This window comes from Oncorhynchus mykiss, chromosome 1 (assembly GCF_057628025.1).
Source record: "Oncorhynchus mykiss isolate SJ-2025 chromosome 1, ASM5762802v1, whole genome shotgun sequence".
NCBI classification, from domain to species: domain Eukaryota; kingdom Metazoa; phylum Chordata; class Actinopteri; order Salmoniformes; family Salmonidae; genus Oncorhynchus; species Oncorhynchus mykiss.
The window spans coordinates 57103192-57673765 of record NC_143022.1 but is presented as its reverse complement, the minus strand read 5'-3'; the positions used below and the strand labels follow the sequence as shown (position 1 = coordinate 57673765).

General features: G+C 43.6%; 4 protein-coding genes and 1 long non-coding RNA gene across 9 annotated transcripts; 1 reads left to right on the top strand and 4 right to left on the bottom strand.

Annotated features, from left to right (window-relative positions):
• Positions 1–5721: 5721 nt before the first annotated feature.
• On the bottom strand, positions 5722–69072 carry LOC110525494 (zinc finger protein aebp2). Of its 2 annotated transcripts, none has more exons than XM_021605644.3 (9): positions 68180–69072; positions 51372–51594; positions 50955–51062; positions 50556–50748; positions 44897–45039; positions 18566–18633; positions 8906–9019; positions 7058–7087; positions 5722–6956 (listed from the first exon to the last, which is right to left on the bottom strand). In XM_021605644.3, exons 1-9 carry the CDS (start codon positions 68815–68817, stop codon positions 6950–6952), a joined length of 1524 nt encoding a protein of 507 aa, XP_021461319.1. In that variant the 5' UTR covers positions 68818–69072; the 3' UTR covers positions 5722–6949. The 2 variants fall into 2 exon arrangements, with proteins under 2 accessions (XP_021461319.1, XP_021461338.1); XM_021605663.3 differs by having other exon boundaries at positions 44897–45021; positions 68180–68910.
• Positions 69073–71168: 2096 nt separating this feature from the next.
• On the bottom strand, positions 71169–180896 carry LOC110532459 (pleckstrin homology domain-containing family A member 5). The gene is given in 23 exon segments (XM_090184439.1): positions 71169–71838; positions 72055–72190; positions 72511–72575; positions 72577–72636; positions 73254–73387; positions 73681–73839; positions 79040–79156; positions 85148–85218; positions 85447–85564; positions 87833–88037; positions 94273–94283; positions 96859–96942; positions 97181–97454; positions 97655–97927; positions 102381–102601; positions 106488–106571; positions 106573–106861; positions 117325–117440; positions 118924–119024; positions 123993–124065; positions 138203–138307; positions 138446–138566; positions 180383–180896. Coding segments are annotated over 22 exon segments (2922 nt in total). The 5' UTR covers positions 180508–180896; the 3' UTR covers positions 71169–71838; positions 72055–72074.
• Positions 180897–210724: 29828 nt separating this feature from the next.
• LOC149985581 (uncharacterized) lies at positions 210725–213034 on the top strand. Its single transcript, XR_016483039.1, has 3 exons — positions 210725–211000; positions 211650–211682; positions 212645–213034. It is a non-coding gene; the product is annotated as an uncharacterized LOC149985581 (long non-coding RNA).
• Positions 213035–219971: 6937 nt separating this feature from the next.
• LOC110532453 (reelin) lies at positions 219972–517839 on the bottom strand. Of its 4 annotated transcripts, none has more exons than XM_090234988.1 (67): positions 516892–517839; positions 459744–459851; positions 409583–409721; positions 379917–379987; positions 347877–347909; positions 347650–347728; positions 347301–347397; positions 341841–341892; positions 333686–333791; positions 332805–333045; positions 332368–332519; positions 330292–330443; positions 329892–330007; positions 329457–329665; positions 329116–329244; positions 328827–328936; positions 328596–328662; positions 323830–323934; positions 323395–323523; positions 322112–322273; positions 321216–321452; positions 320558–320750; positions 311041–311153; positions 309981–310118; positions 296084–296270; positions 295660–295865; positions 295143–295314; positions 294622–294828; positions 293953–294188; positions 283992–284149; positions 283439–283646; positions 283099–283175; positions 282749–282907; positions 282344–282538; positions 281287–281415; positions 280789–280933; positions 280384–280524; positions 279171–279348; positions 275454–275538; positions 275114–275296; positions 274673–274841; positions 273828–273933; positions 272962–273188; positions 269352–269575; positions 262171–262321; positions 259969–260103; positions 259451–259574; positions 258827–259076; positions 244722–244890; positions 244454–244594; positions 244091–244268; positions 240127–240320; positions 239582–239886; positions 239122–239276; positions 238522–238736; positions 236803–236980; positions 236354–236529; positions 236016–236122; positions 235639–235881; positions 235192–235367; positions 234976–235049; positions 231504–231665; positions 231036–231193; positions 230483–230702; positions 228505–228702; positions 226300–226398; positions 219972–221443 (listed from the first exon to the last, which is right to left on the bottom strand). In XM_090234988.1, exons 1-67 carry the CDS (start codon positions 517592–517594, stop codon positions 221344–221346), a joined length of 10941 nt encoding a protein of 3646 aa, XP_090091114.1. In that variant the 5' UTR covers positions 517595–517839; the 3' UTR covers positions 219972–221343. The 4 variants fall into 4 exon arrangements, with proteins under 4 accessions (XP_090091114.1, XP_090091117.1, XP_090091119.1 ...); XM_090234991.1 differs by having other exon boundaries at positions 239630–239886; XM_090234993.1 differs by lacking the exon at positions 219972–221443 and adding an exon at positions 223014–223216.
• On the bottom strand, positions 410888–411829 carry LOC149985580 (uncharacterized). The gene is made up of 2 exons (XM_090182401.1): positions 411552–411829; positions 410888–411335 (listed from the first exon to the last, which is right to left on the bottom strand). The coding sequence occupies exons 1-2, from the start codon at positions 411827–411829 to the stop codon at positions 410888–410890; spliced, it is 726 nt and encodes a 241-aa protein (XP_090038527.1).
• Positions 517840–570574: the final 52735 nt, after the last annotated feature.

Genomic DNA, 570574 nt, shown 5'->3' with positions numbered 1-570574 from the left:
CTCTAGGGGGCAGTATTTGGAATTTTGGATGAAAAGCATGCCCAAATTAAACTGCCTTCTGCTCAGGCCTGGAGGATAGGAAATGCATATATCTGGTAGATTTAGATAGAAAACACTCTAAAGTTTCCAAAACTGTTAAAAATAATGTCTGTGAGTATATCAGAACTGATTTGGCAGGTGAAAACCTGAGAAAAATCCATTCAGGAAATTTGTTTTGTTGTTGTAGTTTTCTATTCAATGCCATTACAGTTTCGATTGACTTAGGACTCAAATTGCAGTTCCTATGCCTTCGACTAGATGTCAACAGTCTTTAGAAATTGTTTCAGGCTTGTATTCTGAAAAATGAGAGCGTAAGAGCAGTCTGAATGAGTGGACCCTGCCGTGTCACAGAGCGTTTTCATGCGGCGACCGAGAGAGTGCCTTTCTTGTTTACCTTTTATATTTACAACGTTATTGTCTGGTTGAAATATTATCAAATATTTAGGCTAAAAACAACCTGAGGATTGAATATAAACATTGTTTTACATGTTTCTATTTGGACTCAATTTTTATTTTTTTTGTCTGCCTGCGTTTGAGCCTGTGGATTACTGATGAAAACGCGTGAACAAAGGTTTTCAGATATAAAGAGAGACTTTATCGAACAAAAGTAACATTTATTGAATAAATGAATGTCTTCTGAGTGCAAACATATGAAGATTATCATAGGTAAGTGATACATTTTCATCTCTATTTCTGACTGTAACTCTTCTACTTGGCTGGTTACTGTTTGTAATGATTTGTCTGCTGAGCTATGTTCTCAAATATTTGTACGGTATGCTTTCGCCGTAAAGCATTTTTAAAATCTGACAACGTGGTTGTATTCACAAGAAGTTAATCTTTAAACCTATGTAAAATAATTTTTATAATGAGTATTTCTGTATTTGAATTTAACGCTCTGCAATCTCACTGGATGTTGGCCAGAGAGGTTAACTTCTTTGGGGTAGGGGGCAGTATTGGGAATTTTTATGATTTTGGATAGAAAACACTGAAGATTCTAAAACTGTTTGAATGATGTCTGAGTATAATGGAACTCATATGGCAGACAAAAACCTGAGAAAAAATCCAACCAGGAAGTGGGAAATCTGAGGTTTGTAGTTTTTGAACTCAGCCCCTATCGAATACACAGTGGGATATTGGTCATTTTGCACTTCCTGAGGCTTCCACTAGATGTGGATGTCAACAGTCTTTGGAAACTTGTTTGATGCTTCTACTATAAAGGAGGGGGGAATGAGAGGGGAATGAGTCAGAGGTCTGCCAGCAGCCACAAGCTCAGTCTTGCGCGCTCACGTAAAAGGTAGCTGCGTTCCGCTTCCTTTCTGAAGACAAAGGAATTCTATTTTATGTTAAAAACATCCTAAAGATTGTTTCTATACATCGTTTGACATGTTTCTACGTACTGTAACGGAACTGTTTTTTACTTTTTGTCTGAAACTAGTGAACGCGCTTCATGAATGTGGATTATTGGACTGAACGCGCTATCAAAAGGAGCTATTTTGACATAAATGATGGGCATTGTCGAACAAAACAAACATTTGTTTGACTGGGATTCCTGGGAGTGCATTCTGATGAAGATCATCAAAGGTAAGTGAATATTTATAATGCTATTCTGACTGTTGACTCCACAACATGGCGGATATATGTATGGGCTCTAAGCACTGTACTCAGATTATAGCATGGTGTGCTTTTTCGGTAAAGTTTTTTTGAAATCTGATGAAGATCAAAGGTTAGTGATTAATTTGATCTATATTTCTGCTTTTTGTGACTCCCCTCTTTGGTTGGAAAATGGCTGAATGCTTTCTGTGACTAGTTGCTGACCTAACATGATATGTTGTGCTTTCGCCGAAAAGCGTTTTTGAAATCAGACACTGTGGTTGGATTAACAATAAGTTTCTTTAAAATGGTGTAAAATACTTAAATGTTTGAGGAATTTTAATAATGGGATTTGTTGTTTTGAATTTGGCGCCCTGCAGTTTCACTGGCTGTTGAGAGGTGGGACGCTCACGTCCCGAACGAGGCATGAATTTTGGTGCACTTTGAGATGAACATTGAGAGATTAGATATTTTTCAGCTAATTTGCACCTTCCCACCTGCCACAGCAGACACTGCCAGTACTCAATTAAAGTAACTACCGTGGGTCTCTCTACTCTAGAACACTCTCTACTCTGGTACACATACATCTAGAGTGTATTGTCAAAAACCTCTCAAACATAGACTCTGACCTGGCCAATGAGCCAAACTGATTAAAGAATCACACAGTACACACACAGTACACACACAGTACACACACACACACACACACAGTACACACACACACACACACACACACACACACACACACACACACACACACCCCTTTTTACTCGGGACATTGAAGCACCTTTGGCAACGATTACAGCCTCGAGTCTTCTTGGGTATGACGCTACAAGCTTGGGTATGGATGGAGTCAAGGCTCCTTGTCCCTTCTCCCAGCTCCTGATAGTGATCCTGATTGCCTTGGCAGCAGCAGGGATACATTCAACTCCTTTTACTACATTTTTTAACACCCATAAACGTTTCATCAGGAGAAATGGGCCCTGGTTATTATTACATTCCTTAGAGGGGAGAGGAGTCAAGGGAGGTGGTTGCTAAGGAGATGGAAAGATTGTCATACACACAGACCCACACATACAAAGGCACACGCTCACAGTCATGCGTACACACACACACAGTATGGATCATGTGCACTGTGGAATTGTGTAATAATGACATGCCCCCCATGATTATTCCCTCAGTGTGCGTCCCAAATGGCACCTTATTACCTACACAGTGCACAGCTTTTGACCAGATCAAAAGTAGTGCACTATATAGATCTATATAGCCAGGTCGCAAATGTAAATGAGAACTTGTTTTCAACTTGCCTACCTGGTTAAATAAAGGTGAAATAAATAAATATAGGCAATATGGTGCCATGTAGGATGCAACCTTACTGTTGCATCCTACATGGCACCCTATTGCCTATAAAGTGCATCACTTTTGATCTGTTCAAAAGCTGTGCAACCTTACTGTTGCATTACTCGATGTGTCGGCATCGAGTAATTGTCTCTGGCCCCCTCCCAGTTAGGGGGAGTGATGAGCTCTACAGCAGAGTCTCACAACTCAATCACTGGTTTAAAACTGTTTTCTGCCCCTCCCAAAAGACAGAATTTGTAGATAATTGTCCCTCTTTCTGGGACTCACAAACAAACAGTTCCAAGCCTGGCCTGTTGAGGAGTGCCGGACTCCATCCTAGCTGGAAGGGTGCTCTCATCTTATCTATGAACATAGACAGGGCTCTAACTCCCCTAGCTCCACAATGAAATAGGGTGCAGGCCAGGCAGCAGGCTGTTAGCCAGCCTGTCAGCTTAGTGGAGTCTGCCACTAGCACAGCCAGTATAGTCAGCTCAGCTTGAGACCATGTCTGTGCCTCGACCTAGGTTGGGCAAAACTAAACATTGTGGTGTTCACCTTAGCAATCTCATTAGAATAAAGACCTCCTCCATTCCTGCCATTATTGAAAGAGATCATGTTACCTCACATCTCAAAATAGGGCTACTTAATGTTAGATCCCTCACTTCAAAGGCAGTTATAGTCAACGAGCTAATCACTGATCATAATCTTGATGTGATTGGCCTGACTGAAATTTTGTTGCTGAGAGATTCCTGTGTCGCAGGAAATGCAGATGAGCTTTGTGATTTACAGAAATTCACTGAAAAACACAATTATGATATTAACAGTATTCCAATTTTAATGTAGTCTCATTTCGACCAGCTAATAACCTGACCACCGATCAAGCAACTTTGTGGACTAAACTTTCAAATCCTGTTGCTGCAGGATTATTTTTCTGCGACAATACCTGTATTGCATCTGTACACACGACCCTTTGACAGGCAGCAGCCCAGCCCAGTAGCACTTGACAACAGGAAAGCCATGATGAGAAAATGTTTTGTTTCTTCAGGTGAATGAAGCTAATAACTGCAGGTGTAGAGAACAAATCAAATTTATTTATATAGCCCTTCTTATATCAGGTGATTTCTCAAAGTGCTGTACAGAAACCCAGCCTAAAACCCCAAACAGCAAGCAATGCAGATGTAGAAGCACGGTGGCTAGGAAAACCTCCCTAGAAAGGCCAAAGCCTAGGAAGAAACCTAGAGAGGAACCAGGCTATGAGGGGTGGCCAGTCCTCTTCTGGCTGTGCCAGGTGGAGATTATAACAGAACATGGCTAAGATGTTCAAATGTTCATAAATGACCAGCATGGTCAAACACTAATAATCACATGCTAAATAGTCCCTTACCTTTGATCTTCATCAGAAAGTCTCCCAGGAATCCCAGGTCCACAATAAATGCTTGATTTGTTCGATAATGTCCATTATTTTATGTCCAATTAGCTACTTTTGTTAGCGCGTTTGGTACACCTCTCCAAACGCTGGAGCTGGACGACAGTTTCTTTGGACAAAAACTTAAAAAAGTTAAATTACAGGTCGAAGAAACATTTCAAACTAACTACAGAATCAATCATTAGGATGTTAACATATAGCTTCAATAAAGTTCCAACCGGAGAAATGCTTTGTGTCTAGAGGATGAACGGAACGCAGGAAGATATCATGTGCTTTGCGCGTGACCTGGAACTGGCACTCTGCCAGTAGTCTGATGCATTCTGTTCTTATTCAGCTCCACTTTACAGCAGAAGCTTCATTCAAATGTCAACAGACAGTTGAAATCTAGTGGAAGCCCTAGGAAGTGAATCTTCATTCATATCTAATAGGGATTTCAAAAGGAATGGTTTGAAAATATACCAGCCTCAGATTTCTCACTTCCTGTTTGGATTCCTTCTCAGGTTTTTGCCTGCCATATGAGTTCTGTTATACTCACAGACATCATTCAAACAGTTTCAGAAACTTCAGAGTGTTTTCTATCCAATACTAAAAATAATATGCAAATATTAGCAAATGAGACTGAGGAGCAGGCTGTTTCCTCTGGGCACCTTTCATCCAAGCTGCTCAATAGTGCCCCTGCAGCCATAAAAGTTAAACTCGATGATAGGAACACTGTGGACTATTTTCAGCAAGTTGCATCCAATAATACAGAAAAAAACACTTTTCAATAAACAAGGTTTAAATCATGTTTGATTATAATTTTTTTTGCAGAACTGTTTAAACTCGATGATAGGAACACTGTGGACAATTTTCAGCAAGTTGCAACCAAGAAATACAGAAATATACACTTTTCCAAAAACAAGGTCTAAATCATGTTTGATGCACTCTGTAAGTGATTTTTTTTTTTTGCACTACTGTTTATTTGAGATGATATTAACACCGGACAATTTTCAGCAAGTTGCAACATTGAAATACAGATATAAACACGTTTCCATAAACAAGGTCTAAATCATGTTTGATTTACCCCGGATGTAAAATTGTTTGCAGTACTGTGTGTTTGTTTGTGTGTGTCTACCCAACAAGGCTTTTCCTAGAAAGGAACAGCCAGCCATGAGAGTGGTGTCCTTAAAATATCAAACCATGATGTTCCCAAGAAGAAGACACAGAAATTATTTTAAATCTAACTCATAAGACTAACTCATAAATTCTGAACTATATTTCACTATGTCACTATCACACACACACACACACACACACACAGCAATAGTTAGTGCTGTTCAACAAGATCCTTTTATCTTTGTCTTTGTTTTATTGGTGATATATTCCATTTTCAACATACAGAGTGAAATTTAAGTTCACAAGTCCTCATATTGAATGTTGAACTGTATACATACACATGGTAAATAGTCTATAATGATTACACAAATGTTTACCATACTCATGAATTAACCATGCCTTGGGGTTCAGGAGTTCTAGTTAACACTAATGTAGTTAGTGGTCACAGGTGCTAAAAGGTTAGAGGTCATGCTTCAATGTACACGTTTGTATCGATCGGTTTCAACTAGTTATCACAGCCACAAAGTCAAAATAGGCTATATTGTAAAACTTAATGAAAACAAAAATAGGGTTTTTGGTCTTAATTTAAGGTTAGGGTTGGGTATAAGGGTAGCAGTGTGGTTATGGTTAAGGTTAGGTTTAAAATCAAATTGTAAGGAGATAAATTGTAGACATGGCCAGGGTTTATGACTTTGTGGCTGTGATAACTAGTGAAGATAGACACTATCACATTGTTGACAACAGCAAGAGAGCCCAAGAATAAGCACTGTCATGCAATAATGGGTTGCCTATACAAGTCATCATTACCATTATCCCCATTTTATCTTAATCTTTATCTTAATATTATCTTAATTTTAATCATCGGAGACAACATGAACATTATATGGATTGATGATTTAATTTGACATAATTTCAACAATAATAGGTTACAAAAAGAGCTTTCACATTGAAACAATAATTACACATTATGCTTAAAAATAATAAATTCACAATAAACTACAGTATTTCATGGTATAAAAATAACAAATCTGCAAAAAATATTTACAAGATGAACAATGTCTACAAAAATTGCTGTATGTTACTTTCTACACAATTAAACTATATCTTTACGCAGTTGTGTATAACAACCAAACCATAGTTTTAGTAGTACACTTAAAATCATTTATACAAGTTTTTCTTTTCAAGTTTAGTACTTAATATAAAACATTAATTACCTTTTAAAGAACAGAACCATTTTAAATGCTGCAGACTGATGCAGTGGTGGGTGGTGGGTTTAAAAATACAGAGGAATTAGGAAACATTCTCTACTCTACCCAGAAAAAAAGATGTAACATCTCTCCTCTGTCCAGGGTCCCTTCTGCTAGTCTCCTCCTTTCAAGGAACAACAGACGTCCCATATAGACCCACATCCTAAGAACAGGAGTTCTTCCCTTCTGTAGTCCTCTGTCCACAGAAGACTCCTTACAGACTGCAAATAAGGAAAAAGATGTGAGATTGTAGATATGACCTCGCCAGTAGTTCAGACTGTAGGGACAATGAAAGGATTAGCTCTTGACATGTAATGCTTACCTTCGCTTCAGCTGCTTCTGTGGTAACGCTCTGAGGAGACATAACAGAGCGTATGTGAAGACATTTACATTTTAGTCATTTAGCAGACGCTCATATCCAGAGCGACTTACAGTAGAGTGCATAATATGAATGTGCCTGATATAAAGACAGTCAGACGACGACGGGTGGGGTAAACTGGATTATAAAGTCCTTTACATCCATTGGCCGGAAGTCTTTTTTTTCTGTCGCACCATCATGCAAAGTTAAAATCATCAGTACCTGCCCCCACTCTCCCTAAAATTTCTGGGACAGGACTGGAGCCGTGCCTCTAGTGCGTGCCATATATCTGCAGCCAATAGCATTGGAGAAGGCTGGGACAGCAATTATGAGCATAGGACACCTGCCTCTTCACATACACAGAGAACACACATCTCACATGGGAAATGGCAGTTTCATAACCACTTCTCTTTTTTTGGGCATGACATCATTTTGTTCTTGGTGAGTGGTGTGAATGTGAAGAGGCTCAAGTGTTTCTTCGCGGCCTGGTTTTCTAGAGGGGAAGTCAAGGGTTGGCGCCACCTGGTGGGTAGCAGTAACGTGCAGAAAGATGGCACAAATCACGGACAGGGGCCTCTCTATGGCCACTTAGAGCTTATGGTATTAAGGCACTACATGGCCAAAAGTAGTACGCTCGTTGAACATCTCATTCCAAAATCCTGTGCATTAATATGGAGTTGATCCCCCCCCCATTGCTGCTATAACAGCCATTTTTTTGGTAAGGCTTTCCACTAGATGATGGAATATTGCTGCAGGGACTTGCTTCCATTCAGCCACACGAGTATTAGTGGGGTCAGGCACAGATGTTGGGCGATTAGGCCTGGCTGGCAGTCGGTGTTCCAATTCATCCCAAATGTGTTCTATGGGGTTGAGGTCAGGGCTCTGGGCAGGCCAGTCAAGTTCTTCCACAACGATCTCGAGAAAAAAAAATTCTGTATAGACCTTGCTTTGTGCACGGGGGCATTGTCATGCTGAAACCAGTGGAGGCTGCTGAGCGGAGGACGGCTCATAATAATGACCTGAATGGAGTAAATGGAATGGTATCAAACAAATCAAAGACGTGGTTTCTATGTGGTTGATACCACTCCATTCCAGCCATTATGAGCCACCCTCCCCTCAGCAGCCTCCACAGGCTCAAACAGGAAAAGGCCTTCCCCAGATAGTGAAGCGTAGTTCATGGCTCCAGAGAATGCGTTTCCACTGCTCCAGAGTCCAATGGCGCCGAGATTTACACCACTCCAGCTGACGCTTGGCATTGCGCATGGTGATCTTAGGGTTGTGTACGGCTGCTCGGCTATGGAAACCAATTTCATGATGCTCCCGACGAACAGTTCTTGTGTTGACGTTGCTTCCAGAGGACAGACGATTTTTACGCGCTGTTCACTTCAGCACTCGCGGTCCTGTTCTGTGAGCTTGTGTGTCCTACCACTTTGCGGCTGAGCCGTTGTTGCTCTTAGATGTTTCCACTTCACAATAACAGCCCTTACAGTTGACCGGAAAAGCTCTAGCAGGGCAGAGATTTGACAAACTGACTTGTTGGAAAGTTGGCATCCGATGACGGTGCCCCGTTGAAAGTCACTGAGCTCTTACGTACGGGCCATTCTACTGCCAATGTTTGTCTATGGAGATTGAATGGCTGTGTTTTCGATTTTATACACCTGTCAGCAACGGGTGTGGCTGAAATAGCCAAATCCACTCAATTGGAGGGGAGTCCACATGCTTTTGGCCATGTAGTGTACTTTATTTTGGGGGCATCCAGATTTTATTGTGATCACAACTTATTGATCAACGCACGCACGCACGCACACTGACCTGTAGATGTTGGGGTCTAGTAGCATAGCGGTGTCTTGTGGTAGCTGGGATAAGTGAACCACTTTTGTCTTCAGCTGAGAACGCTCCGTCTCGTTCACCCACACATCAGGCAGGCTGCAGGACGACACACAAACACAGAGGGAGAGAGACACAGAACATGTGGTTAGAGCATGGGCTTTGTTAGAACATGTGGTCGGAGAAAAAGAGAGAGAGGGGTGATAGATGGCAAGCAGGTAAGAGGAGAATGAGAAAGATGGCGGAGCAGAGGGGAAGGGAGAGTTGGCAAGAGACTATGGGGGATCTCCACTAACCGAAGATAAATGTATGGATTTTCTTTCTATAAATAATGTATACAGAAAGACTTGTGTGAAGGCCAAATTACAGAGGAGGAACTTCTTGATGCAATTAAAGCCTTTAAGTCTGGGAAAAGTCCAGGACTGAATGGCATACCAGTGGAGGTATACCAAACCTTATGATTCATTATTACTGAAACAGGATACACGTGGGAAATATAAAGATCCAGTCCTTTTAAAAAATTGGAGGCCTCTTACATTTCAGTGTTGTGATTAAAAAAGTCTAGCAAAATGCATAGCGTATAGAATTTAAAAGGTATTATCGGATATTACTCATCCTAATGAGACAGTTTTTTTTTACATGGACGATACATTGGAGATAATATAAGACAAGTACTGGAAACATTAGAACACTATGAAACATCTGGGAAATCACGCCTGGTATTCATAGCTGACTTTGAAAAGGCTTTTGAAAAAGTATGACTGGATATATTTATATATTTTCATTAATTGTTTTATTTTACCTTCATTTAACCTGTTGCATCTCTAGGGGCGCTATTTCATTTTTGGATAAAAAACATTCCCGTTTTAAGCGCGATATTTTGTCACGAAAATATGCTCGACTATGCATATTCTTTGATGATCTTCATCAGATGACACTATGTTATGTTTGATAAAGTTCATATTTATATCAACAAATCTGAGTTTACTATTGGCGCGTTACGTTCAGTAGTTCTAAAACATGCAGTGATATTGCAGAGAGCCACATCAATTTACAGAAATAGCATTTTAAATATTCACTTACCTTTGATGATCTTCATCGGAATGCACTCCCAGGAATCCCAGTTCCACCATAAATGTTTGATCTGTTCGATAATGTCCATCATTTATTTCCAAATTTATTATTTTGTTAGGGCGTTTGGTAAACAAATCCAAAAGCGCGTTCAGGTCGCGCCTGAACATCGGACAAACAGTTCAAAAAGTTCCTTGCCAACCTAAGTATGGAATCAATCTTTAGGATGTTTTTAACATAAAACTTCATTAATGTTCCAACCGGACAAATCCATTGTCTGTACAAATGAAGTGGAACGTAGTTACCTTTCACGTGAACGCGCCAGACCGAGGATGTGGCACTCTGCCAGACCACTCACTGGCAGAGTGCCAAAGAGGCCTTATGAGTCCTTTACAGTAGAATCCTCAAAACAGGTTCTAAATACTATTGACATCTAGTGGAAGCATTGGGAAGTGAAACATAACTAATATCACCCTGTATCTTCAATGGGGGCTGAGTTGAAAAACTACAAACCTCAGATGTCCCACTTCCTGGTTGGATTTTTTCTCAGATTTTTGCCTGCCATATGAGTTCTGTTATACTCACAGACATCATACTCACAGACATCATTCAAACAGTTTTAGAAACTTCAGAGTGTTTTCTATCCAATACTAATAATAATAATATGCATATATTAGCATCTGGGACAGAGTAGGAGGCAGTTCATTCTGGGCACGCTATTAATCCAAAAGTGAAAATGCTGCCCCCTATCCCAAAAAGGTTAAAGAATAACCAGGCATCCTCTACTGACGGGATGAGGTCAAAGTCCTTCCAGGAGGTGTAAAATAGTTCCTAGGTGTAAAATAGTAAATAATGGCTAATTCTCAGAAAGTTTTAAACTGTCAAGAGGAGAGTAAAACAAGGTTATCCACTATCAGCATATCTATTTATTATTGCTATTGGAAATGTTAGCTGTTCAATTCATATCCAAAAATAACATCATGGGGTTAGAAATCCAGGGCTTTAAAACAAAGATGTCATTGTATGCTGATGATTGATGATGTTTTCTTTTAAACCCACAATTTGGATCCCTCCACAGCCTCATAGAAGGACTATACATTTTCTAACCTCTCTGAATTACAACCAAATTATGATAAGTGTACAATATTACATATTGGATCACTAACAAATACAACTTTAACATTACCGTGTAGTTTACCAATAAAATGGTCTGACGGTTATGTGGACATACTCTGTAAACATATCCAGAAAGAAAGAAATTCTCAATAAAATACATTAGTATAAAAAGTTTGCAAAAATGAAAAGATTTTGCTACCATGGAAAGGAAAATACCAGTCTATTTGTGTAAAAATAACCCTGATTTACGCTTTATTCATATCCCGGTTTACCTATTTGCTTATGGTCTTGCCTACACCTAGCAACCGGTTTTTAAATTATATGAGCAAAAATGTTTCCATTTTATTTGGAATGGCAAGCCAGACAAAATTAAAAGGGCCTATTTATATAAGGATTATGATTACTTACAAGCCCTTAACTATCAATGCAGTTCAAGAAATAGAGTTAATAAAATATTTACTTAACATAACAATAACGAGGCTATATACAGGGGTTAACGGCACTGAGTCAATGTGCGGGGGTACAGGTTAGTTGAGGTCATTTGTACATGTAGGTAGGGGTAAAGTGACTATACATAGATAATAAACAGTGAGCAGCAGCAGTGTAAAAACAAAGGTGGGGAATGTCCTCCAGAGCTGTGCTGTTGCCAGTTGGACAGTTCCCGAAGACAAATAATACACAACTAGCTTTATACTAAGTGAATCGTACATAGCTCGACATGAAATCTTGGAGACAGAGGACCCATTTCTGTGACATGCTAGCATCGCTGACATGCTGCCCCCAGCTCGGCTGGGTGATGCACATTCAGGATTTTAAAGGATAAGTTATTTTTTTACAACCAAATCTCTATTTTTGATGTGAATGGAATGTCATAGAAAGGTCCACACACCTTTGTTATTTCACTTGTTTTCAAGAAACATACCCAAAGCAAATCAATTATTCATCCTTATTGTGTAATATGGGGCCCTGAAAAAACATGAACAAAGGCTTCAAAAACACCCAAATACGTCCTTTCAATAACGGCAAAGGTCTTTAGATGTTGCACACATAAAATTGTATCATTGCTACCTATCATCATATTTCATTTTGTTGCGACCTAAGCGATACCTCTCAATCCATTTAACAGGTAACTCCTAAAATAAAGGAAACACTTCAGTAAATGAGGGATAAATGAGGCTAAATGAGGGTATTCAGACCCCTTGACTTTTTCAACATTTTGTTGCTTATTCTAAAATTGATTCAATAGATTTCCTCATCAATCTACACACAATACCCCATAATAATGAAGCGAAACAGGTTTTTAGACATTTTTACAAATGAATTAGAAATAAATAAATAATAAATAAAAAACACCAATACCAAAATTAAGTTTCCATCCTTGATGGAACTTGATTGGAGTCCACCTGTGGTAAAATGTAAGATGGCGCCGGAAGAAATGGCAGCAGTTTTACGGGCGCCCAACCTGTCACACCCTGGCCTTAGTATTCTGTGTTTTCTTTATTATTTTGGTTAGGCCAGGGTGTGACATGGGTGATTTATTTGTGTTTCGTCTTGTCTAGGGGTTTATTAGATTTATGGGGTTGTGTTCAGTGTAGTTGTCTAGGTGAGTCTATGGTTGCCTAGAGTGGTTCTCAGAGGCAGGTGTTTATCGTTGTCTCTGATTGGGAACCATATTTAGGCAGCCATATTCTTTGGGTATTTTGTGGGTGGTTGTTTCCTGTCTCTGTGTTTTGCACCAGTTAGGACTGTTTTGGTTTTTCCACGGTTTCTTATTTTGTACAGTGTTCACGTTTTCATCTTTATTAAAGATGTTCAACCATAACCACTCTGCAGTTTGGTCCTCCTCTCCTTCCCAGGAAGAAAACGGTGTTTCATGTGTTTTTTTTTCTCATTATTTGTAACTTATTTTGTACATAATGTTTCTGCAACCTTATCTTACAAGAGCTTCTGGATATCAGGACAGCAATCATTCACCACGGATTAGACAAATATTTTTTCTTCAAACAGCAGGACGCACAGGACATTCTCCGAACACCCGACAAGGCCAACATCCCAGTTATTTGCAAGAGGAAGAGACGCAGGTACAGAGGACACAGAGTGGGATGCCTCGTAAGGATCCACAGAAGGCGAGTGGGAAAGCTGCCGTTACCGTCAATATTTCCCGCCAATGTGCAATCATTGGACAATATATTAGACGAGGCATCTTATGTTTCACGGAATCGTGGCTGAATGATGACATGGATATTCAGCTAGCGGGATATACGCTGCACCGGCAAGATAGAACAGCATACTCCGGTAAGATGGGGGGGGGGGTCTGTGCATATTTGCAAACAACAGCTGGTGCACGAAATCTAAGGAAGTCTCTAGATTTTGCTCGCCTGAAGTAGAGGATCTTGTGATAAATTGCAGGCCACACTACTTGCCTAGAGAGTTCTCAGCTATACTTTTTGTGGCTGTTTATTTACCACCACAGACGGATGATGGCACTAAGACCGCATTTAGTCAGCTGTATATGGAAATTAGCAAAGAGGAAACCACTCACCCAGACGCGGCGCTCCTAGTGGACGGAAATTTTAATGCAGGGAAACTTAAATCAGTTCTACCTCATTTCTATCAACATGTTAAATGTGCAACCAGAGGAAAAAAAAATACAGATCACCTGTACTCCACACACAGAGATGCGTACAAAGCTCACCCTCGCCCTCCATTTGGTAAATCCGACCACAATTCTATCCTCCTGATTCCTGCTTACAAGCAAAAATTAAAGCAGGAAGCACCACTGACTCGGTCTATATATGGGGCGGCAAATCTGTCGTTCTGCCCCTGAACAGGCAGTTAACCCACTGTTCCTAGGCCGTCATTGAAAATAAGAATTTGTTCTTAACCGACTTGCCTAGTTAAATAACGGTAAAATAAACTGTTTTGCTATCAAAGACTGGAACATGTTCCAGGATTTTCCGATGGCATTGATGAGTACAACACATCAGTCACAGGCTTTATCAATAAGTGCATCGAGGACGTCGTCCCCACAGTGACTGTATGTACCGATGAATCGGAATGGACGATTAATTAGGGCCGATTTCAAGTTTACATATTTAATCTTTATTTAACTAGGCAAGTCAGTTAAGAACACATTCTTATTTTTAATGACAGCCTAGGAACGGTGGGTTAACTGCATTGTTCAGGGGCAGAATGACAGATTTTACCTTGTCAGCTCGGGGATTCAATCTTGCAACCTTACGGTTAACTAGTCCAACGCTCGAACTACCTGCCTCACGAGGAGCCTGTTACGCGAATGCAGTAAGAAGCCAAGGTAAGTTGCTAGCTAGCATTAAACTTAATCAATCATAATCACTATTTACTACACATGGTTGATGATATTACTAGTTTATCTAGCGTGTCCTGCGTTGCATATAATCGATGCAGTGAGCATTCGCGAAAAAAGGACCGTCGTTGATCCAACGTGTACCTAACCATAAACATCAATGCCTTTCTTAAAATCAATACACTGAAGTATATATTTTTAAACCTGCATATTTAGCTAAAATAAATACAGGTTAGCAGGCAATATTAACCAGGTGAAATTGTGTCACTTCTCTTGCCTTTATTGCACGCAGAGTCAGGGTATATGCAACCGTTTGGGCCACCTGGCTCATTGCAAACTAGAACTTTACATAATTATGACATTACATTGAAGGAAGGTTGTGCAATGTAACAGGAATATTTAGACTGATGGATGCCACCCATTAGATAAAATACGGAACGGTTCCGTATTTCACTGAAAGAATAAATGTTTCGTTTTCGAGATGATAGTTTCCAGATTCGACCATATTAATGACTTAAGGCTCGTATTTCTGTGTGTTATTATGTTATAATTAATTCTATGATTTGATAGAGCAGTCTGACTGAGCGATGGTGGACACCAGCAGGCCCATAAGCATTCATTCAAACAGGACTTTCGTGCGTTTTTCCAGCAGCTCTGCTGTTTATGAATTCAAGCCTATCAACTCCCGAGATTAGGCTGGAGTAACGATGTGATGTGAAATGGCTAGGTAGTTAGCGGGGTGCGCGCTAATAGCGTTTCAAACGTCACTCGCTCTGAGACTAGGAGTAGTTGTTTCCCTTGCTCTGTTCCCCTTGCTCGAGTGTGGCTGTTGTCGATGTGTTCCTGGTTCGAGCCCAGGTAGGAGCGAGGAGAGGGACGGAAGCTATACTGTTACACTGGCAATACTAAAGTGCCTATAAGAACATCCAATAGTCAAAGGTATATGAAATACAAATGGTATAGAGAGAAATAGTACTATAATTCCTATAATAACTACAACCTAAAACTTCTTACCTGGGAATATTGAAGACTCATGTTAAAAGGAACCACCAGCTTTCATATGTTCTCATGTTCTGAGCAAGGAACTTAAACATTAGCTTTCTTACATGGCACATATTGCACTTTTACTTTCTTCTCCAACACTTTGCTTTTGCATTATTTAAACCAAATTTAACATGTTTCATTATTTATTTGAGGCTAAATTGATTTTATTGATGTATTATATTAAGTTAAAATAAGTGTTCATTCAGTATTGTTGTAATTGTCATTATTACAAATACATTTTAAAAATCGCCCGATTAATCGGTATCGGCCTTTTTGTCCTCCAATAATCGGTATCGGCGTTGAAAAATCATAATCGGTCGACCTCTAGTACATACCCCAACCAGAAGCCATGGATTACAGGCAATATTCGCACTGAGCTAAAGGGTAGCGCTACCGCTTTCAAGGTGCGGGACTCTAACCCGGAAGCTTAAAAGAAATCCTGCTATGCCCTCCGACGAACCATCAAACAGGCAAAGCGTCAATACAGGGCTAAGATTGAATCGTACGACACCGGCTCCGATGCTCGTCTTATGTGGCAGGGCTTGCAAACTATTACAGACTATAAAGGGAAGCACAGCCGCGAGCTGCCCAGTGACACAAGCCTACCAGAAAATCTAAATCACTTCTATGCTCGCTTCGAGGCAAGCAACACTGAGGCATGTAATGAGAGCATCAGCTGTTCCGGATGACTGTGTGATCACGCTCTCCATAGCCGACGTGCTCCGGGCATGTGCTGACCAACTGGCAAGTGTCTTCACTGACATTTTCAACATGTTCCTGATTGAGTCTGTAATACCAACATGTTTCAAGCAGACCACCATAGTCCCTGTGCCCATGAACACGAAGGCAACCTGCCTAAATGACTACAGACGTCCGTAGCCATGAGGTGCTTTGAAAGGCTTGTAATGGCTCACATCAACACCATTATCCCAGAAACCCTAGACCCACTCCAATCTGCATACCACCCAAACAGATCCACAGATGATGCAATCTCTATTGCACTCCACACTGCCCTTTCCCACATGGACAAAAGGAACACCTATGTGAGAATGCTATTCATTGACTAGAGCTCAGCATTCTACACCATAGTACACTCAAAGCTCATCATTAAGCTAAGGATCCTGGGACTAAACACCTCCATCTGCAACTGGATCCTGGACTTCCTGACGGGCCGCCCCCAGGTGTTGAGGGTAGGTAGCAACACATATGTTCACCCATGACTGCATGGCAAGGCACGACTCCAACACAATCATTAAGTTTGCAGACGACACAACAGTGGTAGGCCTGATCACCGACAATGACGAGACAGTCTTCAGGGAGGAGGTCAGAGACCTGGCCGGGTGGTGCCAGAACAAAAAAAAAATCCCTCAACGTAACCAAGACTAAGGAGATGATTGTGGATTACAGGAAAAGGAGGACCGAGCACGCCCCCATTCTCATTGACGGGCTGTAATGGAGCAGATTGAGAGCTTCAAGTTCCTTTGTGTCCACATCACCAACAAACTAGAATGGTCCAAACACACCAAGACAGTCGTGAAGAAGGCAAAACAAAACCTATTCCTCCTCAGGAGACTGAAAAGATTTGTCATGGGTCCTCAGATATTCAAAAGGTTCTACAGCTGCACCATCGAGAGCACTGGTTGCATCTGCCTGGTATGGCAACTGCTCAGCCTTCAACTGCAAGTCACTACAGAGGGTAGTGCGAACGGTCCAGTACATCACTGGGGCCAAGCTTCCTGCCATCCAGGACGTCTATACCAGGCGGTGTCAGAGGAAGGCCCTAAAAATTGTCAAATAATCGAGCCACCCTAGTCACTGTTCTCTCTGCTGTTCTGTTCTCTCCGGTACCGGAGCACCAAGTCTAGGTTCAAGAGGCTTCTAAATAGCTTCTACCCCCAAGCCATAAGACTCCTGATCAAATGGCTACCCAGACTATTTGCTTTGCCCCCACCCCACAGACACACAACCTCTCCCGCTCTTTTACGCCGCTGCTACTCTCTGTTGTTATCATCTATGCATAGTCACTTTAATAACTCTACCTTCATGTACATATTACCTCAACTAACCAGTGCCCCCGCACATTGACTCTGTACCGGTACCCCCCTGTATATAGTCTCACTATTGTTATTTTACTGCTGCTCTTTAATTACTTGTTACTTTTATTTCTTATTCACATCTGTTTTTTTTCTTCTGCATTGTTGGTTAGAGGCTCGTAAGTAAGCATTTCACTGTTGTATTCGGGCGCAAGTGTCTAATAAAATTAGATTTGAAACAAACATGAAGTCAAACTTTTCCCTGAAAGCGACACGAACACGCAAACACATTAACACCGTCCCCTACAGATCCAGTGAGGGTACATTACTCCAGTTGAGTAATAGATCCACTCACACTCCCAGAATGGACTGAAGATTATGCCGATCTAATATGCCCACCCTCTCTCACTTCTACCCCATCAGTAAAAGTCTCAGTAAGTGATATCTCCTCCCTCTCAACTCTCCTCTATAGATAGACCGATAGACAGCCGCACCAATGTGTCGGAGGAAACACCGTACACCTGGCGACCTGGTTAGCGTGCACTGCGCCCGGCACAGGAGTCGCTAGTGCGCGATGAGACAAGGATATCCCTGCCTAGTACGGAGGAGGATCGAAAAGACATGCATAAAAACATTTTTTTGTTCTGGCACCACCCGGCCAGGTCTCTGACCTCCTCCCTGAAGACTGTCTCGTCGTTGTCGGTGATCAGGCCTACCACTGTTGTGTCGTCTGCAAACTTAATGATTGTGTTGGAGTCGTGCCTGGCCATGCAGTCATGGGTGAACATATGTGTTGCTACCTACCCTCAACACCTGGGGGCGGCCCGTCAGGAAGTCCACACAAACAAACACCATCGCCTGCCCATCAACCAATTTCTTATGTTGCTTTATTGTGAATTTTTCTGATTTATTCAATGTGATGTTTTTATGGATCCCTCGAAAACAACCAAGGTTGTTGCTAAGTGACCTATCCTGGTTACACAAAGACAAATTGAATAGACCGTAATACTCCCTTCAGAGTCAATTAGGGTGCCCAAGATAGTCCATACTACTTACATGTCCTCTGGAGTCCAGTGGAGCAGCACCTTTACCTTCCCAGAGCCCTCTTTCCTCCTGGCTATCACCTGGTGAATGGAGAAGATGAGTCAGGAATGCTGTAATATTCATTAGATGATTAAAGTAATACCAAAACACAACACTGGTGGAGCAAAATGTTGACTGAGATAAATTACATTCAGCAGAGCTGGGGCACAGTGGAGAAGATGAGCAAAGAGACGGAAGTCGAAAGTCTTTAATAGTTTGATAGGGATGAATGAGTGAAGTGAAGACATAAGAGTTATATTTTGGAATGGAATCTCTTCTACATTCCCCTTTCTGTGATGTACAGTACAGTAAGAAGCACATGGTATTCCACAATCCAGACAGACAGAAGCCAGAGATCTTGGAATATCTCAGGTTCCATTCCAGGGCTGATGCTAAAGGAATTCTTATCACATAGCTCCCATTCCACAGTGATAGAAACAGACGCAGGAATCTAGAGAGACAGTGAGCAGTTAGCCTTATAAAAAACTCTGTTTGTGGAGAATCTCAGTCCTGTAGAGTAGATACTTCAAATGGGTTTGTGGGTTCAAATCCCACACGGATCACACACACACACATACTGTCCTGGGGTTGGGACATTTGAATTTGGAAAATATAAATTGACTCATTCATCATGTTTCAGCCTACTGAAGCCAGAAATCTATAGCTTGGAACGAGGTCTCTTTGAATTGTCTTGCCATCTCTGTTTGGTTAAGCATGACAATGACCAAAAAAAGTTGGCAAGATGCCACAAACAGATCTAAGACCAGGCTAAGAAATCCACCGTCCCCCCAAAAATACAGTCAATCATACGAATTGTTTGAATATTTGGCACACTTTTTTTTGTAAAAACACTAGATCAAAAGGACTCAAGTTTCCAGTAACAGTTCTGAAATCTGTAATTCACTCACCCAAACATTGTCAGTGGGGAGTAGGCCGGAGAGGGAGAGTAGAAGAACTAGAATGCTCAAAAATAGTTGCAGATAAACTCTTGCGTCAAAGTTTTTTATTTTTATTATTCGGTTAAGTCTTTTTATAGTGTTGCTCATACAGTATGTGAAGAACTTGTCCTAGTCACGAGAATATTTTAAATGATTCTCCCCACTCCAGGCTGAGGCATTCATGCGAACTGGTTGAAGGACAGGAGGAGGGAGAAACCCCCACCTGGCTCTAACTTTCCCTCTCTTTCACAACGTCCTGTACACTTGTCTCCATCCCTCTCTCCAGCCTTGAGTGCCCAGACCAGACTCAGCGCGCGTGCGTCCGTCCGTCCGTCCGTCTGTCTGTCTGTGTGATTCTGCATAAACTGAAGCCATAGCTCTCAGGAGGCAACAAGCCAACCTGAAGTCCTACTGTTTGCCTGTACAAAACCAAAAGTGGCTATCTTTTTCATGGTCCTTTGAACTGGATAGGGACATTGCCTCCTCATTTACTTCTGTCAGGCTGCAGACTATCAAGCTCCTTCTAGAACGAACTGGAACTCTCCATTCATTAGGCTAAGCCTTCTATATCTGGGTTGGAGTTTGGGACAGGGATAACCAGTTTGAGGAATGCCCGGTTTGCTCAAGGACTGCTGCGGTGAGGGATAGAGGCACACTGAGAGAGACACTAGACACCATAGCCTGGCAGAGCACCATGCCAGGAAGTTCTGGAATTGGTTTGGGACGGTAATGAATGAGGATCACCCTGTTGGCTGGAAGATTGCTGGGAGACTGCTGCAGTGGGAACATGGTGGCAGGAACTAAAGTGGCACACTGACACCAACTAGGGTTGTGCAGTATCCAGATTTTCATAACATCATACCATCCTTCTCTCATCCCGGGATTTACGGTATTACCATTTTAGTACACAAGGCACAAAAAAAGCCTATTGGGCGTCTATTACCAGAATGCTAAGAAAATTTGTGTAACAGTATAACTTTAGACCGTCCCCTCGCCCATACCCAGGCGCGAACCAGGGACCCTCTGCACACATCAACAACAGTCACCCACGAAGCATCGTTACCCATCGCTCCACAAAAGCCGCGGCCCTTGCAGAGCAAGGGGAACCACTACTTCAAGGTCTCAGAGCAAGTGACGTCACCGATTGAAACACTATTTAGCGCGCACCACCGCTAACTAAGCTAGCGTTTCACATCCGTTACATTAGCACAAGTAATAACAATTTCCATGGAGGCTGCTAGCTAAATATGCTAACGACTGCAAAAATAATAATTGCAAAAACAGGCAGTCCAGTTCATAAAGTTATATGGCTTTCATTGCAAGTTAAAGCGTACTGTTAGCTAGCTAGTGAACGTTAGCTTGCTGGCTCGCTAGCTAATTAGCTTGCTGGCTCGCTAGCTCACATGTATAATATGGTAAGTAATATTATTTGAATCAGAAATCCATTTGCATTGCTAGTTAAAGCCTAATGTTATCTATCTAGCTAACATTGAACCTAGTTGGTTAGCTTTAGCTACCTGCAGATTCATACTACAGCTATGACAATCAGTTTGCGTTGGTGGTAGTAGAATGAGTTGGGACTATGCCAGTTTATTGTTTAGCTAGCTAGCTACATGTCTAAACAAAAGACTCCACTTCTTCAGATGATTACATGACCCATCAAGTTAGCCAGGTTTGGCTGGGGGTGAGTACGGCCATCTATTGTATTTTACACGTGTAAATGTCTAGACAATAGTGACCCATTCACTTAGCTAGATGTGGCACGGGGTGGTTACAGCATTTATTTCACATGACCAATCAATTTAGACAAGTGTGTCTGGGAAAGCGTCATAAAATAATTATAACATTTTTATCTGGACACTTTCTGTTTTTGATATTGCTACTATGCAAATATGCAAGTAACCATTTTAAAGTACCATTCACACCTCCGTACCCTGTGCATGTGACAAATAAACAGAGTTTATTGATATAGTGTGTGTTTACCAGAGACTAATGTGAAGAACAACATGACCTTCACCAAAGTCAGATTAGGATATATGCCAAGGACTTGATAAAGTGTATTTTTACCTGGAGTTTTCCCTTATTGTAGGCTATTACTTTCACCACTTTTAGTCTTGAAATCTTTGGTTGTTTACTACACTACTCACTCTGTTTAGCACAGGGCCTCACAAATGAATCCTTAAAGAGATGGGTGGGGCTAAGGATTAAGAGGGTGTGAACAAAGGCCAGTGATCTAAACATTTGAAATTCATGCTGTAACACTACAACATTTTGAAAAAGTCAAGGGGTGTGAATACTTTCTGAAGACACTTTAGATGGACAAGATGGTGCCAATAGACATAGTCGCCTGTTTCCTTGCTCCTAACCAACTTTGCAGCATTTTTTATTTTGCTACATAAGACCCGAATCCAGGTGGTGGGACACATATTGCACAGCTGAATTTACTTAAAAAGTAGCAACAGATATTATAATGTATATAAAAACTTCAAAGAAATAGTTTTAATGGTATACAAAAAACATATATACTACCCAAGCATAATACCAACCAGACACCACAACTTGGCACAGGCCCATGCCATGGAAGACAGGTATTTGACGAGGGCCCACGAGGAGGACATTTAAAATTTCACATTCAAACAGGAACCAGGGTCACCCTTCCTACCATTGGGTTACAAGAACTGGAATTTGCTTCATTGTATGAAGGGGCCATAAAGGCCACCAAAGACCATCACTCATCTGTCCCCCCCCCCTTCCTTCATGACCTTGCTCCCTGGAAAGGGCACAAGAAAAAATGCAGAGTCAAAAGGATCTCTTGTGAACAAAGAGAGAAAAGGGACCATTAGTGGCAGAAAATATTAAACACGTTTCTTATCAATGTATTAAACTGAAAAACTCACATGTTTTGGAATGAACCCAATATGCATTTTGATCAGTGGCGGTCGGTACCATTAAAGATGGATGATGATAATTTTTTTATGAACATGGCCTTATTTCTATTACAGCATATTCTATGACCGTCAATCATGTTCCATTCACCCCGTTTAATGTAACTTTGATAGGTTTAGGCTACTACAGTTGAGGTCGGAAGTTGAAAACTCGTTTTTCAACCACTCCACAAATTTATTGTTAACAAACTATAGTTTTGGCAAGTCGGTTAGAACATCTACTTTCCTCATGACAAGTAATTTTTCCAACAATTGTTTACAGACAGAATATTTCACTTATAATTCACTGTATCACAATTCCAGTGGGTCAGAAGTTCACATACACTAAGTTGACTGTGCCTTTAAACAGATTTTAAAATTCCAGAAAATTATGCCATGGCTTTAGAAGCTTCTGATAGGCTAATTGACATCATTTGAGTCAATTGAAGGTGTACCTGTGGATGTATTTCAAGGCCTACCTTCAAACTGTGCCTCTTTGCTTGACATCATGGGGAAATCAAAAGAAAATCAGCCAAGACCTCATTAAAAAATGTAGACCTCCACAAGTCTGGTTCATCCTTGGGAGCAATTTCCAAAACGCCTGAATGTACCACGTTCATATGTACAAACAATAGTGCGCAAGTATAAACACCATGGGACCACGCATCCGTCATACTGCTCAGGAAGGAGACATGTTCTGTCTCGTTGAGATGAACGTACTTTGGTGGGAAAAGTGTAATTCAATTCCAGAACAGCAGCAAAGGACCTTGTGAAGATGCTGGAGGAAACAGGTACAAACGAGTCCTAAATCGATCGATATAACCCGAAAGGCCCTCAGCAAGGAAGAAGCCACTGCTCCAAAACAACCATAAAAAAAGCCAGACTACGGTTTGCAACTGCACATGGGGACAAAGATCGTACTTTTTGGAGAAACATCCTCTGGTCTGATGAAACAAAAATAGAACTGTTTGGCCACAATGACCATCGTTATATTTGTAGGAAAAAGGGGGAGGCTTGCAAGCCGAAGAACACCATCCCAACCGTGAAGCACGGGGATGGCGGCAGCATCATGTTGTGGGGGTGCTTTGCTGCAGGAGGGATTGGTGCACTTCACAAAATAGATGGCATCATGAGGTAGGAAAATTATGTGGATATATTGAAGCAACATCTCAAGTGGACAATAACCCCAAGCATACTTCCAAAGTTGTGGCAAAATAGCTAAAGGACAACAAAGTCAAGGTATTGGAGTGGCTATGTCGTGGAAATTTCCTCTATTTACCAAATCATGAGGCAAACCACACAAGTCAGAGTTAGTTATCACAAAGTCCATCTTTAATTTTATGAGCTCTATCACAACCCTGTGACTCTCAGATCAATTCAGTGTCTATCAATGAATTCTCTGAGAGTCCCTTCCACATTTCAACTGAGATCCTTTATAGCAAAGACACACACAGGATAACACAGCATCGGCATAATTCAACGTTCAGCTTTGTCTCCAAAAACATGTTATTTTCTCAAACTCAGACCAAAAAACCAATCCTCCATATCAACAGGCATATAACAAATCCATCCTATCTTGACAAGATCACAGAGACACACTGACTGGCACACAGACACAAGAGATACACGCTTGACCTCTCCCCTCTCTCCGGCCCAAGCAACTTAGTCTTGACATAAAACAGATACTGCAACCCCGCCACAGTAGTATACAAAAATAACATTCTGATGAGAAGTAACTTACAAACATATGATGAATATAAAACATCTTACCTATGTTACCAACCAATTCTGATTATTCCCCAACAGCTATCACAAAGCCCTGACCAAAATCCTATAGAACATTTGTGGGCAGAACTGAAAAAGCGTGTGGGAGCAAGGAGGTCTACAAACCTGACTCAGTTACACCAGCTGTCAGGATGAATGGGATAAAATTCACCCAACTTATTGTGGGAAGGTTGCGGAAGGCTACCCGAAATGTTTGACCCAAGTTAAAAAATGTAAAGGCAATGCTACCAAATACTAATTGAGTGTATGTAAAGTTCTGACCCACTGGGAATGTAATGAAAGAAATAAAAGCTGAAATAAATAATTCTCTCTACAATTATTCTGACATTTCACATTCTTAAAATAAAGTGGTGATCCTAACTGACCTAAGACAGGGAATTTGAGTTTAAATGTATTTGGCTCAGGTGTATGTAAACTTCTGACTTCAACTGTATATGATACTCCTTGTACCCATCATGAGGTTGCTACAACCTAGCCTATGAATGAAAGTTTAGAACGTAGCACGTGCACAGGTCAAAATCATGCAGTCATGCAGTACAATGTAGTCAGCAGCAATCAGTTTAGCGGTTACACCCACGAGCCCCGGGGTCAATAAATTAATAACATCAAAAGCTTACCTTGACATTGAAGAGTTCCAGTATTGGCTAGCAATAGCTAGCAAGCTAACATCCCTCTGTTTGAGTAGGCTGAACTAACTGGCTGCATTTGACTAGTTAAGTAGGTGAAAGTGAAAAAAATACACTATGAAATGTAGCTCTCTCTTCCTTAATTTTGGAAGATATTAATTTATTCAAAACTGTCTATCTCTGAGTCAACTACTCAACGCATTTTATGCACTGCAGTGCTAGCCAGCTTATACTTTCAGTATTACACTGCTCAAAAAAATAAAGGGAACATTAAAATAACACATCCTAGATCTGAATGAATGAAATATTCTTATTACATTTTTTCTTTATATAGTTGAATGTGCTGACAACAAAATCACACAAAAATTATCAATGGAAATCAAATTGATCAACCCATGGAGGTCTGGATTTGGAGTCACACACAAAATTAAAGTGGAAAACCACACTACAGGCTGTTCCAACGTTGATGTAATGTCCTTAAAACAAGTCAAAATGAGGCTCAGTAGTGTGTGTGGCCTCCACGTGCCTGTATGACCTCCCTACAACACCTGGGCATGCTCCTGATGAGGTGGCGGATGGTCTCCTGAGGGATCTCCTCCCAGACCTGGACTAAAGCATCCGCCAACTCCTGGACAGTCTGTGGTGCAACGTGGCGTTGGTGGATGGAGCGAGACATGATGTCCCAGATGTGCTCAATTTGATTCAGGTCTGGGGAACGGGCGGGGCAGTCAATAGTATCAATGCCTTCCTCTTGCAGGAACTGCTAACACACTCCAGCCACATGAGGTCTAGCATTGTCTTGCATTAGGAGGAACCCAGGGCCAACTGCACCAGCATATGGTCTCACAAGGGGTCTGAGGATCTCATCTCGGTACCTAATGGCAGTCAGGCTACCTCTGGCGAGCACATGGAGGGCTGCGCACAGGGCTGTGGTTTCTGCCCACCAAAGAAATGCCACCCCACACCATGACTGACCCACCGTCAAACCGGTCATGCTGGAGGATGTTGCAGGCAGCAGAACGTTCTCCACGGCGTCTCCAGACTCTGTCACGTCTGTCACGTGCTCAGTGTGAACCTGCTTTCATCTGTGAAGAGCACAGGGCACCAGTGGCGAATTTGCCAATCTTGGTGTTCTCTGGCAAATGCCAAACGTCCTGCACGGTGTTGGGCTGTAAGCACAACCCCCACCTGTGGATGTCGGGCTCTCATACCACCCTCATGGAGTCTGTTTCTGACCGTTTGAGCAGACACATGCACATGTGTGGCCTGCTGGAGGTCATTTTGCAGGGCTCTGGCAGTGCTCCTCCTGTTCCTCCTTGCACAAAGGCGGAGGTAGCGGTCCTGCTGCTGGGTTGTTGTCCTCCTACGGCCTCCTCCACGTCTCCTGATGTACTGGCCTGTCTCCTGGTAGCGCCTCCATGCTCTGGACACTACGCTTACAGACACATCGCATTGATGTGCCATCCTGGATGAGCTGCACTACCTGAGCCACTTGTGTGGGTTGTAGACTCCGTTTCATGCTACCACTAGAGTGAAAACACCGCCAGCATTCAAAAGTCACCAAAACATCAGCCAAGAAGCATAGGAACTGAGAAGTGGTCTGTGGTCACTCCCTGCAGAACCACTCCTTTATTCCGTGGTGTCTTGCTAATTGCCTATAAGTTCCACCTGTTGTCTATTCCATTTGCACAACAGCATGTTACATTTATTGTCAATCAGTGTTGATTCCTAAGTGGACAGTTTGATTTCACAGAAGTGTGATTGACTTGGAGTTTCCTTGTGTTGATAAAGTGTTCCCTTTATTTTTTTGAGCAGTGTATATTAATTATCTGATCCTTTGCTTGGGTGGACAACATGTCAGTTCATGCTGCAAGAGCTCTGACAGGTAGCAGGACGCCTTCCGGAAGTTGTCATTATTACTGTGTAAGTCTATGGAAGGGGGTGAGAACCTTGAGCCTCCAAGGTTTTGTATGAAGTCAATGTACCCAGAGGCAGACAGATGCTAGCTGTCCTCCGCCTACACCATGATGCTACCCTACAGAGTGCTGTTGAAGCTACTGTAGACCTTCATTGCAAAACAGTGTGTTATAATCAATTATTTGATGACGTGAATATACAGTAGTTCCTCCTTTAAAAGTTGCGAGCTTACACCGCGGACTTAGAGGTACCCAGCGTCACAGCTTCATTGCTCCAGACCACCACAAGGGGGAGTTATAGCAGTCATTATGCAATTGGATCACAAGGTTTTTATATGACCAATCAGATCGAGTGGTTCCAATGACGAATTTAACGCGGGCCACCCGTCCTTCAGCAAAGATGGCTGACAAAACATTTCAGGGAAGCAAATGTATGTAGTTATAACGTCATAACGAGTCAAGCAAAACATTTACAATTGAGAGGAATATGTTAGTTAATGTAGAGACAAACGATTGTGCATATTTTTTTGTCATGAAGTTAATTTAAGAAAATATCTATTTAGCAAGTTTTTTTTTCAGCCATATTCAAAATCAAATCAAATTTATTTGTCACATACACATGGTTAGCAGATGTTGTTGTCCGGCACCGACTGAGATGGTTCGTGTTCTCAGGAAACTATGCAGTATTTTGTTTTTCTATGTATTATTTCTTACATTGTTACCGCAGGAAATCTTAAGTTTTATTACATACAGCCGGGAGGAACTATTGGATATATGAGCAACGTCAACTTCCCAACATTACGACACGGAATACGACTTTCCCGAAGCGGATCCTCAGTTTGGTCCACCACCCAGGACAATGGATCGGATCCCAGCTGGCGACCCAAAACAATGGTACCGCAGGAGGGGCAGAAGAAGCGGTCTTCTGGTCAGGCTCCGTAGAAGGGCACATCACGCAAAGCTCCTGAGTTTACTACTCGCCAACGTCCAGTCTCTTGAAAACAAGGTAGACGAAATCCGAGCAAGGGTTGCCTTCCAGAGGGATAGAAATTGTAACGTTCTTTGTTTCACGGGAACGTGGCTCACTCGAGACACGCTATCGGAGTCGGTACAGTCACCTGGTTTCTTCACGCATCGCGCCGACAGAAACAAACATCTCTCTGGTAAGAAGGAGGGCGGGGGGGGGGTATGCCTTATGATTAACGAGACAGGGTGTAATCATAACAACATACAGGAACTCAAGTCCTTTTGTTCACCTGACCTAGAATTCCTTACAATCAAATGTCGACCGCATTATCTACCAAGAGAATTCTCTTCGATTAAAATCACAGCCGTATATATCCCACCCAAGCAGACACATCGATGGCCCTGAATGAACTTCGTTGGACTCTATGTAAACTGGAAACCACATATCCTGAGGCTGCATTCATTGTAGCTGGGGATTTTAACAAGGCTAATCTGAAAACAAGACTCCCTAAATTTTATCAGCATATCGAATGTGCTCCCCGGGCATAAAAAATCCTGGACCATTGTTACTCTAACTTCCACGACACATACAAAGTCCTGCCCCGCCCTCCTTTCGGAAAATCTGACCACGACTCCATTTTGTTGCTCCCAGCCTATAGACAGAAACTAATACAGGAAACGCCCGTGCACAGGTCTGTTCAATGTTGGTCCGACCAATCTGATTCCACGCTTCAAGATTGCTTCGATCACGTGGACTGGGATATGTTCCACATACGCTGATTCGGTGATCGAGTTTATTAGCAACTGCATCGGCGATGTTGTACCCACAGCAACTATTAAAACCTTCTCCAACCAGAAACCGTGGATTGATGGCCGTATTCGTGCAAAGATGAAAGCACAAACCACTGCTTTTAAATCAGGGCAAGGAGACCGGAAACATGACCGAATACAAACAGTGTAGCTATTCCCTCTGAAAGGCAATCAAACAAGCTATGCGTCAGTATAGAGACAAAGTAGAGTCACAATTCAACGGCTCAGACACGAGAGGTATGTGGCAGGGTCTACAGTCAATCATGGACTACAAAAAAATAAATAATGGACTCGCTTTCAGGACAATACAGTGCCAACGACACGGTCCGCTAACAAAACCTGCAGACTCTTCTTCACTGCAGCCAACGTGAGTAAAGCATTTGAATGTGTTAACCCTCGCAAGGCTGCCAGCCCAGACGGCATCCCTAGCCGCGTCCTCCGAGCATGTGCAGACCAGCTGGCTGGTGTGTTTACGTACATATTCAATCAATCCTTATCCCAGTCTGCTGTTCCCACATGCTTCTAGAGGGACACCATTGTTCCAGTTCCCAAGAAAGCTAAGGTAACTGAGCTAAATGACTATCGCCTCATAGCACTCAGACTGTTAAACAGCCTTCACTAACATTGAGTGGCTGCTGCCAACATATTGACTCAATCTCTAGCCACTTTAATAATTAAACATTTATGTAATAAATGTATCACTAGTCACTTTAAACTATGTCACTTTATATAATGCCCCAGGTGACTGAGCCCCAGCCGAGGGAAGAAGTGCAACTGCCAACACCAGAGTCTGAAGGGATACATTCTAATAACAAGTATATCACATAAGCATATTATGCAGATAAGACATCTTAATTATCTATGTTACACAACTAATTCTGATTCTTCCGCCACAGGAGTAAGGACAGTGGATTTACCATTATGTTTGGTTTGTAAATAATACTTTGGGATTGCTGATTAAGATGTAGCATAGTGAATGCTAACGAAATGTACACTTTCTTTTCCAGTAGAGGAGGGGGTTTCATTCTCTCTCTTTGAAATGTTTCCTGAGGCTATGGTCTTGGAAGAGGGTTTAGTCAAACAAATGTTAGGCATGAAAGTATCCGGATTCAGTGGTAAAAAGGAGTTACCAAATTAAATAAGGCCTGACCATTTTTGTTTGTTTTTGTTATATGGCTTACCACACACACACACACACACACACACACACACACCAGTTATGAATATGCGTTACTGGTGTTAATACTGTGGGATTTATTTCAGATGGGGTCTTTTCAATTGAGTTTTAAATTTGGTATGCAGAAGGATGGAAATGTTTTGAAAGGTATTTAAATGTTTTCAGAAGGTCAGGGAAAGAAAAGGGAGAGGAAATATTTTAATAGGTGTCGAATGCCCTCTATCCTGACTTTCTGAGGCCTGATCATTCTCACTAGAAATGATCGAATACAGGTGGAATTTAATTATTAAATGAATGAGTAACACCAGTCTCTATTCAAAATTGTACCATTAATTTATTTGACCTAGGGAGGCTACAGAAACCTTATTTCTAAGTGTCCTCCGACAGGGAGGTTGTTTGTTAGAGAACTGGATGACAGCTTGGGTCAACCATGAAGTTTTTTGTTTTCTTTGGTTTTACGATGCCATCAGCATTTTAATGTTAAATCGCATCGATACATAGACATGGCTGGTTGATACTGTACAATTAATTGCATACAAGGCTCAAAGTCTGTGTTTTGCGATAACACCCAAGGATGAAGACGAAGGAGAAGGCATAGAACATATCCTTGGGTGTTATCGCAAAACACAGACTTTGAGCCTTGTATGCAATTAATTGTACAGTATCAACCAGCCATGTCTATGTATCGATGCGATTTAACATTAAAATGCTGATGGCCATTTTTCCCCCCTAGTTTTAGTCGCATCACTAAGTGGTGTGAAATTATTAAACATTTGTTTATTTAAAAAAAAAAAATCTCTTTCCTTTTCAAGTCAATATCTTTTTAGGTTTCGTGGAACATAAGAGTGATTATTGTTCCAGAGGAGGGACTGGTGTATATTGACTAATTGACTTGAGAATGTTTTAGTATGTTTAGAACTGAAGAAGTGCATTAGGAGTAGTGACTAGTGTGTTATGGGTTTGATATATGTGCAAATGTATCTGTAGCAGGAGGTGTTTGAGACAGAATGTTTACATAGGGCTGTTAAGTGGGATTGACTGCAGTAAAGACCTGTGGGGGCTCATAAATTAAGGTTGTGGTGATATAGAAGTGTCATTCCCAGAGACCGCATATTGTTACAGGAGATAGCTCATAGGAGAGGGAGGACAGCCAACTGTGCACAATATAGGGAGTTAATGAAGTTAAATTGAAAATTACACATACCCAGAGCATGGTGAGAGTAAAATAGATAGTGGTGGCATTTCAGACACTATGGTAAACTTTCAAGAAACCTGTGGCTCACACTTTTGTTAAGTTGAATATTCTTGACACACTTGACAGATTACATGCAGGTGTTATTCTTACGGCAGCTGCTGTAGGGGCCGTAATTGAGGCATAGGCATGGGCCATGTTAGTAGTAGCAGGGGTTATTTTAGTAGCATTGTTGGGATATCAGTTTATGAAGACCTCTGCCACATGGCTTGGTAACTGGGACACCGATGGGAGTACAGGGGGGGCTGTTATTTAAATATCACAAATTAGTGATCTTGCCATTGGAGGAGAGTCTATGTTGTCAGGAAATGACCCATGTGTTGCAGTGTGTATGTCCTCAGGTGAAAGCAGCGCATAAGGAGCCAGAGATAACCAAGGGCATGGGCTTGAGTGTACATCAAGATACACCAGGGACATCGTTGTTCTGGTCCACACACAGTACTCCTTACAGCACCTGCAGCGGTGAAGATCGTCATGTCTTTCCTCGGTGGGTGCATAGTTCTTACGAGAAGAAAGGTCCAGCTGCATAATGGGTGATCTTGAAGACATGACAGAGGAAGCGGAGCCAAAGAGAGAGACTAGATTCCACTGTAGACATGCAGATGGGTTGGGTCTAGGAGCTACTTTAACATCATAGTTGGGTTAGCTGCTTTATTGGTTAATGCATCATATGAAAGAGGATAGATGTAGAGGTAATTGCATTCTAAATAATATTTTGAAGGCATTTATGTGAAAGCATATGCAGTGCTGAGTTACCTCAAGAGAATGTAGCGTTGATTAGGGATACACACTTTCCTATCAGGTGACGTGCCTATCAAGTGGCAATGAAGGAGATGGGGAACAAAGTGAAGTGACATAGCTTGGGTACACCTCTCGGAAGCTGAGGCCGGAAAGGGGAAGACTGGTCGAAAGCATGAGGAGGCTTTTTAGGGCCTTCATTTTTGTGGTGTCCAGAAGAAAAGTATCCTGGCGGTATAGAGTCCGGTGAAGAGAGAGTGGGAATTGTCATGGTCTCAGTCTTTGGTCATTATGCATAACTTACATTGCTAATACTGTTATGTTTTGTGTTTTTCGTTGCTTTCCAATACTTATTATTATGCTACCAATCTCTTAGGAACCAGAAGGAGAAAGTGGAGAGACAGCTCAGCTGAAGTGAAGGAATCCACCAGCTTCAGCTGGAATGTCATTTTGTTGTGTGATGAGAGATGGAAATAAGATTATGTATGGTGTAACCATAGAACAAGTCTCTGAGTTTGAAAACCTCACGGAAAAAAAGGTGAAAATCTGAACCAGGACCAGAGGTTCCCTGTCCGGTGATCCCAGGGGACCAGGTCTACATCAGAGTATTCCGGAGGAGGTGGAACGAGCCAAGGTGAGAGGGTCCCTACGAAGTGGTCCTAGCAACACCAACAGCCATCCAGGTGACAGGAAGCACTACATGGTACCATTTAAACCACTGTACCAGAGATCCGGAAGGGATCGGCGAGCGACCATCGAGCCATGAGGAAGAAGAGGATGCTGATACACCAGGCAGGAGCCTGGAGGAAACAGAAGGAGAAGAGGACCAAGGTGCATCTCCCAATAGCCAACAGACACTCTCTCCTGAATATCCAGAGTCCAGGGATAAAGAGGATGACATGCCTGTTACTCCTGATGACATACCTACTCTGGCAGATATCCCTGACGGAGGCACTGTCCAAGGGGACGGAGAAATAACGTCAGGAGAATGGGAAGGAGACTCCCTACCATCGACTTCTCTGCCCTCACATGGTCCTCCTAACAGACAGTGGAAACCAGGACAGATGAAGAACGGTAGAATGGCCTTGACAGCAAAAGCGGCAAAGCTAGAAGAAATGGTAAAAACAACTCCCACTAGCACTAGTACACCAACTAAGACAATGGCAAAACCACAAGAAAGTGGGTTGCTACAGAAAATCTGGACATCTGTTACAAACTGGGGTAGCCACAATGAAGAAAATACCCCAGAATCAAACATTGACCCAAAATTGAGAAAAGCAACAACAAATGGCTGGTATAAGTGGGCCAGCCCAAAAACATAGAATGGACAATTGTATACTGTGTAGCAAATCCCCCGTGACAGGTATATTAACAGTACCTGAACCTGCAATGTCTGAGGTTTGTGAAAATGGTGCAAACTAGATGATGTGAAACTTGGACATTTTCATCATGCTGACCAAATTTTCTGTGTCATGTGCCAGAAGGGGGACTGCCCCATGTTGGGATAAGGAATGTGTTTAAAGTGTGCACATAGTACAACAGAATATAACCATGTACTCAATGTAAAAGTTGCTGAATGATAAATGATGTTAGACCTTCGGAATATCTGTTCGCCTAGACATGCATGTGACATAGGGTTTTCCAGTTACAAGAGTCCATAGACCATACCCTTAATTCTTTAACAGGTTTTTTCACTTATGACCAAATAGTTGTTAGAGAGGTGTCTGTGAGGGAGGGCCATATGTTGTGTCATATTGAGAACGTTACAGGTTTATGAGGTTTAGTTTATTATTTTTTATGTTTTTGTTATTCTTATATTTTACATAACCGAGAACCTTGGGCAGTGCTAAAAAATGCATACACTGTATGTTAAAGAACACTTGGCTTGAGGAGGGATCTTTTACTTCCTTCTAGCTATATGTGAAAGGAGATGTTTGGTCCCGACTCCCCAGTATGAATGAGAAAGTGAAGCAAAGGTTGATAAGGTGAAAGGGAGGCAGATTGTCTCCTTAGCAACATAGAAGGTGCTTTCCTTCTCACTTGTACTGGAACAAACTTCAAGGTTTGGGACTTAGTAAGCCCCAGGGGAGGAATATATTGGGAATTTTCCAGTACATGCTTGCACATTATACAGCTTAGACATGCACACAATAAGTGCACTCTCTGTGTGTGTCTAGGTCATTAGGCACCATTAGAAATGCACCTGTCTTAGGAGTGGGCATGTCTGTTTATTTTTTAACCATTGCTATGGCCTAATGTTGACTGTTGCTATGGTAACACCACCAATATAATTTATGCTCTAATGTGAAACCAAGGTAAAATTAGTGCAAGGCAAAAAGATAATGGCGGCTAAATGCCAGAGGGGATTAATCATTAACATAAAGAGGACGTACTGTGTGTGTGTGACTTAAGGATGAAACCTGTATAAAAAGTGTGTGCCAAGACTGGAAAGTCAGTTGCTTCATGAACCAGCTCAGCTTATATTACTTTGTAATAAAGTCGATTTGAACTCACCGGCTCCAGTATTTGAGAAATATTATTGACTGAACATTTCCATGACAGTAGTGTAGCTAACTGACATGTAACGTTAGCTAATGTTTCATCCCCTCTCAACTGAAGTTTTGTCTGAAGTGAATGAACTAGCTAAAGTAGCTAGTTAGTAGCTACCACAGCCAGTTTAGCTCTAGGCTCTAACTATCTCAGTGTCTGTCAGGTAGCAGTATCTAATAGCTGTTGTGTGTATGGAAAGGTTTTGTGGTCTTTGTTTTGTCCCGTTTTAAAAGAAGTATATTAACTTGGCTGTACCTAGTTAGCTCAAACTTCAGCTGTTATTTTTGCATCAATCACACTAGACCTGAATCAAACAATGAAACTAGCAGCCAAACAATTGAAGACCGATATTATGAAGTTTTCCGACAGCACAAGGTGAGTTTTTTATTAGAGGCAGTATAGCAATGTAACATTATTGAGCTGTCAGTCTCCCTAGCCAATTCCCTATGTTTCACACTGACACGGCATAAACAGCTCTACAAACTTCACTGTCATGGTGCACAGTCAGTACACACTACACAATACTATGCTCATCATGTCTTAGTAGGATCAGATGGTGACAGGTGTCCCTGCAAGGTCAGACAGCCAGGGAAAACCAGTCTACGGAGGTCAGGTGAATTTTGCAGTATATTATACCAACCAGTGAATGATAAAAGTTCCATTTTGAGTTGATGGGTAGGCCTACATGACATTAGTTTAAAGCTACAGTCTGGGATCTGGGAATAATGGTAATTTCAGATTTAAAATATTTTAAGGGAGTCTGACAAACCTCTAAAAGTTGATTTCCAAACTGTATCAGGGGTTGGAGTCTTTTCCCGATGACACAAAACATGTTAAACAAAAATGTGATCAAATCAAATCAAATTTTATTTGTCACATACACATGGTTAGCAGATGTTAATGCGAGTGTAGCGAAATGCTTGTGCTTCTAGTTCCGACAATGCAGTAATAACCAACAAGTAATCTAACTAACTGATGAAGACCAGGGAGACACTATTAATGATGATTAATAGATAAATAAATGTTTGAATGCCCAGTCATGTTCATATAATCTCAGAAATACATATTTGCCTTCGGAAAGTATTCAGATCCATTAACATTTTGTTACGTTACAGCCTCATTCTAAAACAGATGAAATAAAACAAGATCCTCAGCAATCTACACAAAATTCCCCATAATTACAAAGTGAAAACAGGTTTTAAGAAATACCTTATTTAAGATTTCAGAACCTTTGCTATGAGACTCGAAATTGAGCTCAGGTGTATTCTGTTTCCATTGATCATGCTTGAGATGTTTCTGCAACTTGATTGGAGTCCACATGTGGTAAATTCAATTGATTGGACATGATTTGGAAAGGTACATGCCTGTCTATATAAGGTCCCACAGCTGACAGTGCATGTCAGAGTAAAAACCAAGCCAGTAGAGCTCCAAGACAGGATGGTGTCAAGGTAAAGATCTGGGAAAGGGTACCGAAAAATTTCCTTAAAAACAGTGGCCTCCATCATTCTTAAATGAAATAAGTTTGGAACCACCAATACTTTTCCTAGAGCTGGCCGCCTGGCCAAACTGAGCAATCAGGTCAGAAGTGCTTTGGTCAGGGAGCTGACCAAGAACCCAATGATCACCCTGACAGAGCTCTAGAGTTCCTTTGTGGAGATGAGGGAACCTTCCAGAAGGACAACCATCTCTGCAGCACTCTACCAATCAGACCTAAATGGTAGACTGGCCAGACGGAAGCCACTCCTCTGTAAAAGGCACATGACAGTCCGCTTGAGTTTGCCAAAAGGCACCTAAAGACGTTCAGACCATGAGAAACAAGATTCTGATGAAACCAAGATTGAACACTTTGGCCTGAATGCCAAACGACACAACTGGAGGAAACCTAGCACTAAGCCTACAATGAAGCATTGTGGTGGTAGCATCATGCTGTGGGGATGTTTTCAGAGGCAGTGACTGGGGTACTAGTCAGGATCAAGGGAAAGATGAATGGAGCAAAGTACAGATTCTTGAAAACCTGCGCCAGAGAGCTCAGGACCTCAGAATGGGGCGAAGGTTCACCTTCCAACAGGACAATGACCCTAAGCACACAGCCAAACCAACGCAGTGGCTTCAGGACAAGTCTCTGAATGTCCTTGAGTGACCCAGCCAGAACCCGGACATGAACGCTACCGAACATCAATGGAGAGACCTGAAAATAGCTGTGCAGCGATGCTCCCCATCCAACCTGACAGAGCTTGAGAGGATCTGCAGAGAAGAATATCAGATGCACTTGCTAATAAACTCGCTCACCGAGTCAGCGTATACATCAATGTTATTGTCTGAAGCTATCCGGAACATACAGTGCCTTGCGAAAGTATTCGGCCCCCTTGAACTTTGCGACCTTTTGCCACATTTCAGGCATCAAACATAAAGATATAAAAGTGTATTTTTTTGTGAAGAATCAACAACAAGTGGGACACAATCATGAAGTGGAACGACATTTATTGGATATTTCAAACTTTTTTAACAAATCAAAAACTGAAAAATTGGGCGTGCAAAATTATTCAGCCCCCTTAAGTTAATACTTTGTAGCGCCACCTTTTGCTGCGATTACAGCTGTAAGTCGCTTGGGGTATTTCTTACATTGTTAGCCCAGAAAATCTCAAGTGTTATTACATACAGCTGGGAAGAACTATTGGAAATAAAAGCGATGTCAATTTACGACCAGGAATACGTCTTTCCCGAAGCAGACCTCCACCCTGGACATGCAATCTTATCCCAGAGGCCTTCCCAAAACAGCGCAGTCACCACAGGAGAGGCAGACAGAGCGGCCTACTGGTCAGACTCAAGGCGAGCACACCATCCACCACTTCCGAGCATTTTACTCGCCAATGTCCAATCTCTAGATAACAAGGTGGACGAAATTAGGGCACGAGTTGCCTTCTAGAGGGAAATCAAAGATTGTAACGTTCTCTGTTTCATGGAAACATGGCTCACTCGGGATATGTTGTCAGAGTCGGTACAGCCACCTGGTTTCTTCACGCATCGCGCCGACAGAAACAAACATCTATTTGGTAAGAAGAAGGGCAGGCGTGTATGCCTTATGATAAACGACTCATGATATAATCATAACAACATACAGGAACTCAAGTCCTTTTGTTCACCCAATCTAGAATTCCTTACAATCAAATGCCGACCGCATTATCTTCCAAGAGAATTCTCTTCGATTATAGTCACAGCCGTGTATAACCCCCCAAGCAGATCCCTTGTCGGCCCTGAAAGAACTTCACTGGACTCTATGTAAACTGGAAACCATAAATGCTGAGGCTGCATTTATTGTGGCTGGGGATTTTAACAAAGCTAACCTAAGAATGATACTTCCTAAATTCTATCAGCATATTGAATGCGTGACAGGGGCTGGTAGCTTTCTGGATCATTGCTACTCTAACTTCTGCGACGCACACAAAGCCCTCCCCCGCCCTGCCTTCGGCAAATCTGACCATGACTCCATTTTGTTGTTCCCAGCCTATAGACATGATCTAAAATGGGAAACGCCTGCGTTCAGGTCAATACAACACTGGTCTGACCAATCGGATTCCACGCTCCAAGATTGCTTCGATCATGTTGACTGGGATACAGTGCCTTGCGAAAGTATTCGGCCCCCTTGAACTTTGCGACCTTTTGCCACAATGTAAGAAATAATGTAAACAATGCTGTGTTTTATTTACAGTAGTGATGGACAGCTGGTGGGTTTTTAAAAACAGGTTTTCAAACACTTGTATCCCGATTAGCAGGACAATAGACTCTTTATGGCTACTGTAGGTGTGAACATCCCCCTACCGGCAATGTATTCGATGCTTAAGTACTCTGAAGTGTTACATTTCTAACTCAAAACAGCAGTAAAGTATTTCTTCATCAACATCTTTATGCTTTTGTTAATAAAATAATGATAAAAATACTCTTTCAAAATGCTGATGTTTATTTAGCTATGGATTCATAATGAATCACTATGAGAATAAATATCACTGAATTACAGAAATATTGGAACAAAGTTTTTTTCCCTTTTTTTTCTTAGGGGTGGATCAGCTTCATATTGCGGAAAGAATGCTGCTTCCGTCAATGTAATTGTCTGCATATAATATTGGAACAAAACTAATTGTTGCTTACTGGAAAATATTATTTCAAACACAAGGTCACGTTGTATAGCGCCATTATGGCTATTAGCAGGGCTATATTTTGGCCTTTATGGGCGGCGCACAATTGGCCCAGCGTTTCTCTCCCTCTAAAAACAGAAATAAATGTTTTGGCCTTTACAAATTTTATTTGGACCTTTATTCAGATTACAATCGCTCTCTATTGTTTTTTTGAAAACAAAATAATATATAACAATATTTTGGAGGTTATCAGGTTGATGACACAAAGCTAAGTGACTCACTCATTCATGGCTTTGGATCAAAATAAATAAGTACCAACAATCTTTCTGATAGTTTTAATAAATAAATGTTTTGTTTACCCTGACCTGGACACCATGAACATTATTATAATAGCCATTTGAAGAATCCAAGATGGCGTAGCAGTCAGACGTCTTTGTCCTGTATATATCGTTTTACATCTTTTTTTTTGTTTTTTTTGTTGCTAAACCTCAACATCTAAATACTCCCCTGCAACCCGCCTCACCCAATGTAGCGTGGATCTTCTTTTTTTTATAAAGTATTTATATTTACTTCAGATCTGGAATCCCTCAACTGAAGCTAGCCAGCTAACTACCAGCTATCAGTCAGCAAACCATTGCCAGCGGTCATCAGCTAACCTTCAGCTCGGAAAGCTCTCGCCAGTTCGAACAACGTGACTCTAACCAGAGCATAACGGACCTATTATTTTTATCCCCGGATTCCTACCGCAAACTGAACATTTTCATCTGGATCTTCACAACTATCTAACGGCAATCCCGGTTGACTACTCCTGGCTAGCGTTTCCATCCCAGAGCAAGCACCAATTAGCTTGAAGCTAGCCCAGCCAGGGCTCCTGTGCTACCACCGAAGCATACTCCTGGGCTACAATATCCGAACCCCTTCTACAGCCGGTACGGGGCATGGAACCCCGCAGATCCCCTACCACTGGAATAGCGACATAATCTGCCCGAGGACTCCAACAGGCCCCTCAAGCGCGACGCCCGCTGAAGGCCCATTATGCTAACCAGCTAGGCCTGCTAGCTACCTAGAGCTACTTGGAACCCTACTAATTCCCCGACTGGTCTATCGACGTCACCGCACAAAGAGGCAAAAACAGAACTACCCCCATCGCGACGTCCCCCAAAGGTTAACTTTCTAGTCCCTGCTATCTGCTTGCTTGCTAACCCGGGCTGCTAACTGCTAGCTCGCCGGGCCTGGTCTGCTAACTGCTAGCCCCTGCTAATTGCTTGCTTGCTAACCCGGTCTGCTAACTGCTTGCTTGCTAACCCGGCCTGCTAACTGCTAGCTTACCCCGGTCTACTAACTGCTGCCTTGCCGGCCCCGGCCTGCTAACTGCTAGCTTGCCTGCCCGGTCTGTAACTGCTAGCCCTTGCTAACTGCTTGCTTGCTAACCCGGCCTACTAACAGTTAGCATGTTAGCATCGGCCTGCTAAGAGTCTGAATCGCCGTGTCCCCAGCCAGCCCAACCACTCATATGTTCACTTGTTTACGCATGCCTCTCTCTAATATCAATATGCCTCATCCATTACTGTCCTGGTTAGTGATTACTGTCTTATTTCACTGTAGAGCCTCTTGCCCTGCTCAATATGCCTTAACCAACCATGTTGTTCCACCTCCAACATGTGCGATGACATCACCTGGTTTAAACGTCTCTAGAGACTATATCTCTCTCATCATTACTCAATGCCTAGGTTTACCTCCAATGTACTCACATCCTACCTTACCTTTGTCTGTACACTATGCCTTGAATCTATGCTATCGTGCCCAGAAACCTGCTCCTTTTACTCTCTGTTCCGAACGTGCTAGACGGCCAGTTTGTGTAGCCTTTAGCCGTACCCTTATCCTACTTCTCCTCTGTTCCTCTGGTGATGTGGAGGTTAATCCAGGTCCTGCAGTGCCTACTCCCACCCCCCAAGTGCTCTCATATGTTGACTTCTGTAAACGTAAAAGCCTTGGTTTCATGCATGTTAACATTAGAAGCCTACTCCCTAAGTTTGTTTTACTCACTGCTTTAGCACACTCTGCCAACCCAGATGTCTTAGCCGTGTCTGAATCCTGGTTTAGGAAAACCACCAAAAACCCTGAAATCTCCATTGCTAACTAGAACTTTTTCCGCAAAGATAGAACTGTCAAAGGGGGTGGTGTTGCAATCTACTGCAAAGATAGATAGTAACTCTGCAGGCTAAGTCTGTACCCAAACAATTTGAGCTTCTACTTCTAAAAATTCACCTTTCCAGAAACAAGTCTCTCACTGTTGCCGCTTGCTATAGACCTCCCTCTGCCCCCAGCGGTGCCCTCGATACCATATGTGAATTGATTGCCCCCCATCTATCTTCTGAGTTCGTGCTACTAGGTGACCTAAACTGGGACATGCTTAACACCCCACCCATCCTACAATCTAAGCTTGATGCCCTCAATCTCACACAAATTATCAATGAACCTACCAGGTACAACCCCAAATCAGTAAACACGGGCACCCTCATAGATGTGATCCTAACTAACTCGCCCTCCAAATACACCTCTGCTGTTTTCAATCAAGATCTCAGCGATCACTGCCTCATTGCCTGCGACCACCCCTCATCACTGTCACACTCCCTGAAACACTTCTGGGAGCAGGCCTTTCTAATCGACCTGGCCGGGGTATCCTGGAATGACATTGACCTCATCCCGTCAGTAGATGATGCCTGGCTATTCTTTAAAAAGTGCCTTCCTCACCATCTTAAATAAGCATGCACCTCTCAAAAAATGTAGAACCAGGAATAGATCTAGTCCTTGGTTCACTCCAGACCTGTCTGCCCTTGACCTGCATTAGCATCGAATAGCCCCCGTGATATGCAACTTTTCAGGCAATTATACACAGGCAGTTAGAAAAGCTAAGGAAAGCTTTTTCAAACAGAAATTTGCATCCTGTAGTACTAACTCAAACAAGTTCTGGGACACTAAAGTCCATGGAGAATAAGAGCACCTCCTCCCAGCTGCCCACTGCTCTGAGGCTAGGAAACACTGTCACCACCGATAAATCCACTATAATTGAGAATTTCAATAAGCATTTTTCTACGGCTGGCCATGCTTTCCACATGGCTACGGCTACCCCTACCCGGGTCAACTGCCCGGCACCCTCCACAGCACCCCGCCAAAAGCCCACCATTTCTCCTTTACCCAAATCCAGATACCTGATGTTCTGAAAGAGCTGCAAAATCTGGACCCCTACAAATCAGCCGGGCTAGACAATCTGGACGCCCTCTTTCTAAAATTATCTGCCGAAATTGTTGCAACCCCTATTACTAGCCTATTCAACCTCTCTTTCGTATCGTCTGAGATTCCCAAAGATTGGAAAGCTGCTGCGGTCATCCCCCTCTTCAAAGGGGGTGACACTCTAGACCCAAACTGCTACAGACCTATATATATCCTGCCCTGCCTTTCTAAGGTTTTTGAAAGCCAAGTTAACAAACAAATTACTGACCATTTTGAATCCCACCATACCTTCTCCGCTATGCAATCTGGTTTCAGAGCTGGTCATGGGTGCACCTCAGCCATGCTCAAGGTTCTAAACATCATAACCGCCATCAATAAGAGACATTACTGTGCAGCCGTATTCATCGACCTGGCCAAGGCTTTCGACTCTGTCAATCACAACATTCTTATTGGCAGACTCGACAGCCTTGGTTTCTCAAACAATTGCCTCGCCTGGTTTACCAACTACTTCTCTGATAGAGTTCAGTGTGTCAAATCGGAGGGCCTGTTGTCCGGACCTCTGACAGTCTCTATGGGTGCCACAGGGTTAAATTTTCGGGCCGACTCTCTTTTCAGTATACATCAATGATGTTGTTCTTGCTGCTGGTGATTCTCTGATCCACCTCTACGCAGACGACACCATTCTGTATACCTCTGGCCCCTCCTTGGACACTGTGTTAACTAACCTCCAGACGAGCTTCAATGCCATTCAACTCTCCTTCCGTGGCCTTCAACTGCTCTTAAACACAAGTAAAACTAAATGCATGCTATTCAATCGATCACTGCCCGCACCTGCTCGCCCGTCCAGCATCACTACTCTGGACGGCTCTGAATACGTGGACAACTACAAATACCTGGGTGTCTGGTTAGACTGTAAACTCTCCTTCCAGACTCACATTAAGCACCAAAATTAAATCTAGAATTGGCTTCCTATATCGCAACATACTTGTTCTCGCTTCATACTTGTCGCCAAACCCACTGGCTACAGGTTATCTACAAGTATCTGCTAGGTAAAGCCCCGCCTTATCTCAGCTCACTGGTCACCATAGCAGCACCCACTCATAGCACGCGCTTCAGCAGGTATATCTCACTGGTCACCCCCAAAGCCAATTCTTCCTTTGGTCGTCTTTCCTTCCAGTTCTCTGCTGCCCATGACTGGAACGAATAGCAAAAATCTCTGAAGCTGGAGACTCATATCTCCCTCAGTAGCTTTAAGCACCAGCTGTCAGAGCAGCTTACAGATCACTGCACCTGTACATAGCCCACCTGTAAACAGCCCATCTATCTACCTACCTCATCCCCATACTGGTATTTATTTTTTTATTTTGCTCCTTTGCACCCCAGTATCTCTACCTGCACATTCATCTTCTGCCGATCTACCATTCCAGTGTTTAATTGCTATATTGTAACTACTTTGCCACCATAGCCTATTTATTTCCTTAACTTACCTCATTTGCACTCACTGTATATCGACTTTTTATTTTATTTTCTTCTACTGTATTATTGACTGTATGTTCTGTTTATTTTTCCTGTGTTAACTCTGTGTTGTTGTATGTGTCGAATTGCTACGCTTTATCTTGGCCAGGTCGCAGTTGCAAATGAGAACTTGTTCTCAACTAGCCTACCTGGTTAAATAAAGGTGAAATAAAACAATTTAAATAAAATTTGCCTTCAAATAATATACATTAGTGCAACACATTCAGCAGAAAATAGCTTAATTTTCATCAGATGACAACAGAAGTGCTATGATATTTATTTTGAAAATGCAGAATTCTGCGTAAATGTGACCCCTGGGTACGAGTACTCCTACTATTTTCTATTTGTAAAATTAGTAAGCATTTCACAGTAAAGTCTACACCTGCACATTTGAGTACTGTAATGAGAGCATTACAAGAATTTCGCTACACCCGCAATAACATCTGCTAAACTTGTGTATGTGACAAATACAATTTGATTTGAGTGTGAGTGTGTGCAGGCAAACTCACTGATGCATGGGTGCCCTGTGATACTGCCCAGTGACAAGTGCCATTCCTCTGCAAACTAGGAATCAGTCAGCTACTGGTGAGCGATAAAATAGCACAGTTGAATGTGATACCCTTTACTTTCCTCTGCTTTTAAGGAAGAGACCAACCAACCTACAACCATTTTAATGAAGGGGACAAACTGCCCTGTGGTGATGCTCTACGATATTACAGACAGTCATTCACAAAACTCAGTCCACCATTCATATTCACACTGACAATCACTATTCAATATGCATCTATTAATACATGGCTGAAAAGTCAACCAATCGCCACACAAGAGGAGAAAGCCTTAGTCAGCAAAACAGAAACAGCCTTATCTGGTAATTTAAAAAAATAAGGAAATCAAAGAAGTGCCTAGGTGAGGTCGGTCCACTCCTTAACTGCATCCCAAATGGCACCCTTTACCCTATATAGTACACTATTTTTAACATAGCCCTATGGGCCCTGGTCAAAAGTAGTGCACTATGTAGGGAATAGGGTGCCATTTGGAATGTAACCCTTGTCCCCCGGAGGCAGTAAAGTGCTAATGCAGTTATAACTCATTCATAATATATCACTTACCAACAAGCATCAAATAACAAAACAGACCCATTGTCTCTCTGTGTACCCAGCTAGGAATTCAAAAAGTATTGAATCAATCCTAGGGGCATTCACAAGGTTCACTGCAAGTGCATTGAGAACATCTTCCGTGAGAACAGAGACAATTTTGTAAAATGTTGGTCTCTGAAATCCTCTAGGGCTAAAGTGAAAAAGACTGATCCAAAAACAGCACAGACGGAATTAAGAACACTTTCAGGATGAGAGAATCTCTAACTCTGAATCCCAAATCAACCATTACACCCTAACGCCCAGACACTTGTGTAGATTTCCGAGGATTGGATATGTCTAAGTAATATGGTGGTAGCTCCATCTTGCCCTTGATAGTGCACGTGGAATTGTTGCCAATTTACAGATTCCTATCCAATCCTCTCAGATCTACACCAGTGCCTAGGGGGTAAGGACTAGGAGGTTCATTTGGGGTTATGTACCATGCCTTGTGGCCAGGCCTTGTGCCTTGTGGCCAGGCCTGGTGTATCAGGATGCCAAGGGTTAATAGACTAAACGTGCTGTTGAAGACCACATTGTGTCCATTGCCGGTGTTCTCTGTGTGTGTGTGTGTGTGTGTGTGTGTGTATGCCCTTTACGGACTAACCGTGCTGTGGAACACCACACTGTGTCCATTGCCTGTGCTCTCCATGTGTGTGGCCAGGTTAAGGCAGATAGCCCGGTGTCTGATGGCGTCCATGGTTTGGGCATCGAAGAAGTCATGGGGCCTCGCTGGTGGGAGAGGAGACACTGGGATGAGAGCAGAGAGAGTCTGGGATGAGAGGTGAGGAGACACCATGTAGACAAGTGAGACAGCAGTGAGACCAGGCCAGCACCAACACTACCGTCTCCTCACGAAGATGATTACTATGAAACAGTGTGAAATAGGACAACTTGCTGAATGGTTCCTTGCTGCTTTTTTACTGTATTACTACTATGAGCTGAACATTTTATTCTAGAGAGCAGGGATATCGTTGAGAGAGAATGTGTTGGCTGACAGGCTGAAAATTAAATCAAGGGCATTTTCATGTCAAAAGATATTTAGAAAAGTGTTGTTTGTCCTACTCTCACATTTCTCTCTCTCCTGACAAAGAGCCAGACACCATCCAAACTTCCTCCCAAGTGCTGTCCCGAGTGAGAAGTAATATTTTGACCCATCTTGACTTTATACGGCCCTTTATCAATCTTTCTTAGAAGTCTAGACGAGCTCAAAAAGCCTGTTTGCCCGAGAATGGCCCATTCAAGCTGAAGGAGGTGCCTGAAGTAACAATCCATTCCAACCCCTGTCTGTCTGGAAACCTACCTGTCTGTCTGTCTGTCTGGAAACCTACCTGTCTGTCTGTCTGTCTGTCTGGAAACCTACCTGTCTGTCTGTCTGTCTGTCTGGAAACCTACCTGTCTGTCTGTCTGGAAACCTACCTGTCTGTCTGTCTGGAAACCTACCTGTCTGTCTGTCTGGAAACCTACCTGTCTGTCTGTCTGGAAACCTACCTACCTGTCTGTCTGGAAACCTACCTACCTGTCTGTCTGTCTGTCTGTCTGTCTGGAAACCTACCTGTCTGTCTGTCTGTCTGTCTGTCTGGAAACCTACCTGTCTGTCTGTCTGTCTGTCTGTCTGGAAACCTACCTGTCTGTCTGTCTGTCTGGAAACCTACCTGTCTGTCTGTCTGTCTGGAAACCTACCTGTCTGTCTGTCTGGAAACCTACCTGTCTGTCTGTCTGTCTGTCTGTCTGGAAACCTACCTGTCTGTCTGTCTGTCTGTCTGTCTGTCTGTCTGGAAACCTACCTGTCTGTCTGTCTGTCTGGAAACCTACCTGTCTGTCTGTCTGTCTGGAAACCTGTCTGTCTGTCTGTCTGGAAACCTGTCTGTCTGTCTGTCTGGAAACCTGTCTGTCTGGAAACCTGTCTGTCTGGAAACCTGTCTGTCTGGAAACCTGTCTGTCTGGAAACCTGTCTGTCTGTCTGTCTGTCTGGAACCTGTCTGTCTGGAAACCTGTCTGTCTGGAAACCTGTCTGTCTGCCTGTACAGTGCCTTCAGAAAGTATTCACACCCCTTGACTTACTCCACATTTAATTTAGTTGTTTCAGCCTGAATTCAAAATGGATTAAAAATAATGATAAATCTCACCCATCTACATACAATACCCTATAATGACAACATGACAAATAATGTTTTTAGAAAGATTTGCAAATTTAGACAGAAATATTTAATTTACATAATTATTCCCACCCCTGAATCAATATTTTTGTAGAAGCACCATTGGCGGCGATTACAGATTTGAGTCGTCTTTGGTATGTATGTCTGTTTCAGATTTTCTTTAATTTTTCCTTGCAGATTTTCTCAAACTCTGATAAGTTTGATGGGGAGTGATGGAGAACAGCAATCTTCAAGTATTTCACAGATTCCCAATGGGACTTAAGTCTGGGCATTGGCTGGGCCACTCAAGGACTTTCAAATTATTTTTCTGAAGCCATTCCAGCATTGCTTTGGCTGTATGCTTGGGGTCATTGTCCTGTTGGAACGTAAATCTTCACCCCAGTCTAAGGTTGATTGCACTGTGAAGCAGGTCCCATCCAGGATTTACCTGTATTTGGCTCCATTCATTGTTCCCTCTATCCTTACCAGTCTCCCAGTCCCTGCCACTGAAAAGCATCTCCACAGCATGATGCTGCCACCCCCATGCTTCACGGTAGAGATGGTGTTAAACGGGTGATGAGCTTTGCCTGGTTTTCTCTAGACGTAGCGCATAGCACTCAGGTCAAATACTTACATTTTTGCCTCATCAGACCACAGAATATTTTGCCATTTTGAGTCTTTCACGTGCCTATTGCAAATATGCATTTTTCTTAGGTGTGGCTTCTCTCTGGCCACAGTCCCATAAAGCCCAGATTGGTGAAGTGCTGTCGAGACTGATTTCCTTCTGGCAGGTTCTCCCATCTTAGTCAAGGAACTCTATAGTTCTGTCAGAGTGGTCATTGGGACATTGGGTTCTTGGTCACCTCCCTGACCAAGGTCCTTCTTGCCCGGTTGCTCAGTTCTGTCAGACGGCAACCTCTACACAGAGTCTGGGTAGTTTCATATTTGTTCCATATCCCGATGGAGACCACTGTGCTTTTGGAAACTTTCAACACTCTAGAAATTGTTTTTAGACCCTTCCCCAGATACAGTGGGGCAAAAAAGTATTTAGTCAGCCACCAATTGTGCAAGTTCTCCCACTTAAAAATATGAGAGAGGCCTGTAATTTTCATCATAGGTACACTTCAACTATGACAGACAAACTGAGAAAAAAAATCCAGAAAATCACATTGTAGGATTTTTAATGAATTTATTTGCAAATTATGGTGGAAAATAGGTATTTGGTCACTTACAAACAAGCAAGATTTCTGGCTCTCACAGACCTGTAACTTCTTCTTTAAGAGGCTCCTCTGTCCTCCACTCATTGCCTGTATTAATGGCACCTGTTTGAACTTGTTATCAGTATAAAAGACACCTGTCCACAACCTCAAACAGTCACACTCCAAACTGCACTATGGCCAAGACCAAAGAGCTGTCAAAGGACACCAGAAACAAAATTGTAGACCTGCACCAGGCTGTGAAGACTGAATCTGCAATAGCTAAGCAGCTTGGTTTGAAGAAATCAACTGTGGGAGCAATTATTAGGAAATGGAAGACATACAAGACCACTGATAATCTCCCTCGATCTGGAGCTCCACGCAAGATCCATGGGGTCACCCCGTGGGGTCAAAATGATCACAAGAACGGTGAGCAAAAATCCCAGAACCACACGGGGTGACCTAGTGAATGACCTGCAGAGAGCTGGGACCAAAGTAACAAAGCCTACCATCACTAACACATTACGCCGCCAGGGACTCAAATCCTGCAGTGCCAGACGTGTCCCCCTGTTTAAGCCAGTACATGTCCAGGCCCGTCTGAAGTTTGCTAGAGAGAGAGCATTTGGATGATCCAGAAGAAGATTGGGAAAATGTCATATGGTCAGATGAAACCAAAATATAACTTTTTGGTAAAAACTCAACTCGTCATGTTTGGAGGACAAAGAATGCTGAGTTGCATCCAAAGAACACCATACCTACTGTGAAGCATGGGGGTGGAAACATCATGCTTTGGGGCTGTTTTCCTGCAAAGGGACCAGGACGACTGATCCATGTAAAGGAAAGAATGAATGGGGCCATGTATCGTGAGATTTTGAGTGAAAACCTCCTTCCATCAGCAAGGGCATTGAAGATGAAACGTGGCTGGGTCTTTCAGCATGACAATGATCCCAAACACACCGCCCGGGCAACGAGGGAGTGGCTTCGTAAGAAGCATTTCAAGGTCCTGGAGTGGCCTAGCCAGTCTCCAGATCTCAACCCCATAGAAAATCTTTGGAGGGAGTTGAAAGTCCGTGTTGCCCAGCAACAGCCCCAAAACATCACTGCTCTAGAGGAGATCTGCGCAGAGGAATGGGCCAAAATACCAGCAACAGTGTGTGAAAACCTTGTGAAGACTTACAGAAAACGTTTGACCTCTGTCATTGTCAACAAAGGGTATATAACAAAGTATTGAGATAAACTTTTGTTATTGACCAAATACTTATTTTCCACCATAATTTGCAAATAAATTCATTAAATATCCTACAATGTGATTTTCTGGATTTTTTTTTCATTTTGTCTGTCATAGTTGAAGTGTACCTATGATGAAAATTACAGGCCTCTCTCATCTTTTTAAGTGGGAGAACTTGCACAATTGGTGGCTGACTAAATACTTTTTTGCCCCACTGTATATGACTCATCACAATTATATATCAGGTCTAAGAACAGTTCCTTGGACTGTATGGTATAGTTTCTGTCAACTGTGGGACTGTCACACCCTGATCGGTTTCACCTGTCTTTGTGATTGTCCCCACCCCCCTCCAGGTGTAGCCCATCTTCCCCATTATCCCCTGTGTATTTATACCTGTGTTCTGTATTTGTCTGTTGCTAGTTCGTCTTGTTTGTTCAAATCAACCAGCGTTTTGTGCCTCTCTTTCCAGTCTCTCTTTTCTCGCCCTCCTGGTTTTGACCCTTGCCTGTCCTGAATCTGAGCTCACCAGCCTGACCACTCTGCCTAACCCTGACCCTGCTTGCTGTCTGGTACTCTTGCCCCACCTCTGGTTTACTTACCACTGCCTGCCTTGACCTGTCAATCGCCTGCCCCTGTTGAAACATGCGACGTGGTCTGCATCTGGGTCTTACATTCATATCTAATAGGGACCTTATATAGACAGGTGTGTTTCTTTATAAATCATGTCTAAACAATTAATTGGCCACAGGTGGACTCTAATCAAGTTGGAGTGACATTTCAAGGATGACAAAGGAAGTTGGATGCACCTTTGCTCAATTTGGAGGGTCGGAGCAAAGGGGTGTGAATACAAATTTCTGTATTTAATTTTCAATACATTTGCAAAAAATTCTAAAAACATGTTTTCACTTTGTCATTAAGGAGTATTGTGTGTAGATGGGTGAGAAAAACATACATTTCTTTGGCTAACCTGTACCCACACAAATTGACTCTGTACCGGTACCCCATGTTTATAGCCTCATTACTAACCTGTACCCCCACACATTGACCCGGTAGCGGTATTCCATGTATATAGCCACATTAGTAACCTGTAGCTCCACACATTGACTCTGTACCGGTACCTCATGTATATAGCCTCATTACTAACCTGCACCCCCACACATCGACTCGGTACCGGTACTCCATGTATATAGCCTCGTTATTGTTATTTTATTATTTATTATTTTTCTTAAAACCTGCTTTGTTGGTTAAGGGCATGTCAGTAAACATTTCACAGTAAGTTCTAGACCTGTTGTATTCAGCGCATTTGACAAATAAAATTTGATTTGATTTAATCCATTTTGAATTCAGGCTGTAACAACAACATGCGGAATAAATTAAGGGGTATGAATGCCTTCTGAAGGCACTTTATGTGTGTATGTGCAGTCCAATTCTAACCTCTCTTCCCAGAGGACTAAAAGCAGGCTAAAACATCTCTTTTAGAGTGACACACACACAGAAACCACTTGCACACAAAGCAACTACTCACACACACTAATAAATAAATAAGTCCACTGCTATTCCTTAATAAAGTTTACCATGTATTCTCCTTCAATAAAATAGATCAAATATAAAGTAGGCTATAACTAGTTATAGAAAATGTACATGAAGGCATATTGTAGTAAAACATTTTCCAGAACACAAACACACACTGTAGTGGGTACATACGTAGGGAGCGCCTGCGTTTGTTCATCAGGATTCGTTTCTTTCTCTTATTAAGCCCAGCCTTAGAGGGTGACTCCTCCTTTAGTCTGCCCTGACTGGACAGCTTAGAGGAGCTCTGCTGGCTGAAGTGGGTGGGAACATGGCGCGCTAGCCCCCCCTGGGACGCGAAACTGGCATTGCAGCCCCCGACCACACACTATAGTGGGAGAGAGAGGAAGAGAGAAAGAGAGCGAGAGCAAGGGTCAGTGACAAGCAGGTCACCATTCAGTAAACAACCTGACCACCATCTGGTAACAATGCTACAATTTCTGCAGGGATCGCATGCATATACAAAAAAAAAAATATGCACTCACTGTACTCTGGATAAAAGTGTCTGCCTAGTGGAATATATTATTAAATTACCTTGAAAGGTTTGTCTCCGCTGTGTGTCAGCATGTGTCTCTGGAGCCAGCTCTGACTGGTGGAAGGGGTGTTGTACACCTTACAGCCCTTCCACAGACACACAAACACCTGGAGGAAGAGTGTGAGAAAGTGAGAAAGAGAGAGCGAGATGGCATGATCAAGAGAGTTGAGAGAGAGGAGACAGAGCAGAGAGACAGAGATAGAAAAGAGAGGGAGAAAGAGTTGGATATGGTGGCGAGATAAAGATCAGACAAGCAAAAACTATTTTAGAAGAAGTCGCTTCTCCAGACAGCCGTTTGCGGGCTAACAAGTGGGTCTAAAGAGGAATACAGAGAGGGAGAGTGATCCCACAGAGACACACAAACCTTAAATACTTGTAGCCTACAGAACAGCCTGTATTACCCTGGTTCTACCCACCCCTCCTCTTTGTCCATCGACATGCATGCCCCTGATGTGTTCAGCCAGGTCAGGGCTGCAGGTGAAGCAGAGGCCACACTGGTCCCAACAACAGGTATAGCCAACCGCCTGGCCCTTGGTAGTTGAGTGGCACTGGGCGGCACTGCCCTGTCCATTCATCATGGCTGGGGTGGAACGCCCGCTGGATACCGTGCTCTCCATGTCCATTAGGGTACTGCTGACACTGAGCGAGAGCAAGAGAATGAGAAAAATAGTGATTGAGAGGTTGAAAAGATGTTACAATTAATCACTGTAGCAAACTGACCAGAGCAAAACAGTCCAGCAGTTCTGGTAGTCTCCATCTATTATCTCTGTCTTTAGACTGTGATCCACTACTAAGAATTAAGAGTGCAAAAGAAGTAGACATCTGTATTCTATACATGACAGTAAAGAACAGGTGTGTAAAGATTGACAGTAGGGTGGAGCATTGTTTCTAATGGAACTGATTGCCTGTGTGTGTGTGTGGGTGTGTACTCAAAGCGGTACATGCACCTGCTGCAGCGGCTGATTTGACACACATGCCATTTCTGGGGGTCTTAGACATGCATTATGGTCAGGGCATAACATGAACACCCGCCACCCACCAAATGCGGCTACATTTAGGTATTGTCTGTTAAGAACCTTTATTTCACAAACTGGGCTGGTGGTCAATTTTTAGGGCTCTACAGTGCGAGCATTACAATCATAAAAATAAAATAGAGTAAAAAGTAAAGTATGAGTTATGATCAAGTATGAGCACATGTGCAATATGTGATTTACAGCAGAAAAATATAAAAGTACTGCATATCTGCTGTTTTGTTTCATACCTGCTAATCACACAAAGAAATATGAATCATGCCTGGCTGGGGAGCAGTGCGCACTGAGTTAAGTGCTGATGCTGATAGATACATTTTTAGAGGTGCAATGCACAGGCCTAAAAGTTAGTCTAAATGACTTGAAATTCTTCAAAGTGAGACTTTGTCTTCATGTTTCTTGGTTATTTACAATGTTTTGTTCACAAGCTCGGTAGTTTCTCAATGTTAGTTTGAGTCTGATGCTTCAACTGATAACAAATTACAGCTACTACTCGTTAGAGCCAAAATCTCACTCACTCACACACACACAATAGGACTGCCCCGTAACCACGGTAATCTCCCGCCCTTAAAGGGGAAGCTGAACATTTGTGACTCGTTTCAGGACGCAAGGCATATGTCGCCTGCCACTACTCCACAGGAGAGCCATTTGAATGTAAAAAAATAAAATTGTTGGCAAAAGCGTGTTTTTTTTTACTTTCATGTGCCTTAATAACAAACTTGTATGCTATCTGTAAATACAAATATTTTTTAATTTATTACGAACCTGGTTGGTTTAGCCACAGAAAAAGTCAGCATCCTTCCGCTAGCCATGATTGGCTGAGAAAATGAGTGGGCTGGACATGCCGAGAGATGAGTTCGGACTGGTCTGCCATGGAGCATGCTTCTGTCTATTTGAACTGATCAGTATGTGTAGGGTAATCTTTTCTAACACGGCATGTTTTGAAATATATTGTAACGTAGACTCTGGGAGTCGAGAAGCAGGTGCAGGTGGTAAGTTTAATATAACAAAGAACATGGAATAATACAACATAGGAGTAGCATCTTGACATGAAACAATACTGCCTGGGGAAAGAACCTAAGGGAGTGCCAGATAAAGGGGAGGCAATTAGTAATGTAATGGAATCCAGGTTGTGCCTCATGATGAAGCGCAGGTGCGCATAATGATTGATGCCAGGTGAGCGTAATGATGGTTTCCAGGACAGGTGGTTAGTAAACCTGCGACGTCGAACACCGGAGGGGAGGAGCAGGAGTAGATGTGACAGATATCGCATAGTAGATCTGCATAAGTGCTGCTCTCCACTTTCAGGAGGACCCCGTTTTGAAATCAGTGGAGTTAGAGTATGATAGCTAAGGAGATGGATTACATCTTCAAACTAAGGGCAACCGTGACAGAGAGGTAGAAGCGTCCATCCATGTATACGGGGGTATAATAGTGTAGCTAGCTACATTTTCAGATATTACACATTTCTAATTGTGTCAGAAATTTGTTTTCATTTCAAGTTAAAGCATACTGTTAGCTAGCTAGTTAATGTTAGCTGGCTGACTCAATAGTTAACGTTATGTGTATGATCTGTGTAGTAATATTATTTGTATCTCAGAGCCATTTGCTTTGCTAGTTATAGCCTAATGTTAGCTAGCAAACATTGAACCTGGTTGGTTAGCTACCTGCAGATTCATGGTGGGTAATAACGTCATGAGTTGGGTTTATGGTTCATTGTTTAGCTAGCTAGCGACATATCTTAACAAAAGACTCCACTATGCAAGTAACTATTTCAATAAAATGTTCATGTCACTGCAACAACTGTTGATAGACGTAGCTGGTACATTTGCTCTGGCTATCTACTCCGATTTCAGAGCACTCACGTCTGAGTGACACATTTACGAACGCTCAACACCCGTTGAATATGGCCGGTGTCAGTAAACGTTGGGAAAAATGTTACTGTATAAATGTTCAATAATACATTTTTTGCCAGCAGCACAGTTGCAGTTACCAACGCTCTGGATAACATAAAAACAGACTAACCAGATCTGCTAGGGCGACTAAAATGTTCTGAGTGAGCTGTTCTCTCATTTGCATCTGGAAGTAGCTAGCAAACTAGCCAACGTCAGCCAGTTAGCTTGGGTGCTTGACTGCTGTTGTTAGGTCAGCTAGCTAACGTATGATCTGTGAAGTAATATTACTAATATCTCAGATCCATTTGTTTTGCTAGTTAGCTAGCTAGCTAACATTGAACCTGGTTGGTTATCTACCTGCATATTCATGCAGGGTAGTAACGTCATGAGTTGGGATTATGGTTAATTGTTTAGCTAGCTAGCTACATGTCTTATTAACAAAAAACTCAACTATGCAAGTAACCATTTCAATAGAATATTAATGGATGTCACTGCGACAACTGCTGATAGACGTAGCTGGTATATTCGAGAGAGGATTAACTGACAAATTTACGAACGGTCAACACCCGTTGAATATGGCCGGTGTCAGTAAACGTTAGCAAAAAAAAGCGTAATAAAATTGTTTCCAGAAGCACAGTTGCAGTCACCAACTCTCTGGATAACATAAAAACAGCCTAACCAGCTCTGCTAGGGCAAGTAAATTGGTTAGTTTTTTTTTGTCTCATCTGATATTTTGGTTAAAAGATTCAGGTCACAAAAAATGTAATGAAATCAAATCAAATCAAATTTTATTTGTCACATACACATGGTTAGCAGATGATAATGCGATTGTAGCGAAATGCTTGTGCTTCTAGTTCCGACAATGCAGTAATAATCAACAAGTAATCTAGCTAACAATTCCAAAACTACTACCTTATAGACACAAGTGTAAGGGGATAAAGAATATGTACATAAAGATATATGAATGAGTGATGGTACAGAGCGGCATAGGCAAGATACAGTAGATGGTATTGAGTGCAGTATAAACATATGAGATGAGTATGTAAACAAAGTAGCATAGGTAAAGTGGCTAGTGATACATGTATTACATAAAGATGCAGTAGATTATATAAAGCACAGTATATACATTTACATATGAGATGAATAATGTAGGGTATGTAAACATTATATTAGGTAGCATTGTTTAAAGTGGCTAGTGATATATTTTACATCATTTCCCATCAATTCCCATTATTAAAGTGGCTGGAGTTGAGCAGCAGCCACTCAATGTTAGTGAGCAAGACATCCTGGTCCGTGACGGGCCGGTTTTCTTTTTGTAATCCATGATTGACTGTAGACCCTGCCACATACCTCGTGTCTGAGCCGTTGAATTGAGATTCTACTTTGTCTCTATACTGACGCTTAGCTTGTTTGATTGCCTTGCGGAGGGAATAGTTACACTGTTTGTATTCGGTCATGTTTCCGGTCACCTTGCCCTGATTAAAAGCAGTGGTTCTGGCTTTCAGTTTCACGCGAATGCTGCCATCAATCCACGGTTTCTGGTTTGGGAATGTTTTAATCTTTGCTATGGGAACGACATCTTCAACACACGTTCTAATGAACTCGCTCACCGAATCAGCGTATTCGTCAATGTTGTTGTCTGACGCAATACGAAACATATCCCAGTCCACGTGATGGAAGCAGTCTTGGAGTGTGGAGTCAGATTGGTCGGACCAGCGTTGAACAGACCTCAGCGCGGGAGCTTCTTGTTTTAGTTTCTGTCTGTAGGCAGGGATCAACAAAATTGAGTCGTGGTCAGCTTTTCCGAAAGGAGGGCGGTGCAGGGCCTTATATGCGTCGCGGAAGTTAGAATAGCAGTGATCCAAGGTTTTTCCAGCCCTGGTTGCGCAATCGATATGCTGATAAAATTTAGGGAGTCTTGTTTTCAGATTAGCCTTGTTAAAATCCCCAGCTACAATGAATGCAGCATCTGGATAAATGGATTCCAGTTTGCACAGAGTTCAGAGCCATCGATGTGTCTGCTTGGGGGGGAATATATACGGCTGTGATTATAATCGAAGAGAATTCCCTTGGTAGATAATGCGGTCGACATTTGATTGTGAGGAATTCTAATTCAGGTGAACAGAAGGACTTGAGTACCTGTATGTTGTTATGATCACACCACGTCACGTTAACCATGAAGCATACGCCCCCGCCCCTCTTCTTACCAGAAAGATGTTTGTTTCTGTCTGCGCGATGCATCTCTCCAGTGAGCCATGTTTCCGTGAAGCAAAGAACGTTACAGTCTCTGATGTCCCTCTGGAATGCTACCCTTGCTCGGATTTCATCAACCTTGTTGTCAAGAGACTGGACATTGGCGAGAAGAATGCTAGGGAGTGGTGCACGATGTGCCCGTCTCCGGAGTCTGACCAGAAGACCGCTCCGTTTCCCCCTTTTACGAAGTCGTTTTTTTGGGTCGCCGGCTGGGATCCATTCCGTTGTCCTGGGTGAAAGGCAGAACACAGGATCCGCTTCGCGAAAGTCATATTCTTGGTCGTACTGATGGTGAGTTGACGCTGCTCTTATGTTCAGTAGTTCTTCTCGACTGTATGTAATGAAACCCAAGATGACCTGGGGTACCAATGTAAGAAATAACACGTAAAAAAACAAAAAACTGCATAGTTTCCTAGGAACGCGAAGCGAGGCGGCCATCTCTGTCGGCGTCAGAAGTACTCTGTAGGCCCACTATTAGCCTACTTGAACAATATAGCCTACCACATTACTTCTTCCTAATATATTTCTTGTTTCAGAAACATTACAAAGCATGGTCATCGCAGTGGTGTAGTGGTGCCTGGAGAAGTGAGTATACCCTAATTTTGCCAATTAGAGTACACCCAGGGAAGAAAAGGCACCCTGTGTGAAACATTCTATGAGCAACAGTGACACACAAGCTGAATGATAAATCCCATATTGGTTTTTCACAGTCAGGCCAACTCAAGCTGTACTGTGCAAGTAGGTTAATAGTGGGCCTACTATTGAAACAGAAATGAGACAGTCATAAATTCACAGGTTTGAAATATATTTTTACCCCAGGGTTTTTGCTCTCAATGTCATGCTTTCTTAATAGAACAACAAAAACATTTGATTTCTAAGTCCATAACAATGCTTAAACCACACCAGGAGACCTCTTGAGGTCTATGAATAATCATGTTTAGGTTTTTGTGTGCAGTTACCCTTTAATTCAAGTGCACAGGCACCTAGCACTGTTTGGTTATCATGTTTCTGTAGAGATTGCAAAACAAATGGCCACTGGATTGATGCAGACAATTATGATATTAATCTGCCAGGTAGGCAAAGGCTACTTTGTAGCTAGGTAACATTTAAATAAGAAGGTTTTTGGGAAAGCCTTTCCATCTACTAGAAGACAGCTAGGTCTATCATTAGCATACCTATATTTTTCCTGTTCCTTAAATCGTTTGAAACCAATACATTTTACTTCATATTATGAGTCATGTCTTACCTTGCTTCAAAGTAGCCTATAGCCAAAATCACCACCATAGAAACAATTATTTTAAAAGACTTCCTCATATTTATTTTTATTTAACCATTATTTAAGACTTCCTCATATGCATTATCCCCGTCTATTGATTTTTCTCTCCAACTTTCTTTCATTGTCTAGCAGCCAAAGGCATTATCCCAGTCATATTAGCACCCCATGATAGTTGTTGCATTTTTTAGATCTCCCCTCTTTCAACATTGCTAATGGATATTTCCGAACATATCAAGACGTTTCGATGACAGCTTTTTTCCATCTACGTAACATTGCAAAAATCAGAAACTTTCTGTCCAAAATTGATGCAGAAAAATGTATCCATGGTTTTGTTACTTCTAGGTTAGACTACTGCAATGCTCTACTTTCCGGCTACTGTTTAAAGCACTAAATGAACTTCAGTTAGTGCTAAATATGTCTGCTAGAATCCTGACTAGAACCCCAAAATTTGATCATATTACTCCAGTGCTTGCCTCCCTACACTGGCTTCCTGTTAAGGCAAGGGCTGATTTCAAGGTTTTACTGCTAACCTATAAAGCATTTACATGGGCTTGTTCCTCCCTATCTTTCTGATTTGGTCCTGCCGTACATACCTACACGTACGCTACGGTCACAAGACGCAGGCCTCCTAATTGTCCCTAAAATTTCTAAGCAAACAGCTTTCTCCTATAGAGCTCCATTTTTATGGAATGGTCTGCCTACCCATGTGAGAGACGCAGACTCGGGTCTCAACCTTTAAGTCTTTACTGAAGACTCATCTCTTCAGTGGGTCCTATGATTGAGTGTAGTCTGGCCCAGGAGTGTGAAGGTGAACGGAAAGGCTCTGGAGCAACGAACCGCCCTTGCTGTCTCTGCCTGGCCGGTTCCCCTCTCTCCACTGGGATTCTCTACCTCTAACCATTTTAGAGGGGCTGAGTCACTGGCTTACTGGTGCTCTTTCATGCCATCCCTATGAGGGGTGCGTCACATGAGTGGGTTGAGTCACTGACGTGGTCTATCTGTCTGGGTTGGTGCCCCCCCCTTGGGTTGTGCAGTGGCGGAGATCTTTGTGGGCTATACTCGGCCTCGTCTCAGGATGGTAAGTTGGTGGTTGAAGATATCCCTCTAGTGGTGTGGGTGCTGTGCTTTGGCAAAGTGGGTGGGGTTATATCCTGCCTATTTGGCCCTGTCCGGGGGTATCACCGGATGGGGCCACAGTGTCTCCAGACCCCTCCCATCTCAGCCTCCAGTATTTATGCTGCAGTAGTTTGTGTCGGGGGCTAGGGTCAATCTGCTATAGCTGGAGTATTTCTCCTGTCTTATCCGGTGTCCTGTGTGAATGTAAGTATGCTCTCTCTAATTATCTCTTTCTTTCTATCTCTCGGAGGACCTGAGCCCTAGGACAATGCCTCAGGACTAACTGGCATGACGACTCCTTGCTGTCCCCAGTCCACCTGGCCGTGCTGTTGTTCCAGTTGCAACTGTTCTGCCTGCGGCTATGGAACTCTGACCTGTTCACTGGACGTGCTACCTGTCCCACAACTGCTGTTTTTAACTCTCTAGAGACAGCAGGAGCGGTAGAGATACTCTCAATGATATGCTATGAAAAGCCAACTGACCTTTACTCCTGAGGTGCTAACCTGTTGCAACTTCTGTGATAATTATTATTTGACCATGCTGGTCATTTATGAACATTTGAACATCTTGGCCATGTTCTGTTATAATTCCTCTCTAGGTTTCTTCCTAGGTTTTGGACTATCTAGGGAGTTTTTCCTAGCCACCGTGCTTCTACACCTGCATTGCTTGCCATTTGGGGTTTTAGGCTGGGTTTCTGTACAGCACTTTGAGATATTAGCTGATATAAGAAGGGCTATATTTTTGCGGGTCCTGTCTGGTCCAGCGACGGTGGGTTTGTGCCCATAGGTGACGTTGTTGCTGGTGATGTCTGGTGAGGACCTGCCTTACAACAGACCTACAAGCCCTCAGTCCAGCCTCTCTCAGCCTATTGCGGACAGTCTGAGCACTGATGGAGGGATTGTGCATTCCTGGTGTAACTCGGGCAGTTGCTGTTGCCATCCTGTACCTGTCCCATAGGTGTGATGTTCGGATGTACCGATCCTGTGCAGGTGTTGTTACACGTGGTCTGCCACTGCGAGGATGATCAGCTCTCCAGCCTGTCTCCCTGTAACGCTGTCTTAGGCGTCTCACAGTACAGATATTGCAATTTATTGCCCTGGCCACATCTGCAGTCCTCATGCCTCCTTGCAGCATGCCCAAGGCACGTTCACGCAGATGAGCAGGGATGCTGGGCATCTTTCTTTTGGTATTTTTCAGTCAGTAGAAAGGACTCTTTAGTGTCCTAAATGTTCATAACTGTGACCTTAATTGCCTACCGTCTGTAAGCTGTTCGTGTCTTAACGACCATTCCACAGGTGCATGTTCATTAATTGTTTATGGTTCATTGAACAAGCATGGGAAACAGTGTTTAACCTTTTGCATGTAGGGGGCAGTACCCATTTGAGACTGCCTATTTCTCAGCCTCAGAAACTAGAATATGCATATAATTGTCAGATTAGGATAGAAAACACTCTAAAGTTTCCAAAACTATAAAAAATATTGTCTGTGAGTATAACAGAACTGATATTGCAGGCGAAAGCCTGAGGAAAATCCAATCAGGAAGTGCCTCTTATTTTGAAACCTCTCTGTTTCTATGCATGCCTATCCTCCATTTAAAGGGATATCAACCAGATTCCTTTTTCTATGGCTTCCCTACGGTGTCAACAGTCTTTTGACATAGTTTCAGGCTTTTATTTTGAAAAGTGAGCGTGAAGGATCACATTGCGTAAGTGGATAGGTGGGGGCTCTCAGAGTGAGTTTTGCACAACTGAGTAAAGCAGCCATTATTTCTACCGCAGTTATTGAAAAAGCTACACACTCGGTTGATATATTATCAAATATACACTGCTCAAAAAAATAAAGGGAACACTTAAACAACACAATGTAACTCCAAGTCAATCACACTTCTGTGAAATGAAACTGTCCACTTAGGAAGCAACACTGATTGACAATACATTTCACATGCTGTTGTGCAAATGGAATAGACAACAGGTGGAAATTATAGGTAATTAGCAAGACACCCCCAATAAAGGAGTGGTTCTGCAGGGACTGACCACAGACCACTTCTCAGTTCCTATGCTTCCTGGCGGATGTTTTGGTCACTTTTGAATGCTGGCGGTGCTTTCACTCTAGTGGTAGCATGAGACGGAGTCTACAACCCACACAAGTGGCTCAGGTAGCGCAGATGATCCAGGATGGCACATCAATGCGAGCTGTGGCAAGAAGGTTTGCTGTGTCTGTCAGTGTAGTGTCCAGAGCATGGAGGCGCTACCAGGAGACAGGCCAGTACATCAGGAGACGTGGAGGAGGCTGTAGGAGGGCAACAACCCAGCAGCAGGACCGCTACCTCCGCCTTTGTGCAAGGAGGAGCAGGAGGAGCACTGCTAGAGCCCTGCAAAATGACCTCCAGCAGGCCACAAATGTGCATGTGTCTGCTCAAACGGTCAGAAACAGACTCCATGAGGGTGGTATGAGGGCCTGACGTCCACAGGTGGGGGTTGTGCTTACAGCCCAACACCGTGCAGGACGTTTGGCATTTGCTAGAGAACACCAAGATTGGCAAATTCGCCACTAGCGCCCTGTGCTCTTCACAGATGAAAGCAGGTTCACACTGAGCACATGTGACAGACGTGACAGTCTGGAGACGCCGTGGAGAACGTTCTGCTGCCTGCAACATCCTCCAGCATGACCGGTTTGGCGGTGGGTCAGTCATGGTGTGGGGTGGCATTTCTTTGGGGGGCCGCACAGCCCTCCATGTGCTCGCCAAAGGTACTGCCACTAGGTCCCGAGATGAGATCCTCAGACCCCTTGTGAGACCATATGCTGGTGCGGTTGGCCCTGGGTTCCTCCTAATGCAAGACAATGCTAGACCTCATGTGGCTGGAGTGTGTCAGCAGTTCCTGCAAGAGGAAGGCATTGATGCTATGGACTGGCCCGCCCGTTCCCCAGACCTGAATCCAATTGAGCACATCTGGGACATCATGTCTCGCTCCATCCACCAACAGACTGTCCAGGAGTTGGCGGATGCTTTAGTCCAGGTCTGGGAGGAGATCCCTCAGGAGACCATCCGCCACCTCATCAGGAGCATGCCCAGGCGTTGTAGGGTGGTCATACAGGCACGTGGAGGCCACACACACTACTGAGCCTCATTTTGACTTGTTTTAAGAACATTACATCAAAGTTGGATCAGCCTGTAGTGTGGTTTTCCACTTTAATTTTGAGTGTGACTCCAAATCCAGACCTCCATGGGATGATACATTTGATTTCCATTGATCATTTTTGTGTGATTTTGTTGTCAGCACATTCAACTATGTAAAGAAAAAAGTATTTAATAAGAATATTTCATTCATTCAGATCTAGGATGTGTGTAATTTAGGGGAAATCGAATTCTAAGCATCACAGTCAGAAGAGGCTCTGCAAAGGTTTGTTTCAATTCATTTGCTAAGGCATCACGCTAGTGTTCCAGCTCAGCCAAAATTCTTTGGCCATTTTTCAGCCTTGGGTGAATTTTGACTTGTTCTATTGTCCAGCCTGAAGCATGACTACTTTAACTTGGTGGAGAAGCAGTATGGGGTGCAGCCTAAAGCTCTGATGTGCAGGGCTAATGATTTGAAGGAGATCAGGGATTGTGTCAAGCAGCAGACTGGCAGCAATGGGGATCGCATCCTGACGAAGCCCCTGGGAAGGAGTGCTGTCTTGGTTGCTCTGGGTGTTGTCTACTAGAGGGCTGGGGTTCAAGTCCTTAAGCTTCGATCACACCGACAGCGTCATTGCATTTTGGTACAACAGAATTACATTAATTTCCAATGAAATGCTGCTTTTGCCTTGTGACATTGTGTTGCAGTGCATTCGGTGGGGTGCCTACGTTGGATTTACTGAACGAATGCGTCAAACTATGTGTAGACGGCTTAACAGAAATGGTAGCAGAAGGTGAATGTTTAACTTTTGTTGCATACATATCCAGATTATGCTGCATACTATTTTGAGCAATGATGCTGTTGATGTCTTCAAAGCGTTATTTCATCTCCTGAAGTTGTTTTCACCTTTAGGCTCTTATTTACGTGTGTGTGTGTGTGTGTGTGTGTGTGTATGTATAGCCGGATGGATAACTCGATTCAGTCAAAGTAGAAAGATTGAAGGACTCCCAGCTAGATGGAGATGCGCTCACCCACATCTGGTAAGTGAAGTTTTGGGGCTTTAAAAAAAAGAATTGCTCCCCCTTGTGTGAACTACCGCTAATACCGTATTTCCCGGCAAGATGACACAGGCACTGTATGATGAAGATCACCATTCAGGCAGAAAACCTCAGCAGCCTTAAATCACAAGACACACACCAAGCAGCACTTAAGAGGATCCTAAGAAAAAAGTTACTTCCGGCGCCGACAGAGATGGCCGCCTCGCTTCGCGTTCCTAGGAAACTATGCAGTTTTTTGTTTTTTTTACGTGTAGCATTCCAGAGGGACATCAGGGACTGTAACGGTCTTTGCTTCACGGAAACATGGCTCACTCGAGAGACGCTATCGGAGTCGGTGCAGCCAGCTGGTTTCTCCACGCATCGCGCCAAAAGAAAGAAACATTTTTCTGGTAAGAAGAGGGGCAGGGGCGTATGCTTTATGGTTAACGAGACGAATGTTGTTGTGACCACACCACAGGAACTGAAGTCCTTCTGTTCACCTGATTTAGAATTCCTCACAATCAAATGTCGACCGCATTATCTACCAAGGGAATTCTCTTCGATTATAATCACAGCCGTATATATCCCCCCCCCCCCCCCCCCCAAGCAGACACATCGATGGCTCTGAACAAACTTTATTTGACTCTTTGCAAACTGGAATCCATATATCCTGAGGCTGCATTCATTGTAGCTGGGGATTTTAACAAGGCTAATCTGAAAACAAGACTCCCTAAATTGTAACAGCATATCGATTGCACAACCAGGGCTGGTAAAACCTTGGATCATTGCTATTCTAACTTCCGCAATGCATATAAGGCCCTCCCCCGCACTCCTTCGGAAAAGCTGACCACGACTCCATTTTGTTACTCCCTGCCTACAGACAGAAGCTAAAACAAGAAGCTCCCACGCTGAGGTCTGTTCAACGCTGGTCCGACCAATCTGATTCCACGCTCCAAGACTGCTTCCATCACGTGGACTGGGATATGTTTCGTATTGCGTCAGACAACAACATTGACGAATACGCTGATTCGGTGAGCGAGTTCATTAGAACGTGCGTTGAAGATGTCGTTCCCATAGCAACGATTAAAACATTCCCAAACCAGAAACCATGGATTGATGGCAGCATTCGCGTGAAACTGAAAGCGCGAACCACTGCTTTTAATCAGGGCAAGGTGACCGGAAAGATGACCGAATACAAACAGTGTAGCTATTCCCTCCGCAAGGCAATCAAACAAGCTAAGCGTCAGTATAGAGACAAAGTAGAATCGCAATTCAACGGCTCAGACACAAGAGGTATGTGGCAGGGTCTACAGTCAATCACGGATTACAAAAAGAAAACCAGCCCAGTCACGGGCCAGGATGCCTTGCTCCCAGGCAGACTAAATCACTTTTTTGCCCGCTTTGAGGACAATACAGTGCCACTGACACGGCCCGCAACCAAAACATGCAGACTCTCCTTCACTGCAGCCGAGGTGAGTAAAACATTTAAACGTGTTAACCCTCGCAAGGCTGGAGGCCCAGACGGCATCCCCAGCCGCGCCCTCAGAGCATGCGCAGACCAGCTGGCTGGTGTGTTTACGGACATATTCAATCGATCCCTATCCCAGTCTGCTGTTCCCACATGCTTCAAGAGGGCCACCATTGTTCCTGTTCCCAAGAAAGCTAAGGTAACTGAGCTAAACGACTACCTTAGCACTCACTTCCGTCATCATGAAGTGCTTTGAGAGACTAGTCAAGGACCATATCACCTCCACCCTACCTGACACCCTAGACCCAGTCCAATTTGCTTACCGCCCAAATAGGTCCACAGACGATGCAATCTCAACCACACTGCCCTAAGCCATCTGGACAAGAGGAATACCTACAGTGCCTTGCGAAAGTATTCGGCCCCCTTGAACTTTGCGACCTTTTGCCACATTTCAGGCTTCAAACATAAAGATATAAAACTGTATTTTTTGTGAAGAATCAACAACAAGTGGGACACAATCATGAAGTGGAATGACATTTATTGGATATTTCAACCTTTTTTAACAAATCAAAAACTGAAAAATTGGGCGTACAAAATTATTCAGCCCCCTTAAGTTAATACTTTGTAGCGCCACCTTTTGCTGCGATTACAGCTGTAAGTCGCTTGGGGTCTGTCTCTATCAGTTTTGCACATCGAGAGACTGAAATGTTTTCCCATTCCTCCTTGCAAAACAGCTCGAGCTCAGTGAGGTTGGATGGAGAGCATTTGTGAACAGCAGTTTTCAGTTCTTTCCACAGATTCTCGATTGGATTCAGGTCTGGACTTTGACTTGGCCATTCTAACACCTGGATATGTTTATTTTTGAACCATTACATTGTAGATTTTGCTTTATGTTTTAGATCATATTCTTGTTGGAAGACAAATCTCCGTCCCAGTCTCAGGTCTTTTGCAGACTGCATTAGGTTTTCTTCCAGAATGGTCCTGTATTTGGCTCCATCCATCTTCCCATCAATTTTAACCATCTTCCCTGTCCCTGCTGAAGAAAAGCAGGCCCAAACCATGATGCTGCCACCACCATGTTTGACAGTGGGGATGGTGTGTTCAGCTGTGTTGCTTTTACGCCAAACATAACATTTTGCATTGTTGCCAAAAAGTTACATTTTGGTTTCATCTGACCAGAGCATCTTCTTCCACATGTTTGGTGTGTCTCCCAGGTGGCTTGTGGCAAACTTTAAATTACACTTTTTATGGATATCTTTAAGAAATGGCTTTCTTCTTGCCACTCTTCCATAAAAGCCAGATTTGTGCAATATACGACTGATTATTGTCCTATGGACAGAGTCTCCCACCTCAGCTGTAGATCTCTGCAGTTCATCCAGAGTGATCATGGGCCTCTTGGCTGCATCTCTGATCAGTCTTCTCCTTGTATGAGCTGAAAGTTTAGAGGGACGGCCAGGTCTTGGTAGATTTGCAGTGGTCTGATACTCCTTCCATTTCAATATTATCGCTTGCACAGTGCTCCTTGGGATATTTAAAGCTTGGGAAATCTTTTTGTATCCAAATCCGGCTTTAAACTTCTTCACAACAGTATCTCGGACATGCCTGGTGTGTTCCTTGTTCTTCATGATGCTCTCTGCGCTTTTAACGGACCTCTGAGACTATCACAGTGCAGGTGCATTTATACGGAGACTTGATTACACACAGGTGGATTGTATTTATCATCATTAGTCATTTAGGTCAACATTGGATCATTCAGAGATCCTCACTGAACTTCTGGAGAGAGTTTGCTGCACTGAAAGTAAAGGGGCTGAATAATTTTGCACGCCAAATTTTTCAGTTTTTGATTTGTTAAAAAAGTTTGAAATATCCAATAAATGTCATTCCACTTCATGATTGTGTCCCACTTGTTGTTGGTTCTTCAAAAAAATACAGTTTTATATCTTTATGTTTGAAGCCTTAAATGTGGCAAAAGGTCGCAAAGTTCAAGGGGGCCGAATACTTTCGCAAGGCACTGTATGTGAGAATGCTGTTCACCGACTACAGCTCAGCATATAACACCATAGTACCCTCCAAACTCGTCATCAAGCTCGAGACCCTGGGTCTCGACCCCACCCTGTGCAACTGGGTACTGGACTTCCTGATGGGCCGCCCCCAGGTGGTGAGGGTAGGTAACAACATCTCCACCCCGCTGATCCTCAACACTGAGGCCCCACAAGGGTGCGTTCTGAGCCCTCTCCTGTACTTCCTGTTCACCCACGACTGCGTGGCCACGCACGCCTCCAACTCAATCATCAAGTTTGTGGACGACACAACAGTGGTAGGCTTGATTACCAACAACAACGAGACGGCCTACAGGGAGGAGGTGAGGGCCCTCGGAGTGTGGTGTCAGGAAAATAACCTCACACTCAACAAAACTAAGGAGATGATTGTGGACTTCAGGAAACAGCAGAGGGAACACCCCCCTATCCACATCGATGAAACAGTAGTGGAGAGGGTAGTAAGTTAAGTTCCTCGGCGTACACATCACAGACAAACTGAATTGGTCCACCCACACAGACAGCATCGTGAAGAAGGCGTAGCAGCGCCTCTTCAACCTCAGGAGGCTGAAGAAATTTGGCTTGTCACCAAAAGCACTCACAAACTTCTACAGATGCACAATCGAGAGCATCCTGTCGGGCTGTATCACCGCCTGGTACGGCAACTGCTCCACCCACAACCGTAAGGCTCTCCAGAGGGTAGTGAGGTCTGCACAACGCATCACCGGGGGCAAACTACCTGCCCTCCAGGACACCTACACCACCCGATGTCACAGGAAGGCCATAAAGATCATCAAGGACAACAACCACCCGAAGCCACTGCCTGTTCACCCCGCTATCATCCAGAAGGCGAGGTCAGTACAGGTGCATCAAAGCTGGGACCGAGAGACTGAAAAACAGCTTCTATCTCAAGGCAATCAGACTGTTAAACAGCCACCACTAACATTGAGTGGCTGCTGCCACTGACTCAACTCCAGCCACTTTAATAATGGGAATTGATGGGAATTGATGTAAAATATATCACTAGCCACTTTAAACAATGCTACTTAATATAATGTTTACATACACTACATTATTCATCTCATATGTATACGTACGTATATACTGTACTCTATATCATCTACTGCATCTTTATGTAATACATGTATCACTAGCCACTTTAAACTATGCCACTTTGTTTACATACTCATCTCATATGTATATACTGTACTCAATACCATCTACTGCATCTTGCCTATGCCGCTCTGTACCATCACTCATTCATATATCTTTATGTACATATTCTTTATCCCTTTACACTTGTATGTATAAGGTAGTAGTTTTGGAATTGTTAGCTAGATTACTCTTTGGTTATTACTTCATTGTCAGAACTAGAAGCACAAGCATTTCGCTACACTCGCATTAACATCTGCTAACCATGTGTATGTGACAAATAAAATTTCATTTGATTTGATTTAAGAGGGGCCCAGCCAATAAATATAATGTATTAATAATCATATCAAATAAATCCAATGAATTTAAAAGAGTAATATTCTTTCTCCCCTTATCTATTTTCCTGCCTCCTTGTCTTCTATGTGGTGATGTAAAAAACACTACTAGTGATGGGAATTTCAAGTATTTTCAGTCTGCATTTGCAATATCCTTCAAGCCAGCGCCAAACAGCTCTGGGCTGAGACTGACATTAAAAGGTAATACATTTTGATAGTTATAAACTGGTCTGTCTCTGCCTTGGGCCTCAAAATCCGCACCTGAATGAAGCCTACATAACCTATTTTGCTTCACAAATAATTTCTAAGTACATTTCTTTAGCACAAGATGTGACATGGGAGAGAGGGCACTGGATACAATGTACTGGATCATGAATGCGCCAGCATATTCGCAGAAAAACTTTTCTTATAGTATTCGTGGTCGCACATTCACTCAATATGATTAGGGTTCTAGCTGAGTGTGAAATCAAAACATATGCCGATGTTTGTCTAAACATCTTAGAAGAACCAACCTGTCCTCTGAATCCATCCGGCTGAGTGGCTCTCCGTCCGAGGATGACATTTCTACACTGGCTCTCCTCTTGTCCCCAACCGCAAGCTCCCCGCCTCCTGTGTTTGTTTTCTCTTCCGCAGACTCCGGGGCATCCTCACTGGTGGCTTTGCCTTTCACGCAACTCACTATAACAGGCAACTGGCGCTCTTCTCTCGGCTCTTCCGGTTTAATTTCTATTTCATTTACCGTATCGTCAAAAACATTATCACTGGTATCAACATCGTCCTCCGGACCCAAGCTATCTTCCTCTGATTTGGCAAGTTGGCATCCCACCACCACGTCATCATTCGCGTCCCTTGTTGCTGCTGCGACTGTTGTTGCCACTGTCACCACCACTACCGCTTCCGCAGCCGCTACCGCTCCGACAGCCACGGCCTCCTCCTCTGCAGCAGGTTTCGCATCCCCTACTTCTCCGTCTTGCACGCACTCCGCAACCGCTTCCGCAATTTTCAGCGGTGCATCTACCCAGCTATCACCCGCCTCATCTTTCACTGCTTCTGGATCTTGCTGCTTTTCCTTTTCGGTCTTTTCTGTAAGCATTTCACTGTTTTCCTCGCTCAATACGGGAGTCTCCAACTCAGAAGCATCGGTAGCCATGTTTGCAGAACACCAATGGCTACGTTCACGATCTCCACAGCTATTGCTGTACTGCCCATCGTCATTTGTCGCACGACTGGCCTGGTGTACACATTGGACAGAAGCGTAGCGGGGCGGGGATAAATAGTGACGTCATATTTTCGCTCCTTGACAAATCACGTGTGTGAGAAATCACAACGGGTTGCCTGCAGATATTTGAGATTGAACGGATAGGTCAATCGCCGATACATTGCACCATTGTATCTCAGTTGCAAATGTTTATAATCACGGGTCTAAAAATGGGTAGCAGTACGCCAATCCAGAGCTGTTTTATCTGTGACCACACGGGGGAGCCATTGCTCTAATTTTAAACCTTCCGTTCTAGGGGTTTCCTTTGAACTTCACCTTACTATACCAGTGACATTCCATTGTTATATGCCTAGTGCAAAAACGACCAACATCTCATTTAAAATCTTATGGAAGCACATGCAGATTGTGATCACTTTTAAGACCTTCATAATGGTCTCCTGTAGCAGTTTTACCTCTTAGGCCACAACTTCAGCGTTGGTTTGAGATCCACTCAGTTGTTTATGGATCATCCAAGATCACCTGTGCCTGAGTTTCTTATTGTTCTCCAAGCAACTGGAAAGTAAAAAAAAATTAAAAAAAACCACTATCTGTGTGTAAAGGACATCACGCTGCTTGTTTAGCGAGGACCACTTCCTCCCGTTTCACCCTTACCTGGCGTGAACTTGGGACCTCTGCACAACCACATTACTGCTGTCCACAAGCTTCTTAGCTACCACGCCACCTCAAAAGCTAGCCAACGAGGCGATGCAAGAGGGACACTTAAGGCTGAGTAGGAAGTTTCCAACATCCCCATGTGCTACATGTGCATATTTTGTTCAATACAATAGTGTATTGTCTAACAGCCCTCAGTTAGGATGGTTAGGTGTAAATACTAATAATTTTCAATACATCTCTATATGACAGAATAGTAACCACCACCAAACGACCACTGTGTAATATCAGAAACATTTATAGAACATTATATAGAACAGATCATATGCAAATGTTCATATCCCAACTCTAATAATAGCATTGTAGCTTGTTATGGATGTGCATTCGGAAAGAATTCAGACCCATTCCCTTTTTCCACATTTTGTTATGTCACACCCTTTTTCTAAAATGAAAACATGAATTTAAACAATCTACATACAATACCCTATAATGACCATGTCATGTCTACAACTTGATTGGAGTCCACCTGTGGTAAATTCAATTGATTGGGCATGCTTTTGAAAGGCACACACCTGTCTATATAAGTTCCCACAGTTGACAGTGCATGTCAGAGCAAAAACATAGCCATGGAATAGGCTGTAGAGCTACGAGACAGGTTTGTGTCGAGGCACAGATCTGGGAAAGGGTACCAAAACATTTCTGCAACACTGAAGGTCCCCAAGAACAGTGGCCTTCATAATTCTTAAATGTAAGAAGTTTGGAACCTCCAAGACCCTTCCTAGAGTTGGCCGCATGGCCAAACTGAGCAATTGGGGGAGAAGGGCCTTGGTCATGGAGGTGACCAAGAACCAATCGTCACTCTGACAGAGATCCAGATTTCCTCTTCGGAGATGGGAGAATGTTCGAGAAGGACAACCATCTCTGCAGCGCTCCACCAATCAAGCCTTTATGGTAGAGTGGCCAGACGGAAGCCACTCCTCAGTAAAAGGCACACAACAGCCCGCTTGGAGTTTGCCAAAAGGCACCTAAAGGACTCTTAGTCTGATGGTGAAACCAAGATTGAACTCTTTGGCCTGAATGCAAAGCATCCCGTCTGGAGGAAACCTGACACCATCCCAACAGTGAAGCATGGTGGTGGCAGCATCATGCTGTGGGGATGTTTTTCAGTGGCAGGGACTGGGAGACTAGTCATGCTCGAAGGAAAGATGAACGGAGCAAAGCACAGCGAGATCCTTGATGAAAACCTGCTCCAGAGCACTCAGGACCAGGTTCACTTTCCACCAGGACAACGGCCCGTAGCACACAGCCAAGACAACGCAGGAGTGGCTTCGGGACAAGTCTCTGAATGTCCTTGAGTGGCCCAGCCAGAGGTCGGACTTGAACCTGATCGAACATCTCTGGAAAGGCCTGAAAATAGCTGTGCAGCGACGCTCCCCATCCAACATGACAGAGCTTGAGAGGATCTGCAGAGAAGAATGGGAGACACTCCCTAAATACAGGTGTGCCAAGCTTGTAGCGTCATACCCAAGAGGACTCGAGACTGTAATTGCTGCCAAAGGTGCTTCAACAAAGTACTGAGTAAAGGGTCTGAATACTTATGTAAATTTCCTTTTTTTTTTTTTTTTTTTTACATTCGCAAACATTTCTGAAAACCTATTTTTGTTTTGTCATTATAGGGTATTGTGTGTAGATTGAGGGTAATTCTGGGATTAAACTAAAATGTAAACTCAATACGAACTCAAAAATGAACTGAAATGCAATAAGAGTTATGAAACAATGCTGAACAGTGGAACTCTTAAACTATGAAAGAATCAATGGCATAACAGTGTGCCATCCTCATCACAGAAGGGTTCAGTCCATATATTCTTGACACACACATCAGTCATATTCAAACAAACTCCAAACAATATAAATTACGACAATGAAACAAACTACTCCAACAGCAAACAACAGTATCGATGTCTTATTATTGTGTTTTTTGTTGCAAAGTTGTGATCCCATGGGGCAAGGGAGGGAGAGTGGAGATTGTGGTGGTGATGACGTCAAATTGTGATGACATCACAGGAAGTGACGCCATGGCACAGGAGGATGTGATGTCACAGTGAGGCATAGATTGAGCAGACAGCATATAAGGCCCAGCTCATGGCGTGGTCCAACTATCTGTCTGTCGAGTACAGTTCTCTTGGTCTACACTTTGTGCTGGGTGTATCATGTCCTTGTGTAGAGGTCTTCTTTACAGCAAACAGGAGCCTCCTCATCACATCTCTCACCTGTAGGTCTTCACTGAAGCCAGGGCCTGGGCTAAAACGAGAGGGAGAGAATAAAAATAGCGAAATAAAAATTGTGTGAGAGAGAGACAGGTCAGACAGAGAGAGAGAAAAGTTGGAAAGATTTATGTCAAAAATGTTGACAGCAATTGAAAGCCTGAGAGGCGGCAAGTGTAAAGAGAGTCTGAACAGAGAGGAGAGACCGTGTAGAGAGGGAGAGAGAGGGGAGATTACGGGCAATCCTACACACAATTACTGATGCCACTCCTATTACACACACATGAAGTGGGACCCATCAGTGAGCTGGGGTGGTGGTTGTGTGTTAGGAGGTGGAGATGAGGAAGGTTGGGGCTCAGGAAGCGGTGAGGAGGAGGACAAGCTGTGCACTGCAAACCACACAGGACCACACAGGACGCACGTGGACCATACACACATGATCACACACACAATGGCAAAAACAAAACAAGTTGCGGGAAGTTAATGAATGATAAAACAAGTAAAGGAAATACATTTGATCTAAATCAAATGAATACTGTTATTAGCAGGATGATCATGGATCACTTATTATGAAAAGAACTGGACAGATTAAAGAGGATTGCAATCATTTGTGATTCAAAGGTCTAATCTCCACAATCTTTGTCACTTAGTTTGGTTGGTCCTGCTCTACCTCCTCCCATACTCCATACTGTCATGTGCTGTACTGTACCTGCGACCAGCTTGCTGCGTTTGGAAGCCTCAGCAGCCAGTTCATAGGAGATGTTGATCATCTTGAGCTGTAGCCTCCTCCTCTGGGCTCAGCACACCACTGGGAGGTGAGAGCACATTCTGCATACTGGGCAGACATATGGCATTTAGCAGACTGTTTTATCCAAAGGGACAAAGTATAGTGAGTACATGTGAGTTTGATCTCACCAGGGATTGAACCCACAGCCACAACCTTCCCCATTTTACCAAGAACTGAGACACACAGGACCTTGTTTGTTACGCACACACACTTCAAATTGGTTAATTTCTTGTGTCTGATCTTTAGAATGTAGAATGTAGCTAATGGAAATAGCATGATTTTTCTATGTACTGATCGGCACTGACCAGGAAGGAAGCATGTGTGGTGGGGACTCATTTGAGCCTGCCTGTCCTGATATCCAGCTATTCCGGAGAGAGCACTAGTTACACCGAACTCTCTTTCTACACTGTATATAGTATTTGCTGTGTACTGTGCACTGGTAAACATCAACCCTGACCAGCTGTAATAAATGACCTTACACAGGGTGATTCAGATACCTGGGAAAGATAAGTAGATGTGGTTGAGTCATAGGTCACGTTTCTTTACCACAGTAATACCCTTTTGAAACAACTGAGCCAAGCTGAGCCAAACTGTACTGTGTTGGTCTGAATGCACATCCACCATAGTACCTGCAACAAAACTGTCAAGGACAAAGCGAAAAGTACCTGTTTTTGGCGATGAGGGCTTTAATACGGTCCACCTTCTTCTGTTTGCCAGCCTCCTGCTCTGGGCTGAGAGCCTCCTCTGGATCTGACTCTACATAACGCTCTGGAATCAACACCTTCTCAGGGACTGACAACTAGAGAGAGGGAGAGAGAGAGAAAATGGGATGGTGTTAGAGATCTGATACAGCAGATGATAATGACAGACACTACGCCCTGTTCAAATTTCCTCTCTGCCCCTTCCCCTTGGCCGTAACCCTTCAATAGAGTTAGATCTGTAAGGTTGAAGCGATATGGTGTAAGCTCCACCACTACACTGCTTATACCAATCCAAACCATTCAGATCTACAGATCTTAGAGCCAAGAGGAAGGGAATGATTTGGGACCAGGTGACAGACATTAATGCCCCCCCCCCCCCCCCCTTTCCTACCTCTCTGTCCATGTTGTAGTGGTCAGTGTGCGAGGCCTCATAGAGTCGTGCTATTTCCTCGGCAGGTGTCTCCTGCTCTCTGAACACTACCTGTTCTCTGAGTGACGCCTCCAACTCCAAGATGTCACTGCTCATCACCTCGTCACGCTGACGACGGTTCTGGAACACAACATATGACTCTTAATTGTAAATTCTACCTATTACAGGAAATTAAATGAGCCCTGGGTTCTTTTCATTAAACCTCTACAGGATCGGTGCCCCCCCCGCGCGGGACGTTTGAGCTAACGTAGGCTAATGTGATTAGCATGAGCCAGAGAGCATCAGCGAGTCGAAGGAGGAACTAGATGAAAGATTCAGGAGAGAGGTGGTGGCGATGAGAGTCCTGCAGTGTGGGTGTGCTGAGGAGCGTGACACCAGTTCGGTGTCATCTGCACCGGTTTCACGCATCTGGCCTCCAGTTCGCCTCCCCAGTCCGGTACATCCTGTGTTTCCTCCATGTACTCGCCCTGAAGTATGTGTCACCGTTCCGGTACAATTTGAGCCAGCCCTATGCACCAGTTCTCCAGTGTGCCTCCACAGCCCAGTACGTCCTGCGCCAGCTCCCCGCACTCGCCGTGCGAAGTGTGTCATCGTTCCGATACAATTTGTGCCGGTTCTACGCACCAGGTCTCCAGTGCGCCTCCACAGCCCAGTACGTTTAGTGCTAGCTCCCCGCACTCACAGTGCAGAGTGTGTCATCGTTCCGGCACCATCTGTGCCAGCTCTACACACCAGGTCTCCAGTGCGTCTCCACAGCCCAGTACGTTTAGTGCTAGCTCCCCGCACTCACCGTGCAGAGTGTGTCATTGTTCCGGCACCATCTGTGCCAGCTCTACACACCAGGTCTCCAGTGCGCCTCCACAGCCCAGTACGTCCTGTGCCTCCTCCTCGCACTCTCCCTGAAGTGCGTGTCCCCAGTCCGGTACGTCCTGTGCCTCCTCCTCGCACTCTCCCTCAAGTGCGCCTTCCCAGTCAGGTACGTCCTGTGCCTGCTCCCCGCACTCGCCCCGAAGTGCATGTCACCAGTCTGGTGCCACCTGTGCCGGCCCCACGCATCAGACCTACAGTGCGCCTCCCCAGTCCAGAGCTTCAGGCGACAGTCCCCAGTCCAGAGCTTCAAGCGCCGGTCCCCAGTCCACGTTTCACGGTCCGGAACCTCCTGAGACGGTCCACGGTCTGGAACCTCCTGAGACGGTCCACGGTCCGGAACCTACTGCAACGGTCCACGGTCCAGAACCTCCAGCTCCATGGCAGGAGCCCTTCTCTGTGTCGATGCCCAGTCCAGGCACCGTGTCCAGTCCTGCTCCATGGCAGGAGCCTTCCTCGGCGCCGATGCCCAGTCCGAGCACAGCGTCCAGTCCAGCTCCATGGCAAGAGCCCTTCTCTGCGCCGATGCCCAGTCCAGGCACGGCATCGAGTCTCGCTCCATGGCAGGAGCCTTCCTCTGCGTTGATGTCCAGTCCAGGCATGGTGTCCAATCCCGCTCCAAGGCCGGAGCCTTCCTCTGCGCCGGTGCCCAGTCCAGGCACGCGTCCGGTTCCGCTCCATGGCAGGAGCCTTCCTCTGCACCGATGTCCAGTCCAGGCATGGCGTCCGGTCCTGCTCCATGGGAGGAGCCTTCTTCGGCGCCGGGGCCCAGTCTGGGTGCGGCGTACAACCCAGCTCCATGACCAGGGCCCTCCTCTGTGCCGATGCCCAGTCCGGGCATGGCTTCTACCCGGAACCATGGCTGGACCCGTGGTCTGGGCGGGGGCAAAGTCCCGCACCAGAGCCTCCACCGATGCTGGCGAAACCACGAGCGGAGTGGGTACTTCGCCCCGCACCGGAACCGCCACCGACGCTAGACGCCCACCCGGACCCTCCCCTATAGAGTCAGGTTTTGCGTCCGGAGTCTGTACCTTTGGGGCGGGGGGGGGGGGGGGGGGGTTAGGTCGAGGTGTGACTAGGGTGGATTATTTAGTGCATTTATTTCTATGTTGGCCTGGTATGGTTCCCAATCAGAGGCAGCTGTTTATCGCTGTCTCTGATTGGGGATCATATTTAGGCAGCAATTTCCCCACAGTGTTTTGTGAGCACGGCTTGAGCTTCACGTATCGTTTATTCTTCTTTGTTGTTTTTGTGAGTTTCATTTGACTAAACATGTGGAACTCTACGTACGCTGCGCCTTGGTCCGTTCATTCGTTAGACGATCGTGACAATTATGGCCTTTCTCTTGCATTTCAAAATTGATGGTAAAAACAAATAACCCCCAAAAAATGTTTTATGTATTATCTTTTACCAGATCTAATGTGTTATATTCTCCTACATTAATTTCACATTGGGCACAAACTTCAAACTGTTTCCTTTCATATGGTATCAATAATATGCATATCCTTGCTTCAGGTCCTGAGATACAGGCAGTTAGATTTGGGTATGTCATTTTAGGCAAAAATTTAAAAAAAGGGTACGATCCTCAAGGTACACGTAGCAAACTGTTTTAAAACGGAAGATGAAAATGTCTTATTGGATAAGTTCAGATATGTCTCTGTTTCTGAAAGTTTTCATCCGGAAACTTGGTGTGTGAACCAACCTTGACTCAGGTCAGATACAGTGGGGCAAAAAAGTATTTAGTCAGCCACCAATTGTGCAAGTTCTCCCACGTAAAAAGATGAGAGAGGCCTGTAATTTTCATCATAGGTACACTTCAACTATGACAGACAAAATTAGAAAAAAAATCCCAAAAATCACATTGTAGGATTTTTTATGAATTTATTTGCAAATTATGGTGGAAAATAAGTATTTGGTCACCTACAAACAAGCAAGATTTCTGGCTCTCACAGACCTGTAACTTATTCTTTAAGAGGCTCCTCTGTCCTCCACTCGTTAGCTGTATTAATGGCACCTGTTTGAACTTGTTATCAGTATAAAAGACACCTGTCCACAACCTCAAACAGTCACACTCCAAACTCCACTATGGCCAAGACCAAAGAGCTGTCAAAGGACACCAGAAACAAAATTGTAGACCTGCACCAGGTTTTTACTTAGGTTTATTTGGTCAATTTTTCTCTTTCTCAATATTTCTTTCTCAATATAACTCTTTCTTGAACTGCATTGTTGGTTAAGGGCATTTAAGTAAGCATTTCACGTTAAGGTCAACCTGTTGTATTCGGCGCATGTGACAAATAAAGTTTGATTTGATTAAGAATGGTCCACCACCAAAAGGACATCCAGCCAACTTGACACAACTGTGGGAAGCATTGGACTCAACATGGGCCAGCATCCCTGTGGAACGCATTCAATACCCTGTAGAGTCCTTGCCCTGACGGATTGAAGCTGTTCTGAGGGCAAAAGGGGGTGTAACTCAATATTAGGAAGGTGTTCCTAATGTTTAGTACATTATACAGTACCAGACACACCTACTCATTCAAGGCGTCAAAACTATGAAATAACACATTTGGAATCATGTAGTAACCAAAAAAGTGCTAAACAAATGATTTGTTTAACACTTTTTTTTAGTTACTACATGATTCCATATGTGTTATTTCATAGTTTGATGTCTTCACCATTATTCTACAATGTAGAAATTAGTAAAAAATAATGAACAACCCTGGAATGAGTGGGTGCGTCCAAACTTTTGACTGGTACTGTTTATTATAAGTCTAGCCCGACTGGGCAAAATGTGTGATTTTGATTTACCCGTTTCCAGTGTGCCCGCCGAGTAGAGATTCTCTCTCCAAAAATTGCACCGTTTTGTGGACAAAGTAACAAGGCTGATGCGCATCGCAAGCTGCTCCAAGGAAGTGGACAGTTTTGACTTCCCAACAGCAGCGGCTCACTTTGAGCAGGCCACGGTCTGCCCCAAACAAGTAATCTAGAGGTGAATTATTGAGTTTGTAGACAGCCATGTTTAGTTATTTATGAATTAAAATGTTCTTGCCAAGGCTAAATTAAATTAGAAAGGCATAGACTGTATTTGAAAACAGCTGTGTTTTATTAATTAATTAAAATGTTCATACAAATAGCCTAAAACAGATTGTACAACTACAAGCACAAACCACACCCCCCTTGCCAATAACAAAAAAACGAACTCATACACATCATACAGGAATGCACATGCATACAGCGCAACCGATATGGGATTATTTTAACCGATACGTTTCTGATTTTACAGTGGAAATATTCAGACAACCAATATTTTATTATTATAGCTGGAATGAAAACAATAATCTGTATGGATTGTGCTTAAAACAGAAAGATGATTTCTGAAATTAGAGGAAATAACATTAATATAAACAATTGCATAAAATTTAGGAGCACCTGAAATATGCTCTAGTGAAAGGATGATGAATTGCACTGATTCCAGCCCAAAATTTGCCTAGGCTCTGAAGACTGAGCTGCCTCATTCTCTGCAGCTGGAAAACAACGACATAGGACATTTTCTATGTATTGGTATTTAGCAATTTTTTTGTTGATTGTAGCCAGGGAATTTCTGGTAGTTGTCACTTGAAAATACATTTTTCCACTGGACCATCGCTGCCTCTAGCCCCAAGCATTGTGTCAGTGAACTGTCCCTGCTATTTCGGGATACTTGGGTGTCCCTACCCCATTGAAGTTGAAATTTGGTTACGGTAAGAGTTAGGATTCAGGTTAGTTACAGGTTATGGTTAGGGTTAGGGTTTAGTGTAGGGACGTCTCAAGGATTCTAGGGAGCACTAAACCTCAGTGAACGTCGTCAAGTACTCTGACACAGCAAGTTAGTTGGCTAGCCAGCACGCATCATAGAAATGGGGGTGGCGAAACGTGAATTTGGACCATTCTCTGACAAATGACAACCCATACATCAAAAACGTAGCAGCGTTACTTTGTAACATGCTTGTTTTTTGTGTCTCTGAAATTTTTGAATAACAGAGCTTGACGAATAACATTATTCGTTATTTGCATATAACACACCAGATTTGTATGGGTTTACCTTCAGACGAGTCCCATGTGACACTTGTGGGGGTCATAAAGCAAAACAGAGAACAGCATCCAGTTCATATTATACTAAACAAAATTATAAACGCAAAATGCAACAATTTCAAAGATTTTGCTGAGTTACAGTTCATATAAGGAAATCAGTCAATTGAAATTAATTAATTAGGCCCTAAACTATAGATTTCACATGACTGGGCAGGGGCGCAGCCATGTGTGGGCCTGGGATGGCATAGGCCCACCTACTTGGGAGCCAGCCATTCCCACTGAGGAGCCAGGCCCAGCCAATCAGAACACGTTTTTCACTACAAAAGGGCTTTATTACAGACAGAAATACTTCTGAGCATTTCTGCTTCACCCTCCCTCCCACCTGATGATCCCGCAGGTGAAGAAGCCAGATGTGGAGGTCTTGGGCAGGCGCTGTTATATGTGGTCTGAAGTTGTGAGGCCAGCAAATTCTGTAGAACGACGTTGGTAGAGAAATTAACATTCAATTCTTTGGCAACAGCTCTGGTGGACATTCCTGAAATAAAATAAAATTGCACACTCCCTCAAAACTTGAGACGTCCGTGGCATTGTGTTGTTTGACAAAACTGCATATTTTAGAGTGGCCTTTTATTGTGCCCACAAGGTGCACCTGTATAATAATCAGCTTCTTGATATGCCACATCTGTCAGGTGGATGGATAAACTTGACAAAGGATAAAATGCTCACTAACCGGGATGTAAACAAATGTGTACACAAAATTTGAGGGCAATAAGCTATTTGTGCATATGGAATGGCCGATTAATTAAGGCCGATTTCAAGTTTTCATAATCGGAAATCGGTATTTTTGGGCGCTGATTTGCCGAATTATTATTATTATTATTATTATTATTATATTTGTATTTATTTTTATACCTTTATTTAACTAGACAAGTCAGTTAAGAACACATTCTTATTTTCAATGATGGCCTAGGAACGGTGGGTTAACAGCCTCGCTCAGGGGCAGAATGACAGATTTTCACCTTGTCAGCTCGGGGATACAATCTTGCAATTGTTAACCTTACAGTTAACTAGTCCAATGCAATAACGACCTGCCTCTCGCTCGTTGCACTCCACAAGGAGCCTGCCTGTTACGCGAATGCAGTAAGCCAAGGTAAGTTGCTAGCTAGCATTGAACTTATCTTATAAAAAACAATCAATCATAATCACTAGTTAACTACAAATATTATCTAGCTTGTCCTGCGTTGCATATAATCAGCAGCCAGCAGCTCTTCGTTGTGCGTCAAGCATTGCGCTGTTTATGACTTCAAGCCTATCAACTCCCGAGATGAGGCTGGTGTAACCGAAGTGAAATGGTTAGCTAGTTAGCGTGCGCTAATAGCGTTTCAAACGTCACTCGCTCTGAGCCTTCTAGTAGTTGTTCCCCTTGCTCTGCATGGGTAACGCTGCTTCGAGGGTGGCTGTTGTGTTGCTGGTTCGAGCCCAAGGAGGAGCGAGGAGAGGGACAGAAGCTATACTGTTACACTGGCAATACTAAAGTGCCTATAAGAACATCTAATAGTCAAAGGTTAATGAAATACAAATGGTATATAATTCCTATAATAACTACAACCTAAAACATCTTACCTGGGAATATTGAAGACTCATGTTAAAAGGAACCACCAGCTTTCATATGTTCTGAGCAAGGAACTGAAACGTTAGCACATATTGAACTTTTACTTTCTTCTCCAACACTTTGTTTTTGCATTATTTAAACCAAATTGAACATGTTTCATTATTTACTTGAGGCTAAATTGATTTTATTGATGTATTATATTAAGTTAAAATAAGTGTTCATTCAGTATTGTTGTAATTGTCATTACTACAAATACATTTTAAAAAATTGCCCGATTTAATCGGTGTTGAAAAATCATAAATGGTCGACCTCTAGTTTCTATTATAAAATACTTTTATTTTGAAATAAAATTATACCTGAGTACAGTACCAGTCAAACGTTTAGACATACCTACTCATTTCAGGGTTTATCTAAAAATAAATACTATTTCTACATTGTGGAATTATAGTGAAGACATCAAAACTATGGAATCATGTAGTAACCAAAACAGTGATAAACATATCAAAATATATTTTAGATTTTAGATTCTTTAAAGTAGACACCCTTTGCCTTGATGACAGCTTTGCACACTCTTGGCATTCTCTCAACCAGCTTCACCTGGCTGCTTTTCCGTCACTCTGCGGTAGGACTCATCCCAAACCATTTCAATTGGGTTGAGGTTGGGTGACTGTGGAGGCCAGGTCATCCTGTTGAAAAACAAATGATAGTCCCACTAAGCGCAAACCACATAGGATGCTGTGGCAGCCATGCTGCTTAAGTGTGCTTACATTCTAAATAAATCACAGACATTGTCGTCAGCGAAGCACCGCCACACCATCACACCTCCTCCTCCATGCTTCACGGTGGGAACCACACATGCAGAGATCATCCGTTCACCTACTCTGCGTCTCACAAAGACATGGCGGTTGGAACCAAAAATCTCCAATTTGGACTCATCAGACCAAAGGACAGATTTCCACCGGTCTAATGTCCATTGCTCGTGTTTCTTGGCCCAAGCAAGTCTCTTCTTCTTATTGGCGTCCTTTTGTAGTGGTTTCATTGCAGAAATTCGACCATGAAGGCCTGATACACGCGGCCTCCTCTGAACAGTTGATGTTGAGATGTGTCTGTTACTTTGGGCTGCAATATCTGAGGCTGGTAACTAACTTATCCTCTGCAGCAGAGGAAATTCTGGGTCTTCCTTCCTGTGGCTGTCTTCATGAGAGCCAGTTTCATCATAGCGCTTGATGGTTTTTGCGACAGCACTTAAAGACATTTTCCGGAGTGACTGACCTTCATGTCTTAAAGTAATAATGGACTGTCGTTTCTCTTTGCTTATTTGTGTTAGGGCTTTCTTCCGGTGAAGGAGAGGCAGACCAAAATGCAGCGTGGTTATTTCGATACATGTTTAATAAAAGATAAACACGAACTATACAAAACAATAAACGTAACATGAAAACCTAAACAGCCTTATCTTGTGCAAACAAACACAGAGACAGGAACAATCACCCACGAAACACTCAAAGAATATGGCTGCGGTTCCCAATCAGAGACAATGATAAACACCTGCCTCTGATTGAGAACCACTCCAGGCAACCATAGACTTTTCTAGACAACCCCACTAACCACAATCCCATAACCTATAAAAAACCCCTAGACAAAACACACCACATAAATAACCCATGTCACACCCTGGCCTGACCAAAATAATAAAGAAAACACAAAATACTAAGACCAGGGCGTGACAATTTGAGCTGTTTTTGCCATAATATGGACTTGGTATTTTACCAAATTCTGTATACCAATCCTAACTTGTCACAACACAACTAATTGGCTCAAATGCATTAAGAACAAAATAATTTCCACAAATTAACTTTGACAATGCACACCTGTCAATTTGAAATGCATTCCAGCTGACTATCTTATGAAGCTGGTTGAGAGAATGCCAAGAGTGTGCAAAGCTGTCATCATGGCAAAGGGTGGCTACTTTGAAGACCCTAAAATCTAAAATATATTTTGATATAACTATTTTTTGGTTACTACATGATTCCATGTGTTCACTATTCTACAATGTAGAAAATAGTACAAATAAAGAAACCCTTGAATGAGTAGGTGTGTCCAAACTTTAAAGTGGTACTGTATGTGTGTGTAATTTTGTCACATGCCTATGGGTTCCTGTGAGTGCATGCGTGTGTTTGTAATACATGTTGAGTGTGTACGTGTGGGCATATAACAGTATGTATTTTCTTGCAGCACTTTTATGAAATTATTAATGAATGTTCCAGTACCATTCATCATATCCTTCATACCACATTAAACATCAATCATATGTAATCTTCAAAACAAAAGCCCTGATTTTATTACAGTATTAGAAGTTCATTTATAGTAGAAATACCTGGTTGGATTGAGTTGGAACGTTGCTGGTGTTACTAACTGGGTTAGTTCTGTACAGCAAAATACTTTGATTGCCTCTGCTGGGCTTATGCCAAGGTATAAGCTTGCGGAGCTAATGCAAGTCTTCAGATTTCAGGCAAGTTTACACAACATGTTAATTTGACACCAATTTCCTTGTTGCCATCCAGATTTGAAATTATTCAAAAACTTTGAGCGTTTGGCTTGAACTTTCCAGGAGTGCCAGATTGATTATTTTTGCATTTTCTGGGACTACTACTACTATGTCCATCAAAAGAAAATTACATGAAGACATTGATTTTGGTGTGTTATTGCATGATCGGTTGAAGTTATTATGTTATTCATCACGAAAGTTGCTACTGAACTGATAATGTAATAACCAACGGATAACATTATAATAAGCTATGTGTGTGTGTGTGTGTGTGTGTGTGTGACTGTGCATGTATGTACATTTCAATGTTAGCTTGTGAGTGTCTCTATGTATGAGTATTCCTGTAGTATGTGCATGAGTTTGTTTGTGTTGTAATTGGCAGTGGGCGTTGGTATGTGCATCGAATTGAGCAGTACATAAAAACATGTTTTTAGATGATTGGTTGAAGTTATTACATCATTTATTTAAAAAAGTTGTTACTGACCGGTTAATGTAATAACCACCGGTAAATGTAATAATAATAACTTTTTCTGCTAAATGTAATAAGTTGTGTAACGTTCAACATTTTATTATGTTTACCGGCAAGTTATTATATTCACTAGGTTTATTACATTAGCAATAGAAAAGTTACTTATTTTACCAGTGTTATTACGTTTACTATTGTTACAACCTGCTTTCTATGCAGAACCATAATGACTAGCCACCTTTTAAATTAACATGCCCCTGCGGGGCTTGATATTCAGGTAAATGTTCCAGTGGCACACCGGGAAAGCGAATGATGCATGCATCATTTAAATGTTATCTTTCATTTGTGGGTTAAGCAAGATATTGAATGGTTCTGGATTGTGGATTGTTAAACCTACAGTGGGGCAAAAAAGTATTTAGTCAGCCACCAATTGTGCAAGTTCTCCCACGTAAAAAGATGAGAGAGGCCTGTAATTTTCATCATAGCTACACTTCAACTATTACAAACAAAATGAGGAAAAAAAATCCAAAAATCACATAGTAGGATTTTTTATGAATTTATTTGCAAATTATGGTGGAAAATAAGTATTTGGTCAATAACAAAAGTTTCTCAATACTTTGTTATATACCCTTTGTTGGCAATGACAGAGGTCAAACATTTTCTGTAAGTCTTCACAAGGTTTTCACACACTGTTGCTGGTATTTTGGCCCATTCCTCCATGCAGATCTCCTCTAGAGCAATGATGTTTTGGGGCTGTTGCTGGGCAACACGGACTTTCAACTCCATCCAAAGATTTTCTATGGGGTTGAGATCTGGAGACTGGCTAGGCCACTCCAGGACCTTGAAATGCTTCTTACGAAGCCACTCCTTCGTTGCCCGGGCGGTGTGTTTGGGATCATTGTCATGTTGAAAGACCCAGCCACGTTTCATCTTCAATGCCCTTGCTGATGATAGGCTTTGTTACTTTGGTCCCAGCTCTCTGCAGGTCATTCACTAGGTCCCCCCGTGTGGTTCTGGGATTTTTGCTCACCGTTCTTGTGATAATTTTGACCCCACGGGGTGAGATCTTGCATGGAGCCCCAGATCGAGGAAGATTATCAGTGGTCTTGTATGTCTTCCATTTCCTAATAATCGCTCCCACAGTTGATTTCTTCAAACCAAGCTGCTCACCTATTGCAGATTCAGTCTTTCCAGCCTGGTGCAGGTCTACAATTTTGTTTCTGGTGTCCTTTGACAACTCTTTGGTCTTGGACATAGTGCAGTTTGGAGTGTGACTGTTTAAGGTTGTGGACAGGTGTCTTTTATACTGATAACAAGTTCAAACAGGTGCCATTAATACAGGTAATGAGTGGAGGACAGAGGAGCCTCTTAAAGAAGAAGTTACAGGTCTGTGAAAGCCAGAAATCTTGCTTGTTTGTAGGTGACCAAATACTTATTTTCCACCATAATTTACAAATTAATTAATTAATTAAAAATCCTACAATGTGATTTTCTGGATTTTTTTTTCTCATTTTGTCTGCCATAGTTGAAGTGTACCTATGATGAAAATTACAAGCCTCTCTCATCTTTTTAAGTGGAAGAACTTGCATTGGTGGCTGACTAAATATTTTTTTGCCCCACTGTATGCCTAACCTCAACGCTTAGCCTAATATCACCCACTTAACCGATTTCACTTCAATTCTACTTAGATATGATCTAATATCCAACTCCTTAACTATATTGATTATGTCCATACATCTCAGACACACTCGCCATGCGTGGGTCTGGCCTCCTGACCTTCCTTTGGGTAACTACACTGATCATGCCACACACACACACACACACACACTGGCACTCACCTTGTGTGGGTCTGGCCTACTGCCCTTCCTCAGGGTGACACAGGTGAAAGTATTATGGGAGATTTGGTTCTGGGGGGAATGATGCCAACGGGGTATGACAATCCTGGAGGGAGAACATAAATATTAAAGTTATGTAACACATCTGCGCTCATACAGCTTCTGAAAGGTGAAGCTAGTTATGCTAATAGTTTAGTAATGCAGCTAACAGAGTAGCACCTCTATCCAGGGTCGTGTTCATTAGGGCACCCGGTATATTTTTTTAATCTAATTGGACAAGGTAAAATAGTCCCTCCCGTTTCCATTCCATTTGGGAGTGTTTTCTACTGTGTACCTTTGGTGTCAGAGGGGTCTCTGTCAGACTGTTCAGATCTGTCCTCTCCGTTGGTCTCATCCACCTCAGCTACAGTGGTGAGCTCTGGTTCACTCTTATACAGCCTGTAGTCTGGACCCTACAGGGGGACATGAGAGAGAGATCAGTTACTACACAGAGATACATGACAGGTGAAAGATCAGTACACGCACTGACATCAGAAGAGATGGGTGAATAAATGATTTATTCACAATAAAGACATGCTGACAAGCTCAAATAGAAATTATATATTTCCATGATCTGCTAAAGCAATGGACAATAAAGTGTTCATAAATCACAAAGCTCAAAATGAGAAATGAGAGGACAACAAAACAACCAACCAAACAATATAAACAAAATCAGTGTAGTTAACTGAAATAACCTCCAAAACGACAAACTAATTAACAAAATAAAACAAATAAATGTGAATGATTCACAAAGAAAGCTGATGAAGCTTCTTATGAAGAAAATAAAAATAACAGAAAATACATCCACATTTATGACAAGTAAGTTTTGAGGGAAAACTCAAAAGAATCCCAAAATAATACATCCACCAAAATAATATTTTAATAATGAAATGGAAAGAGGGGACATCTGGATGATTCACAAAGCAAGCGGATGAAGGAACATCATAAACATATTGGTCTTTATGATGAGGAACAATTTTAAATGATCAAAAAATAAGCACCAAAATGATACTGGAAAAAAAAACAAGAGCGGGATCAATGTGATCATGCGTGATAACAGCACCGCAGGGGTAATGACATAGGTCAGCGATCAACAGCTCACGCCAGTGGTTCTTAACCTGGGTTCGATCGAACCTGGGTTCGATCGGTGAGTCAGTCTCAGGGGTTCGGCGGAGGTCAAGACACACATCCGATTCATATGATTCGTGATGACACGCTCCGCTTGGCCATCATTGGCTGCAGGTGATCACGCTACATCGCTTGGCCTATCTGTGCTGCAGGGAATTTGGTGCACTCAGTAGTCGACTTGTGACTGTCGTGATGGTACGTCTTGTGATTTCTTTCTTAATATTTGAATCCCTTCATACTTACTATGTCGAGCAAAAAAAGAAAGTGGTCGGACGAATATGTACAATATGGATTCACATGTATAACGGAACGTGATGGGAGTCAGTGTCCTAACTGCATGATTTGCAATGCCAAGTTGAGCAATTCTAGTAAGCTAGCATGCATTAAGCTGCATGGAGATGGAAAATACAAGAACACAACGCTCGCTGAATTCAAGGTGAAGAGAGCCAGATTCGATGAAAAGGCTACTCTGCCTGTTCTCGGCTTTGTACCCATCAACAAACCGATCCTCACAGCATCGTACGAAGTTGCTTACCTGATCGCAAAGCAGGGCAAACCACACACCATTGGTGAAACACTCATAAAACCAGCTGTGTTGAAGATATCATGCTGGGAAAAGAGGCCGAAGTTAAGTTATCCCAAATTCCTCTTTCAAATGACACCATCAGCGACAGAATAGAGAACATGAGCAAAGACATCTTGGCTCAAGTAGTTGCAGATCTGATTTCAAGCCCGGCAAAATTCAGCCTTCAACTCGACGAGACCACAGATGTTTCCAATCTAAGCCAGCTTGCTGTATTCGTGCGCTATGTGAAAGTCGACGTGATAAAGGAAGAATTTTTATTTTGTAAGCCTCTTACAACAACAACTAAGGCAGCCGATGTGAAGAAACTTGTGGAAGACTTCTTCAAAGACAACAATCTTTCGTGGGATATGGTTTCTGCAGTTTGTTCGGACGATAGACATATAGATGGACGATGGACGATAGACAATAGATGTCAATGATGAATACCTCGATGAAATCATTGAAATTCAGCAGAGCCAGGTTCAACAGCAACTCTTCAGAACAACAACGCTTTCAACGTTTTGGTGTCAACAAATGGTATTTGTTATTGCTAAGAAAGCTCTGGAGATTTTCATACCGTTTGTTACAACAAATCTTTGCGAGCAATCCTTTTCGAGGATGCTGGACATAAAAACGAAGAAAAGGAACAGACTTTGTTGCGAAAATGACATGAGAGTGGCACTTGCCAAGTTGAAGCCGCGCATTTCTGAACTGGTCTCTGAAAGGCAACAGCAGAAGTTACACTGATTTGCAGTAAATATTCATTATTATGTTTTTGTGTGAAAATGATCATCTGTGTGAAAATGTTTTTATTATTTTGTTCTTTGAACACAGTGATGTTGATGCACGGTTCATTTTGTGCACCAGTCAAATATATACCTATGTTTTGAATTTGATTTTATTTTTCATTTAAGAAGGGTTCGGTGAATGCGCATATGAAACTGGTGGGGTTCAGTACCTCCAACAAGGTTAAGAACCACTGGCTTACGCTGTGTGTTCTGTTCCTCTGGCCGGCTTTCCGGTCCCTATCCTCGGGACCCCGATGTGGTGGCTGTGGCGGTCGCCAGATGGTGGTAACCGGAGAGGACAGGGAGGTTGGGCTGGTCCGGCTCGTAGGCCTGGGGTAAGGGTGGCCACGGGGGAGCTGAGAGGTTCTCCACTTCCAACTCCTCCTCCTGGATATGTTATTTAACCTTTATTTATACAGGATGTACTCATTTTTGTGTGATCAATTTTGTTATTGTTATGACAGGTACACATCATACACATGAACAAAAACCTGTGACAGGACTAACTTTTTCACTCCCACGGGACTTCCACAACACATCGGTGTCAGAAGGTGACAGGCTGGACTCAAACCGGTTTGAGATATCTTGTTCACAAGAGAGAGCTGTTCAACATGGCAGCGCTCAGTAACATCACTTAAAATGATATAAATACACAAACAGTGTATTCAGACCCCTTCCCCTTTTCCAGATTTTGTTACGTTACAGCCTTATTCTAAAATATACAGTGCCTTGCGAAAGTAATCTGCCCCCTTGAACTTTGCGACCTTATGCCACATTTCAGGCTTCAAACATAAAGATATAAAACTGTATTTTTTTGTGAAGAATCAACAACAAGTGGGACACAATCATGAAGTGGAACGACATTTATTAGATATTTCAAACTTTTTTAACAAATCAAAAACTGAAAAATTGGGCGTGCACAATTATTCAGCCCCCTTAAGTTAATACTTTGTAGCGCCACCTTTTGCTGCGATTACAGCTGTAAGTCGCTTCGGGTATGTCTCTATCAGTTTTGCACATCGAGAGACTGACATTTTTTCCCATTCCTCCTTGCAAAACAGCTCGAGCTCAGTGAGGTTGGATGGAGATCATTTGTGAACAGCAGTTTTCAGTTCTTTCCACAGATTCTCGATTAGTTTCAGGTCTGGACTTTGACTTGGCCATTCTAACACCTGGATATGTTTATTTTTGAACCATTCCATTGTAGATTTTGCTTTATGTTTTGGATCATTGTCTTGTTGGAAGACAAATCTCCGTCCCAGTCTCAGGTCTTTTGCAGACTCCATCAGGTTTTCTTCCAGAATGGTCCTGTATTTGGCTCCATCCATCTTCCCATCATTTTTAACCATCTTCCCTGTCCCTGCTGAAGAAAAGCAGGCCCAAACCATGATGCTGCCACTACCATGTTTGACAGTGGGGATGGTGTGTTCAGGGTGATGAGCTGTGTTGCTTTTACGCCAAACATAACGTTTTGCATTGTTGCCAAAAAGTTCAATTTTGGTTTCATCTGACCAGAGCACCTTCTTCCACATGTTTGGTGTGTCTCCCAGGTGGCTTGTGGCAAACTTTAAACAACACTTTTTATGGATATCTTTAAGAAATGACTTTCTTCTTGCCATTCTTCCATAAATCTCTGATCAGTCTTCTCCTTGTATGAGCTGAAAGTTTAGAGGGACGGCCAGGTCTTGGTAGATTTGCAGTGGTCTGATACTCCTTCCATTTCAATTTCACTTCCATTTCAATATTATCGCTTGCACAGTGCTCCTTGGGATGTTTAAAGCTTGGGAAATCTTTGTGTATCCAAATCCGGCTTTAAACTTCTTCACAACAGTATCTCGGACCTGCCTGGTGTGTTCCTTGTTCTTCATGATGCTCTCTGCGCTTTTAACGGACCTCTGAGACTATCACAGTGCAGGTGCATTTATACGGAGACTTGATTACACACAGGTGGATTGTATTTATCATCATTAGTCATTTAGGTCAACATTGGATCATTCATCGATCCTCACTGAACTTCTGGAGAGAGTTTGCTGCACTGAAAGTAAAGGGGCTGAATAATTTTGCACGCCCAATTTTTCAGTTTTTGATTTGTTAAAAAAGTTTGAAATATCCAGTAAATGTCGTTCCACTTCATGATTGTGTCCCACTTGTTGTTGATTCTTCACAAAAAAATAAAGTTTTATATCTTTATGTTTGAAGCCTGAAATGTGGCAAAAGGTCGCAAAGTTCAAGGGGGCCAAATACTTTCGCAAGGCACTGTATATTTGTTATGTCCTCATCAATATACACCTCTTCATGACAAAGTAAAAATGTTTTTTGAAATACCTTATTTACATAGGTTTTCAGACCCTTTGCTATGAAACTCGAAATTGAGCTCAGGTGCATCCTGTTTCCATTGATCATTCTTAAGATGTTTCTACAACTTGTTTGGAGTCCACCTGTGGTAAATTCAATTGATTGGACATGAGTTGGAAAGGCACACAACTGTCTAAATAAGGTCCCACAGTTGACAGAGCATGTCAGAGCAAAAACCAAGACATGAGGCGAAAGGAATTGTTCGCAGAGCTCCGAGACAGGATTGTGTCAAGGCACAGATCCCGAGAAGGGTACCAAAAAATGTCTGCAGCATTGATGGTCCCCAAGAAAACAGTGGAAGAAGAAGTTTGGAACCACGAAGACCCTTCCTAGAGCTGGCCGCCGGAAAAACTGAGCAATATGGGGAGAAGGACCATGGCCGGGAGATGGCCAAGAACCCAATGGTCACTCTGACAGATTTCTAGAGTTCCTCTGTGGAGATGGGAGAACATCCAGAAGAACAACCATATCTGCAACACTGCCAATCAGGCCTTTATGGTAGAGTTGCTGGTTTGGACAGGACTTCGGATCTCGTTATAAAGAGTCACAGTACATCACCCGGGGATAAGGTCACTGAGTTACACATCTAACACTGCACATGACAGCCCACTCAGATGAATTCCAACCATCTATGGCATCAAGAGAGAAAGGATAGAGCCTCCTGAGTAAAGCCTCTCACAAACTAGATACTGTACATACAGGCAGTCTAGTGGACAAAACATTCAGAACACCTTCCTATTATTGAATTTCACCCCTTTTGCTCTCAGAACAGCCTCGATTCGTCGGGGCATGGATTCCACAACAGGGTTCCCCAACTGGCGGCCCACAAGCAGAATTTTGCCCACCGGATGGTTTTATTTTGTTGGTTCAATTTTCATTGTTGGACATAAACTGTAAAAACACCAGGAAATCAGCTCCAAGTGATTTTAATTTGGGAAATCTGTTCCCAAGTATTTCCATGTATAATAGAGAGACATGTGATCATATACAAATGTAAGCAAGGTTAGAAAATATTATGTTTTAGTCAAATATTATATCTGTTTGGGCTTCTTGTGGTCATTTTGCAGTCTACAAATTATTTGTAATTATGTTCCGGCCCTCCGACCAGCAGCTCAACAAAATAATTGTCTCGTGGCTGAATCTAGTTGATGATCTCTGCTCTACAAAGTGTCGAAAGCATTCCACAGAGATGTTGACTTCATTGCGTCCCACAGTTGTGTCAGGTTGGCTGGATGTCATTTGGGTGGTGGACCATTCTTTATACACACGGGAGACTGTTGAGCGCGAAAAACCCAGCAGCGTTGCAGTTCTTGACACACTCGGTGTGCCTGGCACCTACTACCATACCCCGTTCAAAGGCTCCAAATAATTGTCTTGCCTATTCACCCTCGGAATGGCACAAATACACATCCCATGCCTCATCCAATTTGTTGGAATCGGCTAAACTTTGAACATTGAGATATTCAATGAATGATAGGAAATGAAAGAGTTATGCTATGTTAGAAGTTAATGCTTCTCTGAAGAAAGACATAAGGCTTTGGAATGTGTTTGATGGAGGAGAGGAGAGCGAGGGGTTGATATAGGTAGACAGATAGACATTGTGTATTAGACGAAAGAGGGTTAAGGTCAGAAGGTGAGGACATATTCTCTTAAGAGAGTAATAAATGTTTGGAATCCTGTTACCCTCTTTATTGGCTTCCTGTAGAGCCATAAAATCTAAGGATTGGAGAGAAAGAGGAGTGTCTTAAGTGGGATGTATAGAAATTGTGATGTCTGAAATGTTTTGCTGTCTGGTCACAGCTGTACAGAACCTTTGGGGATGATTAAACTTGGTTCAAGCTTCTCTAGTGTCCGTGAGTCATTTACTTTGAAAAATTTGGACCTAACACAATAATCTACACTGACTTTAAGTGTATTTAATAAATCTTCTTCAGGCTAGGGTCTATTTTTTTCCACAACCTGTCTGACTGACAAGCCCAAAGTAAACTGCCTGTTACTCAGGCCCAGAAACCAGGATATGTATATAATTGATACCATTGGATAGAAAACACTTAAGTTCATAGAAATGTTAAAATAATGTATGAGACTATAACACAATAGATATGGTGTGAGAAAATCCAAAGGATTTTTTTGGAGAGCCCATGCTCTTACATTGAAAAGCAATTCCAGCTCCCAGATTGCAATTCCTATGGCTTCTACTAGATGTCAACAGTCTTTTTTTCAAGGTTTCATGCTTTTTGCTGCTTTTGCTGTAAAGCCTATTGTAAATCGGACAATTAGATTGTAGTTAGATTAACAATAATTTATGCTTTTATCTTCTCTAGGGTAGGGGGCAGCATTTGGAATTTTGGATGAAAAGTGTGCCCAAATTAAACTGCCTTCTACTCAGGCCCAGAAGATAGGATATGCATATAATTTGTAGATTTGGATAGAAAACACTCTAAAGTTTCCCAAACTGTTAAAATAATGTCTGTGAGTATAACAGGACTGATTTGGCAGGCGAAAACCTAGGAAAAACCATTCAGGAAGTAGGATTATTAGATTTTTTGTTTTTTACTCAATGCCATTAGAGTATCCATTGATTTAGGACTCAAATTGTTTCAGGCTTGTATTCTGAAAAATGAGGGAATAAGAGCAGTTTGAATGAGTGGACCCTGCCGTGTCACAGAGCTTTTTCATGCGTGCGACCGAGAGTGCCTTTCTTGTTTACCTTTTATATTGACCACGTTATTGTCCGGTTGAAATATTATCGATTATTTAGGCTAAAAACATTGTTTGTCATGTTTCTATGAACTTTATGGATACAATTTGGATGTTTTGTCTGCCTGTTGAGACTGCGTTTGAGCCTGTGGATTACTGAAGGAAACGCGCGTACAAAACGGAGGTTTTCGGATATAAAGAGAGACTTTATCGAACAAAAGGAACATTTATTGAATAAATGTATGTCTTCTGAGTGCAACCATATGAAGATCAAAGGTATGTGATTCATTTGATCTCTATTTCTGACTTGTGTAACTCTTCTACTTGGCTGGTTACTGTTTGTAATGATTTGTCTGCTGGGCTATGTTCTCAAATAATTGTTTAAAGCATTTTTGAAATCTGACACCGTGGTTGGATTCACAAGAAGTTAATCTTTAAACCTATGTAAAATAGTTGTATCTTTTCTGATTTTTATAATGAATATTTCTGTATTTGAATTTGGCGCTCTGCAATCTCACTGGATGTTGGCCAGGTGGGACGCTAGTGTCCCACATACCCTAGAGAGGTTAACTGATATAAGACGGATGTACAGAAAGATAGAGAATGACAGAAAAAGACAGACAGCCAGACAGGGCAAACAAGTCAGATCTAAGAGATACATAGAAGGACAAACTGTTGGACATGAGAAGATGAATTTGAGTAAAGGGAGGATAGAAAACCCCACTATTTTTCTTACTGTGTTGTATTGCATAATAGGTCATAGGCATGTCATGTGTCACACAACACCACTGACTGCGTGAATGCCATGACGACTAGGTGAAGAAAATCAATGTCACGCCATTGACAAAAGTGTCACCATTATTCATGCAGTGGTGCGACTATTAACCCCTTGATCACAAACAACCGTTTCCCATCGCAAGTTTGGGTGCCCTACATGACTTAAATCCCTGTCTGACGACTTAAAAGACACTTAAAAAACAAAGTCCTGAATTCATTACTGTACCCAACCCCACTAAGCCTACTTAGTCAGTCCACTTTTCAAGATCACTATGTTGGAGTTTCTAATTTCCGGGCAACATCTGCTGAGATTCTTTTTAGGGAGTAAGCTGTGTGTGTCTCTTCAGCGTACGCTACCTCAATTAATGAGAAAATCTGGGAAACCAGGCTTTTGATAAAGTACGACTGGAGTTTATATATAAATGCCTGGAACATTTACATTTTAGAGAATTTATTATAAAATGGGTTAAAGTCATGTATAATAACCCTAGTTGTAAAATAGTAAATAGTGGCTACTTCTCAGAAAGTTTTAAACTGTCAAGAGGAGTAAAACAAGGCTGTACACTATCGGCATATCTATTTATTATGGCCATCGAAATGTTAGCTATTAAAATCAGATCCAACAATAATATCAAGGGGTTAGAAATCCAGGGCTTAAAAACAAAAGGTGTCCTTGTAAATCCACAATTAGAATCACTCAACAGCCTCATAGAGGATCTAGATACTTTTTCTAACCTCTCTGGATTACAAGAAATTATTAGGTATTGGATAGTAAAAAATACAACTTTTACATTACTGTGTAGTTTACCACTTGTCCACCTGACGATGATGTGGACATACTCAGTATACAAATCCCAGAACAAATAAATGATCTGTTTCCAATACATTTTTATATAAAGTTAGCAAAAATAGGTAAAATCTAGCTACCATGAAAAGGAAAATACCTGTCTATTTGTGGAAAAATCATCCAGATTAACTATTTAGTCATATCCCAGTTTACCTACTGTATTTGATTATGGTATTCTCTACACCTAGCGAACAGTTATTTAAAATATACTGTATGAGAAAAAAATATTAAATCTTATTTGGAACCTGCAAGCCGTAAGGAATATGAATTTGGAAGATAGAAATGATTAAATATTAAAGCATTAGATCTCTCACTTAAGGCTTCAGTCAAAAAAAGGTATTCAGATTTCAACCTCTCACTTTCAGTTATTTGAAAAGGAAATAATCTCACAAATATCGCTATTTTTAAAACAAGCCATAGAAAGTTGGTTGCAAATCCAATTTAATCCACCTGAGAAAAAAAAAACAGAACAAATAACACAACAAATGTTATTGTTAAATTCAAATACTAATAGATATAAAAAAATAAAAAAATAAATGGAAAAAAAGGTATAATCTTTCTAATTATATCATAATAGGCTGGTGGAGTTATGTCACACATGCAGGAAACAAAAATATATGGAAATGTCTGCTCTACCCAAAACTACAAGCAACTAATTGCAGGATTACTGCAAAAATGGAAGGGGAAAGTGGAAAGGGGGAAACTTGTCTGTCGGCCCTGCGTTAAAGACCATAATTGGTTAAAGAAAATTGTGATAAATAAAAAAGTACACCAGTTTAATTTAAGGACCAAAACAATTACAGCGCTGCCATATAGATTGCAAAATAGTTGGGAAGAGCTTTTCGACGTACCGATTCCATGGCACATGGTTTATGAACTGATACTCCAAACGACACTGGATTCAAAACTTCACAATTTTTTATTTAAATTATTATACAAAATTCTTGCAACCAATAGAATAATATATATTTGAAGTCGGAAGTTTACATACACTTAGGTTGGAGTCATTAAAACTCATTTTTCAACCACTCCACAGTTTCTTGTTAACAAACTGTAGTTTTGGCAAGTCGGTCAGGACATCTACTTTGTGCATGACACAAGTAATTTTCCAAGAATTGTTTACAGACATATTATTTCACTTATAATTCACTGTTCCACAATTCCAATGGGTCAGAAGTTTACATACACTAAGTTGACTGTGCCTTTAAACAGCTTGGAAAATTCCAGAAAATGATGTCATGGATTTAGAAGCTTTTGATAGGCTAATGGACATAATTTCAGTCAATTGGAGGTGTACCTGTGGATGTATTTCAAGGCCTACCTTCAAACTCAGTGCCTCTTTGCTTGACGTCATCGGAAAAGCAAAAGAAATCAGCCAAGGCCTCAGAAAACAAATTGTAGACCTCCACAAGTATAGTTCATCCTTTGGAAGCAATTTCCAAATGCCTGAAGGCACCACGTTCATCTGTACAAACAATAGTACGCAAGTATAAACACCATGGGACCACGTAGGCAACATACCGCTCAGGAAGGAGACGCATTCTGTCTCCTAGAGATGAACGTACTTTGGTGCGAAAAGTGCAAATCAATTCCAGAACAACAGCAAAGGACCTTGTGAAGATGCTGCAGGAAACGGGTACAAAAGTATCTATAGCCACAGTAAAATGAGTCCTATATCGACATAACCTGAAAGGCCGCTCAGCAAGGAAGAAGCCACTGCTCCAAAACAGACTACGGTTTGCAACTGCACATGGGGACACGAGAGATCATACTTTTTGGAGAAATGTCCTATGGTCTGATGAAACACAAATATAACTGATTGGCCATAATGACCATCGTTATGTTTGGAGGAAAAAGGGGGAGACTTGCAAGCCGAAGAACACCATCCCAACCGTATAGCATGGGGGTAGCAGCATCATGTTATGGGGGTAGCAGCATCATGTTGTGGGGGTGCATTGCTGCAGGAGGGATTGGTGCACTTCACAAAATAGATGGCATCATGTGGCAGGAAAATTATGTGGATATATTGAAGCAACATCTCAACTTCAGTCAGGAAGTTAAAGCTTGGTTGCAAATGGGTCTTCCAAATGGACAATGACCCCAAGCATACTTCCAAAGTCGTGGCGAAATGGCTTAAGGACAACAAAGTCAAGGTATTGGAGTGGCCATCACAAAGCCCTGACCTCAATCTTATATAAACATTTCTGGGCAGAACTGAAAAAGTGCGTGAGCAAGGATATGCTATTTGCCTTCATCAAAACAATGTTTTGGTTGCATATTTCATCCTGGAACCTGCCTAGGCACACTGTAGCTGCACAGTTTGCAAAAAGCCTAAAATAGATGAGACACATCTATTATTCCAAAACTGCAGTTAGTGCTTGGAAAACATACTGTATTTCCTTACTTTAATCAACCAGTTATAAGTAGACAATATATCACAGAAGTGAGCCTGACTGTGTATGAAGGCCAAGGGCAGGGTACAGTAGGCCAGACCAGAAAAGAGGGAGGGAAAGAAGGAGAGAGAGAGAGAGAGGGAAGTGAACTGACTGTTTTGCCTTGCAGAGATTGGGCAGTGATGGTCTGGACAGGGATCCCAGCTGGCATTGGCCTCCTGTCAGGCGGGTAGGCATACTGGAGAAGAGAGAGAGAGGCAGGGTTGTAATCAATCAGGGGAATTTTCAGCAAGCATACATCCCCATTGCGGGCCAGGGTTGTCTTCATTAGGCACTAAACGGATGAAAACAGACTGGACCATGGAGGAACTTCCTGCAATTGTTCAATAAGAATTGTTGATACTCATGTCACGTTGCAAAAATAATAATAATACAGCCAGGTGTTAGAAGACCCATGTCCATACTAGTCCTCTCACCTTATTGAGGTGTGATGTCCTGCTGTGTCTCCTGTCTATAGTGATATCCCCCTGGTATACAGCCAAGCCCACTTCTGAACCAGTGGAGCTGTGGTTGTAGGAGGAGCGGAGGGGCGAGTAGCCTCCGTACATGGACAAGGAGCCGTGGGAAGGCGAGGGGGGGATAGATTGGATAGATTGGTGACTGTCACCCTGGTGCTCAGACAAGTTGATCATGGTCTTGGGGCTGGGCAGGGTCCCATACGGCCCGGGCGTGGACGACGTCGGCCTGGGGCTAGGTGTGACATTATACTGCTTAGGGTACATTTAATTTCAATTCCGTCAATTCAGGAAGTCAATGGAAATGCCAATAGGAGACCGCTGCAATTTGACTGGTGCACTCATGGGTACACTCAATATGGCTGACGGTCCAGCATTACATAACATTAACTTGAATGGGAATATCCAATTATATTTCTAAAGTCTCATGCCTACCTGGGAGTGTAGCCCATTCTCTGCTGCCACTCGTACAGCTGCCACATGGTGTCGTCCCTCATGGAGCGCCTCTTGTCTGCAGGCGAGATCCCCAGACCCAGCCCCATGCCTAGGGCCTGGTCGTATATGGTAGGGGACATGCTGCAGATACTGTCCGGCCGCACCATGCTGTTCCTGGGTAAGGTACGGTAGCCAGGGTCCCCACAGTGGGGCATGACTGGAGGTGCCCGGTGGCTGGGCATGTTCCTAGGCAGGGTCTGGTACGACATGACACTGAGAAGAGAGAAGAGAAAGAGGAGGATCAGAGATGTGATCAAGACAAATCTGACCACAATTCCATTTTGTTGCTCCCAGCCTATAGACAGAAACTAAAAAGGAAATGCCCATGCTCGGTTCTGTTTTTTTAAATATTTTTTTTACCTTTATTTAACAAGACAAGTCAGTTAAGAACAAATTCTTATTTTCAATGACTGCCTAGGAACAGTGGGTTAACTGCCTTGTTCAGGGGCAGAACAACAGATTTTTACCTTGTCAGCTCAGGGATTCAATCTTGCAACCTTTCAGTTACTAGTCCAACGCTCTAACCACTAGGCTACCTGCCGCCCCAACGCTGGTCCGACCAATCGAAATCTACGCTTCAAGATTGCTTCGATCACGTGGACTGGGATATGTTCCAGATAGCCTCAGACAACAACATTGATGAATACGCTGACTCGTTCAGCGAGTTTATTAGCAAGTGCATCAGTGATGTTGTGACTATTAAAACCTTCCCTAACCAGAAACAGTAGATTGATGGCAGCATTTGCGCAAAACTGAAAGCCCAAACCACTGCTTTTAATCATGGCAAAGTGTCCGGAAACATGACCGAATACAAACAGTGTAGCTATTCCCTCAGCAAGGCAATCAAACAAGCTAAGCATCAGTATAGAGACAAAGTAGAGTCACAATTCAACGGCTCAGACACGAGACGTATGTTGCAGGGTCTACAATCAATCACGGATTACAAAAAGAAAACAAGCCCAGTCGCGGACACCAATGTATTGCTGCCAGACAAATTAAAGAACTTCTTTGCTTGCTTTGAGGACAATACAATGCCACTGACACGGCCCACACCAAAACCTGTGGGCTCTCCTTCACAGTGGCCAACGTGAGTAAAAAATGTAAATGTGTTAACCCTGCAAGCCTGCCGGCCCAGACGGCATCCCTAGCCGCGTCCTCAGAGCATGTGCAGACCAGCTGGCTGGTGTGTTTACAGACATATTCAATCAGAATATCCCAGATTTCTGTACCCATATGCTTCAAGAGAGTAATAAAGGTTTGGTATCCTGTTACCCTTTGATTTGACAACATATAACACCAGTATATAGAGAATATTGATTTGGGCTGTAGGTCAATTTCAGTGATATACAGTGCATTCAGAGTATTTAAACAGTTTGCTATGTTACAGCCTTATTCTAAAATTGATTAAAAAATATATACATCCTCATCAATCTACACAAAATAGCCCCTAATGACAAAGAGAAAAAAGGTTTCTAGATATTTTTGCAAATGCATATAAAATTAAAATTCGGACTCTTTGCGATGAGACTCGAAATTGAGCTTGGGTGCATCCTGTTTCCACTGATCAACATTGAAATGTTTCTACAACTTGATTGGAGTCCATCTGTGGTAAATTCAATTGATTGGACATGATTAGGAAAGGCACACACCTGTTTACATAAGATTCCACAGTTTACAATGCATGTCAGAGCAAAAACCAATTCATGAGGTCAAAGGAATTGGCCGAGACAGGATTGTGTCGAAGCACTGACCTGGGGAAGTGTACCAAAACATTTCTGCAGCTTTGAAGGTCCCCAAGAACACAGTGTTCTACATCATTCTTAAATGGAAGAAGTTAGGAACCACCAAGACTCTTCGTAGAGCTGCCCGCCCGTCCAAACTGATCAATCGGGGGAGAAGAGCCTTGGTCAGGGAGGTGACCAAGAACCCAATGGTCTCTCTGATAGAGCTCCAGAGGTCCTCTGTGGAGAACCTTCCAAAAGGACAACCATCTCTGCAGCACTCCACCAATCAGGCCTTTATGGTAGAGTGGCCAGATGGAAGCAGCTCCTCAGTAAAAGGCAAATGACAGCCCACTTGGATTTTGGCAAAAGGCACCTAAAGAACTCAGACCATGAGAAACAAGATCCTCTGGTCTGATGAAACCAAGATTGAACTCCTTGGACTGAGCCAAGACAACGCAGGAGTGGCTTCGGGACTAGTCTCTGAACGTCCTTGAGTGGCCCAGCCAGAGCCCAGACTTGAACCCGATCGAACATCTCTGGAGAGACCTGAAAATAGCTGTGCATCAGCGCTCCCCATCCAACCTGACAGAGCTTGAGAGGATCTGCAGAGAATAATTGGAGAAACTCGCCAAATATAGATGTGCCAAGCTTGTAGCGTCATACCCAAGAAGACTCAAGGCTCTAATCGCTGCCAAAGGTGCTTCAAGAAAGTATTGAATAAAGGGTCTGAATGTTCATGTGATTTCAGTTTTTAATTTTTAATACATTTGCAAACATTTCTAAAAATCTGTTTTTGCTTTGTCATTATGTGGTATTGTACATAGATTAAATGAGGGAAAATACATTTTAGAAGAAGGCTGTAAAGTAACAAAATGTGGAAAAAGTCAATGGGTCTGAATACTTTCCGAATGCACTGTATGCAGAGGATGAAGAAAACACATCCCTGGAGGACAAATACACTCAATGAAGAGTTAAAGACTTCCTCTCCTTAGCAAACTCTGTATCTATGAGACTTTATATACATGCTAACAGCAAGCAGCTTTAATTGTAAAACTTCTCACCACTATCCTGCGAGTGCATACACACACTGTTAACGACACATTTTTCTAGCTGAAATCCAGATTACATTTTTTGTCCAACCTTGTGGTGAGTTCATCTGTGCTATGAACCCTTAGCCACTGTTATTTTCAATAATTTGTCAGCTGCCATAACCCATGTGTGTGTGTGTAACAGATATGATAAACACACCATGGTGTTTGAGGAGTGTGAAGTGTGTGAGCAAACGTATGCACACACAGACATGCTTCAAAGGAAAGAGAAGAAACACCCTTAAGCCAAATATGATTATTCTACCAACCAAAAATATTTGCACAGATTAGAGACAGTGCAGATAGAGACTGAGAGATAGCCAGAAACAGAAAGAAAAGATAGCCAGAGCAGCCTATTACCCTCACTTACAGATGCTGGATAACGCAACTAGAGACTGGAGACTGCTACTGAACTCAGGGGAAATGAAGCATCATGCGTAACTGCTGCGGTGGAGCAGGTTGGGGTGAGGCATGGAGACCATTTATGCCCAGTAATGGTAAACAGAGCACGCACGCACACACAAACTGCTGGAGAAGTAGGAGTTCAGATGGAGCAAACATTTAAGTGGCTGCTGTCTGGATGGAGATATCAGGCCATAGCCCAAATTAAGATGAGGAGATGCTCTGAAGGATCTGGCTGGATGGGTCAAGCTGAGCATTCCTCCCCCAATTAAGCGGGCAAGCCCGGGGTTGTGTTCAGTAAAGCACAGTAGCAAAACATGTTGACTCTTAAAATGAAAAAAAAGTTGTTCTTATTAGACCAGAGTCCAGATAATTCCTCCCTGCTTCAGTCCATTTTATTCCGTTTGGTGCCTAATGAACACCAACTTGCCCAGATGAGCAGTCGGTTAGTCAGTCCATCTCTCGTCCTCTGCATCTCTGTGGTTTACTGCATTACCATGAATGATTTATGAGTTCCTATCTGTTCTGTTTGGCTCGAGATACAGATTTAACACAATACTGAAATCCAAACACCCAGCAATGATCTCATATTGCAGAATGACTATTCTCACTTTAATACGCACTTTAAACTGTAGCGTTTGCAAATGCTGCTGCCTGCTTGGTTTCGGTGAGATAGTCATAGTCATAGTACATGCCAAATGTGTGGCTTAAAATAATGGAAGTAATAATTGTCATTCATGTTTAAAAAAAAGAGGTGCTTTAGACTGCAGTGTTTTGTAAACACACACACACACACGCACGCGCGTGCGCGGTCTGTCACTAGATGCTGGTGCTGGGCTGCTGCATGATTCAGAATTTCTAACAGGACTAAGACTAGTTCACTTTCACCCCTCTCTTTCATCTGCTGTCAGATGATACAGGCTATAAGAAGAAGAATACTGTATTGATCCATTTTTCTTACAGTCCAGAAAGAACAATACACAATTAACTGTCCTACAATAACTTCTACTGCACTGAAGACAGGAGCAGACTCTCATACATTTGGCATCAAGTGTAGGCCTACAGTATGTCTTCTGGTCTGGTCAGTGTGACTGGAATCAAAAAGTAGGAAACTACAGAGGGCTTTACGTTTCTAAAAGGGTTTGGATCAGAGAGAGGACGCACACTATTTTGTGGGTCTGAAAAAGTATCAGAGAGGTCAGTGAACAATGTGTAAAAAATAAAGAAAAACAAGTCATGCACACTACTTGTAGTGATCACAAATATGTAATAAAAATAATAAAAACTGCACCAGAAGTGAAGGAACTGAGGCAGTTCATGCAGTCATTTACTGTATTGGCTTCTGAATTGAATTTCTATTCCGGAATTATTTGTTCAGTCCAGGAATACATACACATTTCAAGTTCTCTGAGATAACATTTTGAGACACCAAGAAAATACCCACCCACCCACCTTCTAGTGTCGTCGTCCTGGTTGCGTACTCTCTGTGTGCGGACCCACTGTTCCAACTGCTGCATGGAGCTGGTCCTGGTCAGGGCCCTGGGCTCAGGCTCTTGCTGGGGGTACTGGGGGGTAGGAGTGGTAGTGGTCATGCTGCCCAGAATGGAGGGGGTCTGGTGGGGCTCGTGGTGGGCCATCATCTCCCCTGGGCTCCGGTCCCTGGACCCATTCACCTAGAGTTTGAAGTTCAAACTTATTCTCACATTGTAGAAATATCACAAGCTCTCCTTGAAATGGATGACATTTACAATGAAATACTACAGCTGCAATTTACAATGAACAATGTTTCAACTAATAAAAATTACATAAAATAGAGTATACCAATAAAGGAAACAACAGCAATACAAGTTATATCATTAAGGTGGCCTTCACACCAAATTGTTTTGGAGCGGTTTTACCAAAATCTGGTGCATTTACCCCCTTAGTTCGGTTAGTTTGGACTGGTGTGAACACACTATCCACACTCAGAAGAGCACCAAAAGTCGCACTGTGGTTCACTCAAAAAGAGTGGTCTCGGTCATTCTCCATTTGTACCATGGTAAGGTTTGTTGCAGGTGTGAACACAGTCCGGACCAAACACAGGAAAAGAACGAGAGGCGAAGACCAAAGAGAATGTGAAACCAACTGGACCAAATGAAAAAAATACAATGTAACAAATAATCTAACTCTGATTCGATCTATAGTGCAGAACTACACCACCAAAACCAAAAGAATGTGTACACCTGCTCGTCGAACATCTCGTTCCAAAATCATGGGCATTAATATGGTGTTGGTTCCCCCTTTGCTGCTATAACATCCTCCACTCTTCTGTGAAGGCTTTCCACTAGATGTTGGAACATTGCTGAGGGGACAGGCTTCCATTCAGCCACAAGAGCATTAGTGAGGTCAGGCATTGATGTTGGACGATTAGGCCTGGCTCGCAGTCGGCTTTCCAATTCATGGTTGAGATAAGGGCTCGGTGCAGGCCAGTCAAGTTTTTCCACACGATCTCGACAAACCATTTCGGTATGGACCTCACTTTGTGCACGGGGGCATAGTCATGCTGAAACAGGAGAGGGCCTTTCCCAAACTGCTGCCACAAAGTTGGAAGCACAGAATCGTTTAGAATGTCATTATATGCTGTAGCGTTAAGATTTCCATTCACTGGAACTAAGGGGCCTAGCCTGAACCATGAAAAACAGCCCCAGATCATTATTCCTCCTCCACCAAACTTTACAGTTGGCACTAAGAATTGGGGCAGGTATCGTTCTCCTGGCATCCGCCAAACCCAGATTCGTCAGTTAGACTGCCAGATGGTGAAGTGTGACTCATCACTCCAGAGAACGCATTTCACCTGCTCCAGAGTCCAATGGTGGCGAGCTTTACACCACTCCAGCCGATGCATGGCATTGCGCATGGTGAACTTAGGCGTGTGCTGCTGCTCGGCCATGGAAACCCATTTAATAACAAACAAATTATGCAGATTTGGGCAGTCTTGATAGACATTTTTTTGCAGCAATGCAATGGTTCATTGCATCAGTCCAAAACGTTGCACATACACCGCTGCCACCTAGTGGCCAAAATCTACATTGCACCTGGGCTGGAATAATACATTAAGGTCTTTTTCTTGCATTTCGAAGATGGTGCATTTTTTTTTTTTTTTTAATAACGGTTGTTTGTATTATCTTTTACCAGAACTGTTGTGTTATATTATCCAACATTTCTTTCACATTTCCACAAACTTCAAAGTGTTTCCTTTCAACTGGTACCAATAATATGCATATCCTTGCTTCAAGGACAAAAGGGGCGGATCCTTCACAGTATAAAGCTCCTGATGAACAGTTATTGTGCTAACGTTGCTTCCAGAGGCAGTTTGGAACTTGGTAATGATTGTTGCAACCGAGGACAGACGATGTTATGTTCTTCAGCACTTGGCGGTCCCGTTCTTCGCGGCTGAGTCGTTGAGCTTCTAGACGTTTCCACTTCACATTACCAGCACTTACAGTTGACCGGGGCAACTCTAGCACGGCAGAAATTTGACGAACTGACTTGTTGGAAAGGTGGCATCCTATGACGGTGCCAAATTGAAAGTCTCTGAGCTCTTCAGTAAGGACATTCTACTGCCAACGTTTGTCTATAGAGATTGCCTGGCTGTTTGCTCGATTTTATACACCTGTCAGCAACGGGTCTGGCTGAAATAGCCAAATCAACTAATTTGAAGGGGGGGTCCACATACTTTTGTATATACAGTACCAATCAAAAGTTTGGACACACCTACTCATTCAAGGGTTTTCTATAGTTTTACTATTTTCTACATTGTAGAATAATAGTGAAGACATCAAAACTATGAAATAACACATATGGAATCATGTAGAAACCAAAACAGTCTTGAAAGAGTTCCCACATATGCTGAGCACTTGTTGGCTGCTTTTCCTTCACTCTGCCATCCAACTTAACCCAAACCATCTCAACTGGGTTGAGGTCGGGGGATTGTGGAGGCCAGGTCATCTGACGCAGCACTCAATCACTTTCCTTCTTGGCCAAATGACCCTTACAAAGCCTGGAGGTGTGTTTTGGGCAATTTTCCTGTAGAAACAAATGATAGCCCCACTAAGGGCAAACCAGATGTGATGGCATATCGCTGCAGAATGCTGTGGTAGCCATGCTGGTTAAGTGTGCCTTGAATTCTAAATAAATCACAGACAGTGTCATCAGCAAAGTATCCCGACACCATCACACCTCCTCCTCCATGCTTCACGGTGGGAATCACACAGGCAGAGATCATCCATTCACGTACTCTGCGTCTCACAAAGACATGGCGATTGGAACCAAAAATCTCATATTTGGACTCATCAGACCAAAGGACAGATTTCCACCAGTCTAATGTCCATTGCTTGGCCCAAGCAAGTCTCTTCTTATTATTGGTGTCCTTTAGTAGTGGTTTCTTTGCAGCAATTCGACCATGAAGGCCTGATTTACTCAGTCTCCTCTGAACAGTTGATGTTGAGACGTGTCGGTTACTTGAATTCTGTGAAGTGCAATCTGAGGTGCAGTTAATTGACGATTATTGAGGCTGGTAACTCTAATGAACTTATACTCTGCAGCAGATGTATCTCTGGGTCTTCTGTTCCTGTGGCGGTCATCATAGCGCTTGATGGTTTTTGCGACTGCTCTTGAAGAAACATTCAAAGTTCTTGAAATGTTTCGGATTGACTGGTTACTACATGATTCCATATGTGTTATTCATAGTTTTGCTGTCTTCACTGTTATTCTACAATGTAGAAAATAGTACAATTAAAGAAAACCCTGGAATGAGTAGGTGTGTCCAAACTTTTTACTGGTACTGTAGTGTATGTGTTGAAGATGCCATCAGGGACAGTCTTGATCATCAGGGACAGTCTTGATCAGTATCATAGAATAAATATCAGGGTCAGTCACAGCTTAAGTGTTCATTTAACAGTGTCGTTAGGTAGGCATGGCTGACTTCAAGCTAGTGCTCTGTTCTTATCAGTGGTGTAAAGTACTTAAGTAAAAAATACTTTAAAGTAATATTTAAGTTGTTTTTTGGGGTATCTGTACTTTACTATTTATATTTTTGACAACTTTTACTTTCACTACAGTCATAAAGAAAATAATGTACTTTTAACTCGTAACTCGTAACTTAGTACTCGTTACATTTTGAATGCTTAGTAGGACAGAAAATGGTCCAATTCATACCCTTATCAACAGAACCTCCCTGGTCATCCTTACTGCCTCTGATCTGGCGGACTCACTAAACACAAATGCATCGTTTCTAAATTATGTTTGACTGTTGGAGTGTGCCCTTGGCTATCCGTAAAATAAATAAAATAAAAATTGTGCAGTCTGGTTTGCTTAATATAAGGAATTTTAAATTATTCACACTTTTACTTTTAATACTTAAGTATATTTTAAACCAAATATTTTAGACATTTACTCAAGTACTAATTTACTGTGTGAGTCACTTTTACTTGAGTAATTTTCTATTAAGGTATCTTTACTTTTACTCAAGTACTTTTTCCACCACTGGTTCTTATGTCCATTTGTATATCTTGTGTTCACCTGTGGGGATCTGTAGAGCCCTTCTGGTGTGTCTGCCTGTCGTGGGGATCCATCTCTGATGTTAGCAGCAACAGCTGCTTCCTTTGTCCGGCTGAGGTTTGATGCTGTTGATCTTAGTAAGCGGACGGTCTCTCTCTGCTCCTTCTTTCTGGAAACCGTAGCGCTCCGCGTCACACTGCTTCCTGTTCCCCTTCTCCTCGGTGGAGGTTACCTTGGTTATGGCAGCAACGGTGTAAAGTTCCTGTTCCTGCTCAGCCTCAGCTTGGTTCCGCTTGTTGTTCTGGATCACTGGTCGGGTTAGGACTGTTCGGTGGTTCTGGGTAATGTGGTTACTGAAGTCCTGAGGACGGCACTGTTCTACTTGTATTAACCTGCTGGAGAGATGGAAAGAGGGAGAGAGGATGGATCGGAGGATGATGGGAGGATGAGGAAAGGGGAGGAGGAAGAGGAAGAGGAGGGGAGGAGGAGGAAGATGAGGAGAGAGGGGTATGGAGAGAGGGAGGAATGAGAGAGAATTAAAGGAGAGCAAAGTCAACGATCCAAGATACAAGATATAATCAAGATACCGTTGCACAGGAGAGAGTGAGAGAGAGAAGGGAGCAACACCCCACATAGAGACCAATAACTAAATCAGCCAAGCAAAGCCTTATATAAGGCACCAATGACAGTGTTTCCACAGATGCAATGATTGAGTCCTTTATCCAGTCAGAATATATCATAATAGAACCTTCCTCTCTGACACTCATAACAACCTTCCTCTCTGACACTCAGCCAAACCTTATAATACGTGGGCAGCAGCTCTGAGACAGACTTGGGTTCAAATAATATTTTGAATGTTTTCAAATACTGGTAATTTATCTGGAATTGATTGAGCTTGCCTGGCACAATGGAACCAACAGAATAGTCACAGAAGTGCAAATTCCACCCAACTGGCATTACAGACAGACTAAAGCAAAAACTAAAAGGATTTGAAATATTTCAAATAGTATTTGAACCCGGATCCATCTCTGACACTCAGCCATGCTTTATGCTGATATTGCTGCTGCTCTGAGACAAAGGGAAAGTGATTCTATGAGGGGCTAAGCTACAATAGATCCTGCAGCTGCCAGCCCAGTGCTGAGAGAGGAAACCAGAGAAGACCAATAAACTATTGGCTCTGACTCCAGTCCAGACTGACAGGCCCGGAAGATGCTGCCGCTCATCAGACCTGCTGGCAACCCCTCCCTGACCTCTCTGGGGTCAAGCACTCATGCAGTTCCATATGAGTTCCACACACACACATGCAGGCACGCACACATATCTGTTAAACAGGTTGGTGCCTTGGCTCTCTCAAGGTAATGGATACCATTGGTCCTTTGACTTGTATGAGCTGAAGGTCACGTCAACAAAGGCAATCCACCGGAAGACACAGTGTGGGAATCTCAGTGTTAAGAGAGAGTGAAAAGTGAGAAGAGAGTGAAAAGTGAGAAGAGGGTGAGCGAGATAGAGAGTGGAATAGAGGCACAGAGAAAAAGAGATAGAAAGAAAAGTAAGAGAGACCAATTTGTTAAACTCAGACTGTTGGTGTTTAATGGCAGTAGCCAGCAACATAATGTGTTTCCCTGCCCTCTGCTTGTCTGTGTCTCTTTCAGGACTATGGAAGTCACATAGGGCCCTATGAAAACCTTGTCTGTATGACCTCATCAGGCATGTTTCTGCTGCATTGCACACCACTGACTGGCTGATCAGGAGTATATTTAGCTGGAAGAAAGGCTGCGAGGTAGTTTTATTTTTGTATTTAAGGTTGTTTACTTCTGGGTGTTTTTATGAATGCATGAAAGGTTTTATGCTCAAACAACTAGAGTAGAGGTACGATGGGTACAAATACAGTAAAGGTTATTATGAGTTCCAAGATAAAGCAACATGTTTTGGTTGAATTACAAGAGGTAGACTTTAAGACTGTACCACCAGGTTTTAAGAGTAAGAGAAGGTAAGGAAAAGGGCAAAAGCAGTAGAGGAGATGGGATGAGATTAATAAATAGACTAAAGTGCCATTTGCGCCAGTCCCTACAGGGAGAAGGTTAGGGCCCTGGCAGGGTGGTGCCCGGAAAATAGCCTCTCCCTCAACGTCAACAAGACGAAGGAGCTGATCGTGGACTTCAGGAGACAGCAGAGGAAGCACGTCCCTATCCACATCGACAGGGCCACAGTGAAGAGGGTGAAAAGCTTCAAGTTCCTAGGTATGCACATCACTGACAACCTAAAATAGTCCATCCACACAGACAGTGTGGTGAAGAAAGCAAAACAGAGCCTCTTCAAACCTCAGGAGGCTGAAGAAATTTGCTTTGGCCCGTAAGACCCTCACAAACTTCTACAGATGAACCATTAAGAGCATCCTTTTGGGCTGTATCACCGCTTAGTACGGCAACTGCAACATCCACAATCGCAGTGCTCTCCAGAGCCCAACGTTTTAACTGGGGCACACTGCCTACCCTCCAGGACATGGACAGCACCTGGTGTCACAGGAAGGACCTCAGCCACCCGAGCCATGGCCTGTTCACCCCAGTACCTAGAAGGTGGAGACAGTACAGCTGCATCAAAGCTGGTTCCGAGAGACTGAAAAACAGCTTCTATATCCAGACCATCAGAATGTAAAATAGTCACCACTAGCTAGCCTCCGCCCAGTATCCTGCCCTGAACTGTACTCACTGTTACTAGCCGGCATCCACCTAGTACTCAAGCCTGCACTTTATAGTCTGCTGCCCTGTGTAAACTGAAGAAAAATATAAACGCAACATGCAACAATGTTGAAGTATTGTTGGCGCAGGAGAGGAAGGCAGACGTTGTGTTTTTTTGTTTGTTTATCTGCGTTGTAAAAACATTTTTTTTAAACTTATTTTGTACATAATGTTGCCCCTACTGTCTCTTATGATCAAAAATAACTTATAGACATCATGACTGCGATTACTCACCATGGACTAGCAGAATCCTTTTTTTCCTTACACGAATCTGACGAGCCCGACACAAAGGTTATACAGCTTCCTCGGGAACAGGCCCCGATCCCTGTGATCTCCATGAAGAGGCGGCGGAGATAGAGGGGCCGAAGAGTGGGCTGCCTTCTATGAATTCGTAGGGCGATAGAATAAACCCCACACTTCCCTCCATTCTGATAGCAAACGTGCAATCTTTGGAGAATAAAATCGACGAGTTACACGGAAGATTAAACTACCAACGGGACATTAAAACTGTAAAATCCTATGCGTCACAGAGTCGTGGCTGAACAACGACATTATCAACATACAGCTGGCTAGTTATACAATGTACTGGCAGGAGGATAGAACAGCGGCGTCTGGTAAGACTAGGGGCAGTGGTCTATGTATTTTTGTAAATAACAGCTGGTGCACGATATCTAAGGAAGTCTCGAGCTATTGCTCGCCTGAGGTAGAATATCTCATGATAAGCTGTAGACCACACTACCTACCGAGAGACTTTTCATCTGTATTCTTCATAGCTGTTTACATACCACCACAGTCAGAGGCTGGCACTAAGAAAACATTGAATGAGTTGTATTCCGCCATAAGCAATCAGGAAAACGCTCACCCAGAGACGGCGCTCCTAGTAGCCGGGGACGTTAATGCAGGGAAACTTAAATCTGTTTTACCAAATATCTATCAGCATGCCAACCAGAGGAAAAAGAACTCTGGACCACCTATACTCCACACACAGAGACGCATACAAAGCTCTCCCTCGCCCTCCATTTGGCAAATCTGACCATAATTCTATCCTGCTGATTCCTGCTTACGAGCAAAAATTAAAGCAGGAAGCACAAGTGACTAGATCAATGCAAAAGTGGTCAGATGAAGCAGATGCTAAGCTACAGGACTGTTTTGCTAGCACAGACTGGAATATGTTCTGGGATTCCTCCGATGGCATTTAGGAGTACACCACATCAGTCATTGGCTTTGTCAATAAGTGCATCGATGACATTTACAGGCAGCATCTACACTGAGATAAAGACTAGATCTGCCGCTTTGGGACTCTGTAGCCATGAAGTTCTTTGAAAGGCTGGCCATGGCTCACATCAACACCATTATCCCAGAAACCCTAGACCCACTCCAATTTGCATACCGCCCCAAAAGATCCACAGATGATGCAATCTCTATTGCACTCCACACTGCCCTTTCCCACTTGGACAAAAGGAACACCTATGTGAGAATGCTATTCACTGACTATAACTCATGCTTTCAACACCATATTGCCCCCATAGCTCATCAATAAGCTAAGGACCCTGGGACTAAAAACCTCCCTCTGCAACTGGATCCTGGACTTCCTGACGGGCCACCCCCAGGTAGTAAGGGTAGGTAACAAAACATACACCACACTGATTCTCAACATAGGGGCCCCTCAGGGGTGTGTACTCAGTCCCCTCCTGTACTCCCTGTTCACTCATGACTGCACGGTCAGGCACGACTCCAACACCATCATTAAATTTGCTGATGACAAATTTGCTGATCAGGTAGGCCTGATCACAGACAACGATTAGACAGCCTATAGGGAGAAGGTCAGAGACCTGGCCGTGTGCTGCCAGGACAACAACCTCTCCCTCAACGTGATCAAGACAAACAAGATTGTGGATTACAGGAAAAAGAGGACCGAGCACGCCCCCATTCTCATCGACGGTGCTGCGGTGGAGCAGGTTGAGAGCTTCAAGTTCCTTGGTGTTCACATCACCAACAAACAAACATGGTCCAAGCACACCGAGACAGTTGTGAAGAGGGCACGACAAAACCTATTCCCCCTCAGGAGACTGAAAAGATTTAGCATGGGTCCTCAGATCCTCAAAAGGTTTGACAGCTGCACCATCTAGAGTATCCTTACTGGTTGCATCACTGCCTGGTATGGCAACTGCTCGGCCTCTGACCGCAAGGCAATACCGAGGGTAGTGCGAACAGCCCAGTACATTACTGGGGCCAAGCTTCTTGCCATCCTGGACCTCTATACCAGGCGGTGTCAGAGGAAGGCCCCTAAAAATGGACTTCAAAGACTTCAGCCATCCTTGTCATAGACTGTTCTCTCTGTTACTGCAGAGGTCCAAGAGGCTTCTAAATAGCTTCTACCCACAAGCCATGAGACTCCTGAACATCTAGTCAAATGGATACCCAGACTATTGCATTGGTCCCCCCCCCCCCCTCTTTACACCACTGCTACTCTCAGTTGTCATCTATGCATAGTCACTTTAATAACTGTACCTAAATGTACGTACTACCTCAACTAACCGGTGCCCCCGCACATTGACTCTGTATCGGTACCCTCCTGAAAATGGCCTCAAAATTGTTATTCTGCTCTTTAATTACTTGTTACTTTTATCTTTTATTCGATTCCATATATTTTATGAAACTGCATTGTCGGTTAGGGGCTCGTAAGTAAGCATTTCACTGTACGGTTGTATTTGGCATGTTACTAATTGTCACGCCCTGACCTTAGAGATACTTTAAGTTCTCTATTTGGTAGGTCAGGGTGTGACTAGGGTGGGAAATCTATGTTTATATTTCTTTGTTGGCCGAGTATGGTTCCCAATCAGAGGGAGCTGTCTATCGTTGTCTCTGACTTGGGATCATACTTAGGCAGCCCTTTTCCCTCCTTCAGTTGTGGGATCTTGTCTTTGTGTTGCATGTGTTGCACTCCTAGCTTTACGTTCGCTGAGTTGTTTATTGTTTTTGGTGGAACATTTAAAATTAAAATGCATGCCTACCACGCTGCACATTGGTCTTCATTTAACGACGGACGTAACACAATTTGATATAAGGAAATCAGTCAATTAAAAAAATTCATTAGGCTCTAATCTACGGATTTCACATGCGCGGGTATACTGATATGTATCTGATGGTCTGAGAAAATACCAAAACACCATCAGAAAACACCATTTGCCTCATGCAGCGCGACACATCTCCTTTGCATAGACTTCTTCAGGCTGTTGATTGTCACCTGTGGAACATTGTCCCTCTTCAATGGCTGTGCGTAACAGGCTGTCGTATACATCAATCCAGAGCATCCCAAACATACGCAATGGGTGACATGTCTGGTGAGTATTCAGGCCATGGAAGAACAGGGACCTTTTCAGCTTTCAGGAATTGTGTACATATCCTTGCGATGTCTGTGCATTATCATGCTGAAACATGAGGTGATGGAAGCGGATGAACGGCACTACAATGGGCCTCAGGATATCGGCACGGTATCTGTTCATTCAAATTGCCATCGATAAATTCTAATTGTGTTCATTGTCCGTAGCTTATGCCTGCCCATACCATAACCCAACTGCCACCATGGGGCATTCTGTTCACAACGTTGACATCAGCAAACTGCTTGCCACACGATGCCAGACACGCTATCTGCCCTCTGCCCGGTAGAGTTGAAACCAGGATTCATCTGTAAAGAGCACACTTCTCCAGCGCACCAGTGGCCATCGAAGGTGAGCCTTTGCCCAATGAAGTCGGCTGCAACGCCGAACTGCAGTCAGGTCAAGACCATGGTGAGAACGACGAGCAATGCTTTACTGAGACGTTTTCTGAGTATTTGTGTAGAAATTCTACAATTGTGCAAACCCACAGTTTGATCCGTTGTCTGAGTGGCAGGTCTCAGATGATCCCACAAGTGAAGAAGTCGGATGTGGAGGTCCTGGGCTGGCTTGGTTACACGTGGTCTGCGGTTGTGAGTGTCAGAAGGTGAGTGTAGCTGGTGCATGAAGTCAGGCACAGGAGAGCAAAAACTGAGTGAGCAATGTACTTTACTCATAAATCAAGGCACAAGGTAACAAATACACTTGACCAAATACATACTGTAAATATTACGCACGGGTGAAAACAGCACCCGTCAAAAAACCAGCCATCATGAACCGACATGAACATAAAAACAATCACACACAAAAAAACAGGGGGGAAACAGAGGGTTAAATACATGAACATGTAATTGGGGGAATGAAAACCAGGTGTGTAGAAAATGATTAAATGTGGATCAGCGATGACAGGTGACGTCGACCACCGAACGCCGCCCGAACAAGGAGAGGGACCGACTTCGGCGGCGGAAGTCGTGACAGTGAGGCCGTTTGGAAGTACTGACAAATTCTCTAAAACGATATTGGAGGCAGCTTATGGTAGAGAAATTAACATTCAATTTACTGGCAACAGCTCTGATGGACATTCCTGCAGTCAGTATGCCAATTTCACGCTTTCTCAAAACTTGAGGCATCTGCGGCAATGTGTTGTGTGACAAAACGGCTGTACACAAATTTTTCATGAATATACTGTCCTTAATATCTATACCCACCATCATACAGTATACATACAGTACCAGTCAAAAGGTAAGAAGACAAAGTGACTTGCTTGGACCAAGGTCTGATTAGTCCAAATATGACATTTTTGGTTCCAATCGCCATGTCTTTGTGAGACACAAAGTAGGTGAACGGATTATCTCTGCATGTGTGATTCTCACCATGAAGCATGAAAGAGGAGGTGTGATGGTGTGGGGGTGCTTTCCTGGTGACACTATCAGTGATTTATTTAGAATTCAAGGCACACTTAACCAGCATGGCTACCACAGCAGTCTGCAGCGATACGCCATCCCATACAGTTTGTGCTTAGTGGGACTATCATTTGTTTTTCAACAGGCCAATGACCCAAAACACCTTCAGGCTGTGGCCTCCACAATCACCCGACCTCAACCCAATTGAGATGGTTTGGGATGAGTTCTACAGCAGAGTGAAGGAAAAGCAGCCAACAAGTGCTCAGCATATGTGGAAACTCCTTCAAGACTGTTGGAAAAGCATTCCTCATGAAGCTGGATGAGAGAATGTCAAGAGTGTGCAAAGCCGTTATTAAGGCAAAGGGAGTCTACTTTGAAGAATCTAACATGTAAAATATATTTTTTGATTTGTTTAACACTTTTTTGGGTACTAAATGATTCCATATGTGTTATTACATAGTTTTGATGTCTTCACTATTATTCTACAATGTAGAAAATAGTAAAAATATAGAAAAATAATTGAATGACTAGGTGTTTCCAAACTTTTTACTGGTACCGTATATATTTAGTGCATTTGGAAATTATTCTGACCCATTTAAAAAAAATAATCTCATCAATCTACACACAATACCCAATAATGACAATGCAAAATCAGGTTTAACATTTTTAAATATAACTTTTACATAAGTATTCAGACCTTTTATTCAGTACTTTGTTGAGGCAACATTGGCAGAGATTACAGCCTTGAGTCTTCTGGGGTATGACGCTGAAAGCTTGGCACATCTGTACTTGGGGAGTTTCTCCCATTTTTTCTGCAGATCCTTTCAAGCTCTGTCAGGTTGGATGGGAAGTGTCACTGCACAGCAATTTTCAAGTCTCTCCAGAGATGTACGATTGTGTTCAAGTCCGGGCTCTGGCTGGGCCACTCAAGGACATTCAGAGACTTGTCTCGAAGCCACTCCTGCTTTGCCTTGGCTGTGTGCTTAAGGTCGTTGTTCTGCTGGAAGGTGAACCTTTGACCCAGTCTGAGGTCCTAAGCGCTCTGGAGCAGGTTTTCATCAAGGATCTCTCTGTACTTTGCTTCATTCATCTTTCCCTCGATCCTGACTAGTCTCCCTGTCCTTGCCACTGAAAAACATCCTCTAAGTATGATGCTGCCAAAGCCATAACTCACCGTAGTGATGGCTCCAGGTTTCCTCCAGACGTGACCCTTGTCATTTAGGCCAAATAGTTTGGTTTCATCAGGCCACAGAATTTTGTTTCTCATGGTCTGAGAGTCTTTAGGTGCCTTTTGGAAAACTCCAAGCAGGCTGTCATGTGCCTTTTAGTGAGGAGTGGCATCCGTCTGGCAACTCTACCATAAAGGCCTGATTGGTGGAGTGCTGCAGAGATGGTTGTCCTTCTGGAAGGTTCTCCCATCTCAACAGAATGACTTTGGAGCTCTGTCAGAGTGGCTCTTGGTCACCTCCTTGACCAAGGCCCTTCTCCCCCTGATTTCTCAGTTTGGCCCGGAAGGCCAGCTCAAGGAAGAGTCTTGGTGTTTCCAAACTTCTTCCTTTTAAGAAAGATGGAGGCCACTGTGTTCTTGGGGACCTTCAACGCTGTAGACGTTTTTGGGTACCCCAAATCAAATCAAATGCTATTTGTCACATGCGCCAAATACAACAGGTTTCACCTTACAGTGAAATTATTACTTAAGCCGTTAACCAACAACCAAGTTAAGAAAAATAAGTATTTTGTTAAAAAAAAAAGATAAGTACAAATTTAAAATAAATGTAAAAAATAATTAAACAGCAGTAGTAAAATAACAATAGTGAGGCTATATACAGGGGGAACCGGTACAGAGTCAATGTGCGGGGGCACCAGTTAGTTGAGGTAATTGAGGTAATATGTACATGTAGGTAGAGTTAATAAAGTGACTATGACTGTGACTATGTCTTGGGGGTAGAAGCTGTTAAGAAGCCTCTTGGATCTAGACTTGGTGCTCCAGTACCGATTTCCGTGTGGCAGCAGAGAGAACAGTCTATGACTAGGGTGGCTGGAGTCTTTGGCAATTTTTAGGGCCTTCCTCTGACACCTCCTGGTATAGAGGTTCTGGATAGCGGGAAGCTTGGCCCCAGTGATGTACTGGGCCGTACGCACTACCCTCTGCAGTGCCTTGCGGTCGAAGGCCGAGTGGTTGCCATACTAGGCAGTGATGCAACCATGCTCTCGATGTGCAGCTGTATAACCTGATGGCTTGGTTTTTGCTCTGACATGCACTGTCAGCTGTGTGAGCTTATATAGACAGGTTTGTACCTTTCCAAATCATGTCCAATCAATTGAATTTACCACAGCTGGACTTGTAGAAACATCTAAAGGATGTGGAAACAGGACGCACCTGAGCTCAATTTTGAGTCTCAAAGCAAAAGTTCTGAATACTTATGTAAATAAGGTATTTCTGTTTTTTATTAGTAATACATTTGCTAAAATTGTGTGTAGATTAATGAGAAAAAACGAATTAATACATTTTAGAATAAGGCTGTAACGTAACAAGATGTGGAAAAAGTTATGAGGTCTGAATACTTTCCGAATGCATTGTATATTCCGGACTCTGACATTGATCGTTCTAATATTTCTATATTCCTTCATTCCTTCTTTATATTTTTGGGATTTGAGTGTATTGTTAAGAATTGCTGCACTGTTGGAGGTAGGAACATAAGCATTTCGCTACACCCGCGATAACATCTGCAAAATATGTGTATGCGACCAAAACTATTTTATTTAGTTTTATTTTGATTTGGCAGCAGAGTTGTTCTGGTGTCACCTGCTCAATTAGCTATCGTATCTCCCGGAGGACTGCAGCCAGAGACACCATCACATCACTTCATTTAATTAAAAATCACTTCACCGTTTAGGCCTCCTCTTCATACTGCCAGGTAGATGACACACACACACACACTGTTCTGCCGTGTAGAGAGGAGGAAGCGTTGTTGAGGAAGGTTCGCAAGTGACTGTTTTTTCACTCGAAATCTCCATAATCCCTTCACATGACGCCTTTATCACTCTCTCGCATGCACGCACGCACGCACGCACGCACACACCACACACACACCACACACACCTCCTTAATATTTCTATTTAGGAGGTTACCACCGTTCAAACACTGTCTGAGATCCAATTCAACTATTCCTCCAAGTTCAGTAGCTAAATTGACTAAGACAATTGTCCAGTATAGACTGAGCCTCACAGCTCGACTGAATGGGAAATAGGGTCTCTGTTGTGTTACTACTCGGTACTGACTAGTCAACTCAACTGAATAGGAAACGAAGTGTCACTTATTGATTGATTGAGTACAAACCTCTTGATAGGCTCTGAGTGCACCAGCGCAGCGTCTGTCATCACCTTCATCCATGACTCCATGTCTTTGGCTGCGTCTGTGCAAAAGTAGTACGTTCGCATGTTGGGATGTGTCGCCTGCCAGATCAGAGTCGAAGAAAAGAGACCTGGAAGAGAAGAGAGAAAGGGCAAGAAGCGGGTTAGTTGAGTCAACTGGGATGTGGTCTCTTTTACTCTGGTTTTATTTAAGTTCTAAAGCCAACACTGTATGTGTGAACAGTCAGTCAAAATAGTTTGCTACAGCAGCATCTTCTCTTATCAATGATGGACATAACCAATCTCAGTTAATTTGTTATGACAGAATCATTGACTAGTTAAATTCTTCCTACTGGTGTGAATGGGTTTTTAGGACACATAGAAAGTATATTTTAGGACATAATATCATCCTGACATAATTATATCCTGACATAATAAAATCCACACCACCAGGACAAACCCATCTAAACCCATGACTCATCAGATTTGAAAACTACTACATTACGGAATCAGGACTCAGGACTTACCATGCAACACTTGGACTGGTAAACAGGCTGCTGATTCTCCTCACTCAAGACCCGCTCGCAGTAGACAAACAAAGGCATTGTTAGTGTGTACATGGAAGAAGGAGACAGCAAATGAGAGAAAGACAGACAAGAACACATTGAGTAATACCAATATTCTGTTTACCAGGGATTGAAGACTAAAGCAGCCATTCCTGTGTCATCCAAAAAGGTATTTGTAACAACAGTCAGTGAGGAATGAACAGTCAGTGAGGCTTATGAAACTGCCATGTTTGCCACAAGAGACAGGAATATGGAGAGTTTAAAATGATTGGCATAATGTTGAGTTAACGTCAATCCATTTCCTTTGAGTTATGTAAAATATTGCTATTATTATTATTCCTAAGATCTACAGGGGTCATGCACAGCTCTGTTTTATTCCTCCTCCCCCTTCATTTCCCTTCCTCCATGATCTGTCTCCCTCCCTCCCTCCTCTCTCTGAGGATATGGAAACTGAGTATGTGTGGTTGGTTAGAGAGACCTTGGGAAGACTCGTGGGCGTCTGTGTGGCTGTGCTGTTTGGCAGGGCTGAGCCGAACCCTCGTCTCTCTCTGTGGCTTTGGAAAGGAACCCGACCAGAGAGAAAGCCACAGCACCGAGAGAGATGCCATAAAATTAAATAGGACTGGCTGCCACTGGTCTCGCAGGCTCTAGAGCTGAATGCGGTTCCTGCTGCTTACTACCAATACTCTATAGCAGTAGCAGCAGATAAAACAGCCTTATTTTTCCTCTCTTTGACCAAGACTAAACTCTTAGCTTACTAACAATGCTTAAAGTAGTGGTAGCACACACCAGAAAAAAAACTGCATTTTCTCTTCCCTCTTAATCCTTGACTAAACTCACTCTTTTCTTCTTGTTCTTACATTTATTTTTTTTATATATCAAACAAACTTGAATTTTTCACCTCCTAATGAATCTCTCACTCGTTTCCCCTTAACTCGGGAATCTCAGACACCAAATAAAAAGAATCAACCACTGTAGCCAAACGACAAAATGACAAAATAATGAAAACAAGTACTGACCTTGAAGACATATTTCCTGTTGATGTGGTCGTCGACAGACAGCATAGATATATGAAAGCTAGGCAGGAGGATGCTGCCGAGGATACCCTCCTCTTTCTCATCTGAAGGAAACAAAAACAAACAGGAAACAAAGATGAGTTGTATTTAATCTGTAGAGTAGATCCTTATTTTATCTTCTTCAGAAGTTTGTCTATGCAGTAATTGCTGCTGTGAAACAAATCACTCTTCCTCACCGGGATAATTATATAAAATCATATTAAGGAGGTTACCTAGTGATTTAAATGACAGGCAGAGAAAGAGATTAGCATATATCCATTGATTAAACTCCAGCAGAGAGATAACCTTTCGCTAAGCCGTATTACATCCAGCTGAGAGACCATACTGGGTGGAAGAGTGTGTGTGTGTTTGTGCTCGCGTGCATGTGTGGGCGTACAAGTGCGTGTTCCTGTGTGTGTGTGCGCGTGCGTGTACTGCGAACCGTGTGTGTGTGCTCTCTGTAGTAGGAAGTGGATGGAAACCGTTTGTCCTGGGGCTCTGACTGGGAGGCCTGGCTCCAGGATCGATCGGTGTCCTCCAGCCTGTTTTGTTCTCCATCCTTCTCTCCCTCCCAGCCTCTCTCTCACTCTCCCTCCCTCCATAAGGCAGTAAAGTGCAGTAAATGAGATTTCACACTAACTGGGGGAAGAGTATGAGACCAATCCGGCCCCGGAGAACTGGAGATGCCCATCCCTGACCTAGACTATGGCTGCATCCCAAATTTCACAATATAAGGTGCCATTTCAGATGCAGCCATACTATATGTAAGCTATACCTGCTGTTCAAAGGGCTCTGTGTGTTTGATGTAACACTTACCATTTTCCTGTGGAATCACTGGTTTGTAATAAAACTGTTTCCGTTTCTCTCTTACTCTACCACTCACTGCTGCCCCCAAGCTAGCAATGGCACCCTTAAGACTAAAACAATTGACCTCTCTGGCTCAGATCCATATATGGCAATGGTCTATTTGCATATAGGCCTACTGCAACTGAATGGTTATGCCAGCACCGGTCTGTGTAGAGTACCGGTCTGTGTAGAGTCGTGTGTGTCAATTCAATAGAATCCTCCTCCAATGCGTTCTGCCTACAACACAATTTCTTGCATATCTAGTTTTACATACTAAGTGTTGCATAGTCAATTTTGTTTCGACATGTTGCATTGACTACGTTACTAACTACAATTTGGGACAGGTAACTAGTAACTTTAACGGATTACATTTAGAAAGTATTCTACCCAACCTCTTGCATGAGTGTGTGCGTGCGTTATATACAGTAGATCTGGTATAAGCCACTCAGCAGAGTGGAGGTCATACCCTAGGTGGCCATAGGCCTTGTTGTCTACCAGGTTATTTATATTTTTTATTTATTCATCCGTTATTTTACCAGGTAAGTTGACTGAGAACACGTTCTCATTTGCAGCAACGACCTGGGGACGACCTGGGGTTATTAAACAGAGGTGCCTAGTTAATTTTCAGTTGTTAATATCAGGTAACGTGCAACCTAACCCTGGCCCTGATGTCTCTAAACCCCCTCAGATTTTAAATCTAGATCTCACAAGACGCAGGCCTCCTAATTGTCCCTAGATTTTTTTAAGCCAACATCTGGAGGCAGGGCTTTCTCCTATAGAGCTCAATTTTTATGGAATGGTCTGCCTACCCATGTGAGAGACGCAGACTTGGCCTCAACCTTTAAGTCTTTATTGAAGACTTATCTCTTCAGTAGGTCCTATGATTGAGTGTAGTCTGGCCCATGAGTGTGAAGGTGAACGGAAAGGCACTGGAGCAACGAACTGCCCTTGCTGTCTCTGCCTGGCCGGTTCCCCTCTCTCCACTGGGATTCTCTGCCTCTAACCCTATTACAGGGGCTGAGTCACTGGCTTACTGGTGCTCTTCCATGCTGTCCCTAGGAGGGGTGCGTCACTTGAGTGGGTTGAGTCACTGACGTGATCTTCCTGTCTGGGTTGGCACCCCCCTTGGGTTGTGCCGTGGCAGAGATATTTCTGGACTATACTCGGCCTTGTCTCAGGATGGTAAGTTGGTGGTTGAAGATATCCCTCTGGTGGTGTGGGGGCTGTGCTTTGGCAAAGTGGGTGGGGTTATATCCTGCCTGTTTGGCCCTGTCCGGGGGTATAATCGGATGGGGCCACAGTATCACCTGACCCCTCCTGTCTCCGCCTCCAGTATTTATGCTTCAGTAGTTTATGTGTCGAGGGGCTAGGGTCAGCCTGTTATATCTGGAGTATTTCTCCTGTCTTACCCGGTGTCCTGTGTGAATTTAAGTATGCTCTCTCTAATTCTCTTTCTCTCTTTCTTTTCTTCTTTCTCTCTCTCAAGAGGAACCTGAGCCCTAGGACCATGCCTCAGGACTACCTGGCCCGATGACTCCTTGCTGTCCCCAGTCCACCTGGCCGTGCTGCTGCTCCAATTTAAACTGTTCTGCCGGCGGCTATGAACCCTGACCTGTTCACCGGCGTGCTACCTGTCCCAGAGCTGCTGTTTTCAACTCTCTAGAGACAGCAGGAGCGGTAGAGATACTCCCAATGATCGGCTATGAAAAACCAACTGACATTTACTCCTGAGGTGCTGACCTGTTGCACCCTCGACAGCTACTGTGATTATTATTATTTGACCATGCTGGTCATTTATGAACATATCAACATCGTGGCAATTTTCTGTTCTAATCTCCACCCGGCACAGCCAGAAGAGGACTGACCACCCCTCAGAACCTGGTTCCTCTCTAGGTTCTGACCTTTCCTAGCCACCATGATTCTTCACCTGCATTGCTTGCTGTTTAGGGGTTTAGGCTGGGTTTCTGTACAGCACTTTGAGAGATCAGCTGATGTAAGAAGGGCTTTATAATTTATTTTGATTTGATTTGATAGTTGAACCACTTACTGTACATATCTGTTCAATTTAACTCGAATTTAATGCAATTCCAAAGATCTGGAAATCAGCATTTGTCCTACCAATTTTAAAAGGGGGAGATCCAAATCGTTTAAATAATTATAGGCCAATCTCAAAGCTGTCACCCCTGGTGAAAATACCTGAAACCCTTGTTGTGAACAGCTAAAATAGTTTTATATACTAACTCGATTTTATCAATGTACCAATCGGGCTTCAGGAAGAAGCATAGCACAATTACAGCAGCCATGAAGGTTTTAAATAATATCACTGAAGCCCTTGACAAAAATCAGCACTGTGTCTCACTTTTTATTGACCACTCTAAGGCTTTTGATGCACTTGATCATGCTAAACTGAGGCAGAGATTGTCGAGCGAAATGTAGGTCTTTCGGAGCATGCAGCTGCTTGGTTTGCTACAATCTGTCTGATAGAACTCAGTGCACTCAATTTGATGGGCTCTGTCTGTTAAATTGTCTGTCTGTAATGGTGTGCCCCAGGGCTCTGTACTTGGTTCCCTCTTATTCACTATTTATATAAATAAGTTAGACAAAAAATGTGCAAAATGCACAATTTCACTTCTATGCTGATGATACTGTTATGTATTGTTGTGGCTCTCACAAAAGCTTTCCAGAACTTGCAAACTGCTTTTTATACTGTTCAACATACCTTGTGTCAATTGAAGCTTATCCTCAATCTGACAACTAAGCTAATGGTGTTTTCTAAAGCAAGAAATAGACCTCTGAACCTTTCACCTATTACTACCTGTCAGGGCAATGAGATTTCGACAGTAACCTCATATAATTATCTTGGAATTTTAATTGATGATGGTTAAATTGCATATTCAACAACTTACAAAAAAATTGAAGCTGAAATTGGGATTTTATTTTAGGAATAAGGCCTGTTTTTCTTTTGAAGACAGAAGGACGCTAGTATCAGCTACATTCATGCCTTTACAAGACTGGGGATATTTTATATATGAATGCTTCGTTCAGTGTTTGAGATCAATTGACACCCTTTACCATGGAGCATTGAGATTTATTTTAAACTGCAAAACCCTTACTGCACTTACCCTTACTGCACTTTATATACAAGGGTTGGCTGGCCTTCACTAGTCAATCGTAGGCTCAGTCACTGGTATACTTTTATTTACAAAGCCATTTTTGTCACGTTCGTTATAAGAATCGGACCAAGGCGCAGCGTTGTATGCGTACATTCTTATTTATTTAAAGAATGAACACAGAACAAACTAACAAAGTGAAGCTATACAAACAAGTGCTGACAGGTAACTAACTACACATAGACAAGATCCCACAAACACCAAAGGGAAATGGCTACCTAAATATGATCCCCAATCAGAGACAACGATAAACAGCTGCGTCTGATTGGGTCCCGTATCAGGACACCATAGACATACAAATCACCTAGACATACAAAAAACCCTAAACAATACAAAAACTAGCGTACCCACCCTAGTCACGCCACCCTAGTCAAACAGAGATATCTAAGGTCAGGGCGTGACAATTTTGGGTTTACTAACATTTAATTTGGCCATTTTTATTGTTCAGAAATGTGGTGGGTACTTCGTTCCTAGGACTTTATCCTGCTAACTGTTCCAAATGTCCGAACTGAATTTGGTAAAAGGGCTTTTATGTACTCTGCGCCATCGGCTTGGAGCGCCTTATAAAGTACTTTTAAACTGGAAGAACTTGTCCCGTTTTTAAATCATTGATGAAGGATTTTGAGGCTGATTCCCTGACTTGTCAATGTTTTTAAATAGCTGTTTTATGATTTTGCTATACTCTTGTGAATTCTATGGTTTTTTACTAGATTACCTGTAGTTTTTCATGTTGTCTGTCTGTAATTGTGCAGTGACTTGGTGCTGCCTATCTTGGCCAGGACACTCTTGAAAAATAGATTTCAAATCTCAATGAGTCCTTTCTGGTTAAACCAATAAATGTTTACTTCTGACAAGTTACAGCAAGAGATTCAAGACACCGTGAACATCAAAATTGCATTTCTGTACCAGACATTTGCAGATATAGGCAATATAATCCAGGATGAGGCTAGTATCTGTTGTGATATATTTATGCTTACTGTTTAGAAAAAATATAGGTGTTCTTCATAGTGGACTCACCTCTGTAGTAGTACAGGCACATATCTGACAGCACAAACCACCTCTTCTTCCATAGCTTCATCCCCGTGCTGTCCTGAAACATAACAGAGGGACACAGAAACAGTCAGACCAAATTATGTCTCCTCAGCTCACCTACAACTAGTCAAAGACTTGATAATGTAGCAGTTGAATACATGTAATGGCTTTGGAACCCCAAGGAGAGGTTTGAGAAACTATCCTACCTTCTGTAGACAATACTACTGATTCTGGTTATTTAACCCAACGAGTACAAAAAGAGAATAACTTAATTGTTACGATGTATTTCCTCTGAGTCACTCGTTCTAAGAGCTAGAAATAAAGATCATCAGACAGTCATCTGGTGTTCTGTTCAGACGTAGAATGTGGTTACTGGTACTAAATAAAGAAGATTAAAGAAAGTCAGTTGTATACTCCAGATGTGATAGAAACGTAAACAACCTTCCCCTAAGACAGGGTCATTGTTCTGTATTAAAATAAAAGGTACACACAGTCACACACACATAGTTCTGAGTTCTTTGTTAGATTTAGGTCCACCTCTATGCAGACACCATTCTGTATATTTCTGGCCCTTCTTTGGACACTGTGTTAACTAACCTCCAAACGAGCTTCAATACCATACAACACTCCTTCCGTGGCCTCCAACTGCTCTCAAACACTAGCAAAACCAAATGCATGATTTTCAACCGTTCGCTGCCTGCACCCGCCCGCCTGACTAGCATCACTACTCTGGACGGTTCTGACCTAGAATAAGTGGACAACTACAAATACCTAGGTGTCTGGCTAGACTGTAAAATCTCCTTCCAGACTCATATCAAACATCTCCAATCCAAAATCAAATCTAGAATTGGCTTTCTATTTCGCAACAAAGCCTCCTTCACTCACGCCGCCAAACTTACCCTAGTAAAACGGACTATCCTACCAATCCTCGACTTCGGCGATGTCATCTACAAAATAGCTTGCAATACTCTACTCAGCAAATTGGATTTAGTCTATCACAGTGCCATCCATTTTGTTACCATAGTGCCTTATACCACCCACCACTGCGACCTGTATGCTCTAGTCAGCTGGCCCTCGCTGCAAATTCGTCGCCAGACCGTCTGTCTCCAGGTCATCTACAAGTCTATGGTAGGTAAAGCTCTGCCTTATCTCAGCTCACTGGTCACGATAACAACACCCACCTGTAGCACGCGCTCCAGCAGGTATATCTCACTGGTCATCCCCAAAGCCAACACCTCCTTTAGCCGCCTCTCCATACAGTTCTCTGCTGCCAGTGACTGGAACGAATTGCAAAAATCGCTGAAGCTGGAGACTTACATTTCCCTCACTAACTTTAAACAACAGCTATCTGAGCAGCTAACCGATCGCTGCAGCTGTACATCTGTAAATAGCCCACCCAATCTACCTACCTCATCCCCATATTGTTTTTATTTACTTTGCTGCTCTTTTCCACACCAGTATCACTACTACCCGTACAAATCAGCTGGGCTTGACAATCTGGACCCTCTATTTCTGAAACTATCCGCCACCATTGTCGCAACCCCTATTACCAGCCTGTTCAACCTCTCTTTCATATCGTCTGAGATCCCCAAGGATTGGAAAGCTGCCGCAGTCATCCCCCTCTTCAAAGGGGGAGACACCCTGGACCCAAACTGTTACAGACCTATATCCATCCTGCCCTGCCTATCTAAGGTCTTCGAAAGCCAAGTCAACAAACAGGTCTCTGACCATCTCGAATCCCACTGTACCTTCTCCGCTGTGCAATCTGGTTTCCGAGCCGGTCACGGGTGCACCTCAGCCACACTCAAGGTACTAAACGATATCATAACCGCCATCGATAAAAGACAGTACTGTGCAGCCGTCTTCATCGACCTTGCCAAGGCTTTCGACTCTGTCAATCACCATATTCTTATCGGCAGACTCAGTAGCCTCGGTTTTTCGGATGACTGCCTTGCCTGGTTCACCAATTACTTTGCAGACAGAGTTCAGTGTGTCAAATCGGAGGGCATGCTGTCCGGTCCTCTGGCAGTCTCTATGGGGGTGCCACAGGGTTCAATTCTCGGGCCGACTCTTTTCTCTGTATACATCAATGATGTTGCTCTTGCTGCGGGCGATTCCCTGATCCACCTCTACGCAGACGACACCATTCTATATACTTTCGGCCCGTCATTGGACACTGTGCTATTTAACCTCCAAACAAGCTTCAATGCGGCAGCGTAGCCTAGTGGTTAGAGCGTTGGACTAGTAACCGGAAGGTTGCGAGTTCAAACCCCCGAGCTGACAAGGTACAAATCTGTCGTTCTGCCCCTGAACAGGCAGTTAACCCACTGTTCCCAGGCCGTCATTGAAAATAAGAATTTGTTCTTAACTGACTTGCCTGGTTAAATAAAGGTAAAATAAAAAAAAAAAAAAAAAAAAAATGCCATACAACACTCCTTCCGTGGCCTCCGACTGCTCTTAAACGCTAGTAAAACCAAATGCATGCTTTTCAACCGATCGCTGCCTGCACCCGCATGCCCGCCTAGCATCACCACCCTGGATGGTTCCGACCTAGAATATGTGGACATCTATAAGTACCTAGGTGTCTGGCTAGACTGCAAACTCTCCTTCCAGACTCATATCAAACATCTCCAATCGAAAATCAAATCAAGAGTCGGCTTTCTATTCCGCAACAAAGCATCCTTCACTCACGCCGCCAAGCTTACCCTAGTAAAACTGACTATCCTACCGATCCTCGACTTCGGCGATGTCATCTACAAAATGGCTTCCAACACTCTACTCAGCAAACTGGATGCAGTCTATCACAGTGCCATCCGTTTTGTCACTAAAGCACCTTATACCACCCACCACTGCGACTTGTATGCTCTAGTCGGCTGGCCCTCGCTACATATTCGTCGCCAGACCCACTGGCTCCAGGTCATCTACAAGTCCATGCTAGGTAAAGCTCCGCCTTATCTCAGCTCACTGGTCACGATGGCAACACCCATCCGTAGCACGCGCTCCAGCAGGTGTATCTCACTGATCATCCCTAAAGCCAACACCTCATTTGGCCGCCTTTCGTTCCAGTACTCTGCTGCCTGTGACTGGAACGAATTGCAAAAATCGCTGAAGTTGGAGACTTTTCCCTCACCAACTTCAAACATCAGCTATCTGAGCAGCTAACCGATCGCTGCAGCTGTACATAGTCTATTGGTAAATAGCCCACCCATTTTCACCTACCTCATCCCCATACTGTTTTCATTTATTTACTTTTCTGCTCTTTTGCACACCAATATCTCTACCTGTACATGACCATCTGATCATTTATCACTCCAGTGTTAATCTGCAAAATTGTAATTATTCGCCTACCTCCTCATGCCTTTTGCACACATTGTATATAGACTCCCCCTTTGTTTTCTACTGTGTTATTGACTTGTTAATTGTTTACTCCATGTGTAACTCTGTGTTGTCTGCTCATACTGCTATGCTTTATCTTGGCCAGGTCGCAGTTGCAAATGAGAACTTGTTCTCAACTAGCCTACCTGGTTAAATAAAGGTGAAATAAAAAAATAAAAATAAAAACTTACACACCATTATCTCCTCATCATCATCTGCTCATCTATTACTCCAGTGTTAATCTGCTAAATTGTAATTACTTTGCTACTATGGCCTATTTCTTGCCTTACCTCCTCATGCCATTTGCACACACTGTATATAGACTATTTTTTTTCTATTGTGTTATTGACTGTACGCTTGTTTATTCCATGTAACTCTGTGTTGTTGTTTCTGTCGCTGTCACGTATTAACAAGGTGGGTGGAATCAGGCGCAGAGAGCAGGTGCAGAGAGTCAAATGTTTATTCTCCGGAACCAAACACGGTCAACCCAAAATACAGGGTGAAATAATCCAACACAGGATTAAATGTATCGGAGCAAATAACACGATACGTATTCACGAAAACACATGAAACCAAAACAATCCCGCACGAAACAAGGGCGGGACAACCTACTACATATAAGGACGTCAATAAACTAAAATACACACAGGTGAAACTAATAAGACAAAACCAACAGACAAACGAAAAAGGGATCGATGGTGGCTAGTAGGACGGTGACGACGACCGCCGAGCACCGCCCGAACAGGCAGGAGAGCCAACTTCGGCGGAAGTCGTGACAGTACCCCCCCCCTGACGCGCGGCCCCCGCAGCGCGCCGCCACCGTCCTCGAGGACGACCCGGAGGACGAGGTGCTGGGCGATCCGGGTGGAGGCGGTGGAAATCTCTCAGGAGAGAAGGGTCCAAAATGTCCCTCACCGGAACCCAGCATCTCTCCTCCGAACCGTACCCCTCCCAGTCCACGAGGTACTGTAGGCCCCCCACCCGGCGTCTCGAATCCAGAATGCCCCGAACTGTGTACGCCGGGGACCCCTCGATGTCCAGGGGGGGCGGAGGGACCTCAGGCACCTCACCTTCTTGCAGGGGACCAGCCACCACCGGCCTGAGGAGAGACACATGAAACGAGGGGTTAATACGGTAATACCTAGGAAGTTGTAACCTGTAACACACCTCGTTTATTCTCCTCAGGACTTTGAACGGCCCCACACACTGCGGCCCCAGCTTCCGACAGGGCAGGCGGAGGGGCAGGTTCCGGGTCGAGAGCCAGACCCTGTCCCCCGGTGCAAATACGGGGGCCTCACTGCGGTGCTGGTCAGCGCTCCTCTTCTGCCGTTCGCCCGCTAACCGTAGTGAGTCCTGAACGGCTTTCCATGTGTCCTTGGAGCGCTGTACCCATTCCTCCACCGCAGGAGCCTCGGTCTGACTCTGATGCCATGGGGCCAGGACCGGCTGGTAACCTAACACACACTCAAAAGGAGACAAGTTAGTTGAGGAGTGGCGTAGGGAGTTCTGAGCTAGTTCAGCCCAGGGAACATACCTTGCCCACTCACCATGCCGGTCCCGGCAATAGGACCGCAGAAACCTGCCCACCTCTTGGTTTACGCGCTCCACCTGCCCATTACTCTCGGGGTGAAAACCTGAGGTTAAGCTGACCGAGACCCCCAGTCTCTCCATAAACGCCCTCCATACTCTGGACGTGAATTGGGGACCCCGATCAGAAACGATGTCCTCAGGCACCCCATAGTGCCGGAAGACATGGGTAAACAAGGCCTCAGCAGTCTGCAGGGCCGTAGGGAGACCGGGCAACGGGATGAGACGACAGGACTTAGAAAACCGATCCACAACGACCAGGATCGTAGTACTTCCCTGGGACGGGGGAAGGTCGGTCAGAAAGTCCACCGATAAGTGTGTCCACGGCCGTTGTGGAACGGGGAGGGGTTGTAATTTCCCTCTAGGCAGGTGCCGAGGAGCCTTGCTCTGAGCACACACGGAGCAGGAGGAGACATAAAATCTCACGTCTTTAGCTAGCGTGGGCCACCAGTATCTCACTCTCAGACTCCGCACTGTCCTCTCGATGCCAGGATGACCCGAGGAGGGGAGAGTATGAGCCCACCAAATCAGCTTGTCCCGGACCCCCCTCGGTACGTACTGGGTTCCTACTGGACAGTTGGGGGGGGCCGGCTCTGACCGTGAGGCCTCCTCTATCTCCGCGTCCACCTCCCATACCACCGGTGCCACGAGACATGACGGTGAAATGATGGGAGTTGGCTCAACGGGCCGCTCCTCGGTATCATAGAGGCGGGACAGCGCGTCGGCCTTGGTGTTTTGGGAGCCGGGCCGGTATGAGAGGGTAAACCGGAACCTGGTAAAAAACATGGCCCATCTAGCCTGACGTGGATTCAGTCTCTTCGCTGCCCGGATATACTCGAGATTACGATGGTCAGTCCAGATGAGAAAGGGGTGTTTAGCCCCCTCAAGCCAATGTCTCCACACCTTCAGAGCCTCGACTACAGCTAACAACTCCCGGTCCCCCACATCATAGTTTCGCTCCGCTGGGCTGAGCTTGCTCGAAAAGAAAGCACAAGGGCGAAGTTTGGGTGGCACGCCCGAGCGTTGGGACAGCACGGCTCCGACCCCAGCCTCGGACGTATCCACCTCCACTATGAACGCTAAAGAGGGGTCCGGATGCGCCAACACGGGCGCATTGGTGAACAGCTCCTTCAAACGAGTGAATGCTCTGCCCGCCTCTGCTGACCAGCGCAAGCGCACCGGTCCTCCCTTCAGCAGCGAGGTGATGGGAGCAGCTACCTGACCAAAACCCTGGATAAACCTCCGGTAGTAATTGGCAAACCCTAAAAACCGCTGCACCTCTTTCACCGTGGTCGGAGTCGGCCAATTACGCACGGCAGTAACGCGGTCATCCTCCATCACCACCCCAGAGGTGGAAATACGATATCCCAGGAAGGAAACGGACTGTTTGAAAAACTCACATTTCTCCGCCTTGCAATACAGGTCATGCTCCAGCAGTCGCCCAAGTACCGTACGCACCAGAGACACATGCGCCGCGCGTGTGGCAGAATAGATCAAGATGTCATCGATGTACACTACCACTCCCTGCCCGAGCAGGTCTCGGAGAATCTCGTCTACGAAGGATTGGAAGACGGCTGGAGCATTCTTCAACCCGTATGGCATGACGCGGTACTCATAATGACCAGATGTAGTACTAAATGCAGTTTTCCACTCATCTCCTCCCCGGATACGCACCAGATTATACGCGCTCCTCAGGTCCAGTTTTGTGAAGAAGCGCGCCCCGTGAAATGATTCCACCGCCGTAGCGATGAGAGGTAGTGGGTAACTAAACCCCACTGTGATGGAATTTAGACCTCTATAATCAATGCACGGACGCAGACCTCCATCCTTCTTCTTCACAAAAAAGAAGCTTGAGGAGACGGGTGATGCGGAGGGCCGAATGTACCCCTGTCTCAGCGATTCAGCAACGTATGTTTCCATCGCTACCGTCTCCTCCTGGGACAATGGATACACGTGACTCCTAGGAAGTGCAGCGTTCTCCAGAAGGTTTATCACGCAGTCCTCTCGACGATGAGGTGGTAATTGGGTCGCCTTCCTTTTACTGAAGGCGATAGCCAAATCGGCATATTCAGAGGGAATACACACGGTGGAAACTTGGTCTGGACTCTCCACCGTAGTCGCACCAACGGCAACTCCTCTACACCTACCTGAACACTCCTCTGACCACCCCTTAAGAGCCCCCTGTCGCCAGGAAATCACCGGGTTGTGTTGAGCTAACCAGGGAACCCCCAACACCACCGGAAACGCAGGTGAATCTATAAGGAACAGACTAATCTGCTCCCTATGATCCCCCTGCGTTACCATGTCCAGTGGCACCGTAGCCTCCCTAATCACTCCTGACCCTAATGGTCGGCTATCTAAGGAGTGCACGGGGAAAGGTTGGTCTACCGACACCAGGGGAATCCCTAGCCTTAACGCAAGCCCACGATCCATGAAATTCCCAGCTGCGCCTGAATCGACTAGCGCCTTATGCTGTAGAGAGGGAAAAAACCCAGGGAAAGAAGTCAAAACATACACATGACCGACAGGAGGCTCTGGGTGAGTCTGGTGCTTACTCACCTGGGGTGATCGAGCAGTGCTCCGCCTGCCCTCCCGACTCCCAGACGAGTTCCTCCAGCACCGGTCTGACGTGTGCCCTCGTCGACCACAACTGGTGCAGGAGGACACTCCTCCTCCGGTCTCCCTCGAAGCTGCCCCTCCTAATTCCATAGGGATAGGGGCAGGAGGGCTGGGAAGTGGAAACGACAGGGCCTGATCCGAACGCCCGCGGGCAGCCAGCAGATTGTCGAGACGGATAGCCAAGTCAATGAGCTCATCCAGTGTGCAGGTGGTGTCCCGACATGCCAGCTCCCTGCGGACGTCCTCCCTGAGACTGCATCTGAAATGGTCGACCAAGGCCCTGTCGTTCCATCCTGCTCCTGCGGCCAAGGTCCTGAACTCCAGAGCAAAGTCCTGTGCGCTCCTCGTCTCCTGCCGCAGGTGGAACAGCCGTTCACCCGCCGCCCGACCCTCTGGTGGATGGTCAAAAACAGCTCGGAATCGGCGGGTGAACTCTGGGTAATTATCCCTTGCCGAGTCCGGACCATTCCATACTGCGTTGGCCCACTCGAGGGCTCGCCCAGTCAAGCAGGAGACGAGGGCGCTCACGCTCTCCTCTCCAGAGGGAGCAGGACGCACGGTAGCCAGGTATAGCTCCAGTTGAAGGAGGAAACCCTGGCACCCAGCCGCCGTTCCGTCATACTCCCGTGGGAGTGTCAACCGCAGAGCCCCGGAGCCAGATGTGGTCGCAGGAACAGGAGGTGCTGGAGAAGGGGGTGCTAGCGATGATGTGGGAAGACCACTCCTCTCCCATCGATCCATCCTCTCCATCATTTGGTCCATGGCAGAACCAATCCGATGGAGCACGCTGGTGTGGTGGAGGACTCTCTCTTCCATCGATGGGAGAGGAGACGCGGCTGCTCCTGCTGATTCCATTGGTGGTGCGGGATTCTGTCACGTATTAACAAGGTGGGTGGAATCAGGCGCAGAGAGCAGGTGCAGAGAGTCGAATGTTTATTCTCCGGAACCAAACACGGTCAACCCAAAATACAGGGTGAAATAATCCAACACAGGATTAAATGTATCGGAGCAAATAACACGATACGTATTCACGAAAACACATGAAACCAAAACAATCCCGCACGAAACAAGGGCGGGACAACCTACTACATATAAGGACGTCAATAAACTAAAATACACACAGGTGAAACTAATAAAGACAAAACCAACAGACAAACGAAAAAGGGATCGATGGTGGCTAGTAGGACGGTGACGACGACCGCCGAGCACCGCCCGAACAGGCAGGAGAGCCAACTTCGGCGGAAGTCGTGACAGTCGCACTGCTTTGCTTTATCTTGGCCAGGTCGCAGTTGTAAATGAGAACTTGTTCTCAACTAGCTTACCTGGTTAAATAAAGGTGAAATAAAATAAATAATAAACTTGAATAATAAAGCCACTCCACTGCAGTAATTCTCCGGTATCACTGGATGCTGTGTTCAAAGGGCACTTCAGGCTACTGTTTGTAACAGGAGGGGGTGAGGTAAGGGGTTGAAAGAGAGGGCAACAACTGCCTCGGTTCGGAACTCTTTATTGGAAAACTAAGTGATGTTCTCCTTCTTGTTTAAACTCTAAACTCCTTAAATTAATCTAGGATTCCAGAACTACAATCTAAGACTCGATTCTGTAACCAGCACAGACCCCGAGTGATTTTAACTCACTCTCATTACCATTTAGTGGAAAATCCTCAGGCCACCAATGTTTATCCATCTGTAAACTTGCCTGGTGTGTGGTTGGCTGGTTCTGGTGGCATTACACTACAATACATAGACATATGCTCCTAGTACATTTGCAGATCAGACAAATACAAACATTCCCGGGTGGTATATGCATTTGAACATGTGGTATTTTTTTTCTATGGCAGGATTGAGATATATTGAAATGCCTTTGTTCCAATAACAGAATCCACCACCAACCCAGCTCTCTTATGATTCTATTCCTGAATGTCATGTCTGTGCTTTGCGTTCATGAATGAGGTACCATTCCATTCTCAAACCGTCATGTTTGTCAGATAGATCACACACACGGCTAATAATAGAGGTTGGGCTGGGCGGGAAGAGAAAATTGAGGGTTGCGTCTCAAATGGCTCCCTATTCCCTACATAGTGCACTACTTTAGACCAGAGCCCTATAGGCCCGGGCTCTGGCCAAAAGTATTACACTATGTAGGGAATAGGGTACCATTTGGGACACATATTAGGCCTTCACAATGAATCAGTGTGACATCATGTGGTGCTCAGCCTGAATCAATTGAAGTAATACTGCAGCCCTTTCCAGCGGAGAACAGAACTTCAATAGATTGCATGTTTGAATAAATGGAACCAGAAGAGAAGTGTAAATCCACCTCTCTCCCTCTGAACTTGAACTACTACAATCACCCCGAATGAAGTCCCCTTGAAGAAAAAACATTAACAAACTTGCAGTTATGCTTTTTGAATGATAATGAACACAATGAAATGGGCAGGGTGAACCTCATTCTAGATCAGCACTCCTACTCTGAGACGCTTTATGAGTACAGGCCTTGGTGTATGTAACCATGGAACTGTGATTAAGGAAACTGCTATTTAAATACTGCTTTGCATTGCTTGTTTGACTGACACACACACACACACACACACACACACACACACACACACACACACTTTGACTGGCAGAGCAGAGCAGAAAGGCTAGAGGCTGTACAAGATCCTGTGCTGCCCGTCTTAAGACTGTTGATCAAACTCTGACAGCACAGTGAGGGAACGTAAGCCCCTCTATATTATTCATAGAAGAGAATGGCACAATAGGAGAGAACTTGAAAATAGTGTATATTTTGTGCTGTAGAGTGAAGATTTGAGGTACACTACATGACCAAAAGTATGTGGACACCTGCTCAACGAACATCTCATTCCAAAATCACGGGAATTAATATGGAGTTGGTCTCCCATTTGCTGCAATAACAGCCTCCACCCTTCTGGGAAGGCTTTCCACTAGATGTTGGAACATTGCTGCGGGGACTTGTTTCCATTCAACCACAAGAGCATTAGTGAGATCGGCCACTGATGTTGTGCGATTAGGCCTGGCTCGCAGTCAGCGTATTAATTCATACCAAAGATGTTCGATGGGGTGGAGGTCAGGGTTCTGTGCAGGCCAGTCAAGTTATTCCATAACGATCTCGACAAACCATTTCTGTATGGACCTCACTTTGTGCATGGGGGCATTGTCATGCTGAAACCGTAAAGGGCCTTCCCCAAACTGTTGCCACAAAGTTGGAAGTACAGAATAGTCTAGAATGTCATTGTATGCTGTAGTATTAAGATTTCCCTTCATAGGTCCTCCCGAGTGGAGCAGCGGTCTAAGGCAATGCACTGCTTGAGGCGTCACTACAGATCCGGGTTCGATGCTGGGTTGTGTTGCCCCATCGCGCTCTAGCGACTCATGTGGCAGGCCGGGAGCATGCACGCTGACACGGTCGCCAGTTGTATGGTGTTTCCTCCAACACGTTGGTGTGGCTGGCTTCCGGGTTAAGCGAGCAGTGTGTAAAGAAGCAGTGCGGCTTGGCAGGGTCGTGTTTTGGGGACGCATGGGTCTTGACCTTCGCCTCTCACGAGTGCGTACGGGAGTTTCAGCGATGGGACAAGACTAACTACCAATTGGATATCACGAAACTAGGGAGAAAATTGGGTAAAAAAAAACTAAATCCCTGCACAGACCATTATTCCTCCTCCACCAAACTTTACAGTTGGCACTATACTTTGGGGCAGGTAGCGTTCACCTGGAATCAGCTAAACCCAGTTTCGTCCGTTGGACTGTGGACGATCACTCCAGAAAACGTGTTTCCACTGCTCCAGAGTCTTATGGCAGCGAGCTTTACACCACTCCAGCCGACACTTGGAATTGGGCATGGTGATCTTAGGCTTGTGTGCTGTTGCTGGGCCATAGAAACCCATTGCTTCCAGAGGCAGTTTGGAACACGGACGGTAGTGAGTGTTGTAACCGAGGACAGATGATTTTTAACGCCCTACGCACTTCAGCACTTGGCGGTCCCGTTCTGTGAGCTTCTGTGGCCTGTCACTTCATGGCTAAGCCATTGTTGCTCCTAGAAGTTTCCACTTCACAATAACAACACTTACAGTTGACCGGGGCAGCTCTAGCAGGGCAGAAATTTTACGAACTGACTTGTTGGAAAGGTGGCATCCTATGATGGTGCAACGTTGAAAGTCACTGAGCTCTTCAGTTAGGCCATTCTACTGCCAATGTTTCTTTGTGGAGATTGCATGGTTGCGTGCTCGATTTAATACACCTGCCAGGAATAGGTATGGCTGAAATAGCCAAATCCACTCATTTGAAGAGGTGTCCACATACTTTTGTATATACAGTGAGGGAAAAAAGTATTTGATCCCCTGCTGATTTTATACGTTTGCCCACTGACAAATAAATGATCAGTCTATAATTTTAATGGTAGGTTTATTTTGAACCATGAGGGACAGAAAAACAACAAAAACATCCAGAAAAACACATAAAAAAACGTTATAAATTGATTTGCATTTTAATGAGGGAAATAAGTATTTGACTCCTCTGCAAAACATGACTTAGTACTTGGTGGCAAAACCCTTGTTGGCAATCCCAGAGGTCAGATGTTTCTTGTAGTTGGCCACCAGGTTTGCACACATCTGAGGGATTTTGTCCCACTCCTCTTTTCAGATCTTCTCCAAGTGATTAAGGTTTCGAGGCTGATGTTTGGTAACTCGAACCTTCAGTTCCCTCCACAGATTTTCTATGTGATTAAGGTCTGGAGACTGGCTAGGACCTTAATGTGCTTCTTCTTGAGCCACTCCTTTGTTGCCTTGGCCGTGTGTTTTGGGTCATTGTCATGCTGGAATACCCATCCACGACCCATGTTCAATGCCCTGGCTGAGGGAAGGAGGTTCTCACCCAAGATTTGACGGTACATGGCCCCGTCCATCATCCCTTTGATGCGGTGAAGTTGTCTGGTCCCCTTAGCAGAAAAACACCACCAAAGCATGTTTCCACCTCCATGTTTGATGGTGGGGATGGTGTTTTTGGGTTCATAGGCAGCATTTCTCCTCCTCCAAACACGGCGAGTTGAGTTGATGCCAAAGAGCTCCATTTTGGTCTCATCTGACCACAACACTTTCACCCAGTTGTCCTCTGAATCATTCAGATGTTCATTGGCAAACTTCAGACGGGCATGTATATGTGCTTTCTTGAGCAGGGGGACCTTGCGGGCGCTGCAGGATTTCAGGCCTTCACAGCGTAGTGTAACACACCAATTGTTTTCTTGGGGACTATGGTCCCAGCTGCCTTGAGATCATTGACAAAATCCTCCCGTGTAGTTCTGGGCTGATTCCTCACTCATGTTCATTGCAACTCCACGAGGTGAGATCTTGCATGGAGCCCCAGGCCGAGGGAGTTTGACAGCTATTTTGTGTTTCTTCCATTTGCGAATAATCGCACCAACTGTTGTCACCTTCTCACCAAGCTGCTTGGCGATGGTCTTGTAGCCCATTCCAGCCTTGTGTAGGTCTACAATCTTGTCCCTGACATCCTTGGAAAGCTCTTTGGTCTTGGCCATGGTGGAGAGTTTGGAATCTGATTGATTGATTGCTTCTGTGGACAGGTGTCGTTTATACAGGTAACAAGCTGAGATTAGGAGCACTCCATTTAAGAGTGTGCTCCTAATCTCAGCTCGTTACCTGTATAAAAGACACCTGGGAGCCAGACATTTTTTGTTTGTTTTTCTGTCCCTCACTGTGCAAATAAACCTACCATTAAAATTATAGACTGATAATTTCTTTGTCAGTGGGCAAACGTACAAAATCAGCAGGGGATCAAATACTTTTTTCCCTCACTGTATAGTGTAGGTTGAGGTCAGTTGTACCAGCTTTCCCAATAATCAAAAACAATTACATAATTTCTAAAATTACATGTCAAGACTCTGGGTGTATGCATACTACCGTGCTCCACACTCTCGACGTACTCTTGAGCATGTTCTTGTGAGGACGAGAGTGTGAAGAATGCATAAAACATTACATTAGAGAAGCACTTGCACTACTGTATTACCTTACGCTTCACCTCCCTATTCACGTATCCTTCTTCCAGCCAGGACAATGGCAACAATAGACTAAACAAGATATACACAAAGCAAAAGTTTTACTTCATAATTATCAGCTACATATCTGAATCGTAATAATCTAGCTAGCCAGCTAGTTAAACAGGCAAAGATGGCCAGATTATGCATTATAGATTCTTCGTGGCTATCTGGCTAGCTAACAGTAGCAGCTAGCCAGTTAGCCCTATTGACTTATTATGGGCTTGTGATCTAAGGTAAGCATGCTAAAATTAGCACAGCATGTATTTATTAACATATCAATATAAACTATTGTAGTCAGGCAACATTTCATTCCAAAGTCGGAATGTATTTTATTTCGCTTCAGCTCAAATAATGGCCGCCATTGATTTCAATCATTTTTTTTGCCGTTTCGCATACTTTGATTTGGACTCATACTCAGACCCTCCAGTTCTCCAATTTGCGTGATCGGAGCATGGTAGTATGCATTTTGAGAAACACCCTTTGTCTCCCTGACTCATAAATTGATTCACTGTATACTGCTATACAAAGCCATCAACAACACTCACCAGTTTGTAAAGCCAGTTACTCTTGATTTCCGCTGCATTGGGGTTCCTTCTTATCAAGTTAAATCTCTTCCCAAAGTTGTGATTTTTTTTAGAGGATCTTGAGGGCTGAAAATGAGTAAATTATACACTCACATTGATGTTAAGTTACTCTAGAATCTAGATCATTATAGTTTGTCCCTTCATGTGTGTGTTTGTGTGAGTGTGTGTGAGCATGCGTGTGTGTGAGTAATCATGATAACTCACTCTTGCTGCGGGGCTACTGGGGTGAGTAGCGTAGTCTGAGCCGCCTGTGTAGTTGGAGGCCTCACTACTCATGGTGCTCATTGGGCACTCCTTCTCATTCGCTGGGGCTTTGGGGCTGGACCTACACAACAGGAAATATAAGTGGTAGGACATTTTCACAGATGAGCTCACATAATTCCGTATTCTACATATTAGAGGCATGTTTGATCTACATAAGATACTTCTCAGCAAAACTTTCTCGAAGCCTCTCAGAGTCACTCATTCTTGGCCTACATCACTGCTGCATAAACTGATGGAGCTCAATTTGTCAGCAAGACTTCTACAGCCTATTTAAAGTTGTTAGAGAGACAAGACAGGGAAATGTATGTGCAGTGACATGGACAGAGTACAGTGCCTTGCGAAAGTATTCGGCCCCCTTGAACTTTGCGACCTTTTGCCACATTTCAGGCTTCAAACATAAAGATATAAAACTGTATTTTTTTGTGAAGAATCAACAACAAGTGGGACACAATCATGAAGTGGAACGACATTTATTGGATATTTCAAACTTTTTTAACAAATCAAAAACTGAAGAATTGGGCGTGCAAAATTATTCAGCCCCCTTAAGTTAATACTTTGTAGCGCCACCTTTTGCTGCGATTACAGCTGTAAGTCGCTTGGGGTATGTCTCTATCAGTTTTGCACATCGAGAGACTGACATTTTTTCCCATTCCTCCTTGCAAAACAGCTCGAGCTCAGTGAGGTTGGATGGAGAGCATTTGTGAACAGCAGTTTTCAGTTCTTTCCACAGATTCTCGTTTGGATTCTTTGACTTGGCCATTCTAACACCTAGATATGTTTATTTTTTAACCATTCCATTGTAGATTTTGCTTTATGTTTAGGATCATTGTCTTGTTGGAGGACTAATCTCCGTCCCAGTCTCAGGTCTTTTGCAGACTCCATTCTTCCAGAATGGTATTTGGCTCCATCCATCTTCCCATCAATTTTAACCATCTTCCCTGTCCCTGCTGAAGAAAAGCAGGCCCAAACCATGATGCTGCCACCACCATGTTTGACAGTGGGGATGGTGTGTTCAGTTGTGTTGCTTTTACGCCAAGCATAACGTTTTGCATTGTTGCCAAAAAGTTCAATTTTGGTTTCATCTGACCAGAGCACCTTCTTCCACATGTTTGGTGTGTCTCCCAGGTGGCTTGTGGCAAACTTTAAACAACACTTTTTATGGATATCTTTAAGAAATGGCTTTCTTCTTGCCACTCTTCCATAAAGGCCAGATTTGTGCAATATACGACTGATTGTTGTCCTATGGACAGAGTCTCCCACCTCAGCTGTAGATCTCTGCAGTTCATCCAGAGTGATCATGGGCCTCTTGGCTGCATCTCTGATCAGTCTTCTCCTTGTATGAGCTGAAAGTTTAGAGGGACGGCCAGGTCTTGGTAGATTTGCAGTGGTCTGATACTCCTTCCATTTCAATATTATCGCTTGCACAGTGCTCCTTGGGATGTTTAAAGCTTGGTAAATCTTTTTGTATCCAAATCCGGCTTTAAACTTCTTCACAACAGTATCTCGGACCTGCCTGGTGTGTTCCTTGTTCTTCATGATGCTCTCTGCGCTTTTAACGGACCTCTGAGACTATCACAGTGCAGGTGCATTTATACGGAGACTTGATTACACACAGGTGGATTGTATTTATCATCATTAGTCATTTAGGTCAACATTGGATCATTCAGAGATCCTCACTGAACTTCTGGAGAGAGTTTGCTGCACTGAAAGTAAAGGGGCTGAATAATTTTGCACGCCCAATTTTTCAGTTTTTGATTTGTTAAAAAAGTTTGAAATATCCAATAAATGTCGTTCCACTTCATGATTGTGTCCCACTTGTTGTTGATTCTTCACAAAAAAATACAGTTTTATATCTTTATGTTTGAAGCCTGAAATGTGGCAAAAGGTCGCAAAGTTCAAGGGGGCCGAATACTTTCGCAAGGCACTGTAATTGGCTTGATTCAGAGGGGCCATGTTGAGATTATAGCTGAGGGCTGATGCTTTCAACTGCTGAAGACTGACTCCCTGAGCACAGTGTAGATGTGTTAAGTGAGGTCAATTTTACTGATTAAAAAAAGGGGGTCTTGCTGAAAGGCTGGAAAGTTTTAAAAGTAAAAATAAGGTTAAACGTCCATTTAATATATACCCTTAGGGTTGATGGGACTCCTTGCAGTGAAATAACAGAAAGTTCTGTCTTAGCCTACAATCTGTAGCTATGGTACAATGTTGTGGTCTACAAGGAATGACACTATAAAAAGAGAATTAAACAAAAATACTGCAGTAAAAAAACAATAATGAATCTTTTGGATATATTGGGTTTCAGGTCAGTGAACAAGGACAGTCAGAAACCCTGGTTCCAGCTGCACCTTTGGAGCAGTCTACAACACCTCCTCATTCTAACTCAATTCAGCCATACAATAGCCTAATCCATACTCGGACATATACTACCACTCGATACATCCACTCCTCCCTCCATCAACTCATCCACCCTTTGTTCCCTCCCTCAATCAACCAATACAACCCTCAGTTTATCCATGAATGACACTTCAAAAACCCTTTAATATCAAACTCAGATTTGAGTAGTAAGACTGCATGCTTTTGCTCAACAGGTAGGTAAACACAGAGTAGAGGGTTGAGCACCAGGAGGTTTACACCAGCATACAATACTGGGAGGGTCATACTGCAGTAGCCTAGCCCCAGATCTACTTGTGCTGAATACTGCCCTCCCAAGAAAACAGGCAGTAACTGCTCATAGCGTGGAACTGAGAAAAATGGCTTCAAAGTTTTTTAATTGTCCAGCCAAATTAATTCTAGGGAGATCATTGGAGATGTAGTGTTCTGTTGCCTTACTATGAGTAAATGTTTTATTCATGTTGACCCTGACATCTGACATGACCTTTGACCCTTAAAACGGCAGTTACTGCCTTCTTCCTTGCCATGATACAGTATGTTATACATTGCAGTGTAATACGAAAGCAAAGAGCAGTATCTGCCATTTTAATTTGTTAGTTTACTATACTTCTCATTTATGCTATTTATCAAATAGCAGTGTAATTACTGACAGTGTAACAAAGTTGAAACTGCATCATTTGTGTGTCTTCCACTAAGAAACCAGTTGCAGTTGAAGTCAGAAGTACACCTTAGTGAAATACATTAAAACTCTGTTTTTCACAATTCCTGACATTTAATCCTAGTAAAAATTCCCTGTCTTAGGTCAGTTAGGCAATGCTACCAAATACTAATTGAGTGTATGTTAACTTCTGACCCAAGGGATATGTGATGAAAGAAATAAAAGCTGAAATATAAAATTCTCTCTACTATTATTCTGACATTTCACATTCATAAAACAAAAAGTTTACCGCTTTATTTTATTAATGTGAAATGTCAGAATAATAGTAGAGAGAACGATATATTTCAGCTTTTACTTCTTTCATCACATTCCCAGTAGGTCAGAAGTTTATATACACTCAAGTAGTATTTGGTAGCATTGCCTTTACATTTCTTAACTTGGGTCAAACGTTTTGGGTAGCCTTCCACAAGCTTCCCACAATAAGTTGGGTGAATTTTGGCCCATTCCTCCTGACAGAGCTGGTGTAACTGAGTCAGGTTGTAGGCCTCCTTGCTTGCACATGCTTTTTCAGTTCTGCCCACAAATTTGATATAGTATTAAGGTCAGGGCTTTGTGATGGCCACTCCAATACCTTGACTTTGTTGTCCTTAAGCCATTTTTCCACAACTTTGGAAGTATGCTTGGTGTCATTGTCCATTTGGAAGACCCATTTGCGACCAAGCTTTAACTTAACTGATGTCTTGAGATGTTGCTTCAATATATGCACATAATTTTCCTGCCTCATGATGCCATCTATTTTGTGAAGTGCACCAGTCCCTCCTGCAGCAAAGCACCCCAACAACATGATGCTGCCACCCCCGTGCTTCACGGTTGGGATGGTGTTCTTCGGCTTACAAGCCTCCCCCTTTTTCCTCCAAACATAAAGATGGTTATTATGGCCAAACAGTTCTATTTTTGTTTCATCAGACCAGAGGACATTTCTCCAAAAAGTACGATCTTTCTCCCCATGTGCAGTTGCAAACCGTAGTCTGGCTTTTTTATGGTTTTGGAGCAGTGGCTTCTTCCTTGCTGAGTGGCCTTTCAGGTTAGGTCGATATAGGACTCATTTTACTGTGGATATAGATACTTTTGTACCTGTTTCCTCCAACATCTTCACAAGGTCCTTTGCTGTTGTTCTGTGATTGATTTGCGCTTTTCACACCAAAGTACGTTCATCTCTAGAAGACAGAACGCATCTCCTTCCTGAGCGGCTGCATGGTCCCATGGTGTTTATACTTGAGTACTATTGTTTGTAGAGATGAACGTGGTACCTTCAGGTGTTTGGAAATTGCTCACAGGGAGGAACCAGACTTGTGGAGGTATACAATTTGTTTTTCTGAGGTCTTGGCTGATTTATTTTGAATTTCCTATGATGTCAAGCAAAGAGGGACTGAGTTTGAAGGTAAGCTTTGAAATGACGTCAATTAGCCTATCAGAAGCTTCTAAAGCCATGACATCATTTTCTGGAATTTTCCAAGCTGTTTAAAGGCACAATCAACTTAGTGTATGTAAACGTCTGACCCACTGGAATTGTGATACAGTGAGTTAGTTATAAGTGAAATAATCTGTCTGTAAACAATTGTTAGAAAAATTACTTGTGTCATACACAAAGTATATGTCCTAACCGACTTGCCAAAACTATAGTTTGGTAGAAAAACTAGTTTTAATGACTCCAACCTAAGTGTATGTAAACTTCCGACTTCAACTGTATATCTTAAATGTTTTGTGAGTACCCGCGCATTTTAAGTGCATCCGATGCAGAGTTGCGTACTGTCTCCCCTATTCACTGCACACCACAGTGGTTAAGTGAACGTATTATGAAGACTGGGACACACAAGTGATGCTCCATGATGATCATAGATTGATTTAATATGAGCATTATTCTGCCCTACAAAGGAAAAGTGCAGTAACTACGAATTTGGTAAAAAATCTTTGATCTGTGAGTATACAAAACATTACCAGCACCTGCTTTTTCCATGACATAGACTGACCAGGTCAATCCAGGTGAAATCTATTGATGTCACTTGTGAAAACCATTGGGTTTTTCACGCTCAACAGTTTCCCGTGTGTAATCAAGAATGGTCCACCACCCAAAAGACATATAGCCATTGGTGTCAATGTGGGTCAGTATCCCTTTGGAACACTTTCAACACCTTGCAGAGTCCATATACCGGCACATTGAGGCTGTTCTGAGTGCAAAAAGGGGGTGCAACTCAATATTAGGAAGGTGTTCCTAATGTTTTTCAATCTAAGTGTATGTGGTGATGGCATAATTTCAAGTCACATTGCAGAGTGGAAAACAGTTCGCTAAAGGTAAAATAGAAACTATTACAGCTTCAATCTTTAAAAAATGAATTTGTGCTCACAAAGGGGGACCATGATGATTTCTATAGAGATGGCTGTTTGTCAGGCTGGTGGTGTACAGAGCTGGCTGTTGATAATGTGGTGGGACCATGTTAGTTAGGGGGTAAGCAGTGCTTGGGCTGTGTTAATGATTAAGCATGGGTAAAGAGGATTAGCCTAGCCGAGGCTGACTGTGCTTTTTGAGGACAGGACAGAGGTTCTTCATGGTGAGTGATTTTTCATTATCATGATGATGAAAAATACAGCAACTCTTGGTTGGACATGGGGAATTGTCTTAAAAAATGACTATTTATTGTTGAAATCAACACGTTTTGGGCTTTCGGCCTTCATACGGCTTCTGGGTAAATTTGAGTGGCGCTTTATGCCCGTGCTGCAATGCCCACACACAGGGGAGACCACCAATTCCTTCCATCACTCCTCCGTCACGAAGCTCTGCTGTGGTTGTCAACAAGGAACCCCACATGGTTAACTTCACAATTCTTCCAAGTCTTATTTTGGTCTTCTCCAATATTGCTTTCTCCGCTGCTCTGCTGTGGTTGTCAGCAAGTACACCGCACATGACTTCACATGGTTTCCCTAGCTCTGTTTGTGGCCTCTTTCCGTCAACACTTCACTGTGTGGGTTGGTGTATCACTCCTCTGTCACAACACTGTTCTACTCTGTCTGGCATAGTTAGATTATTATTCAGGATGTCAACAAGTACACCCCACATAGCTAACTTTACAATTCCCTTGTTCTGGTTTAGTATGTCTGTCTTCTCCAATTTACTTTCTTGTGTGGCTTGGTGCATAGCTCCCCTGTCACAACATTCTTCCTGAATGGCTTACTCAGAATGTCAACAAGTACACCCCACATGGTTAATTTCACAATTCGTCCATTCTTCCACTTCTTGTTTTTGTCTCGGGTCTCCTTGAGTCTTCTCCAATAATTCTTTATTTTGTGAGTTGGCACAACTCATCACAGCATTAGTCTTAAAATAAATTTGGTAGAAAATAAGACGACAACCCACACTCCTCTAGTTGTGGCAGTCTGCTACACAAGAAATTAGCGTAATTCCCTGCTGTACTGTAAATCACAATGATTTACTTTGTCACAGCGACTGTGTCTCAGAGACTCAAATAGACAGAGGAGCATAGAGGAGCATAGCTGCAGGACACCTGACATTTTCACTTTTAATCACAAACGCTGTCACTCCAGTAGTTTAAGAGCCATGCTACATGGCCATGTGTACTAGTTTTAATGTCAGGGCTGTACTCAGTTACACTGGACCAAGTGTTACCCTGCGCTGCCCTCATGTAGAGGGAGGATTATGTGTATGCTCACACAAAATACTCCAGGCAGCGCCAACAAAGCCCTTTTATTAATTTGTGCACAAAAAGACAATCTCAGATGTGCAGATAGCCCCCCATGCTTGGCCCCTTGGTGCCGTGTGTGTGCGCATGTGAGTGCTCTTGTGGGTATTAAGGGATTACCCAGCCAGAAAAGCACATTGGGGAGACACTAAACTGACTGTCTGAGAATGCAGTTTAAATGACCGTGACAGCATTTCTAATGAAAAGGGGGAGACTGAGGGCTGCTTTCGTTTAGGAGACATGCTTTGTGGTGAACCTGACCCTTCTTCAAGCTCATCATTTCATGACAAAATGGCAACTAGACAAGGGCCTGTATTCATAAAGTTAGATCACAATGAATATGATTATTTGGACACAGGGGACCTGATCCTACATACAGGCCCATGACAGGTTAGTAAGACACATCTGCGTGCACACACACATACACACATTACAACAGAAAGTGCAAGAGTGTACTTGTTGGAGGCCTTCCGAGTGGCGCATCGCAGCGCAAGCTGTGCCACTAGCGATCCTGGTTCGAGTCCAGGCTCTGTCACAGCATGCCGACGACCGGGAGACCCATGGGGCGGCGCACATTTGGCGACTCTTGTGGCGGGCTGAGCGCAATGCACACTGACACGGTCACCAGGTGTACGGTGTTTCCTCCGACACATTGGTGCGGCTGCCTTCCGGGTTAAGCGGACATTGTGTCAAGAAGCCGTGCGGCTTGCACCGATGGGACAAGACTGTAACTAACAAGTGGACACCACGAAATTGGGGAGAAAAAGGGGTAAAAAAATAAAAAATAATAAAAGAGTGTACTTGTTGTCCACTTACTCACAAGGCGGATGACAGAACCAGGACTAAGTCATTATTATGCAGATGTTCCTTCAGTTAGTTTTTTAGTTTGATGATTTGGTTGAACATGGTTCAGACAAGAACAAACACCATACAGAACTAGCAGGACTTTGTAATGTAAATACAGAACACGACATCAGGCAAAACACCAAGGGTTTGCTTTTAGTGTAGAACAACATCACAGAACAACATAAACAGATGGATGTAGGTGCAAATACTTTACACAGAATAGACACTGTAACCTAGCAGTATATTACTGTAGATGCAGGCCTGGGCAACTCCAGTCCTTGGGGCTTGATTGGTGTCACACTTTTGCCCCAGCCCCAGCTAACACACCTGACTCCAATAATCAACTAATCATGACCTTCAGTTTGGAATGCAATTAGTTTAAAATCAGCTGTGATGGGGGAAAAGTATGACACCAATCAGGCTCCCGAGGACTGGAATTGCCCAGGCCTGTAAGATGTTGGGAAAATCATATTTCCATAATTAAAGCTAGAAGACTTATATCAAACATCTCTAATCCAAAATCAAATCTAGAGTCGGCTTTCTATTTCGCAACAAAGCATCCTTCACTCACGCCGCCAAACTTACCCTAGTAAAACTGACTATCCTACCGATCCTCGACTTTGGCGATGACATCTACAAAATAGCTTCCAATACTCTACTCAGCAAACTGGATGCGGTTTATCACAGTGCAATCTGTTTTGTTACTAAAGGACCTTATACCACCCACCACTGCGACCTGTATGCTCTAGTCGGCTGGCCCTCGCTACATATTCGTCGCCAGACCCACTGGCTCCAGGTCATCTACAAGTCCATGCTAGGTAAAGCTCTGCCTTATCTCAGTTCACTGGTCACGTTGGCAACACCCACCCGTAGCACGCGCTCCAGCAGGTGTATCTCACTGGTCATCCCTAAAGCCAACACCTCATTTGGCCGCCTTTCCTTCCAGTTCTCTGCCGCCTGTGACTGGAACGAATTGCAAAAATCGCTGAAGTTGGAGACTTTTATTCCGATCACCAACTTTAAACATCTGCTATCTGAGCAGTTTACCGATCGCTGCAGCTGTACATAGTCCATCTGTAAATAGCCCACCCAATTTACCTACCTCACCCCCATACTGTTTTTATTTATTTACTTTTCTGCTCTTTTGCACACCAGTATTTCTACTTGCACATGATCATCTGATCATTTATCACTCCCGTGTTAATCTGCTAAATTGTAATTATTCGCTCCTATGGCCTATTTATTGCCTACCTCCGCATGCCATTTGCACACAATGTATATAGACTTATTTTTTTTCTACTGTGTTTTTGACTTGTTTATTGTTTACTCCATGTGTAACTCTGTGTTGTCTGTTCACACTGCTATGCTTTATCTTGGCCAGGTCACAGTTGTAAATGAGAACTTGTTCTCAACTAGGCTACCTGGTTAAATAAAGGTGAAATAAAAGCTTGGTGTCAACAAAGGTTAGTTTGACAAGTAACTCACTCAGACTAGAGCTGTATAAGAGGATTTTTTACATAGTTTACAAACAGCGCATTTGGGAGTATTCCACTTGACTTTTTTACAGCCTTATTCTAAAATTGAATTATTATTATTTTTCCCCTCATTACACAACACCCCATAATGTTGAAGCAAAAACAGGTAAAAAATAAAATAAGTACTCAGACCCTTTACTCAGTACTTTGTTGGAGTACCTTTGGCGGTGATTACAGCCTCAAGTCTGAAGCTACAAGCTTGGCACCCCTGTATTTTGGGTGTTTCTCCCATTATTCTCTAAACATCCACTGAAACTCTGTCAGGTAGGAAGGGGTGTAATGGTTTTCTTCCGTTGAAGGAGAGGACCAAAGCGCAGCGTGGTTAGGGTTCATCTTATTTAATAATAAATCCAAACTGAACACTTTAATTTACAAAAACAACAAATGTGAAAACAGTACCGTGTGGTGAAAAACACAGACACGGAAACAATCACCCACAAACAAACAGTGAAACCCAGGCTACCTAAGTATGATTCTCAATCAGAGACAACTAACGACACCTGCCTCTGATTGAGAACCATACTAGGCCGAACACAGAAAAACAACCTAGACACACAAAACATAGAATGCCCACCCAACTCACGTCCTGACCAACTAAAACAAACAATTAACACAATAACTAGGGTCAGAACGTGACAAGGGGACTGTCGCTGCACAGCTATTTTCAAGTCTCTCCAGATATATTAGATCGGATTCAAGTCAGGGCTCTGGTGGGGCCAGTCAAGGACATTCAGAGACTTGTCCCAAAGCCACTCCTGCGTTGTCTTGGCTGTATGCTTAGGGTCTTAATCTTGTTGGAAGGTGATCCACAGCCCCAATCTGAGGTCCAGAGCACTCAGATGCAGGTTTTCATCAAGAATCTCTCTGTTCATCTTTCCCTCGATCCTGACCAGTCTCCCAGTCCCTGCCGCTGAAAAACATCCCCACTGCATGATGCTGCCACCCCCATGCTTCACCGTAGGGATGGTGACAGGTTTCCTCCAGACGCCAAAGAGTTCAACCTTGGCTTCATCAGACCAGCGAACCTTGTTTATCATGGTTTGAGAGTCCTTTGGGTGCCTTTTTCATGTGCCTTGTAGTGAGGAGTGGCTTCCGTCTGGCCATGCTACCATAAAGGCCTGATTGGTGGAGTGCTGCAGAGATGGTTGTCTGTCTTGAAGGTTCTCCCATCTCCACAGAGGAACTCTGGAGCTCTGTCAGAGTGGCCATCAAGTCCTTGGTCACCTCCCTGACCAAGACCCTTCTCCCCCGATTGTTCAGTTTGGCCGGATGGCCAGCTCTAGGAAGAGTCTTGGTGGTTCCAAACTTCTTCCATTTAAGAATGATGGAAGCCACTGTGTTCTTGGGGACTTTCAATGCTGCAGAAATGTCTTGGTACCCTTCCCCAGATCTGTGCCTCGACACAATCCTGTCTCGGAGCTCAACCAACAATACCTTCGACCTCATAGCTTTCTTTTTGCTCTAACATGCACTGTCAACTGTGGGACCTTAAATTTACCACAGGTGGACTCCAATCAAGTTGTAGAAACATCTCAAGGATGATCAATGGATACAGGATGCACCTGAGCTCAATTCCGAGTCTCATATCAAAGGGTCTGAAAACGTATGTAAATGAGGTATCTGTTTTTTTATTTTAATATAGTTTCAAAAAATTATATTGAATAACTGTTTTCACTTTGCCATTATGGGCTATTGTGTGTAGATTGATGAGGAAAAAACATGTATTTAATCAATTTTAGAAAAAAGGTTGTAAAATAATGTTTTTTTAAGTCAATAGGTCTGAATACTTCCCAAATGCATTGTATAAGTCTGATCAAACAGCCACAGGAATCAATTTGAATAAACAAAGCCCATACAGAGCCTTGGAATTGTAAGAGTATTAGGCAGTACTTCCAACTGGCCTCACTGCCGGAGACTATGTTTAACCACGCCATCCCAGGACCTCCACATCCAGCTTCTTTACCTGCGGGATCGTGGGGAAAACTCATTCTGATTGGTTAGGCCTGGCTCCACATCTATACTGAAAAAAATATACAGGCAAAGATTTCCACAATTTTACTGAGTTACAGTTCATATAAGGAAATCAGTCAATTTAAATAAATTCATTAGGCCCTAATCTATGAATTTCACAAGACTGGGCAGGGGCACAACCATGCGGTTTATAAAATATTTAGAGCATGTCTTTAAATTATTGTACTGTAAACCAATGTATAATACAATCCAAATATTACTGTATATAATATATTAATATATTTGTGCATTTATGTCTTGTCTAAAGAAACTTTTTCCAAAACCAATACTTTAAGTGAGTTTAATTTAAAATGAAGTGTGAGGAGATCCTACAGTCTTATAAAAATAGAATCGGGGTGTAATCCCAACTTCATTGTCTGGGTTTCCCAAGCCTCCATCTTACAATCTGACTTTTCCAAGATCCAAACTAAGATGAGGTAATCTTTTTCTGCCCATTTTCCTCCTGAGCGCCGGATTAAACAGTAATTTTCAGAAAGGTCCTTCCTCAGCCTTTTCTCTACTGATCCCGAGTGAAAGATTTACTCCTATTATTATTTTTTCTCCAATAATAGCCAGCCGGTGAGATTTTGGCTTGATTATGCACAAACCAGCCTTATGCAACACATCTCCGTTGTTTAATACATTTTAGTCCTTGACTAGACATCATCTGTGTCAAAGAAACCATCTCATAAAGATTGGTTGCATTATTCACTCCGTGAGGAGTAGAATGTGGGTGCAGGGTACAGTGGGACAATCCTGGCAGAACAGACAAGTTGTCACACTAGGCATTTTTTATTTTACTGGACTTTATGTATTATCAGATTTTACCATTTCATTGTTGTTTTTTGTATATTTTGACGTTTTTTATTGTGTTTTTATTATGAGAGCTCGGGTAATTAAGACTTTGCAATGTATAGTATTAATTACACAAATAAACTTGAAAATGTTAGCTTATTCCAGCTCTTTGCTGGGAGCTAAACTGGATGAACTCAAATAAGGCCATAGAGAGGGGAAAACACAAGTGACAGTAGGACTTACAATTTCAATTTGCTCTGGATATCACTCACCACCATTACCTTGGATTCCCCTTAGGACCTGTTCCCCAGTTCTACTCAGCCAACTCCAACCTCACTCTACACTCCTGGTTTTTGCAACTCATCTGAGCTACCCCGGTTCTGCACTCCCCATTTCTCTGTGATCAATAAACTTTTTGTGCATTCATTCCAGCTACCTCTTTAGAGTCCGCTCTTGGGTTCTCCCCCTTCGCTCATCGTAACAAATGGGAGTACCTCTAATTGTTGTTTTTCACTTATGGTGTATGATTGAGACATTGTAGTTATATCACACTGAAAATTAGGCTATGGCCCTAGCAGTTCCATACTTACAGAGTGATTTTTATTGTTTTCAAGGAAGAAGTAGGAGAGGGGGAGATACTATTTGTTATGGCATTGATTGAACTTGAACTCAAGACAAACAACTAGTTTGAACAGTTGCAACAAAAAATAAGCCCAGAATTCTGAAGGAAGTGAAAGAGACTTGAGTAAGACACCGTCTGCCAGATCAGGTTTTAAGATAGCACGGATGTGTGAGTCTCTGGAAGTAAACAGTACAGTACGTATCATCCTCCTCTGCTACTCGTGGCAGTTGTGAAAGTGAACATGCTCTAGGAGGGCTATCTATCAAGGGGCCAGGCTTGGCAGAGAAGGTGGGAAGACCATACAAATAGAATGACCAGAACAGACATTCCCATTCATGAAATGCACCATGATGGGTCCTTCCGTTCTAACTAATTCTAATGAACATGGTGAACATGTTCCAGGAGGGCCATGTAACAGGGGGGCGGGAATAGCTGGGGTTGGCAGGTAAAGTGAGCTCTGAAGGGAGCCAGTGCTCTGAAAAACAATTCAATGGGTTTCAGCAATATAGTACATTACAACCTCTCGTTGGATTATAGTCAGGGGCATCAGTTCTACCTCAAGACCAAAAATGTAATGTAAACTAAAATCATTCCAATCCCGATTCAATTGCAAAAGCGGTTTAGCGTATTGATTGGCTGGCTTTAGGGCCATGCAGAGCATCGCTTGGAGAGCAGCTGCCAGCCCGCACGCCTTTTCTCTCACTTTTAGAAAGCCAGTTTGCTTTGCCAGTCAGCCGTTTAGGCAGTGAGCCGATTGCTTTGAATTTGATATGGTCATTTTAACTCTGCCTTTTAAGCCTTGTTATAATCTGATTGCCAGAGGTTAATTGAATTGAGAATTCGGAGGCGGGGGACACCTTCTGTTCAGACACTATTCAAAAACAAAAGCTATTTCATTTCTATAAAAATATAAGTTGTGATAGCTGCAATTGATATTTTCATTCATTGGTCCAGTGGGCTAGTGCAATTTTAGTTTCATTTTAGTTTCTATGAAAACAAACACAATTGAACAACTTGCCACTTTTAGAGCATTTCCCCAAAATACATGTATTTTGGATTGAAAGACAATAAAAATTGTAGGCTATAGGCTAACAGGTGTATTGTCATGCAGTGATAGAATGATAATTGAGATAATGCAAATCATTAATGAATACTTTAAACTTCTTGCTGTAGGCCTACTTCTTCATCATTCCCTGCCTACATGGCTAATCCCTATCTATATCATCTTGCTTATCCATTTTCCTGAATTAAAATGTGATATTGTAACAGGTACGTCTTGATGGCAATATGGCATTAAATAATGCTAAGTTATTTAGGCTAGCTATAGTGTGGATGTTGGGCTGTTTTGTTGAACTATAATGAGTACACAGATAGTGCAACTGCAGGGTAGGCCACACAATATCAGACAAGCTGGCCCGGGGAACAATTTGCGAAAGTCGCCCCCTCCCATTGGCTACTATGTTGGAATATCAATATTCTAGTTATTTGTTACAATGCTTCAAATAATGCAGACAAGCAAATGCAAAAATAATACCATCTATACACTACCATTCAAAGGTTAGTGGTCACTTAGAAATGTATACCGGATAGAATAGAAATTGGAAACACTTATCTCCCTCACTAGCTTTAAGCACCAGCTGTCAGAGCAGCTCACAGATTACTGCACCTGTACATAGCCCACCTACAATTTAGCCCCCTACTGTATTTTATTTTATTTATTTATTTTGCTCCTTTGCACCCCATTATTTTTATTTCTACTTTGCACATTCTTCCACTGCAAATCTACCATTCCAGTGTTTTACTTGCTATATTATATTTACTTTGCCACCATGGCCTTTTTTTGCCTTTACCTCCCTTATCTCACCTCATTTGCTCACATAGTATATAGACTTGTTTCTACTGTATTATATGTTTGTTTTACTCCATGTGTGTGTGTCGTTGTATGTGTCGAAGTGCTTTGCTTTATCTTGGCCAGGTCGCAATTGAAAATGAGAACTTGTTCTCAACTTGCCTACCTGGTTAAATAATGGTGAAATAAAAATAAAAATAAAAAATGTTCTTGTTTTTGAAAGAACATTTAAAAAAATGCCCATTAAAATAACATCAAATTGATCAGAAATACAGTGTAGACATTGTTATTGATTTTTTTATGGAATATCTAAATAGGCGTACATTATCAGCAACCATCACTCCTGTGTTCCAATCCAAGTTTATAATTTTATCATCAAGTTTATCATTTTAAAAGGCTAATTGATAACTAGAAAACCCCTTTGCAATTATATTAGCGCAGCTTAAAACTGCTGTACTGATTAAAGAAGCAATAAAACTTTCTTCTGGCAATAAAACCTTCTGGACTAGTTGAGTATCTGGAGCATGAGACTTTGTGGGTACGATTACAGGCTCAAAATGGCCAGAAACAAAGCACTTTCTTCTGAAACTCGTCAGTCTATTCTTGTTCTGAGAAATTAAGGCTATTCATGCGAGAAATTGCCAAAAAACTGAAGATCTCGTACAACGCTGTGTACTACTCCCTTCACAGAACAGCACAAACTGGCTCTAACCTGAATAGAAAGAGGAGTGGGAGGCGCCGGTGCACAACTGAGCAAGAGGACAAGTACATTAGAGTGTCTAGATTATGGAACAGACCTCAACTGACAGCTTCATTAAATAGTACCCGCAAAACACCAGTCTCAATGTGAAGAAGTAACTCCGGGATGCTAGCCTTCTAGGCAGAGTTGCAGAGAAAAAGCCATCTCAGACTAGCCAATAAAAATAAAAGTTTAAGATGGCCAAAAGAACACAGACACTGGACAGAGGAAGATTGGAAAAAAGTGATATTGGCAGACGAATATATGTTTGAGGTGTTTGGATCACAAAGAAGAACATTCGTGAGACACAGAACAAATGAAAAGATGCAGGAGGAGTGAATCCCCGAGCTGGCAAGGTAAAAATCTGTCATTCTGCCCCTGAACAAGACAGTTAACCAACTCTTCCTAGGCCTTCATTGAAAATAAGAATTTGTTCTTAACTGACATGACTAGTTAAATATATGATGTGATGGTCTGGAGGTACTTTTGTGGTGGTGAAGTTGGACATTTGAACAGGCTAAAAGGGATCTTGAAGAAGGAAGGCAACTCCATGTTGCAACGCCATGCCATTATCTTGTGGACAGCGCTTAATGTGAGCCAATTTCCTCCTACAACAGGACAATGACCCAAAGCACAGCTCCAAACTATGGAATAACTATTTAGGGAAGAAGCAGTATTCTGTCTATAATGGAGTGGCCAGCACAGTCACCGGATCTCAACCCTATTGAGCTGTTGTGGGAACAGCTTCAAGCCAAGCCTACTTGTGGGAGTTGCTTCAGGAAGCGTGGGGCGAAATCTCTTCAGATTACCTCAACAAATTGACAACTAGAATGCCAAAGGTCTCTGCAAGGCTGCAATTGCTGCAAATTGAGGATTCTTTGACAAAAGCAAAGTTTGAAGGACAATTATTATTTCAATTAAAAATGCTTATTTACTTTGTCAACGTCTTGACTTATATTTCCTATTCATTTTGCAACAAATTTCATGTATGTTTTCATGGAAAACAATTACATTTCTAGGTGACCCCAAACTTTTGAACAGTAGTGTGTAAGAATTATTAATAATACAGCGCATTCGAAAAGTATTCAGACCCCTTGCATTTATCCACGTTTTGTTACGTTACAGCTTTATTCTAAAATTGATTAAATCGTTTTTTTCCCCTCGTCAATCTGCACACAATACCCAATAATGACAAAGCAAAAACAGATTTTTAGAAATGTTTGCAAATGTATTAAATATAAAAAACAGAAATATTACATTTACATACAGTACCCGTCAAACGTTTGGACACACCTACTCATTCAAGGGATATTCTTTATTTATTCAAGGGATATTCTTTATTTGTACTATCTTCTACATTGTAGAATAATAGTGAATACATAAAAACTATGAAATAACACACATGGAATCACGTAGTAACCAAAACAGTTTTAAACAAATCAAAAAATGTTAGATTCTTCCAAGTAGCCAGCCTTTGCCTTGATGACTGCTTTGCACACTCTTGGCATTCTCTCAACCAGCTTCACCTGGAATGCTTTTCCAACCGTCTTGAAGGAGTTCCCACGTATGCTGAGCACTTCCAGGCTGCTTTTCACTCTGCAGTCCAACTCATCACAAAATATCTAAATTGGGTCTTGGTCAGGTGATTGTGGAGGCCAGGGCATCTAATGCAGAACTCAATCACTCTCCTTCTTGGTCAAATAGCCATTACACAGCCTGGAGTGTGTTGGGTCATTGTCCTGTTGAAAAAAAATGTATGTCCCACTAAGCGCAAACCAGACGGGATGGCGTATCACTGCAGAATGATTCTGTGTGTGTTTTCTCATAGTTTTAATGAACATTGTAAAAATAATGAAAAACCCTGGAATGAGTAGGTGTCTAAACGTTTGACTGGTACTGTAAGTATTCAGACCCTTTACTCCCTTTGCTCTTACTTTGGCAGCAATTACAGCCTTGAGTCTTCTTGGGTATGACACTGCAAGCTTGGGACACCTGTATTTGGGGAGTTTCTCCCATCATTCTCTGCAGATCCTCTCAAGCTCTGTCAGGTTGGATGGGGAGCATCGCTGCACAGATATTCTCAGGTATCTCCAGAGATAATTGATTGGGTTCAAGTCCGGACTCTGGCTGGGCCACTCAAGGACATTCAGAGACTTGTCCCGAAGCCAGTCCTGTGTTGTTTTGGCTGTGTGCTTAGGGTCCATGTCCTGTTGGAAGGTGAACCTTCGCCCCAAGTCCGAGTTACCGAGCTCTCTGGAGAATGTTTTCATCAAGGATATCTCTGTTCATCTTTCCCTCGATCCTTACCAGTCTCAGAGTCCCTGCCGCTGAAAAACATCCCCACAGCATGATAATGCCACCAACATCATTCATCGTAGGGATAGTGTCAAGTCTCTTACAGACTTGGCAGTTGGCATTCTGGCCAAAGAGTTCAATCTTGGTTTCATCAGGCCAGAAAATCTTGTATCTCATGGTCTGAGTCCTTTAGGTGCCTTTTTGCAAACTCCAAGCAGGCTGTCATGTGCCATTTACTGAGGAGTGGTTTCCATCTGGCCGCTCTACCAAAAATAACTGATTGGTGGAGTGCTGCAGAGATGGTTGTCCTTCTGGAAGTTCTCCCATCTCCACAGAGTAACTCTGGAGCTCTGTCAGAGTGAGCATCGGGTTATTGGTACCCTTCAAAAGATCTGTCCCTCGACACAGCGCTCAGAGCTCTACGGATAATTCCTTCGACCTCATGGCTTGGTTTATGCACTGACATGCACTGTCAACTGTTGGACCTTATGTATACAGGTGTGTGCCTTTTCAAATCATGTCCATTTACCACAATGATCAATGGAAACAGGATGCACCTGAGGATCTGAATACTTATGTAAATAAAATTGCAAAAAAAGTCTAAAAAACCTGTTTTCGCTTTGTCATTATGGGGTAATGTGTGTAGACTGATTAAAGAAAACATCAATTTTACAATAAGGCTGTAACATAACAAAATGTGGAAAATGACAAGGGGTCTGAATACTTTTTCAATGCACTGTATGTATGAATTCCTTTGTTTGAATATTATTGTTTATTTGTTTGAATATACTGTAGGCCTATCGACAACCTAATTCCAAAATTGTTTCTAGTTGTCCCCCACAATGAAATCAGGGAGGGGAACTTGGATCTGTCTCCGTCCATACGTTTGTTTGTACACAAGTTGCACACGATATCTCCGACAGCACTAGGCCGATTATGATTAAACTTCGGTGAATAAAGTGTCTTGCCATAGGGATCCGGATTATTCAAAATGAATTAACTGAAATTTCAAAGTCACACACGATATCTCAATTGGCCCAAGGGGGGCGCATCTTTCACATTTCATATTTTCATATTTCATATTTCCGTATTAAATATTATAGTTTAATTACATTTTAGGGTATCTGAGGATTAAATAGAAACATATTTTGACTTGTTGAAACAAAGTTTAATGAGTGGATTACTCAAATCGATGGAGCCAACTAATCTGACTTTTTGGGGGAAAAAAAGACGGATTTTATCTAACAAAATGACACTACATGTTATAGCTGGATGACAAATCAGAGGAAGATTTTCAAAAAGTAAGTGAATATTTCATCGCTATCTGTGAATTTATGAAACCTGTACCCTTGGAAAAATATGTTAAACAAACAATCACATGGCATGCTTTTGCTGTAAAGCCTACTGTAAATCGGACAATGAAGTTAGATTTACAATAATTTAAGTATTTAACCAATATAAGACACTTGTATGTACCTAAATGTTTAATATCCATAATTTGTATGATAATTTATTTGAATTGCGCGCCTTCCAGTTTCACAGGAAGTAGTCAAGCTAGAGGGATGCCTAGCCTTAAGAAGTTTTAACATGTGTAAATATAAGATTCAACAACTGAGACATAAACTGAACAAGTTCCACAGACATGTGACTAACAGAAATTGAATAATGTGTCCCTGAACAAAGGGGGGATCAAAATCAAAAGTAACATACAGTATCTGGTATGGCCACCAGCTGCATTAAGTACTGCAGTGCATCTCCTCCTCATGGACTGCACCAGTTCTTGCTGTGAGATGTTACCCCACTCTTCCACCAAGGCACCTGCAAGTTCCCGGACAATTATGGGGGGAAAGGCACTAGCCCTCACCCTCCGATCCAACAGGTCCCAGACGTGCTCAATGGGATTGAGATCTGGGCTCTTCGCTGGCCATGGCAGAACACTGACATTCCTGTCTTGCAGGAAATCATGCACAAAACTAGCAGTATGGCTGTTGGCATTGTCATGCTGGAGGGTCATGTCAGGATGAGCCTGCAGGAAGGGTACCACACGAGGGAGGAAGTTGCCTTCCCTGTAACGCACAGCATTGAGATTGCCTGCTTGACAAGCTTAGTCCGACGATGCTGTGACACACTGCCCCAGACCATGACGGACCCTCCACCTCCAAATCGATCCCGCTCCAGAGTACAGGCCTTGGTGTAACACTCATTCCTTCGACGATAAACTCTAATCCGACCATCACCCCTGGTGAGACAAAACCGCGACTGGTCAGTGAAGAGCACTTTTTGCCAGTCCTGTCTGGTCCAGCGATGGAGGGTTTGTGCCCATAGGCGACGTTGTTGCCGGTGATGTCTGCCTTACAACAGGCCTACAAGCCCTCAGGTGTTGTTACATGTGGTGTGCCACTGTGCGAGGACGATCAGCTGTCCGTCCTGTCTCCCTGTAGCGCTGTCTTCGGTGTCTCACAGTATGGACATCGCAATTTATTGCGCTGGCCACATCTGCAGTCCTCATGCCTACTTGCAGCAAGCCTAAGGCACGTTCACGCAGATGAGGCATCTTTCTTTTGGTGCTTTCAGAGTCAGTAGAAAGGCCCCTTTAGTGTCCTAAATTTTCATTACTGTGACCTTAGATGCCTTAAAGCTGTTAGTGTCTTAACGACCATTCCACAGGTGCATGTTCATTAATTGTTTATGGTTCATTGAAAACAGTGTTTAAACCTTTTATAATGAAGATCTGTGAAGTTATTTGGATTTCTACGAATTATCTTTGAAAGTCAGGGTCCTGAAAAAGGGATGTTTATATGGTATATATATTATATAGTTTATATGGTGGGTCAATGAAGGTTGAATAGGAGCCAGGAGTCTTTGGGAGGTGCTGAGTAGAGGAGAGGCAATCACATGATTGCAGTCACTGATTATGGTTGAGAGCTGGTCAGGTCACATTAAGGAAGAAGGAACAGTTTGTTTCCCGCATTACTTAAATTCCTGCCTAGTAACAAAGATGTAATGTTTAGAGAGAAGGAGGAGACCACCCAAATTAAGGTATATATACTACCACTGGTGGACATATGTATTTGTCTTATGCAGCTGTATGACCCAATGGGTGAATGAACTTGGTTTAAGCTTTACTAATCGTCAATAGGTTCATTTAGAACCTAACACATCTTAAGATAGCTAGGGGTGAGGGGGTGAGGTTCAGCAGGCAGGTTTTTAGGGGGCCAGACCTCATTAGTCACAGGATGTCATCTGGAGAGAGAGGGGAGAAAAAGGTCAAGGCGTAGGGTAGTTCTGTGTGAATGAGACCAGTGGACTGGTTATATACACTCAGAAAAGAGAAACCACTCCCCCTCCAATACAGCCACTGATTATCAAAACATGTCATAAATTGGCCTGCCCCTTGATCCTGGTTGATGTGTCAACAACTATCTGCATAATTATGAGCAGTCAGCAGTTCACACAACAAGTAGGTCACTGGGAAGACAGGAAAAAGGACAGTACTAGACCACAACAGATAAAGAAAAATTATACTTATTACTCCTGGAGATATCAGGGGTCCTCTAGCTATATAATGTTTTGTACAGTGCCTTGCGAAAGTATTCGGCCCCCTTGAACTTTGCGACCTTTTGCCACATTTCAGGCTTCAAACATAAAGATATAAAACTGTATTTTTTTGTGAAGAATCAACAACAAGTGGGACACAATCATGAAGTGGAACGACATTTATTGGATATTTCAAACTTTTTTAACAAATCAAAAACTGAAAAATTGGGCGTGCAAAATTATTCAGCCCCTTTACTTTCAGTGCAGCAAACTCTCTCCAGAAGTTCAGTGAGGATCTCTGAATGATCCAATGTTGACCTAAATGACTAATGATGATAAATACAATCCACCTGTGTGTAATCAAGTCTCCGTATAAATGCACCTGCACTGTGATAGTCTCAGAGGTCCGTCAAAAGCGCAGAGAGCATCATGAAGAACAAGGAACACACCAGGCAGGTCCGAGATACTGCTGTGAAGAAGTTTAAAGCCGGATTTGGATACAAAAAGATTTCCCAAGCTTTAAACATCCCAAGGAGCACTGTGCAAGCGATAATATTGAAATGGAAGGAGTATCAGACCACTGCAAATCTACCAAAGACCTGGCCGTCCCTCTAAACTTTCAGCTCATACAAGGAGAAGACTGATCAGAGATGCAGCCAAGAGGCCCATGATCACTCTGGATGAACTGCAGAGATCTACAGCTGAGGTGGGAGACTCTGTCCATAGGACAACAATCAGTCGTATATTGCAAAAATCTGGCCTTTATGGAAGAGTGGCAAGAAGAAAGCCATTTCTTAAAGATATCCATAAAAAGTGTCGGTTAAAGTTTGCCACAAGCCACCTGGGAGACATACCAAACATGCGGAAGAAGGTGCTCTGGTCAGATGAAACCAAAATTGAACTTTTTGGCAACAATGCAAAACGTAATGTTTGGCGTAAAAGCAACACAGCTCATCACCCTGAACACACCATCCCCACTGTCAAACATGGTGGTGGCAGCATCATGGTTTGGGCTTGCTTTTATTCAGCAGGGACAGGGAAGATGGTTAAAATTGTTGGGAAGATGGATGGAGCCAAATACAGGACCATTCTGGAAGAAAACCTGATGGAGTCTGCAAAAGACCTGAGACTGGGACGGAGATTAGTCTTCCAACAAGACAATGATCCTAAACATAAAGCAAAATCTACAATGGAATGGTTAAAAAATAAACATATCAAGGTGTTAGAATGGCCAAGTCAAAGAATCCAAACGAGAATCTGTGGAAAGAACTGAAAACTGCTGTTCACAAATGCTCTCCATCCAACCTCACTGAGCTCGAGCTGTTTTGCAAGGAGGAATGGGAAAAAATGTCAGTCTCTCGATGTGCAAAACTGATAGAGACATACCCCAAGCGACTTACAGCTGTAATCGCAACAAAAGGTGGCGCTACAAAGTATTAACTTAAGGGGGCTGAATAATTTTGCACGCCCAATTTTTCAGTTTTTGATTTGTTAAAAGAGTTTGAAATATCCAATAAATGTCGTTCCACTTCATGATTGTGTCCCACTTGTTGTTGATTCTTCACAAAAAAATACAGTTTTATATCTTTATGTTTGAAGCCTGAAATGTGGCAAAAGGTCGCAAAGTTCAAGGGGGCCGAATACTTTCGCAAGGCACTGTATATTATAGTAAGAATATAATGGAATATAACAGAATAAAATACAAATAATATTTCTCCCACACAGGAACGGGAACCACACAGGAACCGCCAAAAAAGTGATATTTTGAAACAGAACCCAAGCCCATGCTTTTTTTTATCCACGTTTAATCTCTTCCCTGCCCCACTCTACTTTCTTAGGGAGCAGTTGTCTTATCTTCACCAAAATCTATATTTTCAAAAGCATGTGCTTTTTGAGTTGCCTATACGTGATCGTGCAAAATAATCTTGATTTAAGATACATTATTGCATGCTAAATGTTTCAGATCAGTGATAGATGAGCAAACAAATATTTATTACATTTTTTTATTTAACCTTTATTTAACTAGGCAGGTCAGTTAAGAACAAATTCTTATTTAACAATGACGGCCTACTGTGGAAAAGTGGGTTAACTGCCTTGTTCAGGGGCAGAAAGACTGATTTTTACCTTGTCAGCTCAGGGATTCAATCCAGCAACCTTTTGGTTACTGGCCCAACACTCTAACCACTGGCTACTTGCCGCCCCAAAATATATAATATATAAGCTATACCACCTCCACTTATTTGCCCAGCCAGAAACAGATTAACCAAATAGCCTATAAGGATGGAGATTCAGAAGAGCAAAATAATCCACTTATTGAACTACATAACATGGCCAAGTGTTCTAATCAACGAGCCAACTAGAGAAGATGATCATGAGTAGCACTCACCTCAACTTAGCTAACATTTCCCCTGCCTATTTGCAGCCTAACCAATATCCAAACGGAGATACAGTGAAAAAGAAAATATAACATTGATTGATTTATCTAGACGAGTCCCCACACTTGTCTCAAATCAGTGCGATGGCGCTGTCCCAATCAAAATGGTGCTGAAATTATAATCTAATTGACCACATGCGGGTAGGCTATTGCTTCAAATTTATTACAAGGATTGGATGACTTTGGGAGTTTCAGTAAGCAACCATTTCATACATGCCTTCAATTGCATTAGTCTGCTTTATTCCAATATTTTTGTCATTCAGTGAGATTTATTCCCATAGTAATTATTTATGGATCCATCCAGTTGAGGTTAGTAAGTAAGAAAACAGTGCATGCTTAGTGGTGGGTTAAGCGAAGAGATTGGTGAAATGACATGCCCTGCAAAGTCTAGAAATGCCAGGACGATGTTAATAGGGCACTGCCTTACAACCATCAAGTTTAAAAGTGTAGTGGACTCCAATCAAGGATGATCAATGGAAACAGGATGCACCTGAGCTCAATTTCGAGTCCCATAGCAAAGGGGCTGAATAGTTATGTAAATAAGGTATCTGTTTTTTATTTGTAATACATTTGAAAACATTTCTAAAAACCTGATTTTACTTTGTCATTATGGGGTATTGTGTGTAGATTGATGAGGATATTTTTATTTAATCCATTTTAGAATAACTTAACAAAATGTGTAAAAAGTAAAGGGGTCTGAATACTTTACGAATGCACTGTATATCTGTTTAAAATGATATTTAGTTTCCCCGACACAGGAACAAGCCAATCTATCAGAATATATCAAGAAGTACCAGAAATTGCTTTTTGTCTAGACAGAAAAAGTCAGATATTGCAGGATTTGTTTTTACATAGTTACTGTACTTTGCCTTTGTAGGGCAGTATTGTCCAAAAAAATGAATGACTTGCATTAACATGTGATTTTGTATATGCATTTTAGTTTGTTTGGCATTTGGCAATGTGAAACCAGCCGGACCAAAATCCTTTTAAATCTATGTCACAAATAATCTAACTCTTATTCGAAATATAGCAAACAAACTTGTTTGTAGAGCCTTTATCTTAAAATATTATTTCTGAATTGTAAAACAATGGTACTGCTGGGGGCTCTTTTCAAAGATGTTTGCCACAGCCCCAAATCTGTGGTGGCTCGATATCTAAATCATTTCAGGGTAGATAAATCTACCTCTGTGCCAAATTTGGTGTGTTTTTCTCTAAAAAGGCCTTCAGAACTTTAACATTGTATTACCAACAGTGGCCATTGTGTAAGATGCTATGGCCCCCAGGTGCTATATCTGTGGAGGCTCCTAATTTAAGTCTTTTCAGGGTCCAACATTCTCTCTGTGCCAAATTTGGAGCCTTAATCTTAAAAACAGTCCTTCTGAATTGACAAAAAAATGCTGCCACACCCCCAGGGGCCAAGTCTGGAGTGGCTCCAAATCAACATATTTTCAGGGTACATAAATCAAAATGTGGTGCTTTTATCACAGAATGAATGATTGTTTTCCTCAGCTGCCCCACTATAAAACATGCCCTCTTGGCATCCGTTTTTGCCATTTTACTGTACCCATCCTTGAGGTCAGGATTTAAAATGGGAGAGTTTGTGATTTAGGATGCTGCAGACAGCCTTTATGGGGTGATCAGATCACACTGTACTGTGCTAGTCAGGGAATGTATCAGTGAGGTGAAAGCTCCACATCCACATTACCCTGGGTCACTCAGTCGCCCACAAACACCAGCACACACATGCACACACACGCACCAGACGCACAAGCACAGAAGCACACACACCAGGGGAGTTGGGGAATATAACATAACAGTAAAGCCTTTGTTATTAAACCCTGACCTGTCTGGACTTATAAAACAGAAAACTAAAATGAACAGAAAACAGACAAGAGAAAAGCTCTTGTAAACATAGATTTGTAGATTTATTATTTGTAAAGTTGAACACAATAGAAACATCCAGAGGGGTGAACAGGAGCAAACCACACACTCAAATACAGAATAGCATTCCTTTCTTTAGCAGGCTAATCCATTCTCTTCAGAGTACCATTTGCCTCTCAAAAAACCTAAGAAATCGAGGACAATGAAGGCAGTAAGAAGTAGCCTAGCCTAAAGATGCAGTGCATAAATACAAGAGGTTGCAATGGATCACTGTGCAGGAGAAATTCTAGCACCACTAGACCCTCTGGAAGATTCCCTTTTAGCCCAAAGCAGTGCAGAGGACACATGTATGCAGTAAAGTGCATTACACACCTGGAGCAGTGTGTTGTAGTGAACTTCAACATCCGGATCCTCTTCCTTCTTCACCGGGCCATGCATGAAAACACACCAGTTCACATGCAGTAAGTATACTGACACTAGTGACTATCCTTTCCAGCTATCTTGCCGTAAGTATCCTCTATCTTTCCGTAAGCTTCTGCCTCGCAATCCAATGTATCTGTGGAGCCTATAGCCTAGGCTACTCTCTCGGGCTCTAACTTCTGAGTGTGAACCTGTGAGAGGAACTCCCTCTGACCCTAGTCTCCAGCAGACTTTCCCTCTCTCCTGCCCTGCCAGCTCCAGTCATCCAGTCATGGCCTGACCCCACGGACATGCTGGCTCCCAACCACCCACCCACCCTGCTGCTGCTGATGGACCAATTAGAGTCCTCTCCACTACACAGAGTAGTCCCCATAGAAATATAATTAGGCTACTTAATTCCATTGACTTGAATGGGGATGTCCTGTAATTATATTTCTATGGAAGTCCTTCCTGTCTCTTCCTTTCCTTCCACACAAACATGATTTTTTTTTTTTTTTTTATAATATGTTTATTATTTTACAATAAAAAATAAAATAAAAAAGACAGCAATACTAACAATGACATTCATTGTACTGTTGAATGGGATGGCCAATTTAGAGGACAAAACAAAACTTAACTCACACATACACAAAATAAAACAAAATCCTATTAGGAAGGGAAAGCTGTCTCTCCAAAAGGCTCATATTGCAATTTTGGAAACTGGAGACTGTACCTACCTTTGAAATGTGGTTACGGGATTTAGGAAATGTAATACATATGGAAAATACTCGATACAATACCTCCAATAGAAGTCCAATGTTTTACAAAATATGGCAGCCGATACTGGATAAATGGTCTAATCCCGCTTCATAACTGGGTTGACGATCTGCTGCTACTCTGTGCTGTACTCCACTCAATATTTATTTTTGGGTTAACTACACTGCTTGTAATGACTATATGCTGTCTTCCTATACTATAGGAACCCAGTTATGAAGCGGGATTAGACCATTTATCCAGTATCGGCTGCCATATTTTGTAAAACATTGGACTTCTATTGGAGGTATTGTATCGAATCTTTTCCATATGTATTACATTTCCTAAATCCCGTAACCACATTTCAAAGGTAGGTACAGTCTCCAGTTTCCAAAATTGCAATATGAGCCTTTTGGAGAGACAGCTTTCCCTTCGTGATTATTCCCATCAACTGTGCCAAACAGAGCGGTCAATGGGTCTGGGGCTAGAACTCTATCAAAGGCTCTAGATAAATAATCAAAAATGAGAGACCAGTAAACATGTAACTTAGGACATGTCCAGAATAAGTGGGTCAACGTCCCTTCATCCTGCTTGCACCTCTCACACAGTGGTGAGGTGTCCGGGAATATTTTATGCAGTTTTACTTTTGAGTAATGTAACCTGTGTATCACCTTAAACTGTACAAGGTTGTGTCTGGCATTCACTGAACTGTGGTTTATATTCCTGAGAGCTTCTACCCAGTCCTCATCTGAGATTTCTGAGCCAAGTTCTTGTTCCCAAACCCTTTTAATGGTGTCTGTGGATACCTCTATGTGGGCTTGTAGCACATCATACAGTCTAGAGACCGACCCTTTTGAATGGGGTTTGACAAGGATCAAGCTAATGTAGGACTATTTGGCTTCATGCCATACTGTGGGATATGTGTCCTTACGAAATTCCTGATTTGGAGGTATCTGAAAAAATGTGTTGTTGGCATGTTGAACTTTCCCTGTAATTGTTGAAATGAAGCTAACTGACCATCTCACACAAACATGATTGGCGCACCACCGGTACATTGTAGGGAGAGAGCACCACTCAGTGCAGGCAGAGGAGAGCAGAGACAAGAGTCATCTTCAATTATCAGCAATTACAGAGAGACAGTCCAGTCTGATTCAGAGGGCCTGCGGGCTGGGTTGTTGTCCAGGGGAATCACTCAGTATTACTAGTTCAGATGCTCCTCATTGTCAGCTGCTGCCTGTCACAAATCCAGACCGAATTTAAATGACCGTAATTTGTATTGATAGCAGCCTGTGAAAGTGAGTACAGTGAGTTAGCTCCTGGTTGAGAACCTGCTAAGAACCTGCTAAGTAACACCCTATCTGATAATGGCATTATTAAGACATTAGATTAAATAAATACATTAGGGCTAACCCACGCTCATTTGATCTGAGATACATCAGAGACAGGTTCCATCAGTACCTAACTCTCTAGGGGGATGGCTTTGAGGCCATAGGCCTGACATTCTAGTGGCAATGTGTTTAGGAACGCAAGTACGTGCTACTGAGAATAAAATTAAATATAACTTTATTGTCCAAGTGTGGCACCCTGTGTGGTGTGGCCAGGGAGTGCCTGCATTCTCCACCATCTGTGGCACGATCACAGAAGATGGAGACAGAACATACTGTCTGTCTGAAAGGGTCAGAAGACGGGTCAAAATCTGCAAAACCACTTGAGCTGCTTTTAAATACAGGCCTAGTAGTCAGACAAAAACAGAAAACAGGCTAGCTCCAGTCCACAGTGATGCATGCAGCCCAAATATAATACTGGCTTTAAACATAGGCTGACTTTAAACTACATGTACTGAAGTAGAGACAATGGTAAATCGTGAAATAGGGGGTTTCATTTTCAGTTTAGCCTGGAGCGAAGCCTTTGCCCTAGCTGCTAGTCTGTAATTATTGCAAGCATTGTTGGCAGGAGGAGCGTTGTGTGAGGCCTCAGGACAGATTAACGGCACCATTCGCCTCTGTCCCAAATGGGCCCAGTTCAAAAGTAGTTCCCTAGAAAGGGAATAGGGTGGCATTTGAAATGCATAGCCTACTTTATCTTTTGGTATCCTTTCACACATGCCTGGCTAGCTGTACACTGCTCCACACCTAGTGCTGCGGTTGCAGTCAAAGGAAAAATCCACTCAAAAACTATCTTTTTTTTTTTTTTTAAATGGGTATTTTTCCATATACAGTATAGAGACATCCTATGTGTTTTAATCAAATCAACTATATGCACTGAGCTTGTCTGATGCTTTAAGTGCAGTGTTTGTTGAAATTATTAAGACACAAATGAATAGAGGGAGTCCGACTGCAATTGATTTGATTGACAGACTTGCTGCGCTGTGTTAAAAAAGAAATGTGACTAGCACCTGGTGTCTCTCTCCTCCCTTCTACAGAACATTAGTGTTTATAGTGCTCTCCGCATTGCTGAAGCTGCAACATAATTACTGCCATTTCAGACTGAAAAGTTATGTTACCGAAATCCCTCATCTGTTTAGGAAAAACATTCCTTATTTCCTCAACCCTTGCTCTTTTTACATGACACATGTATGCATCACACGTACGTGACCGATAGAGAATGACCTACAGTATAATATATCATAATCACATCATTAAATTGGTTATAACAAACTCTGAACACTAACAGATGACAGCAAGGACAAATAAACTTGAAATGGGGGAATGTTTAGTGGTTGCCCAGGAGGGAAAGGGGAAGTCAGATGTGTGGAATAAATTTGCCAATATGTGGAAAATACTGGAGATCAAATAAAGATCCTCTGTGGAGATGGGAGTAACTTCCAGAAGGACAACCATCTCTGCAGCACTCCGCCAATCAGGCCTTTATAGTAGTGTGGATAGACGGAAGCCTATACTCAGTAAAAGAAACATGACAGCCCGCTTGGAGTTTGCCAAAGTCACTGAAAGGACTTTCAGACCATGAGAAAAAAGATTATCTGGTCTGATGAAACCAAGATTGAACTCTTTGGCCTAAATGCCAAGTGACATGTTTGGAGGAAATCTGGCACCATCCCTACGGTGAAGCATGGTGGTGGCAGCATCATGCTGTGGGGATGTTTTCAGCGGCAGGTACTGGGAGACTAGTCAGGCACCCTCATAGATATCATCCTGACCAACCTGCCCTCTAATACACCTCTGCTGTCTTCAACCAGGATCTCAGCGATCACTGCCTCATTGCCTGCATCCGTAATGGGTCTGCGGTCAAACAATCACTCCTCATCACTGTCAAACACTTCCTAAAACACTTCAGCGAGCAGGCCTTTCTAATAGACCTGGCACGGGAATCCTAAAGGATATTGACCTCATTCCTTCAGTAGAGGATGCTTGGTTATTCTTTAAAATTAATTTCCTCACCATCTTAAATAAGCATGCCCCATTCAAAAAATGTAGAACCAGGAACAGATATAGCCATTGGTTCACTTCAGACCTGACTGCCCTTGACCAGCACAAAAGCATCCTGTGGCGTACTGCATTAGCATTGAATAGCCCCCACGATATGACACTTTTTAGGAACCAATATACACAGGCAGTTAGGAAAGCAAAGGCTAGCTTTTTCAAACAGAAATGTGTATCCTGTAGCACAAACTCCCCAAAATTCTGGGACACTGTAAAGTCCATGGAGAGTAAGAGCACCTCCTCCCAGCTGCCCACTGTACTGAGGCTAGGAAACACTGTCACCACCAATAAATCCACAATAATTGAGAATTTCAATAAGCATTTTTCTACAGCTGGGCTTGCTTTCCACCTGGCTACCCCTAACCCGGGCAACAGCCCTGCACCCCCCACAGCAACTTGCCCAAAACTCCCCCATTTCTCCTTCACCCAAATCCAGATAGAGGATGTTCTGAAAGAGTTGCAAAATCTGGACCCCTACAAATCAGCTGGGCTAGACAATCTGGACCCTCTCTTTCTAAAATGATCCGCCGCAATTGTTGCAACCCCTATTACTAGCCTGTTCAACCTCTCTTTAGTATCGTCTGAGATCGCCAAAGATTGGAAAGCTGCCACGGTCATCCCCCTCTTCAAAGGGGGAGACACTCTAGACCCAAACTGTTACAGACCTATATCTATTCTACCCTGCCTTTCTAAGCTTTTCAAAAGCCAAGTTAACAAACAGATCACCGACCATTTCGTATCCCATCGTACCTTCTCCGCTATGCAATCTGGTTTCCGAGCTGGTCAACGATATCATAACCGCTATTGATAAAATAAAATACTGTGCAGTAGTATTCATCGACCTGGTCAAGGGTTTCGACTCTGTCAATCAACACATTCTTATTGGCAGACTCAACAGCCTTGGTTTCTAAAATGACTGCCTCGCCTGGTTCACCAACTTCTTCTCAGACAGAGTTCAGGGTGTCAAATCAAATGCATATTTTGACTATATTTACACATAAAATGACACTTAAAATCAAAATGATACAAGATATTTAAAAAAAGCCTGTGAATGAATTGGCACACTGGGAACATGTCATTTTTATAAAACGGCCAATAAAATAAGCTAATGTAATTCAAATGTACTTCCCCTAAATATGACCATTTATGTCACATTAATTAAGTTAGTATTCATGTATCACTTCTAAACTGACAAATAAACATAAAATATACCTTTTACAAATACATTAGCATGTTTAATACATTTGTTTCAATTAATAGAGCATATGCTTTGAAAACTGGTCTGTTGGGCAAATATGCAGCTTTGGGAAAATTCTCATATCACTTTTCTCAATTTGTCACATACAATGATTTTGTATGGCTGTTGAAATGTGCAGAACATTAATCAGCTATGCCTGCCCCATATGTAAGGCCCTCTTTGACTTTCTTGACTGTGTCATGGGACCTGCGCTTACACTTGGCACACTCCATTGAAGCAGCATCAGTTCTCACAACTCCTCTCTGATTGCTTTCAGTGTCACCAAAGTGCTGTCAAGCCACAATTTGTTCTTCGCATTTGATATAGCAGCTCCATTAAACGTGGCGTCTGCCATACAGGGCTCTCTGTCAATGCGGCTTTTGCCAACCAAGACAGTTTTGGGGCATCGCGAACATATTACAGAGTTCAGACATTCATATGAATTCTGGGTTCCTCCGTGCTACATTATTTTGAGGAGGTTATCATTTGATATCCTATAATATACATATACCATTTTCTGTGCAACCTCTCTATTAAAAAATGTATGGCCTCCAAGGTTTTATTGACAGGGTGGATCTTCACCATTTTCTATGGCTCGCTTGCACCAGCACCAATGCACACATCTATCCTGTAGTTGGAAGTGAATCCTCTCTTGTGCCAAGTGGCATCGAAGGATACATTAATGTCTATGATGGCATCCTCATCCTCCTTCAGCAACACTGCTATGTCTGGTTCTATATCTGCGTATGCTCTTCTAATTATCTTTGTAGCACTCCCCAGGCTGTAGCCCTCTCTGAATCTCTGCAACTAAAGTGTGGGGGAAAAGTACTTATTATGTCTGTCGACATTAGTCATAACAGCAGGACTAAATATCAGCATGTTACCCTATGTAAATATTAGCATAACAGCATTACTTTATGTAAAGATCATTTCTCAGTAATCACAGTAGTCTACAGCCCTATGACAGTGTAGGCCTATGTGACAGTCTCATTGTATGTATGTATGTATGTTTTCCTATCACTCTGTTTAATTAACTTTGAATACTTTTGCTGGAGCAAGGAAATAAATATTTTTTTATACACATCAAGCCACCTGACAATAATGGGCCACTCTCTCCTTTTATTTGCCTAACATTTATATCAAATGCCACATCTCCCCTGGAGCACTCCTGGAGAAAGTGTAAATACTCCTCCTAAATTCATCACGATCACCTTCAGTCTGCACATTCTATCACGACAGAACTACAGAATCACTGGTTGGTGGGGTGTACGGTGATTTTCAGTCCAGTGTTTAGACACTTAGGGCAAATCAAATCATGTACAAGTTGGTTTATTTGTGACGCGGAATAAAAGCCACTGTTGGCTGTCTGCTGTCTAGTTGATCTCTGCTAGTTGTCATCTTGCTGTTTGAATGAATGCTTACGAGCCTGCTGGTGCCTACCATCGCTCAGTCAGACTGCTCTATCAAATTATAGAATGAATTATAACATAATAACACACAGAAATACGAGACTTAGGTCATTAATATGGTCGAATCCGGAAACTATCATTTCGAAAACAAAACGTTTATTCTTTCAGTGAAATACGGAACCGTTCCGTATTTTATCTAACGGATGGCATCACTAAGTCTAAATATTGCTGTTACATTGCACAACCTTCAATGTTATGTCATAATTATGTACAATTCTGGCAAATTAGTTTGCAATGAGCCAGGTGGCCCAAACTGTTGCATATACCCTGACTCTGCGTGCAATGAGAAAGAGAAGTGACACAATTTCACCTGGTTAATATTGCCTGCTAACCTGGATTTATTTTAGCTAAATATGCAGGTTTAAAAATATATACTTCTGTGTATTGATTTTAAGAAAGGCATTGATGTTAGGGTTAGGTACACGTTGGAGCAACGACAGTCCTTTTTCGCGAACGCGCACCGCATAGATTATATGCAACACAGGACATACTAGATAAACTAGTAAGATCATCAACCATGTGTAGTTATAACCAGTGATTATGATTGATTGATTGATTGTTTTTTATAAGATAAGTTTAATGCATTCGCGTAACAGGCTGGCTCCTCGTGAGGCAGGTGGTTAGAGCGTTGGACAAATTAACCGTAAGGTTGTAAGATTGAATCCCTGAGCTGACAAGGTACAAATCTGTCTTTCTGAAACTGAACAAGGCAGTTAACCCACCGTTCCTAGGCCGTCATTGAACATAAGAATGTGTTATTTACTGACTTGCCTAGTTAAATAAAGTTGTACACTTTTTTTTTTTAAATAAATAAAAAGAAATTGGCGTCCAAATACACAGATTTCCGATTGTTATGAAAACTTGAAATCGGCCCTAATTAATAGGCCATTCGGATTAATTGGTCGACTTCTAATTGCCATGCTGGAGGGTCAGGTCAGGATGAGCCTGCAGGAAGGGTACCACATGAGGGAGGAGGATGTCTTCCCTGTAACGCACAGCATTGAGATTGCCTGCAATGACAACAAGCTCAGTCCAATGATACTATGACACAACGCCCAGACCATGTTTGATCCTCCACCTCCCGCTCCAGAGTACAGGCCTCGGTGTAACGCTCATTCTGTCGATGATAAACGCGAATCCGACCATCACCCCTGGTGAGACAAGTGAAGATTTTTGCCAGTCCTGTCTGATCCAGCGACGGTGGGTTTGTGTCCATAGGTGACGTTGTTGCGGTGATGTCTGGTGAGGACCTGCCTTTACAACAGACCTACAAGCCCTCAGTTCAGCCTCTCTCAGCTTATTGCAGACAGTCTGAGCACTGATGGAGGGATTGTGCGTTCCTGGTGTAACTCGGGTAGTTGTTGTTGCCATCCTGTACCTGTCCTGCAGGTGTGATGTTTGTATGTACCAATCCTGTGCAGGTGCTGTTACATGTGGCTGCCACTGCGAGGACGATCAGCTGTCCATCCTGCTTCCCTGTAGCGCTGTCTTAGGCGTCTCACATTGCAATTTATTGCCCTGGCCACATCTGCACTCCTCATGCCTCCTTGCAGCATGCCTAAGGCACGTTCACGCAGATGAGCAGTGACCCTGGGCATCTTTCTTTTGGTGTTTTTCAGAGGCATAAGAAATGCCTCTCCAGTGTCCTAAGTTTTCAAAAATGTGACCTTAATTGCCTTGACGTCTTAACAGCCATTCCACAGGTGCATGTTCATTAATTGTTTATGGTTCATTGAACAAGCATGGGAAACAATGTTGAAACCTTTTACAATGAGGATCTGTGAAGTTATTTGAATTTTTACGAAGTATCTTTGAAAGACAGGGTCCTGAAAAAGAGTTTACATTATTGCCAATATACTTGTACATTTTATGAAAGTATGGAAGTTGTATGCAAAATATCCCAAAATATGAATATTGACAGATGGATGCAATATCTAAAAATGTTCCTGTGATGCCTGGGCTTAAGCTCTGAAGACTGAGCTGCCTCATGCTAGCCATGTGAAAAACAACAACATAGGACATGTTCTTAATGTTTTGGTATTTAGCCATGTTTTATCGATTCCAGGGCTGTAGCTAGTGAATTTCTGGTAGTCGTCACTTGAAAGGAAAAACATCCATCACAAATTCACCCTTGCCATAGCGCTGCCTCTCGCCCCAAGCGCTTCCTCAGTGAACGGTCCTTGCTATTCAGGATCCTTGGGACATCCCTACACCATTGACATTTAAAATGGTTAAGGTAAGTGTTAAGGTTAGGGTTTAGAGTAGGGACATCCCAAGGTTTGACAGAGCTAGTTGGTTGGTTTTGTAGTTTTCTATTCAATGCCATTACAGTAGCCATTGACTTAGGACTCCATTTGCAGTTCCTATGCCTTCCACTAGATGTCAACAGTCTTTAGAAATTGTTTCAGGCTTGTATTCTTATATATGAGGGAGTAAGACCAGTCTGAACGAGTGGACCTTTTATATTGACGACGTTATCGTCCTATTGAAATATTATAGATCATTTAGGATAAAAAACAACCTGAGGATTGAATATAAACATCGTTTGACATGTTTCTATGAACTTTACGGATACAATTAGGATTTTTGTCTGATTGTTTTGACTGAGTTTGAGCCTGTGGATTACTGAAGAAAACGCGCTAACAAAACAGAGGTTTTTGGATACAAAGAGACTTCATCGAACAAAAGGAACATTTATTGAGTAAATTAATGTCTTCTGATTGCCACCATATGAAGATCAAAGGTAAGGGATTAAATTGATCTCTATTTCTGAGTTTTTTAAAGCTTCTGCTTGGCTGGTTACTGTTTGTAATAATTTGTCAACTGGGCTATGTTCTGGGCTAGGTATGTTCTGGGCTAGGTATGCTTTCGCCAAAAAGCATTTTATAAATATGACACTGTGGTTGGTTTAACAAGAAGTTAGGTTTAAAGATGATGTAAAATATGTTTTGTTTTCTGAATTTTTATAATGAGCATTTCTGTAATTAAATTTGGCGCTCTGCAACCTCACTGGATGTTGGCCAGATGGGACACTAGCGTCCCACATACTCTAGAGAGGTTAATGGCTGTAACGTTAACGTTACCACAGAGTTTAACATTCTTAGCACAGGACTTGCTTTACATTTGGGCATAGCATCCACTGTGTCACGACACCCAACCATGAATATTCACATAAACATATATGTGACTCGTTTCAGGAAACGATGCATATGTTGCACATCACTACTTCACAGGAGAGCCATTTGAACGTAAACCTTGGCAGAAATGCCTTCTGGAACATGTGAACATTCATGTGCCTTAATAACAAACTGGTATGCCATATGCAAATATGAGCAAAATTGTTAAATTACGAGCCTAGTTGGTTTTGCCACAGAAAAAGCCAGCAACCTTCCCACTAGCCATTATTTGCTAAGATAATGAGTGGGCTGGACATGCTGAGAGATGAGTTCAGATTGGTCTGCCATGTAGCACGCTTCTGTCTATAACATGATAACATGATTTTTTGAAAGATTTCACGTAGTATAACTGTTGCTCTCCACTTTCTGGAGGACCGAGTTTTGAAATCAGTGGATTTAGAGTGTGAAAGCTAAGGAGATGGAAAAAAATCTGCCGTTTGATTGCAAATATGCAGATGGAGTCGAAAAGAAAACACACAGATATAAAAAACCTGTCTCCGGATTACATCTTCAAATTAAGGGAAAACATGGCATCCGTGACAGAGAGAGAGAAGCGTCCATCCATGTGTATGGGTAAAATAGTCTAGCTAGCTACATTTTCAGATATTACACATTTCTCATTTAGTCAGAAAGTATTTTCATTTCAAATTAAAATGTACTGCTAGCTAGCAAGCTAACATTAGCTGGCTGGCTCGCTACCTAATGTTATGTGTATGATCTGTAAAGTTATATTATTTGTATCTCAGAGCCATTTGCATTGCTAGTTATAGCCTAATGTTAGCTATCTACCATTGAACCTGCTTGGTTAGCAACCTGCAGATTCATGCATGGTAGTAACGTTATTAGTTGGGATTATGGTTAATTGTTTAGCTAGCTAACTACATGTCGAAACAAAAGACTCTGCTATGCAAGTAACCATTTTAATAAAATGTTCATGATGTCACTGCAGCAACTGTCAATAGACGTAGCTGGTAAATTCTCTCTGGCTATCTACTCCGATTTCAGAGCACTCTCGTCTGAGTGTGCCAGAGTGCAGAATAATTGACACATATATGAACGCTCAACACCCTTTGAATATGGCCGGTGTCAGTAAACGTGGCAATTTTTTTTAAATTAAATCGTTGCCAGCAGCACAGTTGCAGTCACCAATGCTCTGGATAACATAGAAAACACTCAGTTAGTTCACAGTGGTTCACTCTCCTCTCCGACTGGTGTAGTTCTGTTGGGTGATAGTGTTTAGTCTTGCTGTAGCGTGCCAAGGCAATGTAGATTATAGCCATGTAACGTGAGCCTTATTCAAGATAAATAATTAAATATAGAAAAAACGTAATATTCTATGAAGAACGTATTATTTTCAGAGCGTTTTCTCTGCATCTTATATCACTCCTTTTTGGTGGATTAAATGCGATATAAATAGCCTACATCAGTAAAAGGCTAATATCAGCCAATAATATCCGTCAACCGCTAAATCAGTCAGACTCTGGGGCGGCAGGGTAGCCTGGTGGTTCGAGCGTTGGACTAGTAACCGTGGAGGTTGCAAGTTCAAACCCCTGAGCTGACAAGTTACAAATATGTCGTTCTGCCCCTGAACAGGCAGTTAACCCACTGTTCCCAGGCCGTCAATGAAAATAAGAATTGAAAATAAGAATTTGTTCTTAACTGACTTGCCTAGTTAAATACATTTTTTTTTTAAACGATAAATCAGTCGGGCTCTAATAGCAATTTATGATTCAAATAGTCATCGGGTTTCCAACTCTATATTTACAAAAACAAGTCATGGCCAAAAAGAAGGACAAGGTCATGTAGTACACTCCTTCATATTAAAGCTATTTTTAACTATTTTAAGGAAAACTTATGATGACACATCTGGCTAAATACACACACACACACACACACACATGACCATGAGGAACTAGTTTCGCGACTATTGCCTCAAATGAAAACAGAGATTTGATGATCAACCAATCACATGTTGCTGACTGGCTGGGCAGGGAGATGGGGGGAGAGAGAGAGAGAGAGAGAGAGAGAGAGACAGCACTAGAACAGTCTGTAGCAGTCGGCCTCACTCTACTAGAATCTGAAGTCAAATGTCTACTGTTTGCTGATGATCTGGTGCTTCTGTCACCAACCAAGGAGGGTCTACTGCAGCACCTAGATCTTCTGCACAGATTCTGCCAGACCTGGGCCCCGACACTAAATCTCAGTAAGACCGAAATAATGGTGTTCCAAAAAAGGTCCAGTCGCCAGGACCACAAATACAAATTCCATCTAGAAACCGTTGCCATGGCTCACACAAAACACTATACATACCTTGGCCTAAACATCAGCGCCACAGGTAACTTCCACAAAGGTGTGAACTATCTGAGAGACAAGGCAAGAAGAGCCTTCTATGCCATCAAAAGGAACACAAAATTCGACATACCACATAGGATCTGGCAAAAAAAATACTTGAATCAGTTATATAACCCTTTATAGTTGTGAGGTCTGGGGTCCGTTCACCAACCAAGAATTCACAAAATGGGACAAACACCAAATTGAGACACTGCATGCAGAATCCTGAAAAAATATCCTCTGTTTACAATGTAAAACACCAAATAATGCATGCAGAGCAGAATTAGGCCGATACCCGCTAATTATCCAAATTCAGAAAAGAGCTGTTAAGTTCTACAACCACCGAAAAGGAAGCAACTCCCAAACCTTCCATAATAAAGATCTTAAGAGAGATGAACCTGGAGAAGAGTCCCCGAAGCAAGCTGGTCCTGGTGCTCTGTTCACAAACAGACCACACAGAACCCCAGGACAACAACAAAATTAGACCCAACCAAATCATGAGAAAACAAAAAGATAATTAATTGACACATTGGAAAGAATTCACAAAAAACAGAGCAAATAATGCTATTTGGCCCTAAACAGAGAGTACTCAGTGGTAGAATACCTGACCACTGTGAATGACCCAAACGTAAGGAAATCTTTGACTATGTACAGATTCAGTGAGCATAGCCTTGTTATTGAGAAATGCTGCCGTATGTGCACACTGCCCACAAAATGAGGTGAAAATTGAGCTGCACTTCTGAATCTCCTGCCAAATGTATGATCATATTAGAGACACATATTTCCCTCAGATTACACAGATCCACAATGAGTTTTATTTTTTTAGGTTTGATAAACTCCCATATCTACTGGGGGAAATACCACAGTGTGCCATCACAGAAGCAAGATTTGTGACGTGCTGCCACAAGAAAAGGACAACCAGTGAAGAACAAACACCATTGTAAATACAACCCATATTTATGTTTATTTATGTTCTATTTTGTACTTTAACCATTTTCACATTACTACAACCCTGTACAGTCGTAGCCAAAAGTTTTGAGAATAACACAAATATTAATTTTCACAAAATCTGCTGCCTTAGTTTGTATGATGGCAATTTGCATATACTCCAGAATGTTATGAAGAGTGATCAGATGAATTGTAATTAATTGCAAAGTCCTTGAAATCATTGTTCTTCCTCTGTCAATCATGGTTAACTTACAAGAAACACATGCCTTCATCATTGCTTTGCACAAAAAGGGCTTCACAGCTCACCTAAATCAACCATTTATCGGATCATCAAGAACTTCAAGGAGAGCGGTTCAATCATTGTGAAGAAAGCTTCAGGGCGCCCAAGAAAGTCCAGCAAGCGCCAGGACCGTCACCTAAAGTTGATTCAGCTGTGGGATCGGGGCACCACCAGTACAGAGCTTGCTCAGGAATGGCAGCAGGCAGGTGTGAGTGCATCTGCACGCACAGAGTTTTGGAGGATGGCATGGTGTCAAGAAGGGCAGCAAAGAATCCACTTCTCTCCAGGGAAAACTTCAGGAACAGACTGATTTCTGCAAAAGGTACAGGGATTGGACTGCTGAGGACTGGGGTATTTTCTCTGATGAATCCCCTTTCCGATTGTTCGGGGCATCCGTATAAAGGCTTGTCCGGAGAAGACAAGGTGAGCGCTACCATCAGTCCTGTGTCGTGCCAACAGTAAAGCATCCTGAGACTATTCATGTGTGGGGTTGCTTCTCAGCCAAGGGAGTTGGCTCACTCACAATTTTGCCTAAGAATACAGCCATGAATAAAGAATGATACCAACACATCCTCCGAGAGCAACTTCTCCCAACCATCCAGGAACAGTTTGGTGACAAACAATGCATTTTCCAGCATGATGGAGAACCTTGACATAAGGCAAAGGTGATAACTAAGTTGCTCGGGGAACAAAACATCGATATTTTGGGTCCATGGCCAGAAAACTCCCCAGACCTTAATCCCATTGAGAATAATGTGGTAAATTTTTAAAGAGGACAAACAAAAACCCACAAATTTGGACAAACTCCAAGCATTGATTATGCAAGAATGGGCTGCCATCAGTCAGGATGTGGCCCAGTAGTTAATTGACAGCATGCCAGGGCGGATTGCAGAGGTCTTGAAAAAGAAGGGTCAACACTGCAAATATTGACTCTTTGCATCAACTTCATGTAATTTTCAATAAATGCCTTTGACACTTATGAAACGCTTGTAATTATACTTCAGTATCTGACAAAATTATCTAAAGACACTGAAGCAGCAAACTTTGTGAAAATGTATATTTGTATCATTCTCAAAACTTTTTGCCACAACTGACATTTGAAATGTCTTTTTTATTTTTGAACTTCTGTGAGTGTCATGTTTACTGTTGATTTTTATTGTTTATTTCACTTTTGTTTATTATCTATTTCACTTGCTTTGGCAATGGTAACATATGTTTCCCATGCCAATAAAGCCCCTTGAATTGAATTGACAGAGGGTGCAGCCATACTATTAGAGAAGTCCTTTTCAGGTCATTGATCTGAGGCATAGATAGAGAGTGGGTGGGAAACTAATGCTGCAATTATGGCCAAATTGACAGTAAATAACAGACAACTTCCTGCTTTTCACAGAGAAAAACAAAATAAATCATGATTAGGTCATAAAGCTTTGGAATGCAGTCTGGAAAAACTCACTTTTCCCTGTATTCCAAGAGCTCTTGAAAACATATGCTCTATCCATCAATACACTGTAGGTCGAACATTTTGAAAATGGCACAGCAATAACAGCTTTGCTAATTTGCATTTGAGACACAATAATGACATCCCCATGTAATAAAATACAAACAAAATGTAGAAGCAACAGTCACAGCCATTCATTCACCAATGAACTAAACACATTTTGCAACTGACATCAAGAGTTGAACAACATTCAACAAACACATCGACAAAACATAATGCATACTCTACGCAAACAAAGATAACAGGTTTTCAAACCTGCAGAGGTCTGGAGTGTTTTCTTATATTCGCCTTTAGACAGAGAGAAAACATCGTTTTTTTTTTTGTTTTTTTTTTGGGGGGGGGGGGGTACTTTACTTTACTATTTGTATTTTTAACAACTTCTACTTCACCACATTCCTAGAAAAAATAATGTACTTTTTACTCCATACATTTTCCATGATACCCACAAGTAATCGTTACAGTTTGAATACAGGACAGAAAATGATCCAATTCACACACTTATCAAGAGAACATCCCTGGTCATCCCTTCCCCCTCTGATCCGGCGGACTAACTAAACACAAATGCTTAATTTGTAAATTATGTCTGTGTTGGAGTGTGCCCCTGGCGATCCGTAAATAAAAAATAATAATATAAATGCCTTAATATAAGGCATCTGAAATGACTAATACTTTAACTTTTACGTTCGATACTCACGTTTATCTATAACCAAATACTTTTAAACTTTCACTCAAATAGTATTTTACTGGGTGACCTTCACTTTTACGTGAGTCATTTTCTATTAAGGTATCTTTACTTTAATCAAGTATGACAATTTGATACTTTTTTCCACCACTGCCAATGCGTGAAAATGACAACTTCAAAATCGCTATTACATAATGAACTAGCATCTTACGTCTATCACACACACAATTACGCTAATGTGCTATTCCTATCGAATGCAAACACAAACAGCGCCATAAATAGCCAAATCAGCATTGCAAAATTACACATCTACTTACAATGAAAAGCTTCCACAAAAAATCCAGACAGGTGGTGCAATAATATCTTCGGTCAGTGGGTAATCTATTAGCGAAGAGGAATCTTCTAAACCCTTATCCAGATGCGGAGCAGAACAACGGAACATCAGTTGTTGGTCGACAGGAGAGAAACAGCAGTGTAGAAGAGTTCAAGGAAAAAATATAACAAGTGGAAAGATAGTTCGTTGCTATGAAGCGTCTCCTGTGAAGAGCACTACGATGGCACAAAGCTCGCGAGGAAGTAAAGCGACACAGCTGTCAAGATGCCTGGAGCCTTGCTTCCTGCCCACGTACCATGTGGTGTGGTTGCAGCCTGGAGTAAAAATGCTGCTGAAACCTGAGAGGTGTGACGTCATGCTCCAGCTCCAGTCTGAGCTCTATTCAAACCAAAGTGGCCAGCGCTCTCTCAGCACAAATCCAAACAAAGGGAAAACAGAGAGGAGTCAAAGAAAACAGTTACAACAGCATTTACTATCTCTGTGTGTCAGGAGCCAGTGAGGGGATGCACAACCTGCATTGAGATAATCACCCTCCTATTCTCTTTAGAATTAAAGCGCACTCTTCTGTATGTCAGTTGCTCCCAGTGGCTCGTGGTCAAACCAGGGTGAGTTAAACATTTTTTTTACTTTATTTAACTAGGCAAGTCAGTTAAGAGCACGTTCTTATTTACAATGAAAGCCTAGGAATAGTGGGTTAACTGCCTTCTTCGGGGGCAGAACGACAGATTTTTACCTTGTCAACTCTTTAATCTAGCAACCTTTTGGTTACTGACCCAACACTCTAACCACTAGGCTACCTAGCGCCCTGATTGAGAGGAAGGTGTTACTAGAATGTTAATAGAACAGAAAGATAGATGTGTTAAAAGAACTAGAATTTAAATCAGGAAAAGGGAGTTCTGATGAAAAAATATGCTCACAGCAATATTAGCAGGAAGGAGCCTCAATAATGACAAACTCCATAGCTGTGCTATCACCCCAACAAGTGAGTATAGAGGTTCAACTATCTAACATAATAGTGTGACTCTTTTTGCATTGACATGAAATAGGTATAAACTATACTGAAAAAAATTTAAACGGAACATGTAAAGTGTTGGTCCCATGTTTCATGGGCTTAAATAAAAGATCCCAGAAATGTTCCATATGCACAAAAAGCATATTTCATTCACATTTTGTGCAGAAATGTGTTTACAACCCTTTTAGTGAGCATTTCTCCTTTGCCAATATAATCCATCCACCTGAAGCTGATTAAACAGCACAACACAATGCCACACAACACAATGCCACAGAAATTGTGAAATTGGCATGCTGACTGAAGGAATGTCAATCAGAGCTGTTGCCAGTAAATTGAATGCTCATTTCTCTACCATAAGCCACCTCTAAATCGAGGGTGCTGTTGTAGAGTCACATCACTGCAGCACTAGACATTTTTGCAAATGTATTAAAAAACAGAAATACCTTATTTACATAAGTTTTCAGAACCTTTGCTATGAGACTCAAAATTGAGCTCAGGTGCATCCTGTTTCCAATTATCATCCTTGAGATGTTTCTATAACTGTGGTAAATTCATGATTGGACATGATTTGGAAAGCTGCACACTGTTGACAGTGCATGTCAGAGCAAAAACCAAGGCATGAGGTCAAAGGAATTGTCAGTATAGCTCCGAGACAGGATTGTGTTGAGGCACAGATCTGGGGAAGGGCAACAGAATTTCTGCAACATTGAAGTTCCCCAAGAACACATAAGAAGTTTGGAACTACCAAGACTTTTCCTAGAGCTGGCCGACCAGCTAAACTGAGCAATCGGGGGAGAAGGGTCTTGGTCAGGGAGGTGACCAAGAACCTGATGGTCACTCGGACATACAGTGCCTTGCGAAAGTATTCGGCCCCCTTGAACTTTGCGACCTTTTGCCACATTTCAGGCTTCAAACATAAAGATATAAAACTGTATTTTTTTGTGAAGAATCAACAACAAGTGGGACACAATCATGAAGTGGAATTACATTTATTGGATATTTCAAACTTTTTTAACAAATCAAAAACGGAAAAATTGGGCGTGCAAAATTATTCAGCCCCCTTAAGTTAATACTTTGTAGCGCCACCTTTTGCTGCGATTACAGCTGTAAGTCGCTTGGGGTATGTCTCTATCAGTTTTGCACATCGAGAGACTGAAATTTTTTCCCATTCCTCCTTGCAAAACAGCTCGAGCTCAGTGAGGTTGGATGGAGAGCATTTGTGAACAGCAGTTTTCAGTTCTTTCCACAGATTCTCGATTGGATTCAGGTCTGGACTTTGACTTGGCCATTCTAACACCTGGATATGTTTATTTTTCAACCATTCCATTGTAGATTTTGCTTTATGTTTTGGATCATTGTCTTGTTGGAAGACAAATCTCCGTCCCAGTCTCAGGTCTTTTGCAGACTCCATCAGGTTTTCTTCCAGAATGGTCCTGTATTTGGCTCCATCCATCTTCCCATCAATTTTAACCATCTTCCCTGTCCCTGCTGAAGAAAAGCAGGCCCAAACCATGATGCTGCCACCACCATGTTTGACAGTGGGGATGGTGTGTTCAGGGTGATGAGCTGTGTTGCTTTTACGCCAAACATAACGTTTTGCATTGTTGCCAAAAAGTTCAATTTTGGTTTCATCTGACCAGAGCACCTTCTTCCACATGTTTGGTGTGTCTCCCAGGTGGCTTATGGCAAACTTTAAACGACACTTTTAATGGATATCTTTAAGAAATGGCTTTCTTCTTGCCACTCTTCCATAAAGGCCAGATTTGTGCAATATACGACTGATTGTTGTCCTATGGACAGAGTCTCCCACCTCAGCTGTAGATCTCTGCAGTTCATCCAGAGTGATCATGGGCCTCTTGGCTGCATCTCTGATCAGTCTTCTCCTTGATATGAGCTGAAAGTATGAGCTGAAAGTTTAGAGGGAGGGCCAGGTCTTGGTAGATTTGCAGTGGTCTGATACTCCTTCCATTTCAATATTATCGCTTGCACAGTGCTCCTTGGGATGTTTAAAGCTTGGGAAATCGTTTTGTATCCAAATCCGGCTTTAAACTTCTTCACAACAGTATCTCGGACCTGCCTGGTGTGTTCCTTGTTCTTCATGATGCTCTCTGCGCTTTTAACGGACCTCTGAGACTATCACAGTGCAGGTGCATTTATACGGAGACTTGATTACACACAGGTGGATTGTATTTATCATCATTAGTCATTTAGGTCAACATTGGATCATTCAGAGATCCTCACTGAACTTCTGGAGAGAGTTTGCTGCACTGAAAGTAAAGGGGCTGAATAATTTTGCACGCCCAATTTTTCAGTTTTTGATTTGTTAAAAAAGTTTGAAATATCCAATAAATGTTGTTCCACTTCATGATTGTGTCCCACTTGTTGTTGATTCTTCACAAAAAAATACAGTTTTATATCTTTATGTTTGAAGCATGAAATGTGGCAAAAGGTCGCAATGTTCAAGGGGGCCGAATACTTTCGCAAGGCACTGTATATTCTTAGAGATTGTCTCATTTTCTCTCTCTTTATGTGGATTCTTCGCAGGAGATATTTTCAAAACAGAAAGTGCTGTCAGGCATTTTAACCAATCAGGTTGCCGGAAGGGCCTTTAAATGCCAGTAACCAATCGGATATAAGAAAATTACTCATATTTCAGCACGAAGTACTGTCTACAAGGGATATAGCCATGTATGGACTAACTATCAATATGTTCCGGAAAACAAGCTTTTGAATGATATATGATTCAACATGGAGCATTTTAAAAATAGAGGTTGAAGTTCTATCAAGAACGACATTTATGGTAGGTGTAGTTGACGGAGTTGGGATAAAATTATACAAATAAAGTATTTATATGAACTCAGCAAAAATAGGAAACGTCCTCTCACTGTCAACTGCGTTTATTTTCAGCAAACTTAACATAAATATTTGTATGAACATAATAAGATTCAACAACTGAGACCCCTATTTCCAGCCTGTTCAACCTCTCTTTCATATCATCTGAGATCCCCAAGGATTGGAAAGCTGCCGCAGTCATCCCCCTCTTCAAAGGGGGAGACACCCTGGACCCAAACTGTTACAGACCTATATCCATCCTGCCCTGCCTATCTAAGGTCTTCGAAGGCCAAATCAACAAACAGGTCACTGACCATCTCGAATCCCACCGTACCTTCTCCGCTGTGCAATGTGGTTTCCGAGCCGGTCACGGGTGCACCTCAGCCACGCTCAAGGTGTTAAACAATATCATAACCGCCATCGATAAAAGACAGTACTGTGCAGCCGTCTTAATCGATCTGGCCAAGGCTTTCGACTCTGTCAATCACCATATTCTTATCAGCAGACTCAGTAGCCTCGGTTTTTCTAATGACTGCCTTGCCTGGTTCACCAACTACTTTGCAGACAGAGTTCAGTGTGTCAAATCGGAGGGCATGCTGTCCGGTCCTCTGGCAGTCTCTATGGGGTGCCACAGGGTTCAATTCTTGGGCCGACTCTTTTCTCTGTATATATCAATGATGTTGCTCTTGCTGCGGACGATTCCCTGATCCACCTCTACGCAGACGACACCATTCTGTATACTTCCGGCCCGTCCTTGGACACTATGCTATCTAACCTCCAAACGAGCTTCAATGCCATACAACACTCCTTTCGTGGCCTCCGACTGCTCTTAAACGCTAGTAAAACCAAATGCATGCTTTTCAACCGTTCGCTGCCTGCACCCGCACGCCTGACTAGCATCACCACCCTTGATGGTTCCGACCTAGAATATGTGGACATCTATAAGTACCTAGGTGTCTGGCTAGACTGTAAACTCTCCATCCAGACTCATATCAAACATCTCCAATCTAAAATCAAATCTAGAGTCGGCTTTCTATTCCGCAACAAAGCCTCCTTCACTCACGCCGCCAAACTTACCCAAGTAAAACTGACTATCCTACTGATCCTCGACTTCGGCGATGTCATCTACAAAATAGCTTCCAATACTCTACTCAGCAAACTGGATGCAGTTTATCACAGTGCCATCCATTTTGTTACTAAAGCACCTTATACCACCCACCACTGCGACCTGTATGCTCTAGTCGGCTGGCCCTCGCTACATATTCGTCGCCAGACCCACTGGCTCCAGGTCATCTACAAGTCCATGCTAGGTAAAGCTCCGCCTTATCTCAGTTCACTGGTCACGATGGCAACACCCACCCGTAGCACGCGCTCCATCTCACTGATCATCCCTAAAGCCAACACCTCATTTGGCTGCCTTTTGTTCCAGTTCTCTGCTGCCTGTGACTGGAACGAATTGCAAAAATCGCTGAAGTTGGAGACTTTTATCTCCCTCACCAACTTCAAACATCTGCTATCTGAGCAGCTAACCGATCGCTGCAGCTGTACATAGTCTATCGGTAAATAGCCCACCCATTTTCACCTACCTCATCCCCATACTGTTTTTATTTATTTACTTTTCTGCTCTTTTGCACACCAATATCTCTACCTGTACATGACCATCTGATCATTTATCACTCCAGTGTTAATCTGCAAAATTGTAATTATTCGCCTACCTCCTCATGCCTTTTGCACACAATATATATAGACTCTTTTTTTCTACTGTGTTATTGACTTTTTAATTGTTTACTCCATGTGTAACTCTGTTCACACTGCTTTATCTTGGCCAGGTCGCAGTTGCAAATGAGAACTTGTTCTCAACTAGCCTACCTGGTTAAATAAAGGTGAAATAAAAATGTAATTAAATAAACATAAAGTGAACAAGTTCCGCAGACATGTGACTAACAGAAATGGAATAATGTGTCCCTGAACAAAATCAAAAGTAACAGTCAGTATCTGGTGTGGCCACCAGCTGCATTAAGTATTGCAGTGCATCTCCTCCTCATGGACTGCACCAGATTTGCCAGTTCTTGCTGTGAGATGTTACCCCACTTGTCCACCAAGGTACCTGCAAGTTCCCAGACATTTTCATGTAGTAAATAACTGTCCTACTGCTACAGTAGTAGTACACATGACATATAATCCCAAACCAGACTTCACTATGAATGGTCTTGATGCACATTTGTTTTGTTGTATGTAAGTGGATGTAACTAAAGTGTGGGAGAATAATATCTCTCCCAAACACAGGCACATACCACAAACTGAGTGCCACCATAAAACTGCCCTGCTTTTACCTGTATATCTGAGTATCCCTTCTCTAACTATTTGACAGCTAAAATTCAAAGGTTTTAAGAAACTAGGCTACTTAGTGCAACAACATGCCATGCTTGTTCTTGGCAAAGAAGACTCTCGTGCGTTAAATGATTGGGTGGAGTGTAGCCAGCTGTACTAATGGATTTCCATAGTGTTGTTTCCTATTTCCTAATATGATTTCAATAATTGTGAGGACTGAGGAGAAGGGTGGGCAAGCCACTTGTTGAACTATTGTGGCATTGGAGACAATTACCTAAGTTGTGCATGACTAATTTAGTCTTGTGTTTACTAACGCTCTATGACCATGCTACTACCGTGGCAAGGAATTTCAAACTCTTAAGGACCGGACCCTTTTTTTCAATTTACCCAAATAACTGCTTGTAGCTCAGGACCTGAAGCAAGGATATGCATATTCTTGATACTATTTGAAAGGAAACACTTTGAAGTTTGAGGAAATGTGAAATTAATGTAGGAGAATATAACACATTAGATCTGGTAAAATATAATACGAAGAAATCATCTTTGAAATGCAAGAGAAAGGCCTAAATGTACTATTCCAGGTTATGCTCAGTTTAGATTTTGGCCACCAGATGGAAGCAGTGTATGTGCAAAGTTTTAGACTGATTCAATGAACCATTGCATTTCTGTTCAAAATGGTGTATCAAGACTGCCCAAATGTGCCTAATTGGTTTATTAATACATTTTCAAGTTCATAACTGTGCACACTCCTCAAACAATAGCTTGGTATTATTTCACTGTAATAGCTACTGGAAATTGGACTGTGTAGTTAGATTAACCAGAATTTAAGCTTTCTGACCATATTAGATATGTCTATGTCCTGCGAAATGCCTTCTTACTTACAACCTCTGTGGGGGGGACACCGGTCCCGTTGAGGTTTTAATACCACTGTGCTGACATTCTCTGGGATACATTTACAGGTTAATGAAGAACACACATTTAGCTATCAACAGTTCTCTAACCTCAATTGAGTCAGCCAGCTGGTTAATCATCAATAAATAGTTTGTTTTTCCTATTTATTTACTTGAGGACCAGTAACACAGTTTGCCATTGCAGGCTCCAACCATTCCTTAGCTGGCAGAAACAGAGGAAAAGCAGCTGGTCCCATTAACTTCCCACTCAGTCAACAGGATAGACAGGAATTGATACACACAGAGAGAGAGAGAGAGGACCCAGCATTAAGTATTCACATGTTTATCTACTCTCAGAGGATTCTCTTACGCCCACTCACACTTGGCTGCTGCCTTTTCTATTTCCCCCTCTCTCTTCCTCCATTTATCTCCCACTCTCTCTCCCTCCTCCACTCCCCCTATGTGCCCCTCTCCATCACCCTTACCCTCCCTCCCCCCTCCCCCACTCCTAGTTATTACCTGTTAGTGAGTGAGTGTACGGTACTTGTCTTTTCCCAGCAATAACAACAGTGGTCTTCTCTACTCTGGGCAGTAGCAGGTTCAGTAGGAGTGATGTGATCACAGTAACAGCAGAGAGAGAGAGAGTGTGTTGCGGGTCCAGTTCTGACATTATGTGTATGCCTAGCTGAGGTGACCCCGAATCCCAAGTTTCGGCTCGATAGGTCATTTGGAGCCCAAACAGCGACCTGAATTGATGCTGAAAATTCAAATTTTGCTACGGGTTCCTTGAATGAGCTATCGGACAGAAACATTAGGGTCTGTCTCTATGGGCCGAGGTGGTTTCAATGCACCTAGTCCTGCAACCCTGGGACTTTTCTAAATGTTGTAATTTTCGTGATGGTCAAAATGAATTGAAGTTATTGAAAATGTACGAAGCTGTTTCTCGGTCTGAGAACCTTCTAGAGCCACATAACTCACCATCGACTTGAGCTCTAGAACAGGTTTCTAAAGTTGCAGAGCTCTAGGTCTGACGGTTCTTTGATAGTTCGAACAAAGGTAACTGTTGCAGGCTCTATGTGTCTGTAAGCCCCACACTGTCACTCCGTCTTTGCTGTGTTTGTGTGAGCTTTTCTTGGAAATCTGATGGGAGAAATGACTGATTTACAGTTCATAAGTGTTATTACCTAGTCACACATATGAAGTTTTGGAAAGATGTAACTTTTTTAACCTTTCGAAACAGACACTGTGACCCCAATTAAAGGCACTTCCGGTTGGCACAGGAAGCTTAAAGTAAATATCAAATAGTCTTTTACAGAATCCTGAGTTTTAAGTCTTTACGTTAAGAACTGACTGATTTACACTGGGTTGAATGCACTATTTCTCACAAACTGCAGGTTGGGTATGGCAAAACACTTTTAGGGGGATTTTAACCACTTCCGGTTGCCCCAGGAAGCTTAGAATCGACAAAGGTAGACCTCATCGTGGCCTGATGTATTGTCATCGAAGACAGGTCATTCATAACCCACATAGGCTTCAGATTGAATTTAGGGGAGCAGGCAATGTATTCCATTGGGGAGAGATGTCATTGTAATCTGTGAGATGAAAAAACCCTGTTTTCACTGTTAAGGGTTAATGCCACATGGTCAAGCATAGGCTTGCACAAATCGGGAGGACATCTGGAACGTTCCTGAGGTCGAATTGTGCTTCTAACCCTAATGGTTCCAAAAGCACTTGAAATTTAGTTCCAGGCTTCATTATGGGCCTACATTTTTTCATGGTCGGCTCTCTCTGGGGTAGGCTCTTACACAATTTTGAGTTTTATGTCTTTACGTTAAGAACTGACATATTTACAGAGGGTTGAATGATTGAGTGTTATTTCAGAAAAGCACAGAAAATCACAGAAATCACGTAGAGTTCCGAAACCCACCTTAACGGATTCGTCTGAACATGCCGCAACTGGATCTGTAACCTTTTTGAATATTTTTTTTTTCTTTGAGTATCACCAATTGTACATTGTACGATTTCTCTTAAATTACGATAGATAAATGTCTGTTTTTTTTCCTGACACCGTAGGTTCATGTACTTTGACGTGAAGCAGTCAAATTAGTGCTCTATTTTCGTTTTTGACGTGAAGCGGTCAAATTAGTGCTCTATTTATCCCAGAAAAATGGCCTTAACTCAAAAAGCGCTGAGGCCTCGATGCCATTTTGTTCGGGGCTAACTGCCCATTATGCCAAACCTATGCTCACCAAGTTTCGTCTTCGAAGTCTTTTCCGTTTAGAGGAAAGGGCCATGTCGTGATTGGTGATGTTTTGTGCATTTGCAATAAGATTCCATTTCGCCATCTGCTGGAATTTACCGGGACAGCGAAAAAATTACCAAAATTTGAAAGATTTATAAAACGGAAACCGAATGTCCGAGAGACTTCGTTCGATGACTTCCAGGAAGAACTCGCCCCGGTGCACGGCCCGCTGCCATTGGCGAATTTTACAAACATTCGCAGACATCTAGTAAGGGACCGTACATTTGCAATATGGAGTTTCTCATCAGTCATACAGCAAATGCCGAAAAGTGCCCTTCAGGTATGAAAGAGCCTTCCCCAAACTGTTGACTCAAAGTTGTAAGCACAGAATCGTCTAGAATGTCATTGTATGCTGTTGCGTTGATTTCCCTTCATTGGAACTAAGCGGCTTAGCCTGAACAAAGAAAAACTGCCCCAGATCATTATTCACCCTCCACCAAACTTTACAGTTGGCACTATGCATTGGGGCAGGTAGCTTTCTCCTGGCATCCACCAATCCCAGATTTGACCATTGTGATTTCCAGATTGTGAAGCATGATTCATCACTCCAGAAAACGCATTTCCACCGCTCCAGAATCCAATGGCGGCGAGCCATTCCAGCCAACACCTGGCATTGTGCATGGTGATCTTAGGGTTGTTTGCAGCTGCTCTACCATGGAAACCCATTTTATGAAGCTCTCGACAAACAATTATTGTGCTGTCATTGCTTCCAGAGGTAGTTTGGTTGTAACACTCGGTAGTGAGTGTTACAACTGAGACAGACGATTTTTACGCGCTATGCATTTCAGCATTCGGTAGTCTCATTCTGTGAGCTTGTGTGGCCTACCACTTCATAGCTGAGCCATTGTTGACCCTAGACATTTCCGTTTCACAATCAGCATTTACAGTTGACAAGGGGTAGCTCTAGCAGGGCAGAAATTGTACGAACTGACTTCCTGGAAAGGTGGCATCCTATGATGGTGCCATGTCGAAAGTCACTGAGTTCTTCAGTACTGGCCATTCTAACGCCAATGTTTGTCTATGGAGAAAAACCTGGCTGTGTGCTCAATTGTATACACCTGTACGCAATGGGTGTGGCTGAAATATGCAAAGGAGCTGAGTGGAAGACAGCCTTTAATACAGCAAATGGACATTATGAGTACCAGGTCATGCCGTTTGGACTCACCAACACCCCTGCTGTTTTTCAGGCTCTGGTAAACGATGTACTCCGGGACATGTTAAACCGTTTTGTGTTCGTTTACCTTGACGACATTCTTTTTTTTCCGGGTCTGCCCAAGAACACGTTCTTCATGTCAGACAAGTCCTTCAGCGTCTCCTGGAGAACCAATTATTTGTGAAGCCCGAGAAATGTGAGTTTCACCGCTCAACAATCTCTTTTCTGGGATACGTCATCGCTGATGGAACGTCCAAATGGATCAGGAAAAAGTGAAAGCGGTGGTGGAGTGTTCTCAGCCTACATCCAGGGTGCAGTTGCAATGTTTTCTGGGGTTCACTAATTTCTACCGCCGTTTCATTTGGGGTTACAGCACTCTGGCGGCCCACCTCTCGGCACTCATCTCTCCCAAAGTACCGTTCACATTGTCTCCAGCGGTTGACAAAGCCTTTGTGCACCTGAAACTTTGGTTCTCCACATCACCCATCCTCGTCCATCCGGATCCATCTTGTCAATTTGTGGTAAAGGTTGATGCTTCTGATGTTGGAGGGGGGACATCCTGTCCCAGTGATCTGCACAGGACCAGAAGCTCCATCCTTGTGCCTTCCTGTCTCATCGTCTCAGTAGTTTGGTTGTAACAGAGAGGACCTATGACGTTGGCAACATAATTCCTGGCTGTCAAGTTGGCGCTGGAGGAGTGGAGACATTGGCTGGAAGGAGCAGAAAAAAATGTATATATGAATATCTCCGTTCAGTCAAGCGCCTTAACTCCAGGCAGGCCCGGTGGGCTTTATTGTTCACCAGATTCAACTTCACCATTTCCTACCACGCAGGGTCCAAAAATGTGAAGCCGGATGCCCTCTCCCACATATACAGTTCCTCTGCCACACCCTCGGTCTCCAAAACCATTCTCCCTACCTCATGCCTCATTCCTTGCTGCTTCAGTGGATTCGGGTATTCGCAAGGCCCAACGTTCCCAGCCTGAACCTGAAAGGGGCCTGGTTAACAGGTTATTTGTTCCTAACCCAGTCCGGTCCTGGAATGGGCTCATTCCTCAAGGCTGACCTGTCATCCAGGTTCCTGTCATACCCTAGCCTTCACCTGACAACCTTTCTGGTGACCCACAATGGTTCCTGACGTCTCTGCCTTCGTAACCGTGTGCACAGTGTGTGCTCAGAACATGACTCCACGGCAAGTTCTTTCTGGTCTTCTTCAGCCACTACCTGTCCCTGGTCCCCTATCTCTCTGGATTTTGTCACTGGGCTGCCTCCATCTGATGGCAACACTTTCATTCTGACGGTAGTCAACCGGTTCTCCAAGGCTGCCCATTTCACCCCTCTCCCCAAACTACCCTCTGCCAAGGAGATGGCCCAGCTTATGGGGACTGCACGTCTTCCGGATCCATGGACTCCCGGTGGACATGGTCTCTGCACCCTTATTGGATCATCGGCCAGCCTGTCCTACAGATTTCATCCCCAATCCAACGACCAGTTGGAGCGAGCCATCCAAGACCTAGAAACCACCCTGAGATACCTGGTCTCAACCAGCCCCACTACCTGGAGCCGACAACTGGTCTGGGTGGAGTATGCCCGGAACACCTTTCCCTGTTCGGCCAAAGGACTCTCTCCTTTTGAGTGCTTTGGGGTATCAACCTCCACTCTTCCCGGAACAAGAGCAGGAGGTCAGTGTACTCTAGGCCTAGATGTTTTTCCGCCGCTGACGACATACCTGGAGAAGAGCTCGGGTGGCAATTCTCAAGACCAACTCCAGGTATCGTCAACAAGCGGACCGTCGTCGGACCTCAGCTTCCTGCTACCACAGTGGGCAGAGGGTATGGCTTTCCACTCGGGACCTGACCCTTCAGGTGGAGTCCCGCAAACTGTCCCCCCGCTTCATTGGTCCTTTTCCCATATCTGGAGTCCTTAGTTCCACTGCTGTCCGTTTTGTGTTACCCCGTACCCTCCGCATTCACCTGCTAAAAGGTCCCTGCTAAAGACATCCTGGACCCTGGATCGCCAATTTTCCCTGCCAATTTCCTTTTGTCTGTCCACGACAATTATCTTGTCAACCCTTTTTGGATAAATATAAATCTAAGACTCCAACCATCTGCCTCCTGTGTCTTCATCTGGGTCTCACCTTGTGCCCTGATAATCGCAGCCCATGTATCTAGATACTTATCGTCTTGAAATGGAAATATACACATCCCTACCCAGCACACAATCTAATGGAAAGGTTGTGGGGTTCAGGGACACAGCCAGTGTTTTTTAAAATCATGAAAACAGAGGGCTCTGAGAGATGCTCGGCTGAGAGATGCTCGGCTGCTCTGGCTGCCTGGTGAACTTTGGAAGAGTTTAACAGGCCACATTCCATTATATTTACATAATACAATTGTTGAATTAAACATTAAATAAACAATTCCCAATATCTAAGATAGGCTGCAAAAATAAATGTATTTAGTAGGCTATACTCAAACTTTTACCAGCCGCACCGGTTTAAACTTGATATAGCCGGCGTATGGTCTAAAAGAACAAAAGCCTGAATTAACATCATAATTAAAGTATTCTGGGTCGGGGGCAGTATTCGGAAGTTTGGATGACTGAGGTGCCCAAAGTAAACTGCCTGTTACTCAGGCCCAGACGCTGGGCTATGCATATAATTGATAGTATTGGATAGAAAACATTCTAATGTTTCTAAAACTGTTAAAATAATGTCTGTGAGTATAACAGAACTGAAACCTGAGGAGAATCCATCCGGAATTTAGTTTTTTGATATCACCACTCATTATAACGCTGTCTATGGGAATATAAAAGGAATACTTCCCAGATTGCAGTTCATATGGCTCCAGGAGATGTCAATAGTCTTTAGAAAGAGTTTCAGGCTTGTTTTTTGAAAAATTAGCTAGAATTTGTAGTTTTTCTAGGTGGCTCCCTTTTTGGCTGTAGTATTGTGGCACACTTCATTATTTATCTCCGGTAATGAACATGCTATTCTCCGTCTTAAATTGTATTGTTCATTTACATATTAGGGTACCTAAAGTAGAATTGTTTGGACGAAGTTTATTGTTAACTTTCGGGATTCATTTGTCTGCATTTTGAACGACGGAAACCGGTGGATTACTGAGTCAAGCGCGCCAACTAAACATACTTTTTTGGGATATAAAGAAGGACTTTATCGAACAAAAGGACCATTTGTGATGTAGCTGGAACCCTTTGGATTGCAAACAGAGGAAGATCTTCAAAAGTAAGTGATTTATTTTATAGCTATTTCTGACTTTTGTGACGCCTCTGCTTGGTTGGAAAAGGTATGTAATGCTTTTGTACGCGGGGCACTGTCCTCAGATAATCGCATGGTGTGCTTTTGCCGTAAAGCCTTCTGAAATCTGACAAAGCGGCTGGATTAACAAGAAGTTAAGCTTTTAAATGATGTAGGACACTTGTATGTTCATGAATGTTTAATATTACGAATATTGTATTTTGAATTTCGCGCTCTGCAATTTCACCGGATGTTGGCGAGGTGGGACGCTAGCGCCTGGGCCTGAGTAACAGGCATTTTACTTTGTGCACGCCAGCTCCGAAGAGGCTAGCCAGGGAAAGTAGCCTACACTTATCAACATATTCTCACATGGGGGGATGTAACAAGTTTCAGCACCACACAAATAAGGGACTGTGTGCATGGCTGGTAGCCTATACGGTGCCTTCAGAAAGTATTCATACCCCTTGACTTTTTGTTATAGCCACATTTTGTTATAGCCTGAATTCAAACTGGATTAAATACAATAAAAATCTCAACCATTTACACACAATACCTCATATTGACAAAGTGAAGTCATGTCTTTTTACATTTTTGCAAATGTATTGAAAATTAAATACACATGTGTTGGTCCCATGTTTCATGAGCTGAAATAGAAGATCCCAGAAATGTTCCATATGCACAAAAACCTTATTTTTCTCAAATGTTGTGCAACAATTTGTTTACATCCCTGTTAGTGAGCATATCTCCTTTGCCAAGATAATTCATCCACCTGGAATGTGTGGCTCATCAAGAAGTTGATTGAACAGCATGATCATTACACAGGTGCACCTTGTGCTGAGGAGTATTTCTGTCTGTAATAAAGCCATTTTGTGATAAAACAAATTCTGATTGGCTGGGCGTGGCTCCCCAATGGGTGGGCCTATGACCTTCCAGGCCCACCTATGGCTGGGCCCCTTCCCAGTCTAATCCATAAATGAGGGCCTAATGAATTTATTGACTGATTTCCTTCTATGAACTGTACCTCAGTAAAATATTTGAAATTTTTGCATGTTGCATAATACAGTGCCTTGCGAAAGTATTCGGCCCCCTTGAACTTTGCGACCTTTTGCCACATTTCAGGATTCAAACATAAAGATATAAAACTGTATTTTTTTGTGGAGAATCAACAACAAGTGGGACACAATCATGAAGTGGAACGACATTTATTGGATATTTCAAACTTTTTTAACAAATCAAAAACTGAAAAATTGGGCGTGCAAAATTATTCAGCCCCTTTACTTTCAGTGCAGCAAACTCTCTCCAGAAGTTCAGTGAGGATCTCTGAATGATCCAATGTTGACCTAAATGACTAATGATGATAAATACAATCCACCTGTGTGTAATCAAGTCTCCGTATAAATGCACCTGCACTGTGATAGTCTCAGAGGTCCGTCAAAAGCGCAGAGAGCATCATGAAGAACAAGGAACACACCAGGCAGGTCCGAGATACTGTTGTGAAGAAGTTTAAAGCCGGATTTGGATACAAAAAGATTTCCCAAGCTTTAAACATCCCAAGGAGCACTGTGCAAGCGATAATATTGAAATGGAAGGAGTATCAGACCACTGCAAATCTACCAAGACCTGGCCGTCCCTCTAAACTTTCAGCTCATACAAGGAGAAGACTGATCAGAGATGCAGCCAAGAGGCCCATGATCACTCTGGATGAACTGCAGAGATCTACAGCTGAGGTGGGAGACTCTGTCCATAGGACAACAATCAGTCGTATATTGCACAAATCTGGCCTTTATGGAAGAGTGGCAAGAAGAAAGCCATTTCTTAAAGATATCCATTAAAAGTGTCGTATAAAGTTTGCCACAAGCCACCTGGGAGACACACCAAACATGTGGAAGAAGGTGCTCTGGTCAGATGAAACCAAAATTGAACTTTTTGGCAACAATGCAAAACGTTATGTTTGGCGTAAAAGCAACACAGCTGAACACACCATCCCTACTGTCAAACATGGTGGTGGCAGCATCATGGTTTGGGCCTGCTTTTCTTCAGCAGGGACAGGGAAGATGGTTAAAATTGATGGGAAGATGGATGGAGCCAAATACAGGACCATTCTGGAAGAAAACCTGATGGAGTCTGCAAAAGACCTGAGACTGGGATGGAGATTTGTCTTCCAACAAGACAATGATCCAAAACATAAAGCAAAATCTACAATGGAATGGTTCAAAAATAAACATATCCAGGTGTTAGAATGGCCAAGTCAAAGTCCAGACCTGAATCCAATCGAGAATCTGTGGAAAGAACTGAAAACTGCTGTTCACAAATGCTCTCCATCCAACCTCACTGAGCTCGAGCTGTTTTGCAAGGAGGAATGGGAAAAAAATTCAGTCTCTCGATGTGCAAAACTGATAGAGGCATACCCCAAGCGACTTACAGCTGTAATCACAGCAAAAGGTGGCGCTACAAAGTATTAACTTAAGGGGGCTGAATAATTTTGCACGCCCAATTTTTCAGTTTTTGATTTGTTAAAAAAGTTTGAAATATCCAATAAATGTCGTTCCACTTCATGATTGTGTCCCACTTGTTGTTGATTCTTCACAAAAAAATACAGTTTTATATCTTTATGTTTGAAGCCTGAAATGTGGCAAAAGGTCGCAAAGTTCAAGGGGGCCGAATACTTTCGCAAGGCACTGTATTTTTGTTCAGTGTAGAAATGTCTCAATTACATAAGCATTCACACTCCTGAGTCAATACGTTGTAAAAGCACCTTTGGTGGCAATTACAGCTGTGAGTCTTTTTGGGTAAGTCTAAGAGCTTTGGACTGTGCAATATTTGCACATCATTTTATTTATTCATTAATTAACCTCTTGCCATAGATTTTCAAGCCAAAATGTAACTAGGCCACTCAGGAACATTCAATGTCATCTTGGTAAGCAACTCCAGTGTAGATTTGGCATTCTGTTTTCGTTTTTTGTCCTGCTGAAAGGTAAACTCATCTCCCAGTGTCTATTGGAAAGCAAACGTTTTCCTCTAAAATACTCCCTAGTCCTTGCCGATGACAAGCATACCCATAACATGATGCAGCCACCACCATGCTTGAAAATATGAAGAATGGTACTCAGTGACGTGTTTTGTTGGATTTGCCCCAAACATAAAGCTTTGTATTCAGGACAAAAAGTACATTTCTTTGCCACATTTTTTGCAGTATTACTTAAGTTCCTTGTTGCAAATAGGATGCATGTTATTGAATATTTTATTCTGCACAGGCTTCCTTCCTTTCACTCTGTCATTTAGGTTAGTATTGTGGAGTAATTACTATACTGTTAATCAATTTTTTTTAAATATTACAACCATTCAATTCTGTAACTGTTTTAAAATCACCATTGGTCTCATGGGGAAATCTTCCTCTCCGGCAACTGAGTTAGGAAGTACGCCTTTGTAGTTACTGGGTGTATTCATACGCCATCCAAAGTGTAACTAATAACTTCAACATGCTCAAAGGGATATTCAGTGGCAGTTTTATGTTAACACATCTACCAATCAGTGTCCTTCTTTGCAAGGCATTGAAAAACCTCCCTGGTCTTTGTAGTTGAATCTGTGCATGAAATTCACGACTCGATTGAAGGACCTGTGTGTGTGGGGTACAGAGATGGGGTAGTCATTTAAAACCTCTTTGGGATAGGTGGGATGCTAGTCCACCTCGTTTAAAAGCTTAACTCTTTGTTAATCCAGCCGCATTGTCAGATTTCAAAAAGGCTTTACGGCAAAAGCATACCATACAATTATCTTACGACAGCTTCCCTCTTACAAAAACATTAAAACATTTTCCAAACCAACAGAGGCGTCACAAAAGTCAGAAATAGCGATAAAATAAATCAGTTACCTTTGAAGATCTTCCTCTGTTTGTAATCCCAAGGGTCCCAGCTACACAACAAATGGTCTTTTTGCTCGATAAAGTCCTTTTTCATATCCAAAAAAAGTCAGTTTAGTTGGCGCGTTTGATTCAGTAATCCTCCCGTTCCACTCGTTCAACATGCAGACAAAGCCATCCCAAAAGTTACCAATAAACTTCGTCCAAACAAGTCAAACAACGTTTCTAATCAATCCTCACGTACCCTAATATGTAAATACACAATACAATTTAAAACGGAACGTAGTATGTACAATACCGGAGATAAATAACGAAGTGCGCGCCCTCAAGACTACAGTCCAAATGAGAGTCACCTGGAAAAATCAAATTTTTCAAAAAACAAGCCTGAAACCCTTTCTAAAGACTGTTGACATCTTGTGGAAGCCATAGGAACTGCAATCTGAGAGGATTTCCTTTGAATTTCCCATAGACAACCATTTGAATGGGTGGTCACCTCAACAACAAAAAACATTCTGGATGGATTCTCCTCTGGTTTTCGCCTGTTATACACACAGACTTTATTTTAACAGTTTTAGAAACTTCAGAGTGTTTTCTATCAAAATCTAAAAAATGTATGCATATCCTAGCGTCTGGGCCTGAGTAACAGGCAGTTTTACTTTGGGCACGTAGGTCAGCCGAACTTCCGAATACTGCCCCCTATCCCAAAGAAGTTAAAAATGATGTTAACCACTATTATTGAACATGGAATGAGTCCATTCAACTTATTATGCAACTTGTTAAGCACATTTTTACTCCTGAGCTTATTTAGGCTTGCCATAACAAGGGGGTTGAAAATGTATTGATTCAAGACATTTTAGGTTTACAATTTTTGTCTGCCTCAACATCTTGATTTTTAAAAATTCCGACCCGCAATATAATTGTTCTGAACCGTGAGCCGACCTCTCAGGTTGAAAGAATGTTTTCATTCCACCCACCAGCTGATTTTTTATGTGGATCACTGCGGGGAACCGCGGAAATCCGACCCGATGCAGGACTGTCGTCCACGGACATTGCAACAGGCTAACAGCACCGATTCATCTGATGATGAATGGTTCTGTTCATGGGTAGAGCTGTAAGTCAGCTGGTGTTCTGGGAGAAAATGTAGAAGTTATTTGGGGCGACAGGTAGCCTAGTGGTTAGAGCAGTGGGCCAGTAACCGAAAGGTTGCTAGATTGAATCCCTGAGCTGACAAGGTAAAAATCTGTCATTCTGTCCCTGAACAAGGCAGTTAACCCACTGTTCCTCGGCCGTCATTGTAAATAATAATTTGCTCTTAACTGACTTGCCTTTAAAAAAAATACTAAAATAATTGATATGAGACATTAATACAGTGGCTTGCGAAAGTATTCGTCCCCCTTGAACTTTGCGACCTTTTGCCACATTTCAGGCTTCAAACATAAAGATATAAAACTGTATTTTTTTGTGAAGAATCAACAACAAGTGGGACACAATCATGAAGTGGAACGACATTTATTGGATATTTCAAACTTTTTTAACAAATCAAAAACTGAAAAATTGGGCGTGCAAAATTATTCAGCCCCCTTAAGTTAATACTTTGTAGCGCCACCTTTTGCTGCGATTACAGCTGTAAGTCGCTTGGGGTATGTCTCTATCAGTTTTGCACATCGAGAGACTGACATTTTTTCCCATTCCTCCTTGCAAAACAGCTCGAGCTCAGTGAGGTTGGATGGAGAGCATTTGTGAACAGCAGTTTTCAGTTCTTTCCACAGATTCTCGATTGGATTCAGGTCTGGACTTTGACTTGGCCATTCTAACACCTGGATATGTTTAATTGATCATAGGCCATTGGACATAAACATTACACAACAAATAAACATCACACCAACGTGAATCCAAAAATGTCTTATGCGGCTTCATAAATTATGTAGGATGCCAGAGAGACATGTATTGTTTAGTGTTGTGTTGTGTAGTGGCTTTGCTGGCGTGCATCCCCCATCTTTTGCCCCACCAAGACTTACATGCTAAAATCGCCACTCAAGGACATTCAGAGACTTGTCCCGAAGCCACTCCTGCATTGTCTTGGCTGTGTGCTTAGGGTCATTGTCCTGTTGCAATGTGAAACTTTTCCCCAGTCTGAGGTCCTGAGCACTCTGGAACAGGTTTTCATCAAGCATCTCTCTGTACTTTGCTCCGTTCATCTTTCCCTCGATCCTGACTGGTCTCCATGTCTCTGCCGCTGAAAAACATCCCCACCTCATGATTCTGCCACCACCATGCTTCACCATAGGGAGGGTGCCAGGTTTTCTCCAGATGTGATGCTTGGCATTCAGGCCAAAGAGTTCAATCTTGGTTTCATCAGACCAGAAAATCTTGTTTCTCATGGTCTGCGAGTCCTTTAGGTGCCTTTTGATAAAGTTCAAGAGTGCTGTCACCTCCCTGACCAAGGTCCTTCTCCCCAGATTGCTAATTTTCGCAGGGCAGACAGCTCTAGGAAGAGTCTTGGTGGTTCTTCCATTTAGGAATGATGGAGGCCTCTGTGTTCTTGGGGACCTTCAATGCTGCAGAATTATTTCGGTACCCTTCCCCAGATTTGTGCCTCGACACAATCCTATTCTTCGTTGTCATGGCTTAGTTTTAGCTCTGACATGCATTGTCAACTGTGGGACCTTATATAGACAGGTGTGTGCCTTTCCAAATCATGTCCAATCAATTGAATTTACCACAAGTGGACTCCAATCAAGTTGTAGAAACATCTCAAGGATGATCAATGGAAACAGGACACACCTGAGCTCACACCTTTGCTTTGTCATTATGGGCTATTGACAAATGAGTAAAACATTTTTTAGACATTTTAGAATAAGTCTGTAATTTAATTTAACAAAATGTGGAAAAAGTCAAGGGGTCTTAATTGTTTCCGAATACACCGTATCTTGATTTAATAATAATGTTTTCTCTAACTAAGCTTTGTTGTACATTTAAAGGCCCTTTTTGTTATAAATTCAACCAGAACCATGCATGCATAGTGCACATTCACTAATAATGATTAACTTATTATAGCAGGTCTCAAACAAATCTCTCAAGCACAAGCTCACATGCTAGGAATAGCCAGCTTATATTTAAATTTGAGCCAACTTGGATCTATTTGCTAGCTAACTGGATCTATTTGCAAGCTAACTGGATCTATTTTCTAGCTTCTGTCCGTCTCCAACTGTTTGAACAGCATGCTCATCTGTCCACTTAGTTCAGATGTTGAAATCACTTGACCTACCTTATTTCTCAGAATGAGAACGAGATGCCAGTTCAGTTTATTGTAACAGCAATGCGACAAACTGAGCATTCATTTTCCAGAATCAAATATTCAGAAGTCCTATTTGAGTAGTGGCTGCTCTGCACCCAATTTGAGAAGTTGTGACATAAGGGTATGTTTAGAAAGGTTTACTGCTCCTATTACAGTACAATAATGTCTCAATGTCTTTCCATGTCCATATGATTGATTCTGTTGGACCAAACCTCAAATGCAAATAGTGGGTTAGAGATCTCTCATCTTTTTTGTTGTGATTGGCAGGGGGAGGGGCTTGGTGTGTGTGAGTAAATGGGAAGGAGCACACTGCACAGAATGGAATGGAGATGAGACCAAAATGACAACATGAGAACAAGTGGAAATAAACTCCTAAATAAAAATACGTTAAAAAAAAAGTGATACTTTGTCACTTGTACTCCCTCTCCGGCCTCTAGTTCACCAGGCTGCTCGTGATGGCGCACACCTGTCACCATTGTTACGCGCACCTGCACGTCATCACTCAACTGGACTCCATCACCTCCCTGATTACTCTTCCCTATTTATGTCACTCCCTTTGGTTCCTTCCCCAGGCGTTGTTTCTGTTTCAGTTCCATGTCTGTGCATTGTTATTGTTTCTTTTTTTGTATTATGTTATGTTTATTTATTAAAACTCTCACTCCTTGAACTTGCTTCTCGACTCTCAGCGCAAATCGTTACACACTTGCAATACAGGCATTTGGAATTTTACGCTAAAACATATACTCAAATGAATCCAATGAATTCGATATATCGGCCAGCCCTACTTCAGATTTACTCATAGGCGGAAATCCCAGGGGGGGGCACGACCTCCCCATCCTGGGAAAATTTTGATTTGTCCCCCCCAATATATGTAAACATAACTATGTAATTTCAATAATATTAATAATACACACTTGTCCTGATTATAGATTAGAGGCAACACGGATTACATTTATGATTATTTATGTTAAAAACATCCTAAAGATTAAGAGTCTATAATCAGTATAGAATCAATAGCGCGTTTTTAAATTTCAAAAGATTGCGACCCCCCGCCCTTTGACTCACAATGGTTTGATCCACTGCCAGTTCCTTAGCTGGCAAGGTAACAGAGGGTTCGTATCTACTGTCTGAAAGACACTCAATGCACGTAACTGACGTGAGGTTAATCCAGTCAATCACGCCATAGCAATGTTTTTTTTTATGTTGGCAGTGTTCACACACACTAGCTGAATTTGCAGAGCTAGCGCACAAACTAAAGCAAACATTAACAATCAAGCTAGCTAGTACCTATTCCATTTATGTGTCGTCGTCAAAGATGGAATCTTTTCTATCGTCAGTTTATTCCAAGATCAGCATGCAGCTGTAGTGCTTCAAAGTCCCTGTGATCTTCTACCATTGTCTTAAATATATTTAATGGTCTCGTTGCAAAAGCTAAAGTGTTGCTAGGGAACTTTTTTTATTTTATTTTATTTCACCTTTATTTAACCAGGTAGCAAAGATTGTAGCAAACACCACAGAAACGGAATTGGTGCTTGCTAGCTTTGCAAATTCAGCTATTGTTGGAAGCCAGCCAATATGAAACAAACTATATTACAATTACAAAAGGTTGCAACATATGTTGTGTGAATGGTGAACTCATACAGCTGTCAACTCTTTTCACTGCAATCCGTTTGCTACCTACCTTTTTAGATCGAAACCCATATAGATTGATAGAAGATAAGATGATAGAAGCCCATCTCCTTACTGTAAATAACCTACACACTTGTGTGTGTGTGTGTGTGTGTGCAGCCAGCCAGCTAGCCAGCCAACCAGCCAGCCAGGTAGAAAAATGGCAGAAAAAGAAAAAAAGACAGACATCCATGTATTTTTCAGTACACCAAAACACAAAGTAAGAATAGTAGCAGAATATCTCAAAGACTAGTTGATAAAATGTTCATAAGAAAGAAGAGAAATGCTAATGTAAATGTTTCACAATGATGTCATTAGGCAGAGCAGGCAACAGATGGCACACAGACAGCAGAACAGATATGCAGGGAAAGACTGGCAGAGACAGGGAGTCTCAGGTAAGTTTGTTGAGTCTTTGTTTGGCAAAATTATGAAAGGTTCTCAATTTTGTTGACTTGTAAAATAGGGACATAATTGGAAAATGCCATGGATACCCCCACTCTCAACTTAAACTGGTGACTGAACTAAGATTTGTTTAAGGCAATGGTATTGCTGTTGTGATTAATTGTGTAGTTTTGGGTACCGGTAGTTAGGAGTACGGCAAATTTATATTCTAGGAGACAGACTGTGAGTCAGTGAGGGTGGTGAAAGGGAAAGAGCCAGGGAGAGAGACTTCAGAGGACAGTGTCACAGCCACGGCAGGACCAGGTGTCAACCTTGTTGCCAGCAGCACCAGTATAGGAGACAGTGGCACAGCATTGTCCAGTTACCTCAGTGATGGCACAAAACCATATCAGCCACACCCACAATTTATAGAAGCCAAACTCTTGCCAACAGAGTGTTGATGGTTTTGCGATTTCCCCTGGCTACAATATAATCCATCAATAAAAGGGTGTTGTGTTTTCACTGTAGCCAAGGGTTTTCAAGCCAGCCATCTTTTGGCCAAAGAGCAGATGCTGCCTTCATTAGTGCAGGATTTAGGAACTGGAGAAAAGCCATTGAACAATTCCCAGCACATCAAAACAGCCAAACCCACCGCCACATTGTAACTGTAACAGCACACCAGCTAAATCCAATCAGTGCCCAGATATCCAGCGCGTGGGGTAAACAGCAGGAGGACACAAGGAATTGCTTGATGAAAATTGTTAGTGCGGTGCGGCAGGGACAAGCCTTTAGAGGCCACACGGATGTCAGTTGGAATTTATACCAGCTTTTGAAACTTAGGGCAGAAGAGGATGATCCCATTTTACTGAAATGGTTAACAGAGCATACCACAATGTAAACAGGCCCCAAAGCACAAAATAAAATTCAGCATTGCAGCTGAGATTCGGTCTCTTCCGATTGTACAATTTTCAGTAATTGTTGATGGTACTCAAGATGTCTCTGGTGCTGAACAGGAGAGTGCTGTCTGCGTTATGTTGACCATGACCTTGTACCACACGAGGAGTTTATTGGGTTATACAGGGTGTCAGAGACAACAAGCGAGGGCATTGCGAAAGTGGAAACTAATGTGTTGTTGAGGCTCAATTTGCCCATGTCTGACTTACGTGGGCAGAGTTACCATCGTTACCAGTGCCTCAAACATGGCAGGAAAATACTCAGGTGCACAGGCAATTGTGAGGAGGCAGCAGCCATTAAATCTGATTACACAGGCTGGCTGCTCAGCCTCCCATTGATCCGGGATTTCCTTTCTTGGGTGCATCAGTTAGGTGTCCTCTATGACCAGTCAGGAAAGTTTAAGAGCATGTTTGAATCAATTGCCACGTCCAAAGATACAAATCTGCCCACCCTGAAACTCCTATGTCCAACAAGGTGGACTGTGCGGAATACTGCTATTAGAGCTGTGCTAGGGCAGTATGAGCGGGTACTAAGCAGCCAGCCAGCCTAGAGGAGATGGCAAAACTGCATCCAAGACAGCTTCAACTGCCAGTGGCTTATTCGAGCACTTCAGCAAACGCAAGACTGTGTTGGACCTCACACTTGTCTCAGCTCTTCTTGGCGAGCTTGAATGTTTAACCTGTTTGGGATAGGGGGCAGCATTTTCACGTTTGGATGAAAAGCGTGCCCAGAGTAAACTGACTGCTACTCAGTCCCAGTTGCTAATATATGCATATTATTCGTATATTTGGATAGAAAACACTCTGAAGTTTCTAAAACTGTTTGAATGATGTCTGTGTGTTTTGTAGTTTTTCAACTCTTGGCCTATCAAATACACATATGGGGTCATATTGCACTTCCTAATGCTTCCACTAAATGTCAACAGTCTTTAGAACCTTTTTTGATGCTTCTACTATGAAGAGAGGATTGAGTAAGGTCTCTCCCAGAGTGCCATGTGCTGACCATGCTAGTTCACGTGAGCGTTAGCTTAAGTTCCATTGCATTTCTGAAGACAAAGGAACTCTCCGGTACGAACATTATTGAAGATTTAAAGTTAAAAACATCCTAATGATTGATTCTATACTTCGGTTAACATGTTTCTACGGACTGTAACGGAACTTTTTGACTTTTCATCTGCTCCTAGTGATTGCGCGTCATGAATTTGGAATACTGGGCTAAACACTCTAACAAAAAGGAGGTATTTGGACATAAAGATGAACTTTATCGAACAAATCAAACATTTATTGTGGAAATGGGATTCCTGGGAGTGCATTCTGGTGAAGATCATCACAGGTAAGTGAATATTTATAATGCTATTTCTGACTTCTGTTGACTCCAACATTGCGGATATGTGCTTGGCTTGATTTGTTGTCTGAGCGCCGTACTCAGATTATTGCATGGGTTGCCTTTTCCGTAAAGTTTTTTTTAAATCTGACACAGTGGTTGCATTAAGGAGAAGTATATCTTTAATTCTGTGAACAACACTTGTATCTTTTATCAACGTTTATTATGAGTATTTCTGTAAAGTGATGTGGCTCTGTGCAAATTCACGGGATGTTTTGGAGACAAAGCCAAATGTTAACTGAGGTTTTTGGATGTAAATATGAACTTGATCGAACAAAACATACGTGTATTGTGTAACATGTTGTCCCGGGAGTGTCATCTGATGAAGAATATCAAAGGTTAGTGATTAATTTGATCTTTATTTCTGCTTTTTGTGACTCCTCTCTTTGGTTGGAAAATCGCTGTATGCTTTCTGTGACTAGTTGCTGACTTAACATAATGATATGTTCTGCTTTTGCCAAAAAGCCTTTTTGAAATCAGACACTGTGGTTTTGATTAACGAGAATTTTATCTTTAAAATGGTGTCTAATACTTATATGTTTGAGAAATTTGAATTATGCGATTTCTGTTGATTGAATTTGGCGCCCTGCAATTTCATTGGATGTTGGCTAGCGGAACCCCGTTCCCAGACAGGCTAAACATTTCACTGCAGAAGAAAACTCAGACTGTCTCTGGTATGCAGGCTGCAGTCGAGTTTGTGCGGTCATCTCTTAGTGGCAAGAGAAAGCTACCTTGCACTGTATGAGAAAGCAACAACATTGATTGACTCTAGTGAATCTATTGAATCCATTGAGACGCACTCAAGACGATTTGCTGGCACAGCAGTGGATCACTACAGGGCAGTGTTGGATGGTGTGGAGGTTCAGTTTGGCGACCGTTTTGACCAGGACAGTCTAAACGTCCTGCAAAAGTTGGAAAGAGCGCTTCTCACGGGGGAGTTGGATGAGTTTCTAGATCAGTACCCAGAGCTGAACATAGATTCTCTTTCAGTGCAGATCCCTCTCTTTCACAACAAATACCCCTGTAGCAGCAGTGGAGAGGCAGCAGAGGTCCTCAGGAGGCTTCCAGTGGTGCGTGAGTTGTTTGACCAAGTTGAGGTACTGATCAGAATTTTGTTTGTGGTGCCAGTGTCTTCATGTGAGGCTGAGAGGAGTTTCAGTGCACTCCGCAGGTTAAAGACTTGGCTACGGGCTAGCATCCCCTCCAAAGTTGATATCAGATTTTCACCCCTGGATTTACTCAAGAGGTATACAACACAGCGTAAGCATAGCATATATGCCTAGTGTTTACATTTTGTATTTATATTTTTTACGTACTCATTTGGGTTCTCAGTGCGAACCGAAGAGGACCCGTACTGAACAGTTGAAACATCACCAATTCCCAATATAGCATTCATTGTACATCGGCCCAACCTTGCACACCAGTGAGTACCAGAGCCAGATTTAGATGTAGAAGATCTTACTCTGACACTATCATGAGAAGAAGCAGAGCAGAGCAGGGCCTCTGAGTAGGCTGGGCTGCTGCAGGATAGGCTGCTCTACTTCCTCCAGGCCCCTAGGGCAGAGTAGAGAGATAGAGGGACAGAGGAACTGCCTATCATGGTCACGCTCAGACAGAGTGCTGACTGATCGAAAGTAATGATGGGCAGGGCAGTAACTGGGTCATCAAGAGTGTATGGATGCGTGTGACAGAGGGAGAGAGAGAGCGCAGTAATGCGCCCTTCGTATGTGAATCTACAGGTGTACTATTGTTCTCCTTCTCATTATATGATAAATTGCATCTGACACGCTCAATTAGGCTCTTCATTTGTTTCGTTTCATTGTTTGCAAACCAGGATCTTTTCAGCACTACATGAGCAAAATGTGCTGATCATGAATAATGTAGTGTGTTGTGGATCCTCAGGCGATGGCTCTGTATGGTCCTTCTCAGTAGCAGCATAGCAGCATTGAAGAAGCAGACTGCAGCTAAGGGGTGTGCATGCTCAGACATCAGCCTAGATCTGGCTAGATTGTCCTCAGCACATGCACAAACTTCCTTCATTCCAGAACATACCAAACAGCATTTCAGAATGCCCTGAGTTTATTTTCCCAAGATACTCTGCAGTAACAGTTATTTAGCATCAGCCTCATTTAATGAAGGAAGATATGATTAGTATAATATCACTACATAGACTATTACTATACTAACTAGAAGTCCATCACAGTGTCTTGGTGGTTCTTCCATTTAGGAATGATGGAGGCCTCTGTGTTCTTGGGGACCTTCAATGCTGCAAAATTATTTCGGTACCCTTCCCCAGATTTGTGCCTCGACACAATCCTGTTCTTCGTTGTCATGACTTAGTTTTAGCTCTGACATGCATTGTCTAGAGTAGGACTAGAAGTCCATCACAGTGTCCCACATCCACATCAATGTTGATAGTATTAATATCCTGTGAATCGACATGTAAATGATGCCAATCAATGTATGTAGCCTAACTCTACAACAAGAGAGAGGGGAGGGAGAGAGAGACATAGAGCGAGACAGACAGACAGAGATCAAGGTAGTAAGGGAGAAAGATAGAGACAGAGAGAACTGGGAAAACAAGGCCAGCTTGCTTTCTAGAGCAGAACAGACATCTAAGCCTGAAAGGTGGACTGTCTGGCTAGATTGAGTTTGATGTAAAGTCATTGTTCATGTGAGTTTACTCCTGTCAGGTCTCATATTTCACTCTCAACATCATCCTATTTTGCAGGGTCCTAGCATCCTACTTTTTGCTGTATTCCTGTGGCACATAGGACACACACAGACGTGCACGTGCACACACTGCTGGTTTTGCATTTGGAAGCCTATTGAGGCATCTGTCACAATGACATGTTGAAACAGTTGACTTATGTTGTTTTCTCCATCTAATCACAATGAAAAACAGAGGAGCAAGAAAGACCGTCTCCCCTGTCATAGCCACTACTGGGGGTGCTGTGCTGTGCTACAAGCTTTCTCTGCTCTGTCCAGTATAAAGCAAATACACAATTGTTGATTGGTTTGTATAAATAACAGCTCTTTTTTTAGTAATGCCTTAAACTGCTATAGTGTGTAGAGCATTCTACTTTTGCTAGTTTCTTCTGTCGGGCAATACTGATTTAGCATCCTAGAGAGTACTATGACAACCATAGTTTTACAGTTGACAGACTCTTCAAAACACAGTACATCAGAATAAGCCCCCCTCTTACAGCTGTTTCTGTCAGCTTCAGCCTCCAGTAGTATAACAGTATAAACAGCAGACAGAAATAGAGGTTTCAATAGCAATAACAGAGTAGGGCAGCACTATTAACACAGTTGGAGGGGGATGACAGCTGATAATTAGGACCGTCATTCGCCCAGCACAAGTGATCGATAGAGATAACAGAGGCTCCCAGTCCCAACCATTAGAAGGGTAAGCTTAGCTGTCAATCCAAAATAAAAATGACCATGTACATTTACATCATTGGCCCATTTCCTGGACACAAAATCAGCATGTTTTTTTTTTCCAGGACCAAGCTTCAAAAGCTTCGGAAACCGGCCCCAGATGTGTTGGATAGTACATCCACTCAAGCTGGAAAAATGTATTGTAACTTACCTGAATGGTCAGAGAAGGGCAGCACAACAAGCCAGGGTAAAGTGAAAGGTAGATGGAGAGAATTAGTGATTGCAATACATTTATCCAACACTGCCACCACCTGGTTGATTAACACAGGTACATTCCTACCACACTGCCTGAGTCTCAAAATACTAGTCTGTAGGACTTTAAACATGAGCTGCAGCAAACATCTGTAGCTAATAGTACTTAATTCACAAAGATAATGCTGCTTTGAATCCCTCTACTGGGTACAACTGACCATTACATTCAGTGTGTGTGCTGCAGACCCCAATGTACAGTAGTAGCATGTTAGCATGACATGGCTACACAGCACAACCTGATCTGGGAACAGGTTAAATGTACAACAGTCAGCTGTCAAGATCTATTCAAGTGGTCATTGTCATTTCACCACTTCTCAGTGCTCACATTCAGCTGAGTTACCTCTTCAAAATCAACAAATTACACTTAATTCAAGGAAAACTGTTTTTTATTTGAATACCCATTGGTTGATGCCTTAGCAAGTGTAAACGACAACAAACCACTGGCCACACCATATAGCATGGGAGCGTAATATTTAGTCCAAATATGATCCTAAATAAATCAGTCATAAAGAGAGACAGAGAGTCATCTGAGGGCAGCAGCTGGAGCTTGGAAACAGCCCTGCTTATGGGACAGCAGCCAGGCGCACACACAAAGAACACACACACACACACACACACAGACACAGTGACACACACACAGTCACACACTCACACACACAGTGACACAACACACTTTCTCAAATGAGATAACTGCCTCCACCTTTCTGCTCTCAGCTCAGTGCTCAGGAGCACTGTACTGTAATGCATTATGAAGAGATTATGAAGAGATGTGATTGTCACACTAATTACTGACAGAGCTCAGTGGAACTGAGTGGTGAACTTCATGCACGCAGGAGCACAAATGGGCACACGCACATACACAGGACAGTGACTCTCTCTCTCTCACACTCACTCACTCACTCACTCACTCACTCACTCACTCACTCACTCACTCACTCACTCACTCACTCACCAGGGTTTGCATTAGCCGGTAATTGCCAGCTTTTGGCCCGAAAAAATAGATTGAAAGCCGATATGTAAATAAAATTGTATCAGGATAAACTGTCCCGATTTCGCTCTTCATCACCATTCTCTCACATGCTCCTGCTACTGAGAAGGAAGAGAGAGTGAGAGAGGAGCCTTGGGCTACTGTTTGTGAAGATGGAAGCCTTTTCATTAAAGTAAAACAAAAGATAGATAGTATGCCTATAGTGAAAAGCCGACAAGGGGAATGTCAAGTTGTTATATTGTAGTGCACAAAAATTAGAAGAATTGCAGGCAAGACCAAATGCAGGCTACTGTGCTATCCCTATAGTCTACCACAGAGTTCTAATACCCATAAAACCTAGCGGTCAAACACGGAAATGGTTCCAATCGTTTTTCCACCATTCATTTTATCCATTGTGGATTTTCGGAACACTTCAAATAAGTGCTGTGTTTCATGTAGGCTTACCCTGGCGTGTGTAAATCTCTCTCAGACAAGGTATTCTCCTGTATTTACCTGCCAAAAATGAAACACTAACTAGCTGTTAATGTGGCTATCATACAGAATTCCAAATGCCTGTCTCACTAGGGACATGATGTTCTGGATGAGACTGACGAATCAAGGCAAAGGTAAGAATAACTGGATTAACTATCTGTTAGCTACATTTTCTAATTAATAAACGGACTAAAGTTGTTTAAATAAAAAATTATGTGAACTGATTTGGGCAAGTTATACATTGAAAATGGCTTATCTAGCTAGCCAACTAGCTAGACATCTAGCTAGCCTGTCAAGATGGCTACATTAGCCGTCTAAATCAATAAAATACGAGTTTAGGTTTCTTTGGTTTTTAGTTACCATCTAACTAGCTAGCTAACTTAGATGGTGAAGCTAGGGCTAGGCGTTATTTATGATGTATGTTTGTGTCTGTTGGTGAAGGTTGGGTAGCCTACTTCAAGTACTATTTGACTTGTAGCGTCTCTAGCTAGCTGCATACTTTTAGTCTTGCTTTTTGAGAGGTTTCAGAGATTGACTGATTAGCATCCTCTCTTGGGTCAACAGTGTGCTTGCTTTAATGCAGGAAAACATTGAAATGTTTGCTGTTACCCTCTGGACAGCAGATCATTAGTGTAGCTAGTAGGCAAGGTTATGTAGCCTTATCTAGGCTGCTATGGTGGATTTTAAATTAATTGGTATTCACACATTTTGTTTTTGGGGTAGATTTACTGTCATATTGTTGATGCCAAATTGCAAACCTTATTTGCACCTCCTCAATTCCAGGACCAATGGGTGCGCCTGAGTCTTCATAACTAGGTAAGTAGTTTCAACCTGGAACACTATTCTCCTGTTATGGTCTGTTTCAGCCATTGCAGGAAGTGATGAAGAGGAGGAGTGTGTGTAGGGTTTTGTCCCGGCCCAGCTCTAACACCTGACCTAAATAATCAAAGTACCAAATCCCTGCGATAGGCTATGATATGTAATCAGGTATGTGCTGGAACAAAAGCTTATGCACACTCCTGCCATTCAGATCTGGATCTGGGGTTGGGGTATTGATATATAACGCATGCTGCAGTCAAGTTGAACTTAAACTTGTTGACTGATGCCATGACGGCGGCTGCTAAGAAGAAAGGTGCAACTGCGAACCAGAAGGGTAGTATTGATTGGTACTGTATATGCGTTTGGGTTCCTTTTCCATGTGTATTTTCTACATTGTATAAAAATAATGAAGACATCAAAAGTTAGAAATAACACATAAGGAATGTCGTAGTAACCTAAAAAGTTCTAAACAAATACCTGAAATGCATTTCAATTAAAAGTTGTGCCTTGTTAAAAGTTAATTTGTGGAATTTCTTTCATTCTTAATGTGGATACAGAATATAGCCCTGCCATATCAGGCCTTCGTGGTCGAATTGCTGAAAAAAAACTACTAAAGGACACCAGTAAGAAGAGACTTGCTTGGGCCAAGAAACACGAGCAATGGACATTAGACCAGTAGGAATCTGTCCTTTGGTCTGATGTTTCCAAATTTGAGGTTTTTGGTTCCAACCGCTGTGTCTTTGTGAGACGCAGAGTAGGTGAACAGATGATCTCCGCATGTGTGGTTCCCACCTTAAAGCATGGAGGAGGAGGTGTGATGGTGTGGGAGTGCTTTGCTGGTGACACTGTGATTTATTTAGAATTCAAGGCACACTTAACATGGCTCCCTCAGCATTCTGAATTCATATGCCATCCCATTTGGTTTGTGCTTAGTGGGACTATCATTTGTTTTTCAACAGGACAGTTACCCAACACACCTCCTGCATCAGATGACCTGGCCTCCACAATCACCCGACCTCAACCCAATTGAGATTGTTTGGGATGAGTTGGACTGCAGAGTGAAGGAAAAGCAGCCAACAAGTGCACTGCAGATGTGGGAACTCCTTCAAAACTGTTGGAAAAGCATTCCAGGTGAAGCTGGTTGAGAGAATGCCATGAGTGTGCAATGCTGTCATCAAGGCAATGGGTGGCTACTTGGAAGAGTCTGAAATGTAAAATATATTTGATTTGTTTAACACTTTTTTGGGTTATTACATGATTCCGTAGGTGTTATTTCATAGTGTTGATGTCTTCACTATTATTCTACAATGTAGAAAATTGTTACAAATAAAGAAAAATCCTGGAATGAGTAGGTGTGTCCAAAGTTTTGACTGGTACTGTATGTGCATGTTTGTACTGTATGGATGAGGCTTGTCACTCACGTGTCTGCCAGGCTGTCCGTTAGGGGGTAGACGGCCTTTTTCCAACTCTGGGCAGGGAAGAAGATACTGGGCTGGGAGATCTGTCCTCCACAGCAGGGGTCAGCAGGGAGACACTGGAGCACTCTGGCAGTCTGACGGACAAATCTGGGTTTGGCAGATGCCATGAGAACGCTACCTGCCCGAATGCATAGTATCAACTGTAAAGTTTGGTGTAGGAGAAATAATGGTATGTTGCTGTTTTTCATGGTTCAGGCTAGGCCCCTAATTCCAGTGATGGGAAATCTTAACGCTACAGCACAGAATGACATTTTAGACGATTCTGTTCTTCCAACTTTGTGGCAACAGTTTGGAGAAGGCCCTTTCCTGTTTCAGCATGACAATGCCCCCATACACAAAGCGAGGTCCATACATAAATGTCTTGTCTAGATCAGTGTGGAAGAACTTTACTGTCCTGCACAGAGCCCTGACCTCAACCCTCAGAAACTTTTACAGATGCACAATTGAGAGCATCCTGTCAGGCTGTATAACCAACCGCCTGGTACGGCAACCGCACCGCCCGCAATCGCAGGGCTCTCCAGAGGGTGGTAATGATCTGCCCAATGCATCACCGGGGCCAAACTACCTGCCGTCCAGGACACCTTCAGCACCTGATTTCACAGGAAGGACGAAAAGGTCAAGGACATCAACCACCCTAGCAACAGCCTGTTCACCCCACTATCATCCAGAAGGCGAGGACAGTACAGGTGCATCAAAGATGGGACCGAGAGACTGAAAAACAGCTTCTCTCTCAAGGCCATCAGACTGTTAAATAGCCATCACTAGCCGGCTACCACCCGGCTACTCAACCCTGCACCTTACAGGCTGCTGCCCTAAATAGTACATAGACATGGAATCACTGGCCCCTTTAATAATGGAACATTAGTCACTTTAATAATGTTTACAAACTGCTTTTCCCATCTCATATGTATATACTATATTCTGTTGTACTGTATTCAGTCAATGCCACTCCGACATTGCTCGTCCTTATATTTATATATTTCTTAATTCCATTATTTTACATTTAGATTTGTGTATTGTTGTGAATTGTTAGATACTAATGCGCTGTAGGAGCTTAAAAACACAACAATTTCGCGACACCCACAATGACATCTTCTAAATATGTGTACAGGTACAGTATGTGACCAATACATTTGATTTGATTTTGATTTGATCGAACACCTTTGGGATGAATTGGAATGCCGCCTGCAAGCCAGGCCTAATCACCCAACATCAGTGCCGACCTCACTAATGCTCGTGGCTGAAAGGAAGAAAGTCCCCGCAGCAATGTTCCAACATCAAGTTGAAAGCAGCAAAGTGGGGACCAACTCCATATTAATGCCCATAATTTTGGAAAGAGATGTTCAATGAGCAGGTGTCCACATACTTTTTCTCAAGTACAATTAGGTACTTTTTTCACCACTGCTGGTTAGTCAGTTCTATTATTTATAGGGAGACTCACAGAAAGCTGCGTATAGCGCCCGGGCCATGCCATTGGGACTGCCCAGTTGAATGTCATTTTTGTAATTATTTAACCTTTATTTAACCAGGCAAGTCAGTTAAGAACAAATTCTTATTTACAATGACGGCCTACTCCGGCCAAACCCAGACAACGCTGGGCCAATTGTGCGCCGCCCTATGGGACTCCCAATCATGGCCGGATGTGATACAGACTGGACTCAAACCAGGGACTGTAGTAACGCCTCTTGATCGCTGCACCTCTCAGGATCCCAAATGTAAGGAACAGTAAGGGAAGAGCAGGGTATTTCTCTGTTAGAACACAGCAGTGTTATGCAGTGTTATGTGGGTCATCAGGGGGCTTGCTGACTATCTTGACATTCAGCAGACCATTCTGAGTCATAACAGGATGCTGAGCAGAGTGGTCGGTTTGTCTCGTGAAAGGTTTGAAAGGGCCGATGTCAATTACAGAATCTGTAAATCTTGGCATGGAATGACATGAGTTATCCACTCGTGGGCTCAATGACACAACCACAACCACCAGAAACATGTGTTTCTCTTGAGTGTTTCCATTGAGGAATTAAGACAAATTACATGCAACTGTGCATTGCAGTGAGAACCTAACCTGGTCCTGGTTTCCCGATAGCGATGGAATTTAGGCTAATGCATCTTTCCTGCAACGGCCGAAGATGTAACATACATTTCCCAAAACACCACGCAGAGTGGAATGTTCGCTGTGTATTGTCGAGGCCTGTGTTCTTACTGATATAATTGAAAGAAAGCCAGCTCTGCACTCGGATCAGTGTTCCATTCAAATCTTACCTTAACATTAGAATTATTCCATGATAGTGATGACGGATCAGCTCCTAGAGAGAAATGATCACCTATGGCTGCTTACCCTATAATAATGCACTTAACCAAAATTTGGCACATCATTGCACACATTGGGCTACACATCAGGAAATGTATTGACAGTAGTTAAATAGCTAAATAAATCTATTAAATGTAAATGAAATTGATTCCAATATCTTTCAAATATATAGGCCTATGTAGCAAAGACATTGGCAACTTTGTATTTGTAGTCAACTCGTTGTGAAGTTAACGGTGGTCACAGTGAGACAGATAACCGTATTGATTATACGTTTAACGGAGATCGTCTGTGTATAAAGTGACTCGGTAGGGGAAAAATGCATCTAACGACACACTTAGCTGATCTGTGACTGGTCTGAGGCAGTCAATAAATAATGAGTGTTTTCAAGTTCAACTTTAGTAATGAGGGTTTTGGGAAACCACTCAGAGATGTAATAATGCTCTTACAAAGGTTCTAATGATGAACTTAGCCTTAAGATGCTTTTAAGAAAATGGGCCCTGTATGGCTCAGTTGGTAAAGCATGGCGCTTGCAACATCTGGATAGTGGGTTTGATTCCTTGGGTCACCCATCAGATTTTGTTGCATGCATGACTAAGTCACTTTGGATTAAAGCATCTGCTAAATGCATATACAGTGGGGCAAAAAACATATTTAGTCAGCCACCAACTGTGTAAGTTCTCCCACTTAAAAAGATGAGGCCTTCTCATCATAGGTACACTTCAACTATGACAGACAAAATTAGAAGAAAAAAATCCAGAAAATCACATTTGTAGGCTTTTTAATGAATTTATTTGCAAATTATGGTGGAAAATAAGTATTTGGTCACCTACAAACAAGCAAGATGTCTGGCTCTCACAGACCTGTAACTTCTTCTTTAAGAGGCTCCTCTGTCCTCCACTCGTTAGCTGTATTAATGGCACCTGTTTGAACTTGTTATCAGTATAAAAGACACCTGTCCACAACCTCAAACAGTCACACTCCAAACTTCACTATGGCCAAGACCAACGAGCTGACAAAGGACAGCAGAAACAAAATTGTAGACCTGCACCAGGCTGGGAAGACTGAATCTGCAATAGGTAGGCAGCTTGGTTTGAAGAAATCACGTGTGGGAGCTATTATTAGGCAATGGAAACCGTACACGAGCACTGATAATCTCCCTCGATCTGGGGCTCCACGCAAGATCTCACCCCGTGGGGTCAAAATGATCACAAGAACGGTGAGCAAAAATCCCAGAACCACACGGGTGAAGAACCTGCAGAGAGCTGGGACCAAGATAACAAAGCCTACCATCTGCAAGGGCATTGAAGATGAAACGTGGCTGGGTCTTTCAGCATGACAATGATCCCAAACACACCGCCCGAGCAACAAAGGAGTGGCCTCGTAAGAAGCATTTCAAGGTCCTGGAGTGGCCTAGCCAGTCTCCAGATCTCAACCCCATAGAAAATCTTTGAAGGGAGTTGAAAGTCCGTGTTGCCCAGCAACAGCCCCAAAACATCACTGCTCTAGAGGAGATCTGCATGGAGGAATGGGCCAAAATACCAGCAACAGTGTGTGAAAACCTTGTGAAGACTTACAGAAAACGTTTGACCTCTGTCATTGCCAACAAAGGGTATATAACAAAGTATGGAGATAAACTTTTGTTATTGACCAAATACTTATTTTCCTCCATAATTTCACTAGAAATTCATAAGAAATCCTACAATGTGATTTTCTGGATTTTTTTCTTCTCATTTTGTCTGTCATAGTTGAAGTGTACCTATGATGAAAATTACAGGCCTCTCTCATCTTTTTAAGTGGGAGAACTTGCACAATTGGTGGCTGACTAAATACTTTTTTGCCCCACTGTATATCTCTCTGGTCACCCCCAGAACTAATTCTTCCTTTGGCCGCCTCTCCTTCCAGTTGACTGGAACGAACTACAAAAATTCTGAAACTGGAAACACTTATCTCCCTCACTAGATTTAAGCACCAGCTGTCAGAGCAGCTCAAAGATTACTGCACCTGTACATAGCCCATCTATAATTTAGCCCAAACAACTACCTTCCCCTACTGTATTTATTTATTTACCTCCTTTGCACCCCATTATTTCTATCTCTACTTTGCACATTCTTCCACTGCAAATCTACCATTCCAGTGTTTTACTTGCTATATTGCAGTGGCGTGCCGTGGGCCTGGGGCCTGGGCCTTCTGTGAGGTCCTACACAGTCCCACCCGAATTAATCCACCTCTTATTACCATCATTATGATGCCATGGCTCTAGACACTATACATTTAGACAGAAACCCAGTATAACCAGGCGTTGCGTCACCTTGAAATTGACATTTTTATTCAGAGAATTGCAGGGGAAGAGTACAATACATTTTCATTGTGCAGCTCCCGTTGCCCTGCGCGCTTGTTCGTTGAGCTGTAGATCCACTCGGGTGTCCCCAAAAGTTTTCAAAAGCACCATTGCTTGTAAGTGCCCAGCCATACTTTGGTATCTCGTTGCTGCCTTGGTTAGACAACTCAAGTTTGCAAAGCCAGTGTGGCTCCAAACACCAAATCGATTGCAAATAATAGGGATTCCCAGCAGTAGTTTGCAGTGCTTCTCGGAGCCTGTGAGCCATTGATAGCGCTCGTAGTTGGAACTTTGAAAGTGGCGAACGGACCCCTTTCCCGCCTGTGACAGGCTTTGTAGCGTCGGCGTCGAGCGACCTCTCCTGACAATGTCTAACTTTTCTTGAAAAGTTTGTCTTGAGAATGGCGTTATAATTATATCCTCGACCAAATCGATATCTTCTCCTCCTTCCGCCATTGTGGGTTGAAAAAACAGCTTAGTAGTACGCAAATTAATTTGTTTATCAAATTCAGTTTCCTAGTTCTGAGGTTCTGCATAGACCTGCCCATATAGGACCTGCCTCTCAATATTGGTAATCCAATCAAAAGACGTGCACGCACTACGCCTGCTAGCTGGCTCCTGTGCAACACTGGAGCCAGCCAGCAGGCGTACAATAGCCAACTCTAAAGCTGATTGGTTGACACTAAATTTTCATTTCCATTCACTTTAAGCTACATGCGCCCGCACTGTTGATTCTGAAGGCCTGAGGGCAGATTTTAGACCCCTGGCAACACATGATGGCTGAATATGATTGGATAAAAGATCTAACATAAAGACCAGCCCTCCAAATCTCAACCTGGGGCTGGAAGCAGTGCAACCAAGAGGAAAGCTATGAAATGAAGGGTATAACTCTAACTCTGGGGAATAATTTAATACATATTTGTGGGAAAATATATATATTTTTTAATTATATTCTGATGACGTTTAGGCCAGCAGAGAAGGCCTTGCTGGCCCTGAAGGCCCACAACTGCTATATTGTATTTACTTCGCCACCATGGCCTTTTTTGCCTTTACCTCCCTTAATCTCACCTCATCTGCTCACATTGTATTTAGACTTATTTTTCTACTGTATTATTGACTGTATGTTTGTTTTACTCCATGTGTAACTCTGTGTTGTTGTATGTGTCGAACTGCTTTGCTTTATCTTGGCCAGGTCGCAATTGTAAATGAGAACTTGTTCTCAACTTGGTTAAATAAAGGTGAAATAAATAAATAAAAAGAGTGAATTGCATACTTACGAGCCCCTAACCAACAATGCAGTACAAATAAGAATAAGAACATAAAAGTAACATGACATTAAAGAGCAGCAGTAAAATAACAATAGCGAGACTATATACAGGGGGGTACCGGTACAAAGTCAATGTGCAGAGGCACCGGTTAGTTGAGGTGATATGTACATGTAGGTAGAGTTATTAAAGTGACTATGCATAGATGATAACAACAGAGAATAGCAGCGGTGTAAAAGAGGGAGGGGGCAATGCAAATAGTCTGGGTAGCCATTTGATTTGATGTTCAGGAGTCTTATGGCTTGGGGGTAGAAGCTGTTTAGATATCTCTTGGACCTAGACTTGGCGCTCCGATACTGCTTGCCGTGCGTTAGCAGAGAGAAGCCCTATGACTAGGGTGGCTGGGGTCTTTGACAATTTTTAGGGCCTTCCTCTGATGCCGCCTGGTATAGAGGTCCTGGATGGCAGGAAGCTTTGCCCTCGTGATGTACTGGGCCGTACGCACTACCCTCTGTCGTGCCGTGTGGGCAGAGGCCGAGCAGTTGCTATACCAGGCAGTGATGCAAACAGTCAGGATGCTCTCGATGGTGCAGCTGTTGAACCTTTTGAGGATCTGAGAACCCATGTCTTATGTCCAACAATAAACATTTGGGAACCCTGATCTACACCATGAGCTACACCTGCTGTGATTATAGTTGCTGTTGACTTTTTATGATATAGCCAATTTGTATAGCCAACTTTGTGGGTGTGGTAACTAATGGAAACCATAATTACTTTAGAGCCTGACACACTGTTGCAGTTATTTCGGTACCCGTAGTGGTGTCTCCTTTTGACGTTATGTGGGTAAAAAGTTGTTTTATAAATCTATTAACACACTCACAAACTGTACCAAGCAGCTGAGGTTTGGACAGTTCTTTATTTCCCTTTTATAAGGCTGCTGGGTCTCCCCATAGTGGATATACATATACTGTATGTACAGGAGACTGCTATACTGGAGTTACACTGAGAAATAGGGCTGGGAGAGGGTCCACATTACACATTAGACTTCAAGAAACAACACTGATGGAGCCTCATCTCCAGGGAGCAGAATTTAGCAGAGAGAATGAGAGGGATGCGGGTAACAGCACAAGAGAATGGGTGGGGGGGTTGCAGCCCGATGGCCTTGAGAGAGGCTGGATGACTGCCTAATAACTTAACACTAGAAAATAACATACAGAGTTCACGCACAGTGCATCTTTAAATAGGTTACGTGGAGAACCGCCTACTATAAATATCTGTATTTTCGGGAACCAACATATATAAAAATAATAAAATAAAATAAATCATTGTTCAGTCTTAAATTTGTTTTCTTTTTTATATTCTATTTTCTGTCTTTTATTCCCCCCTTTTGCGATTTGTTCCTTCCTTCCGTCTGCCTCTGAGGAGACGGAAACGAGAAAAAACTAATCCAATCAAAAATAGCACAATACGAATTAGTAAAAAACGAATGAATGGAACACAACAGTCAAACCATCACGAAAAGAACACAGACACACTGAACAGAACAGCAAGAACACAGTACTTTTTTTAGCATCCTTATCACTGTTATGATCCTCATCTCCATCATCATCATCCTCCTCCTCAGGTACTGGCGCGAAGCAGAGGAATTTTCCTCCCTGCGGCTCAGTTGATCGTGGAAGCATCCAGCTAGCCCAGCTCCATGGCATAGAGTTGGAAAGGGGGCTCACTCCCTATATTTGCCATTATCACTTCTGTGACAGTGTGCCCTCTCCAACTCTATGCTCCCTGGTCATTACTGATTTCTCGGAATAACTTCACAGTGTGGTAGTAGTAGGACTAGGAGGTGGGTAGGATGGGGTGACAGGGAAAGCCAGGGGGTATCATCGTATCGCAACTGGAACAGGGAATCATCATATCATAATAACCATGTACAGCAACGATTAGAAAACAACTAGAAACCCGAAAGTTCATGAAAAGTCAACAAAATGGTTGCCTTTGTTGCTCCGTCACGTCTCCTTCCTTCCCATCATATGGGGGTGGGGAAGGCTTCTGACTGGCTACAGCATACACTGATGGGATGGGCCCATGTCTGGCAGAGTGGGGATTGGAAGGTTGGAGAGGGAGGGAGTGTAGTCCAAGGCTGACTGGAATCCATTTGCTGGTGGGTGGGACTCAACAGGGTGATATGTCATCAGGAGAAAGGAATGTGGTTGGTTGGTAGGTCAACTGTGTGATTGGCAGGTTATAGGATGAATCCTCTTCTCAGAGGTTAGGCACGATGTTGTAGCAGTGCCCGCCTCTTCCGGCTGTAGTAGTGGCGTAGGCCGGTCTGTCTGGCAAAGTTCATCATATAGTTTTGTTTACGAGTGCTGTAGGGAGACAAAGACAGTGAGAGAGAGAGTGGGAAGAAGAGAGGAAGAGAGGAGGGAGACCATTAGTGACCAGGAAGTGATATTAACAGTATCCACACACTCACTCATGCAGACACCCTCTTTCATGTACACACATACACTCTCATATGCAAGCTCACACACTTCTAGATCCATGCTGGCATTTTCAATTGGGTTTCACACATAACCTCTAACACTCATAAACGATATTCAATTTAGCGGAAGGTGGACTGTTTTTTTAAGATGTGCATTACTTACTGAATATTGAAATGTGTATGTGACCATCATCTTATAGATGAACAATATTGTATGTATTGACATGTTCTCAATGGCAGTATCATAAGCAGACAGGTCAACAGGACAAGACATTGAACAACATAAAACTAGAGGACACAAGACTAGCTAGAGAGCTACAGACACGGTCACAGACATTAGCTACAGATGTGGTCAGGGTTCTGGGGTTTTCTAACTCTGACCACGGTTCTAAGGATCTAAGGAAGGAGAGTGTTTGAGGTCAGAGTTCGTAGAGTAACAGCCATCATATCACTTGGAAAAACAAATCAAAGTAATAAAGGTGCAGGGGATTGAGGGAGGGAGGAGATACATTGAAAGAGAAGGTAATTAGACACAAAAAGAAGCTGTGATTGAAGATCGCGCTTCTTGCTTAGCCTGTCATTGCATCTTCTGTCCAGCGGGAGGTGCCAGTAAGCCTGGAGTGCATCCAGTGGCCTCTGGGGGGTCGGGAGGTGTGTGGTGGAGGGGTGTGGTTGAAGGTCGGAGGGTGGCAGAAACGGGGATGGGGTGAGGGTGTGTTGGGGTGCTTTGCTAACTAAAATGGGATGTCTGTCTGGCCGCTTCTGTTTTTTCTCTTTTTTTTCTCATTAACAAAAGCGAGGGACAGTATGGCAGGAGCTACAAACTCAGAGAAGGTTGTGGTTCATGGACCGGCAGCCATGGAGGTGGGGGGGAGCTTTGCAACGGTGGATTTAAAAAGCCATGCAAGGACTTCGATGGAAGAGGTTACTCTGATGATGATGATGGGGGCTGATGAGTTTTAGGTCTTTAGTCTTTAGTTATGCCATTATGCTCTATATTCTAGTGTGTGTTGGGTTTAATTAATATAATGATGTTAGATGTTCAGGTTAGAATGAAGAGGTAAGTGTGTTACCCATATTACAGTGCCTGAACTGTGTAACTTGTGTGTGGCAGTGTCATCCTCACAGTGTGCTACGTGTCTAGGATCTGCACACATGTAACCACATTAAACAAAACCCATACTTAAAACACAACGGCTGCAAGAGCGCAACCAACATTGATATAGTGATGCATTATATCACAAACACGAAGCAGACCAATTGAGGTCTTCAGAAAAGCTATATATTTTACATTTTGAGAGACCTGCTTCCTCAAATTATTTATCGGTATTGTCTGAACTGTAGCTCTGTCTGTGTGTCATGGATGGGACTCGAAAGAGCCCGAACCTGGGTTATGATAGTGAGTGTGCCTCTATGGAGGTGGGGTGGGGGATTAAGGTGAAGGAGATGCTGACAGAAAAGAGGGTCAGGAGTGTAGCTGAAAGGTGAGGGGGTATCACAGGAGGGGAGAGGCAGAAGACTTACCTGACTCTACAGCAATGCCACAGGGAGCAGAATACAGAAGAGAGCAGAGGTTAGAGCGCAAGAGGGGAGGAGGGGGTGGAGGGGGGTGCTGCAGGCTCGCAGAAAGGTCTGGGGGGGCAGGAACCCCGGCCGCCTGGGGAGGCGAAGGGGGCCAGGGAGGAGGGAGAGAGAGGGTGGGTAGAGAAAGAAAGAGGGAGCAGGAAGTATGCAGAGAGAGGTAGAGCAAGAGAGAAAATAAGGAATAGGGGAGTGAGAGAGAAGCAAAAGAGACCAAGGATGTAGAGAGAAAGAGAGAGCGATAGATAGACAATAACAGATGGAAATGGAGGAGTGAAAGAGAGGACCAATCCATCCATTATGCACCACAGAGAACGAGAGAGGGAGTAATAGGAAAAAAAGGGATATTGGAAGGAAGAGGAAGGAGGAGATGGAGCCATGATAAGACATGAGGTAGCAGAAAAGCATAAGCGCAGGCAGAGGAAGAAGCGTTGGAAGGGGAGGAGGTAGAGGAGGAGGAAAAGGAGGAGTATGGTCACACGTTCGTGATTGTGAGGCCAGGTAGGAGAGGCACGGGATGACGAAAGAAACAATTGAAAAGGAGGAGAGGAGTGTGAGGGGTGGTGGTGGGAGACAGAGAGACAGAAATAAAAGAGAGAAGTGTGAGGATCGCGTACAGTTATTCTGTTCAGCAGACACTGTTGTTGAATGTTGAAAACCAGCCATGGGAGTGGGAGAGTAGGAGTGGAGGAGTGCAGGTCAAGGCCAAACGAAACCAGAGACAGCTCATGTAAGGACTGTGTGTATTGTGTACTGTATGTGTGTGCTTTGCCGTGACGTAAGACAGATATCATATAAACCTAAACAGTGAATATTTGTACTATATTGGGTACTTGTTGTTTGCCAACTCACGACACCAGCACTGACAGGACCAACTTAGTGAACAACATTGTGGACATCAAGCCTATACATACACATTCTGTCACTTATGTGAAACATTTGCAATGTATTGGCCACTTAATGACATTCAATATCATCTTATGCAGCCTGGTCTCATAGACTAGACGTAACATAGCAAAAGCAAATACGACACTCAATGTGTTACGATTGTTATGGTTTCGTGAGACAGAAGGTTACTTATGGCAAAAACTGACGCAGGGTGGTTGGTCAGGGTGGATGGGTAGCATGTTCAAATCTCATCACGGACAATTTTAGCTAATTACCAACTACTTACTACATTTGAGCTACTTTGCAACTACTTAGCATATTAGCTAACCATTCCGCTAACCCTAACCTTCACATTTGAACCTAACTCCCAACCTTAACACTGACCTTAACGCCTAGACTTAGCGTTAGCCACCTAACCACCTAGCTAACGTTAGCCACAAAACATGTGAATTCATAACATATCATACATTTAGCAAATTCGTAACATACCAATTGTACCAATTGTAATGTACAGTGGGGCAAAACAGTATTTAGTCAGCCACCAATTGTGCAAGTTCTCCCACTTAAAAATATGAGAGAGGCCTGTAATTCTCATCATAGGTACACTTCAACTATGACAGACAAAATGAGAAAAAAATTCCAGAAAATCACATTGTAGGATTTTTAATGAATTTATTTGCAAATTATGGTGGAAAATAAGTATTTGGTCACCTACAAACAAGCAAGATTTCTGGCTCTCACAGACCTGTAACTTCTTTATGAGGCTCCTCTGTCCTCCACTCGTTACCTGTATTAATGGCACCTGTTTGAACTTGTTATCAGTATAAAAGGCACCTGTCCACAACCTCAAACAGTCACACTCCACTATGGCCAAGACCAAAGAGCTGTCAAAGGACACCAGAAACAAAATTGTAGACTTGCACCAGGCTGGGAAGACTGAAACTGCAATAGCTAAGCAGCTTGGTTTGGAGAAATCAACTGTGGGAGCAATTATTAGGAAATGGAAGACATAAAAGACCACTGATAATCTCCCTCGATCTGGGGCTCCATGCAAGATCTCACCCCGTGGGGTCAAAATGATCACAAGAACGGTGAGCAAAAATCCCAGAACCACACGGGGGGACCTAGTGAATGACCTGCAGAGAGCTGGGACCAAAGTAACAAAGCCTACCATCAGTAACACACTACGCTGCCAGGGACTCCTATCCTGCAGTGCCAGACGTGTCCCCCTGCTTAAGCCAGTACATGTCCAGGCCTGTCTGAAGTTTGTTAGAGAGCATTTGGATGATCCAGAAGAAGATTGGGAGAATGTCATATGGTCAGATGAAACCAAAATAGAACTCAACTCGCCGTGTTTGGAGGACAAAGAATGCTGAGTTGCATCCAAAGAACACCATACCTACTGTGAAGCATGGGGGTGGAAACATCATGCTTTGGGGCTGTTTTTCTGCAAAGGGACCAGGACGACTGATCCGTGTAAAGGGAAGAATGAATGGGGTCATGTATCGTGAGATTTTGAGTGAAAACCTCCTTCCATCAGCAAGGGCATTGAAGATGAAACATGGCTGGGTCTTTCAGCATGACAATGATCCCAAATACACCGCCCGGGCAACAAAGGAGTGGCTTCGTAAGAAGCATTTCAAGGTTCCGGAGTGACCTAGCCAGTCTCCAGATCTCAACCCCATAGAAAATCTTTGGAGGGAGTTGAAAGTCCGTGTTGCCCAGCAACAGCCCCAAAACATCACTGCTCTAGAGGAGATCTGCATGGAGGAATGGGCCAAAATACCAGCAACAGTGTGTGAAAACCTTGTGAAGACTTACAGAAAACGTTTGACCTCTGTCATTGCCAACAAAGGGTATATAACAAAGTATGGAGATAAACTTTTGTTATTGACCAAATTTTGTTATTTTTGTTATTGCAAATAAATTCATAAAAAATCCTACAATGTGATTTTCTGGATTTCTTTCTTCTCATTTTGTCTGTCATAGTTGAAGTGTACCTATGATGAAAATTACAGGCCTCTCTCATCTTTTTAAGTGGGAGAACTTGCGCAATTGATGTCTGACTAAATACTTTTTTGCCCCACTGTATAATGCTTGCTTGAATTGCAATTCCTAGCATTTCATATGAATTACACTGAGTGTACAAAAAATTAGGAACACGACAGACTGGCAGATTGAGCCTAAAAACGGGGCGGTTTTGAGAACAGCCTGGGGGATTGTTAGGGGAATAAGGAACCAGGGGTTACTAGGATGGTTGGAGATACTCACAGAACTACTTCCACATGGTCCAGCGCCCACTGGTCATGTCCCACACCGTCGTGACGGGGCTGCCACCACCGCAGCTCCACCCCTTTAGCTCTCGCTTCTCTGTGAAAGTTAGAGGTCAGAGATTAAGAATGGGTGTGGGTCTTTCTCAATTATTATTTCCTTGATCACTCATGTCCTCTCTACCTAGCTTAAAACAAATGTTCCCAAATGTTCCCACAACTGAACGTTTGATTAAGCGTTATTGGGTAATATCTAATGTTTTCGAAAGGAATGTTCCAGTGAAGTGCAATAACTGTTTCCAAGAGAACATTCCCTTAATGTCAAACAGAGCTTACCCAGAACGTGGTTACCATGTTCTCAGAATATTCAATAGTAATGTTCTAGACACGTTTTATGGGAACTTTGCAAGAACTTTCCTGTGTCCAGTTTTATTTTTTCATCATTATACAGCGCATTAGGAAAGCATTCAGACTCCTTCCCTTTTTCCACATTTTGTTACGTTACAGCCTTATTCTAAAATGGATTCAATTAAATGTTTTCCTCATCAATCTTCAGTGACTGGAAGACTAGTCAGGATCGAGAGACCTGCAGAGAAGGATCTGCAGAGAATGGGAGAAATGTTGTGTAAGCTAATCCAAGTTTATCAGTCTCAATGTCAACAGCGAAGAGGCGACTATGGGGTGCTGGCCTTCTAGGCAGAGTTGCAAAGAAAAAGCCATATCTCAGACTGGCCAATAATAAGAAAATATTAAGATGGGCAAAAGAACACAGACACTGGACAGAGGAAATCTGCCTAGAAGGTCAGCATCCCGGAGTTGCCTCTTCACTGTTGACGTTGAGACGGGTGTTTTGCAGGTGCTATTTAATGAAGCTGCCAGTTGAAGATTTGTGAGGCGTCTGTTTCTCAAACTAGACACTCTAATGTACTTGTCTTCTTGCTTAGTTGTGCACCAGGGTCTCCCACTCCTTTTTCCATTCTGGTTAGAGACAGTTTGCACTGTTCTGTGACGGAAGTAGTACACAGCATTGTACGAGATCTTCAGTTTCTTGGCAATTTCTCGGATGGATTAGCCTTCATTTCTCAGAACAAGAATAGACTGACGAGTTTCAGAATAAAGTTGGTTGTTTTTTAGCCTATAACCTAACCCACAAATGCTGATGCTCCAGATACTCCACTATTCTAATGACGGACAGTTGTATTGCTTCTTTAATCAGAACAACAGTTTTCAGCTGTGCTAACATAATTGCAAAAGGGTCTTCTAATGATCAATTAGCCTTTTAAAATGATAAACTTGGATTAGCTAACACAACGTGCCATTGGAACACAGGAGTGATGGTTGCTGCTAATGGGTCTATGGGTCTATAATATGCTGATAATGGGTCAATGGGTCTATAATACGTCTATGTAGATATTCCATAAATAATCGTCTGTTTCCAGCTACAAAAGTAATTTACAACATTAACAATGTCTACACTGTATTTCTGATCAATGTGATGTTATTTTAATGGACAAAAAATGTGCTTTGTACACAGAAGAAAAACTATTTTATGGATCATAGAGATTCAGGAGTAACATTAGAACAGGGTGAAATGCCTCAGACAACATTAGAGCACTATACAGAAAGTCCTTGCTGAAATGAGTAAATCAAATCAATGATGAGAGAGTAGTCAGATTAACTGATAACTGACAGACATGGTGGCATAGTAGAAATATTGGAATGCAGTGAACCAAGAGGTTGTGAGTTCAAATCACAAGTGAGGACATGATGAATAATAATTACTGTATAATTACTGTGTTCCTAACTTTGCCAACAGAGAAAGAGCTGTGAATGGATCAGTGGTTCATTAATCAGAGCCAACAGTAACAAGGCATGACGTGCAATGAGAACATTTCTTTGGGACCATCAGGTGACTTCCTGACAACTGAAACGTGTCTAGAACATTAATAAATTGTACGTTTGATAGGACGTGGATAGCATTTTGTCCTAACCCTCAGAAAACTAGACACAGTAATGTTCGTGAAACGTTCCAATGAAACGTGTCTAGAACATTAATATTGGATATATTGGGGCAAGGACGTAAGGAATCACAGAAACTGAGTAAGAGCTGTGTGTCAGTATTAATGTGTGTTTAGACAATGTACATCTAAATGAAATAAACTTTTATTGAAAGGAAAAACATCTCTGTATGTATAGGTTCACTCACAGTGGGATGTTGTAGGACACTCTCTGGGCCTTGATGAAGTCTTTGGGCTGGTGCTGGGCGATCACGTGCCAGCTAACTCCATTATTGACAGTGTACTGTAGCAGCACAGCTCTGTCCACTGTGTCAGGCTGGTCCAGGGCTGTGTTACAACTGTCTGTCTGGGACACACTACCTATCTGCAGGACGAACATGATCTTACTGTGGGTGGAGGAGGGGAGAGTGAGAGAGAAAAAATTGTAAGATTGCCTTGGTATTTTTGTCCTACCAAATGTAGGCTCCAAGTTTTCCATCTTAGTCCTGCTGTATATTGACCTCTCATTGGCCTTGGCTAGGATTAGTTAGGCTAGGCTGGGCTAGGCTAGGCTAGGATGAGCTAGAATAGGCTTCATGCCATAGGGGGCACGTGCCACCACAGATTTGTGCTGTACGTTTAAAAAAATTCTGTAATACTACTAGCCACAGCAATTTTATTAAGTTGGCTTTAGCTAGTCCAGATAAGTTCCCAATCTCCCAACCTCATAGCCATCTACCAAGAAGACATGTCATGCTATCAACCAAGAGTAGCTAGCTTGTCTAACCCTCTTAGCCTCACTAGGGTAGGGGGCACTATTTTCACCTCCGGATGAAAAACGTGCCCAAAGTAAACTGCCTGCCACTCAGGCCCAGAAGCTAGGATATGCATATAATTGGCAGCTTTGGATAGAAAACACTCTAAAGTTTCCAATATTGTACAAATAATGTCTGAGTATAACATAACTGATATGGCAGGAGGAAACCTGTGAAAAATCCATCCAGGAAGTGGGATTTTTTTATGTTTGTAGTTTTCTATTGAATGCCATTACAGTATCCATTGACTTAGGACTCAAATTTCACTTCCTATGGCTTCCACTAGATGTCAACAGTCTTTAGAAAATGTTTCAGGCTTGTATTTTGAAAAATGAAGGAGTAGGACCACTGAATGAGTGGACACTGCAGTGTCTTTCTTGTTTTCCTTTTATATTGACGGAGCTATTGTCCGGTTGAAATGTTATTGATTATTATGACTAAAAACAACCTGAGGATTGATTATAAACAACGTATGACATGTTTCTACACACTTTACTGATATTTTTCGGATTTTTCGTCTGTCTGTAGTGACTGCCTTTGAGCCTGTGGATTACTGAACAAAACTGAGGTTTTTGGATATAAAGAGGGACTTTATTGAACAAAACAAACATTTATTGAGTAAATGGGAAAGTAAGTGATTACTTTTATCACTATTTCTGACTTATGTATCTCCTCTACTTGGCTGGTAACTGTTTGTAATGATTTGTCTGCTTGGCGCTGTTCTCAGATAATCGCATGGTATGCTTTCGCCGTAAAGCCTTTTTGAAATCTGACACTGTGGTTGGATTAACAAGAAGTTAATCTTTAAACCGATGTATAACAGTGTATGTTTTATGAATTTTTATAATGAGTATTACTGTTTTTGAATTTGGCGCTCTGCAATTTCACTGCATGTTGGCCAGGTGGGACGTTGCGTCCCACACCCCCTAGAGAGGTTAAATGGCGTGCCTGCTGGCAAGGTTGGTAGACTTTAGAAAAGCAAGCAATAACTAAAAATAGAAAAAACAGTCAGCTGGATACAGCCAGTTCAAGAGGTGTGCTTAGACAAGCAGAAAAATAGACATATTTTTGACATAGAATTAAGCATAATGATTTTGGCTCTAGATTGCAGGAAAAAGCTGATTCAGGTGTTTGAAAAATACTAAATTCTCCACCGCCCAGCCATCCTCACATACTTTGTGCCCTCTTTTTGGGGTGTATGACGCCCCTGTTCAGTACTTGTCTCATGTGAGGTCCAGAGGCTTGGTCTGCTCATTTTACAGCTACTGTACAGTATAATCTTCTACTGTATAATGAGCATCTCTCACTGTCCCTTTAGTATTTGGCAAGACTAGGCTAGTACAGCACAGTACAATCCATTGTCCAACCCTACCTGGCTCGTGTCAGGTCGAGTGGCTTGGTGACAGCCTGCCTCATCTTACAGCCGTTGAAGTAGAGCGAGTCACCGTGGGCGTGGGGAGAAAGCTGACCACACCCACTTCCCACCCCGCCACCCTGGATGAGTTGCCAGCTCTCCTCTGACATGCTACCTGACTCAAAGTTATCCTTTATGGAGCTGGGTAGGTCACTGACGGACAGGGAGCAGTCATCACCTGGGAGATGGAGGAGAGAAAGAAAGGGTGGTTTGTTTAGATTGTGGTGCTGCAGAGTTGGGGTCCATTAAATAATATACATATATATTTGATTGAAAAGCAATGAGGATTTGGAATTTGGAATTTCAGTTTACTTCCATAATTGACTGAATTGAAATGGAATTGACCCCAACCGTGGCGCACTACATTTTAGATGAGAGACACTAGGAACACTCCTAACATTTGAATGCATAAAGAATCAAGTTGAACCAATATGAATGCTAGCTGTCAGTCAAAGGGAACATTGTACTGGCCCCTACGGTTAGTGTTTGTGTGGTACTCAGTCAGACCCACCATGGTGTCCCTCGTCACAGATACAGACCACTCCGCTAGTACAGTAACCATGACCACTACACAGCCCTGGGCACGCCTCCCCAATGTACATGTGGTCCACCCCCCAGCCGTGACGCTCGCCAACACCCTCCTTCTGGATCCAACGGAACTGTGTGGCACTGCAGGAGAAGGGTGAGAGTGTGAGAGAGAAAAATAGTTATAGAGCTGTGACAAGAAAGAGCGGAACTGAGAGAGATACTCTTTACAGACAAAAATGTTCCTTATAGAAGCTCGTTGATAACAGCCTTGATCACCCTTCAGACAAAGAAATAAAATGCTGGTTCAGAAGCTTCTCTTCTCTTACAGAGAACTGTTCTGCTCCTGCATGGAATACTCACATTTAGTTACCCACAACAAACATCATTAGCCAATTTGTTACGTTGCTAGCTTAGTGAGTGGCAAAAGGCTAATTTGCAAAAGCGGTCCTACCCTGAGGAGACGTGGTCAGGCAGCTGGACAGTGACTCTTGTCCAGGTAGAGCTGTTGACAGGACTGTAGATGGTAGATTCATGGAACATGAAGGGAGAGCAGCCCACATTGTTCACAGAGGAGGGAAGACACTCTGACTGGACCAGCTGCCATGAGTCAGACCTGGAGAGAAGAGAGGGTGGAGAGGGAAGGAAGAAAGAGGATTGTATTGTAAACTGCTCTAATCCTTAAATGTTGGAGGGGTGCCCTCCACCAAGGGCTGTCTCCAGCTCTCGCCATAGGTTATGGATGTGAATCATATCTGGCCACTCCAAAAGAGTCCAGCGTCTCTTTATGAACCATTCCTGGGTGCTTTAAGATGTGGGTTTGGGTCGTTGTCCTGCTGGAAGATCCACAATGTTCAATGGAGACCCTGTTTCTGGACACTGAGTTGAACATCGACTCAAAAACACCTGATAATCTGCTGATTTTATGATGCCTTGCACGTGTTCAAGGACTACAGTACCAGAAGCAGCAAAGCAACCCCGCAGCATTACAAAACCTCCCCCATCTTCGATTGTATGGAGGCTATTATTTTCATTGAATGCTTAATTTGGTCGTCAGTAAACACAGCATTGATCTGTATTGCCAAATAACTCTAATTTTGTTAAATTGGTCCACATAAAAGTTTTCCCAGGATTTAGGCTTTTTATTTTTTTATTTTTTTTTATTTTACCTTTATTTAACCAAGTAGGCAAGTTGAGAACAAGTTCTCATTTACAATTGCGACCTGGCCAAGATAAAGCAAAGCAGTTCGACAGATACAACGACACAGAGTTTGTTACACATGGAGTAAAACAAACATACAGTCAATAATACAGTATAAACAAGTCTACATACAATGTGAGCAAATGAGGTGAGAAGAGAGGTAAAGGCAAAAAAGGCCATGGTGGCAAGGTAAATACAATATAGCAAGTAAAACACTGGAATGGTAGTTTTGCAATGGAAGAATGTGCAAAGTAGAAATAAAAATAATGGGGTGCAAAGGAGCAAAATAAATAAATAAATTAAATACAGTTGGGAAAGAGGTAGTTGTTTGGGCTAAATTATAGGTGGGCTATGTACAGGTGCAGTAATCTGTGAGTTTCTCTGACAGTTGGTGCTTAAAGCTAGTGAGGGAGATAAGTGTTTCCAGTTTCAGAGATTTTTGTAGTTCGTTCCAGTCATTGGCAGCAGAGAACTGGAAAGAGAGGCGGCCAAAGAAAGAATTGGTTTTGGGGGTGACTAGAGAGATATACCTGCTGGAGCGTGTGCTACAGGTGGGAGATGCTATGGTGACCAGCGAGCTGAGATAAGGGGGGACTTTACCCAGCAGGGTCTTGTAGATGACATGGAGCCAGTGGGTTTGGCGACGAGTATGAAGCGAGGGCCAGCCAACGAGAGCGTACAGGTCGCAATGGTGGGTAGTATATGGGGCTTTGGTGACAAAACGGATTGCACTGTGATAGACTGCATCCAATTTGTTGAGTAGGGTATTGGAGGCTATTTTGTAAATGACATCGCCAAAGTCGAGGATTGGTAGGATGGTCAGTTTTACAAGGGTATGTTTGGCAGCATGAGTGAAGGATGCTTTGTTGCGAAATAGGAAGCCAATTCTAGATTTAACTTTGGATTGGAGATGTTTGATATGGGTCTGGAAGGAGAGTTTACAGTCTAACCAGACACCTAAGTATTTGTAGTTGTCCACGTATTCTAAGTCAGAGCCGTCCAGAGTAGTGATGTTGGACAGGCGGGTAGGTGCAGGTAGCGATCGGTTGAAGAGCATGCATTTAGTTTTACTTGTATTTAAGAGCAATTGGAGGCCACGGAAGGAGAGTTGTATGGCATTGAAGCTTGCCTGGAGGGTTGTTAACACAGTGTCCAAAGAAGGGCCGGAAGTATACAGAATGGTGTCGTCTGCGTAGAGGTGGATCAGAGACTCACCAGCAGCAAGAGCGACCTCATTGATGTATACAGAGAAGAGAGTCGGTCCAAGAATTGAACCCTGTGGCACCCCCATAGAGACTGCCAGAGGTCCGGACAACAGACCCTCCGATTTGACACACTGAACTCTATCAGAGAAGTAGTTGGTGAACCAGGCGAGGCAATCATTTGAGAAACCAAGGCTGTTGAGTCTGCCGATGAGGATGTGGTGATTGACAGAGTCGAAAGCCTTGGCCAGATCAATGAATACGGCTGCACAGTAATGTTTCTTATCGATGGCGGTTAAGATATCGTTTAGGACCTTGAGCGTGGCTGAGGTGCACCCATGACCAGCTCTGAAACCAGATTGCATAGCAGAGAAGGTATGGTGAGATTCGAAATGGTCGGTAATCTGTTTGTTGACTTGGCTTTCGAAGACCTTAGAAAGGCATGGTAGGATAGATATAGGTCTGTAGCAGTTTGGGTCAAGAGTGTCCCCCCCCTTTGAAGAGGGGGATGACCGCAGCTGCTTTCCAATCTTTGGCTTGTTCAGTTGAGTTTGAGAAGTTCACACTCACACACTTTTTCACTCATCATTTGCTGCTGCTACTCTGTTCTTTATTTGACTCTTATTATTATTTATCCTGATGTCTAGTCACTTTACCCTGCCTTCATGTACATAGTGATTACGGAAAATATTCAGATCCCTTGACTCTTTCCACATTCTGTTACCTTACAGCATTATTCTAAAATGGATGACATTTATTTTTTCCCCGTCAATCAACACAATTCCCAATAATCTCAAAGCAAAAACACCTTTTTAGATTTTTTTTGCAAATGTATTAAAAACAACAACTGAAATAGTACATAAGTATTCAGACCCTTTATTCAGTACTTTGTTGAAGCACCTTTGGCAGTGATTACAGCACATTGATCTGGTGCTGGTACTCCCTGTGTATGTACATTATTGTACATTTTATTTTACTCATTTTGTGTTTCTATTTTATTTTTAACTATGTATTGTTGGGAAAGGCTCGTAAACATACATTTCACCGTAAAGTCTACACCAGTTGTATTCGGTGCTTATTACAAATACAATTTTACTATTTTTTTTTTATTTGATTTGAAAAACTGTAGCTCTGTTGAAGGTTCTGGGTCTGCATTCAGGACAACAACCCCAAACACTCATCAAATGCACCCTGGAATGGTTCAAGAAACTGGAGATGCCAGTGAAGAGTCCAGATCTGAATCCCATCCATAACCTATGGCTAGAGCTGAAAACAGCAGTTGGTGAAGGGCACCCCTCCAACCTGGAAGGATTAGAGCAGATTCTGCACACAAAAAAGTGCTAGCTCCGGGGCCAAGAATTATGTCCAAGCCATGTCTTCATTTTCTAAATTAAAATTGTAAACTTAAATTTACAAAAATAAAATCCAATAACATGGTGTGGTGACAAATTAAGAAAATGGAAGGGTGCCACTATATTTGTCCCAGCACTGTAAATTAGCACATAGGAAGAAATCTCTCCTACCTGGCATCCTTTCTGTACTGCAGCAGGACAGAATGGTGGTCTTCACAGCTGTCTGCCTCACAGCCCACCACAATCTACATACAGTGTGACAGAGAGAGCCACAAGTAAGTTGTGGGGTTCCACAGGGATCGATTCTTGGACCTCTATGTTTGTAGATTATGATAATGATTTTAAACTGTCAAATGTAGCCATGTTGTAAATGCTAAGATGTAGCACCTTGAACTGTAGGATGTATCCAGGCTGTACTATAAGCTCTCGGGTGGCTAGGATGTTGTGTGTTTTGTCCTGGTTCTTGTTGGGCCAGTAGAGGTGGAAGGATGGGTTGCCACAAAATCCAGCCGTACGCACCGCGTTGGGATAGAAGTTCCAGCTCTCCTCGTGGGACACACCCTCTGGGAGAGAGAGCGAGAGAGAGAGGATCCAGAAGATTTCAGAATGTTATTCAAGAGAGATAAGGAGAGTAGAATGGCAAGCTTAAGACACCTTCACAATCAACCACAGGACAAAACAGAGCCCAGATTCATCTTTACACTTTCACCTCCCATTCCATGTCAGAGGTGTTTCAGCGCAAACTATCTACGATCATCGAAGATGTCCAGCTGGGTGGAGGGATTGATGTTATGTTTTGTTATCCTATATTACGTTATGCTATGCTGTGTTTACCGTCATCAAAGGTGTCGAGCAGGGTGGAGGGGTTGATGTCAGACCCTCCTACCAGGATGTTGTCTACAGCCCACTGAGCACGCTCCAGCCCAGGTGATGCCAGACCGGAGGAGACAGAGAAGGGCTGCCACCACCGCAGCCGTGTGGTGTTAGACAGCGCCCCCTCTGGTAAAACAATGTAATCACGCCTCACAGACACGTACTTCAGATAGTCCATCTCATGAAGCAGGGTCCAGGACACACCTGGGGGATGCATGAATTAAATATCAAGGGGGACAAAATCCTCTATTATTCATCAGTGTACTAAAGATTACATCTACTACAAACTAAACTTTCCATCAGTTTACTACTGCTTAGTATAGTTTATGACAGTTTACCTCCGTCTTTGGAGTAGTCCAGCAGCACTCCCTCTTTGCGACAGGTTGGGCGATGGCACATGGTCATGTTGTCTTCACTTCCTATCCTGGCCCAGTACTCTACAAACCTGATCATCACAGTTCATACAGCCATTAACAGTGGAATACTTATGCCGGGACTCAAACACAGATAAACGACCTGTGCACATCTGAAGCATTTCCAGCGATAGTGATCTCAGCGAACATATGGAAAAAACGATATATCTCATGAAAAGTTTGAGTGGTAGTAGGAACTGAAAGGGAATGTTATAACAAAATCCTGTGTAGTTGACACACTTTTGATCAGTAGAGGTACTAACTTGGCTCCTCGGAGGTCGAGGTCAGAGGTGACGGCCTGCCTGGCGTCTGCTCCTCCAAAGTACAAAGCGGTCCCCTCCACCAGAACCCCACAGTCAGTACAGGGACGACCCCCCTCCAACACCTGCCACTGAGTGCCCGGCGCCCCCTCCCAGTCAAAACGCTCCTTCAGAGATGTCTGGGGAAATATAATAGAATAGATACTTTATTGTAGTATGGACATTTGTCTTCTGCCCTTTTCCCAACACCCCCTGACACACACAAACGTTCCGAGCCACATAATCTGCCATGGTGCAGAATCCCTAGGGGGAGGGCAATGTAATTGCATTTTGAATTGCATTGTTTTTGCTATGTGTACAAAATAAATGGTCCTTCAAGCCGGATAGGGACACTTTATATGTCATTGTATGAAATGTACTACATAAATAAAGATTGATTAACTGATTGATACCTTGAGTGCAGTGCTGGCGTAGCAGCTGGGTCCAGTGAAGCCTGGTTCACAGATACATCGCTGGTCCAGACAATCTCCATGTCCCCCACAATGGCTGTCACACGCTGGCCCAATGTAGAAGTTCTCCACAGCCCACTGGGTATCACTGTGCTGCTGGTAGAACCGGAAACGCACCGCCCTGCAGAACATTACACATAATGTAGGTTAAGAACTGATGTAGAAGTTCTCCACAGCCCACTGGGTATCAGAGTGCTGAACCAAAAAAATGCACCGCCATACACACAATATACACAGGATGGTCATAAAGATTAAGTTAGGCAAGACTTTTTTAAATTATCTTCCCTAGGCTGTTTTTAAGGAACCCTCCTTTCAACTGTAACTTGAGACAGTCCGAATGTCTTGAACCAAAATAAACTATTGGAGGAAGCAAGGAGAGAGTGTGCCAGCCAGGTTGAGTATATGTGTGTTTGTGTGTGCATGCTTGCTTACGTACACTACTAGTCAAAAGTTTGGACACATCTACTCATTCAAGGGTTTTTCTTTATTTTTACTATTTTCTACATTGTAAAATAATAGTGAAGACATCAAAATACATATATAATACATAGTTTATATTTGATATTCTTCAAAGTAGCCACTCTTTGCCTTGATGACAGCTTTGCACATTCTTGGCATTCTCTCAACAAGCTTCTTAAGGTAGTCACCTAGAATGCATTTCAATTAACTGGTGTACCTTCCACAAAGTTAATTTGTGGAATTTCTTTCCTTCTTAATGAATTTGAGCCAATCAGTTGTGTTGTGACAAGGTAGGGGTCGTATACAGAAAATAGCCCTATTTGGCACAAGTCCATGTTATGGCAAGAACAGCTCAAATAAGCAAAGAGAAATGACAGTCCATCATTACTTTAAAACATGAAGGTCCGTCAATCCGTAAAATGTCAAGATCTTTAAAAGTTTCTTCAAGTGCAGTTGCAAAAACCATCAAGATCTATAATGAAACTGGCTCTCATGAGGCCCGCCACAGGAAAGGAAGACCCAGAGTTACCTTTGCTGCAGAGGATAAGTTGATTCGAGTTACCAGCCTCAGAAATTGCAGCCCAAATTAAATGCTTCACAGAGTTCAAGTAACAGACACATCTCAACACTGTTCAGAGGTGACACGCCATCCCATCTGGTTTGCGCTTAGTGTGACTATCATTTGTTTTTCAACAGGACAGTTACCCAACACACCTCCAGGCTGTGTAAGGGATATTTGACAAAGAAGGAGAGTGATGGAGTGCTGTATCAGATGTCCTGGCCTCCACAGTCCCCCGACCTCAGCCCAGTTGAGATGGTTTGGGATGAGTTGGACCGCAGAGTGAAGGAAAAGCAGCCAAAAAGTGCTCAGCAGATGTGGGAACTCCTTCAAGACTGTTGAAAAAGCATTCCAGGTGAAGCTGGTTGAGAGAATGCCAAGAGTGTGCAAAGCTGTCATCAAGGCAAAGGGTGGCTACTTTGAAGAATCTAAAATCGAAAAAATATTTAGATTTGTTTAACACTTTTTTGCTTACTACATGATTGCATATGTGTTATTTCATAGTTTTGATATCTTCACTTTTATTCTACAATGTAGAAAACTGTACAAATAAAGAAAAATCCTGGAATGAGTAGGTGTGTCCAAAGTTTGGACTGGTACTGTATGTGCATGTTTGTACTGTATGGATCAGGCTTGTCACTCACGTGTCTGCCAGGCTGTCCGTTAGGGGGTAGACGGCCCTTTTCCAACCCTGGGCAGGGAAAAAGACACTGGGCTGGGAGATCTGTCCTCCACAGCAGGGGTCAGCAGGTAGACACTGGGGCACCAGGTACCTCCAGGAGACACCGAAGTCCACAGAATACTGGACATGGACCTGATGCTCGGCATGGCGCTCCGGCAAACTGCAGCCCACCACAATCTGTAGAGACACATGGACTTGCAAAAACATAACTTGTACATACACACATATCCTGTACTTTTGATCACAACATACACATACACAAATACACCCAACCCCCCCACAGAAAAACACACACTCCTAGCGGTTAATCTCAGAAGTGTCTAGGGAAGCAGGGGTGTTCAATGTCAGTCCTGGAGGGCCAAAACAGCTTTCATCCTCTCCTAATCAGCAACTGATTCAGACCTGGGATACCAGGTGAGAGCAATTAACTAATAGGTAGAAACAAAAAACAGAAGTGTTTCGGAATTGAACATCCCTGGTCTAGGGGGTAGGAACAGGGATTGTTTTTCGACAGGGCCACACACTCAACCATTTCCACTGTTTTGTACAAAATTGTTGTTACCTTGAACTGCATGACCCAGCCTTTGTCCGGGACGATGTCATGTGTGACTGCATACACCTCTCTGCCGTCATCATTACCACACACCATGACTCCGTCTGGAGAGCTACAGAACCTCTGAACCGCACAGTCCTCACTGAACAGCCAGTGATCACTCACTGAGAGAGAGGGAAGCAGTGGAGAGGGTTCAGAGAAAGGAAGAGGGAGAGAGAAAGTAAGCATCCATCTCATCAAACAAAATACCTTATTCGTTTTTTTCATATACCTAGATTCAATAAATGTTCCTTCTGAAAGCAGTTGTATTTGATGCGGTCATTGCTTATTAGGATGAAACCTAATGTGAGAGGCACAAAATCAACTCAACAATCAGACAAGTCACAATTAGGGCCTGTATGACTGAAAGATCCTCCCCCAATTGTGTATGTACATGTAGTTGTGTATGTACCTGTAGATGTGTATGTACCTGTGGTGGTGTATGTTGTGGTCTCGTCCAGATCCCCTGTGTATATACCTGAGGTGCTCTCCTCCTCTCCCTCATTCAACAGGCCTATCCTGCCCGTGGGGGTACCATCAGCGGGCGCTCTCTCGTGGTTAGGCAGCGCCACCCCTCCGAAGGTGTCAGAGATCTGTGCCCGCGGGTCGGAACCAGCGATTAGGACGTTATCCAGTGCCCAGTCACTGTGGTCGGACCCCTCGTGGGTCGGTTGCCACCAGCGCACACGCACACCCTCCTGACGGGCCGCATGGGGCAGCAGTACATTGACGAATCTACACATGACACACAGGTTAGGATTGGGAACAGCTGATGTGAAAGGGGTGGACAGGTTAAAGCCAATTTCCAGTTACTGTATATCCTATTTTACTGTACTTCATTACTTGTAAGTCTATAAATACTCCTACTTTTTTCATGTGTGTTAAGCCTGACCTTTGGGTAGAACATAAACCGTGGGAGCACTGGGAGCAATCAACAAAGTGTGCGTATATCTATTTTTCATAAAAAAGGCCCACCCAGGCTTTCTGTACAGGTCGTAAAAGATCTCTGTCAACAGGATCCAGTTGATTCCACCATTCAGACTGAACTCCAGTAGTACACACTGGTTACGGTTGCTCGGCGGGGTCATGCAGCCATACATAAAGTAGAACTGGATGAACTCTGCGTTGGTCAGGTTCAGATCCACCGTCACCAGCTGACGACTACAACTCTGTTGGAGAGAGACAGATACAAGAGAAAACATGGAGGTTAAAGAGAAAGACATATTAGGTGGTGTCACGAACCTCGTCCTCTTCTGAGAGTAGCGAGAAGGATCGGAGGACCAACACTGTACACTGAACAAAAACAATAAACAACAAACTAACAGTCCCGTAAGGTGAATGACAAAACACTAAACAGGAAATAGACACCCACGAAACCCAGGTGGAAAAAGGCTACCTAAGTAGACAACTAACGACAACTGCCTCTGATTGAAAACCATACTAGGCCGAACACAAAAACCAACATAGAAAAACAAACAGACTGCCCACCCCAAGTCACACCCTGACAATACTAAAACAAAGACAAAACAAAGGAACTAAGGTCAGAACGTGACAGTACCCCCCCCCCCCCCCCCCCCTCAAAGGTGCAGACTCTGGCCACAAAACCTGAACCTATAGGGGAGGGTCTGGGTGGGCGTCTGTCTGCAGGTGGCTCTGGCGTGGGACATGGACCCCACTTCACCATAGTTTTTGTCCGCCTCCTCAACCGCCCCCGTGGCCTCTTATGAGCGGCGACCCTCGCTGCCGACCTCGGACTGGGGACCCTCGCCACGGGTCCCGAATGGACGGGAGACTTCTGCAGCGCCGGACAGGCGGGAGACTCCGGCAGCGCCGGGCAGGAGGGAGACTCCGGCAGCGCCGGGCAGGAGGGAGAATCCGGCAGCGCCGGGCAGGAGGGAGAATCCGGCAGCGCTACAGTGAAGGGCGATTCTGGCATTGCCGGCGTGACAGGCAGCTCTGGCAGCTCCTGGCTGACTGATGGCTCTGGCAGCTCCTGGCTGACTGACGGCTCTGGCAGCTCCTGGCTGACTGACGGCTCTGGCAGCTCCTGGCAGCTCCTGGCTGACTGACGGCTCTGGCAGCTCCTGGCAGACTGACGGCTCTGGCAGCTCCTGGCTGACTGACGGCTCTGGCAGCTCCTGGCAGCTCCTGGCTGACTGACGGCTCTGGCAGCTCCTGGCAGACTGACGGCTCTGGCAGCTCCTGGCTGACGGCTCTGGCAGCTCCTGGCTGACGGCTTTGGCAGCTCCTGGCTGACTGACGGCTCAGGACAGACTGGCGGCTCTGGCGGCTCAGGACAGACGGGAGACCCTGTAGGGAGAAGACAGAGAGACAGCCTGGTGCGGGGGGCTGCCACCGGAGGGCTGGTACGTGGAGGTAGCACCGGACAGACTGGACCGTGAAATCGCACTGGAGCTCTTGAGCACCGAGCCTGCCCAACCTGACCTGGTTGAATGCTCCCCGTAGCCAGGCCAGTGCAGCGAGGTGGAATAGCCCGCACTGGGCTGTGCTGGCGAACCGGGGACACCATGCGTAAGGCTGGTGCCATGTACACCGGCCCGAGGAGACGCACTGGAGACCAGATGCGCTGAGCCGGCTTCGTGGCACCTGGCTCAATGCCCACTCTAGCCCGGCCGATACGAGGCGCTGGGATGTACCGCACCGGGCTATGCACATGCACCGGGGACACTGTGCGCCTCACAGCATAACACGGTGCCTGCCCGGTCCCTCTCTCTCTCCAGGAAGCACGGAAAGTTGGCGCAGGTCTACTACCTGACTACTCCACACTCCCCATGTGCCTCCTCCCAATACATTTTTGGGGATGCCTCTTGGGCGTCCACCCACGCCGCCGTGCTGCCTCCTCATACCACTGCCTCTCGGCTTTCGCTGCCTCCAGCTCAGCCTTGGGGCAGCGATATTCTCCAGCCTGTGCCCATGGTCTCTTGCCGTCCAGAATGTCCTCCCATGTCCATGATTCCTGCGATCGCTGCTGCTGCCCGTTACCACGCTGCTTGGTCCTTTTGTGGTGGTTGTTTCTGTCACGAACCTCGTCCTCCTCTTCTGAGGAGGAGTAGCGAGAAGGATCGGAGGACCAACACGCAGCGTTGTAAGTGCGCATAATTTAATGAAGCAAAATGAACACTGAACAAAAACAATAAACAACAAATGAACAGTCCCGTAAGGTGAATGACAAAACACTAAACAGAAAATAAACACCCACGAAACCCAGGTGGAAAAAGGCTACCTAAGTATGATTCTCAATCAGAGACAACTAACGACACCTGCCTCTGATTGAGAACCATACTAGGCCGAACACAAAAACCAACATAGAAAAACAAACAGACTGCCCACCTCAACTCACACCCTGACCATACTAAAACAAAGACAAAACAAAGGAACTAAGGTCAGAACTTGACAGATGGAGAGACACACCAGGTTTGGGCTCAATTTAATTTCTGTATTAAACATTTTTTAAATTAAATTGAGGTGATAAAAGAGAAAATCAAAGTCAAGTAAAAATAGCTGTTTATTTTCAATAAGGAATTTTCTGTTATTAAATTGTAGTGTCAACTGTAATAAATTCTAACCCTGATAACAACAGAGAGGGGGGGGGGGGGGGCAATGCAAATACATTTTAAGGATCTGAGGACCCATGCAAAATCTTTTCAGTCTCCTGAGGGGGAATAGGTTTTGTCGTGCCCTCTTCACGACTGTCTTGGTGTGATTGGACCATGTTAGTTTGTTGTTGATGTAGACACCAAGGAACTTGAAGCTCTCAACCTGCTCCAGTGCTGCCCTGTCGATGAGAATGGGGTCGTGCTCGGTCCTCTTTTTCCTGTAGTCCACAATCATCTCCTTTGTCTCCTTTGGCTGTAGTCAATGAATAGCATTCTCACATAGGTGTTCTTTTTGTCCAGCTGGGAAAGGGCAGTGCAATAGAGATTGCATCATCTGTGGATCTGTTGGGGCGGTATGCAACTTGGAATGGGTCTAGGGTTTCTGGGATAATGGTGTTGATGGGAGCCATGACCAGCCTTTCAAAGCACTTCATGGCTACAGTCGTGAGTGCTACGGGTCGGCTGTGCTTCCCTTTGTAGTCTGTAATGGTTTGCAAGCCCTGCCACATCCGACGAGCGTCAGAGCCGGTGTAGTACGATTCGATCTTAGTCCTGTATTGATGCTTTGCCTGTTTGATTGTTCGTCGGAGAGCATAGCGGGATTTCTTATAAGCTTCCTGGTTAGAGTCAGAGTCCCTCTCCTTGAAAGTGGCAGCTCTAGCCTTTAGGTCAGTGCGGATGTTGCCTGTAATCCATGGCTTCTGGTTTGGGTATGTACGTACGATCACTGTTGGGATGACATCATCTATGCAGTTAGTGATGAAGCCAATGACTAATGTGGTGTACTCCTCAATGCCATCGTAGGATTCCCTGAATTTATTCCAATCTGTGCTAGCAAAACAGTCCTGTAGCTTAGCATCTGCTTCATCTGACCACTTTTGTATTGATCTAGTCACTGGTGCTTCCTGCTTTAATTTTTTGCAGGAGGAATCAGGAGGACAGAATTAGGAATCAGGAGGACAGAATTATGGTCAGATTTGCCAAAAAGAGGGCGAGGGAGAGCTTTGTATGCATCTCCGTGTGTGGAGTCAAGGTGGTCGAGAGTTTTTTTTTCCCTCTGGTTGCACATGTAACATGCTGATAGAAATTTAGTAAAACGGATTTAAGTTTCCCTGCATTAAAGTTCCCGGCAACTAGGAGCTCCGCTTATGGGTGAGCGTTTTCTTGTTTGCTTCTGCCGGAATACAGCTCATTCAATGCTGTCTTACTGTAGTGTCAGCCTCTATCTGTGGTGGTATGTAAACAGGTATGCAGATGAAAACTATCTCTGTAGGTAGTGTGGTCTACAGGCACAATGGATTGATAGATTGATAGGCACTGACCCCGCTGAAGTGCAGTGCAGCCCCAGATGCCACGGCCCCACAAACAGTGCTGAGCTTTCCCCCGGTTACCAGGTGCCAGTGGCTAAGAGAGGGGGCCCGGCTGAAACTGTCCTTCAGCTGGGAGGGCAGGGGGGCCACAGGCTCATCACAGTACTCGCCTTCCCACTCTGGGTCACACCTACATGGGGGACGAGAGGTGAGAGAAAGGGGTAAGGAGGTTATTGAATGGCCTCTCAGGTTGCTGTGTGTGACATTGTTGTTACAGATGTCGGGACTTCTACTTCAACATGGCAATGGAACACCACATTCGTGTCTGTAATTATTCTTTCAGGCTGGTGAGTTACTGAAATATCAGTCACTCACACACAGGAGCTCTGCTGGCAGCGTCCATGTCCGGAGCACATGTCGGAGCAGCCGTCTCCGATGTAGAGATTGTCCAGAGCCCAGGTCTGCTGCTTGTCAAACGGAGCCTGCTGGAACCAACGGAACCGCGTAGCTGGAGACCTGCAGATACATTTTAATGACATAATACAACTCGTACCAACATTTAAAGCTGTTCAAATGTTTGGACAGTGATTTTGAAGAATAGCAACCTCGGTTTGGTTTGGCAGTCAAACAATGTGTAACTGACCTGGCGTAGATGGGAATGGGCAGAGTGACTCGGCCCCACTTGTTGTATGTGTCTGCCACCAGCAGTCTCTGTAGGGTGTAGGAGGAGCAGTCTTGACTGGTGGGGAGACAGTCACGCACCAGAGGCTGCCAGTGCAGACCCAGGTCCAGAGAATACTCAAGCTCAATGGCTGTAATGGACAAGGGTACAGAAAGACGCATAAATCAAATTATAAATCAAATCTAATGTTATTAGTCGCATACACACGTGTAACCTTTATTTAACTAGGCAAGTCAGTTAAGAACAAATTATTCTTTTCATTGACAGTCTACACCGGCCAAACCTGGACGACACTGGAAAAATTGTGTTCCGCCGTATGGGACTCCAAATCACGGCCGGTTGTGATAGAGCCTGGATTTGAACCAGGGTGTCTGTAGTGACACCTCAAGCACTGAGATGCAGTGCCTTAGACCGCTGCACCAAACGGGAGCAGTGGAAAATAGTCAGGCCGCTTCCCTTCTTCCACATTTTGTTATTTTGCAGCCTTATTCTAAAATAGATTAAAAACATTTTTTTCCCTCATCAATCTACACAATACCCCATAATGACAGTGAAAACAGGTTTTTAGAATTGTTTTAATATGTATAAAAAAACAGATATCTTGTTTGCATAAGTATTCAGACCCTTCACTATGAGACTCAAAATTGAGCTCAGGTGCATCCTGTTTCCATTGATCATCCCTGAGGAGTTTCTACAACTTGATTGGAGTCCGCCTGTGGTAAATTCAATTGATTGGACATGATTTGGAAAGGCACACACCTGTCTATATAAAGTCCCACAGTTGACAATGCATGTCATGAGGTGGAAGGAATTTTCGGTTAAGCTCCGAGACAGGATTGTGTCGAGGCACAGATCTGGGGAAGGGTACCAAAAAATGTCTGCAGCATTGAAGGTCCACCAGAACACAGTGGTCTCCATCACTCTTAAATGGAAGGAGTTTGGAACCACCAAAACTCTTCCTAGAGCTGACTGCCCGGCCAAACTGAGCAATCGGGGGAGAGGGGCCTTGGTCAGGGATGTGACCAAGAACGCGATGGTGACCCTGATAGTGCTCCAGAGTTCATTACACTGCACTCCTCTGTGGAGATGGGAGAACCTTCCTGGAGGACAACTACCTTTGCAGCACTTCATAAATCAGGCCTTTATGGTAGTGGCCAGACAGAAACCACTCCTCAGTAAAAGGCATATGCCCGCTTGGAGTTTGCTAATAGGCACCTAAAGAACTCTGACCATTTGAAACCAGATTCTCTGATAAAAACAACATTGTAGTCTTTGGCCTGAATGCCAAGCGTCACATCTGGAGGAAACCTGGCACCCATCCCTACGGCGAAGAATGGTGGTGGCAGCATCATGCTGTAGGGATGTTTTTCAGGGACTGGGAGACTAGTCAGGATCGAGGGAAAGATGAACCGAGCAAAGTATATAGAGATCCTTGATGAAAATCTTCTTCAGAGCACTCAGGACCTCAGAATGGAAGGTTTACCTTCCAACGGGACAGCGAACCTAAGCACACAGCTAAGACAATGCAGGAGTTGCTTCGGGACAAGTCTCTCAATGTTCTTGAGTTGCCGAGCCAGAGCCCAGCCTTGAACCATATCAATCATTTCTGGAGAGACCTGAAAATAGCTATGTAGCAAAGATCCCCATCAAACCTTACAGAGCTTGAGAGGATCTGCAGAGAAGAATGGAAATAAACTCCACAAATACAGGTGTGTATCGTCACACCCAAGAAGACTTGAGTCTGTAATCGATGCCAAAGGTGCTTTAACAAAGTACTGAGTAAAGGGTCTGAATAGTTTTGTAAATGTGATTTTTTAAATTTATTTTTAAAATTATTATTTTACAATTCCCCAAACATTTTAAAACCTGTTTTTACTTTGTCTTTATGGGGTATTATGTGTAGATTGATGGGGGGGGGGGGGGGGGGGGACAATTGAATCCATTTCAGAATAAGGTTGTAATATAACAAAACATGGAAAAAGTCAAGGGGTCTGAATACTTTTGTATATGCAATCGTGGGCATAGGTAACAGCTAATGTTCCTAGCTCCAACAGTTTGGTAAAACATAAGAAGTCTGGTAAAGGGATACTATATATATATACATATATATATATATATATATATGCATGCATACATACATACATACATACATACACTACTGTTCAAAAGTTTGGGGTCACTTGGAAATGTCCTTGTTTTTGAAAGAAGAGCTCATTTCTTGTCCTTTAAAATAACATCAAATTGATCAGAAATACAGTGTAGACATTGATAATGTTGCAGATGACTATTGTAGCTGGAAATGGATGAAGGCCAGCATCCCGGAATCACCTCTTCACTGTTGACATTGAGACCGGTGTTTTGTGGGTACTATTTAATGAAACTGCCAGTTGAGGACTTGTGAGGTGTCTGTTTCTCAAACTAGACAAACTGCTGGCCTTCACCCATTCCAGCTACAATAGTCATACACACATTTCTAAGTGACCCCAAACTTTTGAACAGTAGTGTACACATAGATATATGGATGAGCAATGTCAAGCAGCATAGGCAAGATGCAATAGATGCTAAAAAATACAGTATATAGATATGAGAAGATTAATTCAAGATATGTAAACATTAGTAAAGTGGCATTATTTAAGTGACTACTGATCCATTTATTAAAGTGGCCAGCGATTTCAAGTCTCTATGTAGGCAGCAGCCTCTCTGTGTTAGTGATGGGTGTTTAACAGTCTGATGGCCTTGAGATAGAATCTGTTTCTCAGTCTCTCGGTGCCAACAGAGATTTACCTGTACTGACCTGGCCTTCTGGATGGTAGCAAGGTGAACAGGCAGTGGCTTGGGTGGTTGTTGTTCTTGATTATGTTTTTGGCCTTCCTGTGACATCGGGTGCTGAAGGTGTCCTAGAGAGCAGGTAGTTTGCCCCTGGTGACCGCACCACGTTCTGGAAAGCTTTGCGGTTGTGGGCGGTGCAGTTGCCGTACCAGGCGGTGACACAGCCTGACAGGATGCTCTCAATTGTGCATCTGTAAAAGTTTGTGGGGGTTGACAGGCCAAATTTCTTCAGCCTCCTGAGGTTGAAGAGGTGCTGTTGCGCCTTCTTCACCATACTGTCTGTTTGGGTGGACCATTTCAGTTTGTCCATGGTGTCCACCTTCTCCACTGCTGTCCCGATGATGTGGATAGGGGGGTGCTCCCTGTTTCCCGAAGTCCACGATCATCTCCCTTGTTTTGTTGACGTTGAGTGATAGGTTGTTTTCCTGACACCCTCACTTCCTCCCTTATAGGCTGTCTCATGATTGTTGGTGATCAAGTCTACTATTGTTGTGTCGTCTGCAAACTAGATGAGTACGCACCCTTGTGGGAGTACAGGAGGGGGATGAGCATGCACCCTTGTGGGGCCCCAGTGTTGAGGATCAGCGGGGTGGAGATGTTGTTTCCTACCTTCACCACCTGGGGGTGGCCCATCAGGAATTCCAGGACCCAATCACACAGGGCGGGGTTGAAACCCAGGTCCTCAAGCTTAATGATGAATTTGGAGGGTAGTGTTATGTTGAATGCTGAGCTATAGTCAATGAACAGCATTCTTACATCCTCTTGTCCAGGTGGGATAGGACAGTGTGCAGTGTAATGGCGAATGAATCGTCTATGGACCTATTGGGGTGGTAAGCAAATTTAAGTGGGTCTAGGATGACAGGTAAGGTGGAGGTCATATGATCCTTGACTAGCCTCTCAAAGTACTTCATGTTGACAGAAGTGAGTGTTACGGGGCGATAGTCATTCAGTTCAGTTACCTTTGCCTTCTTGGGTACAGGAACAATGGTGGCCTTCTTGAAGCATGTGGATAGGGAGAGATTGAATTGTCCGTAAACACACCAGCCAGCTGGTCTGTGCATGCTCTGAGAACGTGGCTAGGGATGCCGTCTGGACCGGCAGCCTTGCGAGGGTTAACATGTTTAAATGTGTTACTCACGTCGGCCACGGATAAGGAGAGGCCACAGTCCTTCGTAGCAGGCTGCTTCGGTGACACTGCATTATCCTCAAAGCGGGCAAAGAAGGTGTTTAGTTAATCTGAAAGCAAGACCGTGACTCCACTTTGTATCTATACTGACATTTTGTTTGTTTGATTGCCTTGCATAATGACACTGTTTGAATTCGGCCATATTTGCAGTCACCTTTCCGTGGTTAAATGCGGTGGTTCGCGCTTTCAGTTTTGGGCAAATGCCGCCATCTATCCACGGTTTCTGGTTAGGGTAAGTTTTAACAGTCACAGTAGGTACAACTCCTATACACTTCCTTATAAACTCACTCACCGAATCAGCGTATACATCAATATTATTCTCCGAGGCTACCGAGAACATATCAAAACAATCTTGAAGAGCAGAATCCGTTGAATAGTCCTGAGCATGGGTACATCCTGTTTGAGTTTCTGCCTATAGGCAGGGAGGAACAAAAGGTAGTCGTGGTCAGATTTGCCAAAAGGAGGGCGGGAGAGGGCCTTATATGCATCGCGTAAGTTAGAGTAGCAGTGATCCAGTGTTTTACCAGCACGAGCACTACAGTCAATATGCTGATAGAATTTAGGTAGCCTTGTTATCAAATTTGCTTTGTTATAATCCCCAGCTACATTAAACACAGCTTCAGGATATCCGGTTTCCAGTTTGCATAAAGTCCAGTGAAGTTTCTTGAGGGCGTCGTGGTATTGGCTTGAGGGGGGATATACACGGCTGTGACAATACCCGATGAGAATTCCCCTTGGGAGATAGTACGGTCGGCATTTGATTGTGAGGAATTCTAGGTCAGGTGAACAAAGGGGCATGAGTTCCTGTATGTTGTTACAATTACACCATGAGTTGTTAATCATGAAACATACACCCCCGCCCTTCCTCTTCCCGGAGAGATGTTTATTCCTGTCGGCGCGACAAACATGGAATCCAGGTGGCTGTACCAACTCCGACAGAATTTCCCGAGACAGCCATGTACTTTGAAACAGAGTAGTTACAATCCCTGATGTCTCTCTAGAAAGCAACCCTTGCCCTAATTTTGTCTACCTTGTTATCCTGAGACTGGACATTAGCAAGTAATATACTTGGAATCTGTGGGTGGTGTACGTGCCTCCAAAGTCTGGTCAGAAGACCGCTCCGTCTACCTCTTCTCCGGCTGTTTTGTTTAGGATCAACCTCTGGAATCAGTTCAAATGCCCTGTGTGGTTCGAACAAAGGTACCGCTTCGGGAAAGTTGTATTCCTGGTCGTAGTGCTGGTAAGTTGATGTCTCTCTGATTTCCTATAGTTCTTGCCGGCTGTATGTAATAACACTTAAGTTTTTCTGGGCTAACAATGTAAGAAATAATAGATAAAAAAACGAAATACTGCAAAGTTTCCTAAGGACTAGAAGCAAAGCAGCCCCCTCTGTCAGCCCCATCTTGCTATCAAAGCCTACTGGATGATAACTTATTTTTAACTAGGACATACGAATTTATAACTGACTTTTTCTGACATAACATAGGTACAGCAGATCCCCCTTATTGTATGGGACACTTTTAAAATGTGCCTTTAGATGCCATGCAATTCAGAACTCATCTACAAAACAAAACAAAACAAATTTAGGTCAAAATAGTCCATATTAACAAAGGAAATGGAAAGACTAACAATACAGATAGATAGCAATAAAAAACTTTACCATACATGCTCATATTAGAGGAAAAATAAAAATAAATGGAGGAACTTATTCAAGAAAGATCCCATGTAATATATTATAAAAATAAAATCTACTGGATGGAATATGAGGAAAAATGCACCATATATTTTTTTTTATATTCGACAAAGAAATGCTAACTAAAATAATTTGCTGAAACTTGTTACAAATTATGCAGTTACCAAACTATATTTTGAAAGAGGAAGTAAAGTACTTCAAGCATATGTTTTCGTCTCCTCCATCTCCGCTAACCAAAGCCAATTGTATGGATTTTTTCCAATTAATAATGTTAAATTATCATCTGTACAGAAAGACTCATGTGAAGGCCAATTTACAGAGGAGGAACTTCTTGATGCAATTAAAGCCATTAAGGCTGGGAAAACTCCTGGGCTGGACGGCATACCAGTGGAAGTATACCAAACTTTTTTTGACATACTCAGAAGACCGTTATTAGCATGATTTACCCACTCCTATATAAATGGTAGATTATCGGACACTCAACAAGAAGGTCTGATTTCATTATTACTGAAACAGGATCCAAATGGTACATAAAAAGATCCTGTCCATTTAAAAAATTGGAGGCCTCTTACACTTCAGTGTTGTGATGCAAAAATTCTAGCTAATTGCTTAGAATAGAATTAAAAAAGGTATTGTCGGATATTATTCATCCTAATCAGACAGGGTTTTTACATGGACGATACATTGGAGTTAATATGAGACAAGTACTGGAAACAATAGAGCTCTCTCTGAAGTTGTCATGTTGTCTTGTCTCTGTCCTTTCCCTTCACCCTGTCTCCCTCTGCTGGTCGTGTTAGGTTACCTTTTCTCCCCCGCTTTCCCCCAGCTGTCCCTTGTCTCCTCTAACTACCCATTCACCCCGTTCCCCACCTGTTCCCTTTTTTCCCTCTGATTAGGTCCCTATATCTCTCTCTGTTTCTGCTCCTGTCCTTGTCGGATTCTTGTTTGTTTGTGTTTCATGCCTGAGCCAGACTATCGTCATGTTTGCTGTAACCTTGTCCTGTCCTGTCGGAATCTGCCGGTCTATCTGAGCCTACCTATGTTTGGTTATTAAAGAAGCTCTGTTTAAGTTAGTTCGCTTTTGGGTCCTCATTCACTCACCATAACAGAAGAATCCGACCAAGAATGGACCCAGCGACTTCGGATCCTCTCCACTCAGCCGTCGAGATCCAGGGAGCGATGCTAGGCAGACACAAGCAGGAATTGTCTGCTGCTCGACATGCCGTTGAGACCCTGGCCACCCAAGTCTCCAACCTCACAGAACAGGTTCACCATCTCCGCCTCGATCCACCGGCCACTTCCAGGGCTTTCGAATCTCCGGAGCCCAGAATCAATAACCCGCCGTGTTACTCTGGGGAGCCCACTGAATGCCGCTCGTTCCTCACCCAGTGTGATATTGTGTTTTCTCTCCAGCCCAACACTTACTCCAGGAGCACTGCTCGTGTCGCCTACGTCATATCTCTCCTTATTGGACGGGCTCGTGAGTGGGGCACGGCAATCTGGGAGGCAAGGGCTGAGTGTACTAACCAGTATCAAGACTTTAAGGAGGAGATGATACGGGTTTTTGATCGATCTGTTTTTGGGGAGGAGGCTTCCAGGGCCCTGTCTTCCCTATGTCAAGGCAATCGATCCATAACAGACTACTCTATTGAGTTTCGCACTCTTGCTGTCTCCAGTGGCTGGAATGAGCCGGCCTTGCTCGCTCGTCTTCTGGAGGGTTTCCGCGCAGAGGTAAAGGATGAGATTCTCTCCCGGGAGGTTCCTTCCAGCGTGGATTCCTTGATTGAACTCGCTATTCGCATTGAGCGACGGGTTGATCTTCGTCACCGAGCTCGTGGAAAGGAGCTCGCGCTCTCCGTCGCCTCCCTCTCCGCATCACTACCATCTTCCTCTGCCGGCTCGGGTGCTGAGCCCATGCAGCTGGGAGGTATCCGCATCTCGACTGAGGAGAGGGAACGGAGAATCACCAACCGCCTCTGTCTCTATTGCGGTTCCGCTGGTCATTTTGTCACTTCATGTCCAGTAAAAGGCCAGAGCTCGTCAGTAAGCGGAGGGCTACTGGTGAGCGCTACTACTCCTGTCTCTCCTTCAAGATCCTGCACTACCTTGTCGGTCCATCTACGCTGGACCGGTTCGTCAGCTTCCTGCAGTGCCTTAATAGACTCTGGGGCGGAGGGCTGTTTTATGGACGAGACCTGGGCTCGGGAACATGACATTCCTCTCAGACAGTTAAAGGAGCCCACGGCCTTGTTCGCCCTGGATGGTAGTCCTCTCCCCAGGATTCAGCGTGAGACGCTACCTTTAACCCTCACTGTTTCTGGTAATCATAGTGAAACCATTTCTTTTTTAATTTTTCGTTCACCTTTTACACCTGTTGTTTTGGGCCATCCCTGGCTAGTTTGTCATAATCCTTCCATTAATTGGTCTAGTAATTCTATCCTCTCCTGGAACGTCTCTTGTCATGTGAAATGTTTAATGTCTGCTATCCCTCCTGTTTCCTCTGTCTCTTCTTCACAGGAGGAGCCTGGTGATTTGACAGGGGTGCCGGAGGAATATCACGATCTGCGCACGGTGTTCAGTCGGTCCAGGGCCACCTCTCTTCCTCCACACCGGTCGTATGATTGTAGTATTGATCTCCTTCCGGGAACCACCCCCCCCCGGGGTAGACTATACTCTCTGTCGGCTCCCGAACGTAAGGCTCTCGAAGATTATTTGTCTGTAGCTCTTGACGCCGGTACCATAGTCCCCTCCTCCTCTCCCGCCGGAGCGGGGTTTTTTTTTGTCAAGAAGAAGGACGGGTCTCTGCGCCCCTGCATAGATTATCGAGGGCTGAATGACATAACAGTGAAGAATCGTTATCCGCTTCCTCTTATGTCTTCAGCCTTCGAGATCCTGCAGGGAGCCAGGTTTTTCACTAAGTTGGACCTTCGTAACGCTTACCATCTCGTGCGCATCAGGGAGGGGGACGAGTGGAAGACGGCGTTTAACACTCCGTTAGGGCACTTTGAATACCGGGTTCTTCCTTTCGGCCTCGCTAACGCTCCAGCTGTCTTTCAGGCATTAGTCAATGATGTCCTGAGAGACATGCTGAACATCTTTGTTTTCGTTTACCTTGACGATATCCTGATTTTTTCACCGTCACTCCAGATTCATGTTCAGCACGTTCGACGTGTCCTCCAGCGCCTTTTAGAGAATTGTCTTTTTGTGAAGGCTGAGAAGTGCACTTTTCATGCCTCCTCCGTCACATTTCTCGGTTCTGTTATTTCCGCTGAAGGCATTAAGATGGATCCCGCTAAGGTCCAAGCTGTCATTGATTGGCCCGTCCCTAAGTCACGCGTCGAGCTGCAGCGCTTTCTCGGCTTCGCGAACTTCTATCGTCGTTTCATCCGTAATTTCGGTCAGGTGGCAGCTCCTCTCACAGCCCTTACTTCTGTCAAGACGTGCTTTAAGTGGTCCGTTTCCGCCCAGGGAGCTTTTGATCTCCTCAAGAATCGTTTTACATCCGCTCCTATCCTTGTTACACCTGACGTCTCTAGACAGTTCGTTGTCGAGGTTGACGCGTCAGAGGTGGGAGTGGGAGCCATCCTTTCTCAGCGCTCCCTCTCTGACGACAAGGTCCACCCATGCGCGTATTTTTCTCATCGCCTGTCGCCGTCGGAACGTAACTATGATGTGGGTAACCGCGAACTGCTCGCCATCCGGTTAGCCCTAGGCGAATGGCGACAGTGGTTGGAGGGGGCGACCGTTCCTTTTGTCGTTTGGACTGACCATAGGAACCTTGAGTACATCCGTTCTGCCAAACGACTTAATGCGCGTCAGGCGCGTTGGGCGCTGTTTTTCGCTCGTTTCGAGTTCGTGATTTCTTATCGTCCGGGCTCTAAGAACACCAAGCCTGATGCTTTGTCTCGTCTCTTCAGTTCTTCAGTAGCCTCCACTGACCCCGAGGGGATTCTCCCTGAGGGGCGTGTTGTCGGGTTGACTGTCTGGGGAATTGAGAGGCAGGTAAAGCAAGCACTCACTCAAACTCCGTCGCCGCGCGCTTGTCCTAGGAACCTTCTTTTCGTTCCCGTTCCTACTCGTCTGGCCGTTCTTCAGTGGGCTCACTCTGCCAAGTTAGCCGGCCACCCTGGCGTTCGGGGTATGCTTGCTTCCATTCGCCAGCGTTTCTGGTGGCCCACCCGGGAGCATGACACGCGTCGTTTCGTGGCTGCTTGTTCGGTCTGCGCGCAGACTAAGTCCGGTAACTCTCCTCCTGCCGGCCGTCTCAGGCCGCTTCCTATTCCCTCTCGACCGTGGTCTCACATCGCCTTAGATTTTGTCACCGGACTGCCTTCGTCAGCGGGGAAGACTGTTATTCTTACGGTTGTCGATAGGTTCTCTAAGGCGGCTCATTTCATTCCCCTTGCTAAGCTTCCTTCTGCTAAAGAGACGGCACAAATCATCATCGAGAATGTTTTCAGAATTCATGGCCTTCCGTCAGACGTCGTTTCGGACAGAGGTCCGCAATTCACGTCTCAATTTTGGAGGGAGTTTTGCCGTTTGATTGGGGCTTCCGTCAGTCTCTCTTCCGGCTTTCACCCCCAGTCTAACGGTCAAGCAGAACGGGCCAATCAGACTATTGGTCGCATCTTACGCAGTCTTTCTTTTCGCAACCCTGCGTCTTGGTCAGAACAGCTCCCCTGGGCAGAATACGCCCACAACTCGCTTCCTTCGTCTGCGACCGGGCTATCTCCTTTTCAGAGTAGCCTCGGGTACCAGCCTCCGTTGTTCTCATCTCAGTTCGCCGAGTCCAGCGTCCCCTCCGCTCAGGCTTTTGTCCAACGTTGCGAGCGCACCTGGAAGAGGGTCAGGTCTGCACTTTGCCGTTATAGGGCGCAGACTGTGAGAGCTGCTAATAAGCGTAGAACTAAGAGCCCTAGGTATTGTCGCGGTCAGAGAGTTTGGCTCTCCACTCAGAACCTTCCCCTTAAGACGGCTTCTCGCAAGTTGACCCCGCGGTTCATTGGTCCATTCCGTATCTCTCAGGTCATTAATCCTGTCGCAGTGCGACTTCTTCTTCCGCGATATCTTCGTCGCGTCCACCCGGTCTTCCATGTCTCCTGTGTTAAGCCCGTTCTTCGCGCCCCCGCTCGTCTTCCCCCCCCCCCCCCCATCCTTGTCGAGGGCGCACCTATCTACAGGGTCCGTAAGATCTTGGACATGCGTCCTCGGGGCCGTGGTCATCAGTACCTAGTTGACTGGGAGGGGTACGGTCCTGAGGAGAGGAGTTGGGTTCCCTCTCGGGACGTGCTGGACCGTGCGCTGATTGATGATTTCCTCCGTTGCCGCCAGGTTTCCTCCTCGAGTGCGCCAGGAGGCGCTCGGTGAGTGGGGGGGTACTGTCATGTTGTCTTGTCTCTGTCCTTTCCCTTCACCCTGTCTCCCTCTGCTGGTCGTGTTAGGTTACCTTTTCTCCCCCGCTTTCCCCCAGCTGTCCCTTGTCTCCTCTAACTACCCATTCACCCCGTTCCCCACCTGTTCCCTTTTTTCCCTCTGATTAGGTCCCTATATCTCTCTCTGTTTCTGCTCCTGTCCTTGTCGGATTCTTGTTTGTTTGTGTTTCATGCCTGAGCCAGACTATCGTCATGTTTGCTGTAACCTTGTCCTGTCCTGTCGGAATCTGCCGGTCTATCTGAGCCTACCTATGTTTGGTTATTAAAGAAGCTCTGTTTAAGTTAGTTCGCTTTTGGGTCCTCATTCACTCACCATAACAGAAGTATCGGGGAAAACAGGACTGGTATTCATAGCTGACTTTGAAAAGGCCCTTGATAAAGTACGACTGAAGTTTACATATACTGTATATACAGTGCCTTGCGAAAGTATTCGGCCCCCTTGAACTTTGCGACCTTTTGCCACATTTCAGGCTTCAAACATAAAGATATAAAACTGTATTTTTTTGTGAAGAATCAACAACAAGTGGGACACAATCATGAAGTGGAACGACATTTATTGGATATTTCAAACTTTTTTAACAAATCAAAAACTGAAAAATTGGGCGTGCAAAGTTATTCAGCCCCCTTAAGTTAATACTTTGTATCGCCACCTTTTGCTGCGATTACAGCTGTAAGTCGCTTGGGGTATGTCTCTATCAGTTTTGCACATCGAGAGACTGAATTTTTTTCCCATTCCTCCTTGCAAAACAGCTCGAGCTCAGTGAGGTTGGATGGAGAGCATTTGTGAACAGCAGTTTTCAGTTCTTTCCACAGATTCTCGATTGGATTCAGGTCTGGACTTTGACTTGGCCATTCTAACACCTGGATATGTTTATTTTTGAACCATTCCATTGTAGATTTTGCTTTATGTTTTGGATCATTGTCTTGTTGGAAGACAAATCTCCGTCCCAGTCTCAGGTTTTTTGCAGACTCCATCAGGTTTTCTTCCAGAATGGTCCTGTATTTGGCTCCATCCATTTTAACCATCTTCCCTGTCCCTGCTGAAGAAAAGCAGGCCCAAACCATGATGCTGCCACCACCATGTTTGACAGTGGGGATGGTGTGTTCTGGGTGATGAGCTGTGTTGCTTTTACGCCAAACATAACGTCTTGCATTGTTGCCAAAAAGTTCAATTTTGGTTTCATCTGACCAGAGCACCTTCTTCCACATGTTTGGTGTGTCTCCCAGGTGGCTTATGGCAAACTTTAAACAACACTTTTTATGGATATCTTTAAGAAATGTCTTTCTTCTTGCCACTCTTCCATAAAGGCCAGATTTGTGCAATATACGACTGATTGTTGTCCTATGGACAGAGTCTCCCACCTCAGCTGTAGATCTCTGCAGTTCATCCAGAGTGATCATGGGCCTCTTGGTTGCATCTCTGATCAGTCTTCTCCTTGTATGAGCTGAAAGTTTAGAGGGACGGCCAGGTCTTGGTAGATTTGCAGTGGTCTGATACTCCTTCCATTTCAATATTATCGCTTGCACAGTGCTCCTTGGGATGTTTAAAGCTTGGGAAATCGTTTTGTATCCAAATCCGGCTTTAAACTTCTTCACAACAGTATCTCGGACCTGCCTGGTGTGTTCCTTGTTCTTCATGATGCTCTCTGCGCTTTTAACGGACCTCTGAGACTATCACAGTGCAGGTGCATTTATACGGAGACTTGATTACACAGAAGGTGGATTGTATTTATCATCATTAGTCATTTAGGTCAACATTGGATCATTCAGAGATCCTCACTGAACTTCTGGAGAGAGTTTGCTGCACTGAAAGTAAAGGGGCTGAATAATTTTGCACGCCCAATTTTTCAGTTTTTGATTTGTTAAAAAGGTTTGAAATATCCAATAAATGTTGTTCCACTTCATGATTGTGTCCCACTTGTTGTTGATTCTTCACAAAAAATACAGTTTTATATCTTTATGTTTGAAGCATGAAATGTGGCAAAAGGTCGCAAAGTTCAAGGGGGCCGAATACTTTCGCAAGGCACTGTAAATGCCTGGAATATTTCATTTTTGGAGAATCTCTTAAAAATTGGTTAAAGTTATGTATAGTACGCCTAGGTGTAAAATAGTAAATAATGGCTACACATCAGAAAGTTTTAGACTGTCAAGAGGAGTAAAACAAGGTTGTCCACTATCGGCATATCTATGTATTATTGCCATCGAAATGTTAGCTGTTAAAATTAGAAATCCAGGGCTTCAAGCAAAGGAGTCATTCTATGCTAATGATTCTTGTTTTCTTTAAAATCCACAATTAGAATCCCTAAATAGCCTCATTTTCTAACATCTCTTGTTAATAATTTGCCGGATGCCAGGAGAACACTACCTGCCCCAATGCATAGTGTCAACTGTAAAGTTTGGTGGAGGAGGAATAATTGTATGGGGATGTTTTTCATGGTTCGGGATATGCCACTTAGTTCCAGTAAAGGGACATTATTACGTTACAGCATACAATGACATTCTAGACGATTATGTGCTTCCGACTTTGTGTCAACAGTTTGGGGAAGGTCCTTTCCTGTTCCAGCATGACAATGTCCCCGTTTACAAAACTAGGTTCAGAAATGGTTTGTCGAGATGGGTATGTAAAAACTTGTCTGGCCTAGACAGAGCTCTGACCTCAACCCCATTGAACACCTTTGGGATGAATTGGAAAGATAACTGCGAGCCAGGCCTAATCACCCAACATCAGTGCCCGACCTCACTAACCTAGACAGCATAGCCAGGCAACGTTAATAAAAGCAAAAACAGCAATCAACACCAATCCTGAAAGCTCACATTTTTACCTACGTTTCTTATAAAACTATTCTCTGACTACCTTGACAAAATAAATGTAACATATTATTACTTACATTGACAACCTGTCAAATATATATATTTTGTGGCTCACCGTAGCAGGAGTTTGTGACAGAGCATGAAGCTGAGAAATCAAACTGTATGAAAGCATCCTGTCCCAGGCTGATGTCTGTGGTGACAGCGTAGCGCGTGTTGGACTTTTCTATGAAAGCGAAGGCCGCCCCGTCAGAACCACACACGGGCATGCGGATACCCCCGGGGTAGAGCAGCCAAGAACGCCCATCCATAGAGGAGAAGTCGTCTTCTAAAGGACCCCAGCCACTGGCACTGCCCCCCACCACCACCTGGCAGAGTAGAGAGACATAGGTTCATGTCATATGCGTGATACTGTTATATTGATAAAGATGGACAGATTGAAGGATGGATGAATAATTGGATGAACATATATTTTTATTTATTTATATATATTTTTTCACCTTAATTTAACCAGGTACGCTAGTTGAGAACAAGTTCTCATTTATAACTGCGACCTGGCCAAGATAAAGCAAAGCAGTGCGACGAAAACAACAAAGACACAATAGAAAAAAAAGACAGTCTATATACAGTGTGTGCAACTGGCATGAGGAGGTAAGGCAATAAATAGGCCATAGTAGCGAAGTAATTACAATTTAGCAAATTAGCACTGGAGTGATAGATAGATGTGGGTAAGGTGTTTCACCTGGTCAATAACCCATGGACTATAGAAGTGTCCATTCTCAGAGGGCTGCCACCAGCGTAGGCGCGTGGCGGAGGTACGGGCACGCAGAGGGATCTCCAGGGCCACGAGGCGAGCTTGGTTACTGCTGTTGAAGAAGAGGAAGTTGATTATGATTATGATGAAGGTAATGATTTATTTTATCCATTAGTAAATAATTTTTGCGTCAAAAAGCATGTCAGTATAACACAAAACAATATTTACAGTACAGTGATGTGTCACACCCTTATCTTTTACACCTGTCTTTGTGATTGTCTCCACCCCCCTCCAGGTATCGCCCATCTTCCCCATTATCCCCATTGTCCCCTGTGTAGTTATACCTGTGTTTTCTGTTTGTCTGTTGTCGGATTGTCTTGTTTGTCAAGCTTAACAGCGTTTGTCCTGTCAGCTCCTCTCTTTTCTCAGCCTCTCTTTTTCTCGACACGGTCTGCATCTGGGTCTTACCTTATCCTGATATGAGGTACAGTGAGAGTTATGCTAACCTGTTGGAGAAGAAGAAGTCCTGCAGCAGGCCCCAGGTCAGAGCCCCATCTACAGAGAACTGGAGCAGGACAGGCTGGGAGCGGGGGTCTGGGGAGGCCTTACCACAGCCCAGACGCAGGAAGAACTGAATAAACCTACAAAATATATACAGTTGAAGTCAGAAGTTTACATACACTTAGGTTGGAGTCATTAAAACTTGTTTTCAACCACTCCACAAATTCCTTGTTAACGAACTATAGATTTGGCAAGTCTGTAAGGACATCTACTTTGTGCATGACACAAGTAGTTTTTCCAACAATTGTTACAGACAGATTATTTCACTTATATTTCACAGCATCACAATTCCAGTGGGTCAGAAGTTTACATACACTAAGTTGACTGTGCCTTTAAACAGCTTGGAAAATTCCAGAAAATTATGTCATGGCTTTAGAAGCTTCTGATTGACATCATTTGAGTCAATTGGAGGTGTACCTGTGGATGTATTTCAAGGCTTATCTTCAAACTCACTGCCTCTTTGCTTGATATCATGGGAAAATCAAAAGAAATCAGCCAAGACCTCAGAAAAACAATTGTAGACCTCCACAAGTCTAGTTCATCCATGGGAGCAATTTCCAAACACCTGAAGGTACCACGTTCATCTATGCAAACGATAGTACGCAAGTATAAACACCATGGGACCACGCATGTCCTCTGGTCTGATGAAACAAAAATAGAACTGTTTGGCCAGTATGACCATAATTATGTTTGGAGGAATAAGGGTGAAGCTTGCAAGTTGAAGGACACCATCCCAACCGTGAAGCACGGGGGTGGCAGCATCATGTTGTGGGGGTGCTTTGCTGCAGGAGGGACTGGTGCACTTCACAAAATAGATGGCATCATGAGGAAGGAAAATGATGTGGATATATTGAAGCAACATCCCAAGACATCAGTCAGGAAGTTAAAGCTTGTTCCAAATGGACAATGACCCCAAGCATACTCTCAAAGTTGTGGCAAAATGGTTTAAGGACAACAAAGTCAAGGTATTGGAGTGGCCATCACAAAGCCCTGACCTCAATCCCAATTACACCAGCTCTGTCAGGAAGAATGGGCCAAAATTCACCCAACTTATTGTGGGATGCTTATGGAAGGCTACCGAAACATTTGACCCAAGTTAAACAATTTAAAGGCAATGCTACCAAATACTAATTGAGGGTATGTAAACTTCTGACCCACTGGGAATGTGATGAAAGAAATAAAAGCTGAAATAAATAATTCTCTCTGCTATTATTCTGACATTTCACATTCTTTCAATAAAGTGGTGATCCTAACTGACCTAAGACAGGGCATTTTATACTAGGGTTAATTGTCAGGAATTGTGAAAAACTGAGTTTAAATGTACTTGGCTAAGGTGTATGTAAACTTCCGACTTCAGCTGTATACTGTATATAATTATAATGCAGATTGATAAATATATGTACAAATATATTTGTTAATTTTTTTAAAATGTTGATTTATTTTACCTCCCTTTCTCACCAATTTCGTGGTATCCAATTGTTAGTAGTTACTATGTTGTCTCATCGCTACAACTCCCATACGGGCTCGGGAGAGACGAAGGTCGAAAGCCATGCGTCCTCCGAAACACAACCCAACCAAGCCGCACTGCTTCTTAACACAGCGTGCATCCAACCCGGAAGCCAGCCGCACCAATACCGTGCACCTAGCGACCTGGTTAGCGTGCACTGCGCCCGGGCCGCCACAGGAGTCGCTAGTCCGCGATGAGACAAGGATATCCCTACCGGCCAAACCCTCCCTAACCCGGACGACACTAAGCCAATTGTGCATCGCCCCATGGACCTCCCGGTTGCGGCCAGCTGCGACAGAGCCTGGGCTCGAACCCAGAGTCTCTGTTGGCACAGCTAGCACTGCGAGATGCAGTGCCCTATATATGTACATTTATCAATGTGTGTGTGTGTAAGTGTGTCTTGAGAAAATATACTTCTTTATCTTTTCGTCTGAATTCAAATGGTTAAACGTAGCTCACACACACATTTTACTATCAATGTGAGGAACATTCCACTTGAGAAGTGAGGAGCAGGTTTTCTAATAGGGTTAAATACATTATGTCACCTCAACTCACCACTTGAGGGCCTCAAAAGCACAGCTATCAGTTAAAAACCTTAAAAACACACACACACACACACACACACACACAGACACGGTACCTTGCGTTGGAAAGGTCCATGTCGTTGGTGACCAGCATGCGAAGGCCGTCCTCGCTGAAGAACAGGTGGTTCCCACTGGACATGATGCCACATTTCCTGCTAGGTTTCCCTCCACTCAGCAGCCTAAACCTGTCAGCATCCACCGCCCCTCCTGTACACACACACACAAGGGCAAGCAGGCATGCACACAAGCACGACAAACGCACACACAGGCATACAAATTAACATTTTTCATTGGTAGCACCAGTGCTCTCAACTTTAAAAAGTTAGGAGCATCACATGAAATTTAGGAGCACCAGAAAGGAATTATTTTTTAATTGATTGAGATAATAGCCTATACTGGGCTTTATGAATTCTAGCTACTTTTACAGCACCTGTTGTGCCCTAGAAACTAATATATAACACTGTTAACACATTAGTTCATTGAAAACTTGTGGCTTTCTAGTGGCTTTTTCTTTTGCAAAATAGCTATGAATTATCAGACTTATTTTAAAGTAAATGTCAACATATAGCAAAACATTATGGTGTGAAACATTCACTGTTTTACAAGGAACAATAGCAGGTCTATTTCACTCCAGTAGCTCGAATATTCTGTAAATCATTCACCTGTGGGAACATGACAGCTCTCAATACCCAATAGAAAGATTTTGCCAATACTATCTGATTGATTGTTTGTGAGGAAATTACCTTTGCCCTCGACTTGCAATTAAAACCGATACATTAATCTCTTGCACTGCTCACTTCTGAAGTGGATTCCTCCTCAACTAAAGTGTAAAAGTTAGAGACAGTGGACATTGTGACAGAGGGCTGACTCCAAAAAGCACGAACTAAGCTAGAAGGGGAAATAAATCTCCTAAAAAAGAAAACAGAATCACTCCCTGTGGGTCCTGCTTTTGGTTTCACATCCATGGGCTTATTAAAACTAAAGATAACAATTACATAATAGTACATTATTTTATTTAAAATGATGGCAATGCTAGCTATCCTCTCTTGGAATTTGAAAGCATAAACTCTCCTATTAAATGTTCCAGCTGTCTTGATATCCTATCAAGAAACCATACCGATATACTGTAGCAATGTTCCAAGAAACTCAAAAAGGATACACAAATAGGTTGCTTTTTCATCAACCCCAAATAAAACTAAAGGTGTAATCATAATGATACATAAGAAACTCAAAATTACCATCTTGGGTAAAAGTGAAGACCAAAAAGGCAGAATCACTATCGTTCAATGTTTCCATATTGGAAAGAAAATTGCCTTTTTTTTATGTGTATGCTTCAAATTCATATGAACCCAGGTTTTTCAATTCTCTTGTTAGAAATAACTGAATTCCATCTGGTTATTGGGATACCATTTTGGGCATGGAGGAAAATATTGAATTAGACCAACGCAACCAAGGCAACCATATGCAACCAAGGCTTTCCAGGATATACTCTCTGAGGCCTGGCAAGCACACACTCCTAAAGCAAAAGAGTACACCTCCGATTTCATACATATTTTTTTCATACATTATTTACACCTCTGTCTTCTTTAATCAAGAAAGTAGAAAATCAACAAAATAAGCTTGTCTGACCACCACGCTTACTACTGCCAACTTAAAATGTGTGTGTAAAAGTGTCAAAAGATGGCATTTCAACTGTTCATTATTACAAAATCCTACATTCTGTGATCGATTTGAAAATCAAATAAATAAATTCATGATGATCAATACAAAGTCAGTCGATGTTAACTGTGTTAGTGTTCCCATCAAACACATTTTTCAGACCAGGTAGCTATTACTCTTTCCAAAGTCAAGACAGAACTTCATTTATTAATTAGACAGAAAGCAGAATTTACCATCCATTGAGTAAGACTCAATCATTTCTTCCATGGTAATTGTCCCAGTCGTTTACTGGCCAACATTCTACGCAGTAATTATCAATTAGCTCTCGAGTGGTGCAGCGGTCTAAGGCTCTGCATCTCAGTGCAAGAGGCGTCACTACAGTCCCTGGTTCAAATCCAGGCTGTATCACATCCGGCTGTGATTGGGAGTCCCATAGGGTGGCGCACAATAGGCCCAGCGTCGTCCGGGTTTGGCTGGGGTAGGCCATCATTGTAAATAAGAATTTGTTTTTAACTGACTTGCCTAGTTAATTTCAAAAATTCAAAAAGTTTAGCAACTATTGAAGCTGAAACAGGCAAATTATTATCAGAACCCAAATTAATCAAGCAATGATTCTCCCGCTTATCCAGTATAAAGAACTGTACACCGAAAGGTTGCAAGTTCATATCCCCGAGCTGACAAGGTACAAATCTGTCGTTCTGCCCCTGAACAGGCAGTTAACCCACTGTTCCTAGGCCGCCATTGAAAATAAGAATTTGTTCTTAACTGACTTGCCTAGTTAAATAAAGGTAAAATAAAAATAAATAAAAATTGTAAATCCACATCAAGCCACACCAAAAAATTAAGAACTCCTCCTCTCAACAGAGGAGACAATCTCTCTCAACGAACTCAAAAAGGCATTGGATAGCACAAATAAAGACAAATTACCTCAATGGGACAGTATTCCTCCTGAGGTTTATTTAAAATGTTTGAATCAATTAGTTCCACTGTTGCTCTGATTATTAATACAGCTGTTCACAAAGGTTAATTTGGGAGAAAGGCACTAATTTAGCTTTTAATTTTCTTTAAGTAAGGATGCCACCCAATGTTTTCACTATCGCCCCCTACACAGATATTAAACTGTTTTCCAAAATGTTGTCTTGCCGTCTCGAGACTTACCCAAATAGATCTACACGGACCAAAGCAGGTTTGTTAAAAAGCTTTTTTCTTCGGATGACCTCCGTCGACCATTACATATCTTATATAGATGCGTCATTAGAAACAACAGCTCCTTGGGCTGAATTATCTCTCGATGAAGAAAAAGCTTTTAATAGATTCAAATGGTGATATCACTGATCTGTCTTGGAACATGTGGGAATTGTCTCCAATTTCGTTAATATGACTAAAATATTATATTCCAACCCCTCAACCATAGTTATAACAGGCTATATCTGCTCTGCTCCATTAAGAATCACTGGAAGCAGCAGACAAGGTGATCCAATGTTGCCTCTGCTATTCTCATTGTCCATGGAACTCCTAGCCCAGGGAATTCTTCAATTTAAGGAAATAACACAAATTTCTCTCAAATCTACTGATCACTTAATCTCATTATACGCAGACAATATTTTACTACATCTAGATAATGTATCTCAAACACATTGAAGATCAAATATACATTCAGCTTAATCTCAAGTTATAAAATGAATCTAACCAAATCAGCCCAACTACCTCTCAAGAACCTGTTGGAGGATTCTATCTCTATTTATTGTATCCCAATCGTTACCCGTTTTAAATATTTGTGAGTAGATATATTTCCTTCTTTAGATAAAACCACTTCCAGAAACTTCAACAGAACGCTCAAATCAATTCAATCCGACCTCAGAACTTTGCCAGCTGCTTTAACCGGCAAAATATCTGTTATTAAAAGAAATATATCTCCACGGCTGAATTTCTGTAGTTCAATGCTTCCAATGGCTCCCCTTTCTGGCTACTGGGATACAATTCACAGTGCGGTTAAAACATGTATATTGCAAGGTAAACAATCCCGGATAAAATTAACAGATTTTCAAAAAGGGAAATATATAGGAAGACTATCCGTACCAAACTTTGCCCCATCCTAAATTGGCTAAGACAGGATTATTCTGCCCCCTGGTTGATTAAAGAATGAAATATGGTGTCTCCTATTGCTCTGAAAGAGGTTGTCTTCACTGATATATTCCTTAAACAATGTAAACTGTGCTTTGGTCCTATTATTGCAACAACAACAAAAAAATCCTATTACTGGGAATAAAAATGGCATGCCCGTGCTCTAATATTTCACAATAATGCCTAGCGATCAGGATGGCAACCTTTTGCATCCCCCCCAATGGTCCTGTGGAGTCCGTACCCGCACCGATATCATGGATAGTAATGGTTTGAGAACATTCCAATATTTGAAAGATACATGCATTTTACGAGGCAACTCCGTCTTTCTATATTTACAATTTAGGTCAGCTATGCCGGCCTATGGAGTCTCTTGGGAAACCAAACTATCAAAACATCAAATGATGAGATTTACAGTGCCTTCATAAAGACCTTTTCCAAGTTTTGTTGTGTTACAAAGTGGGATTAAATATATATATTTAATTGTCCGTTTTTGTCAATGATCTACAGAAAATACTCTGTAACGTAAAAGTGAAATAAAAATATGTATTGGTTAGGTAAGTATTCAACCCCTGAGTCAATACATGTTAGAATCACCTTTAGCAGCAGTTACAATCTGGGTAAGTCTCTAAGAGTTTTCCACACCTGGATTGTACATCATTTTCCCAGTATACTTTTCAAAATTCTTCAAGCTCTGTCAAATTGGTTGTTGATCATTGCGATACAACCATTTTAAGGTTTTCCATAGATTTTCAAGCCGATTTAAGTCAAAACTGTTACTTGGCCACTCAGGAACATTCACTGTCTTCTTGGTAAGCAACTCCAGTGTAGATTTGGCGTTGTGTTTTAGGTTATTGTCCTGCTAAAAGGTGAAGTCATCTCCCAGTGTCTGGTGGAAGGCACACTGAACCAGGTTTTCCTCTAGGATTTTCCCTGTGCTTAGCGCAATTCTGTTTCTTTTTTCTTCTGAAAAACTCCCCAGTCTTCAATGATTACAAGCATACCCACAACATGATGCAGCCACCACTATGCTTGGAAATATGGAGAGTGGTACTCAGTAATGTGTTAATTTGGATTTACCTCAAAGACAACACTTTGTATTCAGGACAACATTTTAACTGTTTTGCCACATTTTTTTCAAACAGGATGCATGTTTTGGAATAGATTTTTATTTTATACAGGCTTCCTTATTTTCACTCTGTAAGGTTATTATTGTGGAGTAACTACAATGTTGTTGAGCCATCTGTTTTCTCTTATCACAGCTATCCTGCTAGCCATGATTGGCTAAAATAATGAGTGGGCTGGACATACCGAGAGATGAGTTTGGATTGGTCTACCATAAAGCATGCATCTGTCAATTGGAGCTGGCCAGTATGTTTAGGGTATATAGGGTAGTAAAACTGCATAAACCCAATGTCAAGTTAAAGTGTATTATTAGCTAGCTAACATTAGCTGGCTGGCTCGGTAGCTAACGTTATGTGCATGCTCTCTGTTTTCTGGAGGAGCGAGTTTTGAAATCAGTGGAATTGGAGTATGATAGCTAAAGAGAAGGAGAAAACACCATTGTCAAACTAAGGCAACCAAGCATGGCATCAGACAGGAGACAGAAAGTGGTTTAAATTCAAATGTACTGTTAGCTAGCTAATATTAGCTGGCTGGGTTGCTAGCTAACGTTATGTGTATGATCTTATTCTTTGTATCTCAGACACATTTGTTTGACTAGTTATAGCCATAGAACCTGGTGGTTAGCTACCTACAGAATTATGCAGGGTAGCAACGTCATGAGTTGTGATTATGGTCCATTGTTTAGCTAGCTAGCTGCATGTCTTAACGAGTTCTGCTAGGGAGAGTAAAATGGTCAGAGTGGGGTATTCTCTCATTATGTTTCTGGAAGTAGCTAGCCAATATTAGCCAGTTAGTTGGGTGCTTGACTGTAGTTGAGGTCAGAGCTTTCGGAACAATCCTACTTATTGGCCAGAGCGTCCATTGTGCGCTCTGAACGTGAAACCACAGAGCGATAGGGCAAGTAATGTTCAGTGAGCTGTTCTCTCTCTCTTAGATATCTGGAAGTAGCTGGCATGTTAGTACAGAACGGTTGGATCAACCCTTAAAGAGATGGATGGGGCTAAGGCTTAAGAGGGTGTGAACAATGCTGAACGGGTGTAGACAAAGAAGGGCTCTCCAATAGTAGTACCAAAACATTGAAAGACGTTTTTCTCAAAAGTGAGTTTACAAGCTCATCAACTTTCAAAGCAGATTTACTTTCCCATTGTAGCCACATGTGCAAGAACAGGTACGCTTGTGGTCTCAATTAAATAGAGTAGGCTATAGCCTGCATGGGCAGGGGAAGCACAGGGCGGTTATCATTCCAAGGAAATGTACATCCTAAATATGATCAGGCTGTAGTTTACTACATTTCCTATAAATAAATATTGATCACCCATATTTGTCTCCATCTGAAAATCGTCCCACTCCTAAAAAGAAGGCTATAAAATGTAGGTCAGGTGAAAGTGCAAGCCTCTCCAACTCTTCTCGCTACAAACTACGTCTACCTTAGTTGTTGATATATCCCAGTAATACGATAGATTAATATATTGGTCTACATGAGAACCTCTGGTAATTTAAACTAGTTCTTAGGGTATTTTTGAGCACTTTGATATTGCCTACAGGGCCCAAAATTGCTGGGACCTGGCTGGCAAGTGAGCTGCGTCACATGCTAAAATGCAGGACGGCGCGGGTTTGGAACCAGTTCATGCAAGTGGGAATCCAGTGAGGAAAGAAAAGCTGCATGTGTGGGTGGGAGTGGGATGAAAAAGTCCCACACGATGAGGTAACATGACTGAACTGTGCAAGCAGTTTATTAATATAAAATGTGGTCCGAGATATAAATGTTGAGCAGGTAATATGGGTCAGATCCTTTGACCTGGTGGGGTTAAAAACAAGCCGTTTTCGCTGCAGTAATGGTGTAACCATGACGCTAATGAATCTGTGCCTGATTGTTTCTCTAGGGCACTCAGAAACAATGGTACAGCGAACCCTTAACATTATAACAATTATTATGTGCTGCCAAAATAAAACTCCTGGTCGCACAACAATGTATTTCATCACACTTAGGAGCCCTTTCTACCACAAGTGTATTAATCACATCCATCCAGTTCTCAAAAGATCATCTGATCAATATCAGTATTGATGGCTAAACACAATATCTGAACACTGTGTTTGAACAACACAGATACAGTGACTGTCTACTAGTCTCACTCTCTCTCACACACACGCACACGCACACACACACACACCCTCTGCTTTTATGCGGAAATCTGTGTTTTCTTGCACATTCAAGGAAATGTATATTCCACCAGCAAGGTTAGGTTAATTGTTAGTGTTAAGATCAGGCAGGGTTAATGTAGCCATTATCCGAACCCATACACTTTCTTCCAGTTCTATACCCACTGCCTACCTTCGAAGTCTTCCTTGAGGAAGTCAGGGTTGGATGTGTCGGGTTGGGAGCAGTCTGGTCCTGAGTATCCCGAGTCACACACACAGTGGGTACCCCTCACACATGACCCGTGTCCGTTACACATGTCCTGGCACTGGGGGCCAATGTACACACTGTCCAAAGCCCAGGTAGGGGGGGATGAACCGCTGGAGTAGAAGCCCTGGTACCAACGGAACCGGATGGATCTGAGAGGAGAGAGAAGAAGAAGAAGAGAGAGATGGAGAGAAAGAGATCTATACACTGAGTATACAAAACATTAGGAACACCTGCTCTTTCCAGACGAACCAGGTGAAAGGTATAATCCCTTATTGATGTCACTAATTAAATCCACTTCAATCAGTGTAGATGAAGGGGAGGAGACAGGTTTAAAAAAAAGTTTAAGTCTAGAGCAAATTGAGACATGGATTGTGTATCTCTGCCAATCAGAGACTGAATGGGAAAGACCAAATATTTAAGTGCCCTTGAACAGGGTATGGTAGTAGGTGCCAGGTTCACCGGTTTGAGAGTGTCAGGAACTGCAACGCTGCTGGGTTTTTCCCGCTCAACAGTTTCCTGTGTGTATCAAGAATGGTCCACCACCCAAAGGACATACAGCCAACTTGACACAAATGTGGGAAGCATTGGAGTCAACATGGGCCAGCATCCCTGTGGAATGCTTTTGACAAATAATGGCTGTTCAACTTAATATTAGGAATGTGTTTCTCACAGTCGTGGCCAAAAGTTTTGAGAATGACACAAATATACATTTTCACAAAGTCTGCTGCCTCAGTTTGTATGATGACAATTTGCATATACTCCAGAATGTTATGAAGAGTGATCAGATGAATTGCAATTAATTGCAAAGTCCCTCTTTGCCATGCAAATGAACTGAATCCCCCAAAAACATTTCTCCTACATTTCAGCCTGTCAGAAAAGGACCAGCTGACATCATGTCAGTGATTCTCTCGTTAACACAGGTGTGAGTGTTGACCAGGACAAGGCTGGAGATCACTCTGTCATGCTGATTGAGTTCGAATAACATACTGGAAGCTTCAAAACAGGGTGGTGTTTGGAATCATTGTTCTTCCTCTGTCAGCCATGGTTACCTACAAGGAAACACGTGCCATCATCATTGCTTTGCACAAAAAGGGCTTCACAGGCAAGGATATTACTGCCAGTAAGATTGTACCTAAATCAACCAATTATCGGATCATCAAGAACTTCAAGGAGAGCAGTTCAATTGTTGTGAAGAACACTTCAGGGTGCCCAACAAAAGTCCAGCAAGCGCCAGGACCATCTTCTATAGTTGATTCAGCTGCGGGATCAGTACAGAGCTTGCTCAGGAATGGCAGCAGGCAGGTGTGCATGCATCTGCATGCACAGTGAGGCAAAGACTTTTGGAGGATGGGTTGATGTCAAGATGGGCAGAAAAGAAGCCACTTCTCTCCAGGAAAAACATCAGGGACAGACTGATATTCTGCAAAAGGTACAGGGACTGGACTGCTGAAGACTGGGGTAAAGTCATTTTCTCTGATGAATCCCCTTTCCGATTGTTTGGGGCATCCGGAAAAAAGCTTGTCCGGAGAAGACAAGGTGAGCGCTACCATCAGTCCTGTGTCATGCCAACAGTAAAGCATCCTGAGACCATACATGTGTCGGGTTGCCTGTCAGCCAAGGGAGTGGGCTCACTCACAATTTTGCCTAAGAACACAGCCATGAATAAAGAATGGTACCAACACATCCTCCGAGAGCAACTTCTCCCAACCATCCCGGAACAGTTTGGTGACAAACATTGCCTTTTCCAGCATGATGGAGCACCTTGCCATAAGGCAAAAGTGATAACTAAGTGGCTCGGGGAACAAAACATCGATATTTTGGGTCCATGGCACTCCCCAGACCTTAATCCCATTGAGAACTTGTGGTCAATCCTCAAGAGGCTGGTGGACAAACAAAAACCCACAAATTCTGACAAACTCCAAGCATTGATTATGCAAGAATGGGCTGCCATCAGGATGTGTCCCTGAAGTTAATTGACAGCATGGCAGGGCAGATTGCAGAGGTCTTGAAAAAGAAGGGTCAACACTGCAAATATGACTCTGTGCATCAACTTCATGTAATTGTCAATAAAAGCCTTTGACACTTATGAAATGCTTGTAATTATACTTCAGTATTCCATAGTAACAACTGACAAAAATAACTTAAGACACTGAATCTGAGACTGAACACCTCCCTCTGCAACTGGATCCTGGACTTCCTGACGGGCCGCCCCCAGGTGGTGAGGGTAGGTAGCCACACATCTGCCACACTGATCCACAACTCTGGAGCTCCCAAGGGGGGGTGCGTGCTCAGTCCCCTCCTGTACTCCCTGTCCACCCACGGCTGTATGGCCAGGCACGACTCCAACACCATCAGTATATTTGCTGACGACACAACAGTGGCAGGCCTGATCACCGACAACAACGAGACAGCCTATGGGGAGGAGGTCAGAGACCTGGCCGGGTGGTGCCAGAATAACAACCTATCCCTCAAAGTAACCAAGACTAAGGAGATGATTGTGGACTACAGGAAAAGAAGGACCGAGCACGCTCCCATTCTCATCGACTGGGCTGTAGTGGAGCAGGTTGAGAGCTTCAAGTTCCTTGGTGTCCACATCAACAAACTAGAATGGTCCAAACACACCAAGACAGTCGTGAAGAGGGCACGACAAAGCCTATTCCCCCTCAGGAAACTAAAAAGATTTGGCATGGGTCCTGAGATCCTCAAAATGTTCTACAGCTGCAACATCGAGAGCATCCTGACCGGTTGCATCACTGCCTGGTATATGCTCAGCCTCTGACCGCAAGGCACTTCAGAGGGTAGTGCGTACGGCCCAGTACATCACTGGGGCAAAGCTGCCTGCTAACCAGGACCTCTACACCAGGCAGTGTCAGAGGAAGGCCCTAAAAATTGTCAAAGACCCCAGCCACCCCAGTCATAGACTGTTCTTTCTACTACCCCATGGCAAGCGGTACCGGAGTGCCAAGACTAGGACAAAAAGGCTTCTCAACAGTTTTAACCCTCAAGCCATAAGACTCCTGAACAGGTAACCAAATGGTTACCCCAACCCCTCTTTTACGCTGCTGCTACTCTCCAGCAAAGCACCCCCAGAACGTGATGCTGCCACCCCCATGCTTCACGGTTGGGATGGTGTTCTACAGCTTGCAAGCCTCCCCCTTTTTTCTCCAAACATAACGATGGTCATACTGGCCAAACAGTTCTATTTTTGTTTCATCAGACCAGAGGACATTTCTCCAAATAGTACGATCTTTGTCCCCATCTGCAGTTGCAAACCGTATTCTGGCTTTTTTATGGAGGTTTTGGAGCAGTGGCTTCTTCCTTGCTGAGCGGCCTTTAGTATTCAATTAGTATTTGGTAGCATTGCCTTTAAATTGTTTAACTTAGACCAAAGGTTTCGGGTAGCTTTCCGCAAGCTTCTCACAATAAGTTGGGAGAATTTTGGCCCATTGCTATATGTTAACTGGCCATTTGAGAAGTTTCAATTGGATGGTTTTCATATTAGTTAGGCTCTCTTCTATGTCCTGTAGTCTCTCACCCGCAGAGTCTGAGCTTTCCAAAGTGGATTATCTCCCTCCTCCAGCCCTGTGTTGTCCCGGGGTAGTAGACGCTGGCGGGGTGCAGCTCTGTGGAGCATAGGGATGAGGGCTGGGGGCCCCCCGAACACAGGGGCACCAGGAGATGCCATGTAGCCCCAAAGTCCCTGGAGAACTCCAGTCTCACTGGGTTAGAGGAGGAAGAATCTGTCGTACAGCCTACGTTGATCTGAGAACAAATTAATAAATTATTATTACTATGTTATTGTCATTATCATTATAAGGATCACATCTGAAACATAACACAGGAAATATAAACAGGAAAAATGTTTAAAATATAAACATAATATCAATCAAATTCTTAGTTGTTATATTATAAAGTATTACTAGTATAATTATGAACATTATGCAGTAATATATTAATTAATGTTCTTGCTTCAGCAAGATTACTAGTAGTTATTTGATATACTACTCACTTATTAGTATTAGTGTGTTTGCATCAACAAGACCACTCTAGATATTCAATATACTTCTGTTTATGTTTTCTATTTCATATAATTATATTGTGATGAATTATTATAAAATAATTATGATCCTTAAACAGCCCGCATTCATATGTATCACAGAGAATAGTAATTATAATAACTTGTTATGAATATGAATCATTCATATAAATCAGTCATTGTCTTTATGAAAACCCTTTGGCACCTCCACTTTTAAATTAGGAGGTATTTCTCTGTCCAACTCAATTTCTCTGTCTCTGTTCCGCTTTCCTCTTTCCCCATTCCTCTCCTCTTATACTTCACTGATTTTCTTTCCCACACTGTTTTCCCAACCAATCAGTCTGTTCTCTCTCTTCTCTTCATACCTCAAACTGTATGATGGTGTTTTCATTGACATCAATGTCTCTGGTGGTTATGGAATGTTCTCCCAACTCACTGGAGACAAACACCATGGCAGACTCATCATCCTCCCTGTACACACACATACATTAGACAAAGTCTGTTATCTTACAGTCCTTTACAGTAGGATTGGGATCAAGTCCAACTCAATTTAATCAATTCAGGAATTAAACAGAAATGTTACGTTAAAGGAGACAATGCAGCCGTTTCAAAAACAAAATCTCAATATCAAAAACATATTGGGTAACAATTAAGTAACTTACCGTGATTGATTTAAATTAAAATTGACAAAAATTAACAAAAATAGCTTCTTAGCAAAGACACATTTCTGAAGTAAGAATTTTGCTAGTACTGTCTGGGAGTCATCCGAGTGGGGAGGAAAAAACTGAAAATTAGCTGTTATTGGCAGAGAGGTTTGGAAGTGTCTTTCTGATTTACTGCCTGGTGATGTCACCAGTCAGGCCAAAACTCCATCCCACCAAAACAGGCTCAAATTTCAGTCTGTCTTTTCAGGCAGATCTTATACTAAATGGCCATTATTATAATTTTCACAATTTCAAAGTATTATTCCAACCTCATAGTGTGGAATTACATATAAAACACAGGTAAATCACATTTTTTGACTGCACTGGGCCTTTATGAATATGTAAACTAAATTGGTAGTTAACTTCCTGAATTTACTGTATTGTGGCATAGAAGCACATATGTTGAATTGACATCTTAGAGGCACACAGAGATGAAGGATTGTAGGTACAAGGTTCAATGTGTTCACAGTGCACTAAAGGCTTGTACAACCAGTAGGTCCACTCACAGGCCACTCTTCTGGTAGGGGCAGTAGAGTCCAGTGTTGCCTCCTGGGTAGAAGAGCCAGTTGTAATCCTGGGGTCCGCCCTCGAAGCTGTCAGAGACTACAGGAGGGTTGTTGAGCGCGCTGCCATCGATGATCAGGTCATCAACCACCCACACCTCCTCCTTTTTACCTGTAGGACAGTACAGTATGTCATTATTTTGAGATGTGTGTATACTGTAAGTATGAGTGTATTTGAACTTTGTCTTTGGTTGTGATTCGATTCGCTACTCTTCACCCAAAAATGTACACTCTCATTGCATTAAAAGCATTGGATTGGATGAAGTTTCCACCATTTCCTTACACCAGTCCATTTCTTTAAAATCCATGAAGTGGAGTGTACAAGCACACACTTCTTGTGTAGATAAACGGACCATAGACTCAACGAGTGTGTTCACTACTCACCGCTGTTGTAGGGCTGCCAGAGCCTGAAGCGGGTAGCGTTGGTCTGGGCACTGGTGGGCAGAGGAAGGTGGATGAACAGCGTGTCGGTGGAAGTAGGGAAGTAAAACTCATCTAACAACAGCCAACTGATCCCCCCGTTCACAGAGTACTGTAGTAGCACCGAGTGGGAGCGCTCTGGGACACCTGGGAACAGAACACAGAGTTAACGCAACCCACACACAGTTAACAGTATAACATATCTACAAAACACTGACACAAAGTAAAGATTAAAAGTAGTTTTACAGACATAAATGGTAAGCAGATATAGCCAGAATGTACTGTATGTGAAAATGAGACCTACCCTTAGTGATGAACTTGAAGGAGAACTGGATGTAGAGAGTGCTGGTGCAGTCCATGTCCCTAGACATCAACATACGCAGACCTTCCTACAAATCAAGCAAAACGGAAAGAGAAATCAAGATCATAAACTCAGCAAAAAAAGAAACCCTGTCTTTCAAACCTAAGACAGCGCTACAGGGAGACAGGACGGACAGCTGATCGTCCTCACAGTGGCAAACCACGTGTAACAACACCTGCACAGGATCGGTACATCCGAACATCACACATGCGGGACAGGTATAGGATGGCAACATCAACTGCCCGAGGTACACCAGGAACGCACAATCCATCAGTGCTCAGGCTGTCCGCAATAGGCTGAGAGAAGATGGACTGAGGGCTTGTAGGTCTGTTGTAAGGCAGGTCCTCAAAAGTCATCACCAGCAACAAGGTCGCCTGTGAGCACAAACCCGCCGTCGCTGGATCAGACAGGACTGGCCAAAACTGCTCTTCACTGACGAGTCGCGGTTTTGTCCAGGGGTGATGTTCGGATTCACGTTAATCGTTGAAGGAATGAGCGTTACACTGAGGCCTGTACTCTGAGCAGGATTGATTTGGAGGTGGACGGTCCGTCATGGTCTGAGGCAGTGTATCACAGCATCACAGCATCAGGATGCCTGGTCATTCTTTAAAAGTAACTTCCTCACCATCTTAGATAAGCATGCTCCGTTCAAAAAATGCAGAACTAAGAACAAATATAGCCCCTGGTTCACTCCAGACCTGACTGCCCTCGACCAGCACAAACATCCATTGGCGGACTGCAATAGCATCGAATAGTCCCCGCGATAGGCAACTGTTCAGGGAAGTCAGGAACCAATACACGCAGTCAGTCAAGAAAGCAAAGCCCAGCTTTTTCAAGCAGACATTGGCATCCTATAGCATTAACTCCAAAAAGTTCTGGGACACTGTAAAGTCCATGGAGAACAAGAGCACCTCCTCCCAGCTTCCCACTGCACTGAGGCTAGGTAACACGGTCACCACCGATACATCCATGATAATCGAAAACTTCAACAAGCATTTCTCAACGGCTGGCCATGCCTTCCTCCTGGCTACTCCAACCTTGGCCAACAGCTCCACCACCCCCCCCCCCCCCCGTAGCTTCTCGCCCAAGCCTCCCCAGCTTCTCTTTTACCCAAATCCAGATAGCAGATGTTCTGAAAGAGCTGCAAAACCTGGACCTTTACAAATCAACTGGGCTTGACAATCTGGACCCTTTATTTCTGAAACTATCTGCCGCCATTGTCGCAACCCTTATTACCAGCCTGTTCAATCTCTCTTTCATATCGTCTGAGATCCCCAAGGACTGGAAAGCTGCTGGCTGCAGTCATCCCACTCTTCAAAGGGGGAGACACCCTGGACCCAAACTGTTACAGACCTATATTCATCCTGCCCTGCCTATCTAAGGTCTTCGAAAGCCAAGTCAACAAACAGATCACTGACCATCTCGAATCCCACCGTACCTTCTCCGCTGTGCAATCTGGTTTCCGAGCCGGTCACGGGTGCACCTCAGCCACGCTCAAGGTGCTAAACGATATCATAACCGCCATCGATAAAAGACTGTGCTCTGTCACTCTGTCAATCACCATATTCTTATCGGCAGACTCAGTAGCCTCGGTTTTTCTAATGACTGCCTTGCCTGGTTCACCAACTACTTAGCAGACAGAGTTCAGTGTGTCAAATCGGAGGGCATATTGTCCAGTCCTCTGGCAGTCTCTATGGGGGTGCCACAGGGTTCAATTCTCGGGCCGACTCTTTTCTCTGTATATCAATGATGTTGCGCTTGCTGCGGGCAATTCCCTGATCCACCTCTATGCAGACACCACCATTCTGTATACATCTGGCCCTTCCTTGGACACTGTGCTATTTAACCTCCAAACGAGCTTCAATGCCATACAACACTCCTTCCGTGGCCTCCAACTGCTCTTAAACGCAAGTAAAACTAAATGCATGCTATTCAACCGTTTGCTGCCTGCACCCGCACGCCCGACTAGAATCACCACCCTGGATGGTTCCGACCTAGAATATGTGGACATCTATAAGTACCTAGGTGTCTGGCTAGACTGTAAACTCTCCTTCCAGACTCATATCAAACATCTCCAATCCAAAATCAAATCTAGAATCGGCTTTCTATTTCGCAACAAAGCCTCCTTCACTCAGGCCTCCAAACTTACCCTAGTAAAACTGACTATCCTACCGATCCTCGACTTTGGCGATGTCATCTACAAAATAGCTTCCAATACTCTAATCAGCAAACTGGATGCAGTTTATCACAGTGCCATCCGTTTTGTTACTAAAGCACCTTATACCACCCACCACTGTGACCTGTATGCTCTCGTCGGCTGGCCCTCGCTACATATTCGTCGCCAGACCCACTGGCTCCAGGTCATCTACAAGTCCATGCTAGGTAAAGCTCCGCCTTATCTCAGTTCACTGGTCACGATGGCAACACCCACCCGTAGCACGCGCTCCAGCAGGTGTATCTCACTGATCATCCCTAAAGCCAACACCTCATTAGGCCGAGACTTTTATCTCCCTCACCAACTTTAAACATCTGCAATCTGAGCAGCTAACCGATCGCTGCAGCTGTACATAGTCCATCGGTAAATCATCCCCATACTGTTTTTATTTATTTACTTTTCTGCTCTTTTGCACACCAGTATCTCTACCTGCACATGACCATCTGATCATTTATCACTCCAGTGTTAATCTGCTAAATTGTAATTATTCGCCTACCTCCTCATGCCTTTTGCACACAATGTATATAGACTCTTTTTTTATTTTTCCTTTTTTTTCTACTGTGTTATTGACTTGTTTATTGTTGACTCCATGTGTAACTCTGTGTTGTTGTCTGTTCACACTGCTATGCTTTATCTTGGACAGGTCGCAGTTGTAAATGAGAACTTGTTCTCAACTAGCCTACCAGGTTAAATAAAGGTGAAATAAAAAAATTAAACAAGACATCCTCCTCCCTCATGTTGTACCCTTCCTGCAGGCTTATCCTGACATGACAATGCCACTAGCCATACTGCTCGTTCTGTGAGTGATTTCCTGCAAGACAGGAATGTCAGTGTTCTGTCATGGCCAGCGAGGAGTCCGGATCTCAATCCCATTGAGCACGTCTGGAACCTGTTGGATCGGAGGGTGAAGGCTAGGGCCATTCCCCCCAGGATTGTCCGGGAAATTGCAGGTGCCTTGGTGGAATAGTGGGGTAACATCTCACAGCAAGAACTGGCAAATCTGGTGCAGTCCATGAGGAGGAGATGCACTGCAGTACTTAATGCAGCTGGTGGCCACACCAGGTACTGACTGTTACTTTTGATTTTGAAATCCCCTTTGCTCAGGGACACATTATTCCATTTCTGTCAGTCACATGTCTGTGGACCTTGTTCAGTTTATGTCTCAGTTGTTAAAACTTGTTATGTTCATACAAACATTTACACATGTTAAGTTTGCTGAAAATAAATGCAGTTGACAGTGAGAGGATGTTTCTTTTATTTCTGAGTTTATAATCAATGATAAAGTACACTTACTGAGTCTGCTAGGCAGATAATGTGTGAGTTTGTATGTTTGTGTGTGTGCACAAGTGTGTGTGCATGCGTGCGTCTTCTCTATCTGCTCTCTAGGTCTTTTTTCACTTAAATGTGTGTACAGTATAGGTCACATTAAACAATAGAACCCATACCCCTTTGAATATTAGTGCAGTGCCAGATTTGAGGGGCTCCCCACTGAGAGTCCCCCTCTCAGCCCCGTACACCTCTGGCCACTGCTCCGCCGCCAGGTTCTCGTTGAAGTCGTCTCTCAGAATGGAGGGGAGGGGGGCCAAGGGCACGCAGTGGGCCCCGCCATAACCCCGGTCACACCTGTTTAGAGGGTGGGGGTTACAGGTGAGGTGACTGTTTATTTCATATCCATAGTAAGCGTTGTTAGTCCAGGCATAGGCTAAATCTGGTATCCGAACCAAAATTGCATGTCTGAACATATTTGGTGACTCCGGGATGCTGGCCTTCTAGGCAGAGTTCCTCTGTCCAGTGTCTGTGTTCTTTTGTCCATCTTAATCTTTTATTTTTATTGGCGAGTCTGAGATATGGCTTTTTCTTTACAACTCTGCCTAGAAGTCCAGCATCCCATAGTCACCTCTTCACTGTTGATGTTGAGACTGATAAACTTGGATTAGCTAACACAACATTTCTCCCATTTTTCTCTGCAGATCGTTCTCTGCAGGTCTCTCGATCCTGACTAAGTCTCCCAGTTGCTGGAGATTGATGAGGAAAACATTTAATTTAATCCATTTTAGAATAAGGCTGTAACGTAACAAAATGTGTATAAAGGGAAGGAGTCTGAATACTTTCCTAATGCTCTGTATAATGATGAAAAAAGAAATCTGGAAACAGGAATGTTCTTGCAACATTCCCATGAAATGTGTTTTGCGGGTACTATTTAATGAAGCTGCCAGTTGAGTTCTTGTGAGGCGTCTGTTTCTCAAACTAGACACTCTAATATACTTGTCCTCTTGCGCAGTTGTGCACCGGGGCCTCACACTCATCTTTCTATTCTGGTTAGAGACAATTTGCTCTGTTCTGTGAAGGGAGTAGTACACAGCGTTGTTCGAGATCTTCAGTTTCTTGGCAATTTCTCGCATGAATAGACTGACGAGATTCAAAAGTGTCATTTCTTCACTCACATGAAAAGATATACTCAAATATTTACAAAAATGTGAGGGGTATACTCACTTTTGTGATATACTGTATATATATATAAATAACCCCCAGCACCCCCTTTGGTTTTCACATATAATATAACACAGTTCCAGTAAATTCCATGCAAAAGTTCTGAGCTCAACATTAAATACTGTGAGACAGTGTGTGTGTGTGTGTGTGTATGTTTGTGTAACTCACAAACAGCATCCGTTGTCACAGAGTCCGTGTCCAGAGCACATCCAGGGGCAGCCAGGGGCCAGCAGCACGTTGTCCAAGGCCCAACCGTCCGCCCCAGGGATGAAGTGGGGTTGGAGCCACCTGAACCGAGTCCTGGGAGAACTACAACCACAGAATAGAACACACGCTATGAATCTTAATGACATGTTTATGGCATTATTATAAAGGGTTATGAAGGATAGTTCAAATGAAGTGTTACTATATTACAATGCTTAAACAGTATCATTTTGTTTATGACTGGAATATTCAAATCACAAGGATACATTTTAAAGAGACAAGCTCTGATGTGCCACTAAGCAAACTAATAATATACACATATACACACAAGCATGCAGAAACACACATGCACACACCACACACACATACTTGGCAGCGCTGGGCAGGTACACCGTAACCCTCCTCCAGCGGTTATACTGTGTAGCGGTGTAGACTGAGCTCATGGTGTAGCCGGCACAGCCGATGACAGGTGGAACACACTCTGGGGTGAGCAGGGCCCAGTGGCGCCCACAGTCTGTGGGGTGGTAATACGTTTTAATAACTTCCACGTATAAACATTAGGAACCATTTTTGAACGTTTCAGTAAAAATTTGAAAAAATGTCTAACCATTTATAATAATTACTATTCATGAGCATTTGTATAATTTATAACCATGTAAAAAGCATTTGTAAATATTTATAAGCATGTATAAGAATTTAAAAACAATAATAAAAACCGCACACCAGAAATGGCTGGCCTGTTGTTTTCTAATAATAGTTGTTCCCACCAAAACCAGCACCTGGATCTAGACGAGTTTTCTGTTGACTTTTCTGTAATTTATAATCATTTATAAAGGATCATCCATGACGGTTTTTAGAGTTCGTTACCCGTGGAGTACTCCAGCCTGACACCGTGGGATGAGGTGGCAACCTTACTGCAGCCCATAGACAGTTCAAACTGCAGGAAGGAGGAGCCTGACACCTCAAAGTCCCAGCTTTCTGCATACCGCGGCTTCTCTGCAGGGAGAGAGACAGTGACAAGGTCAAATAAAATAAAATAAAACACAATTTTATTGGTCACATACGCATGCTTAGCAGATGTTAATGGAGTGTAGCGAAATGCTTGTGCCTCTAACTCCGACAGTGCAGTAATATCTAACAAGTAATCTAACAAGATCGTCAAGAGAGGGCCTTAACGGGTTAGAGTTGTGAGAACTGGATCTTTACGTTGTGAGAACTGGACAGCGCAGTGGCACATGTGGTCAACAAAGAAGTTGTGGTAAACAATAGGTGGGTTTGGGTATCGGGTAAACTATGAGTACTGATCTAAAATATATACTTTAGTAACAACCTACACAGTCTGAGATGGCAGTGAAACAAAACACATTCATGGTAATACACATCACATTTAACAGTGCTTTATGCATGCGGGAACGTGCCGTGCTGCCCAGCTGGGCTGTAATATTTATAGATACGTTGGAAAATTGCTCTTGCTATGTCTGGGGTAATGGATGGGACTGGATGTAATGTAATATTTGCACAAAGTCAATCCGCTCACAGCTTGATGCACACATAAATAACAACCAGGATGTTAAGTCAAGGCTGCTGCCATTAACAATTCAGAAGCCATATGGTGGAAATGGCAAAATGGCTGATTCAATGCAGCCTGGGTTGTTTGTGATGTAGGAGTTGACCGTGTCATGTTGATGGTATGGTGTGAATACCAGTCTCAAGATCAGCAGTAGTTCTGTTAGTTTCCTGTTTCCCCATGTAGGCTAAATCATTGAGGCCCGGATTAAAGAAAGGGGTGTGTAGTGTGCATGTCTGCGTGCAGTAGGAGGACACACTGTCTGTGGCATCAGAGGGCCGTGTCTAGAGACAGACAGACAACTGTGACATCTCCCGTTTCCCTGTCTGTGTGTGTGTGTACTGTAGTTTAACTCACTGCCAGTGGTGTCGCTGTTGAAGGACAGAGCAGTGTCCAGAGACAGACAGTCTACAGTGATCTCTCCCCCCTGTATGCGGTACCAGTTGTGTCGTAGAGGAGACGTCCCGTCAAACTTATCATGGAAGCCAGTCCTGGAGCTGTCATTCATACCGATCAGAACATCATCCAGAGCCCACTGGGCTGAGTGTTTACCTAGAGTGGTAGAGAGAGAGGTGGGGGAGAGAGAGAAGAGGAGACAAAGAGGGAGAGATAGATAGAGTATGGCTCACCCTTTTTGAAGGATATACTGTGTGGCCTCTGCTTTATACACATTCTTTACATGGGTCCCTGCAAGTACTGTATGGATGGCTCAATGACTGTATGGTGTGTCCCTGTGATCCATGTAGGGGTTGGGGGCCTCACCCTGCTGTGGCTGCCACCAGCGGAACACAGTGTAGGGAGTCTTGGCGGGTGGAGGCAGCTCGATGGTGACCACCTGGGAATCCAGGAAGGAACCAAAGTCCAGCTCACGTAGGAACTGCCACTGAACTCCGTTGTTGTTGGAGAACTGGACTATCACTCCTGGAAAAGAGGAGACGAGGGAGGTCATAAAGTAGAGGAGAGGAAGCAGCCAGAAAACCATTATAACAGCAACAGCATGCATGCAATGTCAAGAGCCACCACGCAGAGGCAGAAGAGAGCCTTATTGAGGTCTATAAACTTGAGTCTGTCAGAGCTTGAATTGGAGGTTTTCAGTAGAGATGGAGAGTCACCTTCGTTGCGGGAGCGAGGTCTGGTGCAGGTGGGTCCAACATTCTTCCCTCCAATACGGATGTAGAACTGGACAAGCCTGCAGGGAGGGAGGGAGGGAGGGACGGACGGACGGACGGACGGACAGACGGACAGACGGACAGACGGACAGACGGACAGACGGACAGACGGACAGACAGACATAAAGGGGGTGTAGAATATAATTAGCTGAATCAATTAAATATGTTAACACTGGAGGTTTAGAGCAAACTTCCTCAAGAAGTTGCCTAAAGCTGCTCTACAAGACAGGTGAGGTGTGCATACTTTCAATTCTATTCAATACAGCAGTGTGATCATACTAACCGTGTGTTTGTCGTATCCATAGGTACAGTGCGTGCCTCTCTCTTCCCAGGGCTGCTGAAGTACAGAGCCTTTCCCTCGCTGATGGTGCCACAGCCCCCTCCAACCTGCCCCCCACTCAGGGTCTGCCAAACCGGGCTCAGCTTGCTCTCAAAGCCCTCTGCCAACTCTGTGGGGCTGGCCACCGCTGGCACGCAGCTGTCCTGCTCAACTGGAGTACACACAACGATTTAATTGATTAACAACGGATCATTAGGCGAGTGTCTTTTTTAGAACCCTCTCCTTTTCACTCTTCCTATAGAACTGCTAGAACTCCCCACTCTCTTTCTCTTTCTCTCTCCATCTGTCTTTCTTTCTGCTTATTTCTTCCCTCCCTCAGTACTTGTGTTTCCCATGTCACAAAAGCAGACCCCAGAGATACAGACCCCATGTCCCCATACTCTCCCTACCTCTTCCTTCATCTCTCTCTCTTTCTCTCTCTCCCTCCCTCTCTCCCTCTCTCTCTCCCTCTCTCTCCCCCCCATCCTCTCTACAATCATTATGTATCATTATGTACCTGTGTATCCCATGTCACAAAAGCAGACCCCAGAGATGCAGTCTCCATGTCCTCCACAGTGGTTGGGGCAGGGCTCAGAGATATAGACTCCATCTAGGGCAAAGGCTGGAGCGTCCCTGTACACACTACTCTCCTGGAACCACCGAAACCTCGTTTTACTGAAGTGGAGAGTGTGTGTGGGGGGAGGAGAAAGAGCAAAGGGATAGATCGATAGTGAGAGAGAGAGAGAGAGAGAGAGAGCGAAAGAGAGAGTGAGAGTTTAAAAAATACTTAATTGGGTCTGGGAACCCACAACACAATAAACCCTGATCTGTTCACCGGGTCAGGCTATGGAACTCTGACCTGTTCACTAGACGTGTTACCTTGTCCCAGACCTGCTGTTTTCAACTCTCTAGAGACAGAAGGTGCGGTGATGGCTATGAAAAGAAAACCAACATTTACTCCTGAGGTGCTGACCTGTTGCACCGTCTACAACCCACTGTGATTATTATTATTATTTGACCCTGCTGGTCATATATGAACATCTTAGTCATGTTCTATTATAATCCCCACTCGGCACAGCCAGAAAAGGACTGGCCACCCCTCATAGACTGGTTCTTCTCTAGGTTCCTTCCTAGGTTCAGGCCTTTCTAAGGAGTTTTTCCTAGATACCGTGCTTCTACACCTGCATTGCTTGCTGTTTGGGGATTTAGGCTGGGTTTCTGTACAACATCAGCTGATGTAATAAGGACTTTATAATGTAATAAGGGCTTTATAAATACATTTGATTGAATTTGATTGATGAGGCATGATAATCATCGTTGTTTTAATTTTCCCACTACCTTTTGCTGCCATGACCGCAGTAACAAGCGGAAAAGCTTCTTCACACCTCACAACTAAATCGGCCAATTTACCAGATTTCCCAAAAGTCTGGTCCAGGAACCCATTTACCTCATCTAGATTGTAATTGAGTCGTTGCCAGCAGCTATCATATCAACAGGAATATCAAAAATGTCCATATCCATATCCTCCTCAACAGGAGCCACAAACCCCTGTATCACCTCTGCCACATCCCTCTCAACACTCTCCACTTGCAACAACTTGTTCCTCAGCAACAGGTGCTTGTGGCTGCTCTACCACTGTCAGCCACATCTCCCTTCATCAGTGGGCCTAGGCATTACGAGGACCACCTGCGTCCCTCTCTCTGCCTTTTCCCTTTTCGGTCAAGCATGTCGCTTATGGCCAACATCTCCACACTGACAACACTGTTGTCATACTTGACTTCAAACGATAACTCCAAAGTCCGCTCCGGTGACTCCAAAAACATAAACACCTGTCGCCGAAACGACATAACAAAGGTTATGTATGTAACCATGGTTATATGAGCAATGTGGATCATTCCAATATATTGATATTTGTATCATTCCGTGGCGGAGGGATACAAGTGAGGTAAGGATTTACAGATTTACTCCCTTATACACCTGTGTCCCGGCTGGGGTCATTTTTCAGACACCTCCACCGTAGAGGATTGGAGTGTTCCATACAGCTCACATAACCATGGTTACATACGTAACAGTCATTATGTTTCACTATATTGGATCACTCCAATATATTGGTGTACCCGTATCAGATTTAGTCGGTACTAAATCCGTCTCGGTCCCAGCGCGGGACCGAGACACAGGGGCCAATGTTGGAAGGGGGTCCCGGCAAAGTCGGCACAGTCCCCGGAAAGGGAGGCGATGCCCAGGACCGCTGAACCAATGGCAGAGGGAGGTACCACATTTACCTGATAGTACCTAGCAAAGGTGCAAGAGGAAGCCCAGCTGGCCGCAACACAGATATCAGTGAGGGGCCCAGGATGCAGCCACACCTTGTGTACAATGTGCCACCACAGAACCCAGCACTGGTCTGCCAGCCAGGTGACATGCTGTCATAATCGTGTCCACAATCCAGTGAGAGAGTGTCTGCTTTGATAGCCCAGCTCCCAAGACTCTCTCACCATAGTAGACAAAGGGCTGGTCTGTTGTTCTCACTGACCATGTCTGCTCCACATAGGCAGCAAGGTCCTCACAGGGCACAGCATGCCGGAGGGAGGTCCAGACTCCCCCACAACTGCCGGGGGGGTTGTAAGCAGACAGGATAAAAGGGATGTTCACATGCCTGTCTAACAGACCCTTCGGGACGTATGAAGGATTGGGGCGGAGAGATATATTCCTCCCACTGGGGTCCATCTGGTAGTATGAGGCTACCGGATGGTAGCTCACCCACCCTCTTCATTGAAGTAATCATTACCAAGAAAGCCACCTTCATAAAGAGGTGTTTCAGGGAGGCAGACGCCAACCGTTTGAAAACTGCCAAGACCACATCCAGATCCCAGGTCACCATTGAGCGGGTCCTAGCTGGACGCATGCAACGAACCCCCTTCATAAACCTGGATACCAATGGATGGCACCCCACTGGCCTGTCCATCCACCCTAAAAGACAGGCAAATATAATGACCAAATACCCTCTCAGTATAGGGGCTGCCAAGTCCTCATCAAAGCGAGACTGCAGGTATTGGAGGACATACTGCACCCCGCATGACTCGGGCACAACCTCAATACCAGTACATCAAGAGCAGAACAGTCACCAGCACAACTGTTATGCAGGGGTTGTAGCAGATGCCCTTACACTCCGCATAATGTTCATTACGCCATCCTGTAGTCCTAACATGAACCATTGGTGCTTTTCAGTGGCCAAGCCCACAGACTAGGGCGGTGCGGTCTCGGATGCCAAAGAGCTCCCCCGGCCTCAGACAGCAGGGGCAGTTGCCAAGGTGTCCCAGACAACAGGGACAGGAGAAGGCTGAACCAGGGTCGTCTGGGCCAGTATGGGGCCACCAGCAGCAGATGATGCTCTGCCATCCTGGTCCTGTCCAGCACAGCCTGGATCAGGGGAAAAGGAGGGAAAGCGTAAAGCTCCAGCCCTGGCCAATCGTGAGCCAGAGCATCCAAGCCCAGGGCAGTGTTCATTGTCCAGGGAGGAAACAGGTCCATCTCCGCCCTCCCAAACTTGTCCCACAGGTGCTGCACCACCTGGGGATGTAGGCTCCAGTCCCAAGGTGGCGGGCCCTCCCTTGAGAGCATATCCGCTGCCACATTCAGGATGCCAGGTACAAGCTCAGAGATGGAGCTCCTGTGCCATAAGATGGAGGCGGTGGGACCTCATTCCACCCTGATGGTTGATGTAAGCCACCACTGTGATGTTGTCACCGGGACATGTATTCACTTCAGATGTCGAAGGAAAGACCGCAGGGCCGGTAGTACAGCCCGGAGCTCTAGTGTATTGACGTGCCTGCCACTCCAAGGGGGTAGCCAACAGCCATTGGCTGACCTGCTCTTGGTCACATCCCCCAGCCGATCTGGGAGGCATCTGTGCTGACCAGCCGCTGGCAGCACATCCTCAGCATCTCCACACCACCTGAGAGAAAGGAGTGACAGTTCCACCTCAATAATGCCCTGAGGCACTGTGTGGTCACCTGCAGCTGGCGGTGACAGTGGCGCTTCGGGTGCAGCCGGGGGGAGTTGAACCACAATTGAAGAGGCCGGAGATGGAGCAGGCCCAGGGGAATCAGCAATGAGGCCGCCGTCAGCAAGCCAAACAAGTGTTGGCAGGTCAGGACAAATACCACCCGCCTCTGCCGAAAGTGGACGAGGCAAGATAAGATCACCTGAACCATTCTGGTGGGCTGGCATGCTCTCATGAGGACTAAGTCCAGTTCCATGCCGATGAAGGCCACCCTCTGGGTGGGCATCAGACGAATCTTCTTGTCATTTACAGTAATGCCCAGCTTGCCGATGTGGGTCAGGAGCATGTTTCTGTCTGACAGCACCTGTGTCCTGGTCGGGGCACAAATCAGCCAATCATCCAAGTAATTGAGGATCAACAATCCTGGGGACATGAAAGGTGCCAGGACAGCGACCATGCACTTTGTGAAAGTGTTGGGGTGCCAAAGAGAGGCCGAAGGGAAGAACCATGAATTCGTAAGACGTCCATTCGAAAGCAAATCGGAGGTACTGCCAATGAGCTGGGTGAACAGGAACATGGAAGTACGCATCCCTCAGGTCCAGCATCACAAACCACTTGTCCCTGGACACGGCCTGCCCCTGGATCTCCAGCCGCAGGGTTTTCTTTTTCAGGGGGTTGGCCACCGTGGTGACACGAAGGCCCCTGAAAGACAGAGGCAGGCATCGCTACCCATCGAGCATTGTGGACCACACCCAGGGGGACTCCACACCCTCCTCCCACTTTGCCCTTTGAGACCAGGAGCAGCGGCCGAGGCCGGGGAAGGGTGTATAAGGGGTCCTGCCAGGGGCCCGCCTATCCCCTGGCATCCTGATCGCCTGGGTCCCCCAGGCACATCCCTATGGTGGTGACGGTTGACAGGTTGTTGCTCCACTGCACGCTGTGCCCATCTCTGCTGTCGTCCCTCAGTACGAGGCGATGGGGCAGGAGAGGGACCTCACCATTGCTCGGGTGCAGTTGGGTGGTGGTCTCAGGGTCTCACGGTCCCTACGAACTTTATCGGTCTGCTCCAGAATGTCATCAACCCCTGGGCCAAACATCAGCCCTTGGGTGATTGGCAAATGTGCTCTTTAGAGCAGATGTTAGACGGGATTGGGCCAACCAGACATGGCACTGGGAGGTAACCACATCCCTCTGGAGCAGGAAAAGCAGGCGAGACACCTCCATCGCTTCCCGGAGGAGCTCCTCTGTGCCCTTCTGCAGCCGGAACAGCAGAGTCTGCAGGTAGGCCTGCAGCAGCATGGCCGCGTTGGTAAGGCGGCCAAGAGAGCAGAGGGACCCTGGCTTTTAAGTCCGCATCAAAGACTCTGGGGGTCCCGGCTTTAGTCTCGGATTCCGCCCTAAAATTTCCCAGTCCGGGAGAACCATGACAACTATCATGGTGTCCATGGTAGGGTACTCCCGGAGGCCAAGTGACTCTGCGCCCGCAACATAACTCAATTGTCCAGTCTCTGCTGTGGGTCGGAAGCACCCCCTGGCAGAACTCAGTAGAGATGGGTACAGATGGAGAGTCATCACTGACCACAAGTTTGATTTCCAGTGCAGTGGCTACCCGAGTGAGTAGGCTCCTCATAGCCTCTCAAGCCGCTGGGTGCAATGAAGCACTGCTGCCGGCTTCTGATGTCCTGTCAGCCTGGTAGCCCCGGTCACGTTGGTGAACAGTGCCAGCATCGTCCCCCAGGAACAGCCTATCACAGACCAACAGGGAACAGCTGTCATCGCCATTGAAGCTATCAACCTACCTTGCTTGTAAAACGGAGATTCAGTGAAGATAAAAATCTCATTGATTTATCAAGATCAGTCCCCATGTTTGTCTCAGAGCAGAGCGAAATGGTGCTGACATAGTTGTCCACAGCGGGTAGGCTATTGCTTCAAATCCTGTTGCTTCTAACTTCAATATACTTTTAAATAAATAAGACCTACACCACTTTTAACAGCACATTACTCAACACCAGTGAGACTCATGTCGCCTACGGTAGGCCTACAGTATATCAAAACTAATTTTTTCAATGACGTGACTCTCAGCCAATCATTCGATTTAGAGGATTGGAGGATTCTAAATTAATATCTAAGGGGCATTTTTCGCTAGGGCCAATCTGATCTGTGAGAATATCTAAGGGGCTTTTATAGAATTCTAAATTAATTAATAATAATAATAATAATAATCGCTTTGTTTAAAAGATAACGATATTTTGGAGATGATTTCATTTTCAAATAACCTAAAGTGAGCGAGAAAAATGCCATTTTTGAACATGGGGTGAGACATTCTTACTAATTTGTAAATATAGCCGGTTTGTTATGTATAATTATTTATTTCTTCTTTTAGAGGGAGAGAAACCAAAAGCCCCCGTCGCCTCATTGGTCTCCCGGTTGTGGCTGGCATGGGTATCGAACCAGCATCTGTAGCAACACAGTTTGCACTGCAAGGCAGTGTCTTAGACCGCCGCACCACTCCGTTAGGAAAATGTGTCACTGCACAAAGTGATCGTTTCCACACCCTAATCACAGTCAAAAGACAGTTGAAGAAACTTGAGTGTACTTATGGAAAGGCTCTGTAAAACATATTATATATCAGGGTTCATCAACTAGATTTGGCCATGTGACAATTTTTTTCTGAGCCAATAGTTGGCGGGCCAGAGCATTATAAGTATATAATATTAGCACAATTAATTGGCCTACACTACACATTTAACATGTTTAACACATATGCTTAGTACATAATACATTCACTGGCAATAAGATATGATTTTTGATCTGATCAAATCAGTATGTCTCTATTGAATTATTATTTTGGTCTATTTCTCTGTGCGTTGATTGGTGAGGAAAAACAGGTCTACAGTACGTTGCCTACTGTAGGTTACACTACTTTTTATAAAGTCAACATTTGTTCAGAACAATTTGCTTGATAGCAAGATAAAATGTAATTCTCAAAAAGTATCAAGAAGAAAGGTGTATAATGAAAATAATGAAAGTTTCAGAGAAGAATGTACAGAGAGATATGCCTTCATCTCTCCATCTTTTCCCAATGCCAAACAAGTGTGTCTTATTTGCAATTAAAATATCACTGTTTGCAAATAATTAAATCTCAGACGTAATTATGATTCGAAGCATCGAACTTTTAATGGTATTCCTGCCCCATATAGAGGCCTGGAGCAGAAACATTGAATCGTTAACTGCAATCTCCACACACAGATTTTTTGCGGACATATTCTGTAACTTAAACGTGTTAAATCTGCAGTTACAAGGAAGAGGGAAACAGTCGTGGACATGAAGGAGAAATTTGAGGCCTTTACTAGGAAGCTTGATTTTTCAATTTGGACCAGACCGCAGCATTAACACAGAGGTGATGGAAGATTTCATCAAGCAGCTGAGGGACAACTTATCCACCAGATTGGAAGACTACAGCATGTCTGCCCAAGGATTTCATTGCATTTGTATGTGATCCTCTCACAGTCCGCCCAGTTGGAGAATACTCCTCCCTTGCTAAGAAAACTATACCCTCGCTAGATGAGGCCGCAATTTAAACTGAGCTGATTGAATTCCAGACATCGAGACAAATCAGGGATGCGCTCAGGAGTGCCGAGTCCCTGTGAACATTTTGGGTGGCATACAGGAATACAGCACAATAAAGAAACTAGCATTTTATGTGCTAACAATGTTTTGATCGACATACACCAGCGAGTCCTAATTTACCTCTATCAGCGCAATATAGACTCACGACAGGACTGAACTGTCTTTCACACAAGTCAATCAAGGACCGACATCAAAATCACATCCATCCATCAAATCAGACATCCACAAGATTGTGTCTGAGGGGAAATGAAACTTTTCTCATTGAATAAGTAACTTAGTGGCCTGCATGACTTTATTTAGTAAATATTAATATTATTGTGTGCGGTTATCCAGGGATATTTACATCTCAAGCTGACAGTATGTTCTGTTTATTATGTCGTTACAAGAGCAGGCTATCCCGACACAGACAGCCTTTTGTTCTTTAAATAATTGTTTTATGTAGGAGGCTACATTTTTGACCATTAGCAATTGTAAGTAGGCCTAATAAAACAAATCCTACTTCTATTAGGCTGTTAAGGCTGTTAAGCCTCATAGCCTACCTCAGCCAGTTAAGTTATTTTATATAGGTCTAGGCTCCAAAGAAAGAATATAATTAAGCCCTCTTGTTGTTTGTAAAGTCAAATTAAAATGAAGATTATTGTTGAAATAAATTGCTCGAATGGTGTAGGTTTTCTCCATCTGTTGGTTTTGGACAAGGAAATCCTGGCCGGTCAAACCCTTCCCTATCCCGGACAACGCTGGGCCAATTGTGCGTTGCCTCATAGATCTCCCGGTTGCGGCTGGCATGGGTATCGAATCAGCGGCAGCATCTGTAGCAACGCAGATAATTAATTTGACTGTTAGGGCTTTCAGGATGAACAGAACATTGCATGTCAATTCATAAACCATGTGCCATGGAATCACTTCCCCAACTATTTTGTCATCTATATGGATCTCCATCAATAATTAAATGTGGGCGATTGGCGCGGGGTGAGGAGTACTTGGAAAGGTGTGACTTTCAGGTTACAATAGGCTATAAGTATACAGCAGATCACCGATTGTCCTCACTTTGATTATGCTGTAACAACAGGAGGAATGGAAAATCTACTGGAGACTTTTAAAAAATACTGGTAGACTTGGGGATTTTGGTGACGGACAGTGCTATTCACAAACACTATCATCAAATGCCTGAGTTATGCCGAATGCGAAAGCCCAGGAAAATGAACAGGTACAGTAGGCGACAATACTGCAAAGTAGGCCTAATTAATGCTGGTCTTTACTGTATGCTGCAGATTTTGACATTGTATTCCATTTCCAGCGAGACGATTCAAGCCATCGACTCACTGATGAATGAAGAAGATGAGCGTTCAGCAAAGGCCATCTGTAATCTGCTGGCATCACGGCACAACATCAACATCGCTCTAATCACAGTCAAAACACAGTTGAAGAAACTTGTGTGGACTTATGGAAAGACTCGGTAAGACCCCCCTATCCCCCTTCCTTCCCCATGGGCTAGGTCCATCTTCTGTGCGCTGCTCTGTGGCCCGTCCCGTGCCCCGTGCCCCCTTCCCTCGTGCCTTGAACTTCGTGCGCCCACCGCTATCTCAGCTGAAGAACTGCAAGGATATCCCATTGTGCACCACTCGGGAGCCATGACCAATATGACCAATATATACTGTATTGTCCTGCAAATGGCCCATCCTAGAAACCTTGTTTGCAGAATTCACAGCCTGCTACGCTTGTGACAAACAGGATTAATAATATATCTGTAAGAATATCTAATGGGGCTTTATATAATTCTAAATTAATTAATAATAATAATCGCTTTGTTTAAAAAATAACAATATTTTTTAGATTATTAGGTTTTCAAATGATGTAGTGATCGAGAAAAAGGGCATTTCTTGAACATGGGGTGAGGGAGAGAAACCAAAAGCCTTACGGGTCTCCCGGTCACAGCTAGCACAGGTATTGAACCAGCATCTATAGCAATGTAGATTGCACTGAGACACATTGTCTTAGACCACTGCACCACTCAGGCACTATACAATGTTACGGGTTGGGAGTAGGCTACAGTGCTGCAGTAAGAGCAAAATAATCCTAACATTTCCACACCTAATTGTAGTCTAAGTTTCTCTTAGAATAAAACGCTTAGGGTAACAACAGTTTTAGTAAGAAATACTGAAGTTGTGCACCATTATCAGTTTCTATTTGGTTTATGTCACCCATTCATTGTCAGTAAAAGACACAGTAGCACCTTGGGACCCAAAAGCATAATCAGTTCTCTAACTCCCCCTTGCGCTGGTCTGGAGCAATGAAGTAGTGACGCAGGGTACCGTACTAAACCACAATACTACTCTAAGTTCCGCAGCATGATCACAACATTTTTAGATGAGCAACCACTGTAACTTGAATAAACATACCTTTAAGAAGGACACCATGCTCAAACATACAATCAACAAGATGCTCTTCTTTAAGAAAAAACACCACCGTTTTATTCATCCGTGACGAATAAGCAACATTTTCATAGCCTACCTTCTCTCTTACGGCGACCAGAAACTCCTCCACAGTGACAGAAGCTTCAGTAATACACCTGAAGCCGTGCCGAAGTGACAGGGATGGCATCCCCATTTGGGTCGCCATCCCCGCCAAAACCAGGGCAATTTCAACAAGAAATACAATATACCTAGTTCTACCACTGAAAGTCTGTCAGTCTTCGTAAGTTTGATTACTAAATCAAATCCAGCTTGAATGACCGATATTGAATGAACTGAACATGAACCTATACCATCCCACAGTCTTTCGTACATGTAATTGTGTCTTTGCTATCTCTCAGTGTCTAAGACCCCACCCCATAATATTCCCCTACCTGGCAGCCACGTTACGCGGAATGACAATGGTAACCCTGGTCCAGCTTTCGTAGTCTCCCGTGGCATAGACAGTGGGTTCCCTGAGTTCCCGCCCACTGCCCTCACAGCCGCCCGCCCCAGAGGAGCCTAGGTAACAGCCCTCCTTCACCAGCGCCCAGGTACGGCCAGCATCATGGGAGTACTGCAGCAGGACTGAGGCCGATGCACTGAACTGAGACTCGCAACCGATGTTCAACTGAAGAAGAAGGGGGGGTGGGGGGGGGGGGGGAGGGACAGACAGGGAGAGAAAGCCAGACAGAAAGAGAGAGTGTGTGTAATGTTTACTGTTAATTCCTGATTGCTTATTTCACTTGTTAATTGTTTTTCACTTGCTTTGGCAAAGTAAACATATGTTTCCGATTCAATAAAGACCCTTTGAACTGAATTGAGAGGGACATTTTATTTTAGATCCACTTTTTGGGGTCAGTAATGAACATTACACAAACACATAAAATACATTTAAAAAGTAATTGCCTTATGTACAAACCTGTAAAAGTGTTAGAAGTTCAACTTAAACATTTCTGAGAGAAAGACAGAAGGAGGGAGAGAGAAGAGTGCAAGAGAGAGGGAGAGAGGAGAGGAAGAGAAAAAGAATGAGAGCGAGAGAGCGAGAGAGACTGTACACATACCTTAAACTGCAGTGTGTACCCTGGTCTTAGGACCAGGTCTCTGGTCACTGCCACCCTGTCTCCGTCAGATCGCCCGAACACCATGGCAGAGGGGGTGGGAGCACAGAAGCTGCCGTTCCTCTCCTTTTCCATACCCTCATTGCCCAGCATGAGCCACACACTCATCTGGTTCAGAGGGTAGTCAAACGCCGGCTTCTCATAGAAGTTCTACAAACAGGGAGATAGCAGATGTTAAGGATGGTGCATTGCAGCCAATAAGTTGCAACAGAAGACAAATAGCTGACGTTCGGCATCATAGTGAGCTCAGACATTCAGGCATGTCTTATACACAATTTCAAATGTTTATATTTCCTTGTGATTATATTGACCACTAAATCCCAGAATCAGATAGATTGCCACAAAGTATAGAAGGCCTTTGTTATCATCTGTCTCAGTGTTAGCCAATGGGATTGTCAGTTATTTTCAACTAATGAAATACTTACCTGTGGCAGCTTGGGGTCGTCAGCCAATGAGAGACTTACCTGTGGCATAGTGGGGTTGGCCATAGGGATGATGTGTTTCTCTCTCTCTGACAAGATGATGACATCATCAATGGCCCACTGGTCGTAGCCGTCCCCAGAGTGAAGGGGCTGCCACCATCTGAACCGGGTACATGGGGTCTTAGAGGCCTGTGGCAACTCATAGTGGACAAACCTAGGGAGGAGAGATCAGTCAGACAGTCAGTCAGTCAGTATGCTGGTCAGACAGACAGACAGACAGACAGTCAGTCAATCACATTTATAAGGCCCTTTTTACATCACCAGTCACAATGTGACTTACATTAATCTGCATGGCCTAGACCCCCAATAGCACGCAAAAGCATAGTAGCGTCAAAGGAAGAACACTTGAGAGGAACCAGTCCCTCCTCTTCACCGTGGCTTGGGGAAGACTGTGAAGTCTCAGCGTTGAGTCCCCAGCTGATTCCTCCGTCATTACTGTACTGCAGCACCTCTCGGCTCCCCTCCCTCCCTCTCTCCTCTATCCCCTTTCTCTCCTTACCGTGGCTTGGTGAAGTCGGTGAAGTACATCTCAGCGATGAGTCCCCAGCTGATTCCTCCATCATTACTGTACTGCAGCAGCACTCCTTCCTCCCTGCTGTCTGCCATGTTACATTGTACCCAGTCTCCGCCCACACGCAGGTAGAACTGCACAAACTCTGCCCACTCTGTGTCCAGGTCATAGCTCACCAGCTGCCTCAATCCGGCCTGTTACACACACACACATCATAATAATAATGTTGTTTAATGGTTGTTATCTTTGCCTGGTTGCTAACTTTCTTATACAACCAGTATACAACCTGACCATGATGCTATAAAAGACATCATAATAACAACATTGCAACCAGATTTACCTAACGGGTATGATGTCACTTTGTGTAAATGTGTGTGTGTGTGTGTGTGTGTGTGTGTGTGTGTCATCCTACCTTGCTGAAGTAGAGCGAGGACCCAGAGGAGACCACCCCACAGCCCATGTCAGGTGTTACCACCTCTCCACCAATCACTTCCTGCCACACGGCCAGCAGACCATCCTGGGACTCAAAGTCTGACAGGATGCTGGAAGAAAGAGGAGAGGATGCCTGGCAGTCTAGACCTGAGAAACCTGGATCACACCTGGGGAGAGGAGATTATAAGAAATGATAAAGGGTTATAAAGGGTTTCCCCAAGCTCATTACTGCATTTCTATACAATCATTCTTTTTTGAATGCTATTTCAAGAACAGCAAAAACAAGCAAAAATGACAAAGCCATTATCACCTCAGTCGAGCTACAAACACATAGCCTATTTGCTATACAATTGCAATGTTACAACCCTGAAAAGGGGGAAAAATGAGAAATTATTCACACTGACATGTAGCACCAGCGACTGTTCATTCAGTTGTATCGTTGAATTGCATATATCATTAACTCAACATACCATACATATCTCTTTTCCCAGATTACAAAGCGTTGACATTTGTATTCCTAGGCATTATTAATCAAGCTCCACACAAACAGACATCAATGGAGCACACAGGTGATATTTTTATCACATTGTCTACGAATTATTAGAATATTACTTACGATTCTGTATTAATATAAGTGAAGTAGTGGTAACAAAAAGGTGTGTAATGGGTAAACTACTTCAGTGGGCGATGGAGATAAGACAAACAACCACCGATATGAACAAAAACGTATCACACTTTACAACTGTATTGTTTGCATTTTTTATGCATTTTAATGTAGGTCTGTAGGGAAGATAGGTTTGGTTTGGGAACCACTGGTTTGGGAACCACTGTACTAACCTCTTGCTTCCGTTCTCGCTCTCTCTCCTCTGTCTCCTTCTGCATGCATTCATTGACTGACTGACAAATCTATAAGCGACTATTTAGCAGTGCACTCATTATGCGGTTTTTGTTTGTTTGGGGGATGTCTGTAGACACGTCAGTAGTCGCGGGACAGTTTTAAAATTGCCTTTTGTCCGGCATTTCATGAACATACTGTCAGCAGCCTACTTGAGACAACATCGAGCTGGGGTCGTTCGTTTAACATTTCAGGCAAGTTTAACGTTTAACGTTTAACGTTTTAGCCGTTTGAGAGAGTGGTGAAACTGCTAAAAAGGCAAATCTGGGCGCAAAATCCATGGGATGCAGGCGAACATATAAAAAAAAACACTGTTCATGATCCCACTCGATCGCAGAGGCAGACGTGAGTAGAACTCAGTCAGATCAAGAATATAAGCGTTCTGAGCTTTGATCAACACTGAGAGCAATATTAAGATCTTGACCCATAATTTATTTACTTGATTGTGTACAAAATATATATATTTTTTATTTTTATATTTTTAATTAGAAAAAATGTCAGTAGTGCGGACCTCAGTGTCCTCATGTAGTTACGCCCATGAGTGAGCCTGTGAAGACACTTTCTTCGTTGGAGTAACTCCAAAGAGTAACCAGCTCCCAGACAGAGGTTTTGAGAGATTTTTTATTTTCCTGCGGCATAATTTCTACTTTGGAGGAATGCAGTGAAATAAATAACCAAGATGCAAATGAAGGTGAGAGGTTTTATTTTGACTTTGAGTCACGCATGTTGTAATGTGCATACATTTTCCTTTTGAAAAGGGCTATTGCTGTTACAGTTTCTCGTTACCTGCCCAAAATTCTATCAGTAACATAACTTCCCATTATGAAGCATTAGAAGACGACAAAAAGGAATATTGCCATTTGAACAACATCTATTGGAGGATAGATCAGAGTTAGAGTTTATATAGCTGGCTATAAATGGGTGTTGCTTTTCACTTTATGGGTTATGTAGGCTTGTAACCTATTGATTTCTACTTCAATACAGTTAATAACACAATTAGGCTATAGACTGTCAGATTTCAAATCGTTCCAATGAATGAAATATCCCTTGATCTTAAAGAATATGGATTAGTCCATTTTTTACCTGAACATAACCCTGAAACCAAAGCTGAGCCCACTCTGTTGTTTATGTTTTTGTTGTCATGTAGGAAGGATTGGGCCCATTGCTTCAAATAATGAAAAATAAACAATGCTCTCGTGGAATGGCATGCCTTGGGCAGTACTGAAAAGTGCTATTTGCATGTGAAAAATGAATGCCATGTGCTACATTTGCTATAGGCCTATTGTTTAACATTTTGTTGATGACATGTGACTGCTTTTCCTTCACGCTGCGGTCCAACTAATTCCATCTCAATTGGGTTGAGGTCGAGTGATTGTGGAGGCCATGTCATCTAATGCAGCACTCCATCATTCTCCTTCTTGGTCAAATAGCCCTTACCCCAGCCTGGAGGTGTGTTGAGTCATTGTCCTCTTGAAAAACAAATGATAGTCCCACTGAACGCAAACCAGATGGGATGGCGTATCACTGCAGAATGCTGTGTTAGCCATGCTTGTTAAGTGTGCCTTAAATTCAATTAAATCACAGACAGTGTCACTAGCAAAGCACCTCCACACCATCACACATCCTCCTCCATGCTTCACGGTTAGAACCACACATGCAGAGATCATCCGTTCATGTTTCTTGGCTCAAGCAAGTCTCTTCTTATTATTGGTGTCCTGTAGTAGTGGTTTCTTTGCAGCAATTCAAGCATGAAGGCCTGATTTCACGCAGTCTCCTCTGAACAGTTAATGTTGAGATGTGTCTGTTACTTGAACTCTGGGAAGCATTTATTTGGACTACAATTTCTGAGGCTTGTAACCCTAATGAACTTGTTCTCTGCAGCAGAGGTAACTCTGGGTCTTCCTTTCCTGTGGCGGTCCTCGCTTGATGGTTTTTCTGACTGCACTTGAAATGTTCCACATTGTCTAACCTTCATGTCTGAAATGAATGATGGATTGTTGTTTCTCTTTGCTTATTTGAGCTGTTCTTGCCAAAATATGGACTTGGTATTTTACCAAATAAGGTTATCTTCTGTATACCACCTCTACCTTGTCACAACTGATTGGAAATGCATTAAGAAGGAAAGAAATTACACAAACTAACTTTTAATTAACAAAGCACACATGTTAATTGAAATGCATTCCAGTGACTACCTCATGAAGCTGGTTGAGAGAATGCCAAGAGTGTGCAAAGCTGTTTCATGACGTTGCCCTCTTTGCGTATAGCAAGCCCCATCCCCCTCTCCCTGCCTCCCCCTTGCCTCCTTCAACTAGGCTGCTGTGGTCAGAGAGAGGTCGTAAATTCCTGAGAAGACCCTGCCACATGGCCACACAGTATAAGAGGCAGAGTAAATTTTCATAGAGCACAAAGGAATTTCTTTCTCCTCACAGAACTTGAGGTACGAACAAATTTCATGTTCCGGAAAAAGTATAAAAGATCGGTGAAGAATCCAGCTACGAACTGGTCTGTTTATTACAACTTGGGGAAGCTCATGGGAGACGGTGTGGCCACATTACCATAACGCTGTTTATATACAGTGCCCTGCGAAAGTATTCGGCCCCCTTGAACTTTGCGACCTTTTGCCACATTTCAGGCTTCAAACATAAAGATATAAAACTGTATTGTTTTGTGAAGAATCAACAACAAGTGGGACACAATCATGAAGTGGAACGACATTTATTGGATATTTCAAACTTTTTTAACAAATCAAAAACTGATAAATTGGGCGTGCAAAATTATTCAGCCCCTTTACTTTCAGTGCAGCAAACTCTCTCCAGAAGTTCAGTGAGGATCTCTGAATGATCCAATGTTGACCTAAATGACTAATGATGATAAATACAATCCACCTGTGTGTAATCAAGTCTCCGTATAAATGCACCTGCACTGTGATAGTCTCAGAGGTCCGTTAAAAGCGCAGAGAGCATCATGAAGAACAAGGAACACACCAGGCAGGTCCGGGATACTGTTGTGAAGAAGTTTAAAGCCGGATTTGGATACAAAAAGATTTCCCAAGCTTTAAACATCCCAAAGAGCACTGTGCAAGCGATAATATTGAAATGGAAGGAGTATCAGACCACTGCAAATCTACCAAGACCTGGCCGTCCTGGCCGTCCCTCTAAACTTTCAGCTCATACAAGGAGAAGACTGATCAGAGATGCAGCCAAGAGGCCCATGATCACTCTGGATGAACTGCAGAGATCTACAGCTGAGGTGGGAGACTCTGTCCATAGGACAACAATCAGTCGTATATTGCACAAATCTGGCCTTTATGGAAGAGTGGCAAGAAGAAAGCCATTTCTTAAAGACATCCATAAAAAGTGAAGTTTAAAGTTTGCCACAAGCCCCTGAGAGACACACCAAACATGTGGAAGAAGGTGCTCTGGTCAGATGAAACCAAAATTGAACTTTTTGGCAACAATGCAAAACATTATGTTTGGCGTAAAAGCAACACAGCTTATCACCCTGAACACACCATCTCCACTGTCAAACATGGTGGTGGCAGCATCATGGTTTGGGCCTGCTTTTCTTCAGCAGGGACAGGGAAGATGGTTAAAATTGATGGGAAGATGGATGGAGCCAAATACAGGACCATTCTGGAAGAAAACCTGATGGAGTCTGCAAAAGACCTGAGACTGGGACGGAGATTTGTCTTCCAACAAGACAATGATCCAAAACATAAAGCAAAATCTACAATGGAATGGTTCAAAAATAAACATATCCAGGTGTTAGAATGGCCAAGTCAAAGTCCAGACCTGAATCCAATCGAAAATCTGTGGAAAGAACTGAAAACTGCTGTTCACAAATGCTCTCCATCCAACCTCACTGAGCTCGAGCTGTTTTGCAAGGAGGAATGGGAAAAAATGTCAGTCTCTCGATGTGCAAAACTGATAGAGACATACCCCAAGCGACTTACAGCTGTAATCGCAGCAAAAGGTGGCGCTACAAAGTATTAACTAAAGGGGGCTGAATAATTTTGCACGCCCAATTTTTCAGTTTTTGATTTGTTAAAAAAGTTTGAAATATCCAATAAATGTCGTTCCACTTCATGATTGTGTCCCACTTGTTGTTGATTCTTCACAAAAAAATACAGTTTTATATCTTTATGTTTGAAGCCTGAAATGTGGCAAAAGGTCGCAAAGTTCAAGGGGGCCGAATACTTTCGCAAGGCACTGTAATAGCCTCAGATATGAGGTTTACATCTAATTGTTGTATAAGATGAATGAGTGAGTATGATACTGTTCGTAAAATTGTGTAATATGATTTTGGACTGTTTAATGAAGGAAAATACAATTTCCTTTTGATTTGAACTAAATCAGAGGACCGCCCTTGAGCCCAGTTAGGGTCAGGCATCCTGGGACAGCCCCTTTTCTGCAATTCCGAATAAAACCCAACTTTGAGAAATTACCACCAGACCATGTTTTTCTCCATTAGGAGAGGACAAAGGTTGACCATTGCTGAATCTTTTAACCATACGACGTGGTTAAACTCTTAGACTATCGATACCAACAGAATAAGAACAAGTCTTTGATATTAATTACTAGTCTGCAGCTAGGAATTCGGTATCATTGAACGCGAAAAACGACAACCACCGAAACATCCATTCTATAAGAAATGAATGCATGTCACTCTGAACTATCCCCTCTAACCAAGACAGAGAGAGAGAGAGAGAGAGAGAGAGAGAGAGAGAGAGAGAGAGAGAGAGGACGAAACTCTCCAACAGAAACAAACTTTTCACCAGCGATCAAGACGACACACTGAGCGTAAATATATATACTGATTGCAATTGTTCCCGAATGAGTGAGCGTTCATGTGCATAGGATTAGCATTTCAATTGTTATAATTATCACTCTGTAGTGACTTCTTAGTCGACCCTCACTTCCCCTTTTGTCTAACAAGCCGCCATGCCGGTTTAGCCCACTACAGCACATTCCCCTATCATTTCTTGTAACCACATTTACCTTGTTTGTTTGTTTATGCATTTCTGTGAATTACTTAGTTAGTAATAAATAAATAAATTATTCAAGACAATTTAATTGGATGACTCATAGTGAAGACTGGGTTTGTGCAGATAACCAACAATTTTTTATTTTTATTTATTTTACCCTATTTTCTCCCCAATTTTGTGTTATCCAATTGGTACTATCTTGTCTTAACGCTACAACTCCCGTATGGGCTCGGGAGAGACGAAGGTTGAAAGTCATGCGATATACAACCCAACCAAGCCGCACTGCTTCTTAACACAGCGCGCATCCAACCCGGAAGCCAGCCGCACCAATGTGTCAGAGGAAACACTGTGCACCATGCAAACTTGGTTAGCACACACTGCGCCCAGCCCGCCACAGGAGTGCGATGAGACAAGGATATCCCTACTGGCCAATCCCTCCCTAACCCGGACGACGCTAGGCCAATTGTGCATCGCCCTACGGACCTGCCCGGTCACGGCTGGTTACGAGCCTGGGCGCGAACCCAGAGTCTCTGGTGGCACAGCTGGCACAGCTCCCTTAACCACTGCGCCAGTCGGGAGGCTGATAACCAACAATGGAATGAGACTAACGTGAGGTAAAGTAAATAATTAATTAATCTGAAGAATATGGATCAAATATGAAAATATTAGGAAATTACAACCTTGTAATCTGAATATTTTTCCTTGGTGCCCCGACTTCCTAGTTAATTACAGTTACATGATTAATAAGTTGATCGGTGGTGGTGTGGGGGCTGTGCTTTGGCAAAGTGGGTGGGGTTATATCCTTCCTGTTTGGCCCTGTCCGGGGGTGTCCTCGGAGTGGGCCACAGTGTCTCCTGACCCCTCCTGTCTCAGCCTCCAGTATTTATGCTGCAGTAGTTTATGTGTCGGGGGGCTAGGGTCAGTTTGTTATATCTGGAGTACTTCTCCTGTCCTATTCGGTGTCCTGTGTGAATCTAAGTGTGCGTTCTCTAATTCTCTCCTTCTCTCTTTCTCTCTCTCGGAGGACCTGAGCCCTAGGACCATGCCCCAGGACTACCTGACATGATGACTCCTTGCTGTCCCCAGTCCACCTGGCTGTGCTGCTGCTCCAGTTTCAACTGTTCTGCCTTATTATTATTCGACCATGCTGATCATTTATGAACATTTGAACATCTTGGCCATGTTCTGTTATAATCTCCACCCGGCACAGCCAGAAGAGGACTGGCCATCCCACATATGCTCTCTCTAATTCTCTCTTTCTTTCTCTCTCTCGGAGGACCTGAGCCCTAGGACCATGCCCCAGGAATACCTGACATGATGACTCCTTGCTGTCCCCAGTCCACCTGACTGTGCTGCTGCTCCAGTTTCAACTATTCTGCCTTATTATTATTCGACCATGCTGGTCATTTATGAACATTTGAACATCTTGACCATGTTTTGTTATAATCTCCACCCGGCACAGCCAGAAGAGGACTGGCCACCCCACATAGCCTGGTTCCTCTCTAGGTTTCTTCCTAGGTTTTGGCCTTTCTAGGGAGTTTTTCCTAGCCACCGTGCTTCTTCACCTGCATTGCTTGCTGTTTGGGGTTTTAGGCTGGGTTTCTGTACAGCACTTTGAGATATCAGCTGATGTACGAAGGGCTATATAAAATAAATTTGATTTGATTTGATTTGATCGGTAATACTAATTACAGAGAATCTTTGATAAAACTAAGTCTACAATTTAATGATAGTAAAGACACAACATTTATGACGCCCCCTGTCAGGAATCTAAGATAGAATTAGACTTTGCTGTGGAATTCTATATATCAATTGTGCAAACAGGATTGTACAAACAGACTGCTTTGTATACATTCAAATTGGTTGTGTGTGTGTTCCCATTTGAAGAGGCTACAGAGCGCCTCCAGTAGTGGTCTTTAGCATCAGAGCAATGAGTGATAAATTCCAGATTTAGTCCGTTAGGCAAAACGGTACTACTTCTGTCAGTCAATATTAATTAATAGAGCCAGTAAGGTTCGGAATTAGAGGATAGATCTTCGGAGTTTGAGCCGAAGTATTTCTGTCCGCCTACCGCCTACCGCACTAAACCAATGTGGACTGACTACAGGCATATTCGTATTATGTACCGTGTTGCTCCGGTCAACATAAAGCTAGCAAAGTATGCCGAATGGTTTAATGTGAGACGCCACTAGTAAACCCACCCTTTCCATGGTAAAAGGGAATAGAAGAATGTAGAATGTGATTTAGCTGGCACTAGAGGCTAAGCTAACAGAGGGAACATTTTTCTCTTCCTGTGTGCTGTTTAAATTCCTCCGCCTCGGAAGTCCCACCCTTTGTACTTCCGTTTGATTTCAGCATTCTGCATCACTGGTGGTAAAGAATCGCAAGTGTTGGAAATCCAAACGTGGATCACGTAAAAATAATCCAGCAATCTCAATTGCTTGGGTCTCATTCAATTTATTTATTTAAATTGTTGGACATACCTTTCTAGGTTCTTCCAATTAAATGAGACACCTTAAGCTTTGCAATAGTAACCTAGATGAACCAACTTCCCAGGTTAATTTAAAGTTTAATTCCCAGATAGCCTATTCAGATTTGATTATTCATTAATTTTGATCAATCAAATTTCTTCTTTCTTTCTGCAAAGCACAATCAATCAGTCCCGCCTCCAGCGGGAATCCCATATGGCTTTGGCCTGAGGGGAAAGTGTGCCATAGTGGTAAATGTACCTAACATTACCTTTATGATAATCCAGCAATCTCAATTGCTTGGGTATTATCGTCTCATTCAATTTATTTATTTAAACTGTCAAACATACATTTCTAGGTCTTCCAGTTAAATGAGACACTTTAAGCTTTGCAATAGTAACCTAGAAGAACCAACTTCCCAGGTTAATGTAAAGTTTAATTCCCAGATAGCCATAAAGATGGGCAAGATGTCCAGGTATGATTAATCATTATTGATTAATTCAATTTGCTTTTGCAAATTCATTCACGTCCAACTTCCACAGAACTGTCCAGTACTGATGGTTCATTACCGTCTATAAATAGGTTAAAATAGTCCCAATATATTCCAAAACCAAACTTTGGAAAATTAGGAAAAAATAAATTCCTTTCATAATGTTCTAATAATGTGCAAGCTATCAGAGGGGGTAGTCCCCACTCGCCCGCTAATTAGTGAACCTCCACCTGCAAATGGATTGATCTCTGACCTCAGCAGCGATACAAACCCTAATTATGCCATTAGTGGAAAAGCAGACAACAACGCTTTCCAAAATCAACCATCGGGCGCAGACCTCGTAAAGGTTCTCTCCAGTCTAGCCCTGATGTCTTGCCATCTGAGATTGGCATCTGTCCAATACCGCAGTGCACAGCTGAAGCACGAGCAGGTAATGGGAGACATAAAGGGACAGGTGGAGAGAACTGGAAAACCAATGACAAATGCAGAAAAGGGAAAAAATTCTGCTAACTATGGAACTGCTCTTAAAAACTGAACAATTAAATGTAATTGCAAAAACATGGGACGATGAACAAGCACAAGCTCTTCAACAAAATCGTCTTCTACAGGAACAAAATCGTATGCTACAGGAACAACTTGATTTATCCAAAACTAAATATGATGCAAGCAACCGGAGCTCTGTACTCACAGGAGTAAAGACGATAGGTTTCAGAGCTTGCCTCCCTCATGTGTCCCTCAGTCTTCTCCTCTTGGCCATTCGGCACTGAGTAATATTGCACCTCTTGGCCAACAACAACAACAAGGCTTGGCTTCTCCTCTTGGCCTTTCGGCCCCATTCTTTGCGCGGAATACCTTGACAAACTCATCAAAAATTTCCCCACCTTTGACCCCGTTCCAGGTCAGCCAAACGATACTGAGACGTTCCTAGCTGACATAGAGGATGCGTTGGATGGCTACCCGAATGCTACGGTTTCTGATAGGGTTTACCTGTTGAAGCAAACGTTGAATAGACACGTGACAAGGTTAATTCGTCTACAACAGCAACACGCGCTAAATGACTACGCTAAACTTGCCACAGCTTTGAAATTAGAATTCAGTGGTTCCGCGACTCGCAAACACGATAGGTCACTGGCTAACACCGTCAAACAAGCTCGGAACGAACACCCACGAGCTTACTATCATAGGCTTCGTTCAGCTTACTTTGGCCTACTCACTGAAACAGGCATGGAGGACCTGTTACCTTTTAAACAAATGTTCCTGTCGAACATGTATCCTGCCTTCATTACCTACTTGGGCCCTGCTGCCCACGTTGGCTTGCCTAAGTTACAACTCAGAAAGCTTGCAAGCACAGCTTTTGAGGCATCAAAAGCTCACAACACTAAAAGCCCTGACCACTTGGATTTGAAGTTTGACCAGGAGTACTCACTCCAGTTAGAGGGTGCATTATCAGGTATTGGAGCGTTGAGAGGTGACGCACAACAACAGTTTCTACCACAAAACCATGATTCCAATAACCTCCGCGGTCGAAATAACTGTAAAGTACGACGCCATCAACATGACTACCGCTACAATCGACCTGTTCGCTACGTTCCTGCACCCAACCCACAAAAAGTGTCAGAGCACTAGGGTAACAAAGGGGTGAAGGACGTTCAAAACGTAGACCAATATTCTCCAGAAGTTCCACTACGGGAAGAACTAAAGCAAGAACAATTTGAGAAAAGTCACAAGGACTAGACGGGGAATTAACGGACACCAGGTCCGCAGGAATTAACACCCATAGCAAGAACGTTAAAGTTCTAATTTCTCCCGCTCTCATTCAAGACCCTATCCAGGGCCAGCTTGATCAAGAAATAAGCCCCCAGGCTTTGTCTATAGACTGAGACAAAGGTGGCGAAGAAAAAGGTAAATCGCTTCGTTAAAGCCAAGCCCACTCAAAATCAGAAAAGTCAATCTGCTTCCACCTTGAACAGAAAGGGCATATCACGTCGTTGCGAGCGAACACTCCACTTTGTGGGGAATATGTCCACTAACCATGAATCTAAACGGCCATACCTGGGAACAGTCCTGGAGGACTGCTTAACTTGTCATGCACTAATTGATTCGGGTGCGACAATATCATTCATCTCTCAAACATGGTTTGTTGATCTCAAAAAGGCTTTGAAGCCAACTAAACGTTGGTTAAAAGTGGAACGATGCGACACTACACTTTGAGGGGTCACTCAGACTACCTCGCCTCTCACATTGAGAGTCATGCTGAAACTACACTTCAAGGACGTATCGCTCATTCACGCTGTGTATGTTACAAGCCTCGAAACTGCTACTTGGAGCAGACTTGATGTGTTACTGCCATTGATGGATTGGAAAACCAACCAGGTATGGTCATAGGCCACCGTGCCTTCTCCACTGACCACACTGTCTCCCCCTAACGCTAGCTGCAACGCAGTCATTCAAGAGGGGTATCTGTCGATAGCACCCCTTGGGAAAAAGATGTTTCAAAATCTCTTGGGGCAGAATCCATCAGCCAACCTGATTGACCATTCTTTTCATGATTTCAAGACAGCTGTCTCTGTGAATAAGCAACTTCCCTCCTCCTTGCAGTCGTGCAATACGATAGTTGTGATGAACTCCTCTTGCCCTTAGAACACCTCCGCAAGCACTGCGGCCGTCTCAGCAAGAAAAACAGTGAGGAGCAGAGTATACTCTGCTTCGGATGATACACCTTCCACTTTGTTGGGGACGGTCACCCCTTACAATGACACTAATGATGACTCCCACTGGTGAAACACTTTGCGATATCACAGACCTATATCCTCGTCTCAGTTCGCAGGTACTGAAGAGGTTGCCACACACGGATGCGGTGGTGACTGACATGCCTCTTGAGCGTTTTGAAGCACAAACACCAGGAGATTTGGTTGAAAGGTTACAGCCATTCTCAAAACGGGGTCGCTGAAAACTCGTAGATAGGGTCCGAACTTTTCATTTGCACCTCAGACACCAACACCACCCGCTGGTGGGGGGGTCCGGAGACACAAAGGGGGGGAATAGTAGCCCAGACCCATGATGAGCCTCATCGAGGCCGGTGGTGGGGTCGAGACTACGGACAACACCGTTCGAGGCCCCCAGACCATAAATCAAATCTAGTTGTAAACTCCCCTACGAGAACAGTGAGGAGCAGACAGGCCCCTAGACAGGGATTATCTTAGAATACATCTAAGATAGTACTGAGGTGTACCACACTGGTCGTAAAGGAAGTCCAGTGGACTTGTCCACCTCCAAAACAAATAGCAACAATAATCATTACTTGCCATGTGTAGGTTCAACTCCAATACAACTAGTAAAACGCTCCAATCATGTGTTCCGGTAGTATAATATTTCAGAATAAATTGGTAGGATAACTGGTCCCTTTGAGCACCAGTACCAATACCAGCGACAGTCAGTCTAGCTACAATCAGTAAGAAGGTTAGAGACCTAACCAATCAAATTACCCTTGACAATAGCGACATATGTTTCACTCAGAGTGCAACACGTGGAAGGGAATCTCCAGTGCACTCTTCCAATGGTTAACACACATGTCACTAATAAATAGAATCCTCCATTCAGGAGGAAAATTATTAGAAGTCATTAACCATGATTACACCACGTACCTCTGGTCCATTTTAATGATAGTAAAGACACGACAGCTGTCATCGAGGCAAAGGGTGGCTTCTTTGAAGAATCTCAAATATAAAATAGATTTAGATTTGCTTATCACTTTTTTGGTTACTACATGATTCCATAGGTGTTATTTCATAGTTTTGATGTCTTCACTATTATTCTACAATGTAGAAAATTGTAAAATATAGAAAAACCATACAATGAGTAGGTGTCTCCAAACTTTTGACTGGTACTGTATATCAAAAGAGCACAAGTTTGAGCATTTGTCCGTTAGGCCTATGGATTTGTTTTGTTTATCAGCACAAATTAGATTGCGCAATAAGTCCCACTCGTGGTCTTCTATAAATTGTTTTTGACAGATAGTAGTTTAGGAGGGAGTAACAAAAAATATATAGCAGTCAGAGTGCAGTATAACTGCAGTTCAACTGCAGTACAATGCAGTTATTCTGCAATTACTGCATACAAAATACCACAGTCGACTGCAGTTACTGTACTTTTACTGCAGTTTCCAAACTGCAATCTATGTTTGTAAGGGATAGGCTGGGATCCGCACTAAGCAGCTGTAGCATTTTTCACTGTCCATCCATGGGTCTCAAAAACAATGATTGATAGGCAGTTTACACTTCTTCAATCCAACCATTATTTGGTTAAAATACACCTATACATTTGTGAACAGCCACCCACGACAACTACAATCCGTAAGGCGCAAATAGGCCAAAGTGAGAGAGCAGCAGTGTGATTCACATCATTGTGATAACCGTATTGCCCGTAAACTACACCACTGCTGTCATCCTTACTTACCTCAAAGTGTTTAATCTTTGGAATCAGACAGCAGTTGCACCATTTGACTGTAGACTACAAAAGCCTATTCCTTCTCTTTTCCTGCGATCCATCAAACACATTTGGTGGTGTGTCATCATAGTGGTCTCTGACTCAGGTGGAACAAATTTGAACTTTTCTCGATGCTGATTTGAATGTCATTGAGAAAGCAGAAAGGTGTTAAAAATATTTTTCACAAACATCCTTTCTACATTTTCAACTAATCCTAGAAGTAATCATGTAGTTTTTCTAAATGATCTGTAATCTGATTACAATGTATTTTATGGTAACGTAACAAACTACAGTTTTTGTAATCAGATCACATGTAACGGGTTACATGTAAACTCCCAACCCTGTGCGCCCTCTACTGGGTATTAGAATGATCAACACGCGCAAGGCATCTTCAGATGGTTTTCTGTTTCTGGCAAGGTAAAAAGTCATGTATTGAGTTAGTTTCCTCGCTAAGTAACACTGTAAGTTAACAAGTTACTTTTAATGGAAGTAATGTTGTAACGTAAAAAAAGTTACCTTTAAAAGTAAAGTTCCCCAACAGTGGCCCTCACTGACCTGCAGTGTCCGTGGTCGCACCATCCGTGTCCGTGGCACATCTGAAGGCACTGCTGTCCGATGTAGATGTCGTCCAGAGCCCATTCATCCTGCTCTCCATAGTAGTTCTGGATCCAACGGAACCGCGTGGCACTGGACCTGCACACACAGACAACAATCAGACACATCAAAGAGAACCAAACCATCCTGCATGTATTGTTAGCACAGCTCATAAGCAAATGTCAGGACCAGGATATACATTTGGTGAGCAGGAATACCAACAGAGTTGATGAAATGGGCATTGGCAGATTGTTAAAAACACAAATGGAGAAATAATATGCTTGAACACCACATTTTATAAAACTTCAGAACACTAATGAGACTGGGGAGGTGACACGGATCAATATAGGATCCATCCATACTATATCATCGTTTTTGTTGTTTTACCGTCCATGATGGAGGTGCTCCATCACCTGTGTAACTATATACAAGCATGTGTGTCTGAGTACCAGTGGATTATGTCTGTGAATTGAAAGTGCACCCCCACCTAGACCCCTAATGTGTATTTTAGTGCATGGCCCTGCATGTGTGATGGTGATGGATGGTGGAGCCAACACGCCCAATTAGGTTTATTTGTTACAGTCAGAGCAGTCAAAGCAGGTTAGTTCCCTGCAATAGTGACCCAAAATCGACCCAGAGGTAGCCAGGAATCCTTCATGAATGAGATGAGATCAGAAAACCTTTATTTAAGTCCATAGGGCTGGGGAGGGGAGGGTAGAGGAAGGGATGGGGTGGGGATAGGGAGACAGGAATATTGGTTGTAGGTCAGAGTCTCCTCAGGGAGAGGGGAGTGGGAGGTGTGTGTGAATATCTGAGTGTTCATATTGTGTGTGTGTGTGTGTGTGTGTGTGTGTGTGTGTGTGTGTGTGTGTGTGTGTGTGTGTGTGTGTGTGTGTGTGCGCGCACGTGCACTGTGGGCCCAATTCAGAGTTGAGATGAATGTGCTGAACTCAGACTTTCGTAAAGCATTCTGTCAATGGGTATACCAACCTGTATGGATGAAAGAATGTGTGTTACCCACCATGCTCTATGAGGCAGGGGCAGAGTGATGCGTCTCCAGTCAGTGAACTCAGAGGGATGGTACACACTGGGAGCAGTGAACTCTGAACAGCTGGGCATCCCTGGTAGGCAAGCCTGGGAAGGGGAGAAAATATTCAGTCAACTCTGTAACACACCATATCAATACATCTGACAGTATAGACAAAGTTCATTATTCCAGTAACTACATATTTTATGGTTGTTATACCTACATCAGATAATTGCACTTATTGTATGTGGCTTTAGATTAATACCGTCTGCTAAACTAATGTATGGCAGCATCAGTTCCACAAAAGAGCTGTAAAAAAGCTCTGGAGAGTAGCTCAGTCAGTCCCACTAACAACTGTTATCATAAACAGACCTAATACCGGAGAATGCCCTCAAAGCTCACAATAAGCTAATGACCCTGAGACTAAACATCTCCCTCTGCATCTGGATCCTGGACTTCCTGATGGGCCGCCCCCAGGTGGTAAGCGTAGGTAACAACACATCCGCTAGGCTGATCCTCAACAAAGGGGCCCCTCAGAGGTGCGTGCTCAGCCCCCTCCTGTATTCTCTGTTCACTCACGACTGCACGGCCAGGCACGACTCCAACACCATCATTAAATTTGCTGATGACAAAACAGTGGTAGACCTGATCACTGACAACAACGAGACAGCCTATAGGGAGGAGGTCAAAGATCTGGTCGGGTGTAGCCAGGACAACAACTTCTCCCTCAATGTGATCAAGATAAAGGAGATGTTTGTGGACTACAGGAAAAAGAGGACTGAGCACACCCCCATTCTCATCGACATGGTTGCAGTGGAGCAGGTTGAGAGCTTCAAGTTCCTTGGTGTCCACATCACCAACAAACTAACATGGTCCAAGCACATCAAGACAGATTGTCAAAGACTCCAGCCACCCTAGTCATAGACTGTTCTCTCTGCTACCGCAAGGCAAGCAGTACAGGAGCGCCAAGTCTAGGTCCAAGAGGCTTCTTAACAGCTTCAACCCCCAAGCCATAAGACTCCTGAACATCTAGTCAAATGGCTACCCCTCCCCTCTCCACACCATTGCCACCCTCTGTTGTCATCTATGCATAGTCACTTTAATAACTCTACCTTCATGTACATACCACAAATACTAACCGGCACCCCTTGTTTATACTGCTCTTTAATTACTTGTTACTTTTATCTCTTATTCTTTTTTGAAACTGCACTGCTGTTTGGGGCTTGTAAGGTGAAATGTTGTATACCTGTTGAAGTCGGCGCATGTGACTATTACAATTTGATTTGATTTGAATATGTGAGGAGACTTCATAGCATAACGCTATCGAAGGTACTTTAAAAGGTATACCATATCATACACTGCACTTGCAGAAGGATGACATTTTATTGTACCTTGGCCTTAGTGATATAGTTCATTTGTAGGAGACTCGTTCAATCTCCGAAGGTAGAAAAAAAAATTAAGAGGCTACTTTAGTTCTATATGAATATATATTATATTTATTTTCCCCCTTTGTGTTATTTTCTAGCAAGGGTGACTTACAGAAGAACGTTTCATCAAGTCATTAACAATAATGTAGGAATGGAACCTCACATCACATCAACACAATCCCTTTTGAATGGACAGCGGGCCCTTCAGACCAGGAACCCTAGTTGACCAGAAGAAGTCCCTTTTGAAATGGGGACCAGCAGGGCCAAGATATGACCCCAATCAGCCTACTATCTCATGTGTTCTAAACCAACCGGAAGAGCCCAAGCTGGAATCATTTTTTGCTCCAGTATACGACAGGGCAATAAAGCCCAAAACCAGATACTTCCTCTTGACCAAAGGTGGGATGCCTTTTTCTAAGACAATTATAATTGAATGTTATTTGTTGGGCAAAATATATATAGAATGTACAATATTGTATTTGCAAATTACAACAAAGTATTAATTAAAACACTTATTTCCAAAGTGGTTCTCGATTACTCAATGAATAATGGACCAAAATGTCATAAAACACCGTTCCAACAGCACACAAACATGAATGAATCATAGTCTCAAGTTTCTAAGTTTAATATTACATTTATATAAGTATTTAGACCCTTTACTCAGTGCTTTGTTGAAGTACCTTTGGCAGTGATTACAGCTCTATCAGGTTGGATGGGGAGCGTTGCTGCACAACTATTTTCAGGCCTCTCCAGCGATGTTTGACCAGGTTTAAGACCGTGCTCTGGCTGGGCCACTCAAGGACATTCAGAGACTTGTCCCGAAGCCACTCCTGCGTTGTCTTGGCTGTGTGCATAGGATCATTGTGCCGTTGGAAGGTTAACCTCACCCTAGTCTGAGGTCCTGAAACCTCTGGAGAAGGTTTTCATCAAGGATCTCTCTGTACTTTGCTCCGTTCATCTTTCCATCGATCCTGACTAGTCTCCCAGTCCATGCCGCTGAAAAATCTACCCCCAGAAATGGAGCCAGGTTTCCTCCAGACCTCAAGCTTGGAATTCAGGCCGAATAGTTTCATCAGACCAGAGAATCTGAGAGTCCTTTAGGTGCCTTTCGGCACACTCCAAGCGGGCTGTCATGTGCCTTTAACTGAGGAGTGGCTTCCGTCTGGCCACTTTTACATAAAGGCCTGATTGGTGGAGTGCTGCAGAGATGCATGTCCATCTGGAAGGTTCTCCCATCTCCACAGAGGAACTCTGGAGCTCTGTCAGAGTGACTTCTCCCCCTATTGCTCAGTTTGGCTGGGCAGCCAGCTCTAGGAAGAGTCTTCCAAACTTCTTCCATTTCAGAATGATGGAGGCCACTGTGTTCTTGGCGACCTTCAATATTGCAGAAACGTTTTGGTACCCATCCCCAGATCTGTACCTCGACACAATCCTGTCTCGGAGCTCTACGGACAATTCCTTCGACCTCATGGCTTCGTTTTTGCTCTGTCATGCACTGTCAACTGTGGTACTTTATATAGACAGGTGTATGCCTTTCCAAATCATGTCCAATCAATTGAGTTTACCACTGGTGGACTTCAAGTTGTGTTTATCTCAGGATGATCAATGGAAACAGGATTCACCTCAGTTCAATTTCAAGTTTCACTGTACATAGGCACTGTACATAAAAAGTGACTGGTTGTAGGATATACATAAATAGGTAAACAGGGCTGAAAGGGACTGGTAGTAGAATATACATAAATAGGTAAACAGGGCTGAAAGGGACTGGTAGTAGAATATACATAAATAGGTCAACAGGGCTGAAAGGGACTGGTAGTAGAATATACATAAATAGGTAAACAGGGCTGAAAGGGACTGGTAGTAGAATATACATAAATAGGTCAACAGGGCTGAAAGGGACTGGTAGTAGAATATACATAAATAGGTAAACAGGGCTGAAAAGTGACTGGTAGAAGGATATACATAAATAGGTAAACAGGGATGAAAAGTGTAATACTTATGGTAATACACTAATGGTAGTATTTACAGTACCAGTCAAAAGTTTGGACACACCTAAACATTCAAGAATTTCTCTTTATTTTGACTATTTTCTACAATATAGAATAATAGTGAATACATCAAAACCATAAAGTAACACATATGGAATCATGTAGTAACCAAAAAAGTGTTATTTTAATACTTGAGATTCTTCAAAGTAGCCACCATTTGCCTTGATGACAGCTTTACACACTTTGGCATTCAGTCAACCAGTTTCATGAGGAATACTTTTCCAACAGTCTTGAAGGAGTTCCCACATATGCTGAGCCCTTGTTGTCTCAATTGGGTTGAGGTCAGGTGATTGTGGAGGCCAGGTATTCTGATCCAGGTCCATCACCCTCCTTATTGGTCAAATAGCCCTTACACAGCCTGGAGGTGTGTTTTGGATTATTGTCCTGTTGAAAAACAAATGATAGTCCCACTAAGTGCAAATCAGATGGGATGGCGAATCGCTGCAGAATGCTGTGGTAGCCATGCTGGTTAAGTGTGCCTTGAATTCTAAATACATTTCTGACAACGTCAACAGCAAAGCACACCCACACCATTACACTTCCTCCTCCATACTTCACGGTGGGAACCACACATACAGAGGTCATCGGTTCAGCTACTCCGCTTCTCATAAAGAAATGGCGGTTGAAACTAAAAATCTTAAATTTGGACTAATCAGACAAAAGGACAGATTTCCACCAGTCTAATGTCCATTGCGCGTGTTTTTTGGCCCAAGCAAGTCACTTCTTCTTATTGGTGTCCTTTAAAGGGAAAGGGGGATACCTAGTCAGTTGTGGTTTCTTTGCAGAAAATCATTTTAGCAGCAGCATAGGTTGGGTCTGTGTGGGTAGAGACTTGTGGATTGGCACAGTGACATTGAGGATATTTTGTGGGAGAGGGAGAGCAGTAGTTGTTAGCCATTTAAAAGTCTTATGGCAAGGGGATAGAAGTTGTTTAGAAGTCTGTTTGTCTGAGCCTTGATGCACTGATAGCTCCTGCTGGACAGAAGCATGAAGAAAAGTTCATGTCTCAGGTGACTGGAGTCTTTGGACCTTTTCACAGCCTTTCTCAGACACCACCTGGCATGTACATCCTGGATGGCTGGGAGCTCACTGGGCCATCCACACCACCCTGTGTCAGACTTTCTGGTCATGGTTGGTGCAGTTGCCATAACAGACTGTACAAACAGTCTGGACAACCAGTCTGGATGCTCTCAACAGTGCAGCTGTAAAATCGTTTCAACCTCCTGAGGGAGAAGAGGTGTTGCTGTATTTTCTTCATGACAGTTCTATTGTGAGAGGACCATGTTAAGTCCTCAGAGATTCGGACACAAAGGAACTTGATGCTCTTGACCCTCTCCACCTCGATGTGGATGGGGGTGTAGATCTGTTGGGGCGGAATACAAATTGGAGTGGGACTAGGGTGTCTGGGAGGATGGAGGTGATGTGTGCCAGACCAGCCTTTCAAAGCACTTCATGATTTCCGATGTTAGTGCTACAAGGCGGTAGTCATTTTGGCAGGTAGCGTTCGAGTTCTTGGGGACAGGAATGATGGTGGTCAGCTTGAGACGTGGGGAAGACAGACTGTGACAAAGTGAGGTTGAAAATGACCGTGAAGATGCCTGCCAGCTGGTCTGCGTGTGCACTGAGATGTACCCTGGAATACGGTCGGTCCCCCTGGCTTTGTAAGTGTTGAGCATATTAAGAACCTTACTCACGTCAGCCTTGGAGGGCGAGATCCAGTCCTCTGAGATGGTGGGGGCGCTTGTGCATGGCTCGGTATTGTTATTGTCGAAGCGTGCATGAAATGCATTGAGTTCATCTGGTAGAGAGGCATCGTTGGATAGATCATGGCTAGGTCTACCTTTGTAATCCGTAAACGAGTGTAGCCCTGCCACATTCATCGAGCTTCGGAGCCGGTGTAATAGGATTCCACCTTATTCCTATATTGTCATTTTGCCTGTTTGATGGCTCTGCGGAGTTACCATACCACGGACATACCAACCCTAGGATAGGTCAGGGGAGACTTGGATGACTCTCTCCCCCTTTTCACGCTTGAAACAATAGGCAGAGTCAGATAGTTTGGTGGAACATTTTGAACACTAACCTCAAATGGAGGGAATAAAAGAATGAGGAACATTTCACACCTCAGTTCCAGTGAATGTCTTGGCTGTCACATGTAAATGTCGAGATGACTTCTGGACGAAGCACCAAAGGACTTACTCTTGCAAATTGTTATTTTTCAATTGAAGCCGAGCTAAGGATTCCAGATCACCAGCTCGCATCTAACTGATCCTGTCATGATCTCAGTCAACGATAGTGAACGCTATCATTCCTCGCCAAACCTCTTCGTTGGCCTCTACATGGCATCAGCGCATCTATCAATCCTCGCCAAACCTCTTTGTTGGCCTCTACCCGGCATCAGCGCATCTATCAATCCTCACCAAACCTTTTCGTTGGCCGCTACACGGCATCAGCGCATCTATCAATCCTCACCAAACCTCTTTGTTGGCCTCTACCCGGCATCAGCGCTTCTATCATTCCTCGCCAAACCACTTCATTGGTCTCTACCCGGCCTCAGCGCATCTCTGAGTCTCCAACCTCCCAGGACTCCAATCTCCGAGCTTGTGTGAAGCCAACTCACCACTGTCATCTGACCAAAGAACACCGTAACTATACATGAAATCACCCTTTCTCTCCTCAGCATTGCATTGATGTGTAATGTGTAGTTCTTTAGGTATAACACTTGTGTAGTCTTAACATTCTGTATACTCTGACCCGCCTGACCTTCCTTCACTAAACAGCTAAAATCTTAAACCCCAAATCTATTTTGCATGAAGAAACAACGTGTCATTCATCACAAACTTCGTGAACATCTAGGTTTTCTCAGAAAGACTGCATTTAATCAGTGAACACCACTCGTGTTTATTACAACACACCTGTCAAAATGGCTTTCTTTACTAATTAATTATTATTATTATTGTTGCTAAAGGTACTGCATAGGTGTAAACATACATTTTTTTAGCAAGCGATAGCACTTGTATAGCCTAAGAAAGTAGCAGAAATGTGCAGAAAGTAGTTTTGAATGCGTTTTATTGAAGGGAAACAATAAGTCTTTAACTTTTTTGGCAACATAGTGATATAAACTTATATGTATATATTGAGGAATTCAACTACAAAATACTAGTCTTGTTCCATTTTTTTAACCATTGCCCCCATCCACAAGGTGCATAAACAACAACTATAAATCAGAATGAAATAAGATAATCGATACAAAGAAACCGTTAAGAACATAAATCAATCATCTCTAATAAGCACACGTAGGACAGTTTGCAAGTGTGTGTGCATGGACAGATGCAGATGTATTTCTCACATGTGCAGCACACTGTATTTGTTTTACAGTCCTTCTTTGGGGGGCAGAATTGGCATCTCCTCCTCTTGCCTGCCTCAGATGCAGCCTCAGGTGGATCAGGACAAGATTCAGCCCCCTGAACAGCTTTCACAATTGATGCAGAGGCTGCTGTTCGGGGGAGGCATTCCCTTCTTTGAATGGTTATAAGTGCCTTTCCCAGCTGCTCCAGGAACACCCTCCTCTTGTTCTGCTTATCAGGCATTCAGGTAGGGTTGATCTTGTTCCACATCACGAAGGCATGTAAGAGGACATATCAATGATGTTATGGAAGATGACCAGGGGCTAGCGGACAGTCATCCGCTGGTCTTGACTCATGGTTATCAAATCGTAGCATTCTTGAGAAAGTGTGAAAGACTTTCAGTGGCATCGTGGCATGGAAAATCGCCCTTCCAGTCTCTGCATCACAGAGAACACATGTAGCCTCAGCTCGGGACCTATACACACCCGCTAAGATTAGCAGCCCTATGTAGGCTCGCAGGACAGTCTCCTCCATTCTTTTCCAGTTGTCTCCATATTTATGGAAACCCTCCAAATTTGTCATCTCCAGGATGATTTTTTCGATGGCTGGTGTGATGAACATGTAGAATGTTGAGGCGATGTCCTGGGCATGGGCAACTGCATGTCTCATGTGCCCTGGGGTCATCCTTATGACATGTTGTGCTGCCATCCTGCCATGGTTGTCATATGGTGACAAGCACCATGTTATTTTGCTGTTCTTTGACAAAAATGTCTCTCTTTCAGCTTGGGGGATTTCTTCTTCATCTGAAGATGATGCATTGTGCATAGTGCTCTGGGTTATATTCTTCCCCATCTTCTTCTTCAGATACTTCCTCCTTTTCTAAATCATTGTTCTCTTGTTCCTCCTGGACATCTGAAAAAAATCTGGTCGACGACCTATTGGTCACTGAAACGTGCACCATTGGCGTCAGCAAAGAGAGAACTGGGGGGGACTGTCATCTGCAGCACCTTTATAGCCCCTGTCTTCATTCCCCAGTTGTAAACAATTTCAATACATTTTTATTTTGTCAGATTCTTTATTTTTTTTGTCAGAATTTGTATTTATTTTGTCTGTGAACTTGAGTCATGTGTGGGTCGCGGAGGGAAGATGCTGCTTGTCTGAGTTCAATGAGTAGCACACAATCTCAATTTCTCTTGTGTGTGTGTCTTCGTGGTTTTTGTGGTGTGTAAATTATTTTATAACTGCCGGGTCAAAAATGACCCTAAGACAATCTTTGTACCCTGGTGGTGCACAGCTTAGATGGAAATATGAACAAAGGCAATGTTTCCCTTTTTCTAATGTTGGTGTCACTCTAGGAAAGGTCATCAGATTTCAAGTTGAAAAAATATAATTTAGGGGGTTTCCTCTGCTGTTAAACGTAGTGGCGGGTAATTTTTTACCCTTAAGACAACACAAGAGTGAAATTAAGTAACTGCTAAACTTTAACATTAGAACTGAACCACTTCTTGTCCCTTTTAAGTTGATTCCTCCAGTCACAATTCGTGACCACACCCTTCGCAGTATGCTCAATCCAAATTGAGAAAATACTCCTCCAGCAATTTCCTGGTAAACAACCTATTGACTTCATAATTTTCTCCTGTTAGTCATATGCCATTATCATCATTCATCCTGTAACCATTGATACTTTTTACTCTTTATTATTCTACTTTTGCATTTTACCTGTTGTTGTGTGTTTCTCTGATACAAAAGAAGCGCTACAAAACGGCACAAATTCACAAATCTGATATTGCGCTCATCAGATATACCTTCAGATAAATCAATGATTACAATTTTGTCCAATAATGGACTGGTGCCCTGATTCATAAAAAAAAAATATGAATCATCCTTAGAGATAAATTCACACATTTTTAGTAATAACTTGGCCAATATTCCATTTCAATAATATGAGCATCAATACAGAAAGGTAAAATGAGGACTGTTCTAAATTATATAACACGGGTGTAAAATCTTTGCTGTTCCTAATTTAAAAAATAAATAACCACATTCTAATCTACAGATTAACTAGACTCACACCCCTGAGCAAGTGTGCCACATTCCATGACTGTCAAACAGATAAAGTGATACACAGTGTACAAAACATTATGAACACCTGCTCTTTCCATGACATAGACTGACCAGGAGAATCCAGGTGAAAGGTATGATCCTCATTGATGTTAAATCCACTTCAATCATTGTTGATGATGGGGAAGAGACAGGTTGAAGACACATTTTCGACCTTGAGACAATTGAGACATGGATTGTGCATGTGTGCCATTCAGAGAGTGAATGGGCAAGACAAAAAATATTCAAGTGACTTTGTACGGGGTATGGTAGTAGGTGCCAGGCGTACCTGTTTGTGTCAAGAACTGCAACGCTGCTGGGGTTTTCACACTCAACCGTTTCTCGTGTGCATTAAAAATGGTTCACCACCCAAAGGACAGCCAGCCAACTTAACACAATTGTGGGAAGCATTGGAGTCAACATGGGCCAGCATCCCTGTGAAACGCTTTTGACACCTTGTGGAGTCCATATGCCGCTACGAATTGAGGCTGTTCTTAGGGCAAAGGAGGGGTGTTCTTAATTTTTGGGGCACTCAATGCATGTGTGCCTTTTATTGTTGATCATTCATTATATTTCACTACTTCTTCACCTCTTTGACCAGGTGCCAGGTCAGGCCATGATTGGTGGAGAACTCCAGGCGGACCTGTGTGTCGATGTGGGGGGAGGGGTCTCTGCCGCAGCCCATGACCAATGAGAACTGCAGTGTGTAGGAGGCTCCAATCTGCATGGACTGGGTCTCCACATAACGGATACTGGAGCCTGGGCTGGGCTCTCCTGAGAAACTACAGTACAATAAACGGTTAGCTAACACACATTAACAACACATAGAACTACTTATCCACATAGTGTCTACTGGAACAGGGGCCTGAAAAAAGTTCATATCTTGGCTCAATCTCAATCAAACCTCAATCTGAAGCAGAGGTGAATGGTTTTTACCAATACCTGTAAAGCTGTTGGTAATGTTTTTAGCAGTATTTGAGTAGATTACACAGGTACATACAATGTTTGTGATGACACTATACCCCGGGATAGTAGGTTGTGTTTTGTTCCGATAGCGTAAAAGCCCCCCCAAAAAAGATAATAGCAACGATTCAGCACCACTGAGATGGACTGCGACATAACTACAAGTATGTAGTTCAGCACCACATGACAGTGTACAGAAACCTTCTAAGGGCAACCTCTCTCCGCCTGAAGATAATGGGAAGTACTGTAGGCCGGAAAGTGAGAAACGCTTGTCTTTAGTATACCTGAGTGTCCAGTCGTGCTGGCAGTAGGGCTGGACGTGCCCCAGGTAGAAGCCCAGACTCTGAGTGACATCAAGTACATTACTGAAGTCCAGACTTATGGTGTTGAACAGCACAGAGGTCATAGTGATCTCATCCACTGCCCAAACGTCATGCCCACGCCCAGAGTGGTACGGCTGCCACCAACGGAACTGCACCCCAAACCTACGGGCACCGGGGGGTAACTCCACTGATACAATCCTGTAGAGGTGAGAAGGAAGGAGGCATGGAGGGGAGAGAATGAAGGGAGGAGGGGAAGGTAGGTGGAGAGTGAGGATGGAGGGACGGAGGGACGGAGAGAGGAACACAGGAAGGGATGGAGAAATTAGATAAGGGCAGGTGGAGAGAGAAGATGGAGGGAAGGAGAGGGTGTGGGATGGAGTGTTATCAATGTTCTCAAAATAATCCAAACAGTCCAGATGGAGTGAGTCACATTAGCAAGGCTCTGACTGACTAGGTCTGGATGGTGCTCTTCTATAACCCACACAGCTATGGACTCAATTACCTCTTCTCAGCAGACACACACACACAATGTGCATTCACACCTCTATCCCGACACTTTGCCCCCAGCCTTCTGCCCCCTGATGAAGAGCTCTCTAGGTTGCCCAGGCCCAGCTCTGCGTGTGTGTGTGTGTGTGTGTGTGTGTGTGTGTGTGTGTGTAGCCGTTTGTCATTACAACACACAGTAGGCAGTACTAAATGGGTCCCTGTGGGTTACATCTCTCCTCTCAGCACCAGGCATCCATTAGCACAAGAAATATGTGTGTTAACAGCATTACAGACGCCTTAGGACTGTGTCACAAATGCGCGCACAGAGAAAGACACACACCTCCAGCACCCCACCCCCCCTAGTACAGTACCTGGGTTCGTGGAAGCCCTTATATGCGTAGTGTTGCAGCAGGATCCAGGTAATGCCATTGTCTGAGGAGAAGTGCAGCAACACACCTTCTCCTGGTTGGTCAGGGGCAGGACAGGAGCTCAGGATGCTACGACTTCCCAGACGCAAAGTGAACTGGAGGTACCTGGGGGAGAGAAGGGGGATGGAGAAGGAGAGAGGGGGTCGAGGGGTAGAGAGAGGAGAGGTGAGAGAGGAAGGGAAGGGGGTTAGACAAATAGACACAGATGGAGGAAGGAAGGGAGGGAGAGGAGGAGGGGTGGCAGGATGAGATGATGGATGAGATGATTAAACGAATGAGGACACAAATAGATAGAAGAGAAGGATGAGAGGAAGAGTGTGGGGAGAGAGAGAGAAAGTCAGAGAGAGAGGGTGAGAGAGAGAGCGAGAGAGAGGGAGGGAGAGTCAGACACATTTAGACATGTTTTCACCTTCCTCTCACAATGTGTCTCTGAGAGTTGACATATAAGCAACTAGGGAAGAGAGAGATGGTAGCACCCAGAATGCTGCACTATTCATCCACACACACACACACACACACACACACACACACACACACACACACACACACACACACACACACACACACACACACACACACACACACACACACACACACACACACACACACACACACACACACACAGCCTCCAGCTCTCTCTGTCCTTGGCTCTGGCTCAGTGTGGCTCTAATCACCAGCCCAGTTTCCTCTGGCTCACTCAGTCTGAGAGGAAAGTGGTATTAAATATGGCCGTCAGGTGGCACACAGGGAGCCACAGAAGGCATAATCAATCAAACACAGATGCCATCTCTCTATCCTTCTCTCCTACTCTGTTCCTCACTCTCTTTCATTCTTCCTTTCCCCTCAAATCTCCTCTCATCTACAGTCCCCATCCATCTCACACCACATGGATGGGGGGGAAGGAGAGAAAGAGGGAATAGGTGACAGAGGAGAGGAGAGAGGTGACTTGTTGGAACTTCTGCAGTATTAATCAGAGTTTAGAATGCCTGCTGAGGATATGAGATGAACCCTGATATGATCCCAGTATAATGTATTCTGTGAAACTGACCATTAGAAAAGGTGTGTAAATGTGAATATTCATATGTACCTCCAAGTCTCATTCATAGACATTGACTGAAATTGCAAGACATTATCATTATTTTTCTCTCTCCCCTTTCTTTCCCGTACAGTAATACATGAGTATGTGCAAGCACCTGTGAGTGTGTGTCCGTAGCCCAGTACTGTACCTGGCCTGAGAGCTGTCGAGCGGTGCGGTCACCAGGTGTCGTCTGCTGTCCCTGTTGAAGACCAAAGCCTTGCCACTGGCCAGAACCCCACAGCCGAAACTCACCTCCGCTCCCCTCAGGGAGGAGAAACTGTGGAAGGAGGAGATAAAGACCTTCACAACCTGTTGAATAGGGCTGTTCTTATCAGTTCACACTCCAGAGAAGCTAGTAATGCAACATAAAATGTAAACAAAATAGAATGTTCAGACAATTATAATAGTTTTTTGGCAGGAACAATAGCATATTTTCCTAATAGCAATGTAACACAGTGCTTAACGTTCAACATGTGTGTGTGTGACTGTCAGTCCGTCCGTCTGACTGTCTATCATGTGTGTGTGTGACTGTCAGTCCGTCCGTCTGACTGTCTATCAGGAGCACGTTCTCCTTTTAGTTTACCTGTGGTAGGAGGAGAGTCTGGGGGAGGAGAAACCCTCAGACAGGAAGGCAGAGAATGTCTGGGATGCCAGCTCACATGCTGGACCACTAAACCCTGGGTCACACCTACAGGAGCAGAGGGGCGGGGAGGGAAGGGTATGGGAGGAGAGCAAGAGGAGGGTATGAAGGAAGAGTGGGAGGAGAGATGGAGGGAAGGACATAAATGTATGGAGGTTAGAAAATATGGGGACAGAAGAAGAAAATATTAGGAAAGGGTGGGAGGGAGAGGAAAATTGGGATGAGAGAGGGAGACAAGTCAGGCAGAATAAGAGACAGAAAGAGAGAAAGAAAAGAGACAAAGAAGGAGAAGGGCCCGAACTCTAAAGGACATCGCTCTCAAACGTATCCCCAACACTTCACACAGGAGCAACAGATCAATAGACACCCCATCCAGACCAGCGAGACACCCTCCCAGATCTGCAGGACCCCCCCCTGGACCTACACATAGAGGACCCACGCCAAGAGCAATTACATCCAGACCACAGTACACCCAGACACATCCACACCCCCACCCCAACCAATCAACACCCTCCCACATCAACCTTGCCCACACCCCATTTAGGCCCCCTCAGATCAGACCTATGCCACTCCTGCCCACCCCATGCACCCCACCCCCGCAAAGAGGGCCTCAACATGGAAGCCACACATACGCCCAGGTAGTGAGCGGGCAAACAGTCCCAACCCCCACTCTCACACTCGCCGAAGCCAATGGCATGTACCAGATGCTCAGCAGGCTCTGCTCACACTTACTGGCCTGAGGCCAAACCACGACCAACAACATTGGACACTCTATGGAACAAAAAGCCTTCACTATATTATCCTGGAATATCCAAGGCCTGAGGTCATCTGCCTTTGGCCTAAAGAGCAGAAACCCGGACTTCACCAAAGAAATCGGTAATACAGACATTGTCATCCTGCAAGAAACCTGGTATAGAGGAGACGGACCCACTGGTTGCCCTCTAGGTTACAGAGAGCTGGTAGTCCCATCCACCAAACTACCAGGTGTGAAACAGGGAAGGGACTCAGGGGATATGCTAATTTGGTATAGAGCAGACCTAACTCACTCCATTAAATTAATCAAAACAGGAACATTTTACATTTGGCTAGAAATTCAAAAGGAAATTATCCTAACAGAGAAAAATGTCCTCCTGTGTGCTACCTATATCCCCCCACTAGAATCCCCATATTTTAATGAAGACAGCTTCTCCATCCTGGAGGGGGAAATCAATCATTTCCAGGCCCAGGGACATGTACTAGTCTGTGGCGACCTAAATGCCAGAACCGGACAAGAACCTGACACCCTAAGCACACAGGGGGACAAACACCTGCCTGGAGGTGACAGCATTCCCTCCCACATATGCCCCCCTAGGCACAACTATGACAACATAACCAACAAAAACGGGTCACAACTCCTGCAGCTCTGTCGCACGCTGGGTATGTACATAGTCAACGGTAGGCTTCGAGGGGACTCCTATGGTAGGTACACCTATAGCTCATCTCTTGGCAGTAGTACTGTAGACTACTTTATCACCGACCTCAACCCAGAGTCTCTCAGAGCGTTCACAGTCAGCCCACTGACACCCCTATCAGACCACAGCAAAATCACAGTCTACTTAAACAGAGCAATAATCAATCATGAGGCATCAAAGCCAAAGGAACTGAGTAACATTAAGAAATGCTATAGATGGAAGGAATGCAGTTTGGAAACCTACCAAAAAACAATTAGGCAACAACAAATTCAATCCCTTTTAGACAATTTCCTGGGTAAAACGTTCCGCTGTAATAGTGAAGGTGTAAACTTGGCAGTAGAAAATCTTAACAGTATATTTGACCTCTCAGCTTCCCTATCAAATCTAAAAATCTCAAATAGAAAACCGAAGAAAATTAACAATAATGACAAATGGTTTGATGAAGAATGCAAAAATCTAAGAAAGAAATTGAGAAACCTGTTCAACCAAAAACATAGAGACCCGGAAAACCTGAGTCTACGCCTTCACTATGGTGAATCACTAAAACAATACAGAAATACACTACGGAAAAAGAAGGAACAGTATGTCAGAAATCAGCTCAATGCAATTGAAGAATCCATAGACTCTAACCACTTCTGGGAAAATTGGAAAACACTAAACAAACAACAACAAGAAGAATTATCTATCCAAAATGGAGATGTATGGGTAAACCACTTCTCCAATCTTTTTGGCTCTATAACAAAGAATAAAGAGCAAAAACATATACATGATCAAATACAGATCTTAGAATCATCTATTAAAGACTACCAGAACCCACTGGATTATCCAATTACATTGAATGAGTTACAGGACAAAATAAAAACCCTCCAACCCAAAAAGGCCTGTGGTGTTGATGGTATCCTCAATGAAATGATCAAATATACAGACAACAAATTCCAATTGGCTATACTAAAACTCTTTAACATCATACTTAGCTCTGGCATCTTCCCCAATATTTGGAACCAAGGACTGATCACCCCAATCCACAAAAGTGGAGACAAATTTGACCCCAATAACTACCGTGGAATATGTGTCAACAGTAACCTTGGGAAAATCCTCTGCATTATTATTAACAGCAGACTCGTACATTTCCTCAATGAAAACAATGTACTGAGCAAATGTCAAATTGGCTTTTTACCAAATTACCGTACAACAGACCATGTATTCACCCTGCACACCCTAATTGACAACCAAACAAACCAAAACAAAGGCAAAGTCTTCTCATGCTTTGTTGATTTCAAAAAAGCCTTCGACTCAATCTGGCGTGAGGGTCTGCTATACAAACTGATGGAAAGTGGTGTTGGGGTAAAACATACGACATTATAAAATCCATGTACACAAACAACAAGTGTGCGGTTAAAATTGGCAAAAAACACACACATTTCTTCACACAGGGTCGTGGGGTTAGACAGGGATGCAGCTTAAGCCCCACCCTCTTCAACATATATATCAACGAATTGGCGCGGGCACTAGAAAAGTCTGCAGCACCCGGCCTCCCCCTGCTAGAATCCGAAGTCAAATGTCTGCTGTTTGCCGATGATCTGGTGCTTCTGTCACCAACCAAGGAGGGCCTACAGCAGCACCTAGATCTTATGCACAGATTCTGTCAGACCTGGGCCCTGACAGTAAATCTCAGTAAGACCAAAATAATGGTGTTCCAAAAAAGGTCCAGTCACCAGGACCACAAATACAAATTCAATCTAGACACTGTTGCCCTAGAGCACACAAAAAACTATACATACCTTGGCCTAAACATCAGCGCCACAGGTAACTTCCACAAAGCTGTGAACGATCTGAGAGACAAGGCAAGAAGGGCATTCTATGCCATCAAAAGAAACATAAATTTCAACATACCAATTAGGATTTGGCTAAAAATACTTGAATCAGTCATAGAGCCCATTGCCCTTTATGGTTGTGAGGTCTGGGGTCCGCTCACCAACCAAGACTTCACAAAATGGGACAAACACCAAATTGAGACTCTGCACGCAGAATTCTGCAAAAATATCCTCCGTGTACAACGTAGAACACCAAATAATGCATGCAGAGCAGAATTAGGCCGATACCCACTAATTATCAAAATCCAGAAAAGAGCCGTTAAATTCTACAACCACCTAAAAGGAAGTGATTCACAAACCTTCCATAACAAAGCCATCACCTACAGAGAGATGAACCTGGAGAAGAGTCCCCTAAGCAAGCTGGTCCTGGGGCTCTGTTCACAAACACAAACACACCCTACAGAGCCCCAGGACAACAGCACAATTAGACCCAACCAAATCATGAGAAAACAAAAAGATAATTACTTGACACATTGGAAAGAATTAACAAAAAAACAGAGCAAACTAGAATGCTATTTGGCCCTAAACAGAGAGTACACAGCGGCAGAATACCTGACCACTGTGACTGACCCAAAATTAAGGAAAGCTTTGACTATGTACAGACTCAGTGAGCATAGCCTTGCTATTGAGAAAGGCCGCCGTAGGCAGACATGGCTCTCAAGAGAAGACAGGCTATGTGCTCACTGCCCACAAAATGAGGTGGAAACTGAGCTGCACTTCCTAACCTCCTGCCCAATGTATGACCATATTAGAGAGACATATTTCCCTCAGATTACACAGATCCACAAAGAATTCGAAAACAAATCCAAATTTGAAAAACTCCCATATCTACTGGGTGAAATTCCACAGTGTGCCATCACAGCAGCAAGATTTGTGACCTGTTGCCACGAGAAAAGGGCAACCAGTGAAGAACACACACCATTGTAAATACAACCCATATTTATGCTTATTTATTTTATCTTGTGTCCTTTAACCATTTGTACATTGTTAAAACACTGTATATATATATATAATATGACATTTGTAATGTCTTTACTGTTTTGAAACCTCTGTATGTGTAATGTTTACTGTTAATTTTTGTTGTTTTTCACTTTATATTTTCACTTTGTATGTTGTCTACCTCACTTGCTTTGGCAATGTTAACACATGTTTCCCATGCCAATAAAGCCCTTGAATTGAATTGAATTGAATTGAGAGAGAGCGAGAGAGAGATGGGAATGGAACCAGATACAGAAAATAATACATAGATTAATACATGCAAATAAAAATAAAATAATTTGATCACGATCTTAGCGCTAAGACATGATGAATTAGCAATAAAAGAGAATGAGAATAATTAATTCAAGATACAAAGTATTGTTCATTCATTAAGTTCTGTTCTTACTTGCAGCCGGTGCGGGAGCATTGTCCTCTGCCAGAGCAGAAACGAAGGCAGGATGGACCAATGTACACTGGATATACACACAAATAAGAGAGAGATAAGAACTTATATATATATATATATATATAGTTATATAAAGTTAATCTTTAAGGGATTTGAACCATTCAATTTAGCATCGCCAGACCCATGCTCTTATGAGGCACATAGGACCACTAGTGTGTGTAAGGTTCTCACCATTGTCTATGGCCCACATGTTGCCAGCACCCATGCCACTCTGTCTCCAGCGAAACTGTGTGGTCTCAGTCAAGGCAGCGTTGGGAAGTGGGATGGAGATCCTAGTCCAGCTGTAGATTGGTAGAAACATAGTTTTAAATACAACACTAGTAGCAATTGAATGTATCTCTATGAACACACACTAATCTGTGTGTGTGTGTGTGTGTGTGTGTGTGTGTGTGTGTGTGTGTGTGTGTGTGTGTGTGTGTGTGTGTGTGTGTGTGTATATATGTGTGTGTGTGGTGCCTACCCGCTGTAGTTGTCTGAGGAGTAGATGGTGCTGTGTGGTAGGTGGGGGCCAGCACACAAATCTGGAAGACACTCTGTGTGGAGCAGCGACCAGGAACGACCGTGATTGGTGGAAAACTCCAGATTCACACTAACAAAGCGATAGAAAAATCTTATCTACACTTCAAAATTATGCAAATATAAATTTAAAAACAAGACAAAAAAGTTAGAAACTTTGCACCCATGGAAATGGACACCTCAATATTGTATCATATCATATTGTAGCGAGGTTCGATCTCTTGACGGAACGGCTAAGGTACTGGGTTGGACCCAGGTTTGAGTCCTGGTCGTATCATATCCTACCTGTTGGCAGGCTGGTAGGACCCACAGCCCAGGTTGATGGAGAACTGTGCTACATGGGTATGTGTGCCAGGAAGGACAGGCAGCAGCTGTATGAAGTCTACTGCCCAGACGTGACGGTTGGCACCGCCATGTGCCCGCTGCTCCAGGCAGAACTGGGTGATGGGGGTCTGGAGGTCTGTGGACAGGGCTACTGACACTACTGACGGAGTCTGGTGGAGAGGGGGAGGGTGAGGAAAGGAGGGGTGAGTTGAGCGAGAGAGGGAGGGGAGAGGAGATGAAGCACAGTTGAGGAATTAAAAATGGTTTGAGCTGGGTGGAGCAACATCTTTTACATTTAGCTAGCTAAACATGAAAAATACAGTTTGAATTTGCTCAGTTCATAGAGCAGCCTAGTGTAGGAGATGGAGCAGGTCTATGTTATGTGTGTAGTCTCACCCTATAAGAGGAGTATGGCAGGGTATCCAACAGCACAAGGTCTCGTCTCCCCTCTGACCTACCAAACAAGATGACATCATTCTCATGGGACTCTCCTGGGTCACACTCTCCACCACCTGCAGGGAAACACACAGATAAGCATGCTTTCTTTGTCAGGAAAATATTTGGCTGCAAGCATAAAAATACTGACAGCTTAGCTAACAGAGAATAGGCCTCTTTCTCAATGTTTATAATATTTGTCCACTCCTTGTCCCTCCCCTTCATCTGCACTGATTGGAAAATACTTAACAGATGAAAACAATAACGTGGAAGCTCAACAGGTCAGTACAAAGAAGGAAAGGAGAGGCCAGGTATTTACATCATTGAGAAAGAGTCTGTGTCAGTGGTAGGTGGTTCTTACCCATGGTGAAGTAGAACCGAAGGTTTCCGAAGGAGGTGGTATCCAGGTAGGGAGTACACATCTTCCTCTCTCCATCCCTCTCAAACACCAGGGCCATGCCTGACTCTATCTCCCCACAATGGGTCCCATACACAGCCCCCTCGATGTCCCAGCTACACACAGAGACAGAGAAGGGTTAAACACCAGGGCCATGCCTGATTCTATCTCCCTACCCTGGGTCCCATTCACTTCCCCCTCGATATCCCAGCTACACAGAGAGAGAGAGAGGAGGGTTAAACACCAGGGTCATGCCTGACTCAATCTCCCTACCCTGGGTCCCATTCACTGTCCCCTCGAAATCCCAGCTACACACAGAGAGAGAGAAGGGTTACATTGGAATAGCAATCCTGTCTCAGCAGTTTCTGTCTCTCCTTCTCAGTACTGATGACATTTCCCTGTGTGTGTGACAGATGGAGTATGGACAGGGAGGTGACACCTGTTCCAATCCTCAGCAGGATTTGAAGAAAATGAAAGAAAATATGCAGCCGAAATCCGACGAGAGTGGATACAAATTCATTTCTTTAATTAATTATGACAAATGTTGAGAACATTTTGAAAAATTTAATAAAGTAATACTTTTTCAAAGAAGTTACATGTTGTGTTGGCTGACAATTTGTTAGCCACGCTATCCTTATGAACCGCATAGCATTAGAACAGTATGTACCTTTATGTTAGCTAGTTACAATGACGGTAAGCTGTCATTGTAAATAAGAATTTGTTGTTAACTGACTTGCCTTGTTATGTAAAGGTTAAATAAAAAACATTTAAAACATTTACCTAACGTTAGTTTCCTACTAATACATCGAACTTGCCAGGCAGTATATTAACTATCTGCTATCTAACTAACTACCAAACATTTATTGGCTTGATCATTTACATCCCTACTGTCACGTTCGTCGTAAAGAGGAGACCAAGGCGCAGCATGATGAGAATACATTCCTCTTTATTAAAGGAAGAACACTTAAACAAACTAACAACAAAACGAACGTGACGCTATATAACACGAGTGCTGAAACAGGCAACTATACATAGACAATAACCCACAAAATACCCAAGGAATATGGCTACCTAAATATGGTCCCCAATCAGAGACAACGATAAACAGCTGCCTCTGATTGAGAACCAATCTAGGCAACCATAGACATAAAAACACCTAGACTAGAAACAACCCCATAAACAAAACAAAAACCCTAGACAGGACGAAAACACATATATCACCCTCGTCACACCCTGATCTAAACAAAATAATAAAGAAAACAAGGAATACTAAGGTCAGTGCGTGACAACTACATTCTTAGCTAAGTGGTATAGTCGATCAATTCAATGGATTTCTACTCTGATTTCAGAGCACTCTTGCGCAGAATAACTGATGAACTTATAAACGCACAACACCTGTTGAATATGGCTGGAGTCAGTAAACGTCTGCAAAAAAAGCATATTTAAATTGTTGCTAGCAGCACAGTTACAGTCACCAACGCTCTGGATAACATGAAAACAGCCTAAGCAGCTGTGCTAGGGCAAGTAAAATGGTCAGTGAGCAGTTCTCTCATTTGTTTCTGGAAGTAGCTAGCCAACGTTAGCTTGGTTGCTTGACTGCCATTGAACGCCCGGATCAACCCTACTCCTCGGCCAGAGCGTCCAGTGTGCGCTCTGAACACTCCAAGAGCGAAACACTCTGAATTTATGATTGGAAAATCTTTCAAAGCTCTGGATTTACGAACGCCCAGCACGTAATCTGGCACTCCCTATTAAATTTACGAACACACCCAAAATCACATATTTTTTTAACTAGGAATATGTTGAACTAACAAGCTAGCAAAAGATTGCCTAGCAACAGCATCAACTTCTAGACAGGCCAAGCTCTAGTACGCTCAACTAAAACGATACTGTTTGTTTCAAGTATACTAATATGAACTAATATTATTTACTGTAGTATGCAGTATATACTCATTAAGTATACAGTATTTTAGTATTGGTATTCGCACACAGCTATGGAGACAGATAGATGGAGATGATGATGACATCATTATGTCTCACTTGGTGGGCAGACTCTCAAAGTCCTCCTCCCAGTAACTCCGACCCTCCTCTCGGTGGAGGTCAATGTCTCTGGTGGAGGCGAAGGTGTGGCCCACCCCCTCCTCGTTGTTGCCATGGAAATACAGGGTGTTGCCCTCTGACTGACAGGCACGCTGGGAAAGAAGGAAGTGAAATGACACTGTCAAATATCATCAATACAGATGACAGTATGGCATGTATGTAGGCCTTATGTATGTAGGTCTTGTACATGGTGAAGTGTTACACTGACCACGACCTGACCGGTAAAACCTCCTGGTCCTAGTAAGTAAGCAACAGTATTTTGGTGAGGGCAACTTGATTACCTTGATTACCTTACCTCGTCTAAAAAGATGGTTTGCAAACTGCCATTAAACAGTTGAAGAAGAAGAGGAAGAAAAAGAGGAAGAAGAACATGGTACCTTAACGGTAGCCCCAGGGAAGAAAAGCCAGTTGGCCGTGTCTGGGGGGTCCAGATTATCCTCCAGTAGGGGAGGTATGTAAGCAGCGTTGACCAGGAGTACGTTGTCCAGGCCCCAGCACGACTCGTAGCCTTCGGGTCCCTGGGGGGCCTCCTGGGACCAGCGTACACGCACCCCATCTCCCCTGGAGTGCACTGGCAGGGGCAGGAGGTGGACTACTGTACTGCTGTTAGTTGGAGCTCTGTGGAGAGGATATATGATATATATAAGCTCTGAATCCGTGTGTATCTTGTGTGTGTGTATTGTGTGTGTGTGTGTGTGTGTGTGTGTAGAGTGGTGTAAGGGAAGGTGTGCATGTGTGGGGGAGAGAGAGTATGTGTGAGTGTATCTGTGTTTGTGTGTGTGTGCGTGGGCGCGGGGGGGGGGGGGGGGGGGGGGGGTCCGTGTTTACAATACAGCAGAACATGTAATTAACATGCTGCTGGGAAAAAATGACGAAACATTATCATCAAAAATAAAAGAGGGAGAGGAAGCGAGAGATAGAGAGACAGAGGGTGAGAGAGAGAGAGAGATAGAGAGAGTTAAAGAGGGGGAGAGAGTGTTTCTAAACAACTAGAGAAGAAAATATTACAGGAAGAGGAAAGGAATGACAAATTGAGAGAGGGAGGTGTGAAAGAGCGAAAAAAGAGAAGAAGACATGGTGTTTATGACAGATGGATGTCTGTGTGAGGAGGGAAGGAAGCAGGAAGAGGAGAGAGAGGGAGAGAGAGAAAGGAAGGAAGGAAGGAAGGGAGAAAGAGAGGAAGGGAGGGGATGTCTGTGTGAATAGGGAAGGATTGAGGGAGAGAGAGATGATGAAAGAGATAGAGAGAGAGAGAGACCTGATCTTCTCCAGGGTGATCCAGTCATTGGAGCCGTTGTTCTTGTTCAGACTGAATGCCACGATGATGCTGGGGTCGGAGTAACTGAATCTACATGTGCCTGAACCTAGAAAGAGAAACAAACACACACACACACACACACACACACACACACACACACACACACACACACACACACACACACACACACACACACACACACAGACAGAGGGAAAAGAGTTACATAGTGATACTTCATGAGTGGACAGCTCTGTGTATTAAATAGTGCACTGCATAGAAAACAGGGTGCCATTTGTGAAGCAGCCTAAGCCCCAGAGAGGGGAAGGTCACATATAGAATGTAAAAGTCAGCTGTTTCTGCATCAATTCAAATTCCTCAAAATCAGAATGGCAATGTTCTACTGGTGCCCTGAGAGGCCTGTGAGCATCTTCAAAAGTCCTTCCTTCCTTCCTTCCTTCCTTCCTTCCTTCCTTCCTTCCTTCCTTCCTTCCTTCCTTCCTTCCTTCCTTCCTTCCTTCCTTCCTTCCTCTATCCCCTCACTCCCTCCTCCCCATCTCTTTCCCCACCCTTCCTCTATCTCCTCACTTCTTCCTCCCCTCCCTTCCTCTTTCCTTCCCTCCCCAGCCATGTAGAAATTATACTTTAAATGGTGTTAAATAGAAATGATTTGCTTAGCAGTTGGTGCCCAGGGAGGCGGACAGGCTGATGGAGACAGGAAAGAAGAGAAGCGGAGAGGAGGGGAGAGGAGAGGGGAGAGGAGGGAGTGGTACTGCTGATGCATGCTATAAAGGAGCTTCAGCCCTACTTTACTAAGGGGAGCATGGACAAGGGAGGGATGAAGGGATAGAGGTGCTAGAGTGCACCCCTCCCAGGGCATTGGGGAGGAAGGAAAGAGGGGCTACGATGTCACAGGTCAGAGGTCACTAATGGTCCCAATATCTTCCCCCTCCCCCAACCTCCATAGGGCCTAACCTCGGACCTACACAGCACTGTATGTTTCTTTCATATTTATGAGTACATACAGGGCCATGCAGACTGACTGGCTGACCGGTAGAGAGAGAAAGAGAGAGAGAGAAAACGTAAGAGAGAGGGGGATCGCTGCAACCTGTTCTCCTGCTCTCCTGTGGGACTGTCACAGATGCGTGTAATGGACATGAAAAATATGAAGTGTCTAAAAACTCCATCTGCCTGACACGGGCTGTTGGTTGGCATTTCAGGTCTGAATTTACCATGATAGGAGAAAGAAAGAGAGAGAGGGAGAAACAAGGAGAGAGAAAGAGAGAGAGAGAGAGAGAGAGAGAGAGAGAGAGAGAGAGAGAGAGGAAAGCAGAGAGGAAAAACAACAAAAGCATTCAGTGTGTTGGCTAAAGATATGCAAGACCTCTCTGAGTAGTGTAAGGGTTTTTCATAAACGTTCATTACATTGAGTGTTACCACAGGAGAATGTCAGGCCATATGTCTGTGAGCTGAAGCAGAAGTGCAGCTGGGTCATGCAGCAAGACAATGATCCAAAACACACAATCAAGTCTACATGATAATGGCTAAAAAGAAACAAATTAGTCCAGACCTATTCCCAATTGAGATGTTGTGGCAGGACTTGAAACGAGCAGTTCATGCTTGAAAATCCCCAAATGTCACTGAGTTACAGCAGGTCTGCATGAAAGAGTGGGCCAAAATTCCTCCACAGCGACATAAGAGAGAGAGATCAACAACTACAGGAAGTGTTTGGTTGGAGTCATTGCAGCTAAAGGTGGCACAATCAGTTATTGAGTGTAAGGGGGCAATTCTTTTTTCACACAAGGGCATTTGGAGTTGTGTAACCCTGTCTATAAAATAAATGCAATAAGTATTTTGTATTTTATTGCAAAAACGGCAGCTACTCTACATGGAGTCCACACAAAACATGAAACATGACAAAATATAGAACATTAATAGACAGGGACACAACTACATCTTTTTTTTCTTCAAAAGGCTCACGTAGCCTACATATCAATACAGACACACAAACTATCTAGGTCAAATAGGGGAGAAGTGTTGTGCCGTGAGGTGTTGCTTTATATTTTTTGAAACCAGGTTTGGTGTTCACTTGAGCAACATACAACATGCAATAAGGGCACTGTATAATACTGTACGTTTTTACTGTACGGATTAGGGGACTCTTTCCTTGCTGCACTCGACTACACGACTGGACAATAATGAAGATAAGGTAACATAAAACTTGAGCCTCCATTTAATACCTGCAGTTGAGATAATGTGACACAGGAAGGAAACCTGGGATACGTGGAACTCACACTTCTCTATCTTGACATATAGTTGACTCTGCAGGAGTCATCCCAGGACTTGGCGAACGTGCAGTATGTGTTCCGGAAGGGTCTTGGGGAAGATCAAGATGTCGTCGAGGTAAACAAAGATTCAACATATCCCTCAGGGTGTCATTGAACAATGCTTGAAAGACTGTCGGTGAGTTCGATAATCTGAAGGTCATGACGAAATACTCATAGTAGCCACTTGGGGTGTTAAAGGCAGTCTTCCACTCATCTCCCTCCCTGATTCTCACCAGATTGTAAGCGTTGCGGAGGTCCAGTTTGGTGAAGAATTGGGCCACTTGGAACAACTCCAGGGGTAGGGGGTAACGATTATTGATCGCAATCTGGTTCAGCCCTCTGTAATCGATGCAGGGACGCAGGCCTTCATCCTTCAGACACTGAAGACGTAGATGTCGATTAAGGCAGCCCCCTGCATCTCTCCGATTCAGATTCAGAGGCGCTGGGTAGAGGTTCTATGGCACAGTCGTAAGGATGATGAGGGGGAAGGGTGACGGCCTGCCTCTTACTGAAGGCCTGCTGGAGATTGAAGTATTCGGGAGGGAGAGCGAAAAAGTCTTAGTCTTCAAGGGATGCAGGAGGACACGGCAAGGCTCTTGGTGGGGGTCTTAGACATATAGTCTTGCAGGCCTTAGCCCAGTCTAGTAGGTGTCCCATGGACCAGGAAACTAGTGGGTTACGTAGCGCTAGCCAGGGGTACCCTAGGATAAGGGGCTACCCGGGAGCACTGATCAACAGAATACAAAGAGTCTCAGAGTGGTTCACCCCAACCTGCATTAGAACGGGCTTGGTCTGATATTCCACCTGACCGGAGCCAAAGGGGCGTCCATTGACGACTTGAATCTGCAGAGGAATGGGACATTTTACGCAGGGGAGTTGTAATTCTCTGATGAAGTCTTCATCAATAAATTTACCAGTGGCCCCGGAGTCCACAAAGGCTTGAATCTGGATATCACGGTTGTCCCAGTGGAGGGTTGCGGGTAGTAACAGACGGTGATTGGATAGCCAGGAGGTAACTGCACAGCTCGTCAGGGTTGCCCCCTGTCCTGGCGAGCCCTGGTTTCTCGTCAGCTCTGGGCAGGTAGCACGGAGATGGCCGAGACCTCCGCAGTAGAGGCCGCAGCGTTCGAGCATGCACCAGTCACGCTCCTGTGGGCTCCTCAATGCTGGATTTGGGGGGACTGGGGTGATCAGGAAACCTAGATACTGGGGTGGTGTCAAAAAAGCGCTGTCTCACGTGTTCTCGGAGGAGGTTGTCGATCCTGATTGCCAGCGTTATCAGGGAGTCGAGGTCCTCTCCCAGTTCCCGAGAAGCTAATTCATCCTTGATGAAGTTAGACAACCCCTGGTGGAAAGCAGTGACCAGTGCCTCCGTATTCCAGCCACTCTCGGCGGCGAGGATGCGGAACTCAATGGTGAAGTCAGCCACTGGTCTGGCCCCTTGGCAGATGTTAAACAGTCGGCTGTCCGCTTCTCGTCCGCCAACTGGGTGGTCGAAGACCGCAGCTTGGCAGTGAAGGCTAATATGTAGCTGCAGGGTGGTGGCTGCTGTTCCCACACCGCTGTTGTAGCTCGAACACCAGAGAGCATTGGATGAGTAACACATTGCATCCTCCCGGATTGCCGTGACACTGCTCTGGGGCTGGAATCTTGGGTTCCCGGTCCAGGTTCCCTGCAGGAACTACGGTGACGCCTGTAACATTGGGTGATGAGACTTGGCTATTAGCTCCTCCTGGGCTGGAGTTGGACTGTGGTTGGAGGGAATCGGTAAGTGCCCGGAGGGTCTCTGATATTTGGGAGAGTTGTTCTTGCTGCCACCTAATTAGTGCTACTTGTTGGGTTTTAAGCATTCTGGATCTGGGTGATCTCTTCTGGGTCCATGTTGAGGCAGAAGCTTGCTGTGATATGGTGAGGTTGGACACAGGTGCAGAGAAGAGACCAGATGAGAAATCAGTGGTTAAGGATATACATTATACAGTGCCTTGCGAAAGTATTTGGCCCCCTTGAACTTTGCGACCTTTTGCCACATTTCAGGCTTCAAACATAAAGATATAAAACTGTATTTTTTTGTGAAGAATCAACAACAAGTGGGACACAATCATGAAGTGGAACGACATTTATTGGATATTTCAAACTTTTTTAACATATCAAAAACTGAAAAATTGGGCGTGCAAAATTATTCAGCCCCTTTACTTTCATTGCAGCAAACTCTCTCCAGAAGTTCAGTGAGGATCTCTGAATGATCCAATGTTGACCTAAATGACTAATGATGATAAATACAATCCACCTGTGTGTAATCAAGTCTCCGTATAAATGCACCTGCACTGTGATAGTCTCAGAGGTCCGTCAAAAGCGCAGAGAGCATCATGAAGAACAAGGAACACACCAGGCAGGTCCGAGATACTGCTGTGAAGAAGTTTAAAGCCGGATTTGGATACAAAAAGATTTCCCAAGCTTTAAACATCCCAAGGAGCACTGTGCAAGCGATAATATTGAAATGGAAGTAGTATCAGACCACTGCAAATCTACCAAGACCTGGCCGTCCCTCTAAACTTTCAGCTCATACAAGGAGAAGACTGATCAGAGATGCAGCCAAGAGGCCCATGATCACTCTGGATGAACTGCAGAGATCTACAGCTGAGGTGGGAGACTCTGTCCATAGGACAACAATCAGTCGTATATTGCACAAATCTGGCCTTTATGGAAGAGTGGCAAGAAGAAAGCCATTTCTTAAAGATATCCATAAAAAGTGTCGGTTACAGTTTGCCACAAGCCACCTGGGAGACATACCAAACATGTGGAAGAAGGTGCTCTGGTCAGATGAAACCAAAATTGAACTTTTTGGCAACAATGCAAAACGTAATGTTTGGCGTAAAAGCAACACAGCTCATCACCCTGAACACACCATCCCCACTGTCAAACATGGTGGTGGCAGCATCATGGTTTGGGCTTGCTTTTATTCAGCAGGGACAGGGAAGATGGTTAAAATTGATGGGAAGATGGATGGAGCCAAATACAGGACCATTCTGGAAGAAAACCTGATGGAGTCTGCAAAAGACCTGAGACTGGGACGGAGATTAGTCTTCCAACAAGACAATGATGCTAAACATAAAGCAAAATCTACAATGGAATGGTTAAAAAATAAACATATCTAGGTGTTAGAATGGCCGAGTCAAAGAATCCAAACGAGAATCTGTGGAAAGAACTGAAAACTGCTGTTCACAAATGCTCTCCATCCAACCTCACTGAGCTCGAGCTGTTTTGCAAGGAGGAATGGGAAAAAATGTCAGTCTCTCGATGTGCAAAACTGATAGAGACATACCCCAAGCGACTTACAGCTGTAATCGCAACAAAAGGTGGCGCTACAAAGTATTAACTTAAGGGGGCTGAATCATTTTGCACGCCCAATTTTTCAGTTTTTGATTTGTTAAAAGAGTTTGAAATATCCAATAAATGTCGTTCCACTTCATGATTGTGTCCCACTTGTTGTTGATTCTTCACAAAAAAATACAGTTTTATGTCTTTATGTTTGAAGCCTGAAATGTGGCAAAAGGTCGCAAAGTTCAAAGGGGCCGAATACTTTCGCAAGGCACTGTACTTTACTGAGTAACACTAACAGAAGGATCACAGTAACACTGGGAAAACAACAAACACTAAGTGTCGAAAACTTACTCAGAAGACAAATACACACGGCACACAATTCAAGCTTCAGCAAAGGACAACATAAAACACACCTATTTTACTCCTTGTGTAGTCTTAACATTCTGTATACTCCCCTTGTCCTAAGGGTTAAAAATGACCCGACTTCACTAAACCCCTAAAAAAAATCAGCTTAATTTAATTTTAAACCCCAAATCTATTTTGCATGAATAATTGACGCTACCCATCCCTTAAGCGAGATAATTGTCATCAGCAACCACTGAATTGCATAGCGCCAGAGTCAAATAATATTACTAAAAAATATTCATATTCATGAAATCACAAGTGCAATATTGCAAAACACAGTTTAGCCTTTTGTTAACCCACCTGTCGTCTCAGATTTTGAAATTATGCTTTACAGCGAAAGCAATCCAAGCGTTTGTGAAAGTTTATCGATAGCATAACAAAACATTATGTACACTAAGCATTAAGTAGCTAGGTCACGAAAATCAGAAAAGCAATCAAATTAATCAATTACCTTTGATGATCTTCGGATGTTTTCACTCACGAGAGTCCCAGTTACACAACAAATGTTCCTTTTGTTCCATAAAGATTATTTTTATATCCAAATACCTCCCTTTGTTTGTCGTGTTATGTTCAGAAATCCACAGGAAAGAGCGGTCACGACAACGCAGACAAAAATTCAAAATATTATCCATAATGTCCACAGAAACATGTCAAACATTTTTTATAATCAATCCTTAGGTTGTTTTTAAAATATATAATAGATGATATATCAACCGGGAGTGTAGGTTTTTCAATAGGACCGGGAGAAACAATGGCCGCTTTACTCTGTTGCGCAAAACTCACTGAGAGCCCCCACCTATCCACTTACGCAATGTGATCTTTCTCGCTCATTTTTCAAAATAAAAGCCTGTAACTATGTCTAAGGCCTGTTGCTACCTTAGGAAAACCATAGAAAAGGGAATCTGGTTGATATCCCTTTAAATGGAGGATAGGCATGCATAGGAACAGAGAGGTTTCAAAATAAGAGGCACTTCCTGATTGGATTTTCCTCAGGTTTTCGCCTGCAATATCAGTTATGTTATACTCACAGACAATATTTGGACAGTTTTGGAAACTTTAGAGTGTTTTCTATCTTAATCTGACAATTCTATGCATATTCTAGTTTCTGCGGCTGTGAAATAGGCAGTTTCAAATGGGTACGTTTTTTAGCCAAAAACGAAAATACTACCCCCTACACGCAAAAGGATAAACAACCTGTCATTCATTCTTTGTGAATAGATGGGTTTTTCCTATTCACAATGCGGAAAGAGTGCATTTAATCATCAGTGGATTTCAGTTTCAATTAGTTTCAGTTAGTTCATTAGCTTTGGTTACTGATATGTATATTTTTGAATCATCAGTATACATGAACACAAATGCCCACAACCATGTTATTCCGCTTTGATTGTCCCTTGAGATTTATCCATCATTGTTGGCATGGATTCATACACATAACTGATGTCCTCTCTCAATGACTTACAGATTGCTGTCATCTTGCCATTCTCCTGTTTCAACTCAATCAGCTGATCCTGGGAGAACTGCAAGCTGTTCTTCTGGTCCTGGAACTCTCTGGTCAAGTCGTCCATTCTTTTATTAGTTGAATCCACAAGTATTTGGACAAAACACTTGAAGCTATTTTTTTGTTGTTGTAACAACTTTTTTGTTAATTTAAAAGATCCTTCACCTGTGATAGAGGACACCACTGTCCTCAACTGAACTCCAGTTGGCTTTGGTCTTGGTCATGGTTTCTAGCAACGTAAGTTATGTTGTTACTCCAGACAGGGCAGGTCATAGGGAATATTTAAAATGTAAAAACAGCAGTGATCTAGACGGCCACAAACCCGGGACAATCCGCATTCCCAGCCACAATGGCTAACCGCGTCGCGGGATGCGTTCAAGCCCTCAAGAAACCCTGCTAGCTTGATAGGCAGCTAGCTAGGACTATGGAATTCTTGTGTAATTTGTTCATTCAGATTCCCTTTTATATAATATTAGGTTTAGGTTGAAGATCTGATAATTCAGTATCAAAAATGTGCAAAAATAGAGAAAATCTGAAAGTGGCAAATACTTTTTCACGGCACTGTAAAATGATATGATTGATTGCGTACATTATGTTTTTTACTCACCAAGAGCAAACTGCAGGACAGAGGCTGTGGTGGTGTTGAGAGGTACAGTGGTCTTGAGGAGAGAGGGTACATATATCACAGGTTAGAGGATAAAGGCAGTGGGGCTTTAAGTGTTCTTAATAGCTGGGGAATGGGGCTACATACAGTGCCTTGCGAAAGTATTCGCCCCCTTGAACTTTGCGACCTTTTGCCACATTTCAGGCGTCAAACATAAAGATATAAAACTGTATTTTTTTGTGAAGAATCAACAACAAGTGGGACACAATCATGAATCATGACATTTATTGTATATTTCAAACTTTTTTAACAAATCAAAAACTGAAAAATTGGGCGTGCAAAATTATTCAGCCCCCTTAAGTTAATACTTTGTAGCGCCACCTTTTGCTGCGATTACAGCTGTAAGTCGCTTGGGGTATGTCTCTATCAGTTTTGCACATCGAGCGACTGACATTTTTCCCATTCCTCCTTGCAAAACAGCTCGAGCTCAGTGAGGTTGGATGGAGAGCATTTGTGAACAGCAGTTTTCAGTTCTTTCCACAGATTCTCGATTGGATTCAGGTCTGGACTTTGACTTGGCCATTCTAACACCTGGATATGTTTATTTTTGAACCATTCCATTGTAGATTTTGCTTTATGTTTTGGATCATTGTCTTGTTGGAAGACAAATCTCCGTCCCAGTTTCAGGTCTTTTGCACACTCCATCAGGTTTTCCATCTATCTTCCCATCAATTTTAACCATCTTCCCTGTCCCTGCTGAAGAAAAGCAGGCCCAAACCATGATGCTGCCACCACCATGTTTGACAGTGGGGATGGTGTGTTCAGGGTGATGAGCTGTGTTGCTTTTACGCCAAACATAACGTTTTGCATTGTTGCCAAAAAGTTCAATTTTGGTTTCATCTGACCAAAGCACCTTCTTCCACATGTTTGGTGTGTCTCCCAGGTGGCTTGTGGCAAACTTTAAACAACACTTTTTATGGATATCTTTAAGAAATGGCTTTCTTCTTGCCACTCTTCCTTAAAGGCCAGATTTGTGCAATATACGACTGATTATTGTCCTATGGACAGAGTCTCCCACCTCAGCTGTAGATCTCTGCAGTTCATCCAGAGTGATCATGGGCCTCTTGGCTGCATCTCTGATCAGTCTTCTCCTTGTATGAGCTGAAAGTTTAGAGGGACGGCCAGGTCTTGGTAGATTTGCAGTTGTCTGATACTCCTTCCATTTCAATATTATCGCTTGCACAGTGCTCCTTGGGATGTTTAAAGCTTGGGAAATCTTTTTGTATCCAAATCCGGCTTTAAACTTCTTCACAACAGTATCTCAGACCTGCCTGGTGTGTTCCTTGTTCTTCATGATGCTCTCTGTGCTTTTTACGGACCTCTGAGACTATCACAGTGCAGGTGCATTTATACGGAGACTTGATTACACACAGGTGGATTGTATTTCTCATCATTAGTCATTTCGGTCAACATTGGATCATTCAGAGATCCTCACTGAACTTCTGGAGAGAGTTTGTTGCACTGAAGGTAAATGGGCTGAATAATTTTGCACACCCAATTTTTCAGTTTTTGATTTGTTAAAAAAGTTTGAAATATCCAATAAATGTCGTTCCACTTCATGATTGTGTCCCACTTGTTGTTGATTCTTCACAAAAAAATACAGTTTTATATCTTTATGTTTGAAGCCTGAAATGTGGCAAAAGGTCGCAAAGTTCAAGGGGGCCGAATACTTTCGCAAGGCACTGTATATCTAATCACAATACAATTCCTAGATGTAGCAAGGATGCAAGGGCTTTCGTCAGTGTGTGTTCTCTGTGTGTGTGCTCTGTGTGTGTGTGTGTTCTGTGTGGGGAATGCATCATTGTGTGTACTGCTCTTGACTGAACTAGTGCCAGGCAGCTGCATGAAACACTTGGAAGGCTGACAGATACTCTGTAAAAGCTTATTATCAGAGTAAGCAAATAGAATCAAGACACACTAAACACAGCCATTCGCTGTCTCTCATATGGTGCAACAGGGAAATAGTGGCAGTTAACATGATTATTATCAGATACGTGGAAGCATTCTAGTGTCTTTGTGGTTCTGGTATGATCTGATATGTTGTAGGTTGTAGTATTATGTGGTTGTGTAACGGTTTTCTTGATGAGAAGGAGAGTCGGACCAAAATGCGGCGTGTCTATTGCAATCCATGTTTAATGAAGTAACACACTAAACACAAACACTACCAAAACAATAAACTTAACGAAAACCGAAACAGCCTATACTTGTGTAACCTAACACAGAACAATGACATCAGGACACTAAGGACAATCACCCAACAAACACACAGTGAAACCCAGGCTACCTAAATATGGTTCCCAATCAGAGACAATGACTAACACCTGCCTCTGATTGAGAACCATATCAGGCCAGACATAGAAATAGACAAACAAGACATCCAACATAGAATGCCCACCCAGTTCACGTCCTGACCAACACTAAAACAAGGAAAACACACACGAACGATGGTCAGAACGTGACAGTACCCCCCCTCCAAGGTGCGGACTCCGGACGCACAACTTAAACCTATAGAGGAGGGTGTGGGTGGGCATCTGTCCGCGGTGGCGGCTCTGGCGCTGGACGTGGACCCCACTCCATAATAGACTTTGTCCGCCTCCTTAGCGTCCCTAGATAGGTGACCCTCCTAAGAGACAGCTCGGGACAGAGGGGAAGCTCGGAACAGAAGGACAGCTCGGGACAGAGGTAGCTCGGGACTGATGGGTAGCTCAGCACTGAGAGGAAGCTCAGCACTGAGAGGAAGCTCAGCACTGAGAGGAAGCTCAGGCAGGTGGTTGGATCCGGCAGTTCCTGGCTGGCTGGCGGTTCTGGAAGATCCTGGCTGACTGGCGGATCCGGAAGAGTCTGGTCGACTGGCGGATCCGGAAGAGTCTAGTCGACTGGCGGATCCGGAAGAGTCTGGTCGACTGGCGGATCCGGAAGAGTCTGGTCGACTGGCGGATCCGGAAGAGTCTGGTCGACTGGCGGATCCGGAAGAGTCTGGTCGACTGGCGGATCCGGAAGAGTCTGGTCGACTGGCGGATCCGGAAGAGTCTGGTCGACTGGCGGATCCGGAAGAGTCTGGTCGACTGGCGGATCCGGAAGAGTCTGGTCGACTGGCGGATCCGGAAGAGTCTGGTCGACTGGCGGATCCGGAAGAGTCTGGTCGACTGGCAGATCCGGAAGAGTCTGGTCGACTGGCAGATCCGGAAGAGTCTGGTCGACTGGCAGATCTGGAAGAGTCTGGTCGACTGGCAGATCTGGAAGAGTCTGGTCGACTGGCAGCTCTGGCTGCTCCATGCTGACTGGCTGCTCCATGCTGACTGACAGCTCTGGCTGCTCCATGCTGACTGGCAGCTCTGGCTGCTCCATGCTGACTGGCTGCTCCATGCTGACTGGCAGCTCTGGCTGCTCCATGCTGACTGGCTGCTCCATGCTGACTGGCAGCTCTGGCTGCTCCATGCTGACTGGCTGCTCTGGCTGCTCCATGCTGACTGGCTGCTCCATGCTGACTGGCTGCTCCATGCTGACTGGCGGCCCTGGCTGCTCCATGCTGACTGGCGGCCCTGGCTGCTCCATGCTGACTGGCGGCCCTGGCTGCTCCATGCTGACTGGCGGCCCTGGCTGCTCCATGCTAACTGGCAGCTCTGGCGGCTCCTTGCAGACTGGCAGCTCTGGCGGCTCCTTGCAGACTGGCAGCTTTGGCGGCATCCTGCAGACAGGCAGCTCTGGAGGCTCCTTGCAGACTGGCAGCTCCTTGCAGACTGGCAGCTCTATGCAGACTGGCAGCTCCATGCAGACTGGCAGCTCCTTGCAGACTGGCAGCTCCTTGCAGACTGGCAGCTCCTTGCAGACTGGCAGCTCTATGCTAACTGGCAGTTCTGAACAGGCGGGAGACTCCGGCAGCGCTGTAGAGAAGGAAGGCTCTAACAGCGCTAAACAGGCAGGAGACTCCGACAGCGCTGGAGAGGAGGAGGGCTCCGACAGCGCTGGACAGGCGAGGCGCACTGTAGGCCTGATGCGTGGTGCTGGCACTGGTGGTACTGGGCCGAGGACACGCACAGGAAGCCTGGTGCGGGGAGCTGCTACCGGAGGGCTGGGGTGTGGAGGTGGTACTGGAAAGACCGGACCGTGCAGGCGCACTGGAGCTCTTGAGCACCGAGCCTGCCCAACCTTACCTGGTTGAATGCTCACGGTCGCCCTGCCAGTGCGGCGAGGTGGAATAGCCCGCACTGGGCTATGCAGGCGAACCGGAGACACCGAGCGCAAGGCTGGTGCCATGTAAGCCGGCCCAAGGAGACGCACTGGGGACCAGCTGCGTAGAGCCGGCTTCATGGCATTAGGCTCCACGCTCAATCTAGCCCGGGCCGACACGCGGAGCTGGAATATACCGCACCGGGCTATGCACCCGCACTGGAGACACCGTGCGCACCACTGCATAACACGGTGCCTGTCCGATCTCTCTAGCCCCCGGTAAGCACAGGGAGTCTGCCCAGGTCTCCTACCTGGCGTAGCCATACTCCCTGTTAGCCCCCCCCCAAGAAATTTTTGGGGCTGCCTCTCAGGCTTCCATCCGCTACGTCGTGCTGCCTCCTCATATCTGCGCCTCTCAGCTTTCGCCGCCTCCAGTTCTTCTTTGGGGCGGCGATATTCTCCTGGCTGAGCCCAGGGTCCTCTTCCTTCTATCGTCCTCCCATGTCCATACCTCCTCTTTGGGCTGCTCCTGTTGCCTCTTCTCCTGCTGCACCTTTGGGCGGCTACACTCCCCTGGTTTAGCCCAGGGTCCTCTCCCGTCCAGGATTTCCTCCCATGTCCAGAAATCCTTATTGTGCATCTCCTCGCGCTGCTCATGCCTGTTGACACGCTGCTTGGTCCTTTTGTGGTGGGTGATTCTGTAACGGTTTTCTTGATGAGAAGGAGAGTCGGACCAAAATGCGGCGTGTCTATTGCAATCCATGTTTAATGAAGTAACACACTAAACACAAACACTACCAAAACAATAAACTTAACGAAAACCGAAACAGCCTATACTTGTGTAACCTAACACAGAACAATGACATCAGGACACTAAGGACAATCACCCAACAAACACACAGTGAAACCCAGGCTACCTAAATATGGTTCCCAATCAGAGACAATGACTAACACCTGCCTCTGATTGAGAACCATATCAGGCCAGACATAGAAATAGACAAACAAGACATCCAACATAGAATGCCCACCCAGTTCACGTCCTGACCAACACTAAAACAAGGAAAACACACACGAACGATGGTCAGAACGTGACAGGTTGTGGTTGTGTTCATTAATAATGTGGTTGTGGTTCCCACTATGGTTGTGAAAAACTAGGTGGTTGAGGTCATAGTGTGGTTGTAATTATGGATAGAGGAGTGGTTGAGTTTGTGGTTGTATTGCGGTCATAGTTACCAGTTCTCTCTCTCTGAAGGGCTCACAGAAGGTGACAGCTCTGCCATGCATCAGAACCCCACACTGCTCTCCTACCTCACAGTTACTACACTCTGACCTGGGGGGAGCAAGATAAAGAGATGGATGAAGAGAGTACATTAGAAGATCATTTATGCAGGTTTAGATATGAATAAAATGCCTTACTGTAGTTTTTGTAACACATTTTTGTCTTCTTCAATTGCACAGTGTGACAAAATGACACAAAAAGTATGCTTTAGTAATCATTTTTGTGACAACTGCTGACAAAAAAGGACTTTATAAAATACATTTGATTGATTGATTGATTGATGAATTGATTGATGTAACCTACCAAATTCTGGGGTCCAGCTCTCCCTGCAGGTTGGAGTCAAAGTCATCACGGAGCACCGCATGGTTCCCATGGATCTCAGCTACACACAGAACAAACAAAAACCAAGGTTAGGAGATAAAAAACATGACAGGGAAGGGTCCAATATTAATAACAAAGTCGTTGATGTTGGTATGACCACAGAAGATTGAGTTGATAGCATATAAACATGCAAGAAAAAATGCACTCACCAAGACTGGGTCTCAATGGCGATTCCGTAGGTGCTGAAACAGAGAGAAGAAGATGCATCAGTAACCCTGCAGCTTGTTTCCCTACTCTGACAGAGATTGCCATTGGCCAGAAAGAGACCAGAGATAGTAGAATAGGCCAGTCCTAATGTCCCTCCTGTCTCAGACATTCTCATATGTGCTGGCATGTCACAACTGCTAATATAATCAGAGTGATCAGAGTGTCATCTGTGATGTGTGCCAGGCCTAGCTAGCAGTCCCTCTGTTTTGGACAAGAACCAAGAAGCAGGAGCGAGCATATTAACACATCACTGGAAAACAGCCAAACTGAGCAGCGACAAGACAGAATACACTTCAATCAACTTCGAAGCAAAAATAACTTTGTAGAGGCTGAGGCTCCAGTACTTGCTGCTCCAGTGCGTGCCCTCCCTGACTGTAGATAGTGGTGCTGGGTCTCCTGTTGGACGTCCAGTACTGATGTTTATTCCTGATGTTAATGAAGTAATGAAAGTCCGCTTGGACCTGATAAATAGTTCAACACCAATTAACACCCCTCCCTCTCCTGAGGCCCGTGCCTCTTAATATGTTGCCAAGCCAACACATCACAACGCTACTGCAAACTCTTCCACGAGTGCTCTGAGAGACAGGCAGATGGAGGAAGAGAATCAAATGAAGAGATTAGGGTGAGTCAAACCTCAATTCCCTTCAGATTTTTTATCTTTCTTTAACCAGGCAAGTCAGTTAAGAACAAATTCTTATTTTCAATGACAGCCTAGGAACAGTGGTTTAACTGCCTTGTTCAGGGGCAGAGCGAGAGATGTTTACCTTGTCAGCTCGGGGATTCAATCTTGCAACCTTTTGGTTACTAGTTCAATGCTCTAACCACTAGGCTACCTGCCACACCAATACATTGTGACTTTTTCCAGAAAAAAAAAAGAAAAATGAGCACTCAATGTACAGAAGTTCCTTCCAGACATCTGAGTTAATTTTACTGTACTTTTCACTGTATCTGTCAGTACCTTTTATCAGTACTATGCACAATGGCATTGACCTCAATGAGTTAGGGAACCCTTCCCTTTCAGTCCTATTCAAGATGGCTAGATCACTATCTTCTTTAAAATAAAATTATTTTAAGCAGAAAAGAAGAGCAGGATAATCTTCCACTGTGTTCTCCATCCAGGATCAGCCTGCACCGCTGATAAAAAACAATAATTTAGTCCAGATAGGATTCCCACTTCTCATCCCCAACTTCCAAGAAACTTCCAGGTGATTTCAATGGCTTTTAACTTAACACAAATCATACACGGCTCCCTAAAGCTCCTCCAAGAGGGATGGAGATCCCTCTTCCCCAAAATACCCATCCATAAACAATGGGAACCCAAACCAGGAATATTACTAAAATGGCTGACTATTACAAACCAAACAAAAGTCTTTCTATAGTCCAACCCCCCCTGCTCTACTCCCTTCAAGCAGTCCTCATTTCTCCACATTGGATCCTAATACTGGGCTTTATTAGCTAACTGGATTTGCCATTCAGCAATTCAAAAGGGGGATTGGTGTGGTGGAACTTTACTTTAGTGCTGACTGTAAAGTAAAAGTTTGGGTAGTCTTAGTGTTCTGTTTGACAGGGCTGAGAAGAGGGGGTTCAGGGACTGTGATATCGACTGTTTTTATGCATGTGTCTGTGTTTGTGTCTGTCTGTGTGTATATGTACTGGTAGGCGACTGACGTGGAGCTCCACGACTGGATATTTGGCTCCGTGGTGAAGCCCATTAAAAGTAGATCAAAGGGCCTCTCTCTCTGGCTCCTGATGATTCAAAACATGTTTAGAGGGATCCATCAAACCCCAGCCCCCCTTACTCTCACTCTCCCTTCTCGCTAATCATTAGCATTTTAATAAAACATAATGAAGGGAAAATGTTCCAATCTATCTACGTATGTGCATTAATCATTTTGCAGTCTATCTTTGTGTACTAATCATCCCCCTCATTTCTAATGGGCAGTTATCACTCCTCACCTCTCCACCTGATAGCTGATGTGTGGTGAGTGTTCTGGCACAAAATGGTTGCCGTGCTTCACCAAGGTGGGTGTCACACATTGGTGGTGGAGGAGGTGAGTTGCCTCCTTACTATGTAAAGTGCGTTGAGTACCTCCGTTTGTAGAAACACATTTTATAAAACCAATCCATTGTTAGTATTATTAGAAATACACAGTGGTGTTAAGTATTTAAAGTAAAAAATACTTTAAAGTACTACTTAAGTAGATTTTGGGGTTCTCTCTACTTTAATATTTATATTTTTGACAACATAAACTTTTACACCACTACATTCCTAAATAAAATTCACTTCACTTTTTACTCCTTAAATTTTCCCAGACACCAAAAAGTACTAGTTACATTTTGATTGTTTAGCAGGACAGGAAAATTGTCTAATTCACATCCTTATCAAGAGAACATGCCTGGTCATCCCTACTGCCTCTGATCTAGCAGAATCACTAAACACAAAGGCTTTGCTTGTAAATTATGTCTGAGTATTGAACTGTACCCCTGGCTGTCCGTAATTAAAAAAAATCAAGTTGTCTGGTTTGTTTTGTTACGGTGAGTGAATGAGGACCCAAAAGCGAACTAACTTAAACAGAGCTTCTTTAATAACCAAACATAGGTAGGCTCAGATAGACCGGCAGATTCCGACAGGACAGGACAAGGTTACAGCAAACATGACGACAGTCTGGTTCAGGCATGAATGACACAAACAAACAAGAATCCGACAAGGACAGGAGCAGAAACAGAGAGAGATATAGGGACCTAATCAGAGGGAAAAAGGGAACAGGTGGGAAACGGGGTGAATGGGTAGTTAGAGGAGACAAGGAACAGCTGGGAGAAAGCGGGGGAGAAAAGGTAACCTAACAACGACCAGCAGAGGGAGACAGGGTGAAGGGAAAGGACAGAGACAAGACAACATGACAGTACATGACAGTACCCCCCCACTCACCGAGCGCCTCCTGGCGCACTCGAGGAGGAAACCTGGCGGCAACGGAGGAAATCATCAATCAGCGCACGGTCCAGCACGTCCCGAGAGGGAACCCAACTCCTCTCCTCAGGACCGTACCCCTCCCAGTCAACTAGGTACTGATGACCACGGCCCCGAGGACGCATGTCCAAGATTTTACGGACCCTGTAGATAGGTGCGCCCTCGACAAGGATGGGGGGGGGGGGGGGAAGACGAGCGGGGGCGCGAAGAACGGGCTTAACACAGGAGACATGGAAGACCGGGTGGACGCGACGAAGATATCGCGGAAGAAGAAGTCGCACTGCGACAGGATTAATGACCTGAGAGATACGGAATGGACCAATGAACCGCGGGGTCAACTTGCGAGAAGCCGTCTTAAGGGGAAGGTTCTGAGTGGAGAGCCAAACTCTCTGACCGCGACAATATCTAGGGCTCTTAGTTCTACGCTTATTAGCAGCTCTCACAGTCTGCGCCCTATAACGGCAAAGTGCAGACCTGACCCTCTTCCAGGTGCGCTCGCAACGTTGGACAAAAGCCTGAGCGGAGGGGACGCTGGACTCGGCGAACTGAGATGAGAACAACGGAGGCTGGTACCCGAGGCTACTCTGAAAAGGAGATAGCCCGGTCGCAGACGAAGGAAGCGAGTTGTGGGCGTATTCTGCCCAGGGGAGCTGTTCTGACCAAGACGCAGGGTTGCGAAAAGAAAGACTGCGTAAGATGCGACCAATAGTCTGATTGGCCCGTTCTGCTTGACCGTTAGACTGGGGGTGAAAGCCGGAAGAGAGACTGACGGAAGCCCCAATCAAACGGCAAAACTCCCTCCAAAATTGAGACGTGAATTGCGGACCTCTGTCCGAAACGACGTCTGACGGAAGGCCATGAATTCTGAAAACATTCTCGATGATGATTTGTGCCGTCTCTTTAGCAGAAGGAAGCTTAGCAAGGGGAATGAAATGAGCCGCCTTAGAGAACCTATCGACAACCGTAAGAATAACAGTCTTCCCCGCTGACGAAGGCAGTCCGGTGACAAAATCTAAGGCGATGTGAGACCACGGTCGAGAGGGAATAGGAAGCGGCCTGAGACGGCCGGCAGGAGGAGAGTTACCGGACTTAGTCTGCGCGCAGACCGAACAAGCAGCCACGAAACGACGCGTGTCATGCTCCCGGGTGGGCCACCAGAAACGCTGGCGAATGGAAGCAAGCGTACCCCGAACGCCAGGGTGGCCGGCTAACTTGGCAGAGTGAGCCCACTGAAGAACGGCCAGACGAGTAGGAACGGGAACGAAAAGAAGGTTCCTAGGACAAGCGCGCGGCGACGGAGTTTGAGTGAGTGCTTGCTTTACCTGCCTCTCAATTCCCCAGACAGTCAACCCGACAACACGCCCCTCAGGGAGAATCCCCTCGGGGTCAGTGGAGGCTACTGAAGAACTGAAGAGACGAGACAAAGCATCAGGCTTGGTGTTCTTAGAGCCCGGACGATAAGAAATCACGAACTCGAAACGAGCGAAAAACAGCGCCCAACGCGCCTGACGCGCATTAAGTCGTTTGGCAGAACGGATGTACTCAAGGTTCCTATGGTCAGTCCAAACGACAAAAGGAACGGTCGCCCCCTCCAACCACTGTCGCCATTCGCCTAGGGCTAACCGGATGGCGAGCAGTTCGCGGTTACCCACATCATAGTTACGTTCCGACGGCGACAGGCGATGAGAAAAATACGCGCATGGGTGGACCTTGTCGTCAGAGAGGGAGCGCTGAGAAAGGATGGCTCCCACTCCCACCTCTGACGCGTCAACCTCGACAACGAACTGTCTAGAGACGTCAGGTGTAACAAGGATAGGAGCGGATGTAAAACGATTCTTGAGGAGATCAAAAGCTCCCTGGGCGGAAACGGACCACTTAAAGCACGTCTTGACAGAAGTAAGGGCTGTGAGAGGAGCTGCCACCTGACCGAAATTACGGATGAAACGACGATAGAAGTTCGCGAAGCCGAGAAAGCGCTGCAGCTCGACGCGTGACTTAGGGACGGGCCAATCAATGACAGCTTGGACCTTAGCGGGATCCATCTTAATGCCTTCAGCGGAAATAACAGAACCGAGAAATGTGACGGAGGAGGCATGAAAAGTGCACTTCTCAGCCTTCACAAAAAGACAATTCTCTAAAAGGCGCTGGAGGACACGTCGAACGTGCTGAACATGAATCTGGAGTGACGGTGAAAAAATCTGGATATCGTCAAGGTAAACGAAAACAAAGATGTTCAGCATGTCTCTCAGGACATCATTGACTAATGCCTGAAAGACAGCTGGAGCGTTAGCGAGGCCGAAAGGAAGAACCCGGTATTCAAAGTGCCCTAACGGAGTGTTAAACGCCGTCTTCCACTCGTCCCCCTCCCTGATGCGCACGAGATGGTAAGCGTTACGAAGGTCCAACTTAGTGAAAAACCTGGCTCCCTGCAGGATCTCGAAGGCTGAAGACATAAGAGGAAGCGGATAACGATTCTTCACTGTTATGTCATTCAGCCCTCGATAATCTATGCAGGGGCGCAGAGACCCGTCCTTCTTCTTGACAAAAAAAAACCCCGCTCCGGCGGGAGAGGAGGAGGGGACTATGGTACCGGCGTCAAGAGCTACAGACAAATAATCTTCGAGAGCCTTACGTTCGGGAGCCGACAGAGAGTATAGTCTACCCCGGGGGGGGGTGGTTCCCGGAAGGAGATCAATACTACAATCATACGACCGGTGTGGAGGAAGAGAGGTGGCCCTGGACCGACTGAACACCGTGCGCAGATCGTGATATTCCTCCGGCACCCCTGTCAAATCACCAGGCTCCTCCTGTGAAGAAGAGACAGAGGAAACAGGAGGGATAGCAGACATTAAACATTTCACATGACAAGAGACGTTCCAGGAGAGGATAGAATTACTAGACCAATTAATGGAAGGATTATGACAAACTAGCCAGGGATGGCCCAAAACAACAGGTGTAAAAGGTGAACGAAAAATTAAAAAAGAAATGGTTTCACTATGATTACCAGAAACAGTGAGGGTTAAAGGTAGCGTCTCATGCTGAATCCTGGGGAGAGGACTACCATCCAGGGCGAACAAGGCCGTGGGCTCCTTTAACTGTCTGAGAGGAATGTCATGTTCCCGAGCCCAGGTCTCGTCCATAAAACAGCCCTCCGCCCCAGAGTCTATTAAGGCACTGCAGGAAGCTGACGAACCGGTCCAGCGTAGATGGACCGACAAGGTAGTGCAGGATCTTGAAGGAGAGACAGGAGTAGTAGCGCTCACCAGTAGCCCTCCGCTTACTGACGAGCTCTGGCCTTTTACTGGACATGAAGTGACAAAATGACCAGCGGAACCGCAATAGAGACAGAGGCGGTTGGTGATTCTCCGTTCCCTCTCCTCAGTCGAGATGCGGATACCTCCCAGCTGCATGGGCTCAGCACCCGAGCCGGCAGAGGAAGATGGTAGTGATGCGGAGAGGGAGGCGACGGAGAGCGCGAGCTCCTTTCCACGAGCTCGGTGACGAAGATCAACCCGTCGCTCAATGCGAATAGCGAGTTCAATCAAGGAATCCACGCTGGAAGGAACCTCCCGGGAGAGAATCTCATCCTTTACCTCTGCGCGGAAACCCTCCAGAAGACGAGCGAGCAAGGCCGGCTCGTTCCAGCCACTGGAGACAGCAAGAGTGCGAAACTCAATAGAGTAGTCTGTTATGGATCGATTGCCTTGACATAGGGAAGACAGGGCCCTGGAAGCCTCCTCCCCAAAAACAGATCGATCAAAAACCCGTATCATCTCCTCCTTAAAGTCTTGATACTGGTTAGTACACTCAGCCCTTGCCTCCCAGATTGCCGTGCCCCACTCACGAGCCCGTCCAATAAGGAGAGATATGACGTAGGCGACACGAGCAGTGCTCCTGGAGTAAGTGTTGGGCTGGAGAGAAAACACAATATCACACTGGGTGAGGAACGAGCGGCATTCAGTGGGCTCCCCAGAGTAACACGGCGGGTTATTGATTCTGGGCTCCGGAGATTCGAAAGCCCTGGAAGTGGCCGGTGGATCGAGGCGGAGATGGTGAACCTGTTCTGTGAGGTTGGAGACTTGGGTGGCCAGGGTCTCAACGGCATGTCGAGCAGCAGACAATTCCTGCTTGTGTCTGCCTAGCATCGCTCCCTGGATCTCGACGGCTGAGTGGAGAGGATCCGAAGTCGCTGGGTCCATTCTTGGTCGGATTCTTCTGTTACGGTGAGTGAATGAGGACCCAAAAGCGAACTAACTTAAACAGAGCTTCTTTAATAACCAAACATAGGTAGGCTCAGATAGACCGGCAGATTCCGACAGGACAGGACAAGGTTACAGCAAACATGACGATAGTCTGGCTCAGGCATGAAACACAACAAACAAGAATCCGACAAGGACAGGAGCAGAAACAGAGAGAGATATAGGGACCTAATCAGAGGGAAAAAGGGAACAGGTGGGAAACGGGGTGAATGGGTAGTTAGAGGAGACAAGGAACAGCTGGGAGAAAGCGGGGGAGAAAAGGTAACCTAACAACGACCAGCAGAGGGAGACAGGGTGAAGGGAAAGGACAGAGACAAGACAACATGACAGTACATGACATGTTTAATATAAGAAATGTTTAATGATTCATACTTTTACTTTAGATACTTAAGTACATTTCAAACCAAATTTCTACTCAAGTAGGATTTTACTGGCTGACTTTCACTTTTACTTGAGTCATTTTCTTTGAAGGTATCTTTACTTTTACCCAAGTATAAAAATTGGGTACTTTTTCCACTACTGGATATACATACGTATTTAACCTACATACACATTAGGAATATCCACATCTCCTCTCTGTACACTGATGGACAGCATTAGGCCTTCTGTGACATGCCCTCCGTCTCTTCATTCGTACTGTCTCTGACAAACACTCCCTCCTCAACCCTTTCTAAAGATATGTCCTTCTGGCTGAAGAAAGGCCCAGAATGTTTAGGAGTTCACTAATCCCCCCCTCCTCTCTCTCTCCAATCCCATTCCATAAGGAGCAGACAGTAGCCTCATTTCCCTCAGATTAATCCTTTCACTTTCTGAAAGACTTCACTTACAGCCTCCTCTATTATGGGCTCATCTCTGCTAATGCCTGTATCTCCCCGGCTTACACACACACACACATAGGCGCAGGAACAACATACACACAAGAGCAAGACACACACACACGTACGCACACAGGCCAGAGCTTACACTGGGTGATACGTTTTCATTCAGCACCAACCCCGTCTACCTCATACATACACACACGCTCGCACACACACACTTGTAGGGATGGGAAAGGGGAGGGTATCATCTAAACGCACCGCTCTATACACATCTCAAAATCAGAGGGGCTTGGATGAAAAAAACAGAGAAGGGGAGTTGGGGATAGGACTATGCAGAGGGTGGAGAAACTAAATTAGAGTAAGCTTTGGGAGTCTCAGACATCTGGGCACAAAGAGTGCAGGGCTCTAGTGATCTTAAATCCCCTTCCCTTTTTCTCTCCCTCTCCATCTCCCAGCTCTAATCTTCTCTCCTCTCTCTGTCCTGCATATCTCATGTCTCCACCAATTTCTCTCCTTCACTCTCCATCCCTGTCTCTCTCTCTCTCTCTCCTTCACACTCCGCCTCCCCATCTCTCCTCTCTCTCAGTCCCTCTCTCCTTCACTCTCCTCCCTCTCCATCTCCCTCTCCCTTCTCTTTTCCTCCAGTTCCCTCACTCCATCCCTCCTTCCCTGTCTTCCTCGCTCGCTCCCTCCCTTTCTCTGACTCACTTCACGGTGTATAGGTATGCAAGACTGAGCTGTATGTTTGAAGCTGAGTCGTTGAGGTCTAATTGGCTGTTGCAAGTACTGACTCACCAGGACACAGGATGCAGGATGTTGTTGCTGTGTGTGTTTTTTCTGTGTGTGTATGTGTGCATGTGTGTGCGTGTGTTTGTGTGCGCGTGCGTGCGAGAGAGAGTGTGTGTTTCTCCAGTAATGACGACACATATTTAACACATTTTTGTGTTGGCACAAAACTAAGGTAAATAATACTTTACTCAGAAATCTTTGTGGGCATCAATGGCCATAATTATGTTATTAAAAGACACAACAATTAATATCCTAATTAATGGTGCAGATAAAAGAGTGAAGCAAGACATCAATGTCATTTGTTTGTTGATAGACTGTCTGAGTTTTGTCTTTTGTCTTGAGATGTTTTGTGTCTAGGCATCTTTTGTATCAAGTTTGTGCAATAGTCTAAACTTCCCTGTTTGCAAGAGTTTGTGTTTGCATGCAAATTACTAAATTAGAATACAATGGCTGGGTGAGTGGGTGTGTATCATCTTTGTCTGTCTCTGGTTAGAGTTGCTTCCTGTAGCACCTGTCTATGGTCACAAATCTCTGGTGAGACAGGGGCAGGCCAAGGAGGGTCAGTCCCTACAGCATCCATCACCATAACAACCTCCCTGCCACGTTGTGAAGGATATTATTATGGGGTGATGGTGGAGGAGGTGGGAGGGAGTCACTAAAGCCTCTCCTGTCATCAACATGATGACAGGAGAGGGTGGTGAGAGGAAAATAAGGGAGGGAAAGGAGGGAGGAGAGAAGATAGCTAGAAGTGAGAAGAGAGAAAGATCTTAAGGTCCAGTGCAATGAGGGCGATGAGGGATGGCTGGGGGCAGTGTCAGTATGGGGGACGTTTGTTAAGCCACCCATCCCGCCTGTCGTCTCCCTGTCCCCCTGCCTGTCGTGGCTGTGATCATCCATCCCTCAGGGAGCTGTGTCCTGCCCTGCCTGATCCTGAATTATATGGTTCATTGATAATCCATCTGAGGCTCAGCCCTGCTCTCTCCCCTCTGCCAGGCTCCACCAGGTCCATAAACAACTGATTTATCCCCATGGAGGAAATTAAAGGGACTGGCAACACCAGGCAGGGAGCAGGGCTAGGAGCCTAGGCTGTCACCAGATAGCGAGGCTTGATGGACTGCCCACCTAGACACCCTCCACCGACACACCAGCTCCACCTCAGGCCCCCCTCCCTTCCTAAGTCCCTCACACATTGGCTTCCTCCTCAGCCACCCAGCACCCAGCCCATCCTCACTCTCCTGAGCCCTCTCTCTGGTTCTCCACACTTGGACTCAACAGCTCTCTTCATGTCCACTCACTAAAAGAGAGAGTAATAGTACTCCATTGGAAGCCCTGTCATCTGTCATAGGGTCTCATTAGACTTACCCTTAAAGCAGCATTCACAATAGAAACAAGAACAAAATGTTTTTCCCTGTTTCGGTAAAAAGCTGAGTGATGGAGAAATGTAACCACTCTCAAAATCATAGACAGATCTAAGGATGCAAGGACTGACCATCTATATTTAATAAACATTGGACTAAAACAAGCTGGGGTACGACAGTTGAACTACGGTTCTGATGGGGTACGACAGTTGAACTACGGTTCTGATGGTGTACGACAGTTGAACTACGGTTCTGATGGAGTGCGACAGTTGAACTATGGTTCTGGTGAGGTACGACAGTTGAACTACGGTTCTGATGGGGTACGACAGTTGAACTACGGTTCTGATGGGGTACGACAGTTGAACTACGGTTCTGATGGGGTACAACAGTTGAACTAAGCTCATGAGGCATTTATGATAGATTCCAAGATGGCATAGCAGTCGTCATCTTGTCCTGTCCTGTGTATACAGTGCCTTGCGAAAGTATTCGGCCCCCTTGAACTTTGCGACCTTTTGCCACATTTCAGGCTTCAAACATAAAGATATAAAACTGTATTTTTTGTGAAGAATCAACAACAAGTGGGACACAATCATGAAGTGGAACGACATTTATTGGATATTTCAAACTTTTTTAACAAATCAAAAACTGAAAAATTGGGCGTGCAAAATTATTCAGCCCCCTTTAGTTAATACTTTGTAGCGCCACCTTTTGCTGCGATTACAGCTGTAAGTCGCTTGGGGTATGTCTCTATCAGTTTTGCACATCGAGAGACTGACATTTTTTCCCATTCCTCCTTGCAAAACAGCCCGAGCTCAGTGAGGTTGGATGGAGAGCATTTGTGAACAGCAGTTTTCAGTTCTTTCCACAGATTCTCGATTGGATTCAGGTCTGGACTTTGACTTGGCCATTCTAATCTCTCTGGATATGTTTATTTTTGAACCATTCCATTGTAGATTTTGCTTTATGTTTTGGATCATTGTCTTGTTGGAAGACAAATCTCCATCCCAGTCTCAGGTCTTTTGCAGACTCCATCAGGTTTTCTTCCAGAAAGGTCCTGTATTTGGCTCCATCTATCTTCCCATCAATTTTAACCATCTTCCCTGTCCCTGCTGAAGAAAAGCAGGCCCAAACCATGATGCTGCCACCATCATGTTTGACAGTGGGGATGGTGTGTTCAGCTGTGTTGCTTTTACGCCAAACATTACATTTTGCATTGTTGCCAAAAAGTTCAATTTTGGTTTCATCTGACCAGAGCACCTTCTTCCACATGTTTGGTGTGTCTCCCAGGTGGCTTGTGGCAAACTTTAAACAACACTTTTTATGGATATCTTTAAGAAATGGCTTTCTTGCCACTCTTCCATAAAGGCCAGATTTGTGCAATATACGACTGATTGTTGTCCTATGGACAGAGTCTCCCACCTCAGCTGTAGATCTCTGCAGTTCATTCAGAGTGATCATGGGCCTCTTGGCTGCATCTCTGATCAGTCTTCTCCTTGTATGAGCTGAAAGTTTAGATGGAGGGCCAGGTCTTGGTAGATTTGCAGTGGTCTGATACTCCATCCATTTCAATATTATCGCTTGCACAGTGCTCCTTGGGATGTTTAAAGCTTGTGAAATCTTTTTGTATCCAAATCCAGCTTTAAACTTCTTCACAACAGTATCTCGGACCTGCCAGGTGTGTTCCTTGTTCTTCATGATGCTCTCTGTGCTTTTTACGGACCTCTGAGACTATCACAGTGCAGGTGCATTTATACGGAGACTTGATTACACACAGGTGGATTGTATTTATCATCATTAGTCATTTAGGTCAACATTGGATCATTCAGAGATCCTCACTGAACTTCTGGAGAGAGTTTGCTGCACTGAAAGTAAAGGGGCTGAATAATTTTGCACGCCCAATTTTTCAGTTTTTGATTTGTTAAAAAAGTTTGAAATATCCAATAAATGTCGTTCCACTTCATGATTGTGTCCCACTTGTTGTTGATTCTTCACAAAAAAATACAGTTTTATATCTTTATGTTTGAAGCCTGAAATGTGGCAAAAGGTCGCAAAGTTCAAGGGGGCCGAATACTTTCGCAAGGCACTGTATATACATATATTTACATATTTTCTTCAAATATATTTTTATATATTTTTTTCTTCTAAAAACTCAAATTCAAGACACTCTCATGCAACCCACCTCACCAATTAAAAAAAAAGTACTTTCACCTCAAATCTGAAATCCACAACAGAAGCAAGCCAGAAGCTAGCCAGAACGTTAGTATTCAGCTAACCACGGTTGACGGTCATCAGCTATCCTTTAGCTCGAAAAGCTATTGCCAGTTTTGTACAACGCAACTCAGACTTGAGCATACCGGACCTATTTTCTCTCCATAACCCCGGATTTCTACCACAATTACACCTGGATTTTGCAGCTAGCTAGCTGCTATCCGAGTGACTATTGGCTTACGTCGGTCCCGGAGCAAACATCAATTATTCCGGAGCTAGCCAGCTGAAGAGTTCCATCAGCCACTCCTGGGCTACAATCACCTATCTGGAACTATTTTACTGCCGATGCGAAGCCCCACCGGGCCTTCACAACTGGACTACCGACGTTATCTGCCGGAGGGAGTTATCCAACTGGCCCCTCCGTCACGACGTAACCTGAACGCCCATCTGCGGCCTGCTAATAGTTAGCGGCCTTATTGGCTGCTATCTGAATAGGTCTATCGGACAATTTTCTTGGGTCACTATATCTATTTTGCCAATTGGATTGGTCCCCTCTACCACACGGAACCCCACTAATCTACCGACGGAAAAGCATGAGGTGGCTGAAAACAGACCTCCATCCTTTGCCAGCTTGCTACCCATGGCCCGGCTAGCTGTCTGAATCGCCGTGACCCCAACCAACCTCACTACTCACTGGACCCTTATGATCACTTGGCTAAACATGCCTTTCCTTAATGTCAATATGCCTTGCCCATTGCTGTTCTGGTTAGTGTTATTTGGCTAATTTCACTGTAGAACCTCTAGCCCTGCTCATAATACCTTATCCAACCTTTCAGTTCCACCACCCACACATGCGATGACATTACCTGGTTTCAATTATATTTCTAGAGACAATATCTCTCTCATCATCACTCAATGCGTAGGTTTACCTCCACTGTATTTGCATCCTACCATACCTTTGTCTGTTTATTATACCTTGAAGCTATTTTATCGCCCCCAGAAACCTGCTCCCTTTACTCTCTATTCTGGATGTCCTAGACGACCAATTCTCACAGCTTTTAGCCGTACCCTTATCCTACTCCTCCTCTGTTCCTCTTGTGATGTAGAGGTGAATCCAGGCCCTACAGTGCCTAGCTCCACTCCTATTCCCCAGGTGCTCTCTTTTGATGACTTCTTTAACCGTAATAGACATAAATAATGGACATTATCGAACAAATCAAGCATTTATTGTGGAACTAGGATTCCTGGGAGTGCATTCTGAAGTGATTTCTGGTTTCTGTTGACTACAACATGGTGGAAGATTTGATTTATTTTCTAAGCGCCGTCTCAGATTATTGCATGGTTTGCTTTTTCCGTAAAGTTATTTTGAAATCTGACATAGCGGTTGCATTAAGGAGAGGTATATCAATAATTCCATGAGTATAACTTGTATAATCATCTACATTTATGATGAGTATTTCTGTTGAATCTATGTGGCAATGCAATATCACTGGATGTTTATGGTACTAGTGAATGTCACTCGCCAATGTAAACTCAGATTTTTTAATATCAATATCAAACAAAACATACATGTATTGTGTAACATGAAGTCATATGAGTGTCATCTGAGGAAGATCATGAAAGGTTAGTAATTAATTTGATCTCTATTTGTGCTTTTTGTGACTCCTCTCTTCGGCTGGAAAAATTGCTGAATTTTCTGTGGCTTGGTGATGACCTAACATAATCGTTTGTGGTGCTTTCGCTGTAAAGCATATTTGAAATCGGACACTGTGGTGGGATTAACAACAAGATTACCTTTAAAATGGTATAAGATACATGTATGTTTGAGGAATTTTAATTATGAGATTTCTCTTGTTTTGAATTTGAGCAGGCCTTTCTAATCGACCTGGGCCGGGTATCCTGGAAGTATATTGACCTCATCCCGTCAGTAGAGGATGCCTGGTTATTTAACAAAAATGCCTTCCTCACCATCTTAAATAAGCATGCCCCATTCAAGAAATGTAGAACCATGAACAGATATTGCCCTTGGTTCTCTCCAGACCTGACTGCACTTAACCAACACAAACACAGACCCTTTTCAGGGAAGTTAGAAACCACAGGCAGTTAGAAAAGCCAAGGCTAGCTTTTTCAAGCAGAAATTTGCTTCCTGCAACACAAACTCAAAAAAGTTCTGGGACACTGTAAAGTCCATTGAGAATAAGAACACCTCCTCCCAGCTGCCCACTGCACTGAGGATAGGAAACTCTGTCACCACCGATAAATCCACTACAATTTAGAATTTTAATGAGCATTTTTCTACTGCTGGCCATGCTTTCCACCTGGCTACCCCGGCCAACAGCACTGCAACCCCACAGCAACTCGCCCCAGGCCTTCCCCATTTCTCCATCTCCCAAATCCAGTCAGCTGATGTTCTGAAAGAGCTGCAAAATCTCGACCCTATAAATAAGCCGGGCTAGACCATTTCTTTCTAAAATTATCTGCCGAAATTGTTGCAACCTCTATTACTAGCCTGTTCAACCTCTTGTTTGTGTCGTTTGAGATTCCCAAAGATTGGAAAGCAGCTGCGGTCATCCACCTCTTCAAAGGGGGGGGAACACTCTTGACCCAAACTGCAACAGACCTATATCTATCCTACCGTGCCTTTGAAGGTCTTTGAAAGCCAAGTGAACAAACAGTTACCGACCATTTCGAATCCCACCGCACCTTCTCCGCTATGCAATCTGGTTTCAGAGCTGGTCATGGGTGCACCTCAGCCACACTCAAGGTCCTAAATGATATCTTAAGCACCGTCGATAAGAAACAATACTGTGCAGCCGTAATTCTTGACCTGGCCAAGGCGTTCGACTCTGTCAATCACCACATCCTCATCGTCAGACTCGATAGCCTTGGTTTCTCAAATGATTGCCTTTCCCAAATGATTGGCGGGCCTGTTGTCCTGGCCTCTGGCAGTCTCTATGGGGGTGCCACAGGGTTACATTTTTGGGCTGACTCTCTTCTCTGTATACATCAATGATGTCGCTCTTGCTGTTGGTGAGTCTCTGATCCACCTCTACGCAGACAACACCATTCTGTATACTTCTGGCCCTTCTTTGGACACTGTGTTAACAACCCTCCAGACGAGCTTCAATGCCATACAAATCTCCTTCCGTGGCCTCCAACTGCTCTTAAATACAAGTAAAACTGAATGCATGCTCTTCAACCGATCACTGCCTGCATCTGCCCACCCGTCCAGCATCACTACTCTGGACAGTTTTGACTTAGAATATGTGGACAACTACAAATACCTAGGTGTCTGGTTAGACTGTAAACTTTCCTTCCAGACTCACATCAAACATCTCCAATCCAAAGTTAAATCTAGAATTTGCTTCCTATTTCGCAACAAAGCATCCTTCACTCATGCTGCCAAACATACCCTCGTAAAACTGACCATCCTACCGATCCTCGACTTTGGCAATGTCATTTACACAATAGCCTCCAATACCCTACTCAATAAATTGGATGGAGTCTATCACAGTGCCATCCGTTTTGTCACCAAAAGCCCCATATTCTACCCACCACTGCGACCTGTACGCTCTCGTTGGCTGGCCCTCGCTTCATACTCGTCGCCAAACCCACTGGCTCCAGGTCATCTACAAGACCCTGCTAAGTAAAGTCCACCCTTATCTCAGCTCGCTGGTCACCATAGCATCACCCACCTGTAGTACACGCTCCAGCAGGTATATCTCTCTGGTCACCCCTAAAGCCAATTCCCCCTTTGGCCGCCTCTCCTTCCAGTTCTCTGGAACAAACTGCAAAAATCTCTGAAACTGAAAACACTTATCTCCCTCACTAGCTTTAAGCATCAGCTGTCAGAGTAGCTCACAGATTTCTGCAACTGTACAAAGCCCTTCTATAATTTAGCCCAAACAACTACCTCTTCCCCTACTGTATTTATTTATTTATTTTGCTCCTTTGCAGGCCATTATTTCTATTTCTACTTTGCACATTCTTCCACTGCAAATCTACCTTTCCAGTGTTTTACTTGCTATATTGTATTTACTTCGCCACCATAGCCTTTTTTTAGCCTTTACCTCCCATATCTCACCTCATTTGCTCACATTGTATATAGACTTATTTTTCTACTGCATTATTGACTGTATGTTTGTTTTCCTCCATGTGTAACTCTGTGTTGTTGTATGTGTCGAACTGCTTTGCTTTATCACAATTGGTCACAATTGTAAATGAGAACTTGTTCTCATCTTGCCTACCTAGTTAAATAAAGGTGAAATAAATACATAAATACATTTTCTATTAGCTATATTCCTCAAGAATCAATGGGCACACATCATTAATGTATAAATTCAAAATGGATATAGGAACTGCTAATTGCTCCTTGATTGACACACCCATGTGTAATATAAAAATCCGTCAGTTCTTTCACAGTCCACCACATGTTGGCCTTCAACATCTGGGGTGGAAAGTGGCAGAGCTGCATCATTTGTCAGAACAGGAGACAGTCCCGGAAATCGGTCTCCTCACAAAAATGTCTGTAGCTTCTGAACGGTTTGACATTTAAACTAATATCACCACTCTTATCACAGGTGAAAAGTCCACCAGTCTGCATGCAGTTGTCAGCTATCAGGGCTTTATTCAGGAATGTTTCTTGAGCTAGTTTGATGTGTCAAGTGAGCGAGATGCACAGTCTGTGTTTGACTTTATGAATTTTGAGATGTCCGAGTTTAACTTCATAGAGAAACTCATTGTCCAACCCTACGAAGGCGCAGCTGTAATGGAATGTATCTGCTATTTGCATTTACAGCTAAGTCCCCTCCAGTTCCCTGATTAAGAGGTGATGACTACACCACTCCACTACCATTTAATTTTTCGCCTCCAAGCACTGTGAGTACCCCTATTAATTTTCTCTCATTACTGTATGCAGAGTCAATCACATACACAATCACATTATTACACATCAATGATTTTACTCATTGTTTGGACTAACTACTTCTTAGCTCTTTAGTCTAACTGTGTTGTCTTATTGTTTTTTGTCTTCCCAGTAAAATCCTGTCCTGCACTGGTCAAGCCTCTTAACACCTCAACTCATACCTCATACCCTCATTCAATCACTGCTGTGATCCCTTTCCAACATGGTGTAAGTATCCCTCTCATTCCCCTTCCCCATAATATTGTACTATACATGTCTTTATTAAATGCTTTAGGTTAAAATAATTAGGGGTTGCCAATTTTTTTAAACAGACTTTGCCGTCTCTGTGCTTTCCACGCCTATACTGTGGGTCTCCCATCCACCTCAATTTTTCAAGTCACCAGCCTCCGCTGGTGGCACTAAAGCCTCCGCATGGTGGCACTAAAGGGATCCAGAGTGAAAAAGGCTAAACAACAGTTATTCACTTAGTCTGGGAATGAATGAGGCATCCAGTAGAGGCACATAATGTAGGAGATTTAGGAATATGAGTTGTCAGTAATGAGACCTCCTGTCTCTCCGGTGAAGGAGGGACGAGATGGAGAGATGGAAGGATGGAGGGAGGATGTTGATGAGAAAGTTGAAGGTCATACATTGTTGGTAATGACTTCGGTAAAGAGATCAAACAACTACAAAAATAAGGGAATGGGAAAAAGGAGGGAGGGGGAGGCAGATGAGAGGAGGATGAGTGTGGGCAGCTGACCTCGTTACAGGCTAATTCCTGGACAGCCTCTCTCTCTCTTCTCTCCTGCCAAACCCAAGACCTGCAACTTTAGCACTATACTCTCAATCTCCTCCCCTATCTTCCTCTCATCTCCTCTCTTCTTATACCCTTCCATATTTCCTCTCTGGTCTCCTCTGTGTTCTCCCTTCCTCCCTCCCCCCGCTCCCTCCCTTTCCCCATCTCTCACTCATCTCTGCCTCCTCCTTACTGTATTAAACCTTTGGCTGCAGTGAAAGCTGCTCTTTCTGACTCTCTCCTAATCTGTCCATTTGTTCTTCAACCTTCAGCTCTGATTTACACTCTTACTCACTCCTTTTTCCTCCTTCTCTCTCCCTCCCCCGCTCTCTCTCCTGCCCAGCTCCTTTCTCTCACTCTCACTCTCCCCCATCCCACTCTCCTCTGTGGATCACAACTCTGCTTTAGATAGCTTTAATTTCTTCTGCTCCTCAAAGCTGAGTCTTAGCACATGAACTTCTGAAGTGGCTTGAGCCCTTCTGGTATCTTTAAGCGCCTGCTTGAATACTAATACTCTATTTCAGGAAGGAAACTTTGCTCAGTACAGTTTGCACTCTCCATGCCACTCTCAGGGCTCGATATGGGACAGTTGTATATAGTACTTATAGGGTGGATTCTTTAGGTTCTTTAGACCTCAGGCTCACCTCTGTCACTCGAAGGGAAACTTACTAAGATGACTAGGCATGTAAACCAAATTTTCTAACTATTGCTTAGAAAGGACACCTGATAAATGCTCTTTAGCTAAAATGTTGTCAAATAAATCTGCAACAAGGAGAGATGTTTGTGGAACTTTCTTTTCCATGTTGTAAAGACATGACCATCGACCCAATCCTTCACTCCGTACACTAAACATCTTGTTCTAACTCTGACCTACTCTAAGGTCAATGGGAATACTGTAACTTTCTTTGTTGTCATTTCAAAGTGCTATGGACATTCACAATGTGACTATTCATGTGTGTTTTTTGAAGTTGCAGGTCTTGGGTTTGGCAGGAGGGCTGTGAACTGAGAGTGATAGATTAGCCCGTCTCAATCCATTATGCCAGTGGAACAATTCCAATTGTTGCCTGACCACATCGCTATGTACCGAGCATACACTCTCTCCACAAACCATTAAACTACTTCTCTCTCCCTCTATCTATCCATCTCTCTTTCTATTTTCCCCTCTCTCTCACTATCCCATCAGCTCTCTACCCTCTCCACCGCTCTCTATTTTCCCTCTATCCTCTCCTCCCTTCTTTCCCCTGGCCCATTCCCGTCTCATTTGTAATTCAGATTTCACCCTGACAGTGTTTGACCACCACAGATAGAGAGCGAGAGAAAACATAGGCTGTCCAGGAATTAGCCTGTAACGAGGTCAGCTGCTCACACTCATCCTCCTCTCAAATGCTTTTCCCTCCCTCCTTTTTCCTCCTTTTTGTAGTGCTTGATTTCTTCACCGCAACCGTCATCACCCACAATTTATGACCTTCAACTTTCTCATTAACACCCTCTCCCCATCCTTCCATCTCGTCCCTCCTTCACCGGAGAGACAGGAGCTCTCATTACTGACACCGGCAATTTACTGCCAAACTGTCCACCGCTTTCTTCATCTCCCTCCTTTACTCTCCACCTCTCTCTGTCACTCCTGTTTTGTTTCTTCTTCTCTTCATCTGAACCTGTTAGTCTATCTATCTAAATTCTCTTAGCTCCATCTCACAATCTCTCTCGCTTCCTCTTTTTCCCTTTCTCTCTCCCTCCCTCTTTTTCTCTCTCTCTCTCTCTTTCTCTTCTTCTTTACATAATATCTAAATCTGTGTTCTCCAGCCCGCCCTCTAGCTCCTGGGTCCTCTTTCTGTCTGTGAGTGTAATGGTTGAGGTTGGCAGTAGGTTGCATGGCTCCTGTGTCTGTCTGTGTGCATAGGCACCTGAGTAATGGAGCAAACGGAGCAGCCACATTCAAATTAGAACAAATGAACTGCCTCGTTCAGGGGCAGAACGACAGATTTTTACCTTGTCAGCTCTGGGATTTGACCTAGCAACCTTTCGGTTACAGGCCCAGCGCTCTAAACACTAGGCTACCTGCCACCCCACAAAACATGTCAATTTTATATAAACTAAAAAAATAAACATCCTCTCACTGTCAACTGCGTTTACCTTAAAACTTAAAATTAGTAAATATTTGAATGAACATAACAAGTTTCAACAAATGAGACATAAACTGAGTTCCACAGACATGTGACTAACATGTGACTAACAAAAATGGAATAATGTGTCCCTGAACAAAGGGGGGTCAAAATCAAAAGTAACAGTCAGTATCTGGTGTGGCCACCAGCTGAATTAAGTTCTGTTGTGCATTGACTGCACCAAATTTGTCAGTTATTGCTGTGAGAGCTTAGCCCACTCTTCCACCAAGGCACCTGTAAGTTCCCTGAAATTTCTGTGAGGAAAGGCCTTAGCCCTCACCCACCGATCCAACAGGTCCCAGACATGCTCAATGGGATTGAGATCCGGGCTCTACGCTGGCCATGGCGGAACACTGACATGCCTGTCTTGCAGGAAATCATGCACAGAACGAGCAGTATGTCTGGTGGCATTATCATGCTGGAGGGTCATGTAAGGATGAACCTGCATGAAGGGTACCACATGAGGGAAGAGGATGTCTTCCCTGTAACACACAGCGTTGAGATTGCCTGCAACGACAACAAGCTCAGTCAGATGATGCTGTGACACACCGCCCCACACCAGGACGACCCTCCACCTCCAAATCAATCCCGCTCCTGAGTATAGGCCTCAGTGTAATCACTCATTCCTTCGACAATAAACGTGAATCCGACCAGACAAATGACAGCTTCGACTCGTCAGTGAAGAGCACTTTTTGGTCCAGCAACGATGGGTTTGTGCCCATAGGCGACGTTGTTACCGGTGATTTCTGGTGAGGACCTGCCTTACAACAGGCCTACAAGCCCTCAGTCCAGCCTCTCTCAGCCTATTGCGGACAGTCTGAGCACTGATGGATTGTGCGTTCCTAGTGTAACTTGGGTAGCTGTTGTTGCCATTCTGTACCTGTCCCGAAGGTGTGATGTTCGGATGTACCGATCCTGTGCAGGTGTTGTTTGACATGGTCTGCCACTGCGAGGACGATCATCCTACTAAAGGTTAAACCTTAGCAGAAAACTGCATGTCCGATAGCTCGTGGGCTGTCAGAGATGGTCGCCTCGCTTCGAGTCCTAAGGAAACTATGCAGTATTTTTTATAATATATTATTTCATACATTGTTACCCCAGGAAATCTTAAGTCTTATTACATACTGCCGGGAAGAACTATTGGATATAAGAGCGACATCAACTTACCAACATTACAACCAGGAATGCGACTTTCCCGAAGCGGATCCTCTGTTTGGACCACCACCCAGGCCAATGGATCTAATCGCAGAAGTCGACCCAAAACAGCGGCGCCACAGAAGGGGCAGACGGAGTGGCCATCTGGTCATGCTCTGTAGACGTGCACATTGCCCACCACTCCCGAGTATACCACTCGCCAGTGTCCAGTCTCTTGGCAGCAAGGTAGACGAAATTTGAGCAAGGGTTTCCTTCCAGAGAGACATCAGAGATTGTAACATCCTCTGTTTCACGGAATCATGGCTCTCTCAGGATATGTTGTCAGAATAGATTCAGCCACCGTGCTTCTCCATGCATCGCGCCGACAGAGATAAACACCTCTCTGTGAAGAGGAAGGGCGGGGGTGTATGCTATATGATTAATGACTCATGGTGTAGTCATAACAACATACAGAAACTCAAGTCCATCTGCTCACCCGACCTAGAATTCCTTCCCATCAAATGCATTACATCACAAGGGAATTCTTGTCAGTTATCATCACAGCTGTGTACATTCCCCCTCAAGCAGACACCATGACGGCCCTCAAGGAACTTCACTGGACTCTACGTAAACTGGAAACCATATATCCTGAGGCTGCATTTATTGTAGCTGGGGATTTTAACTAAGCAAATTTGAGAACAAGGCTACCGAAATTCTATCAGCATATTGATTCTAGTACTCGCTGGGGTAATACACTCGATCACTGCTACTCTAACTTCTGCAATACATTTAAAGCCCTCACCCACCTTCCCTTTGGCAAATCCGACCCCGACGCCATCTGGCTCCTACCGTCTTATAGGCAGAAACTCAAACAGGATGTACCAGAGACTAGAACCATTCAACGCTGGTGTGACCAATTGGACTCAAGATTCAAGATCTTAAGATTGTTTTGTTTTGATCACACAGAGAACAACATCGATCTATACTCTGTCTCTGTGAGTGAGTTAATAAGGAAGTGCATTAGAGATGTTGTACCCACTCTGACTACCCTAACCAGAAACCGTGGATGGATGGTGGTATTCGCACAAAACTGAAAGCGCAAACCACCACATTTACCCATGGAAAGAGTTCTGGAAATATGGCGGAACATAAAACAGGCAACCAAACAAGCAAAATCCCAGTACAGGGACAAAGTGGAGTCGCAATTCAATGGTTCAGACACAAGATGTATGTGGCAGGGTCTACAGGAAATCACAGACTTCAAAAAGAAAACCAGCCACGTCACAGACACCGACGTCACGCTTCCAGACAAACTAAACACCTTCTTTGCCCGCTTTGAGGATAATACAGTCCCACCGTCAAGGCCCGCTAACAAGGACTGTGCCTCTCCTTCTCTGTGGCCAATGCGAGTAAAACATTTAAACGTGTTAATACTTGCAAAGCTAATGGCCCAGACGGCATCCCTAGCCGCGCCCTTGGAGCATGCGCAGACCAGTTGGCTTGTGTGTTTACAGACATATTCAATCGCTCCCTATCCCTGTCTGCTGTCCTCAAATGCTTCAAGATGGCCACCATTGTTCCTGTACCGAAGAAGGTAAAGATAACGGAACTAAATTACTACCAGTACTCACTTCTGTCAACATGAAGTGCTTTGAGAGACTAGTGAAGGATCATATCACCTCCACCTTTACCGGCCACCCTAGACCCACCCCCTAGACCCACCTCAATCACCCTAGACCCACTTCAAAGAGGAACCTCAAGAGGAATACCTATGTAAGAATGCTGTTCATTGACTACAGCTCAGCATTAAACACCACAGTACCCTCCAAGCTCGCCATCAAGCTGGAGGCACTGGGTCTTAAACCCGCCCTGTAAAATTGCTTTCTGGACTTTCTGAAAGGCCGCCCCCAGGTAAGGTAGGAAACAACATCCCCACAAGGGTGCGTGCTCACCTCCTGGATTCCCTGTTCACCCACGACTGCGTGGCCTTGCACGCCTCCAACTCAATCATCAAGTTTGCAGACGACACAACAGTAGTGGCCTTGATTACCAACAATGACGAGACAGCCTACAGGGAATAGGTGAGGGCACTCAGAGTGTGGTGTCAGGAAAACAACCTCTCACTTAACGTCAACAAAAGGAGATGATCGTGGACTTCAGGAAACAGCAGAGAGCACCCCCCCATCCACATTGAAGGGACAGCAGTGGAGATAGTGGAACGTTTTAAGTTCCTCGGCGTACACATCAGACAAACTGAAATGGTCCACTCACACAGACAGTGTGGGGAAGAAGGCGCAGCAGCGCCTCTTCAACCTAGGAAGCTGAAGAAATTTGGCTTGTCACCCAAAACCCTGACAAAATTTTACAGATGCACAATCGAAAGCATCCTGTCGGGCAGTATCACGGCCTGGTATGGCAACCAGGTTTACTGTTTACTTGAGCAATCTAAGATGGAAGGGAGTTCCATACAATCATGGCTCTATATAATACTGGTTGCTTTCTTGAATTTGTTCTGGATTTGGGGGCTGTGAAAAGACCCCTGGTGGCATGTCTGTGGTGGGGTACGTGTGTGTCAGAGTGGTGTGTAAGTTGATGATGCAAACAATTTGGAATTTTCAACACTAACGTTTTTAATAAAAAATAAGAAGTAATGTAGTCAGTCTCTCCTTTACCTTCAGCCAAGAGAGACTGGCATGCATAGCATTGATATTAGCCCTCGGATTACAGTGAAGAGCAAGACATGCCGCTCTCTTCTGGGCCAGCTGCAGTTTTTCGGGGTCCTTCTTTGCAGCACCTGACCATTTGACTGGGTAATAATCAAGATAAGATAAACTAGAGTTTTCAGGACTTGCTTTGTGGAGAGAGATGTCAAAAAAGCAGAGCATCTCTTTATTACGGACAGATCTCTCACCATCTTTACAACAATTTAATTAATGTTTTGACCATGTCAGTTAACAATCTAAGGTAACACCAAGTAATTTATTCTCAACTTGCTCAACATCCATGTTATTCATTATCAGATTCAGCTGAGGTCTAGAACCAATGGTATTATTTGTACCAAATACGATGGGCTTAGTTTTAGAGGTGTTCAGGACTAGTAAATAAGGTGCCACACATTCTAAAATTGAATGCAACTCTTTGTTTCACTAGCTGTAGTTGTTGAGGGATATAGGGTTGAACCATAAGCATACATAGACACACAGGCTTTGTTGAATGCCATTAGTAAAAATAGAAACGAGTAGAGGGCCAAGGGGTCTGCCCTGCAGTAGACGACACTATACATGTTTAACATTAGCGAAGATTCTATTAAATCAAATCACATTTTATTGGTCACATACATATGGTTAGCAGATGTTAAGGCGAGTGTAGAGAAATGCTTGTGCTTCTAGTTCTGACCGTGCAGTAATATCTAACAAGTAATCTAACAATTTCACAAAAACTATCTTATACACCCACAAGTGTAAAGGAATGAATAAGAATATGTACACAATAAATATATGGATGAGCGATGGTCGAACGGCATAGGCAAGATGCAGTAGATTGTATAGAGTACAGTATATACAGTACATATGAGATGGGTAATGTAGGGTATGTAAACCTTATATAAAGTGGCATTGTTTAAAGTGACTAGTGATACATTTATAACATTCCATTTTTAATTATTAAAGTGGCTAAAGATTTGAGTCAGTATGTTGGCAGCAGCCACTCAATGTTAGTGATGGCTGTTTAACAGTCTGTTGGCCTTGAGATAGAAGCTGTTTTTCAGCCTCTTGTTCCCAACTTTGATGCAACTGTACTGACCTCACCTTCTGGATGATAGCACAGCCACAGGCAGTGGCTCGGGTGGTTGTTCTCCTTGATGATCTTTTTGGCCTTCCTGTGACATTGGGCGGTATAGGTGTCCTGGAGGGCAGGTAGTTTGCCCCCGGTGATGCTTTGTACAGACCTCACTACCCTCTGGAGAGCCTTACGGTCGTAGGCGGAGCAGTTGCCATACCAGGCGGTGATTCAGCCGGACAGGACACTCTCGATTGTGCGTCTGTAAAAGTTTGTGAGTGTTTTTGGTAACAAGCCAAATTTCTTCATTTCAGTTTGTCCGTGATGTGTACGCCGAGGAACTTAACTTTCTACCTTCTCCACTACTGTTCCATTGATGTGGAAAGGGGGATGCTCCCTCTGCTGTTTACTGAAGTCCACAATCATCTCCTTTGTTTTGTTGACATTGAGTGTTAGGTTATTTTCCTGACACCACACTCCGAGGGCCCTCACCTCTTCCCTGTAGGCCGTCTTGTCATTGTTGGCAATCAAGCCACCACTGTAGTGTCGTCTGCAAACTTGATGATTGAGTTGGAGGCGTGCATGGCCACGCAGTCATGGGTGAACAAGGAGTACAGGAGAGGGCTGAGAACGCACCCTTGTGGGGTCCCAGTGTTGAGGGTCAGCGGGGTGGAGATGTTGTTTCCTACCCTCACCACCTGGGGGGCGGCCCATCAGAAAGTCCAGGACCCAGTTGCACAGGGCGGGGTTGAGACTCAGGGTCTCGAGCTTAATGACGAGTTTGGAGGGTACCATGGTGTTAAATGCTGAGCTGTAGTCGATGAACAGCATTCAAACATAGGTATCCCTCTTGTCCAGGTGGGTTAGGGCAGTGTGCAGTGTGATTGTGATTGTGTCGTCTGTGGACCTGTTTGGGCGGTAAGCAAATTGGAGTAGGTCTAGGGTGTCAGGTAGGGTGGAGGTGATATGATCCTTGACTAGTCTCTCAAAGCACTTCGTAATGAAGCAAGTGAGTGCTACTTGTTTATCTCCGTTATCTTAGCTTTCTTGGGAACAGGAAAAATGGTGGCCCTCTTGAAGCATGTGGGAACAGCAGACTTGGATAGGGAGTGATTGAATATGTCCATAAACACACCAGCCAGCTGGTCTGCACATGCTCTGAGGACGCGGCTAGGGATGCCGTTTGGGCTGGCAGTCTTGCGAGGGTGAACACGTTTAAATGTTTTACTCATGTTGGCTGAGGTGAAGGAGAGCCCACAGGTTTTGGTAGTGGGCCATGTCCTCAAAGCATGCAAAGAAATTGTTTAGTTTGTCTGGGAGCAAGATGTCGGTGTCCATGACGGGGGTGGTTTTCTTTTTGTAATCTGTAATTGACTTTAGACCCTGCCATATACATCTTGTGTCTGAGCCGTTGAATTGTGACTCTGCTCTCTATACTGATGCTTAGCTTGTTTGATTGCCTTGCGGAGGGAATAGCTACACGGTTTGTGTTCGGTCATGTTTTGGGTCGCCTTGCCATGATTAAAAGCAATGGTTCGCACTTTCAGTTTTGCTCGAATGCTGCCATCAATCCACAGTTTCTGGTTGGGGAAGGTTTTAATAGTCACCTTGGGTACAACATCACTGATTAACTCGCTCACCGAATCAGCGTATACATCAATGTTGTTGTCTGAGAAAATCCGGAACAAATCCCAGTCCACGGGATCGAAGCAATCTTTAAGCATGGAATCAGATTGGTCAGACCAGTGTTAAGCAGACCTGAGCACAGGCGTTTCCTGTTTTAGTTTCTGTCTATAGGCTGGGAGCGTCAAAATTAAGTCGTGGTCAGATTTGCCGGAAGGAGGGCGAGGGGAGGCTTTGTGTGCGTCGCGGAAGTTAGAGTAGCTCTGATCCAGAGTTTTCTAGCCCGGGTCATGCTTTTGATATGCTGATAAAATTTAGGGAGCCTTGCTTTCAGATTAGCCTTGTTAAAATCCCCAGCTACAATAAATGCAGCCTCAGGATATGTGGTTTCCAGTTTACATAGGAGGGGGGGGGGGGGGGGATATACACGGCTGTGATTATAATTGAAGAGAATTCTCTTGGTAGATAATGCGGTCGGCATTTGATTGTAAGGAAATCTAGGTCAGGTGAACAAAATTACTTGAGTTTCTGTATGTTGTTATGATCACACCACGACTCGTTAATCAGGCACACACCCCCTTCCTCCTTTTTACCAGAGAGATGTTTGTTTCTCTCGGCTCGATGCGTGAAGAAACCGGGTGGCTGTACCCAATCTGATGACGTATCCCGAGTGAGCCCTGTTTCCGTGAAACAGAGACTATTACAATCTCTGATGTCTCTCTGGAAGGCAACCCTTGCTCGAATTTCGTCTACCTTGTTGTCAAGAGATTGGACATTGGCGAATAGTATACTCGGGAGCGGTGAGCGTTGTGCCAGTTTACGGAGCCTGACCAGAAGATCGCTCCGTCTGCCCCTTCTGCGGCGCCGTTGTTTTGGGTCGCCAACTGGGATCTGATCCATTGTCCTGGGTGGTGGTCCAAACAGAAGATCCGCTTCGGGAAAGTCGTATTCATGGTCGTAATGTTGTTATGTTGACATTTCTCTTATATCCAATAGTTCTTCCCAGCTGTATGTAATAAGACTTAAGATTTCCTGGGATTACCGTATAAGAAATAATACATAAAAAACAAAATACTGCATAGTTTGTTAATAACGCAAAGCGAGGCAACCATCTCTGTTGGCGCCATCCCCCGTCTGTGTTTAATTAGATAGATTGCTCTGAAATCATGAAATGGCACAGGTTGAAAAGCCATAACATATACGTTTTTTTTCAACAACAGGTTATGGTAAAACATATCAAATTCTGGTACAAGTTGCCACAATCTTCTTATTATCAATGTCTTTCAACCAATCATCTGTCATTTGTGTCAGTGCAGTACATGTTGAGTGCCCTTCTCTATAAGTCTACTGTTAATTTGTTTACATAGAAATAGCATTGTATGTGGTGAAACACAATGTTTTCAAAAAGTTTGGTAAAAGTCAGCAGCAAGCTGATTGGTCGGCTGATTGATTGGTTACCATTCTTGGGTAACGGAATAACTTTGGCTTCCCTCCAGGTCTGAGGACACATTTTTTTCTGCAGACTCAGATAGAAAATATGACACAAAGGAGTGGCAATATAGTCCCTTACCATACTTGTCAATACCAGGTGATTTCTTTTTGTTGAAGGATAATAATATATATTTTTAAACGTCATCCACACTAACTTTAGAGAATTAAAAATAACAATGCTTTTCTTTCATTATTAGTTATTTGATGCATGAAAATTATGGCTCACAGTTGTTGCTGACATTTCATTCCTAAGTTTCCCTACTTTGCCAATGAAATAGTTATTAAAGTAAATGAGAACATCAGAGTTTACAATGTAGCCAAGCTGTGTTTCTATGCACCTTTGAGCCAAATGAAAAATTACAGGATATTTGTATCTTGATAAAACAGCTCTGCTTGTAAGTAAAATCGACCAAATAAGCCATTTCTACCATATTTTCGGTCAATGAATACGTTTGTTGAGACTACACTTTTGCTGTTACTATTTTCTATATTGTTGAATAATAGTGAAGACATTAAAAATATGAAATAACACATATGTAATCATGAAGTAACCAAAAAAAGTGTTAAACAAATCAAAATATATTGTAGATTCTTCAATGTAAGCACTTTGCACAATCTTGGCATTCTCTCAACCAGCTTCACCTGGAATGTTTTTTCAACAGTCTTGAAGGAGTTCCAACATATGTTGAACACTTGTTGTCTGCTTTTCCTTCATGCTGTGGCCCATCTCATCCCAAATCATCTCAATTGGATTGAGGTCGGGTGATTGTGGAGGCCAGATCATCTGATGCAGCACTCCATCACTCTCCTTCTTGCTCAAAACAGCCTGGAGGTGTGTTGGGTCATTGTCTTGTTGAAAAACAAATGATTGTCCAACTAAGCGCAAACCAGACGGGATGGCGTATCGCTGCAGAATGCTGCATTAGCCATGCTGGTTAAGTGTGCCTTGAATTCTAAATAAATCACTGACAGTGTCACCAGCAAAGCATCCCCACGCCATCACACCTCCTCCTCCATGCTTCACGGTGGGAACCACACATTCAGAGATCATCTGTTCACCTACTCTGCGTCTCACAAAGACATGGCAGTTGGAACCAAAAATCTCAAATTTGGACTCTGAACAAAGGACAGATTTCCACCGGTCTGATGTCCATTGCTTGTGTTTCTTGGCCCAAGCAAGTCTCTTCTTCTTATTGGTGTCCTTTAGTAGTGGCTTCTTGCAGCCATTCGACCATGAAGGCCTGATTTGCGCAGTGTCCTCTGAACAGTTGATGTTGAGATGTGTCTGTTACTTGAACTCTGTGAAGCATATATTTGGGCTGCAATCTGAGGTGCAGTTAGATCTAATTAATTTATCTTTTGCAGCAGAGGTAACTCTGGGTCTTCCTTTCTTCTGGTGGTCCTCATGAGAGCCAGTTTCATCATAGCGCTTGATGGTTTTTGCATCTCCAATTGAAGAAACTTTCAGTTCTTGACATTTTCCACACTGACTTACCTTCATGTCTTAAAATGATGATGGACTGTCATTTCTCTTTGATATTTTGAGCTGTTCTTGCCATAATATGGACTTGGTTTTTAACCTAATAAGGCTTTCTTCTGTATACCACCCCTACCTTGTCACAACACTGATTGGCTCAAACTTATTAAGAAGGAAAGAAATTCCACAAATTAACTTTTAGAAAGGCACATCTGTTAATTTAAATTCCTTCCAGGTGACTACATCATGAAGCTGTTTGAGAGAATGCCAAGTGTGCAAAGCTATCTTCAAGTCAAAGGCAGACTACTTTGAAGAATCTCAAGTATAAAATATTTCTCGATTTGCTTAACACTCCATATATGTTCTTTCATAGTTTTGTTGACTTCACTTTTATTATACAATGTTAAAAACAGTACAAATAAAGAAAACCCTGGAATGAGTAGGTGTGTACAAACTTTTGACTGGTACTATTTATATCTGCCAAAATAACCTATTTTGTTAATTATAATACTATATTATTTTTCTGTGAACATAATCAATGACCAAATTTAAATGCAAATTCCAGATTGCATTTTCAAGTTGACAGTTTTGTTCAATGCCCTACCAGAAAAAAACTTCCATATTGCGAAAGAAAATGAATATAAGATAAATCAAGGCTCACTTTTGTACGTTATTGTGATCACATTCTTTGTGGCAAAAACAAGATGAAAACAATGTGCAATTAAACAATGCTTTTTCTCAACCTACAAGTACAAAATTCAAATCCTTATTGCGTAAACCAATATTATTCCTCCATTTTCGATTTAATTTCCTCATTGTCATGAGTTATCCTGCCCACGTTCCTAACAGTTTGCCTGTGAATTCGTCACTGTAGTTGGGATTGTCAGGGGAGGTGCATTATATTTTTGAGAGTCACAGAGTTGGTTCTGGATATGTCAATCGATCATTATGGGTGGTATTTTCAAGAAAAGGGGCGGGAGTCACAGGGTTGGTAGCGTTTCAGACCTGTGGATGGGAGTATATTAGTAATCTAGTCATTAAAACTATTTTTCAATCTAATTAATTGTAGCAAAATATGAGAAAATGTGTTGCAGCAGAGATAACTCTGAGTTGAGTTCATAAAAATGGATTCTTCATTAAAATTGCAGGATATTTTTATTTATTTTTTAATGCTAATATTTTCTGGGGATGGTCCACCAGATCCCTCCACCCTCCCAAGCTTTTGCACCCCCACCGTCAGACAAAGTCAGGCACCCTTGTCTGTGTGTGTAATGCTTGAGGTTGGTAGCAGGTTGCATGGCTTCTGTGTCTGTCGGTGTCTCTGTGTGTGTGTGTGTCTGTGTCTGTGTCTGTGTCTGTGTGTGTGTGTGTGTGTGTGTGTGTGTGTGTGTGTGTGTGTGTGCGTGCGTGCGTGCGTGTGTGTGTGTAATGCTGGAGGTTGGTAGGAAAAGACCTAAACAGGTGTTTTGCCAAACAGAGACGACTAGGCATTGTGACAGTATAGTTGATGTTGAGAGGGTCCTAGGGCAAGGAGAGGGAGATCTCTCTCGCTCTCTATTTATCTCTGTCTCTCTCTCCATCTCGTTCTTTCTCTCACACTATCTCGTACACTCTTTACTACAGACAGTGTATCCATGTCACCTACTGTACAGTACAACCTTCAACTCTTTTCCGTCTCTCTTACTCATTCACTCTTTCAGGCACAGGCTTCATATCTTCATAGTGGCATGGGTCCAGACAGCTGAGTAGTATGCTGTGAACTGTCTCAATGGCACCACTAGTACTTCCCATGGCACTACTGGCCTAAAACGAATAGCCTAGTGCTATTAAGGGCCAAACTTGAGAGTGAAAACAGAGTTAGCCTACTTCAAGAAAACCCCACTTAATTTTCCTCTGATTGCAAACCTCTCTCGGGTAGTGTTTCAGAAGTGATCTGTTGGAGGGGTGCTTGAATAAGGAAGTCTGTTTCCTCCTAAACAAGTAATTACCACTACTCAGCGTGCATGATGGGAAAGCACTGTCAATGTACATGTATTACTGTCACAGAGAAACTGGCTGTGGAGTACTAGCTATAAACAGTACAGCTCAGAGAAATATGAGTTAACTATAAACTGAAATGAAGCTGGCAATATAGCACACCCAAAAGTCTCTATCTGTAGTGCTGAAACATCATCGTTCATCTTTCTGTAGTTTGTGTTTGTGTGTTCTCTGCTGCTCACCTCCCTGCTCACACAGCTGCTGGGCAAGAGCGTCCTTGAAGATGATCTGTCCTCGATGTGTAGCAGTGGCCCTGAGAGAGAGGGATGGTGATAGAGAGAGGGACAAGGATAGAGAGGGGGACAGTGATAGAGGGAGAGAGACAGAGGGAGATGCAGAAAGAGCATTAAGTCAAAGTGTGCAGAGGGTAAAGATGAGACTATCAATATAAAGATTAACTTTGAACAGATGCCTTAATTCACCAGTAGATTTTTTTTTAAATGGTGTATGTCTGTCTGTATGTGTTGAAGTGCCGCCTTTAGCCTTTTGGGGCCCCTCAGCAAGATTTGAATGGGGGCACTCCCCTACCTCACAGGCAAAACATTTTAGTGTCCCCCAGTGCTTTGTGAACTGGGAAGTGCCGGAACAAAAGGTGGGTGACCATTTCATGAAATTCTGCATTATTTTAGATAACTGGAGACTTTAACATCATCTTTTTTTATAACTCACAAATTATCAAAATGACAGGCTACTTTGACACAAACAAACAGAGAATCTGAAATCAAGAAAAATAATATTCTCTTGAATCCATCAATAGCCTGGACCTAGGTGTGTGGAGACACTGTACAATATGAGGAGGAAATTATAGTCCTAAAAGAGATTTCCAGTGATTGGCTGATGCGCTGGTGCTAAAAGCTTATGTCTCTCTTGTTTTACTTTGTAAAACAATGTGGTTCGCTCAATAGGCTTATTTGGCAGCCTACATACTGATTAGTCTTTTCTTTTCAACCTGATACATTTGCTTTCCAACCTGTGTTTTCCCGTAAACGTATTTCAAATATTGCGAGGCCTGTTTTGGCTGCATGCTGTTCAATGACAGATTTGCTGCATGTTCCAGACTGTAGGCATGCATTGTGACTGGGCTACACACAATCCACAGCTAGGCATATATTATTTTTATAAGCCATCGATCCTCTGTGGCTAAATGATATGCCTACTCCTGGTGTAGTATTTTGAATTATTAAATGTATTTCTGAACAGACAGCAGTAGTTCCATAACAATTGATCAGGGGTGCTGCGACACTTCCAGCACCCTTCCCACCAAAGTACAATGCTGGAAAGATGAGAGTTGCAGGCTCATGTCTATCAGAGCAGAGAGAGGGAGAGAGGTCATAGAAAGACACCTCTCTCACCACAGCAATGGCCATGCGTTGGTCTATATAGGCTACAATTTTGCACAAACCATAAACCCAGGCCTGGCCAACACAAATCAATTCTTAAAATATCAGGCATGTTTTCATATTACGTTTTTCAAAGGGGCAGGAGAATCACAGAGGGGTCAACTTGAAGTAACACTAATGGCTTTTATTAAAATTTTTACATTGCAAACGTTGACAATTATTTTTCATGCCACGAGAGGCACCGGATCTTGGAAATTGGGTTCTGGAACAAAATTGTAAAAAACTGAGAGGATCTGGCTCAAGTTAAGCACTGGTGCCCCTCTCTTGGCAGTGGATGCATTTTTTCTGTGTTAAAGTTAATTTCTTGCAATTATACATATTACAAAGTGAAAGTGTTTTGCAACTCTTCACATTTTGCCATGGGGCAGAGAACATTTTGCAGTTTTAAAGAAACTGTCCTGTAAAAATCTCACTTTAAAAAGTCCAATGCAGCTGTTTTTATCTCAAAATCAAATCATTTCTGGGTAACAATTAAGCACCTTACTGTGATTGTTTGAAATTAAAATGGTCAAAAATAAACAAAAATTGCTTCTTAGCAAAGAGCAATTTCTCAAGCTAGAATTTTGCTTGGACTGTCTGGGAGTGGTCTGGGTGGGGAGGGGAAAACTGAAAACTAGTTGTTATTGCAGAGAGGTTTTGAACTCTCTCTTATTGGCATATAAAATCAATTACTTGTTGATGTCACCAGGCAGGCCAAAACTCCATCCCATCAAAACAGACTTCTTTCAAACAGCTCTTGCACTAAAAGGGCATTATCATAATTTTCACAATTTCACAGAATTATCCCAACCTCAGTGTGGAAATATATATGAAACACAGGAAAAATCACATTTTTGACTTTACTTTGAAAGTTCGTATTCTGATATCTTTATTGTTCGATATAAAAGACACCAGCAAATCAGCTCAAAGTGATTTTGATTTTGGAAATCTGTTCCAAGGTATTCCCATGTGTAATAGAGAGGTATAGCCCCTTTTGAAAATATTCACAACCCTAGACTTTATCCACGTTTTGAATTTAATAGTAATTTTTTTGTCAACGCTCTACATAAAAAAATGTTAACAAGATTTTTATAATGAATGGAAAATAAAACACAAATATATCTTGATTAGATAAGTAGTCAATACATGTTAGAATGACCTAAGAGCTTTGCACACCTGGATTGTACAATATTTTTCCATTATTATTTTTAAAATTATTCAAGCTAAGTCAAGTTAGTTGTTGATCATTACTTGACAGCCATTTTCAAGGTTTTGCCATAGATTTTCAACTACTTTAACTACTAACTTTAACAAAACTTTAGCCACTCTGGAACATTCAATGTCGTCTTGCTAAGCAACTCCAGTGTATATACTTGTGTTTTAGGTTATTGTCCTGCTGAAAGATGCATTTGTTTCCCAGTGTCTGTTGGGATGTTGCCTGTGCTTGGCGCTATTCCTTTTATTTGTGTCCTAAAAAAAACTCCCTAATCCTTACTGATGACCATAACTTGATGTAGCCACCACCATTCTTGAAAATATGAAGAGTGGTACATCACGTTTTGTATTCAGAACAAAAAGTACATTTCTTTGGTGGCTTACTGCAAACATGTTGCATGTTTTGGAATACTTCAATTCTGTACAGGCTACCTTCTTTTCACACTGTCTATTAGATTAGTATTGTGGAGTAACTACAATGGTGTTGGTCCATCCTCAGTTATCTCCTATCACAGCCATTAAACTCTGTCACTGTTTTGAAATCACCATTGGCCTCCCTGAGCGGTTTCCTTCCTCTCTGACAACCTAGTTATGAAGGGTGCATGTATCTTTGTAGTTTCCATCAAAAGTGTAATAAATAATTGCACCATGCTCAAAGGGATAATCAATGTCTTTTCTTATTTTTTTACCATCTGCCAATGGGTGCCCTTCTTTGTGAACCATTGGAAATTCTCCCGGGTCTTTGTGCTTGAATCTGTGCTTGAAATTCACTGCTCTCCTTAGGGACCTTACAGATAAGTGGGAAGTACAGAGATTGGGTTTTCATTTAAAAAAAATCACACTATTATTGCAGACAGAGTGAGTCCAACTGTTTATGTGACTTGTTAAGCACATTTGTAATCCTGAACTTATTTAGGCTAGCTATAACCAAATGTTAGAATATTTATTGACTGAATAAATTTTGGCTTTTCATTTTTCAATCATTTGTAAACATTTATGCGGTATTGTGTGTAGATTTAGTGACACAAAATATCAATTGAATCCATTTTAAATTCAGGCTGTAACACAACAAAATGTGGAAAATGTCAAGGGGTGGGAATACTTTCTGAAGGCTCTGTATTTGCGATTATTTGCAAATGTAAGCAAGGTTTAAAAATGCAATTTGCTTTGTCAAATATTATGTGTGTTTGGGCTTCTTAAGTCTACACATAATTTGCAATTAGCTTCTAGCCCCTTGACCATCCTCTCAAGAAAACAATCAGCTTTGGGCTGAATCTAGATGGTGATCCCTGCTGTAGATGTTTGCTGGTCTCGTGTGGTCTCGTGTATCGCACCAGTCAGTAGCTTTGTTTTAGGGTGTCAGCATACTACACAAATCTTGCAGTCTTGCACCAGAATCCAGCCTAACTAACACAATTCAATTTTCCGGATTTTTTTTTTTTTTACTCTAGCCTCCATTGTTTTAGTAAGCCTAATTCTTGCCATCCTACAAGGGTAAAAACTCAACAGATTATGATAGAGACATGACGTTTTGGACCATTGGTTTTCTTAGAGGATTATCTACACTTATTTTACCCATTGGTCAAAAGATGCCCTATCAAGTGCACATTATCAAACCTATCAAAAAAAATCCTAAATTCAAGCACCAAACTCCTTAGCAAGAGGTAAAAATGTAAAGCGTTGCTCTAGATTTTTTTTTTTATGCAGCTTTGTTGTTTAGTTAGGACAATTCTGATGAAAAGTATATGGAAAAGTGCCCTATTTTTTCCTTTTTCTTGTCACTCCTGTTGGCTCCCCAACACAGAGATTTGTGCTATCTGATTAGTTCAAAGTCAAATTGTCAGCCACTGACGAGCAGGGCAAAACTACAAGTAGAAACGGCAGGCTCGTCGGTACGCAGCAGGCAGTCTGACTGGAGCCCCAATTTTCATGACTTGTGACTTGACTATTAGTGACTTGGACTCACCAACTTGCACTTGGACTGAATAGGCTACTATGATAAGCAAAATATTAGCAGCACTAGATGCGCAGTGCAGAGAGGCTTCTCTTCTGTTCAGCAGTGGGAAGGATGACCCACACAGGGTACACACAAGCAACATCAGCTGGTGAGTTGTGGGGGAGCTGTCACGAGTCCGACCGAGGGTGTTTCCCTTTCCCGGGCAGGTGGCGCTCGGCGGTCGTCGTCACCGGCCTATTAGCTGCCACTGATTGTTTTTCCTTCCCCTCCTTGTATGTTGAGTGGTAGCACCTGTGAATGTTTAATTAGTTTGTCTTTATTAGACAGCCGGCCCGCCTGGTTGTTGTGCGGGATTATTTCTATGTAAACCTTCGGCTCTGTGGTATAGGCACGTGTTAGTGTCCGGTCGGGATTGTTTCCCATTGTACATTTTGATTCCCTGTGTTTTGGGAACGTAACGTTTTTGTGAGCACCCTGTGGTGCATTGGTGCGATTAAAAGACGCGCAGCATTGAACTCTCTGTCTCCTGCATTTGACTCCACACCCACGACACCCGGAGCATTACAGAATCCCGCACCTATCAAATTGATGGAGTCAGCAGGAGCAGCAGCCAACCCTCTCCCATCGATGGAGGAACGGGTTCTCCACCACACCACCGTTCTTCATCGGATCGGATCCGCGATGGATCAAGTGATGGAGAGAATGGACAGATGGGAGAGGAGTGGGCTCCTCTCTCCACCTTCGGCACCCACGGTTCCGGACTCCCCATCTCCCGACTCCAGCACCCTCCGTCTGACGCTACCGAGGGCTTATGATGGAGCGGCGGCGGGTTGCCAGGGGTTTCTGCTCCAGCTGGAGCTATTCCTGGCCACCATCAGACCCACTCCCTCAGGAGAAGAGAGGGTGAGTGTCCTCATCTCCTGCCTCACGGGTCGTGCCCTGGAATGGGCGAACGCGGTCTGGAATGGTCCAGACTCAGCGCGGGAGCACTACCCAGAGTTTTCCCGTCGCTTCCGCGCCGTGTTTGATCACCCTCTAGACGGCCGAGCGGCGGGAGAACGACTATTTCACCTCAGGCAGGAGAGGAGGAGCGCCCAGGATTACGCGCTGGAGTTCCGGACCTTGGCAGCCGGATCTGGGTGGAACGACAGGGCCCTCATGGACCACTACAGGTGTAGTCTCCGAGAGGATGTCCGCCGGGAGTTAGCGTGTCGGGACACCACTCTGTCACTGGATCAGCTGATTGACATGTCCATTCGACTGGATAATCTGCTGGCTGCCCGCGGGCGTTCAGAGAGGGTCCTGTGCGTTCCACCACCCAGCCCCTCCGCTCCCATTCCGATGGAGTTGGGAGGGGCTGCGCCGAGGGGTACCGGAGGAGGAGGCCTTCCCTGCACCAACTGTGGTCGGAGAGGACACACGTCTGATCGGTGCTGGGGGGGTCCGTCTGGGAGTAGAGATGGCAGGCGGAACGCTTCTCGGTCACCCCAGGTGAGTCAGCATCAAACTCACCCAGAACCCCCTGTTGGCCACATGTTTGTCTTAACTTTTTTCCTTCGCTTTTTTCCCTCTTCCCAGCATAGGGCGCTCGTCGATTCAGGCGCAGCTGGGAACTTTATGGATCGCGGACTCGCCCTTAAGTTAGGGGTTCCGCTGGTGCCGATAGATTCTCCTTTCCCCGTGCACTCCCTAGATAGCCGGCCATTAGGGTCAGGGATGGTCAGGGAGACCACGGTCCCACTGGACATGATGACGCAGGGGAATCATAGGGAGCGTATCAGTTTCTTTATTATTGACTCGCCTGCGTTTCCAGTGGTGCTGGGGACTCCCTGGCTGGCCCGGCACAATCCTAAAATTTCGTGGAAACAGGGGGTTCTCCAGGGGTGGTCAGAGGAGTGTTCTGGAAGGTGTTTGGGAGTGTCCATCGGTGCCACGTCGGTGGAGAGTCCAGACCAGGGTTCCACGGTGTGCATTCCCCCCGAGTATGCCGATTTGGCAATCGCTTTCAGTAAAGTGAAAGCGACTAAATTACCACCTTATCGACCGGGAAGGGATTGTACGATAGATCTCCAGGTAGACGCTGCGCTTCCCAAGAGTCACGTGTACCCGCTGTCCCAGGAGGAGACGTTGGCAATGGAGACATATGTCACGGAGGCGCTGGGACAGGGGTACATTCGGTCCTCCATTTCACCCGTCTCCTCAAGTTTCTTTTTTGTGAGGAAAAAGGAGGGAGGCTTGCGTCCGTGTATCGATTATAGAGGTCTAAACGCCATCACAGTGGGGTATAGTTACCCTCTACCTCTCATCGCTACGGCGGTGGAATCGTTCCACGGAGCGCAGTTCTTCACAAAACTGGATCTCAGGAGCGCGTATAGTTTGGTGCGTATTCGGAAGGGAGACGAGTGGAAAACCGCATTTAGTACTACATCAGGCCACTATGAGTACCTCGTCATGCCGTATGGGTTAAAGAATGCTCCAGCCGTTTTCCAATCCTTTGTAGACGAGATTCTCAGGGACCTGTGCGGGCAGGGAGTGGTGGCTTATATCGATGACATTCTGATCTACTCGGCCACTCACACCGCGCATGTGTCTCTGGTGCGCAAGGTGCTTGGTAGACTGCTGGAGCATGACCTATACGTCAAGGCTGAGAAATGCGTGTTCTCTAAACGAGCCGTCTCTTTTCTGGGATATCGCATTTCCACCTCGGGGGTAGTGATGGAGGGTGACCGCATTAGGGCCGTGCGTAATTGGCCGACTCCGACCACGGTAAAGGAGGTGCAGCGTTTTCTGGGTTTTGCCAACTACTACCGGAGGTTTATCCGGGGTTTTGGCCAGGTAGCGGCTCCCATCACCTCACTGCTGAAGGGGGGCCCGGTGCGTTTGCAGTGGTCAGCAGAGGCGGACGGAGCATTCAACAAGTTGAAGGCGCTGTTTACTGATGCGCCCGTGTTGGCGCATCCGGACCCCTCTCTAGCATTCATAGTGGAGGTGGACGCGTCCGAGGCTGGGGTGGGTGCCGTGCTATCACAGCGCTCGGGTACGCCACCAAAACTCAGACCCTGCGCTTTCTTCTCAAGGAAGCTCAGCCCAGCGGAGCGTAACTATGATGTGGGGGACCGGGAGTTGCTAGCGGTGGTTAGAGCTCTGAAGGTGTGGAGACACTGGCTTGAGGGGGCTAAACACCCCTTTCTCATCTGGACCGACCACCAGAATCTGGAGTATATTCGGGCAGCTAGGAGACTTAACCCACGTCAGGCAAGGTGGGCCATGTTCTTCACCCGGTTCCGATTTACTTTGTCTTATAGACCGGGCTCCCAGAACGTGAAGGCTGACGCACTGTCCCGCCTTTATGACACGGAGGATGGGTCCACCGAACCTACTCCCATCCTTCCCGCCTCAAAGCTGGTAGCCCCAGTGGTATGGGAGGTGGACTCGGACATCGAGCGGGCGTTACGGGCTGAACCCGCGCCTCCTCAGTGTCCAGCGGGGCGAAGGTACGTGCCGCTTGGTGTTCGGGACAAACTGATTCGGTGGACTCACGTCCTACCCTCCTCGGGTCACCCTGGGGTGACGAGGACAGTGGGGAGCCTTCAGGGGAGGTATTGGTGGCCTACGTTGGCTAAGGACGTTAAGGGTTATGTCTCCTCCTGTTCAGTGTGCGCTCAGAGTAAGGCTCCTAGGCACCTTCCTAGAGGGAAGCTACAACCCCTCCCTGTTCCACAGCGACCATGGTCACATCTGTCCATAGATTTCCTAACCGATCTCCCGCCGTCTCAGGGGAACACCACGGTTCTGGTAATTGTGGATCGGTTCTCTAAGTCCTGCCGTCTCCTCCCGTTGCCCGGTATCCCTACAGCCCTACAGACTGCGGAGGCGTTATTCACCCATGTCTTCCGGCACTACGGGGTGCCGGAGGACATCGTTTCTGATCGGGGCCCCCAATTCACGTCCCGGGTATGGAGAGCGTTCATGGAACGTTTGGGGGTCTCTGTCAGCCTGACCTCCGGTTATCACCCCGAGAGTAATGGGCAGGTGGAGAGAGTGAACCAGGAGGTGGGTAGGTTTCTGCGGTCGTATTGCCAGGATCGGCCAGGGGAGTGGGCACGATACATTCCCTGGGCTGAAATGGCTCAGAACTCACTACGCCACTCCTCTACTAACGTGTCCCCTTTTCAGTGTGTGTTGGAGTACCAGCCGGTCCTGGCACCATGGCATCCGAGCCAGACCGAGGCTCCTGCGGTGGAGGAATGGGTACAGCGCTCCAAGGAGACCTGGAGGGCCGTCCAGGAATCTCTACGACAAGCGAGTGGACGGCAGAAGAGGAGTGCTGACCGCCACCGCAGTGAGGCCCCCGTGTTTGTACCGGGGGACAGGGTCTGGCTCTCGACCCGAAACCTACCTCTCCGCTTGCCCTGCCGGAAGCTGGGTCCGCAGTGTGTAGGGCCCTTTAAAGTCCTGAGGAGGATAAACGAGGTGTGTTATCGATTACAACTCCCTTCCTATTATCGTATTAACCCCTTGTTTCATGTGTCTCTCCTCAGGCCGGTGGTAGCTGGTCCCCTGCAGGACAGTGAGGTACCGGAGGTCCCTCCCCCCCCGCTGGACATCGAGGGGTCCCCGGCGTACACGATCCGGGCCATTCTGGACTCAAGACGCCGGGTGAGGGGCCTGCAGTACCTCGTGGACTGGGAGGGGTACGGTCCGGAGGAGAGGTGCTGGGTACCGGTGGGGGACATCTTGGATCCCTCCATGTTGAGGGATTTCCATCGCCTCCATCCGGATCGCCCTGCGCCTCGTCCTCCGGGGCGACCTCGAGGCCGGTGTCGGCGCGCTGCGGGAGCCACGCGTCAGGGGGGGGGGTACTGTCACGAGTCCGACCGAGGGTGTTTCCCTTTCCCGGGCAGGTGGCGCTCGGCGGTCGTCGTCACCGGCCTATTAGCTGCCACTGATTGTTTTTCCTTCCCCTCCTTGTATGTTGAGTGGTAGCACCTGTGAATGTTTAATTAGTTTGTCTTTATTAGACAGCCGGCCCGCCTGGTTGTTGTGCGGGATTATTTCTATGTAAACCTTCGGCTCTGTGGTATAGGCACGTGTTAGTGTCCGGTCGGGATTGTTTCCCATTGTACATTTTGATTCCCTGTGTTTTGGGAACGTAACGTTTTTGTGAGCACCCTGTGGTGCATTGGTGCGATTAAAAGACGCGCAGCATTGAACTCTCTGTCTCCTGCATTTGACTCCACACCCACGACACCCGGAGCATTACAGGAGCGATGAGTGTGGGCAGGCAGGCTTCGCTCCGGCTCCGATCATACACATCGACTCTCTTACTTCCCCATAGCTAACCAGTCACCAGCCTTCTAGTTAGCTTGTCGTTGACTGGTTAAGAAACACAAACTGATTTACGAAATAAAAACAATAACATTGAGTTTAATAGTAAAACAGTAGTCTAGCTGTTTCTCTCTCTCCCCCTCGAGTATAAAGAAGTAAGCTGTCTTTGAATTTGTAGTCTCTCACAACTCTCCCACTTTCTCCGCTGTATATACCATAGCCAGGTTTTGACAAGTCTCCCTCTTTTCCACGGAGAAAACAGCTTGTTTCTGAAGTTATGACCCATACTACCGGTGCAAAATTTGTTTTTGCCACATTTTACATTCATAAACCATACCGAGGGCCGTTCTAAAACTAGGCTTACTTGCAGACGGGACAGCTAAACATTTGTTTAGGCTACACCTTGTTGGCTGGCTAGCTAGCTAACAACCTGGTAACTTTACCAATAACCTATATGCAAACATTTGGTGGTAAAGAAAGAAGGGAAGCTAAATTGCTTGCAGGAGAGTGGCGTGCCATGCTTCATACACAATGTGTTCCAGTGGTACAGATATCTATTATTTATCCAGATGTGGAGAGGATCTAAAGCAGTGGTCACCAACCTTCCCTCCATCCGGAGCTTGACGTCGCCGGTCTACTAACCACCGGTCCTGGCAATCTGCACTCTATTCCACAGTGGACTGTGCAAAGAGGTCCAGACCGAGTTGGCATGTCGGGATGACAACATCGCGTCCAATGGCTATCCACCTCCTTCGAGCTCGCCAGTGTCTACCTCGCCACTCACCTCCCTCCTTTGGCTGTCCTGAGGCAGAGCCTGAACCCATGGATGTAGGGACCACACACCTCTCCGCTGCAGAGCGGCGTCGATGGAGACAGCTGGCTCTGTCCCTATTGCGGCCAGGAGGGGCACCAGCTTTAGTGGTGTCTGGTGTGCCCCAACCCAGAGTTCACTAGAGCAGAGGGGTGGCCCCGTGACCTTCCATCTCCCAGGGTAGGCGTGAGTATTCTACGCCAAATACTTTAAGATTCCTATGGCTGGCTGTCCCTCAAGTTTGGTCTCTACAGCTCTAGTGGACACCGGTGACGTTGGGTACTTTATCGACCAGGTCCTCACATTCAGGGATGAGGCAACTTCATATCCGTTCTCCTCTCCTTTTCCTGTTAAAGCCCTGGATATGCGTCCATTGGGATCCAGCACAATTATGCACATCACAGCACCATCTCACCCTCACCGTGGGACCCAAGCACCAGGAAAGCCTTCCTCATCATCACCGTACACAAAGTAATCCTCGGCTTCCCGTGGCTCCAACTTCATAACCTGGCTGGGACCTAGGATGTTGGAGGACCTATTTTATCCCTCTCTCTCTCTGGTCTGTCTATCACATTCCAGGTCACTGAAGTACAGCAGGTCTTCCGGCACTATGGCCTTTCTGAGGATGTAGTTTCCGACCGTGGTCCCCAATTCACTTCACAGGTCTGGAAAGCCTTTATAGAGAAGCTGGGGGCCACGGTCAGCCTCACATATGGGTTCTGGCCTCAGCCTAATGGGCAGGTGGAGAGGACCAACCAGGAACTGGGGAGGTTCCTAAGGAGTCACTGGCCAGGCCCAGCAGGGGGAGTGGGCCCGGTTCCTTGCCTGGCGGAATACGCCCAGAACTCACTTCGTCACTCCTCTACCGGGCTGACTCCCTTCAAGTGCATCCTGGGATATCAGCTGGCCCTGGCTCCGTGGACTCCGAGCCAGACCGAAGCCCCTGCAGTGGATGAGTGGTTCTGGAGTATAGAGAAGGTGTGGAACGCTACCCACGTGAGCCTCCAGCACACCGTCCGAAGGATCAGGCGGACCACCACCACAGGCTCCCGTGTTCCATCCTGGTGATCACGTCTGGCTCTCCACCAGGAAACTCCAGCTCCGCCTGTTCTGCCAGAAACTGAGCCCCAGGGGTCCTCCAGAGGGTCAATGTGGTAACATTGTTTAGGGGTATTGTCACACCTACTCTTGCTCCCTCTGGTGCTTGACGTCACCGGTCTACTAACCATCGGTCCTGGCAACCCACATTGCGCACACCTTGCAACCATCATTTCACACCTGCTCCCCATCGTTAAGCACACATGGACTTCCTCACCACACTGATTCCTCTCCCTTCATATAGCCCTCAGTTGCCTCAGTCATCAGGCAGTATTGGTTTTGGTTACGTTCAGTACGCATCTGCTGTTTTGTATTATCTTCATGTTTATTATTATTAAACTCGCCTTCTGCAGCTGTTTCCAAACTCCCTGCATATACGTTACATCAGTATGTTGTAGGCCCAATACATTATCACATTATCAATTTATTTGCTGTGCCTAGTTAAAGGTTAAATAAATAAAAAATAAAATCACCACATACTGGCTTTGCTTGAATGACCCTGCAAATGAATTGTTGTGGGACAATTTCAAAATATATATATTTCAAAAGTTTAGGTAGGCAATACAGATCAGTTGTTGTATTACTTGTGAGGCACAGCTGAGTGAGCATTCATTTAAATAATTAGCTTTTTATTTTTTACTGGGCTGATGATGCCTGCATCTGATGGTCAATCTCAGGAGAGAGACTAAGAGAGCAGCAGACTGATGGTCTGTCTCTCAACATCCCTACGCTCTCCCTGCCAAAAAGGGACACCGTCTTCCAGCTTATGGTAAAACTCGAGTTCACCACATTATTTCTGCCTCATGCACAAATTATTATTTTTAATCCTATGAACAGAGAAAGTTGAATATTTCTCAATATAAAAACAGATCCAAGTCGCGAATAATAACTCAAATCTATCGATACACGGTCTTACTCCGTTGCAGCTGCACTGCTGGTTGACACATTTTATGGCTTGTAAAAGTGTTGACAGTGCTGAGTAACAACTTAAACACGAACTCACTCATTAAAACAGCAGCTCTTTCTTTGCTGTATTTGTCGACAGTCTCTCTCTAGTCATGGTTTTAAACGTTTTATCTCACAGTATTAACGTTTCTTTTACGCCATCTACGTTACTGCAGACACGGTATTCTGAGCCATCCGATTGGCCAGCAGTAGGCCTATAGTGCACTTGATTTGCATTCCGGGCCTGCCGGGAAGGCAGAGTGTGTACCTTCAGACACATGAAATGGTTCAAAATGGGAAAACTTCACCTACCCAGGGCACTGGGGACTTGAGATGCATCTCGTCAAGAGGTACAGTAACTAAAATGTCTATTGTCCAGGTCTTTATTATGTGTCAGAACTTGTACTGTACACCCTTGCATGTTAACTAAACTAAAACACTTTTACTTTCACTATAATTGTATCTTAAATACAGTTAATACAGTTCATTCTAACCTCTGTTGCTCAAAAGTCAGCCGAGTTCTCGCTCACAGATAAGTGGTGTAAGACAGTAGGCCAAATGACCAGACAGAGCAGAGATGTGGTATAAGACAATGTAATACAGCTCACACGTTGGTATAAGACAGCAGCAGCTGGAGTAGAGAATGACACACCAGAGAGGAGGACGTGGCATAGAGACAACAGTGTAAAGAGATACATGATGTCACGATGAGTCATAGGGTGGTGACCTGACCTGCTTCTCATAAATGAGTAACCCCAGTAAAAGACACTGATACAAACACATGCACACAAACATATCAAATGCCCTTAACAAGATCCAGCTTGACAACATCCTTATGGGCAGTCAATTGTTGGTATCACAGAAACTGAGATTAAAGTACACTGCATGACCAAAAGTATGTGGACACCTGCTCGTCGTACAACTCATTCCAATATCATGGCCATTGATATCTGGAGTTGGTCCCCCCTTTACTGCTATAACAGTATCCACTCTTCTGGGAATGCTTTCCAGTAGATGTTGGAACATTGCTGCGGGGTCTTGCTTCCATTCAGCCACAAGCAGTAGTGAGGTCTGGTACTGATGTTGGGTGATTAGGCTTGGCTCACAGTCAGTGTTCCAATTCATAGATGGGGTTGAGGTCAGGGCTCTGTGCAGGCCAGTCAAGTTCTTCCACACCGAACTCGACAAACTATTTCTGTATGGAACTCACTTTGTGCACTGGGGCATTGCCATGGTGAAACAGGAAAGGGCCAAACCCAGCCATCCGCCAAACCCAGATTCATCTGTTGGACTACCAGCTAGCGAAGCGTGATTCATCACTCCAGAGAATACGTTTCCACTGCTTCAGAGTCCAATGGTGCAGAGCTTTACACCACTCCAGCCGACGCTTGGCATTGCATATGGTGATCTTAGGCTTGTGTGTGGCTGTTTGTCTATGGAACCCATTTCATGAAGCTCCCGACTAACAGTTCTTGTGCTGACTTTGCTTCCAGAGGCAGCTTGGAACTCGGTAGTGAGTGTTGCAATTGAGGACAGACGATTTGTATGAGCTACGCTCTTCAGCACTCGGCGGCCCCATTCTGTGAGCTTGTGTGGCCTACCACTTCGCGGCTGAGCTGTTGTTGCTCCTAGAAGTTTCCACTTCAAATAACATCACCTACAGTTGACAGGGGAAGCTCTAGCGGGGAAGAAATCTGATGGACTGACTTGTTGGAAAGGCGGTGCCAAGGTTGAAAGTCACTGATCTCTTCAGTAAGGCCCTTCTACTGCCAATGTTTGTCTATGGAGATCGCATGGCTGTGTTTGATTTCATACACCTGTCAGCAACGGGTGTGGCTGAAATAGCCGAATCTACTAATTTGAAGGCGTGTCCAGATACTTTTGTTTATACAGTATCTGTCTATCAAGCTGTTTTATCATTTATATACTAACTCTTAGTTACTGAATCTAAGAGCCAGAGGTGGAAAAAGATTCCGTTTTAAATCCCAGTAAAAAATGATGTCCACATTAAGAGTTTTTTGGAAGCAACACTAGGACCTGATAGAAAATCAAATTAAATGTGTCAAGTCTTGTAAAAATCAATCGCAGGGCTATCGAGGTCAAAGTCATGAAAGACATGAAGCCATAAATATCCCAGTGGTGGTCTATTTCCTGGTCAGCCATTTTATTGCCTGGCTAAGTCAGCATGTACCTATATTGTACTGCAGTATCACAGCAGGCCCATCAAATCTACTGTCCCTGTGTGTATGTGTGTGTGTGTGTGTGTGTGTGTGTGTGTGTGTGTGTGTGTGTGTGTGTGTGTGTGTGTGTGTGTGTGTGTGTGTGTGTGTGTGTGTCTTTAAACTAATCCGTACTGGCTATTTACAAGATGTAATAGCTTCCAATCATGTCCCAAATTAATCCTCCCTGGACCAAATGAAGACATTACTGAAAACATTACAACTTTGGCGCTGATCCAAATAGAGAATCACTCTCCCAGACACTCAATAAACTTGATATGCACGCACGCGAACACACAAAAACACAAACACTCTGGGCTTGTCAGAGAGGTAATTGCAGTCAAAATGAAAGACCCACTGAAATACTTCCTCAGTCTAGTAGGGATTGCATCAGTGAGACATATTATCGCTGTTCTCTAAATGAAACAATTGTAGCAGGGCTGTGTGGAAACTCCATTTGTCACTGTCACTCCACAACACGACACAGCAATCTCCAGGACAGACTCCTCTTTTCTCCCCCAACACACTCTGTCAAGATGGCATGGCATAGCACAACGAGACACAACACCGTGCAGCACAACAGAGAGAAGAGGAGGGCAGTGGAGAGGAGGAGAGAGGAGAGCAGAGGAGAGAAGCGGAGAGAGGAGAGGAGGGGAGGGGAGAGAAGCGGAGAAGAGGGGAGGAGAGAAGCAGAGACCAGAGGAGAGGAGGAGAGCAGAGGAGTGGAGTGGAGAGGAGAGGAGCGGAGGAGAGGAGAGGCACTTCTTCTCCTGCAACCCTCTTCCACCCCATCTCTCCTCCTAAACTCCTTGCCACCCCACCTCACTCTCTCTCCCTTTTGACCCCCCCCCCCATAGAGGCTGTGGTTTTTATGGGTGTCAAAGTATTTACATCATTCATCTCATCTCATGAATAATGAATACAACCCCTCATTCATTAATAACGAATCCATGTTGCTGGGGTGATGGTGGGGAGAGACCAAACACTTAATCTTATTCAGACATCTAAATTGGTTAAACATTAATTTGGATTTGTACGTGTGTGTGTGTAGGCATGTGTGTGTGGTATTTTCATGAATAAATGATGTGTGGTGATGAACAGCGGGTGGGGATGTAGGAACAAGCCTCTTTAATATTTACTAAACAGAAACACAGAGTCAGGTTGCACTAACTAACAAGACATGAGAGCAACACAGCATAGCACAGTGCTCCACAACCTGAACAAAGGTTATGCAAATATTCCTTTTAGAAGTCTGTATATCTTTAAATCAGGTTGGGAGAGACACACAGAGAGAGACAGGCAGAAAGGAGTTTAGCCCCTCTGTCTATCTGAGCAAGGAGAAGAGTGTGTGATCGGTGCAACTCCACAATTGCGTCTGTCCTGTCGGTACACTCTACTGGAACCTCAGTGTGTGTCTCATTACAGGACACACATACTGTACACACACACACACACACACACACACACACACACACACACACACACACATACTGAACACCTAAACATTCATTTGAATGTTTTGGGAGGGAAAGCAATTAAGGGCTCAAACATCTCAGAGTGTATGTGTGTGTGTGTGTGTATGAGTGTGTGTGCATGCGTGTGTTTGTCCTCCTCTGATTGTAGAACAGCAATCATTCATCTTCTGAAAAAGAGTGTCATTCTCTCATTAGTGAAGGGTGTGCAGATCGGAGAGAAGGGGGACGAGGAGAGGAGGATGGAGAGGAAGGAGGAGTGGGCATTTCAAAATAGTTGAGAAGAGAAAAGAGAGACGTATGAATTAAGTTGGAAGGAAGGAGGGGTAGATAGAAGGTAGGGAAGAGGGGGAGAAACGGAGGACAGGGGGATGGAGAAGGAGGTAAAGATAGTGTATACAGAGGCGTCATGCCTCTAATATACAGTGCATTCGGAAATATTCCGATCCTGCCCCTTTTTCCACATTTTGTTATGTTACAGCCTTATTCTAAAATTGATTAAATACATGTTTTTCCTCATAAATCTACACACAATAACCCATAATGACAAAGCGAAAACCAGCTTTAAGATTTTAGAAAAAACAGAAATACCTTATTTACGTAAGCATTCAGACCCTTTGCTACGAGACTCGAAATTGAGCTCTTGTTTCCATTGCATCCTGTTTCCATCGATCATCCCTGTGGTAACTTCAATTGAAATTCAATTGAAATTCAATTCAATCTCCCTCGATTGGTCTGTTTGGCCAGGCGGCCAACTCTAGGAAGAGGTGGTTCCAAACTTCTTCCGTTTAAGAATAATGGAGGCCATTTTGTTCTTGGGGACATTCAATGCTGCAGACATTTTTTGGTACCCTTCACCAGATCTGTGCCTCGACACAATCCTGTCTCGGCATTGAAGGTCCCCAAGAACACAAAAATCAAAAAAACTGTTTTTGCTTTGTCATTATAGAGTAGTGTGTGTGAGATTGCTGAAAACAAATAAATGTAATTGTTTTTAGAATAAGGCTGTAATACAACAAAATGTGGAAAAAGCCAAGGGGTCTGAAAACTTTCCGAAGGCACTGTATATATATATATATATATATATATATATATATTCTCTCTCACTGTAATATTACTATCCACCTAGCAATTTTATGAAGTTGGCTTTAACTAGCCCAGATAGGTTCTCAATCTCTCAAACTCATAACCAGCTACGGGCTGGGCGCCTGCAGGCTGACCTCAATTGTCAGGTGAATGGTGTTTCCTCTGACACGTTGGTGCGGCTCGCTTCCGGGTTAAGCAAGTGGGTGTTAAGAAGCGGGTCATGTTTTGAAGAACGCCTGGGGAGAAAAAAATACAGAGATACGCGTGGACAGCAGTGGGCTAAATGTCTGCCATTTTTTGGTGTTTTGTGTAACAGGTGTTTCTTTCCATTCAGCCCTGTTTGGAGACTGGATATATGTTGTGAGTGGATGAACGTTTGGAGCCCTTTGTAGTGATTGTTTGACAATGAGATGAAAACATCATGATTGGTTGTGTTTATGCCACAATAAAAGGTCATATATTTGAAAAGTTAAATGACAAATCTTTACGGCTAGGCCCACAGAGATCCTATTGAATTAATAGGGATTATGTATTTATATGATTAGGCCCATAAAATGTATTGCTGCACGTGCACATCTTAATTAATTTTTTAACTAGGCAAGTCAGTTCAGAACAAATTCTTAATTACAATGACGGCCTACTGGGGAACAGTGGATTAACTGCCTTGTTCAGTGACAGAACAACAGATTTTTACCTTGTCAACTCGGCCCATACTGGCCCAACACTCTAACGACTAAGGCTATCTGGGAGATGGTTGGCAAATCACCTGCTTGTTAGTACAGGATCAGGAGGAGTGGAGGAGCTTCACTCTATTAACAATGGAATTGTTGATACATGCATGTTTCCATTTTGTTTTCACCTCATCTGTGATGCCATTAGAAAGGAGAGGAGATCTAATGTGAAAAAATGAGCCTCAGAAAATGTTATTTGTTCCTTAGAGAGCTATCATTTTGAGACGAATTGGGACAAAGGAAGGGGAGAGGGGTTAGTCTACCTATCTTTACAGGGCTATCAGAAAAACTGCACTTGTGATGATTTGTGGTATCTGTGTCACGTTCTGACCTTTATTTCTGTTGTTTTGTCATCATTTAGTATGGTCAGGGCGTGAGTTGGGGTGGGCGGTCTATGTTTGTTTTTCTATGATTTGGGGAATTCTATGTTTCGGCCTAGTATGGTTCTCAATCAGAGGCAGGTGTCATTAGTTGTCTCTGATTGAGAATCATACTTAGGTAGCCTGGGTTTCACTGTTTGTTTGTGGGTGATTGTCTATGTTAGTTGCTTGTGTCAGCACAGGTCTCATTATAGCTTCACGGTCGTTTATTGTTTTTGTACAGTTTACTTTGTGTTTTTCGTCATCTATTAAATGATGCATTCACAACATGCTTTGGTCTGCTTCTTACGACGATCATGACAATCTGGGTTGTCAATCAAACGGTAAAAACATATGTGGGGCCACAAACCACATGTGGTCACAGAGAAAGAGATGTCGACCAATCACAACCCCCTCTCCCTAGATGATGGTCCCATTTAATTTTCTAGTGTCCGTTTAATTCAAGTAAACAGATACTTTTTAAAATCACATTTCTATTTCATCGGGAGTTGATAATGATCTAGACTCTGACAGCAGGTGTGAGATGACAATAGACAGAAGCATGGTTAATGTGTGGAGTCGGAGTGTGGGGATAACAACTGAGCAGTGCAGGGGGACTATTGATTTGAACATGGTGTCTGGGGTAAATGCAGGGTTCATCAAACAATCTTGAATTAAACAGTGTTTTAATGATGAGGAGGGAAGATCATTTAAATTATTTAATGCAAATATTTAATGATGTTATGTTAAACTGACTGCAGGGGGGACTTCACTGATTGGCTTAACCGAGGCAAGAAATCAATATGATTGGTTAATGCCTCAGGAGATGAGGTCTCAGGGTTAAACAGGCCACCTGTCAACCTCTCACAATGACCTATATGACCTTTAACGGTTTAAAGAAATTATTAACATTCTGCTCTCAAAAATTATGATCCAAATATTGGTAATGAACTTATTTATATATCTGACAACCAGAAGTGTCATTTGAATTAGAGAACTGAACCCTCAACCTTGGCTTTCCTAACACCACGCTTTCAAAAAGTGAACGACACAGTATCCTGTTTCACCCAGCACCGTGCTCACACAGCCCAGCCCAGACTGCAGCAGAGAACAGATGGCAGAATCATCATCAGCACAAAATATGATCCATTTATTTTAATTTAGCACTAACAAGACAAACACCTCTGTGTGTGTTTGTGTGTGTGTGTGTGTGTGTGTGTGTGTGTGTGTGTGTGTGTGTGTGTGTGTGTGTGTGTGTGTGTGTGTGTGTGTGTGTGTGTGTGTGTGTGTGTGTGTGTGGCTGATCTTCTCTCTCAGGCACCAACACGCCCCACAAATACCTCCTGACATGCAAATTAAGGAGAATATAAACAGAGCGCTCCAAATGAGACATCCATCAATGACTGAAGGTTCCATCCGACTCAGCATCAAAATTGTTAATAGGTTTAATAACAATTCTAATAAATGCAAGAATTGGACAATGGATGAAGATACTCCAAAGTGTTTGAATTGTTAATGAAATATAGCACATCAATATAGCACATAAAACATTTTACTGGGATTTTGACGGGAATGTCACAGTTTATTTTCTTAGAACGCACTCATATACATTTTGTAATAGTGTCAGGAATTTATTTTATATTTTGTGTTAAAATAAAGAAAAATATATATGCCTCATTTGCAGAAATACACTTGGTGTATTTGCATTTATGAAAATATTAACATAAAGGGGTGGGACAGGGCTTCAACCACAACAACTTCCTTAGTGCAGGAAGGCCTAGACTGTCTCGACTTCCTCATTAATTACTGTTGTGTTCACGTTCTGTTGCATAATTCAACAACCTGGAAAGCCTTGGGTTCATACATGTTAACATCAGAAACCTCCTCCCTAAGTTTCCTTTATTCATTGCTTTAGCACACTCCGCCCACCCTGATGTCCTAACCGTGTCTGAATCCTGGATTGGGAAGGACACCAAAAATTCTGACATTTCCATCCCCAATTACAACATTTTCCATCAAGATCGAACTGCTAAAGGGGGCGGAGTTGCAATCTACTGCAGAGACAGCCTGCAGAGTTATGTTCTACTATCCAGGTCTATTCCCAAACAGTTCGAGCTACTACTTTTAAAAATCCATCTCTCCAGAAATAAGTCTCTCACTGTTACTGCTTGTTATAGACCCCCCTCAGCTCCAAGCCGTGCCCTGTGAATTGATTTCCCCCATCTATTGTCCGAGCTCGTACTGTTAGGTGACCTACACTGGGACATGCTTAACACCCCTGCTGTCCTACAATCTAAGCTAGATGCCCTCATACTCACACACATTATCAAGGAACCTAGCTGGTACAACCTCAAATCCGAAAACATGGGCACCCTCATAGATATCATCCTGACCAACTTGCCCTCTAAATACACCTCTGCTGATTTCAACCAGGATCTCAGCGATCACTGCCTCATTGCCTGCATCCATTATGGGTCAGTGGTCCCTCATCACTGTCAAACACTCGCTAAAACACTTGAGCGAGCAGGCCTTTCTAATCGACCTGGCCCGGGTATCGTGGAAGGGTATTGACCTCATCCCGGCAGTAGAGGATGCCTGATTGTTCTTCAAAAGGGCCTTTCTCACCAACTTAAATAAGCATGCCCGTTTCAAAACATTTTGAACTAAGGACAGATATAGCCCTTGTTTCACTCTTGACTGCCCTTGACCAGCACAAAAACATCCTGTGGCGCACTGCACTAGCTTCGAATAGTCCCCGCGATATGCAACATTTCAGGGAAGTCAGGAACCAATATACACAGTCAGTTAGGAAAGCTAAGGCTAGCTTTTTCAAGCAGAAATTTGCATTCCGCAGCATTAATTCCAAAAGGTTTAGGGACAAGGTACAGTCCATGGAGAATAAGAGCGCCTCCTCTCAGCTGTCCCCTGCACTGAGGCTAGGAAACACTGTCACCACCGAAAAATCCACGATAATCGAGAATGTCAATAAGCATCTCTCTACGGCTGGCCATGCTTTCCACCTGGCTACTCCAACCCCGGCCAACAGCTCTGCACCCCTCCAGCAACTCCGTCAATCACCGTATTCTTATCGGTAGACTAAACAGCCTTGGTTTCTCTAATAACTGTCTCGCCTGGTTCTACTTCTCAGATAGAGTTAAGTGTGTCAAATCGGAGGCCCTATTGTCCGGACCTCTGGCAGTCTCTATGGGGGTGCCGCAGGGTTCAATTCTTGGGCTTACTCTTTTTTCTGTATATATCAATGTTGTTGCTCTTGCTGCGGGTAATTCTTTGATCCACCTCTACGCAGACGACACCACTCTGTATACATCTGGCCCTTCTTTTGACACTGTGTTAACAAACCTCCAAACGAGCTTCAATGCCATACAACACTCCCTCCGTGGCCTCCAGCTGCTCTTAAATGCTAGTAAAACTAAATGCATGCTCTTCAACTGATCGCTGCCCGCACCTGCCCGCCCGTCCAGCATCACTACTCTGGACGGTTCTGACCTAGAATATGTGGACAACTACAATTACCAAGGTGTCTGGCTAGACTCAGATTAAGCATCTCCAATCCAAAATTAAATCTAGAATCGGCTTCATATTTCGCAACAAAACCTCCATCACTCATGCTGCCAAACATACCCTCGTAAAATTGATTATCCTGCCGATCCTTGACTTTGGCGATGTCATTTAGAAAATAGCCTCCAACACTGTACTCAGCATATTGGATGCAGTCTATCACAGTGCTATCCGTTTTGTCACCAAAACCCCATATACTACCCACCATTGCAACATGTATGCTCTTGTTGGCTGGTCCTCGCTACATATTTGTCGCCAAACCCCCTGGCTCCAGGTCATCTATAAGTCTTGCTAGGTAAAGCTCCGCCTTATCTCAGCTCACTGGCCACCATAGCAACACCCACCCGTAGCACGCGCTCCAGCAGGTATATTTCACTGGTCATCCCCAAAGCCAACACCTACTTTGGCCACCTTTTCTTCCAGTTCTCTGCTGCAATGACTGGAACGAATTACAAAAATCACTGAAGTTGGAGACTTGTGTCTCCCTCACTAACTTTAAGCATCGGCTGTCAGAGCAGCTTACCGAATGCTGCAGCTGTACACAGCCCATCTGTAAATAGCCCACCCAAACAACTACCTACCTCATCCCCATACTTGTTTTGTTCTGCTCTTTTGCACACCAGTATTTATACCAGTATTTAAACCTGCACATCCTCATCTGCACATCTATCACTCCAGTGTTAATTGCTAAATTGTAATTACTTTGCCACTATGGCCTATTTATTGCCTTTACCTCCCTACTTCATTTGCACACACTGTATAAAGATTTTCTATTGTGTTATTGACTAAATTTGTTTATCCCATGTGTAACAATGTGTTATTGTTTGTGTCGCACTGCTTTGCTTTATCTTGGTCAGGTCGCAGTTATAAATGAGAACTTGTTCTCAACTGGCCTACCTGGTTAAATAAAGGTGAAATAAAATAAATTAATTTTACAAGTGTGTCAATAGCAGGATACACTCAGATTAAAAATCAACAGGCTTGGCTCTAGATTACATCTATCTAAACATACTTTATATTGTTTGTTGAGATCAGACATAAGATCACTAGTGTTCATTTTCGGAAGATGTTTTCATTTCAGTGCATCTAATTGTTAACATTAGGCTGCGAAATTTTGCAGGTTTTTGTTAAAAATCGAGCAAAATTTAAACGTCCTGCTACTCATGCCAGGAATATAGTATATGCATATGATTAGTATGTATGGATAGAAAACACTCTGAAGTTTATAAAACTGGTTAAATCATGTCTGTGACTATAACAGAACGTGTGTAGGAGGCAAAATCCCAAGGAAAACTGTTCACAAAAAACACAAAAAAATATCCCTCCGCCAGTCTTTGTATTGTCTATTGCAAGGGAAAATAGATAGCGTCCAGTTTACAATGCCTACAGCTTCCACAGGATGTCGCCAGTACTGGTAATTGAGTTGAAATGTATCCTTGGTAAAATGAGGAATAGGCACTTCCTGTCGTCGAGTACACAGGAGGAAGTTTTGATAGAGAAAATATGGACCATGATTTCAAGACTTGCTGCTATTGAATACAGATCACCCCGTGACCAATTTGATCGATTATTAACATTTACTAATACCTAAAGTTGGATTACAAAAGTAGTTTGAAGTGTTTTGTCAAAGTTTATAGGCAACTGTTTTAATAAAAAAAAATGACGTTGCGTTTTGGAACGGTGCTTTTTCATGGATCAGACGGGCTTCATAAATGGAAATTTTGGGTATACATGGACGGATGTAATCGAAAAAAAAGACCCAATTGTGTTGTTTATGGGACATATAGGAGTGCCAACAAAGAAGCTTGTCAAAGGTAATGAATGTTTTATATTTTATTTCTGCGTTTTGTGTAGCGCCGGCTACGCTAATTATTTTGTTTACGTCCCCTTTGGGTATTTCGGGGTTGCATGCTCTCAGATAATAGCTTCTCATGCTTTCGCCGAAAAGCATTTAAAAAATCTGACATGTTGGCTAGATTCACAACGAGTGTAGCTTTAATTGAGTACCCTGCATGTGTATTTTAATGAAAGTTTGAGTTGTATCGAGTACTATTAGTTGTCACTCTGAAATTTCCGCTGATGTTGATCCCTGTACAGGGACAGCAGCCATAAAAGGTTAAATTATTACTTCTTTCAATTCCACAAAAAATGAACACCCATCAAAATGGAGTTCTCTTTCATCTCATGTAAGTGTCGAGACAGATGTGTTAAATCACAGACAAAGCTTTAGCATATTGATGCAACGAAAAGAAAAATGGATTCCATTGACCCCATTGCACCCATTACCGGGGCGTGTTTGACAGGTCATTAAAAACATTTCCGCAGTCGTAAATTTAACGGGAAAAAGATACAGACACAAGCAATAGCATGAAAGAGTCGCAGGAATATAATTTAAGCAAACAATCTAGCGAGATGTTTTTTGTTTCTGGTGTGTGTCTGCCGTTGTCTTTAGTTTTACACCTCCTTTATTTTACAAGTGCGTCTGACCTGCTTGGGTTTTGCATAAACGTGCACAACACACACACACACACACACACACACACACACACACACACACACACACACACACACACACACACACTTTAAATATGAACACTTATATAAAAGCAAGCATGCACACAGCAGGAGCACACATACCCACACCTCTCTCCCTGGAGGAGCACTTTGGGAGTAAGGCTCACAGCATGCCATCACACATACTCACACCCCTCTCCCTGGAGGAGCACTTTGGGAGTAAGGCTCACAGCATGCCATCACACTTACCCACACCCCTCTCCCTGGAGGAGCACTTTGGGAGTAAGGCACACATGCAGTAATTAATGCAATCTCCAGCCCGGCAGATGCATGCTTGTGTGTGTGTCTGTGTGTGCACAATAACACTCCCAACACACAAAGACAGGATGAGAAGAATGTATAAGTATTTTGTTCTACCAGCTCTCACAGTAGCACGGTAGAATTAGACCTTCATCCATGTTTCTTAAAACCTTTTTGTGATAGGGTGTTTTGTGTTTGCATTTTCACTTTTGGATGAATAGCTTGCACAGAGTGAACTGCCTCCTACTCTGTCCCAGATGCTAATATATGCATATTATTATTAGTATTGGATAGAAAACACTGAAGTTTCTAAAACTGTTTGAATGATGTCTGTGAGTATAACAGAACTCATATGGCAGGCGAAAACCTGAGAAAAATCCAACCAGGAAGTAGGAAATCTGAGGTTTGTAGTTTTTCAAAGCTTGGCCTGCCAAATACACAGTGGGATATGGATAAAGTTGCACATCCTACGGCTTCCACTAGATGTCAACCGTCTTTAGAAACTTGAATGAGGATTCTACTTGAAAGGAGGGTCTCATGAGACCTGTTTGAGTCAGTGGTCTGGCAGAGTGTCTCAGGCTCGTGACGCGTGCTCCCGAAAGAGTTACCTTTCGTTCCAGTGCTTTTCTTCAGACCTAGGAATTCTCCGGTTGGAACATTATTGATGTTTTATGTTAAAAACATCCTAAAGATTGATTCCATGCATCGTTTGTTTCTAAAGGACTGTAACAGAACATTGAGTTTTTGTCTGGACGAAGTGCCTGCGCCTCATGAAGATGGATTACTGGGCTGAACACGCTAACAACAAGTGGCTATTTGGACATAAATGATGGACTTTATGGAACTTTATGGAACAAATCAGTCATTTATTGTCGAACTGGGATTCCTGGGAGTGCCTTCTGATGAAGATCATCAAAGGTAAGTGAATATTTATGGTGTTATTTCTAACTTCTGTTGACTCCAAAATGGTGGATATTTCTCTGGCTGGATTGGGCTCTGAGCGCTGTTCTCAGATTATGCTTTTTCCGTAAAGTTTTTTTGAAATCTGACACAGCGGTTGCATTAAGGAGAAGTCGATCTTTAATTCTGTGAATAACACTTGTATCTTTTCAATGTTTATGAATCACAACATTACTGTACGTAACGCGCCAATGTAAACTGAGATTTCTGGATATAAATATGCACATTATCGAACAAAACATACATGTATTGTGTAACATGATGTCCTATGACTGTCATCTGATGAAGATCATCAAAGGTTAGTAATTCATTTGATCTATATTTCTGCTTTTTGTGACTCTTATCTTTGGCTGGAAAAATGGCTGTGAATTTTTTTGACTTGGCTATGACCTAACATAGTCAATCATATGTTGTGCTTTTGCTGTTAAGCCTTTTTGAAATCGGACACGATGGGTAGACTAAGAAGAAGTTTCTTTCATTTGCTCCGAATGGTTTAGGTAAGGGTTAAGGTTTAGTTTAGGCATAAAAAAAGTAATATCACTTGATTCAAACTTACAACCTTTGGAATCAGAGGTACATCAGAGGCAGATGCTTATGCCCACCCACCATACCAGTCCACAACGCCCTAGCAAAACCAAAACTTACTTGAATGCGACAGCGCTCACTGTTGCTTCTAGTGGTCAGTTTCTACATCATCTCCCAATGTCCTCAGACATGGATGGATGTCGAATACTGACTTGTATCATGGGTGACCTGCCTGATTTTGTTGCCTGCCTTATTTGATCTTATATTAGAGAAAGCACACACCTACCCCCTGGACCTTTTCCTACACACACACTAATTCACACAGATGTCTGGGGCAGACTGGGTTGCAGACTGGCTACTCTCTCTCTCTCTCTCTCTCTCTCTCTCTCTCTCTCTCTCTCTCTCTCTCTCTCTCTCTCTCTCTCTCTCTCTCTCTCTCTCTCTCTCTCTCTCTCTCTCTCTCTCTCTCTCTCTCTCTCTCTCTCTCTCTCTCTCTCTCTCTCTCTCTCTCTCTCTCTCTCTCTCTCTCTCTCTCTCTCTCTCTCTCTCTCTCTCTCTCTCTCTCTCTCTCTCTCTCTCTCTCTCTCTCTCTCTCCCTCCCTCCCTCCCTCTCCAAGGCCTCTCCTCTCCCTCTCCAAGGCCTCTCCTCTCCCTAAGCAGTATAATTACAGCCACACAGCAAACTAATTTCCTCCACAGTAACGTCATAACACTACATCTCTCAGTCTGTCTGTCTGATGGCAATCTGTCACCAGGAACACTCATACAATATCGCACATAAAACTGTTACTGGCTTCATAGTAATGCATGGGAGAGGCACCTCAGCTCTAGCCTTGTGAAGGACGCAGGTTAGGCTATTACAGGTATTTAATTCACACATGTCACGTCGGTATGAAGGATCCGGGAGACAGACGCAGGAATGCGTAATATGGGTTTTTACTTTACCCAAATTACGACATGCCGTGTAAGGGCACAGGGACGAAGACCAAACAAAATGCTGGGTTGAAACCCAAGCAAAAGAGAGAGGAGTACCTTGAATAAATAGCACACGCGCACAATGATTAACACACGGGACGAGACCTATAATCATCTGCACGAAAGCCAAAAGAAAGCCAAAAGCACACAGCACAGGTACTCACACGCACCAACGGACATTGGAACAATAATCGACAAGACCATGAAAACCAAAGGGCACATATATACAAATACTAATCAGTGGGAATAATGGACAGGTGTGCATGATTCAGTGACTTGTGGACAGGATGGTGCAGGGTATGGGATAAGGGTGGAGGTGAACATTTGCACCGAATTGAGGCATTATAGGTCCAGTAAAATTTTATTCAACAAACTCTGATGGGAATGGATTGAGAACCCAAGACACACCAAAAAAGAACACTGAGAAAACAGATCCAAACTGTTTTGTCTGAAGTGCTATAGCGGATGATATGACATCAACCAAAATGACAAGTCAGGGGCCTGGGACATGAGCTGATTTTTCCTGGGCCCCAGCCTGTGGAGCATGGGGCTTGCCTGCTGCCTTCGCCCCAACTTGGCTCACTAGACCTGGGCTGTCCCGTGCCAGAGACACAGGGTGCTGGTTTCGACAGGAGCTGTAATCTGGAACCGGGTCTGGTGCTGAGAGAGCTGAGTGGTCAGACAGAGGGATAAGTGGCTGAGTGTGTGTATAGCAGTCCGGAGACTGCTGGAGTATGACTGTCTGACTTTGATAAGGTCATCCTGCTGGGGCCCGGGCCCCTATTGTGATACACTGAGGGCCTCCTGCAAGCCCGCCTGTCATCTCTAGCACTGGCACGGTGCTCTTAAGGGATTTTAAATCTACCACACCCCTTTTGAATTAGATGTTGATATTTAAAAATGGTCCTTTTCTCTATAAAATGTCTTACACGACTACCTACATTTGTTTTCATAACATTACACATTTATTTTTAACCCTATAAAATTAAATTGTCTGATGGCGCGCAAGTGGAGAAAGAGAGTCTTCATACACGCTCATTTGTTTCCACATTTCCTCTCCTGGCCTCCGCTACTCGATGACCTTTTACCTTTTTCAAAATCAGGCAAGAATAGGGCGAATTCTCCCAGAGCATTGCAGAAACAGATGGAAAACTTGAGGAAGACAGAAAGAGATGGAGAGAGTTTTACAGTCACGAGAGAAAAAGTGAGAAAGAAAGAGAGAGAAAGAGAGAGACATAGAAACATTGTGAAAGAGAAAGAGAGAAAGAAAAGAAAGAGAGGAAGTGAGTGCGATCAAGCATAAGAAAATGTCAGCTAGTCCACAGGTCTCAGGTGGTAGGTAGAAGTAGGTAGGTACTGGAGGTACTGAAGTAGGTAGTAAGACATCAGGACTGGCTCTTTAACTCCAGATAGCATCTATCATGGCCCAGTCCTCTAACTTCCCTCAGAGTCCAGAGCACACAGTTAGTTAGCTAAATCACAACTCCGCCCTGTCCCTGACCAGCAGTGTACCTCAGACTGCCCACCATAATGAGGTAATAGAGACAAAAGTAAAAGAGTCCCAGTATAAATATGATCACCCTGCTGTCATGGCTCGATTGCTACAAGAGAGAACGGCAAATACATTCCTGTCTGACAGAGAGTCCATGTGTGTCCCAAATGGCACCCTATCCCTACTGTATATAAGGCACTGCTTTTAACCAGAGCCCTGGTCAAAGCAGTGCACTACATAGAAAACAGTATGCCATTGGGACACAATTCCAGAGCTGTTATATGGCAGGTGTGTCCCAGTAGGAAGGGGGATAGTGGAACAATCTATGAGGAAACTAGGCCAAACACACACAGCAAGACTGCTGAATCAAAGGATGGAGACCTTTCCATCTCCCCCTACAGGATGCGGACGGTAACAAACACACACTGCACCAGTCCCATTGTGAGGCCAAGTAAGCCCAGGGAAGGACACACACAATCACTACCTGCTGTCAAACACACACTCACACATCCTGACACACACTTTTCTGTCCCCTCCCTGTTTCCTGCCAACATGATGCAGTCGGATCAAGATAATCCTCTCTTCCTGTCTGAGAGGATATGGCTGGAGAGAGATGGGCCATCCCGCTACTGAGGCTAGCAGATCACTGTAGTTAGCGGGTCACTTTAGGAACACATTAGTTAATAGATTCCATTCATGGATTCTCATATTAAGGATATGTACCCTTTTGTTTCTATACTGTTTTAAAACTCCACAAACTCAATTTAAAAGTTATTTCCTGACCAACAAAATAATATTCTGTCTGTTTGGCAAGACTACTTGAAGTCTTTATCAGCCCTATATAAAGCTGTTCTATGGTAAAAATATGTGTAAAAGGCCTATCAACTGTGGTACAGTACTTACAGGAAGTTGACACAGCCGGTGCTGGGTGGAGGAGCAATCCAGACGAAGCTGAGACTGGTGGAGGGCTGGTGGCTGACGTGAGACGCCACGACACTACACACAAACTGAGTCCTAAACTGACGCTGCTCCGGCATCACACCTGAGAGAAGAGCAGAGAGAGAAAGAGCGAGCGATTAGAGAGACATTGGAAAAGAAAGCGAGGAGGTGAGGGATAGAGATATATTGAGAGAGAGATATATTGAGAGAGAGAGAGAGAGAGAGAGAGAGGAGGCATAGAGTGTTAGTAAAAGACGAAAGCCTTCAGTGAAAATGGGCTATTCTATGTTTGAAGTGGAATGGGGCTTGTTAGGAAATGTTGTGCACACATCCAGTAACTTGTATGTGTGCAGAACAGAAAAGTAATGAAAGAAATAAGATACAATGCTCCAACAAATTACTAAATGCAACGTTTTCATCAGGCTGGGGGCACACAGAGGAGACTAAAGACGCTCAGAGGAGAGGAGCCAGGTAGAGCTACCTGATGTATGGGTCATCTCTGCACCGCTGCTCTGACATCCTCCTCCCTCCTTCCTTCATTCACTCCCATCCTCTCTCACTCCTATCTTCCCTCCCACACCTTTTTCTTCCTCCTTCCATCCCTCCTTCCTCCCGCCTTCCTCCCTTCTGATGCCGTGACAATCTGCTAACTCTCAGTCCTCCATCCCTCCTTGACACGGTGTAATGGTGCTCTTATTGATAACTGCCTTGTCATGAGATTATTTCATCAAGGGAATGACATCATGTCACACAATCTTTCTTTTGTTGGATACCACAGGGAGTGATCAGAATAGAACACAGCCAGTGTCACGTCCATTATACGAATGAGACCAAGGCACAGCGTCGTATGCGTACATTCTAATTTATTAAAAGTGAAATGAACACTGAACAAACTAACAAAACAACAAAACGAACCGTGAAGCTAATATGAATAGTGTAGACAGGCAACTAAACATAGAACAAGATCCCACAAACACCAAAGGGAAATGGCTACCTAAATATGATCCCCAATCAGAGACAACGATAAACAGCTACCTCTGATTGGGAAACATTTCAGGCCACCATAAAAACATGCAAATCACCTAGACCTACAAACCCTAGACATACAAAAACCCTAGACAATAAACCCCCCCTAGATAATGCAAAAACTAGCGTACCCACCCTAGTCACACCCTGACCTAACCAAAATATAATGAAAACAGAGATATCTCAGGTCAGGGCGTGACAGTACCCCCCCAAAAGTGTGGACTCCCGACCGCAAACCTGAACCTATAGGGGAGGGTCTGGGTGGGCATCTACCCTCGGTGGCGGCTCTGGTTCTGGACGCCGCTCCCCCTCTTTACGCTGATCCCTCCGCCTTTGTAGAACCGGACCGTGGATCATCGCCGGAGGCTCTGGACTGTGGATCATCGCCGGAGGCCCCGGACTGGGGACCGTCGCTGGAGATCTCGGACTGGGGACCATCGCTGGAGGCCCCGGACTGGGGATCTTCGCTGGAGACCCCAGACTGGGGACCGTAGCTGGAGGCCCTGGACTGGGGATCTTTGCTGGAGACCCCAGACTGGGGACCGTAGCTGGAGGCTCCGGACTGGGGACCGTCGCTGGAGGCTCTGGACTGGGAACTGTCGTCGGAAGCTCCGGACTGGGAACTGTCGTCGGAAGCTCCGGACTGGGAACTGTCGCCGGAAGCTCTGGACTGTGGAGGCGCACTGGAGGCCTGATGCGTGGGACTGGTACTGTTGGCACCGGGTTGATGACATGCACCTCAGGGCAAGTGCGGGGAGGAGGCACAGGACGTACTGGACTGTGGAGGCGCACTGGAGACCTGATGCGTGGGACCAGTACAGGTGGCACCGGGATGATGACACACACCTCAGGGCAAGTGTGGAGAGGAGGCACAGGACATACTGGACTGTGAAGGTGTACTGGAGACCTGATGCGTGGGACCGGTACAGGTGGCACCGGACTGATGACACGCACCTCAGGGCGAGTGCGAAGAAGAGGCACAGGACGTACTGGACTGTGGAGGCGCATTGGAGACCTGATGCATGGGACCGGTACAGGTGACACCGGGCTGATGACACGCACCTCAGCACGCCCGCTTTGCAGCGCTTTCAATGCTAGCACCTCTCTCCGGAGTCTTGCGTCAAACTCCTCATCCGACTCCCTGACGGGCTCTGGTTCGTTCCTCGTCTCCGCCGACTGCTCCATTTGCCCCCATCCTTGGGGTTTCTGTGGCCTACCTCATTGGTATAACTCCTCGTAACGTCGCCGTTCCGCTTTCGCTGCCTCTATTTCCTCCTTCGGTCCTGCTCCATCCAGGATCTCCTCCCAGGTCCATTCCCCCTGAACACGCTGCTTGGTCCCTTTTTGGTGGGATCTTCTAAACATAGAACAAGATCCCACAAACACCAAAGGGAAATTGCTACCTAAATATGATCCCCAATCAGAGACAACGATAAACAGCTGCCTCTGATTGGGAGCCATATCAGGCCACTATAAACATACAAATCACCTAGACCTACAAAACTCTAGACATACAAAAACCCTAGACAATAGAAAACCCCTAGACAATGCAAAAACTAGCGTACCCACCCTAATCACACCCTGACCTAACCAAAATATAAAGAAAACAGAGATATCTCAGGTCAGGGCGTGACAGCCAGGGTGTCAGGTGATGGTTAACCTGGTGCAGTGAATCAGGCGCAGAAGAGCAGAAATTAGTGTACAAGGTATTTAATTCCATGACAGCACCAGTGTACAGACAATACTCAAACTGCTGAGAACTACCGGTTACTCGAAAATAACAGGAGTAAATACATAACCCGGCAAACATATCCAGCCGACAAGTACCGCCATGAACAGTCAATAAACACGCACACTAACATGTGGGAAACAGAGGGTTATATAATGAACATGTAATTGGGGAATAGAAACCAGGTGTGTAGAAAACAAAGACAAAACAAATGGAAAATGAAAAGTGGATCGGCGATGGCTAAAAGACGGGTGACGTTGATCGCCGAACGCCGACCGAACAAGGAGAGGGACCGACTTCGGTAGAAGTCGTGACACAGGGCAACGGAACACAATAGCTTAACATAGACAAAAGCTTGAGGCAATAAGCCATTCAGCAGTGTTGTGACTTTGGCTATGGATATTCAAGATCATGTACTGATTAATTACTGGAATAATTAATTAATCTAATTTATTGAATTAATTTGATCCACCTGCAAAAAAAATAAAAGTCTCTATCCTATCCTAATTCATCTAAGGGTGGCACCATTAAGGGTTGGATTATATAGAGAGATCCTTGAATTAAATCTATCAGTAGTTATCATTAACCGTTATACCATTAATCCTATCAACAACAGTCTTAATCAACATTCAATTTACTATATTCTCTTTCTGAACAGTCATTTTTTTTAAACTTCAAGAACCCAATCGCTTGCAATTGAACTCAATGCCATAAATAATTAATTCAAGGTGCATTTACTAGACTACTAGATAAATTGAAAATGAAGATAGTTAACAAATACAATATAGTCAGTGTGTAACGGTATACAGTACAGTTATTGTAGTGAGAATCTCCACAGATCACTGTGAATGAACTTCTGTACTCAACTCAGCAAATACAATAGTATATTTATTCACAAGACTTTAGAGGACAATATGGTCTTATCAATTGAGAGGGAAATATGTGTGATTACATACATCTCAGTCCGTTATTACACACTGAACAGCTCCTAACAGCCTGGCACTTGGTAGCAGCCCTGTATACTGATACTTCATAAATTACACCCTCCTTTCACCACACACACACACACACACACACACACACACACACACACACACACACACACACACACACACACACACACACAGGTAATCTCTTTGACACACACACACACACATTTTTTGAAGATTGTATGTCATACACAATACAATTCCCCTCTCACATACATGCGCATACACACTAACACCTACACAGGCATAAGGCTGGTGTGGGCTCTTTCAGTTAAAAATGCTTTCACATTCCTATACTCATACACACGTCACTCTCAGAAACATTCCCCCGCTGTCCCATGACATGCAATTAAGGCCCAGTCAAAGCAATTACGGCCCAGTTAGCTTTAGCGCAAAGTGTCCAATTCTGCGCCAGGGCTATGCAAGTGCTGTGTGTGTGCATGGGTGTATGTGTCTCCAATACTCCGCAGGCAATTTGAGGCTCCCCACAGAGGTGCATAATACAGGCTTAGCTCCCATCGCCACGGTAACACAATCTAGTGAACGCCGGAGTGAGGAAAGGCGAGGGAAACAGGGGAACCCAGCTAACGCATTTGGTTTCTTGGAAGTTATGGGAAAGTACGTTTTTGGTTTTCCATTGGTTCTGGGATGAAGCCATACGTTTCCAGACCGGTAAAACTGAAAATACTGAAATTCCCACAGAAGAACGTTGTTTCATAATGCTATCTGAACATTTAGAAAACAAGACTTTAAATAGAACCATGAGGAAACCTGTAGGAAACATGCTGAAAATCGCACAGGAGAACATTGTTTCTTAATGTTCTCGATACTACTTAAGGACATTCCCAATGTCTAACCAGTTGGAGAAAATTCCAAGAACATTACCAAAAATGTAATTACATGTAACCATGTTTTAACTTTTAAGAAACATTCTGTTAAAATAATGAAATACCAAGAAAATAACTTTATTTTGTCACATTACTTAAATGTGCTGAGAATATTCCAAAGCCAAGGAAATATCCTACATCATTCCCAGAACGTTGTGGGAAGGTTGTATGCAAAATAACTATGGGAGAAACAGACACATACACAGACATGATAGAGATGTGACAGCGACACAGAGGAGTCGTCAATATGTCAGAGCTTGGGTGGGGGCTAAAGCTTGAGATGATTCTTATGGTATTGCACACAATCAGTATGAACCAGAGTGACTGGAAGTGACTGGAAATGACACAGGACGTCTTATTTAACGAAAGGGGTTGCAGTCTGCCGTGGAGCATTCATCCATGTAAGTGTCTAGCTACAATTTCAGATATTATATGTTTCAAATTTTGTCAGAACATTGTTTTCATTGCAAGTTAAAGCTTACTGTTAGCTAGCTAGCTGACATTAGATGGCTGGCTCGCTAGCTAACATTACGTTTATGATGTGTGTAGTAATGTTAACTCAAAATGGTATTTCACATTGCTAGTTATAGCCTAATGTTAGCTAGCTAACTAGCTAACATTGAACCTATTTGTTTAACTTTAGCTAGCTATGACAACAGGTTTGTATTGCTAGTACTCTATGGATTGGGATTATGGTTTATTTTCTAGCTAGCTAGCTAACGTAAACTCACCCCATTCCGTACAAATGTGCGTAACCGCGACATTCAAACGAGGCTACAAAGAAAACTAATGGGACTGTAGCGAATGTGTTGACGTCAAAATCGGGGGTGTGAACTAGGTTTCTATTCAAGCGTTGATCGACATGGTAATGGTTCTATAGTATTGGAGAAAAGTTGAAAAAACTGACCCTCCGTTACATCTTGACGTGTCATGTTGTAACGTACAGCATGCATAAAGCAATTATTTCTGTCTTACAATCTCTCTCCACCAGGTGTAGCACTTCTCTCATCGTTTAAAAACAAGAAATGGACAGTGACGGGGGTAAGGAGGGATACCTAGTCATTTTTTTCATCATCATTGCATGCGATCATCATTCTCAAAGCCGCTGTTTACTCCTAAGATCACTTTATCACCGCCCTAAAAACACGGTTCAAATTCGACACAAACCTTCAAATAGGTATGTAATGACACATTATATAAACTCTTTATGGTGTTTTATTTACATTTTAGAGGCGATAAGGTGATAAGTTGGACAGATCGAGTGAAAAAAGCAATTTTCCCACACGACATTGTCCTTCTCACTATCACGCATTAGTTTTGCTTCCCCACCCGCCATTTAAAAAAAGACCAGACGGGGCTCATTGCCTGCTTGAATTATGCAGAAAAGTGTTTAGGTCATGCAATTGATTTTGTTGGAAAGTGGAGAAATTGTGCTTTACAATGGTATTGACATTACAGTTGATCTGGAAGTATTACGTTTTGGGGCACTAAAATAAGGGCAATTGTACGGGCCAAGGCGATGTACTAGTTTACGTTACATGTCTAAACAAAAGACCCCAAGTTAAAGCTTACTGTTAGCTAGCTAGCTGACATTAGATGACGAACATTACGGGTATGATCTGTGTTGTAATGTTATCGCAGAATGCTATTTGCATTGCTAGTTATAGCCTAATGTTAGCTAGCTAACTAGCTAACATTGAACCTATTTGGCTAACTTTAGCTAGCTATGACAATTGGTTGGTATTGCTAGTCCTCCATGGATTAGGATTATGCTTAATTGTTTTGATAGCATGTCTGAACAAAAGACTCGCCAGGTGATTACATGACCCATCAAGTTAGCCAGGTGTGTCTGATGGTGATTACGGCTATCTATTGTATAATAATGCCAAAATATTTGTATCTGGAATTTGTCTTTCAGCATCAGTAGAACACACCTGACTCTCCTCCACCTGCCGTACATTTCTGATGAAAATGTTGTATCAAGACTGCCCAAATGTGTATAATTTGTTTATTAAACAACTTCTTTGTGCGCTTTGAGGACAATACAGTGCCACCTACACGGCCCGCTACCAAAGACTGTGGGCTCTCCTCCTCGCACGGCTGCTGGCCCAAACGGCATCCCTAGCCGAGTCCTCAGAGCATGCGCAGACCAGTCTGCTGTATCAACATTCTTCAAGATGGCCACCATTGTTCCTGTTCCCAAGAAAGCTAAGGTAACTGAACTAAATTACTATCGCCCCGTAGCACTCACTTCTGTCATTATGAAGTGCATTGAGAGACTAGTCATGGATAATATCACCTCCACCCTACCTGATACCATAGACACACTCCAATTTGCTTACCGCCCAAATAGGTCCACAGATGATGCAATCACCATCACACTGCACACTGCCCTATCCCATCTGGACAAGAGGAATACCTATGTAAGAGCTGTTCATTGACTACAGCTCAGCATTAAACACCATAGTACCCTCCAAACTCGTCATTAAGCTTGAGACCCTGGGTCTCGACCCCACCAGTCTCAACGTCAACAGTGAAGAGGCGACTCAGGGATGAGTCCAATGTCTGTGTTTTTTTGCCCAACTTAATATTTAATTTTTATTGGCCAGTCTGAGATATGGCTTTTTCTTTGTAACTCTGCCTAGATGACCAGCATCCCGGAGTCGCCTCTTCACCGTTGACGTTGAGACTGGTGTTTTGAGGGTACTTTTTAATGAAGCTGCCACTTGAGGACTTGTGAGGTGGTCTGTTTCTCAAACTAGACACTACTGTACTTGCCCTCTTGCTCAGTTGTGCACCGGGGCCTCCCATTCCTCTTTCTATTCTGGTTAGGGAGTAGGGAGTAGTACACAGTGATGAGTGATGTGAAGGGAGTAGTACACAGCATTGTACGAGATCTTCAGTTTCTTGGCAGTTTCTTGCATGGAATAGCCTTCATTTCTCAGAACAAGAATAGACTGACGAGTTTCAGAAGAAAGGTCTTTGTTTCTGGCCATTGTGAGCCTGTAATCGAACCCACAAATGCTGATACTCCAGTTACTCAACTAGTCTAAAGATGGACATTTTTATTGCTTCTTAAATCAGGACAACAGTTTTCAGCTGTGCTAAAAATTGCAGAAAGGTTTTCTAATGATCAATTAGCTTTTTAAAATGATAAACTTGGATTAGCTATCACAACGTGCCATTGGAACACAGGATTGATGGTTGCTGATAATGGGCCACTGAATGCCTATGTACTGTTTTCAAACTCAACCAAGTTTCAGCTGCTGCGCAACGCTGACATCCTTCCCCCCGTAGATGATCTGCCTGTACAAGCACCACCTGGACTGGACACAACTAGTCAAGGGGAGGACAGAAACAGGCTCTCCGAATATAGATGATGTTGTTCATGCGTGGTTCGAAGGACCAGTTAATCATTGGGGGTCCTAGTCATCAGCAATATCTGTAGTGCCTTTATTCAAATGACTCTCTCTAACACAGTCGTACGTTGCTGCTACAAAAGAAAATGTAATCGTGCTGCTCATGGTGTGAACAGTGTTGAATGGGTGGTTGTATGCATATGACCTCATCTATCACTGATATTGCCAATGATATTGTTATTGTATATACTGTATATTATTTTCTTTATATTGACACTATCTGTTTCTGATATTGCTACAATTTCGCTGTACCGTTTGTACCTTCTGTAGAGACACATCCACCCACTTAGCAGAATGTGGCTGGGGGTTATAGCATTTGTTTCACATGACCATCAATTTAGAAAAGTGTGTCTGGGTAAGCGTCATCTAATAATTATAAAATATTTTTATCGGGACACTTTCTGTTAGGTTGGAATTTTTCCTATTACTTTTACCACTTTTAGTCTTAATCTTTACTACACTACTCACTGTTTAGAGCATGACCTCACATGTGAATCTTAAAGAGATGGGTGAGGCTGGCTTAAGAGGGTGTGAACAATGTTGAATGGGTGTTGACAAAGAAGAGCTCTCCAGTAGGTGTACCAAACATTCAAGTGCCATTTTCTCAAAAGTGGGGTTACAAGTTTAGCAACTTTCAAAGCAGAATTACTTTCCCATTGTTCCTAAAATGTAATGTATGATATACCATTTTGTAGCTCTGTGTCCAATTTATCCAATGTAAAACAAAACACATTTTCAAATGTTGCTACATAAGACCAAATAAAGGCGGTCGGTCACATATTGTCATGGACCATCCAAGATGGCGTAGCAGTTCAGACGTATTTGCCTTTGTCTTGTCCCGTGTATATATATTTTTTGTCCTTCGTATATATTTTGTATATTTTTAACCTCAGTTTCAACATACTCTCCTGCAACCCACCTCACCCAATGTGGTATGGATCTGCTACTTTCTATACTTTAGAACCGGAACCCCCATCAGGAACTAGCCAGCTAACTAGCTACTGGCTAGTAGTCAGTTAGCCACTGCTAGTGGTCATCAGCTAACCTTAGCCCGGTCAACTCCTGCCAGTCTGCACAGCGCGATTCAACCCAGAGCATACCGGACTGCTTTATCGCCACATCTCCGGTTTCCTACCGCAGGCCCGCTAGCTGTCTGAATCGTCGTGTCTCCAAATCGCCAAGCTACCCACTGGTTCCTATGATCACTCGGCTACGCATGCCTCTCCCCAATGTCAATATGTCTTGTCCATTGCTGTTTTGGTTAGTGATTGTTGTCTTATTTCACTGTAGAGCCTCCAGTCCTGCTCAATATGCCTTAGCTAGCCCTTTTGTTTCGCCTTCCATACATGGTGTGACCTCACCTGGTCTAAATTATGTCTCTAGAGACAAAACCCTCTCATCGTCACTCAATGCCTAGGTTTACCTCCACTGTATTCACATCCTACCATACCCTTGTCTGTACATTATGCCTTGAATCTCTTCTTCCACGCCCCGAAACCTGCTCCGTTTACTCTCTGTTCCGAATTCACTAGACGACCAGTTCTTATGGTCTTTAGCCGTACCCTTATCCTATGTTCCCCTGGTGATGTAGAGGTTAATCCAGGCCCTGCATCGCCTAGCTCCACTCCCATTCCCCAGGCGCTCTCATTTGTTGACTTCTGTAACCGTAAAAGCCTTGGTTTCATGCATGTTAACATTAGGAGCCTCCTCCCAAAGTTTTTTTTACTCACTGCTTTAGCACACTCTGCCAACCCTGATGTCTTAGCCATGTCTGAATCCTGGCTTAGGAAGGCCACCAAAAATACTGAAATGTCCATCCCTAACTATAACATTTTCCGACAAGATAGAACTGCCAAAGAGGGCGGAGTTGCAATCTACTGCATAGATAACCTGCAGAGTTCTGTCATACTATCCAGGTCTGTGCCCAAACAATTCGAGCTTCTACTTAAAAATAAAAATACACCTGTCCAGAAACAAGTCTCTCACCATTGCCGCTTGTTATAGACCACCTTCTGCCCCCAGCTGTACCCTGGACACCATATGTGAATTGATGGCCCCCCATCTATCTTCAGAGCTCGCACTGTTAGGTGACCTACACTGGGACATGCATAACACCCCGGCCGTCCTACAATCTAAGCGAGATGCCCTCAATTTCGCACAAATTATCAATGAACCTACCAGGTACAACCCAAAATCCGTAAACACGGGCACCCTCACAGATATCATTGTGACCAACCTGCTCTCTAAATACACCTCTGCTGATTTCAACCAGGATCTCAGCGATCACTGCCTCATTGCCTGCGTCCGTAATGGGCCTGAGGTCAAACGACCACGGCTCATCACTGTCAAACATTCCCTAAAACACTTCAGCGGTCAGGCCTTTCTAATCGACCTGGCTCAGGTATCCTGGAAGGATATTGACCTCAATTCGTCAGTAGAGGATGCCTGGATTTCTTTAAAAGTGCTTTCCTCACCATCTTAAATAAGCATGCCCCATTCAAAAAGGTAGAACCAGGAACAGATATAGCCATTGGTTCACTACAGACTTGACTACCCTTGCCCAGCACAAAAACATCCTGTGGCATACTGCATTAGCATCGAATAGCCCCCGCGATATGCACCTTTTCAGGCAAGTTAGGAATCAATATACACAGGCAATTTGCATCCTGTAGCACAAACTCCAAAAAGTTCTGGGACACTGTAAAGTCCATAGAGAATAAGAGCACCTCCTCTCAGCTGTCCACTGCACTGAGGCTAGGAAACACTGTCACCACCGATAAATCCACAATAATTGAGAATTTCAATAAGCATTTTTCTACGGCTGGCCATGCTTTCTACCTCGCTACCCCTACCCCGTTCAACAGCCCTGCATGCCCCACAGCAACTTGCCCAAACCTCCCCCATTTCTCCTTCACCCAAATCCAGATAGCTGATGTTCTGAAAGTGTTGCAAAATCTGGACCCCTACAAATCAGCTGGGCTAGACAATTTGGAACATCTCTTCCTAAAATTATCCGTCGCAGTTGTTGCAACCTCTATTACTAGCCTGTTCAACCTATCTTTCGTATCATCTGAGATCCCCAAAGATTGGAAAGCTGTCGCGGTCATCCCCCTCTTCAAAGCTGGAGACACTCTAGACCCAAACTGTTGCAGACCTATATCTATCCTACCCTGCCTTTCTAAATTCTTTGAAAGCCAAGTTAACAAACAGATAACCGACCATTTCGAATCCCACCGTACCTTCTCCGCTGTGCAATCTGGTTTCCGAGCTGGTCATGGGTGCACCTCAGCCACGTTCAAGGTCCTAAACGATATCATAACCGCCATCAATAAAAGACAATACTGTGCAGGCGTCTTCATCAATCTGGCCAAGGCTTTCGACTCTGTCAATCACCGCATTCTTATCGGCAGACTCCACAACCTTGGTGCCTCAAATGACTGCCTCGCCTGGTTCACCAAATACTTCTCAGACAGATTTCAGTATGTCAAATCGGAGGGCCTGTTGTCCGGATCTCTGGCAGTCTCTATGGGGGTGCCACAGGGTTCAATTGTCAGGCCGACTCTTTTCTCTGTATACATCAATGATGTCACTCTTGCTGCTGGTGATTCTCTGGTCCACCTCTACTCAGACGACACCATTCGGTATACTTCTGGCCCTTCTTTGGCCACCCTGTTAACAAACCTCCAGACGGGCTTCAATGCCATACAACTCTCCTTCTGTGGCTTCCAACTGCTCTTCAATGCAAGTCAAACTAAATGCATGCTCTTCAAACGATCGCTAACCACACCTGCCTGCAATTCACACGTCATTACTGTGGACGGTTCTGACTTAGAATATGTGGACAATTACAAATACCTAGGTGTCTGGTTAGACTGTAAACTCTCCTTCCAGACTCACATTAAGCATCTCCAATCCAAAATTAAATCTAGAACTGGCATCCTATTTCGCAACAAAGCATCCTTCAATCATGCTGCCAAACATACCCTTGTAAAACGGACTATCCTACCGATCCTTGACTTCGGCGATGTAATTTACAAAATAGCCTCCAACAATCTACTCAGCAAAATGGATGCAGTCTGTCACAGTGCCATCCTTTTAATCACCAAAGCCCTATATACTACCCACCACTGCGACCTGTATGCTCTCGTTGGCTGGCTCACGCGTCATATTTGTCGCCAAACCCACTGGCACCAGGTCATCTTTTAGTCTTTGCTAGATAAAGCCCCACCTTTTCTCAGCTCACTGGTCACCATAGCAGCACCCAGCAGTAGCACGCGCTACAGCAGGTACATTTAACTGGTTGCCCCCAAAGCCTATTCCTCTTTTGGTCGCCTTTCTTTCCAGTTTTCTGCTGCCAATGACTGGAACGAATTGCAAAAATCACTGAAGTTGGAGACTCATATCTCCCTCACTAACTTTAAGCACCAGCTGTCAGAGCTCACAGATCATTGCATCTGTACATAGCCCATCTGTAAGTAGCCCATCCATCTACCTCATCCCCATATTGTAATTTTCTTTGCTGCTCCTTTGCACCCAGTATCTTTACTTGCACATGCATCTTCACCACATCTATCACTCCAGTGTTTAATTGCTAATTTGTAATTACTTCGCCACTACGGCTTATTTATTGCCTTACCTCCCTAATCTCAACTCATTTGCACACACTGTATATATATGTTTTCTTTTGTGTTATTGACTGTACATTTGTTTATTCCACCTGTAACTCTGTGTTGTTGTTTGTGTCCTACTGCTTTGTTTTATCTTGGCCAGGTCGCAGTTGTAAATGATAACTTGTTCTCAACTGGCCTACCTGGTTAAATGGTGAAATGGTGAATGGTGAAATAAAAAAATATGTTTAGAATATCACATCTGTTGAAAATGTTTGATATTTGAATCAAAGCAAATTACTGAACGATGAGTTATAGTTAATAGTTTGTACTGTATAACCCCAACATGCAAGTACACTATGGCTTTGTAGTATTTTATTAGGATTTCACAAAGACCAAATGACTATCTCTCTCATTCTGTCTCTGTCTCGTTCCCCCTCTCCCCAGACCAACAGACGGACTCAGTCATCGCATCGCAGGGCTCTTTGTTTTCAGCTTGGTGCTTAACTGAAGCATTTGGGATTTGTATTCCCATTGAATAATAGTGCAGTTTTTTCTTCTCCTGGACATGAAAGGAATATTTATTGTATTTGCATTTTACGCCTGAGTGTATTTAGAAATAGGGAGAGTGATGTCAAGGGTGTGTGTGTGAGCGAGTGTGTGTGAGCAAGTCCCAGTACAGCTGTGTCCTGGAGTACATCACTCTGCCTTTTCATCTTCACCCTTCCCTAACCACTACACTCCATTCTTCTCCTCTCTCTCTGTCCCTCCCTTCCTCTCACTTCTTCTTTCTGTCTCTGGTGTCCTCCATCTTTCTAGCTCTCCCTGGTGTTCCCCATCTCTCTACCTCTCCCTGGTGTCCCTCATCTCTCTAGCTCTCCCTGATGTCCCCCATCTCACTAGCTCTCCCTGGTGTGCCATATTTCTCTAGCTCTACCTGGTGTCACCCATCTCTCTAGCTCTCCCTGGTGTCACTCATCTCTCTAGCTCTCCCTGGTGTCCCCATCTCACTAGCTCTCCCTGGTGTGCCATATTTCTCTAGCTCTACCTGGTGTCACCCATCTCTCTAGCTCTCCCTTGTGTCACTCATCTCTCTAGCTCTCCCTGGTGTCCCCCATCTCTCTAGCTCTCCCTGGTGTCCCTCTTCTCTCTAGGTCTCCCCGGCGCCATTTACTACTTCCGGCGCCGACAGAGATGGCCGCCTCGCTTCGCGTTCCTAGGAAACTATGCAGTTTTTAGTTTTTTTACGTGTTATTTCTTACATTGCCTTTTCATCTTCACCCTTCCCTAACCACTACACTCCATTCTTCTCCTCTCTCTCTGTCCCTCCCTTCCTCTCACTTCTTCTTTCTGTCTCTGGTGTCCTCCATCTTTCTAGCTCTCCCTGGTGTTCCCCATCTCTCTACCTCTCCCTGGTGTGCCCATCTCTCTAGCTCTCCCTGGTGTCCCTCATCTCTCTAGCTCTCCCTGATGTCCCCCATCTCACTAGCTCTCCCTGGTGTGCCATATCTCTCTAGCTCTACCTGGTGTCACCCATCTCTCTAGCTCTCCCTGGTGTCACTCATCTCTCTAGCTCTCCCTGGTGTCCCCATCTCACTAGCTCTCCCTGGTGTGCCATATCTCTCTAGCTCTACCTGGTGTCACCCATCTCTCTAGCTCTCCCTTGTGTCACTCATCTCTCTAGCTCTCCCTGGTGTCCCCCATCTCTCTAGCTCTCCCTGGTGTCCCTCTTCTCTCTAGCTCTCCCTGGTGTCCCTCTTCTCTCTAGCTCTCCCCGGCGCCATTTACTACTTCCGGCGCCGACAGAGATGGCCGCCTCGCTTCGCGTTCCTAGGAAACTATGCAGTTTTTAGTTTTTTTACGTGTTATTTCTTACATTGGTACCCCAGGTCATCTTAGGTTTCATTACATACAGTCGAGAAGAACTACTGAACATAAGAGCAGCGTCAACTCACCATCAGTACGACCAAGAATATGACTTTCGCGAAGCGGATCCTGTGTTCTGCCTTTCACCCAGGACAACGGAATGGATCCCAGCCGGCGACCCAAAAAAAACGACTTCGTAAAAGGGGGAAACGGAGCGGTCTTCTGGTCAGACTCCGGAGACGGGCACATCGTGCACCACTCCCTAGCATTCTTCTCGCCAATGTCCAGTCTCTTGACAACAAGGTTGATGAAATCCGAGCAAGGGTCGCATTCCAGAGGGACATCAGAGACTGTAACGTTCTTTGCTTCACGGAAACATGGCTCACTGGAGAGACGCTATCGTAGTCGGTGCAGCCAGCTGGTTTCTCCACGCATCGCGCAGACAGAAACAAACATCTTTCTGGTAAGAAGAGGGGCGGGGGCGTATGCTTCATGGTTAACGTGACATGGTGTGATCATAACAACATACAGGTACTCAAGTCCTTCTGTTCACCTGATTTAGAATTTCTCACAATCAAATGTCGACCACATTATCTACCAAGGGAATTCTATTCGATTATAATCACAGCCGTATATATTCCCCCCCAAGCAGACACATCGATGGCTCTGAACAAACTTTATTTGACTCTTTGCAAACTGGAATCCATTTATCCGGAGGCTGCATTCATTGTAGCTGGGGATTTTAACAAGGCTAATCTGAAAACAAGACTCCCTAAATTTTATCAGCATATCGATTGCGCAACCAGGGCTGGAAAAACCTTGGATAACTGCTATTCTAACTTCCGCAACGCATATAAGGCCCTGCCCCGCCCTCCTTTCGGAAAAGCTGACCACGACTCAATTTTGTTGATCCCTGCCTACAGACAGAAACTAAAACAAGAAGCTCCCGCGCTGAGGTCTGTTCAACGCTGGTCCGAACAATCTGATTCCACACTCCAAGACTGCTTCCATCACGTGGACTGGGATATGTTTTGTATTGCGTCAGACAACAACATTGACGAATACGCTGATTCGGTGAGCGAGTTCATTAGAACGTGCGTTGAAGATGTCGTTCCCATAGCAACGATTAAAACATTCCCAAACCAGAAACCGTGGATTGATGGCAGCATTCACGTGAAACTGAAAGTGCGAACCACTGCTTTTAATCAGGGCAAGGTGACCGGAAACATGACCGAATACAAACAGTGTAACTATTCCCCTGCAAGGCAATCAAACAAGCTAAGCGTCAGTATAGAGACAAAGTAGAATCTCAATTCAACGGCTCAGACACGAGGTATGTGGCAGGGTCTACAGTCAATCACGGATTACAAAAAGAAAACCAGCCCCGTCACGGACCAGGATGTCTTGCTCCCAGGCAGACTAAATAACTTTTTTGCCCGCTTTGAGGACAATACAGTGCCACTGACACGGCCCGCAACTAAAACATGCGGACTCTCCTTCACTGCAGCCGACGTGAGGAAAACATTTAAACGTGTCAACCCTCGCAAGGCTGCAGGCCCAGACGGCATCCCCAGCGGCGCCCTCAGAGCATGCGCAGACCAGCTGGCTGGTGTGTTTACGGACATATTCAATCAATCCCTATCCCAGTCTGTTGTTCCCACATGCTTCAAGAGGGCCACCATTGTTCATGTTCCCAAGAAAGCTAAGGTAACTGAGCTAAACGACTACCGCCAAGTAGCACTCACTCCCGTCATCATGAAGTGCTTTGAGAGACTAGTCAAGGACCATATCACCTCCACCCTACCTGACACCCTAGACCCACTCCAATTTGCTTACCGCCGAAATAGGTCCACAGACGATGCAATCTCAACCACACTGCACACTGCCCTAACCCATCTGGACAAGCGAATACCTATGTGAGAATGCTGTTCATCGACTACAGCTCGGCATTTAACACCATAGTGCCCTCCAAGCTCGTCATCAAGCTCGAGACCCTGGGTCTCGACCCCGCCCTGTGCAACTGGGTACTGGACGCCCCCAGGTGGTGAGGGTAGGCAACAACATTTCCACCCCGCTGATCCTCAACACTGGGGCCCCACAAGGGTGCGTTCTGAGCCCTCTCCTGTACTCCCTGTTCACCCACGACTGCGTGGCCACGCACGCCTCCAACTCAATCATCAAGTTTGCGGACGACACAACAGTGGTAGGCTTGATTACCAACAACGACGAGACGGCCTACAAGGAGGAGGTGAGGGCCCTCGGAGTGTGGTGTCAGGAAAATAACCTCACACTCATCGTCAACAAAACTAAGGAGAGGATTGTGGACTTCAGGAAACAGCAGAGGGAACACCCCCCTATCCACATCGATGGAACAGTAGTGGAGAGGGTAGTAAGTTTTAAGTTGCTCGGCGTACACATCACAGACAAACTGAATTGGTCCACCCACACAGACAGCATCGTGAAGAAGGCGCAGCAGCGCCTCTTCAACCTCAGGAGGCTGAAGAAATTCGGCTTGTCACCAAAAGCACTCACAAACTTCTACAGATGCACAATCGAGAGCATCCTGTCGGGCTGTATCACCGCCTGGTAGGGCAACTGCTCCGCCCACAACCGTAAGGCTCTCCAGAGGGTAGTGAGGACTGCACAACGCATGCCTGTTCACCCCGCTATCAACCAGAAGGTGAGGTCAGTACAGGTGCATCAAAGCTGGGACCGAGAGACTGAAAAACAGCTTCTATCTCAAGGCCATCAGACTGTTAAACAGCCACCACTAACATTGAGTGGCTGCTGCCAACACACTGACTCAACTCCAGCCACTTTAATAATGGGAATTGATGGGAAACAGTATATGTATATACTGCACTCTATATCATCTACTGCATCTTTATGTAATACATGTATCACTAGCCACTTTAACTATGCCACTTTGTTTACATACTCATCTCATACCTGCACTCAATACCATTTACTGTATCTTGCCTATGCCGCTCTGTACCATCACTCATTCATATATCTTTATGTACATGTTCTTTATCCCCTTACACTTGTGTCTATAAGGTAGTAGTTTTGGAATTGTTAGCTAGATTACTTGTTGGTTATAACTGCATTGTCGGAACTAGAAGCACAAGCATTTCGCTACACTCGCATTAACATCTGCTAACCATGTGTATGTGACAAATAAAATGTTATTTGATTTGAGTCCCCCATCTCTCTAGCTCTCCCCGGTGTCCCCCATCTCTCTAGCTCTCCCCGGTGTCCCTCATCTCTCTAGCTCTCCATGGGTTCCCCCATCTCTCTAGCTCTACCTGGTTTCCCCCATCGCTCACCATTTTTTTTTAAATACAATCATTCATTCCCTCTTTGGTTTTTATCTTTCTTAAATTCATTTTCCAGTTTTTTTTGTCCTGTGCGGTTCTATGTAAGACACAAATTGGTTTCTTATTTTTCCTACACGCACAGATCGACAGACCTCGAGTACTCCCAACTGCGCACATTTTTGTTGTAGCCCTGGACAAGCACACCTGATTAAACTTGTCAACTAATCATCAAGCCCTCAATGAGTTGAATCCGGTGAGTTTGTCAGTGGCTACAACACAAATATCTGCTAGTGGTGGAGTTGAGAAACACTGGTATAGAGTACAGCTTTGTGTAATTTGTTAACTTTGCTAATTTTGCCTGTCTAACTGGGACAGAATCAACAGATTCAACAGCACTCAGGGCCATAACTAACAGTCTGATTGGATAACAATGTCTAGTTGTTGATGTCGAGGGTTCAAATGCCACTGCTACTTAACATGCATAATTTAATGTTGCATGTTAGATTAGATTCCCTAATTCAAGTAGCGGCCAGAAGAGTACCTAAGGGGATGTTATTCCTTCTTATTCCTTCTCCTCCTCACCCCCCTCCTTTCCTCCTTACATGCAGATTGGGCTGTTATGAGCCGTCTGCTATGATTAATGACATAGAACAATGACCTGCTCACTCCTATGGTAAGACTGAGACATGGCTTGCTGCACAATTATGAATACACACAGGGACACATGGAGATACACACAGACAGCTGTGTGTATGAAAATGAAAATGGGTGTTTGCTGGTTGTTGGTTGATTGACACCAGCAATCTTGAGGGTTTGATTAAATAACGTAGGAGGCTAAATTGAGACAATGGGACATTGTTGATTCATATTGGCATAATGACTTTCCACTTATCTTGTTCTTAATGTCCAAAGTCACAGTCTGTTGAGCTGCATTTTTTAAAAACTTTCACCAACCTCTCACTCATCCCTTACTCATGAGGCTCTTGTGAGGGTTTCACAGCTCATCGAGAGAAATATGAGATGGTTAGAGAGAGAGAGAGAGAGGTTTAGAGAGAGAGAGAGGGAGAGAGGGTTAGAGAGAGAGAGAGAGAGAGAGAGAGAGGGTTAGAGAGAGAGCGAGAGGGGGGGGGGTGAGAGACAAGCTAATTCTCCCCATTGGAGCAGATGGGATATCAGTGGCACAGCCTGGCAGCGCGTTTCCCAGTGAAGTACCAGTGTGTCCCAGACTGACGATGGGCATTAGCAGAGGAAAGTGAGGATAGGTGGCAATAGCATGGAATCCACACTGATATGCTCCGTTACAACTAAGGAAGCAATGGAGAAACTGAGCATTCAGTTTGGATTACAGGCTAAAGGATCAACAGAGCACCATTATGACTGAAGATCACAGATCACATTAATTTAGACTGCATCATTCAGGATTTATACATTGTCCATTAACATTGGTTATCTGGTCAATATCAAAAGCTAACAAGGCCGAAAAGCAGCCAACAAATTCTCAGCATATGTGGGAACTCCTTCAAGACTGTTGGAAAACCATTCCAGGTGAAGCTGGTTGAGAGAATGCCAATAGTGTGCAAATCTGGCATCAAGGCAAAGGGTGGCAACTTTGAATAATCTAAAATCTAATTTGATTTGTTTAACACTTTTTTGGTTATCACATCATTCCGTATGTGTTTTTTCATAGTTTTGATGTCTTCACTGTTATTCTACAATGTAGAAAATAGTAAAATAAAGAAAAACCCTTGAATGAGTAGGTATGTCCAAACCTTTGACTGGTAATATGTACAGTGGCTTGCGAAAGTATTCGGCCCCCTTGAACTTTGCAACCTTTTGCCACATTTCAGGCTTCAAACATAAAGATATAAAACTGTATTTTTTTGTGAAGAATCAACAACAAGTGGGACACAATCATGAAGTGGAACTAAATTTATTGGATATTTCAAACTTTTTTAACAAATCAAAAACTGATAAATTGGGTGTGCAAAATTATTCAGCCCCCTTAAGTTAATACTTTGTAATAACTTTTGCTGCGATTACAGCTGTAAATCGCTTGGGGTATGTCTCTATCAGTTTTGCACATCGAGAGACTGACATTTTTTCCCATTCCTCCTTGCAAAACAGCTCGAGCTCAGTGAGGTTGGATGGAGAGCATTTGTGAACAGCAGTTTTCAGTTCTTTCCACAGATTCTCGATTGGATTCAGGTCTGGACTTTGACTTGGCCATTCTAACACTGCAGTTTTATATCTTTATGTTTGAAGCCTGAAATGTGGCAAAAGGTCGCAAAGTTCAAGGGGGCCGAATACTTTCGCAAGGCACTGTATATTTTACTTCATTATTTTCCCTTAACCCTACCACCCCTCCCTTAATTGGAGTAAACTAATGGATGACAACACTTAGGCTTCTACTTCCAGCTTACACATACTATATACATTTTACGGACACGCTATATTTTACAATAGTTATCTTTTGTTTGTTTTTAGTCATATCCTTCAGCTATCCTCAACCCTTCCCATCTCTGAAGACCATCCAGTTTTGATTTTTTTTTGCCATATATCTTTCAACTGTGCTGTTTTTGTGATAATAGCTCTCATACTACTTCTACTTGACCTTGATTGGCATTTGGCAGACACTGTGTGTATTCATGATGTGACACTTTTGGCCATAATGTTCAGGTACTGAAACCCTGGGTCACAGCAAGAGGAGTCATGGGGCTCAGGGTTATGTAGGGCTCTGTGGGATTAATGGAGCTACTGTGGGTTTCTCCTAACCCCAGGGAAGACTTGCCTTACTTCACCTTGTCACTTTACTGCAACTGTCACACGCAAACATGTAAGCATGAGTACACACACACACACACACACACACACACACACACTCAAACAGAAACACGCAGGCAAACACATAAAAGAATATGCACATGCACACACAAAGACAGTCACAGACTCACACACAAACAGATCATGATAAAATGCATGTATGCAGAGTGTTTAGCTTATAGCGTTTAATTAAAACATTATGAAAGAACCTTATATTATGATATATCCACAAGGTTATTTGATTTTGTCTGTAGGGAGCCTTCTTATTTCTGACTGAAATTCATATTAATCTCTGCAGACAATGTGTTTTTTTAATTAAATGTGTGGAAGAGAAGAGGGCCTCATTTTGAAAGCAAGCACCAGTCAGAGTTCATCATGCACATCATTTGTTCTCCCAGGCCTGTGACGATGTGGTGTGTGTGTGCGTGTCTGCAGTATGTGTTTGGGCCAGTGCACTCGGAAAGTATTCAGACCCCTTGACTTTTTCCACATTTTGTTACATTACAGCTTTATTCTAAAATTGATTACATCGTTTTTCCCCTCATCAATCTACACAAAATACCCTATAATGCAAAAGAAAAAAAAGGTTTTAAGACATTTTTGAAAATGTATTTAAAAAAAGCCTGAAATATCACATTTACATAAAAATTCAGACCCTTTACTCAGTACTTTGTGGAAGCACCTTTAACAGCGATTTCAGCCTTGAGTCTTCTTGGTTATGACGCTACAAGCTTGGCACACAGACTGTATTTTGGGAGTTTCTCCCATTCTTCTCTGCAGATCCTCTCAAGCTCTGCCAGGTTGGATGGGGAGCATCGCTGCACAGCTATTTCCAGGTTTCTCCAAATATGTTTGAACGGGCTCCGGCTGGGCAACTCAAGGACATTCAGAGACTTGACCCGAAGCCACTCCTGCATTGTCTTGGCTGGGTGCTTAGGGTCGTTGTCCTGATGGGTCGTTGTCCTGATGGAAGGTATAAACCTCCCCCCCAAGTCTGAGGTCCTGAGCGCTCTGGAGAAGATTTTCATCAAGGATCTCTCTGTACTTTGCTCCATTCATCTTTACCCTGATCCTGACTAGTGTTTCAGACCCTGCCACTGAAAAACATCTCCACAGCACAATGCTGACACCACCATGCTTCACCGTAGGGATGGTGCAAGGTTTCCTCCAGATGTGAATCTTGGCATTCAGGCCAAAGAGTTCAATCTTGGTTTCATCAGACCAGAGAATCTTATTTCTCATGGGCTGAGTGTCACGCCCTGGTCTTAGTATTTTGTGTTTTCTTTATTAATTTGGTCAGGCCAGGGTGTGACATGGGTTTTGTATGTGGTGTGTTTTGTCTTAGGGTTTTTGGTACGTATTGGGATTGTGGCTTAGTGGGGTTTTCTAGGTAAGTCTATGGTTGCCTGAAGTGGTTCGCAATCAGAGGCAGGTGTTTATCGTTGTCTCTGATTGGGAACCATATTTAGGCAGCCATATTCTTTGAGTGTTTCGTGGGTGATTGTTCCTGTCTCTGTGTTAGTTTGCACCAGTTTAGGCTGTTAGGTTTTCACGTTATATGTTTATTGTTTTTGTATTGATCGTGTTTCATCTTAAATTAAAGATGTATCTAAATAACCACGCCGCATTTTGGTCTGACTCTCCTTCACCTAAAGAAAACCATAACACTGAGTCTTTAGGTGCCTTTTGTCAAACTCCAAGCGGGCTGTCCTGTGCCTTTTACTGAGGAGTGGCTTCCGTCTGGCCTCTCAACTGTAAAGGCCTGATTGGTGAGGTGCTGCAGAGATGGTTGTCTTTCTGAAAGATTATCCTATCTCCACAGAGGAACTCGGGAGCTCTGTCAGAGTGACTATCGGGTTCTTGGTCACCTCCCTGACTAAGGCCCTTCTCTCCCAATTTCTCAGTTTGGCCGGGCAGCCAGCTCTAGTTTGGTGATTCCAAACCTGTTCCATTTAAGAATGTCACTGTGTCCTAGGGGAACTTCAAAACTGCAGAAATGTTTTGGTACCCTTCCCCAGTTCCTTGGACCTCATGGCTTGGTTTTTGCTCTGACATGCACTGTCAACTGTGGGACCTTATATAGACAGGTGTGTGCCTTTGCAAATCATGTCCAATCAACTGAATTTACCACAGGTGGATTCCGATCAAGTTGTAGAAACATCTCCAGAAGCATCATTTGGAGCTGCAGTTTGGAGCTGTTAAATGCTCATGATTCAAGTAATAGTTCACTTGAACCATAACATTAACATCAAACTCAGAGCATTCAAAAACATGCATTATCAAAATTCTAGGAATGGTCCGATCTGTCATAGACTAGAAAAATGCTTCTGTCAAAGCAATTCTAAATTTCATTCTGTAGCTTGTCAACATTGTTCTATAGAAGGATATTCACAACAGAATTATAAATGAAACATCAAACAGCGTTGACAGTTCTGAGGGGGGATGATTACCAGAGGGAAGCTGTATGGTAATATCCATGTTGGAGAGTGCCAGGGGGAAAGGGGCACACTCTATCTCTCTTTCTCACAAACTCTCGCACGCACACACACACACACACACACACACACAATCTTGTTTCTCATGGTCTGAGAGTCTTTAGGTGCCTTTTGTCATTCTATGGTATAGTGCCAGTGGTGAGGTGGAAAAGGGTAACCCAGCTAGCAACATAATGTTTTGAGAATCATATGTTTCTAAAAGCTTGGTGAGAGCATGGTTGTCCTATGGTTATTTTGCATACAACCTTCCCACAACTTCCTGGGAGTGGTGCAGGATAGTTGCTTGACTTTGGAGCAGTGTCAGTACATTTAAGGAACTTGACATAAAATATATATTTTCTTTATATTTCATTACTTTAACAGAACATTTCTGAAAAGTTCAAACATGGTTACATTTAATTTACATTTTGGTAATGTTCTAGGAGGGTTCTGTAACAGGTTTGAAATTGGGAATGTTCTCAAATAGTTCAGAAAATGTTAAGAAACAACGTTCCTCTGTGGGAATTTCAGTACTTCAGCATAACGTGTCCTACAGGTTTCCTCATGGTTGTATTTAAAATAATGTTCTCCATGTTCCAACACAAAAAAACTTTAGTAAGGTTCAGAGAATGATCAAAGAATGTTATTTAAAAACATACATTCCATTCTCAACATAAACAAAACTTTCCTTATCCTCTATCTTGTTAAGTGTGTTCAGGTGTGTTGGCCTCGCCCACTAATTGGCCACGCCTGATCTCAATGAGTGCTTGTTTCCTTTGAAATGGGGTTTGTTTGAATATACTTAATGAATAGCTTTGTATTTATAAAAAAAATACATGGCCTGCTAGCTTCATCCTGTTGGCACAGTGGACAAATTCCATGGATAAAGAACGGAAGATCTTAGGTTCAAATCCTAAATTAAGGAAAATAAATGCGTAAGGAAATTAAAAAGTTGACCCAAAATAAGGTAGCAGTGTTATCGAAACATTCAGTGAAAGTTTAAGTTAGTTATAGAGGACAAAGACCTAGAAATAACATATCATTTCAGTTTTCAAAGCATAATAAAACCTCCCGGGAAAACGTTCAAGGAACCAGAGTAGAACGTTCTCAGAACCCCCATGCAACCTAAAAAAAAGTTATCAGACTAGGCTAAATATTAACTTCTGTTCTCAGAACGTTTAGAAAACTTTTACCAGTCATGAAACATATGGCTTCGTTCTCACAACCAATGTTAAACCGAAAAAACGTTTGTTCCCAACTAACTATGGGAAACTGAGATGGAGGATTTACCACATGAATAGAGGGTAACCTGTGTGTCTGTCTGTCTGTCTTTCTGTCTTTCTGTCTGTCTTTCTGTCTTTCTGTGTGTGTGTGTGTGTGTGTGTGTGTGTGTGTGTGTGTGTGTGTGTGTGTGTGTGTGTGTGTGTGTGTGTGTGTGTGTGTGTGTGCGTGCGTGTGTGTGTGCAGAACACATACTGTATGTGCGTGGAGAACAATCTGTGCATATGTTACTTCGGTATTTGTTTGTGTGCATATGCATTTCTGCATGCAATGGATGTACAGGTGTGACAGCATAGCAGCCCATCTCACCCCTTCACCCATACGGTAAATACAGTGGGGCAAAAAAGTATTTAGTCAGCCACCAACTGTGCAAGTTCTCCCACTTAAAAAGATGAGAGAGGCCTGTACTTTTCATCATAGGTACACTTCAACTATGACAGACAAAATGACAAAATCACATTGTAGGATTTTTTATGAATTTATTGGCAAATTATGGTGGAAAATAAGTATTTGCTCACCTACAAACAAGCAAGATTTCTGGCTCTCACAGACCTGTAACTTCTTCTTTATGAGGCTCTTCTGTCCTCCACTCGTTACCTGTATTAAAACCTCTTGCAGCCTCCCCCTACTTTGTGCAATTTCCGCCTGAAGACATACCCAAATCTAACAGCCTGTAGCTCAGGCACAGAACCAAGGATATGCATATTATTGGTACCATTTGAAAGAAAACACACTGAAGTTTGTGTAAATGGGAATTGAATGTAGGAGAATACACACATTAGATCTGGTTTAGATAAAACAATGAAAAAAAACATATGTTTTTTATTTTTGTATCATCATCTTTAAAATGAACAAGATAAAATAGACATTCAGACATTCAAATATATATATATACATTTACAAAATAACATGGGTAACTATTTACACACTTTCAATATTTGGAAGACCCTCAGTCCTCTATCAAATCAAATCTATTTATATATCCCCAGCCTAAAACCCCAAACAGCAAGCAATGCAAGTGTAGAAGCACGGTGGCTAGGAAAAACTCCCTAGAAAGGCAAAAACCCAGGAAGAAACCTAGAGAGGAACCAGGCTATGAGGGGTGGCTAGTCCTCTTCTGGCTGTGCCGGGTGGAGATCACAGTGGTTGTAGAGGGTGCAACAGGACAGCACCTCAAGAGTAAAAATGAACAGTTTAGGGTTCCATAGCCGAAGGCAGAACAGTTGAAACTGGAACAGCGGCAAGGCCAGGTGGACTGGGGACAGCAAGGAGTCATCATGCCAGGTAGTCCTGACGCATGGTCCTAGGGCTCTGGTCCTCCGAGAGAGAGAAAGAGAGAATTAGAGAGAGCATACTTAAATTCACACAGGACACCGGATAAGACTCCCATTCGGAGTCAGTGTCACTGTGAAAGAAAATGTTCAGTTAGAATAGTTTCACGTATGAGCCCTATATCAACAGGTATAATAAACATATATATACATGTATATAGAGAGTTGAAGGTTGAATATATTAAGTTGAATTATATTATTATTACCTGCTCGATCTACTGTCTCTTTTATATTATGACATTTCAACTTGATCTACTGTCTCTATTATATTATGACAGACCAGCTAGATCTACTGTCTTTATTATATTACAACAGACCAGCTGTATCTACTGTCTCCATTTCACTTTGGCCATTGATGTGGTCCTGCCCTCTCCTCAACAACCTCAAATAGGCTATTTCATGTGGGTTGGGGTGGGGCGGCAGACACACGCATCTCACATTTCATGACATTACATGTTTATATATTGCTTCTAAATAAATTTAAAAAATCACAAAGAATATTTTATATTATTAATTTCAAACAAGGGCATTAGCATGATAAGAACTTACCAGTCCAAAACTATGTCCTCTCCCGTTCAAAAAATATTCCTCCGGGGCCTCCCGGGTAGTGCAGTGGTTAAGGGCGCTGTACTGCAGCGCCAGCTGTGCCATCAAAGTCCCTGGGTTCGCGCCCAGGTTCTGTTGTAACCGACCGCGACCGGGAGGTCCGTGGGGCGACGCACAATTGGCCTAGCGTTGTCCGTGTTAGGGAGGGATTTGTTGGTAGGGATGTCCTTGTCTCATCGCGCACCAGCGACTCCTGTGGCGGGCCGGGCGCAGTGCGCGCTAACCAAGGTTGCCAGGTGCACAGTGTTTCCTCCGACACATTGGTGCGGCTGACTTCCGGGTTGGATGCGCGCTGTGTTAAGAAGCAGTGCGGCTTGCTTGGGTTGTGTATCGGAGGACTCTCCCGAGCCCGTACAGGAGTTGTAGCGATGAGACAAGATAGTAGCTACTACAACAATTGGATACCACGAAATTGGGGAGAAAAAGGGGTGAACTCAAAAAAATATATATATTCCTCCACAATCGCTAAATCCTACAACAATCTCTGTCTCACCTTCCCTATCAATTTATACTAAAATTGTGTATTAGCTTTCCCTGACTTAGTCGTCATAATGATTGATATATAAACAGCTGAATATGCACTTTCACCAAACACTGCAGTGCGTAATATGCGTAGCTTCTTCCGGTATGAAACTTCAATAGCGAATGACTCACTTTACGCTGAAGCTTCTTACAACATGGGTTGGTCTTGCAACACATAAACATGACCTATTGCCATTTACCTCAGCTCATTGGCTATCTACCCAGCTAGATTTCAAGACGATCAGTGGTCATTGGGTTAAAATACAGTCAATCAATGAAACAGCGGGCAAATCATTGGTGCACAATGATGTAATGACTTGTTGTCTTCAAATCGGTTTCTTCAGTCAATACGTCCCGCGAAATGGCCCATCACTTTTGATTGTGTTACAAACAAACTACTTGATTGCAGTGAAACCAAACATGACTGGAAAAGTCACGTTCTGTGTGGGTCAAAAATGTGTCGTCAAAAATGGAATGAGACGGAATTCACGACACAAGCGGTTCACAAAATGTATCGTGTTAGGCTATAAAAATGGATTTTATTGTGTAACAATGAGCATTGGAATTGCAAACAGACGAAGATCGTCTAAGGTAAACAATTTATTTTAATGCAGTTTGTGATTATGTTACGCCTGTGCTGGTTAAAATTTTTATTTTTTATGGGGCTCTATGCTCAGATAATCGCATCGTATTCTTTCGCAGAAAGTCATTTTTTAAATCTGACAACACAGTTGGATTAGCAAGATTATAGGCTTTCGATACATGTGAGACACTTGTATTTTCATTCATGTTTAATATGACTATTTATGTAGCGATCACCGTATGTTGTGGAATTTCAGCCCGCTAGCGGGTTCCGTGCGCAGAGAGGTTAATGACACCTGTTTGAACTTGTTATCAGTATAAAAGACACCTGTCCACAACCTCAAACAGTCACACTCCAAACTCCACTATGGCCAAGACCAAAGAGCTGTCAAAGGACCTCAGAAACAAAATTGTAGACCTGCACCAGGCTGGGAAGACTGAATCTGCAATAGGTAAGCAGCTTGGTTTGAAGAAATCAACTGTGGGAGCAATTATTAGGAAATGGAAGACATACAAGACCACTGATAATCTCCCTCGATCTGGGGCTCCACGCGAGATCTCACCCCGTGGGGTCAAAATGATCACAAGAACGGTGAGCCAAAATCCCAGAACCACACGGGGGGACCTAGTGAATGACCTGCAGAGAGCTGGGACCAAAGTAACAAAGCCTACCATCAGTAACACACTACGCCGCCAGGGACTCAAATCCTGCAGTGCCAGACGTGTCCCCCTGCTTAAGCCAGTACATGTCCAGGCCCGTCTGAAGTTTGCTAGAGAGCATTTGGATGATCCAGAAGAAGATTGGGAGAATGTCATATGGTCAGATGAAACCAAAATATAACTTTTTGGTAAAAACTCAACTCGTCGTGTTTGGAGGACAAAGAATGCTGAGTTGCATCCAAAGAACACCATACCTACTGTGAAGCATGGGGGTGGAAACATCATGCTTTGGGGCTGTTTTTCTGCAAAGGGACCAGGACGACTGATCCGTGTAAAGGAAAGAATGAATGGGGCCATGTATCGTGAGATTTTGAGTGAAAACCTCCTTCCATCAGCAAGGGCATTGAAGATGAAATGTGGCTGGGTCTTTCAGTATGACAATGATCCCAAACACACCGCCCGGGCAACGAAGAAGTGGCTTCGTAAGAAGCATTTCAAGGTCTCCAGATCTCCAGATCTCAACCCCATAGAAAATCTTTGGAGGGAGTTGAAAGTCTGTGTTGCCCAGCAACAGCCCCAAAACATCACTGCGCTAGAGGAGATCTGCATGGAGGAATGGGCCAAAATACCAGCAACAGTGTGTGAAAACCTTGTGAAGACTTACAGAAAACATTTGACCGCTGTCATTGCCAACAATGGGTATATAACAAAGTATTGAGATAAACTGACTAAATACTTTTTTGCCCCACTCTACTCTTTGAAGAATACATTCCTGGAACAATTGCTCTCTCATCTTGGCTTCTATTCATGGTATCTTCCATCATCCATCATCCATAACCCCCAGAGTGCAAGGCACACAATCACACACGCACACGAACATGCACATACACACAGGAAGCCAAGACTCATTGTGAGGGTTCTGAGACGTGTCAGAATGCACTCAATGGTCCGATTCACACATTCCGACATTCTCAGCCATTCCATTTAATTTAAGTACTGTACATACTCTCTCACACAGAGACTGTCACACATAGGTCACCCACACATGAACACACAAACACGAACCATCTCTACTCTTAAAACTTGATAAATTACCTTCATCAACCCAATCACATGTTTCTGTTGCTCATGCAGCAAAAGGTATTTAAACATGTATGTTTTTGATGCGTTTCCTCGATCTCTCGATTCTATCATTCATTTGGGTCCTCAAATCATAAACTGTTGTTTCCTGGAATATACACATGATAGATACAATGTATATATACAGGCATACAGTATACATACATGGATGTCCATGGCTGCATGTAAATGATGAAGTGTTTCATACCATGTAGGCAGGGCCAGCCCTAGCCTTTTAGCTGATATTTGGTTGCCCCCCCACGGGCAAAAGATTGTAGTCGTCCCCCTCTTGATGACGTTTAATAGTTAATTTCCTGCATTTCAACACATTTTGCCATGGGGTGGAGATACATTTTTGCAATTGTAAAGCTAATTTCCTTAAATTCCACACATTTTTCCATGATTTATGCCATGTTAATATGATATCTGAGTGAAAGTGACTAACAAAATCAATGGGGTTCCCCTGGAGGTCAGGGCCAATGTGCCCTCTAAGCTGCATGCGTGCCAGAGCGCGCAGCTCCCCCGGGACTGCAGCTCCCCGGGAAGTCTCTACAAGGAAGTCTGCTGACTGAACTAATTGATCCTCTGTCTGCTCTCCCATAAAAGATTCAGGGCTGTCCATCCCCATGCAGGGCTGGGCCTCCGACCTTGGTTGGTGGACCAACCACCCCCTCCACCTGGCACCTGCCGGCATTGATGGGCTGCCCGATGACATGTCCCAGCAAGCCTCATGAGCCTCTGCCTGACTCCCCCTCTTCTCCCTCGCTTCCTCTGCTGTCCCATCAAAACATTGGATTGCTGGTGTGGCTTGAATATGTCTAGCATCTTCCCCAGTTCAGGTGGATTGTAGTATTGATAATTTAGAAGAAGCAGGCTCTCCCGCATGTACCGGTGACTAGTTGCATCTTTCATTCCCATGGTTACCACAGCAGCTCAAATGCAGTAAAAATGCAGCTAAAAGTCCTCTAATTGAGAAAACCTGCAGTCCAGCTGTTGAAACAAACATTCCGATGCAATGTACAGAAAACTGCATGCATGAAAACCCAAGGGTCTTTGGCTCCAGGAGATAAGATACTCTAATCTAACTAGCTAGATGTTTGGAGATGTAGTTTGGAGAAAAGGTCAAATGTCAAAAAAAGGTCAAATGTCAAACCAAACCATTGTTGATAGAAAAAAAATTGATCTCTGTATTCTATACTTGAATAGCTATTAACAAAAAGGTTGATAAGAACAATGCACATAAAACATTTTAACTTTAGACATTTGCCCGTAAACGACCAGAATTCTGATACGTTTTTCGGGAATTCATCGCATTACATTTAGTGGCTTTTTTGGGTACTTCAGATTATCAAAAGGTGTCTGTAATAATCTTTGGCCCTCTGTAAAATATATACAGAACCAGTCAAAAGTTTGGACACACCTACTCATTCAAGGTTTTTTTTATTTATATTTTCTACACTGTAGAATAATAGTGAAGACATCAAAATGATAAAATAACACATGAAATAATTTAGTAACCAAAAAAGTGTTAAACAAATCAAAGTATATTTTAGATTTTAGAGTCTTCAAAGCTGTCACCCTTCACCTTGTTGACAGTTTTGCACACTCTTGGCATTCTCTCAACCAGCTTCACCTGGAATGCTTTTCCAACAGTCTTGAAGGAGTTGTCACATATGCTGAGCACTTGTTGGCTAGTTTTCCTTCACTCTGCAGTCCATCTCATCTGAAACCATCTCAATTGGGTTGAGGTCAGGTGATTATGGAGGCCAGGTTATCTGATGCAGCACTCCATCACTCTCCTACTTGGCCGAATAGCCCTTACACAGCCTGGACAAATGATAGTCCCGCTAAGCGCAAACCAGATGGGATGGCGTATCACTGCAGAATTATGTGGTAGCCATGCTCGTTAAGTGTGCCTTGAATTTTAAATGAATCACCGACTGTGTCACCAGCAAAGCACCCACACCATTACATCTCCTCCTCCATTCTTTATGGTGGGAGCCACACATGCAGAGATCATCTGTTCATGTACTCTGCATCTCACAAAGACACAGCAGTTGGGGCCTCTCGAGTGGTGCAGTGGTCTAAGGCACTGCATCACAGTTGCTAGCTGTGTAATTAGAGATCATGGTTCGATTCCAGGCTCTGTCACAGCTGGCTGTGACCGGGAGACCCATGGGGTGGCGCACAATTGGCCCAGCATTGTTCGGTGAGAGTTTGGCTGGCAGGGATGTCCTTGTCCCATCGCGCTCTAGGGACTCCTGTGGCAGGCCGGGCGCATGCATGCTGACACGGTTGCCAGGTGTACAGTGTTTCCTCTGACACTTTGGTGTGCCTGGCTTTCGGGTTAAGTGGGCATTGTGTCAAAAAGCATGGCTCTCGACCATCAACTCTCCCAAATCCATATGGGAGTTGCAGCGATAAGACAAGACTGACTACCAATTGGGGAAAAAAAGGGTAAATAAAACAAATCTAAAATTTGAACTCATCAGACCAAAGGACAGATTTCCACTGCTTCCACTGTCCATTGCTTGTGTTTCTTGACCCAAACAAATCTATTCTCCTTATTGAAGGCCTGATTATCGCAGTCTTCTCTGAACAGTTGATGTTGAGATATGTCTGTTGCTTTAACTCTTTGAAGCATTTCTTTGGGCTGAAATTTTTGAGGCTGGTAACTCTATTGACCTTACCCTCTGCAGCAGAGTAACTTTGGATCTTCCTTCGCTGTGGCGGTAATCATGAAAGCCAGTTTCATCATAGCGCTTGATGGTTTTTGCAACTGCACTTGAAGAAACTTTCAAAGTTCTTGAAATTTTCCATATTGACTGACCTTCATGTGGACTGCCATTTCTATTTGCTTATTTGAGCTGTTCTTGCCATAATATGGACTTGGTCTTTTACCAAATAGGGCTATCTTCTGTACACCACCCCTACCTTGTCACAACACAACTGATTGGCTCAAATGCATTAAGAAGGAAAGAAAATCCACAAATTAACTTTTAACAAGCAAACCTGTTAATTGAAATGTATTGCAGGTGACTGCCTCATGAAGCTGGTTGAGAGAATGCCAAGCTTTCATCATGGAAAAGGGTGGCTACTTTGAAGAATCTCAAATATAAAATATATTTTGATTTGTTTAACACTGTTTGGGTCACTACGTTATTTCTTAGTTGTGATGTCTTCACTATTATTCTACAATGTAGAAAATAGTAGAAATAAAGAAAAACTCTGGAATGAGTAGGTGTGTAATACTTTGACTGGTACTGTAAATTAAATCATATGAAACAATGTCATTCAAATGCTATTTCGATGGGACACTTTTTGGGCTGTGGAGCCAGCATGAACTGGCAGAGTTTACCAATTGGTTGTTCCATCGTTTCGCCTTAGCTGAGGAATGCGGCCAGTGTCACAGCCACTGACAAAGCACATGTCTGCAATCTTTAGATCCTAGCGGAGGAGAGTGGTTTCGTCGCTCTAGCACATTCAGAGCTGTAATAACATAGCCAACTTCATCAAAGTAATCTAAAGAAATCCATCGTTTTTTTGATAGATAGATGGACAAGATTAATATTACATAAAAGGCCGGTTCCTAACGAGTTCAGGAAGCCAAGCTAGAGCCCTGTCTGGTGTTCCCCGTACCTGCTTCTCTACTCCAGCGTCGGTCCTTACTGAACGCTCCAGCCACAAAACGAAGCATCGGGGAGTGCTGGCTTTCCGGTTGGTGGAGACACCGGGTCCAGGGACCGCCACCAATGCAACCGGGGGTGCATAAGCCAGCTCGTCGGGCTGTCTTGCACTAGCTGGCTCAAGTGGTTTCTTGCCCCGGTTGGCTCAGCTGGCTTGTCAGGCTGCCTGCTTGTCAGGCTCCGCCCGATCATCGGGCTCCCACGCCTCAGAGGGATCGACAGGCCTTCATGCCTCAGCCGGCTCACCAGGCTCTCACGTCTCTGCTGGTTCGTTGGGATTTCACACCCGGCTGGCTTGTCCAGTGCCAATGCCTCGGCACCCTTAACTTAACCTTTCGGAAGTCATGCAGGAGTAGCTGCATAAAAGAGGAGCAACCCAGGGTGTCCAAAACACCTCAATTTGATGTTGGGAGCAACTTTAAAAATCAAAATTTAGAAATCAAATTGGTCAAACTGTGAGATCTTGTTGAGACATCTGGACCACCTGACAGCACCAGCCAACAGCATGCCTGAGGCCCAATGAAGAGGTTACAACGCTGGGTCACACACCGCCCCCATCCACATATCCATTGCTCAATCCTAAAGCCCTCCATCCATCGGTCCTTTCCGCTATTCTGTCCCACTGTGTGTGTCAGCTCCAGCACGCCAAGGCTTTCTCTCCAGGCGCCAAGGCTAATTAGATGTTTAATTTAACGCGACTCCTCAGCTAATAGTTTGAGCTCTAGATTCATTAATGTGATTTGACTTGTTCTAATTTGTGCGCCTATGCTCTCCCCGTTTCCCGCTCCGCCACCTGTTAGGTCAACCAGCAAACAAACAAGCTACGGGTCGGGGCACCGCTCTCGGAGTTAACTGAGTGAAACATGTTGAGGAGACGGAGACATGGAACGACAGGTGAGGGGGCCTGGCCTGCGGAGACAGCCTGGATCTCATAAGGAGGGCGAGAATCAAAGGCCATCAAGTAATTTTCCCTGGTTAGATTTGAGTCAGGGATGGTGTGTGTCACAGCAACAGCCTGGATCTCCTAAGGCAGCCAAGGTAATTTTCCTCGGTTAGATTTGAGTCAGGGATGGTGTGTGTGTGTGTGTCACAGCAACAGCCTGGATCTCGTTAGGAAGCCAAGGTAATTTTCCTCGGTTAGATTTGAGTAAATACAACATTATTATGTAAAACAGAATGATGCATTTTCTTTTTCTGGAGTGGAATTCCACACTAAGTAAAATGTGTATTCTTTATTTGGAAACAGATGAGGTGATAATAAGGAAGACAAAGAAGGAAACGGGGATTGAACCCTGGTCTCCATATATGATCCAGGAGTGTTACCCACCAGACCATGGCTATGCACTGAACCAGGCATATTAACAACGCATCTCTATAAAGCTTTCAGATCACAGAGGACCGGAACCAGGAGTGAAAACTCAAGAACCAAAGGAACCCAACTTCCAAGCCCCTTCATCATGTAGAATCATAAATGTTTTCTATTATGTTTTTTTTGCAGGGAACATTAAAAATGAATAGACTTCAGAGTGCACCTTGGATGGGCATACACCTTGTCACAACAAAATACTTTTAGGAAACCAAATCCTCAATACTCTCCTTCAGAGAAAACCCCACAGACCCCCACACTTTCAGGGTTATTCTATCTAGAATTCCTACTGCTTTTAATACAGCAGCAAAGGGAAATTGCATAGTTACTCCATTCCCACCTCCCTTCCAGCTAGTTGAGGGTAGAGATGATGCACACCCACTATTGTTCACAGAAATGTGTCAAACACAGCAGCCTTTGAGACAAAATGTGCACTCGCACTCTCTCTTTCTCTCTCTCTCTCGCTTCTCTCTCTTTTTCTCTCTCCCTCCCTTCGCCTCGCTCTCTCGCTGACTCTCACTCCCTCGTTCTGCTCTTTGTACCCTGACCCCCTGCACCCCTCTTTCTCTTTCCATCTCTCCATCTTTCCCTTTCCTCTCACTTCCGACCCTTACAGCTCTCTGGCATGGCACCAGCCTCTCCACGGTAGAAAAATAACCATTCTGTGTGTGTGGGGGGCATCGCAGCATCATCGCTTTGAAATCTCCATCACAGTCCAACTGCTCTACCACCACACTCACTCCTCCCTCCCTCCCTCTCTCTCTCTCTCTCTATCCATCTCCTATCTATCTATCTGTTCCTCTCCTCTCTCCCTCTGCCATTCTCTATCTTTATGAAACATGATGATGCAGAAAGAAAGTGCATCAAAGCACACCCACAGTAGCTGTGGGAGTTCAAAAATGGAGTGAGTGAGTTGTGTTCTCCAGAGCAGCTGTATATAAAGTTAACTCCATACATATGCAAAGGTACAGTATGTGTGCACCAGTGAGTGCATGTACTGTGTAGGTGCTTGTTAGTATATGTGTGATTGTTTATCTCATGTCTAACCCTTATCTGAGCTAGCGCTCCACTGGACATTGAGAGAGAGTACCCAAATGTTGAGCCACCTGTTAGCGCCCTGCGGTATTGAGAGAAAGACATACAGAAGACCAATCTGTGTAGCGGGTTACCGTGCCAACAACACAGAGATTTTTACAGATAGCTGATACCCCAAGGAAAGGCACACACACAAAGAGCCTAGGAGAGGTGGCAACCACATTGGAAGTGCTAGGCACATACACACGCAGGCAGACAGACATCATCAGAAATAAGAGTCATCAGAGCCCTTGGAAAAAAGTCTGAGACTTTGGACACAGAGCTAGGGCTGGGCGATATGGCCTAAAAATAATATCTAGATTTTTTGGCCGATTTACGATATACAAAATATTGGGACAGTGACATTTTTTGTTGTTGTTTATGCTCTGTACTCCAGCATGTTGGATTTCAAATGATACAATGACAAAGAGGTTGAAGTGCTGATTGTCAGTTTTAATTTGAGGGTGAACCGTTTAGAAATTACAGCACTTTTTGTACATAGTACATACAAATTCATTTATAAATTCACTTATACACTTATACTGTATGTGTATTAGTAAAAAGTGTCATATTTAGTTAATATGTGCATTAGTAAAAAGTTTAATATTTGATCCCATATTCATGGCAATCAATGACTACATCAAGCTTGTGACTCTACAAGATTGCTTTGGTTGTGTTTCAGATTATTTTGTGCCCAATAGAAATTAATGGTAAATCATGTATTGTGTCATTTTGGAGTCACATTTATTGTAAATAATGATGAGTGAATAAGCCTATAGAATATAAAAATGATAGTTTCCCCAATTAGTTCATATTATGCACATGTCACTTTTTTTCATTTGGGAACTGTAATTTTTATATTTATTATATTTAATTCCATGATATTGTTGTTACAAAATAGATTTGTGTTGACTGTGATCAGGGTATGGGAATATAAGAACATCTGCTAGGCTAAATTAACAAACTGGGCATGCATAGCTCACCGCATGATCCTCAAACCAAAGACTTGCCAAACTCATGTTTCTAAAATTGAATTCAAAGGCAGTGTAGAATGACTGTATCGCCTAATAAGACATTTATTTGTTTCATTGTTATTTAATTCAAAGACTTTCTTTTTTACATTTAATTTTATGCAGCCTAAATGCAAAATGTATAGGTATGTTGTTGAAGTGCTGTTAAGCTCCTTCCTGCCTGTAGCGTGTCTCAAATGCTTCACAATTTGTTTCTTAAGTGGCAGGCTTGAAATAATAATAATATGTCTTAAATCATTCATTTGCATTCCTTCTTTGGTTGCTTGGATTGCTCCGGACAGATTTAGAGTTAGTATGTTGTTTAGTAGCCTGTTGCATATAAATTGATTGTGTCACTATCACACATTTCTAATCAAGCAAAGTCAGTGTTATGTCTCCTTGGCTATAAAAGGTTGTAGGTTGTATAAAAGGCCTGTTAATGTTAGAGACAAACCAAATAAATCTTATATGCATCGGAGTCATGACTTTCCCAGACATTTTAGAGCTTGTTTCTATCACAAAGCACTGCGGACTCAAATATCGTTATACTGTAGATCGCTTCAAATAATCAGGTCCATTTCATTTTACATCAGCAAGAGCGATGCAGGACAGGGCTCGTGATAGAGACAACCTTTCCATGGCAGTGTGTAATGCAGTGTAGCCTAGTTTTTAATACACCGTCCCAGCAGCACAAAAACTCAGTATGCTAGTACATTTTCTTAGAAATATAACATTGCCCTGTGCTTCTCAGAGTATGCTCTTTGTAGAGCCTAGGCTATGGATAATTTGATTGAGACAACAATAAGTACACTTCATATTGTGTACCTCGCAGAGAATCATGGATGAGGGGAAGCATCAGGCACGCATCAAGATACAGTGCATTCAGAAAGTATTCAGTCACCTTAAAACTTAGCGGGATCGATTTGACAACATCCGGTGAAATACTAGAAATATTTAACTTTCATGAAATCACAAGTGTAATACATAAAAAATAAAAATTAACTTCTTGTTAATCCATCCACCATGTCAGATTTCAAAAAGGCTTTATGGCGAAAGCAAACCATGCGGTTATCTGGACAGCGCCCCATCATACAAATGCATGGCAAACATTTTTCAACCAGGGAGGTTGCGACACAAAATAAATAAGGATATAGTTCATGCCTTACCTTTGAAGATCTTCTTCTGTTGGCACTCCAACATTTCCAAGAAACATCACAAATGGTCCATTTGTTCGATAAATTCGTTATATCCCCAAAATGTCCATTTATTTGGCGCGTTTGATTCAGAAAAACACCCGTTCCAACTCGCCCAACATGACTACAAATTATCTAATAAGTTACCCGTAAACTTGGTCCGAACATTTCAAACAACTTTCCTAATCCATCTTTAGGTATCCTAAAACGTAAAATATCGATACAATTTAAGACAGAATATATTGTGTTCAATAGCAGATCAAATCAAAGTGGAGCGAGCTACAGGTCATGCGCACCAAACAAAAGAGTCCACTTGGCTTGACTCTCATACTGAATAGCCGTACTTCTTCATTTCTCAAAGGAAAAATATCAACCAATTTCTAAAGACTGTTGATATCTAGTGGAAGCCATAGGAACTGCAAGCAGGTGCCTCATAAATCTAGTTTCCCATAGAAATATAATAGAATACACAGTGAACTAAAAAAAAAAGAATCCTGGATGGTTTGTCCTCAGGGTTTCGCCTTCCAAATAAGTTTGTTATAGTCACAGACATTATTAGAACAGTTTTAGGAACTTTAGAGCGGTTTCTATCCAAATCTACCAATTATATGCATATCCTAGCTTCTGGTCCTGAGTAGCAGTCAGTTTACGCTTTTCATCCGGATGTGAAAATACTGCCGCCTATCCCAAAGAGGTTTAACTTATTCCATATTTTGTTACATTACAGCTATTCTAAAATGGATTGAATTGATATTTTCCCCCCTCATCAATCTACACACAACACCCCATAATGACAAAGCAAAAACAGGTTTTTAGACATTTCTACAAACCTCCCAGGAAATATCACATTTACATAAGTATTCAGACCCTTTACTCCGTGCTTTGTTGAAACACCTTTAGCAGCGATTACAGCCTAGAGTCTTCTCAGGTATGACACTAAAAGCTCGGCACGCCTGTTTTTGGGGAGTTTCTACCATTCTTCTCTGCAGATCCTCTCAAGCTCAGGTTGGATGGGGAGCGTCGCTGCACAGCTATTTTCAGGTCTCTCCAGAGATGTGCGATCAGGTTCAAGTCCGGGCTCTGACGGGGCCACTCAAAGACATTCAGAGACAGTCTGAGACTTTGAGCGCTCCGGTGCAGGTTTTCATTGAGGATCTCTCTGTACTTTGCTTCGTTCATCTGTCCCTCAATCCTGACTAGTCTCCCAGTCCCTGCCGCTGAAAAACATCACCACAGCATGACGCTGCCACCACCATGATCCACTGTATGGATGGTGGCAGGCTTCCTCCAGACGTGACGCTTGGCATTCAGGCCAAAGAGTTTCATCAGACCAGATAATCTTGTTTCTCGTGGTCTGAGAGTTCTTTAGGTTCCTTTTGGCAAACTCAAGCGGACTGTCATGTGCCTTTTACAGAGGAGTGGCTTCGGTCTGGCCACTCTACCATTTAGGCCTGATTGGTGGAGTGCTGCAGAGATGGTTGTCCTTCTGCAAGGTTCTTCCATCTCCACAGAGGAACTCTGTTAGAGTGACCATCGGGTTCTTGGTCACCTCCCTGACCAAGGCCCTTCTCCCCTCATTACTCAGTTTGGCCGGGCAGTCAGCTCTAGAAAGAGATTTGGTGGTTCCAAACTTCTCTCATTTAAGAAGGGTGGCTTGGTTTTTGCTCTGACATGCAGTGTCAACTGTGGCACCTCAAATAGACAGGTGTGTCCAAATCATGTCCAATCAATTGAATTTACCACAAGTGGACCCCAATCAAGTTGTTGAAACATCTCAAGGATGATCAATGGAAACAGGATGCACCTGAGCTCAATTTTGAGACTAGGGGTCTGAATACTTACATTTGCAAACATTTCTAAAAACAGTTTTTTGCTTTGTCATTATGGGGTATTGTGTGTAGATTGATGAGGAATTTATTTTATTTTATCAACTTTAGAATAAGGCTGTAATGTAACAAAATGTGGAAAAAGGGAAAGGGTTTGAATACTTTCTGAGTTCACTGTATAATAAGCAACTAATTCTCAGACACTAAACAATGTGAAATGTAATCGATTACAAATTCCATCCCCTGAACTAAATAAAAAAATACTAAACCCTCCCCTTGACTGAAATTGAAAAGCACGGACCTCCCCAATTTTCCTCCAGTTAACAATTGTGTGAATTTCGAGTTCTCCCTTATATCATTATTATTCTTATTGCACATTTACAGTGCCTTGCGAAAGTATTCGGCCCCCTTGAACTTTGCGACCTTTTGCCACATTTCAGGCTTCAAACATAAAGATATAAAACTGTATTTTTTTGTGAAGAATCAACAACAAGTCGGACACAATCATGAAGTGGAACGACATTTATTGGATATTTCAAACTTTTTTAACAAATCAAAAACTGACAAGTTGGGCGTACAAAATTATTCAGCCCCCTTAAGTTAATACTTTGTAGCGCCACCTTTTGCTGCGATTACAGCTGTAAGTCGCTTGGGGTATGTCTCTATCAGTTTTGCACATCGAGAGAATGACATTTTTTCCCATTCCTCCTTGCAAAACAGCTCGAGCTCAGTGAGGTTGGATGGAGAGCATTTGTGAACAGCAGTTTTCAGTTCTTTCCACAGATTCTCTATTGGATTCAGGTCTGGACTTTGACTTGGCCATTCTAACACCTGGATATGTTTATTTTTGAACCATTCCATTGTAGATTTTGCTTTTGGTTTTGGATCATTGTCTTGTTGGAAGACAAATCTCCGTCCCAGTCTCAGGTCTTTTGCAGACTCCATCAGGTTTTCTTCCAGAATGGTCCTGTATTTGGCTCCATCCATCTTCCCATCAATTTTAACCATCTTCCCTGTCCCTGCTGAAGAAAAGCAGGCCCAAACCATGATGCTGCCACCACCATGTTTGACAGTGGGGATGGTGTGTTCAGCTGTGTTGCTTTTACGCCAAACATAACGTTTTGCATTGTTGCCAAAAAGTTCAATTTTGGTTTCATCTGACCAGAGCACCTTCTTCCACATGTTTGGTGTGTCTCCCAGGTGGCTTGTGGCAAACTTTAACCGACACTTTTTATGGATATCTTTAAGAAATTGCTTTCTTGCCACTCTTCCATAAAGGCCAGATTTGTGCAATATACGACTGATTGTTGTCCTATGGACAGAGTCTCCCACCTCAGCTGTAGATCTCTGCAGTTCATCCAGAGTGATCATGGGCCTCTTGGCTGCATCTCTGATCAGTCTTCTCCTTGTATGAGCTGAAAGTTTAGATAGACAGCCAGGTCTTGGTAGATTTGCAGTGGTCTGATACTCCTTCCATTTCAATATTATCGCTTGCACAGTGCTCCTTGGGATGTTTAAAGCTTTTTTTAAAATATTTTTGTATCCAAATCCGGCTTTAAACTTCTTCACAACAGTATCTCGGACCTGCCTGGTGTGTTCCTTGTTCTTCATGATGCTCTCTGCGCTTTTAACGGACCTCTGAGACTATCACAGTGCAGGTGCATTTATACGGAGACTTGATTACACACAGGTGGATTGTATATATCATCATTAGTCATTTAGGTCAACATTGGATCATTCAGAGATCCTCACTGAACTTCTGGAGAGAGTTTGCTGCACTGAAAGTAAAGGGGCTGAATAATTTTGCACGCCCAATTTTTCAGTTTTTGATTTGTTAAAAAAGTTTGAAATATCCAATAAATGTCGTTCCACTTCATGATTGTGTCCCACTTGTTGTTGATTCTTCACAAAAAAATACAGTTTTATATCTTTATGTTTGAAGCCTGAAATGTGGCAAAAGGTTGCAAAGTTCAAGGGGGCCGAATACTTTCGCAAGGCACTGTATTAAACACAGAATAGATAGCTTGTATAACAGTCTATGGCTAAAATGCTGCTAGTGGTACCTGGTACTGCAGCGCCACGCAACATGATTGATCCTGTTGGTCCGACCTCAAATACACATATTGAATTGAAACCGCTTGTCAGTGAGGAAGATGTGATCTCTCATCTTTTTTGTTGTGAGTGGCAGGTGCTTGGTGTGTGTGTTAATAGAAAGGTGTGCTGTCATAGCAGAAGGAGCAAAGGAGACGAGACCAAAAAGACAACAGAAAAAAAATACTCTCAGAAATATAAATGCTCCGAAAAAATGTCAATAAATTATTCTTGTGATACAGGCATTTGGAATATTGTGCTAAAAAATACATTCAAATTAATTAACTGAATTTGCCCTTGACTGAGTCTGCATGATATTTGAGTCTGCTTGTCTTTCACAGGAGCATCCTGCATGTCAGCATCAGTTTCAGTTTGTCAGTGAGTGTGCATGTTAGTAGAATGTGAATATACTTCAGAGTATGTGAGTGTGTGTGTGTGTGTGCGTTTGCCTGCCTGTGTGTGCATGCATGTCTATAGTTTAGTTTAGTTTATTAATTCAGCCATTTTAAAAAACAAGCACACATAAAACTTGAAAAAGCCATACATGCACATGAATAAAATCATCGAGGATAACACACAATAACGTCTGGGACTTATTTCCATTGTGGTCCTCTTGAGACAAGATGGCTAGACAAGATCGAACACAGTTAAACAAAGTATGGCAGTGAAATAGTAAAACAAAAACATAAAAGAAGAACATCTATCTCATCATTCCAGTTACATCACAGGGGTTATTCATATGGGCACAGAAGACATCAAACATAGTTTTACTTTATTTTTAAAGCTGCCCGGAGAGGACATTGTTTTAATAGGCAGAGGCAACTCATTCCATTCTGAGGCTCCAGTACACAGAAAGTACCTTTCCCAGCATTACTCCTGAACCTGTATAAGCACACATCAGCAACACCTGATCTGGTGCTCTGATTGTGTGCATCCTTAACACAAGGAAAGTAATCACTTAGATACCTGGGCGCAGGACCATAAATACTCCTGTAAACCAAACCTAGTCTAATCTGGGACACCCTAGCCTCAACAGGCAGCCAGTTTAGTTCCTGAAAGCAGGTCCTGCCTATGTGAGTACGTGGACTCACCTTCAATACTACCCTGATCAGCTTGTTCTGGGCTATCTGGAGCTTCCCCTTCAAATTTAGATAAGCCCCCAAACCAGGATGTACTAGCGTAGTCAAAATGGCATTGAATGAGGGCAGTAGCTAGCACTTTCATGGAGTCCTTATCAAGCAGCTTGGACTTTCTAGCCAAAAAACTTAGTGGCATTACCCTTCCGTAGCACTTTATTGGCCATACTCACACCTCCCAAGATTCCACCAAGGATATATCCCAGGTAGCTAACAGAGGTTTTAGTAGTCAGCACCTCACTCCCTAATTCCACACTGATTTCAGAGGACCTACTCAAATTAGGTCTGGATCCCAGAATAATTGCCTCAGTTTTCCCTAAGAGCTTATTATCTCCAAGCCATTTGCTAATGCTAGTAAGCTCTGTGCTAAGAATGCTCTCCAACATAGTTTTACTTTTGTGAGACACCAGAACTGTAGAGTCATCCGCATAAAGAAAAAGATGGCTAGAACAAGCATCTTTCATATTGTTAATATACAATAAAAACAGCAGAGGCCCATGCACGCTCCCCTGCGGTACGCCATAACTCATTGGTTTTGCCTGAGACAGTGAACCATTAACCTCTACTATTTGCATTAACCTCTACTGAAAATCATACGTTAGACTTTGTTAACATATTCATACATTTGCTCATGTACAACTCTCTCCAGGATCTTTGATACTATACAGAGGATAGATACAGGCCCAGGGTCAGACTTCTTATACAGAGGTATAACAGAGGTATAACTTTAGCTCGTTTGATGTCCCTGGGAAAAATGGCTTGTTCAAGAGAGAGATTAACGATATGTGTAATACAAGGGTCAATTTGCTCAGCATGATCTATTAGAAACCTTGCAGGAATATTAACGAGGCCTGTGGATTTGGAGCATTCAAGCTCTGCCAGCATACTGACTATTTTGGCTGTTGCTACCTTTGCAAAAGAAAAAGAGTTCGGCTGAACCCCTAACTCTACATAATACTTCTTGACTTGGTTGCTTCCATACAAACCAGAACTGGTGGGCAGCTTGCTAACCAGCTTGCTGGCAACATATACCATCTCCCCCCTGATGTTCAGTCCAATACTGTTGAGTTTGTTTTTGGTAGTATTACTACAGCCTAGTTCCTTAAATGATTTCCAAAACTTTTTAGGGTCATTATTGTTCTCAATAATTTTCTCAGCAAAGTAACCCTTCTTAGCTTCATCCATCCTGCTCTGTGCTTCATTTCTGTGACGTTTATATAGCTCTTGAGAGTTCTTACATTTTTTAACGGCCTTATTCCTTACTTGGATAGATTCTAGAATCTCATGATTAAACCAAGGGCTAGATCTCTGCTTTACCCTGACCCGTCCAATGGGAGCCATCACATTCACCATATCAAGGAATCTACATTTAAAGACTTCTCAGGTACTGTCTACCCCTACACTATCCAGCACAGGTGACCAGTCAATTTTACCCACTTCCTCCCTAAACTTTTCAACACAGTATTTTTTGACTCCTCTGATTCTAACGGTTTTGTGACACTTAAATATATCTTTAAAAATCCTCCAAGTGCAAAATGTAATAAAAGGATCACTGATTACATATACTATTACTCCACTCCACACCAATATTAAGTCAATCCTACTTTGCACTGTTTCACATATCCTGGTGGGATCCTTTATCATTTGGGTCAGAGCAAGTGATCTACAAAAGTGCATAAATACATGTGGGTTGGGCTATTCTTTTTGGCAGACATCAGTATGGAAATCCCCTAACAAAATGATTTCCTTCAACAGGGAATCATTACAGTGTGTCAATGGTGTGTGTGTGTGTGTCTGTGTGAGCATTCATCCTTCTCTAAGTGGCACAGTCAGGGTGCTGTCAGCCCAGTGTTAGGGAGCAGCCTGATCACAGGGAGAGTGTGTATTAGTATGAATCTGTGTATGTACAGTATGTATGTGTGTGTGTGTGTGTGTGAGCAGCTTGATCAAAGAGAGAGCAGAGCTTTTGAAGTCTCACAGGGACTGACAGCTCCGAACCCCATGGGAACCAGTTCCCTCCCCTCCCTCCACCCCTTCATTGCTCTTTACCCCACACTACCCTCCCTTTCCTCTCTAACCATCCACTGTTTCCTTTCCACTCCCTCTTGCTTTATCCATACTTTCTCTCAGCATCTTCTCCTGCCATCTTTCTCCACTTGGATTCTCTGATGCTCTGATGGAAGCATGGAGAAGCATACAGACACAGTGTTGCTCTCTCTCTCTCTCTCTCTCTCTCTCTCTCTCTCTCTCTACCTCACTCTTTCCTGCGACTGTAAGGACAGAAGACACTTTGGAACCTATCTATCATCTAACACACCAGGTAGCGTGTCATGATGGGTTGCCGTTTCTCATCTGCCAGACAGCTAACTGACATCCAATCTGACTCTACAGCAGAGAGGGCCCTGACACTGACCTTCATCCTACACTATGATTAGTGTGTGTGTGTGTGTGTGTGTGTGTGTGTGTGTGTGTGTGTGTGTGTGTGTGTGTGTGTGTGTGTGTGTGTGTGTGTGTGTGTGTGTGTGTGTGGGCCTGTGCCTGTGGGTGCGAAGGAGAGGAAGTGGAAGTGTGCCTGCGTGTGTCACCCCTGAATTTGAATCAGTTATTTATTTTTTAATCTAGGTGTGTGTGGAGTGGCTGTTAAGAGGTGCACTTTGTCACAGTGTGTGTGTGTTTGGCTAATCTTCTCTCTCAGGCACCAACACGCCCCACAAATACCTCCTGACATGCAAATTAAGGAGAATATAAACAGAGCGCTCCAAATGAGACATCCATCAATGACTGAAGGTTCCATCCGACTCAGCATCGCTGCAGGAACACCAATCACCCACACTGTCACTGGGAATGATGGAATGCTGCTTACCCTGCCATCCCATCCTCTTTTCTCCTGGCAACACTCTTCTTTCTCCTCCTCCCTCTAATCTTTCACAAATTCTGTCTCTCCTAACTCTTTCCTCTGCCTGTCTCACTAATTCCCTCTAGCTGTCTGGTTTTCATCAGTCACTTTCTTGTTATACCCTCATGCTCATCTTTTAACCATTTTCTGCAATTTCACATCTCTCTCTCTCTCTCTCTCTCGCTCTCTCTCTATCTCTCAAGCATTATGTCCTGTCAGTCTCTGTGACATTTGCAAAGCCGTTTCTTGATAACAACAAAATCTCATGATTTTACCAATTTGACTTCCCCGGCGTCCTCAGGACATGGACAAAGTCATTCTTGAGCAATCTGCCTGCTTAATCAGCAGTTGACTGCAGAGAGTCTTACAGAATCCTTTCCCTCCCTGCCTACCTGGGTTTCAAATGCATTACACAAGATGTGACATTACAGAGGCTTTCTTTGTTTCATTGAATGATGATGCATCTGAGAAACATTTTGCATTCATTAGTGGTGCAGCTACAAACCAGTCTAACTGTGACAAATCAGTCTAACTCTAACTTTGAGTCAATATACACGTTGTGGGGTCCTATATATCATGTAATCACGTCTGTTTAATTCTCTCTGTGTGTGTGTGTGTGTGTGTGTGTGTGTGTGAATTGTACATAAATTACAATTCACACAAGCACGCATGCACACAAACACATTAAGGACGATGCCAATTTTAAAGGGCAAATATAAACTGTGTGAGTTCCCTTTTAGAAGCCAAAACCCTTGGAATGGAAAGAAAGGGCTTTTTAATGGAAGTCAAAAGAAGGGACATTCTTGAAATGATCAGGCAGCTCACTCAGTTTAAATCTCATGCTGTTTTTCTGGCAAGAAGGTGTGTAAAAGAAAGACATCCGTTGTAAAAGTGGACGAGCAAAGGAACACACATGAGCACACAGACAATGATTTAATGTATAAAACTACAAAATACAAATGTCTCTAACAAGATATTGTCATGTTGTAAAAAAGTAAATAAATAATCATTTTATACTGCATTGTGTCTACTATCCATGTTGTCTCTCTTTGCAGTATGGCACAAACTATGGGTCCTGTGAATACACTACACTTAAACATCAATAAAGACTACAGTCAATTGACACTATGTTACCTCTCTCAATGGTGCCTGGCTGCCTAACATGACATTGTTTTCTGTTCCAACATGTTGCCATGTAGATAACCATAGAGCAGAGGTAGCGTAGCATGCTAATTACTACACCATAAAGTGCTGTGGTCAGCCAGCCACCCATGGGCTAGCGCAAGAGCCTGGACCTCAGCTCAGCTCTACATACAGTAGGAGTTAAAGGCACTACATGGGATATTTACAGGCATTTTTATACATTTTTATGAGTTATAATTTACATTTCTCCAGCCGAATCTCCCAGTTTAAATGACAGGGCTGCTGTTTGGGTGAAATATAAATCCCAGATTGTAGTTTTAAGCACTAAGCTAACCCCATGTCACACACACACAAGGCTCAAACCAGAGGCCATATAACCATGGTATTGGCATACTGCAGTCTGCCCTAACTGGTACCTCTGTCACTCAAACACATGCACACACACACACACACACATGCACACACACACACACACACACACACACACACACACACACACACACACACACACACACACACACACAAATAATTAAACAGAAGTGATTCAATTCTATATAGGATCCCAGAGTGTGTATAATGACTCGGAAAGCAATGTCACAGTTAGATACACACTACAGTCCCGCCCAAACTGGCACCTCTGCCTCCCCGTCACACTCTTGCTAATCTGACAATGAGTGGGTGTTGAGTTCTTACATCCCAGTAAAGGTTCAGGCTCAAAAGCGAATGTAGTGTGGCTGTGGTGTATTGTTTTTCAGAGGGAGTGATATAAATAGGAATGGCAGCATTTCTGTGTTTGTGTGTATGTGTCTACCTGTGTTTCTTTGTGTATTTGGTTCAGTACATGGATGTATGATCTCTGTGATTACTTGTAGTAGTTCTGAGTGAACTCTTATGACATTTTATGGAATTGTCCTCTCAGGAATGCTGTCTTCTCTCTATTGCACCCAGCCCATCCCCCTCAGGTCATCACACACAGATGGACGTTGGCTGGTTCGATCCGATTGGATCCGATTTAGTTATTACAGTATTACCTTTGGCTTGGTCTGTGGATTGGTCAAAAATTGATTTTGAATAGAAACAAGTCAGATCTGCAATAAATGGAATGAAGGTCTGTTTGTTCTCTCTCTTCTCCTCTATCTGGCCCATGGAATAATGCTGCGTGAATTGTTTCTCCTGTGAGCTTCCTTTGTAGGTCTGTTATGTTCATGCTTTGCTTTGTAACTCAATGATCTTCATGCCTAGAATAATGCTTTGTAATGCTGGCCTCTCTCATCTTTTTAAGTGGGAGAACTTGCACAATTGGTGGCTGACTAAATACTTTTTTTGCCCCACTGTATTTGTTTCAGGGGAGATCTATGCACATCAAGTAATTTGTCAGTTACGCTACGTTGTCACAATTACATGGCTACTGTTTAATAGAGGGGAATCCCAGTTTTTCAACAGTGCAGATTTATTTAGTGGGAAGAAGGCGACATCGACCTTGATTCTTGATTCTCACTGGCACACATGCAGCACACACAGACACGCACTGAAGGGTCATTCTGATGATGGCTGATAGGTCGATTTTTCATTGATTGATTGGCTAATATTTAAGTCTTCCTTCATGAAATACATTACAAAAATGATGAAATAAATGTATTTTCATGACCTTACAGACCCTAATTTTATAACCTTCAACAGCGCATCATGCGCATACAAGCTGGCCCATTTTCAATCTGCACAATCGCGAACTGACAGCCTACTATCACGCACAGATTCACAGTCAAATAAACTTGAACAAAGCCAAATCAGAAAATGAATTCCCAATAGCCATTGCTATTCAATGCAGATCCCGCCTTCATTCTGCTTTGATCAACCTTCTTTGCCTTGGTGTTTGAATCTGGGCCGGTGATAGGCTACTTTGTTTTATAGAGAAGCCGGAATACAATTGCCAAAAAATTTGATCAACTCTGGCCCCAGCAGAGCTCTTCAGCTGAAACTAGAGTGGATGACTGAGTAGTCTAGTGACTACCACTCTTGAATTTTTCCGGTTGAGGATGAGACTGGCAGAATGGGCAGCTACCCATCAGTCTGCCAGTTTGTCCACACATTCTTCAAATGAATGAGTCACAGCTCAATTAGTATCTGTGAAGCAAAGGTGACTTAATGTTGGAGGCCCAAAGCTTGGATGCCTTCCCCAAAATCAGGGTTGCAAATTGTAAAGAACTCCAGTGGCAGAGTAAAAGATAGAGTGGACAGTTTGGGCACAGTTCTGGGACTGGAGCCCTGCTCTCTGTGTGGGTCCATTATGGCCACAGGAGACCTCCATCCTGGCACACTGGGCTTCCCATCCGCTGATATCTCAATTTAGGCACCTTCTCAGTTCAACTCATAGACTATATTATCATTACTGCGTTACATTTCTTACAACTGAGTTTCTCTGTTAGACCAAATTGATTAACTATGTACATGGGATTCCTGTGAATTCAGTCCTATAAATCAGTTAGCCTGCAAAACAGGCTTTAGATGGTCAGAATTGGAGTCCTATCATTTCAGCCTCAAGCGCCAGCAGGCACAAAGACGATGAATTAGTAAGTAAGCAAGAATTCAGTCCCTGACCTTTTCTAAAAAAATGTCAAACCCATGCCCAGTAAACACCAATGGTAGCTATACAGCTATTACATCACAGATTCCAGCCATTAAATTTTTTCACTGAACTTCATGCCCATGGCTAATGCTGATGGTAGAGATAAAGCTATGACATTACAGGCATGTTTTCACAGAACTTCCCATAATCCAATCTTTGGAATATCCCAAAAGTAGTTCCTAAGAAAAACTGCATGACCTTTTGTATACATGTGACTGCTTGTCCTGTACACCAGCTGAATGGTGTACAGGACAAATTGTCCTGATTAATTGTCATACTATAGTCAGTCAGTATGATCTCTTTCTCTATTTTCCATTGTTCCAACTTCATCTGTGGTTTAGAATGTACTTCCCACATAATTTAACAGAACATATAGTACCTCTGGTATTTCCCCCTCTATGGACAGATCTCCTTTCCCTTCATTCTACAATCAAACAGCAAGAGTGTATCAACCCCAACCCCAGGCCACATCAACCCTAGACTCAACCCCAGTCTCATCCATCATAGCATGTCTGACGCCCTGTGTGTGTTCTTTGGGTTGTGAGCCGTCTGACTGAGTCTGGACTGGGATCAGAGGCCTGTGGAGGAGGGACTGGGAGAACCTGGGATCTTAATACACTAAAGTGGTTTCCTTTCATTCATTTTTGCACTGTTCTGTAACCATGGGGGGGGGGGGGGGGTGATTTGCCAGTAACTTCTGATCAAGAAAAGGAAATCATATAATAGTCCACTATGGAATTTTCGACTGATTGTTCATCTTTTAGGTCTAAGCTTCATAGTAGATGTAATTCGTTGGTTATCATATTGTTACTGAGGATGTCCAGAACTGATAGGTTGACTCACCGAAGCCGAAGGCAGCAGGAGCAGGGATAGGAGCAGACTGGACAGGAGTGGACGTGTAGAGACCGGTCACCAGCAGACCATCAAAATACACACTGGTGGAGACAGTCACTGTGGAGAGACCGAAACAAGAGTGTGAAGTAAGAGAAGCACTGCAGTTATCTGGTCATCTTTCTTCAAACACTCACACACATTGGAATAAACACACAAAGAAACAAGCAACAGGCAAAGTAGTAAATTCATAACAACGTGTTGGAATAGAGAACACTAGTAATGTCTTTTTTTTGTAGGAAGTAACTTGTTGGCCAAGCCTATGGTGAAAATAGATGCTAAAAATAAGGTATGTGGTAAAAATAAGCTTGTTCTATGAAATAATCTTCATCAGCTAAAAATGTACATTTTGTGAAATTTGAAGCATTTACAGTATGCAGTAAAAACAAGTACATAATACAGATAAAGGCTTCATAATTCATAAAGATCATGTTAACTGACTGATATTATCATAGAACACAACATAAAGGTCATGTTAACTGACTGATATTATCATAGAACACAACATAAAGGTCATGTTAACTGACTGATATTATCATAGAACAAAACATAAAGGTCATGTTAACTCACTGATATTATCATAGAACACAACATAAAGCTCACGTTAACTGACTGATATTATCATAGAACACAACATAAAAACTTCATAATTCATAAAGGTCATGTTAACTGACTGATATTATCTCACAGAAACAAACATTTCAGATCTCCTAAGCCTGTTAACCTCAGACAATATTTTTTTGCATTTATCCCATATTCCCATTCTTTCCCTATTACTTTTCCCCATAGAAAGGGCTGAAGGAACCAGAGGTTACTCATTTCTGGTTTTAAGGACTACATTCTGGCGAGCACTATCGCAAGCAAGATAATATGAAGATAATATGAAACACTCAAACCTGAGGTATGGCTCTAATTGCATTACCTCCCTGCAAAGTATCTTAATCACCAATGACTGTATATGCTAATTACTTACAAGATCAAGGATCAACATCAACATCAACACTAAGTCCTAGTCCTGTAATTATTATGATAGAAATCCTACAAACACAGGCCCACCTCTCCAGTAACATACAGCAGACTACATACTGATGCTAGATAATTAGCCAGTGTGATGTGTATCTATCTGGCAGAGAACATGCCCACCACCACCTTTAACACTCTCCCTGCTGCTAACGAGCCTAACGAGCACAGAGCACAGGTGTTCACGAGGGTCTGGCAATTAGAGAGGGGGAGGGGTAGAGGGTAAAGGGTGTAAGGTGAGAAGGAGTACCCTAAGGGAGGCAGGGGGTTGTATAAATAACAATATTTGTATGGGAGAGAGGGAAGGGAGAGGGAGACACGGAAAAGCCGGAAGAGAGGTGGGGGCACAGAGGTGAGTGCAGGTGCTGGGATGTTCCGGAGGTGGGGGTTGCACCCAGTTACAGATGCCAACTATGACAAATGTTACTCCACTCAAGAAATAAGACTACGGCAGCATAGGGAGAATGGCTTTCTGGTCTCTGTGGAGGTCTGAGTCACATACTAGGAGTGTTTTGTTATCTGGTCTAACCACCCACTCTTCCACAGTGTGATCTACCACAGTATACCTGCTGGGGAAATCAAAGATCCTTATTGATGAGTCAACGAAAGGACTTTGATGATGGTGTTACTCAGGGACTAGGCAATCTATGCCAGGTAGCCACAGTGTAGTCCCGAGGAGCAGAAAGTCGATCAACAGTGTATCCAGCAGGTTAACTAGCTATTGGTTTTCTGTATAAATCTAATTCTGATTGACAGGACCACAGTACCACAAGACTACATTACTGGAGTTACTGTAAAACCTCACTAGCCACAGCAGGACTATATCGATTAATTTAAAACACCACAGGACAACTTCACTGCAAGAAAATATCTTTGGACTACATGACTATTGAGTGACAGGACCACAGGACCACACAACTACACGATTACATCACTAGTGTAAAACATCACTGGACTAGACGACTATTGACTGACTGGACCACAGCACTACATCATTGACATAAAAACACCACAGGACTACATAGCTACATCACTGGGGTAAAAACAACTAGCATCACTGACTTTGTGGCTCATGGCTTGGCCTGGTGCCAACCAGACAGATCCTATGGCAACGAGGGGAAAACGAAGGCACTAAAGGAATACAGTACACTCCCAAAATGAATATGTGCCTGGCTGGGTTCTGTATGTTAAAGAAGAAAGAGAGAGGAACCAAAGCTGACCCGGGATTCCACCTCAGTTTGTTATGGAACTGGGTGAAGGATGCGAGACTGAGACTCGTAGTGTAATACCATCTGGGTCTGTTTAGGTGTGGGGAATTTGGGGAAGCAAACTTCTGTGGCCTCATGTCTGTCTGTATGTCTATCTGTCTCTGTCTGTCTCGGTCTACGGACGCTAGTGGTTCCTGTGGTGGACTTCATGACCCTAGTTGAAAGGTAGTCCTTTATACTGACAAAAATATAAATTTTTAACATGGGCCAATTTCAACGAGTTATAGTTCATATAAGGAAAACAGTCAATTGAAATACATGAATTAGGCCCTGATCTATAGATTTCACATGACTGGGCAAGGGGCGCAGCCATGGGGCCTGGGAGGGCATAGGCCCACCCACTGGAGAGCCAGGCACAGCCAATCAGAAGGAGTGTTTCTCCGCAAAAGGGCTTTATTGCAAACAGAAATAATCCTTAGTTTCATCAGCTGTCTGTGTGGCTGGTCTCAGACGAACCTACAGGTGAAGAGCCAGATGTGGAGGTCCTGGGCTGGCGTGGTTAGACGTGGTTTGCAGTTGTGAGGCCGGTTGGACGTATTGGCAAATTCTCTAAAATGATAATGGGGATGGCTTACGGTAGAGAAATAAATATTCAATTCTCTGACAACAGCTCTAATGGACATTCCTGCAGTCAGCATGCCAATTGCACGCTCCCTCAAAACTTGAGACATCTGTGGCATTGTGTTGTGTGACAAAACTGCACATTTTAGAGTGGCCTTTAATTGTCACCAGCACAAGGTGCACCTGTGAAATGATCATTGTGTTTAAAAAGCTTCTTAATATGCCACACCTGTCAGGTGGATGGATTATCTTGGTAAAGGAGAATTGTTCACTAACAGGGATGTAAACACATTTCTTCACAACATTTTTGAGAAATAATATTTTTGTGCATATCGAATATTTCTGGGATCTTTAATTTAATCTATTGAAAGATGGGACCAACACCTTCATTGTTTTTGTTTAGTATATTTACATTTTTTATTAATCAGTCACCCATTCAAGCAGGGCCCACCAGTTACCCACATGGGTCCCTGCTTGTCAAACATCTCATTCCTTCCTCTTGGGCCACCCACAGGCCATGGACTAGGGGCTTCAGCCCCTGCATTAATCAGGCACTACTCCTCCCTGTCTGTCCCCTCATCTCTTTCCTCACTCTCTCTCCTCCCTGTTGGAAATCCCACTCATTGCTCCATGTCCTTTCCAACCACTCCGCTAAAAACCGCCCCAAGCTCACAGAAAGAAAAACAAGCTCTTCAAATTCCCTCCATTCATTAAAATCACAATTTAACCAAAACCCATCTATTTTTTGTGACTACCTGAAACCTACAATTTTGTTTTGAAGTATTGAAACCAAACCATTTGATTTGAAAGAAAAGTAAACATGAAAGGGTGAATGTAAGGAGTGCACACCATTTCAGATAGGCTATATGTCATATTAAACAGCATATAAACACTCTAAATAGGTCAGGAGCCAGAGAGGGAGCCTACGAAGGAAAGACAATTAATTATTTAGAATACATTATTTCAATTATTTCAAGGCTATAGCCTACAAAGAAATATATGTTGAAGCAATTGTGAGTGTGACACAATAGGCTGGTAGGGACATAAAACACTCAGCTTTTAAACACCATTTCATTGTATTAAATCACTATAGTCTATACATTGCGCATACTTGGACGTAAATACAAATTAATCAAAAAATGCCTTATTAGGCTCAGTCTACAGTGCCTTTGAATTAATTTTTAGAAACAGGAGTTTGGCCTGTGTCTGTGGCTTCAGGGTCATGCAATGGTGCTTGGAGAGCAGGCCAGCAGCAGAGAATATCCTCTCCGCACTTGCAGAGCCACTGGGGATGCTACACACCCACTTTCTCTCCTCCCTGTCTCTCCTCCCACTCTCTCCACCCACTCTCTCCTCTCTCTCCTTCCACTCTCTCCTCTCTCTCCTCCCTGTCTCTCCTCCCTGTCTTTCCTGCCTGTCGCTTCTCCCTCTTTCTCATTGGTCTCTCTCACCCATGACTGTCCTCCCTCTCCTTCTTCCCTCCTTCTCCTCCCTCTCTCTCATCCCTCTCTCTTCTCTCTCTCTCTCCCCCCCCTCTCTCTCTCTCCACTCCCTCTCTCTCTCTCTCTCCTCCCCCTCTCTCCACACCCTCTCTCATCTCTCATCCCTGTCTCTCCTCCCTTCTCTCTCCTCCCTGTCTCTCCTCCCACTCTCTCCTCCCCCTCTCTCCTCTCGCTCCTCCCTGTCTCTCCTCCCTCTTTCTCATCTGTCTCACACATCCCTCTCCTTCTTCCTTCCTTCTCCTCCCTCTCTCTTCTCCCTCTCTTTCCTCCCTCTCTTTCCTCCATGTCTGTCATCCCTCTCTCCCCACCCTCTCTCTCTCTCCTCCCTCTCTCTCCTCCCTCTTTCCCCTCCCTCTCTCTCCTTCCTCTCTCTTCCCTGTCTTTTCTCCCTCTCGCTCCTTCCTGTCTCACTCCTCATCTCTCCCCTTGTCTCTCTCCCAATCTTCCCACTCCAGCCTTTGTTAATCTTTCTCCACACTCCAGTCAAATTGGACATGCTCTGCTCCTCTCTGGATACTCGTCTCTCTCCTCCCTGTCTCTTCTTCCCGTCTCTCCTCCCTGTCTCTTCCCCCTCTCTCCTCCCTCTCTCATCCCACTCTCTCATCCCTCTCTCTCCTCCCTGTCTCGATAACCGCTGTAAGTATTATTGGGTAAGTCTCTAAGAGGTTTCAACACCTGGATCATACAATATTTGCTCATTATTATTTTTTTAATTCTTCAAGCTCTGTCAAGTTGGTTGTTGATCATTGCTAGACAGCCATTTTCAAGTTTTGCCATGGATTTTCAACCGATTTAAGTTAAAACATAACGCTTTGTGTCCAGGACAAAAAGTTTAATTCTTTGCCACATTTTTTGCAATATCACCTAAGTGCGTGATTGCAAAGAGGAGGCACATTTTGGAATAAATGTAAGAAATAAATAAGGAGAAATTATCTGATCAAATACGATTTTTTAATAGTAGAATTGGTATGTATAAAAAAAAAGAAACAAAACCCCAAACCCAACATGTCTCCGTCCAGCTCTCTCCTGGCTTTTAGACAAAAACAGCTTTTAGTACTAAACATCCTCCACTGTCCTGCATACCGTTGGATATATATTGAATACTTTTCGTACGCTGGCAAATGACTGGATGTAAGTTTAAAGTGATGCATATCCCCAACTCTACTCACATCTACTCATATGGATCTGTTTTAACACATGTCACTATATACTGTAATCATGACACAATATGTGACCTATATACTGTGATCATAACACAATATGTGACCTATATACTGTAATCATAACACAATATGTGACCTATATACTGTAATCATACCAACCCCTGTCCATATATACTATAATCATACCAACACCTGTCCCAATATACTGTAATAATACCACCACCACCTACTCTATAAACTGTAATCATACAACATACTTTCCCTATATACTGAAGTCATACCAACACCTGTCCCTGTATACTGTTTGTAATCATAAATCTACCTGTCCCAATATACTGTAATAATACCACCACCACCTACTCTATAAACTGTAATCATACAACATACTTTCCCTATATACTGAAGTCATACCAACACCTGTCCCTGTATACTGTTTGTAATCATAAATCTAAATTATGTAATCATAAATCTATATACTGTAATAATACCATGAACTGTCCCTATATACTGTAATCATACCTCTACCTATCCCTATATACTGTAATAATACCACCACCACCTATCCCTATGAACTGTAATCATACAACATACTTTCTCTATATACTGTAATCATACCAACACCTGTCCCTATATACTGTAATAATACCATGAACTGTCCATATATACTGTAATCATACCTCTACCTATCCCTATATACTGTAATAATACCACCACCACCTATCCCTATGAACTGTAATCATACAACATACTTTCTCTATATACTGTAATCATACCAACACCTGTCCCTATAAACTGTAATAATACCATAACCACCTATCCCTATGAACTGTAATTATACAACATACTGTCCCTATAAACTGTAATCATACAACATACTTTCCCTATATACTGTAATCATATCAACACCGGTCCATATATACTGTAATCATACCAACACCTGTCCCTGTATACTGTAATAATACCACTAACTGTCCCTAAAATACTGTAATAATACCACTAACTGTCCCTATATACTGTAATAATACCATTAACTGTCCCTATATACTGTAATCATAACACTACCTGTCCCTATATACTGTAATCATACCTTAACCTTACAATCATACATTGTAATCATACAAACACCACCTATCCATATATACTGTAATCATAATATTACCAGTCCCTATATACTGTAACACAACACTACCTGTCCATATATACTGTAATCATACCAGAACCTGTCCATATACACTGTAATTCTACCACAACCTGTCAATATATACTGTAATTGTACCACCACCTGGGTCTATTTACTGTAATCATACCACCACCTTTTACTGTAATCACAATACTACCTGTCCATATATACTGTAATCATAACACTACCCGTCCATATACTGTAATCATACCAACACCTGTCCCTATTTGCTGTACTTATACACCCATCTGTAATATTATGTAATCATACCACCACCTGTCTATAAATACTGTAATAAAACCAACACCATTCCCTATATACTGTAATCATACCTTTACCTGTCCCTATACATTGTAATCATACCACCACCACCTATCCCTATATACTGTAATCATAACAATAATTGTCCATATATACTGTAATCATACCACCATCTGTCTATAACTACTGTAATCATACCAACACCTGTCCCTATACATTGTAATCATACCACCACCACCTATCCCTATATACTGTAATCATAATATTACCTGTCCCTATATACTGTAATAATACCACTCCTGTCCCTATATACAGTAATCATACCACTCCTGTCCCTATATACTGTAATCATACCAACACCTGTCCACATATACTGTAATTGTACCATCACCTGGGTCTATTTACTGTAATCATAACACCACCTTTTCCTATATACTGTAATCATAACACTACCCATCCATATACTGTAATTATACCATCACCTGTTCATATATACTGTAATTATACCATCACCTGTTCATACATACTGTAATCATACTGTCATCTGAACATATATACTGTATTAAAATCCCTACCAGTCCCTATATACAGTAATCAAACCAACATATGTCCCTATACACTGTAATCATACCAACACCTGTCCCTATAAACTGTAATCATAACACTACCCGTCCCTATATACAGTAATCATACCAACACCTGTCCCTATATACTGTAATAAAACCACTACCCATCCCTATATACAGTAATCATACCAACACCTGTCCCTATAAATTGTAATAACACCACTACCCATCCCTATATACAGCAATCATTCCAACACCTGTCCCTATACACTGTAATCATACCTACACCTGTACATATATACTATAATTATAACAACACCTGTACATACGTACCGTAGTCATACCAATGCCTGTCCTTATATACAGTAATCATACCAACACCTGCCCCTATATACTGTAATAATACCAACACCTGTCACTATTTACTGTAATAATACCACTACCCGTCCCTATGTACTGTAATTATACCAACACCTGTCCCTATATACTGTAATTAATCCAACACCTGTACATACATACTGTAATCATACCAACGCCTGTCCCTATATACAGTAATCATACCAACACCTGTCCCTATACACTGTAATAATACCACTACCCGTCCCTATATACAGTAATCATACCAACACCTGTCCCTATACACTGTAATAACACCACTACTCGTCCCAATGTACAGTAATCATACCACTACCCGTCCCTATGTACAGTAATCATACCAACACCTGTCCCTATACACTGTATTCATACCACTACCCGTCCCTATATACAGTAATCATACCAACACCCGTCCCTATATACTTTAATTAATCCAACACCTGTACATACATACTGTAATCACACCAACGCCTGTCCCTATATACAGTAATAACACCACTACTCGTCCCAATGTACAGTAATCATACCACTACCCGTCCCTATGTACAGTAATCATACCAACACCTGTCCCTATACACTGTATTCATACCACTACCCGTCCCTATATACAGTAATCATACCAACACCTGTTCATATATACAGTAATTATACCAACACCTGTTCATACATACTGTAATCATACTGTCACCTGAACATATATACTGTAATAAAATCCCTACCAGTCCCTATGTACAGTAATCATACCAACACATGTCCCTATATACTGTAATCATACCACTACCCGTCCCTAAATACAGTAATCATTCCAACACCTGTTCATATATACTGTAATCATACTGTCACCTGAACATATATACTTTAATAAAACCACTACCTGTCCGTATATACTGTAATCATACTGTCACCAGAACATATATACTTTAATAAAACCACTACCTGTCCGTATATACAGTAATCATACCAACACCCATCCCTAAATAGGGTAATCATACCACCACCTGTTCATATATACTGTAATTATACCAACACCTGAACATACATACTGTAATCATACCACTACCCGTCCCTATACACTGTAATCATCCCATTACCCGTCCCTATATACAGTAATCATACCAACACCTGTCCCTATATACTGTAATTAAGCCAACACCTGTACATACATACTGTAATCATACCAACACCTGTCCCTATATACTGTAATTAAGCCAACACCTGTACATACATACTGTAATCATACCATTGCCTGTCCCTATATACAGTAATCATACCAACACCTGTCCCTATACACTGTAATAATACCACTACCCATCCCTATATACAGTAATCATACCAACACCTGTCCCTATACACTGTAATAATACCACTACCCGTCCCTATATACAGTAATCATACCAACACATGTCCCTATACACTGTAATAATACCACTACCCGTCCCTATATACAGTAATCATACCAACACCTTTCCCTATACACTGTATTCATACCACTACCCGTCCCTCTATACAGTAATCATACCAACACCCGTCCCTATATACAGTAATCATTCCAACACCTGTCCCTATATACTGTAATCATACCACTACCCGTCCCTATATACAGTAATTATACCAACATCTGTCCCTATACACTGTAATAATACCACAACCCGTCCCTATATACAGTAATCATACCAACACCTGTCCCTATACACTGTAATAATACCACTACCCGTCCCTATATACTGTAATCATACCAACACCTGTCCCTATATACTGTAGTCATACCACTACCCGTCCCTATATACTGTAATCATACCAACACCTGTTCATATATACTGTAATAATACCACTACCCGTCCCTATATACAGTAGTCATACCAACACATGTCCCTATATACTGTAGTCATACCACTACCCGTCCCTATATACTGTAATCAAACCAACACCTGTTCATATATACTGTAATAATACCACCACCTGTTCAAATACACTGTAATTATAACAACACCTGTACATATATACTGTAATCATACTGTCACCTGAACATATATACTTTAATAAAACCACTACCCGTCCGTATATACTGTAATCATACCAACACCTGTTCATATATACTGTAGTCATACCACTACCCGTCCCTATATACTGTAATCATACCAACACCTGTTCATATATACTGTAATAATACCACTACCCGTCCCTATACACTGTAATCATACCACCACCTGTACATATATACTGTAATTATACCAACACCTGTACATATATACTGTAATTATACCAACACCTGTGCATACATACTGTAATCATAACACTACCCGTCCCTATATACAGTAATCATACCAACACCTGTCTTTGTATATTGTAATCATGCCATTACCTGTACCTATATACTATAATCATACCACTCCTGTCCCTATATACTGCAATCATACCACCATTGACTGCTGCTTTTCAATATACTGTAGCTGAACCATAGTACTTTTCTGTACCGTATTTATCTATCTATTTTCAACTTCACAAGTCTATCTAGGCTCCGCAAGATGCAGGTGTGGCATGTAATGGTTGAGGGAAAAGCCAGTGTTTCCTAGGGAGGGTATAATTTCAATTCCAGTGTGTGTTGGAAAGCATTATATTTATGATATTCAATATATAGTGTACAATACAACTATTACATCGCAGCTCAGGAAAGTAGTGCATTCAAAATGCTCTCACATTCACAATCACAAGCAACCATCATACTTATACTGATTTTCTCCCCCACACATGTGCTAGTTTCTACATTCTACATGACCTGCATTCTGAGGTTATCCACTCCACTCCCCCACCCCCACATACACACACATCCACCTCTCCAACATCAGAGTTTGTTGAAAGGGATTTTCTCACTCTCTCTCCTCTCTTTCCCTTTCTCCCTCCCTCTCATTCATATAACTGTGTTAATAGTGCTCTTCTCTAATACCTCTGCATGCATTTTCTACTCCTTCACAGCAGCGGTACCTGAAGTCTGTTTGATGTAGAGGGGAATGAGCGGAGGGGGAGGGTTACGCGTTAAAACAAGAACAGAGGCCCAGGGAGATGGATGGGGAAGCGAGGATGGAGATGGGTGGATGGAGGGATGGAAGGGAGATATGGGGTAGTGGAGTAGTAGTCCATAGAGACTAGCGCTTCGATCAATACCGATGCAAGATCTGCATTATTTAGACAGGGATTCTGTGTGTGTGTGTGTCTGAATCCCCTGACAGGTAAGATCTGATCTGATCGGCTTATGTGTCTAGTCCATTCCATCCATGGGTGAGAGAGGAGTGATACAGCACACACACACACACACACACACGCACGCACGCACACACACACACACACACACACACACACACACACACACACACACACACACACACACACACACACACACACACACACACACACACACACACACACACTTCATATATCTAAAGAGCAGGGTGGAAGGCCTTTGAAGGTAGCCTTAACATTCCTGCCCATACTTCATCTCTGACTGGTCTTCTCTGGGCCAAGAGGAATAACAATATCCAAGACCTGAGTGTATTTGTGTGTGTGTGCGTACATGTGTGTGTAGACGAAGCAGATGTTTGCATGGTTCAGCCAAATATCTCTGTGGAATTGTTAAGCTAAGCATTCCATGTGGGGGTGTCAAGAGGGATCAGTTCTGCTACAAAGTACAAGGTGTAAGGGTGGAGAGAGAGCGACGGAGAAAGATAGAGACAGAGAGAGATATAGTAGAGGGAGAAGAGAACTAGAGAGAGAAAGATCTTAAGTGATTAATATACACAATTTGTTATACTGCTGTGATATGCACTTCACAAACATCTGTCAGAAAATGATTGACTGATTGCCATTACTAAAGCAAGTGAAATACATAAAAAAACAAAAGTGAAATAAACAATACAAAAAATGTCAGTAAACATTACTCACAAAAGTTCCAAAATAATAAAGACATTTCAAATGTCATATTATGTGCAAATGGTTAAAGTACAAAAGGGAAAATAAATAAACATAACTATGGGTTGTATTTAAAATGGTGTTTGCTCTGTTTTTTGTTAATTCTTTCCAATGTGTCAAGTAATTATATTTTTGTTTTCCCATGATTTGGTTGGGTCTAATTGTGTTGCTGTCCTGGGTCTCTGTGGGGTCTGTTTGCAAACAGAGCCCCAGGACCAGCTTGCTTAGGGAACTCTTCTTCAGGTTCATCTCTCTGTAGGTGATGGGTTTGAGAATCACTTCCTTTTAGGTGGTTGTAGATAATTAGCGGGTATTGGCCTAATTTGTTCTGCTTGCATTATTTGGTGTTTTACATTGTGCACTGAGGATATTTTTGCAGAATTCTGCATGGAGTGTCTCAGTTTGGTGTTTGTCCCATTTTGTGAATTCTTGGTTGGTGAGCAGACCCCAGGCCTCACAACCATAAAGGGTTTAGACAGATCCTAATTGGTATGTCAAGTTCTATGTTCCCTTTGATGGCATAGAAGTCCCTTCCAGCCTTGTCTCTCAGATCGTTCACAACTTTGTGGAAGTTACCTGTGGCGCTGATGTTAAAGCCGAGGTATGTATAGTTTTTTGTGTTGCAGGGCAATGGTGTCTGGTATTTGTCGTCCTGGCGACTGGACCTTTTTTGGAACACCATTATTTTGGTCTTACCGAGATTTACTGTCAGGACCCAGGTCTGACATAATATCTAGGTGCTGCTGTAGGTTGGGGACAGAAGCACCAGATCATCAGCAAACAGTAAACATTTGACATCAGTAGGGTGAGGCCTGGTGTGTTTTCTCACTCACTCACTCACTCACTCACTCACTCACTCACTCACTCACTCACTCACTCACTCACTCACTCACTCACTCACTCACTCACTCACTCCCTCAGCAGGGCTCTGTTCTACTGTGATCCAGAGCTCTCCAGTTATCTTCCCTCTCATCCCTCTATTCTCCTCCACTTCTTCCATAGTAGAACCTTTCTGTGCTCCTGTTCAGATTAAGTGTCGGTGAAATGGACCGCCCACATGTCCCTTATTTACCTGATATACACCAGTCCAGTACACTGCCTTCAGTATGTTCTACGGGCGCCGAAGACATGGATGTCGATTATGGCAGCCCCCGCACCTCTCTGATTCAGAGGGGTTGGGTTAAATGCGGAAGACACATTTCAGTTGAAGGCATGCAGTTGTACAACTGACTAGGTCTCCCCTTTCCCTTTCCTTTCTCTTGGCACTGTACTGCAGGATGTAGCATTAAAGTAGTGATGTGCTACGCCACATTACAGACACAAACGACTGGTGTTCTTGAGCTCCTGAGCCTCCAGCTCCTCAACTATTGATGGGCTTGGGGCCGCCCTACCCTCTACAAGCCTCTCCTATCGTAATTCTTCTTCTTCCTCTCTTCTGCTCTCCTATCCTAGCCTCCTCCTCTCCCACCCCCTTCTCTCCTCTCCTAGCCTCACCTAGCCTCCTTTCCTACCGTCTCCTAGCCTTCTCATATCTTCTCCTACCCCTCCTCTCCTACCATCTCCGAGCCTCCTCCTCTTCTCTCCAACCCCCCCTCTCCTCTCCTAGCCTCTCCTAGCCTCCTCCTCTCCTCTCCTCTCCTCTCCTCACCCTCCTAGGCTCTTCATCCCTCTCTGCGCCAACCCAGCCTGCTCACACAGATAGGCACGCTAATAACACAACCAGTTAGCTGTACAATACACCAACAACACAGCAAGCTACATAACACTTCACAGCCCTGTATTTCTGCTGCAAACCATTAAGAATAAGACCACAGCACATATAGAATACAATGAGCTGCATTACACACTAACTTAACAAAGATTGAGAACACCACACATAAAAAGAAAAGCTTGTATATTCCAGTGCAACCGTCTACATTTTGTCTGTGTTGGTTAGGAGCCTGTTCCCATGCCAAGCAGTGTGTGTTTCTATTTTGTGTGTTTCTATTTTCCCCTCACCTCTACTGGCCTAAGTATGCTCTGTTAATATTTCACTCTGTTTCCCACAGTCACAGTGTGGGGCTTTGGTCCCAATGTAATAGTGAATACCTGTTACCGAAGAGGATGGCTGATGTTTTACATGCCCGAAATCAATTGTGCTATTTTGTTTGTTTTTTTGCAATGTTTGTAACTTGTTTTTTAACTTGTTTTGTACCTAATGTTGCTGTTACCGTCTCTTATGACCAGAAATAACTTCTGGACATTAGAACTGGGATTACTCACCACAGACTGGAAGAAGCTTTTTCCTTTAGCGAGTCCGATGAGAAAGATATACTGCTCTCCGGGTAACAGTCTCAGATCCTTGCCATCAATTCTACTTGCTAACACGCAATCACTGGAAAATAAAATGGATGACCTACGATTACGATTATTCTACAAACGGGACATGAAGAACTCTAGACCACCTTTACTCCACACACAGAGATGCATACAAAGCTCATCCAAACATAATTCTACCCTCCTGATTCTTCCTTACAAGCAAAAACTAAAGCAGGAAGTACCAGTGACTCGCCCAATACAGAAGTGGTCAGATGCGTGGATGCTACGATACAGGACTGTTTTGCTAGCACAGACTGGAATATGTTCCGGAATTCATCCATAGGCATTGAGGAGTAAACCACCTCAGAAATCGGCTTCATCAATAAGTGCATTGACGACGTCATCCCCACAGTGACCATACGTACATATCCCAACCAGAAGCCACTGATTACGGGCAACATCCGCATAGAGCTAAAAGCTAGAGCTGCCGCTTTTAAGGAGTGGGACACTAATCCGGACAACTATAAGAAATTCCGCTCTGCCCTCAGATGAACCATCAAACAAGCAAAGCGTCAATACAGAATTAAGATTGAATCCTACGACACCGGCTCTGATGCTCGTCGGATGTGGCAGGGCTTGAAAACTATTATGGACTACAAAGAACGCACAAGAGCACCAGCGCCTCTGGATGACTGTGATAATGCTCTCGGTAGCCGATGTGAGCAAGACCTTTAAACAAGTCAACATTCACAAAGCTGCGGGGACAGATGCATTACCAGGACGGGTACTCAAAGCATGCGCGGACCAACTGGCAAGTGTCTTCACTGACATTTTCAACCTCTCGCTGACTGAGTCTGTAATACCTACATACAGTGGGGCAAAAAAGTATTTAGTCAGCCACCAATTGTGCAAGTTCTCCCACTTAAAAATATGAGAGAGGCCTGTAATTTTCATCATAGGTACACTTCAACTATGACAGACAAACTGAGAAAAAAAATCCAGAAAATCACATTGTAGGATTTTTAATGAATTTATTTGCAAATTATGGTGGAAAATAGGAATTTGGTCACTTACAAACAAGCAAGATTTCTGGCTCTCACAGACCTGTAACTTCTTCTTTAAGAGGCTCCTCTGTCCTCCACTCATTGCCTGTATTAATGGCACCTGTTTGAACTTGTTATCAGTATAAAAGACACCTGTCCACAACCTCAAACAGTCACACTCCAAACTCCACTATGGCCAAGACCAAAGATCTGTCAAAGGACACCAGAAACAAAATTGTAGACCTGCACCAGGCTGGGAAGACAGAATCTGCAATAGGTAAGCAACTTGGTTTGAAGAAATCAACGGTGGGAGCAATTATTAGGAAATGGAAGACATACAAGACCACTGATAATCTCCCTCGATCTGGGGCTCCACGCAAGGTCTCACCCCGTGGGGTCAAAATGATCGCAAGAACGGTGAGCAAAAATCCCAGAACCACACGGGGGGACCTAGTGAATGACCTGCAGAGAGCTGGGACCAAGGTGACAAAGCCTACCATCAGTAACACAGTACGCCGCAGGGACTCAAATCCTGGAAGGACATTTAACTACAGCAGTGGGAGTGAGACTAAACCCTGCCTCTACTACTGCCTTGTCATGCACAGCTACACCCTCAGATTACTCTGCCTTCCTGTCCAGCAGCCAGATCTGGGTTCAAATATCAATGGAAATCTTTCAAATACTGCCAGGATTTGTTTTAGTCTGCCTGGCGTTCCATGTGGGTGGAGTTTGTCTTTTTGGGACTATTTGATTCGTTCCATTAAGCCAGGCAATCTCAATCAAGCACAAATAAAGCATCTGCAATTATTTCAAATAGTATTTGAACCCAGGTCTTGTGGCAGTAAAACACTAATCCTGTGCCATGCTGTTACCTAAGACTGGTCTGAGATCATACCTCCCCAGCCCTGCCAACGCCTGTGTTGCTGTACGCTTTACTGCAGCAAAAGAAGACATTACCTATACAGACAGACTTTTAGGGTGCCGTTGGGTCCTATTCCTTCATTTCCCATGCAGAGGACCAGCCTCCTACTTAGCAGACTCTTACAGTAACACATTCATGTTCTGTCATTGTGTTGGAAAGATTTGGTCACTAAGATTTTCCACTGTTACTATTAGACCCAGGCGACCAAGGCTGCCTCCCCTCCCACTCCCTCAATCCCTCTTCCCTAGACCCAAAGACCTGCCTCCATCCTGGTCAGTATCCAGCTGGTCTGGGATAGGTCACAAACTAAAGTAACGGTACAAAGATATAAAATCAATAGTAACATTTCTATTGAGAGTACAGCAGAAGCTCAAATGCGATCATTGTGGAATTTCATTACAAACCAACCAAAATCTCAAGGCCTGCCCTAATTTCCAAATGGCTGCATGGTTGCATCCATGTTTCCTGGATTGAGGAAGACTGGATACAGATAGTTGGCCATCTGACCTATTTCCAACTGGCAGACAGACACACGTTCTCCAGCAAGGACCAGGAAATTGAGTATGACCACGGGAGCGAAGTTTTGGTCTGTTGTCCATCTGTTTCCAGCGCCGGGGTGCCCCTACCCCCAGAGCTTCCTGAAATGGTTAAACCCACTCAGTCACCTGTGCACAGCACCAGGGGAATGTGAGACAATCCATTTCCTCTAGGATGTGGGGAGAGAACTGGTCACTGGGTGGAGGGAGACCACAAGTTGCAACAGCTGGAGTAGAAAAACTATGCAGTGTGGAATATGTGTGTGCTTGCCTACCTGCCTGCATGTGTGTTTTCATGTGTGTGTTCATGTGTATGTTCAGTCATGTGTACAGTATGTTCATACGGTGCCATGGTGGGGTGGTGGGGTCTTAGATCTATCATTCCATTGCGTAACCGTGCTGGCACCAGCCTGCCCTGCTGGCATCGCCATCTGCTGCTGTGGCAGAACCACATTACTGACAACACCTCAGCTTCTACAGGTCTTATAATACAGATAATACCATCTTCTACAGGCCCTATCTCCTCCTCACACATCTTATGTTTACCATTAGATTTCATGAGCATTATGAACGCGTGCGTCTGGAACCACAAAGGGAAAACTGACTTTGAATGTCTGGTGAATATCTGACAGTCGTTTCAGATTATTTTGAAGCATAAAAAGACTGGGGGTGTAACTTTCTGTTTTGAGGAGTGCTGACGCCTGCGTGAGTGACTAAGGGTCTGAGTGACCCCTTCAACAGCAGTAGACAAAACACAGTTCTTTCACAGATATCCTGTTCCTCACATTGAATCTGGTTCCAAATCGTGTGTGTGTGTGTGCAAATGCGTGTGTGCGTGCGTGCGTGTGTGTGTGTGTGACAACTCAATGGCTACTCTCTCTCAATACCTTAGATAGGCTTTGATAGTAAATCACCGCTGTTTGCTTTTAGCATTATTCATCAGATCATTAGACAGAGACTAAGACTTCCATCACAGCATGCTAATTACTAGTTCAAACTCCCGCTTCTATTTGAACACTAAAACGGTTTCAGCTCACTAGAGCTACGGCGTTCTACAAAAGCTACTCAGGTCAAGGACTTGTGAGCTAAGCGTGAAACTTGACTTCGTGGATATGTCTCAAAGAATGAGGCTTAAGAATGTGGCTCAAAGATGACTACTTTAAGTGGATGTGTTACACATGTCATTATGGGTACTGTAGTCCATCATACTACAGGCAACAGTTGCTGTGGGAATTGGGAAATGAGCAAGGTACAGGAGGAGGAGGAGGAAAGGGGAGAACAATGTCTTGCCCATTGGGAGACAGACAGAAAATAGGAATCAGGGGAATATCCAGAATAGAATGCCACAATGATCTCTGTGCTCTCATTGCTAGATGTTTATGGGACATCTTAAGACCATTCTGGTCTGATCCCCAAAGAAAACAAAGAGCTACTCTGCCACAGGTTGGCATTTTTTGGGATGAGTCGTGTACTGGAGGCAGCTCTGCAAGTGGTCGTAGCTGGCTAGAAAGTCGTAAAATCTTGATTTTAAACCTAACCCCAACCCTACCTTAACCACACTGCTTACCTTAATGCCTAACCCTAACATTAAAATAAGACCACAAATCTCATTTTAATTTTACGAATGTTTAAGATATTGCCAATTTTGACTTTGCAGCTGACCATCCAAAAATGTTTCAGCACTTTGTGCCTTCCTCAGACAATTTCCCTGAACACACAAAAAATATCTCCCAAATATGATCAAATTCAATGACTCTTTCTCTCCGTTGGTTGGTGAGTGTCAGAAGGAGAGAGTTGAGCTCTCCTCATGATTAGGTCCATGTGTTCTACAAGCAGCAGACAGCAGACAGAGAGACGCAAGCTGAGAGAGATGGTAGGGTCAGATCAATTCCGTGTCAGGCAGACAAGCACAGCATCTACGCTGAAGGTAGTGATTATAATGTATTCATAACCATAAAGCACAACAGCCAAAACACACAGAGATAATCAAGGGTCTGCTGTGTTTAACAGGGCAGAGTTGTGTGTGTGCATGCATGCGTGTTTATTGCCACAGCAAACAGCGTGGCCATAGAAAAAACCTCAAACCACAGAAACTTGCATCTCAGGAGGCTGCTGAGGGGAGAACGGCTCATAATAATGGCTAGAATGGAGTAGATGGAATGGTATCAACCACATGGAAACCATGTTTTTGATTGTTCAATACCATTCCATTTATTCAATTTTATCCATTACTTTGAGCCCGTCCTCCCCAATTAAGGTCCCTACAGCTGCCTGTGATACACATGTACACAGCAGTTCAGAGCATGCAACGTGTAAGCAAAGGAGAGGGATGCCACCGCAAAGAACTCTTTCCTTCAGGAATCTCATAGCATAGCCAGGTCCCCATACTGGGGAAAGACCCAAACATCAACGCTTTGAACACTCACTACAGTAGCATTTCTGCAAATATACTCAAAGTTAAACACACTCGCTGGCTTATTCACAAAGACACGCATACCACTAACAAACACACACAAGAACACACACAAGCACCTGTGCACACACACATAGTCGCACTAGCATGCACACTCAAACACATGAGCACACACACAAGCACAGCTGGCAGCTGTCGAGGAGCGCAGTCAATACACAGAAAAACCCTTGCAGTCCTCTAATATGCCTCTCCTTCTCCTCCTCTCCCCCCTCCCCCTTTCTCTCTGGTCTTCACCTCTCTCCCCTCTTTCTCTCTTGCTCTCCACTCTAATATCCCGTTCTCCTCTCCTCCCCTCCCCCCTCGCTTTCCATCTCAAATCTGCTCCCACAGGACTTGCTCTAACTTTCTAACGGGAAGTAGGAAGTTAATAATGAGGGACAAACCATGTGTCACAGTTTATAATGTCCTCCTGCCTCAGTCCCCCTGCCTTCTCCACACACACACACACACACACACACACACACAGACACACACACACTTAACGAATCACTAACCATCTGAATTCTTTAGCAATACAAGACCATCGCTTAATGAGAGGTCTACACGTCTGGTTGACAGATATCATTGAAATTGTTCAGGAAATGTGTCATTCTAATGCTTACACACACACACACACACACACACACACACACACACACACACACACACACACACACACAGTGAAGGGAAGGCATCTGTCAAGGCTAGTCTACACCTAGGCTGACAGACAGAGGGAAACTCTACAGTTGAACTTTGAACTATTATACTGAGTGTCAGTGTCAGATTATAGAAGCATTATCTAAGCATTTCAGAATGCCTTTCCCCATGTCAAAATCACAGATGTGTCTTAGAAAAATAGACATTGAGGTTTGATAGACATATCTAGCTAACAGCTCAATGGAAATGAAACGCAGGTTGATAAGCTGATAAAAACTGAAGTAAAGACAAAGACCGAGAGAGAGAGAGAGAGAGAGAGAGAGAGAGAGACAGACAGACAGAGAGAGACAGACAGACAGACAGAGAGAGACAGACAGAGACAGACAGAGACAGAGAGAGACAGAGAGACAGAGAGAGACAGAGAGACAGAGAGAGAAAGAAAGAGACAGAGAGACAGAGAGAGAAAGAAAGAGACAGAGAGACAGAGAGAGAAAGAAAGAGACAGAGAGACAGAGCGAGAGAGAAAGAGAGAAGCAGCGCAGGACAGGCACTGGCATACCGGACACCCTAGCAGTATCTTTAGCTGTTTTTTAATTAGTTACCTGACGTGGTATAGAGTTCCATGTAGCAATGGCTCTACGTAGCACTGAAGCCTCCCATAGTCTGTTCTGGACTTGGGGATTGTGAAGAGACCGCTGGTGGCATGTCTTGTGGGGTATGCATGGGTGACCACGCTATGTGCTAGTAGTTTTAACAAACCTTGCTGTGTGTTAGTAGTTTAAACAAACACCTTGCTGTGTGATAGTTGTTTAAAACTTCTTTGGGATAGGGGGCAGTATTTGACGTCCGGATGAAAAGCGTGTCCAAAGTAAACTGCCTGCTACTTAGGCCCAGAAGCTAAGATATGCATATTATTAGTAGATTTGGATAGAAAACACTCTGAAGTTTCTAAAACTGTTTGAAACATGTCTGTGAGTATAACATAACTTATTTGGCAGGCGAAACCCAGAGGACAAACCATTCAGAATCATTTTTTTTGAGGTCACTCTCTTTTCAATGAGAATCCATATTTCTAAGGGACCTTCTTGCAGTTCCTTCCGCTTCCACTGGATGTCACCAGTCCTTAGAAATTGGTTGAGGTTTTCCCTTTGAGAAATGAAGAAGTAGCACTGTTCAGAACGAGGGTAGAGGGAGGTGTAATCTTTGTTAGAGGTGCGTGACCTGAAAAGCACTCTCCACTTTGTTTTCCTACGGTATTGAACACAGTATGTCCCGTCTTAAATTCTATTGATTATTTAAGTAAAAAAATACCTAAAGTTGTGTTAGGAAAGTTCTTTGAAATGTTTGGACAAAGCTTACAGGTAATTTATGATACATTTTGTTGTCATGTTGCGCGAGATGGAACTGGAGTTTTTCTGGATCAAAAGCGCCAAATAAATGGACATTTTGGATATATATCGACGGAATTAATCGAACAAAAGGACCATTTGTGATGTTTATGGGACATATTGGAGTGCCAACAGAAGAAGCTCGTCAAAGGTAAGGCATGAATTATATCTTTATTTCTGCGTTTTGTGTCGCACCTGGAGGGTTGAAATATGATTGTCTGTGTTTGCTGGGGTGTTATCCTCAGATAATTGCATCGTTTTCTTTCGCCATAAAGCCTTTTTGAAATCTGACATTGGCTGGATTCACAACAAGTGTAGCATTAATTTGGTGTATTGCATGTGTGATTTCATGAAAGTTTCATATTTATAGTAATTTATTTGAATTTGGCGCTCTGCATTTTCACTGGATTTTGGCCAGGTGGGTCGTTAATGTCCCACCTATCCCAAACAGACAACTTTCTGTATGCTAGTAGTTTAAACAGACACCTTGCTGTGTGCTAGAAGTTTAAACAGACACCTTTCTGTTATCTAGTAGTTTATGCAGACATCTTGCTGTTTGCTAGTAGTTTAAACAAATACATTGCCGTGTGCTAATAGTTTAAACAAACACCTTGCCGTGTGCTGGTAGTTTAAACAAACACTGTGTTGTTTGCTAGTAGTTTAAACAAACACCTTCTGTGTGCTAATAGTTTAAACAAACACATTTCTGTGTGCTATTAGTTTAAACAAACACCTTGTTGTGTGCTAGTAGTTTAAAAAAACACATTTCTGTGTGCTAGTAGTTTAAACAGACATCTTGCTGTTTGCTAGTAGTTTAAAAAGACAGCTTGCTATGTGCTAGTAGTTTAAAGAAACACCTTGCTGTGTGCTTGTAGTTTAAAGAAACACCATGCTGTGTGCTAGTAGTTTAAAGAAACAGCTTGCTATGTGCTAGTAGTTTAAAGAAACAGCTAGCTATGTGCTAGTAGTTTAAACAATCAGTTTGCTATGTGCTTGTAGTTTAAAGAAACAGCTTGATATGTGCTAGTAGTTTAAACAATCCGTTTGCTATGTGCTAGTAGTTTAAAGAAACCGCTTGCTATGTGCTAGTAGTTTAAAGAAACAGCTTGCTATGTGCTAGTAGTTTAAAGAAACAGCTTGCTATGTGCTAGTAGTTTAAAGAAACACCTTGCTAAGTGCTAGTAGTTTAAAGAAACAGCTTGCTATGTGCTAGTAGGTTAAAGAAACACCTTGCTATGTGCTAGTAGTTTAAAGAAACAGCTTGCTATGTGCTAGTAGTTTAAAGAAACAGCTTGCTATGTGCTAGTAGTTTAAAGAAACAGCTTGCTATGTGCTAGTAGTTTAAAGAAACACCTTGCTAAGTGCTAGTAGTTTAAAGAAACAGCTTGCTATGTGCTAGTAGGTTAAAGAAACACCTTGCTATGTGCTAGTAGTTTAAAGAAACAGCTTGCTATGTGCTAGTAGTTTAAAGAAACAGCTTGCTATGTGCTAGTCGTTTAAAGAAACAGCTTGCTATGTGCTAGTAGTTTAAAGAAACAGCTTGCTAAGTGCTAGTAGTTTAAAGAAACCGCTTGCTATGTGCTAGTAGTTTAAAGAAACAGCTTGCTAAGTGCTCGTAGTTTAAAGAAACAGCTTTCTATGTGCTAGTAGGTTAAAGAAACAGCTTGCTATGTGCTAGTAGTTTAAAGAAACACCTTGCTGTGTGCTAATAGTTTAAACAAACACCTTGCCGTGTGCTGGTAGTTTAAACAAACACTGTGTTGTTTGCTAGTAGTTAAAACAAACACCTTCTGTGTGCTAATAGTTTAAACAAACACCTTGTTTTGTGCTAGTAGTTTAAACAAACACATTTCTGTGTGCTAGTAGTTTAAACATACATCTTGCTGTTTGCTAGTAGTTTTTACAGACACCTTGCTGTGTGCTTGTAGTTTAAAGAAACACCTTCCTGTGTGCTTGTAGTTTAAAGAAACAGCTTGCTATGTGCTAGTAGTTTAAAGAAACAGCTTGCTATGTGCTAGTGGTTTAAACAATCAGTTTGCTATGTGCTTGCAGTTTAAAGAAACCGCTTGCTATGTGCTAGTAGTTTAAACAATCCGTTTGCTATGTGCTAGTAGTTTAAAGAAACCGCTTGCTATGTGCTAGTAGTTTAAAGAAACAGCTTGCTATGTGCTAGTAGTTTAAAGAAACAGCTTGCTATGTGCTAGTAGTTTAAAGAAACACCTTGCTAAGTGCTAGTAGTTTAAAGAAACAGCTTGCTATGTGCTAGTAGGTTAAAGAAACACCTTGCTATGTGCTAGTCGTTTAAAGAAACAGCTTGCTATGTGCTAGTAGTTTAAAGAAACAGCTTGCTATGTGCTAGTTGTTTAAAGAAACCGCTTGCTATGTGCTAGTAGTTAAAGAAACAGCTTGCTAAGTGCTAGTAGTTTAAAGAAACAGCTTGCTATGTGCTAGTAGTTTAAAGAAACAGCTTGCTATGTGCTAGTAGTTTAAAGAAACAGCTTGCTATGTGCTAGTAGTTTAAAGAAACAGCTTGCTAAGTGCTAGTAGTTTAAAGAAACAGCTTGCTATGTGCTAGTAGGTTAAAGAAACAGCTTGCTATGTGCTAGTAGTTTAAAGAAACACCTTGCTGTGTGCTAATAGTGTAAAGAAACAGCTTGCTATGTACTAGTAGTTTAAACAAACATCATGCTGTGCGCTAGTAGTTTAAAAAGACAGCTTGCTATGTGCTAGTTGTTTAAAGAAACAGCTTGCTATGTGCTAGTAGTTTAAAGAAACAGCTTGCTAAGTGCTAGTAGTTTAAAGAAACAGCTTGCTATGTGCTAGTAGGTTAAAGAAACAGCTTGCTATGTGCTAGTAGTTTAAAGAAACACCTTGCTGTGTGCTAATAGTGTAAAGAAACAGCTTGCTATGTACTAGTAGTTTAAACAAACATCATGCTGTGCGCTAGTAGTTTAAGAAGACAACTTGCTATGTGCTAGTTGTTTAAAGAAACAGCTTGCTATGTGCTAGTAGTTTAAAGAAACAGCTTGCTAAGTGCTAGTAGTTTAAAGAAACAGCTTGCTATGTGCTAGTAGTTTAAAGAAACACCTTGCCGTGTGCTGGTAGTTTAAACAAACACTGTGTTGTTTGCTAGTAGTTTAAACAAACATCTTCTGTGTGCTAATAGTTTAAACAAACACATTTCTGTGTGCTAATAGTTTAAACAAACACCTTGTTTTGTGCTAGTAGTTTAAACAAACAAATTTCTGTGTGCTAGTAGTTTAAACAGACATCTTGCTGTTTGCTAGTAGTTTTTACAGACACCTTGCTGTGTGCTAGTAGGTTACATAGACATCTTCTGTGTGCTAGTAGTTTAAACAAACAGCTTGCTGTGTGCTAGTAGTTTAAAAAGACAGCTTACTATGTGCTAGTAGTTTAAAGAAACACCTTGCTGTGTGCTAGTAGTTTAAAGAAACAGTTTGCCATGTGCTAGTAGTTTAAAAAATCAGTTTGCTATGTGCTTGTAGTTTAAAGAAACAGCTTGATGTGCGCTAGTAGTTTAAAGAAACAGCTAGCTATGTGATAGTAGTTTAAACAATCAGTTTGCTATGTGCTAGTAGTTTAAAGAAACAGCTTGCTATGTGCTAGTAGTTTAAAGAAACAGCTTGCTATGTGCTAGTAGTTTAAAGAAAAAGCTTGGTGTTTCTTTAAACTACTAGCACATAGGTGCTAGTAGTTTAAAGAAACACCTTGCTAAGTGCTAGTAGTTTAAAGAAACAGCTTGCTATGTGCTAGTAGGTTAAAGAAACACCTTGCTATGTGCTAGTCGTTTAAAGAAACAGCTTGCTATGTGCTAGTAGTTTAAAGAAACAGCTTGCTATGTGCTAGTTGTTTAAAGAAACAGCTTGCTATGTGCTAGTAGTTTAAAGAAACAGCTTGCTAAGTGCTAGTAGTTTAAAGAAACAGCTTGCTATGTGCTAGTAGTTTAAAGAAACAGCTTGCTATGTGCTAGTAGTTTAAAGAAACAGCTTGCTATGTGCTAGTAGTTTAAAGAAACACCTTGCTGTGTGCTAATAGTTTAAACAAACACCTTGCCGTGTGCTGGTAGTTTAAACAAACACATTTCTGTGTGCTAATAGTTTAAACAAACACCTTGTTTTGTGCTAGTAGTTTAAACAAACACATTTCTGTGTGCTAGTAGTTTAAACAGACATCTTGCTATTTGCTAGTAGTTTTTACAGACACCTTGCTGTGTGCTAGTAGGTTACATAGACATCTTCTGTGTGCTAGTAGTTTAAACAAACAGCTTGCTGTGTGCTAGTAGTTTAAAGAAACAGCTTGCTAAGTGCTAGTAGTTTAAAGAAACAGCTTGCTATGTGCTAGTAGGTTAAAGAAACAGCTTGCTATGTGCTAGTAGTTTAAAGAAACACCTTGCTGTGTGCTAATAGTGTAAAGAAACAGCTTGCTATGTACTAGTAGTTTAAACAAACATCATGCTGTGCGCTAGTAGTTTAAAAAGACAGCTTGCTATGTGCTAGTTGTTTAAAGAAACAGCTTGCTATGTGCTAGTAGTTTAAAGAAACAGCTTGCTAAGTGCTAGTAGTTTAAAGAAACAGCTTGCTATGTGCTAGTAGGTTAAAGAAACAGCTTGCTATGTGCTAGTAGTTTAAAGAAACACCTTGCTGTGTGCTAATAGTGTAAAGAAACAGCTTGCTATGTACTAGTAGTTTAAACAAACATCATGCTGTGCGCTAGTAGTTTAAGAAGACAACTTGCTATGTGCTAGTTGTTTAAAGAAACAGCTTGCTATGTGCTAGTAGTTTAAAGAAACAGCTTGCTAAGTGCTAGTAGTTTAAAGAAACAGCTTGCTATGTGCTAGTAGTTTAAAGAAACACCTTGCCGTGTGCTGGTAGTTTAAACAAACACTGTGTTGTTTGCTAGTAGTTTAAACAAACATCTTCTGTGTGCTAATAGTTTAAACAAACACATTTCTGTGTGCTAATAGTTTAAACAAACACCTTGTTTTGTGCTAGTAGTTTAAACAAACAAATTTCTGTGTGCTAGTAGTTTAAACAGACATCTTGCTGTTTGCTAGTAGTTTTTACAGACACCTTGCTGTGTGCTAGTAGGTTACATAGACATCTTCTGTGTGCTAGTAGTTTAAACAAACAGCTTGCTGTGTGCTAGTAGTTTAAAAAGACAGCTTACTATGTGCTAGTAGTTTAAAGAAACACCTTGCTGTGTGCTAGTAGTTTAAAGAAACAGTTTGCCATGTGCTAGTAGTTTAAAAAATCAGTTTGCTATGTGCTTGTAGTTTAAAGAAACAGCTTGATGTGCGCTAGTAGTTTAAAGAAACAGCTAGCTATGTGATAGTAGTTTAAACAATCAGTTTGCTATGTGCTAGTAGTTTAAAGAAACAGCTTGCTATGTGCTAGTAGTTTAAAGAAACAGCTTGCTATGTGCTAGTAGTTTAAAGAAAAAGCTTGGTGTTTCTTTAAACTACTAGCACATAGGTGCTAGTAGTTTAAAGAAACACCTTGCTAAGTGCTAGTAGTTTAAAGAAACAGCTTGCTATGTGCTAGTAGGTTAAAGAAACACCTTGCTATGTGCTAGTCGTTTAAAGAAACAGCTTGCTATGTGCTAGTAGTTTAAAGAAACAGCTTGCTATGTGCTAGTTGTTTAAAGAAACAGCTTGCTATGTGCTAGTAGTTTAAAGAAACAGCTTGCTAAGTGCTAGTAGTTTAAAGAAACAGCTTGCTATGTGCTAGTAGTTTAAAGAAACAGCTTGCTATGTGCTAGTAGTTTAAAGAAACAGCTTGCTATGTGCTAGTAGTTTAAAGAAACACCTTGCTGTGTGCTAATAGTTTAAACAAACACCTTGCCGTGTGCTGGTAGTTTAAACAAACACATTTCTGTGTGCTAATAGTTTAAACAAACACCTTGTTTTGTGCTAGTAGTTTAAACAAACACATTTCTGTGTGCTAGTAGTTTAAACAGACATCTTGCTATTTGCTAGTAGTTTTTACAGACACCTTGCTGTGTGCTAGTAGGTTACATAGACATCTTCTGTGTGCTAGTAGTTTAAACAAACAGCTTGCTGTGTGCTAGTAGTTCAAAAAGTCAGCTTACTATGTGCTAGTAGTTTAAAGAAACACCTTGCTGTGTGCTTGTAGTTTAAAGAAACACCTTCCTGTGTGCTTGTAGTTTAAAGAAACAGCTTGCTATGTGCTAGTAGTTTAAAGAAACAGCTTGCCATGTGCTAGTAGTTTAAAAAATCAGTTTTCTATGTGCTTGTAGTTTAAAGAAACAGCTTGCTGTATGCTAGTAGTTTAAAGAAACAGCTTGCTATGTGCTAGTAGTTTAAAGAAACAGCTTGCTATGTGCTAGTAGTTTAAACAAACACCTTGCTGTGTGCTAGTAGTTTAAAGAAACAGCTTGATATGTGCTAATAGTGTAAAGAAACAGCTTGCTATGTGCTAGTAGTTTAAACAAACACCTTGCTGTGTGCTAGTAGTTTAAAGAAACACCTTGCAATGTGCTAGTAGTTTAAAGAAACAGCTTGCTTTGTGCTAGTAATTTAAAGAAACACCTTGCTGTGTGCTAGTAGTTTAAACAAACACCTTGCTGTGTGCTAGTAGTTTAAAGAAACAGCCTGCTGTGTGCTAGTATTTTAAAAAGACAGCCTGCTGTGTGCTAGTATTTTAAACAATCAGTTTGCTGTGTGCTAGTATTTTAAAAAGACAGCTTGCTGTGTGCTAGTAGTTTAAACAATCAGTTTACTGTGTGCTTGTAGTTTAAACAAACAGCTTGCTCTGTGCTAGTGGTTTAAATAGACAGCTTGGTGCATTCTTACAAAAACAAGTTGTGATGAAATCAATCTCTCCTCTACTTTGAGCAATGAGAGATTGACATTCATATTATTGACGTTAGCGCTCCGTGTAGATTTATGGTCCCGCCCGGACGCCCTGTTCTGAGCCCTCTTTTTGGCATCTGACCACACAACTGGACATTATTCTAGGTGTGACAAAACTAGGGCCTTTAGGACCTACTATGTTGATAGTGTTGTTAAGAAGGCAGAGCAGTGCTTTATCATGGACAGACTTCTCCCCATCTTAGCTACTGTTGCATCAACATGTTTTGACTATGTTTCACCTCAACTTGACATTTAATGTTCATATTATTGGTTACAAGATTTAGTCGAGATTTAGGGTTTTGTGAATGATTTGTCCCAGATAAAATGCTTTTAGTTTTTGAAATATTTAGGACTAACTTATTTCTTACTACCCATTCTGAAACTGGCTGCAGCACTTTGTTAAGTGTTGCAGTGACTTCACTATCTGTATTAGCTCACGTGTAGTTGACGTATATAGAGTAATCCGCATACATAGACGCACTGGCTTCACCCAGGGAATGCCTGATTCTACCTGGATTATCTTAACGATGCTTCCATTAAAGGACACCCTCTGTGTCCAGTTAGACAGGTAACTCTTTATTCAGAATATAGCAGGGGGTGTAAAGCCATAACACAACACCAGCAGCAGACTTTGATAATGTCAAGTCTGAAGCTCCCACAATATTTTTATCATCAATTTCTCTCAGCTAATCATCAAGGGGGAGGTGTGTGTCTCTTTGTTAAAAACTGCTGGTGCAAATCTCTAAAATTAAGCAAGACTTAAGGTTCTGTTCACCTGACACCGAACCCAAACCCAAAAATGTATTTTGTCCCCCCACACCAAACGCGATTCCGACACACAGGTTAAAATATCAAAACAGATTCTGAACCAATTACATTCATTTGGGGACAGGTTGAAAAGCATTACAAATTTATGGCAATTTAGCTAGCTAGCTTGCACTTGCTAGCTAATTTGTCCTATTTAGCTAGCTTGCTGTTGCTTGCTAATTTGTCCTGGGATATAAACATGGAGTTATTATTTTACCTGAAATGCACAAGGTCCTCTACTCCGACAATTAATGCACAAAAAAACAGTCAACCGAATCGTTTCTCGTCATCTCTCCTCCTTCCATGCTTTTTCTTCTCTGGACTTTCTATAGTGATTGGCAACTTTCAAAAATTAGGTGCTTTACCGCCACGACCTCGTTCGTCTTTCAGTCACCCACGTGGGTATAACCAATGAAGAAATGGCATGTGGGTACCTGCTTCTATAAACCAATGACGAGATGGGAGAGGCAGGACTTGCAGCGCGATCTGCGTCACAATAGAACTGAATTCTATTTTAGCCCTTGGCAACGCAGACGCTCTTTGGCGTGCGCGAGTGTGGGTGCAATAATGGATTAATATAGATTTCAAAATGTATCTTGCATCACTCGCACATGCGACGCGAGTGGTGTAGTCATGGAATGAGTTAGAATGCCTCATGATAAGCTGCAGACTACTGTATTTACCAAGAGAGTTTTTTCTATATTTTTCGTAGCTATCTATGTATTTACCACCACAACCCGATGCTGGCACTAAGACCAAACTCAACGAGCTGAATAGGGTCATAAGCAAACAAGAAAATGCTCATCCAGAGACTGTGCTCCTAGTGGCCAGGGATTTTAATGAAGGAAAACTGAAAATCGTCTTACCTCATTTCTACCAGCATGTCACCTTTGCAACTAGGCGAAAAAACTCTAGATCACCTTTACTCCACACATAGAAACACATACAAAGCTCTCCCTCCATTTGCCAAATCGGATCTATCCTCTATCCTCCTGCTTACAAGGAAAATCTCAAACAGGATGCACCAGTGATGCGCACAATACCGAAGTGGACCGATGAGGCGGATGGTAAACTAAAGGACTGTTTAGCATAGACTGGAATATATTCCATGAATCATCCGATGGAATTGAAGAGTTAACCACATCAGTCACCGGGTTCATTTATAAGTGCATTGATGACGTTGTCCCCACAGTGACCATATGTACAGTACATATCCCAACATGAAGCCATGGATTACAGGCAACATCAGCACTGAGCTAAATGCCAGAGCTGCTGCTTTCAAGGAGCGGGACACTAATACCGAAGAAATTAGTGATAAGAAATCTGTCTACGGTTGCGGGCGGTTGCGGATGGGTTATTTGCAATTGCAGGCGTGTGCCATTGAACAAACAGCTGACCCGCGCAGAACTAATGTACATATCTACCTCAATTACTTCGTACCCTGCACATCAACTCAGTACTGGTACACTGTGTATTTAGCCAAGTTATCGCTACTCATTGCGGATTTATTATTACTTTTATTATTACATGTTATTATTTCTCTATTTTATTTATTTCTGCAGTCTACACCTGTTGTTTAAAGAATCATGTTTTGCATTTGATTTACTGTTCACCCTTACATCTTTAAAGTGAGTGAGTGAGCTACATGCACTCGAAGTTCACAATTCATGCCTACAGTTTGCCTGGGGCATCTTGCCCAATCCTGCCCTTATGCCTAAGGTTAGTGGCAATTACAATAGTCTTGCCTTGGAGCTTGAGGCTTTCCACCTGACACCCTAAGCTGTTTGTGTCCAGTATGAGTGTTGCCCATATACTTGGATAGGACGAGAACTTTGCACAAGAGTGACCAACTCTTTATGTCCTGGGCACCTCCCTGCAAGGCCCCTTTCTAGTTAACAGTTGTCACATTGGATTGTGGAATCTATTATATTGGCTTATTGGCAAGAGGTTACAGCCTCCGCAGGGCCTAAAGGCTTACTCCACAAGAGGTATGGCTATCTCTTTACTAGAGATGTGCATTGTGGCTTGTTGGGTATCCCCTCATACTTTTATGAGGTTTTATTGACTAGACGTCACTGCACCTTCATTGGCGCTGTCATGACTGTCCTGATCAGGTCAGGTTACAGGAGACCACAACCCTACAGATTATCTCTCACCCCCAACAGAGGAGGAGTGATCTAGGGGTATGAAGATGTGGGGGTTTTATGACCCCTCACGCCCATTGTAAATCTTAGGCAAACAGACTAAATTCCTTTCTCCTCTCACTATGGAGAACCGGCCTCAGAACATTAAACATGAAATAAAGGGACTTTGGAACAATGGTTTCCGTCAGTCACAATGGTGGTCATGACGAAAGATGGAAACTGAAAAGGAATGTAATTTTTGTTTTGTAATTAAAGGTTAATTAAAGGTTAAAGGACGACGTTATTATGAAAACATTGTAACTTTAAGAGTTTTCCTAGTATATGCTTGATGTTTATACATTGTATTTTGTGTGGAAAATGTCCAAATCAAAGACAATGTTTTGGTAAAGATGACATGTGAAATTAGTTGTCTAAAATTGGATTTGAGTAAAATCTAGACCTTGCCTCATAACTTGGTACGCCCAGAGAATTGCCCTAAAGGTGGCTACACCCACTTCTGACCCGAGGGTATAAGACATGCGAGTTATGAATTAACATATCAGACTGTGACCCAAGCTGTAGCAAAGTAGTAGTCAACGAACCCAAAACGCAAGACGAGGTTGAAGACAAAGGAATCCTTTTCTACCCATGCTACGGATGAATAAGCAAAAAGAACACTGACATTGTGAGTACAACCAGAGAAGTGCGCCATCCGAGAAGACGAAACGGTCCACGCAGAGACCCACAGCGGAGACCTTCAACACGTAATTACATCATTATATTCTGACCCATAAGAGTGGCAGTTCGGGGCAAGGTTAGGGTTAAAATAAGCATAGCTGACAAATGCACCCAAATGTATATTTCAATGTGCATGCGAGTGGCTCTTTAGTATGAGGGGAGGGGCTGCCTAATTTGCCACTCGACCTGTTTGTTTCTCACAGACGTGCGTGATTGGTTCTTCAAGCTACTTAGGAGATTCTGTTGAATCCACCTGTGAGGTGTCTCTCTCATAATATCAGGGAACCAGGGTTCCGCAAGTACCCTTAAGTTTTCTGCTTCTGGGATAATGCTTTGGAAAATGCTAGTATAAACCATGCCTATGCATACACCACAGAGAAGAGAATTTATGGAAAATTATGAGGTAGCTAAACTCTAAAAAATCAACTTCATCTTCTAGTCTATTTTGTCAGCCCCACCCATCACCACAGTGTCAAAACATTTTCCATAGAGAGTGGAATTTACGTTTCAAAATTAAGTATGAGCAAGCCCGCCTGTACTGTGACAAGGTGTTATTAAATGTTATGTGGTCACAGTGTGTAACAGCTATTACAATCAAATGAACATCTGCAAGGAAGCAGGGAAAAAAAGGCTAGGCAACTGCTCAGTTCCTGGCTCTATGAAACCATCACGCCACACAAACACACACACACTTAGAGATCCATCCCCCCTCCACCCCCGATCAGTATGAGAACACGTGCGAAGCAGTGGAAGCAAAGAAGTTGAGGCACCTTCGACCAATTCTGATACACCCAAATAACCAGTGACAAAATCCCAAACACCAGAACGGCTCCTGCTCATTATCCCACGCATCTCATTCAGTCCTGACAGATTCTATGGTTTACATGTAGATATCTGTCCACGAGAGATTAAAATATGTCATACATCCTTATGCACCAGCCAAGGCATGCAGACACACACACAAACACATCCCCAGCTCAAGCTGCCTCCAGGGCAGGGTCTGACAGCAGTCCCCACCATGTTCCCACTACCACAGATATAATAGCTTAAATATGAATTATGGAGAAGTTGCTTTACACAGAGGTTCACTCTACTAAACCAGTCTTCTGCCAGTCCTGTTCAGTGTACCCTTCACTTCCTTTACTCTCTCTTTCAGCTTTCCCCATTGTCATAGGTCAGATGGCATCACTCCTACACAATGCTCTTACAGGCAGAATCACCACATTATCTGACATGTATTTATTTATTAATGTTTTATTTAACCTTTATTTAACTAGGCAAGTCAGTTTAGAACAAATTCTTAAAAACAATGATGGTCTACCCCAAACCCTAACTCAGATGATGCTGGGCCAATTGTGCGCCACCCTAAGGGACTCCCAATCACGGCCGGGTGTGACACAGCCTGGAATCGAACCAGGGTGTCTGTAGTGACGCCACTAGCACTGAAATGCAGTGCCTTAGACCGCAGTGCCACTCGGGAGCACAAACACACAAGACAATGACCCTCTCAATCTCTCTCCATCTCTTACCATTTTCCCACTCTCTCCCTCACTCTCTCTCTCTTTCTCTTTCTCTTTCTCTCCCTGTGTTGCTCTGTTTTTCTATCACCTCCAATCTGAATCCAAACAGAGCAAATACTAAGTAAATGATGGTCTCATTACAACCTTATCTTGAGCTTTGCAATCCGCAATCACCCGACTTTCCTCAAAATACACACTGACACAGTAAATCACATCAAAGAGCTACCATATCTTTAATAATAAATCACAGATTTTGCACTGGCCATTAGTATTCAACACTGAATGTAGTGAAAGCTGCAGAGCTAGAAGTTATTGCTGTACTGAACAAAAATATACACGCAGCATGCAACAATTATAACAATTTTACTGAGTTACAGTTCCTATAAGGAAATTAGTCAATTAAAATACATTAATTAGGCACTAATCTTTGATTTCACATGACTGTGCAGGGGCACAGCCATGGGTGGGCCTGGGAGGGCGTAGGCTCACACAGGTGAAGAAGCCCAATGCGGAGGTCCTGTGCTGGCGTGGTTACATGTGGTCTGCAGTTGTGAGGCCGGTTGGACGTACTGCCAAATTCTCTAACAAAAACATTAGAGGTGGGTTATGATAGAGAAATGAACATTTATTTTTCTGTTAACAGCTCTGGTAAACATTCTTGCAGTGTCATTTTCAAGCTCCTTCAAAACTTGAGACATCTGTGGCATTGTGTTGTGTGACAAAACTGTGCATTTTAGAGTGGCCTTTTATTGTTCCCAGCACAAGGTGCACCTGTGTAGTGATCATGCTGTTCAATCAGCTTCTTGATATGCCACACCAGTCAGGAGGAAGGATTATTTTAGCAAAAATACAAATGCTCACTAACAGGGATGTAACAAATGTGTGCACAACAATTGAGAGAAATAAGCTTTTTGTGAGTAACTAAACATTTCCGTGATCTTTTCTTTCAACACTTTACGTGTTGCGTTTATATTTTGAATTCAGTCTATTTCAGTGGAGTGGTTAAAAAGACCCAGGATGGAGACTTGAGAGACAGAGACTGTGTCCCAAATTAGCAACTTATTCCCTACATAATGTACCTTTGGGCCATGATCAAAAGTGCACTATAAAGGGTATAGGGTTCTATTTGGGATGCACAAACAGTGTAGAACTGACTGAAGTGGTGCATTATGCCTTGCCATTTCCCTTCTCTGCACCCCCTCGATTTCTTGGCATGAACATTACAGATAATAGCCAGCCAATGTGAAAAGCATTGATATTAGTCAGTGCCTCCATCGCTCTTGTATATGGATGTTGGTGTGAGAGTGGCACGCAGTGTTTGTGTGTGTGAGTGTCTGTCTGTGTGTGTCACCAGGAACCACAGTGAGGGTGATTGAGGAGATTGAACTCTAATTAAAAGGCCAGCTGCTGTAATGAAAGAGTAGAGCGAACGAAGCGTGCGTGTGCGTGTGTGCGTGCGTGCGTGCGTGTGTGTGTGTGTGCGGGGGGGGGGGGGGGGGGGGGGTGTTTGTGAGCATGTTTGTGTGTGCGTGTGTACTCGCCAGGGCTGGGGTCAATTCTATTTCAATTCCAGTCAACTCAGAAAGTAAATATTTTCCTAATTGAAAAATGGAAATTGGAATGTCAGTGTACTTCATGTCTGTGTACGTGTGTGCATACTTGCTTGTATATCCGTGTGTATATGTTTGTGTGCTTGTGTCTGTGTGTGTGGGGGGAGGGTGAGTTTGAGTAGATGTAGAGTATCTACTGGCAGCGATCAATGGTGGAGCTATTCCCCTGACACCTAGTCTTAATCACACTAACCAGGCTTATTAACAAGGACCCACTCATTACCCATAATTGACATCCCCGTCTCCCCCTCCTCCCGCTCTCTGGTTTCTCCAGTCCCCTCACTTAACCTACTGCTTAGCTTCAGTCAGTTGGATTCTTACAATCGGTTCCATGGAGAGATGAGTCCATTGCTCTGGTTCAGACTCTGAGGCCGTACTGTAATTATTAGGCAAATGGCACCTGACCGGAGTCAATCAGACAGAGATGATTTAGGCCTATTTCACTTGAGCCAATCAGACAGAGATGATGTAGACATATTACTTGAGTCAATCAGACAGAGATGATCTAGGCCAATTACTCGGTTGATCCTGTGTCTTTTAATGTCGGCCTGTGTCTGGGGGCGGAAGGGGTTTGGAAATTGACAATTATCGACTGTTTCACAGGTGTCTTATCCTCAATGTCACAGCTTCACATAATTATGCCCGTTATCACATATCTTGACCTAAAAAATAACCTATGTCATTTTTAAATCAACAGTAGCTTGTAAGGGGAAAAAACGGTGATAATTGCTGATGTGTGAGAAGGGAGCCAGCCTCATTTCCCTACTTAGTCCCAGTGGAGGCAAGGTGACAGAAGATCTGTCCCTGTTAGTCCCATTGAGGTAGAGTACAGCACCAGTACCAGAGCTAAGGTGAAAGAGATAACAGAGAGGACAGAGAATGTTTTTTTTGTCTGTCTGGCTTGACTTGGTTTGGAGAGGGGAGGTCAATGGTTATCTGGCCATGGTGTGGGTTCTGCATCTTCCAGAGAATTAGAGCCCAATAGGGTGACATCTCCGTCGTTCTCACACTAAGTGTGTTTGGAGGTACAGCTGTTACAGGGGCTATCATCAAACAGCTGAACCAGCTATGTGTGAGACCAAGGTTCCATGCGGCCGAGCCAGAGCCGCCATTACGCCATCTCCACTGAATTTTCACCTCCAGAAGACAGAATCAGACGTTTTTCCAACAGATATGAAAACAGACACTCATTCATTGACTTTCTCTTTTCATAGACATGTGTGTGAAATGGGACAAAGATGGATGCTCCAAAGCAAAACAATAAAAGGTTGGCAACAAAGCTCTTCTGACCTTCATCATCCTCATGATCTTCAGGCGTGGAAGCGCCTCTCTGGATTTTTGCATGAGTCAGAGCCTCGATGGGGGAAGTGTGGGACTGGATAGGAAGGGGGATAAGGCTGCAAGGGCCAGGGGATGCTAGTGTGGATGAGGTGTGGTAGAGATGAGGATGAGGAGGGGTTGGGGGACATTTAGTTAGGGGTTGGTTGGTGACATTTTGTACTGTTTGTACTCCTCTCCTTAGAGAGTATGTTGGTGGCATGTTGAACTGCAGGACGATGATCTGCTTGTTTCGAAGAGGGGGGAGGTTGGTACTCCTCTTGTATAGTTGTGGGGGGTAGGTAGATTGGTGTCATTTTTATTATAGTGATGACAATCAGCTCTTCTTTGCAAAAGCATTTGTATAGAGGTACTGCACTCCCCTCTCTCCATTTCCTTGTATATCATTGGGTTGGTGGTGTTTGTAGTACATGGATAAGCTAGTTTGTTTCTAGAGAAGGGAAGGAAGGGGGTACTGAGGTACTGTATAGCAGGGCTGTTTCCCAGGCAGGCCTGGCATGTGGTGTGTAATCACCTCTTGCCAGGCTCGCTCTCTCTGTGCTACAGCAGGCCGGGTCATTTGAAGTGGATGGGGGAACTGGGTGGCTGAGGCTGTTTGGGGTTCTGAGGGGCTGCTGAGCTGGGGGGGAGTAGGGGAAACAGGGGCTCAGGTTGAATGGGGCTGGGGCTAATCTGACAGCTCGTGCAGAGACTAGCTCCCAGCAGCTCTCAGCCTCCAGCCACGCCGTGCCGAGCCACAGCCGCCTTTACGCCATCTCCTCTGTAGTCTGGCCATGGGACTGGGACTGGGACTTGGAGTGCTACATGGCCTGCTGAATGCTGCTGAATGCTATCAGCACAGACGACACATTGCCCCCAGGCTGGGATTACAGACTTCTCAATCGAGAGCCAAGAATAGGAGGAGGAGGAGGAGCGGGGACCAGAGCAGTCGGAGAATGGAGGACAGTGGAGGTATTGACAGACTACTACCTCTAACAGCAGTGCAATTCTGATTCTGAGCAAGAAAGGAGGCTATCAACAGCAAAACTGGCACGCGGATCAGCAGACAGAGTCTAGGAAACCCCTAAAGCATGAAACACACTGAGAAGCTCACTGCCGATAGACTGTAGATAGGTACTTATCACAGTGGGAGGGCGTTCCTTCTCTTGGTAGAACAAAAGCGGTGCCTTCTGCGTGCTGACCCGGTAGCGATGAACCTGATGTTTCTACTTGTAGAATCGCAATGCTCGTTAGTGGCCAACAACTTGACAACAGGAGTAACAACAAAAAGGGGAAAAAGAGGGGGGGGGCATCCCTTCTCAAAAGCGAGAGGAGGAAAGATGAACAGTGAGCCATTGTTCTGAGCTAGATCGTGCTGCTGGTATACAATCATGGATATGAGCATGACTGTCCTATTGATCCCCACAGAGATCCTAATGGCAAAAACAGACGTACATTATATCTGGGTGTTCGCACTACTTGTTTTGGGTGTGCCACTTCTGTTTACAACCTTGAGTTTGTAAGCTGGAACAAGACTTCAAAAAGTATTGGAAAAAAAGAGAAGGAAAAAAGGAGGAAAATAATGCTGAATGCCAGTATTTGAATTAAGTTTCAAAGAGGAGAGGGATGTTTCCCCATGTGTGTCTCTCTGATGGAGTTACACTGAGTGAAGCTAGAGTGTTGTTGAGGTTTTTTATGGTCATACCCTCAGGCTCAGGGTCTCTGTTGTTAACTTGTGAGTGTGCTTGGAGACATGGGAGCCATGGGGAAATATTTACAGAAGGCTACAGAAGAGAATACAGAAAGTATGGAAATGTACTTCTTAATATTGAACAATAGTTGAGGACAAAGCAAATGTTTTTGTTTCTAAGGGGTTAGGAAGGACAGTGGGCCATCTAGAACTCCATAGAGATGCCAAGCATCTGTGTAGCCCCTGCTCGAGTTATCAGCACAGAGGCCCTGAAGACCGGTTCCAACATCCTGAGAACCATTACGCCCACCCACCTGCCATGCCTGCAATGATGCCTGCCCAGCTTGCTAAAGTGAAAACACAACTCAACAATTACCTCATTAAGAGCTCTCTGGTGTTGGCCGTCAAAAAGGAAAGGGGGAGGAAATAATGAATAAAAACATCAAGAGTTCCAACATTGGCTTCTCAGATAAGACTGGCACAAACACACACACATAAAGAGTGCGGTATAACAATGTCACTGTTATCCGAGGCGACTTTCCGTGCCCAGATGCGACAGAATCATGGCTATCTAGCCAACACTGTGGAGTCACAGCACGGACACATCATACAGACAACCACCTATTATCACTGTCTGATCCCAAAAAGGTTATATTCTGACTAAAGATCTATGTAGTGAGGTGCGTGTTGACTCATAACCCGCAGTCCGTGCAGTTCTATCCGCCAGTGGGGGGGGGGGGGGGGGGGGCAGAAAAATGTACGTTTAGGAAAGATTTAGTGAAGTGGTAAAAGAGGATGATAGCAGTGAATGTTATGTGTGATGATTGTGAGGCGCTATTCAAAGTCGACAGTCACAAGATTGGGACCTCAAATAGCCTACTGTTCAGATGGGTAAAGTGGGAACTGAAATCTGGACACTGATTGTAGGTCTATAACCGCTCACATAGCCTTAATATTAAAGGTGCAATATGCAGAAATCACTTCGCTAAAATTCTAAAAGCTTGTCTAATTTTAGTTCAAGTGACAAAAAAATCTGTCTATAGTGTAGAGAATCATTGTACCATCTAAACTGCTATGAAATATATTTTCAATAACCCAAAAAAGTGTATTTTCAGCTGTTTGAAGCTGGTGTGCAAAATCGAAAGTAAAAGATGCAAAGGGAAACTTAAGAACTTGAAGCATAGAAACAATGCACATAGAACAGATCTACTGCTTCTTAGACTTGCTTTCAATGAGAATGACATATCTACAACTCACATTTCTATGTGAATTTGGTCAGGTTGCCCAAAAAGCTACAAACATATTGCAGCTTTACCCCCTGCAAAATGAAGCATTTCTTGCAGTAAAATTATACACCAAATGTAGGCAAAAATTTTACTCGGGAACAAGAGTGGAAAAATATAAGCCACCTTGAGAGAATGCAAATGAGCAGTTAGATACCTTCTGTAGCGGTGCTGTCTTTATCAGCATCATAAAAGCTGATAGTATTTCAGCCAAATAAAATATGCGTCCAAGCCGAACTGAAATCTTGTTAGGTCATTTTCAGCTCCATGTATCTAATTATAGACAAGTTGACCATCAAATAGCCTACCAAAATGTCTGATATTATAAGCAGAAACATATCTAAATCAGGCAAAACAAATCCTGCACCCCGTGTGAAGAAATCCCAGCTGAATGCACAGCTGACTCGCGCACCACTAGATTTGTGTGCTAAGCTAACATGTTCCCATTGACATCAGTGGCACAATGACATAGTCCTCCCATAAACATAAACAAGGGGTGTTCTTAGACACGACGCAATGTCATTGTCACTTATGGCCTTAGAGGCGCCTTGGAGGCATCAAATGCTGTTAGACAGACAGAATGACAAACATTCATGTTGGGCTGTCATCAAAGCATGGTCTGAAGAAAAATACTTTCTCACCCATCTGCTCTTCAGAAAGAGGAAGCTATATGGATGAATATAATGCTCATCAGTCAGTGAATAAAAGGTCATTCTTTCAATGTCTCCTTGATGGTATAATGACAGACAGAAAGGGGAACACATCTTTATGTCTGTAAGCAAGCATGAACATCTCTCCCTCACACACACACACAAAGACACACACACACAAAGACACAAACACACACACACACACACACACACACACACACACACACACACACACACACACACACACACACACAAATCAGTGCTACACTTGACACACTTCTCTAGCCACACAGTGAAGTGAGTGATCTACTGAGACAAAGCAGTGGGAGGGAGGCAGGGAGGCTTAAAAGATAGGCAGGAAAATAGATGAGCGGATGGAGTGAGACTAGCATAACCTCTTCAAATGTGCTGATGTTATCAGCATGTTGAGAGAGAGACCCCAAGACACAACTATGACTAAACAACAAACAAAAACAGGTCACAACTCCTGCAACTCCGTCGCACACTAGGTATGTACATAGTCAATGGTAGGCTTCGAGGGGGCTCTTACGGTAGGTACACCAACAGATCATCCCTTGGCAGTAGTAATGTAGTACTTTATCACTGACCTCAACCTAGAGTCTCTCAGAGCGTTCACAGTCAGCCCACTGACATCCCTATCAGATCAACGCAAAATCTAAAAAAGTCTACTTGAACGGAGCAACACTCAATCATGACGCATCAAAGCCAAAGGAACTGCATAATATTAACAAATGCTATAGATTGAAGGAAAGTAGTGTAGAAATCTATCAAAAAACAATTAGGCAATCCCTTTTAGACAACTTCCTGGACAAAACGTTTCACTGTAATAGTGAAGGTGTACAATTGTAAGTAGAATGTACAATAATGACAAATGGTTTCATGAAGAATGCAAAAACCTAAGAAAGAAATTGAGAAACATATCCAACCAAAAACAAAGAGACAGAAACCTGAGCCTACGCCTTCACTATGGTGAATCACTAAAACAATACAGAAATACGGAAAAAGAAGGAACAGCACATCAGAAAACAGCTCAATCCACAGAATCTAACCACTTCTGGGAAAACTGGAACACACTCAACAAACAACGCAAAGAGTTATCTATCCAAAACGGAGAGGTGTGGATAAACCACTTGTCTAATCTTTCTGGCTCTATAACAAAGAACAGCAAAATCATATACTGTACATGATCAAATACAAGTCTTAGAATCAACTATTAAAGACTTCCAGAACCCATTGGATTTTCAATTACATTGAATGAACTACAGGACAAAATACAAGCCCTCCAACACAAAAAGGCCTGTGGTGTTGATGGTTTCCTAAATGAAATGATCAAATATACAGACCACAAATTCCAATTGGCTCTACTTAAACTCCTTAACATCATCCTCAGCTCTGGCATCTTCCCCAATATTTGGAACCAACGACTGATAAATCCACAAAAGTGGAGATAAATTTGACACCAATAACAACCGTGGGATATGCTTCGACAGCAACCTTGGGAAAATCCTCTGCATTGTCAATAACAGCAGACTACTACATTTCCTCAGTGAAAACAATGTACTAAGCAAATGTATTTTCATGCTTTGTTGACCTCAAAAAAGCTTTGAATTTAATTTGGTATGAGGATCTGGTATACCAATTGATGTAAAGTTGTGTTGGAGAAAACATACAACATCATAAAATCCATGTACAATTATATCCAAGTGTGCAGATACAATTGTCAAAAACACGCATTTCTTTCCACAGGGCTGTGGAGTGAGACAGGGATGCAGCTTAAGCCCCACCATCTTCAATATACATATATCAACGAATTGGCGAAGACATTAGAACCGTCTGCAGCACCCAGCCTCACCCTACTAGTATCTGAAGTCAAATGTTTACTGCTTGCTGATGATCTGGTGCTTCTGTCCCCAAACTGCTCTTAAATACAAGTAAAACTAAATGCATGCTATTCAACCAATCACTACTCTGGACGGTTTTGACTTAGAATATGTCGACAACTACAAATACCTAGGTGTCTGGTTAGACTGTAAACTCTCCTTCCAGACTCACATCTCCAATCCAAAGTTAAATCTAGAATTTGGCTTCCTATTTCGCAACAAAGCATCCTTCACTCATGCTGCCAAACATAAAACTGACCATCCTATCGATCCTCGACTTCGGCGATGTCATTTACAAAATAGCCTCCAATACCCTACTCAATAAATTGGATGCAGACTATCACAGTGCTATCTGTTTTCTCACTAAAACTCCATACTCTACCCACCACTGCGACCTGTACTCTCTCGTTGGCTGGCCCTTGCTTCATACTCGTCGCTAAACCCACTGGCTCCAGGTCATCTACAAGACCCTGCTAGGTAAAGGCCCCCCTTATCTCAGCTCACTGGTCACCATAGCAGCACCCACCTGTTGCACGCACTCCAGCGGTTATATCTCTCTGGTCACCACCAAAACCAATTCCTCCTTTGGCCGCCTCTCCTTCCAGTTCTCTGCTGCCAATGACTGGAAAGAACTACAAAAATCACTGGAACTGGAAACACTTATCTCCCTCACTAGCTTTAAGCACCAGCTGTCAGAGCAGTTCACAGATTACTGCACATGTACATTGCCCATCTATAATTTAGCCCAAACTACCACCTCTTCCCCTACTGAATTTATTTATTTTGCTACTTTGCACCCCATTATTTCTCTCTCTACTTTGCACATTCTTCCAGTGCAAATCAACCATTCCAGTGTTTTACTTGCTATATTGTATTTACTTCACCACCATGGCCTTTTTTTGCCTTTACCTCCCTTATCTCACCTCACTTGCTCACATTGTATAGACTTATTTTTCTACTGTATTATTGACTGTATGTTTGTTTTCCTCCATGTGTAACTCTGTGTCGTTGTATGTGTCGAACTGCTTTGCTTTATCTTGGCCAGGTCGCAATTGTAAATGAGAACTTGTTCTCAACTTGCCTACCTGGTTAAATAAAGGTGAAATAAAATACATAAAAATAAAAAACCAAGGAGGTCCTACAGCAGCACTTAGATCTTCTGCACAGTTTCTGTCAGACCTGGGCCCTGACAGTAAATCTCAGAAATACAAAAATAATGGTGTTCCAAAAAAGGTCCAGACCACAAATACAAATTCAATCTAGACACCGTTGTAGGAGAACACACAAAAGCTATACATACCTCGGCCTAAACATCAGCGCCACAGGTAACTTCCACAAAGCTGCGAACGAACTGAGAAACAAGGCAAGAAGTGCCTTTTATGCCACCAAAGGAACATAAAATGTTGACATACCAATTAGGATCTGGCAAAAAAAATACTTGAATCAGTTACAGAACCCATTGCCCTTTATGGTCTGTGTGGTCTGGGGTCAGCTCACCAACCGAGAATTAACTAAATGGGACAAACACCCAATTGAGGCTGCATGCTGAATTCTGCAAAAATATCCTCTGTGTACAACGTAAAACACCAAATAATTAATGAATTATGCCAATACCCGCTAATTATCAAAATCCAGAAAAGAGATGTACAATTCTACGACAACCTAAAAGGTGGTTGGAGATTACAGCTCTGCTTTTCACACCACGCACGCCTCCAACTCATTCATCAAGTTTGCAGACAACATTACAGTGGTAGGCTTGATTACCAACAACGACGAGACGGCCTACAGGGAGGAGGTGAGGGCCCTCGGAGTGTGGTGCCAGGAAAATAACCTCACACTCAACGTCAACAAAACAAAGGAGATGATTGTGGACTTAAGGAAACAGCAGAGGGAGCACTCCTTATCCACATCGATGGGACAGTAGTGGAGAAGGTGGAAGGTTTTAAGTTCCTTGGCGTACACATCACTGACAAACTAAATTGGTCCACCCACACAGACAACGTGGTGGAAAAGGCGCAACAGCGCCTCTTCAACCTCAGGAGGCTGAATAAATTTGGCTTGTCACCAAAAACACTCAAACTTTTACAGATGCACAATCGAGAGCATCCTGTCGGGCTGTATCACTGCCTGGTACGACAACTGCTCCGCCCACCACCGTAAAGCTCTCCAGAGGGTAGTGAGGTCTGCACAACGTATCACCGGCGGCAAACTATCTGCCCTCCAGGACACCTACACCACCCGCTGTCACAGGAAGGCCAAAAAGATCATCAAGGACAATAACCACCCGAGCCACTGCAATGTTCACCCCGCCATCATCCAAAAGGTGAGGTCAGTACAGGTGCATCAAAGCTGGGACCGATAGGCTGAAAAACAGCTTCTATCTCAAGGCTATCAGAATGTTTAACAGCCATCATTAACATTGAGTGGCTTCTGCCAACATACAGACTCAATCTCTAGCCACTTTAATAATTCATAATTGAATGTAATAAATGTATCACTAGTCACTAAACAATGCCACTTTATATAATGTTTACATGCCCTACATTACTCATCTCATATGTATATAATGTAGTCTATACCATCCACTGGATCTTGCCTATGCCGTTCGGCCATCGCTCATCCATATATTTATACGTAAATATTCTTATTCATTCCTTTACACTTCTGTGTATAAGGTAGTTGTTGTGAAATTGTTAGATTACTTGTTAGATATTACTGCACGGTCAGAACTAGAAGCACAAGCATTTCTCTACACTCGCCTTAACATCTGCTAACCATGTGTATGTGACCAATAAAATTTGATTTGATTTGAAGTGATTTCCAAACCTTCCATAACAAAGCCATCACCTACAGAGAGATGAAGCTGGAGAGGAGTCCCATAAGCAAGTTGGTCCTGGGGCTCTTTTCACAAACACAAACAGACCCCACAGAGCCCCAGGACAGCAACACAATTACACCCAACCAAATCATGAGAAAACAAAAAGATAATTACTTGACACATTGAAAATAATTAACCTCTCTAGGGTAGGGGGGCAGCATTCTGAATTTTGGATGAAAAGCATGCCCAAATTAAACTGCCTGCTACTCGGGCCCAGAAGATATGATATGCATATAACTGATAGATTGGGATAGAGAACACTCTAAAGTTTCCAAAATAGTGTCTGTGAGTATAACAGAACTGATTTAGCAGGCGAAAACTTGAGAAAAATCCATTCAGGAAGTATTTTTTTTTTGGTTTTGTAGTTTTCTATTCAATACCATTACAGTATCCATTGACTTAGGACTATATTTGCAGTTTCTATGCCTTCCACTAGATGTCCACAGTCTTTAGAAATCTTTTCAGGCTTGTATTCTTATAAATGAGGGAGTAAGACCAGTCTGAATGAGTGGACCCTAACGTGACGCATAATTTTTTTCAGGCTCATGTGCATTTCTTGTTTACCTTTTATATTGAGGACGTTATTGTCCGGTTTAAATATTATAGATCATTTAGGCTAAAAAAACAACCTGAGGATTGAATATAAACATCGTTTGACATGTTTCTATGAACTTTACGGATACAATTAGGATTTTTTCGTCTGATTATTTTGACTGAGTTTGAGCCTGTGGATTACTGAATAAAATGGTTTTTGGATATAAAGAGACTTCATCGAACAAAAGGAACATTTATTGAGTAAATGAATGTCTTCTGATTGCCACCATATGAAGATCATCAAAGGTAAGGGATTAATTTGATCTCTAATTCTGAGTTTTGTAACGCTTCTGCTTAGCTGGTTACTGTTTGTAATAATTTCTCAACTGGCTATGTTCTGGGCTAGGTAGGATCTGGGCTAGGTATGCTTTCACCGAAAAGCATTTTATAAATATGACACTGTGGTTGGTTTAACAATAAGTTAATCTTTAAACCTATGTAAAATATGTTTTGTTTTCTGAATTTTTATAATGAGCATTTCTGTAATTGAATTTGGCGCTCTGCAACCTCACTGGATGTTGGCCAGATGGGACGCTAGCATCCCACGTACTCTAGAGAGGTTAACAAAAAAACTGAGCATACAAGAATGCTATTTGGCCCTAAACAGAGAGTACACAGTGAAAGAATACTTGACCACTGTGACCGACTCAAAATTAAGGAAAGCTTTGACTATATACAGACTCAGTGAGCATAGCTTTGCTATTGAGAAAGCCCACCAAAGGCAGACCTGGCTCTCAAGAGAAGACAGGCTATGTGCACACAGCCCACGAAACTGAGCTGCATTTCCTAACCTCCTGCCAAATGTATGACCATATTAGAGACACATATTTCCCTCAGATTACACAGACCCACAAAGAATTTCAAAACAAAATTTTGCTAAACTCCCATATCTATATGGTGAAATAACGCAGTGTACAATCACAGCAGCAATATTTGTGAAAGAAAAAGGTTAACCGGGTAACCGGTGAAGATCCAACACCATTGTAAATACTAGAGGTTGACCGATTAATCGGAATGGCCGATTAATTAGGGCCGATTTCAAGTTTTCATAACAATTGGAAATCGGTATTTTTGGACACAGATTTGGCCGATTTTTTTTCTACACCTTTATTTAAATAGGCAAGTCAGTAAGAACACATTCTTATTTTCAATGACGGCCTAGGAACGGTGGGTTAAGTGCCTTGTTCAGGGGCAGAACGATAGATTTTTACCTTGTCAGCTCTGGGATTAAATCTTGCAACCTTACAGTTAACTAGTCCAACGCTCTAACCACCTGCCTCTCATTGCACTCCACGAGGAGCCTGCCTGTTACACGAATGCAGTAAGAAGCCAAGGTAAGTTGCTAGCTAGAATTAAACTTATCTTATAAAAAACAATCAATCAATCATAATCACTAGCTTAACTACACATGGTTGATGATATTACTAGTTTATCTAGCGTGTTTTGTGTTGCATATAATCAATGCGGTGCACATTCGCGGAAACGTGTAACTAACCATAAACATCAATGCCTGTCTTAAAATCAATACCTGCATATTTAGCCTGCATATTTAGCTAAAATAAATCCAGGTTAGCAGGCAATATTAACCAGGTGAAATTGTGTCACTTCTCTTGCATTCATTGCACGCAGAGTTATGATAATAATAAACGTTTTGTTTTCAAAATGATAGTTTCCGTATTCGAACATATTAATGACCAAAGGCTCGTATTTCTGTGTGTTATTATGTTATAATTAAGTCTATGATTTGATATTTGATAGAGCAGTCTGACTGAGCGATGGTAGGCACCAGCAGGCTCGTAAGCATTCATTCAAACAGCACTTTTGTGCGTTTTGCCAGCAGCTCTTCACTGTGCTTCAAGCATTGCGCTGTTTATGACTTCAAGCCTATCAGCTCCTGAGATTAGGCTGGTGTAACCGATGTGAAATGGCTAGCTAGTTAGTTAATAGTGTTTCAAACATCACTCGCTCTGAGACTAGGAGTAGTTGTTCCCCTTGCTCTGCATGGGTAACACTGCTTCGAGGGTGGCTGTTGTCAATGTGTTCCTTGTTCGAGCCCAGGTTGGAGCGAGGAGAGGGACGGAAGCTATACTGTTACACTGGCAATACTAAAGTGCCAATAAGAACACCCAATAGTCAAAGGTATATGGAATACAAATGGTATAGAGAGAAATAGTCCTATAAATACTATATTAACTACAACCTAAAACCTCTTACCTTGGAATATTGAAGTCTCATGTTAAAAGGAACCACCAGCTTTCATATGTTCTCATGTTCTGAGCGAGGAATTTAAACGTTAGCTTTTTTACATGGCACATATTGCACTTTTACTTTCTTCTCCAACACTTTGTTTTTACATTATTTAAACCAAATTGAACATGTTTCATTATTTATTTGAGGCAAAATTGATTTTTATTGATGTATTATATTAAGTTATATAAGTGTTAATTCAGTATTGTTATAATTGTCATTATTACAAATGAAAATTAGCCGATTAATTGGCATCGGCTTTCTTTGGTCCTCCAATAATTGGTATCGGCGTTGAAAAATCATAATCGGTCGACCTCTAGTAAATACAACCCATGTTTATGTTTTTTTATTTTCCCCTTTGTACTATAACTATTTGCACATCATTACAACACTGTATATAGACATAATATGACATTTGAAATGTATTTATTATTTTGGAACTTTTGTGAGTGTAATATTTACTGTTCACTTTTTATTGTTTATTTCACTTTTGTTTATCCATTTCACTTGCTTTGGCAATGTAAACATATGTTTCCCATGCCAATATAGCTCCTTGAATTGAATTAAACAGAGAATATGTGTCACAGGAGAGAGTTCTATTAAACCATTAAACCATTAAGGCCGCCTTCCTTCTTCTCCCTCCTCCCACCCTAAACTAGCCAGAGCCGTCTGCGGCTGAAAACTAGGCCAGTCTCCTGTCCTTGTGTATCGGTTCACTGACTGACTTCCTGGCGCCCTGTTTAGACAAAGGCAGCGTTTTCTCTTTCACTGCTTCTTTAAAAGCACACACACTCATTGACCGGTCATGCTGGACTTCCAAAATGACATGTCTTACTGCGGGATATTAGACATCTCCAAAAGCATTGGAGAGGAATGTTCAAGGTGAGGGACTTCTCTTCAAAATCAGCTGAGAAGGAGGTAATGACATGCAAACAATTGGGGAAAGACTAATTAAGAAATATTTCAGTCTGTGTTCCTAAAATGTAATCTGTCTTGTCCGGTTTCGTGACATCATCAGCGTCTCCTCCGACACTTGACCTGTCAGAGTGTCGGACGTCTGTCAAGTGTCTCGCCTTTGACCTCTCTGTGTCTTGCTGTGTGTTTGACAGCATTGTTTATTCAGTAGAAAGACAGTTAATAGGCTGGATATTGATGTGTAGGAATCAGACAATAGACACGGCACGCTGTTTGCCTCCAGTCTCAAAGATGTCCCTCTCTGTTTCACACATTGTTGTTGTGGTCGCCTTCGAATGAAGAGATCATGGGTCAGTTAATCTCCATTTACAGTGCCTCTTAATCCAGGACTAGACATAATATGTGTTCAGGAAACTGCCCCCAAATTGCCCCAATCCTATCTGAGGTTGTAGTATCTGGCTGGTATTAGTCAACATAGGACCTCTGCAAAATAATGGACTACTGCGCAAATAGCAGACTCCAAATAACAGTGTAATTCAGTATTTCCAAATCAGATATGCTATCGTTGTGGTTGACGGTATAGGCTATTTGCATGGTGAATTTATCACTAGGTCACCATTAGGCGACAGGGTCTAAATCTCCTTGAAATGTTGATTGTTTCTCTGTGATTCTCCAACTGTTAACATATGAAAGGGCCCATTAGGGGAGAGCATGTTACTATCTTCAGATTAGCAATGGTCATTTTGGCCCGTGATGTTGTTGACTGGTTTGCTAAACAGCTCTCCCTTTTCTCTCTCTCCCTCTATAGCTTTCTCCCCTCATTCTCCACCGACTCTCTATGTCTCTCTCTTTCTCTCCCTCTCACTTTCCACCCATCCTCTCTCCCCATCCTCTCTCCCCCTCTCCTCTCTCTCTCGCTTTCTCCCCCTCCTCTCTGTCTGTCTCTCCCCTCTCCCCCCTCTGTCTAAACAGTGTTCTGTCATTTAGCAAAGCTGTACTGCTGCTTCCCATTGAGTGGCTGAGCGTTGTTTGGATTTCTATAGTGGAGAAGAACAATGAAGTCTGGTCTGTTGCACACACACAAGTGCACACACACTATGAGCATGGTCTGTGAGAGCCAGCGTACCTGTGCGTGACTGCCACAGCAGGGGAGTGTGTGTGAGTGGCTCTCACACTGTGCTCCACTCTGACCCAACCAGCCCCAAACCAGCATCACACAAATTAACTCACAAATACACACACTCTTAAGCTATGCAAACACTACAATCACACTCTCCCACAGATTAGATTCAAATATACATGTATTACACATACAGTACAGTACAAATTGAACTGCACACAAAGCCAAGCAATAATACAGTAGCACTTCAAAATACTGGAGCAGTCAATAAAATAGATCCCAGCTTTGACCCGAAATACAAACATCACAAAGCTAAGATTCACAAATTCTAATGAAAATGCATAAATTACCACCACGCACACAATGGCACACAGTCAATCCCTCATTCCCCTTCTTTCAATTCAATTCAAGGGCTTTATTGGCATGGGAAACATGTGTTAACATTGCCAAAGCAAGTGAGGTAGATAATATATAATCTTTATATATATATCTTTCTCCCTTTCCCGTTCTCTCTCTCCCTCTAGCTCCCTTCTTCTAGTGAATCCCCATTCACTTCCCAAGGACACCACTCTGCCATTCCATTCCCTCCACCATCCTGCCTTTTCCATCCCTCTCCATTGTTCTTTCACAATATTCAGCCTCAAGTAAGATGCCCTCCCATCACCCTGCGAATTGGAATTCAATATGCTGTATTGGCATGACCATGAAATATCAGTAGACTGTCTATAGTCCCTCTCCCTTTGCCCCTCTCGAACTCTCAAATTCCAAATTAACTTGAAAGTAATGGATCAATGTTGACAAAGCAATGCAATACAAAATAATTACGGAATATAAAAGGAATTGGTGTCAAATGGATGCTTTACAATTCCTCTTTCTCCCTCTCTCCCACTTTCTTTCTCCCCCTATATCCCCCTCTCAATCACTCCACCTCTACCTCCCTGAATGTGGGTGTTGTTCTTCTGTGAGAGAATTAACAGGTTGGTGTGTGTGAGTCAGAGAGGATTAAAACAGTACAACATAGGCAGGAGAAGCAGCACTCTGCTCCATCTGAGCGTTGCCTGGCTTTCTGTTATCTATGTTTAGAAACAGAACTCTGGATTCTTTATCCTCACTCTCCCTCTCACAAAGACACTGCTGTCTTTCAGTGGAAAAATACGACTTGGATGGGGACGTGACTTGGAGCTGTGCAACAGGCACAATATTCAGCACAGTGAAAATGGCTTTGAAAAGAAAGAGAGAGAAAAAGTATCTTCAAGATGACTTAAATAAAGAGCTGTTTCCTGGATGGAGTGGGCCAAGAGGGTCAGGCCCTAATGTCTCTAAATGGCAAGGCTGTGCTCACTGAGCCTCTCTCTCTCTCTCTGTTTCTTTCACTCTTTCCACTTTTTCTTCAGCAGTATCTCGATCACACCACTTAGTCTCTAAAAACGGCCTTATCTTATGAGGTGAGAGTAGAGATCGAGAGCTCAGGTGAGAAAAACAATTAGGGCCTGCTATTCTGAATTTCAGCCATGCAGGATCCTCCCCCGTGACCGTGGAGCATTAACAGATGAAGCATATTCCTTAAATGAGCACCTGAACACCTAAAGCTTAACAGCAGCCGTTACAATAGGACATGGTGCTGCTACTAGACTGGCTAAAGGATTTACTGTAATTAATGAATGTGTGGGGGGACTGCTTGTCTCTCGCTCTCTCTCCTTCTCTCCCTCTCACTGTCTCCCTCGCTCACCATGGCCAGTATCTCCTCTCCTCAAAAGCACATACAGAAGCCCCCTTAATGGTTGGATGTTAGATCACACACGGCTTTAGAAGACAAAACCAACAGCAACTGTTCCTCTTTCGCTTAGAAACTGGCATCAAGAAACAGCATTACAAAAGGCAAAAGTGAAGAGAGCAAATTTAACAAAATAACATGATGCAGGCAGAAAAAAGTCCTTGTTTACTGAGACAAACTTTGCCCCTCTTCCTCCTCTCCCCCTTTCTCCCATCCCCCTCCCTCTCTTGCCCAGCCAGCTGTCTATACACCTGCTCTCGCTCTCTTTCTGTTTCTCTCCGTCATTCTAACTCTCTCTCTAATTCCCCTTCTCTTTCCCTCCCTCTCCCTCTCCCTCTCTCCCTCTCTCTCGCTCTCTCTCTCCTTCCTTATCTTCCTTATCTTCTACGTATCTCTCCTCTGCTCTTCTAGTGCCATATCTCCTTATATGGAACCAGAAGACTGGTGTGTGCGACTGGTGGGGGGACCGTGTGTGTGTGCGCAAATTATCCTAATTGCACAAGGGCTATCCAGCCTGTCACTATTTCACTCCCCATTATCCTCCCATCTCCGTGGCTTACCATCTCTCTCCAAATCCAGGTTCTACCCCCAATGAGCTGTCATAATATGCCTAAACATGGGATAGAAATAAAAAAAGTGAGAGCAGCACTAAAACCCAGTAATTTCCCATACCAACCCCCGTCCTCATACCCCCATATCTGATCAGCTCAATCCAGCTCTGTCATTAAATCACTGTCACTGCCGCAGTTTATTTAAACCTCCACCCCCCCCCCTTCCTCCCTGTGCCCAACCGTATCACATTTATAATGCTAATGCTCTCACACACACACACACACACACACACACACACACACACACACACACACAACCCAGGCATTGGTTTAAAGGTGCTTCCCTGAAGGGCTCAGCCTGAGCTACACTGTCATTTTCACGCCCAGGATAAACGTCTCGATTTATATACACTACTCACTACTGTTCTTTTTCTGCTCTTCTTTTCTCCTTCTCTGTATCTATTGCTCTCTTCTACTTCTGCATATTAACCCATATGAAATTCCAGGTTGTTGTTTTTTTACAGCTAACTAATTGAGAACATTGGTCTTACGAACAAAACATTCTACGCTTAAGAAATATGTATTCTATCGTTGGTATGTTGAAGAACTAAGAGAGATAACAGTATACAAAATGTTAACACATCCAGAGATAGAGATTTAAGTGTCTGGGACGAATGGGCTAGCTAACATGTATTGTATAGAAATGTCTCTTTGTCTTTCTCTCTCGTTTTTTCTCTCTCCCTCTCGCTCCCCCTACATCCCTCTTTTTATCTCTCTCGCTCTCTCTCTGGGTCATCATCCTCCCGGTTAAGTGGACTCTGGCCAGTGTGAGTGACTGGGTGATGCCGAAACACACACACTGGTGGCACCTTAATTGGGGAAGACAGGAGTAGTAATGGCTCTAACAGAATAAATGGAATAGTTTCAAACACATCACTCACTCCATTCCAGACATTATTATGAACCATACTCCCCTCACCAGCTTCCTGTGACACACATAGAGACACACATACACACAGTTCTAAGGTCACTACGTGTTTTCCTGGCCGGAACAGGTGTCATGCAGACAGCGTACCGGAGTGCAGGTGTGGGAAAGGTGAATTCACTATAAACATTTTCTCTCTTTTTCTCTCTACTCTTATTTCATCTTATTTCTGTCAGTGTGGATCTAGCTGCTCTATTCTCTTGCTCCATCTCTTTCCCTCTTTCTTTCCATCCCTCGCTTCTCGGTCTCTCTCATTCAGCGTGTGTGATCTCTTTTTCCATTAGTTAGTTTCTCCTGAGGATATAACGCCACCTACACACATTGAGCATGGGGCAGCCGGATCACACAACACAGAACAGAAATACCAGCAGAGTTGCAGCTAGCTCAGAACAGAAAAACTACTTCACTCAGCATCAATACTTGTTACAGTTACATAAATGGCAGTTTATATCCATCCACCACACAAACACACACGTCACAACAGCTCCACAATGTGAAAGCAAACCTTGTTAAACTGTACTGAGAAACACGCAGCATGAAGTACATACTGTACAACAACCTGAAAGAGTCTATTTAGCATATAATGTTAAAAGATTTAATAAAACATTTTCTCCAAAAATATTTTGTTCTATTTCCATGAATAAAACAGCAAAGGGGACAAATAAAGACCAAAAACAAAACAATATACCATAAGGATTCAGAATAAATGTTCAGTCAACACACAGTTCCTTCAGAAAGTATTCACACCCCTTGATTTTTTTACCATTTTGTTGTGTTAAAAAGTGGGATTCAAATGGATATACAGTGCCTTAAGAAAGTATTCGGCCCCCTTGAACTTTGCAACCTTTTGCCACATTTCAGGCTTCAAACATAAAGATATAAAACTGTATTTTTTTGTGAAGAATCAACAACAAGTGGGACACAATCATGAAGTGGAACGACATTTATTGGATATTTCAAACTTTTTTAACAAATCAAAAACTGAAAAATTGGGCGTGCGAAATTATTCAGCCCCTTTACTTTCAGTGCAGCAAACTCTCTCCAGAAGTTCAGTGAGGATCTCTGAATGATCCAATGTTGACCTAAATGACTAATGATGATAAATACAATCCACCTGTGTGTAATCAAGTCTCCGTATAAATGCACCTGCACTGTGATAGTCTCAGAGGTCCGTTAAAAGCGCAGAGAGCATCATGAAGAACAAGGAACACACCAGGCAGGTCCGAGATACTGTTGTGAAGAAGTTTAAAGCCAGATTTGGATACAAAAAGATTTCCCAAGCTTTAAACATCCCAAGGAGCACTGTGCAAGCGATAATATTGAAATCGAAGGAGTATCAGACCACTGCAAATCTACCAAGACCTGGCCGTCCCTCTAAACTTTCAGCTCATACCAGGAGAAGATTGATCAGAGATGCAGCCAAGAGGCCCATGATCACTCTGGATGAACTGCAGAGATCTACAGCTGAGGTGGGAGACTCTGTCCATAGGACAACAATTGTATATTGCACAAATCTGGCCTTTATGGAAGAGTGGCAAGAAGAAAGCCATTTCTTAAAGATATCCATAAAAAGTGTTGTTTAAAGTTTGCCACAAGCCACCTGGGAGACACACCAAACATGTGGAAGAAGGTGCTCTGGTCAGATGAAACCAAAATTGAACTTTTTGGCAACAATGCAAAACGTTATGTTTGGCGTAAAAGCAACACAGCTGAACACACCATCTCCACTATCAAACATGGTGGTGGCAGCATCATGGTTTGGGCCTGCTTTTCTTCAGCAGGGACAGGGAAGATGATTAAAATTGATGGGAAGATGGATGGAGCCAAATACAGGACCATTCTGGAAGAAAACCTGATGGCGTCTGCAAAAGACCTGAGACTGGGACGGAGATTTGTCTTCCAACAAGACAATGATCCAAAACATAAAGCAAAATCTACAATGGAATGGTTCAAAAATAAACATATCCAGGTGTTAGAATGGCCAAGTCAAAGTCCAGACCTGAATCCAATCGAGAATCTGTGGAAAGAACTGAAAACTGCTGTTCACAAATGCTCTCCATCCAACCTCACTGAGCTCGAGCTGTTTTGCAAGGAGGAATGGGAAAAAATGTCAGTCTCTCGATGTGCAAAACTGATAGAGACATACCCCAAGCGACTTACAGCTGTAATCGCAGCAAAAGGTGGCGCTACAAAGTATTAACTTAAGGGGGCTGAATAATTTTGCACGCCCAATTTTTCAGTTTTTGATTTGTTGAAAAAGTTTGAAATATCCAATAAATGTCATTCCACTTCATGATTGTGTCCCACTTGTTGTTGATTCTTCACAAAAAAATACAGTTATATATATTATATCTTTATGTTTGAAGCCTGAAATGTGGCAAAAGGTCGCAAAGTTCAAGGGGGCTGAATACTTTCGCAAGGCACTGTAATTGTCATCTTTTGTCAACAATCTACACAAAGTGAACAAATTATAAGAATTCTATTAATGGGAAACATTTTGAGTCAATGCATATTAGAATCACCTTTGGCAGTGATTACAGGTGTGTCTTTCTGGGTAAGTCTCTAAGAGCTTTGCACACCTGGATTGTACATTAATTGCCCATTATTCTTTAAAAAAATATTCAAGCTCTGTCAAGTTAATTGTTGATCATTGCCCGACAGCCATTTTCAAGCGTTGCCATAGATTTCCAAGCCGATTTATGCCAAAACTGTAACTAGGCCACTCAGGAACATTCAATGTCATCTTTGTAAGTAAGTAAGTCCAGTGTATAATTGGCATTGCGTTTTAGGTTATTGTCCTCCCGAAAGGTGAATTTTTCTCCCAGTTTGTTTTGGAAAGCAGACTGAACCAGGTTTTCCTCTAGGACTTTGCTGAACTCTATTCCTTTTCTTTTATTCCTAAGAAAACTCCCTAGTCCTTGCCGATGACAATCATACCCATAACATGATGCAGCCACCACCATGCACGTAATGCTTAGCATAAAAATATATATACATATTCTTTGCCACATTTTTGCAGTATTACTTTAGTGCGTTATTGCAAACTTTGCTGAACTCTATTCCTTTTCTTTTAATCCTAAGAAAACTCCCTAGTCCTTGCCGATGACAATCATACCCATAACATGATGCAGCCACCACCATGCACGTAATGCTGAGCATAAAAATATATATACATATTCTTTGCCACATTTTTGCAGTATTACTTTAGTGCGTTATTGCAAACAGGACGCATGTATTGGAATATTTTTACTCTGTACAGGTTTCCTTCTTGTCACTGATTTAGGTTAGTATTGTGGAGTAACGACAATGTTGTTGATCCATCCTCAGTTTTCTCCTATCACTGCCATTTAACTCTGTAACTGGTTTAAAATTACCATTGGCCTCATGGTGAAATCCCTTAGCGGTTTCCTTCCTCGCCGCCAACTGAGTTAAGAAGGACACCTGCATCTTTGTAGAGACTAGGTGTATTGATACACCATCCAAAGTGTAACTAACAATTTCACCATGCTCAAATGGATATATATATATTCAATGTCTGTTTTTTTTACCCTTCTTTTCAAGATACTAGAAAAACTCCATGGTCTTTGTCGTTGAATCTGTGTTTGCAATTCACTGCTCGACTGAGAGACCTTACAGATAATTGTATGTTTGGGTTACAGAGATGACTAGTCATTCAAAAATCATGTTAAACACCATTGTTGCACACAGAGTTAGTCCATGACACTTATTATCTGAATAGTTAGGCACATTTTTACTCCTGAAGCTATTTAGGCTTGCCATAAAGGAATTGAAAACTTATTTACGCATGACATTTCAGCTTTACAGTTTTTATTAATTTGTGAACAAAAATCTAAAAACATAATTCCACTTTGACATTATGGGGTATTTTGTGTAGATCAGTGACACAAAATAGAATTGTAATAAAGGCTATATTCAAGCTGTAACACAGCAAAATGTGGGAAAAGTCAAGGGGTGTAAATACTTTCTGAAGGCACTGTATCTATAACAGAGCTTGTGGCAACTACCACCTAAATACAGCCAACCATCAAGTGATCCCGCTCAGTCCATCTGTGTGATGGGAACATGCCCCACATTTTTTAGCAATTGGAGCCAAAAAAATCTGCTTAAAAACAACTCTAATTATATATCATAGATAGGAAATAGTTGTTTATCTCTTACCTTTAATAAAGACAATGGTTGATATCAGTGATGCAAAATATGTATCAAACACAATCAAACACAACACAAGCAGTCTCCTCAGAATGCACATGCACGCACACACACACACACACACACACACACACACACACACACACTGCTGGGTGTAGGTAGAATAGTCAGTGCACTCACCTTGGTACTCCTGTCCGGGGGTGTAGGCAGTGGGGTTCCCAGCGATCTGTAGGGTGAGGAGCACCTCTCCCCCTCCCTTGGCTACCCCGGACCCCTCCAGCTCCCCATGGTGGGTACACAGGAAGAAGAAGGGGTTGAAGCGGGGGTAGAAGCCTGCTGCTGGGGGGCTCCCCAAATCCACACCGGTCCCCAACACCAGGGCCAGCAGGGCACAGCCGAGGGCACCCCAGACAGAGGCCCATGCCATCACCCTGAAAAACGACGGAATGAGGGAGAGAGGGATGAAGAAGAGGAGGGAGAGTGGTGGTGTGTGGAGAAAGGTAGTCACAGGTAGAGTTCCAGTAAGATGGCTTGAGGGCTGGAGTCCACACTTGGTCGACTTGAATAGAGAAAGTCTGGTTCTGGGTTCTGAAAACAGTGTGTGTAAATATGTGTGTGTGTGGTTGGTTATAAGCAGACTGTACTGTAGCACTCCTTTTCTCTCCTCTGTTCCGCCTTTTCTCTCTTCTCTCTTCCTTCCACTCTGTGGGAGTTCAGAGCTAGTCTTTGCTGTCCTGTTCCGCGGTTTAAATACCTCCCCTTCACCCACCCCTCCCTCCCTCTCTCTTTCAGACCCAGGCGTGCTGTACGCTCTCTGTGAGCCGGCCTCCCTCCCTATTCCTCTCTCATCCAGCTCTCTCCTCCCTCTTTTTCTGTCAGTCATTCTATCACTCTGTTTCTCTCTCTCCAGCTCACTCTCTCTCTATCCCCAGCTCCCTCTAGCCCACTGTATCACTCCACCCAGGACCCTTCCACCCCTCTCTCTCTCCAGAGACCTTAGCTGTCTTATCTCTCTTCATCTGTTGGTTTCTTTATCCCCACCATGGGCATAGAGAGAGAGATCCTAGCTTATTCACACTTTCCTTTGTCTTTTTCCCCATCCACCACCCAGCCTGTCTCCTCCTCTTCTCCTCTACCACCTAGTATCACACCTCCCTCCCCTCCTTTTTCTCTTCCCTCTCTCTCTCAGCTCTCCATCTCACTTAGTCCCCCTCCCCTCTGCCTGTCTTCATACTAACCCCTTCTCTCTATATATGTCTCCTTGTCTCTGTCTCCTCAGCTATGTATTTTTACCCAATTCCAAGTATTTTGTTTTTCCTCCTCCTCTTCTCTCGTTGCTTTTTTTATGGGGTTTCCTTCAGAATCTCCTTTTCCATCCGATTCTCCAACTTTCTCTTTCTTCACTGTCAGAGCCCAGCCAGCTTCTGCTTTCTCCCTTCTTTCCCTTTCTCTCTCTCTCCCTATTTCACTCTCCCTCCCTCCCCCTGTTCTCTGGTCTAGACTAACTCCCCACTATAGAGCAGAGTAGACACCAGAGCCGATAATTCTGTTTTCACCCCGTATGTGTCTATAGCCCGGCTTCCAAATCATAGCTTAGTATCTCCCTCTCTCTTTCTGTATACTAGCTCTCTCTTTCTCACTCTCCCTCTTCCTGGAATAAACAAAAACAGCATGGAGCTACTCCTCCTACCTCTCGTCCACACACTATCTCCATCTGTTTCTCTCTCTCTCTCCATTCTACAACAAGTACAGCTTCAATGACTTACAAAAACGATGCATCTTTCTCCATAGCCAACACAGTGCATTATACATATACATACCGCCTTACATCTCTGTAACACAACTCAAAACTAAATAAACAACATTAAAGCAGACTAAACCAATAATAATTTTCAAAAGCGGTCTTTAGACCTCCGACGCTGGTGAGTGGTGAGCCAATGCTCTGCTCTGATCTGATCTGTCTCTCTCTACTCAGCCGTGTGTGTGTCTGCTGTCTCTCTCCTCAGCCAGTATGTTTGTGGTTTTGTGGTTAAACTCCGGTACAGACATAAGCAGCAGCCTAGCATGCTGAGCGAGCTGCAACACACACACACACACACACACACACACTGCTGACCTGCTCGCGAAGCAGCAAGCAAAAGCTTAGCCTTGCTTGAACAAACTTAAGTCTGGGTCAAATACACAAATATCAAACATAAACACACTATAGAAAATCCCCTGCTGCTGTTTCTCCACTCCCTGCTTCTACTGTGAGAGCAGTGCTGTTATTTTGGGCCTGAGTGATGGAGGACAGACAGACTGCTGTTCCTGCTGTCAGGAAGTAGAACTCTGGTGGCCCTCTGACCCTTCTGTCATGGAGCACTGGGTACACCACACATACACATTATGAAAACATGGATACAGTAAAAACAATCAAGACAGTATTTTTCTAATGCACATCTGGGCCCTAAAACTATGCCACATGACTTAAACACCTCTCTAAATCACTGTAAGGATGGGAATTGGATGTTCGTCATTGATTACACATGCCTGACCTGTGTCTATCAATTAACAGTTTCACGTGAACTAATAGAGATGAGCTCTGTATGCTGTATCGTGTCCAAGTTGTATCTCTCTTATAGATGATGGTCCACTCTCTGAACCCTCCAAACGGTGCTTTACACTACCAATGAAAATATATACAGTATATAAGTGAGCTACTACATGGGTGGTTCAGTCAGTCAGTCTGCAGGGACTGGAGAGAGGTTCAGGGGCTATCACAACTCCTCTTCTGCTGTGTGTGTGGACAACTCCCCCCTCCCTATTAGGCTTAATCAAGCTTGTTTAATTAATCTGAGAGTTTAAGTCGCTGCAGAGATGAGAGAGAGAGAGAGAGAGAGAGAGAGAGAGAGAGAGAGAGAGAGAGAGAGAGAGAGAGAGAGAGAGAGAGAGAGAGAGAGAGAGAGAGAGAGAGAGAGAGAGAGAGAGAGAGAGAGAGAGAGAGAGAGAAGAGTATGTGTAATTAAGCTAGAATACGAGAGAGAGAGAGAGAGAGAGAGCGAGAGAGAGAGATCTTGGAGAGACTTTGCAGAACTCAATGTGCTTGCTTTGATAGTGAAATTACAGTCAGGTTCAAAATGATTGTGACCTTAATAAAGATGAGCAAAAAAGTATACAATTGCTCAGAGAAACAGATTTTGTTTAACAAGTAATAAAGAAACATTTTAAAATAGGAGTACCCCTGTTTTCAATACTTCAGAACATATTCCCCTTCTCTTTCCCTCCCTCACTCTCCCTTTCTTTCTCATTGCAAAATGTTGATTTTGTGGTCAATTAACCATTTCTTTGTGGATTTTGATGTGTGTTGGGATTACTGTCTTGCTGGAAGACCCACTTGTGGTCAAGTTTCAGCCTCCTGGCAGAGGCAACCAGGATTAACCTTTCTAGCGCTAGCGGAACCCCTCGACAACATTCCGCTGAAAAGGCAGCGCACGAAATTCAAAAATATTTTTCAGAAATATGTAACTTTCACACATTAACAAGTACAATACAGCAAATGAAAGATACACTTCTTGTTAATCTACCCATCGTGTCTGATTTCAAAAATGCTTTACAGCGAAAGCACAACATATGATTATGTTAGATCACCGCCAAGTCAAAACAACACACAGCCTAAGATAGGAGTCACAAAAAGCAGAAATATGGATCAAATGAATCACTAACCTTTGATGATCTTCATCAGATGACACTCATGGGACATCATGTTCCAAAACATCCAATGATTTTGCAGAAATACAGATTTAAAAAAAACTTTACAGAAGAAGCATAATCTGAGAACGGCGCTCAGAGCCCAATCCAGCGAGAGAAATAGCCGCCATTTTGGAGTCAACAGAAGTTAGAAATAACACAATAAATATTCACTTACCTTAGATGATCTTCATCAGAAGGCACTCCCAGGAATCCCAGTTCGACAATAAATGACTGTTTTGTTCCATAAAGTTCCATAAAGTCCATCATTTATGTCCAAATAGCCACTTGTTGTTAGCGTGTTCAGCCCAGTAATCCATCTTCATGAGGCGCGAGCACTACGTCCAGACAAAAACTCGAAAAGTTCCGTTACAGGTCGTAGAAACAAGTCAAACGATGTATGGAATCAATCTTTAGGATGTTTTTAACATAAAACATCATTAATGTTCCAACTGGAGAATTCCTATGTCTGAAGAAAAGCACTGGAATGAGAGGTAACTCTGTCAGGAGCGCGCGTCACGAGCTGACAGAGTTACCTCAAACAGGTCTCATGAGCCCCTCCTTTATAGTAGAATCCTCAAACCAGTTTCTAAAGATGGTTGACATCTAGTGGAAGCCGTAGGAAGTGCAACATAACCAATTTATGTTTACATAATTCAGTAAATATTCTGCTATATTATAAATATTTTATGCCATTTCTGCTACCTTGAAAACGTTATCAAATGTTACTACAGCATGTCATGAACGGAAAATGGGGCGATGAGGAGGAATGCGTGTACGTTTTACAATTGATATTCTGTCTGAGAACTGCAGGACACAGCTTCACACAGACAGCATAATACAGTGTGAAACTGTAACAAAGGTTGTTAAATTGGGAAAAAATAACATGTTGTAAGTGTCTGTGTGTTTGCATGTGTGTGTGTGTGTGTGTGTGTGTGTGTGTGTGTGTGTGTGTGTGTGTGTGTGTGTGTGCATTTGACTGTGTGTGTGTGAGAGAGAGAGAGGGAGAATATGTTTGTGAATGGTTGTGAACACCTTTGTAGTGACATACAGTATGTGCTGTGGATGGGGTTACCAAAGAGAAGGAAAGGTGTCAGAGTTCATGGACACAGAAAAGAGTGTGAGTGTGAGTGTGTGTGTGTGTGTGTGTGTGTATGCCTTGTCCAGTAGATCATGATGACTCTCCATAGCATTCTCTGAGCATCTGGCAGAGAGCAGTCACAGCACAGCGCCCACCGTCTGTTCCACACAACACCCCCGCTGAACACACCTGCCACACACTCACAAACTCACACGCATTCCCTCTCCCTCTCTATTTCTCTCTCCCCACCTTTTACTTATCTTGCAATAGGTTCAATAATCAGCCCAAAACAACAAAAAATAGAAAAAAAATACAATAAACCTCAACGCATATTCTTTATCCCTTTACACTTGTGTGTATAAGGTAGTAGTTTTGGAATTGTTAGGTTAGATTACTCGTTGGTTACTACTGCATTGCCGGAACTAGAAGCACAAGCATTTCGCTATACTCGCATTATCATCTGCTAACCATGTGTATGTGACAAATACATTTGATTTGAACTCAGTCCAGTACATTTTTTTTTTATAGTTCTACAGTATGTCAGAGCGGGAAAGATTGCCAGGAGAAAGCCATCTGTTTTACCTGTCGCAGTCTCTATTAAGAGCTGCACACACACACACACACACCTCCCAGGAACCACAAAGCTCAGCAAAGGTCACAGTAACACATGGCCTTTGTGCTCTCTCCATGTAGACCCTGTCCTTCATCCATTCACCTATTGTTACACCACAGCTATCCCCTCCCCTCCCCACCTCACACATACATGCAAACTGAGACACGCATGCACACACATACATCCACACACACACACATACATCCACACACACACTGGGGCAGGCAGTGAGACTGAGGGCTATCACTCTCCATTATGGAAAGTAGGTCGGTGAGGGGAGGGCTTGAGGAAGGGACTTTCATTATTTTATCATTATTAACTTCCACCTCAGGGCTGCTATGTGCTGGGGGTCTTTTTGTCCACTTCTTGATTTTAACTCCCTCAATCTCCCAACCACACACACACACACACACGCAGGCTCAAGTGCACACAGACACTACCACCAAAATGCACATACAAACACACACACACACACACGCACACCACCACCACTCTCTTTCAAAGGGCTGCGTGCCAAACAAGGCAGAACAGAGCCGAAACACAAAAGAGTAAAAGAGCTCAAGGGGATAGAGAGAGTGTGAGGGATGGAGGGAGGAGGATAAAAGGGAGAGACAGAGAGAGGAGGGAGTTTGGGGTTGTTAGCTGTCTCTGCTTCATCACTCAGGAGACCCTAATTTACACTAACAGGTTGTTTACTCTCTATGGCAAATAGTAATAAAACAGGGTGTTTGAGTGGAGGGAGGGGTGCCCTGAGAGAGCACTTCAGCTGTTATGGCTTGCACACTCCAATTAGCCATATGAAAGGACTATAGTGAGGCCCAAATGGCACCCTATCCCTTATATAGTCCACTACTCTTGACCAGGGGCCATAGGGAACAGGGTGGCAATTTTGGGATGTAGCCTAACAGTCACCCTAACAGGAGAGCATGGGGATGTAGGTATTAAAGGGGTGTAGCTATAAAGGGGGGGGGGGGGGGGGGTGTCTGTGTTAATGTCCACAGCCAGGATCACCCCAAAAGCCTGTTAACAAAGAGAGGGGTGGTGTCACTCACACTCAGAGCAACGGTAACAGCTGCTTAAAAAAAAAAACACTTACATTGCCAATACACAAGGTCACACAGTAGGCAGTCTGGGGTGGACTAGACACACAAAGAAAAAGGAAGAGTCTGCTCTGTAAGTCGTTTAATTTCATAGAGAAGGATGCAGAGTCATGTACAATAGAACTATTTGCTGTTAACTTTATACTATATGTCTTTCGATCCACAGGAGGTATTAAGTCGAATTTGCGATAAACTGATATTCATCTTTATCTTTCTTACAATTAGCAGATAAGAACTTGTGATGGAAGTCCATCCCTTTAATGCAGGTGGTTGTCTAGATTCTGTAACAGAGGCTTGCTTACACACTGATGTTTTACTGACAAAAACAGCCTAGCCCTGAGATAAGCCTTCCCAGATCCAGGCTCAGGGTGAGAAGGTCCAGAGGCGCTGGAAGTGGTCCATTATTGCAACCAGGAGGGGGAGGTGGAGTGAATGACACCCAGACAGATTAACCTGTCCCTAGGTAGACCGGAGCAGACACTGGGGCATCCTCTTCCAGAGCTCCAGAAGATCCAGTTAACCCCAGTAGGCTCAACATTCTCAACATATCTCCATTCCTCTCTCACCACAGACTTCCATTTAACACCTTCACCAGACTTCCTTCCACATGGGAGATGTGTGTGGTATGATGTTAATCCTAGTAAAGAACAAGAAAGCCCGCACACTGTTTGTGCTCCCAATTCACCATATTACATTTTGAGTGTGCAGGCAGTTCTTTATTAAGATTCGTTATTAGCCCAGCACCTATGTTTTTAAGGATGTGCATATGAACACAAACATTTCTATATTGATACACACAAAAATAGGCTTATATAGTATTTGAAAATGAATAAAAATACATATTATTTAAGAAAAACCACTGGGTGCAAGGACAAAAGAGAATGACATAAAGCTGTGGACCTCCTCTCAGGGTAGATGTCATCTTCTTTAACTGGAGTTAACCATGTGTGTTTCAGAATCCAACAAGCGACACACAGTACTGTGCTGAGAAAGAGAGCTTTCTTCTGGTACCATTTAGAAGTGATGTATATTTCATCAGCTGTGAGTCATAGTTCTTATTGAGTTCCGACAACAGAATAATGGAGTGCGTTGCTCAGGGGTGCATCCCTCTCTTCGCACAGCGCAACACTTCCGCTGCATTTGCAATTCTGTCCAGAATGCCTCTGCGCTCCAGACGATACTGTAATATGGCTGAGGGATGTAGGACTGTGACTGTCTGCCGCCATGCAGAAACAAAGGCAAGAGATAAAATAAATGAAAAGAGAAAGGAGGAGGGGGTGGCGGTGTAGGGTGAAGAGAGGACACCAGCGGGAGAGGGGAAAAAAAGAGAGAGGGAGAGAGACAAGGATAGATACAGTAGATAGAGAAAGAAGAGAGAATTCCTTGAAACTCGACAGACAATCCTCCTCAATTCTCCTTCACACATCCCCATGCAACCAAATAATGGAGGGAGGTGGTACTTAAGGAGGGATGGATGAGAAAGTAAAGGAGAAGAATGCAGAGAAACAAGAGCTTCAGTGTTTCAGTCAGTGTAACTCAAGGACATTACAGTCAGTATCCATTAGAGTCAGCGAACCATTTTCCCATCTGAGACAATAAAGTAACTACTAAGATCTGGTGCAGCCAATTACCTTCAGAAGTCACATAATAAATTAAATAAAGTCCACCTGTGTGCAATCTAAGTGTCACATGATCTGTCACATGATCTCAGTATATACACACCTGTTCTGAAAGACCCCAGAGTCTGCAACACCACTAAGCAAGAGGCACCACCAAGCAAGCGGCACTATGAAGACCAAGAAGCTCCAAACAGGTCAGGGACAAAGTTGTGGAGAAGTACAGATCAGGGTTGGGTAATAAAAAAATATCAGAAACTTTGAACATCCTATTAAATCGATTATTAAAAAATTGAAAGAATATGGCACCAGAACAAACCTGCCAAGAGAGGGCCGTCCACCAAAACTCATGGACCAGGCAATGGGGGCATTAATCAGAGAGGCAAAAAAAGAGACCAAAGATAACCATGAAGGAGCTGCAAGCTCCACAGAGGAGATTGGAATATCTGTCCATAGGACCACTTTAAGCCGTACACTCCAAAGAGATGGGCTTTACAGAAGAGTGGCCAGAAAAAAAGCCATTGCTTAAAGAAAAAAATAAGTAAGCATGTTTGGTGTTCACCAAAAGGCATGTGGGAGACTCCCAAACATATGGAAGAAGGTACTCTGGTCAGATGAGACAAAAATTTAGCTTTTTGGCCATCAAGGAAAACGCTATGTCTGGCTCAAACACAAAACTTCTTATAACCCTGAGAACCTCATCCCCACAGTGAAGCATGGTGGCAGCATCATGCTGTGGGGATGTTTTCATTGGCAGGCTCTGGGAAACTGGTCAGAATTGAAGGAATGATGGATGGCACTAAATAGAGGGAAATTCTTGAGGGAAACCTTTTTCAGTCTTCCAGAGATTTGAGTCTGGGATGGAGGTTCATCTTCCATCAGTACAATGACCCTAAGCATATTGCTAAAGCAACACTCGAGTGGTTTAAGGGGAAACATTTAAATGTCTTGGAATGGCCTAGTCAAAGCCACGACCTCAATCCAATTGAGAATCTGTGGTATGACTTAAAGATTGCTGTACACCAGCGGAACCCATCCAACCCATCCAACATATAGAGACATACCCCAAGAGATGTGGCGCTGTAATTGTTGCAAAAGTATTGACTTTGGGGGGGAGGGGGTGAATATTTATGCACACTCAAGTTCTGTTTTTTTTGTCTTATTTATTGTTTGTTTTACAATCAAAAATATTTTGCATCTTCAAAGTGGTAGGCATGTTGTGTAAGTCAATTGATACAAACCCCCCAAAAATACATTTTTATTCCAGGCAAGAAAATATGATAAATGCAAAAGGGTGAATACTTTCGCAAGCCACTGTATTGGATGACTGTCATTCATATTCCATTCACCCAGTTCAATGTAACATTGATAGGTTTATGCCACTACATGATACTCTCATTTTCTCTATACCCATCATGAGGTTGCTACAACCTAGCCTATCAATGAAAGTTTACAATGTAGGTGCACAGGTCGAAGTAGTTAAGGTGACAGACGGTGACACATTTAATACCGCCTTGCACACTTTTGCCTGCATCTAGCTGATCTAGAATGTATTCATTAGTCCAAAAGTTTCAAACAAGTGTTTATATTAGACAAATGTATGTTTATACCCATTTTGTTCCGTTTGCTTCCGTTTAAAACAATTTTTTTCAACAGAATCGGCGTAATGAATACGCCCCTGATCACAAGCAAACAGTTCACTTTCATAGCAGCCACATACAACTGCTCGTTGTATATATAATTCCTTCTTGCATCTGTCTACACACTCTCGTCCTCTCACCTTCTCCCTTCTCTTGTGGACTTCAGTGCACAACACATCAGCTGTCTGTGACTAGGCAAAAAATCCTTTCCAAGCCAAACATTCATATCATGACCGCTAACTGCACACAGCCTACATCATTGTCAAGTCATCATCAACTTAGCTACTAGAACTAATGTGTTAGTAAACCCGCTACAATTAAGCACTACAGTGTACAGTCAGCAGCAAGAAGTTCAGCAGTTACACTGGCGGGCCCCGGTGGCAATAAATTAATACAACCAAAAGCTTACCTTGACTTGGAAGAGTTCCAGTGTTGGATAGCCATAGCCAGCTAGCTAACTAACATAGCATCCTTCTCTGTTTGAGCCAGGTGTTTGAGTAGGCCAAACTAGCTAGCTGCATCCGATGCTAGCTAAGTAAGTGAAAGTGAACAAAGCATTTATTACGAAATATAGCTAGCGCTCTCTTTCACTCTTGCTGTCTCTCTCTTGCTTCTCCTTAATTGTGGAAGAAATTAATTTGTTCAAAACTGTTAAAACTATTGTATTTATCTCTTTGAGTCAGCTACTCACCACATTTTATGCACTGCAGTGCTAGCTAGATTTAGCTAGATTTTTTCTCTGATCCTTTGACTGGGTTGAAAACTTGTCAGTTCATGCTGCAGAGCTCTGATAGGTGGGAGGACGTCCTCAAGAAGTTGTCATAATTACTGTGTAAGTCTATTAAAGAGGGTCAGAACCTAGAGCCAGTTGTGGAAGTTCCTACACTCAAAGTCCGTCTTAAATGAATCATTGTTTATTGTCAGCACACTGGAGAGGTTCCAACAAACTTGAAGGACCATAGTAAATGTGTCAGAATCCCTAACCACATATTTGCATGACTTAGCTTATTCATAATTTATCATTAACATTTGCTTCATTCATGTGACAGACCAATACCTCACGAGGCTTCTTCTCTCTAAGCTGAGACCTTGAACCTGAGATATCGTTTTCAAAACAAGGGTCTGGGCGTACTGCCAAATTACAGAAACTGATAGTGAGGGTTCGTTCAATCAGTCACTTGCATGAACACAGAAAATGGTTATTAGAAAAGCATAAAATGTTCCATTACAAGCCTCCTAGATTTTGTATTGAAATCAATGTAGACCTTCATTGCAAAACATTGTTGCAAACAATTATTTGGTGACGTGAATGTATTTAGTATAGTTCTATTAAAAAATTATAACTTTGATAATCTTTCACTATTTTTATTTGTCTTAAATAAAAATGTTCCTTCCCTATTGCTAGCTTACATTAGGCTATAACAAGCAATGTGAAATGGTATTCTGAGATAACATTACTACACACAGATCAAATCAAAGTTTATTTGTCACGTGCGCCGAATACAACAGGTGTATACCTACACGTACACTACGGTCACAAGACGCAGGCCTCCTAATTGTCCCTAGAATTTCTAAGCAAACAGCTGGAGGCAGGGCTTTCTCCTATAGAGCTCCATTTAAATGGAATGGTCTGCCTACCCATGTGTGAGACGCAGACTCGGTCTCTCCCTTTAAGTCTTTACTGAAGACTCATCTCTTCAGTGGGTTATATGATTGTAGTCTGGCCCAGGAGTGTGAAGGTGAACGGAAAGGCTCTGGAGCAACTTTGCTGTCTCTGCCTGGCCGGTTCCCCTCTCTCCACTGGGATTCTCTGCCTCTAACCCTATTACAGGGGCTGAGTCACTGGCTTACTGGTGCTCTTTCATGCCGTCCCTAGGAGGTGTGTGTCACTTGAGTGGGTTGAGTCACTGACGTGATCTTCCTGTCTGGGTTGGCGCCCCCCCTTGGGTTGTGCAGTGGCGGAGATCTTTGTGGGCTATACTCGGCCTTGTCTCAGGATGGTAAGTTGGTGGTTGGGTGTGGTTATATCCTGCCTAATTGGCCTCCTCAGTATCACCGCATGCTTTAGAACTACTGAACGCCAATGTAAACTCAGATTTGTTGATATAAATATGAACTTTATCAAACAAAGTTTTCTGTGGCTTGGTGGTGACCTAACATAATCGTTTGTGGTGCTTTCGCTGTAAATCCTTTTTGAAATCAGACACTGTGGCTAGATTAACGAGAATTGTATCTTTTAAAATGGTGTAAAATACTTGTATGCTTGAGGAATTTTAAAAATGAGATTTTTGATGTTTTGAATTTGGCGCCCTGCACTTTCACTGGCTGTTGCGGGGGGGTTCCGCTAGCGGAATGAGGTTCGAGGTGAGTTACAGGTTACAGCTTCCCCCCGATTACTGTTCCATGTGTCTCTCCATAGGCCGGTGGTGGCTGGCCCACTCCAGGAATCTGAGGTGTGGGAGGTTCCTCCGCCCCCTCCGGACATCGAGGGGACTCCGGCATACTCCATTTGATCCGTACTGGATTCGAGACGTCGGGCGAGGGGCCTTCAGTACCTCGTGGACTTGGAGGGGTACGGTCCGTAGGAGAGATGCTGGGTTCCGGTGAAGGACATGTTGGACCCTTCAATGCTGCGGGAGTTCCACAGTCTCCATCCGGATCGCCCTGAACCTCGCCTTCCGGGTCGTCCCCGAGGCCGGAGTCGGCGCACTGCTGGAGCCGCGCATCAAGGGGGGGGGTTCCACCGAAGTCGTTTCCTCTCCTTGTTTGGGCGGCGTTAGAGTCACCTGACTTCTAGCCACCTTCGATCCACTTTTCATTTTCCATGTGTTTTGTCTTGTTTTCCTACACACCTGAGTTCCATTTCCCTCATTATTTGTTGTGTATGTTCCCCCCATGTCTTTGTGTGGGATGGTTTGTTGTAAGTGCTTGTGCACTTGTTTACTGGTGCACGTCGGGTTTTTTGTACCCATATTCTGTTGTATTTTTATGCGGTTGGTTTTTGGATTAAACTGCTCAGGCTACTACCTAGTTCTGCTCTCCTGTGTCTGACTTCCCTGCCACCAGTTACGCACCCCTTTACAGTATTAGTGTGCTCTATGTATTATTGTTCTCTTCTCCATATATGTGTTAGTGTGCTTTTCTCCATTATTGTGTTAGTGTGTTCTTCTCCATATATGTTTTAGTGTGTTCTTCTCCATATATGTGTTAGTGTGCTCTTCTCCATATATGTGTTAGTGTGCTCTTCTCCATATATGTGTTAGTGTGCTCTTCTCCATATATGTGCTAGTGTGCTCTTCTCTATATATGTGCTAGTGTTTTCTTCTCCGTGCATGTGTATGCGTGACTGCTTCTGTGTATGTCTTGCTTGCACGTGCATGCATTTATTCTCTACTCCATACATGTGTGTGTCTTTCTCAGGGGAGTGAGTGGAGAGCGTTTCTCTCTCAGCCCTGAGAGGGTTGTATATAGCCCTCCATACAGCCTGTGGCAAGGCATCTATATTTATAGCTCTCATTTAGCTGTTTGGTTCTGCAGATTGGCCCTACCTGCTCTCATAAATTCTAGCAATAGACATTGATTTATATAAAGTATATTTTATTTAATGGCAGGTGCCTATAGCATAATCCCTAATGGGAGTGTTTGGGATTATTTTGTGTATGTTTGTGTAAGAATCTGTGTCAGTAGGTATGAATGAATGTATTTGTGTAACGACTGTCTTCGGGTGAAAGAGAGGAGGACCAAAATGCAGCGTGATGATAATCCATATTTTAACGGGATACTTAAACAACGAACAAAACAATAAACCGACAAAAATCAACGAAGACGAAACAGTCCCGTAATGTGAACACTAACACATAAGAACACTGGTAACAGGAACAATCACCCACAAAATAGAAGGCTAGAAGTCAGGTGCCTAAATATGGCTCCCAATCAGAGACAACGATAGACAGCTGCCTCTAACTGAGAACCAATCTAGGCAACCATAGACTTACAAAAACACCTGGATAGGGACCACCCCATAAACATACAAAACCCTTAGACAAGCAAAAAACACATACATCACCCATGTCACACCCTGACCTAACCAAAATAACAAAGGAAACAAAGAATACTAAGGTCAGGGTGTGACAATTTGTTAGTTCATTATTTTCAGTCATATTCAGTTTGTGTATTAATACAGTAGCAGGTGGACTTATACAGGTAGTCTATAGACATTTTGCTATATTACATCTCATTTACATCTCATCTACTGTATGTGGTTGGTAAAGAACTTGAATATTATATTGCGTAATATTGCGTAATATGCGTTATGTGTGTATGTGCATTGTATTACTGTGCATGATATGTGGTATGCGTGTTAAACCCAAGGGCATACATTCTTAGTGTTGAGCTATTATATAATGCATAGGAACAGGACCAAAAAGGTATGTTCCTGTTGTGGTTTTATACAGTAATTATTAGGCTGTCTACTTTATGGTGTAAGGTTGGAGCTGTTTTATAGCATGTCTGCTCAGCCAGCCCGTTGCCTGTATACCACTGCTAGCTGTCTATCAATCAGTGCAGAGGACAGGTAGGAGTCGTCAGTAAGGTGGGAACGGGACAGGGAAGGGCTGTGGTAAGGAGGATTTTCAATGTGCATATGCAAAATAAACCAGGAACCTGATCTTGAAGTACATCTCCATGGTTAGGTTAGCCTTGTTTTGCATTAAAGTCATCTCTGCTCAGCCAGTCCTGTTAGCCTTGACCTAAATACCTTGTTCAGCCATCTATCAGCAAGAGTGTGGTGTGTTAGGGTGGAGGACAGGAATAATGACAGGGACAGGATATTGAGGAGCCTACTGCTCTATGCTCCAAGAATCATGTAAAAGGCCTTGGTTGGGACTGACAGTCAGAGGGATTCATCAAGGTTTGCTTTCAGTTTACAGATTACAGATCTGCAATAGTCTGTTCCATTTTGACATTGAATCAACGTGGAAAACTGACTGGATTTGGATAAAGACATCAATGTAAGGGAATTTTGTATTTTTTTTAACTCAACTTGTAGCCTAAATCCAATGAATTTTTGGTTGATTTCATGATTTCATGTTGAATTCACTTTAACTGACAACTCAGCCAAACGTAAATCAAAACTAGATGTTGAACTGACATCTGTGCCCAGTGGGCAGTGTGATAATAAAACAAGAGGTGTGGTTTTAAAGACAGAGTTATGTCACGAACACTTGGAGGACACAAAATAAAATCGATTGGGACATCGGACACCAGGCAACAAAGCAAATGCACCAACAAGCCCCAGAAAGTACCAGATCAAGAATGCTCTTCGAGCTAAGAATGTACCATACTTCTAGGCGATAGCTGGAATTTAGAATGTCATGGATCATTCTTTATTATCAGCATACTGGAGAGGTTCCAACCAACTCAATGCACCAAGTACAAGCTTCCTCAGGGCAGTCCCATTAGTTATCTTATACAGTGGAAGCACAGGTTCCACCCGTAACGCCCGCTCAATGTCCATGTCCACCTCCCATTCCACCGGTGCCACCAGCCTAGAGGCTGGAAGGATGGGAGTAGGATCGATGGGCCGATCCTCCGTGTCATAGAGACGGGACAGCGCGTCGGCCGTCGTGCTCAGGGAACCTGGTCTATACAGAGATGGTAAACCTAAATCAGGTGAAGAACATGGCCCACCTTGACTGATGCAGATTCAGTCTCGTAGCTGCCCGGATATACTTCAGATTCCGGTGGTCAGTCCAGATGAGAAAAGGTTGCTTAGCCTCCTCAAGCCAGTGTCTCCACACCTTCAGGGCCTTTACCACAGCTAACAACTCCCGGTCCCCCACATCATAGTTACGCTCCGCCGGACCGAGCATCTTCGAAAAGAAAGCGCAGGGGAGGAGTTTCGGTGGCGTACCAGAGCGCTGTAATAGCATGGCACCCACACCAGCTTCGGACGTGTCCACCTCCACTATGAACGGGTGCGCCAACATGGGCGCATCAGTGAACAGCGCCTTCAACCGATTGAAGGCTCTGTCAGCCTCTGCCGACCACTGTAAATGCACCGTCCCCCCCTTCAGCAGTGGGGTAATGGGGACCGCTACCTGGCCAAACCCCCGGATAAACCTCCGGTAGTAATTGGCAAACCCTAAAAATCGCTGCACCTCCTTCACCGTGGTTGGACTCGGTCAATTATGCACGGCCTTAACACGGTCACAATCCATCAACCCCCCCCCCCCCCCCCCCCCCCCCCGAGGTGGAAATGCGATAACCCAGGAAGGAGACAGCTCGTTTGAGAACACACACTTCTCAGCCTTGACGTATAGGTCATGCTCCAGCAGTCTACCAAGCACCTTGCGCACCAGAAACACATGCGTGGCGTGTGTGGTGGAATAGATCAGATATCATCGATATATACAACCACGCCCTGCCCGTGCAGATCCCTGAGAATCTCGTCTACAAAGGATTGAAAGACGTCTGGAGCATTCTTTAACCCATACGGCATGACGAGGTACTTGTACTGGGCCGATGTGGTACTAAACACAGTTTTCCACTCGTCTCCCTCCCGAATACGCACCAGATTATAGGCGCTCCTGACGTCCAGTTTCGTGAAAAACCGCGCTCCATGAAATGATTCCACCGCCATAGCGATGAGAGGTAGCGGGTAACTAAACCCCACTGTGATGGAATTGAGACCTCTATAATCAATGCACGAACGCAGACCTCCCTCCTTTTTCTTCACAAAAAAAGAAGCTTGAGGAGACTGGTGAAATGGAGGGCCGAATGTACCCCTGTCCCAGAGATTCCGTGACATATGTCTCCATAGCCAATGTCTCCTCCTGTGACAATGGGTACACGTGACTCCTGGGAAGCGCAGCGTTTACCTGGAGGTTTATCGCACAATCCCCTTGTCAATGAGGTGGTAATTTAGTCGCCCTCTTCTTACAGAAGGCGATAGCCAAATCGGCATACTAAGAAGGAATGCGCACAGTGGAAACCTGGTCTGGACTCTCCACCGACGTGGCACCGATGGAAACTCCCATACACCTACCTGAACACAGCCAGGGGGGTTCCAGCACCACTGGAAACGCAGGTGAATTGATAAGGAAGAGACAAATCCGCTCCCTATGATCCCCCTGCGTTACCATGTCCAGTGGAACTGTGGCCTCCCTGACCAGCCCTGATCCTAATGGCCGGCTATCTAAGGAGTGCACGGGGAAGGGGGGATCTATCGGCACCAGCGAAATTCCCAGCTTGAGGGCGAGTCCGCGATCCATAAAGTTCCTAACTGTACCTGAATCGACTAGCGCCTTATAATGGGAAGAGGGAGAAAAATCAAGGAACATTTTTTATACAAACATGTGACCAACAGGGGGCTCTGGGTGAGTTTGATGCTGACTCACATGTGGTGACCGAGAAGTGTTCTGCCTGCCCTCTCGACACACTAGCTCCCTGCGGACGTCCTCCCGGAGGCTGCAACAGTAATGGTCCATCAGGGCCCTGTCATTCCATCCATCCCCAGCGGCCAAGGTCCGGAACTCCAACGCAAAGTCCTGCGAGCTCCTCGTCTCCTGCTTAAGGTGGAATAGTCGCTCACCCGCCGCTCGGCCCTCCGGAGGGTGGTCGAATACGGCCCGGAAACGGCGAGTGAACTCCGGATAGTGCTCCCTCGCCGAGTCTGGGCCATTCCAGACAGCTTTGGCCCACTCCAGAGCTCGACCCGTCAGGCAGGAGACGAGGACGCTCACACTCTCCTCCCCCGAGGGAGTCGGCCTCACGGCAGCCAGGTACAACTCGAGCTGGAGTAGAAACCCCTGGCACCCAGCCCACCACTCCATCGTACTCCCTGCGCTGGAGCCAGACGCCGGGGGAGGAGTAGGTGGACTCGTCGGTGAAGCGGGAAGACCACTCCTCTCCCATCGGTCCATTCTCTCCATCATCTGGTCCATCGCAGACCCAATCCGATGGAGGATGGTGGTGTGATGGAGGATGCGTTCCTCCATCGATGGAAGGGGGGTGGCCGCTGCTCCTGCTGACTCCATTTGATGGTGCGGGCTTCTGTAACGCACTGGGCGTAGTGGGTGCGGAGTCAGGCGCAGGAGACACAGGAAAAATAGTACTCGCCAAGATGCTGGGCGCACATACACAAATGCCCAAAACCAGGACCTAACCAGTCCGGAGGGAAAACCCCAAAACAACACGCACTACCACACAATAACACAGTGGGAAATAAATAAGCCCGCACAAAGAGCAGGCGGGCCTACCGGCTTAAATAGCCCAACTAAAACCTAAACAAGAAACAGGTGTTACTAATCAGAGAAAAACAACAGAAAAGTGGCAGCTAGTAGGACGGTGACGACGACCGCCGAGCGCCACCTGAACAGGAAGAGGAGCCACCTTCGTTAGGAGTCATGACACTTCACTACATTCCTAAGGAAAATATTGCAGTTTTTACTCCATACAATTTCCCTGACACACAAAGTACTCGTTACATTTTGAATGCTTAGCAGGACAGGAAAATTGTCTATTTCACACACTTAACAAGAGAACATCCTTGGTCATCCCTACTGCCTCTGATCTGTCAGACTCAGTAAACAGTGTGAGTGTTGGGGCATGCCCCTGGCTATCGGTAAATCAAAAATGTAAAAATTGGTTTGCTTAATATAAGACATTTGAAAGGATTTCTACATTTACTTTTACTTTTTATACTTAAATGTAAGTATTCTTTATAGCGATTACATGTACTTTTAATACTTAAGTATATTTAAAACCAAATAATTTTATACTTTTACTCAGGAAGGTTTTTACTGGGTGTCATTTTCTATTAAGGTATCTTTACTTTTACTGAAGTATGACAATTGGCTACTTTTTCCGGGTGGACACTTCTCCCTGTCACAGATGCCATGGTTGCACTTAGTTTGAAGATGTAATCCGGAGACAGGTGTTTTCTCCATCTCCTAAGCTACCATGGTCTAATTCCACTTTCAAAACTCTACTATGCAATATATATATTTTTGAAAGCTGCGTTAGACCGTGATTACCTACACATACTGACCAGCTCAAAAAGACAGTGTTTCATATGTCTGCTTCATATGATGTGTTGCACCTGCAATATGCAGAACAATACGTTCTGCAGCGCTGGACAGATAAAGTACTAATAGCCTGCTAGAAAGCTTTTGAGAGACGGCGAGGAGCACAAGGTTACGAGGAGGAGGAAACAGTACCAGCTAGCCAGAGCTAGAGCTAATGAAACCGAGAGAAAGAGAAAATAGTAAAATACAGTAGGCTACGACAACAACAGGAGGGTATTCATAATCATAAGAGGAGGAGGAAACAGATCTAGCTAGAGCCAGAGCTAATGAAACAGAGAGAGGAGAGATGATAGTATACAACAACAAGATGGTATATTCCGTAGTAATAAGATAGCAGGAGGTTCAAATGAGGAGGAAGAGAAGGAGAAACATAATTAGTCCAAACAAATGATTCAGAGAGAGAGAGATATAGTGACAGTGAAATACCTCTACATTACAATAGGAAGCTATCCTAACAATTCATAACCATATCCAACAAAGGTTACCCTCCTCTGTTTTCATGCAATCACCATTTGGCCTCAATTTCTACCGGAATGAAGTCTTAATAAGGAATAGCTTTTTTCTCCCCACTGGGGTTTAGATGAGGTCGTTAAAGGAAAGGTTCACCCATTTTGAATGTTATATTGTTTTTGTGCATCTGTCTATTCCCTGGGTCATTTCATGTTTTCATGTGTTATTGGCAATCAAGCAGGCATGACGTAGCACTGTGATAAAGTCGCTCTCACTAACCAGGAAATTAATAGGAATACGACATTTAAATTGCCAAAACATCTATAGTGTCAGATTTTAATACTGGCCATTGATCATATTTTTGCGATATTCCTACCTTGAGAAATGTGTAATTTAATGGAGGGTCTAACACTTCAAATTTGTCTGCCTCTTTAGTCTAGGTGCATTGCATGGTGCCGTTGCCAGAGATATTATAGAAAGGAGATAGGAATCCAATGAATGAAGGAACGTATGTTGTCCCACCCAGCAGACTGTCGACCAATCCCTAATGTTTTTGAGCTTGCGCCCAATAGACCCCCATTCACTCTTTGAAGGAGAGCACAAAAGTATATCTGCAGTTGCGAATGTTAGACTCCTCTCTGTGAGGCACATCAATCTACAGGTTGAACATGGTGCGATTGTAGACTAATAAATTGATAGTTAGTGCAGTTTGTTTAGGTAGTTTTACAGCTATCTATGTTACATGTTGATATTGTATTTGGTATTATTGTGTGCAGCTATGTTTGCTAGCCAAACCAAAAAGACAGCATTGCATTGTGGATTTTGTAGTTGACTTGAGCTGCAACAGATTTCCACAAACTTTTTTTTGTAACCAATATTATTATGACACCAAAATTGTAAATTTGTTCACAAAACATATTCTCACATATTAGTGTTTTTGTAAATTTACACTGTAAATTAAATGAATGATTGGTTTTGGGTGGATTTTTCCTTTAAGAGTGTGACCCGATGACCTCGTCGCTCATTGAGGCTGGGGATGGTTCTCATCCCTGAGCATCGAGCATGTGGTGTATGCCTGAGTACCAAATGGCAACCTATTCCCTATGTAGTGCAGTACTTTTTAACCAGGGTCCCTATTTAGAGAATAGTGTGCCATTTGAGACAGAGCAGAGTGGGCCTCTACTCACACCACCACTAAACGGTTAAACTGTCCCAAATGTGTCATGAAAGTCATTAATGTGTTAATGATCTCACACCTTGTCCCGAGAGTGACAGGACTTACCCCCTTTGCTTCCTCCCCCACACTCGTCCGATGCCCTCCTCGCACACCCTCCTACCGGATGGATGTGGGGGAAATGGTGTGGAAAACAGGGATGAGAGAGGCATGTCCCACAGTGTCTATCAACCCTAATGGCGTGTGTGTGTTCATGTGTGGAAGTGACCTCCTGTGAAACGTTATTTCTGTGCCCCTCACCGTTGTATAATCACCAATAGATGTCTATGCCACAAGTTTACTCTGTTCCATCTTGCCACATCGGCTCCTGCAACACCCTCTACTGCTCATCCTGTGTCTCCTTGATCTGCCGCCACTCCCCCAGTTCTCTCTCTCTCTTTCTCTTCTCTCTGTCTGTGGGCAGAGACAGGTGTGCTCGAGTCAGAGCAGCCCCCACCAGCTGCAACCTGTTCCATAATCAAGACCTCTACAAATGCTCAGCCCTGCCACTTCCATGCTGCCAGATTGTAATCTCTGCTCAGTCAGTCTACGTTTCTAGCCTTTTGTTACTATTCAGATCCTGTTGTGCCTGTTTTCCTTGCCTGACGCTGTTTTCCTCTCCACTACAGTTCTGCCCGCTCTGACTCTGGTCTGACTCCAGTCCCACGTCTCGTCATCCTGCTACTCTGTCCTGGTTTCCCCACTCTACTACGCCCTTGGATTCCCCTCCGGACCTGCTTAACCTGTCTCAACCCCTCTCACTCCGGCCTCAGCACCTGGTTTCCAGGAACCCACCCGAGCTTCCCCTGACCTGCACTCCATCTCCCCTGTCTTTCAATAAATACATTGGTTATTTCCTCCCAGTCTCCTTGTCAGAGTCTGCTCTTGGGTTCTCCTGTTCCACTCAGCGTAACACATCTGACTGAGCAATCTACTGTCTCATCAGCGCAACCAGGCAAATTATGAATTTGATCTCCACTATAAAAAGCATCTAGACATTATCTTACATTTCTTTTAGACTAACATTTAGTTTTCAACTGCGGAGATTTGTATAAACCTTGCTGTCTGTCTCGCCGACATTTGCAACATTGTTCGATCTCCAGCTGTCCCATAGTAATGAACATGTCAGGAGTTGAGACAAGAAGGACAGGCAGCATTTTTAAGCCAGTCTAAATCATGAATCAGCTTGCATAGTTTATGATAAACAGTGCATTTGGAAAGTATTCAGACCTCTGACTTTATCCAAATAGCTTTTTTTTTACGTTACAGCCTTATTCAAAAATTGATGAAATAAAACATTTTCCTTATCAATCTACACACAATATCCAATGATAAAGCAAAAACGGGTTAGGCTTTTTTTGCTAATGTATGTAAAAAAACAAACTTTTACATAAGTAATCAGACCCTTTGGTATGAGACTCGAAATTGAGCTCAGGTGCATCCTGTTTCCATTGATCATCCTTGATGTTTATACAACTTGATTGGATTCCACCTGTGGTAAATTCAATTGATTGGACATGATTTGGAAGGGCACACACCAGTCTATATAAGGTCACACAGTTGACAGAGCATGCCAGTGCAAAAACCAAGCCATGAGGTCGAAGGAATTGTCCGTAGAGCTCCGAGACAGGATTGTGTCGAGGCATGGATCTTGGGAAGAGTACCAAATAATTTGTGCAGAATTTAACCTCTTGAAACTAGGGGGCACTATTTTCATTTTTGGAAAAATAACGTTCCCAAAGTACACCGCCTATTTCTCAGGACCAGATGCTAGAATATGCGTATAATTGACAGCTTAGGATAGAAAACACTCTAAAGTTTCCAAAACTGTCAAAATATTGTCTGTGAGTATAACAGAACTGATATTGCAGGTGAAAGCCTAAGAAAAATCCAATCAGGAAGTGACTCATGTTTTGAAACCGTTGTCTTCCTATGCACCCCTATTGGCCACTGAAAGGGATATCAACCAGATTCCTTTTTCTACGTATTCCCTAAGGTGTTTACAGCATTGTGACGTAGTTTCACGCCTTTATGTTGAAGAATAAGCTTAAACGACTACATTGCGTAAGTGGCCAGCTGAGGGCTCTCAGAGTGATTATTGCGTAAAGGACAGAGGTAGTCATTTTTCCTCTCGCTCCTACTGAAAAGCCAATTGTCTCGGTTGATATATTATCGAATAGATATTTGAAAAACACCTTGAGGATTGATTATAAAAAACGTTTGCCATGTTTCTGTCGATATTATGGATATAATTGGCGTGACTGGATTTCTCAACATAAAGTGACAAACAAACAGAGAAATTTTGGGTATAAAAATAATCTTTATTGAACAAAAATAACATTTGCTGTCTAACTGGGAGTCTCGTCAGTGAAAACATCCGAAGATAATCAAAGGTAAACGGTTAATTTGATTGCGTTTCTGATTTTCGTGACCAAGCTTCCTGCTGCTAGCTGGACATAATGCTATGCTAGGCTATCGATAAACTTACACAAACGCTTGTCTTGCTTTGCTGTAAAGCATAATTTCAAAATCTGAGATGACAGGGTGATTAACAAAAGGCTAAGCTGTGTTTCACTATATTTCACTTGTGATTTCATGAATATGAATATTTTCTAGTAATATTTTTTGACCATTGCGCTATGCTAATTAGTGTAGTTGATGACAATTCTCCCACATCCGGGATGGGTAGTAAGGTCCCCAAGAACACAGTGACCTACTGTCATGTATTGTCATGTTGTGTCTTTCTGTCCTTTCCTTTCACCCTGTCTCCCTCTGCTGGTCGTCTTAGGTTACCTTTTCTCCCCCGCTTTCCCCCAGCTGTTCCTTGTCTCCTCTTGACTACCTCGTCACCCCTTCTCCCACCTGTTCCCCTTTTCCCTCTGATTAGTCCCCTATATCTCTCTCTGTTTTTGTTCCTGTCCTTGTCGGATTCTTGTTTGTTGTGTTTCATGCCTGAGCCAGACTATCGTCATGTTTGCTGTAACCTTGTCCTGTCCTGTCGGAATCTGCCGGTCTATCTGAGCCTACCACAGTTTGGTTATTAAAGAAGCTCTGTTTAAGTTAGTTCGCTTTTGGGTCCTCATTCACTCACCGTAACAGAAGAATCCGACCAAGAATGGACCCAGCGACTTCGGATCCTCTCCACTCAGCCGTCGAGATCCAGGGAGCGATGCTAGGCAGACACGAGCAGGAATTGTCTGCTGCTCGACATGCCGTTGAGACCCTGGCCACCCAAGTCTCCAACCTCACAGAACAGGTTCACCATCTCCGCCTCGATCCACCGGCCACTTCCAGGGCTTTCGAATCTCCGGAGCCCAGAATCAATAACCCGCCGTGTTACTCTGGGGAGCCCACTGAATGCCGCCCGTTCCTCACCCAGTGTGATATTGTGTTTTCTCTCCAGCCCAACACTTACTCCAGGAGCACTGCTCGTGTCGCCTACGTCATATCTCTCCTTATTGGACGGGCTCGTGAGTGGGGCACGGCAATCTGGGAGGCAAGGGCTGAGTGTACTAACCAGTATCAGGACTTTAAGGAGGAGATGATACGGGTTTTTGATCGATCTGTTTTTGGGGAGGAGGCTTCCAGGGCCCTGTCTTCCCTATGTCAAGGTAATCGATCCATAACAGACTACTCTATTGAGTTTCGCACTCTTGCTGCCTCCAGTGGCTGGAACGAGCCGGCCTTGCTCGCTCGTCTTCTGGAGGGTCTCCGCGCAGAGGTAAAGGATGAGATTCTCTCCCGGGAGGTTCCTTCCAGCGTGGATTCCTTGATTGAACTCGCTATTCGCATTGAGCGACGGGTTGATCTTCACCGTCACCGAGCTCGTGGAAAGGAGCTCGCGCTCTCCGTCGCCCCCCTCTCCGCATCACTACCATCTTCCTCTGCCGGCTCGGGAGCTGAGCCTATGCAGCTGGGAGGTATCCGCATCTCGACTAAGGAGAGGGAACGGAGAATCACCAACCGCCTCTGTCTCTATTGCGGTTCTGCTGGTCATTTTGTCACTTCATGTCCAGTAAAAGCCAGAGCTCATCAGTAAGCGGAGGGCTACTGGTGAGCGCTACTACTCCTGTCTCTCCTTCAAGATCCTGCACTACCTTGTCGGTCCATCTACGCTGGACCGGTTCGTCAGCTTCCTGCAGTGCCTTAATAGACTCTGGGGCGGAGGGCTGTTTTATGGACGAGACCTGGGCTCGGGAACATGACATTCCTCTCAGACAGTTAAGGGAGTCCACGGCCTTGTTCGCCCTGGATGGTAGTCCTCTCCCCAGGATTCAGCGTGAGACGCTACCTTTAACCCTCACTGTTTCTGGTAATCATAGCGAAACCATTTCTTTTTTGATTTTTCGTTCACCTTTTACACCTGTTGTTTTGGGCCATCCCTGGCTAGTTTGTCATAATCCTTCCATTAATTGGTCTAGTAATTCTATCCTCTCCTGGAACGTCTCTTGTCATGTGAAATGTTTAATGTCTGCTATCCCTCCTGTTTCCTCTGTCTCTTCTTCACAGGAGGAGCCTGGTGATTTGACAGGGGTGCCGGAGGAATATCACGATCTGCGCACGGTGTTCAGTCGGTCCAGGGCCACCTCTCTTCCTCCACACCGGTCGTATGATTGTAGTATTGATCTCCTTCCGGGAACCACTCCCCCCCGGGGTAGACTATACTCTCTGTCGGCTCCCGAACGTAAGGCTCTCGAGGATTATTTGTCTGTAGCTCTTGACGCCGGTACCATAGTCCCCTCCTCCTCTCCCGCCGGAGCGGGGTTTTTTTTTGTCAAGAAGAAGGACGGGTCTCTGCGCCCCTGCATAGATTATCGAGGGCTGAATGACATAACAGTTAAGAATCGTTATCCGCTTCCTCTTATGTCTTCAGCCTTCGAGATCCTGCAGGGAGCCAGGTTTTTCACTAAGTTGGACCTTCGTAACGCTTACCATCTCGTGCGCATCAGGGAGGGGGACGAGTGGAAGACGGCGTTTAACACTCCGTTAGGGCACTTTGAATACCGGGTTCTTCCTTTCGGCCTCGCTAACGCTCCAGCTGTCTTTCAGGCATTAGTCAATGATGTCCTGAGAGACATGCTGAACATCTTTGTTTTCGTTTACCTTGACGATATCCTGATTTTTTCACCGTCACTCCAGATTCATCTTCAGCACGTTCGACGTGTCCTCCAGCGCCTTTTAGAGAATTGCCTTTTTGTGAAGGCTGAGAAGTGCACTTTTCATGCCTCCTCCGTCACATTTCTCGGTTCTGTTATTTCCGCTGAAGGCATTAAGATGGATCCCGCTAAGGTCCAAGCTGTCATTGATTGGCCCGCCCCTAAGTCACGCGTCGAGCTGCAGCGCTTTCTCGGCTTCGCGAACTTCTATCGTCGTTTCATCCGTAATTTCGGTCAGGTGGCAGCTCCTCTCACAGCCCTTACTTCTGTCAAGACGTGCTTTAAGTGGTCCGTTTCCGCCCAGGGAGCTTTTGATCTCCTCAAGAATCGTTTTACATCCGCTCCTATCCTTGTTACACCTGACGTCTCTAGACAGTTCGTTGTCGAGGTTGACGCGTCAGAGGTGGGCGTGGGAGCCATTCTTTCTCAGCGCTCCCTCTCTGACGACAAGGTCCACCCATGCGCGTATTTTTCTCATCGCCTGTCGCCGTCGGAACGTAACTATGATGTGGGAAACCGCGAACTGCTCGCCATCCGGTTAGCCCTAGGCGAATGGCGACAGTGGTTGGAGGGGGCGACCGTTCCTTTTGTCGTTTGGACTGACCATAGGAACCTTGAGTACATCCGTTCTGCCAAACGACTTAATGCGCGTCAGGCGCGTTGGGCGGTGTTTTTCGCTCGTTTCGAGTTCGTGATTTCTTATCGTCCGGGCTCTAAGAACACCAAGCCTGATGCGTTATCTCGTCTCTTCAGTTCTTCAGTAGCCTCCACTGACCCCGAGGGGATTCTCCCTGAGGGGCGTGTTGTCGGGTTGACTGTCTGGGGAATTGAGAGGCAGGTAAAGCAAGCGCTCACTCACACTCCGTCGCCGCGCGCTTGTCCTAGGAACCTTCTTTTCGTTTCCGTTCCTACTCGTCTGGCCGTTCTTCAGTGGGCTCACTCTGCCAAGTTAGCCGGCCACCCTGGCGTTCGGGGTACGCTTGCTTCCATTCGCCAGCGTTTTTGGTGGCCCACCCGGGAGCATGACACGCGTCGTTTCGTGGCTGCTTGTTCGGTCTGCGCGCAGACTAAGTCCGGTAACTCCCCTCCTGCCGGCCGTCTCAGGCCGCTTCCCATTCCCTCTCGACCGTGGTCTCACATCGCCTTAGATTTTGTCACCGGACTGCCTTCGTCAGCGGGGAAGACTGTTATTCTTACGGTTGTCGATAGGTTCTCTAAGGCGGCTCATTTCATTCCCCTTGCTAAGCTTCCTTCTGCTAAAGAGACGGCACAAATCATCATCGAGAATGTTTTCAGAATTCATGGCCTTCCGTCAGACGTCGTTTCGGACAGAGGTCCGCAATTCACGTCTCAATTTTGGAGGGAGTTTTGCCGTTTGATTGGGGCTTCCGTCAGTCTCTCTTCCGGCTTTCACCCCCAGTCTAACGGTCAAGCAGAACGGGCCAATCAGACTATTGGTCGCATCTTACGCAGTCTTTCTTTTCGCAACCCTGCGTCTTGGTCAGAACAGCTCCCCTGGGCAGAATACGCCCACAACTCGCTTCCTTCGTCTGCGACCGGGCTATCTCCTTTTCAGAGTAGCCTCGGGTACCAGCCTCCGCTGTTCTCATCTCAGTTCGCCGAGTCCAGCGTCCCCTCCGCTCAGGCTTTTGTCCAACGTTGCGAGCGCACCTGGAAGAGGGTCAGGTCTGCACTTTGCCGTTATAGGACGCAGACTGTGAGGGCTGCTAATAAGCGTAGAACTAAGAGTCCTAGATATTGTCGCGGTCAGAGAGTTTGGCTCTCCACTCAGAACCTTCCCCTTAAGACGGCTTCTCGCAAGTTGACCCCGCGGTTCATTGGTCCGTTCCGTATTTCTCGGGTCATTAATCCTGTCGCAGTTCGACTTCTTCTTCCGCGATACCTTCGTCGCGTCCACCCGGTCTTCCATGTCTCCTGTATTAAGCCCGTTCTTCGCTCCCCCGCTCGTCTTCCCCCCCCCCCCCCCATCCTTGTCGAGGGCGCACCCATCTACAGGGTCCGCAGGATTTTGGACATGCGTCCTCGGGGCCGTGGTCACCAGTACCTCGTTGATTGGGAGGGGTACGGTCCTGAGGAGAGGAGTTGGGTTCCCTCTCGGGACGTGCTGGACCGTGCGCTGATCGAGGATTTCCTCCGTTGCCGCCAGGTTTCCTCCTCGAGTGCGCCAGGAGGCGCTCGGTGAGTGGGGGGGTACTGTCATGTATTGTCATGTTGTGTCTTTCTGTCCTTTCCTTTCACCCTGTCTCCCTCTGCTGGTCGTCTTAGGTTACCTTTTCTCCCCCGCTTTCCCCCAGCTGTTCCTTGTCTCCTCTTGACTACCTCGTCACCCCTTCTCCCACCTGTTCCCCTTTTCCCTCTGATTAGTCCCCTATATCTCTCTCTGTTTTTGTTCCTGTCCTTGTCGGATTCTTGTTTGTTGTGTTTCATGCCTGAGCCAGACTATCGTCATGTTTGCTGTAACCTTGTCCTGTCCTGTCGGAATCTGCCGGTCTATCTGAGCCTACCACAGTTTGGTTATTAAAGAAGCTCTGTTTAAGTTAGTTCGCTTTTGGGTCCTCATTCACTCACCGTAACACCTACATCATTTTTAAATGGTTGAAGTTTGGAACCACCAAGACTCTTCTTCGAGCTGGCCGCCCGGCATAACTGAGAATTGTAGGACAAGGGCCTTGCTCAGGGAGGTGACCAAAAACGTGGCGGAGCAGTGTGGAGATTGGAGAACCTTCCAGAAGGACAACCATCTTTGCAGCACTTCACCAATCAGGCCTTAAATGGTAGAGTGGCCAGACGAAAGCCTCTCCTCAGTATTAGGCACATGACAGCCCACATTAAGTTTGCCAAAAGGCGCCTAAAGACTGTCAGACCATGAGAAGTAAGATTTTCTTGTCAGGGTTGAGGATAAAATGAATGGAGCAAAGTACAGAGATCCTTGATGAAAACTTACTCCAGAGCACTGGGGCGAAGGTTCACCTTCCAACAGGACAATGACCCTAAGCACACAGCCAAGACAATGCTGGAGTGGCTCCGGGACAAGTCTCTAAATGTCCTTGAGTGGCTCAGCCAGAGCCTGGACTTGAACCTGACCAAACATCTCTGGAGAGACCTGAAAATAGCTGTGCGGTGACGCTCCCCATCCAACTTGAGAGCTTGAGAGGATATGCAGAGAAGAATGGGAGATACTCCCCAAATACAGGTGTGCCAAGCTTGTAACGTCATACTCAAGAACACTCAAGGTTGTAATTGCTGCCAAAGGTGTTTCAACAAAGTCCTGAATAAAATATTTGAATACTTCTGTAAATGTGATATTTCAGTTTATCTTTTTAATACATTTGCAAGTATTTCTAAAAAACTGTTTTTTGCTTTGTCACTATGAGGTATTGTGTGTAGATTTATGAGGAGAAAAAAACGATTTAATCAATTTTAGAAGGCTGTAACTTAAAAAAACGTATAAAAGTTGAGGGATTTGAATACTTTAAGAATGCACTGTATTCAAAGAAATGTCAATTGAAAAAAGGTCTTTCCAGCTTCAGTTTGAAGTGATTGTTTTATCTGTGTTTTTTTATTTTATTTATCTCCTCTGAACAAGTATCCTGACGAGAGAGCACATTTTCTACGCCAGGAGAAATTGCTCCTCATTAGCTCATTGTTATGGATGTATCTAATAACAGCTACTTTGCTGTTATTCTGACTGCACTTTTAGCCATAGTTAGCTAGTGTTGGATTCTAGTTTGAAATTACTGTTATACTAGAAGTTAATGGTTACATGTATATGGTGGGGTCAATGGAGTGGGGATGAAAAGGAATGGCCTTGAAAGTTACTAAGTAATTTAAATACACCTGCGTAGATAAATAAAGGTAACATTTTACAAAAAAATGGAAAGTGGAAAAAGCAATCACTTGGTTGCAGTCACTCATAGATTTTGTTAACCATTATTTAACTAGACAAGTCAGTTCATTTCAAATTCTTATTTACAATGAAGCCTACTGGGGAACAGTGGGTTAACTGCCTTGTTCAGGGGCAGAATGATAGATTTTTATCTTGTCAGCTCAGGGATTCAATCCAGTAACCTTTCGAGCCCAACGCTCTAATCACTAGGCTACCTGAGGAATGTGGGTCGAGGTTAGGTCAGGTCACATAAAGGGAGAAGGAACAGTTTATTACCCACATCACTTAACTTCCTGCCTAGCAACAGAGATGTAGTGTTTAGAGAAAAGGAGGCGACTCCACCTAAAGGAGGGTATAAATACTTGTGCTGGTGGAAACGTCTTTGTGTTTGTAGCTGTTTGACCCAGTGGGTGAATAAACTTAGTTTGAGCTTTTCCTAGTCGTGTGTTAGGTTCTAAATAAAAAACAAACAGTTGGTGCTGTGAGCAGGGTTCACCAGGATTTACAGTCGAAATAGAGAGTTTGAATTAGTGGAGCAGGAGCTGGCACACACAAAAAACAAGGTATCAAATCTATTCAAATGTATTAATAGAGCCCTTGTTACATCAACTGAAATCTCAAAGTGCAGTACAGAAACCCAACCTAAAACCCCAAACAGCAAGCAATGGAGGTGTAGAAGCACGGTGGCTAGGAAAAACTCTCTAGAAAGGCAAAAACCTAGGAAGAAACCTAGAGAGGAACCAGGCTAAGAGTGGTGGCCAGTCCTCTTCTGGCCATGCCGGGTGGAGATTATAACAAAACATGGCCAAGATGTTCAAATGTTCATAAATGTCCAGCATGGTCAAATAATAATAATCACAGTAGTTGTCCAGGGTGCAGCAAGTCAGCACCTCAGGAGTAAATGTCAGTTGGCATTTCATAGCTGATCATTAAGAGTATCTCTACCGCTCCTGCTGTCTCTAGAGAGTTGAAAACAGCAGGTCTGGGACAGGTAGCACGTCCGGGGAACAGGTAAGGTTTCCACAGATACAGGCAGAACAGTTGAAACTGGAGCAGCAGCACGGCCAGGTGGACTGGGGACAGCAAGGAGTCATCATGCCGGGTAGTCCTGGGGCATGGTCCTAGGGCTCAGGTCCTCCGAGAGAGAGAAAGAAAGAGAGAAAGAGAATTAGAGAGAGCATACTTATATTCACACAGGACACCGGATAAGACAGGATATAACAGACTGACCCTAGCCTCCCGACACATAAACTACTCTAGCCCCCCGACACATAAACTACTGCAGCATAAATACTGGAGGCTGAGACAGGAGGGGTCAGGAGACACAGTGGCCCCATCCGATGATACCCCCGGACAGGGCCAAACAGGAAGGATATAACCCCACCCACTTTGCCAAAGCACAGCCCCCACACCACTAGAGGGATATCCTCAACCACCAACTTACCATCCTGAGACAAGGCCGAGTATAGCCCACAAAAATCTCCGCCACGGCACAACCCGGGGGGGGGGGTGCCAACCCAGACAGGAAGATCACGTCAGTGACTCAACCCACTCAAGTGACGCACCCCTCCTAGGGACGTCATGAAAGAGCACCAGTAAGCCAGTGACTCAGCCTCTGTCATAGGGTTAGAGGCAGAGAATCCCAGTGGAGAGAGGGGAACCGGCCAGGCAGAGACAGCAAGGGCGGTTCGTTGCTCCAGAGCCTTTCCGTTCACCTTCACACTCTTGGGCCAGACTACACTCAATCATATGACCCACTTAAGAGATGAGTAGGCTCAGTAGGCACAGTTCCTACACCTATTACCACACATTCTGACATCTTGGGGGAGATGAGAATCGTAGGCTGAACAATTATAGGATACGGACCTATAAAGTCTGAGTTCATTCAGCAGACCCATTGAGTAACAACCAGTCGTAAGTATATGGTGTAGGGTTGTTTTCTTTTGAGGATAGGTCCTGAATGGAGGTGTTCCTCTGCAAGATCCTTAGAAATATATGGTTTAAGGTAGTATCCAGTGGGGTAGGTTCCATTGGGATAAGTTCCGAGTGGAGCTAGTTCTCTGAGATCCATGAGTGAAACTACAATGTAGGATAAGTCCCTAGTGACGGTATTCCCCTGCGAGATCTGTAAGAGGGACGAAAGTCCCAGCAGCAGTGGCCGTGAGGCAGTAGTGTGTGTGGATGAACAATTTTGGTAGTGTGTGTTGTCAACAACAGTGATATTTGAGGCGTATCACTGGTATAAGACATTAGGTCACCCTTATTCTCAAGTAATAAATTGGCGGACACTTCAGTATTAGTTGTAATACAAGTTATCAGCTGCCGTGACCAATTATTAGGCACAAATACCATAACTACTCTCCGGGGAAGAAGGTATCACTACCTTGGAAAATAGTTAATAGAAGACGTGTATGAGAGTACTCTGGACACCATCGGGAGAGGCTTCGGAATAATAACTCTTGAAATGGCGACTGGCGGCCCCGATTCTCCCTGTAAAGGACGGCGGGGTATCCTAGTGGTTAGAGCGTTGTACTCGTAACCGAAAGGTTGCAAGATCGAATCCCTGAGCTGACAAGGTAAAAATCTGTCCTTCCCACCCCTGAAGAAGGCAGTTAACCCACTGTTCCTAGGCTGTCAATGAAAATAAGAATTTGGTCTTAACTGACTTGCCTAGTTTTCAAAAAAGGAGGGGACTACAGGAAGAAAAGTTTAGTAAAGCCATACAGGTGCTGAAAGAGGTGCACAAGCTTTCTACCAAGTCAGCTCGAATATGGAAAAGCTTAATGTACCTGCTGCCTTTGGAGGGAATGCTGCAATGCAAGCTTTTGCATCTTTGACAAAAAAAACATCAGCAAACACTTTTGAAAGCAGCGGGGCAGGAACATTTTATATAGCGGTGTCTGGCCGCTGTGGTCGATTGTAGTTCAGCGAAAGGATGGTTTCTATGTGAAGGAGGCCACGTCTCACACAAATGTATAATAGATCCCGGTGCTCAAATATCACGATGACAAATCGGCTAAATTTATGACAGGAAAAAGTATTACATTCAGCAAGGTATCAGGCGCTGAATCGACTGCCCCTGATATGACTACTACCCATGTCATGGACATTAAGACCAGTAACACGATATTGTTACATGGCGACAAGTGTGGAACCAATGCTGGGGTTGGAAGAATCTATGCGATATGCCAGGGGAATGAATTCTAAAAGGTAACAAGTTAGAATTGGCATGGCCAAACACTACTTGCAAACTCAGAATACCTTGGGAGGGAGGGTTAATCTCATTACATGTTACTGTCTTAATCTGAAATAAATGTACAGAATTGACTAAAGGGAGTTGATATTGTGAGTAATTGTTAGTAGAGTTTTAAAAAAGCTTTTATGTCAAGCGACAGCATTGGGATTACCAAACCTAAAATTACCTTAAAATGTTAATTCATGAACATGAAGGACATGGTAGTATGGTGGTTACGTAAAATCATGTGGAAAAGAGAGACCAGTCATACACGGGAGGAAATCCGGGAGTAAATGCCGCCATGTCTACAAGGATACATAAAAGATTGGGATGGATTAAACTTTATCATTATCATGTTTGTTTGTAATTAAAAGTTTTGTGTTGCTGATTAAGATGTAGCATTGTGAATACTAATGAAATGTACACTTTCTCTTCCAGAAGAGGATGGGGTGTCCTTATCTCTCTCTTTGAAATGTTTCCCGAGACTGATGTCTTGGGAGAGCAGTTAATGAAATTCTGCAGTTCTATAAAGTAGAAAGGTTTCCGGGTCCGGCAGTAAAGGGAGCTCCAAGATAAGTAAGGCTTGGCCATTTGTGTGTTTTTGCCCTATGTTTTACCACACATGCATACAAACCCACTGGTTATGGATATTTGTTAATGGTGTTAATACCATGTTTGATTTATTGTGTGGGGTGTTTCATTTGGTTGTAGACAGGGTACACCCCGAATGATGGAAATGTTTGAAATGTTTTTAAATGGTTTCTGAATTACATGGAAGTTAAGTGTTACAGGGAAGCTAAGTGTTAGCTTGCCAGTATGAGTATAAGCCAATTTGGAAAACAGTATGCTTTTTTTATTTTTTTATTTAAATTTTTTTTACCCCTTTTTCTCCCCAATTTCGTGGTATCCAATTGTTGTAGTACTACTATCTTGTCCCATCGCTACAACTCCCGTACGGGCTCGGGAGAGATGAAGGTTGAAAGTCATGCGTCCTCCGATACACAACCCAACCAGCCGCACTGCTTCTTAACACAGCGCACATCCACCCGGAAGCCAGCCGCACCAATGTGTACACCGTGCACCTGGCAACCTTGGTTAGCGCGCACTGCGCCCGGCCCGCCACAGGAGTCGCTGGTGCGCGATGAGACAAGGACATCCCTACCGACCAAGCCCTCCCTAACCCGGACGACGCTAGGCCAATTGTGCGTCGCCCCACGGACCTCCCGGTCGCGGCCGGTTACGACAGAGCCTGGGCGCGAACCCAGGGACTCTGATGGCACAGCTGGCGCTGCAGTACAGCACCCTTAACCACTGCGCCACCCGGGGAGGCCAGTTGGTATGCTTTTTGACATTTGTCTTAGGAATTTTGTATTATGAAAATTGGGAAGGTAATAATTTGTCATACGGTGAATAGTTGTTTGGATTTTCTGATTCAGAAATGCCTTAAACTCTAGTTTTGGTCTGTCCTCTCTCAAAGATATGGTGATAGTGACTACCGATGGTATCTATATGCATGGAAGGAATAATACGACAAGAACAGTGACCCCCCAACCGGCTGAAAACGGCGAAAATAGTATTCACCAAGGCCTTGTCCTGCACCAATTCTACTGAGACCTGAGTCCGAGCCAGCAACCTGTGTACAAGCAGCAGGAGTGCGGCATGAGTCCTGAGACGATGCATGTGGGGTGAGCATGGAGAGAGATCACATCCAAACTTATTTTGTGTTACTGGTGGGAAAATGGACCAGGCAGAAAGGTGGAACAGAATGGGTTGCATTGAGATACCAATCTGTCGTTAACATGCCACTCGCAACAGCAAAACAGGGACAAACGGGGGCCTTGATGGGAAAAGTTAATGCTGGTAATATAAGTATTGCATACTGTCTATATACTTTCCCATGTCTATAAATGTACATACTAACAGTGTCTGTGTTTTCTAAGTTGAGGGTCTCGAATTCTAATAATAGACTCAACGTGAAGCAATAAAGTTGGTCATTCTAAATTTGAGTTGGATGATGTATCAAGTGTTTTAATCATGATTCAGAAAGGAGAGAAAGAGAGAGCACTGCCCCTATGCTGTGAGGAGAGGTCAAAGAGAGGGGAGGGTGGACTGCTCGAAGCTATTGAGTCTAGGGATGGTTGCCTCCCAGGAAACCTTATATTTTTGTGTCCTCCTAGAGGGAGGTTATTAGAGAACCCAGTAGATGAGACTTTGGGCTGGCCATGATGGGGACATTGATAGAAGGGGTTTAGTTTTACCATGTCATCAGAATCTTAATGTTAAAGCGCATGAATACATATGGCTTTCTGGATGACACAGTACAATGAATTACATACAAGGCTCAAAGTCTGTGTCTTGCTTTGACAGCCGAGGATGGAAACTAGCATCCCATTGGCATATAACAGAACGGATTGACGGTTCTTGCCCCAATCTCATTCTCATCAAGGGTGGTATGAAATTATTAAACATGTATTTTCTCTCTTCCTTGTTCAAGTCAATATGTTTTCTAGGTGTCGTGGAACATGAGCGTAATCATTGTTCCAGAGAAGGGATTGTTGGAAATTGACTAATTGACTTGAGCATGTATCAGTATTATTTTATAACTATATACTGTAGGTGGACTAGCTGTAGTGACTAACGTGTTATGGGTTAGATGGAATGATTTATGTGAAAATGTATTTGTGGCCAGAGGCAAAGTACATAGGGGGCCTGTGTTTGAGACAGAAATGTTTGCATAAGGGTGTTAGTTGATCAATCTAGCAGGATCGATATCGGTGTATTCTATGGAGTCCCCAAAACGAAGGAGTTAATGTTACAGGGAATTGGGAGAGCAGAATAGAATGTCGGAAATGTGGTCGGACGTCGGAGATGTGTGTGGCTCACAAATTAAGGAAGTGGGTATTAGAGTCTCTGGGGAACGATACCACTCCTCTATGTATAGTGATATAAAGGATAGCTCGTAGGAGAGGAAGGACAGCTGTACATAATATAGAGACTACTATGAAGTAAAATTGAACATCACATATGTTCAAACACCAGTCTCAATGTCAATAGTGAAGAGGTGACTCTGGGATGATGGCCTTCTAGGCAGAGTTCCTCTGTCCAGAGTCTGTGTTCTTTTGCCCATCTTAATCTTTTCTTTTTATTGGCCAGTCTGAGATATGGCTTTTTCTTTGCAACTCTGCCTAGAAGGCCAGCATCCCAGAGTCGCCTCTTCACTGTTGACGTTGAGACTGGTGTTTTGTGGGTACTATTTAATGAAGCTGCCAGTTGAGGACTTGTGCGGCTTCTGTTTCTCAAACTCGACACTCTAATGTACTTGTCCTCTTGCTCAGCTGCCTAGTAAGCAAGGGATAAGAACGTTGCCAGCCAGTATGGCAATGGAACATTTCAAACGAATGACTGGTTCGAGTTCATAGATACAGAACAAAAAGACTGAACAACCAGCCGGCTTTGGAAGCAACCTTAGATTTGTGTCGGGACTATATCTTGTGGAAGGATGAAATAGTATGAATACATTTTTTTATTTTTTTATGTCAATCATTATTTGAACATGTTGGTTGGTCTCGAAGCCTGTGTTTGGAGGATATATTAGCATAGTTTGCTCGACTTTGTCTTGAGCCTAACTACACTGTGCCAATATTTAGTCTCTGCATTATCACTTAACTGAATGGAGAAAAGGGGAAGAAAAGGGAGAGGTGGAGGAAGGGGGTTGTAATGTAGCTCAACACCAGCACCACTCTCTCTCTCTCTCTAGCTGTATAATTTATTCAGGTTGTTAAGGGGCCATTCCCTCAGCCCCAGTTGAAGGGGTTGGGAAGCATTTTTGTCCTTGTCAGGATTCATCCTGACAATTTGGCTGTGGATTTGCATCACTGTGCAAATTAGGTTGTTGTAACAGTGACACTGTAGTGGTCTCTGTATACATGGCCCTTCACTGAACCTCTGTACCGCTCTGCTCTGTCTTGGCCTGAATAGGAGGCAAACTTGACAGTTCTGCTCATCTCTCTCGCTGCTTAAAATGCTCAGATTTATTTAGCCTGGTCTCAGATCTGTTTGTACTTTCTTTCCAACTCTTTTGGTCAATGCTAAACCATAGGAGTTGACAAAACGCCACAAACAGATCTGGGACCAAGGTAATGGAGTTAGGCTAAGCCCTCCTGAACCCAGCCCAGTGCTCCAGAGTGAATATGAAAAGGGGCATGGAGGGCATGGTGATAGCTGGTTGGCATAAGCTCAGAGCTGTAGACAGAGGGAGGCCCTGGGGGGGGGGGGGGGGGTCATAGACTCCTGTTTATCAGTGTTCTCTCAGGCTGGGGATGTGTCTATGAAACCTGGCATGGTACAGGGTCAACTACGTCGCAAATGGCACCCTATTCCCTATATAGTGCACTGTTTGACCAAGGCCCGTAGGGCTATGTAGGGAATAGGGTGTCATTTGGAATGCATTCCTAGACTGTCTTTGTAGTTTATACAGGAGGCTATGTTATTAGACTATATCCGGGGGATGTGTCCTAGCACAGATACTAAGGGCTGGTATCCCTTACAGATTAATTTATCTCCAAACTCTTTGCTAACCAACACAACCAACAAGTCAATAGACCCCAAGCACAACAAAGGAGAAAATATACAGCATGCTTTTAATTCCCTGACTGTGCTTAATCTTTGTCTTGGAAGCCAGTATGTGGGTTAGTTAGGCCTTCTACCCATCTAGTAGCCAGTGGAACAGACTCTTTCACAGGCATGGCAGACTAGACAGCCCTGCCTGAAAGTAAGAGAACCTATGATTGGGGAAACAGTCAAGAAAGACAAAATACAGAAGCAAAGCGAGAATGGGTTTAAGAGGGCTCCAGCGAGCTGGGATGAGAGCCACGAGATCACAGTTGAAGGAGGTGGGAAGTGGGCTGCATAAGGATATAGTATACCACCCACACAGAGACAGACACACACACACACACACACACACACACGGGCATGCCTCATTGATCCATCACATCAACAAGCAACACCTCGCTCCCACCCTCCTCCTTCGCTCATCCACCTCTCCGCCCCGCATTTACTACTTGTCCTGCACAAGTGCACCAGATTTAGTACTTCTCTCACCACTACTGTATGAGGAGAGAGAAGGGGGGGAGAAAGAGTAGAGCGAGTGAGATACAGAGAGAGAGAGTGAGACAAAGAGAGAGAGAGAGATGAAGAGAAAGATGAAAAATATGAAGAGATGAGGGGTTGAGATTCCAGCGTGCATATATTTTAGTATCTACCTCCATTGGCTGTTGGAGTTTTACTGTAGTTGCATCGTGCTTGCAGTGTGTGTGTGTGTATATCTTATCCCATTAGTGTGCAATTGCCAGAGACTAACGCACTGCAAACTGGTTTGGCCAAACATGAACTGACACTCCATTCTGCTCCTGTAAAAGCACCCCTAGACACACACTCTCCGCTGACCAGGCACAAACATTACACACACATGTATGTTTTACTATCCCTGTGGGGACCAAATAACTGTAAAAAAAAAAAAAGTAAAAATCATATTTTCCCTAACCCTAACCCTAATTCCTAAGCCAAAAATGTACTTTTTCCTTGTGGGGACCCGTGAAATGTCCCCACTTATCCTAATTTTCCGTGTGAGGACTTCTGGTCCCCAGAAAAATATACATACACACACATGTAGAACCAAGGTCACTGTGGATCAGAACAGCCAGTAAATTTGTTTAATTAGGCAAGTCGTTAATAATGAGTGTCTGCAAACGACCAAATCCCACACACATACTGCTGCTTCTCACTATAGTGTGGAGAGGAGTTAGGATAGCTCTCTGTGTTGTGCCCGCCTGCCAGAGGAACCGTAGCTAATGTGTAGATTCAGCTATATGCATGTATGCATAGTACTTTGATATTCCCTTTCCCAAGGTAAAACATTTGTATGACTTGAATGATTTTCCTTCATGAAATCTACTTATGATCTATGAAGGCTAACGGTAGAAAAGGTGAAGGGACTGAGCAAAAAGTCAAGTAAACTGAAATGAAATATAACAACATATGCAGGAACAGAGACAGAGGAGCATGAGTAGAATTCCAATCACCATAAATAGACATTCCAGTTGGAGCCTATACACAGACAGAGCACACAGCTCACAGCTTCAGCTTTCTGATCAGCCAGTCATCTAGCATTGTAATTAGACATGAGTAACGAGCTCAACAGTAATTAACCTTATACACAAACTAAACTGGGAGGGAGGGAGAGAGGGAGAGAGAACTTAATATTGTTGGGGCAGTGGGGAAACTTTTCATGCAATTAGAAAGTAATTCCAATTAGAGGAGGCTGGAAGAGAAGACCATCTGATCTAACAACGGGTTTATGGTCGAGAGAGAGCAGTCAGACCCTTCCTCTACGACCCTCTCATCCCTCCATCTCACCATAATTTCCACCAAGCAATTTAACAAGCTAGTAGCCATCTCATCTTGACATCACAGAAGGGTTTTTGGCCTGGTGTTTTCAGCAGGTCAGGGAGAGATCAACAGTAATTACAACACAAATCAAGCAAATAAAGCAAATAAACCATTAATAAATCCTAATATCCATAAACATAGTGCCGTAGAAGACAGTGTAAGTGTAATATAGCAGAATGTGCATGGTGGTACACAGACACAAATATGTTAGGTTAGTGACACAGTTGCACACTGGTACACAACAAGAATCGACTTTCACAGTGGTGTAAAAACACACAAAGCCATGTCACAGCGGGAGATATAGATTTTCTCTACTCAGGTCTACTGAGCTGAGAGGCTGAAGCTGCTTCCCTCGGGGGGAGAGCTGTGTGTGTGTGAGAGAGAGAGAGATAAATAAGATGGAGTATGAGAGAGTATGAGTAAGAAAGAGAAAGCATGTAAAAAAAGAGTTGGAGAAATTGAGAATGTAAGACAGGGAGAGCATAGGAGAGAAAGCTCAGAGAAATGACAGTGATTGAGTATAATCATTGTATAAACAGAGAATAAAATCAGTTGGAACACCAGCAACAATGGGACAAGAAAATACATGGATTTTACAGAACACCAGCAGTCTCTTGCAACTCATCTGCAATCGTTTCTTACCACATGTTTGGGTAAACCCATGAGTTTGAAAAAGCAAGACTAGAACAGCAACGAGACAAGAAAAGACATTAGGATGGTGAAAAGTTGGACAGATGTCTAAGGAGATACACACTGAGTGTACCAAACATTAGGAACACCTTCTTAGTATTGAGTCTTTTTGCGCTCAAAACAGCCTCAATTCGTCGGGCATGGACTCTACAAGGTGTCGAAAGAATTCCACAGGGATGCCCGCTGACTCCAGCAGCATACAACAGCAGCAACACTCGTTAGCAGCATACAACACTAGTTAGCAGCATTCCACCGTGCATCCCACTGCTGGCTTGCCTCAGAAGCTACGTAGGGTTGGTCCTAGGTCGTCCCTGGATGCACTGTTTCCTCTGGACTTAAAAATATCCCAACACCCCAGGGCAGTGATTGGGGACATTGCCCTGTGTAGGGTGCCGTCTTTTGGATGGGACGTTAAACAGGTGTCCTGACTCTCTGTGGTCATTAAAGATCCCATGGCACTTATTGTAAGAGTAGTAGCTCGTTTCCCAATCTGGCCCTCATACCATCATGGTCATCTAATCATCCCTGGCTTCTCCCCTGTAACTATTCACCAGGTCATAGCTGTAAATGAGAATTTTAAAAAATTTAATTATTTCACCTTTATTTAACCAGGTAGGCTAGTTGAAAACAAGTTCTCATTTGCAACTGCGACCTGGCCAAGATAAAGCATAGCAATTTGACACATAAAACAGCACAGAGTTACACATGGAATAAAACAAACATACAGTCAATAATACAGTAGAACAAAAGAAAACAAAAAGTCTATATACAGTGAGTGCAAGTGAGGTAAGTTAAGGCAATAAATAGGCCATGGTGGCGAAGTAATTACAATATAGCAATTAATCACTGGAATGGTAGATGTGCAGAAGATGAATGTACAAGTAGAGATACTGGGGTGCAAAGGAGCAAGATAAATAAATACAGTATGGGGATGAGGTAGGTAGATAGAAGGGCTGTTTACAGATGGGCTATGTACAGGTGCAGTGATCTGTGAGCTGCTCTGACAGCTGGTGCTTAAAGCTAGTGAGGGAGATATGAGTCTCCAGCTTCAGAGGTTTTTGCAGTTCGTTCCAGTCATTGGCAGCAGAGAACTGGAAGGAAAGACGACCAAAGGAGGAATTGGCTTTGGGGTGACCAGTGAGATATACCTGCTGGAGAGCGTTCTACGAGTGGGTGCTGCTATGGTGACCAGTGAGCTGAGATAATGTGGGGCTCTGAAACCAGATTGCATAGCGGAGAAGGTACGGTGGGTGGCGATGGGATTCAAAATGGTCGGTAATCTGTTTGTTAACTTGGCTTTCAAAGACCTTAGAAAGACAGGGTAGGATAGATATAAGTCTGTAGCAGTTTGCGTCTAGGGTGTCACCCCCTTTCAAGAGGGGGATGACCGCGGCAACTTTCCAATCTTTGGGAATCTCAGACGATACGAAAGAGAGGTTGAACAGGCTAGTAATAGGGGTTTCAACAATTTCGTCAGATAATTTTAGAAAGAGAGGATCCAGATTGTCTAGCCCGGCTGATTTGTATGGGTCCAGATTTTGCAGCTCTTTCTGACTGGATTTGGGAGAAGGAGAAATAGTGGGGGCTTTGGCAGGTTGCTGTGGAGGGTGCCGGGCAGTTGACCGGGGTAGGGGTAGCCAGGTGGAAAGCATGGCCAGCTGTAGAGAAATGCTTACTGAAATTCTCAATTATATTGGATTTAATCGGTGGTAACAGTGATTCCTAGCCTCAGTGCAGTGGGCAGCTGGGAAGAGGTGCTCTTATTCTCCATGGACGTTACAGTGTCCCAGTGTAACCACACTGCCCTAACCCATCTGGACAAGAGGAATACCTATGTGAGAATGATGTTCATCGACTACAGCTCAGCATTTAACACCATAGTACCCTCCAAACTCGTCATCAAGCTCGAGACCCTGGGTCTCGACCCCGCCCTGTGCAACTGGGTACTGGACTTCCTGCCGCCCCCAGGTGGTGAGGGTAGGTAACAGGATCTTCACCCCGCTGATCCTCAACACTGGGGCCCCACAAGGGTGCGTTCTGAGCCCTCTCCTGTACTCCCTGTTCACCCACGACTGCGTGGCCACGCACGCCTCCAACTCAATCATCAAGTTTGCGGACGACACAACAGTGGTAGGCTTGATTACCAACAACGACGAGACGGCCTACAGGGAGGAGGTGAGGGCCCTCGGAGTGTGGTGTCAACGTCAACAAAACTAAGGAGATGATTGTGGACTTCAGGAAACAGCAGAGGGAACAGCCCCCTATCCACATCGATGGAACAGTAGTGGAGAGGGTAGTAAGTAAGTTCCTCGGCGTACACATCACAGACAAACTGAATTGGTCCACCCACACAGACAGCATCGTGAAGAAGGCGCAGCAGCGCCTCTTCAACCTCAGGAGGCTGAAGAAATTCGGCTTGTCACCAAAAGCACTCACAAACTTCTACAGATGCACAATCGAGAGCATCCTGTCGGGCTGTATCACTGCCTGGTACAGCAACTGCTCCGCCCACAACCGTAAGGCTCTCCAGAGGGTAGTGAGGTCTGCACAACGCAAAACCGGGGGCAAACTACCTGCCCTCCAGGACACCTACACCACCCGATGTCACAGGAAGGCCATAAAGATCATCAAGGACAACAACCACCCGAGCCACTGCCTGTTCACCCGCTATCATCCAGAAGGCGAGGTCAGTACAGGTGCATCAAAGCTGGGACCGAGAGACTGAAAAACAGCTTCTATCTCATGGCCATCAGACTGTTAAACAGCCACCACTACAACTCCAGCCACTTTAATAATGGGAATTGATGGGAAATTATGTAAAATATATCACTAGCCACTTTAAACAATGCTACCTAATATAATGTTTACATACCTTACATTATTCATCTCATATGTATACGTATATACACTGTACTCTATATCATCTACTGCATCTTTATGTAATACATGTATCACTAGCCACTTTAAACTATGCCACTTTGTTTACATACTCATCTCATATGTATATACTGCACTCAATACCATCTACTGTATCTTGCCTATGCCGCTCTGTACCATCACTCATTCATATATCTTTATGTACATATTCTTTATCCCCTTACACTTGTGTGTATAAGGTAGTAGTTTTGGAATTGTTAGCTAGATTACTTGTTGGTTATTACTGCATTGTCGGAACTAGAAGCACAAGTATTTCGCTACACTCGCATTAACATCTGCTAACCATGTGTATGTGACAAATAAAATGTGATTTGATTTATTGGCACTCCAAAATGTCCCAGAAACATCACAAATGGTCCTTTTGTTTGATAATGTCCTTTATATCCCCAAAGTCTGCGGCAGTGGGCACACTCTTTCATGAGCCAAGTCCTGGTTTTGAGATCATCTGCCAACAACTAATAATCTGCTCAGACCCCAAGATCTGGAGACTGGCTAGGCCACTCCAGGACCTTGAAATGCTTCTTATGAAGCCACTCCTTTGTTGCCCGGGCGGTGTGTTTGGGATCATTGTCATGCTGAAAGATCCAGCCACGTTTCATCTTCAATGCCCTTGCTGATGGAAGGAGGTTTTCACTCAAAATCTCACGATACATGGCCCCATTCATTCTTTCCTTTACACGGATCAGTCGTCCTGGTCCCTTTGCAGAAAAACAGCCCCAAAGCATGATGTTTTCAAAAAGTTATGTTGCAGTGCGTAGAAATATGTCAAACGATGTATAGAATCAATCTTTAGGATGTTTTTATCATAAATCTTCAATAATGTTCCAACCGGAGAATTCCTTTGTCTGTAGAAATGCAAAGGAAAACAAGCTAACTTTCACATGAATGCGCGTGGCCAGCTCATGGCTCTCTGGCAGACCTCTGACTCATTCCCCTCTCATTCGCCCCCACTTCATAGTAGAAGCATCAAACAAGGTTCTAAAGACTGTTGACGTCTAGTGGAAGCCTTAGGAAGTGCAATATGACCAATATCCCACTTCGATAGGCAATTAGTTGAAAACCTACAAACTTCAGATTTCCCACTTCCTGGTTGTATTTTTTTCTCAGGTTTTGGCCTGCCATATGAGTTCTGTTATACTCACAGACATCATTGAAACAGTTTTAGAAACTTCAGAGTGTTGTCTATCCAAATATACTAATAATATGCATATCTTAGCTTCTGGGACTGAGTAGCAGGCAGTTTACCCTGGGCACCTTATTCATCCAAGCTACTCAATACTGCCCCCAGCCATACCCTAGATGCAGTTGCACCCCTAAAAACAAAAAACATTTGTCATAAGAAACTAGATCCCTGGAATACAGAAAATACCCGAGCACTGAAGCAAACTTCCAGAAAATTTGAACAGAAATGGCGCAAGCCAAACTGGAATTCTTCCGAATAGCTTGGAAAGACAGTACCGTGCAGTATCAAAGAGCTGTTGCTCAATCATCACAGCTACTCGATCATCCAACTTTTCCAACTTAATTGAGGAAAATAAGAACAATCAAAAATGTATTTTTGATACTGTCGCAAAGCTGACTCAAAAGCAGCATTCCACAAGAGAGGATGGCTTTCAATTCAGCAGTGATAAACTTCTTTGAGGAAAATATCATGATCATTAGAAAGCAAATTACGAACTCTTTAAATCTATTCCTCCAAAGCTCAGTTGTCCTGAGTCTAACTCTACCAGGACCTATGATCAAGGGAGACACTCAAATTTCTAAATACTATGTCTCTTGACACATTGATGAAACTAATCATGGCCTCTAAACCTTCAAGCTGCATACTGTATCCTATTAAAACTAAACAACTGAAAGAGTTGCTTCCTGTGCTTGGCCCTCCTATGTTGAACATTGTAAACAGCTCTCTATCCACCGGAGATGTGCCAATCTTACTAAAAGTGGCAGTAATAAAGCCTCTCTTGAAAAAGCCAAACTTTGACCAAGAAAATATAAAAAACTATCGGCCTATATCAAATCTCCCATTCCTCTCAATTTTAAAAAAGGCTGTAGGGCAGCAACTCACCTCCTTCCTGAAGACAAACAATGTATACAAAACGCTTCAGTCTGGTTTTCGACCCCATCATAGCACTAAGACTGCGCTTGTGAAGGTGGTAAATTACCTTTAAATGGCGTCAGACCAAGGCTCTGCATCTGTCCTTGAGTCCCTAGACCTTAGTGCTGCTCTTGATACCAACGATCACCACATTATCTTAGAGAGATTGGAAACCCAAATTGGTGTACACGGACAAGTTCTGGCCTGATTTAGATCTTATCTGTCCGAAAGATATCAGTTTGTCTTTGTGGATGGTTTGTCCTCTGACAAATCAACTGTACATTTCGGTGGTCCCCAAGGTTCCGTTTTAGGACCACTATTGTTTTCACTATGTATTTTACCTCTTGGGGATGTCATTCGAAAACATAATGTTAACTTTCACTGCTATGCGGATTTCAATGAAACATGGTGAAGCCTCAAAATTGCCCTCGCTAGAAGCCTGTGTTTGGCTGCAAACTTTCTACTTTTAAACTCGGACAAAACAGAGATGCTTGTTCTTGGTCCCAAGAAACAAAGAGATCTTCTGTTGAATCTGACAATTAATCTTGATGGTTGTACAGCCGTCTCAAATAAAACTGTGAAGGACCTAGGCGTTACTCTGGACACTGATCTCTCTTTTGACGGACATATCAAGACTGTTTCAAGGACATATTTTTTCCATCTACGTAACATTGCTAAAATCAGAAACTTTCTTTCCAAAAATTATGCAGAAAAATGAATCCATGCTTTTGTCACTTCTAGATTAGACTACTGCAATGCTCTACTCTCCGGCTACCGGGATAAAGCACAAAATAAACTTAAGTTAGCTGCTAGTGTCATGTATTGTCATGTTGTGTCTTTCTGTCCTTTCCTTTCACCCTGTCTCCCTCTGCTGGTCGTATTAGGTTACCTTTTCTCCCCCGCTTTCCCCCAGCTGTTCCTTGTCTCCTCTTGACTACCTCGTCACCCCTTCTCCCACCTGTTCCCCTTTTCCCTCTGATTAGTCCCCTATATCTCTCTCTGTTTTTGTTCCTGTCCTTGTCGGATTCTTGTTTGTTGTGTTTCATGCCTGAGCCAGACTATCGTCATGTTTGCTGTAACCTTGTCCTGTCCTGTCGGAATCTGCCGGTCTATCTGAGCCTACCTATGTTTGGTTATTAAAGAAGCTCTGTTTAAGTTAGTTCGCTTTTGGGTCCTCATTCACTCACCGTAACAGAAGAATCCGACCAGGAATGGACCCAGCGACTTCGGATCCTCTCCACTCAGCCGTCGAGATCCAGGGAGCGATGCTAGGCAGACACGAGCAGGAATTGTCTGCTGCTCGACATGCCGTTGAGACCCTGGCCACCCAAGTCTCCAACCTCACAGAACAGGTTCACCATCTCCGCCTCGATCCACCGGCCACTTCCAGGGCTTTCGAATCTCCGGAGCCCAGAATCAATAACCCGCCGGGTTACTCTGGGGAGCCCACTGAATGCCGCTCGTTCCTCACCCAGTGTGATATTGTGTTTTCTCTCCAGCCCAACACTTACTCCAGGAGCACTGCTCGTGTCGCCTACGTCATATCTCTCCTTATTGGACGGGCTCGTGAGTGGGGCACGGCAATCTGGGAGGCAAGGGCTGAGTGTACTAACCAGTATCAGGACTTTAAGGAGGAGATGATACGGGTTTTTGATCGATCTGTTTTTGGGGAGGAGGCTTCCAGGGCCCTGTCGTCCCTATGTCAAGGTAATCAATCCATAACAGACTACTCTATTGAGTTTCGCACTCTTGCTGCCTCCAGTGGCTGGAACGAGCCGGCTTTGCTCGCTCGTTTTCTGGAGGGTCTCCGCGCAGAGGTAAAGGATGAGATTCTCTCCCGGGAGGTCCCTTCCAGCGTGGATTCCCTGATTGAACTCGCTATTCGCATTGAGCGACGGGTTGATCTTCGTCACCGAGCTCGTGGAAAGGAGCTCGCGTTCTCCGTTGCCCCCCTCTCCGCATCACTACCATCTTCCTCTGCCGGTTCGGGAGCTGAGCCTATGCAGCTGGGAGGTATCCGCATCTCGACTAAGGAGAGGGAACGGAGAATCACCAACCGCCTCTGTCTCTATTGCGGTTCTGCTGGTCATTTTGTCACTTCATGTCCAGTAAAAGCCAGAGCTCATCAGTAAGCGGAGGGCTACTGGTGAGCGCTACTACTCCTGTCTCTCCTTCAAGATCCTGCACTACCTTGTCGGTCCATCTACGCTGGACCGGTTCGTCAGCTTCCTGCAGTGCCTTAATAGACTCTGGGGCGGAGGGCTGTTTTATGGACGAGACCTGGGCTCGGGAACATGACATTCCTCTCAGACAGTTAAAGGAGCCCACGGCCTTGTTCGCCCTGGATGGTAGTCCTCTCCCCAGGATTCAGCGTGAGACGCTACCTTTAACCCTCACTGTTTCTGGTAATCATAGTGAAACCATTTCTTTTTTAATTTTTCGTTCACCTTTTACACCTGTTGTTTTGGGCCATCCCTGGCTAGTTTGTCATAATCCTTCCATTAATTGGTCTAGTAATTCTATCCTCTCCTGGAACGTCTCTTGTCATGTGAAATGTTTAATGTCTGCTATCCCTCCTGTTTCCTCTGTCTCTTCTTCACAGGAGGAGCCTGGTGATTTGACAGGGGTGCCGGAGGAATATCACGATCTGCGCACGGTGTTCAGTCGGTCCAGGGCCACCTCTCTTCCTCCACACCGGTCGTATGATTGTAGTATTGATCTCCTTCCGGGAACCACTCCCCCCCGGGGTAGACTATACTCTCTGTCGGCTCCCGAACGTAAGGCTCTCGAGGATTATTTGTCTGTAGCTCTTGACGCCGGTACCATAGTCCCCTCCTCCTCTCCCGCCGGAGCGGGGTTTTTTTTTGTCAAGAAGAAGGACGGGTCTCTGCGCCCCTGCATAGATTATCGAGGGCTGAATGACATAACAGTTAAGAATCGTTATCCGCTTCCTCTTATGTCTTCAGCCTTCGAGATCCTGCAGGGAGCCAGGTTTTTCACTAAGTTGGACCTTCGTAACGCTTACCATCTCGTGCGCATCAGGGAGGGGGACGAGTGGAAGACGGCGTTTAACACTCCGTTAGGGCACTTTGAATACCGGGTTCTTCCTTTCGGCCTCGCTAACGCTCCAGCTGTCTTTCAGGCATTAGTCAATGATGTCCTGAGAGACATGCTGAACATCTTTGTTTTCGTTTACCTTGACGATATCCTGATTTTTTCACCGTCACTCCAGATTCATCTTCAGCACGTTCGACGTGTCCTCCAGCGCCTTTTAGAGAATTGTCTTTTTGTGAAGGCTGAGAAGTGCACTTTTCATGCCTCCTCCGTCACATTTCTCGGTTCTGTTATTTCCGCTGAAGGCATTAAGATGGATCCCGCTAAGGTCCAAGCTGTCATTGATTGGCCCGCCCCTAAGTCACGCGTCGAGCTGCAGCGCTTTCTCGGCTTCGCGAACTTCTATCGTCGTTTCATCCGTAATTTCGGTCAGGTGGCAGCTCCTCTCACAGCCCTTACTTCTGTCAAGACGTGCTTTAAGTGGTCCGTTTCCGCCCAGGGAGCTTTTGATCTCCTCAAGAATCGTTTTACATCCGCTCCTATCCTTGTTACACCTGACGTCTCTAGACAGTTCGTTGTCGAGGTTGACGCGTCAGAGGTGGGCGTGGGAGCCATTCTTTCTCAGCGCTCCCTCTCTGACGACAAGGTCCACCCATGCGCGTATTTTTCTCATCGCCTGTCCCCGTCGGAACGTAACTATGATGTGGGAAACCGCGAACTGCTCGCCATCCGGTTAGCCCTAGGCGAATGGCGACAGTGGTTGGAGGGGGCGACCGTTCCTTTTGTCGTTTGGACTGACCATAGGAACCTTGAGTACATCCGTTCTGCCAAACGACTTAATGCGCGTCAGGCACGTTGGGCGCTGTTTTTCGCTCGTTTCGAGTTCGTGATTTCTTATCGTCCGGGCTCTAAGAACACCAAGCCTGATGCTTTATCTCGTCTCTTCAGTTCTTCAGTAGCCTCCACTGACCCCGAGGGGATTCTCCCTGAGGGGCGTGTTGTCGGGTTGACTGTCTGGGGAATTGAGAGGCAGGTAAAGCAAGCGCTCACTCACACTCCGTCGCCGCGCGCTTGTCCTAGGAACCTTCTTTTCGTTCCCGTTCCTACTCGTCTGGCCGTTCTTCAGTGGGCTCACTCTGCCAAGTTAGCCGGCCACCCTGGCGTTCGGGGTACGCTTGCTTCCATTCGCCAGCGTTTTTGGTGGCCCACCCGGGAGCATGACACGCGTCGTTTCGTGGCTGCTTGTTCGGTCTGCGCGCAGACTAAGTCCGGTAACTCCCCTCCTGCCGGCCGTCTCAGGCCGCTTCCCATTCCCTCTCGACCGTGGTCTCACATCGCCTTAGATTTTGTCACCGGACTGCCTTCGTCAGCGGGGAAGACTGTTATTCTTACGGTTGTCGATAGGTTCTCTAAGGCGGCTCATTTCATTCCCCTTGCTAAGCTTCCTTCTGCTAAAGAGACGGCACAAATCATCATCGAGAATGTTTTCAGAATTCATGGCCTTCCGTCAGACGTCGTTTCGGACAGAGGTCCGCAATTCACGTCTCAATTTTGGAGGGAGTTTTGCCGTTTGATTGGGGCTTCCGTCAGTCTCTCTTCCGGCTTTCACCCCCAGTCTAACGGTCAAGCAGAACGGGCCAATCAGACTATTGGTCGCATCTTACGCAGTCTTTCTTTTCGCAACCCTGCGTCTTGGTCAGAACAGCTCCCCTGGGCAGAATACGCCCACAACTCGCTTCCTTCGTCTGCGACCGGGCTATCTCCTTTTCAGAGTAGCCTCGGGTACCAGCCTCCGCTGTTCTCATCTCAGTTCGCCGAGTCCAGCGTCCCCTCCGCTCAGGCTTTTGTCCAACGTTGCGAGCGCACCTGGAAGAGGGTCAGGTCTGCACTTTGCCGTTATAGGACGCAGACTGTGAGGGCTGCTAATAAGCGTAGAACTAAGAGTCCTAGATATTGTCGCGGTCAGAGAGTTTGGCTCTCCACTCAGAACCTTCCCCTTAAGACGGCTTCTCGCAAGTTGACCCCGCGGTTCATTGGTCCGTTCCGTATTTCTCGGGTCATTAATCCTGTCGCAGTTCGACTTCTTCTTCCGCGATACCTTCGTCGCGTCCACCCGGTCTTCCATGTCTCCTGTATCAAGCCCGTTCTTCGCGCCCCCGCTCGTCTTCCCCCCCCCCCCCCCATCCTTGTCGAGGGCGCACCCATCTACAGGGTCCGCAGGATTTTGGACATGCGTCCTCGGGGCCGTGGTCACCAGTACCTCGTTGATTGGGAGGGGTATGGTCCTGAGGAGAGGAGTTGGGTTCCCTCTCGGGACGTGCTGGACCGTGCGCTGATCGAGGATTTCCTCCGTTGCCGCCAGGTTTCCTCCTCGAGTGCGCCAGGAGGCGCTCGGTGAGTGGGGGGGTACTGTCATGTATTGTCATGTTGTGTCTTTCTGTCCTTTCCTTTCACCCTGTCTCCCTCTGCTGGTCGTATTAGGTTACCTTTTCTCCCCCGCTTTCCCCCAGCTGTTCCTTGTCTCCTCTTGACTACCTCGTCACCCCTTCTCCCACCTGTTCCCCTTTTCCCTCTGATTAGTCCCCTATATCTCTCTCTGTTTTTGTTCCTGTCCTTGTCGGATTCTTGTTTGTTGTGTTTCATGCCTGAGCCAGACTATCGTCATGTTTGCTGTAACCTTGTCCTGTCCTGTCGGAATCTGCCGGTCTATCTGAGCCTACCTATGTTTGGTTATTAAAGAAGCTCTGTTTAAGTTAGTTCGCTTTTGGGTCCTCATTCACTCACCGTAACAGCTAGAATCTTGACTAGAACACACAAATTGTATTATATTACTCCAGTGCTATTTCTGGCTTCCTGTTAAGGCTAGTGCTGATGTCAATGTTTTACTGCTAAGTTACAAAGCATTACATGGACTTTCTCAAACCTATCCCTACAATTTAGTTCAGCCGTGCATACCTACACATACGCTATGGTCACATAGATGAAGGCTTCCTTATTGTCCCATAATTTAGTAGCAAACAGGTTCTCCTATAGTGTTCCATTTTTATGGTCTGCCTATCCATGTGAGAGACGCAGACTCAGAGCCTGGTTCCTCTTTAGGTTTCTTACTAGGTTCCTGCCTTTCTAGGGAGTTTCTCCCTGCCATCCTTCTTCTACATCTGCATTGCTTGCTCTTTGGGGTTTTAGGCTGGGTTTCTGTATAAGCACTTGCTGACATCTGCTGATGTAAAAATAGCTTAATAAATATATTTGATTGATTGAAATTAACGCAATTTGAAAACTTGTCCATACCACTTCATTGGAGGTGTTTTATAGTTGTGGTCATAAAAAAAAATTGAGGACAAGGCTGGAGATCACTCTGTCATGCTGATTGAGTTCGAATAACAGACTGGAAGCATCAAAAGGAGGGTGGTGCTTGGAATCATTGTTCTTCCTCTGGCAACCATGGTTTCTGCTTTGCACAAAAAGTGCTTCACAGGCAAGGATATTGCTGCCAGTAAGATTGCACCTAAATCAACCATTCATCGGATCATCAAGAACTTCAAGGAGAGCGGTTCAATTGTCCGTCTCCTAAAGTTGATTCAGCTGCGGGATAGGGCGCACCACCAGTTCAGAGCTTGCTCAGGAATGGCAGCGGGCAGGTGTGATTGCATCTGCACATTGTCATGTAATTGGCAAGAAGGGATCTACACGCTTGTCACGCCCTGGCCATAGAGGTTTTTATTCTCTATTTTGGGTAGGTCAGGGTGTGACTAGGGTGGGCATTCTAGTTTCCTTATTTCTATGTTAGTGTGGTTCTCAATCAGAGGCAGCTGTCTATCGTTGTCTCTGATTGGGGATCATATATAGGCTGTCATTTTCCTTTTTTTTGGGATGTTGTTTTCTGTTTAGTGTTTTTTCCTGATAGAACTGTGCGCTTTCGTTTTCACCTTTTGACATTTTGTTTGAGTGTTTTTTTTTAAACATTAAATCATTAACATTTTCCATGCTGCGCATTGGTCTACACTTAACGACGAACATTACAACACTAATGCTGGCGTGGAGGACAAATATAAACTGCAAGAAAAGTGAGGACAAATTTGTATTTGTTCATGACTTATAATTTGACTAAATATTTTCACTGAGTGTACAAAACATTAGGTACACCGTCGTATGATATTTGAAATGTCTGTATTCCTTTGAAACTTTTGGGAGTGTAATGTTTACTGTTCATTTTTGATAGTTTTTTTCACTTTCGTTTATTATCTATTCCACTTGCTTTGGAGATGTAAACATCCTGCCAAGAAAGCAATTTGAATTGAATTAAAATGAGACAGACTGTCAGACAGCCAGATAGATGATGAGTGTCTGTTTCAACAAGGTATCAGTTTGACATATAAATTTGACGCCTGCCCACGTTTTTCAAGTGTCTATGGGTGAAGTCAAGATAAATGACAGTTTTTGACGTTTAAGTTGAGACACTATAGCCTAACTCTGCAAAAGTGAAACAAAAAAACACTGGCATTGGGCTGGGATCTTTACATCTCATTAAGTTAAGGGTTACATTGCACCAAATACCTTTGTTTCAGACTCTTAAACACCATTACACTCTAGCTCGACTCTAGCCACTTCCATGCTAGTAGAAAGAACTTAGGTGTTTAACACTCAAAAGCTGGTTTCTCCACCGACTGTTGGGCGAGGTGAACCACCGGGATTTAACAACACTCGGTGGAGACTAGAAAGCCTGACAGCCAATGTGTCCATCCTGAGAAATGCCATGAAGTTATCCTGACACGCACACGTCAACATTGTTACAGCCCCTCCCCCTTTGTCACACCCCTGTGACCCTTATTGTCTCCTCTCCCTTTGTTACAGCCAGCACCCGCCTCGAATTCTGTCACCAAATCAAAGAAAGTACAAGCGTTTACTATATAAACATGGTTTTATTTGTCAAATAATAAAGAACAAGTCTTCAAAAGTCAAATTATAAAATACATCTCTAATTAAATAACATTAACACGAATGCGCGTACATTTTATTTTTTTCAAACCCCCTTCCAAACAATAAGTAATAACAAGAAAATACCTCAACAATTTTCAAACTTTTTGGGGGATTTATTTCACCTTTATTTAATGACTCCAACCTAAGTCTATGTAAACTTCCGACTTCAACTGTACAGTCTTTCCCACAAAAAATTACGCAAAACGCAGCATGATCTGATGCAAAACGCATCATACACATGATATCTTTGTTTTGAAAGTTATCTATCTTGGAAATTTGATTGGTGACAAACTAAACATTTTGGAACTATGTCAACAATGGACTAGTAAAACAAATACCAAAATGCAGTTTTTGGGCAGGGGCTCAACATTCACTGAAATGTCATTTGTGTCTCCCCCTGTTGTGTCGTTGGAATGTGATACAAAACGAGGCAACGTTGTGCTTTAGGACCATGCGGACGCCTCCGAACTGTCGGGTAGGCTGTTTGGAGTGTTTATCCGACAAAAAAAGTGTTTGTCGTCGTGATGTTGCCTTGATTAAATGTAACAACTGCTGCTCATCTAATGATTAACTGTTTCTAAGTCATGTTCTGACCTTATTTCCTTTGTTAGGTCTTTGTTTTAGGTTGGTCAGGGCGTGAGTTGGGGTGGGTAGTCTATGTTCTTTTTTTCTATGTGTTTGGCCAAGTATGGTTCTCAATCAGTGGCAGGTGTCGTTCATTGTCTCTGATTGAGAATCATACTTAGGTAGCCTGTTTTCCCCATTTTAGTTGTGGGTGATTATTTTCTGTTTAGGTTGTTTCCCTGACAGAACTGTGCGCTTTTGTTTTCTCTG

What these genes read in the sequence shown, in the direction of transcription:
- LOC149985580 (XM_090182401.1), bottom strand. Translation starts at nt 411,829, where the DNA reads ATGGAGCAGTCGGCGGAGACGAGGAACGAACCAGAGCCCGTCAGGGAG. An exon ending in GTACCGGTCCCACGCATCAG is followed by an intron (nt 411,336 to 411,551) that starts GTCTCCAGTACA and finishes CCCACGCATCAG; the next exon opens with GCCTCCAGTGCGCCTCCACA.
- LOC110525494 (XM_021605644.3), bottom strand. Translation starts at nt 68,817, where the DNA reads ATGGCTACCGATGCTTCTGAGTTGGAGACTCCCGTATTGAGCGAGGAA. An exon ending in CAAACGCAGGCGCTCCCTAC is followed by an intron (nt 45,040 to 50,555) that starts GTATGTACCCAC and finishes CTCTCATCCCAG; the next exon opens with TGTCTCCTCTCCCACCAGCG. An exon ending in CACTGGACTCCAGAGGACAT is followed by an intron (nt 9,020 to 18,565) that starts GTAAGTAGTATG and finishes GTCGTCCTGCAG; the next exon opens with CCTGCCTGATGTGTGGGTGA.
- LOC110532453 (XM_090234993.1), bottom strand. Translation starts at nt 517,594, where the DNA reads ATGACTGACAGAAAAAGAGGGAGGAGAGAGCTGGATGAGAGAGGAATA. An exon ending in ACCGGCTGTGTCAACTTCCT is followed by an intron (nt 379,988 to 409,582) that starts GTAAGTACTGTA and finishes CCTCTCTCTCAG; the next exon opens with GGCCACTGCTACACATCGAG. An exon ending in CCCTACCAGAAGAGTGGCCT is followed by an intron (nt 273,934 to 274,672) that starts GTGAGTGGACCT and finishes GTGTGTGTACAG; the next exon opens with GGAGGATGATGAGTCTGCCA.